At 41.7% G+C, this 576,716-nt stretch overlaps 3 protein-coding genes, 2 long non-coding RNA genes and 2 pseudogenes across 21 annotated transcripts in view; 2 read left to right on the top strand and 5 right to left on the bottom strand.

Moving 5' to 3' along the window:
• Window positions 1-2,748: 2,748 nt before the first annotated feature.
• On the bottom strand, window positions 2,749-3,134 carry LOC140628448 (NHP2-like protein 1 pseudogene; annotated as a pseudogene).
• A 33,383-nt stretch (window positions 3,135-36,517) lies between these two features.
• Window positions 36,518-157,644, bottom strand: CHRDL1 (chordin like 1). Its single transcript, XM_072817679.1, is given in 13 exon segments — window positions 36,518-38,930; window positions 41,975-42,064; window positions 44,095-44,262; window positions 50,447-50,641; window positions 54,096-54,264; window positions 61,032-61,099; window positions 75,227-75,320; window positions 76,983-77,125; window positions 119,962-120,055; window positions 122,641-122,753; window positions 153,694-153,842; window positions 157,477-157,592; window positions 157,594-157,644. Coding segments are annotated over 13 exon segments (1,566 nt in total). The 5' UTR covers window positions 157,630-157,644; the 3' UTR covers window positions 36,518-38,799.
• On the top strand, window positions 91,388-97,007 carry LOC140628353 (uncharacterized). The gene is made up of 3 exons (XR_012026634.1): window positions 91,388-91,996; window positions 95,205-95,288; window positions 95,735-97,007. It is a non-coding gene; the product is annotated as an uncharacterized lncRNA (long non-coding RNA).
• A 129,607-nt stretch (window positions 157,645-287,251) lies between the features above and the next one.
• On the top strand, window positions 287,252-554,494 carry PAK3 (p21 (RAC1) activated kinase 3). 17 transcript variants are annotated; one of them, XM_072816514.1, is made up of 22 exons: window positions 287,253-287,528; window positions 337,565-337,660; window positions 341,593-341,654; window positions 418,444-418,578; window positions 429,858-430,005; window positions 451,471-451,672; window positions 471,032-471,132; window positions 473,709-473,771; window positions 475,383-475,427; window positions 476,557-476,710; window positions 478,734-478,771; window positions 489,299-489,430; window positions 490,520-490,685; window positions 500,403-500,466; window positions 524,658-524,706; window positions 525,040-525,152; window positions 527,045-527,162; window positions 528,563-528,662; window positions 529,166-529,362; window positions 544,273-544,410; window positions 544,747-544,874; window positions 547,841-554,494. In XM_072816514.1, exons 6-21 carry the CDS (start codon window positions 451,498-451,500, stop codon window positions 544,843-544,845), a joined length of 1,752 nt encoding a protein of 583 aa, XP_072672615.1. In that variant the 5' UTR covers window positions 287,253-287,528; window positions 337,565-337,660; window positions 341,593-341,654; window positions 418,444-418,578; window positions 429,858-430,005; window positions 451,471-451,497; the 3' UTR covers window positions 544,846-544,874; window positions 547,841-554,494. The 17 variants fall into 17 exon arrangements, with proteins under 17 accessions (XP_072672618.1, XP_072672620.1, XP_072672619.1 ...); XM_072816511.1 differs by lacking the exons at window positions 287,253-287,528; window positions 337,565-337,660; window positions 341,593-341,654; window positions 418,444-418,578 and adding exons at window positions 423,288-423,518; window positions 424,419-424,484; window positions 424,607-424,716; window positions 439,329-439,489; XM_072816517.1 differs by lacking the exon at window positions 429,858-430,005 and having other exon boundaries at window positions 287,252-287,528.
• Window positions 335,332-336,060, bottom strand: LOC140627471 (cell division control protein 42 homolog pseudogene; annotated as a pseudogene).
• On the bottom strand, window positions 414,572-417,019 carry LOC140628288 (uncharacterized). The gene is made up of 4 exons (XR_012026597.1): window positions 416,958-417,019; window positions 416,754-416,814; window positions 416,270-416,419; window positions 414,572-414,704 (listed from the first exon to the last, which is right to left on the bottom strand). It is a non-coding gene; the product is annotated as an uncharacterized lncRNA (long non-coding RNA).
• A 21,515-nt stretch (window positions 554,495-576,009) lies between the features above and the next one.
• Window positions 576,010-576,716, bottom strand: part of CAPN6 (calpain 6) — a 25,746-nt gene continuing 25,039 nt past the window's right edge. Inside the window, exon 13 of the mRNA XM_072815824.1 lies at window positions 576,010-576,716. This exon is cut by the window's right edge and continues 959 nt beyond it. The gene's annotated coding sequence lies outside the window, so the exon portion shown is untranslated.

Genomic DNA, 576,716 nt, shown 5'->3' with positions numbered 1-576,716 from the left:
TGAAGATGGAGTTTTATCTTATACCATACATAAAAATGAAATGTATCAAAAGACCTAAACATATGAGCTAAAACTATAAAACTCTTAGAAGAATACATAGGGAAAAAGCTTAATGACACTGGATATGGCAATGATTTCTTGTATATAACACCAAAAGCATAGGCAACAAAAGAAAAAAATGGACTTCACCAAAATTAAAAAATTTGTGCTACAGAGGATACTAACGAGTAAGAAAACAATCTATGAATAGAGAGAAAATATTTGAGAATTCTATATCTGAAAATGGATTATTTTTTTCTGAAAATGGATTATTATCCAGAATATATAAAGAAGTCCTCCAACTCAACAATAAAAAATAAACAACCCAATTAAAAAATAGGCAGGGTGTGGGGAGCACCTGGGTGGTGCAGTGGGTTAAGCATCTGACTCTTGTTTTCAACTCAGGTCATGATCTCAGGATTGTGAATGTACCTCTGTCAGGCTCCACACTCAGTGAGGAATCTACTTGAGATTCTCCCTCCCTCTCCGTCTGCACCTCCCATTTGCGCTCTCTCTGTGTCTGTCTGTCAAATAAATAAAATAAGTCTTTAAAAGATAGACAAAAGACTTCAATGGGCATTTCTCTAAAGAAGTTATACAGATGCCCAATAAGCACATAAAAAGATTCTCAACATCATCAATCATTAGGGAATTATGAACCAAATCATAATGAGATGCCACTTCGCATTCATTAGAATGATGATTTTAAAAAGAAAATAAACAGAAAATGACAAGTGTCAGCAAGGATGTGGTGAGAGTGGAACCATTGTGTATTGCTGGTGAAAATATAAAATGGCAGCCATCGTGGAAAATAGTATAGTGGTTCCTCAAAAAAATAGAATTATCATATGATCCAGCAATTCCACTTCTAAGTATATACCCAAAAGAATTGAAAGCAAGAACCTGAACAGATATTTGTATGTCAGTGTTCATAGCAGCATTATTCACAACAGCCAAAAGATGGAAACTGCTCAAGTGTCCATCAATGGATGAATGGATAAACAAAATGTGGTAGATACATACAATGGGATATTTTTCAGCCTTAAAAGGGAATAAGAGTTGGACACATGCTATGAAATTGATGAACCTTGAAGACATTATACTGAGTGAAATAAACAAGATACAGAAGGACAAACGTTATTTGATTCCACTTATATGAGGTTCCTGGAATCATGAAATTCAGAGACAGAAAGTAGGATAGTGGTTTCCAGGGGTGGGGGAGAGGAGGCAATGAAGAGTTAATTGCTTAATGAATGCAGTGTTTCAGTTTAGGATAATGAAAAAGTTCTGGAGATGGATATTGGTGATGGTTGTGCAGTAATGTGACTGTACTTAATGCCACTGAAATGTATACTTAAAAATGGTTAAAATGGTAAATTTTATGTTATGTATATTTCACCACAATAAAAAGTTGTTTAAATGCTTTCTGTCTGCAAAAATGTTTCCCAGCCAGCCACATTTACATTGGCTCCATCCCAGTTTCCCACTGCCCGCGATTAGGCAGACTTCCTCCAAATCCCCTACTTCTGGCTCAAGTCAGCTAAATCGCCACAACACCAAGCCACTGGAAATAATTTCTTTGTAGGGATAAGCTTCCCAGAAATTGGAAAGTCCCTGGTGATGCCACCATGAATCAGACAAAACTCTGTAGTTTCTCTTCAGGCCAAAGAATTCCTGAATGTCCCCTGAAAACTCTCCCCTCCTCTTTACATTTATTTTGTTCCCCATGAAAATACTTATTACCATTTGGGAGGGATATGAATATATTTATTTATTAGGATGCTCACAAGAATAACATGCTAACACTGTCCTTATGATGTTATAAAAATATATACCCACATCGTGGCAGGAAACAGGGGTAAGGGCTCTCAGAGCTGGTACCAAGTGTCCACTGAAGACATCTCCATTCACCAGGGAGGATGTTTCCTAGATTCCAACATCTCTAAAATGTAGCTTCCAGTCAGGTCTCCATGACTTGCCCAGACTTCTTCATTCCAGCATCAGCTGGCACCCTTTCTTGCCACTCTGGACTCCTTCATAACCTAGATCAGCTACCCCATGTCTAACTCACCCAGGCAGCCTCTAGAATTCTGCAGCACATCTCTGGAATGCTGCTGCCCTGCCACCCTCAGGGGCATGACTGGGAGTTAGGGAACAGAGGGAATAAGATCACATTATCAAAGCAAGTAGCAAGGGTATATTAGCAAATGACACTTGGACATATACCCGACGACCTCACAGAATATGTGCTTTCTCCCCAAATGATACATAATCCCTTAGAGAGAAAACACGCACAGAGCGATTATGTCTGCCAGGCACAAGGGTGACAAAGAATGCTGTTTACTTCCATCATGTCCTTCACACAAACAGGAAGTTAGCAACTGAAAGCCAGAAGCAGATCTCTATCCTAGCTCTCCCCTGCCTTTGAATGGTGTCCCCACTCGGCTTCCATCTGTTTTGGCATTAGTTTATTTTCAAAAGAGAGGACAAGATGCCCCAGGGAGAGTAGAATAGGAGACTGGGGTGAGGTGCAGGAGTCATGTATGGATAACAACCTGTAAAACCAAATGAAAACAGTACAAAAATGCAGAAACCAGATCTAGTACTAGAACATACGTCGAGAAGGTAGCTGGAGACCCTACATGTGAACAATATGGTACACAACCCCAGGGGGAGAACTCTGTGCCAAGTGGGCCAGAGGCCACTGGGTTAGCCTGAGAGCCTCTCAATGGATGGCTGAACTGACCTACGTCTGCTGTTGCAGCTGGGAGCCTTCTTTCGTGGTGACAGAACAGGAGATGACAGGCCCGGCAACCCCACAGGCCCACCCCAGGGCCTGCTTGGAGCTCACAAACATGTAGGACACATTCTTCTCTTCACACAGCAGTGGGAGGTGCAGAGTGATCTCTAGGGGCTCAGGGTCTGCAGCCATTTTCCTGAACTCAGAGATGCCCTGTTGGGGGTTTTGGTGCCTCATTGACCCCTTGCCGAAGCTGCTTATAGTTTCATGACTGCTGAACAAGGGCCAGTAGTTTCTTGGTGAGGAGGGCATTTGTGAGGGGGTAGATCCTTGGGTTTACTTCAGGCTCAGTCATATCTGCAATTAGGTGATCTCACCACCCCTAAGGGAGTGCAGCCAATGTCAGAGCCAGAGCTCACACCTTTGCCAGAAAGAAGGCATACCACACTGGAGGCATGGATATGGCCAAGCACCACTTATTACCATCTACCTGCATTTTAGAATTTCCATAGTGCCTTCTTGCACAAACTCTTACATTTAATAAAACTAACAACATGATGAAGCTGGATATTTTCAGCACATTTTACAGATGAGAAAACAGGCTCAGAGGGTTGGAACTGCCCAAGTTCTTATAGCTACTAAGTAGTGGAACTGGAACTTCTTTTTTTAATTAATTAATTAATTAATTAATTTTTAAGATTTTATTTCTTTATTCATGAGAGACACAGAAAGTGAGAGGCAGAGACATAGGCAGAGGGAGAAGCAGGTTCCACGCATGGAGCCCGATGTGGGACTCGATCCTGGGACTCCAGGATCACACCTTGAGCCGAAGACAGATGCTTAACCACTGAGCCACCCAGACGTCCCAGACTTCTTTTTTTTTTAAATAAAATAATTAACTTATAGTGTATTATTAGTTTCAGAGACAGAGTTTAGTGGTTCATCAGTTGCATAGAACACCCAGTGCTCATTACATCAAGTGTCCTCCTTAATGCCCATCACCCAGTTACCCATCCTCCCACCCTACCTCCCCTCCAGCAACCCTCAGTTTGTTCCCTAGAGTTCAGAGTCTCTTATGGTTTGCCTCTCTCTCTGATTTTATCTTATTTCAGTTTTCCCTCCCTTGACCTATGTTCATCTGTTTGGTTTCTTAAATTACACACGTGAGTGAAATCATATTTGTCTTTCTCTGACTTACTTTGCTTAGCATAAAACCCTCTAGTTCCATCCAGGTCTTTGCAGATGGTCAGATTTCATTTCTTTCTTTCCTTTTTTAAAAGATTTATTTATTTATTCATTCCTAGAGACACAGAGAGCAGCAGAGATGTAAGCAGAGGGAGAAGCAGGAGAGTGCAATGTGGACTCTATCCCAGGACTCCAAGATCACGATAATCAGAAAGCAGACGTTCAACCACTGAGCCACTCAGGCGTCCCAGATTTCTTTTTTTTTTTTTTCTGTTGACTGTAGAACTGGAACTTTTTGAACGAAGACCTCTCTCCTGAGAGTACTCCCAACCTGACTGTTTTCGAGGCATGTAGCCATCAACATATTCAGGAGCGGGCTCATCAGCTTCTCCCCTAACCTGCTTCTCCTCCTGTGATTCCCGTCTCAGGGAATGGCACTGACATTCAGTCCATGGCAGAAATCCTAGAGTCATCCTTGACGCCTTTCTTTCTCTCTCTCACTCACCCTCAGAGTCCATCTGCCACCAAGTCTATAGATTCTATTTCCTAAATATTTTCTTAAATATATTCACTTCTTTCCACCCCCACTGCCACCTCCGTAATTCAGTTGGCCATCATCTCTTATCTGGATTCTTGTAGCAACCTCCAAAGTGATCTCTTTCCCTCCAGTCTTGCCTATTAGCAATCCTATCTCCAGATCTACAACAATCTTTCTAAAATCTAGTCTGATCATGATTCATTTGGGCTTTTAGCTCATTTTTTTGTTGTTGTTAGTGAAACCTTGTTTTAAAAATGGAATTTTAAATAAGTCCTAATAGATAATGGATAAAAGCAGAAGTGTCTTATGGAAGTGAGGGTCAGAGGCCTAGATCACTGAATACTCCCTGAGGCACTAAGGGTTCTGCAGACCAGGAAATAGCAACCACTAATCCCACAAGGTAAAGCTTCTTTTTTTTTTTTTTTTTTAAGGTAAAGCTTCTTTATTAAAGATGTTATTTATTCATGAGAGGAACAGAGAGAGAGGCAAAGACACAGGCAGAGGGAGAAGCAGGCCTCCTGTGGGAAGCCTGATGAGGTACTTGATCCTAAGACCTGGAGATCATGCCCTGAGCTGAAGGCAGCCGCTCAACCACTGAGCCACCCAGGCATCCCTAGGTAAAGCTTCTTAACATGGCTTAAGAAGTGAAATCATGATGAGGTCTGTGTTTACCTCTGTGGCTCCATTCCTCACTCCTGCTTCCCTTGCCTTCCATATTAATCAGGATAGGCTAGGTTACGTTGCAATAACAACCAAACACCAAATCTTAGTGAAAGAAAGTGACAGTCATTTATTTCTCAGCTACTTGCCAATTGCAAGTCAACAGGGACTCTGGGCCACCTCCTCTCCATTCTGGGACAAAGGCTCATGGAGTTTCCAGCACCTGGCCCATTGCCTATCGCCGAGGCAAAAGAAAGATAACCTGGTGGCTCTCACTCTGGTAGTGAAATGATCAACCTAGAAATGACAGTCATCACTTCTGTTCTAATTCATCGACCTTCCCTGGGCACAAGGAGGGGGCAGGAATTGCTATCTATAATATACTCAGAAAGATGGGGTGGCAGAGAACTGGAATATTTGACAAAAATTAGTAACATCTACCACACTTTTCTCCCCTCATTTTAAGCCACAGTGAGCTGTCTGTAGATTTTTGGAATGTGCACATGCTTTTCTTTTTGCCCCCTGCTCTAATCCTTCTGGTAAGCTTCTACTTGGTCTTCTAGTTTCAGTTCAAGCAATATGCCTCTGAGGAACCTTCCTTCTGTTTCATCCCTTTGTTTCTCCTTTCCCTGGCCAGGTCAAATGACCTTCTGTTGTGCACACCAACATTCTGCTCTTCCTTCCAGCATAAACCTTATCATAGTCCCTGAATATAATTGCTTATACAGTGTGACTCTTTGCCCACAAGATTGCAATTGCCTGAGGTCAGGGACTGTATCCCCAGGGCCTAGAATGCTTTCTGGCACATCATAGAGTCTTAATAAAGATGGAATGAGTGAATGCTTAGAACTTTGTCTCCTTGACCCTAAGTCTTTGCCCATTTGGCACACCAAGCTGCTTAGATCAGAGCAGAAGATGAAGCTAAAACCTGCTCTCTCCTGTGGATTGAGACAATCTAGAAAAGGTCTATAAGTGGGGGGTGAGTGGCATTTCCCTTAATGAAGGAAAAAAAATGGCTATTCCAATAATTTTATGTCCATTAAGTGAAGCATGCCATGGAATTCTACTTCTTCCACAGGTTCTATTGATGTGCTTGTAGCAGCCAAAAGATTCATGATTTAGGAGGTAGAGTTGAAATTGATGTTCTGAATACTTGTTTTGGGTTTTAGAGTGCTTTTTGTAAATTGGATGTTAGACATTCTGACTACGCTTGTTTTTAGCTAGGGATGTGGATGTATAGCCCATGGCATTTCTCTGGGAATCTACTAGTACTTGATTTGCCATTTTGGTAACAAAGAGCTTACTACCAAAGGCAGCACTTAGATAGAATGACATCCATGAGAAAGTGCTAAAGCTCATTAGTAATTACAGAAACACAAGTTTAACTAAGCAGCTCTCAGGCTGGCAAAAATTTAAAAAGTGGATAATGTGTTGATAAGGACATGGGGATATAAGAAGTCTTACATTCTGCGTGATGTAGACTGGATCAGCTATTCTGGAGAACAATTTGGCACTACTCCATTCACTCAATGAATGTTTATAAAGCACCATTCATGTGTCAAGAACTTTTCTAAGTGCTTGGGATATAAGCAGTGAATGAAACAGACACAAATCTGTTGGAATCTTATTATGATAATTGTTATAAGATAATAAAGATAACATACAAATATTTCATTTATTCAATAATGGTAAGTGCAAGCAGAGAAACTAAAGCAGGAAAGGGAACTATGAAACTGACAGGTTGAAATTGAAGAAAGAGTGGCCAAGGAAAGCCCCACTGGCCTGAGGGTTACATAGTTAATGTAGTCACATTAAATATATACATGTCCTCTCACCTAACAATTCTGCTACTGAATATTTGAGAATATTCCCAAAATAAGCTCATAAGGAGACATGTATAAAGATGTTCATGGAGCTGTTACTTGTGCTGGTGGCAGTTTAGCGGAATTCCAGTGGGAATTCTTGACTTGAGAGAGTGGATAGATAAAACGTAGATGTGTGCCATAAAGTATTACACAACTACTGGAAGTAACAGATTAAAAATACACATGGCAACATAGAATGATCTAAGAACAGTGTGGCATGAAAAAAATAAGAAACATTGAAATAGGTAGCATGGAACTACTTATATAGATCAAGGATACATGCACACAAAACAACCATACAGAGTTTGAAAACATAGTCTAAAAAAAAAAAAAACCCTACATGTTAAACATACTAAAATGGCACTGGGGATGTGGAGTAAGAGGGGCATAAGAATGGGTTATGGAGTTAAAAAATAAGATGAAATACAAACAACCCAACATATGGATTTGATGTTCCTAAAATCCAGATTTCTACAGGCTGAGAGTCAAGTGTCTCTAACACTCTGCAATTGTGCAGACTTATCCAATTCACTTGACATATCTGACATATCAGTTTCCTACTATATCCAGCGTTAGCTCCCTTCAAGGATTGTTGTAAGGCTCCCGTATGCTAATGAACAGAAAAGGACTTCCAGAAGTTTAAAGTGAAAACACTTATCTAATATAAGCAACAATTATTGTTGCACAGAGTGGCAGTTTCTCGTTTGCCTTCCCACCACGCATTTCCATTTTGTCCATTCCCACCAATTCTGATTCCCATTTAGGGATACAGGCAATTTTGAGGCAGCCAACTCTATCCCAGGTGGAACACATGACCTAGGATAAGCCATTCATTTGATCCCCAGTCTCAATAGTGATTGTTTTGGGATGGGCATATCATCCAAGCTATTCAGATGAGACCTAATCTTAAGACTTTGGCTGGGAATACTGAGGAAAGTAAGCTCCTTCCTTGTTTGACATAAATGGGGTAAGTAGTATGCAGCCCTGTAAATAGCAGCTAAGTCCATCTTCAGACCACGAAGGGAGAGTCTACCTGAGAATAGAGATCTAACCAAGGAAGTGGAGCTAAGAGATGGAGAGAGAGAAAGCAACTGAGCAGAATAAAAACTCACCTAAAACTGAATTTATCCATGAACTATACAGTGACATTGGCCAATAATTTCCCTTTTGGGGTGATTAAGACCATTCAGATTGGGTCTTCAGTGGCTTGCAAACAGAGTCCAATCCTAACTGATGTATTGTTGTTGTTTATTGTTATCTGTTTTTTATTTTTACAAGTAGACACAAAACCTCTTAAAATACTGCAAAGCTGTAAGCAAAATGGGTGGATCCTGAAGTTAAATTGGTACAATCTTTACACTGGATGGAAATATTCTCCTCAAAGTGCCCTGAAATGGATTGTTCAAGGTTTTCAGCAGTTCCAGACTGCAAATTATGTCATCTGCTCCAATTTTGGATGAGGAAAAAAGATATCTGCTTTCATACATTTGTTTCCTGGTCTATAGTTGACAAGAGAAAGAATCCTGGAAATAAAATTGTTGCAGGTGCCTGATGATTCTGATTCTTTGGCCACATGTGATAGAATGGAGACTTTAGCTTGTAAAGAATGCCCCCCCCAGAGGATCATGGGTTCAGAAGTGAATGCCATAGGGAGGCAAGAGGAAACTCAGCCTACAGTGTCCTTTGATTAGCACTTCTTAGATTCCCAGGGCTGAGTCTATGGAGCAAATGCTCCATAATAATACAGCAGCCAAAATACTAAGGGAGTTAACATTCAGCATCCAAACTGCTCCTTCCCCTCACCGGCCTTGACTTTTTCTAGAAAGAATGCTTTAACACTCCCAAACATTCTTTGCACAGTTGGTTTGTGAAGATTTTTCCAGATTGAGGGCTGCCAGGTAAGAGGGAAGAATCAGCCTCCAGAATGGTGGTTCTTACTTGTCATAAACATCATCAGACTTGTCTGGGATGCCAATCATGCTTACCGGGCATGATGGAGTCTACAGAGGTTTGAGACTCGGGTTGTGCTTTCATCTAACAGAGTACTTAGTAAGACAGGAAACAGAATCACTCATCTTGCTTGTCCAAAAATATGGTTTTTGCCTAATTTACTCCTACTTATCCTCAGTTCAAATACCACTTCCTCAGAAATGCCTTCTCTGGTCAAATCGCCATAAAGCAAGTGTAAGTCTTCTTTGTAGCACTGACCACACTCGAATTTAACATTTACTGGTGTGGTTTTTAAATTCAAGTCAGTTCTCCCACTAGACTCCAGGTTCTTTAGGAGCAGAGATCATCAAAGTCTTTGTCATTTAACAAACACTCACTATGTGTTAGGCAATTTTCTTAGTAGTTTATAAATATTAATTCACCTAATTCTCATAGCTACTCCATGAGGCATTATCATTATCATCCACATAGAGGAAAGTGAGACCCAAAGAGGCAGAATAGCTTGCTGAAGTTCAGAAAACTAAACAAATTACTTAGCCAGGATTCAAACCCATGGAAGCTTGTTCCTGTCCATGCTCTCAAATATTATTCCATGATGTTTTGCTCACCATTGCATCCCCAGTACCTACCACAATGCCTGACACATAATAAATTTATGCTCAGTAAAGTTTTTTGGATGAATCAATGGATCTTGTCCTTTCTAATGCTAAGTCAGACAACCAAAAAATTTAATTAGCATTGACTTGTAAATCCAATTCATTAAATTTACAGATCATTTATAGTAAGATTGTTATAATCCTTCTTGTAATTTTTTGACATTTTTGTATTTTTTCATATTCTTCTATTTTAACTGTTTAAACTGAGATGTAATTGACTTATAACATTATATTCGTTTCAGGTGTACAACAAAATGATTTGATATATATATATATCAATGTATCTATATCTATATATATTGCAGAATATTCACTACAGTAAGTTTAGTTAATGTCCATCACCAAAACTATTTACAATTTTTTCTCTGTAACAAAAAGTTTTAACATCTACTATTTTAGCAACTTTCAGATATATGATACGATATTATTAACTGTGGTTAATAGTTATTATCTTTATATTCCTTCCTCATGACTTATTTATTTTATAGCTGGATGTTTATACCTTTTGACTATTTGAACCATGTCACTCACACTCACCCCCCACTTTAAATTTTATTAATTTGAATTTCCTTCTATTTAGTCAATTAACATGGAAGTATCCTAAAGTGAATTAGCTAAAACAGAAAATATTATATAGATAAGTTTCAGCTACTACTGTAGTCAAGTAAGTTCCTATTAGATTTGACCCTCTTGTAAATTGGAGCCTAGGGTTTGGCAAACTATGGGCCATAGGTCAAATCTAGCCAGCCACCTGTCTTTGTAGATAAAGTTTTATTGGAGCACAGCCACAGCAATTGGTTTATATAGTTTCTATTGCTGTTTTCATGCTATAATGGCAGAATTGGTTACTTGTGTCACACTATATGACCCACAAAGCTTAACATAGTTATTATTTGGCCCTTTATAGAAAAAGCTTGCCATCATCTGCTCTAGGCAAAACAGAACAAATGATGACACGAAGGCATTGATGAGTGAACAAAGGATGTTGACACATGAACAAAAGGAAAGTAAAGAATATATTTCCTATTTTTTATTCCTTTTAACTTGAGGGTAGATGAAAGATGGGATTATGTGAGGCAGTTAATGTTTTTTTTCTAATTTTTATTTTATTTAGAAAAATTTTAATTCCAACACAGTTAGCATACAGTGTTAAGTTAGTTTCAGGTGTACAATATAGTGACTCAACTATTATATACATTACTCAGTGCTAATAATGATAAGTGTTCTTTTAATTCATATAATCTACTTCACCCATCACCCATCCCTATCCCCTCTGGTACCATCAGTTTGTTCTCTATAGTTAAGAGGCTGTTTCTTGCTTTGTCTCTTTTTTCCTTTGTTCATTTGTTTTGTTTCTTGAATTCCACATATGAGTGAAATTATATGCTATTTCTCTTTCTCTGACTTATTTCCCTTACCCTCCAGATCTACCCATGTTGCTGCAAATGGCAAGAGTTCACTCTCTTTATGGCTGAGTAATATTCCATTACAAATGTAACATTTATATATATATAATATTATATATATAATATAATACATATTCCATTATATTTATATCATCTTCTTTGTGCATTCACCTGTTGAAGGAGATTGGGGCTGCTTCCATAATTTGGCTATTGTAAATAATGCTGCAATAAACATAGGGGTGCATGTATCCCTTTGAATTAGTGTTTTTGTATTTGTGTGTGTGTGTTTGTATTTTTTGGGGTAAATACCCAGCAGTAGAATTATTGGATCATATGGTAATTCTATTTTTAATGTTTTGAGGAGCCTCCATACTGTTTTCCACAGTGGCTGTCCCAGTTTACATTCCCACCAACAGTGCACAAGTGTTCCTTTTTCTCCACATTCTCGCCAACACCTATTGTTTCTTGTGTTGTTGATTTTAGCCATTCTGACAGGTGTAAGTTGATATTTTATTGTGGTTTGATCTGCATCGCCCTGATGATAAGTGATGTTGAGGATTTTTCATGTGTATATTGGCCATCTGGTTGTCTTCCTTGGAGAAATGTCTGTTCATGTCTTCAGCCCATATTTTGATTGGATTATTTGGGTGTTTTTTGTGTGTGTTGAGCTGCATAAGTGTTTTCTTTTTTTCTTTTACTGATGGAGAGAGAGAATCTTAAACAGGCTCATGGAGCTTGATGCAGGACTTGATCTCTCAACCCTGAGATCGTGACCTAAGCTGAAATCAAAAGTCATACATTTAACGGACTGAGCCACCCAGGCACACAACATAAGTCTTTCTATATTTTGGATACTAACCCTTTATCGGATATGTCATTTGCAAATATCTTCTCCCATTCAATAGGTTATCTTTTAGTTTCATTGAGTATCTCCTTTGTTGTAGAGAAGCTTTTATTTTGATGTAGTCCCAATAGTTTATTTTTGCTTTTGTTCCCTTCCCTCAGGAGACACAGAAAAAAAAGGTTTCTATGGCTGATGTCAGAGAAATGACTGTCTGTACTTTCTTCTAAGCTTTTTATGGTTTCGTATTTCACATTTAAGTCCTTAACCCATCTGGGATTTATTTTTAAATATGGTGTCAATCATAGATCAATGGAACAGAATAGAGAATCCAGAAGTGGACCCTCAACTTTATGGTCAACTAATATTTGACAAAGCAGGAAAGACTATCCACTGCAAAAAAAGACAGTCTCTTCAATAAATGGTGCTGGGAAAATTGGACATCCACATGCAGAAGAATGAAACTAGACCATTTCCTTACACCATACACAAAGATAAACTCAAAATGGATGAAAGATCTAAATGTGAGACAAGATTCCATCAAAATACTAGAGGAGAACACAGGCAACACTCTTTTTGAACTCAGCCACAGTAACTTCTTGCAAGATACATCCACGAAGGCAAAAGAAACAAAAGCAAAAATGAACTATTGGGACTTCATCAAGATAAGAAGCTTTTGCACAGCAAAGGATACAGTCACAAAACTAAAAGACACCCTACAGAATGGGAGAAGATATTTGCAAATGACGTATCAGATAAAGGGCTAGTTTCCAAGATTTATAAAGAACTTATTAAACTCAACAGCAAAGAAACAAAAAATCCAATCATGAAATGGGCCAAAGACATGAACAGGCATTTCACAGAGGAAGACATACACATGGCCAACACGCACATGAGAAAATGCTCCGCATCACTTGCCTTCAGGGAAATACAAATCAAAACCTCAATGAGATACCACCTCACACCAGTGAGAATGGTGAAAATTAACAAGAGAGAAAACAACAAATGTTGGAGAGGATGTGGAGAAAGAGGGACCCTCTTGCACTGTTGGTGGGAATGTGAACTGGTGCAACCACTCTGGAAAACTGTGTGGAGGTTCCTCAAAGAGTTAAAAATAGATCTGCCCTATGAGCCAGCAATTGCACTGCTGGGGATTTACCCCAAAGATACAGATGCAGTGAAATGCGGGGACACCTGCACCCCGATGTTTCTAGCAGCAATGTCTACAATAGCTAAACTGTGGAAGGAGCTTCGGTGTCCATCGAAAGATGAATGGATAAAGAAGATGTGGTTTATGTATACCATGGAATATTACTCAGCTATTAGAAACAAAAATACCCACCATTTGCTTCGACGTGGATGGACCTGGAGGGTATTATGCTCAGTGAAATAAGTCATTCAGAGAAGGACAAACATATGGTCTCATTCATTTGGGGAATATAAATATTAGTGAAAGGGAATAAAGGGAAAGGAGAGAAAATGAGTGAAAATGTCAGTGAGGGTGACAAAACATGAGAGACATCTAACTCTGGGAAATGAACAAGGGGTAGTGGAAGGAGAGGTGGGTGGGGGTTGGGGTGACTGGGTGATGGGCACCGAGGGGGGCACTTGGCGGGATGAGCACTGGGTGTTATGCTATATGTTGGCAAATTGAACTCCAATAAAAAATTTTTAAAAATAAATATGGTGTCAGAAAGTGGTTCACTTTCATTCTTTTGCATGTTGCTGTTCAGTTTTCCCAACGCCATTTGTTGAAGTGACTTTTTCCCATTGCATATTCTTGCATCCTTTGTGGAAGAATAATTGACCCTATAATCATGGGTTTATTTCTGAGTTCTCCATTCTGTTCTATTGATCTCTGTGTCTATTTTTGTGCCAGTACCATATTGGTTTGATTACTACAGCTCTGTAGTATATCTTGAAATCTGGAATTGTGATACCTCCAGTTTTGTTCTTCTTTTTCAAGATTGTTTTGGATCTTCAGGGTCTTTTTTGGTTCTGTACAAATTTTAGGATTATTCGTTCTAATTCTGTGAAAAGTACTATTTGTATTTTGATAGAGCTTGCATTAAATCTGTGGAGTGCTTTGGGTAGTATGAATATTTTAACTATATTTGTTCCTCCAATCCAGGAGCATGGAATATATTTCCATATGTTATTGTTGTCTTCAATATCTTTCATCAGTGTTTTATACTTTTAAGAGTATAGTTCTTCCACCTTCTTGGTTAAATTTATTCCTAGGTATTTTATTATTTTGGGTGCAATTGTAGGGAGGATTGTTTTCTCTTTACTGCTTCATTATTGATGTATAGAAATGCAACGGATTTCTGCATATTGATTTTGTATTCTGCAACCTTACTGAATTCATTTATCAGTTCTAGTAGTTTTTTTTTTTTGTTTTTTGTTTTTTGGTGGAGTCTTTCAGGTTTTCTATATGTAGTGTTGTGTCACCTGCAAATAGTGAAAGTTTTACTTTTCCTTACCAATTGAATGCTTTCTATTCCTTTTTGTTGTCTGATTGCTGTGGCTAGGGCTTTTAGTACTATGTTGAATAAAAGTGATGAGAGTGGATATCCCTGTCTTGTTGCTGATCTTAGAGAAAAAGCTCTCCGTTTGTCACCATTGAATATGATGTTAGCTGTGGAATTTTCATAGATGGCCTTTGTAATGTTGAGGTATGTTCTGTCTAAACCTATTTTGCTGAGGGTTTTTATCATGAACAGATGTTATACTTTGTCAAGGTCTTTTTCTGCATCTATTAAAAGGATCATATGTTTCTTATCCTTTCTTTTATTGATGTTATGTATCACACTGATTGCTTTGTGACTATTAAACCACCTTTGCAAACCAGGAGTAATTCCCACTTGATCATGGTTAATGATTTTTTAAAATGTAATGTTGGATTCAGTTTGCAAATGTTTTGCTGAGTATTTTTGCATCTATGTTCATCAGATAGATTGTCCTATAGTTCTCTTTTTGTAGTGTCTTTATCTGGTTTTGGTATAAAGGTAATGTTGGACTCATAGAATGAATTTTGAAATTTTACTTCCTTTTCTATTTTTTGTAATAATTTGAGAAGAACAGATATTTATTCTTCTTTAAAACTTTGGTAGAATTCAACTGTGAAACTGTCTGGTCCCGGACTTTTGTTTGTTGTGAGTTTTTTGATTATGGATTCAATTTCATTGGTGGTACTTGGTCTATTCAAATTTTCTATTTCTCTCTGATTGAGTTTTAGATGGTTATATGTTTCTAGGAATTTACTCATTTCTTCTAGTTTGTCCAATTTGTTCACATACAATTTTTCATAATAGTCTCTTTTAATCCTTTGTATTTCTGTGATGTTGGTTGTTATCTCTTTTCATTGACTTGATTTCATTTATTTGGGTCCTCTCTCTCTTTTTCTTAATGTGTCTGGCTAGATTTCTATCAATTTTGTTGATCTCTTCAAAGAACCAGCTCCTGGTTTCATTGATCTGTTCTATTGTTTTTTTTTTAAGATTCTTTTTTGTTTACTTCTGCTCTAATCTTTATTATATCCTTCCTCCTACTGTTTTTTTGTGTTTGTTGTTCCTTTTATAGCTGCTTTAGGTATAAGATTAGGTTGTTTATTTGAGTTTTTTGTTGTTTCTTGAAGTAGGCCTGTATTACTATAAACCTCCCTCTTAGAACAGCTTTTGCTATATCCCAAAGATTTTGGAGAATTTTGTTTTCATATTCCTTTGTCTCCAAGCATTTTTTAAATTTCTTCTTTGATTTCTTGGTTGACCAATTTATTGTTTAGTAGCATGTTATTTTACCTCAATGTTTTTGTGTTTTTTCCAGATTTCTTCTTGTGGCTAGTTTCTAGTTTCATAGCATTGTGATCAGAAAAGATGCAAGGTATCACTTCAGTCTTTTTGAGTTTGTTGAGACTTGTTTTATGGGCTAATCTGTGATCTATTCTGGAGAATAGTCCATGTGCACTTGAAAAGAATGTGTATTCTGCTGTTTTAGGATAGAATATTCTGAATATATCTGCTAAGTCCATTTGGTCCAGTGTGTCATTCAGAACCTTCGTTTTCTTGTTGATTTTCCATTTGAATGATCTGTTCACTGATGTAAATGGGGTGCTAAAGTCCTACTATTATTGTATTACCATCTATTACTTCTTTATGTTTATTATTAGCTGCTTTGTGTATATGGATGCTTCCATGTTGGGTGCATAAATATTTATAATTGTTATATCTTGTTCTTTGTTCCCTTTATGATAATATGGTGTCTTTCTATATCTGTTGCTACAGTCTTTGTTTTAAAGTCTATTTTATATAATATAAGAATTGCTACCCTGATTTTCTTTTTCCTTCCATTTGCATGATAAATGCTTTTCCATCACTTCGCTTTCAACATGCGTGTGCTTTTAGGTCTGAAATGAGTCTCTTATAGACAGAATATAGATGGATCTTACCCCTTTTAATCCATTTCATCATCCTATGTCTTTTGATTTGAGCATTTAATCCATTTATATTCAAAGTAATTTTTCAAGTTTTTATTTAAATTCTAGTTAGTTAACATACAATGTGATATTAATTTTAGGTGTACTATATAGTAATTCAACACTTCCATACGAGAACGTGGGGGAGGACTGTTTTTGGCAAGTTAGGTGGAGAGTGTTGGCACTGTGCTTGTCCCCACAGGTGTCCATGTATCTAGACTGGATGGTGGGGGAAGAAAATGGCACCTTTCAGTTCTTTTGTTCATGGAGAAGTCTCCCAAAGATCCCTGCCCCTCCAATACATGCTCTGAGACTAGTAAACAAATCTGTCTCCCATATACCCCGAGTGTTTTTCAAACTGCTGTTTCTATGCTCTATCTCCATGGGGCTGTTTGTTGTGATGTCTTTTTAAAGGTAGGGTTCAGTTTCTCACAGTCCTCATGGCTCTCGCAGGGCCGAGGCTGATGATTTTTAAAGTTCCAGGTGTTAAGCCATGCTCATTGTAAGAACTTGTGAAATTAGGCCCTGGTTTTCAAAGTCAAATGTTATAGGGATTTGTCTTCCCCATGTGAGTTCTCTGTGCCTTGGGTACCTATCTTCCCCAAGAATGTGAAGTAGTTAATATTCTATCAAGAATTCTTGGGGAAGATAGTGAAGTAGGAAAATCATAATCTTACCTCTTCCCATAAATATAGATAGATAACACTCACATCAGTGTAAATAACCCAGAAAAGGAACCAAGATTGTCAGAACAGACTCTCCACAGCTAAATATAGAGAATAATCCACATCAAAGAGGGTAGGAAAGGCAGAGACACACTTGGAGTTAAGCAGACCAGTGAGACTATCCTCAGGAGGAAGAGACCCCATGAACACGGAGAGAGGCGAGAAACAGCCAGGTACCCAAGGCACAGAGAACTCACATGGGGAAGACAAATCCCTATAACATTTGACTTTGAAAACCAGGGCCTAATTTCACAAGTTCTTACAATGAGCATGGCTTAACACCTGGAACTTTAAAAATCATCAGCCTCGGCCCTGCGAGAGCCATGAGGACTGTGAGAAACTGAACCCTACCTTTAAAAAGACATCACAACAAACAGCCCCATGGAGATAGATGAATGGATAAAGAAGATGTGGTTTATGTATACAATGGAATATTACTCAGCTATTAGAAATGACAAATACCCACCATTTGCTTCAACGTGGATGGAACTGGAGGGTATTATGCTGAGTGAAGTAAGTCAGTCGGAGAAGGACAAACATTATATGTTCTCATTCATTTGGGGAATATAAATAATAGTGAAAGGGAAAATAAGGGAAGGGAGAAGAAATGTGTGGGAAATATCAGAAAGGGAGACAGAACATAAAGACTGCTAACTCTGGGAAACGAACTAGGGGTGGTAGAAGGGGAGGAGGGCGGGGGGTGGGAGTGAATGGGTGACGGGCACTGGGTGTTATTCTGTATGTTAGTAAATTGAACACCAATAAAAAAAAAAAAAAAAAAAAAAAAAAAAAAAGAAAGTTAGCAGTCCTTCTGGCCTGAAGAATTGGAGGACAGTTTTTGGCAACCACAGCCACTGGGAATTGAGGGAGAAATTCCAGAAAGTATAGAGCTGGAGAAGAAGAGCATTAAATTTTGCCTAAGTTTCTAACTTACTGCTAAACCATGCATATATGAGACAGATGCAAACCAGCACAGCTAAATAATAAGAGTTGGCAGTTTAAGTTTATTTGGTACCAATGCAAAAATATCAATACTCTTCAGGGTATTCAGAATCTTATCAGAATCTTAGAACCTACACAACCAAGCATTCTGAATATCCAGGTGATAATACAAAACTGCTTAACACATGAAGAAACAAGAAAGTATCACCTAATTACAAGAAAAAAAGACATAGAAAAATGGCCAAGAGATTACCATAATGTCAGAAAGAGTAGACAAGGATTATAAAACAGCTATTATAGCTATGTTTAATGAAACGAAGAAAACTATGCTTGTGATCAATGATATGATGGAAAATGTGAGTAGAAAAAATACATTGTTATCTTTTAAAAAAACATAATGGAAATACCAGAATAAAAAAATACAACATATGAAATAAAAATTCACTGAATAGGCTTAATAGCAGAATGGAAATGAGAGGAGAAAGAATCTGTAAACTTGAAGATAAAATAATTATATCTATCTAATCTGAAACAAAGAGAGAAATAATATTGGGAAAAAACTGTAAAGTTTTAGACACTTATAGAATGACACCTAAAGTTCTAGCTTAAATGTCATTGGAATCCTAGAAAGAGAGAAGAGAGGGGCAAAAAAATTAAAGATAGGGGCACCTGGGTGGCTCAGTTGGTTAAGCAGCTGCCGTTGGCTCAGGTCATGATCCCAGGGTCCTGGAATCGAGTCCTACATCAGGCTCCCTGCTGGATGGGCAGCCTGCTTCTCCCTCTCCAATGCTTGTGCTCTCCTACTTTCTCTCTTTCTCTCAAATAAATAAATAAAATCTGAAAAAATTAATATAATGGCTAAACATGTCCGAAATTTGTTGAAAATTTTGAGCAGTTTAGTGAACTTTAACTAGGATAAATACGAATAAAACCGTGCACAGGCACATCATAGTAATATTTCTAAAAACCAAGTGTAAAATCTTGAGGCAAATAGGAAATGATACCAGATGGAAACTGGGATCTTCAAGAATGAAAGAAGATCAAGAGAAATGATAAATATCTATATGTAAATATAATGGACTATTCCCTTTTAAAGTAAAAAAGTCTGTTATGATGAATGAAAGTAAAAACTATAACATTATTTGATGGAGACTCCACTATATGTAAATGTAATATATATAATAATGACTACAACATAATAGCAGAGAGTGCATAGGGACTCAATTCACTTGGCTGTAAGGTTTCTACATTCTAGTAAAAGTGATAAAAGATTAATTATAACCCTAGAGCTGTTGAAAATCAAGGGTGTATATTTTAATCCCTAGAGCAACCACTAAAATTATTTAGAGATCTACTTAAAATTCAATAGGTAAGTTAAAATGTAACACTAAAAATACTCAAATGACACAAAAGAAAGCAGGACAGGATTTAAAAAGGGAAACAAACATAAAAATAAGATTGCAGACTTAAATCCATGCATACCAATAATTAAATTAAATTCAAATGGTCGGGGATCCCTGGGTGGCGCAGCGGTTTGGCGCCTGCCTCTGGCCCAGGGCGCGATCCTGGAGACCCGGGATCGAATCCCACGTCGGGCTCCCGGTGCATGGAGCCTGCTTCTCCCTCTGCCTGTGTCTCTGCCTCTCTCTCTCTCTGTGACTATCATAAATAAAAAATTTAAAAAATATTTAAAAAAAAAAAAAAAAATAAATTCAAATGGTCCAAAAGACAGAGATTAACAGATTACATAGAAACACAAAACTCAACCGTGATGATTAATCTTATTAACCTTAGGGTGCCCAGATTAAACATTCGTTCTGGATATGTCTGTGAGAGTGTTTCCACTTGAGATTAGTGTTTCAATCCGTGGACTCAGTAAGGTAAATTGCCCTCCCCAACGTGGGTAGGCATCATCCAATCTAAGGACCTGAATAGAACAAAACGTAGAGGAAGGAGTAGTTTTCTTTTTTTCTTTCTTTTTTCTTGCCTTACTGCTTGAGCTGGGACATTTTATTTTACTTATTTATTTTTCTACTGACGTACAGTTGACACACAAGGATACGTTAATTTCTGGTATACAACAAGGTGACTCAACAACTCTGTATATTATATTATGCTCACCACAAGTGTAGATAAACTCTTTCACCATAAAACACTATTACGATACCATTGACTATATTCATTATGCTGTATCTTTTATCCCTGTGACTTATCCATTCCATAACTGGAAGCCTGCATCTCCCATTTCCCTTCACTCATTTTATCTGTCTCCCACTTCCCTCCCCTTTGGCAGTCATCAGTTTGTTCTCTGTATTTTTGGGTATGTTTCTGCTTTTTGTTTATTTATTCATTTGTTTTGTTTAGATTCCACATATAAGTGAAATCATATGGTATTTGTCTTTCTCTGACTTATTTCACTTAGTGTAATGCCCTCTAGGTCCATCCATGTTGTTGTAAATGACAAGATCTCATCCCTTTAAATGGCTGAGTCATATCCCAGTGTGTGTGTGTGTGTGTGTGTAGCACAACTTCTTTATCCATTCATCTATTGATGTACACTTGGGTTGCTGCCATATCTTGGCTATTGTAAATAGCTGCAATAAATACAAGTGCATATATCTTTTGGAATTAGTGTATTTGTTTTCTTTTGGTAAATCCTTAATAGTGGAATTACTGGATCATATGGTGTTTCTATTTTCAATTTTTTGAGGAACCTCTATACAGTTTTAAACAGTGACTGCACCAAATTTACATTCCCACTGATATTGCATAAGGGTTCCTTTTTCTCCACATCCTTTCCAACACCTGTTATCTCTTGTCTCTGATTTTAGCCATTCTGACAGGTGTAAGATGATATCTCACTGTGGTTTTCATTTGCATTTCCCTGATGATTAGTGATGTTAGGCATATTTTCATGTGTCTGTTGGCCATCTGTATGTCTATTTTGAAAAAATATCTATTCAGGTCCTCTGCATGTTTTTTAATTGGATTTTTTTTTTGTTTTCTTGGTGTTGAATTATATAAGTTCTTTATTTTGGATATTAACCCCTTATCATTCCAAATATCTTCTCCCATTCAGCAGATTACCTTTTTGTTTTGCTGATATTTTCCCTCACTGTGCAAAAGCTTTTTATTTTGATGTAGTCCCAATAGTTTATTTTTGCTTTTGTTTCCCTTGCCTCAGGAGACATATCTAGAAAAAATGTTTCTATGGCTGATGTCAAATAAATTATTGCCTATATTTTCTTCTAGGAGTTTTAAGGTTTCAGATCTCACATTTGGGTCATTAATCCAGTTTGAGTTTATTTTTGTGTATGATGTAAGAAAGTGATCCAATTAATTTTTTTACATGTAGCTGTCCATTTTCCCAGAATCATTTATTGAAGAGATTATCTTTTTCTTTTTTATATTCTTGCCTCCTTTGTTGCAGATTAATTGACCAAATAAGTGTAGGCTTATTTCTGGGCTCTCTATTCTGTTTCATTGATGTTTGTGTCTATTTTTGTGCCAGTACCACACTACTTGAATTACTACAGATTTATAGATATGTTGTAATCTGTGATTGTGATACCTCCGGCATCGGTCTTCTGTCTCAAGATTACTTTGGCTACTACGGGTCTTCTGTGTTTCTAGACAAATTTTATGATGATTTGTTCTAGTTCTGTGAAAAGTTCTATTGGTATTTTGATAGGGATTGCACTGAATCTGTAGGTTGACTTGGGTAGTATGAACATTTTAGCAATATTAATTCTTCCAATCCATGAGCATGGAATGTCTTTCCATTTGTTTGTGTTGTCTTCAGTTTCTTTCTTCAGTGTTTTATAGTTTTAAGAACATAGGTCTTTTGCCTGCTTGGTTAAATTAATTCCTGCATATTTTATTCATCTTGGTGCAATTATAAATGAAATTGTTTCCTTAATTTCTCTTTCTCCTACTTCAGTATTAGTGTATAGAAATGCAACTGATTTCTAAGTATTAATTTTCTGCCCTGCAACTTTATCACTTCTTTAATTATTACATATATATATATATATATTTATGTGTGTGTGTGTGTAGCCTTTATGATTTTCTACATATAGTATCATGTATCATATAGTATCATATAGTATCATGCATCAGCTTCTGTGTCAACTTCTTCCTGGCCAATTTGGATGCCTATTTCTTTTTATTGTTGGATTGCTATGGCTAGGCCATCCAATACCATGTTGAATAAAAGTGGTGAGAGTGGACATCCTTGTCTTGTTCCTGAGCTGGGACGTTTTATCTCATCTCCTCTGTCTGATCCTAAAACCAGGTTTTATACCATTGGCTGCTTTGGTGCTCAGGACTTTGGACTCAGACTGAATTACACCTTTAGCTTTAATAGGTGTCCAGCTTGCAAATGGCAGATTGTGGGACTTTTCAATCTCTATAATTACATAAGCCAATTCCTCATAATAAATATATATTTATTATATACTATAAATTATTGTGTGTATAGCACACACAGAGAGACATATCTCTATATCCTATCGGATTTGTTTCTCTGGAGAAGCCTGACTTATACATCAACTCTATACTATCTATATGAAACCACTTTAAGTATAAAGAGACACATATGTTAAAAGGAAAACCATGGAATATGATATACCATGAAAACACTAAAAAGAAAGCTGGAATAGTGATATTAATATCAGATAAAGTATATTATCAGGTACTAAAAGACATTCCATAATTATGCAGGCAACAATTCTCCCTGAAGATATGATATTTTAAAATGTGTAATTTATCTAGCAAAGAGCTTCAAATATTTGAGCAAAAATTGATAAAAATTAGAAGAAATAGACAAATCCACAATTACTGTTGAACACTTCAACACTCCTCTCTCAGCAATCGATAGAACAATTATACAGAGAATCAGTAAGGACAGAGAAGACCAGAATACACTTTCAACAATTTTATCTAATTTCCATTTATAGAATACTTCATCCAACAACAGGGGAATACATCCTTTTCAAGTGCATATGGAACAATGCCAAGAGAAAGCATATTATGTAGCACAAAACAAACCTTAAGAAATTTAACAGAATAGAAATAATACAACAATCCCACCAGAATCAAACTAAAATTCAATAACAAAGATACCTAGAAAACCTCCAAATACTCAGAAATGACAGAAAATACTTCTAAATCATTGAGGAGTGAAAAAGGAACTCTCAAGGTAAATTTTAAAAAATATTCTGAACTGAATGAATGAAAATAAAAATACAACATGTCATAGCTGTATGATGCATTTGAAGCATCCCTCAGTGGGAAATTCATAGCAGTTAATGCCTATACTAGAATTAGGGATGGTCTAAAATCAGTAATCTCAACTTCTAATTCATGAAACTAGGAAGATCAAAATTAAACCCAAAGGAAGCATAATAAATTATTGAAAAGATAAGACCTGAAATCAATTAAATTAACAGAAAAGCATGAGAAAATCAATTAAACCAAAGTAGTTTATTGACAAGATCAATAAAATTAACAAATCTCTGGCCAGATTGACCAACACAGAAAGAGGAAAGACACAAATTATCAATATCAGTCATGAACAATGGACTCTTACCACAGGACCTATAAGCGTGAAAAAGAAAATAAAAGAAAACTATAAAGGACTCTATGCCTTTAATTCTGCAATTTAGATAAAATGGATCTCAAATAGTCCTATTTTCATTAAAGAATTGAGCATACAATTAGTGCATAATCCAGGGTGGTCAGAGAGAATTTATTAAAAAGGATTATACAAAAAAAAAAAAAGAAAGGATTATACTACAGAAATGGCTACTACAAGTCCTTTTGCCATCCCTTTCAAGAACTGATATTTTGCTAACTGGCAGGTTGTACATCAAACCTTTTTTATTGGTGAAACTAATGCCATACTGTTGTTATGAATACTAGAAATGGGATCTTATTTGTAAAATTAAAAGTATTCAATATAAGGGCACCTGGATGGCTCAGTAGTTAATTATCAGACTCTTGATCTCGGTTCAGGTTGTGATCTCATGAGATTGAGACCCATGTTGGGCTCTGTGCTGGGTGTGAAGCCTGCTTAGGATTCTTTCTCTCCCTCTCCCTCTGCTCCTCCCCACCACCACTGCTTGCATGCTCTCTCTGAAAAAAAAAAGTATTCAATATATGTATATTAGTTAAATATAAGACACTGAATAGCTTCACATGAACAGGGTGTAAGAATACCCCAACATTTTACTCTATAGAATAACACTAGTGATTTGATCCCCAACTGTTCCTGTGTTCTGCCATTAGTTTTGGAGGATTTCTGATGCTATGAAGCTAACGAGAAAACTATGTACTGTATCTTTCATGGAGGCATGTGCTCAGAGCACTTAAAAGGATAGAGATCTAGAACTTCAACAAGCATATAGAAGAGGTTTTATGATGAGCTGTACTTACTTTGCTAATGAATAATGTCTGTATGAGGCAGAATTTTATAGAACCCCTTGTTTTTATTGTAACCTCGTAGGGAGAACACAGAGGTGTAGCTAGATCTCTCACCACCTCAAACTTCTTTGCCCGCTATCACTATGTATCAAATCATAATTGTACATGATCAAGTGACTTAGGTCAGTTTGCATTAGCTAGGTATTATGCTAAGAATTTTGTGTTCATTAACTCATTTATTTTTCAAAGCAGTATTAGGGGACAGAAACAAAGTCATATGATAAAACAATAAGGTGAGTAAGGTGGGGCTCAGAGAGATGAAATTACTTATCCAGAGTTACACAGCAAGGTCAAGTTACCAGGACTGCCTGGTTTCCGTGCTGGTGTTTTAACCACTCCACTCCATTCCACTACCTGCTGGTTTTTTTTTTTAAAGATTTTATTTATTTATTTGAGAGAGAGAGCAGAGGGAGGGGCAGAATGAGAGGGAGACAAGCAGAGGCTGTGCTGAGCATGGAGCCCAAAGTGGGGCTAAATCTCCCAACCCTGAGGTCATGATCTGAGCTGAAACCAAGAGTTGAATGTTCAACCAATTGAGCCACCCAGGTGCCCCCCACTGCCTGATGTTTTTAATAATCTCCTTGGAATATACAAAGTCAGATAGATAATATCAATAGGAATCAACCTTCTGCAGAGCTGAGGACAGGCTAAATTTACAGTCCCTGGATAGTAGGGATACCAGGGGGCTCAGTTATGGAGAGCTTAATATGGTAACTATGTTGACCTCAATATTCCTGACACCACCTGTGGTTGAGGTTTTTTGTCATAACCCCTTTATTGAGATATAATTTGCATACCATAAAACTCAATCCTTTAAATGTACAATTAGGTGGTTTTTAGTATATTCAGAGTTGTGCAACGCTTCTCTGTTAGCCCTGGTTGGGGAAATTGATTCTTTTGTATTTGTGACATTGGTCAAATTTTGATTAATAGCCTATTGTTGGCTATCTCCGCTCCAACAAGTCAAACCCTGAGTGTTCCACCAGCTTCCCCCAGCATTGGTCTTTGTGGAAATCATTCAAAGGAGCAGTTAGGGTGGCTCCCTGAAACATGAGCATTTTTTCATTTTTCTTTTGTCAGCTATTAATTAACCCTGCCCAGATTTCCTACAGAAAATACCTCTGGGAGGTACATGGGAGAGGCTCCACCCTACCCTGCAGGCACAAAAGTATCTTCATTATGAACCTTTCAAAGAGATTAAACTTTCTGTTTCAATCATTTCTTCTGGTTAAAAGAGTGGTTCTTAATCTGAGGTCACAACCAGGTTAACCAGTTACTTATTATGAATGAGGCATTTTGTCTTACACATATATTCATTACTACTTCTAAAACACACATGGCTGATGTGATTAAAAGCACAATGCCTTCTAAATGTGGCTGAATTCCTAGTAACTTTTTCTCTTATATTTTCTCAATCAGCAGATACAAAAAATCCAACTACTATTATGGGATAATCAGAGAACATTTTGATTGACAAAAGAGGTCATGTGGACTCAAAAAAGTGGAGCGACCACTGAGTTAAGTACAAGACTTCTTCACAGGGTATAAAATTTTCACTTGGGAGGGTGTCAACTTATCAGCAGTCATTAACACAATGGTCTTGTTTAATTGGATTGCTTCTGTGTAGGCCATTAAATAATTCCATCCTAAAACCAGAGTGGGGATCAGAAATGGCCCCGAGCAGGTCTAGTGGGCTAAGGAGCTCCAGTATTTGGAGTGCCACGTGGGCTTGGGGAAATCGATGGTTTTTGTACTGATGTCAGTAGTCAGTGTCTGATGGATTATTGTTTGGCTGGTACCACTCCACGGAGCCAAACCCTGAATGTTCTTGAGTGTTGGAAGATACTCGAGGGGGAAAAAGAGGGTGCCGAGCATCAGGGATGGAGTCTGAAAGGAAGGAGGGGGCTGCCAAATTTGCGATCAAGACCAAATCTGCCCACTTCTTCATTTGTTGGGAGGGCAAAGAGACAGTAACATCTATCCCCCAAATGTTAGATGACTTCAGGCTTCCTTTTCTTTGGAGCTTCTCTCTTCCTGTTGCTTCTTCCCAGAAACTCCCCCACCCCATACTTGCTTGCAAACCCTCCCGATCCCATCCAACCCGGAGTCTCACTTTCTATCCAAAGCCATTCAATCAGCTTGAATTGTCTTGTGTTTTTCTGGAGGGGTTCCCTCTCCAAAGTTGCCAGAATGTCTCAATATTCTTGGAGCTTGTCCTCAGTTTCCAAAACTTTAGGGCCTCCCATCAACCACAGTTCTGACTTCAAATGCACATTGACCTTTTCATTTCAACCAAACACCCTCCTCTGTCCCCATTGCATTGCATCAGAGCCTTCTCAAGCCTGTTGTCTTGCTCCAGGCATCCCCCTGCCTGTGGCTTGGGGTTAATATCTGGTCCTTTCCAATCCCACCCCATGTGATTGTGTCTTTGTTTCAGATCCAGGAGAGTAATCACACTCAGACTGGGTCTCCACTAGCCAAAGCAAAAGAGACATTTGAAGAAACAATTGGCCAGTCCCCACAGAAGGGGATTCGGGGCTGCCTGAAAACCACCCAATTGCCTCAATCCTCCTCTCTACCTGACATGACCTCAGAGCCATAAGTAAACTACTTTCTTTGGCACTAATAAGGCCAGTGCATGATGACTTCAGTTGCTTGAGAGGAGGCCATATCCCAAGAGACAGCTTATTTTCTTAGAGTGATTTTTCTTAGAATTGCAGGGGAAAAGGTTCTTGAAAACTGGGCTGAAAATTTCCCATCTGCCACTCTCCAACCTCTTTCTGACTGCCACCTAATGGCAGATGTGGGGGGTGAGGGTGAGAAGAGCAGGGGTGGAAGGATGGGGCTGGGGTGGAGGGCCAGAGTGGTCCACAGGCTGTGGTCAGTTAAGCAGGTATGGTGTTCATAGGGAATGTAAAACCACAGTAGGACTAACTATAAAAACTAGTCAGACCTGGATAATCACCATGTTCCAGTAATTCTAAACAGTGGCAGTGTTGAACACTACTCGCTTGGGTGCCTCACTGCCTCTGCAGCAGCACCTCTGTGGGTCCCTCATCCCCTTGGGAGGGTCACCCTTCAGGCTGAGCTTTCAGGCAAGACTTCAGATTCATAGCCCTTTCCTCCATTGACATTTCCATCTTGTGTTCCATCCCCTTAGGACTCTGCTGTCTACTTTCGTTGGTGTGATTTCTTTATAGGAGAGCTCGTACAGGGGATGCCCAGCTCTCTCTCTCTCCCAGGTGCACCTGCGTGGTCATGGGAGTCACTCGTAAAATCCGGGTTTCAGTCTCATGCTTGTTTGAACTCTTTCAAAACAAGGACACCCTGTTTGCAAGCAAAATATGGTGTGGAACCCCAACCCCTAAGCCTTCTGCAAGCCTCCCCTTCAATGTCATTTCCTCAGGGACATCTTCCTTGTCCTTGAATGCTAAGGACAAGAGCTTCTGACCTACACTGTCATCGCCCCTTGTCATCTTGCCCTTTCCTGCCACTCTTAGGATTATTCTCTGGTAGACAATGACCTCCATGCAGGCAAATGCCATCTCTATCTTGTCCGCCACTGGAACCCCAGAACCAAGTCTAGTATGTGGCCCTCTCTGGGCATTCCACATGTGAATGAATAAATGGAAGTGTTTCTATTCTTACAGCCTATAAGTAAAAGAACATTGGAAATAGCCATGTCACATGTCACACTAGGGGGCTTTTATTGAAATTATGGTCAACAACCACCTCCAGGTCATTTTTTTTTTTTTCAGAAGAGAAGTGGTCAGTCAGAGTTTCCTACCTTGTAGTCATGTGGTTACATTTCAAAACAGACGGCAGTTGCCACAATTCCCAGATTCTGGTGGGGAGATTTATTCCTCCTCTCCTTGGCACTGAAATCAGATTCTTGCTCTTACAAAAGCCTGGCTGAAGTTCTATGGGGACATACCCTCTCCTTTTCTATATCAGGACCCCCAGTAGCCTTCTCCTTTTTAGTTGTCCCAGATTGGTACTTCCCTTAAAACCAGGCTCAGTTTCTACTGTTTTGCTTAGAAGAAGCCAAGACTTGGCTGCTTTCCCCTTTCTTTGAACTATGGGAGCTCGAGGACAAATAGCTCATCAAATTTTTAAAAATGGAATTTATTGTGTATTTGCTAATGTACCTGTCAATATCATGAACACAGTGTTATCTCACTTAAGTCCCACATCAACCCTTTAAGCAGGGACTATTCTTTTTTTAAAAAAAGATTTTAGGGATCCCTGGGTGGCGCAGCGGTTTCGCACCTGCCTTTGGCCCAGGGCGTGATCCTGGAGACCCGGGATCGAATCCCACGTCAGGCTCCCGGTGCATGGAGCCTGCTTCTCCCTCTGCCTGTGTCTCTGCCTCTCTCTCTCTCTCTGTGTGACTATCATATCATAAATAAAAAATAAAAAATTTTAAAAAAAATAAAAAAAATAAAAAAAGATTTTATTTATTTATTTATTTATTTATTTATTTATTTATTTATGAGAGACACACAGAGAGAGGCAGAGACATAGGCAGAGGGAGAAGCAGGCTCCCTGGGGGGAGTCTGATATGGGACTCGATCCCAGGATCCCGGAATCATGCCCTGAGCCAAATGCAGATGCTCAAACACTGAGCCACCCAGGCACCAGAAGCAGAGACTATTTTTATAGAATTTTACAGACAGGGAATCAGAGATTAAGAGATGGGGTGAGGGGGGGCATTTGGGTGGCTCAGTTGGTAAGTGGTTAAGTGTCCAACTCTTGATTTTGGCTCAGGTCATGATCTAATGGGTTGCCAGATCAAGCCCTGTCTCGGGCTCCACACTTAGTGAGGAGTCTGCTTCTCTCCCTCTGCCCACCCTCTCTCTCTCTAACATAAATCTTTTAAAAAGAGAGAGAAAGATATGTAGGGAAGAGAGAGAAAGGGAGAGAAATGTGAATTGTTTGCATGTGTTAATTCCTTGCCTTTTCTGGGTTTCCTTATAGGACCGGACTCCTTGCTAGGTTTGGCTCCAAACTACTACTACTACTACTACTACTACTACTTCTTCTTCTTCTTCTTCTTCTTCTTCTTCTTCTTCTTCTTCTTCTTCTAAGATTTTATTTATCATTCACAAGAGAGACACAGAAGAGGCAGAGGCATAGGCAGAGGGAGAAGCAGGTTCCCTGCGGGAAGCACGATACAGGACTCAATCCCGGACACCAGGATCATGACCTGAGCCAAAGGCAGAGGCTCAACCACTGAGCCACCCAGGTGCCCTGACTCCAAACTTCTTATGTGATTTTATTATAAATTGCAGTAATACTTTGAACAAAGGTGAATATCTTGACAACCAGATTGAAAATGGTTAGAGCCCTTGTGCAGTGTTTTCTTTTTCTGAGACTCCCTCCTGATGAAGCCATCTCTCTCCATGGATACATTCCTGAATTTCAGGATTCACTTCTAAGCGCCCCCTCCTAGGGCTAGCACATGGCCACAGCCTTCTGAGTGCTGCTAGACAGCCCACACAGCGCAGACAGTTGTCAACAAAGCTAGTAGAGGAGCAGCCCCTCCCTCCTCATCAGGCCTCCACACACTGCACCCTCTCAAGTTGCTATTTCCCACCATAAACAAACCCAAATCTGGGCATTTTAAAGAAGTAGCAGGTTCAGAAATAAAGGGAGATGAAAGTAGAGAGGGAGACAAACCATAAGAGCCTCTTAATTCTCGGAAACAAATTGAGAGTAGCTGGAGGGGAGGGGGGGTTGGGTAACTGGGTGATGGGCATTAAGGAGGGCATTTGATGGGATGAGCACTGGGTGTTATATGCAACTGATGAATCACTAAATCCTACCGTTGAAACTACTACTACTACTGCTACTACTACTACTACTAAAAGAAGTAAAAGGAGAAGGCTGGAAAAGAGGAATAGTGTAAAGGATCTTTCCAAAGGGTAGAGGTGGATCAGCAGAGACTCAGATGGAAAGGTGAGCATGGCTTCCTTACTTGATGCTGCCTACTTCCCCTGCCCCCCCATATTAAACTTTACCCCCAGCCCCCCACCCCAACATACACACACACACACACACACACACACACCTCCCTCCTATTGTCTCCATTCCCAGAAGGTTTTCACTCCCTCCAGCCCTCTGCCTGTAATTTTGTAATTGGGGAATTCATTGTGAGAGTAATCAAGAGTAATGAAGTCTTTCAAGGTGAAAAAGGATCTGAGGGTTATCTTTCACTCACTTCACTAAATGCGTTTCCTCTCTAAGGCCCAGACAGCAGCCCCGAGTGGGGGGGCGGGACTCAGGCTCTGAGTGTCCCGTGAGGTCCCTAACCGTGGAGCCTGCCACCTGTGGTCATCCGTCATCCAGGCCAGGCAGGACTAGGTCTGGGACAACCGAGTGCGAAGGGTGGAGTGGCAGCAGTGGACAGCAGCGTGCGTGATCAAACAGGAGGCTGTCAAGTACAAACGCTGCCTTTGCCATTTTGCCTACAGCCTGCTCTTCACCCACCTCTCAGCCGCCCCGCCCAGAAAGGTGAAACTTTCTGCTCACTCTTCTCTCCTCACCACCCACCCTTGCCCCTGGGACTGAGCTTAAGCAGGGACTATATATATATATATATATATATATATATATATATATATATATTATTACTTGGTTATGTTCAGGATTCAAGAGGCTTGTGGGGACTGGCCCAGGAATTCAAGCACCAAATAAAATGATATTTTTTAAAGATTTTATTTATTCATAAGCGACAGAGAGAGAGAGGCAGAGACATAGACAGAGACATAGGCAGAGGGAGAAGCAGTCTCCTCACAGGGAGCCTGATGCAGGACTCAATCACAGGACCCCGAGATCATGACCCGAGCCAAAGGCAGACACTCAACCACTGAGCCACCCAGGTGTCCCTAAAATGATGTTTCTATAAGAAAATGCATGCTGGATTCTAATTTGCAGGCCAACACTTCACTCCCAGATTGAAGACTGCTTGTACTTGGAGGCAGCTCAGAACTCCTGTCTATGTTAACTTGAAACCAGGCTTTGGGTATCTTGTATTTTGTCCATTTTGTGAAAGCTCCATACACTGTGGAGGCCGAGAAAAACCAAAGCCATTCACCTCAAGTTTAGCATTAGCACAAGCACAGCCATCTTAGGCCCCTGTGAATAAGAGCTGAACTTTATGGGAAAAACTGCAGAATGTCCTCAATGTCCTCGGTAGGTAATCCCATATCAGAAAGACAACAGAACTCAGAATTGCCCTCGGCAGAGAATCCCATATCAGAAAGACAACAGAGCCCACGCCCGTGGTAGAAAGTCCCATATTAGAATGAGAACAGAGTGCAATGCCCTTGAAAGCCCCACATCAGAATGTAAACAGAACTTGAGAAATTCCTCCACCCCTTCTGAAAATCCCCTAGACCAGCCTATAAAAAAAAAAAAAAAAAAAAAAAAAAAAAAAAAAACAGCTGTAACCCACTTCGGGGTCCAAGTCCCTGCTCCGCTGTATGGAGTATACTTGAGCCCAAGCTCGAGCTTGCTAGTAAATCCTCGTGTGCTTGCATTGGTGTCGGCTCCTTGGTGGTTTCTGGGATTCGCAATCTTGGGCACAACAACACACCACGTCAGAGTCTAATTATTCACACACACACATGCTCACACATGCACACGGATAGAGATGTAAGTATTGTAATATGCACTACAGCTATTCCAAATACTACAACACAGATAGTCTATACAGAAATATAGCTACTACTTGTCATACACGATATTGAAGTCTTACCAAGAATCCTTCACAGCTGTGAGGCCTATGCCACAAATGTGGACATCTTGCTTTAAGCATTGCAAAAGAAAGTCGCTATGTAAATCTGGTATCTGTGAGTTATTTTAGAAGACGCCTTATGGTAAATCATTTTGTGAGACAAACAAGCACTTTTTCATTTCTATTTGTTAACCAGGATTTTATTAGTTTTTCCTAAGAGAGGTTGACAGAAAAGCTGTTCTAAGGGCTGCATAGCCCCTGGATATAGTAATCTCTAGACTGCTTTCTTTCTCAAGCAGAGAAAGAATCTTATTAGATTGACCATGCACTTGGCAAATATTTATTGAATGCCTAAAGGGCTGGCCAGTAGGTCTCTGCCCTATCAGAACCCTCCAGTCTAATCATGGAGACTGGGGCTGGGCAAATATGTCATTTTTATGCACATGATTGACCCTCAAAGAATACAGGTTTGAATTGGGCAGGTCGACTTAAACATGAAAATTTTGCACAGTACAGTACTGTAAATGTATTTTCTCTTCCTTGTGCATTTCTTAATAATATTTCCTTTTCTTTAACTTTATTGTAAGAATCCAGTATCTGCTACATATAACATACAAAATATTAGTTAATCAACTCTATGTTATCGGCAAGGCTTCTGGTCAATAGTAGTCTGTTAGTAGTTAAGTTTGCGGGGAGTCAAAAATTATATGCAAATTTTTTACCATGGTGGGGGGCTGAAACCTGTAACCCCCAACATATTCAAGGGTCCACTGTAATGGCATATAATGTGAATGCTTTCAATGTCCTCATCTCTAAAATAGGGCTAGTAATGGGACCTACCACACAGGGCTGTGGTTGAGGATTAGCCAAGAAAACATGCATGTCATTAGATTGTACTACAGAGACTGGCATGAGCTAAGTGCTTTGGTTGTTTAGGAGCACGGGGGATGGAACTAATAACCATGCCTGAAAGAGGTGGACAAGGTCGGAGATGAGCAACATGAGTTTTAAAAGATGAGTAGGTGTTAAGTAGAGACACCAGGGGATGAATATTTCAGGCAAAGGGAGCTGTGTGCAAAGGCACATAAGTATTAAGGACTTCTAAGTATTAAGTTGTTCTTAGTACTTCCTAGTACTAAGGACTTTGTACTACACAATAAGTTCCAAGAGAATGGAGTTGGCATGGTGGGAGGATATAGTACATAAGGAGAAAGGATAAATGGTAGTCAATTAGGAAGGGAGCAGGTAAGGTTCCACAGAGGAGGTGACATTTCCACTGGGCCTTGAAGGATAAATAGGAGTTTGCTGGGTGAAGGAGAGGGAAGAAACATTCTATCCCATGGGAAGAGCATATACAAAGGCACAACTTTGTAAATGTGTATGAAATATTTGGGAGACCATGTACTGGAGCTGGAGCTCTGCATTTAGGGACTCATGTCTCCCACATAGTTATTTCAGAGGAATCTGAGCTTGTTTGGCTGACTGGTGGTGTGGGCCTCCTAAAGTCAATCTGCATGACTGATCCCCTGAGGGAGTCAGTGGGGGAAAGAGGCTGAACATGTGAATCATAAGGAAGAGGGATTAGGAGGACAGACCGGAATGTCTGTCTGTCTTGGAGGCTTATACTCAGCACAGTCTCTGCACTCTGGTCAAAAGGGCTGGAAGTGGAGCATGAAGGATTTGTTTCCATACAGAAGTCCAGGAGACTCTGAGACACAAGAAGACCTCTGCCTTGGTCCACGTAATACACCACCAATAGCTATATGTTAAATTGGTTTCACGTAAGGTGGCAAAGTATTAACAACACAGGTAGGGGGGATCCCTGGGTGGCTCAGCAGTTTAGCACCTGCCTTCGACCCAGGGCATGATCCTGGAGTCCCGGGATCGAGTCTCACATCAGGTTCCCTGCATAGAACTGCTTCTCCCTCTGCCTGTGTCTTTGCCTCTGTGAGTGTGTGAGTGTGTGTGTGTGTGTGTGTGTGTGTTTCATGAATAAATAAATAAAATCTTAAAACAAAACAAAACACAGGTAGGGAAGGAGGCATTCTCTCCACTGGCACACAGGATAAGGTGCCACCAGGGAAGATGACTGAGGATCCCAGAGCGCCACCACCATGCTGGCAAATCTGGGCCTGCAGAAGGAGCCCCTGCCTGCCATGTCACAGCGGGCAATGGTGGTGAGTGTCAGAAGATGGGTGGTGATGGAAGCATTTGGTGGCCATGTACTTCAGCAGTGCCCATCACAGAGGGAGGCCAGAGGAAGAAGGGAATGGAAAGGGTGGGTACCACGTGGTCGTAGGCAGGACTGGTCCTTGAGCCTACATGAGATGACCTTTGGGACTTCCTGGGAATCACCTGGAAGTGGAGACTACAAAGAAAAAGATCCTACAGAAGGAGAGATGTGCAAACAGCAGCAAACATGGGCCACATCTAGGAGACCAAATTGCTAGGGCTCAGTGAAATTTGGAATGTGGGTGATAATGGATAGAGAGCAGCGTGCCAGAGGGAGCCAGAGTGTCTGGTCTGAGTTCCATGTGGTTATCCCACTGGAGGTCAGGTAATGGTGGAATCTAGAGCCTTTCATTCTAGAAGAAACTCTGCTGGGTATAAGGGTGGGGCAGGACAAGCTAACAGAGATGAAGGATAACAGCTAATGCACAGTAAGGGGTTGGCAACCAGCGGCCAAAATTCAGTCCAGGTTGTAGGTCAAGAATTGGGGGCTTCGAGGCTCAGCACGGGGAAATGGCTTCTCATGTACCTCCCACACCAGGGTATACTCCTTTCCCTGTTACCTTTCATCTTTCTCTTTCTATAGGGTCCCACCCTTCAGTGCTCAGACATGGCCAAGTATCTCCCATATTTAAAACAAAAACTTTCTAGGGGTGCCTGGGTGGCTCAGTCGGTTAAGCATCTGACTCTTGGTTTCCACTCAGGTCCTGATCTCAGGGTTGTGGGATACAGCCCCGCCTTGGGGTCCCTGCTCAGGGGCGAGTCTGCTTATCCCCTTTCTCTGCCCTTCCCCCTGCTTGCACACACGCACACTCCCTCCCTCTCTCTGAAATAAATACATAAGTCTTTAAAACAAAAACGAGAGAGGCCTGGGTGGCTCAGCGGTTGAGTGTCTGCCTTTGACTCAGGGAGTGATCCCAGGGTTTGGGATCGAGTCCCACATCGGGGACCTGCATGGAGCCTGCTTCTCCCTCTGCCTGTGTCTCTGCCTCTCTCTCTCTCTCTCTCTCTCTGTCTGTCTCTGTCTCTCATGAATAAATAAATACAATCTTTAAAATAAAATAAAAACTAAAAAGAAAACCCAAAAACTTTCCTTTGACCCCATAATCCTCCAGCTACTTCTTCCATGTAATCTCTCTACTCTCTGTAATGAAGCTTCTCCAAAGAGTGGCTCTAACTTCTGTCTCCAATTCCTCATCTCCCCACTCACTTCTGGCTTCTGCCCCCATCAGTCCCCCAACATGTCACCACCAGTGACTTCTGTGTTGGCTCACACCAGTGTACACTTTTCTGTCCCATTATCTGACATTTTAGTGCTCTTGGTTTCTGTGATAGCACACATATAACCGGTATTAGGGGTTTGAGGGAACTTATTTTGGATCAACATAGATGGCAAAACTCTTAACCTGCTCCCTATACAATTCTGCTACGGAGCAGCAGACTGAAACTGAGGCCCTCCTGAAACCCAAGTCAGTGGCTTACTGTCCCCAGTCCCTTAAATGTCTTTGCCTAAAGGGGATGCCAGAAATCAATGGCCATTTTCAATGCCATGCCCTTCTTGAACTCATCCACGGTCATAAATGAACATAGGCTACTCACTGGATGTGCACTGGCTAAAAGCCTCACCGTGCAATTGCAGGCGAAAGATAGTACCATAATTATCCCCATTTTATAGATGGGGAGACTGACATGGCTGGGAAGCACAAAGTTGAGATTTTTAATTTTTTAAAAAGATTTTATTTATCCATGAGAGACAAATAGAGAAAGGCAGAGACATAGGTACAGGGAGAAACGGGCTCCCCGGGGGGAGCCTGATTCGGGACTCGATCCCAGGATCTGAGCCACTAAGCCACCCAGGCGCCCCCAGAGCTGGGATTAAAACTGCTGGCGTGCTGACCCCAGAGTCCCCACTCTTACCAGAGGATGCTACAGTGGGAGAGAGAGGGTGTCGAGCTGCATGCAAAACAGGCCCACCCATCACTCGCTACCCAGTCCAAGGTCAATACCAAGCCAGAGAGACAATCACTCACATGGCATTCCTGCAGATGATTTTTCAAAATTAACTTTTTTATTAATTTAAAAATCCAGAAATACAGCGACTACATAAATAAGTACCCTATTTAGGTACCTGTCCTGTGAGAAGAGCGAAAGGCTAATACTGTTACGTTACTCTGGTTTACACGAGTTAACTAGAAAATGGCTACGACTGCTAAATGGTGCTTATGGTCTTTGTTGTTCCAAGTGTTTATGATACAAATAAATACAAGAAGAACCACATCCATTCCTTTCCTAGCTACAGGTGGCTCGGCCTCTTCTCTCTACTGTCCTACTGCCTACACCAAACGCTGAAAGGTTTCTCCATTGGCCTAGCACAGCTCCCCAGCTCCTGCTTCCCACAGTACTTTGTAAAGGTGTGTCCCAGCCCCTGGGGGCAGAAGTCTATCTAGGGAAGCTCTCTGGGTGTTCCCTTATGGTTGAGATTTCAGAGAACACCTGGGTGGGAAGGCTTTGGGGTGAGTCATCCAGAAGGGGAAATCACCACTTTGCTTCAGGATCCAGTCACTTGTTTCCACACTATGGAAATACTGCCACCTCTGGGAGGGAGGCAGCAGCTACTAAGCAGCCTCTGCAATAAAGCTCTGTGGCCTCTCAGCCCTGGGTGTCCTCCCTCCCTTTCCCACAGAGACTATGTAGGAAGGGTTGGTAAGAGACTTGTCTCTTGAAGGCCTGGCCATGAGGCACCCCCGTCTCTTATGAGAACAGATTCCTTTATGCCAGGTTGCCATAAAGACCTCTGCATTTTTCCCTCTTGGTGACAGCTACTGTAAGGAAAACACTGTTCCTCTTTCCTGCAGTCATGGAGTGGGAATATGGGATGTCTGCCTCCTTAATACTTCTGAGTACTCATTAGAGTTCATTCATGCCTCTCAGAAGGGATGAATCTAGAAGGCCCACTTGAGAGCCAGGTGGAGAATTTAGAGTTTTGCCACAAAAATGATTTCTAAAAGCCAGGCCTCAGAATGGATAAGTTCCACTCTGGTATCCAGCTGCAAATTGACATTTTTGGAGCAGCCTTCTCTAGGATTCATGATTCAAACCCCTGCTTGGTGGATGAGATGAGAATGGCAGCAAAGCTTAGAACAAAGATCCTAACCAGAATGTCCACCTCCCCTAATGAGCAATAACTCTTCTAACTGAAGAGCCAATAATCAGAAGCTTGTGGGGGACTGAGCCCTTTTGCAAAGTCAAAATGAACTCCTGTAACTGGAGAAGAAGGAACCCTGCCCTTTTAAGGAGCTTCTAGAATGTAATCGTTTAACCTAAAGTTTTGGACTACAGATTCTGGCATCAAGAAAATGAATGAATATTGAGCTATTCGTCGGTGATTTCTATGGACTTGAAAACACAGAATGTTGCCTTGTGGACCCTGAGCCACCATTTTCTTCAACATTTATTTTGTCTTGTGTGGACTCAGTTTCAGAAGATTCTATCCCAGTTCTAACTTCTTTATGGGGGCCTCACGGGCTCAGGGAAAAAAGAGAAGTGTAGCACTAGGGAAAAGTTATTTAGAGCTTCAAAGTAAATGTGGCCACGAGACGGTGTTCTTATTCTTCACCTTGCCACCATAGTTGGTGACGGTGGCAACCACACCACTGACCCAAGGGCAGAGCCTTTTGCTCACAATTCCTTCTTTCTCCTCCTGGGTACCCACAACTTCCAAGCTACCTGGGAGCCAGGCAAGGAGGGGAGAGCCTGTGCTGGCTTTGCCTCAGAAGGAAGGTTGCAGTTTAGTGTCTGGTGTATGTGTGTGTGTGTGCACGCATGTGTGCGTGAGTGTGTGCATATGCATGCGTCTCTGGGTGGATGTGGAGGGGGAATTAATTTTTTCTTAAAAACACAAGACATCCTAAAAGTCGAAGAGTATAATTTCATACACATATTTTCTCTGTACTACACAAATCCTGCTAAGCAAATTCTTGTCTTTTTCTTTCACTGGAGTGACTTTCTAGATAGAAACCCTAGGGTTTTGTTTACTCTTTAACCTGTAAAGAAATGTGATTCTCCCAGAAACTAGAGCAGTGCTGTGGTGTTCTATCCTGCTTCCTCCCACAAATAATTCGAGACTCTTCTAGTCTCTTTGGAGGAGATGTTTAAGGACTGACACACCACTCCACATAAAGGAGCAAGTTATACTGTGCATGGCGTGGATAATGAACTGCATTTGAATTTGGGGTTTTAGGGCACTGGTGACTTAAGCAAAATAAGCCCGCAGTCCAGCTGCAGCTTCAGTTTTCTTGCTTCACCCTCTCCAACACCATCTGTCTCGTTTAACAGTGGCCCTTTTCAGACCTCTCCAGGTACAAAACCTTGACCAAATCTTCAAGCTCTGTTCTGCACACACGACTTGAACACATCTGGCTGATCTGAGCTTCTCCTTCGGTGAATATCTTCCACTGGCCTACAAAGCAAACACAAAGCAGCCCAGAGATGAAAGAGGAGAGAGCAGAGCCAATGAGGAGTGTAACCAATCTACCCCATCCTTACAAATGCCATGTGGTTTCAAGCAGAACAGCCCCCAAAACACTTTTTGGGGAACAGATACGGACAACGGGCCGAGGAGTGTTCAACACTCAGTATTTTTAAGAACGCCACGAATAATACATAACTGCCTCACAAGTTGAACCGAAGTAGTATTCTTGAAATTTTTCCAGTATGTTTAGCATTTGCAAAATGCTCCTCTATCAGGTCATTAGCTATTTAGGTGGCTGATTTGGCCTCAGGTCAAATAAAGCAGTACCTGCGTGTTACTGAGGCTCTGCTTACTTTTTCGGGGTCAGATACTCGTTTAGGGGACCTGATTATTTACCGCTCTTTTCTCTATTTGTGCCACCCCTGGCTAAAAACTGTCCACCTGTTTTCTTCCATGCTCAGATGCTGTCTTTACCAACCCCTTTTGCACCTCTCACTTCACTCTTCCCCCCAGTGGCTCTCTCTTCCATTCCCTGTTTTCTCCTCTTCCTCCATGGACATGTCTATGCATCCAGCATGTCCTTACCAACTTGCCTCTTCCCCATTCCGTCATGCTAGTTGAGCAAACATTTTGGAGTACACACCCTGTGCTGAGCATTGGAAACTACTCTAGATCCTCTCTCTTCTGGACCATCCCTTTTCTGACTTTCCTGATCCTTGGGTGGCAAGGTCTTCCTTTGTCCTGCTGTCATCTTGCCACGGCAAATAATCTTTGTAACAAACTGCCCACCCTGGATATCCTCTGTGGTCTTTTTATTCCTGCTCTCATGGTGTTACAAGCTGGGGAGCTCCTGGTCCAAGGTCAGCGAGCTCCTCTTAATCCAGAACCTATTTCGAACCTCTTTTCTTTCCCAGGCCACAGGAGATCATGACCCTCTTCCCTTACAGACTCAATTCCTCTGCTCCTTCCCTTCTTCCTGGGATCCTTCACTTTTCTCTGTTCTCTCCAACTCAACAGGAAAGAAGAGTTGAGCAAGGCACTGGCTTCCACGGAAGCCCTGCTGTGTGTCAGGATCTGATAGCTACATGGGAGGAAGGATCAGGCTTATTTTGCTTTGTCCCTAGGTGACCCCACAGGATCATCTCATTCCCCCCTTCCTTCAGCTGCACACAGGTGGAGGTACATGCCATCTACATTTGTTATATACCCCAAATTCTATTATGGACAAAGAATTTATTTCAATCATCTTTTGAGCCGCCTGCCCTCCTGGTGCCCAGCACAGTGCCTTGCTCATGGGACAAACAAAAACGTGTTCTGTGAAATTACTTGGTAATTTCAAAAGTCACATCATTGGTACCAAATCCTAGATTCTGCCCCCTTTATTCCTTACTCACATGTAAGGACTCCCAACCCCCACCCCCACCTCATTTGAATTCTCCTCCCATTCAGTTTATGGTCTCCTGTCCCCTACAGAATAAACAAGTGACCTCATCAACCCTATTTTCAGCTGCCCATAGGATAAATTCTGCTCAGATGGCCTTTAAGTATCTTCATCTAAACATGTTCTGAGTGAAATGCATTCCCCCCCCCCACCAGTACCTGCTTATTCTCCAGTTTCCCATTAGCTAATTACCACTATTCACCAGGTCTATAAAGTTGTTACTCCTGGAGTCATTCCAAACTCCTTTCTCTCTTTGTAATGATCCTGATGATTTAACCCCAGAGTTGTCCCTCATAGTGACCTCTGTTCCCTGTCTCACTGACCTAATACAGTGTTAAGAGCTTTTTTTTTTCCTTTTTAATGGTATAAGAGCTTCCTAATTCAGAGTACCACCAGCTACTCACCATGGGAGTTCACTTTTCACTCTGCACAGCGGGACTCCTTTCTAAAAAAAACAGATCTGCATGCATCGTGCACTTGCTTAAAACACTCCCTTGGGGTTCTCTGGTCTGGAAAGCAAGCTGAACTTCTCAGCATGGCATACTGGGCTCTTTGGAATATGGCTTCACCAAAGTAAATTTGTATTAAATCTATCTGATAGCCAAGAGACATCTTTCCAAAGCACCATTTTCGTATTATGAGGCCATTTGTAAGTCTGTAGCAACTAGCAATGCCACCTGCCTTCTACATGAACGTCTCTCCAGTTTCTTCCAGGGCCACCCACTCACACATTTGTTTGCTCCTTTTTTTTTTTTTTTCTTCATTTGTTTGCTCCTGAGTTAAGTTGCTCCCTCTTCCTGAATGGATGCCCTGACCTGTTGCCCCATCACACCCTTGTCTTTCAAAATATACCTCCTCCAGGAAGCCTTCCTTGCCTAAGCCCACCTGGCTCTCATCTCATTGTTCCTTGCAGATTTCCTCTGAGTGCTTAGGTATTTAACTCTTCAGACCTAGATTGATTCATAGAGAAGGCATCTTCGTGTTCTTTCTTGCCCACTGGCAATCCCTGTGGATAGAAATTCTGGGCCTTGTATTCCTTCACAAGTGCTCCCCACCCACCAGGGCCTAGAAGTATCTAGTCCTTAGGCTGCATCCTGTGTAGAAAGAGGGAGCCCTGCATGTATGCTTGAGTGGCCAGATGCTTTTAGAGAAACATGACCGCTCAGGAGGCAGTTCCAAAGAGTCGACCAGAGCTTTGACAAATTGGGATGCGTTCAATTTCTCTCTGTCTCTTATCCCCACCACAGAAGGATGTAGCCTTCTGGATGTGAAGTCTCTACAAATGTTACCAACCCAGGAATCCTGTGAACTTTCTCTGATCTTTTTGAGACTCTAGGGTTAGCAGTTTTCATTAAAGATAATCAGGGGAACCTTGACTCAAGGTAGCTTATGCTCAGACTGCATCTGGATTTGTATTCCCCAGGTCTAAGCTTTTCAGTTCACGTTCAGACACCCCCTCTGCTGCTAGGGTCCTCCAGAGAAGAGAGAGAAAATTAATGGACAAGGCAAAGGGACTTTCTTTAGGGCTACGCTACATCGAAGGCTGGAGGCGTTTTCTGGGGAGGAGTAAAGAAAGGCAGGTACCACTTACTCAGGGTTGTTCTGGTCACCAGCTTGAAGTGATGGAGTTCCTCAAACATCCTTTTGGAGATCTTCTCAATATGGAAGTGCTGGAGGATGCCTGGGGCCAAGTGAAAAGTGCGGCAGGTGGTCAGGCCCTCTCTAACTGGAACCACCACCACCCCTTTTTCTGCTTGGGTTGAGCATATCATCTCATTACAGGGGCTTAGGAGCATCGAGCTAGGCTGTGTAATGTGCTTAACCAGGAACTTGGATGACTTCAGGGTTATAATTGACTCCATCTGTTTCCTTGGCTCATTGGCCTCCCCCTCTGGTTCTCCGGAGGATAGAGATATGGAAGATAGTGTTGCTGACCATGGGATCCCCCTCCTGGGGAGAGCCACACAGAATCGAGCATGGGTGCTGGTGGGAGCTTCTAGAGCCAAAGGCAGGACTGGAAATTCTGCCCTCACCCCAAGTCTAGGTAGATGATGTTCTTGCCAACCACTGGGCTACCCTTCTGGCCAGCAGTGAGAGCCAGCAGTGGAACTGCAGACAGGTTGTTTGTGTAAATGGAGAAGCCATCCCTGTTCCCAAATTCACTGAAAAGCGTATTTCCCTTTGGGAAATATTCACAGCTCCTTCAGTGTTCCCTTACAGAAAATGGGGAAAGTTAAAATAAGTGGGGGGGGAGGGCACCCGGTCTCAACTTTGCCTGAAAAGCTTTTATCGGCGTAACACACAAGCTGGAAAAATGGCCTTGCAGTTAAGGAGCAACAAGCTACCAGCCTACTTCATCCTCATGTCTAGAGAGGGCAACATAACTGAAGCCTGGATTTTTCTCTGCTAGCCAAGCACTGAACAAGAGGTCATATAGATGCTATGCTAGCAAGCTGAAAGACACCCGCATGCTTCAAGGGGGTGAGCGATGTGGAGCAAAAAATACCAGGTCCATTGCTAGGGAAGCCAAAAGAAGAGGGCTTAGTCCTAGGTGACCAGTTACAGAGGAGCTAGGGAATCAGAGACAGAAAACCAACATTCCTAGGTATAGAGCAAAAATAAACACGGATGAGAAACATAGGTGCATTAAAGCATATTTTTAAGGGGTGTGGAGGAACTCGCTCTTTTGGGTAAGAAAAGTTGGGGAAAGGGAGCCAAAGAAGCCCTACTAACACTCGAGCAGTTGTTGTTCAAAGTATGGTCCAAGTGCCACCTGAATTAGAATCACTGGCTGTTTGTGACATGTTGGGGCACTACCCAAGGCCTACTGAATTCACAGCTCTTGGATGGGGCCAGGTGAACATGTTGTAAACCAGCTCCCTTGTATGATGTCGAAGCACAGTAAAGTTTGAGCACTCTCAAGCCTTATGCAGGAGCCAGGAGAAAAAGGATGTGCTTTATTTCCCAACTGAAATCTTACCTCTTAGATTTCTAGAAAACTTGACCAGACTAGATCAACACTAGCCTCATATCTGTGGGATGGTTTGAAGAGCTTGCTATGGCAGTCAGCTGAGTAAGCAGAAAAGGAATTGGAGGGACATAAAGACTGGGATTGTCCCTTTGGTGAGACTCTAAATCTTTTTGAGGGTGGGGATGATGTTTTCAATGTGTCTTACTCCAGAGAACACAGCATGCTTTGAGAGATTAGCCTCGCACCACATGAATGAATTTTCGTGTTGGTTGAGCTTCGTGTCGGAAAGAATGGTAGGCTATAGTCTGGTAGGTTGTGATCTTAGCTACACATTAGAATCACCTGTGGAGCCTTATGAACAAATGCTTATGCCAAGGCCCCTTCCTGGCCGATCAATTGGCATCTCTGGGGATAGGGCTCAGGCATTTGGTATTTACAAAAACCTCTCCCAGAAGATTCTGATGTGCACTCCGAGAGGAGGAAGACTCCTCCAGCCTTTGTTGGTATGAGAAAGACAATAAACCCCAAGGGTCGATACTTTAATTTTTGGACAGGTCCTAGTTGAAACGAAAGGTCATAATCACAAACGTGTTAGTCATGTGTTAGTCTCTGAGCAATCAGGAGAACTGAGTCAAACAGAAGAATAGTTTGAAGCAAAAATCAAGGTAAGTCTTCCCCTCTTTTCCTGTTCCTCCAACCCCTTACAAAAAATGACAAGAAATTAATATTGTCTTGCTCACCTTTTCGAATGGTCCAAACGTGGACCTCTACCTGAGGTGGTCTCTCTGTCTCCAGGGCTATTTTTCTGGTGGTCTCCCCATCCTCCATGAACACAGACTCATACACAGGCATCGTTTCTTCTCCACAAAAGTAGCCCTTGCTGTCAAAGTTTTGGCCTGGAAGTTCTTCTGAAATCAGGAAGCAAGCAGAGGTTCACAATGGCTTTCCAAAACTAGAAACAAACATCTGCATTCAGGTATCTCGTTGTTCGGAACACCTGGCACTTGTCAAACGTGGACAGTCAACAAGAGCATTCTCACGGGGATAGAAATCCCACCTATATTTCCTTGGCTCAGTTTAGGCCACCCTGTAACAGCCACCAAATCACAAAGGAACACATGACCTTCCATTTAAGGCCATATGGTGACAGAATCCAGAGCTCTGCAGAACACTGACCCACAAAGTATACTGGATCCATCCCCTGCCGCTGCTCCCCTGCCCGCCACAGAGGAGTAGGCCTTCATGAGGAGGAAGAATGTGGCCAGGTACAAATCTCTTAGGCATTTCAGGGTATATAGGATTTTCCATGCTGGGTCCAGGTCATGGTCTGTTTAGCTCGGTGTTACCAACAGAGACCCAGGGAATGGGCTGACAGAGCGCTTTGGTTAACTTCCCTGACATCACTTAGGTATACTTAGAAAACATTTATGACACTCATTTATGTGCATATACTTGCCCAAAGGATCTATTCAAATTGGCTTGACATTTGTGAATGCTCTTTGATTTGTTTGTAAGGGGAAAGATAATACCAGATCAACACCAGTGCCAAAACCTAGATGTCAGATTAGTCATATGTATGCTATGCCAAATGAATGGTTGGAACACGCACACACACACACAGACACACACGCACAAAGACTGGTCAAATCCCTCAACTATGGATCATTTTTTTTTTAAATTTATTTATGATAGTCACACACACAGAGAGAGAGAGAGAAAGAGAGAGGCAGAGACATAGGCAGAGGGAGAAGCAGGCTCCATGCACCGGGAGCCCGATGTGGGATTCGATCCCGGGTCTCCAGGATCGTGCCCTGGGCCAAAGGCAGGCGCCAAACCGCTGCGCCACCCAGGGATCCCAACTATGGATCATTTAAATTATAAACTAAACTGCTGTATTTCAGCTTCCAGGCATAAAGATACCAGCCCCCTCATCCTTCCCATTCTGCTCCACCCTCCTCTTTCCTCAGCCCCCAACCAAAAATAAAAAGTTTCTCTCCTAGTTGGATTATCCATGAGTTCAATTTCCTTGCTGGCTTCATGGTCAGCACCCTCTTCAGCTGTGTCTTTAAAGTATACTCAAGTCAGAACAACAAAGAGAAGCCATGGACAGCCTGAAAACTTTGAGTATGTACAGAAGTCACCTGTAAGATTATCTGAGGAAACCCCTGAGAGCTGGGCGCTTTGGATCTGTGACTTCAATTAGGGAGACTTGTTAATAGCCAATTGGATGCATTTGAACCAGACGCTGGAATCAAATTGCTATCGTGCATCTCTCACTGACCTGATTAGCTTTCCCACCCTCACCAGTATTCTGGCAGTGTTTAGGACAAAATCAGTCTTCTCTTGATGATTCCAAGTTGGACTACTCCATTTGCAGGTCATCCTAGAGCCAAGCTTCCTTTCTCCTTTTGTCCTTTTTAATTATTTAATTGCTCAATGGGCCAGCCTTTTTTGATGTGTTACGTAATTAAGGGATGTGTGCTGGCACTTCTCATAACGTGGGAGAAGTGGGTCTCTGGGTATACAGGGACCTCTATGTATGTATCACACTTAGAATGAGAGCTGAGGGGATCCCTGGGTGGCGCAGCGGTTTAGCGCCTGCCTTTGGCCCAGGGCGCGATCCTGGAGACCTGGGATCGAATCCCACGTCGGGCTCCCGGTGCATGGAGCCTGCTTCTCCCTCTGCCTGTGTCTCTGCCTCTCTCTCTCTCTGTGTGTGACTATCATAAAAAAGAATGAGAGCTGAGTTCAGTTTTCAATTTTTTTTTACACCAACGGGGTGCCTAGGTGGCTCAGTCGGTTGAGCATCTGACTCTTGATTTTGGCTCAGGTCTTGATCTCAGGGTCATGGGATAGAGCCCGGCGTCAGGCTCTGCATTCAACATGGAGTCTGCTTGTCCCTCTCCCTCTGCTCCTTCCCCGCGCCCATGTGCTCTCTCTCAAATAAATAAATAAAACCTTAAAAAAAAAAAAAGTTTTGCACCAGCTTAATATTGGCTACAGCTATAACTGCTAAGTGATATCCTTGATGGCACTGTAAATACCCATAATGTACTGAAAGTTCTCCCAGTGTCCTGAAGAGTCATCTTACACATCCCACCAAGAGCTTAGTTTGTTCAGGAGAAGGGCTCTACAAACAAGAAACCCCATCAGTGACTCAACCTCGGTTGGCATTTGAAAATATTGAGTAAACCAAGTGTGTCTTTCAAGCTACCCAGTGGGCAACATCCTCCTCATTCCACACCCTTCACTTCAATGTGTTTTCTAATTGCTTCATGTTCACCTCGTTTCATTTCCTTCCAAGGAAGCCTGCTATGTCTCAAGTCATTTCCATCCATTTCCGCTTCCCTGAAGAATGCTTGTATCCCGAGCACTCCAGAACTAAGAAACTGAGAAAGCATTTCCTTATGGAAGTGGAGAGGACTGGCGATGTATTATCCCCACCTAGGTAACTTTTAAGTCTCAAAGAGGTGTTTTCTGCTATAAACCAAAAGAAGTGTGTAATTTTGGGTATTCCAGACATCAGGGAGGTGTAGTGAGGGCGGGAGAGAAGTTGGAGAGCCTTCAAGGAGTAGAAGTCCTACACAACACTGTAGGTGACCACTGCTGTGCAACGCCAGGCTGGCCTCTACCAGAGCAAGGGCAAAAGAGAAAAAAACTCACATCCTTTATTTTGGCCTTTGCTTGTGACTGGAGGAGCCTGTGATCATTTGTTATAATGAAGCTTTTGGATGGGTCATCAGTGAATTCTATTTCTCTCTTTTCCCTTCTCAACACAAATAACTGACTTTACTGTTTTTTTTTTTTTCCATCTATCTTCCTCCCTCTTCACTCTTTGTCCCCTTTTCTCTGTCATGTGTTGTTTTCTAAGAGGCTGGTGATGTTGTGATCTTTCCCTTTCTCGTTCCTTATACTGCTCGGGACTTTAGTCAAGTATCCCTTCTTCAGAGAAGCCTCCCCTGACCATTCTTTTGAAAGTGCCATTCAGGGACATCTGGGTGGCTCAGTTGGTTGGGCGTGATCTCGGGGTCCTGGGATCAAGCCCCATGTCGGGCTCCCTGTTCAGCAGGGAGTCTGCTTTTCCCTCTCCCTCTGCTTCTCCCCCACCTGTGCTGGCTCACTGTCTCTCTCAAATAAATAAATAATTTTTTTTTTTAAAAAAAGAAAGTGCCATTCATTGTCACCACCCCCATTTACTGTTACCTGATCCTGCTTGGTCTTTTTCACAGTACCCATCACAATGTAAAATCACCTTGTTTGTGTTCATTGTCTTTCTTTTCCCTATAGGATGTAAGGATCAGGCTGGCAAAGGGCCTTTGGCTTGTTCATCTCTCTCTCTACTTGCAGATAGTAGGCACATAATATGTATTTTCAGATTGAAGGCACAAGTGAGTGCACGTTCCCTAATGCTCTGAGGTTTCTGAGTAGCTGGAGCAGGTGCCCTGGCATCTGTGGATAATGACTCCATTAGGCAATGTGACTATCAGGTGTCACTCAGTTTGCCGACACTCCTGCCTGGCTCACTGAGAGACAGGCACACAGAATGGGACAGAGATTCTCACTTTCCATGTTGCTCTCTAAGTCCTGTATCTATCTCTACCCCCTGAGCAGGGTGGGAAAGTAGCTCTTCTAGAGAGAAAGGTTGGATCAACCAGACTCTTTGACATATTGTGGAGTGGGATTCTGAAGGGCAGTTTTTTAAATAATAACTTATTCTTCTCCCTACAAAGGTAATAGACATTGTCGAAAATTTTGGAAAATATGGATAAACCAAAAGAATAAAATGAGAACTACCTATAGTTCAATCATCCAAAGACAGCTACTGTTAACAGTCTGTGATATGCCCTTCCAGACTTTTTTTTTTTGTCTAAGTGTATTATACAGGCTTGCTTTTTTAACGCAAGTGGAATCATAATATTGTTTTGTAGCATGCTCTTTGTACTTATCAGATGTCACAAACATCTTTCCATGCAATTAAATCTTGGCCTACAATGATTTTTGCTGGTCGTAGTATACAGCACAGTATTTATTTAACAATTCTTTTTCTATATTCAGTTGATGTGTTCACTTCTTGTTTGAATCACCCGCATCCCTAAAGGCCTAAGCATACAATGAAATGGGATTTGGTCTGAAGGTCTGAGGTTGAAATTGCAGTACTGTATAGTGGGAAGGATTTACCTTACCTGTGGTAGTTTAGATAATGATTAGCTTTTGTCTGAAATTATCATGCTGTATTACTTATATGACTGTAGATGTTCCACTCTTGACCAAAGAGAAAACTGTGTTGGTGGAATTACTCCTAAGGGGCACTAAAAGGTTTGAGGATCCAGTAAGATTGCACACTTGGAGGTTGTGATAGGTTACTGTGGCTTGGTAGCCCTCATGTCTGTATCATGCTCAGACTGTACTCTCTCCCTACCCCTAATGAGTATAGTTCCTCATCAGATCTAATGCCCCAATTCTCTACTCCAGATCAGATAGGTCCTGTCTTCCCTATCTACATCTTACCCACTGTTTACTGTGGAAGATGAGGGCCATTCCACTAAGAAAGATTTTGTTTTTGCCACAAATAGATCTCATACTTTAACGTGCATGGGGATCAACTGGGGGATCTTGTTAAAATGTTGATTTCTGGTGCAGTCGGTTTGGGGTGGGACCTGAGTCTGCATTTCTCACTAGCTTCCAAGTTCTTCTGGTCCACAAACCAAATCTTGAGCAAGGCCATAAACTACCTATGTCAGAACTTCCCAAACCTGTCTGCACATTAGGATCACCTGGGGATGTTTTCAAAGGGCTCCCTCCCAGCCCACACCTGAAATCAATGAAATCATAATCTCTGGGAATGGGACACAGGTATTTTTAGAAGCTTTCCTGGGGGTTCCAATGTGCATACGAGTTTGGGAATGACTGGCCTACATGAAGATGCTCAAAAAAATATGCATTGACTAAGTTCATGTTGGCCTGCTGATCATAAGGAATTGCCTAAGTTGAAGGAATATACGATTTAGCTCTCTGCCTACCTTGAAAAAGTTTTTGGTTTTTCACCTGTGTTTACAAAAATGCAGGTAGGCATAATAAATGATAGATTAATTCATGTACATGGAATTCATTCACTCCTAGAATGCTGGGAGCTGGAAAGACCCTAAGAAATCATCCACTCTAACCCTCTCATTTTGCAGATAAGGAAATTGAAGCTCAGAGAGGTGCAGTGACTTTTTCTACGTCACACAGGAAACCAGTGGCAGAGCCAGGATTAGAATGCTGGATCACCAATTCCCTATGCTGTCAACTCCAACACTACAGACTATGTTTTTATCTATTTCGTATGCGTTAAAACCACTATTTAATCCACTTGCTTTTTTTGTTATCAGTTCATATCTTCTACTGCCCTGGAAAAGACAATGGGCTGTAGGTGACCTGACATCCAAACCTTGATTTTATTATCGATTTGTGGACTCAGGGCAGGTCACTCAATATGCTTCAGTTTTAAATTTTATAGAGCAATAATAGTATCATTATAAAACTGTAGCGTTAGGACAGGTGCTTGGAGATTAATTGTTCTAAGCATACCATTTTAAGGAAAAGCTGATGGAGGCCAGAGCAGATCTGTCACATTTCCAAGGTCACACAACAACTTCACTCAGGCCCAGAACCCACTCTCCTTCCACTCTACCTCACCTGCCTCCCATCCTGTCTCAAAAGGGTCATGGATGTGATTGTGCTTGATCAGTTAGATAGTGACATCAATGACAGGTGCTACTGCTCTTCTGTATAATCCTCATAACTCAATTTCTCTGCAATTTAGAAAAGCCAGGCTTAAGTCTGGCGCTTAGGGCTACATAGGGCCAAAAGTTTAGCAGACATAGGCACCCCTCCCAGTCTATTTCTGAGTAGTAAATTTCTTCTAATCAACCATCTTATCAGCCCTTCAAAAGAGGGGGGAATTAAGTTCATTGTTAGAACTAGTAATATTGAGATGATGTGTCAGGTTGATTAGGTTTCTGATGCTCAATGAATACTGAGAAGGACTCTGTGGGGATCTCAGTCAACCAAAGGCAGGGCTTCCAACCAACGCACCTTTTGCCTTTTTACCTGGACACACCTTGCAGCATTTTCCATCTATTTTTTGAGGATACTTGCAGGGGTATCGATTGGGGCAGTGGATTTTCTTACACTCTTGCTTGGTGACATTACAAGTGCATAGCACACACTCCACAATGCCAAATGCCCGGAGGTTTGGGTGCCAGGACTCGCCGTGGGAGTAGGTCTTTCCATTGGAAACACACACTGAAAGAGAACATAGGACTGGAAATTAAAGGCTAGGGAGCTGAAACGGGCCCCTGTGCTCAGAATGTAAGCCCTGAACCCCTCAAGACATCAAGCATCCTTTGTCCTTTTCATGCTGTGGATATATGTTTACAGAGCAGCCTCTGTAACCAAAAACAAACACAAAAACAACCTCCCCACAAAACAAAAAAACCCAGCTCAGTTCCTGTTTTATCATTAGCAACCATTCAGGTCCTTCAGGAGCAGCCTCTGGGTGCTCACAAGAGCCCAGCACATGGTGAGCAGTCACTAAATGCTCTGAAAGTGGAGGAATGAAACAATGCATGAAAACAGAGTTCCATCTGCCCTGGTTATCTGCAAAGGAACCTCTAGTAGAATTTAATGTCAATACCTGCAATTTCAAAAAAAAAAAATACCTGCAATTTCATAAAAGATCTGTATGGCCCAAGTGGATATGCTTCTTGGTATAAAAATTTCCCAGAGATATTGGCTGCCAGGGAGGCCAGTTGCAGAAACTATTGCTCTTCACAAAGGGCCAGTATTTGCATATCCTGAAGCAAATCCTTTCAAAATATCAAATGTTATGAGAATCTGATCCACCAACACAGATGGATATGGAGTTAATGGCGATGGCCTTCTGTCTGGCATGGGAAGGAAGGCACTAAAATGGGATCAAGAGGGAAAGGATCATGAAGGAGCCTTTCATGCCTCTAATCTCTAGGCAATATCTGTTGCCCACCTCAGTGGCTATAGATTCCACTACAGTGAATCACTACCTGTCCTACAGGTAGACTTTGGTGGTCTCGCATTCGTTGGGTAGGAGGTGAAGTCACTGGTGCCATGTTTTCTAAGGGGCCTTGCAAGAGCAAGTATCCTAAAAGCTGCAGGCAAAGAGGCCTATGAAGGGAAGGGGCCATAGGAACATCTGCCAATGCAAACCAACCAAAACATATCCAGCTCCCACTGTAAGGCATGGGGCTAGGCTCCAGGATAAGAACTATATTGGGCTGCAAATGGGGAGGGCTGAGAATAAGTTCTCTCCCTTTTTGAAAGTGCTGAGACATTCTGGAGATTTTAATCCATGGCTGGGACTGGGTGTGTTTCTCATTATTCCCATCACCTCATCATACCCAGGGATACCTGTCGGCATCCTGATCAACAACGTCTCTAGGGTGGGTTGTATCACTTAAGGCAGGGCTGGGGTGGGAGAAACAGCCCCACTTGGGGCCTTTCTAGGAACTGATCTGGCTGTGAGACAATGGCCTCAGAATGATGAATCATTGGGCTAGTTCTTTCTCATCAAGTCCACTGGGTCCCTTTTGGAAATATGGATGATGTCGGCTGCCTTTTCCTGTCCTTTGCAAGTACTGCTAGAGTACTAGGTGCTCTCACAGGTCAATCCATGCAAAGATTTCCAAGAACCAAGAACCTAAACCAGTGAAGCTCCCAACCATACAGGGAGCTAGAACAGGGACTTGACACGTGGACTTTGAGGCTCAGAGCCATGGATGGAATCACGTGACAAGACAGGCCAGATGTGTTCTCTCTCCTGCCCCTACTCCTTCTCTCTCCTCCAAAGATAGTGACACTCCCTTCTAGACCATGTGACCAAGTGGGTACCTAGTCTGCTTCAAGCAAATTTAGGCAGGGGTCAAGTTCAAAATGGCAGAGTCCTATCACTCCTCTTTGACTCAAGCAAGGGACCAAGCAGATGTGTCTCAGTGGAGCATGTCTGTTAACACGAAAGCTACGGAGAAGGGCAGGTAGGACCTCCAGTGTTATATTGCCAGGATCACTCTCCTCTAAACATTTGGGCTAAGGGAACAATCTAGACTGGGTGAGAGCCTACACTCTGAGATTTAAGAGTGGGAGGTCAATGCTCTAGTGGGAAAAGATGGCTTCTCCCACCAACAAACTCTCGAGATGGTTTTGAATCATCCAGCTGGGGCACTGAGGGTTGGGAGTAGGGGCAAGTGATTCTCCAGTAACCTATAATAGGTCAGGAAAGAACCACTGCATCCAAATCAATGGGAGCAATAAAAAAATGTAAACCAGCTGGGCCTTTTGTAGGACACACAGAAAATCAAGGGATGAGCCTTTGCCCTGAAATGAAGAGGCCTCTGGAAATTATGGGATTTAGGATTTTCAAAGTCCATTTGCCCACAGGTTTTTTTTTTTTTTTTTTTTTAAGGCTTTGAAATACTTTCAGGGCAAATGGAATCTACCGGAGGCAATTTAGGATTGAAAATCAAACTGCATCTTTACCTCCTACTCCTCCGCATTTCATAAATTTGTATCAGAATGCCTCAGAATTTAAAAATAATACACTTCAAATCAAACCCAGATCGATAATAAATACTTCCAATTCTTCTAATACATCACCATTTTTTATTAAGAGTTTTATTTTGCATGTTCTTCTTTTAAGCCTGTTAGTTTCCAAAGCGATTCAATGTTTTTTATCTGTAATCTGAAATTTACATCTAACTCGTAACAGATGTGATCAACTAGCTTTGGTTTGACCAGCTTTGTTGAGATTTATAGTAGGGGTTCTTTGTAACGGATTGGTTTTCACCCATGTTATTCAATCATTTGGTTTAATAATTTATTACTTTTAACCCGTTCAGAGAACCAGCTTTGATTTGTTTCTCCTTTAAAGGAAACAAAACATGTTTGTGGTTTCATAAAAAGGAACCAGCTGAGCTCTTGCTCTAAAGAGCCTAAAAAAGTAAGAAGCAGTCAATTGTTTGATTGAATTTCTCCTCCCCCTACCCCCACTACTGGGGTGGAAGTGGGGACTGGGGAACTAGGCTCAGGAAGGTCTGGGCCACGGACGTGTGTGGGTGCCTGCTGCAGCCAGCTGGTTGGCTGAGTGGGCTGCGTGTCCCTGTTAACTTAATGTCAGTTCTCCTGGTGCTTGGCCAGGATGTTTCTGGATTTCTTCTGGATTACTCATTTCTAACGACAATCTCCTCATATGAATTAGAATCTCTGAGCCTGGGGCCCAGAATATGTCTCTTTAGCAAGAGGCCGGGGGAGAATCCTGGGCACAGAGAGGCATGAGAATTACTGCTTCTAAGGCACAGGGTTAAGAGCTTCAGAAGTGTCTGGCACTGAGTATCTGTGAATATCAAGTGCCCAACTGGAAAAACAACCAACCTCTCATTCTATTAACCAGCCAATCCAATCCAACACACTTTCCCCCAGTGCCCTGCGACCCCCTAGGGCAACTGAGAAAACGCTGGGCACTGCATTAGTTCCCTGCTTTTTTGCCTTTTGTCCTAAATAAAGACAGACTCGCTTTGAGGCTTGATGGTAAGTGATGCTTGTGTAACTTTCTGATATGCATGGGAGACAAGGCCCTTTCCAGGTCCAGCCCTCCAAATACGGGGCAGAGGAGGGGGTGCGCTGTGGTAGAACTGCTGTGGATGTGGTACAAAAGGAGCATGCTCCTTACCTTGGCCATGCTTGTGTTTGTTGTTGATGACAATCTGCACAATGGTGCCCGACGCTTGCTGGGAATCCATAAGAGCTCCTCGGTGACTTCTGGCCCCAGGAAAGCGGGGCAGACCTCCAGCCTGTCGGCTTGGTGGAGGGTCATAGTGCGAACGGTGGTAAGAATGTCTCTGTAAAATGACAGGGCACATTCAGCTCCCCAAATCTGCCAGAGGGAAGGCAGGAGTGGACTTATACACAGCTAGAGTCCATCTGATGACTTCTAGCAATGAGCTTAGCTCTGATCTTAAATCAACTACACATCCACCCACACTGGTAGCAACACAGGGATGTGAAATAAGAGCAGCCTTGAGAATGGACTGAGATTTCCCTCTCTTCTTGCAGAAGACTGGGCTAGCTTCATAGACAAACCTCAGAGGGAGCAAAGAGCCAAAGAACAGTCAATAAAATGTCCTTCCCGCTCCTGAGAATCTCATACGTAAGAATTAAGGTAGCAGCCTGCAACACAAGGGCAGAATGGGACACAGGCCACAGAAGTAGGAATTGCTGTGCAAAGTAGGAAGAGAAAGAGAACTGGTTGGGGACGGTTTGTGACCTGGACCAAGAAGGCTGGACAGACTTTTTGCAGGCAGAGCTGGTGAGGAATATTCCAGGCAGTGATTCCAAGTTGAGAAGGTGTAGCAGAGAACATAGAGTCCATAAAAGGGAACAGTTGAAGGATAACATTCCAAAACGTGGGCTGCAGCCAGATCAGGTAGGACTTTACATGACAGGCGAAGGGGTGAAGACTTTATGTGGTAGGCAACAGAGGTGATGGTGTGGGAGCCTTTATGGGATTTTTTTTAAGGTAGGGAAATCCTCAGAATTGTGTTTCCAAGCATTGATTCCGGATCATGTATAGGGTAAACTGAGCAGGAGGAAGAGATGGGACCCTAGGATAGTCCAGATTAGATGCACTGACACTAAATGCAGCCAATGGCATGAGATTACACGGCAGAGTAGAGATACCCTAGACATGTTGTAGAATTGACAGTATATGACAGTACCAGGATGTGAGCCAGAGGTGAGAACTTTGTTTTGCTCACTGCTATATCTCCAGGGCCCCAAACAGTGTCCAGCATTTAGACGGGGCTCATTAAACACTTGCTGAATGAATGAATGAATGAATGCCATGGTCCCTAATGAAAGCTGAAAATCTTATAGTCCAAATGATGCAACCATTGCTCTCTTAGTGAGGGTTCAACACATGATGAGCCCACTATTCTGCTACCCACCCCTTTCCCAGGAGCTAAGGGAGCATGAAGGCAGAGGAGGATGGAATGGATGAAGACTGGACCCTCAAGCGAAAAACCATATAACATTTTGTTTTAGGGGCAAGTGTTAGGGGTAACACTAGTGGGACAGGAGACCCACTAAAAATCTTCCACAGGCAATTAGAAAGATGCTTATATTCAGTGTTAGAAATGGCAAGGGGTCTTGGGAAGGTAGTTATAAGATCCTCTGACCCCACCATCCCAGAAAACATGTATTACAGTTATGTCCCATAGACACACATGTTGCAAATGTAGCTTTCGGAATTATTATTACTCTCTTGTGGAGGGAGGCACTGGTGGGAGAAGGGGGGAGAGAACAGGAGCTGGCGTAAGAGAAAGAGAACATAATTCTGTCAATCTAGGAAGAGTCCATGCTGGTGCATTGCTATGAAATCTCACACAAATAAGAATTTGCATCAATTGATTATCATGTACACAGATGGGATTCTTAGTACAAATATTTTTCATTCCCACAATGGCTCATGTGTCTTTTTCACTCACATTCCACCAAGACCGTTACAGATTGTTCTGTCCTTTCTGGAGTTTAGCAAAGTTTTGCCAAAGGAACACAGAGAGGACAGTTTGGCTGGTGGGTGTCCTACCAATGATGCCGAAGGAAGGGAGTTCACCGGGGCTAGAACTTGAGAGAGAAAAGGTCGCTGACCCAAAATGAGCTGCAAGTACAAGAAGTTCTCTGATTCATGAGGGTGAAAACAAAGTGAAAAGCTGTTCTTCGGTACCAGGCACTCAGACCCTGGACATTGGGTAAGGGCAGAAAAAAAAAAGAGAGAGATTCAAAACCAAAAAACAAAACAAAACAAATTTTTAAAAAATCACAAAAAACACAACACAAAAAAACCTTAAGGATTTTGATTAGCTCTCCAGAACATCCCCCTATTCAAGTCTTTCATTTTACAGATGGAGAAACCGAGGCCAGAGAGGAGTGGGGTTTTTTATTCAGGGTGACAGTGAAGATTGAGTTTTTGGAGATGGCAGGAGAGTGAGGATTGGGGGAGAAGACAGGAAGAAAGGAAAGAGAAAGTGAGAGAGGGAATGTGTGGTCAAGCTCAGTGGCCTGCAGATGGTTGGCTAAAAGCTGCTCCAAAGAAAATATCAAAGTCTGCTAAGAGAGAGGCGCCTGGGGGGTGTAGTCGGGTAAAGTATCCAACTCTTGGTTTCAGCTCTGATCATGAACTCGGGATTGTGAGATTGAGCCCCATGTCGGTCTCTGTGCTCAGTGGGGAGTCTGCTTGAGATTCTCTTCCGCTGTCCCTGCCCTCTCCCACCCAAATAAATCAATAAATCTTAAAAAGAAAAAAGTCTGCTAAAATACAGTGTTCACAACCTGGGGGTGGGGGTTTTTTGATTTAAGGGTAATGGCTCTTTTAGAGTTGCTCCCCTAAACAAAGGAATGAAGGAGGCTTACCAGGGACCATTCTGACCTTGTAACTTAATGCAAGGGAGAAAAAAGACATTAAGGCCTTGGAGTTCTAAGTGAAACTGGACCTTATCTTCAAACCCAGCTGTGAAGATCTGGCTTTGAGAGAGCAGGTTAAGGTAGAAATGGCCATATGCCTATGCTTTGTTTTATTCTGTTCAATATTTTGGTATTATTTGATTTCCTGACTTCAGTGCTGGTAACTCTCTCAGGCATTTTTTTTTAAAGATTGATTGACTGACTGATTGATTGATTGAAGTAATTTCTATACCCAACACGAGGCTCAAACTCACAACCCAGAGATCAAGAGTCACATGCTCCACTGACTGAGCTCTACCAACCAGCCAGGTACCTCTATCTCAGGCTTTTGAAGTAGTTCTCACACACTTCTTTTCTGGTGGTGGAAAATCCCATTATAGAAAGTTCCCCAGGAACTTTTTCCTTACTTGTCCTAGGTCTAAGATGGGAGGGTTTTATTGGCAGAGATGGGAAAATAGGACAGTTCAGGAAAAGCCTTCAAAGGGCCTTCAGGGCTATGAATCTAAAGTTACCATAAAATAAAAAGTTTAATTTTAAAAAAAGGTCTTCAGGGGCATCCAGGTGGCTCAGTAGATTATGAGTCTGCCTTCATCTCAGGCTCAAGTCATGATCCCAGGGTCCTGTGATCGAGCCCTGCTTTGGGCTTCCTGCTCAGCAGAGAGTCTGCTTCTCCCTCTCCCTCTGCCCCTGCCACCCCCACCCTGTGCTGTCTGTCATAAATAAGTAACTCTTTAAAAATGTCTTCAGAATGTGTCATGATTCACACAGCCATGAGCACATTATATCTTCATCACTGGCACTCTAGGACCATCCCCACCTGAGAGACCCTTGGGCCAGTTTCCTTCCCAAACCATTGTTCTGACAATGTGAGTGAGACATGGATTTCTATCTGTTTAATATTGTTTCTATCGCTAAATCTTTCCCTTTTCTAATGGTAAATCTCTGAGTAATCTATTGGGGGCAAAGTCAGAGTTTGGCCGTTGTCCAAAACAAAATTCGGCTTGCTTTCATGTTTTGGCTTTATGACCTGTGTCTACTTCTCCCTCCCTGTAACACACACAGAAACACATGCACACACACACACCCATGGTATTAGGACCAGTGCATATGAAATTATGATCCGGAAACCAAACAGAAACCACTTCAGGTTTTTATAAAGGAGTTGTAATTGAGCCACTGGTGACGGGTTCTCCTTCCTGTGGACTTCATAAAACTTGGTAAACTGATGGTTTTCAGCCCACTTGGCAAAATAAAGCAATCCTCTGTGTTTCTGTCAAACTAAGGTTTTTGATGGTTTCCTGTAAATATGAATGGTCTATTAAAGTGACAGTCTACTGAATTGGCAATGTGCTGTTAGTGCTGCATTAAATTTTTTTAATTTTTAAGATTTTATTTATGAGAGACACAGAGAGAGGCAGAGTCATAGGCAGAGGGAGAAGCAGGCTCCCCGTGGGGAGCCTAATGCAGGACCCGTTTCCAGAACCCCGAGATCATGTCCTGAGCCAAAAGCAGCTGCTCAACCACTGAGTCACCCAGGTGTCCCAGTGCTGCATTTCTTGATCCCATAGAGAGCATTAGGCCTGCAAAGGATATTCAGAATGGGTTCTCCTACCTTCTAATTTTCGGCTGGTCAAGAGCCAGCAACAAGTTAGAAGCATCTCTCTCTGATTTGGGACAAATTTCTGTGCATTCACATTCATGAAAAGCCCCTCACATACATTTCACCCTGCCTTCCATACCCATTCATTCAAAATGAATTTCTTGGGGGCCTACTGTGTGCCAGGTACGTATTTTTCTAGTACTACAGATGCTCTTTATTATTCAAATCATATCCCACAGTATCTACCCACTTTTAGAACAAAGGAAAATATTTATTTATAATAAAGTGGAACCATCTGGACATTTTGTTCTACCGGGCCCCAATGTTTGTTTCTAAAGATAGGTCTCAAACTCCTTTGAAAATCAATAACTATTTCAAGGCCCTGCATTCTATACCTGACCTCTTTCTGCTACAGGAAGTATGGGATTAAGCTCAGTCCCATCACTGGCAGTTTCGGAAGAAGGACAGACGAGACTGCAAGACAAGGGTGCAGCTGGAGGCAGCATAAAATGAAGTCAGGAAGAAAGGCGAATTAATGGCCTTACCAGCAGGACCACCAACCTGGCCTCAACGCTTAGCAGATAGAGCTAGGTGGAGAAAATCTTTTTAAGTTTTTTAAACTTTTTTTTAAGTTCCAGTTAGTGAACTTTCAGCCCAATATGAGTTTCAGGTGTACAATATAGTGATTCAACACTTCCCTACAATGCCCAGAGATCATCACAAGTGCTCTCCTTCATCTCCATCTCCTGTTTCACCCATCCTGGGGATCCAGAATCACTGGGAAACTGGGAAGCCCATTCTCTCTTGCAGGAATGCTGCTTTTTTTTTTTTTGAGATATCCAGAGTATTGTTCTTCACATTCCCCCAACCCACAATCCTTCCACACTCATTCAGAAACAGCAAGGTCTAGAAAATAGTAGGAGCAGAGAATAAAGCAGACATCATTTCAACTCCCTACTGAGGGTGTGCTGGTGAGCCGGGTATATGCAGGTCAGAAGTGGCACATGAGACAACCAGGACACATGGACTAAGCAACGCCGGGATGTTTAGACTGGCTATTTTATTACATTCCTATCAACACTTTCCTCACACCTGCCTCCCTCCCCATCCTCAGGCTTGCCATATAATTCCCTAGACTCTGGCCTTCTATACAATGCTTGTTGAGAACTAATACCACAGGTTTTAAACAATCATTTAAACGTTATATACTGCACAACAAATTGACGCTCATTGAAAAACATCCAATGATACAGAAGAGATAAGGAAAAAAATCAGGCTCTCCCTTTCCCCCTGCTGCTTCTACCCCTCTGAGATTATCACTCGTAACCTATTGGTATCTGACCTTCCAGATCTTTTCATATGCATTCAATTTGTGCAGGCACACAGGAAATGACAGTATGAGTTGCACCCTGCACCTTGGTTTGTTTACATAATATATCTTGGGGATCAGGGCACCTGGGTGGCTCAGTGGTTGAGTATCTGCCTTCAGCTCAGGGCATGATCCCAGGGTCCTGGGATCGAGTCCTGCATCAGGTTCCCTCTGAGGAGCCTGCTTCTCCCTCTGTCTATGTCTCTGCCTCTCTCTGTCTTTTAAATAAATAAATAAAATCTTTATCTTGAGGATCCCTCCACTTGAGTACACTTTTGATGTCTTGCATTCTACTTAACAACAGTACCATGTCCCACAGATTGGGTGTGTTCAACCAAGCCCCTATTACTTACGTTTGGGTTCCTTCCACTGGCTTTTCTCTTATAAAAATAATGTTGCACTGAATGCCCCGTATACTTTTTTGTATAGGGGTTCAATCAGTACCCATTTATGTACCATGAATGCCTTCATACATTTTGTATATTTTTATAATCCATCAGTATGATGAGATTCTTTGAATTGGAACATCTCCTTTTCAGATTTTAAGAAGTTCAAGGTATTGCTGTACTTAGACATATGTTTTGGAGAGAGGGATTGCATTTTGCCAATTACTTTGAAATACACAGGAACAAGAGATGCTGTTGCTATACACTGAACATACAAATGGGATATTGCAGGGTGGGGAAGGAGTGTGTAGCTGCTACCTTTTTTTCTCTTGCTGCTGTATGACTGAGAGCCTAAGGCTTAGGAGAGGCTTTATGGAGACATGTCCACAGTACCTCTGCCTAAAGAATGGACAGATCCACCTTATAATCCCACAGAAGCTCCTCTGTTAAGGACTATTGAGGACAGAGGCAGTGACCTGCCTTCCATCCAGAAGGCAAAGATTTGGCAAGCTAGCCCGAAAGGCTACCAACTTCCAATCTAGATAAGGGATACTTAGGTGCTGGGGCTGTGATTTTTTTTGTGCCCCTGTCCTGGCTCTAGTTACCAAATATACAGTGGACTTACATGTTTTGAGATTGGTGATAATATCGTTTAGTTTTCTAAGGCAAGGGAAAGAGAAATGGTGTTATAAATGGGCCCTTTTATGGAGTTCCTAGGATAACAGCCATGGAAGGAGAAAAGTTTGGCCTGGTGCTGCGGGGTGTTGAATTATTTGAGCTATTCACACTTACTGCTTCTCTGTTGGCAGGTTGCCGGAAGATATCACCATCAGAATGTTCCCACGACAATTCTCCATCCCCTGTTTATTGCAAAATAAAGAAAGAGTCATACAAACATAGAAGGGAAAACCGTCACCCTTGTGACCTAGCAACATTTTTGATTCTATGATCCCAAATTTCTCCAGACATTTTAACTGTTGTTAAGATGGCTATCCTTCTGTGTGCTGGGGGGCTCGGCTGGTTGGGCGTTGGACTCGATTTCGGCTCAGGTCATGATCTCAGGGTCATGAGATCGAGCCCTGTATTGGGCTCTGTGATGGGTGCAGAGCCTGCTTAAGATTATCTCTGCTCCCCCTCCCTTCTCTCTCTCTCTCTCAAAAAAATGGCTCTCCTTCATAAAGTGACCCTGAAAGATTCCTCTCTGGGCCTGCCTCATTTTTCAAAACAACTCTGAAGAAAGCTGCCACTTTTCAAAAGAGCCGATCGATTCACATTGCACAAAATTTGGGAAACAAAAGACAAAATAATCACTTTCCACTGTAATAGAGCTGTCAGCCTCATTTTTGCTTATCTTATCCAGTGACAGTTAAGTATTTTGCAGGTCATATTTAACCTGTGTTTAAACTACCCTTACAAAATAAGAGATTCGAGGATTTGGGCTGTCATAATTTGTTAAAATCACCATTATGTCTCTGGAAAGTTAGGCCCTGGTCTGAAAGTTAAGGTAAGACTTGTGGTGGCTGGAATATTTACATAACAGATATCCAAGATTTACTCCTCTTTTTTTTGCCTGAGATCACTTCCCCTGGTTTGTATGTCCATTCTTTGAACAGTAAACTACTTATCATTGCCTCACTGCCAGAGTAACTGGTTTGAGGAGGAAGATCCGACTTTTAGTCTTGAGAACAACACACTACAGACAGTGATATTCCTCTACTGATTAAAGATCACCAACCACAGGACAATTTCCAAGGATTTTACCTCGTGTTATCTATGACCAACCAAGTCACTGGGAAGAGCTTGGTCTTACTCTCAGTATCAATTCAACCATGTATTTGGCAGGGTAACAGGAAATACCAAAAAGTATCAGCATTTATGGATTTTCTGTTTGAATTTATCCCTCGAGCTTTCAAAGCCCACATGGAGATAGTAACATGTTACTGGTTCAAGGATGTGGTAGTCCTGTGAGGGAAAATTAGATAATATCATTGGCTTTTAGGATGTGCCAAAGACCTCGAAATTCCTTTGAAAGCAATATTATCTGGCAGTGACATATAACAAAGTTATGACTTTAGCCCTTCATGATTTAAAGATCATTTCATGGGGGAAAAAATTAGGATTCGTCAAGAGGTGCTTGGGAGAGATTGAAGGAGTAAGTGATCAGTAAGACAGAATCATGGAAAGCTTCCCAAAATAATCAGTCATGTTTTTAGAAGTAGGCATCACGGTGATATGATTTAACATAAGTAACTGCAAAGGAGCAGAGCTTTGAAACAGTAAGGAACATATGGAAACAGCCAACAGGATGTGGCTGTGGCTGTAGTAGAAAGTTCAGATGTGAAACAAGAGAGATGGTGGAGAGGAAGAAAGGAAGAGGGAAAGGGGAATAAGAGAAAGAGGGGAGGGAGACTTAAGTAAGGGTAGTAAATAATTGCTGTGTAGACTTCAGAAAGAGGCTAAAGAATTCACATTTTATCCTGTTACTGATTTTTATGTAGAGTTCCTACAGTTAAAGAAAGAGGTGACTTGTGGCAGCTTTGCCTGGCAATTGAGTGTCACCTAGCTGGGGAGCAAGTGGAATCTTGAGAGGCCAACCAAGAGGTTGTTGTAGTAACATGTGACAGGTCCCGAGAATCTCTAAAACAATGAAACAATGAAGGAGGGACAAACCAGACTACTCCAGATAAAAAGGAAATGATAAGATCCCTTGGGGATATTTGCTAACAGAGAATGGTGGTAAGGGAAAAAACAGTATAAAAGGATGTTAGGATTGGAGGGCACCTGGGGGGCTCCATCAGTTAAGTAGCCCACTCTTGATTTCAGTTCAGGTCGTGATCTTGGGGTCCTGGGATCGGGCCCCATGTCCGTCGGGGAGTCTGCTTGAGGATTCTCCCTTTCCTTCTCCCTCAGCCCCTCCCTGCTGCTCTCATGATCTCACTCTCAAATAAATAATTAAATCTTAAAAAAAATTTTTTTTACATAAAAAAGATGCTAAGGGTTGCAAGTATGACCAGCTGGGAAATGGCACTGCCCTTGACAGTAAGGTGGGATGAACTTAAATGTACTCATTCTGTTTTCACTGGCAGTGGCAGGTCTAAGCTTTGTCGTGAGCCAGATGAAAATGTGGGACCGGAGAGAAGACTGGAAACCAGAAGAGATTCACCAGCAAATGGCAGAACAGAATGTCAAAGCTATAGGATATGTTTTCTAATCTAAGTAGCCCAAAAAGAACAAATTTTAAAAGAAAAATGAGGGGATCCCTGGGTGGCTCAGTGGTTTAGCGCCTGCCTTCAGCCCAGGGCATGATCCTGGAGACCCGGGATCGAGTCCCACATCGGGCTCCCTGCATGGAGCCTGCTTCTCCCTCTGCCTGTGTTTCTGCCTCTCTCTCTGTCTCTCATGAATAAATAAAATCTTTAAAAAATAAAAAAAAAGAAAAATGAGAGAAGAGCTCTCTTCCCCAAACGCCCTTTGCAAATGTAGACTTAACGGTTGGTACTGGCATGCAATGTTTACTTAGCATGACCTTCTGAGAAGGTCAATTTATTGCATTTAGACTCTAGAGTCTTCAAAGGGCTTTTAGATAGTGTCTTGAAATACTTAGCGTCTAAGCAGAATCTCGAAGCAAGTAGTCCCTGTTAAGTGAGCCGATAGGTAAGATAGCAAGACAATGAGGAGGCAAGTCGGGATCAAGCATGGGAGTGGACTATTAATGTCTTGTAACAACAACGTGTCGCAACACCTAAGCATTTGCAGACAGGCATGTGTGCCTCAATCGGAATCATTTCACCTCATTAAAAACTACTGGAGTCATTACTTCTGTATAGATCTCAAGTAGGAATGACTACTATTTTGGTTGCTTTTGAGCTTTTGACATCGTCAAAATGGCATTCTCTAAGTTGGAATGTTCTGTAAGCAAGGAGTCATTCGATATAATTTGAACCATAGTTAAATTGGAAGAATCTTCTCAGACGTCCACATTTTGTTCAACTGTGAGTGATTCTCTTAGACTTGGGCCAAATCTGTCTGGAGAGGTGATAATAGTTATCCATTTACTACTTTAGATACTACACTTTAGATATATCTAAGAGACAAAATGCATAAAAGAAAAAAGCAAGCACCAATACTCTAAAACCTGTTCCTTTCCCTCCTCCCTCCCCCATCCGATTCACTGGTAAATTATCTTGAGTGAGAGGGAGCTTCTTTTTTCAGCCAAGGCCTTACTTAAAACAAAACAAAACAAACAAAAAACCCCCCAGTGATTCTAATGGAGACAGATGGATTCTAGTTAATTCTGAGAAGCAACAAGATGTAATTTTAACCAATTTTTAAAACCAAAATGAAAAACAACTCTAGTGTACTGTATGTCAAACAATATTCGTTTAACCTTAAAAGCCACGTGTTGTTTATTCAAACCTCAATTATAATCTGAGTGGTACCCTATAGAGCTAAAATGGCTTGGCTTTCTGGTAATGGGAGAAATGGAGAACAAGCATTTGAAATACAGTCAAGAGCTGGGCTACAATTCGGACTGTTTATAACTCCCGTGGCTTCCATTAATCTCTGGTTAGCTTGAGTAGGTCACAGAAGTAAACCCTGTCCTCTCAAAAGGACTAAGTGTACAATGAGATTATTAGATACCCATGAAGATAAGCCTCAGAAAGCAAAACTACGCCAGCATGTGGCCACTTCTGAACCACACACAACATCATAAAGAGCGTGCCTATAGGTCCTGATGGATCTGAGACAACCCAGTTTCATGCCTCTTTTTCTACAGGCATAATTACTGAGCCCTCTCCCTTTCAAAAGTGTCTTGGTTTGGATGATAAGATATGTAGTCGCTCTAATCATAAGGCACATGGAAATGAAATGAATCCTCGAGACTGGGTGGGGGCTGGATGGTGATCTCTGTGACAAGGGAAAGGGATCTCTGTACTTTCAGAGCAACATGTCAAAATCAGCAGAACCAGGGCAAATTATTAAAGGGATTTTGTGAGGGGAAACCGGAAGAAGGCGGAGAGGAAGAAAGTGATCGATCGTGACATCTCCACCTACTACGTGCCAGGTTCTGGGGTGAGCCACTTGATGGCCAGCAGATAATACCCAAGCTGGAGATGAGAGAGTGGAAGCAGATGACTCAGGGGCCTCTGCCAAACATCTAATTCTACAAATTCTGTTGAGAGGGAGCAAGCATGCTGAAATTTAAGTGAAGCTTTAAAGAACCTGGGTCACAAGGATTCTCCACTGTTAGACCTTGGAGCTAACAACGATATACAGTACCACAGGAAGTCCTCCAGTATTTTGTAGACAGTCATGTTTTCTAGAAAATACTTCACTGTCAAAGCACTTTATTGTTTGGGCTGTCAATACAAGCTCTTAGCATTTTAAACACAGTATCTGCTTGAGACACACAAAGGCACAGACAAGGGGGAATCCTGCCAAGAGGAGCAAGCCAAATCTGAAGAAGAATACAAAAGCATTTATCCAGAAAAATCAGAAATACATACTTTTTAAAAAGGGCATTGTGAAAGTTGCATGTGCTTGTGAGAGGGAATTATGGGAGAGGGCACAGAGAAGTTATTAGCTAGATGGTACCCACAACCCAGTCTGCTCTTCCAATGGCATTGTGGTTATGCATATCCAAGATGATACTTAGAAATGGGGCCTTTGAGTCTCATCCCAATAACTCGGCTGGAAGAATTACCATGTCCAGCCCCGGGGAGCAGAGTTGTCACAAAGTCTGTTCCTCCCAGTAGCCTCAGAGTTCAGAGTCCTCAAAGTTGCTCCACATCCCCAAGTTGAGAGGCAACATAGCAGTCACAGCTAAGAGAACCACCCACGTCAGCCAGACTACCTGGGTCCAAGTCCTGGCTCTGCCCCTTTGCACCCGTGTGACTCTGGGCAAGTGATGAACCTCTCTGAGTCTCAGCTTCCTTATGGCTAAAATGGAGACAATCAAATCCAGCCCAGAGAGTAGTGGGGGATGAAATGGATTAGTGTGAGCAAAGAGCTCAGAGCAGTGCCTGGCACAGCAAGTGTTATTCCTCCTATTCCTCCCATCTTTTCCCTCCTCTTCTTCCCTCATTCCCCTCAAGAGTAGCTTACCCATGGGGAAAACCCAACTTAAGGACTCCCGTGAGCATTTGAAGTATCTAACAAGGAAAGGCTCTGGATTAAACAAAAAATGAAGCCCAACAATAAGAAAAACATTTATGCCTGCTCATAGAAATGGAATTATCTCATTTTAAAATCATTCCATTTTGATTTTTTTTGTATAGATATTTTTCCCTTTCTTTTTTATTTTATTTATTTTATTTTTATTTTATTTTTTATTGGAGTTCAATTTGCCAACACATATCATAACACCCAGCGCTCATCCCGCCTAGTGCCCCCCTCAGTGCCTGTCACCCAGTCACCCCATCCTCCGCCCACCTCCCCTTCCACTACCCCTTGTTCATTCCATTTTGAAAGCCAGGATCCTGGATGCAGGAAAAGAAAAAAAGAAAGAAAAAAGGCCACAGAGATTCTTTTAGCCCCATTCCTTCTGAACTGGCTTAGATTCTCTCATAATTATGCTAGTCCTCTCCTAATTGTCATCTTTGTCAAAGAGGCATTTGAGTTTTAATGCCATCCCTTATTCTCTCTTGACTTAAGATGAGGCTGAAGAGGGCAGATACCTGCTTCATTGGGAGACAGTGCAATCTTGTAGTCATAAAGCAGAGTGATAACAGTCCAAGGACCCAAATAAAGAGAGTCCTATGATACCACATCCATACAGGGAAAATAACAAGCAGATAGATGGAGAAGGGAAGCTCAGAGATCTATCAATGTTTACTGCTGGTCAACCTGGGAATTAATGGAAAGCAGTCCATTTAAAGTCCTTCAATTCACAAATACTGCATTAGCTCCCCGGCCTTATCCAAAGAGGACTGGGATGTCTGGTGGGAGTAGGGGACATGGGGTTGGTTTTCATGGCTAAATCCAAGGGGTAAGTGGATGTAGTCATTCTAGTGATTTGCTTGAATAAGTGGTATTCACTGTCCACTTTGCCTCGGCTACAAGAGACTTGGACTTTGTTGTAACATAGATAATATTCAAATATGACTCCCCCTGCCTGACACTGCTTGTCTTGCTCACATTTCTTTTTCTTGTTCATGCTGTCAGTCAACAAATCAGACCAATTTCTAGAAATACTGGGGTCTAGGCTCACGAAGATTATTCCAATGAGAATAATGCACATATGTGGTGGTATGTTTCTGGGCAGTCATGGCATCCCTTGAAGCAGTCAGAAGGACAGGGCTGAAGGAAGAGTAGCTTTAACCTGTGAAGAAGTACTTGCTCTGAAATACTTCACTGGAAATTCCTTATTTTTATTATAGAACCAGATCCCTATACATATGAGAAACCCTTCAATCCCAGAGCAGGATGGGGGTGTTTATTCGACATGGCCAATTAGGAATCGGTGTTATTCATTTGTTAAGCTCAGAATGAAAGTCAATGTCAATGCTGTCTCATCCACCGTCTGAAGGGCTTTCTGTCTAAGAAGAAACATTCTAAGTGGCACCTGGGTGGCTCAGTCGGTGAAGTGTCTGCCTTTGGCTCAGGCCATGATCCTGGGATCCTGGGATTGAGCCCTGCACTGGGCTCCCTGTTCGGTGGGGAGTCTGCTTCTCTCTCTCTCCCCTGCTTGTTCTCTCTCTCTCTCTCTCTCATTCTAATAAAATAAAAATAAAATCTTTAAAATAAAAAAGAAACATTCTAGACATAAGAGATATCCCAAGTAGGAACACGATGACCAGAGAGGAGTGAGAGTCCTGGGAGTGTCAGTAAGTACCTGAACATGAAATCTGAGCACAAGGGCTGGAGAGAGAACAAAAGCAAGCTGGAAAGTTTCCATGGAAAAAGGAAGCTTCCAGTGGAGATTTAGATTTAGATTTAGAAGAGGAAGGCCAAGGGTGGGCTGTCAGATGGTCCCCATCTTCATGAACATGAATGGTTCACCTGAGAACAGGGCTTATTAATGGTTGTCAGACTCTTCTGTCACTGAAGAGGTCAGAGTGTTTCAGCACATTTTGAAGTTTCAGTTAGAGCACAGCAACTCAAAAACCATAAATGACTGAATTCATTTTTATCTTTTTTGAGCAGTGTGTCTCATTAACGATGTCTTCTTCCTCATCATGACCTGGTGATGGTGGTGTTTCTGCAGAAAATGTGGACAAAACCCAAAACAATGCTAGGCCAATACACGAGGATCTATATTTGGAGGTGCTGTTATTTTCCCCAGTTCTGTTTGATTTTGAGAAGTTTGAAAACTTGGGGAGATTTTTTTGACATTATTACAAAATGAACTACCTTGCTCACCACTTCCCTCAAGACCTCTGGGTTCCAGCCAAGAAGGCACCTCACGTGTAATTTTGCTGCTTGTTTTTGTTTTTGTTTTTGAAAGAGAAATAAAAAGCCTTAGGTAAAATGGTAGCTGTCTTGAATACTGACAAATTGCTTTTAGACAGTTGCTTCTGGTTTTCAGTCATTTGTGGAAGTTTGTAGAAATAGCTCCAATTTCATAAAGCAAGATTCAATTTTCTCCTTTGGCTCTTTGGAAATGTATTGGATAAATGAGCTTGGATTGATTAAGTTGTAAGTTCAGTCATCTCTCTGGCCTCCCTACCTAGGACTCACTTAGAATGCTGTCAAGAGATTTTCATAGCTGTAGCTCTTTCTTTTTAATATATCCACCACAAGAAATGCGTAATTTTATGCTAGGGTAAACAGAGGAAAAGGGTGGCCCTTCCCCAGGTAAGGAGCTGAGACCAATGAAATGATGAACAATACAAGAAAATGTTTTAAATACTGGACTCTACAAGCCAGACTAAGCCCCAAGTGTGGTCCAAGGAGCTCAAGGAGGACTAGAGTTATCAGGTGGGGCTCTTTAGAAAGGGTGGGACATGAGCTGGGCTCTTGAAAGATGGATTAGGATTGTAATCTGTAGGAGAGAGGAGGAAAGCTATTCTAAGCTTGTGGGGAGTGAGAGCTAAGAGAGGCACATAGCAGGAGACAAAAGTGGGAAGGAACAGAGCATATTTTAGGACAAAGGGAACAGCCAGCCCAGAGTATAAGGTGTGCGTGTTGGCGTCAGAGGAATGAGGATGAGTAGTAGGTTAAGGAAGGGGAAGATTGCTTTATAAATCACCTTTTAAAACCATCTGAAGAACTGACACTGTATAATGTGGTAAGATATGGTAGGCACTGACCAACAGGATCAAGTATTTCTGTAAGAAGAAAAGCCTGGACTAGGGTATTACGCACACGTAAAACAGAGGAAGGACAGTTATAGACGCTCCTACAGCATCAGGTGGCCAGTTCCACTCCCTGGTGAGATCCTGGGAGTGTAAGACTGCCATTGCTATGCCCTAACTTTTTAAAAAAGATTTTATTTATTTATTCATGAGAGACACACAAAGTAAGATTTTATTTATGTATTCATGACAGACACACAGAGAGAGGCAGAGACATAGGCAGAGAGAGAAGCAGGGTCCCTGCAGGGAGCCTGATGTGAAACTTGATCCCAGGACCCTGGGATCACACCCTGAGCCAAAGACAGATGCTCAACCACTGAGCCACCCAGGCATCCCTGTCATGAGGATTAAATGAGGTATTACACACATATGTGCTTACACCACTGCCTGGCACATAGTAAGTGCCACATATGTACTCTGTCTATGCAAGCTTGCCTCTCAATACAGTCAACAACACCAAACCTCTCCCGTCTAGAGTTCAAGTACAGAGCCTTCCCCTTTGCTTTGGCAAGATACGCAGGAGACAGGAAGCAGAAATGATAAGTGGGAGAGGGAAGCTGGGAATGGGTATAAGTTTGAGGCCTGCCTGCCCAGAATGTGGTAGTCGTATGAGATTTTTGTTCTGATCAAGTTTCTCTAAAGGTTCCAGTGGCTGTTTGCACTCCATTTCCAGTCCAGATGAGGTTTGCTGAAGTGCCAGCAATGACATGCCAATGCTCTCCTGACTCCTAGCCTCAGGGACAGTCGAAAGCCCTGGAGCTGGGGTTGAGATCCAGTCTGTGGCTAATACTGCCATGTGACCCAGGAAGAGAGCACACACCTGTGTTGGGTGACAGCGCAGAGAAAGAACCCGTTCAAATAGGGCCCTTTATATTAACGTTTGTGAGTTCAGCACTTAAAAGGGTATTTCTCTTGCAGTATTTTGTCTGCAATTAGGGTGGTCAGCATAGGGGAGAAGTGTGTCTGCATTCCCAGCTGTATGAGTAATACGCTTATGCAAGATATACCTTTGTAAAAACACCATCTCAGCAGGAAAAAAAAATAACAAGGTGCTTCCAACATTAGCACTTCAAAGGAGATTCAATCACATTATATGCAATTGAAAGATGGAAAGAAATTCGAGGCAGAGAGAAAAGCATCAATTTTATGAAAGTGTGGGATTTAGTCTTCATAGGGAAAGATGAAAGAGAAGGGTTTATTTAGGCTGGAGGAGAGATGGTAGAGAAAGAACTTTGGGAATTGTCAAGTGTATGAAGGGACAACACAGGATCCGTCACAGCTCGCTTTTATGCATTGCTTTTGAGGACATGATAAAAGAAAGGAAATTTATTTATTTTTTTTAAGAAAGGAAATTTAAATTGTGACAAGAGAATCACTGAGAAGATGGTGCACCCCAGGATCTGTTACCACAAGAGGGATGAGAAATTAAGTTCTGTGTGTGGAGATTAAGTAAAGAAAAAGGCAAGACTATCAGACATAGAGGAGAGGGTGCAATCATACTTAACTCCAGCCAATAAATATAATAATATTGTGTGAAATATAATAATTATTTCATATGAAGCAATAACTCTGTATCAGAATTTCTCCTAGGGAAGCTGAGGTGGCTTAGTGTTTGAGTATCTGCCTTCGGCTCAGGTTATGATCCCAGGACCCCTGGGATCGAGTCCCGTATCGGGCTCCCCACAGGGAGCTTGCTTCTCCCTCTGCCCATGTCTCTGCCTCTCTCTCTCTGTGTCTCTCATGAATAAATAAAATCTTAAATTAAAAAGGAAAAGAAAAAGACTTTCCTAGCTCTCTTCATCACCTTGGTTAATTTTTACCTTTCCATAGGTGTTAGGTATTATAAGCTCCATTTTCAGAGCTGAAAAAAAATGAGGTTCCATGTAGGTAAGCAGCTTGCCAGAGGTATCACTAGTAGGCGGAAGCTCAGTTACATCAAATCTCCGTCCTTCTGGCTTCAAAGCCTATGTCCGTGGCACCACGCCTTTTCTCAGGAGCAATAGTATGTCTTTTGGCATCTGCCTTTCTTTTTTTTTTTTTTCTTTTATTCATTGTTCTTCAGTTTAGATTTCTCGCGGTTTCCTTTGCTTCAAACAATATAATCTCAATCTGACAAGTGGATTATAGCAACTAGCTGGTGATGTGAGCAAACACGTGTACTCTGTGCGGATTCTCTTCCCTTTGGAGCAGACTCAAATTAAGGTGGGGGCAAAGATAGGTAGGGAGATGAGGAACAAAATGCTCATCTTTTCTGGCTTAAATGTCATAGCTGTATGGATGTATGGACACCCTCACTGTGAGAAAGCGTCATAGAAAGATACAAGGCAAACCAAATGAGGCTGTCATGAAATCCACGCTGACTTGTGAGGACCACTAGAAAGGGCATAAGAAAAGGGATGAGCATAAACTGGTACTCAGAACGAGGTCATTTCCTGAAGTGTGATGGGGTTGGAAAAGTACCTGGTCATCAGAAATGACACCAAATGATTTCTTACCTACCATGAATCAATGTACAGCCAGCACCACCCCTACCACAGCCTGTCAGTAATTCAGAGGCAGAAAACACAGCAATAATATCATATGTCAGGTGCATCTAATTCAAACTATCATTTTCTTTTTATTTTATTTATTTATGATAGTCACAGAGAGAGAGAGAGAGAGAGAGAGAGAGAGGCAGAGACACAGGCAGAGGGAGAAGCAGGCTCCATGCACCAGGAGCCCGATGTGGGATTTGATCCTGGGTCTCCAGGATCGCGCCCTAGGCCAAAGGCAGGCGCCAAACCGCTGCGCCACCTAGGGATCCCTCAAACTATCACTTTCTGGCAGTACTTCCAAGCTAGTGTGCATTCATTCAAAGAGCGCCTACTTTGTACCTAGAGCAGTGCAGGGGGAAGAAGATGAACCAGAAATAGCTTTTGCCCTAAGAAGCTCATAATTGGGGACACCTGGGTGGCTCAGTGGTTGAGCATCTGCCTTTGGCTCAGGTCATGATCCCGGGGTCCTGGTATCAAGTCCCACGTCGGGCTCCCCTCAGGGTGCCTGCTTCTCTCTCTGCCTAGGTCTCTGCCTCTCTTTCTCTGTCATAAATAAATAAATAAAATCTTTAAAAAGAAGCTCATAATTGATAGGGAGGATAGGACATGGGCACACATAATAAAAAACAAAAGGTAATGAAGTGATAAATGCTACTAGAGAAGCACCCAGGAAGTGCTGTGGAGTCTCAGAAAGGAAGGTGGTTTACTCCTCACTTATAGATTTAAAAAAAATGCTTCATAGAGGAAGTGGCAGTTGGGCTGGCCTTTGGATAAGCGGGAATTCAGGATGGAGAAATTAAGGATGGCAGGGGGAAGGCAGAGGAGAGAGAAAGGCCTTCTGTCTAGTATTTATCGAGATGTGGCCAGAGGATTGCCTGCATCAGAATCTGAGGAGGTTGTACCTGAGCTACGTCTTGGGAAACTTGTAGGATTTCCATAGGCAGAGATGAAAGGAAAAGGATTTTCCAGAAAAAAGGCAAGTTTCCCTCCTCCAAGATCTTGCTGTCCATGTCAGTTTGTACCTAGGCATCCATTTTGTTCCCTTGACCTCCTAGTTCCCTATCATGAAATGGCTGTGACTCATTCATCCCAAAGTCAGTTGCCATATAGTTGGAATTAGATCCTCCGGCCAGTCAGAATGACATTTGTTACTTTTCTACTGCTTCCAGGTTTCAGATTTTTAATGTGCTCAGTTTAAGTGCACTAAACCCAAATATGAACCATTGTTAGGGCTGCCTCCAGTCATCTACATGGTCTTAGGAATAGGTTCTTAAAGCAGAGTCTACGGGCCATCTGCCTCCAAGTGGACAATGGAGCCTGCCCACATGTACATGCCGGGACCCCACCCCAAAGCCATTGAATCACAATCTTGCAATTGTTGTCTGAGGATCTGAAAGTTCTCCAGGTGATTCTGAAGCACACTAATGTTGGAAAAATCTTGCTGGCAGGGGGGCGGGTAGTGAAAGCACAAAGGTAAGACAGCACAGGAACACTGAGAGAAGAACCTGAGGTGCGGGAATGGAAGAATATGGGCTAGAAAGGTAAGTTGAAGCTACAGTGTGAGAGGCCTTCACTGTCTGAGGCAGGGGATTGATGTATATTCTAAATGGTCCTTTTCCTGCAAGATCTCATTTAAACCTCACAGGCATTTGGAAGTAAGTACTAACATTATCCTCCCTTTAGAGATTGTTAGAAAGGCTGAATGCACTGCTCATGATCCAGCTAGAAAGTAGCAAGACTGGGCTCAGAGCCGAGGCAGCTGGTTCCAGAGGCTCCAGTGTGAACCACTAGTTTGTACTGTGTCCCCAAACCAGACACCTGCCCTTTCACACGAGACAGGCTACTACACTCGCCTTCTTCCTGGGCTCTCCCCTTGCTTTGCGGCCTCCCTCCAATCTAGTATGGATACAACAGCCAATGAGATCTTTTAAGGCATCAACTGGTTCATGTCATGCCCTGCTCACAACCTTCCAGTGGCTTCCCAAGGTATTTAGAAACTGAAATGCAAACTCCATCCCATGGCCTTGAAGGTCCTGCATGGTCTGACCCCCGCTCACTTCTTCAGCCTCATCTCCAGCCAGTGTGGACTACAATTACTACAGTCCAGAGAAGAAAAATGTAAGTACACTGTTTCAATCTTTATTTATTTGTTTATCATTTGTCTTCTCTGGTAGAATGTGAGTTCCACAAGAGTGAAGAATGGGTTTTTGCTGCTATGTATGCCACATCTGGTTGTAGAGGGTATGTACTGCATAAATGTGCTGCACAGAAGGGGTGCATTAACAAGGACTTTCTGGAAAATGGCAGTATCTCTTAAGTAAAAAATAATTCTCTTTGTAATTTGCATAAAGATGCCTTAGAGTCTAGCAGTGCCCTGTAGGTTACTCTACTTACCGATACATATCTAGCTTCTAGCACTGGGCTGAGCTTACAGTAGATGCTCAATAAATATGTCGACTGGATGGAAGGAAAGAAGACAAAATCAGAATGCTGCTAGAGGGAAAGCCAGAAAGGAAAGGGATAGTGAAGACAGCTGATAGATTTAATAATTTGCGAAGAGGCAATAAAGGATAAATTAAAGGTGATTATGCTCGATCTGAGAGGATAGAAATGGCGTCATTATCAAAGAAATGGAAACCAAACAAAAAAACACTGGCTTGAGAACAATGATGCCATTTTGGCTATAATCTGAGAAGATGACACCTTCTGCCTTCCATTTTGCTTTTACTGAGTTTGTCACCATTTGACTGTGGGGCTTTAAAGAATATACCTAGATTTTCCCTGCAGAGTCTTCAAAATGGTCACATCAGGGCTCTGCAAGGCCCATTCTTCCTGTTAAGGCTATTCATGGAAATGGCCTATGTTTCACAATTCAATAACACAGAGGCCCAGCTAAAAGTGATCAAGGGAGAAAAGATACAGGCACTCACTTTCTCAGTAGATGACACTCACTCTTATTCTTCTGCCACATGTAGGGCAGTTTCTTTCAGGTGGTGGCCCTTAAAATCAGTGTTTCTTTCCTCCCTTTTTTGAATGGATTGCCCCCCTCTCCACCCCAGCTAAAACCTAACGTTTCCACAAAAAATCCCTTTCTTACGACATTGGACAGCTATCCAGGATGGCAGCACCCCTATGTCTTGTGATATGGGACACATACCTCTGCATACCCGGCAGCAGGAATCCGGAACAGAGACTGGGAATGCACAGGTTAACTTGGGACAAGTCTTGAGACCACAGTACACATTTCCCTCCTGCCAAGGAGAAACAGAATTTAAGGTCAGAAGGATCTGGGTAGAAGCATAAAGTCTTCTTAGCTCAGGATCTGGGATGAGTAGGAATCCAAAACATGCCACCCATTCCCAGAGCTCTCCCATAGTTAGTTCTAGAGCTTCCTAAATGTTATGATGCTTTATTTTTTTTTTTCTGTTTACTATTTCTCCACATCAGAGACTATGTTACCGAAGAATTGGCAATCCTTGTTGGACATCCTGGTCTAAGATGGTACAAAGCAGTCAGTGTTAGGGCTGCCACTGGCCTGCCAAACCCCGAAATATGGTCTTGCTCCTGTCTTCTCTGTTCACTGTATTCCCTGGTCCACATCACACCCCAGATGGATATTAGGATTCCAGGGAACGCAGATTTGTATGACAGCCATCTTTTATAACACTCCAAACCAGGGAGACTGGCTGTCTGGGGTAATACAAAACTACACAAGACGATCTGAATGGATTCCCCAGTTCAGCACCAGGCAAGGGAGAGGATCAAATTTACCTGCTATTATGTCTGTCTTGACATAGTTTCCACTCCCTAAAGTTCTATGTTCCAAACATCCTTCCTTAAAACTTGTTCTTATAAGCATATTATTCTGGGGCTAGAAGGCTCCCTAAAAAGTCATTAGTAGGGCAAGGCCACAACCAAATTCTCCCAAACCACCAAGATACCATATTTTTACTGTAAGTCCCCAAGGGAAGGGATTCTAGAACTTCCCTTGGCAATCCAGTGTTTAATGCCTTTACAGAAAAAAAAAAAATCCTAATTCTAACTTCATTGCTTCACACTTCAGTTGAAACAACCATTTTATCCCATTTTCTGGTCCTACCTATTACATTCTTTGGACTGCACAATTCCATGAAGATATAATCAGTACACTTTATTCCTAAGGTATATACGGTTCTTCTGACAAGTGATATCACAGGAACAATCATGTTTTGCTGAGAGCGTTCTCACTGCAAGTTATCCAGAGCAAACTGGCTGGGAGAAGACATCGGAGATGGGAACCAAGAGATCCCCCATTTTCTTGTGAATTGGACTGAGTGGCCTTCAATGGTGCCAATGGCTTTTCTAGCCACAGCATCCCCAAAGCTTCGAATAGTTGAGTCCCTCTGATGAAGGCTTTGCTGGGGTGACTATTGTGAAAAAGATGGCAGATCAAGACCATCAGGTCATGTCTATCCATTTAAACAGTCCTAAAGCTTTAAGACCAGGATATGACAGGGTCTGATTTCTTTAACAGAGGTCAGGGTTGTTCAGGGTTTGTGAAATTCAGGGAGTCTAGATTAACAGGGAGGCTGAGGATTTCAATGCAATTCGTCTTGGGACACCTGGGTGGCTCAGTTGGTTGAGTGTCTAGCTCTTGGTTTCAGCGCAGGTCGTCATCTCAGGGCTTGTCAGATTGAGCCCCATGGGGGCTCCACGCTCAGCAGGGAGTCCGCTTGAGATTCTCTCTGCCCCTCCCCCTACTTGTGCACACACTCGCGCTCTCTCTCAAATAAATAAATCTTTTAAAAAAATAAATGCAATTTGTCTTCCTTTCAAATAACTCACTGTGTAGGCTCAAAGAAAAGGTATAAGCACTGGAGAAGCTCTGGTATTGGGGTAGGGGCCAGCAGGAATGAGAAGACGCTGGGTCTTACCGAACAGCTGCACTGCGTACACTGATTGGGTTGCCGGTTCTGAAAGAGCCCTTCAGCCACGAACAGCTCACCATGTTGGTAAGTAGTCCCGTTGTATTCACAGGACTTGCTGGTCACCTTATTGTTCGCTGGGGGTAGGGAGTCTTCTGGGACAGAGCGGAGAAAAACCACACCGAGTATTGGCATTACTGCAGAGAATTTCATAAATCCCAACAGCAGAGGGGGCTGTACCACATAGAGGGAGTTCAAGATAACCCCCGATTCAGTGGCTGATGACTTTAGATAATATGAAAGCAACCAGACAAGAATGGGAAGGGACATGACCATCCATCTATTCTTTCATTTGTTGAGCGTTTATTGAATGCTTACTATGTGCCAGGTTCTGTGATGGGCGCTAGAGAGAAATCGGAGAAGGACAAGACCCCTGCCAGCACTGAGCTAAGAGACCAGGCGAATAACGTGTTAACTTGGCTGGAAGGAGGGAGTTCTTTCAGAAGAAGAATAATCTATTACAACTACCTTGGTAACCTTACCTCCTCCCATGTTTTGTATCACTTGGCATGTGTTTGTATGCTTATTCCGGCCTCTGGAGTCCTTGCTTTTTTTTTTTTTAATATATAGTTGACAGAGAGTCTTTGCTTATTTTAAATACCACCACAAAGATCACCCCCCTCCTCCCACTCTTTTCCACCTACTGCAGTCCTGATTTTAAAGGCTTGGGAAAAGTTCCTTTTCCTCTAGGAAGCATCCCCACATAGCTCCAGCCCATAATCTGGACCTTGAAAGACATGTCATTTCCAAAGTGCACAAACCGGCACCTGAATGTTACTATAACTCCCATTTGTGAATTATAGTCACCTAGCCAAAAATTTACAAAGAGATTTAATATAAATTATTACCAGGGAGCCTCATAACAACCCTATCAATCAAGTAAGGCTTAACTTCATTTTTCATTTGAGGTTGACTTCTCTGAAGTCCCAGATGTAGTATGTGATGACCCTAAACTCCATCTTTTTTCTGTCAACCTCTGTATACATGCAGATGTATTGCTTTTTAAGGACCAGGACTCTACCTTACAGGTCTCTTTTCTCTGTGGCATCTAGTGCAGGGTGGCCATGTAGCAAAAAGTCAATGTACCAATGCACCTGGGGACTTGGCTCTAAGTGAATGGTCTCAAGAACTCTTTTTACAGGGCTTCCTTAAAATGCATGGTGTATGTACTTGTGTGTACATACTCACGCACTCGTGCATACACACACCCAACAATGAACAAGCCCCCAGATTAAACTCATCACTGATGTACAAATTAACAAAAGATCTAAATAGGGCTTGGAAAGTGCCCTCTGTAGAACAGTGGAAGAAGAGAAATCAGGGGAGTTGTGTGTTTCACTAGGGGAAGGCTTAGACATTAGACCAGCATCCCTTCCTTCCTATGAGTCAAAAGTATAATGCAAATGAGTTCATCTTATGGGTTAATTATACCTCAGTATAAATACAACTGTTTAAAAAAAAACAATGATACTCTGTTTTCCCTTCAGATCGTATAAATCTTTCACCCTTTGAAAAAACAGAATAAAATTCTTCTTAGAGGGACTCCTGGGTGGCTGAGTGGTTGAGCGTCTGCCTTTGACTCAGCGTAATCCAAGGATCCGGGGATCAAATCCCATATTGGGCTCACTGCAAGGAGCCTGCTTCTCCCTCGCCTATGTCTCTGCCTCTCTCTATGTGTCTCTCATGAATAAATAAATAAAATCTTTTTAAAAAAAGAAATCTTCCTTAGGATGTAGGTGAAAATGATAAAGGCTAATGGTAATAGTAATAATAATAATAAAATAATAGCTAACATTTACTGAGCCCTAATTAATATGCAAGGCACAGTGGTGAGTGCTTTTCCATACATGCTCACATTGGCTTTTACCAATAATATTCTAAAATGGACATGATTATGCCCATTTTGCTGACGGGGAAAGTAAGGCTTAAGAAATTAACTGACTTGCTCCAGGTCACACAATTTGCAAGTGGTAGCACCAAAATCTGAACTGACGTCGGACTGATTTTAGAATCTTCCAACCTTACCACTACACCAAGGGCGGTGTCAATCACATCAAACCTGTAACAAGGAAGGGACCATTTAATTTTAAAACCAAAACCAATGGAACAGGAAGGCTATGTTGTCTCTCTACAATGTTTTGGCCTACATTAACCAGAAAACTGCTATTACACTTACTTTGGCTTCAGCAATTTGCATAACTAACTCAACTCTACACTTTGCTTTATACATTGATCTGGCTGCAATTTCTGAGTAACTCACTACTTATTAACGACTCTGTACAGGATACAAAAGTAGTTCCTTAACAAGAAGAAGCCTTAGGGACACCTGGATGGCTCTGTTGCTTAAGCATCCAACTCTTCATTTTGGCTCAGGTTATGATCTCAAGATCCAGGGATTGAGCCCCAACTAAGGTTCCACACTCAGCAGGAGTCTGAGATTCTCTCTCCCTCCCCCCGCCCCTCCCCCTGCTTACATGCTCCCTGTAAAATAAATCTTTCAAAAAAGAAAAAAGAAAGAAGAAACCTTAGCTCCTAGAGAATGTTTAACTCATACCACTTGACCCTAAGCCCCTGCTCCTGCCCACAAATACATGCAACCAGATAGCTGCAGCTGGTAGACAGGAGTGAAACTCACTGGAGAAAGGACAGAGGCCAGCCCCTTCACTCCCCTGGGCTTTAATTATACCAAATCTCAGTATTTTGTGGTGAAGGAAAACTGGGATGACCTACAAAAGAATATCTACCATGACTCTTACAGGAGTTGACAGATCTTTGGAATGCCAAAAAAGGAAAAAGAAGGTTGGAATTATTTTGCTTCAAAATAATGTGGATTGATTTTCTTTCAAATTGAGTCTGCTGCTAAAAGGTCAATGGGGAAGCAACTGCAGGGTGAGGTTTTTTTTTTTCCTTGAGAGTCTTTCTTGCAACGGTCTTCAGAGTTGCCTAGCATTGAATCTATTAATCAGCTCAACGGGAGATGGAGGAGGAAGCAAAAGAGAAAAAGACAAAAGAGAATCAAAGAAAAAAAAGAACGATTATAAGCATGCTTACTGCTAGTTTTACACGACAAACTTATCTAAATATCTTTCCACTTATTCTTATTTCATTCTTTTAATAGCCTTAATGGAGTGATGGGAGAATTACGGAAACGAGGCTACTGACATCCAAAAAGATTCCGCCCACAACACCTAGCTATTTAACAGGAAAGCCGACTCAAAAATAGAGTTTTCCCATCTCACAATTTGTGCTCTTTTTACAGAGTGGGTGTTAATACTGGCGTGTGGAAAGGAAATGAAATCTGTACCTGGAAGAGATCTGGGCTCCCATGTTACTTGCATCCCATGCTCTTTACAGCATTATTCACAATAGCCAAGGTATGGAAACATCCTGTCAGTCAACGAACGGATAAAGCAACTGTGGTACATGTACATATACAATTGAATAGTATTTGACCCTAAAAAAGACATTTCCCCAACTTGCAACAACATGGATGAACACGCTAAGTGAAATAAGCCAGATACAGAAAGAAAAAAAAAACTTGTATGGCCTCACTTTTTGTGAAATGTAAAAACCCGTCAAATCTATAGGAGCAGAGAGTAGAATGGTGGTTACCTGGGCTCAGGGGCGGGGGCAATGGGGTGATGTTGGTCAAAGGGCACAAAGTTGAGGTTCCGTAAGATGAATTATGTCTAGAGATCTAATGGATAGAGAGCATGATGACTGTAATTAATCATACTAGGTTGTATACCGGACATTTGCTCAGAGAGCAGATGTCAAGTGTTCTCACCACAGAGTAAATGGTTACTATGTGAAGAGATGATGCTAATTAACGTGGCTGTAGTAGTCATATATATATATCAAAGCAGGATGTTGCACACCAATTTCTACTAAAGAAAATAATTTTTTTTAAAACTGGGAGGTAGGATCACTGAGTCAGAAATGCCAGCTTGGGGTGCTCTCCATAACATTGCACAAGCCACTTCACCCCTCTTGGCCTCCATTTTTCTTTCTAAGAATGAGATGTATGGAGGTATTGAATCACCATATTGTACATCTGAACCTCACACAGCACTGTATGTTACTTATACTAGAATTAAAATATATATTTATTTATATATTATAAATACATTTATTTTAAATATATATATTTATCTTAATATGTAAATATATATATGGGGAAAAAGCCACCCCCAAACTTCATGGTTAAAAACCATAAAAATCAAAACTCATCATCATAATAAATTAGTTTATTTAGGGCATGGATGCAAATGCTAGCTTCATAGTACAGTGGAACAGCAGGGTCCTTACATTCCGAATTTATAACGTGAAGTAAAGGGTGCACAGTCTCAGAAATAAATAAGTGGGAGAAGTGACTTGTAATCTGCAGTTTTATCGAATGAAAATGGGTAGTTGTAGCATAAAAAAATGGGACATGGGATTCAAATCTCCTCTTGCATCTTTAGAAGGCCACCTGGTTCTCTGCCCTCTCCCTTCCTAGATTTTCCAAGGTGACTGGGCTTCTAAACCAACGGTCCTGGGAACACATTCGGTGTTCCTGGCCGGAAACTGGCAGAAAAAAATAGTCCAAAGCAGAGCTGGTCTCAGGGCCCCTCAGAGGAATGCTATTCTGAGGAGGATCATGGGGTAGCCGACAAGCACGAAGCTGTGTGACTATAGTTGTGCCTGGAAAAGAAGCTGTTCTTCCAGGCCTCCCCCCACATTAGGGATGGTCTTATATGCAACAGAACCATGACTTCTGGAGGGGGGCTCAGAAAAATGCTCCCCTAGTCTAAATATCTCTTTCTTTGATCTCACTGGTGCCTAAAATGCCATCCCTACAAGTCTACTCCTTTGGGGTAAAAGGTTGCCTTTCTGCCATCAGGTTTTATAATCCTAGTATTTCTGTGAGAGGTTATACATTGTCAAGAACATCTCAGTATGAGTAACTTTGCCACAAGTTTGTTTTTTTTTCTCTTCAGAGAAACAGGCAAATCCTACCAAGAAGTCTGTGGTCCTATCCCACTTCCTTTGGTACACCATTCTCTCCCCTCCTGGCACTGGCCTCCTTCCCACCCTCCAGAACCCAACGTCCTCATGCTGGTTGCTGATTTCTATTTTGAGGGTAGGGTTGCTCCCCCTACCCTCCAATTTCTATTTTCTTGGTGGGCCACTTCTTGACAAGTCAGAAAGGCTGCTTGCATGTCAGGAGACCAATCAACTCCCAGTGTTTATGAGAGAAATGCAAACCTCTCCAGAGCTCCCAGGGATCAGTTGCCAATCTCCTGGACTCCAAGTCCCTCCCTTCTCTTGCCCTTTGCTACTGTTACTTGGGTTCCTACTTTACTCTGATGGCTTAGCCTGGTGCTAATGTTTCCAGTCTGGTTCTCTGTCATTCTATTGGTGTGATCCCAGCACATCTGCAGACCATGCTGGAGGTGTGGCAGAGGGGAATTTAGAGATGAAGACAGAAGGCTTGGAGTAATTTAATTATGATGAGATATACAGACACACACACAGACACACACAGACACACACACACACACAACTGTACAGTCCAAAGAGTTTGACCCTAGACCTCAGAAACCCGAGAAGGAAAAGGCAAAAGTGTCAAGGAACGAAGTCCTGAGATAGGGAGCTGCTTATAGGCAGTGTTTTCAGCCCTGTCTCACATCGATGCAAACAAACAGAATTGAGCCTGGTCTCTGAGGTCTGTGAACATTAGGTACAAATCCCAGTTTTGGCCTTTCTTTGAGCAGTGACCTTGGGAAGGCTACTTAATCTCTTTGCATCTTGGTTTCCTCATCTTCAAACTAACTATATCATCTACCTTCCATGGCTGTGAGGTTTAGAGATCATTTATTTGAAAAAGCCCCCAAGTATCTGGTATGTAACAACAGTGCACAGTAAATGGTATAGAAAGAAGGCCCACAGAGGAATGCTATTAAACCTGAAAAACATAGAGGGATTTCCTTGTTTCCATGGATAACTGGGCAATTAATTAAATGGCATTGGGGGCACCCGGGTGGCTCAGTGGTTGAGCATCTGCCTTTGGCTCGGGGTGTGATCCCGGGGTCCTGAGATCGAGTCCACATCAGGCTCCCTGCAGGGAGCCTGCTTCTCCCTCTGCCTCTGTCTCTGCCTCTCTGTGTTTCTCATGAATGAATAGATTTTTAAAAAATCTTTAAAAATTAAATGTCGTTTGCTTTGTGCTTATGTGTACCTTGGTACTCTGGGAATAAAGACTATTTTATGTGTGCTTTGTGCTTATGTGTACCTTGGTACTCTGGGAATAAAGACTATTTATAGACTATTAAGAGACTATTTTACTTTTTTTTTTCCTTCTTCATTCAACTTCTACTTATGGGGGTCTCTGACTATACCTAGAGCAAACAGGTCCTTGACTGTATCTTGATAATAGTTGGCACCATGCTAGGTTAGAGCTACAGAGATAAATAAGACATGTCCCTGATTTCAAGGAAAATCCTACTCTTGTTGGAGGGGCTGGCATTAAAAGATGTTAAAAAATAACATGTTTAGATAACTCGTATGGGTTAAGGTTGGAAGAGAGGTCAGATTACTGCAAACTGCCGAACTATGGCAAATGGGAAGAAATGTCACCTGCATCATGAACAATTTTAGGTTAGACACTAGAAGGCTGCATTTCTCATTCTAAAATTGTATGAAGAGTTTCGGTTGGAAAAAAAATTCTCAAAATTCAGTTTGAAGAGTTTCTGTTGGAGGAAAAAAATTCTACTTGAAGGCCAAAGGCTAGACTAGGTGACTATTTCAGGTCCTTTCCAACAATAGAAAATCAATCCTACAAAGCTGGTCACAGCTCTACTCCTACTCATGGAACAGACCCTAGTTAGAACTCTGTATCCCCAGCCCAACCACAGTGAGATGGTTCTTTCTTCCTGACACCATTCAACACCTCCGCGGAAAGTGGGAGCTTTCTAAAGCTTTCTGCTTTCTAAAACAAACTGTTTTAAAGTATGCAAATTCCGGCCACTTTTAGGTCTTGGCCGGACAGCAAGAAAGCAGACGCCTGAGGGTGCTCGTGGGAAACCACTTAGGCTTCTCCAAGGAGCGCAGCTGCAGTGGGACAGCTGGGTGCTGCATAAAGCAAGGATGCAAAAAATCCTGCAGAATGAATGTATCCTGAACAGTGGCCGCCTATAGCCCCCTTCCAAAAAGGAACAGTGCTCAGCCTCTGAGGCCATGTGGGCTCAGATGAGTTTTTCTTTGGGATGCTCACTAAGAGCAAAGGTACTGCTTCAGATGGGTGCAGCAGCCACATCAGGGATGCCTACCATTTAGATTTCTTCCTTTCAGTGCATAAGACTTCCAGATCTTTCCCAAACTGTCCTCCTCCATAAAAGCTGAACTCTCTGGCCCACCACACTGAGATCCTGGTAGGGAGGCTTGGGATTCATCTCCATTCATACCCAGGTGCCAATGGAAGACAATGTTTGCAAACAGGTTATTTTTCTAGATAATTAAATTGTTACAGGGGCCTTTGATGCTTTAACCATAATGAAGCTGTAGAGCAAGAGGCAAGGGGTGTGGAACTTTCCAGAATTTAGGGCTTATGTGGAGGAGATTACTGAAAATACAGCCTCTAAGATCTGTCCAACTGAGAAGAGAGAGAAGAGTTTCCCATTCGGGTCCAAATTCCAGCTTCGCTATTAATTAGTTACCATTATTAGCTGAGCAAATCACTTTACACTACTGAGCCTCAGTTCCCTCACCTAAAAAATGGAGCAGATAACAGGACCCACCTCATAGGCTGTTGTGAGGAACCAACAATTTGAGATGCGTAATAATGTGCTTGCCATACTACTGGGTACATATTAATGCTTAGTAACTGCTGTTACTAACATTGTGTTACTATTAGCTATAAATGACAGAACTTCTGGAAGGTAGAAAGTAGGCTGGTGAGGGAAGAGATGTGGGCCTGCCTAATCTTTATAGTGCCTGCAGTACACTTGAGTTTGTGTCCTCTCTCCCCCACGAATTCATATATTAAAAAACTAATCTCCAATGAGATGCTATTAGGAGGTGGGGCCTTTGTGGAAGACATGAAGAGACATTTTTCCAAAGAAGACTTACAGATGGTTGGGGTGCCTGCATGGCTCAGTCAATTAAGCATGTGACTCTTGATTTCGACTCAGACCATGATGTTAGGGTCGTTAGATTGAGCCCCCAGTTAGGCTCCATTCTCAGCATAGAGTCTGCTTGGGATTCTCTCTCCCTCTGCCCCTCTTCCTGCTTGCATTCTCCCCACCCCATCTCTCTCCTAAATAAATAAATAAATAAATAAATAAATAAATAAATAAATAAATATCTTTTTAAAAAAAGAAGACAGAGTTGCCTGGGTGGCTCAGTTGGTTAAGTGTCTGCCTTCGGCTCAGGTCATGATCCAAGAGTCCCGGGATCAAGCCCCCACTGGGCTCCTTACTCATCGGGGAGCCTGCTTCTCCCTCTCCCTCTTCCCCTCCCCCTGCTCTTGTGCATTCTCTCTCATAAATAAATAAATAAATAAATAAATAAATAAATAAATTTTTAAAAAAGAAGACATATAGATGGATAACAGATGCATGAAAAGATGCTCAACATCATTTATCAGGGAAATACAAATCAAAACTATGAACAGATAATCACCTCACACCTGTCAGAATGGTTAAAATGAACAACACAGGAAACAACAGGTGTTGGCAAAGATGTGGAGAGAGGGGAATGTGCTGTTGGTGGGAATGCAAACTGGTACAGTCACTCTGGGAAACTGTATGGAAGTTCCTCAAAAAGTTAAAAATAGAACTACCCTACCAATTGTACTACTAAGTATTTACCCAAAGGCTACAAAAATACTGATTCAAAGGGACACATGCACCCTGATATTTCTAACAGCATTATCAACAATAGCCAAATTATGGAAAGAGCCCCAATGTCCATCAACTGATGAATGGATAAAGAAGAAGTGGGGGCAGCCCAGGTGGCTCAGTGGTTTAGCGCTGCCTTCAGCCCAGGGCCTGATCCTGAAGACCCAGGATGGAGTCCCACGTTACGCTCCCTGCATGGAGCCTGCTTCTCCGAACTCTGCCTGTGTCTCTGACTCTCTCTGTCTCTCTCTCCCTGTGTCTCTCATGAATAAATAAATAAAATCATTTAAAAAAAAGAAGAAATGATACATGTGTACAACGGAATATAACTCAGCTATAAAAATGAACAAAAGCTTGCCATTTGCAACAACATGAAAATACAATGCTAAATGAAATAAGTTAGTCAGAGAAAGACCAATACTATATGATCTCACTCCTATGTGGAATTTAAGAAACAAAACAAACTAGCATAGGGGGAAAAAAGAGTGAGAGAAGCAAACCAAGAAACAGACTCAACTCTAGAGAACACACTGATGATCACCAGAGGGGAGGTGGGTGGGGGGATGGGGGGAATTTGTGATGGGGATTAAGAGGGGCCCTTGTGATGAGCAACCAGGTGTCACGTGGAAGTGTTGAATCACTATATTGGTACACCTGAAGCTAATACTACACTGTATGTTAACTAGCTCGAATTTAAACAAAAATGTGAAAAAGAAAAAAAGGGAGATGGAACCTTTGGAAGGTGATTAGGTGAAGACAGCACAGCTCTCATGAATGGGATTAGTACCCTTATCAGAAGAGACGGGGGAAAATGATCTCTGTTCTCAGCATGTGAGGAAACACATGAAGGTGGTTGTCTGCAAGCCAAGAGGTGGAGTCTCGCCAGACACAGTATTTGCTGGCACTTTGATCTTGGACTTCCCAGCCACCAGAACTGTGAGAAATAAATATTTGTTGTTGAAGCCACTCAATCTATGGTATTTTTGTTCTAGCAGACCACGCTGAAACAACTGTATTCCACTGCTCCGTAGAACTTAAAAATTGCCAGATTCTGAGTGGTGACTAGAAAGTCACATCTGAGCCATCACATTCACCAAGAATCCTTTTATGCCTTTGTTCTCAGCTGACTGGTAGGGCAGACTGTTCCTGCTACAGTAGAGCTTCCAAAGGTGGCAAGTCCACTCTGTCCCTAAACTCTCTTCTTCTGCTCTGCCAGAGTGCCTGACATAGCCCCAGGTTCCAACATTAGTTAGGGGCTTTACCTTTCCCAGAGGTTTAATAAATTCACACTAGTGAGTCCCAAAGACTGGAAAGGAGTCCCCCGATAAAGAGTAGGGCATTGGTGTAGGGGAGAAAAAACCACAGTGTGGGACCACTTTGTACCCACCTAGGATGGCTATAATAAAAAAGTCAGTAACACCAAGTGTTGGCGAGGATGTAGAGAAACTGGAACCCTCCTCCACTGCTGGTGGGAGTGTAAAAATGTAAAATGGTACAGCTGCTTTGGAAAACAGTCTGGCAGTTCATCCAAGGTAAATACAGAGTTACCACATGAACCAGTAATTCCACTGTGGGGCATGTACCCAGAGAAGTCAAAGCAGGGATTCAAACAGATGTACACGCATCTTCAGAGCGGCATGATTCATAATGGCCAAAAGGTGAGAACAGCCCAAGTGTCCATCAATGGATTAAAGGATAAACAAAAGGTGGTATATCCACATAGTAGCAATATTATTCAGTTAGCCTAGATCCACCTTGAAAACATTAGGCTAAAGAAGAAAGCCAGACACAAAAGTTCACATAATGTTATGATTCTATTTGTATGAAATGTCCAGAATAGACAAATCCACAGAGGCAGACAGTAGGTCACCAGATGCCAGGACCTGTGGGGAGGAGGGCTGGAGTGACTGCCAGTGGCTATGAGGCTTCTTTTGAGGTTGAGGAAAATATTCTGGAAGTGGCCAGTGGTGATGGCGGTAGTATCTTGTGATGGCACTAAATCCAAATAAATGGCACACTTCAAAAGAGTAAATGATATGTGAATTATATCTCAATAAAACTGTTACCAATTAAACTAAACCACTTCAACATCCTAAAATGCAGACACAGGGGCTGAGTATCAGAGTGGGGCAGGCCTGGGAAAAATGAAGGTGCTGTGTAAAGTGATAGGGAGGCAGGCAAAGAAGGAAAGGTAGATGAAAAAGGAAGGGAGAACCCACAAAGGGGTGGGAGTAAGGTAGGGTGGGGTGGTCAATCCCAAGTCATAGTTTTATCTGGTGTTCCGTGGCCATGCCACGGGGTACCCCCACTTGGGAGATGGGATAGGTCTGCCAGACAGCTGAGCTGAAAGAGGGGGCTGATGGCAAGGGAGTATTTTCCTGCTCGGAATCTTCCAGACTGTGTTCAGGCCCACACCTTCCACAAGACTCGTGGCCTCCCAACTCGCACCCCAGCCTAACTCCCTGGTGGGGACCCGGGCCAGGAAATTCCTGCAGCAGGTTCAGATCACTCTGCAGTTCCACAGACAGACGCAACACTCTGTCCCAAAGCAAGAAGGTGCTGAGTGAAAGAAAACAGTCATCTGCCCGTCCAGCTGGAGTGCAGAGTGCAAGAAAGTGCTGAAAGCTCACACCCTGGTATAATCCTGCTTCTTCCCTCCTCACCCGGAACCCATCTGTGGACTGTTTTTCATCCCACTTCCCTTAATGTTTCAGCTGTTGGCAGTCAGTAGCTGACCCTGCCTGGATATGCCCTCTTGTCAGACAGATGCTGGGAAGGATGGCTTGAGGAGAGAGTCTGAGCCAGAGAAAAGACCACGTCTCTCTGTAGACAAGCGCTGTTGGCAGCCCCAGCACTAGATCTGGGGATTGGGCTGGGGGGAAGCACATGCCTTCTTGGCTGGGTTGTGCCACTGATTTGCTCTGTCAGTCCGCATCTCTGTGCTTCGGTTTCTAAAGAATGTTCTGCGTTTGCAAGCAGGTAGTAAGTATCGGTCAGGCACCATCATTTCATTTGATTCTACTTCATGGGGATGTGGTGAGAATGCCCAAGATCCCAGTTTTGGAAAAGGCTCTGGGAACAAAGAAGCTATACCCAACAGAGCCCATTGATTATGATTATCTCTGGCTTACCAAGTGCACTTCGTCCGAAGGTAGAAGGAGAATGATCACTGAGTCTGCTCCAGTGGTACAGGATCCAGAGCTTACTACATCTCATGATGGTTCTGCCAACTCAAAATAGTCCCCTCAGTTTGTGACCCGCTGCCTTTCAGATGCCCATTCTAGCCTTGTGGTGTCAGTCACCTGCCTGTGGGCAAGCATCCAAGGCTTGAAGCTCTAGGTGGGGAGCACCTTCGTGGCATGGCCCAGCCAGGGTAATGAAGCACACCTCAAAGAGACATCCCTTGGCTAAAGAATGTTCCACTTCAGACCAGCGGGTCCTTGGCCTCACTGTGCTCCTTGGCAACTCTGCCTTGGCTCATGCTAGACCCAACCACTCCCACAGACTATCCTTTGCTTACTCATATTTTATCCAGCCCTCACTGTCCATCCCACATGCTCTGATTTCCTGTGGCAGCTCTAATAGTCTGTTTGTTTAGTCTAACACCTGATGACAAGTGTACTGTTTTCTAAGGAACCCATAAGTGTAAAGGAGGCAAGGCTTATGTCTTGACTTCTCCATCTTCTGCTGGCTCTAGCACTGGAGCAGAGGAAGAAACATTCACATAGTAATACAAGCTCAAACGTTGAGAGTTTATTATTAATTCCATGAAGAGTTATGTGCACAACCAGGGGCAAGGTTGCTCTTCACTGAAGTTCCAGAGAGCTGGGGTGCTAGAAGCATGACTCTTGAAAGGGATTCTGAAGTGAGTTACAGAATTTTGAGTGCATGAGGGTAGGTGCATTCTTCTGAGAAGAGGGTCCAGCTTCTCAAAATGTTCCATGAACCCAAAGAGGTGCCTCCACTCGTTTAATATAAAGCGAAGAGCTTGTGGGTTTCACCTTAGCACCATGGGGATTTTGCTGGCAATTCAGTCCATGTTCTAGGGTTCCAGGATCCCTCATGCTCATTTTCAGCTTTCTGTGCACTGGCGAAAACTTCCCATAATCCAGTCTTTAGAGGGAACCTCTATGTTCCGTTCTGTCAAAATGCCTTCTTCCACTTTATTGAATAGCTTTATCATCAGCTCCATTATTCAGCTCATGGACCATTCCACTCTCGTCACATAAACCTTCTAGAGTTTCCTGTGTATATCTCCAAGAGGAAACTGGAAATGGGCCTCCCTCTCTTGACAGGTGCAGGTGAGGCCAGAGTTGCCAAGAGGGCTCTGTTAATTTAGTGCCAAAGCAAGGACTCAAACTTAATTTTACCCGGAGCTACAAAACGTGAGGGCTAGGGAAGCCCACTAAAATCCAGTCCAACAGCTGGGGAAAAGATAAAACAAATCCTTCTGTTTTCACGGGCCAAGTTCAGAATCCCAAGTCTCCATCCGAACTTGGATTATGCAGCCCAACAACAAGAATCCCCTTCTGCAGTGGCACCAATTCTCTCATTCCTAAATTACTACACAATGGGTTTTTAAAATTTTCTAATTTTCCAATGATGTAATAACAAATGCATTTGTAGTTGAAATGGGAATGAGAAATCAAGTATTCTGCATAACACCTGATTGTTAATAGACAGGTTTTGTAGTAACAGGTGTCACTCACTGTCATTCCCCTTCTCCCCTAAATAAAGAATGAGTTCTATTACTCAGTTCTAATCCTTTGGGAACTTGGCTTTTTTTTTGAAGGTCAACGACCCTTTGAAATGGACAAATTAGTCACTACCCTCAAGCAGCATTTACAGAAACAATGCAAGGCATCTGGCTGAGACAGTGGGGAGTGTAGTCAAGCATTCCTTTGTATTGCCTACACCAGCATTTCCCAAGTCCGCTAGGCAGAGCACTCCTAGTCCACAAGATGCCTTGTTCAAACAAAATGCTGTGCTTCAACTAAAGTTGGGAAAAGATCCATGTTCTATGCTCACAATATCCCTTTCGGTGGGTTAACGGATATCCAAAGTCCCATAGTAAATAGTCCTGTTTAACTAAAATCCTGCATTTCCCCTGACTAATTTTACTAAACCACTGCACTTTTTTTCCCATTGATATGATAGCTATGAAAATCCCTGGATATTAGGAATATGACTCCTAACTAGATACCTTGAGGATCTGGACATCTGCCATCTCGTGGACACTAGACACTACTGAATTCAGGACCCTGTTTCCACCCTCAATCACTCAAGCTTCTGCTAAGACCTAACGTGTTTCTATCCCTAGGTAGCTGTGGGCATTTCCTGAACCTTTTCTTTCTCCTTTCCCTTCTTTTCTTTTTCTCATTAGCCAGCCCTGTAAAACAAGAGAAAACATCCCCCATAAAACATTGTTAACTTGAACCATACAGTTTGGCACTCGCAACAACAGCGGCCCAGTGACATCAGGCTGTAGGGAGGAAAGAAGTCCAGCCCAGGAGTTTGGATTTTTCCTGCAGAGGAGGAGAAGCCAGTGAAATGATTTCAGCAATGAAGTTGTTTAGTGAGATGAATATTTCGGAGAGGCTGGTCTAAGATGACTGGACAAGAAGCCGTGGGGTAGGAGGCAGGATCTGTCAGGAGGCTAGAGAAAGAACCCATTGTTACCACATTACATACTCAAGGAAGAAAAGAGGCATTCAGGACTTAAGGATTAATTGAGAAAACATATCCCCCAACACAGCGTTTTGTTGTGTTTGGAAAAGTGTTAGTGGCAGGCTTCAGAAAGTGGTCCCTGGAGGCCACTTGTAGAGGCTGATGGAAGGCGATGGCAGACAAAGGTTCCAGGCTGCTGCAGCAGTCCGAGTGCTGTTAGGAAAAGTCAGTCCACCTCTTCCTGGAGACCAAAAGAGGCAGTTCCTCTGCCTTCTCATGCACTTCGGATATCCTTTAACCCGCCAAAAGGGATACTGTGAGCATAGAATATGGATACCAACAAATATCGTGTTTGCCATGACAGGAGAACCTTTAAGTATGGAAGCCGAAGTCCCTGCTGGGCAAAGGGTAACACAGGTAAGAGCATACATTACAGAGAATGAAAAGCAAGTTGGGTTAGGGAATGTGGATTCAAAAGAATCCTACCACTGATTGCCATGGGACTGTGACTATCCCTCAGGAAATGGAGGCATGAATAGTCAAAAAAAATATTGATTTCCTGAAACTGGGACTCTTCTTTCAGCAGCCAGATGCTCACAGGATGGCCCTTCTCCGCACTTTCAAGTGAAATGATTATGGGCAGCAGTGGTTGCAGGGGCCAGAGATTAAGCAGGTAGATAAGGTGTGCTGCCATTTTTGGATTTACCAGGACTGGAAATCTAATACAAGATTCGATCATTGCTCTAGGCCAGTCATTCTCAAAAGCAGGGTGTGTGTGTGTGGGGGGGGTCTCTTCATTCTCAAAAGGACTGGGGTCTCTGGCAGGAGTGGTTTCAAAGTTCACACACTGGCCCAGTTCAAACTGGGAAACACTGAACATAATGCCAGATGTCACCTGTGGGAGCATGGTCTACACAGATACTCCAGAGGCAGAAAGAGATCTGACAGCCCTGGTTCTGATAATTACAAAGACAGCATCAGTATCATTAGCAACTGGGATTTACTGACTCATGCTTCTGCTGAGCAGGCTCTGTTCAGCACAGTATGTGTATGTCATAGGCTTTAGCTCTGTTCTCCCGAGCCACCCCAGGAGGTAGGGGTCATCATTATCTCCCTCCTCAGGGGAGGACACTAAAGCAAGGAAGTGAGCTGGAACCAGAACCACGGTGGTGTCTGGTCCTGGAAGTAGAGCTACACTCTATTGCTGTCAAGATCAACACTGCATTATTTGAAAGCACAGCTTGGTTAACATAGCCACTCACACAAAATCCTGTCTGAACTGCTTTTCCTAAGTTCCCCACTCTGAAAAGAACCTCCTGCCTCACTTGTGCTTTCTCTGTCTCTGTCTCTGTCTCTCTCTCACAGAGGTGGTCTAAAAAGATACAGGGATCGAAAGGAAGCACATGACCACCTCACTTCCTATGAGCCCCAAATGGTTAGGGTGAGTGTGCGAAAGTGGGTAGGGGAGGCTATAACCTAGGGCTCTGCTTTCTTTTCTTTTTTTTTTAAAGATTTTATTTATTTATTCATGAGCGACACAGAGAGAGAGGCAGAGACAGGCAGAGGGAGAAGCAGGCTTCCTGCAGGGAACCCCATTCAGGACTTGATCCCAGGACTCTGGGATCATGCCTGGAGCCAGAGGCAGACGCTCAACTGCTGAGCCACCCAGGCGTCCTAGGTCTGTGATTTTTTAAGAGGGGTAGAAAGAGGGAATGTGGGCAGCCTGGGTGGCTCAGCGGTTAAGTACCACCTTCAGCCCAGGGCGTGATCCTGGAGACCTGAGATCGAGTCCCACATCGGGCTCCCTGCATGGAGCCTGCTTCTCCTTCTGCCTGTGTCTCTGCCTCTCTCTCTCTCTCTCTCTGCCTCTGTGTGTGTGTGTCTCTCTCATGAATAAATGAATAAAGTATTTTTAAAAAAAGAAGGAAGGAATGTTTAAAAATTGCAGATTACCTTCTTAGTTACTGGGCCAATGACAATCTGGAACAGAACCATTCCCTCTACAAAGCCAAAAAACTGAATCGATCAGCCAGCTCCACTTCTCCGGGACCACATACCCTCTACTCAAAGTGTGGTAGGGGGACCAGCAGTGTTAGTGTCAACTTGAGAGCCAGTTAGAAATGCAGAATCTTGGACCCCCATCCAGACCTACCAACTCAGCATGTGGAGTTCAACAAGGGTCCTAGTGATTCATGGGCATATTAAAGTTTGAGAGGTACTGCTTTAGGGCTTCAGATTCTAGAGCTCATCTTCTTCCAAACTTTTGATAATATCCTAGAAATGGAGTCAGCTTTTTACAGGTTCATGAGTATTGAGAAGGCCTTTTTTTAATTCCCAGTTCTGGACATACACACGTGATGTTTCTTCCATACTGCCTCATCCTCTGCCCCATGGGAGTAGAAATGCAGGCAATCTTAGAACTTTGTTCCCTGCCACCCCTAACCTCTGTCTCCAACTGCCATCTGTATGGTAAATGGCAAAATACATTGAATTAAAGACTGGGATCCTGAGGGGATGTGAGGGTATCTATGCAAGACCATAAATATTTTCAGACTAAAGCAATGGTTCTCAACTGAGGGCAATGCTTCCCCCAGAGGACATTTGGCAATGTCCGGAGGCATATTTTTTTTTATCATCGCAAGTAGAGGAGGGTGCGGTGCTACTGGCATCTAGCAGGTAAAGGTCAGATATGCCACTAACCATCCTTCAGTGCACAGGACAGCAACTGACCAGAAAGAATTCCCTGGCTCCCAAAGAGGTTTAGAAACTCTGGAGTAGAGGAAATAATAAAAACAAATGATCTGACCCATAAATATTCAACATAAAGCTACAGAGAAAAGGAACTTGAAAGGGCTTTCTACATTCTGACCAACAGCTATGGGCTAGTCACAGAAGCTCTAGCTGCCCTCAGAGTAGCGATACACCCCTTTGGTTTAGAGAGTTGAGCCTTTCTTCAACATGAGGTTCTTCTCCAAAACTACACCATGTAAAATCAACTGCACAGAAGCCACAATACATACCAAATATCTCTTTCACAAATATTAATCTTCAAACTCAGCATTAAATAAAACAAGAAAAAAAGACCTTTTACCTCTTTCTTTTTTTTCCTCTTTATTTCTACAAGAAAAGGCAAATACCATGAAGTAATTACAAAGTAAATTGAAAAAACATGAAGGAAGAAGTAGTTGTAAGAAATACCAACCAGGGGCACCCGCGTGGCTCAGTAAGTGAAGTGTCTGCCTTCGGCTCAGGTTGTGATCTCAGACTCCTGGGATCTAGTCATGCATTAGGCTCCCTGCTCAGTGGGGAGTCTGCTTCCCTCTCTTTCTCTGCCCCTTCCCCTGTTCATGCTTTTCCTCTTGCTCACTCTCTTTCTCAAATAAATAAATATAAAACATCTTTTTTTAAAAAAAATAAATACCAACCTATAGAGTTAATATAATTATTGAATGTGAGCATTAAAGACTGAGTACCCTGGTAGCCAGGGCAAAAAGTTCTCCTTTTAATGCCTGCCTTTTAGTTTCTTAGAATGATTTGTGAACAGTCTAGGATTCAGAAGGAGTTGCCCATGGTCACTGATCATCATTTCACTGAATGTCATCTTTTTTTACTTTTCTGCCCCTAGGACACACATTCCAAGCCTCTGTACCAGCAAGAATATAACTGCTTTTACCTACGAGTTGAGGCCATGTGAAGTACAATGCAAAATGTGAGATTTGGCGGGGGTGGGTGCGGGGGTGGGGATTGCCTTTATATTTATTTATAATGCAAATTCTCTGAAGGCAAGACTAGACTCTTACTTCACCAAAGCCTACAATGCTCTGTGAGTGGCAAACATTTCAATATTGAAAGGATGTGAGTAAAAACTTCAGTTGGACACTCAGAAGCTGGAGCTCTTACTAGGAAAAGTCACACTTGCTAAAGGCAGCTATTCAGTAATATACACAATGGTGTGTGGTCCTTAAACCCACTTTCTTCCTCTCTACCTCACCCCCACCCCAACACCCAGCTACACTGCATTTCACAGTCTTGTGTGCAATTGGATGGGGCTATAGGAATGCAATCAGGTCAATGGAGTGTGGTGAGAAGTGATATACATGTATCAGAAGCCTGACTGGCAAAACCTAATTCACAACCCTCCTTTCTTTTCCCTAGACTGAGGGCCATGTGCATGGAGGACGCCAAGGCCCCAGAGGATGGTGAAGCCACCACCCTGGACAGGGCCTGGATCCCTGAGTGACTACAAGGAGCAGAGCCCCCCATCCATGGTGTTGAGTCACTGAGATATTAGGATTTGGAGCAATTAGCTTATTCCTTTGTCCCTACAAATATGTTCCCTCCTCCAAAATCATGGGCCCTAAATTTCTCTGTAGCCTATAACATTGCATTAACATCACTTTCCACCATTCATTTTGACCTCTTGCTTCCATTTGGACAACTGCCCTCCATAGCTCTAAGGGCAGGAACTGCCTAGAGTCAATATGCTTAGAACTTCCCCTATGATTCAAATTCCCATTAAAAGCAAACCAAAGTGAAATCAAACCCAGAGGCATGAGATGTCCAACTGTTCTCAGGCTTGCTGCCCAGCAATAATCAATCCTTGGATCCAATGGCATGGAGGACCCAGCTCAAAGGCCTGACTTTATTTTCATGGCTGGTCAATATAGCATTTTAAGGAATAAGTACTGTCCCAATGCCTTTTAGTTCCTAAGCTATTCTCTCATGTGTCAATATCAAAGACTAGCAGGACTAAGAAAGCCAGGCAGAGTTGGGCAAGAGATAAACAGATAATCTATCAGCTGGGCAAGAAAGGATATGAAGAAGAAACCTGGAAAAAAAAAAGGTTTTTGGAATGTGTGATAGTCATCAGGGCTATTCATCAATGTTCTTGTTCTCCTTTCAGACAGACCCAATGATAGCATTGCGATTCCCTGTCCCTTCAAAGTCAAAACATGGCCATGTGACCTGCAGTGGCCAACGACACATGAGCAAAAGTAATCTGTGTCACTTATGGGCAGAAGTCTTTGAGAGCCATGGCCAAATGTGCTAGGTTCCCTTCCCATGCCCCTGGAACTAAATTCCAGATGGCAATGATCAGTCAGCCAGGGTCCCTGCATGAGAAAGACATGTGCCAGTCTGAGGAGTACAGGCAGCATGAGTAAGGAATAAATCTTTGTTTGAAGCCACTGAGATTTTTAAGTAGTGACTGAATCATAATTTAGCCTATTCGGATTATTATAGGGTATCCAACATTTAATGAAGAATGGGCTTTCACATTCAAAATGGGAAAGATGAAAAATACTCCCACAATTTTTACATCTCTTCCCCAAAGAGATACTCTTAAACACAGTAGCAGCCGAAAACAGGTCCTGCCAACTAATTTGAATCAGCACATTATGTCTAGAAGAGCAGTCATGGGCCAAATTTGACCTGCAGTTTGTTTTTGTAAATAAAGTTTTACTGGGACACAGACATGATCGTTTGTTTACATCTTGTCTATGGCTGCTTCAACACTACAGTGGAAGAGTCTTTGCAACAGAGACTGTATGGCCTGCAACACCTAGAATATTTACTTTCTGACCTTTACAGCAAAAAGAAAAGTACTGACTCCTGGTCTAGAAGAAGCCAAGTGAAAAGAGATCCATGGAGTGTCTGGAAAAGAAATCCAACACATGCTTCCACCAGAGTAAAGAGTACACACTCTTGGTAGCCATGTAGCCAAGAAAGGGCACACACCAATTAAGAGTCGGCACCAGCAGGATTTTAATTAGTGCTTCAGGCCTTTTCAGAGATAGGCAAAGGGAGCTCTGCTACAAGTGAGTTCCAATAAAGTACATCTTTAAAGCTCTGTTGTTTACCAACCCCTCTCTCCCATTATCAGGATGGGGACAGGATCTGAACAAAGGATATACACAGTATATGTCAGGATTAGTGAACCTGACAGTTCTCAGGATGACTCAGTGGAAAGTTGCTTAAGTGCTTGCTCGAAATGATTCACTGCCTAGAGATTCCATGGCAAATGAGATTCTTAGGCTAAACTGGGTGGTACAGTTTGTCCACCTCCCCGAACTCAGCATAAAGCAAGCAGGCAGACCCTAAGCAAGGGAGCAGACTCTCGGAGGGTCCCATGAGGGTCTCAGCCTGCTGGATGGACCTTAACCTCCACTGTGGCCACTGGCTGCCCTCTGGGGGTGGGGGTGTATATGGCGTGGCTGGAATGCTAGGAATCCTGGACTGGCTTAGCAGGCACTCCAATTGGCTTGGTGTACTACATGTTCCAAAGATTTTCTCCAGTGTCCTTGGCAACCAATGACTATACTTGGGCTTAAGATTTTTAGGACTGGGCGGGTCCCTGGAAGCCTTCTATCTCAGAACCAGATCGCTCCTTCATTAGGTGGTACCAACAAACGAGCTGGCCATTCCACTTCAGATGGGATGCAGGCCATTTGCTTCCTTGCTTCAGCCTGGCTTTTGGCAGGGCCGCCTGGAGGAGCCAGCTGCTTGGCTAAAACTCAGCCTTCAGTGGCTGTTAACAGGTTTTGCTTCAATTCAGCTATTTGTGAGTTACTGTTGCTTGGCTCTGGGGTGGGGACAAAGGCCTGGGGTAGGAAATGGAGAGAGGAAAAGAAAGATGAAAATGCATACTTTACTTGGACCTATGAGTTGATTTGGCTCTTGTAGCAGTTGGTTTTCAAGTGAGCACTGTGGATCAGGTGTTTCCTCTCAATTTCCAAGGTGACTAGTAAGCTCTGGCTCCTATGCCCTGCCTGTGGTACCTTTGTTCTAGGTGATTATGTTTTGCCAGAGAAAAGTGGAGAAGGGAGAGAGTTATGCTTGCTGTTCCTGGTTACCATCAATTCTAGAGAATTCGAAATGCAGATAGGTCCTTAGGGCACAAAGCGCTACAACATTTTCATCAGCCTGCCAGGCAGCTTCCAGAGGTTCTCTAGTTTATACGTGAGTACCTGCCCGGGCCACAGCCACGTCCACAGAGCAGAGCCCCTGCCTCCCCGGGCTAAGACAGCATGAGTGCCAGCCGACTCAAACACCCTGAATGAGACAGTCTGTGTTAACGCAGACTCGGAACCAGCCAGAGATTGCCATGAGGTCTCTGTATCAAGTCCCCATCTCCCTCCTGGCTGGCACATTCTTGCCTCCCTCGGACCCAACTGTGAGGCCCCACCCTCGAAAATAATAAAAGGAGGGATGCCTGGGTGGCTCAGTGGTGGAGCATCTGCCTTTGGCTCAGGGCGTGATCCCGGGGTCCTGGGATCAAGTCCCACATTGGGCTCCTCATTTTCTTGGAAAATATAGCCTAAAAAAGAAGAGACACCAGAAAGGACTTAGCGAATTAATCCGTTCCACGAACATTCGATTTGTCCAGAGCCTACATTGTGCCTTGGCTCATGAGGAGATAAAGACAGACTTGGGATCCAAATTATTTCCAAATATCAGGACATTAATCCCAGTCATAAACCGTGAAGAGAAGGAAGAGGGTATTTACTATTTTTGAAACTCATCCGCGAGAGAGATGTGGCAGAAGCACAGTCTAAGTGGCTGGGAGACCTGGGCTCCAGGCTTAGCTACTTGTAATGCGCACTGTGGTTTCAGGCTAATTGTAGAGTCTTCCTCCATCCCCCCAGTTCACAAAAATGTGAGGGAGAGAGATGGACAAAAAAAAAATCCCTTCAAGTCAGGATTTTCTGTGGTTGTAGGATATATCATTCCTGTCCTCAAGAAGTTTACAATCTAATTGTAAGACACTAAGAAGACGGGTTGGAAGAGACAAAATTAAATTCAATGCAACAGGAAAGTATCCAACGAATGATACCGAGCCATGCTATCCACAATGGTAGGTGCTAATTACGTGTATCTGTGTATGTTCAAAATAACTGACATTAAATAAATTTTAAATGCAGTTCCTTAATCACAGTAGTCACATTTCAAAAGCCCAAGAGCTATATGAGCTAGTGGCTTGCCATATTGGACAGTGTGAATATAGAAGAGTTCCATTGTTGCAAAAAGTTCCATTGGGCAGCATCTGTTGAGACAACCTGCACCAAAGCTAACCAGAGAACACACAACTTTCCCCCTCCATGCCCTCTAGGCCTGGGCTCATCATGGCTGTCCAGCTGTGACCAATGCTGATGTTCCCAGATGGCGGGGCTGTGCTCTGGTCCCCATTACCGCCTTGCTCAGAGAGTTCAGCCACTCCACACTTCTTCCACTGACTCTTCTCCTTTGATCTTTTCCCACGGCCTTCAGAAAAGCCAATAGAAGTCATCTCATGAAAAATTCCCTTTTAAATAGAACTGTGAATAATCTAGATAATCCAACAACACATGCATCTTTCAGAGCTCCCTCGGGTGATTTTTCCAAGAGGTATGGTGGGCAAAGTCTGACGAGGACCAGTTTGATCAGTCAGCGCCGTATTTATTATTTGGGAGAAGCAGGCATGGCCAGGACTGAGGATAAAGTCCTTACATGCTCCCTTCACAGCACTACTAATAACATGAAAAAAAAGATCATCCAATGTAATCCCAAAGACTGATTTCAAATCAAAACAAAGCAAATGAAGGAAAGCAAAACAAAAGAAGAGCAAGACAGGCACAAGGGCTCCCCAGGGTTCCTCTAGCTCATGGGATGGGTGTGGGTGTGAGTGCGAGGGTGGTGAGACTGTTTGTGAGGGTCACATGCATGTGAGCGGGGATGGTGGGGGCCGGGTGTGGGCTGACTTGGGAGGCTTGCAGAGCAAGGGCGCTCTGGCAAACCTCTGACTCAGAGGAGGAGTCTCTGCTTCCCTTGGTGGGGAGAGGAGAGTTTAATTTTTGTCATGCAACCTCATGCGCCCCATTCTTCCGAAGGGGGGCAGGGAGGACAGTGTCATTACACGGACCTATTTGCACAATCAAATTTGCTGCCCCCAGAGTGCCAGGAAAATCAGAATGGTCTTACTGCAAAGGGTGCAATTGTACGAAAATCAAATAAATAGCTGAAGGCACACTCCTATTGAACCTGTGCCCAACGCAGTGTCAATCAACAAGTTTTCACTGATGCTGGACAAGCCAAGCTGCCTTCCAAAGAGAACACAGAAAACATTATAAGTTCAGTTGGGGGGCAGCTGGATGATCTTTATGTATCCTGTCCCAGTTTTTTTTCTTCCCCCTTTTGCTGCTTCCCTTCTCTAGCTAACACTTTCATTCCTTCATCCAGCCCCTCTCACGTTAATATCTTTTAATGCGTCTCTCCCAGGCTCTGGCCTTAGGTGCTGTGGTTCTCCCATCTTGGTGTTCCCATGGTGGTGGGGCAGATGGCAGAGGCAAGTCTGCACTGTTTGGGAAACTGCAGCTTCCCACCTGCATGTGCTCTGCAAGGGGGCGGGGTGGGGAGTAAGAAGGCAAACCCCAACATACACTGAATAATGCTCTGACTCCACTGGAGATTTCCATTCTGATAAGCCGTGTCCTAAAGCACCATATTGTTTGGTGGGGAGGCAATGACGTGGCCCCGCTAACACACAGACTCGGAACCAGCCAGAGACTGCCATGAGGTCTCTGCATCAAGTCCTCATCTCCCTCCTGGCTGGCACATTTTTGCTTCTCTCAGACCCAACTGTGAGGTCCCACCCTCGAAAATAATAAAAGGAGGGACGCCCGGGTGGCTCAGTGGTGGAGCATCTGCCTTTGGCTCAAGGCGTGATCCCGGGGTCCTGGGATCAAGTCCCGCATTGGGCTCCCCATGAGGAGCCTGCTTTTCCCTCTGCCTATGTCTCTGCCTCTCTCTCTGTGTGTTTATCATGAATAAATAAATAAAATATTTTTTTAAAAAAGAAAATAATAAAAGGAGCTTTTGCATTTGTTTGAGGGTGGGCTGCGGTCTGGCTTGGGGCTAAGCCCGTTTAGTGTATTAATTCAGTGAATCCTCACACTGGTCCTTTGAGTGGGGAACCATCACTGCCCGCCCCTCCCCTTCGCAGCTGCTCCCATGCACAGGAGCTCACCAGCTCTCACACACACCTTAAGTACGCTCACGCTCTCATGGAGTGTGTGTCCACTAAAGGGAAGCCCCCTCTGCACTATCTCCTCAGGGCTCAGCTTCCAAGTCTTCCCAGAAGTCGCTCCCCCTGGTGTCTAGAATTCTATCTGTGGTGGGTTCTTTTGGGGAAGGGTGGGCCTTTGTGCTGCTGCAGGCTGAACGCCCCTGGAAGGGGTCACCCAGCCTCCCTTTCCTCAGATGCTAAGTGATTGCATGACAGCTGAGGGGCGGGGATGGGTGTGAGGCTGTGGGGGAACCGAGACACAGGAAAGGGGGTGCAAAAAGATGTCTGGGGGCATGACAGACAAACTTCATCTATTTCCGATGTCTGCAGCAGGCTGGCTCTACAAAATAAAGTCTGACTGTAGGACACACGAGGCCCTTTGAGACTGGGTGCCCACCAACGAACCTTCCAAACTGCCTCCTTCATGGTCCACACCCACTCCAGGCCCCATCCTGCTTTTGCACGTGCCCTCCGCCTCCCTCCTCCTCCACCTGGAAAAGCTCCATAAACATAAAGTCTGTTAGAACTCAGCTTGAGTATTGATTTCTTGAAGAGCCTGGCTCCTGGTTCTTGGAGAGTGTTTCCCTTCCTCCCTTCTCTGCTTATCCCTGTCCACACCTCTACTGAAGAACTCATCACATTATGTCTAGTCATCTCATTAAGCCTGTCTCCCCAACTAGCCTGTGGGCTCTCTGAGGCACGGACTGAGCCCTCAGCACTATTTATGGGACCTGGCCCAAAGCCTGTACTCAGTAAACATTTGTGAGAAGAACGAACAAGTGAGCGAGTGAGTGAGTGAATGGACACGAACCACCAACTTCTGGTTGGGAGGAGACTCCCTTCCCTAGGCTTCTCTGAATAAGGCTGCTGTCCAGTGTTTCTCGATAGGGTCACTGCCAGAATTCAGATGGGACACTTCTTCACAGCACTGTGTTCCTGCCCCCTGTGGAACATTTAGCATCCCTGGTTCCTGCCCAGTAAAGGTCAAGGACATTCCCCAATCACTGTGATGACCAAAAGAGTTCCCCCAACATTTCCAAAGCCCTGGGAGAAAGGTAGGGAGGCCCTGATCTGCCCAGGTTTGGAGGCAGCACTATGGCAATAGCTCTTTTGCCTGATCCTGGTGGTCTGATAGGCCTCCTGCAACAGGGTCATGCTGTGTGGCTAGACAAGGTGCAGGATGACAGGCGCCAGCCAGAACATGAATTTGTAAGACATTAGGGACTGGAGCACTCCTGGCCTGTTAACAGGAATTATGGCAGCCTAATCAGCACTTGACAGTGCAGAGCGAAGAATCCTGCTCGACGTTCTTTATGACTGGAGGCAAGGGGCAGGAGCAGGCCTAGCCAAAAGGAAAACAAAAAACAAAAAACAAAAAAAATTAGTCAAGCTTTCAAGGCAACCCCAAAGATTGCTACCTTATCTCCCAATGCAATTCTGGGCATTACCCTATGTCTCTGCTAAGTGCTCACTCGGCCTTGGGAACATGAGCATTACTGAGCAGCGCGCTCACTTGGGGCACTTCTAAATATCTACTCAGAATGAAAAAGAAAGGAAGGGCAGAGCAGCATGTGGGTGGCTCAGTCAATTGACTGATTTTGGATTTTGCCTCAGGTCATGGTCCTAGAGTCCTAGGATGGAGCCCCATGTTGGGGCTTGAGGACTCTCTCCTTCTCCCTCTGCTTTTCCCCCTGCTAATGCATGCCCACTCTCGCTCTCAAATAAATAAATAAATAAATAAATAAATCTTTTGTAAAAAGGCAGAGATGATGCCATTTATTTTATGCCTTCCGCCTGACACTCATTAAACCTGTCACCTTTAAGCCTCCCACAACTTTTCCCTAAGGCTGGAGACATATGGCCAGTGCCTGTTTATGGGCCTGCTGTCACTGGGATCTATGAGAACATATACGAAAATGCCTGAGTTTCAGGCTTTGCCCACATTCCCTACTAATGATGTAATCCGGGGACTTGGGGTTCAAATTCCTTCTTTCCCTTGCCAGATACTGCCTTGCTTATATACACACCTCTTTATACTTTTCAAAGCAATTTCCCACATCAACTTTGTTTTCCCTGCCAATGCGAACCTTAGTGGAAGGGAGGAATTATCACTCTCATTTTACAAGTTGAGAAAACAGGCGCAAAGAGGTCAGCCAGCTCTATTCACGTTCCACAGTGAATTGGGGGAAAGAAGCAAGGTAAGACCCCATATCTTTTCTGGCCCTGTGCCTCCCCCCAACATATGATAGCACAATACAGCCTCAAGGGATGTGGGGAGGGAATGTGGAACCCATAGAACCAAAGCTTTCTCTTCTTCCCAAATTTTGCCTAGATTCTGAAAGCCCTCTGGTCAGTGATACAGACCTGAGCCAGATGGCTTCATCTAAAAAGCCCATATACTGCTGGGCTCTGCGGTTCAGAGGACAAAGGCCAAATGCCCCCAGATGCCTTCTTATTAATTCCAAAGGCATACCCGGAGGACGGAGGGCACAGCCTTTGTCCAGGCTTTGGTACTGATCAGCGCATGTGGGAGTGGGGAGCGGGGTGGGGGGTGCAGGAAGACCAGACCAGACCAAAGGAAACCAAACCAAACACCAAAAAGATCAAAATAACGTAAACAATTACACAAAAATAACATGTCCTAAACAGCCATATGTGTAAACACAATCCTATGCTTAACTCTAACATTTAAAGGTTTTCAGGTCAACATTTGCCTCCAATCATTACCATCCAAAAACAAATGAAAATGTGTCAGTATTGCCGACACCCTAGGGGGCCTGTTCTCTCCCCTTGGAAGGAGCCACAATCTTGCCTTTTGGGATAACCATTGCCTTGTTGTTTATTATAGTTTTATCACATTTATGTACCTCTGTAAACAATATAGTTTAATTTTGCCTGTTTTGAACTTCATATTACTCGAAATGCATTGTATGCACTTGTGCATATACATGTGTCTGGGTTTTACTCAGCATTAAGTTTGAGTTGTTATATGCTGACTTTTAAAAGACTCCTGCTCCCCTTATCCATGCCTAGAAGTAGAGCTGACCTTTGAACAACCCCGGCTTTGAACTGTGAGGTCCACTTATAGGCTGATTATTTTTCCAATAAATACGGTGCAGTACCATACATGTATTTTCTCTTCCTTATGATTTTAAGTAGGCTCTACACCCAGAATGGAATACAACATGGGGTTTGAACTCATGACCCTGAGATCAAGGCCTGAGCTGAGACCAAGAGTTGGATGCTTAACTGACTGAGCCTACCAGGAGTCCCTCTTATAAGGATTTTCATAGGGATCCCTGGGTGGCGCAGCAGTTTGGCGCCTGCCTTTGGCCCAGGGCGCGATCCTGGAGACCCGGGATCGAATCCCACGTCGGGCATCCGGTGCATGGAGCCTGCTTCTCCCTCTGCCTGTGTCTCTGCCTCTCTCTCTCTCTCACTGTGTGCCTATCATAAATAAATAAAAAATTAAAAAAAAATTTTTTAAAAACTAAGGATTTTCATAATAACATTTTTTCTCTAGTTTCCTTTATTGCAAGAATCCAGTATATAATACATGTAACACACAAATATGTATCCATTGACTATTCATGTTATCAGTAAGGCTTCTAGTCGACAGTAGGGTATTTGTCATTAAGTTTTTGGGGGAGTCGAAAAGTTATACACAGATTTTAAACTGTGGGGCATCAGCATCCTTAAGCCCTGCCCAAGTCCATTGTTCCATGTCAACTGTGCTAAAGTCCATTTCTTCCCATTCCCCATCTTTGGTGGTGGAAGGAGAAAGCTGATCAGCATCCTCGAGGGTCCATTTATTTTTCAGAAAATTGTTGAAATCTCTTCAATCTTTCTTTCACGGGGCTCATTAATTATCTTTTTCTTCCAACATTGCCTCTTAGGTTTGCTACTCTGATCCTTTAATAATCTTTCTCCTCGAACCATACTGAATGGCCCAGATGTTCTTCCCCTCAGAAAGAAATCTCAGAGGAGGCCCTTTTGGAAATATAACTTCTCCAGATAAAGAGAAACAAGGACACCATTCTATCTCTATGTATTTCTCCAAAAAATGACAAGACCTGCTGGTCATCAGCTGCTAATAGATGACACGGTCTGAAGTTCCCCAGGAAACGTTAATAATGAAAATGTCTTTCAAAAGCCAGGACTTCACACAGTCATTAGCACCAGTTACCACCAGTCATGGCTGTCACTGCTCAAGACAGAGTGGTTTTTGGAGTCTTCCTCAGCCTATGAAAAGTGTGCTCTGAAAATTGACATTTGCTAGATTCTTCTAGGAACCCTTGGTTGTCTCCAACTTCAGCTGTTCCTCTGTACCACCATCCCCTTCTGAAATTTCTCCTCTGCTCACTTCCCCAATGGGAAAGAAACAGACACACCACAATTAGGCTGCATCTTGATGATATTGCCCTAAGTGAAAGGTGGCAGTCCCAGGAGGAAATATACTGTTTGATTCCACTTACAGGAGGTACCTACAGCAGTCCATTTCATAGAGACATAAAGGAAAGAGATGGTCGCCAGGGGCTGAGGGAGGGGAAAATGCAGGTTTGTTTCATGGGAACAGGGTTTCAGTCCGGGAAGACGAAAAACATCCCTGAGATCGATAGTGGTGATGGTTGCATAACAATACAAATGTACATTATGCTACAAAACTGTATACTTAAAAGTGGTTAAAATGATAGGGACACCTGGGTGGCTCATTCAGTTAAGCATCCAACTCTGGATTTCAGCTCAGGTCATGATCTCAGGATCTGAGGGAGAGGGAGAGAGAGAATCCCAAGAGGACTCTGATCCAAGCGTAGAGCCCGACATGGGGCTTGATCTCAGGACCCTGAGATCATGACCTGAGTGGAAATCAGGAGTCGGTCGCTTAGCTGACTGAGCCACCCAGGCTACAGAAAAAAAAAATTTAAATAAAAAGACATTTAGGACAGCCCGGGTGGCTCAGCGGTTTAGCGCCGCCTTCAGCCCAGGGCCTGATCCTGGAGAACTGGGATCAAGTCCCATGTCAGGCTCCCTGCATGGAGCCTGCTTCTCCCTCTGCCTGTGTCTCTGTCTCTCTCTCTCTCTCTGTGTGTGTATCTCATGAATAAATAAATAAAATCTTTAAGAAAAATAAAAATAAAAAACTAAAAGACATTTAAAAAGAAGAATGGAAAGAAGGGAGGGAGAGAGGCAGGGAAGAGATAAAAAGGGAAACAAAGAAAAAGCAAGGAAAAAAGCAAGCCAAATTTCCTTGCCCCTCCTTCTCAACCCCCATTTCTGTCCGATCAGTCATAATAGAATACACCATACAGAGGATATGATGGTGACTGTGGACTCTGATTTGGCCCTAGATTCTTTGAGGGCATGATTTTGCAAATGTGGGAAAAAACAAATCAAAGCTGTAGGAATTTGCTAAAAGAAAGAAAAATTGAGCTTGCAAGGACACGTACCTTATCTTGATGTTTTAAAAGTAACCTCTACTCCCAAGTTTGAGGTCTTACCCATTCTCTCCAATTATTAAAAAAAAAAAAATCCAACCAACCTTCTTCTTCCCCGTCCTGCCCACAACTTTGATTTATTCCTTTCTTTAAAGATACAGTACATATCCTTCATAGCTTCTCTCCTATTCAGGGAGTATAGCCCTAGGAAAAAAAAACTATTTCAGGAGCCACACACGCACTGCTGAACCACCTCCCACTCTCTGGGTCTTAGCATGTATGTGGCAAAGATAAGCGACAACACATCAAGACATTTATACAATAGCCTATTTTGATGGCCAAAAAAAGAGTTCTGTGAGGAGGTAGATTTTGGAACAGATTGCAACAACTGACACCCTATGTCTGCCAGTTTTTTTTTTTTTAATTTTTTTTTTATTTATTTATGATAATCAGAGAGAGAGAGAGAGGCAGAGAGAGGCAGAGACACAGGCAGAGGGAGAAGCAGGCTCCATGCACCGGGAGCCTGACGTGGGATTCGATCCCGGGTCTCCAGGATCGCGCCCTGGGCTAAAGGCAGGCGCCAAACCGCTGCGCCACCCAGGGATCCCTGTCTGCCAGTTTCTAAAATCACTTTTAGGGAATAGCTGACAGTGTAAAACTCCAAACGCAAAAATCAGATGAAAATCATTCTAATAAAGACTGTTATTTATCTTAGTGGCTGCAAATAATCTGGTAAACCTTTGGGTCATAGTGATTTTGCATCCAAAACCTGGAGTGAAACCTTTTGGCTCTAGGCAACAGATAGCAAGGATATTTGGTTCCTTCTAGAACATATTGGTTTTAAATTAACAATCCCAAAGTAAAAAACTTGAGAGTTGGCAACTCATCCTAGAAACTATTGTGTCCTCTGCCACAAATAAAGAATTTATCCTTGATATTACAGAGAGGTTTGGTGCCCCACAAGAGCATGGAAAACATAGAGCCTGACTCTCCAGCCTCCCCCTTAAGCCCCCATCCCCCAAAACTCCTCTGGGTACCCAGGCTAGTGGCCTCCCCCCCGCCCATCCATGATGTTCTACCATCAACTCCTGCTCTCTAGATCCTCTGAGCAGAGGAAACTGAGAAGGTTAATATGAGTTAAGTCACCACTTTCAAAGATAGACCAATGCCTGAATTAAGAAGATAAAACTGGGTGGCTCTGTCCATTAAGCGTCTTGGTTTTGGTGCAGGTCATGATCTCAGAGTCACGGATCGAGCCCCGCAATGGGGTGTGCAGTCTGCTTAAGATTCTTTCTCTACCTCTCCCTCTGCCTCTCCCCCTTCTCTTTCTCTCTCTCTCCCAAATAAATACATGTATCTTTTTAAAAATATTTAAAAAATAAAGACAATGAAGCTGTAATAATGATAGCATTTTAGGGGTCAGGCAGCTTGGCAGGGACACAGGGGAAGAGAATGGAGGCTGTCGCCCTGCTGGCCGGACAGGCACAGGTGATGGGAAATTGAGGCGATAATCACCTGCTCTGCTTCCTCTGAAAGCAGGTCCTGCTTTAAGAGGTCAGAGGCAGCCCCGCAACCAGGAAGAACGCTCACTAAAGGGCATTTTACTAAGCCTTTCCTTAAAACACCCTAGATGTGACTCTTAATTCAGAGGCAGTTGAAAACAGACTAAGCTGAAAACATTGATTTTATTTCAAACTATGTTGATTGCTTTTCCCTTTGAGAGTTTCATTTGTTTATCAGCAGAAATTCCTGGGCGAATTCCGAGAAATGCCATTCATTTCTTGCCAACAACAAGTCACGGACAATGGGCGGGGAGAAGCGGGGAGCTCCCCCACGGAGGGTCCTTCTTTCTGGACATGACAGCCAGAGGCTCTGAATGTGGAAAGTAGCAGAAGAGGAAGGCTTTAGGTGGGAACTCTGGGAAAGCAGGTTGCCTGGCCAGACGCAACACTATGCACATGTCACTTTAGGGCTGGTCCTGGGAAAGTGTCATGTAGTCATGCTGTATCTATGCTCCCCATTATCAGAGAAACAATGCTGTTTTGTTGCCCTTGGCGTGTGCACAGGGTCCTCTCCTCCAAGACCCTGCCCAGCACTGCTCTCTGTAGGCAGCGCTCTTGATCTCCTTTACCAAGATCTTCCCTGAGACCGAAGTGCCATCCCAGTCCAACTGCATCAGAATTAACTGAGGTGCTTGTTTCAAGTGCAGAATGCCCACTGCAGCTCAACTGAATCAGAATGTTTAGTGTAAGGCCTGAGAGTCTGCATTTTATCAAATCTCCCAAGGTAGTCCTTAAACACACAAAAGTTTGAGCCACATTAGTCTGGGGACTTGTTTTAAAAGGGCCTGACAGGGATCCCTGGGTGGCGCAGCGGTTTGGCGCCTGCCTTTGGCCCAGGGCGCGATCCTGGAGACCCGGGATCGAATCCCACATTGGGCTTCTGGTGCATGGAGCCTGCTTCTCCCTCTGCCTGTGTCTCTGCCTCTCTCTCTCTCTGTGAGTATCATAAATAAATAAAAAATTAAAAAAAAATAAAAGGGCCTGACACCCTAATGAACTTCTCCAAACTAAGATACTCTATATACTAATAACTTATTGCTATTATATAAATAACTTCTGGAAACTGAATGGCATAATCCAAGAGTTCTTAAAACACATACTAAAGCACACTAATTTTTCAAAGTGCCTTACAAAAAACCTCAGCTGAATAAGTTTGAAAAAGATTGCATCCCATACACCTGTCTCATAGATTCATAATGTATATTAATATATTAAAGGCTCTGAGAAGTCCTGCATTAAAAGCTACCTATTTAACTTTGTCTTATCCAGAAAGTTTATTTGCCCAGAAACTTTCAAGTTTACCTGCCTATATAAATGCTTCCTTAGTAGATTCTATTATCATCTCATAAAACTGTGCTCCTGGAGACAAACTTTAACCCAGAAGAGTGACTGTAATGGTGGAGGTTTCCTAAATACAGAAAACAAATGAAAGATTTCTTTGGGACAAATGGAGCTTCTCAGTATCCCTCAATGAAGTGTCACCTTCTTTACCTTTCTCTGGGGCAAGCTTTGCTTAATGTCCACTGAAATAGAGGGGTTCTACTCTACCATGAAGCAAAGGCATAGTTATCCTAAAAGTCTTGTTCTTATATGACATAGGGGCTTCTAACATGCTAGCAGGAAATCAAATCCTTTTTCTAGTTATTTACTTCTTAGAGAAGGAGAGAGAGAGAGAGAGAGAGAGAGAGAGAGAGAGAGAACAGGGAGGAGCAGCAGGAGAAAGAGAAGCAGACTGAAACGAGCACAGAGCCTGACATGGGACTCGAGCTCACGACCTTGAGATCATGACCTAAGCCAAAATCAAGAGCCGAGTGCTTAACTGACTGAGCCACCCAGGCATCCCCACATTCTTTTTCAAAAACCACTAAATCCCCAGGGTTTACCAGAGACAATGATAACCTCACTTGGCAGGAGGCAAGCTGGGTGCCACTTTTCTGAAGAAGGCTGTAATACTTTGTATTCTGCACAGTGTTCAAGGACTGAGTGCATGAGAAAGATAATAGAAATAAAGCATGGAAGACAGTGAAAGGGTCTAAGATGTAAGAGAGCAGACAGCATAGACATGGAGGGGCTAGTGATTAGCAGTGCATATCTCTGTGGATACCTCTCAACAACTGGTATAAGAAAACTAACAACAACAACAGTAATAATAATAAAGTAAAACTCTTGCTATCTGAAGACTAATATTTTAAAATCCTGAGGATTTTGGATAGCTCTGGAGTCAGAAAAGGGTTTTTTGAAAATACTTTTGCAAGTAAGGAAATGGCCCCCAACGATCATCTTGCATACTATAATTATTGTAGTTGCCTTAAAGGAAGAAGAGTATGATAGTTGGCTGTTATTTTACTGTTTAAAAGGAATTGACTCTTTTCAATAAAATCCAAGGGGGAGGTGAATAGAGAATTCAGAAAAGAACAAAAGAAGACAGGAGAGAGCAATGGAGATCAGACACAGAGGATGACAACAGCAGCACTTAGCAGCCATGAAGATGGCCATCAACAGATACTCAAAGAGATGAACCAAAAGAAGATGAGGTGGCTGAAAATCAGACAAGATTCCTCGGTAAGGTACAAAGATAATTACCATATGACACAGAAATCCGACTCCTAGGGAGATACCCCAAATAATTTAAAACATGCCACAGAAAAACCTGCACATAAATGTTAACAGAAGCAGCGCTAGTCACAATAGCCAAAAAGTGGAAACAACCCAAATGTCCATGAGCTACTGAATTAATGTGGCATGTCCATACAGTGGAATATTATGTAGCCCTAAAAAAGAATGAAATGCAGATACATGTGACAACACGAATAAATCTTGAAAATATTATGCTGAGTGAAAGAAGCCAAAGGCAAAAGGCTACATACATACTCCATGATTTGATTCACATAAAATGTCCAGAAAAGGACAAATCCATAGAAACAGAAAGCAGATTAGTGGTTACTCAGGGCTGGTGGAGGAAGGGAATATACTGTTTAATTGGCACGGGGTTTCCCTTTGGGGTGGTGAAAATTTTCAGGAACTACATCACTGGTGATAGTTGCACAACATTTTGATTGTTCTTAAGGCCACTGAGTCATATACTCTGAAATCATGTTAGGTCATGCGTACCTTACTACCTTACCACAACAGAAATTAAAGAAATCCCCCCTTGTTTTTCTTTTTTTAACCACTGGAGAGAGCAAAACAGGCCTGTTTACTTAATTGTTGTAACAGTAAAAGTCACAGACATGGACACAGTCATAGAACAAGAAGGGGAACATACTGTGTAGTTAGGTCAGTGATTAAAGGCCAAAAACCAGAATCAGAGTGGTCGAGTGACCAGCAAGCCTCACTGGAAATTGTCGAAGGCTAAATGATGTATATCTACCTCATCTTATGGAGGCGATTTCCCCTATGGTATAGATTTGTGTCATCCTAAATTGTCCAAACTCAAGTGGTAAATAAGAGAACGCTATTGGTATAAAGTAGAAACTGCATTGGTTCATACATGATTTTTCCCAGCACATTATTATTTATCCCAGTACATTACTCTATTGAGGATAGCAGCTGAAGGCCACGTACATGAACTCAACTGAAACTGGCAAACTATGAAAAGATACAGTACTATCTCCAATTCCCATTCATACCCCACCCCCCATTCTTTGTCTTGGCTGAGTTTGGCCATACGCTCTGTTCTATAAGTGCTGATAACATGATTCTTTCTGATCTCTGGGCATTTCTCTCCTATCTTTACAACTCAGCAGCTTCAACCCTTCCTGATTCCCTCTTCCCTCAAGCTAGTGTTGCTATCTTATTTTATTTTTTTTAAAAGATTTTATTGATTTACTCATGAGAGACACACAGAGAGAGGCAGAAACATAGGCAGAAGGAGAAGCAGGCTCCCTGCAGGGAGCCTGATGCGGGACTTGATCCCAGGATCCCGGGATCATGACCTGAGCCAAAGGCAGATGCTCAACCACTGACACCCAGGTGCCCCTAAAAAAGAAGATGAGGTGTATCACCATTTGAAAAGGTGAAGTCTGCACTTACTGTAATTTTCTTTTATTTACTAGATATCTAAGATACATTCTTAAATCATGCTAGCTTTTTATTAGTATAGTTCATTTTTTAAAGATTTTATTATTTATTTGAGAGAGAGAGAGTAGAGTGAGTGAATGAGTGAGAAAGAGCACAAATGGGGAGAGAGGCAGAGGGAGAGTGAGAAGTAGGCTCCCCACTTCTTTACAAAGTTGTATAACTTTCCAGTTATTTCTCCAATATTGTTTGTTCTTTAAGCCTTGTTACTTTTCAGTGTGTGATTTTGCAGAATGTGAGGATTTTCAGAAATGCATATATTGCAGGCACTCTGGAAAACAGTATGGAGGTTCCTCAAAAAATTAAAAATAGGGGTGCCTGGGTAGTTCAGTCGGTGAAGCATCTGCTTTTCAGCTCAGGTCATGATCACAGCATCCTGGGATCGAGTCCCACATCGGATTGCCTGCACAGCAGGGAGTCTGCTTCTCCCTCCCCCTGCTCTTGTGTTCTCACTCACTCTCTTTCTCTCCCTCCCAAATACATAAATACAATATTTTTTAAAAGGTTAAAAATAGAACTACCTTACCATCCAACAATTGTACTACTAGGTATTTACCCAAAAGGATACTATAAAATGCAATTCAAGGAGATACATGCACCCTGATGTTCATAGCAGCCTCATCAACAATAGCCAAATTACGGAAAGAGCCTAAATGGCCACTGACTTATGGATGAATAAAGAAGATTTGGAGGATACACACACACACATATATGTATATATATGTAATATATTATATTATATGTTGCACAGAGCAATATTGTACATTGCAACAATGTGGATAGAGCTAGAGAGTATTATGCTAAGCAAAGTAAGTCAGAGAAAGACAAATATCATATGATTTCACTCGTGTGGAATTTAAGAAACAAAACAAACAAACATGGGAGGAGGGAAGAGAGGCAAACTAGAAAATAGACTCTTAACTATAGAGAACAAACTGATGGTCACCAGAGGAGAGGTGGGTGGGAAGACTGGTTAAATGGGTGATGGGGATTAAGGATGGCTTGTGACAAGCATGGGATGTTGCACATAAGTGTTAAATCACTAAATTGTACACCTGAAACTAATATTACACTCCGTGTTAACTAACTGGAATTTAAAACTTCTAAAAAACTTCTTTAAAATGGAGAAATGCAGGCAGCCTGGGTGGCTCAGTGGTTTAGTGCCTGCCTTCAGCCCAAGGCGTGATACTGGAGACCCAAGATCGAGTCCCGTGTCAGGCTCCCTGCATGGAGCCTGTGCCTGCTTCTCCCTCTGCCTGTGTCTCTGCCTCTCTCTCTCTCTCTCTCTCTCTCTTTCTGTGTCTCTCGTGAATAAATAAATAAAATCTTTTTTAAAAATTAAGAAATGAATGGATCATATTATAGCAGAAATGCCTGTATTTGCCAGCTAGCTCACAATCCAACTACTGTCAGGAGACAAGTGACATGGGGATTCCAGCTTCTCCTTACACAAACACACAGACTAGAAAGCATCACTGGAGAGGTCATTTCTTTAATCTCCCTTGAATTTAAAAGTCTGTGGTGAGGGTTGCCTCTCTTGGCAAAACCACACCATCACTGTCCTTAAAACCATTTCACAGAACTACATTTTTCACACCCAGCAAAAAGGGAATGCTGTGGATTAGGTTGCTGGTAAGAGATCAAAATGAGATATTTTGGCAATTTTAAAACAGCTCTTTAATGAGCCAAGAATGTCCGAATACCCCCAAAGGAACCCAAATTTATGAATTCTGAGTGGCAAATTCATTAAGAATGGCCATTTTTAAAAAAACCTTAGGTAGGGGTTTCTGGGTGGCTCTGTCAGCTGAGATTCTTACTCTTGATTTCAGCTCAGGTCTAGATCTCCGGGTTGTGAGTTTGAACCCCACATTGGGGTCCATGCTGGGAGTGGAGCCTACTTAAAAAAAATCTTATGTAATATCAGGACTTAGGCTCCCGGTCACTATGAGTCTTTTCATAAAATTGTATATAAAGAACAAAAGGAAAGAAGTCATAATCTTTCTCTTCTCCTTCCCCCTTTACCACTCCACTTCTCCAAAAGAGAAGATATAGAATTTCATTCCTATAAATCTCCCATTATCAGGGTCTATAGAAAGTCCTGCTTATAGACTGGGATAGATTTAGTGACCCTTCTGACTTCTGTGCAGTCTTGACTTTTCCATTAAGAATGTTCCAACCTCCATGCAGTATCAGCCTCCTTGGGCTCAGTAGAGCACCCTGTTGTATGTAACCAAGACATGACCTCTGCCATGGACACTTGAGGAAGTACTGATGAAAAAATTTTCATTTTCTCTTAATGGGGATCAGTGTGGATTTCTCTCTGGGAATTCTGGAAAAGCAGTCTGCAAACTTTGATTCCCACGGTTCAGCAGGAGCTGCAGGAGACAACCTCGAATGCAAGTGGGAACCTTGGAAATGTCTAGGGTACAGAGTTTAGAGAGCAAGAACCAGGAGAAACATAGAAACAAATGGGGGGTGCTGGTTCCTCTGTCTCCTTCAGTGGAAGATGAGCTCTAGACATGACCAGCAGGATCCTCCTACAGAATCCATCTCTGTCCATATAAATGCTCCCTGAAGTCCACGCTGCTATCGGACAGTGTGTAGAGCCCAAACCTTGGGTATATGGCTTCCTTGCTTGTCTTCTCTTTTTAATACAGGACTCATTCTGGCTATAAAGCTCCTATTGTTAAATGAGGACATTTTCATCACGGTGCCTTCCCCTTTGGGTTAAGACAGAAAATTGGAGCCCCTTCCTTTGACCAAACATTCCTGTGGCCCTGAAGGCATGAGTTTCCTCATGCCTAATAACCACTGGGGTGGAAGGAGTACAGAGGAGTCATCACAGCCATTGCTCTGTCTCAAAGCAGAATTGTGACAACTCTATCTCAGATGGGTGGGCATCTTTTTCCTTACAGAAATATGCCTGTACAGAGACTAAAATTCTCTTTAGACATTTATACTAGGATTTAACAGCTACTGTGTCCCACAGTTCATCCTCTTACCAAACTCCACTCTTCTCTGCTATGGTTTAAGGTTTAAACCTGTTTACTCTTGTTTGATCTTCAACAGAAAGAATAGCCAGTTTGCATTCCAGGTCAATATGGCAGGCTGAACACAGGAGAGAATGCCCTGCTCTTTTCTCACCAAAGAGTGAGGGATAAAATGTAAAACTTACAGTTATATAAAAAAATAAGTAATTAAAAGGGTGAGTAAATTAAAAAAATGAATGAATAAAACTGCAAAATCATGCTCAGAAACAAAAGAAGATTCCTTGTGGAATAAAACACAGAAGGAAAAGCAGAGCAAAGAATGAAGGGCCAAAATCATATGGTCCACTGGCGCCTGGGACTGGATACAGACAGTTGGGCCAGAAGGCCAGGCAAGAACTATGGCCTCCAAGTGGCTTCTCATGTAAAGATGGGGATGAAGGACACACTCCTCACATGTAACCAGGGGCTGACATAGCTCTTCCCACCTGAGTAGCTCCTTCAAATGGACTACTTGCCCAAGGTACGCAGCTGCAACTGAGGTCCCAGTCTAAGATCATCATCAGGGACTAGCACTGTATAAGAAAATAGAGATAGAGGGGCACCTGGGTGGCTCAGTGGTTGAGCGTCTGCCTTCAGCTCAGGTCATGATCCTGGGGTCCTGGGATCGAGTCCTGATCGGGCTCCCCAAAGGGAGCCTGCTTCTCCCTCTGACTATGTCTCTGCCTCACCGTGTCTCTCATTAATAAATAAATAAATAAAATATTTAAAAAAAGAAAAGAAAAGAAAATAGAGGTAGAAATAGACCATCCAGGTATGAAGGAGCCCAAGCTAAGACACTAATATATGACCTGATTCAGAGCTAAGTGAACTACATGGCCTAGAATAACCTTCCCAAAAGAAAGGAAGGACATATGCAAGAGAAACCATCCCTCTACACACAGACAATGAGCTTTTGAACAAAGATTTTAGAAAGCAAGGAGAAACTCAGAACTAAGAAAAGAAACCCAGGAAAGTCAAGAAACCCAGTTAGAGTGAGAATTTACACCTGAAAAAACACATTGAAACAATCTAAAATGGACTCTAATTAGATAGTTAAATACCTTTAAGAAATAAAGAAAATAAGATCCCAAGAAATACTAACATGGGTCTATTAGATAGCAATATGTAGATATTTTAAAATGTAATCCAAAAACGTGTGGGGGGGAATACAGTTATTGAAAATAAAAGAACAAACAGAACCAGACTGCCTAAAAAGTAGGCATGAAAAGGCTTGAGAAAGAATTCATGAATTGGAGGACAGAACTGAAGAATTATTTCATTATGGGGAGTGTACCAGGATGAAAAAAAAAATAAAGGACACATTAAGAGACACAGAGGATAGGGACATCTTGGTGGTATAGTTAGGTTTCCAATGCTTGGTTTCAGCTCAGGTCATGATCTCAGGGTCATAAGATTGAGCCCCATGCTCAGCTCAGAGTCTGCTTAAGTTTCCCTCTTCCTCTGCCCCTCCCTGCAATGGTCTCTCTCTTTCTAAAATAAATACATTTTTTAAAAAGAGAGAGAGACACACAGAGTATAAGTTAAATGAGCTGCAAAAATATATGCCAAAGGCAACTTTGAAAATGAGAAAAAAAAAAGGTAAGATGTAATTTTCAGAAAACCAGTGAGTAAAAATTGAAAAGAAATTTGTGTCCTTTAGCTGAAAAAATTATGTACTTAACAGGCATAAAAATAAATGACATGTCTGTACACCTCATCGTGTACACCAAAGAAAAAGAGGAAAACGTAAAAGCTAGAAGAAGGAGAAAATGAGTTACCTACAAAAGAACTACAATCAAACAGCAGACTTCTTATCCACAAATGGAGGAAGTCAACAGACCATTTGTTAGTATCTTCAAAATGCTAAGGGAAAACAAGCATGCACCTATAATTTTATACCCAGCCAAATTATCACTCAAGGATGAGGGCAAAATAAAGACATTTTTGCATATTAAGGATTAAGGAACCTTGGTACCACTGCTCAAAGAAAGAACTGGTAAAGGTTATAGAGTTAACAAGAAGGAAAGTGAATTCACAAGGACATGACCTGCAAGGACAAGAAGGAAAAGAAAATGAACACCTCCTTTCTATAGTTCACAAAATTGGCTTTATTTAAGTCTTAAAGGCAACTCTCTTTTTTCTGCTATTTATGACCTCAATTCCTTTAACGCTTTCTTCTTCACTCAGAAAACCTGCTGGCTTATACTTTTCCTTTTTCTTAAAATTTGCTTCCTATTCTGTAGCTTGGGTAGGTGATAGCCATAATGCACTGTACGCTCTTCTACCCTGTGATTCGCATCTGGGTCACTTCCTTCCCAGGAAATAACAATATCTTCATAGTTTAGATAAATTTCTATGGCATTAGAGCACTTTTGGCGACTTCTTGGGTAAAAAGGTAGAAAAAAATCTCCAGATTGGCCTTTTTAATCAGAAATTTCGCTCCCATCTACCAAATCCTTCCTTCATAATCCCGTTTATTTTTTTTAAGATTTTATTTATTTATTCATGAGAGAGGCAGAGACAAAGGCAGAGGGAGAAGCAGGCTCCTCACAGGAGGCCCAATGTGGGACTCAATCCCCAGCCTGGGATCATGCCCTGAGCCAAAGGCAGATGCTCAACCGCTGAGCCACCCGGGCATCCCCATAATCCAGTTTAATTAGAAGAAACAAAGAAACACATATAAAAATAGTAAGCCTTATTTGGGGATTTATTCCAAAAGCCAACTTTCAGGTAGATCTTATGCCAAATCAGTCTCTTACATCTTAAAGCATATACTATCATCACCAATATTCAGAATGATAAATGTGACATGGCATGATCTTTTGCCAGCTGGGAAAAAGAACCCCCTGTGTTCAGCAGAGTGTATTTATTGATGCAGAAAAGTATAGTTCACAAAGGTAGTGACCAAAATGGTTTGGGGGCTTCTTCTCCATTAAACACCTCCATTCCCTGGGATGCCAGGGTGGCTCAAGTGGTTGAGCATCTGCCTTTGGCTCAGCTCATGATTCTGGGGTCCTGGGATCAAGTCCTGCATCCGGCTCCCCACAGGAAGCCTGCTTCTCCTTCTGCCTATATCTCTGCCTTTCTCTGTGTGTCTCTCATGAATAAATAAAATACCTAAAAAATAAAAAAATAAACACCTCCATTTCTGTAACTGAAATGTTAGCCAAATTTTCACTGAATTTTATTCCTGGCCCCATTCCTATCATTGCTACCTGGACACTTTTCGTTTCTCTAAGTTTTGGAGGTTCCTTACTACTTAAAAAAGCACCACCAATGCCCCAGACTAGTGGTTCTTCATGTTTTTAGGGTCATGTACACCCCCTTAACAAATACCGATAAAGCTATGGAATTTCTCTAAAGGAATTTACATGTATACATAGTTACACCAAAAACAAAACAATTTTAAAGGGTTCACTGACCCCATAAAACCCACCCACAGACTTCAGCTGAAGAATCTTCATCCTAGAGGGAAACAAGATCAACTTATAGGAGTATAAGGCTTCTACTACCCAGATCCTGAGGCTGTCACTTAGCTTTTCCTAGGACCACAGTCCAGCCCTCAGACATCATCTTAATCATTCCACGCTTGCATGCCTCTGGTGTGGGAGCCAGGCCCCAGTCAGACGTGAACAAAGTGTCATTGAGGGAGCCCCTGCCTCAGACACACACCCTAGCCGCAAACCATCAAAGTAGATGTCCTAACAGCCTTGTGAAAAAGTCTCTGCCCACCTTCCCCTGGGATTTGCTCTTAACAATGTGTACATAATAACTGCGAAGTCTGGAGGAGGTGACTATTCAGCGGGCAAGCAGCTTTATACTGTCATAAACCTTACTGGTTCAGCTCCTTTGATTTATGCAATCCCAGTACTAATTGCTTAAGACACGTGCCGCCATGCTACAACTCCCCTGGTGCCCGCTGCCTACGGCAAGAAGAGGCTGTTTATGGCACAGACTTTCTGGGCCACAATTCCCTTCCCCCAACTGACATCCACCTTCAAATGATTAAAAGCCCAATGAAAATCTGTTACTGGGTGACCAATAACTTATTAGAGCCTAAAATATGCCCCACTTGGGCTATAAACAGTATTTAGGGGCCAGCGCAGGCTGCCTAAAAGTGTCCTATTGTAATTTCTGTCTGGAAGTTTCCCTTCTGGGGAATTAGGCAGATGGAGTGGGTTGGGTGGAAGTGGGAGGAAGGAGAACCACAGCTGGGAAAGAAAGAGGAAATCCAGTTTACCTGGGCAGCGTGGGCAGCACAGATGAGGAATATGCACGGGGGACAGGCAATGAAGGCTTGGACATCTGACTCGGCTACAGAGTACATTCCCATTCTGGAAGAGAAGGGGCAAACCATGAAAAAAACGTTAAGGTCTTTCACAGGTCACCTGTGCTCATGCCCGTTTGGGAAATAGTCATGCAGGGACTCACCCAGACAATGAATGATGCACTCCCAAGAAGCTGAATGAAATCAGCATTTTCTTCCCTTTTCGCATCACTAGTCCCTCTGCTGGGTTGGTTGATAGTTTACTGGCATATTTTTCTAAAGCTGGGGTCACTCTTGCTCCAGTTATCAAAGCCTCTCACCAATTGTGGCAGGCACCTCCTGGCCTGCTTATGTAGTGTTTTCACCATTTCCTCGTCCAGCTGAACATTGACAGGAGCCTAGTCTAATTACACAATCACCTGCCTGATGCCATGGGAAGGAAGGGACAATGAGTGGTGGGTCCTCTGAGCTGCTAGCCAACCCTGGGCAAGGAGACATCACTGGCACATGAGTCCTGGATTCCATATAACTCTGCCTTGGTCCAGCAGGCTGGGTTGCCTTCTCTCCTCATTTTCCATTTCAGTCATAAGCTTTCTGAGAACAGGTTAGGGTTTGGAATTGGGTTGATTACCTAGTATGCCTGGGCGGGGTGACTGACTGGGTCCCTGCCTGATTTACAATTACAAGATCCCCAGCTCTGACAGCTCTCAACTATTGCTAGATCAAAGGAAGCCTTTGGAAATAAATTTATAATTAGCATTTCCATCCATAATTCATTCCAAACAAGGGTGACTTGCATCTATCATGTGCTTGTGGGGGAAGAGGGTGACAAAGAGGATAGGGAAAGAGAAGATGCCTAGCACTTGAGCTGTCGGCCCTGGGATCATATTAACATTTTCACAGCCCTGCAGACAGCAAAGCTCAGCCCCCAAGGGTTAGCTGTCCATTTCCAACATGTTGGGTCAAGAATCTGACACAATCATGTCATACCAGGCAGCTAATCAGTCTCCAGATGCTCTATTTACTACCTACCCTAGCCATTTAAAGAGGCAGGCTTCTTTTATACAAATCTGAATTCCCATACCCTAAACCTCCTTCTTTTCTCATGGACTTCCTAGAACACCTTTTTTTGGATTGTTGCATTTGGAAACACCACAGAGCCTCCTTATGTGCCACTCTCATCAGAGCCAAGTAGTATCATCTTCAAGTGAAATCAACAAAGCACATCAGAAACCACTCCTGGCTGGGGCCTACTCCAATGCCTCCTTAAGGCTTTAAACTGAATTCTGCTCTAGAGTTAACAGATTAATAAAAATAATAGCCATAATGATAGTGAGGATGATGACACTGACAGCAGTTAACATCTTTTAAATGTTGACTCTGACCAAGCCCATTTTCAAGTAGCTGAATTGTATTAGTGAATTTAATCCTTCCCACAGTCATATGAAATACACAGTATCATTATCCCGTTTTGAAGAAAAAGAAGCTGAAGGGAGCTTAGAGAGTTTAGGTAACTTGTCCGAGGTAACAGGGCTCACAGGTGGCAGAGCCAGGGTTGGAAACATGGTCTGTCTTTACTCCAGAGCCCAATTTTCTGTGTAAATGGCAAAAGAAATCTGGCTTGCAAGTGACTGCTTCTGTTCTACCTGGGCACTAAGGAGGAGTTATAGTTTGGAATTCCAAAAGGTCTCAAGTGAGAGGCCAGTACTAAAAACTCTTTCCATATGCTCAGAGTTCTCCATTCTCAAGGCCTTACCTACTTGGTTTCCCCCAGGGGTCATTTTGATCCCCAAGCCACTTTGGCCCTGTCTCAGAACATTCTAGGTTGTCACAACCAGGATCAGTGCTATTGGCATCTAGTGGGTAGAGGCCAAGTGTGCTGCTAAACTTCCTACAATGTACAGGACAACCTCCCATCCCCACTACCAAAAAGGAATGATCTGTCCCTGAATGTCACTAGTCCAGAGGTTGAGAAACCCTGGCTTAGGGTGAGATGGTAGGGGGCTTCTTGAGAAAGATGGACCGTAGCTATGGTCCTGAGTCAAGGCCATGGAAAGAAGACGAGACTTCCTGCATTGCCTATTGCAAAGATGGCATTTAAGGTGTCCAAACGCCCCTCTGAATGACTGGCCAGGGGCCAAGGCCAAGCCAAGAGAACTCTAGTCATCAGCAGGTACAGGCCAAGGTTTCACAGCCTCGATCTTAATTACCCCTACTGGCTGAGACAACATAGAATACACTCTCTCCCAATGAACCAGTGTATGATCTGTCTTAATCTCTTCTCCAAAGGCCAGCCTTGAAAATGATCCTCAAAACGATTTTGTCTTATGATCCAGGCACTACAATGGTCTGTCTTTGTTTCCCCATTCCCACTATCAAACTATTCTACATTCTCCCACCACGTGCCACATCATCTGCCTAAGAGACCATAAATATATGTCCCTAGAAAATACTCAGAGATCCCCCCCACACACACACACACAAATCCAACCAAAAGGCACCAAGGGGAAAATTAGTCAGGAGACGTATATTTCTCCTTATAAACTGCTTCCTAACTCCTCTTAGGCTTTAACCATGCCTGCTTCCCAGCCAACCTGGGCATTGGAAGTACCCAATGCATGATGAGGAGCAAAATTGGGTATGGCACTGTACCTCTGAGCAGATGCAGTTCACACAGTAAACCAACCCATAAGGTTCCAGGTAAGGATGCCATCTCTCACCCACTCTGTACTTCTTGTCTTGAAACACACAATATGTCTCTGAATCTGCAAGGAAGGAGATGGAAAATATGACTGTTAGACACCATGGACAAAGTCGTTAAACCCAAAGGCAATCACACATTCTACCTGGTTTAGTGTATATCAGGAGCAGAGGCATAGGGAATGTTGACAGAAGCTCTCCTATGGGCTCAGGCTTTTAAGTGCTGTGCTTATTTGATCCTACCATGATCCAGTAAGGTTGGAAGCACTGTTAGAATCATTTCATAGATGAGGGAAATCAAGAGTCATATAACCAGTAAGTAACTGACAGGAGATTCAGACCCAGCTTTGCCTGAGTGAAGCACAGATCTTGGTTACTGCTCTGTTACAACAGTAGGATAAGGGAGCCTGTCATGTGTCCTTCCTGAAAGAAGTTGTACTCCTTTGCTTTTGAAATGCAAGCGAACATCCGAAATGCTGATCAATCCTTCTCAGAGTTGCCCAGAGGTGGTGTAGGAGTAATGAACTAAACACAATATGTTAAGTTCCTGTAAATGGCTTTGCCCATGCATGCTAATATCATTAAATCATTAAACAATATTTGGACACTTACTGATTATCAGGCACTCTGCTGACTGCTGAGGATAAAATGGTGAGCAAATATACCCATAGTCCTTGCTTTCCTCCAACTTACAGACTTTTTCTTATATAAGCAACTCCCAATTTACTCAAAAGCAATGCCTCCTTCTTCTTTGATGAACAGAGATTTTCATAGCCACAGCTTATCTTGTGCTACAGTTACTTGAGCACATACTATGTTACTTGCATTACTTTTCATGTCTTATTTCTCCATTAAAGTAAAAGTTCCTTAAAAGCAGGCAGCATTTATTCTTCACTCTCTGCTAGCAGGCCTAGCATACTGTGGCTGATAAATGTAATCAATTAGCAAATGACTGGTAAATGAATTTCCAAACCACATGATTCACCTTTGCATCCCATCCTCATCTACCTCCTGCATCCCATCATACAAGGTCAAAGCAAACCAAGACTGTTCTTGTAACAAACACATTAGTTTCCCCCATTCTGCAGTACACCATTTCTCTGATGATCCAAATCTTAAAATAAAGGAAAGGCAGATAAGCAAGAAATTGGGAGAAGATATTTCCAACAAATAAAATGTTAGTATCGGGAACCTTTTCTGATCATTTAAATTAATAAGTTAAAGACCAACCAATCCAGTAAAAAGATGATCTATTTATCCAGGACATGAGTAAAAATTTGGGGTAAGAAAAAAGGAAAATAGGCAATAAACATAAAAGATGTTCAACCTCACTAGTAAGGAGAGATGCAAACAACACTGAGATCCTTGTCTCAGGTCAATCACTGCTTCAAAGACGCTCAATGTTTTTTTTTTTTTTCCAGCTACTCACAAGATAAATTCCAATTTACTTTTCAAATCTTGATTTTCAACTTCTTCAGAATGATGAACTGTTAGAAAATCTGGGTTTGCATTTTAGCTAGCTCTAGCTGTGTGTCATTCAGCAAATTATTGAAACTGTCAATCTCAAAAAAAAGGTAAAAATAGGGGTGCATGGGTGTCTTGGTCAGTTAAGCATCCAACTCCTGATTTTGGCTCAGGTCATTATCTCAGGGTCATGAGATTGAGCCACGTGCCAGGGTCTGCACTCAGTGCAGAGTCTGCTTGATATTCTCTTTCTTCCTCTGCCACTCCCCCCTCTCCTCTCCTCTCCCTCCTCAGAAACAATAAAATTTAAAAATATAAAATAAAAAAATAAACTGTCAATCTCAGTTTTCAACATCTGTGGAATATAGATTATCTGTTTCTCAAGCAGAGATTGCAGGATTAAATGAAACTCTCTGTAAATTATAAAGTACTACAAAATGCAGAGCATTATTTTATGTTAACTGATTATTTTATTTTTAGAAAAGTGATGCGTACTTAATGTAGAAAACTGGAATACATTCACAAAGTTCCAAAAAGAATAAAATAATAACGTCAATGTATATATATGAAAAACATGACACCAATTCCTGCAGGAGACAACCACTTGTAATATACCGGTATCTTACAGCCTGTGGGTCGAAGAAAAAATCAAAAGGGAAATTAGAAAACTGTTTGTACTAAGTGAAAATAAAAACACAGGATATCAAAATCAGTGGGGTTCAGCTAAAGAAGTACTTAAAGGGAAATTTATATCACTAAAATACCTATATTAGAAAAGGAGAAAAGTCTCAAACCAACACCTTAAGAAACTAGAAAAACTAGAGCAAAATAATCCAGTGAAATTGAAGACAGAAAATCAACAGAAAAAGAAAGCTGTGAGACCAAACCTGTTTTACAATAAAATTAATAAAATGGATAAGCTTCTTACAAAACAAGCAAAGAAAAAAGATAGAAGATGCAAATTCTCAATATTAGGGACAACAGAGGGCATTTTTTAAAAAGCATAAAAAAGGAGTATTACAAATAACTTTATGTTACTTAGTTTAGCAACTTAGATGAAACGGATGAATTCATTGAATGACACAAATTACCAAAGCTAAATCTAGAAAAACTATATAACAGGAATGTTCCATTTATTTATTTATTTATTTATTTATTTATTTATTTATTTATTTCTAAGAGAGAGCCAGCACATGAGCAGGGGCAGGGGCAGAGGGAGAAGGAGGGAAAGAATCTCAGACCCGCTGAGTGTAGAGCCTGAAACACGGGGTGGATCTCAGACCCTGAGATCACGATCTGAGCTGAAATCAAGAGTTAGAGGCTTACTGCTGTTCAACATAGTACTGGAAGTCCTAGCCTCAGCAATCAGACAACAAAAAGACATTAAAGGCATTCAAATTTGCAAAGAAGAAGTCAAACTCTCCCTCTTCGCCGGTGACATGATACTCTACATAGAAAACCCAAAAGTCTCCACCCCAAGATTGCTAGAACTCATACAGCAATTCGGTAGCGTGGCAGGATACAAAATCAATGCCCAGAAATCAGTGGCATTTCTATACACTAACAATGAGAGTGAAGAAAGAGAAATTAAGGAGTCAATCCCATTTACAATTGCACCCAAAAGCATAAGATACCTAGGAATAAACCTAACCAAAGATGTAAAGGATCTATACCCTCAAAACTATAGAACACTTCTGAAAGAAATTGAGGAAGACACAAAGAGATGGAAAAATATTCCATGCTCATGGATTGGCAGAATTAATATTGTGAAAATGTCAATGTTACCCAGGGCAATATACACGTTTAATGCAATCCCTATCAAAATACCATGGACTTTCTTCAGAGAGTTAGAACAAATTATTTTAAGATTTGTGTGGAATCAGAAAAGACCCCGAATAGCCAGGGGAATTTTAAAAAAGAAAACCATATCTGGGGGCATCACAATGCCAGATTTCAGGTTGTACTACAAAGCTGTGGTCATCAAGACAGTGTGGTACTGGCACAAAAACAGACACATAGATCAGTGGAACAGAATAGAGAATCCAGAAGTGGACCCTGAACTTTATGGGCAACTAATATTCGATAAAGGAGGAAAGACTATCCATTGGAAGAAAGACAGTCTCTTCAATAAATGGTGCTGGGAAATTGGACATCCACATGCAGAAGAATGAAACTAGACCACTCTCTTTCACCATACACAAAGATAAACTCAAAATGGATGAAAGATCTAAATGTGAGACAAGATTCCATCAAAATCCTAGAGAAGAACACAGGCAACACCCTTTTTGAACTCGGCCATAGTAACTTCTTGCAAGATACATCCACGAAGGCAAAAGAAACAAAAGCAAAAATGAACTATTGGGACTTCATCAAGATAAGAAGCTTTTGCACAGCAAAGGATACAGTCAACAAAACTCAAAGACAACCTACAGAATGGGAGAAGATATTTACAAATGACATAACAGATAAAGGGCTAGTTTCCAAGATCTATAAAGAACTTATTAAACTCAACAGCAAAGAAACAAACAATCCAATCATGAAATGGGCAAAAGACATGAACAGAAATCTCACGGAGGAAGACATAGACATGGCCAACATGCATATGAGAAAATGCTCTGCATCACTTGCCATCAGGGAAATACAAATCAAAACCACAATGAGATACCACCTCACACCAGTGAGAATGGGGAAAATTAACAAGGCAGGAAACAACAAATGTTGGAGAGGATGCGGAGAAAAGGGAACCCTCTTACACTGTTGGTGGGAATGTGAACTGGTGCAGCCACTCTGGAAAACTGTGTGGAGGTTCCTCAAACAGTTAAAAATAGACCTGCCCTACGACCCAGCAATTGCACTGTTGGGGATTTACCCCAAAGATACAAATGCAATGAAACGCCGGGACACCTGCACCCCGATGTTTCTAGCAGCAATGGCCACGATAGCCAAACTGTGGAAGGAGCCTCGGTGTCCAACGAAAGATGAATGGATAAAGAAGATGTGGTTTATGTATACAATGGAATATTACTCAGCTATTAGAAATGACAAATACCCACCATTTGCTTCAACGTGGATGGAACTGGAGGGTATTATGCTGAGTGAAGTAAGTCAGTCGGAGAAGGACAAACATTATATGTTCTCATTCATTTGGGGAATATAAATAATAGTGAAAGGGAAAATAAGGGAAGGGAGAAGAAATGTGTGGGAAATATCAGAAAGGGAGACAGAACGTAAAGACTGCTAACTCTGGGAAACGAACTAGGGGTGGTAGAAGGGGAGGAGGGCGGGGGGTGGGAGTGAATGGGTGACGGGCACTGGGTGTTATTCTGTATGTTAGTAAATTGAACACCAATAAAAAAATAAATTAAAAAAAAAAAAAAGAACATGAGTTAGTAGTAAAAAAAAAAAAAAAAAAAAAAAAAAAAACTCTGTCACAAAGAAAACTTCAAGGCCAGATAGCTTCAGTGGTGAATTCTATCATTATATCAAATATTTCAGAAAAAATGAAGAGGAGAGATTGCTTCCTAACTAAATCACTGATGTAACCATGACACTGACATGAAAAACAAGATTAAAGGTATTACAAGAATGAAAATAGAGGGGCACCTGGGTGGCTCAGTGGTTGAGTATCTACTTTCGACTCAGGTTGTGATCCTGGGGCCCTGGGATCAAGTCTCACATCAGGCTCCCTGAAGGCTGCCTGCTTCTGCCTCTGCCTGTGTCTCTGCCTCTCTCTCTCTGTGTCTCTCACGAATAAATAAATAAAAATTTTTTTTAAAAAAAGAAGGAAAATAGAGACCAATATCCCTCCTGAACATAGATACAAACATTTTCAATAAAACTTCAGTAATTTAAACCTAACAATATATAAAAAGGATAATATTTTATGAGCAAGTGGTTTTTATCCTGAAAATTAAAGGATAATTCAACATTCACAATTCAGGCAACATAATTCATCCATAATTCATCACCAATCTGGAGAAGAAAAATCATGTGATCAACACAATAGATGCTGAAAAAGCATTTAACAAAATTCTACATCAACCTGTGACAGAAACTCTCAGCGAAGTAGAAAAGGACCTTCGTCAACCTAATAAGAGCATCTTCCAAAAAACCTGCAGCTAATAACATATTTAATGGAAAAAGACAATGCTTTTTCCCTAAGATTGAGAGTTATGCAAGGATGCCTGCTCTACCACTTTGGAGAGCATAGCCAGTGAAATCAGATAAGAAAAAGAAGGAAAAGGCATACATATTAGAGAATAAAACACAAAACTGATCTAATATTAGATGGTATGGCTGTCTACAAAGAAAAATCCCAAAATAATCGATTTAGAGTTACTATAAATAGTAAGATTTAGAGTTGCTATACATTCCTCTCTAGTGCACATGGAACTTTCTCCAGAACAGACCACATACTGGGTCACAAATCAGGTCTCAACTGATACCAAAAGATTGGGATTGTCCCCTGAATATTTTCAGACCACAAGGCTGTCTTTTTTTTTTTCTTTTTTTTTTTCACAAGGCTTTCAAACTAGAACTCAATCACAAGAAGAAATTTGGAACTCAAACACATGAAGGTTCAAGACGATCCTACTAACAGATCCAACCAGGAAATCAGAGAATTAAAAAGATTCATGGAAACTAATGAAAATGAAGATACAACCGTTCAAAACCTTTGGGATACAGCAAAGCAATCCTAAGAGGGAAATACATCACAATACAAGCCTTCCTCAAAAAACTGGAAAAAAATACACAAGCTAACCTTGCACCTAAAGGAATTGGAGAAAGAACAGCAAGTAAAACCTACACCAGGCAGAATAAGGGAGATAATAAAGATTCGAGCAGAACTCAATGAAATAGAGACCAGAAGAACTGTAGAACAGATTGACAAAACCAGGAGTTGGTTCTTTGAAAGGATTAATAAGATATAATAAACCACTAGCAGCGTTACTAAAAAGAAAGAGAAAAGACTCAAATTAATAGAATCATAAATGAAAGAGATCACAACCAATACCAAGGAAATACAATTTGAAAAAATGTATTATAAGCAGCTATTTGCCAACAAATTAAGCAATCTAGAAGAAATGGATGCATTTCTGAAAACCACAAATTACCAAAACTGGAACAGGAAGAAATAGAAAACCTGAATAGGCCAATAACCAGGGAGGAAATTGAAGCAGTCATCAAAAACTTCCCGAGACACAAAAGTCCAGGGCCAGATGGCTTTTCAGGAGAATTCTATCAAACGTTTAAAGAAGAAACCATACCTATTCTACTAAAGCTGTTTGGAAAGATAGAAAGAGATGGAATACTTCCAAATTCGTTCTATGAGTCCAGCATCACCTTAACTCCAAAACCAGACAAAGACCCCACCAAAAAGGAGATGATAGACCAATATCCTTGATGAACATGGATGCAAAAATTGTTAACAAGATACTAGCCAATAGGATCTGACAGTACATTAAGAAGACTATTCACCATGACCAAGTGGGATTTATCCCTGGGATGCAAGGTTAGTTCAACACTCGTAAAACAATCAATGTGATAGATCACATCAACAAGAGAAAAACAAGAACCATATGATCATCTCAATAGATGCAGAGAAAGCATTTGACAAAATACAGCATCCAATCCTGATCAAAACTCTTCAGAGTGTAGGGATAGAGGGAACATTCCTCAGCATCCTAAAAGCTATTTATGAAAAGCCCACAACAAGTATCATTCTCAATGGGGAAACACTGAGAGCCTTTCCCCTAAGGTCAGGAACACGACAGGGACGTCCACTCTCACCACTGGTATTCAACATAGTACTAGAAGTCCTAGCCTCAGCAAACAGGCAACAAAAAGAAAGAAAAGGCATTCAAATTGGCAAAGAAGAAGTCAAATTCTCCCTCTTTGCAGATGACATGATACTGTCCATAGAGAACTGAAAGACTCCACTCCAAGATTGCTAGAACTCCCACAGCAATTCGGCAGTGTGGCAGGATAAAAAATCAATGCACAGAAATCAGTGGCATGTCTATACACCAACAATTTGACTGAAGAAAGAGAAATTAAGGAATCATTCCCATTTATAATTGCACCCCAAGGCAGCCCTGGTGGCTTAGCGGTTTAGCACCACCTTCAGCCCAGGACCTGATCCTGGAGACCCGGGATCGAGTCCCATGTCGGGCTCCCTGCGTGGAGTCTGCTTGTGTCTCTGTCTCTCTGTCTCATGAATAAATAGATAAATTTTTTTTTAAAAATTGCATCCCAAGCCATACAGCACCTAGTAATAAACCTAACCAAAGAGGTAAAGGATCCATACCCTACAAACTACAGAACACTTCTGAAAGAAATTAAGGAAGACACAAAGAGATGGAAAAATATTCCATGCCCATGGATTGGAAGAATACATATCATGAACATGTCTATACTACCTAGGGCAATTTACACATTCAATGCAATCCCTATCAAAATACCATGGACTTTCTTCAGAGAGTTGGAACAAATAATCTTAAGATTTGTGTGGAATCTAATAGTGAAAGGGAATAAAGGGGAAAGGAGAGAAAATGAGTGGGAAATATCAGTGAGGGTGGCAGAACATGAGAGACATCTAACTCTGGGAAACGAACAAGGGGTGGTGGAAAGGGAGGTGGGCGGGGGGTGGGGGTGACTAGGTGATGGGCACTGAGGGAGGCACTTGATGGGATGAGAACTGAGTGTTATGCTATATGTTGGCAAATAAAACTCCAATAAAAAATATACAAAAAAAGATTTGTGTGGAATCATAAAAGGCCCCGAATAGCCAGGGGAATATTCAATAAGTGGTGCTGGGAATATTGGACAGCCACGTGCAGAAGAATGAAACTGGACCACTCTCTTTCACCATACACAAAGATAAACTCAAAATGGATGAAAGATCTAAATGTGAGACAAGATTACATCAAAATCCCAGAGGAGAACACAGGCAACACCTCTTTTGAACTTGGCCACAGTAACTTCTTACAAGATACATCTATGAAGGCAAGGGAAACAAAAGGAAAAATGAACTACTGGGACTTAATCAAGATAAAAAGCTTCTGCACAGCAAAAGAAACACTCAACAAAACTAAAAGACAACCTACAGAATGGGAAAGCATATTTGCAAATCGACATATCAGATAAAGGGCTAGTATCCAAGATCTATAAAGAACTTATTAAATTCAATACCCAAGAAACAAACAATCCAATCATGAAACGGGCAAAAGACATGAACAGAAATTTCACCAAAGAAGATCTACACATGGCCAATAAGTACATGAGAAAGTGCTTCACATCACTGGCCATCAGGGAAATACAAATCAAAACCACAATGAGATACCACCTCACACCAGTGAGAATGGGGAAAATTAACAAGACAGGAAACAAGAAATGTTGGAGAGGATGTGGAGAAAGGGGAACCCTCTTGCACTGTTGGTGGGAATGTGAAGTGGTACAGCCACTCTGGAAAACTATGTGGAGGTTTGTCAAGGAGTTAAAAATAGAACTATCCTACGACCCAGCAATTACCCTGCTGGGGATTAACCCCAAGGATACAGATACAGTGAAAAACCGAGACACCTGCACCCCAATGTTTATAGCAGCAATGTCCACAATAGCCAAACTGTGGAAGGAGCCTGGGTGTCCTTCGACAGATGAATGGATAAAGATGTGGTCTATATATACAATGGAATATTACTCAACCATTAGAAAGGACAAAAAGCCATCATTTGTTTCAACATGGATGGAACTGGAGGGTATTATGCTGAGTGAAGTAAGTCAATTGGAGAAGGACGATCGTCATATGGTTTCACTCATACGGGGAATATAAGAAATATTAAAATGGATTATAAGGGCAAGGAGGGAAAATAAGTGGGAAAAGTTGGAAGGGGAGGCGGGCAGGGCAATGGGGTAACTGGGTGATGGGCACTGAGGATGGCACTTGATGGGATGAGCACTGGGTGTCATATTGTATGTTGGCAAATCAAACTTCAATAAATAATAAATTAAAAAGTTGCTATAAATCATAAGAGAATTTAGCAAGATTACAGAACACAAGGCCAATAGAAAAAAATCCGATCACATTTATATATTCTATAAAGAACAAACAAATTGAAATTTTAAAAATTACCACTTGAAATAGCTCCCTCTAAACATGGAAACACTGAGGTATTTATTAATCCAACAAAATGTGTCCCAGATCTGTACTCAGAAATCTACAAGATGATGATAAAAGAAATCAAAGAAGGCTTAAAAATGGATAGGTATGTCTTGTTTGTGAATCAAGAGTCACAATATTGTGAAGATGTCAATTCCCCCCACAGTGATTTATAGATTCAAGGAAACCTAAGACCAAATATTAGCAGGATATTTTGTAAAAATTGGTACACTAATTCAAAAGTTCATGTCGAAAGGCAAAGAATTAGAATAGCCAAAACAATTCTGACCAAGAAAGATTTGGGAGGACATATATGATGTGATTTCAAGACTTAATGTAAAATCATAGTTTTCAAGGCAAAAGGTTAGACAAATATACCAACAGAACAGAATGATAAGTCAAAATATAGACCCACACTTATGTATTCAATTGATTTTCAACCAGCGTGCAAAGACCATTCAACGGAGAAACAGTCTTCTTGAACAAATGCTGCTGGAACATTTGGACAGTCATGTACAAAACATGAACTAAAATGAATCTGTAACTCAAACCATATACAAAAATTAATTCAAGATGGATCATAGATAGACTTTCATGTAAACTTTCATATTTCAAAACTTTTAGAAGAGGGATGCCTGGGTGGCTCACTGGTTGAGTGTCTGTCTTCGGCTCAGGGTGCGATCCCAAGGTCCGGGATCGAGTCCCACATTGGGCTCCTTTCGGGGACCCTGCTTCTCCTTCTGCCTGTGTCTCGGCCTCTCTCTATATGTATCTCTCATGAATAAATAAAGTCTTTAAAGAAATAAAAAATAAAATTTCTAGAAGAAATTATTGAAGGCTATCTTTGTGATATTGGGTTAGGTAAAGATTTCTGAGATATGACACCAAAACCACAGTACATAAAAGAAATAGAAAATAGGACCTTGTTAAAATTAAGAACTTCTGTTTTTGAAAGAGTGTTGAGAGGCACCGGGGTGGCTCAGCTGGTTAAGCCTCTGCCTTCCACTCAGGTCATGATCTTAGGGTCCTGGGATGGGGCCCTGAGTGGCTCCCCGCTCAGCAGGGAATCTGCTTCTCTCTCTCTCCCTCTGCCCCTACCCCTGTTTGTGCACACACACACTCTCTCTCTCAAATAAATAAAATCTTCTTTTTAGAAAACAAGCATAGAGAATAAAAAGCAAATCCATGGTTGAGAGAAATTATTTGCAAATCATATTTCTAATTAAAGGCTTTTATCTAGAATATGTAAAGAAATCTCAAAACTTAAGGATAAGGAAACAATCCAATTTTTAAAATGAGAATACAATTTGAAGGCATTTTACCATGGAGGATATACAGATATCAAACATATAGTTAATCAGCAGAGAAATGCAACTTGAAGCCACGATGTGATATCATCACCCACCTATCAGAATGGCTAAACTCAAAAAACCTAAACCATGCTAAGTACTGGTGAGGATGTGAAACAACTGGGACTCTCCTCATATTTGCTGGTGGAAATGCAAAACTGTAAAGCCACATGGAAACAAGCTGGCAGTTTCTTATGAAATTAAACATAACACTTACTTATTACACAACTCAACAATGTCACTCCTAGGTAAATAAAAACATATATGCAGTTCATGAAAACCCTGGCACTTTAGTCAGCTAATGCAGGTTTTAAAAACTGGTTAGTGAAATATTGTTGACACAGTGTCACTAAGCTGTATGAAAATTTCCCCCAAAAAAACCCATATATTAACACAAAAACGTATACCTATGTGTTTAGAATGGCTCTTTTCATTATCCACAAAACCTAAAGCAACTAGAATGTCCTTCAACTCATGAATTTATAAACATCCACACAATGGAATATTAGCAATAAAAAGAAATGAAAGTCGGAAGCACACAAACATAGATGAATCTCAAAGGCATTATGCTAAATGAATAAAAGTCCGATTGAAAGTCCACATGTGGTATGATTCCACTTCTTTTGATTCTGGAAAAGGCAAAACTGCAGAGAGAGAAAACAGATCCATAGTTATCTAGGCCCAGGGAGGGGGGAAGAATCTTAACTACAAAGGGGCGCAGAGGAAATGTGGATGATGGAGCCATTTTTGTATCTTGATTATGGTGGTGCCTACCTGGCAGAATGCCTCTGTCAAAAGTCAGAAAACTTCACCCTACAAAAAGGGTGAATTTTGTTGCATGTAAGTCATACCTTAATAAAACAAAAGAAATATAGAGAGGAATGAGAAATCACATATTAATTCCACTACCAGAAGATCACCACTTTTAACATTTTCAGAAGATCACTCCTACTCTTTTTTCTTTTTTTTTAGTTAATAGACTTTATTTCTTATACCAGTTTGAAGTCTACAAAAAAAATTGAGCAGAAAGTACAGAGGGTTCCCATATGGCCTCTCTTGACCCCACCCCCAACTCCCTTGTTATTAACATCTTACATTGACAGTGGTACCTTTGTTACAATTAATGAACCGCTAGTGATGCTAGTGATATATTAACTAAAGCACGTGGTTTATGTGAGCATGCACTTTGTTTTGCGTAGTTGTATGTGTTATGACAGATGCATGATGATATATAGCGACCTTTATGGTATCATACAGAATAGCTTCAGTGCCCTAAATATCCCCTGTATTCTGTCTGTTCATCTCCCCCATCCCCCCAACTCCTGAAAGTCAGTGATTTTTTTCTACTGTCTTTATAGTCTCATCTTTTCAAGATGTCATATGGTTGGAATCACCATATGACATATGGATGTGAAGTCTTTTTAACCTTGCTTCTTGCACTTAGAAATATGCATTTACAGTTCCTCCTTGTCTTTGCATTACTTAACAGCTCATTTATTTTGTCACTGAGTAATACTCTGTTGTATGGGCGTACAGCTTATTTACCAATTCACCTACTGAAGGGCATCCTGGTTGCTTCCAATTATTGGAAACTATGAATAAAGCTGCTATAAACATATGTGTACACGTTTCATGTGGACATGGTTCCAACTCATTTGGATAATGCCTAGGAGTATGGCTGCTAGATCACATAGTGAAGCAATGCTTTGCTTTGTAGGAAACTTTGAAACTGTCTTCCAAGGTGATTATACCATTTTACATTCCCACCAGCAATGAATGACAGGTCCTGCTGCTCCATATCCTTACAAGTATTTTTGGTGTTCTCTGTATTTCTGGTATCAGCCATTCTGATGGGTGTGCTGACTTAATTTGTAATTTCCTAATGACATATGATGGGGAGCATCTTTCCATATACTTATTTACCACCTGTATATCTTCTTTGGTGAGGTGTCTGTTTAGCTCTTCGTTTATTTATTAATTGGCTTGGTCATTTCCTTTTCTTTTTTGTGTGAGATTTAAGAGTTCTTTGCATATTTTAGACACAAGTCCTCTACCAGATACGTGTGTTGCTAGTATTTTCCCTCTGTCTGTGGCTTGTATTTCCATTTGCTCAACAGTGTCTTTTGCAGAGCAGAACTTATTACTTTTAATGAAGTCTGATTTATCAATTTTTTTCTGTCATGGAGTGTGCTTCCGGTGTTGCATTTAAAAGCTCACTACCAAACCCAAGGTCACCTAGATTTTCTCACATGTTATCTTTTAGAAGTTTTATATTTATGTATTTTATATTTAGACATTTGATCTATTTCAAGTTATTTTGGGGAAAGGTTTAAGGTTGGTGTCTACATTCATTTTTTTGCATGTGGGTATCTAGTTCTTCTGGTACCATTTGTTGAAAAGATTACTCTTTTTCCAATGAAATGTCACTGCTCCTTTTGTCAGAAATCAGTTGACTATATTTGTGTGGGTCTATTTCTGGCTATTACATACGAGTTGGGTAGTGTCAGTCCTCAAACTCATTGTTTTTCAATATTGTGTAGGAAACTCTGGGTCTTTTGCCTTCTCACTGAAACTTTACAATCACTTCATTTATTTCCACTAAGTAAATTGCTGGGATTGTGATTGGTATTATATAGAATCTACATATCAACTTGGGAAGAACTGGCATCTTGACCATATTGGGTCTTCCTATCCATGAATATGGCATATCTTTCCATTTATTTGATTTTTTTCCTGATAATTTTATAGTTTTCCTTAGAGATCTTGTAAACATTTTACTAGATTTTACCTAAGTATTTTTTTGGTGCTAATGTAAATGGCATTGTGTTTTTAATTACAAATTCCAATAGTTCATTGCTGATATATAGGAAAGCAATTGACTTTTCCTTATTAACCTTGTATCCTTCAACTTTACTATGATTGCTTATTAATTTAAGGAGGGTTTTTTTTGTTTATTTATTTATTTATTTATGATAGTCACAGAGAGAGAAAGGGAGAGAGGCAGAGACATAGGCAGAGGGAGAGGCAGGCTCCATGCACCGGGAGGCTGATGTGGGATTTGATCCCGGGTCTCCAGGATCGCGCCCTGGGCCAAAGGCAGGCGCCAAACTGCTGCGCCACCCAGGGATCCCTAAGGAGGGTTTTTTATTGATTCCTTAGGACTTTTTACATAGATGATCATTTCATCTATAAACAAAGGTAGATTTATTTCTTCCTTCTAAACCTTTACACCCTTTGTTTCCATTTCCCATCTTATTGCATTAGCTAGGATTTCAAGTACAATGTTGAATTGGAGTGGTCAAAGGAGACATCATTGCCTTGTTCCTGATCTTAAGAGGAAAGCACCTAATTTTTCTCCATTGAGTGTGGTGTTAGTCATAGATTATTTTCATAGATGTGCTTTATGAAGTTGAAGAAATTTCCCTGTATTCCTGGTTTGCTGGATAGTGCTGGATTTCATCAAATGCCTTTTATTCATCTATTGATATAATCATGTGATTTTTCTTCTTTAGCCTGTTAATGTGATAGGTTACATTAATTGAGTTTTGAATGCTGAAACAGCCTAGTATGCTTAAAAAAAACTCCATAACTTGTCGATTTTTCAAACATTGTTGGATTCAATTTGCTAATATTTTGCTGAGGATTTTTGCATAAGAGATATTGACCTGTAGTTTTCCTTTCTTGTGACATCTCTTCTTGATTTGAGTATTAGGTTAATGTTGGCCTCATAGAATGTGTTAAGTGGTATTCTTCCTGCTTCTATCTTTTAAACCAGACTGAAGAGTGTCAGTATTATTTCTTCCTTAGATATTTGGTCAATTTCATCAGCTCACCATCTGGGCCTGGTACTTTGTTTTGGAAGGTTACAAATTGTTGATTCAATTTATTTAATAGATATAAGCTATTCAGAGTATTTCTTCTTGTGTGAGTTTTGTTGAATTGTATCTTCCAAAGTATTGGTTCGTAGTTCCTAAGTCATCAAATTTGTGGACACAGAGTTGTTCATTATATTCCTTGATTATCCTTTTGATGTCAATGGGTCAACAGTGATGATGGCCTTTCTTTCATTTCTGATATTAGTAATTTCTGTCTTCTCCCTTTTTTCTTAATTAACCTGCTTAGAGATTTATTATATGGATCTCTTCAAAAACCAGTTTTGGTTTCATTGATTTTTCTCTATTGTTTCCTCATTTCATTTTCACTGATTTCTGCTTTAATTTTTTTGACTTATTTTTCTCTGCTTACTTTGGATTTGATTTGCTCCTATTTTTCTAGGTAGGTGAAACTCAAATTGTTTACATTATATCTTTCTTTTTCTAATATATTAATTTTATGCTACAAATTTCCCCTAAGCACTGCTTTTGCTGCATCCTGTAAATTTTGATAAGCACAGAGCCTGACTTGGGGCTTAATTTCATAACCAGGAAATCATGGCCTGAGCAGAATGCAAGAGTTGGAAACTCAACTGACTGAGCCACCCAGGCACCCCAACCCATGTGCTCTTTTAAATTGTATTATTTAATCTCTAAATATTTGGGGATTTTATAGCTATCTTTCTGTTACTGAGTTCTAGTTTAGTTCCAGTGTGGTCTGAGAGGATACTTTGTATAATAATGTCTATTATATCTAATGTAGTAAGGTGTGTTTTATGACCCATGAATGTGGTCTATCTTGATGGATGATTCACATAAGCTTAAGGATAATGTGTATTCTACTGTTGTTGGATGAAATATTCTATAGAGGTCAATGATATCTGGTTGATTGATGGTGCTGTTCAGTTTAATTATATCCTTACTGATTTTCTGTCTTCTGGATCTGTTAATTATTAATAAAGAGATGTAAAAATCTCCAACTATAATAGTGGATTTGTGTTTCTCCTTGAAGCTCTGTTTTTTGCCACACATACTATGCACCTGTTAAGTGCATACATGTAATTTTCCTTGCTCTGAAAGTCTACTTTATCTGTAATTAATATAGCTACTCCTACTTACTTTTGATTAGTGTCAGCATGCTATATCTTTCTCCATCTTTCTACTTTTAATCTACATAGACCTTTATATTTAAGGTGGGTTTCTTTTTTTTTTTTTTTTATAATTTTTTTTTTTTTTTTTTTTATGATAGTCACAGAGAGAGAGAGAGAGAGAGGCAGAGACACAGGCAGAGGGAGAAGCGGGCTCCACGCACCGGGAGCCCGACGTGGGATTCGATCCCGGGTCTCCAGGATCGTGTCCCGGGCCAAAGGCAGGCGCCAAACCGCTGCGCCACCCAGGGATCCCTTAAGGTGGGTTTCTTATAGACAACATTTAGTTGAGTCTTGATTTATTTTTTTTTACCTACTACATTAGTCTCTTTTAATTGATATGTATAGACCATTCATATTTTTTTATTTTTTTAAATTTTTATTGATTTATTTGAGAGAAAAAGCATAAGCAGGGGGAGGGGCAGAGGGAGAGGGAGAAGCAGATTCCTCACTGAGAAGGGAGCCCAATATGGGGTTCCATCTCAGGACCCTAAGACCATGATATGATCTAAAGGCAGCTGCCCAACTGACTGAGCCACCCAGGCACCCCCACATTTCTTTTAAAGATGTATTTACCTGAGGAGGGGAGAGGCTGAGGCAGAGGGAGAGAGAGAATCTCAAGCAGACTCCCCACTGAGTATGGAGCCCGACACAAGGCTTGACCTAACAACTTTGAGATCATGACTTGAGCTGAACAAGAGTTGGACACTCAATCAACTGAGCCACCCAGGCACCCCCGCTACAGCTTTTCGGATTTCTCACATTTCCTTTTAATTCATTTTTAAGTGTTTCCATCTCCCTGTTTCCATTCCCCATATATTTTTGCATATTATCCATTTTCACTATCAGAGTCCTAAGCATATTACTCAGTTATTACAAATTCCCAGTCTGATAGTTCCAAAGTAAATTCTATAATTGAGGCTGATTCTGATGCTTGACTTCTATCTTCACACTGTGTCTTTTGCCTTCTAACCTGCCTTTGCCTTTTTGTTGAAAGTCGGACATGATGTACCGAATAAAAGAAACTAAGTTAAATAAGCCTTTGGCATGAGGTTTTATGTTAACCTAGCTAGGAATTAGGGTACTTTTACTCTTTGTCATAGATGTGATATCAGAGCTAAAACTTGCTCTAATGTCCTTGTTTGTTTCCCTCTTGTTGTTTTGGCTTCCCTAGATATTCTTTCTTAAATATTGTCTGAGGTGTGCAGTTCTTTAAGCTATAATCTCCTGTTACTATACAAGGGCCCTATTGATGTGGTGGCAAATTGTGGCAGGGGTTGGAGGGAGAAACATTCTACAATAATATGATCAGTTCTCAGTCTTTTACTGGGTCTGTGCTTCTGAGATGTGACCTCCAAAGTGCTGATTAGGTCTGCTCTCCTCCACTAGTGTAGATAAGACAGGAAGGCTAGTAGACTTGGGTATTTCCTTTCTCCCCAGCTGGTTAGACTGCAACAAAATGCAAATCAGTTAAACTCTAGTAAAATCATTTCCCTTGAGGGCAGGCGTCAATTAAGGAGAACTCAGAGCTTTGGGCTTATTTCAGAATGGTTACTTTTTCTCTCCTGCGTCTGGAGCAGCACTGAATTCTTCTCCAGTCTTCATCTTGAGAACCTGGATGAAACTCACAAAAAAGTTTTTCTCTCAAGGGAGTACATCAGCCTTCACCTTCCTCCTACTAGGATCCAACAGTGGTGATTGCATTCACCAGGCTTTTCAGATTTTAGAGTAAAAAACAGGGCAGTTTGCCCTATGATGTCAATGTTGTAATTGATTTATGAAAAGTTGTTCCTTCTGCTTTTTTTGTGTGGCAATGGGAATGATGACTTCTAAGCCCTTTACATTTCAGACCAGTAACCACAAGCTCATTTTCTGTGCATTTCGTGTAAAAAGGTTTTATCGCAAAATTAACAGCATATAGTAATGCATTTTTGTGAGCCATATTCTAAAATTAACGTGAGTATTTTTGTGCCATTAAATATTCCCTTATACTTTCTGCTTAGTGTCATGACTCTACACCAACATAATTGAACCATGATTTATTTATTAACGAATCCCCTATTTGGGGATATTAGGTTGTCTCATTCTCTTTTTAAAAAACAAACTCCATGATAAATATCTTAGAATATAAAGTTCTATATGCATCACTGGTTATTTTCTTAATATAAATTCTTAGAAGTAGATTAGTCAAAGGTTTTGAGTGTATTCAAGTTCTTGACCTGTACTGTCAAACTGCCTTCCAGAAAAGCTATACTAATTTACCTTCCCACTTGCAGTACATGAGAATGCCCAACACTGGATGGTTTAATTGAATAAAACTCTGCCAATTTGGGTACTTGGGATGCCTCAATATTTTGGCTATTGTAAATAATTATGAAATAACATGCAGTGCATGTATCCCTTTGAATTAGTGTTTTCATATTTTTTTGGTAAATACTCAGTGTGATTACTGGATCATAGGGTAGTTCTATTTATAACTTTTTTGAGGAACCTCCATATTGTTTTCTACAAGTGGCTGCACCAGTTTGCATTTCCACTAACAACACGTGAGGGTTCCTTTTTCTTAACACTCTTGCCAATACTTGTTCCTTGTGTTCTTGATTTATGTCTTTCTCACAGGTATGAGGTACTATAGTAGTTTTGGTTTGCATTTCCCTGTTGACAAATGACGTTGAGCATCATTTCATGTATTTGCTGGCCATCTGGATGTCTTCTCTGGAGAAATATCTGTTCATGTCTTCTGCCCACTTTTAATTAGATTATTTGTTTTTTGGCTGTTGAGTTGTATCAGTTCTTTATATATTTTGAATACTAACCCTTTATCAGATATGTCATTTGCCAATGTCTTCCCCTATTCAGTAGGCTGCCTTTTAGTTTTGTTGATTGTTTCCTTCACTGTGTAGACAATTCTTACTTGGTTTAGTTCCAATAGTTTGTGGTATACATATACAATGAAATATTATTCAGAAGGAACAAAGAATGAAATTTTGCCACGTGTAACAACATGGATGGAGCTAGAGAGTATAATGCTAAGCAAAGTAAGAGAAAGACAAAGACCATGTGATTTCACTGGTATGCGAAATTTAAGAAACAAAACAAATGAACAAAGGGGAAAAAAGAGAGAGTCAAACAAAAAAACAGACCCTTACTATACAGAACAAACTGATGGTTGCCAGAGGGGAGGTGTGTTTGGGGATGGGTGAAATGGATGAAGGGGATTAAAGAGTATACTTATCATGATGAGCACTGAGTAATGTACAGAATTGTTGAACCACTATATTACACACCTGAAACTAATATAATATTGTATATGTTAACTATACTAGAATCATCATTAAAAATTTAATCAAAATTAAAGTGAAACTGCCAATTTGGTACTGGAAAACAGAACCAGTATTTTCCTTTATCAGGAAGTTGAATATATATTCATTTTTAATAAGTATTTTATTTCCCCTTTTGTAATATTACTATTATTATTGTTATATTAATCTACATTTCTGAGCTAAGGGTAGGTGTTCAAAACCATTTATATTTTGAGAATTTTTTAAAGATTTCATTTATTTATTCATGAGAGACACAGAGAGAAGGCAGAGACATAGCCAGACGGAGAAGCAGGTTCCTCGCAGGAAGCCCAATGTGGGACTCTATCCTGGATACCCTGAGCCAAAGGCAGACACTCAACCACTGAGCCACCCAGGTGTCCTGCTCAAAACCATTTATTAACTGGAAGAACTCAGAAAATCAAAATTACTTTTTAGGCAGAACTTGCATGCTTTTTAGCCAAGTCTTAGAAATACAATTTTCTTGGTATAGACACAAATTAAGACTCTTGGTCCACAATATTCTAGAATGGAGTAGAAGTATTTTAAATATGTTAACAATTCCAGCATCTTCAACTGATGAGAAGTGATCATGAGTTTTCCAAAACAATATCTAAATGAGGCATCTTTTGCTACCTCCCACATGTGGGTGAGAGGCGAGTGACTTTGTCTACAGTAAATTTATAATCTCACTCTCAAACACCTAGGTGATTTGCATTTCACATATACAATTTATCTAGACACTTCAGAAAGAATATGGGTATACACTTAGAAGCAAATCCATGAAGGGGGTTATTCAAGGGACATTAGTACTTTAGCATAAATAGTTCTACTCGTATGGGCCTGCAGCCACTAAGACATAAATGGAGCTAAGCTACAAGTTAGTTTGTTGATTTAAATCCATATTGCAGCCAAGAGACAGAAGTAGAGATGGAAGGCACAGAGACACAGATGTCCGGAAAAAAAAAATCCATATTGCAAAGTAAGATGAAACCTTGTGCATTATGCATTTAATTCCAGATTATTGTACTTGCTTGAATTAGCTCCCTCAGAGGTTGATGTTAAATCTACCTATTTAAAATATGAAAGGGGATGAGCTTTCACTATCTGCTATGTGTCTGTATGGTTGGGTGATTTACCCCTTAATAGATGAAAGAAAAAAAAGGGATAAATAAAAGATCAAGGCCTATGACAGACTCAGGAAACACTAAAATAAGACAAGCCATCAGAGTGTGGGTTTCAAGTGTATTTACATATTTTTAAAACTCACATCCAAATTATTGAAAAGTTTTAGCTTGCAGGAAAGTCTGTTTCCAAAGGAACAGTATTCACTTGTGCTACAGGAGGGTATCCTTTATATAATAAGCAAGTTGCCATCTCATTTCCAAAATATCTTTAAGGTGGGTTATTTCACAGGCACTATTATTAAAATGGATCCTTTCAATATACCAGAGCTCGTATATTCATGAAATCCATAGATCTATCAAAAATAACTTATTTCAGTCAACAGATTCCACTTTCCCCAAAGTCAGTCGCTAAAGAGTGTTGCTGGGAGGCACCTGGGTGGCTCAGTGGTTAAGTGTCTGCCTTTGGCTCAGGTCATGATCCTGGAGTCCTGGGATTGAGTCCCACATCAGGATCCCTGCAGGGAGCTTGCTTCTTCTGCCTATGTCTCTGCCTCTCTCTCTGTTTCTCTCGCAAATAAATAAATAAAATCTTTAAGAAATTAAATAAAATGAATAGCGTTGTTGGACAACATGTGAAAACTAATCAATCTGAATTTTCCTGCTCTAAATGTGGCTCAAAGTCTAAGAGGTAGCTGGTAAATATAAAAGCAGCCAGGGAACCCAGCCCTAAACAACAGAATCAGATGAGAAGGGTCATAACAGCAAGAGCAAAAACAGCAACTAGTATTTGCTGAACACCTGCCTATAAGCCAGGCTCAGTTCTAAGGGTTTCACATTGACAAATTCACTAAATTCCCACAATTCCATAAGGTAGGTTCCATTATTAGTCTCATTTTACAGACAAGGAATCTGAGGAAGAGAGAGATTTGGTAATGTACCCAAGTTAATGTGACTGGTCAGGGTATGGGGCTGGGATTCAAACCTAAGTAGTATGGCTTCAGACCCAAGGGCTGCAACCACTAGAAGATTCTGCCTTTCCAGCGACATACTTGTCAGGTACAGGTCACCCACTTTGAGAAATTGGAAAAGGCTTCTACACATTCTTGCCTGATGTTTTTTCAAATTAACCTTCCACCAGACCTTTGAAAAAGCTCTGATCACCTTTTAAAGAATCAGGTGTTGGCCACAGTAAAGTCAAGTCATAATCAGACTGTATAAAACAGTACAGCTGGCAGGCTTTATTATGCATTTTTTGTATCTAGCACTGGGATAAAGGCACAAACTATAAAATAGTACCCAAGCTTGTTTTGTTCTTTACAGTCCACATATGAGTAAAACCACATGGTATTTATCTTTCTCTGTCTGATTTATTTCACTTAGCATAATGCCCTCTAGGTCCAACTATGTTGTTGCAATTGGCAAGATTTCATTCTTTTTTTTTATGGATGAGTAATATTCCACTGTGTGTGTCTGTGTGTGTCCCACATTTCTTTATCCATTCATCTACACTTGGGTTGCTTCCATATCTTGGCTATTGTAAACAATGCTGTGATAAACATAGGGGTAGGTATATCTTTTTGAATTAGCGCTATCATTTTCATTGGTCCTATTATCTCAGCAATTTGTCCAGTTATGCCCCAGATAGAAACCCACAAACTATTGGAAGGAGCAAATTCAGGAATTGAAGGCAGACAGGAAGTGGAACAGTAATGCCACTGGAGTTACTAAACAAAGTTTCTACAATTACCAACACTGATTTTTTAAAAGCACATAATGAGAGTAAACATTATAATCTTTAAGACATGTTTTACCATGGGTGTCTAGGATTGAGCAGTTGGCACAATCCCAGCCGACTGCTCGATGAATGCGCTGAACCATTATCAATTTTAAGAAACTATGGTCAAGTCCATTTCAACACATGCTTCTAAGTCTGAACTTTTACAAAATTTTGGCGTTAGCCCATGGGAGAATTTAATGACTTGCACACATAATCGACCACGCCTAAAATCCCAGTGTATCATTTTGGACAAGAAGCACATGTGAGCTGATTTTATTAAAACAACAATGACTCGCCAACTTCTACACGACACAGGCAAGAAAAAGTAAGCTTATCACTTGCCAGTAGCTGACAGATACCAGCTGGAGAATGCATGACTTACCACTAATTAATGATATCTGTGAGTAGAACTTGGTCCCAAAGGAACTGCAACTAACATTTGAGATGGACCTTCAACCTGCATCATCAGAGCTAATTTTCAAATGGTGTGGCTGGCCCTAATCAGCAGTGGCAATCCCTGCTACTTTAGGGGCCCCGGTTAACAGATATAATGATGATTAAAAGTGAACAACAGAGATGTGCCACTATGCCATCAATATTTTGCCCAATTGTTACTGTCTAGCACCCAGAGCTAGGTTGTAAGGCTGATAACTTCATCGCCAGGCTAAAAGCAAGAAAACATTCTTAGGAACTGTTTTTGATAAGAGCTATTACTGTAGACACATCATCATGCAAGTATTGCAATAATATTTATTTTATTATGACACATACAGCCAGTGAAATGAGCGATGAATCTTTGCTGTTCCTTACACAAGTGGACAAATCAAGTAACCCAATTCCTTTTTAATTATTTTTTAAAAGACTACTATAGACTATAATAAGGCAGAAAAAAATAAAAGCATAACTACTTCTGTTATTCATCAAACTTGAAGCAGAGTAGAGGAAGGGCAAGACACCATAGCATCGTTAAAGATGTAAAAGTCTCCTATTTCCCTGGCAACTGGGTTTTTGGGATTGAAATCTCTATCAGGTTTCCTCATGGCTTTAAGACTTCATTTCCAGGTTTATGGAAGCTAGTGAAAAAGAAAAGCCAGGAAAAAGCCAAAATCTCCATCCTGTACGTGTAGCTTATTCCTCTGTATTGGTCTTATTTACCTTACTCCTACTTATTAGATCATTTGGCCCCAATTAATTCAAATTAATATATATTGAGCAGCCTAAACCCATCATGGCCCTTCCACTATCTGCCTTGTGGCTAGTTCAATTTTCTACTAGCAGGTGGGCAAACTCAATGAGAAGAGGAGAGTCCATATTTCGAAGAGGTCTGACAGTGAGCAAGGCCACACCACTGGCTCAGATGAGAATTTGAGATTTTCCATGAAATCTCAACTTACTGGGCTCTTCTAGGACCTTCCCTGCCATTAGCATGGATAACTGGGAGTTGGTGGTATTCTCATCAGGCCTCATGATGAGGCCATGTGGAGATCTTTTACAGAAAGGCTGTTAGACTGGTAAAATGTGACCTGATTATTTTTCTGGCTAAAAATCATCTCTTACATGTCATCTGGCACAGAACTTTGGGTAAAAATCAAAGCTTTTGTTTGGACAAACAAGTTGTCCTTCCTATCAGCACCTTGGTGGCAGCGCAAGTCTCTGCTAAAGGAGGCTTGCCTTCTATCCATTATGGTCAAGAATTCAAGATGCGCTCTCGACCTTTTTTCACAACGGGATCAACTTTGCCTGCCCTGCAACAGATAATCGAGAAAATCCAGCTTTCACTTCAAACCACATAGGATCTATCACCATTGCAAGTGCATTTCAGAGAATAGATTGTGAATTGACTTAATAAACCAAGCTGATTCTGAAGCAGGGCCTCATTTCTGTAAAATGATGTATATGTATGATAATATGTATAAATGAGCATGAAGAAAAAAGACTAGAAGCATATATACTAATTAGCTATGGTCTTCCTTACACACTGAGATTACCAGTGATTTTTGTTTTCTTATATTTTTGTCTTTTGATTGTTTAACAGCGAGCATCTATTTCATTTTTTTTATTATCTTTTGGAGGCAACTTAGCTTTCTTTCTGGGCATGTTTTAAAATCATTAAAAAATAATTTTGATATAAAGCTTGCTTAGGGTGTCTGATAATTGACAACCTAGCCTACATCGAGATCCTCTGAAGTTAAAAGGATCTGGACCACACTGCCTTAGCACTTACAGAAGGACTTTTATTGAGTTATGATTTACTACTTGCCCTCTTCCTTTACAGAGTCAATAAAGGCCATTCTTTCTTCTCTGAAACCAAGGTTACTGATGGTATCCTTGTACTATTCAAACGTGCCTTATGCAAACATCCCATGATTGATATTGCCTGAGTGGGTGGGAGGTAGGGACCAGTCCCTGTAGATGAAACTGTCATTTCCTCTTGCCAGCCAACCCAAACTGCCTCTTTTTATCTTTTCAGAAGCACAAGCCAAATTTAGAGTGTGAATACCATAGTGCACCAAACCAGGTGCTAAAAACATCTACACTTTCTACTTTCTTCAGATGTGCTCTATTTTATTTCATCTTTAAAACTGTTAGCTTGCAGCTATTCTTTCACATACAACCTGTATCTAAATCTTTTTTAGAAGCAGGCAGCCTATAAAGCTTACGGGAATAATACCCTTTGCAATAACCTCGTGACAATGATAAAAGTCCAGGTGTGCTCCAAGGACCTAAAGGCAGGGCTTCAACTTCCCTTACCCCACTTCCTCAGTGCCTACTCTGGTGTCTTTTACTCTGCTGTCCAGAAAGCAAGAACCCTCACTTATAAGTAGAAAATTCTTAGCTCAGAGAGCCTGAATGACTCAACCAATACCACATAGCAAGCAACAGAAATGACCAGGTCTCCTGACTTTAAAGTCAGGACAGCCTTCTTCCCATCGGACTATGAGGACATTCCAATCCTACTGAGAAGTCAGGGAAATCTAAGAAGCACGGACATAAAGGCACATATTTTTACCCTTCCTCACAAATTTGCTTTGGCTTAGCTTATTTAGTTTCCTGAATAACGTTTGTGTGAGTCCCTTTTAATTCCCACATAGTAAAATAAATAAAATAAAATAAAATAATAATAATAATAATAATAATAATAATAATTCCCACAGTATACTGCCTCTCAAGAATTCTGGTCACGAAGTTCTCTCTTCATACACTTGGATCATCCATTATGTGTTAAGGGGCTGCCATAAGCAAAGGAATGGGCTTCTATTCAAGAGAATGAACTGGCTGCCCCCAGAGACCTGCTAGAACCAAAGTGGGGTTGTGAACCCAACACTGATTTTGAAGACCTGGGTTTTAGTTCTAGTCCTGGCTCGGACTTGTTGTCTGTCTTTGTCAAGGCACTTGACCTCACTGGGTTTCAAATCTCTTACTGAAAAATTAAGAGCATAATATCATTTGGCTTGCAAGAGAGTTCCACTACTGGTTACTGCTCATTCAAGACTAACTACATGCCAGCCCCTGTGGCAAGGCACTTGGCACACACAATACCAATGATTTTGCTAGTGACCATGTTCATGGTTGTCAAGCTATAATTTCCCCTACTTGTGCTGATAAGGAAACTAAAGCTGGAGAACTTAGGTAACATTCTCAAAGCCCATAAGAAAGCCATGGAGAAAAAAGGAAAAGAAAGAAAAGAAAAGAAAAGAAAGAAAAGAAAAGAAAAGAAAAGAAAAGAAAAGAAAAGAAAAGAAAAGAAAGAAAAGAAAAGAAAAGAGAAAGAAAAGAAAGAAAGAAAAGAAAGAGAAAGAAAGAAAGAAAGAAAGAAAGAAAGAAAGAAAGCCAGCCAGCCAGCCATAGAACCGGGGGTTGGGATCTAAGCTGACTCCAGAGCCTCTACACCACACCCCGGTGGCACTCCCAACATAAAGAATAATTAAGAATGTACTTTGCAAAGCGTTAAGGTATCCAAAGTTAAGGTGCTTTTCCTTTCATCTGCTCCCACCTACAAAAGCCTCCAAGAGGCAAAGATATCTAACTCTTTTGCTTGCTTCTTTCTACTGTCCGAAAATCACCTCAAATCTCCAAGTGAGAATCTGGAAGAGGAAAACTCAAGCCTCTCAGGTTGGTTTTCACAACAGAGAAGCTCTGGGTAGGTTCACATAAAAGGCCCATTTTCGGCCAAATGTGAATGTTGGATGCTTTTTTCCTGAAGAGAAAAAATGAGTGAGATTCTAGTCCCTTGGAAGATCCAGCTAAGTCACCTTATACAGCAGGAACAGACTCCATGAAATAACACGGACAATCCCTCTCCCCAGAACCTTTGCCAGTCCTGGCACAGGCTGGTCCTTTGGAAATACATCACTGAACATTCCCAACAACTCACTTCTTCCACCTCACTTTGATTGATCGCTCATTACCCACGTTAGAACTGCCAAAAGAGGCAAACTCTTCAGCTCGTTTGTCCCATATTTGCATGAGTTATTATGCGCTGAATGTTCCGCTCCTTTGAACTTCAAAAGAGCTTCCTGGCCTCTTTGACTGCAACTTTAACAACAGAGCATAATGCAGTTACAGAAAGACTTTTTCCCCCTGGCTGCAGACCTCAAACCTTGCTGATTCTGGACACAGACTTTTCGATAAACCACACACGGCTCCGTCATCCATTGCAATAAACCATCAGGATTCTCTGGGTTCCTGAACCCATCTTGTCTCCTGAGAGAGCAACATAACTACAGCTAATTAGCCACTAGCAAGTGGCAGCATCCAGCCCTCCCTTTCCTGGTGAAACAGCTTTCTGCAAATATGGCCTTTTCTCCAGACCTCTTTAGACTCCTCTATACCAATGGAGTGAGCATCTTTTTTTTTTTTTTTTTTTTGAGTGAGCATCTTTAACCAAAGGCACGACTCCTCCTTCCACCCTGATGCCCTAGACAGGAGGGCGCAAGCAGGCTGCAGAGCATCTGAATTGATACAGAAGCTTATACTGAAACCAACCCATGAAGAGTCAAAAGCCTTGGCTTCCTTGTGTACAATGGCATCAGGCAGCAAGGAGAGATGTGAGGGTTTACAGCCCTTACACTTTATGTTTCCTGGAATTATTGCAGATTTTTATCCATGTTTTAAAAGTCATGCTTGCCAACTGTGGAAATTCCAGAATGAACAGAAGCACAAGGATGAGCAAAAAGAAGTCATGAACCTTCCACCCACAGATTTAAAAAAAGTCAGCTCCCCATAGCACACCATAGATGACTATACATTTCAGGTGGAACGGAGAACTATGGGTAAAACCCCACATTATGGAAGCAGTAGTAAAAAAATATAATAGAGTAAGTGGTAAAGACCTCCCTGGGAATAAGAAGAGATTCAGAAGCCATAATGGAAATACATAACCGTCCTGACTACACAAAAACTTAAAACCTCCATTTGGGAAAATCCAAATTAAAGTTTAAAGCAAACGGCAGAGGGGAAAAATAGTATTTTAAATGCCAAAGGTTGGGATGCCTGGGTGGCTCGGTGGTTGAATGCCTGCCTTTAGCTCAGGGCATGATCCTGGAGTCCTGGGATCAAGTCCCACATTGGGCTTCTCACTGGGCCTAGGCCTCTGCCTCTCTCCATATCTCTCATTAATGGATAAATAAAAAATCTTTTTTTTTAAAAAAAGTAAATACCAAAAGTCACTAACAAGGTTCGAAATAACAACATGTTAATAAATAAGTTTTTCCCAACCACTAAAGTCAAGCAACCTAACTGCAAAATAGGTTGCTCACTGAAGAAATACGATTGGATGGAAAACTAAATGCAAAGATACTCTAGTAATAGGAAAAGTATCACAGCAAAACTGAAATCTAATTCCCCCTATTAAATGGGCCCCAAGATACAAAGATTAATTGTAATTTTTGGTGAAGGAATTAAAAAAGGACACTCATACACAGACAGTGGAAGTGTGACCTGACGTCAACTTTTTTTGAAGGACAATTTGATGGCACTTTACCAAGGTGAAAACCAAACAGCCACTCTGACAAAACAATTCCTCGCAAATACTGGCCTAAGTGCCCTAAGGTGTTCATCAATGCCTTAGTTGTGAGAGCAAAGCCTGGAAACAACCTCAATATATACAACTAGCGACTGGTTAATTAAACCGTGGCATGCTTATACAACCAGATAGCACGTATGCATGAGAAAGAATATGGCACCATTATGTGGCAAGGTTCTGACACGGAAGGATGTCGTAGACCGTACCTGAAGAAAAGGTTACAGAACACTACATATCATACCCCATCTTTGGAAAAGGAAAAACCCTACAAACATGTATGTGTATTTTTATGACACAGAGAGAAAGAAGAGTTTGGAAGAATACATAGCAAATTATTAGTCATGGCTACCCTTGGGAAGTGTGTTGATAGCTGAGGGACACGCATTCTTCATAAAGCCCAGATACTCTCAGATCATTTTGCATAAGTATTATTAATTTTAAAATTTAAGAAATACAAGACGCCTAGGTGGCTCAAAGGTTGGGTGTCTGCCTTCGGCTCAGGGCGTGATCCTGGAGTCCGGGGATCGAGTCCCGCATTGGGCTCCCTGTATGGAACCTGCTTTTCCCTGTCTCTGCCTGTGTCTCTGCCTCTCTCTCTCTCTGTGTCTCTCATGAATAAATAAATAAAATCTTTTAAAAAATAAAATTCAAGAAATTTAAAAAGGAGTTAATTTGGCATTTAGCAGGGCTCTCAAATTTGTAATATGTGATGTTTTTAATGGTAGCATGGTAGTACATTACATGGATCTTTTATGTAACCATTCCCCACTAGACTGACATTTCCATTGCTTCTAATGTCTCATTGTTAGAGCTGCAGTACAATCTCCGTGCATGCACTGTGTGTGTGTATGATTGTGTGTGTGTGTATGTGTGTGTGTGTATCAAGGCAACATACAGACATCATATGCTTTGAGATTTCCCTTTTAGTGGAGATAACTTAGCACATGTCCTCGAGACAGCTTGGGCATGGCCACACAGAATGGCACTTTGTGGCCCTGAATGAGCTGTTCATTCAGGGAATAATTATGCCCTTAGCCTCATCATCTGACTGTGAACTTGAGCCACTAGAACAGAACTGGGGCCCTAGGCCACCTTCTATATAATTATTTTGACACCAACTGAGTAACAAAAGGGCTTGGGACAAATTCATAGGTAGCAGGACACTTTAGAAAGTGATAGCTTGGGGCCTGTAAATGCTTTTGAAGTCCTATTTTTCTTCGGTTTGTCGGTTAAGCTCAAAGTTGCATGGACTGCATTCCTCAGTTCTTCATACATATGGAAGACTTCCCAGAAGAGATGGCTTGTAAGAGTTGCAAGCTTCCCCGTGATGCCATCAGAAATAGGTCATAAGTGAAGTTTCTTCAGAAGAAAGCAAGGATCTTTGGCCCAGATGGCTTGTAAGCAGAGCTGAGAATGGATGGACAATGTTTCTATCACAGCCTCTCAAAGAAGAGCTTCCTGATAGAAGGAGGTCAATTTAAGGAAGAGAGGAGAGAGAAAGAGGAAGGGAGACTGATGCAGGTTTCCTTGCCAATAATTGTACCCTGCCAAATTTCCTTCCCATTGCTCTAGATACCACCATAGGTCATTCATTCATAGGAACCCCATCAAGAGCACCCCTTCTCCCAGGCAGAAGACAGAGATTACTATGAAAAGCACTGCGGGTCAGAAAGACACCTAATGGTGGTATGAATCCGGCACCAATTTTCCTGCCGCCAAGCCTCATGCCTGCAACATTCAACTTCTGCTGATAATGGAGAGAAATGTTTAAGTGATGGGCTTCAGATGCTGCTTTAGCTCCGACCAAGAAGATTTTCCCAGTTCCTCCTCATGAATAAGTTCAGTGGAGCAGAGAATGAATGCCCCTCTTGGACCAGCTCCATTTTGAGCTTCTTTTGATGCAGCCAAAGACGGGAACTGGAGCTGTCGCTTTTCCTTCCAGTTTAGAGCAAGTGTCCACCCCCAGAGAGGGCTGCAAGTGGCCCCAAGAAGGTGAGGCTCGTCCTTTAAGCAGAAAGCTCCTAACCAGAGCAGCAATGTCAACGATTACGCATAAATCTCCCAAATGTGGCGGCCAGGAGGCTTAATTATCCCCCCACCCCCCTGGCCTTGCTGCCACTCAGCTTTCTCCAATGTGTTAGCCCATCACACGGATCGCTGACTTTCTAGAAATATTCCCTGGCTTTGCGGGGACGTTCTTTCAATAAACGGCATCCAATTTGTTCACGGTCCCTGGAATCTCAATTTCCTCAAAGGATTTCTCATCTGAATCCAGTTCATGTGAAGATTTTTTTCCTTCTTTATTTTGTGGCATAAGGGAATAGGCAGAGCCTGCTTGACTTTTTCTTTTTCTTTTTTTTTTCTTTTCTGAGTCTTTTTTTTTTTTTTCATAAACTAAAAACCTTTGCTGAAGAGTCTGAAATTTGGGAAAAAATCCAGCTCATCTGTCAGATATTTCTAGAGTTACGTAAAATGGAATGATATTTGTACAGTTTAGAACAGGAAAAGGAAAATAGGCTAATGTGTCATGTGTTCTAGGAGATGAAAACTATATGATAATCAGAAAAACAGCCCCAAATTGAGTTGGCCCAATTCAAAGCTCTTATTCTTTTATCAACTCGTGCATAAACCAGTAACATTGACTTTCTCCTCCTAGAATAATGGTATGGCCACATTTGAGCTAAATCACCATCCCTACAGATTATAACCACATTTTCATAGAAATTACAAGAAAGTATCCTGTTTTTCAAACTCAAGATACTTACGTTTCACTTGCTCTGTTTTGCTTCCTTCTAGGAAAAGAAAGAACAGCAACAAGGAGAAGATGTATTTCATGCCTTCCATTTTCCACTTTTTTCTCATCCTGTCCACTGTAAAAGGCCACTTAAAACTTTCAGGGCCCGGTGTATTCAAGCTGCTGGGAAAAAAGCAGAAAAAAGAGACTTAGGTCCTCTGAAACTGATTGAAGATCACCAATGCTTATGCTTTTAACTTGTCAGGGGGAAAAATATGCTGGAGAATTTATGCACGTGTAAGCACTGTTTTCCTGTGTAAGAAAGAGAACTTGCCTCTCCTGTCTTGCAAAGTTTGGGGGGAAATTCAAGCAGATGAGCATGCATTCTTATCCACTGCTAAGGCTAAAATCCTTACAAGCAAGTCGTAGGAAAATAAAAATGAATATTGAAATCATCCTTTCTAACAGAATTAGAGTTGATTTCTCAAGAGATTTTCTTTGGGAGAAAAGGAAAATGGGTTTGCAAAATGGCTCCTTTGGTAACTAAGACAAAAATAATAGGCATGGGACCCAAATACTTCCTGAAATGAAAAGTTAACTCATCTCAGCTTCAAGACTACTGCTATGATTAATCCTTCAGGGGTGAGGCATAAATCGGTCAATGTTTCTCCTGTGTCTTCTATGAGATCTTTAAAGATCCGCAGTTTGGTTACTTTTGATGGAAAAGATGGATGTTATTAGCAAATGGATACAATTAAACACTTTGATGGTTCAGACATACCGCTCTCACATGAAATCTACTGAGAAATGGAAATTTCCAGTGGGCCATTTTTAAAAGACATTAGGCAAATTTAAATAGACAATGTGTTCACACTCCACCACCATGCCAAAGACCATCAAAACAGCGACCACTCTTAAAAGTTTGATATTTGCATTTCTAGTTGAAGGGGTGGAAATCTGCAACCTTTTGAGCCTTAGAACATAGAAAGATTGCTAGCTCAGGTCCCGCCACAGGTCATTTCCATAGACTTCAGAGTCTGCAACACCCTTCCAACAGATGATCTGAAAATATTTAAACGTTCAAGAAACACCACCTTTTAATTCGGGGTTAACCCCAGATGGGAAGAGAACACACTGATTGCCCTTTTTATGATTTTATTTATTTATTTGAGAGCAAAAGCAGGGGGAGAAGAAGAAGCAGGCTCCCCGCTGAGCAGGGAGCCCAACTCACAGCTGCATCCCAGGTTCCCTAACCTAAGCTGAAGGCAGACACTCAATCGCTCAATCGATTGAGCCACCCAGGTGCCTCGCATTGATATCTTCTGAGGAGCCAACCTAAATCTTAAGAATAAAGATCTGACAGAAATGCAAGATGATCATTCTGGAAAACTGAACTGTCTTTGGGCCGTGATGTGGATGCCATAGCTCCTACTTCGAACGTTACTAACTTGTCTGGATAACTGGAAAGCCATTGTTTGAAACTATGGCTACGCAGCCAAAGAAAAACTGATCATACAGAATCACATGCCACGATTGATTTGTGGAACCCGCCTGTCTTCTCTACCTCCTTACCAAGATTGTGATCCAGCTTCAATCACTCAGAATGTCTCTGTCCTCTGAGGGTGACCAGGTTCCCTTGAAGCAAATAATTTCCATGAACAGTTTAACACAGCTGCCCACCCCAGTGAGGCTCTTTCTGAGCCTCATTTAATAAGCTTATCTCCCAAGCCTTCGAACCAGAAAGATTTTTCTAACTGCTGAAATCCAATTTATCACAATCACATATGGATCTCAGGGAGTAGTTCTCAAACTGCAATTTGCGGGTCTCCCCAAGCAAGAACCAACAGGGTTGTTTTTCTTGTACAATGGCTGGGCAATTTGGCGAACAGTAGCATTGCTTCATAACTCAAGCTGGCAAGAAAACGGCTCTCAGAATTTTTTTGCTTTTCTTGGGTCCCAACTAATGTAATGAGCAAATAGAAAAGTTGGTGACGAGAGAGCAATTAATCTCTTTTGGCGTTCCTGTCATCTATGTGGCCTCCCAGGCTGTGACGGAGAACATCAGAAAATGAATCGCTTTATAAATATTCACTTTTGATTTACAAGATCTGAAGTTCTGTCTTTGTATTCCGTGCAGAAATATAAACTGAGGAGAATTCTCTCCCTAGGACCTCCCCCCGCCCCGCCCCATTCAATTTCTCTTGATCCCTTTAACTTTTTCTTTTGGGGGAGGGAGGTTCTTCAGACATTTGTTGGGCAGAAAGCAATAAACCTAAGCAAGCATTGCTCAGCAAACATGCCGACTCTTATACTTGCAAAGAGCCAAAGTGTCCTTAATTTTTCAAATTATACTTTGACCCAGTTAACTGGAGTTATTTCTGCATTAACTCTCTGCTTCACACAGGCTGTTGTGCCATTGAACTTGCACTGACTCTTCTACAGTTTACTTAGAAACATAGCCACCTACATGTTTTGGGGGATCCAGGCCCCCTCCCCCAGAAGAAAGCAAGTAAGAAAACAAAATCCTGCAACTAACACTGGGGAGGAGTGTGGGAAGGCAGAGGCTTTGCAAGAGAACAAGAAACATGTCAGAACCTAAAGAAGTGTAATCCATTAAGGTACCTCCATGAAACAAGCATTCACATAATTCATTTGCATCAAGCAAAGGGACCAAAGGCTCCTTGCGGGGCTGGGACTGCTAGGCCATCAGGGCCATCAAGTTGTCAGAAGTCCAGACCTTCTTAGAAGAGGTCTCCTGGATAGAAGAGAACCAAAGAGGCATTCCCAAAGGAAGGCTAAGGGATGGGCACATCAGCCAGTTCTTCTTGGTCCACAGTGTCTCTTTAATCCTCCTGAGAGGCCTGACTGACCTTGTAAATTCACATTCACTGTCTCCTGTGGTACAGCCCCCTGGTACAGAGCATTCTCTCTGGGACAAACAAGAAGACCCTGGGGTCTCGGGCCCCCGTCCATCTGCTGAAATCCTCTCCCCACTCCACCACCCAACAAGAAAAGCTCAGCTCACTGGTGGTGGTGGGTTTCCACCAAAAAATGCAACCCTATCTAGCCCAGGGTGTTTGTGTCTCAGAGTCAATGCCTTCACTGCTGCTTATGATTGACAAACAATGCCTTGCATTTGACTTGCAAAACACCTTGCTATATCCATCATTTCATTTTATGCCCCACAACAACTCCACCTTCAAAATGGGCACCCTGGAGCTCGGAGAACTCAACTGCCCACTCTCACAGAGTTAGTGGCAGGGCCAGCAGGGAGGGTCTGGAAGGCAGGCTTTCCAGGCCCTAATCTCTGGCAGTACTCCCTTGCTTCCTGAGCCTAGCGTCTCAAGCTCTGACCCCAGAGGTCTGGGCCGGAAAATGAGACATACCCAGAGGACAGAGAAGCCTCTCGCCCGACTGCCCTGTTTCATTAACTTTAGCACATATTAATCACCCGCTGGTCCAGGACACTTCAGCAAGCCAGAAAAAAAGGCTCCGGACACGGGCAGTAACTAAGAGGACTGCGGAACCCAATGGGTGGCTACCCAAATGGCCTCCCCTGGGCGCCAGAGCATGAAGATAAGTAAGCCCAGCGAGGAGCGGCAAGTGATGAGTTCGAATCCGGGGTCCCTAATCTGCGCGGGTCCGTAGCCGGCGAGCCCACCTCCAGCCCGGCGCCAGCAACTGGACCCCAGAGCGAGTTGGGGCACCCCGGGAGGACCGTCCAGGGGCGGCTTGGGCCAAAAGAAGTCACCCCACCTGTGCAAAGCATGGAAAGGAAGGCAGGGGGAGCGGGCATCAGGCACTGCTCACTGACCTGGCCACTGGCCTGCTCCGTCTTCCACGCGTGCACACGCTCCGAGCTCCCCGGGGCGCTCCTCCGAAGTCTGGGGCTTGCAGGTTGTGGCGAGAGCTAGAGTGCGCACGAGGGGGGGAGGGGGGACTCAGAAGTGGGTGGGAGGAAAAACATCACCGCCCTCACACCACGAGGGAGCAGCGGCTCGCTCGGCTCCTGGAGGCAGAGCCAAGGCGCGGGCGCGGCGGCGGCCCGGGGCCACCTGCCCGCCCGCCGCCCGCCGCTCGCTCCCCACTTGGCCGGAAAGGCCGGCCGCCCTGGCGCAGGCGGGAAGTCCGCGGGCACGCAGCCGCCGCCAGCCCGCACCCCGTCCCCACCCCGGCACGGCCGCTTTATTCCTGCTCCCCAGGCCCAAAAGTTAAGAAGTCAGGAGAAAGTGTGAGGCTCAGCCGGCGACTTTCCCATCACGCAACGCCCCCACTGCACCCCCCTCCTCTGGCTAAGCCAGCGTTGGGGTCTTAAAGGGACCGCACCTCTCCTCCGGCCCCTCCTCCCCCTCTGCGCTGGAATGCACCCAGGAGCTCCCCACCACTCGCGCGGGCCCTGGAGACCCCGGCCACCCTCCGACCTCCGTGTCTGGAAGCCCGCAACCCCTCTCCTCCCGCACAGGGCCCCTCTGGTGCACGTGGTCCGGTCCTGAGCCGGTGCGCGGGACGAAGGATGAGCTGGCCTCGCAGATTATGCCCCAGCAAACTGCTTATCATTTTGGGGAGTTTCCCGAATCCACACTACGGGCTAGAAAAGTGGCAAAGTGTTGGTGTCCTTAAAAGCAGAGTGAAGATGGGTGTGTGTGTGTGTGTGTGTGTGTGTGTGTAGGGAGAGGGGACGATTTAGAAATCTGCTTTCTCCCACAAAGAGGGTCCCCGTGCTCCCTGAAAAGGGCCTTTACTGTCAAAGGTTTTGAAGAAAACTCTCGGAATAGCCCACCACAGCCACCACTGTTGTAGCAGTCCCTAGGATTCCAGTTGAGCCAAGGACCCAGCCTTGAAATCACAATAGCACTGCAGATGCCTTGGTGAGCCTGAGACAGACTACTGCAAAGTTGTGTTTATTTGATGAGTGGCAGTTACAAAGAATTCTCAGAATCCTCTAAGGGCCCCCAAAGCGCTGCATTGACAGTACCATTTATATTTTAAGCTCCTAAATTTGGAAGAGAACTACGGGGCTTTTTATTATTATTATTATTATTATTATTATTATTATTATTCATAGAACTGGATCATACTGATATTTCTAACATCTATGTATTTTTACAGCTTACAGAGTACTCTCATATACATCATCATTCCTTTTTAACCCCTCACGACCAACTGTGAACTGTCTGTGGCCTCCGGTGTCAGAATCCGTGTGGGGATCTTCTGAACCATGAAGCTTAATATCTCCATGTCATAGATGAGGAAATTAGCCGGTTGGAGGGAGATGATGTATCCAAGGTCATGCAGCTGGTAAATGACATATTTGAGATTCCAAGTCAGGTTTCCTGACTTTCATCCCACACCCTCTGATTGTTACTCCAGCCTGGAGATGAGGAAATGGATGCTCAGGGAAATTGTAACTTGCCCCCAAATCACATATCAGGGACACAGAACAAAGGAAAATTAAAACAAGAATAACTGTCTCTGGAAATTACCTCCTTTTTCTTTCTTTGGAAGTGTTAATATCATTCAGCTAGCCCCTGCATTGCTGGAGATGTTTATTTCACTGTTAACAAAGAAAAAGGGGCCCTTTCTAAAGTGTTGCCTTCAGGGTTGAAAATGTCTAGCTCCATCCCCCTGTTTGAGTAGCCATACATTGCCACATGCATTCAATTTTGGGCTGTAGTATATTAGTTTGAACTTGCTGATTTGTTGCCTTATAACTTCTCATGCCATTTAATGTGCTGATGTTTTGTCTCACAAGACTGTGAGTTCTTCAAGTCAAGGACTGGTGTTCGATTTCCTTTGTATCTACGTTCCCCAACACCCATCATCACTGCCAACCTGATGAGAGACTGTGTATTCAGGAAAATGGGTCTCAGGAAAAACAGCCTGAGACAAACATAATCCCAGCATTGAAAATCGGCAGACTTACTGAAATTTAAAACATCTATTTGAGGGCACCTGGGTGGCTCAGTTGGTTAAGTGTCTGCCTTTGACTCAGGTTATGATCCCAGGGTCCTGAGATGGAGCTCCACTTGGGCTGCCTGCTCAGTGGGGAGCGTGCTTCTCCCTCTACCTCTGCCTCTCCCCCTGCTTGTGCTCTCTCATGTTCTCTCTCTCTGTCAAATAAATAAAATCTTTAATAAAATAAAATAGAACTCATCTATCTGGCTACAACCACTCACTCACTCCCCGTTGCTTGATGTAATATTCTGATTAATACATAATAAAACATCCCCCAAACCTAGTGGCTTAAAAGCTTAAAAATTTTTTTAAAAAGCTTAAAACAATATAGAGTGATCAAATGGTTCTTACCAACTGGGCAGTTTTTGCTTATCATCTCTTACATACTTGAAAACTATATAAGGCAGCTGCCAGAATTTTCTGAAAGGTTCTTGATTATTGGAAATGCTGGTGGTCCTTGTATTAGTTTGTCTGGATTTCTGAATTGGGAACTCCAATTTGGGTGAGTCCAAACCTATACTTCCTACCAGGTCTTATTTAAACTAAACTGAGGATTTTCTCCATACCTAATTTTTTCCTATCAAATGAGCACGGATCATGACTTACTCCTTAAAACTTTTTATTTGGAGATAATTGTAGATTTACAATTGTAAGAAATAATTCAGAGGGATCCCGAATACCCTTCATCCCCAATGGTAACATCATGCTTAGCTGTAGTACAATATCGGTACAATTCATCCACCTTCTTCCAACTTTACCAGTTTTGCATGCATCCATTTGCCTGTGTATATAGTTATATGAAATTTTATCACATGTATTGCTTCATGTGGCCACCACCACAGTCAGAATACTGAACAATGCCAGCACCACAAAGATTCCCAGTGTTACTCTTTCACAGTCCCACCTAGCTTCTCTCCCTGTCATCCAACTCCCTGCCAACCACTAAACTGTTCTCCAACTCTGTAATCTTGTCATTTAGGAGTTTTACATGGAATCATGCACTACGTAACCTTTTGAGACTGGCTTTTTTTTTAACTCATCAAAATCCTCTGGCGACCCATCCAAGTGGTTGCATATATTAATAATTCATTCCCTTTTTATGGCTGATTAATATTCTGTGGTACGGATGTATCACAGTTTGTTCAACCATTCATCAATTGCGAGACACTGGGTTGATTCCAGATTTTGGCAGTTACAAATCAAGCTGCTACAAACATATGTCTACAGATTTTGAGTGAACATAACTTTTCATTTCCCAGGGATAAAGGCCCAATGGTTGCCATTATTTTTAATTTTATCCATTCAGATAGGTGTATAGGGATAGCTCATTGTGGTTATATTTTACATTGCCCTAATATCTAATGATATCTCCCATCTTTTCATGTATTTATTTGACATCTGTGTATCCTCTTCAGTGAACTGTTTCCTCATTGTATTTTGCACATTTTTTTCATTGGAATGTTTTCTCACAATTGAATTTTGAGAGTTTTTATATATTCTAGATATTAGTCCTTTGTCACATAGGTGATTTGCAAATATTTTCTCCCTGTCTGTAGTTTCTCTTCTCATCCTCTTCCCATGGGCTTTCATAGAACAGAAGGTTTTAATTTTGATGAGGGTCAATTTATTAATTTTTCTTTTTATTTTGTTTTGTTTTTTAATTTTTCTTTTTGTTAATCGTGCTTTGATGTTAAGAACTCTTTGCCCAGCCCTAGATCTCAAACATCTTCTCCTATATTTTTCTTCTAAAAGTGTTTTGGCTTTAAGTTTTACATTTAAAAAATATAACTTAGTTTATTCATTTAATCTCTACACTCAACGGGCTGGAACTCACAACCACAAGATCAAGAGTCACATACTTTTCTGACTGAGCCAGCCAGCCACTCTTTAAGTTTTACATTTAAATCTATGATCCATTTTGTGTTAATTTTTACACAAGGTTTGAGATTTAGATCAAGGTTCGCTTTTTTGCCTATGGATATCTAATTGCGCCAGCATAATTTGTTGGAAAATATCTTCCTGCCATTGAATTGCTTTCACACCTTAGTCAAATATCAGTTTGGCATATTTGTGCAGCTCTATTTCTACTTTCTCTACTCTGTTCCATTGATCTATGTGTCTGAGCTCCACGAACAACACATGGTCTTAATTATCGTAGTCACATAGAGGCTTTAATATCAGGTAGAGTGATTTGTCCCATTTTATTTTTTGTGAAGATTGTTTTAGCTATTCTGGGTCCCATATCTTGCTGTATAAATTTTAAAATAAGCTTATCTATGTCTATAAAAAACATGACTGTATTTGGATCAAAATTGCATTATACTTATAAATGAACTTGGGGAGAATTGACAACTTTTCATGTGTTCGATCTTTCCAGTTCCTGAACACAGTATGTCTCTCCATTTCTTAGGTCTTCCTTTATTTCATTCATCAGTGCTTGCAGTTTCCAGCATATAGATCCTGTACATGTTTTGTTAGGTTCCCACCTACATACTTTATTTTCTTTGGAGCAATTGCAAATGTTATTGTGGTTTTTAAAAAATTCATTGATTGATGTATAGGGGGCACACAATGTCACGTTATTTTCAGTTGTACAACATTATATTATAGTGTTTTGGATTTTGGTTTCCAGTATTTGCTGCTAGTATATATTGATCCAATTGACTGTCATGTGTCACAATACTGTGTATTGCAGAACTCATACTCATCTTATTTTTTTCCAGCTTTATTGAGATATAATTGACATATAACACCATATAAGTTTAAGGCAGGCAACATGATAATTTGCTATACTTATATATTTTGAAATGATTATCATAATAAGGTTAGTTGACACATCCATCCCCTCATGTAATTACAATTTGGGTATGTGGTAAGAACATTTAAGAGCTGCTCTTGTAGCAATTTTCAAGTATACCGTACAATTTTGTTAACAAGTCACCATGCTGTACAATACACGCCCATAACTTGTTCATCTTATAACTGGAAGTTTGTACCCTTTAGCCAACATCTCCCCGTTTCTCCCACCCCTCCATCCCTGTCAACCACCATTCTACTCCCTGTTTCTGAGTTTGGATTTTTTTTTTTAAGATTCCACATAGAAGTAAGATCATAGAGTATTTGTCTTTCTCTATCTGACTTATTTCACTTATCTTAGTACACTCAAGGTCTTTCTGTGTTGTAACAAATGGCAGAAATGAATGTGAAAGTAGAGGTATTCAGAATGATGCCTACTGAACAATGTTCTGATAATATAAATTTCAGCCTTTCAAATGCTTCTGGTCTTATCTGAACTTGGAAAACTCGGGTTATTTGATTACTTTTCCAAAAAATGGCAGGACCCATAAAGACTGATGAGGAGTGTACTATGGTATAGGTTTGCTTCTTTATACAGGAAAACAGACTGACTTTGAGTATGTATTAATCGGATCCTCGATTCAATATTTAAAAGTTGACAATTCACTCTACAAGCCTTTTTAGGGCCTTTCAGTTATATTTTAATATGAGCCTCTTTATTACTTGCATGTATTCTTGTTTGTTACCAAATTTTTGTCTCTTTATTATATTTTCTTCCTGCATGTCATTCCTAAAAAGTGATAGAATACAGAATTCATGATCATTGGTGTGGTTCTTCTGAGAGTTCCAGCTTTTCTCCTTTCAGGTTCGTGGTCGAAATTTACCCCCCCCTTCCCTATTTGGGGTTTAGAATGGCCATCTGATTTGCGTTGGCCATTGAAATCTTTTTTTTAAATATTTTATTTATTTATTCATGAGAGACACAGAGAGAGAGGCAGAGACACAGGCAAAGGGCGAAGCAGACTCCCTGCAGGGAGCCCGATGTGGGACTCTGTCCCAGAACCCCAGGATCACGCCCTGGGCCAGAGGCAGGTGCTCAACCGCTGAGCCACCCGGCGTCCCTGGCTGTTGAAATCTTAACAAAAGTGATGTGTCACTTCTGGGTGGCAGCTTTAAGAACCACTGCATGATTTGCCCCATTCCCTTCCCACCACCATAGGAATCCTGAATACATGTGTTTAAAGCCTGGGTTTCTGAGTGACAAAGATGAATACAGCCTGCAGCAGACTCATTTTAGCTATCTGAAGTGAGTAATAAATGGAACTTTATGAATTAAGCTTCTGGGATTTGGAGGTTGCTTATTTTTGCAGCATAACTTGGCCAATCCTGACTGATAGCACCAGTAAAAACAATTCTGTTTCCTCGAACTCTATGAAAACTACGGAAGCAAACAGAGTAGCTTATAGAATCTCAGAAACTGAGTTAATAGAAGCAGTTATGTTTTTTTGGTTTGGTATATTCTTTTTAGTCAAGCTGTCATTTTCCACTTGTGCTTGTATCCAACAAAAAGAACCCAAGGTATTTTTTTTTGTGCTTTGTACTATGTCTGAAGGAGTTTTTATAGAAATTATTTTCATTTTAAGTGATTTAAAGATTTTTGTGGAAGAATTTGAAGTGAAACACTCTCAAGGAGCACACTTCCAGGTTTTTTTTTTAATTTTAAAGATTTTTATTTATTTATGATAGACAGAGAGAGAGAGAGAGAGAGAGAGAGAGAGGCAGAGACACAGGAGGAGGGAGAAGCAGGCTCCACGCAGGGAGCCCGATGTGGGACTCGATCCCGGGACTCCAGGATCGCGCACACTTCCAGGTTTAATTATAAAGGCCATCAAAAAGGCAAGATTTGGCTTATTGAAAATTTCATGGAATATATTTATTTTAAAACTCAAGGTTAAGTTCATCATAGTGTGCAGGATTGTAGTAAATATCCAAAAACTGAAAGGAGGTGCATCCCTTCATCCAAAATTGTAGGGTGCTCACAATTACCATGAATGAGTCAAATGGACAGAGCATAACATACACCCACTTCTGATCAGAGATTGGTTTCGCATAGTTTAACTGCATTTCTGAGTAGTCTTACAAAGGTGTGTAAAACTTGTTAACCAGGGATGGCATTAAAACAAACAAGATATAATGTGTCCAAGCATTATACTGTACATAGAAAAATGCCATATGGTGGAATAGAAACTGCCTTTCTAGAAGCTCTATTGCTATAGAGCATTTAATTGCTTTAGATCGCCTTGGTTGAGATATAGCTTATTATAGGACCCCCCAGGTTCCCACAATTTCCTAGAACCACCAGGGTGCATCCCAGGGTATCTGTCTTTACTCAAGCAAAGTAGCAGAGCTATCCACTAGTATTTTTCAGGGGAACTAACAGAAGTAACTATCTCATTGTCTTGAGCACAGCATCTAGCTCTCCTCAGAGAGGTGGCATGATATCCTCAAAAGAACTAAAGCTTTAGAATCAAGCATACCTGAATGTGAATCCCACCAAGCCATATACCTTTTCTGAGTCTGTTTCCTTATATGTAAAGGGGAGGACAACAATGTTTCTGTGGAGATTCAGTATCCTGATGCATGTGGAGTGCATGGCATGATGCCTGACATACAGTAGGTGCTCATTAGTTGTTTCCATCCTTACTTTTCCCTCCCTACTCCCATCTACTTAGTCCAAATGTGAGAGTTACTCCACATTCAGGAACGTCCTTTATTAGCTACTCAAGCTTCAGTTTGCCTGTCTTTAGAAGAGAGTAGGGATAAAAAAACAGGAAGAGAAAACCAATAATTAGCCCAATTTCCCACCCTATTCTAGGCAGGGAGTGAGTTGGAGAGTAGAACGCCAACGTGCCTTCGAGTGCAACAGTAGAGAAGCTGATGCCAAGATGGAAGTCATGCTCTCCTCGCACACAAGCACCAGGTATTTTCCTGGTGCCGGGAAAATATCAAAATGTTAGGTGCAGATTTGGGCCTCACATCCTTTTCTCCAGCTTCATGGCACATAAACTAGAAAACAGGACATGGGCCTGAGTAGAATCATAAGAAACCACCTGGATATTCTTGGCTCCAAAATTCTCTTATTCTTTCAGTTCACGAAGAGCGGAAGAAAGTTTGTTTTCTATTACGCTGTGACACCAACCACTCAGCATCAGAGCTGTTACCCAGGGAATAAGAGCAAGAAACAAAAAAAAAAAAAAAAAAAAAAAAAAAAAGCAAGAAACAGAGGGTCCCAAAAGCCAAAATGGCAAGCTGTTAACCCAAAGGTCGAGGAGAGCCAGCCCGCAGGTTTTGCCTGGATCAAACAGGGATTTTTTTTTTTCTTCGAAATTTGAATTGGTTCCAAACTATCTTTAATTTTTGTCATTTAGAGATGTCACACAAAAAAAACCCTTGATTTCTGGTTCCTCTTATAAAAATTGGAATTGCTGACAAGGTGGGGCTGACATCTCTGCCCAGTAACATAGGCCAGAAGTTGGCTGCTGCTTTTACACAGCATGAGTGGTCACCAATTGTCATAGTCCCCATCACTCCTGACTGTGTTCCCCTCATTACCAGAAGGCCTGCTGTAGTCATTCAAGTGACCTTTCTGGTTCCTGGAAGCATTTGAGTTTGAACCATGCCATATAGTGATAACTGTCTAACAATTGACTCCTTGTGGGGGGAATCCAGATTTGTAGCAATTTCCAATTTCTGTTATGTAAATATTCCCAACATGGCCAATTTCAACCTCCTGATGGTTGTCACTTAATGTGGAATCAGTAAGAGATGTGCAAAATTGCCTCTCACAAGTTGGTGGGAGCTGGCACCAGAACACCATGGGCTTGAATCCACTCAGAAAACCTTCAGCAAGTAAATGGGGAGGGTCAGGGGCATAAGCCAGGAGATCTTGTTCATAGGCTGAGCATCAGAAATCAACCAGAAAGAGTCGGCTTCAGCACCTGACATGGAACCCATCATTAAGTCAACATTACTTCGTTGTTCCCCATCTCTTTTTAAAAATTCCACAGGCATTTGGTCCTGGGTGACCTGAGAAGGAAGTGTGGGCTGACAAAGGGCTGGCTCTAGTCTGATGAGTTCAGATGACAAAGTACACACCCTCTTGACAGTACTGCTGACTCCTTCCTGTCAACCGAATACTGGACCCCTTTCTCTTCAGAAGGACACTAAGGGAGAGGACCAGGGATAGCAGTGAGCTGCTTATTTAGAAACCATATTGGGAGTGAAATGGAAATAGGCTGTGAATTACATCCAGAAAACTCTGCTCATGCTGGAAACAGGGTTGCTGACCTCACACAGATGGCAAAGACCACAGGCAGGGACATCATCCTCTCCCATACCATACTGGAAAATAACCAAGTCTGTATACGATGGGACCCTTGAGGGATGACTGGGTGCCTCAGTGGTTCAGCATTTGCCTTTGGCTCAAGTCGTGATCCTGGGGTGCCGGGATCGAGTCCTGCATCAGGCTCCCTGCCGGGAACCTGCTTCTCTCTCTGCCTATGTCTCTGCCTCCCTCTCTGCATCTCTCATGAATAAATAAACAAAATATTTTTTAAAAGATAAAGGCCCCTCGAAGACAAAAATTCTAAGGCATCTTAGAGAGAACTTAGTCCAAATCCAATTAATTTACAAAGGGAGAAACTGAGGCCCGGGACTGGGGTGGGGGGCGGGCGGGTAGGCGAGTAAGTGGCTCTCTTGGGTCTGGAAGCCAGGTTTTCTGACAGCCAGTCAAGGGCTTTTTCTGCTACCCCATATTGCCTTTCAAGGAGTTAAAAAGTAAAAGATTCAGTCCACCGACTGATTGTATTTGCCAAACCAGTAACTTGAATAACATTTTTTAACTGAATCAACTGTCTGTTTAGGCATCATGTAGACAATGTCGAACACTCATCTCCAGTGTTCTCTGTGTTTAGATGATTTTAAAACCTAGCAAGGAATAGGCACGTCCAGAGAGCTTTGCCAAGACAATCTGAAAATCTAAACAGCCACTCTCATGTTGGCTTAATAACCAAGTGTCCATGTCTTTTCCCCCCTTTTCATAGGGGAGAAAATACAATGTTCTTGACACAAGAGAAGCAGCAGCAGAACCTGGACTGATCCTTGAACTGAGAACTAGGACTCTTGGTTCTAGTCCTGTCTCTGCCTTGGATGGGTGGTATCCAAGCCTCCTGTGGGCCTCAGTCTTCCCATCTGTAAAATGGAAGAGTAGAACTGATCTCGGATTCCTTCAAGTTCAAGTAGTCCCGGTCAAATCATATTCCAGGTGCCTATCCACTCAGCCTATTGGCCCCTTCCAACCTGTGTTTTTTTCTCTGGCAGCAGGACATTCTAGAACCCAATGCCAGCAATGCCAGAGATATTGTTGAGCCTCTTGAAAGCCTGAAAGACTTGGTAGTTGGGGTTATGCTCCATAGCAGCTAATTCACACATGGGGCCCCAAATGTCTGTTCTCCTTTAGGGACCCCTGCTCTCGCTGCTTTTGAATTTCTCTGGTAACTTCTCAGTCATAAAAGCCGCCTGTAATCAGAAAAAAATCTCCAAGAATCATATCTTTAAAAATAAAAAGCCTAAACCCAAATGAACCTTTTGCTAGATTATGGGCTCCAGTGCTTATTCCTCAAGGGACTCTTGTGAAATCAGAGACAAAAACTTGAGAACAATCAGAAAAAGAGAAATGTTCTTTATAGATCTTGGAAACTAGCCCTTTATCTGATATGTCATTTGCAAATATCTTCTCCCATTCTGTAGGTTGTCTTTGAGTTTTGTTGACTGTATCCTTTGCTGTGCAAAAGCTTCTTATCTTGATGAAGTCCCAATAGTTCATTTTTGCTTTTGTTTCTTTTGCCTTTGTGGATGTATCTTGCAAGAAGTTACTATGGCCGAGTTCAAAAAGGGTGTTGCCTGTGTTCTTCTCTAGGATTTTGATGGAATCTTGTCTCACATTTAGATCTTTCATCCATTTTGAGTTTATCTTTGTGTATGGTGAAAGAGAGTGGTCTAGTTTCATTCTTCTGCATGTGGATGTCCAATTTTCCCAGCACCATTTATTGAAGAGACTGTCTTTCTTCCAATGGATAGTCTTTCCTCCTTTATCGAATATTAGTTGCCCATAAAGTTCAGGGTCCACTTCTGGATTCTCTATTCTGTTCCACTGATCTATGTGTCTGTTTTTGTGCCAGTACCACACTGTCTTGATGACCACAGCTTTGTAGTACAACCTGAAATCTGGCATTGTGATGCCCCCAGATATGGTTTTCTTTTTTAAAATTCCCCTGGCTATTCGGGGTCTTTTCTGATTCCACACAAATCTTAAAATAATTTGTTCTAACTCTCTGAAGAAAGTCCATGGTATTTTGATAGGGATTGCATTAAACGTGTATATTGCCCTGGGTAACATTGACATTTTCACAATATTAATTCTGCCAATCCATGAGCATGGAATATTTTTCCATCTCTTTGTGTCTTCCTCAATTTCTTTCAGAAGTGTTCTATAGTTTTGAGGGTATAGATCCTTTACATCTTTGGTGAGGTTTATTCCTAGGTATCTTATGCTTTTGGGTGCAATTGTAAATGGGATTGACTCCTTAATTTCTCTTTCTTCAGTCTCATTGTTAGTGTATAGAAATGCCACTGACTTCTGGGCATTGATTTTGTATCCTGCCACGCTACCGAATTGCTGTATGAGTTCTAGCAATCTTGGGGTGGAGACTTTTGGGTTTTCTATGTAGAGTATCATGTCATCGGCGAAGAGAGAGAGTTTGACTTCTTCTTTGCCAATTTGAATGCCTTTAATGATAAGGAAGATGTGGTTTATGTATACAATGGAATATTACTCAGCTATTAGAAATGACAAATACCCACCATTTGCTTCAACGTGGATGGAACTGGAGGGTATTATGCTGAGTGAAGTAAGTCAGTCGGAGAAGGACAAACATTATATGTTCTCATTCATTTGGGGAATATAAATAATAGTGAAAGGGAAAATAAGGGAAGGGAGAAGAAATGTGTGGGAAATATCAGAAAGGGAGACAGAACGTAAAGACTGCTAACTCTGGGAAACGAACTAGGGGTGGTAGAAGGGGAGGAGGGCGGGGGGTGGGAGTGAATGGGTGACGGGCACTGGGTGTTATTCTGTATGTTAGTAAATTGAACACCAATAAAAAAAAAAAAAAGAAAAAAAAAAAGAAAAAGAGAAATGTCAAGCGAAGGTTTGGGTTTACTTAATTTTAATGTTTTCAAATCCACCACGGGTTGGGGAGGATATAAAGAACACAGAGAAACCCACTCCCAGCTACAAAGTCCATGTGTTCAACCATGTTTTCTGTCACTTAGAGTGCAGCTTTCCCCAATATTAATGGAACTTAAGCCAAACAAGAGTTTCTTTTATGCTTTTTGCTCCGGCTTCCTGCTTGCTAAGTCCTGTGCAAACTTGCAACACGTTTCCAAGAATACGGCTGTGAAATTAGCAGGGCTGGACTAATGCCAGTACAAACCAATTTATTGGGGTCCTGAAATTAACTAAAACCTAGAAAGCTTGATTAATTGTGGCACAGCACAGCAAGTGCTTTCAGCGGGGAGGCCATCAGGCCAGAGCACACTTGGGGCCTCTGTCCTAGCCCTCAATTTACACTACATGAAAAGAGGAGCTCCTTCTGTGGACAGGGTTGTGCCGCTCTCACTACTTCTTCGTACATAAAAAAATGCCGTGTTTTTTTTTTGTTTTTTTTTTTTGTTTTTTTTTGTCCAGCAGGGAAAATGGTAGTTAGTGGGTCTTAGCTACCTATGTAATCAGCCAATCCTATAATAGTAGTTCTTGGGATTAATTTATTTAATTTAATTATCATCTCCAGGCAGCCCATTTGACAAGTTCGACTTTTTCCAAAAAACATGGGCTCAATATGCCTTTGCAGAGTCACTTTGAGATCCAGTGCTCCTGCAGCTTCCTGGAACACCTCACCACAGGAGATAAGGAGAGTGACTACCTGGCAAATTCATCGGAGTATATATAACATATATATCATAACATATATATCATATATATCATATATATATGTTGTATATATATATATATATAGGTGTCTACAGAGCAAGCATCTTTTCCTTTAGCTCCTCTTCAGAACAATACTAGATCAATCCCTTGCAGATAGGTCATCTCAAAATTAGAGCACAGTGTCTAAAGGCTCCTGACTCTTTCGTCAGTTGAAGCCTTTGTTTTGTTTTTGGTTTAAGACTTTATTTTTTTTATTTATGAAAGAAACAGAGAGAGAGGCAGAGATACGCAGAGGGAGAAGCAGGTGCCCTGCAGGGAGCCTGATGTGGGACTCTAACCCAGGACCCCAGGATCGCAACCTGAGCCAAAGGCGGACGCTCAACATTGAGCCACCCAGGTGTCCCCAGTTTAAGCCTTTGAAGGCCAAGGTAGTGGCCGCAAGGAGCCTTCTCAGACTTGGGAACAATGAATGCATTGCTGTCAACTGCTCACTTGATCCCAGATTGGGGTTTCATGCTTCTGCCCAGCTGTCTTAGAACCCTGGCATGGGCACAACTTTCTAACACATGAGCTTCTAGAGGGCTGGGCCCAGCTCTGGCTGGTACCCTCTGTCAGCCACAGGCCTAAAAGCCCTCCCTGAGTACACTCAGGCTAACAGTTAGCAGTTGGCTCCAGTACAGTTGTACCACCATTAGATCATGGATCCCTCAAGGGTCGACTGCAACCTCTAGACCTCCTGCCCCTCCTCTGGGACCCTGGGGCTCTCCACACAATCCACGGCTAGAGGGTTAATGGCTGGGACAGCAAAAAGCTTTCGGTGCCCAGCACCTGTGGGCCTTCTGGCGTCTTCTCCACGTGGCAAGCTGCCCACGCTGGGCCAGAAACTAACTATTTTGGATATCACCCTGTGTACATCATGAAATGGTATCTCTCTTGCTTCTTCTGGTGGTGGTGAGAAGGAACTTATTGGTGGGGCAAAGCACCACGTACTTCTCAGGAGAAAAACCACAGGTTGTTTTCACTCCTCCAGGTATTGCTGAAGCCACAAGTGGCTCCATTGCTGCAGTACCCTCTGGGGAGAGAGTGAGGCGTCTAGTACTAGAGCCGACCCACGGGGGTCGAGCATCAGGGGGCACAGAAGCAGCTGCTCATGGCTGCTGAGGGAGCTGCTCTTGACCCATTTTTTGGCCTCAAGATTCCCTGGGGACCAGCTGGTTCCCATGGACTAGAATCTACCCAGGCCTTTGTCTTTGGACCAGAAGAGCGAAGTGAGCCTCATCGCAATCCTGGCAAGTTATATCAGTCCGTGCTGTGATTTGAAAGATCTCAGAAAGAGACTTTAGGAGGCCAGGCCATGGTCCCGGGTGCTGTCACTATCATTAGGCAGCTGTGTGCCCTCAGACAGGTTCCTTAACCTCTCTGGGTCTTGGCTTCTTCATCTATACAATCGAAGGGCTGAGGTAAGTGGTCTTGAGGATCCCTTCTCATTTTGTAATTCTGTGGACTTGCTGTTTGTTCCTAATAATCAGGCCACCAGGGGCACCTGGGTGGCTTAGTGGCTAAGCATTTGCGTATGGCTCAGGTCGTGAACCTGGAACCCTGGGATGGAGCCCTGCATTGGGTCCTTGCTCAGCTGTGAGTTGGCTTCTCCCTCTGCCTGCTGCTCCCCCACCCGCATTCATGTTCTCTCACTCTCTAATTCTCTCTCTCTCTCAAATAAGTAAGTAAATAAATTCTTTTTAAAAATAATCAAGCCACTATTATTTATTAGGTACTCATTACATGCATTCTTTTATGTTGGCCTCAGAACTACCGTCTGAGGCAGGCACTATTACTATCATCCTATCTTTTAGGAGTCAGGAAGCTTGCACAGCTAGTAAGTCAAGACTCAAGTTCATGTCTAGCTGAATTGAAGGCCTGTGCTCTTAACCCCTCACTATCCCACTCATCTGTGTATCCATGCATTCAAGATGGTAGGTCATGTGTCTACACATGGCTTGGTATGTACCACTGCCTCTCTTCCTTTTCCCCATCCACCTAACAGTGAATCCCCTGGCTCCCCATCTCCAGATACCTAGCTCATCAGATCTGTGCATACCATGTCTCATTCTATCCACCTCCCCATCTTCGTGGTGTTTCACAGGCAAATAAATAAAATAGGCAGGGGGCCAAAATAATACACAGACTCCTAAAAAATAAGTAGACCCACCTTCCCTTTTTAGAGGTTGCTTTAGGAGAAGAAGGCTATCTGATTGTATTCATGACCCTAGAAACAGTTCTCAAGCAGAGACAGCCAAGCCAATAATATAGAAAAATTAAAATAATGGACTATATTTAGCTCTGTAGAGGAATCCTGCCGGTTATTCATGGTCTAATATTAACATCCCAACTGTTTCTGGCCACCTGAGTGGCAGGCTATAGATCTGGATAAATGACCCTCTATAAACCCAATTTGGCTCTAAACTTTTTAGAAGAAAGTAAGAATTACCTTCACATTAATAGTTTGTGAAAGCAGAGAATATTAGTTGCATCTAGTATATTCAAAGTCCAAAGAATACCACATGAAAGTTCAGTTATAGATGGTTGGAGCTAAAAAGGAAGGTGTAGACTTCATCTATTTCCCTTGTATTACAAATGAGGAACCAGAGATCCAGAGAAGGGAAAAGACATGACCAAGGTCACACAGTGAGTTACTGGCAAGGTCAGAGCTTGACCTAGGTTCTACCCACCACCCTTATTTTATAGAAATGAAGTGGGAACTCAGAGATTTGCCAAAGTTTGCACAGTCCGTTATGGCACAAAGGCCAGGGAAATCTGTATGCTTTGCCGCCATATCTCATATTCCCAGTTAGCCATTGGGATTGACTAGACAATGTATATACATGCAGGGGTTGCGTATGTGAGGCTACTGGCTCAGTTGTGTAAGAAATTTTCTTAAATCTTCCACAACAAAACTTAATTTCTATATCAAGTCTTCCTTCAAGCTCTTGGTAAACTTTCAATCCTCACCACTTCTGGTCCTCCATTTTGGGTACCTCCCCTTTCTCCTGAGTTGTATCTAAGTTCTAAGACACTTCCAGAGTTTGCTCCAAATGGAGTTGGGGAGATGTGAGTGGGGGTCTAGTAGGGGGAGATACCAGAGTCTGCTTGCATGTGATACCTTCTGCCTGGTCCTTGGCAGTGGATTCAAGCATATCCCTGTTGCATTGTCCCTTCTCTGCCATGAGGGTACTCCATGTACAGCTCTCTTTTGAGATCCAGGATCCTTCTGCTCATGGGTCACAGCATTTTCCTCTATGTCTGTCCCTTTGAAGCTGCAGGAAATTCAATGGGGCTGCCTCAGGCCCATCTGTAGACATTCCTTCTGATCTCACATACCTCTGGGTTGTGGGTACTTATTTCTGTGTCCTTCCTGAACCCACAAGATCAGTCTTCTCTTGGGTTCCCTAAACTAGTTGGGAAGGCAATGGTTCCTCCTGCTCTCAGGACTCCTCTTAAGTGAAGTTTCAGACACAGAACCTCCACTCAGGGCTCCTTTTGCTGACTCACTACCAGTTTCCTTGCTGATTCCCCCACTTGGAAGAAATGGATTCATTAAAATCCTTGTTTTGAGATACACCCTCATCATTGGTCCACATGTGACCCCCTTTGATTTAACTAGTTATTATCCCCAATAATTGTGATAGACACTCAAAACAACCCAAAGCACAAGCTAGAAAGTTAGAAGTTTTACAGTAACCTACCTCTAATCATGTGTTCCACCCCATCATACCCCTCCCTCCCCCTGCCTCCCTACCTGATGTAACTGTTATCCTGAGTCCCATGTTATCATTCTCTTGTTTTCTTTTTATACTGCTTTATTGAATCAGTATATCCTACAAAATTAATTGTTAAAATCATGATTGTTTTTAATTTTATTAAAGGGGTATCATGTCTTATGAAAGTCAGGACTTCATTTTTTCCCCAAGGATCATATTGCTGACCTTATCAACATTGTTGTGTATAATTCTAGATCATTCATTTTGATGGCTGTACAATATTCTACCCTGTGAAGATATCACAGCTTGTTCATCCAGGCTCACGCTGATAGGTATTTGAACTCTAAAAGCCAACAACTAACTCTTTTCTTTCTTTCTCCTATTACTTATACTTGATGTCCCTACTCTGAGGCAATGGATGCTGATTCTGAATGAATCAGCTTAAATGGGGGAAAGGTAAAGGAATAAAAGGAAATGCTTAGAAGGACAACATACACTGGTTAATATATCAAGAACTTCAAAGGGGCACCTGGGTGTCTCAATTGGTTAAGTGTCTGACTCTTGATTTCAGCTCAGGTTGTGATCTCAGGGTTGTGAGATTGAGCTCACTTTGGCTCTGTGCTGGTAAGGAGCCTACTTGGGAGTCTCTCTCTCCTTCCTTCCCTCCCTCTGCTTAAACTCTCTGTCTGTCTGTCTCTCTCTCTCTAGAAAAGAATTACACAGATATAAACTCAAAGACTTTTAAATAATCAGATCCTAAGCATGTCGCTCAAAGATCAAAAGAAGTCTAAGGGAGATGGGAGGATGGGGATGGCTCCCTGCAGCTGAGCCCAGGCACACACTGTGGAAAACAGTATGGAGTTTCCTCCAAAAGTTAAAAATAGAAAACTATCCTATGATCTAGTAAATGCACTACTTTTTACCCAAAGACTGCAAAAATACTAATTAAAAGGGATATACACACCCCAATATTTATAACAGCACTATCTACAATAGCCAAATTATGGAGACAGGCCAACTGCCCATTGACTGATGAAAGCAAAAAGATGTGGTATATCTATACAATGAATATTACTCAGCCATAAAAAGAATGAAATCTTGCCATTTGCAAAGACATGGATGGAGTTAGAGACTATATAATGCTAAGTGAAATAAGTTTTTCAGAGAAAGACAAATACCATATGATTTCACTCCTATGTGGCATTTAGGAAACAAAACATATGAGCAAAGGGGGGAAAGAGAGAGAGAGAAAGAGAGAGAGAGAGAGAGAGAGAGAAACCAAGAAACAGATTCTTAACTCTAAAGAATGAACTGATAGTCACTAGAGGGGTGGGAGGATGGGTTACATAGGTGATGGGGATGAAGGAGGGCACTTGGTGCGATGAACACCACATGTTGTATGCAGGTGTTGAATCACTAAATCATACACTTGAAACTAATATTACATTGTATGTTAACTAACTGGGATTTAAATAAAAACTTTAAAAAAAGAAAAGAAAAAATGTCCCCCAAAAGGGTGATAGAAATAAATCTAAGTATATCTGTAATCACAATAAACATATATGCCTATAATTTCACTTAAAAAAAAGAGAGACCGTAGGGTACCTGGGTGGCTCAGTCAGTTAAGTGGCCAACTCTTGATTTGGGCTCAGGTGACAATCTCAGGGTCCTGGGATAGAGCCCCGGTTTTGGCTTCGAGCTCAGTGGGGAGTCTGCTTGAGGATTCTTTCTCTCTGTCCTTCTGCCCCTCTCTCCTGCTCGCATGCTCTCTCTCTCTATCTAATAAATAAATCTTTTAAAAAAAGAGAATCTCAAAGGACTTGTTTTGTAGGGGCATTGTCTGTATGGTAAAAACATGGTATAGCACTTAGCCTCTTTTCTCTTCTTCTTTCTCCTGATAGTTTTGCTTGAAAGACAGGATAGGTGGGGTGGGGAAAATTTAAGAAAGAATGTGGTTCCTGGCTCAACATTACCATTGGTATTCCTCTACTCATGTTTTAGATTATCTCACCATTTACTAAAGAACATGGACTCTGCTAAAGTTACAGCACCATTAGTGCCAACGCAATTCCAATCTAGATTTCTTAACATATTTCCCTTTCTTTGTCACAACTCAGTACTTTATGATACTGACAAGTGCCACTTAGAGGCAACATGCTGGAAATAGAGAATTTTACTGGAGATTCTGGGTGTGAAGTGTGTTTGGAAGAAGAAGGAAGGTGGTTTATATGGTTTACAACATTATTTAAAGATGGGGTTTGCTTTGAGAATCGTCTCCCCTTTCAATCCATCGGTGTATGGCTTATGAACTTTGATTTAGGGAAAAGATCACGCAGTTTGTTGGCAGGTGGGAGGGTATGTGATACTCACTGTTTATCTTCATGAGTCAGTGGGCAGCTTTCTACTCCTTTAACTTCCAATGTCAATACAAAGCTTATTCTTCAGACGGATGCCATGTGCTTACAACTCCAAGAAGCATTTGCTGGAAGCTGGGTAGATGTTTCAAAGGAGAAATCAAGGTTGAAAATTATTTCTGGAGACTATATTTTTCTTGATTCACCTCCTCCACTGCCCACCAACATGGAAGTTAAATAGAGTAAAGGGGAAAGTAAAAATATGGTACTGATAATTATATATATATATATATATATAAAATATATACTGATTATATATATATATATATATATATACATATATATCTTTCCAAGTGAGATATACTAAAGGTGAATTTCAAATTTACTGTACCTTGCAATTATATTTTAACATAGTTTTCATTTAGGAAAATTTCATATTTACAGAAAGGTTGCAAAAATAATACAGAGAGTTTCCGTATACCCTTCACCCAGTTACCTCTAATGTTACCATCTCACATAACTTTAGCACACTTTTCAAACTGAAGAGATTAACACCTAGTACATTACTATTAACTAAATTATGCACTTTATTCAGATTTCGCGTTTTTCTCACATCCTTATTCTGTCCTAGGCTTCCATCCAGAAAATAACATTTTATTTAGGGAATTATCTTTTAAATGAGAAGAACCAATGAAATTAGAGACATTTGAGAAAAGGCCCGTAATGCCTAAAGCAAGTTCCTTATTAGATTTTGCAGTTGCATCATGAGTTTTAGAGGAAATGACAATATGGAAAAGAAGGTGATGCAAGGCTGGGAAGAATACATTTTAATTTAATGAGGTTTTTTAAAAAAGATTTTATTTATTTATTTGAGAGGGAGAGAGAGAGAGAGCATGAATGGAGAGCAGACAAAGAGGGAGAAGCAGACTCCCCGCTGAGCGGGGAGCCTGATGTGGGGCTCCATCCCAGGAACCCAAGATCATGACCTGAGCTAAAGGTTGACCTATGGAGCTACCCAGAAACCCCTTAGGAGGCTTTTAAAAGATTCAAATAATTTTGGACAGTTTTTTCAGAACTTTTTCTTTCCATGATGCTCACCTCATGAGTTCAGGAAAATGTGTAAAGCAGTGAGGGCAGAAGGAAGTGCTGTGGTATAATGAAAGTTTTTGACCCTCAGGGAGAAATTTGGGTTCCAGTCTATATACGATCATTCAACATCTATGTGACCTGGAATTCACCAACCAATTCTCTCCCTCTGTTTTCTTATCTCTAAAATGAATACGGAGTTTTACTTACTCCATTCATCTTGAGGAGTTATTTGGAGGAGCAAATGAGATAATGTCCTTTGAGGAAAAGTGGACAAAAAGTGACTCAGATACAAGGTACCCTTATTAATAAAAATAAGAATGTGATTGTGTGAAAACCAGAGTCAACTGATTTTCCATCAAGAACCATTCTCAGGGAATCCCTGGGTGGCTCAGAGGTTTGGCGCTTGCCTTCCGCCCAGGGCATGGTCCTGGAGGCCCAGGATGGAGTCCCGCATCGGGCTCCTTGCATGGAGCCTGCTTCCGTCTCTGCCTGTGTCTCTGCCTCTCTCTCTGTCTCTGTGTTTCTCATGAATAAATAAATAATTTTTTAAAAAAATAACCATTCTCAAAGCTGAAGCTTGCTTGGCATTCTTGGTTTCTTGCAAAATGTCTCTCGCTTTCTGTTTTTTGTGCTTCAATGACAAATTGATTGTGACCTATTAGGGCTCAGATATTTCCATTTTTAAACTCATGATATCAGACAAAAAATGAAAAAAAAAAGCCCGTAAATTTGGGCTTTGTCTGCTTGCCCCCCAAAGAACCTGGTGAGAAGTGAAAAATTAAACCAACCACATGTTTCAACTGCGTAACCAAGCAGACTTCAAAGTGACATTTTCATTAGTTGTTTGACAATTATGAGGGCAGCCTCAGAAGCAATTTTACATCAATTTTTGCATTTGTGTACAGTTGGATATTAACACATCGAGGAGACACTAGGAATTCCAGCTGAAAATGGACTCCAGCGACCCCTCTTCCATTCTCAACATATATTTGATGTCACATAGATTTCATTTTAATTAAAAATATTCTAATTACCCCAAAATACCCATTTGATCCTCTTTTGCACTTTCTCAGTCTTATCTTTTTTCCTGAAATGTTAAAGATTTCATTGATTTTCCAGCTGCTTCAGAAGCATAAGTATAAATGTTAACAATGTTAATTAAATGATCATCACCGCTTGCCTGATGCTCCTGAAAGGTGCATTTGGGGTCTTCATTGCAGTCCGTAATTATAAAAGAAAACAATCCGCTGATGGGCTGAGCGATAGGTATGGGTTACTAAGCAGATGAACCTGGTTCAGATTCTAATTCATTCATATGTTAAATAAACATTTATGCAGCATCTAATATTTATTAGGCTTCAAAGTTTCTTAAAACCCCAAATAAAGGGGTTCCCTGAGTGGCTCTGCGGTTCAGTGCCTGCCTTTGGCCCAGGGTGTGATCTTGGAGTCCCGTGTTCGAGTCTCACATGGGGCTCCCTGCATGGAGCCTGCTTCTCCCTCTGCCTGTGTCTCTGCCTCTGTGTGTGTCTCATGAATAAGTAAATAAAATCTTAACAAACAAATAAAAATAATAATAAATAATTTAGAAAGCCCAAATCAATGACTGATGGTGTTTGAAATAATGATAATTATAATAGTAATATGTGCCACATGCTGAGCTAAGTATGCTTTATCTCATGTACTCCTCACAACCTCATGAGCCAGTGCTGTGTTTATCTCCATCTGATGGAGGAGGGAATTAAGTCTTAAAGGAGCTAAGTTATCATTAAGTCCAGGTCATATAATGATGAAGCTAAGATTTGAATCCAGATCATGGGTAAACTTCCTGCATTATTCACTATTTCACATATTGGCTTCTGTCAGCATATCTACTTCGAGTTAGGACAGATGTTCATTCAACTTGGCATCGAAGTTAAGGCCCATGGTCCTAATGGTTTTGAACCTCCTTGAGGATTTAGTTTCTTCATGCATGCAAAACCTGTGTTTTGTGTGTGATAATGGGAGTTTTAATTAAGAAATCAATTTATTTCACAGTTACGGGGCTCTTCAATTTTTTTTTAGTTTTGTCTTTGTTTTTTAATTTAAATTTTCTTCATTGGGCAAGAACCCTTAACATGAGATCTATCTTCTTTTTATTTTTATTTTTTTATTTAAATTCAATTTTCCAACATATAGTACATCAATTGTTTCAGATGTAGTTTTCAATAATTCATCAGTTGTGTATAACACCCAGTCTCATCACATTATGTGCCCTCCTTAGTGCCCGTCACCCAGTTACCCCATCCCCCTACCCATCTCTCCTTTGTCAACCCTCAGTTTATTTCCCAGAGTTAAGAGTCTCTCATGGTTTGTCTTCCTCTCTCGTTTTTCCCCATTCAATTCCCATTAACAGATTTTTTTAAGTGTATAGTAGCAATACTATTAACTATAGGCACGATGCTGTACAGCAGATTTCTAGAACTTAGTCATCTTGCACTACTGAAACATTACCCCCATTGATTCCTCCTCCTCTGCCCTTGTCAACCATTTTACTCTCTGCTTCTGTGAGTTTGACTATCTTAGATACTTCATATACATGGAATCAGGCAGAGCCTGTTTTGGCCCATTTTGCAGATAAGCTGATCACTTCAATGATGTGTCTCACTTGAGGGGCTTGTGTCTCTCTAGGAAGCTAAAGCTCAGGCAAGTTAAGTACTTGCTCAAAGTCATACAGCTTGTAAATGCAGACTATCACACTCCAGCACCTATGCCTTTAACCACTTTGATAACTGCCTTGATAGTTCATCCAGGAATGATACATGCTATTAATAAAGAACTTAGCTTCTACTCTCATTCATTCATCCTTTCCACAAGTATTTAGTGGGCCCCAACTATGTGCCAAACACTGTTGCAGGCTCTGGGGAACATCAGTTAACTAGAAAAGAAAGGACAAAAATCACTCTTACAAAGTATACATTTTAGTGGGGACTGGGAAGAAAGACAATAAACAAGACAAATAAGCAAAATATCTAATATGTTAACTTGTAATATATATTATGTTAGATCAAGTAGAGGGAAGTAGGGAGTGTATATGATGAAGGTGGGGGTGGACTTTGCAATTCTGGAATAGGATGACCTCACTGAGAAGGTGACATTTGAAGGGACCAAGGAAGTGAGTAATGTGGACGTCTGGAAGAGAAGTGTTCCAAGCAGAAGGAACAGCAAGTTCAAAGGCCATAAGGTGGGGACTGTGCCTGGTGTGGTCAGCAAATGGCAGAGACCCATGTGGCTGGAGGGGATGGGCTGAGGAGGGGAGTAATAAAGAGATGGGGTCAGAGAGGGAACAGGGCAAGGTCATATAGGACTTTGAAGGTCACAGTTGAGTTGTTGGTTTTAAGACCTGAGTGAGATGGTGAACTGTTAAGGGATTTTGATCAGAGGAGTGTCATCTAATTTGCATTTTAATAGGATCACTCTAGTTGCTACCTTGAGAGTAGACTTAAGGTGGCCAGGGCAGAAGCAAGAATATCAGCTAGAAGCCCTACTGCAATCATCCATGAAAGATAACGCTGGTGACTTTGGCTACGGTGGCAGAGTGCTGAGAAGTTGGCCAGATTGTCGGTAAACTTTGAAGGTAGAGTTGACATAATTTTCTGATAGATCAGATGTAAGGTAAAGATCCAAGGTTTCGGGTCTTAGCATAAGAGTAAAGGGTTGCCATTTACTGAAATGGGAAAGATGGCAGTAGAAGCAGGTTTGGGGCAGGAAGATCAGGAGCTGAGTTTTGGACGTGTCAATGTTTAAAATACCTAACAGACATCTAGGGGTGCCTGGGTGGCTCAGTCGGCTAAGTGTCTGACTCTTGACTTCAGCTCAGGTCACGATTTCTGGATGGAGCCCCATGTTGGGCTTTGTGGTGGGCATGAAGCCAGTTTAAAATTCTCTCTCTCTCTCTCTCTCTCTCTCTCTCTCTCTATCTCTATCTCTCTGCCCCTCCCGCACCCTGCTTGCATGTATGCAGGCTCTCTCCCTCACACACACACACACACACACACACACACACACACACACACGAACCCTCAAATGCCTCCTTAAATATAATATCATTAGTATTAAGACTGAATGAGATCTTTTAAGGACTGAGTGTGGATAGAAGAGGTACTAGGACTGAGCCCCGGACACTCCAACATTTAGAAGATAGGCAGACAAGTACAAATCAGCAAAGGAGACCGAGAACAAGTGGCCTTAGAGGTAAGAGGCTGAAGAAGTGAGTGTAGCATCCTAGAAGCCAAGTGAAGACACTATTTCAAGGGGAAATGAGTGATCAGCCGTGAAAATGTACGCTGATGGGTCAGGTGGGTTGAGGACTTAGAATTGATCCTTGGATTACTCATGTGGATGTCACTGGTGACCTTGATAAAAGCAATTTTGGAGAAGTGGTGGAAAGCCAACACTTGCTTAGAGTGGGTTCGAGAGGGAATAGGAAGAAGAAAGTGGGCAACTTAGAGTACAGAGAAGCCTTTCCAGGAGTTTTCTTATAAGGGGAAAAGGAAAAGACAGAGACATAGCTAGAGGGGGGAAGTGGAGTCGAGAAGAGGCTTTCAGTTTAAAGATGGACTAATGACATGTTTTAATGCCATTAGGAAAGATCCAGTAAAGAGAAATTTCTTAGCATCCCCATCCATCAGGTGTTCACTAGTTTGTGACAATTGTATCAAGCCACGGGCAGTGGCTCTCAAGCTTTGTGACATGTTACAATTACCTGCGGGAGCTTTACTTTTTAAAATCTCAACGCCCAGATCAATTAAATCAGAATCTCTGTAGTTGGGGCTCAGAGATTTGTGTGTGTGTGTGTATGTGTGTGCAAAATTATTATTGTCGGCCAGGCCTGCTGCTAGATGACTCAATGAGCACTAGAGAAGTCATTTGTTGCCTGGGTGGCTCAACAGTTGAGCATCTGCCTTTGGCTCAGGGCATGATCCCAGATTCCCAGGTTCAAGTCCCACATCAGGCTCCTTGCATGGAACCTGCTTTTCCCTCTGCCTGTGTGTCTGCCTCTCTCTGTGTGAGTGTCTCATGAATAAATAAATAAAACCTTTAAAACAAACAAACAAAAAAAGAAGTCATTTGTCCCCACCTAGCTTCTTTCCCACCTTCTAGATCCTTAGGGTTAAAGTTCTGTCCTGTTCATTTGCAAAGAAGGTAAAATATATTTTTTAAGAATTTATTTATTTATTCATGAGACACACACACAGAGAAGGAGAGAGAGAGAGAGAGAGAGGCAGAGACACAGGCAGAGGGAGAAGTAGGCTCCACACAGGGATCCCGATGCGGGACCCGATCCCTGGTCCCCAGGACCACACCCTGGGCTGAAGGCAGGCACCAAACCGCTGAGCCACCCAGGGATCCCCCAAGAAGGTAAAATATTATGCCTGATTCAATAACATCTTAAAGGAAAATTTTCAGAATGTTACTAGTGTCATACAGGACCTGGAAGAGATGAGAAAGCACAAATAATTTTTGCTTGGGGATAAAAAGTCTCATGTCTCATTCCTTTGATTCTACATCATGATCATAGTTGTTCTTTTTGAGTCATAAGCGACCTTGGCTTTTCACTTGTCATTGTAAGGACATAGCATGTGGGATAGAGCAGCAGGCCATGCTCCCCAGCCCCCGCCCTCCCCGCCCCCTCTTCCCCCGCCAAGCTAGAGTGTCTTCTCACAGCTCAGAGTAGGAGGCTAAGGCTTGAGGTCTCTGCCCTCTTCCCTTGCTACTGGGAGGGTGGATGTACTAGTAGATACAAAGTCCCATCATATCCCCTGAAGAAGCCACATTTAAGGCAGATGCACTGAGTATCACCTGGAAGGTCTAAAGCAGGTGCTGGGGAAGCAAGGAGGGAAGAGACATTCGTTCCAACTGGAATACTTCATTTGTCTATTAACTCAAGAAGTGTTTAACTAAACACTTATTAGGTGTCAGGTACTGTGCTAGGTACTTGGAATATATCAATGAATAAAAACGTGCCTTTGTGGATCTTAGTCCAGTCAAGGAAGACAGAAGATAAACAATAAACACAATTCATGTGTTAGCTAAGTATTGTCTTCCAACTTGTACCATCTCTCTACCTGTCCTCTTTGCCAAGTGACTTTATAACTTCTCCTACAAGAGACAGAGTATATTATTAGTTTGTGTTAGCCCATTAATATTGATTTTGAGCATGAGACTTGCCTTGGTCAATGGAATGTTGGTGGAGGTGGTACGAGCAAAGGCTTGAAATGTGCCTCTACAGTGGGGCTAGCTTTCTTGTGCTTCTGCCACAGGCTTGAGAAGGATGTGTCCCTGGGAACCCACTGACACAAAGAAGACAAGAGGCAGGTGGAGGAGAACCAGACCCAAATTGCCACTTAGAGCCAACCCACAGTCAACCCAGAGATATGTGATTGAGAATAAACAATCTTTTTAAGCCACTGAGGTTTGGGATAGTTTGTTAATGCAGAATTATTTTTTCAGTACTTGATTTATGCAGTAAGTTATATATTGTATCAGTATGCACATACACACACTATATATACATATATATGTAAAAAACTATATACATGGAAAAAATACAGTAAAAGTGTAAGGGAGATCAGGAGTGCCAATGTCTCCAGGAGTGACTTCCCATACGAAATGGAATGATCAGTGTGGCAAAAGCAGAGTGAGGGAGGGGGGAAGTATTATGGGAGTTCAGGACTATGTTGGGGCCAGATCATGCTGGGTCTTGCAGGCCACTGGAAGGATGTTGATAGCTGTTTCTCCCAGAAGTCCAGTTTTCACAGAAAAATGTTATTTTAAGACCAATCTCTGAGCATTGTTTTTTATTTAAGTAAAATACCCTATTGATTTGTTTATGCTAGCCATCCCAATTCATACTCAGGATGACATGAGATTTTTTTTTAAATCTCTTTTTACACTACATCTATTTCCCTCTTTTCCCACACTGGAAATACTTGTTTGCAAGTATGGTAGTGTTGAGAGAATTAAGAGTATTTCTCAATTACCCATCTGCTTTATTCCACATTATGTTCAAAATTGAACTGTACATATATTTTGGCCCAGCAATTTCACTTCTAGGTATTTATCCCTAGAAGAATGCTCCTCTGTGTGCATAAAGGGGCACATAACAGGATATTCATTGTGGTGTACTTCATGAAAGACAGAGAAGAGTGGAAAAATATCCATAAGTAGGGTAATGGGCAAAAAACATCTGGATGCAGCTGTAATATATAATATTATGCAGCAGGATAAAAATTATATAGATATGTTCAGACATTAATAAAGGCGGAAGTGATTTATAGCATAACAATGATGGCTAGCATTTATTGAGGGCTTCATATGGGCTAAACATTGTTCCAAGTCTTTTACATATATTAATTGATTATTACCATCATTTTAACCCAACCTAGGAGGTAGGTAATACCATTATCCTTATTTACAGGTGATAAAACTGAGGCAAAGAATGTTTGAGAAAATTATCTAAGGACATATAGATGGTAAATTTTAAAATGGATGTTTGAATTTAGGCAGTTTTACTCTAGAACCTATCATTTTAACCTCCATATTATACCACCTATCTCATTACATTAGTAAAGCACCCCCCTGGATTTTGTATTAGTATACATGTATATGTATTTTATTTTGTAAACAATGATCTGGAAGGATGTGTTTCGAACTGATAATGGTGATTTATACAGTAAGTTATACGTCATATACTTATCTTCGGGCAGAAAAGTGAGATGATGTCAGCCAAGAGACACTTTACTCATTTATACAATTTGAAATTTTAATACATAGAATAAAGACTATAGCCATGAATTATTTCTGTAACTTAAAATATTTTCAAAATAAGCTACTGAGTTCTACTTCTGATAATGGCCAACATAGCATCTATTGGACCAATCCTCCTGAAGGTAAAAAATAGAAACTCTGGACAAAATTTGAAAAGCAACTCCTTCAAGAGACTGGAAAGCAACAGATAGCAGGCTGATTCTGGAGGGGAGTCAACACTTGGTAAAAGAGAATGGCAAAGGGTACGTTTACTTTTTTCACAGTATTTTGGCAGAAGGCAGACTCTTGTCCTTGCCACGTGGAGGAAGCTAATGCTCTGACAGAAAACTGACAATTTTTCTGGATCGAGTAACCACAAGTTAGGATTTGAGGCAACCACAACTGCTAGGAAGTGAAGAAAGACTCTCAGAAAGGAAAGCAGCAAAGAGGAGAAGGTATGAATTCTGCCTACAAACTCTTCCCCAACTTTTATTGACCTCTGAACTTTAGAGGTACAGAATGGACTCCAAGAATTTCAGCTAAGTATAAAACAATTGATCTGAGATCAAGTTGCCACCCAGGAATCAGAGATGGCAGTTTGGGTCCAACCAATTTAATTTCCTAAAACAAAAATATCAACAATCCCCAAGGAAATATCACATTACCCAGAGTTCCCACAATGTAATTTTCATGATGTCCAGGTGACAATCCAAAACTTATGTGATAAATGAAGTATCAGGAAACTATGTCCTATTCTGTAGAGATCAAACATCCAATGAAGAGCAAATCTGAAATGATTCATGTTGGAATCATCAGGCAAAGGCTTTTAAGCTGCGATTGTAACTATATTGCTTACTAATGTTATAAGTAAATGTGCTCAATGAGAGAAAATAGGCCTAAAATGAACATAAATATTGGGCACCTCTGAAGAGCAATAGAAACTATAAAAATGAAATAGATGATGGGCACCCAGGTGGCTCAGTCGGTTCAGCATCTGACTCGATTTCAGCTCAGGTCATGATCTCAGGGTTGTGAACTCAAGCCTCATGTCACGTTACACACTGGGTATGGAGGGTACTTGGGATTCTCTCTATCCTTTTCCCTCTACTCCCCCTCTATTGCCACTCAAATGAGCTCTCTCTCTCTCAAAAAAAAGAAAGAAAAGAAAAACAGATGAAAAATTTAAAACTGAAAAGTACAATATCTGAAATTAAAAATATATATACCCAATGGGCTTAACAGCCAAATGTTGATGACAAAAGGAATCAGTGAACTTAAAGATAGATCCATAGGATACTATATGAAGAAAAAAGAAAAAAAAGTGGGGGAAAACCCCTAAGACTAATACATAGCCTCAGAGAACACTGGGGCAATATCAAAAGTCCTAGCTTATGTGCAAATGAAGTTCCAGAAGGGAAGAAGAAAGAGAGACACTGAAGTCAAAAAGCTTTCTGAAGAAATAATGGCTGAAAATATCCCAAATTTGGTGGAAGATACACATTTATGGGTTCAGGAATCTCAAGGAATCCCAAATAGGATAAATACAAAGAATGCCACACTTAGGCAAATCACAGTCAAACAAGTCTAAAGTCTCAAGTCTCAAGTTCTCAAGTCTAAAGCCAGAGAAAACAAGAAAAGAGAAAATGAGACATTATCCAGGTGAACAATGATTCAAACAATCTAGAAATGATCCAAATGTTGGAACTAGTAGAAAAACATGGAGTGTAGAAACAGTGGAGTAATATCTTTAAAATGCTAAAAAGTAGATATGAGGTGCCTGGGTAGCTCACTTGTCTAAGAATCTGACTCTTGATTTTGGCTCAGGTTATGATCTCAGGGTCATGAGATCAGGCCCCATGTAGAGCTCCAAGCTTGGTGTGGAGCTTGCTTAGGATTTTCTGTCTCCCTGTCCCTCTGCCCACACCACCCCCCAAACACACACTCACCCTCCTCTCTCTCTCTAAAAGAATTAAATAAATAAATAAGTAAATAAATAAATATTCAAAAAACAATATGTACATAGATATATTGCCTCTGATAGCAACAGCATATAGATAGGGAGGTAAATTGACTTAAACAACTGAGAGAGTTCTATATTATATGTGAAAAGGTAAGAGATTAAGTAGATAAAGAAAAGTGGGGAATGTATATTATAATCCCTAGAGCAACCACTAAAAGTATAACACAAGGAAACTATAACAACCAAAATGCCAATAAACATATTTTAATTTAGAATGGAATTCTAAAAAATATTCAGTCCCACATCTGGCATTTTGTAGAAATGCACAAGCTAATTCCAACATTTATTTCAAAATGCAAAGGGCATAGATATCTAAAGCAAACTTCAAAAAAACAAAATCAGAAAACTGACTTTATGTGACTTCAGTGCTTATAGCAAAACTATCATAATCTATACCGTATGGTATCAACATAAGGATTGACACACAGAGCAATGGAAGAAAAATATAAAGCCAAGAAACCGACCCATACTTAATTTTTGACAAAAGAACCAACATGATCCACTGGGAAAGTAGTTTTTTAAATAAATGGTGATGTAAAACTGGATATCTAAATTGGAAAAAAAATGACCTTCATCCCTATATCAAATCATATAAAATTAATTTGATTTTTTTTTGAGCAGGATCACATACCTAATATAAAAGCTTAAGTGGCAAATCTTTAAGAAGAAAACACAAGAGCATATTTCTATGTTGGGGGGTAGATGAAAGTTTCTTAGGACACATATAATAGCCATATAATAAAAAAATTGATAAATGAGACTCCCAAAATTAAAAAAATCTCTTTATCAAAAGACACCATTAAGAAAATGAGTAAATAAGCCACATAATAGGAGAAAATATTCACAAAGCTTGGATCTAATAAAGGACTGGTATCCAGGATATATAAAGACAAATAATCTAATTAAAATGGACAAAATATTTTAGCAGAATTTTCACAAAGTAAGATATATGAATGGCTAATAAACATATGAATATGTATTCAACATCATTAGTCATTAGGGAATTGCAAATTTAACTCATAATGAGATACCATCACACATTAGAAAGAATGAATAAGATTAAATAGAATGACAACACCAAATGTTAGCAAGCATTTGGAACAACTGGAACTTGCATAGATTTTTGCTGAGAGTGTAAAATGGTATAACCACTTTGGAAAAATATCTTGTAGCTATTTTAAAACGAAATTTACAGCAACCCTAATACCTAAAAATTCTATTCCTCAGTATTCCTCAAGAGAAATGAAATCATTTGTTCACATGAAAACTTGTATATGAATGTTTATAACACTTTATTTATAATACCTCCAGATTGAAAATAACTCATGTGTTCATTGATAGGTGAATGGTTTAAAAACAACAACAACAACAACAACAACCCTGTGGTATAGTCATACAATGGAATGTATCTAATTGGCAATAGAAAGGAATGAATTACTAATACAATGACATGAATGAATCTTAAATATTATGCTGAATGAATCTTTACACAAATATGAACTGTGTGGTTCCATTTATAGAAAGTTCTAAAACAGGCAAAATTAATCTATGGTAAGGAAAAAAAACAGTGGTTGCTCGAGGCAGGGCTAAGAGTAGAGATTGACTGGAAAGGGACATGAGGAACTTTCTGAGGTGATGGTGGTGGTGTGTATCTGGAAAAGGGTTTGGGTTACACATATGTATTAATTTTGCATAACTCACTGGTGTTTCAGTGCAGGTTTGTGCATCTCATTTTATGTAACTTCTATCTCAAAAGAAAAATGTGCCATAAACAAATTCTGAACTCTGGTTCATGATTAGGTATGCTGAAGTATTTGGGAAGAAGTTTGTTGTCTGCAGTTTACTTCACCATGTATCAAAATAATAAGATGATGAACGTGGGTAGAAGGATGAGGAGATGAAGTTGAAATTCTTTCACCTTTTCTGCATGTTTTAAAATACTGATAATAAAATGTTGGAGAACAAAAGCAATGGTAGTTATGATCATCTAAAAGCATCCCTTTTCTCCCCGCATCTCTTCCTGTGTCTGACTTCCCCATGCTCACCCATATTTAGCATTTGACTCGCCTTCTCAAATTTTGTTCTCCAGGCTATCGTTTGTCTCCTCACACTTCTTATCCACTTCCACACCCTGGATCCTCTAACTCCACTACAATGCCACTTCAGACTGTCCTCTAATAAGGGACAAATATGATGACTTCAGTTTATTGCAAAAACAGTTTGTCCAGAAAGTGGAGCCCAGGCAGTGTCATCAAGGCCTTCCCTCACATGATACTTTTGTTTGGAAAACAAGATTAAGTACAGAGGTCTTAGAAGAAGTCCAACAACCTTGATCACTGGTTCTCATTCTAGTTATCTTTCTGAATAATGGTTGTGAGCTAAGCTTAAAAGGAAATAGGTCTCCCAAACCTCCAGAACTAGATGCCAGAACATCTATTCCAATGGTTCTCACCCTTCACTGCACATGAAAATTTCCCGGGCACTGATATTTTTAAAGGATTCCTAAATGATTCTAATGTGCAGGCCCAGCAAGGTGAATAAATAAGTCAGTATTCACCGGTATAGCCATACCAGTTGGGAAGATAACAAGGATGCTTTCAATGAAGTTGGTAAATCCTCTGAGACCCAAGTGTCCTGGACACTTCCTCTTTTCCTACCCAGAACCCCCAGACTTCCCTACAATCAGTAACTAAAGGGTTAATGACTGGCCTAGCAGGAGTCCTCCAGAACCCTGCTTGAGCAGATAGCCAGATTCCACTGTAATTAGTCAGCGCCAAGCACTGTACCCATTATTAAATATTTTGAATACCACTTCTGCAGCCAGAGTTGAAAACCACTGATCTAGTCAATTCAGACAAGCATCCGAGTATTTCATCTGTACCACACCAAATAACTGGTTTGACTACAATTCTCCCTTTCTCTGCATAGAACTAGATTTGTGACCTTAAGCCAGTCATTTCCCGGCTCCAAATCCCATCTAAAAAATGACACAGCTGAATTAAGTCCTTTTAAATTATGCTTCCCACTCTAAATTGTGTGATACTGTGATTCTGTGAATCATGAATTCAGCTATACTCAAAATAAAAACAAAAACAAAAACAAAAACAAAAAGGCTCCAAGAGAAGAGAGAGCCAAATGGATCCAGGATCCAGCTTCCTGTACCACTGATCCAAACCAGCCAAAGAAAATTCCTGGTGTGTGCTAATTGTATATTGCTTCTCTTAGGAAATATGAATCTGAAGCTATACCCCGACCCCACCAAGTTATGGGCTTAGAACGTGAGGCATAAAGATGAATTCTCCCTGAGGCCAAAGATGCAAATGTTACTAGAGCCAATTATGGAATTAGCCCATCCACTTTGAAAGGATGGCCTTAGCATTTCCAGCTCCTTGCAGCAGTGACTTCCACAAACGGGTGACATACTGCAGGAGGACATTATCCACTTTACTTCTCCTGTGTTTATTTGCCATTGGCTTCATTGAGTAACCTTTGTTTGTGGATTAGAGGGAAGAAAGGAGTCAGTTAGTTTTATTGGTCTCTCCAGAAATTGAAACAGCTTCAAGCTGTCCTCCCCCAGTCTATGTCTCTTTTGGCCAAGTATTCCTTTGGTTTTTACAATCTCAAAGGAATCCTCAGCTCTATGGCTCTTCAAGCACAGCTCTCTTTATCTGGATCTTTTCACTTTTCACTTGATCTTTCTCAAGGCAAGTTTCCCAAGTGGTAACTGGAACCATGTTTACAATAATCCAAAATGAGAGGGTGAGTTGGCAATTGTGTAGTTCATGTAGTCATTGCGGATGGCCTGAATTGTCCGGATCACTTGTCTATACTGACAAATAAACAGCATACTTACCAAATCATTTCATTCTGCATAGTGGAGGTATGCTTTATCTATACTCGTAACTCTGAAATGTACCTTTATAGTACAGATCTTTTGCCCTATGTCCTGGGTCAATGTCTTTCAAAGTGGCAAGCTCAACTCATGTTGAACTGTGAAATCTCAGTGCAAAACCCAGAGCCTTCATCTCTGTGTGCATCTCAGTTGCCCTATCCCAAAGCACCGAACACTCCCCTGTACCCCACTACTGATTAGTCTCCATATCCCCATATCCCCGAAGCCAGATACCAACAACCAAAGCCAAGACCCTAATATAACAGTGCAAGGAAATACATGATCTATTACCCAGTCAGGGCAGGGAACACTGAACTGGAATGGAAGGAAGGATCTTGACCCACTTACCAACCAAAGGCCTGGTTGGGTTGGGCTGCTCCTGAGCAAACACTTGTGTGGAGCTGCCCAGATTGGTCTTTGACCTTGTCTTTGCATTATTTTGGGACTATCACCTCTTCCTAACACATGATGAACTCCCTCCATCGCAGCATGTATGGAAATTTCGAAAGTGTGCTCTGTACAAAGACCTCCTGTAAGAGAGCCACTTACAAGACTATTTAAGATGGGATTTCTGAACCCTAGTAAGGCCAAGTGATGCAGCCTAAAGTCCAATAACTGCTGCTCTTTATTTTGAGCAAACAGCTTCCTTTACTTGAACCTTTATTTCATCAACTGATGAATGGGCAACTGCCTTCCTACTTTTTGTCTCTCAATTGCTTCCTTGATTCAATGTTTCTGTGAACATCAGGGGCACCACCATACTCCCAGGCTCCCAGAATCAGACCTAGAAGTCTACAGCATTAAATTAGGACAAATCCATGGTTTGTTTCTATTTTTGTTGTTCTTTGTAGATGATATATTTTTTAATTTTTAAAATTCTTTTTAAAAGATTTTATTCATTTATTTGAGAAAGAGAGCACACAAGTGGAGAGAGGGGTAGAGGGACAAGCAGACTCCCCAATGCACAGGGAGCCCAACACAGGATTCTATCTCAGGGCCCCGAGATCATGACCTGAGCCAAAATCAGACACTTAACCAGGGCCCCTTGATCTTTTTTTTCCAAGGGAGGGAAAGAGGGATGGGTTAAAATTGCTTTGTTATCATTGCATAGACGTTATCACAGCATCTTTTTTTAAAGATTTTATTTATTTATTTATTTATTTATTTATTTATTTATTTATTTATTTATGAGAGACACAGAGAGAAAGAGGCAGAGACACAGGCAGAGAGAGAAGCAGGCTCCATGCAAAGAGCCCGATGTGGGACTTGATCCCGGATCCCAGGATCACACCCTGAGCCAAAGGCAGACCCTCAACTGTTGAGCCACCCAGGCATCCCCAGGATCATCTTTTTATAGCAAAATCCCCAAGCTCTTATCAGAAAGGTACCCTTAGAAGTAAATTCAGAGGATTCTGCAGAAATTACTTTGCAAGAATAAATATGTTTATAAGGCACCAATTGGAATAAGGAAGGCCCCAAACTACTCCTACTTTAGGTCAATTTCACCCAGACCCATGAAATGCCTCCTCCCATTTGGAGTTTCAGCAACTACTCAGTATCTAGTTGAGGCCTCTCTTGGTTGAAGCCTAAGTTAGAATGCTTCCACCTTCATTACCTAACAATTGCCCTTCACTATAACTAATTGAAAGCTTGTATTTAGGGGCACCTGGGTGGCTCAGTTGATTGGGCATAAACACTTGATTTTGGCTCAGGTCATGGTTTCAGGGTCATGAGATCAAGTTCCACATCAGACTCCATGCTAGGCAGGACCCCAGGATCATGACCTGAGTCAAAGGCAGATGCTTAACTGACTGAGCCATCCAGGTGCCCCACAATAAGATTCTTTTTAAAGGCTCCTAGAAACTGCACTGTCTTGTACAGAGGGAAGAGCTTAATCTACGGTGTTGAACGTGGTGTACTAGGGCCTAAAGAATCTAGAAGTGGGGATGCATCATTCTTACTTTTGCCTCACAAGGAAGGATCTTTGGATTTGTAGCTTTTACTTCCTTTAACCCATCCTAAATCTTTTCAAGGTTGGGCCATGAGAAACAATTTAATATTATGTATGCAGTTGACCCTTGAAGTGAGTTTGAACTGCGAGGTCTACTTCTGCATGGATTTTTTTCAATAAATACACTAGAGTACTGGAGATATATTTTCTCTTCTTTGATTTTCTTAGTAACACTTTTCTTTTCTCTAGCTTACTTTCTTGTAAGAATATAGTATGTAATACATAAAACATACCAATTACGTGTTAATGGACTGTTTATGTTATTGGTAAGGCTTCTGGTCAACAGCAGGTCACTTGTAGTGAAATTTTGAGGGAATCAAAAGCCATACACAGATTTTTTTAAGTGCATAGGGGTGGGTGCCCTGAACCCTTGCATTGCCAAAGGGTTAACTGCACACATATTCCATAACCCTGGAACTTCATATTCCTTTTTTTCTAAAGATTTTTGTTTACTTATTTGAGAGGGAGAGAGAGAGAGTGAGCATGAGCAGGAGGTGGGTAAGGGGTAGAGGGAGAGGGAGAGAGAAGCAGGCAGGCTCCTCACTGAGTAGGGAGCCCGACTCCGGGCTCGATCCTAGGACCCTGAGATCACGACCTGAGCCAAAGGCTGACACTTAACCGACTGAGCCACCCAGGTGCCCTTGGAACTTCATATTTTTAAATCTATGAGGAATTGGGGCATATATATATGGAGGGAGCAAGGTGGGGAACCAGGGGGAGGGTAAGAAAGAAAGCAAGCCTGGAGAGAGAGTCAATACTTAAATAAGCCCAAAGATCAAGAGAAGGAGAAGAGAGAGAAATAAGAGGAAATGAGAGCAAAAATAAGGAGAATAATAGAGTCTATACACATACATACACTAATGGATGTAGAAGCAAGAGAGAGAAAAAGAAGGAATGACATAAGGACAAAGAAAGGAGGCTGAAAAGCAATGAAAAATATGTAAATAAGAATGGAAAGAAAATTAATATCATTATTTGAGGGCCTACCCTGTGCAGGACACTGTTCTATGTACTTTATAAGCATTATTTAATTTGATCCCCACCCCGCCTCCCCCCCCCCGGTCAATAATCCTCAATAAACCCAAAAACAAGATCAGCATTGACAGGCCCATATTCTACAGATGAGAAAAATGAGCTTCAGAGAACTTGAGAGACTTACCTGAGGTCACACAGCTTGACACACTGAAATTTGACCACAGATCTGAACGACCCCAAAGGTTGGGAGCTTAACCAGTGGGATCGCCGCCTCCCATGAAAAGCCATGGAAAGAAAAAAGAAGAGATGCAGGGAAGGAGCTGAAATCCTCATACCTGCAAGGTCCAACCGGGTAGTGTATGTGCTGGAAGGAGGCTTCTGAGCTTGGTCAAAGGCAATGCCAACTCTGTTCCCACTGATTATCTTCTGGTAGAAATGTGGATCAGGTTTACCAGATAATGTTTTTCAAGTAAAGCTTGAGATTCAGATTTTTTTTTAAAGGAAATCTCATTATTGTTCAATGTTAGCAAAAGATTATATATATATATATATTAGGGGGAAAAGTACCCTGTAGGCTAAACAAAACCCAATTATGGGCTGAATCAGGCTCATCGGCCACTAGTTTTGCAACCTCTGGATATAAATGGCAGATAGAGCCTAGTTTACAGACCAAAAAGGAAGAAGAGAGAAAGAAAGAATCAGAGAACAAGAAAAAGAGGAAAAGAGAAAACAGGAGAAAAGGAGAGAGATTTCAAGAAAAAAAAAACAGAAGCAACTAGGGGTACCTGCGTGGCTCAGTCAGTTAAGCCCCAGACTTCTTGGTTTCTGCTCAGGTCATGATCAGAGGGTGGTGCAGTCTGTTTGAGTTTCTCTCTCTCTCTCTCTCTCTCTCTCTCTCTCTCTCTCTTTCTTCTTCTTCTTCTTCTTCTTCTTCTTCTTCTTCTTCTTCTTCTTCCTTCTCTTCCTCAAATAAATAAATAAATAAATAAATAAATAAATAAATAAATCTTAGAAAAAAAGAAACTAAAGAGTGATCAAGTGAAGGGCAATAAAAGAGGGCGTTATGGGAAGCCCAAGAAGTAAAGGGGAAGCAGAAAGTGGGCAGGGAAAAGATAAGAAAAAGTATCAGGAGAAACGTGGGAGGAGAGAAAAAAGAGGCAGGGAAGACAGGAGAGAAGTGAAAGCAAGCCCACAGAAGAGAAGGATACGTAGAAGAGGTTAGCCCCTACCTAGCAATCTTGGGGGACCCTGGGCCAGTTGGTGGCTAGGTAGAGGTGGGGCGGTGGGAGACAGTCAAGCCAGCCACTCTGTTTATTGGGAGAGGTTTCTCTCACTGAAAGGGGGAGCTACTCTCTCAAGAAAAAATTGTTCTTCCTCCCAGGGTACAAGGTGGCAGCAGCAACTGAGTGAAGCCCCTCAGGGCAGTCTGCAGGCCCTACAGGGGGTGGTTTAGCGCCCTCTGCTGGCCGGTCCTGCCTAGTGGCTTAGGGAGTTGGGGAGGCCGGGTTAGAGTTGCGGGGAATGAATGGGCCACAGGCAGGCATGCACCCCTTTCCCGGTATCAGACCGTGTGGAGCCTACTTCTCCCTCTGCCTGTGTCTCTGCCTTTCTCTCTGCGTCTCTCATGAATAAATAAATAACATCTTTAAAAAATTAAATAAAATTATGACATGATAGAAAAATTGAGCTTATAGATACAGAGAACAAATGAGTTGTTGTGAGGGGCGGGGAGTGGGGGATGGGTAAAGTGCCTGAAGGGGGTCAAAAGGTACAAATTTCCAGTCGTAAAATACGTCATTCATGGGAATATAAAGTACAACATGGTGACTATAATTAAAGTGCTGTATTGCATATTTGCTGGGTTGCATGCTCTCAAGAGTAGATCTTAAAAGGTGTCATTATAAGAAAAAACTTTTCTAAGTATATATGCTGATGGACGTTAACTAGACTCATTGTGGTTATCATTTTGCAATATATACAAGTATTGAATCATTATGCTGTATACCTGAAACTAATATAATGCTACATGTCAATTATGTCTCAATTAAAAAAATAAATATAAACTGAAAAAAAGATGAAATATTTCAAACACACTATTGCAAATGACTGCCCAATCTAGCAGCTTAAAATAGCCCTGATGCTCATGGAATCACTGGGTCAGGAATTTTGGAAAGACACAATGGGGAGAGCTCTCTCTGCTCCACAGTGTTTGGTCGCTTTGCTGGGAAAACTTGAAGGATGGGCTTGACTTGATAGCCTGGGGCTGGACTCATCGAAGTCTTGTTCACCCACCTCCCTGGTGCCTGGATGGACTCAAAGACTAGAAATCCTACTTTTGGCCTGTCCACATGACTGTTTTTCACTGTGTCCAGTGGCTTCAAGGTTTTCAAAACTCTTACATGGGGGCTCAGGGCTCCAAGAGTGAATGCCTGAGCAAGCACAGTGAAAATGGAAATCACTTTCTTCATCTGGCCTCAGAATTCACAGTGTTACTTCTACAACACCTTATGGGATACAAGTGAGCTTGCAAGATCCAACAAAAATCCTAAAACTCCTATGGAAGTGCAAAGAGACCTCAAACAGCCAAAGCTATCTGAAGAAAAGATAGAGTTGGAGGCATCACATGCCCTGACTTGAAAGCATATTACAAAGCTATGATAATCAAAACAGTATTGTATTGGCACTAAATAGACACACAGACCAATAGCACAGAATAGAGACTCCAGAAATAAACCTATACATATATGGTTAACTAATCTTTGACTGCAAGAATGGACAATAGAAAAAGGACAGTCTCTTCACTAAATTGTATCAGGGAAGCTGGACAGCCACATGCAAAAGAATGAAATGAGACCCTTATACTGCTCACAAAAAATCAACTCAAAATTAGTTAAAGGCTTCCATGGAAGACTGAAACCACAAAACTCCCAGAAGAAAACGTGGAGGAAAGCTCTTTGACATTGGTCTTAGCAATGATTTCTTGGATATGACAACAAAAATGCAATCCACAAGGCAAAATAGACAAATGGGACTACAACAAACTAAAAAGCTCTGTGAGGCAAAGGAAAGAATCGAGAGAGCAAAGAGGCAACATATGGAATAAGAGAAAATATTTGCAAACCCTATATCCAATAAGAGAGAAGTATCCAAAATACATAAGGAACTCATGCAACTCAATAGCCAAAATTAATCTGATTAAAAGTGGGGGATGGACGTGAATAATTATTTTTCCGAGAAGACACGCAAATAGCCAACAGGTACATGAAAAGATGCTCAATGTCACTCATCAGGGAAATGCAAATCAAAATGACAATGAGATATCATCTCAAACCTGCCAGAATGGCTATCAGCAAAAAGACAAGAAATAAGAAGAGTTGGTAAGAATGCGGACAAAAGGGAACCCTCATGCACGGTTGGTGGGAACAACAACTGGTGCAGCTCCTAAAGAAAACAGTACGGGGCTTCCTCAGAGACTTAAAAATAGACCTAACCTGTGAGACAGCAGTCTCACTTCTGAGTTTATATCCACAGGAAGCAAAATCAGTTTCTCAAAGAGATATCTGTACACTCATGTTTATTGCAGAGTTATTCACAATAGCCAAGGAATGGAAACAGCCTAAGTGTCTGTTGATAAATGAATGCATAAAGAAAACATCTCTCTCTCTCTCTCAATGAAATATTATTTAACCATAAAAAGGGAAATCCTGACATCCATGATAACATGGATGCAATTGGAGGACATTATGCTAAGGAAAATAAACAGAGACAAATAGATTTGTTGAGAGAGTCGATCTTAAGTGTTCTCACAACACACACACAAATGGCAACTATGTGAGGTAATGGATGTATTAATTAGATTGACTGTGGTCATCATGTCACCATGTATACATATATCAAATCATCACCAACTTTGTTTGAAATGTATATGTTACTAGTCAATTATACCTCAATGAAGCTGGGGGAAAACCAAATACCAACAACAGAAAATTCAACAACTGGGGAGAGACCCACCTATGTATAGGAAAGTGTCAAAGATTGTGGGGCCATATTTTAAAACGGTCACAGATATAAAAATTTAGGAATAATAAAAAGTACCACCCAATTATTCATGAATCAGATGTATGCATTAATATTCTTGCTAGGTTTATTTCAGATGATTTTTTTAAACCAACAAAATGTCACTTTTAAAAAAGGAGAATCTATTGAGTTGCTGATTTCAGTATCTGCATGCTGCTTATCCAGAAATTCTCCCGAAGGAGAAGGAGGGGGAGGAGAAGGAGAAGAAGATGGAGGAGGGGGGAGGAGAAAAAGGAGGAGGAGGATAATGATATGTATTATTTTTTGAGCTTTTACTAGGTACCAGGCACTGTACTTTTACGTAGATTCCTCTCAACAACCCTTTTTTTTTTTCAACAACCCTTTTAAGTGGATATTATAACTATCCTCAATTAACAAATAAGGGGTAAAAAAGCCTGAGGCTTAGAGAGGCAAGTTGCCCAAGAACACAAAGCTAAGGGTTCTAGTCATTTCTACAAGTATTTATTGAGAACCTCCTGTATGCCAAGCCAGATATGGCTCCTTGCCTTATTTATAAAACTTATAATCTAGTGGGAGTCAGGGCATAACAATAAAGATTGTGAAAAGTACTATGAAGGAAAGAAATAGAATAATGTCTTAGGGAAGCTGGGACAACCAAGAACAGAGTCAATAATTCGAACCCAAGAAGCCTAATTCTAGAACTTGCATGCTCAACCCTTGTACTATACACAGTCACATTCTTTAGATTGGCTTATTCTTTGAGACCTAATAAAGTTAAGTCTGTGGCGTGTAGCATCCTTGCCTCTAACCACTAGATAGTGGTACCCGCTCCCTTTTGCCTTAATTTCAATTACTTTTGCCAGCATTCATTGTTTCATGCATATTTAGCTGGGTTTTTTTTTTTTTTTTTTTTTGGTCTTAAATTTTTTTTCCTGGTAGAACTCTCTTGGCAGCAAGCAAGCAGTCTTACAGGGAGACTCTCTAAGGCAGACATGTTTAGACTATCTTTAATAAAATAAAGTGGCCTCCCCCCACAATTAACAATGTTGAGCGTCTACTTAAACTCTACAATTCCTCAAGCCCTGATTCATCCATTCTGTATTACAAAGGTACAAGGCTGCTTTTATCACTCCGTAAAATAATCATTGAACAATTTTCTTGGAAACTCTAAAAGCAGAAAGGGAAAATTAAGTGGTTTGGGTCATTTGGGGATATAATTAGATCTTCCAGGACTATTTGAATAGGTTATGTTGCCTGAGGCCTCAGAGATTAAAAAAAAAAAGGTTGTTGTTTTCACCCAAGTTGAACTCATGCATATGACACATGTTTGCGAGATACCCCATTATGTGCCAGTCTGGGTTGTGCTGTCTCTTGCAATTTAATTTTATGCCATTGATAAGGTGGATCTTAATGAAAACGTCAGACTTTTAAAAAATATCTTTTGAAATAATGACACAGGAAATGAGTTAGGTGCCCCTATGTGGTAAGCAAATAAATTAGAATAAAATCCAGCCAAAGACTTTCTTTTCCTGCACCTGCTCTGTGCCTAGCTTCCTGAGGCTTAGTGGGAGAAAAAAAGGCAAAGGTCCCGACTTCTTTTCTCAGATTGACCAATCTGATTGACTCAGGTTGGGTTTTTCTTTTTAAGCCTTGGAAATTTGAGATATAATTCACATGTTGTAAAGTGTACCCATTTCAGTGGTTTTAAGTATATTCACAGAGCTGTGAAACCATCACCCTTCTTTAATTCCAGAACAATTTCATCACCCCCAAAAGAAATCCTCATACCCGCATTCCATTCCCACCCACCTCACCCCCTGGTAACCACTAATCTACTTTCTGTTTCTATAGATTTGCCTCTTCTGGACAATTCATATAATGAGACCAGGTCTATTTTGCCTCTTATCCTTTTCCCCCTTCTTCCTCTCTGACTCCCTGCAAAGTCAGGCTCCTGGAGTGCTAGGACAGACCTGTAGGATCACTGTAATTATATGATTATTATTTAATTATTGTATAATATTGGTATAACTATTATGCAATTATATGTATATATTATATATTATATAATCATTTAAAATATAATTTATGTAAAAGTAGAGCATCAGATGTTATACAATTTATAAAATAATATAAAAATACATGAAATAATATATGAAATAATATGCCTCAAGAAGAGCTGTGCTAAAAGAAAAAAGAACAGCTGTGCTCATAGTTTTAATTTGCATTAACTATTTTATTTATTTATTTATTTATTTATTTATTTATTTATTTTAGAGAGAGAGAGTATGAATGGAGAGAGGGGCAGAGGGAGAAAATCTCAGACTCCACACTGAGCTTGGAGCCTGACTTGGGGCTCAATGTCACCACCCCCAGATCATAACCTGAGCCAAAATCACCAGTCATTGCTTAACCAACAACACCAGCCAGGTGCCCCTTGTATTAATTCTTGGTACAATAAGGAACGAAGTAGGTGTTATTACTATTCTTCCCATTTTACAGATGACCAAACTGAGGCCTAGAAAGAATGATGGACTTCTGCGCAGGTATCCAGTGCCAGAGCGGGGATCTGCATGGTGCTCTGTGCCAAGGGCAGGAGGGAGAGGTGGCAGGCACGGTGCTGAAAGAGAAAGTTTTCTTCTTGCCCTCAGGGAGCAAGGAAAAGAAAGAAATCACACACACACACACACACACACACACACAATATCGAAGCAACAGCTTCAGACAGTGGTTTTCAAGCATCAGCAGGCCTCAGATTCACCTGGACGTTTGTCAAAACACGGATCACCAGGCCCTTCCTCTAGAATTTCCAGTTCAAGTGGGTCCAGGATGGAGCTGGAGAAAAGGCCTTTCTAACAAGTTTGCCATCCAGGTGCTGTAGCTACTGCCCACCAGGAACCTCATGGTGAGACTCTGGCTTCGAACACATCTGGAACTGCAGTGTACAAGCTTTGGGGGTGATGCCTGTGTTGCAGGGGGAATTTGTTACCTGATGGAGATCTCAAAAGGGAGCCGATTGTGGTACCACTAGCATTAGATCTGCCCCCTGCTCGCAACTTCGCAGTGTCTGCCTGCCATGTGCCCGCTGCCTCCAGGGCACCAGAGGCCTTTTACACCCAGGGGCCCCTGCAGGCCTCTCTAGTCTTAGAGTTCCGACCTCTCAGCTCCCCCACGTTACAGTCCAACAATCCCTCAGCGGCTCCCCCAGCCTTCCGTGCTGCATCATTCCTGTGGCTGTGTCCCCTGCCTGAGATGTCCCTGCTTGTTTCCTGCCCCCCCCCACCGCTCCCCAGCTCATTCCCTCGTGGCTGCTAAGCCACACTACCTGGATTCAAATCCCAGCTCTGTTACTTATTGGCCAAGTGACCTTGGGCCAGCTGTTTAGCTTCTCTGTGCCTCAGTGTCCTCATCAGTGAAATGGGGATAATAACAGTCCCCTGTCAAGAGGATTAAGTGAGGTAATATTTTTTGGGTTCAGTTTCTATTTTAATTCCAGCATACTTAATATACAGTGTTCTATAAGTTTCACGTGTAAAATACAGTGGTTCAGAAGAAGAGAAGGCGCTGCATGCAGAAGCCCTTGGCACAGTGCTCAGTACTTAGCAGAGGCTCCATAATGGTTTGCAAAGGTCATTTTCACCTGCCACCACAGGACTGTGAAAAAAGAGAAGATGGTTCCTTCTCCAGGGAAGATCACGATGCTTTTCTCTCAGGAAGCAGTTGAGAGGAATAGATGGTTTACATAGTGGTTTCTGGTTGTGACATGATTCTTGCATCCCTTGACTTGACCTCTCCCTACCCCGTGCACCTCATACAGCTGTTCTCTTACCATGCCCAACATCTCCCATCTGGTTTCCCAGCCCATGCCACATAGTTGTGAGCTTTCTGCTTAGTTTCCTCTATTTGAAATCCTCTCCCCCATTCTTTCCTGGGTGATACCCGCCCATTTGTCAAGATTCAGCTTTTGGTGTCACCAGATCCAGGACTCCTCTGAGACGCTGGATTGAAGTGGGTGTCCTAGTCTGTGCTCACCCCATCACAGTGCTTAGGATATTGTCATATAAGATTTTGTTTTGCTTTGTTTAGACATCAGTCTCCCGAACTAGACTTCCCCTTTCTTAAGAGCCAAGCCTTTTTGGCTTCATTGCTATACCGCTCCTCCCCTGCATCTAGCACAGTGCTTGTGACGGACAAGGGGCTCAAGGAGTATTTGAACCTGACTGAGGAGATCCAGCTGTACCAGAGCAGGCTTAAGATCATTGTTAAAATGTCAACAAGTTGCCAAAGACAAGTTACCTTTTCTGAAATTACAGCGTGGAAAACATCTGGGCATTCTTCCGGCAGTAGAAACAATGGTGAACTTGACCTATGATTCATGAACAAGGGGGAAAAAAAACCGGCATTAAACCAAACTAGCCTCTCGGGCTACTCAAAACCTTGAGAAGGCTGACACCTAGTGATTGGAATTCAGAGAAAGAGACCTGTGGTCTCTTAGCAGAGGCACTGCTAAGCCAAACAAGTAAAAGAACAACTTCTGGGAAAAAGGCAGGTGTGGGATATGCATTTTCACCTGATCTATCTCGCTAATTGGGAACAGTAAAGATTTGAGTATCTCGCTTGATAGTCACACCAAGTCCTATGAATGTGGCCAGTTGCTGATGAAGCAGGGGTTTGCCGGGATAGTCCAGATGGAAACTTCAGGTCTCACTGCTACAATCACTGTCAGATAACGTACCTTACTTTTTCAAATGGAAAGGATCATTGCCAAAGAGCTGTTTTCAGGCCTTATACAATCTGATTGGCTGCAAGAAGCAATTAAGGAATGAGATACCATTAAATTTGACTCAAGGCATTTGAATGGGTGTCATGTATGTTAAAAAATATATATCCAAATGTGTACACGAGAGTTTGCAGTCATCCTGGAGCTGTGTAGACTTTTTCTATGAACCCTCAAACATTTTTAAAATATATGGCCCTTGTAATCATCCTGAGCCTGTTCTAACACCAGTAAGAAACATTATAGGTGATCTACCACGTATGCCAGCAGCTGAATATGTCCTCCATTTGGGGTCAAACAGATTTAGTTTGGTATTGCTGTTCAGTGACTTACTAGCTGTGTGGCCTGGGGAAAATTACTTAACTTCTGTGTGTCTCAGTTTCTTCATCTGCAAGATACACGTGAAAATGATCCATAGCTCATTCAGTTTTTGTGAGAATTAAATGATGTATACATATAGTGAACCCGAAACTGCGTGATTTATGGTTCGCAACTGCTTGCATTTTTGATGAATAACTTACTACCACAGCGTTACTATCCTGAAATGAAAAATGAAACTTTTAGGCAATATAATGTATCTACTGTACAGGTAAGTTCATGCATCTGTGTGTGTGTGTGTGTGTGTGTGTGTGTGTGTGTGTGTGTAGGAGACAGAGAGAAAAAGACCTACCTGTAATGCAAAGGAGAAATCAAAGTATTTGTGATTAATCATGAGTCCATCTGCAGATGTTCAGGCCACACCACGCTAGAATATCTAAGGGAACAGACAGAATTTTCCAGTATGTGTAGAAACACCGGGAAAGCAAATGCTACAAATGCACATCCACCCCGGGGCATTGATTTAATTACTACAAGCAGGATTACTGTCTGCCACGTGGCCTTCAAAAATATGAAACAACTCTTGGGAGAGTTCTGAGGAAAACAACGTACAGTTTTCCTTCAGTTTAGACGGTAGTCATATTCCTAGAGATTTCAGCATATACTAAAACCCTGCAAATAAACCCACTTTGTGTCGATGTGTGAAGCAGAGTGATGTTCTAGGCACAGATCATTACAAACATTTTTTTTTACCTACATGACTAACTGAGAAGGGTGGGCATTCAAAAGTTGGGCAGAATCTAGAGCTTTCTTCACTGTGTGGGACTGTTCAGGGTATGGGTGAGGTCTAGCCTTCTGCCCAATAAATACCAGTAGGGCGCCCTCAAGTGGAACCAATCCCTGCCTTATACACGCAGGCATGCACCCAAAACACACGTGCTTGGAGAGCCCCCAGATGCAGACACATAGTTTCAAGGGCGACACTGAGTCAGAGCTCTGATATTCATCACAGAGTTAGTCTGGAAGAGAGAAATGCAGGCATGGAAGCTCAGCTGTGGGTGGGACATGGAGAAGGGGCTTAAAACCTGCAGATTTGGGATCCCTGGGTGGCGCAGCGGTTTAGCGCCTGCCTTTGGCCCAGGGCGCGATCCTAGAGACCTGGGATCGAGTCCCACGTCAGGCTCCCGGTGCATGGAGCCTGCTCTCCCTCTGCCTGTGTCTCTGCCTCTCTCTCTCACTGTGTGCCTATCATAAATAAATAAAATTAAAAAAAATTTTTAAAAACCTGCAGATTTGTAGTCATGAACCTGGAAGAGGAAGCAGTGGGGCTTGAGGGGGCTGGAGGGGGGAGCAGCAATGGTGAAGGGGGAGCAGCTATTTAGACACTGAAGACTGTAGAAAGTCTGGGAGTCATTGCCAGGTCGGCACCCAGAATGAAGCCAAAATGAAGATTCTGGAAAAGCAGCAAAATAGGAAGCACAAAGGTGGGACAACAACCAGGATTAAAATAACAAGCAGAACAAGGGAAGGTCTGAACACAGGCAGATTGTCTTCTGTCCAGCTGATGAAAAGCGCAGACTTGGAGTCAGACAGGTCTGGGTCCAAATCCCAGCTCTGCTACTTACTGTGTGACTTGAAGATAATTCCTTCAACTCTCAGAGGCTCACATTCCCTCATCTCTAAAGTGAGCATACTGATCAGCAACTGCTTTCTCACTTGAGTGGTGTGTGTGTGTCATAAACGCCAGCTGTTATTACTACCTTCCCTGCCAACCTGCTTTTTCTTCTGTGCCCATATCTCACTGAGTGGCATTGTCATCCACCTGCTCAGCCACGCAAGCCAGATGATTATCATTGAAGAAGCCTGGAAACGGGCTCCAACCTCCTCTTTCTCAAGCATCGAAATCCCGCTGATTATGCCTTCAAAATTTCTTTGGCATTGGCGGCGTCTCCTTCATCCTCACTGCTAGGCTTTCCCGTTCATCCCCTGACTACTGCCACCACCACCACCACCACCACCACCACCACCCCCACCACTGCCATCTGTTTTTGGAGCCCACCCAAGGAGTTTCACTACACCATGAGGGGGTGGGGGGGAATAACTAATCCTCCTGGGATTCTGCTTGGGTGAAGTCTTGGTGGATGGGTGGCAACAGGCAGGACATTGATGCTGAATAGGGGGGAGCAAATGAAACACAGCACAGGGGTGCCTGGGTGGCTCCATTAGTTACACATCCGACTCTCAGTTTCCACTGGGGTCATGAACTTGGCATTGTGGGATTGAGCCCTGCATCAGGCTCTGCACTCTGAGTGGAGTCTGCTTGGGATTCTCTCCCTCTTCCTGTGACCCTCCGTCCACTTGCTTTCTCTCTCTCTCTCTCAAATAAAGTAAAAAAATAAAAATAAAAAATAAACACAGTAGAGACTGTAGACTACAACTTAAAAGAGAAGCCAAGGGAGTTGTCAGAGGCATCACATGGCATAAGGGACTCAAGCACAGGGATTAAGCCCACAAACTGTGGGGTCAGGCTTCTCAGGTCTGAATTCTGACTGCTGCTTGCCAGCTGTTTGACCTTGAGCAAGTTACTTTATCTCTCTGTGCCTGGGTTCCCTCATCTCTAAACTGGAAAGAAAAATTGTGTCTATGTTAGAGAGTTGTTGCAAAGATTACATAATTTGTTTCATGCAAATAGTTTAGAATGGTACCTGGTGCATAGCAATCGTAAAATGTATTTGTTAAAGGAGTTTGAAAAGTTTCAGACAGGGTTAAGCTCAGAGCTATGAGGAGGTAGATGGAACTCAACTATGAACACTTTGTAGGCCTGGGCTGGCCTTTCTGATGGTTGACGGTGGCCCACAGGGAACAGCAGCAGCCAGCTGGCTTGCAGGCACCAGGCAGGAATGGGCTAGATCTCGCTCTTGCCATTCCCCCCACCCCCACTAGCCCCAGCCCTCCTAAGGGCAGCCTTTTTCAGGTTTATGTGACATAAGGCTACAACCGTCGGCAGTGGACCTTTATTTCTACCCAATTGTTTGTTCTCTGGCACTTAGCAGCAGTAGGACAGCAAGTGCAGAAAACTAAAACAGTGCCCAGGGGAAAGCAGGAATTGCTGTTTATCCCAAAGGGTCCAGAAGGATCCTTCTCCTGATCAGTGGATTTCTTTCTTGCCTGACTCCATGAAGCTGACTCAGACAGGTAGAGAGAGGCCAAGGACCCCTCCACTTCTAAAATGTTCATTTTAGTGGTATAAGTACCGCTACAGCAGGTCCGGGACTGGCTGAACTTAATGGGAGTACAGGCGTGATCACAATGAAGTCCAGAGACAGAGGGTCCTGTGGGATCTGGTGCAGCCGCTGTTTAGAAAAGCTGAGATTATTTGCAAGCTGCAGGCCACTATCAAATGCAGGAACCTGGAACAGGTGTAAAATGGTGGGGTTGTTTTTGGTCACGCTCCTGAATTTGATTGGGGATGTACGTGATTTGGAATTCCAACTTTGAACTGGCCTGAGTTCCCCAGGAGTTCATCCAAGAGATTGGGAATTACTGGAATTGTGAAGGGTTCCATATGGTCACAGAAATGCACTGCAGAGTCCTGCCATACCTGAAGTTCTCAATTTTGCTTTTTACAGAGTACTGGGTCCCTTGGTGGTGGATGGGGGAGGGAGGGCAGGTAGCCTGTTTGATGAGGCTTGGTAGAACTTCATGCAGGAGTGATTGTAGAAGCAACTGCTAGCAAAATCCTGAGATGCCTAGGTTGCAAAGGGCAGGGTAACACTGACAGGTAAGATTTGTAGGCGACATTATATCTGGCCAGAACATTCACATGGTGGACTCTTATGTGTACTTAGGGGTTATTCATTTTCCAAATCACGTTTTGGGGCCCACCCATGTTGGGGCTGGCTTGAACCATGTGAATTGGCTGGGGCAGGGTCCCCAGAGTTCTCCAAAGTCCCTTAGCCCACCAAGAATCTTGAGGTTGTTACCAGGCATCCTGGGTTTTTGCCAGGGTCCAATACACTGACTGGGGGCAGGGTGGGGGAGATCAAGGCTCAGTTAGGGTCCAGAGCAGGATTTTATGTGGTTACCCTTTCACCAACAGGCAGTGTTGGGCTTCCTGATGGATAGGCAGACAAAATGCACATCAGGGGCACAGGAAACATTCAACTTCAAGGACCTTATCCAGAATTTTGCAATCGGGAAATTTAGAAATACATCCTTGGAAATTCAGCAAAATCATATGCACTTCGGTTTTGCTTTTATTTTTAGTTTCCCATGAGGGGGACACTGTAGTCTTTTCGGTGCTCTCAGGCCTCTGAGGGTCCTAGCCTGGCCTTGCCGACAGGCACCCCAACTTCAGAATAGTGACTGTCACAGGATTGGGCTCCTTTCAGAGTCCCCTCCTGACCACCAGCTCATACAATGGTGCCATCTGGTGGTATATGCCTGCAGTGTGTGTTTTCTACTGAAGCAGAGCTATTCTGGCCTGGGAGAGGGATGGGTGGGCTCCTGGGGCAAAGGTGAGAGGTGAGGGCTGGCATCATGGTATGACAGCTTCTACCTAAGTTTCTGTTGTATTCTGCTTGCAGTTTCAGCCTTCCGGAAACCCAAACTTCCCAGCGTGGCTCAAAATGCAGACCCAATCCCTCCAGTTTTATGGGCCAGAGCTAGACAGAATTCCTAGGAGCTAGGATGCTTGACCTTGGGGTGCATGGAGCCCTTTGGAAGGCCATTGAAACAGACAGCACCCCCTTTTTAGAATCACATTTTTAACTGCATAAAACAAGCTGGTAGGAATAAAAAAGGGGACGCATTATACTGAAACATGGTTCTCAAAATAATAAAAGTGAATTTGTGATAGTGTAATTTATGTGCTGCTTGATCACACATAAAATGACAAGATCCAGTGGCAAGTCTCATTACTGCCATCATTTCAAAGCAGCGATGAGCGGAAACGTTACTTGGAGATGGGTGCAGCTGTTTCAATGTGATATGCAACCATCTGTGACTTCCACTTGATGACAAAGTCACAGGTACTGTTAGGACCACTTCAGGCTGTTGCTTATACTTCTAACTGAAGGAAATGCTACGCTGAATTGAAGGAAACTGAAGTTAGAACTTAAGACAAGGATGTGTTTTTCGGTATCTGAGTTCCCACATCCTCTCTGTGGGTGAGCCGTTAGAGCATCTCCAGGCCAGGGGGCTGCAGATGGCAGCCTTGGCTCACCCCTCTCAGACAAGTTCCAGAGGACAGTGGTCAGGAAATCCCTAGAAGACCCAGCGAGGGAGCTGATTGGCTGCTAGAGCAGCGCCCCCTCTCTGCTTCCCACTCCCCTGTGTTCAGACTCCTGTAGGAAGAGAGATTTGGGGCAGGGAAGGGTAGGAAGGGAGCAGATATTGCTGTAGTTCCTAGGGTTTTTTTTTTTTTTTTCCTGAGGTCGCTTCCTCTTTTCTCCAGATGGTGGCGTAGAGGCAGGGCTGGAGATCTTGTGGCGGCTGTACCCAGAGGCATCATCACCCACAGAGGAGCAGCTCTGGCCAATCTGTGGCTAACTTGGCTGCCAGAATGAGCACCTGCCAAGAGCAATCAGCCTTTTCCTGTCCCCAGACGGCAGGTGGCGGCTCTGCGGAGCAATCTTGAGTTGGAGGCAACCTGTTTGACTTCCCACAAACAGCGGGGGTCTGGAGGCGGAGGCTGGCCCAGCCAGAAGGAGGAAAAAGCAGCTGCTGTTGAGGTTTGGTCCTGCAGGATGAGAGCAAGAGCGGCCATTCCTGCTGAGATAAGCCAGGCCACAAAATCTGGAGTGCCATCCAAGGCAGGTGCCATCAGAGAAAAATAAAGGGGGGATGCTAAAAAGACTCAGTCCCAAACCCACATTCAAGGTCCAGGGATTGCCCAAAGTACCCAACCAAGGGATCTGAGAAGCCAGAGGGCCACAATCTGGCAGCACTAAAGCAGAGCAGTCTGCAGGGTAATCCTGATGCCATCTGGGTGATGCCACTGCAGACCAGCAGGCACATCTGCTGGCTTTGGAGGTTTAGCATGAGGGAGCCTGGGGGTGCAGGAAAGCATGAAGGGGACATCAAAGTTGCCACTACAGGGGGTGTTCTGACTTGGGGACACCAGGAGTAATTGTGTGTGAATTTAGCAGTATGAAATCTGAGGCTTTTATTTTATTTTTTAAAAATTTTATTTATTTATTCATGAGAGACACACAGAGAAAGGCAGATTTCCTGCTAAGCAGAGTGCCTGATGCGGGACTTGAGCCCAGGACCCTGAGATCAAGCCCTGAGCCGAAGGCAGACGCTCAACTGCTGAGCCACCAAGACATCCTGAAATCTGAGGATTTTAGACTCATATATGTGCTCCGTCTATCTGAGGAAACGACAGAGCTTCAAGTATGAACAGGCAGACACTGAAGCCACACTGCTCAGCTTGGATCCCAGCTCTGCTTGTTACCAGCTGTGTGGTCTTGGGTAAGTTATTTAACCTCTCTGCACTTCTCCTGCCTTATCTATAAAATGGAATGAAAATTATACCCAACACATTTGGTTATTGTGAAAGTTGAAATTAGGCAGGGCAGGTGATGTGCTCAGAACAGTGCCTGGCACACAGTATGAATCCAGTACTTATCAGCTTTTATTCTAATATCCTGTTGGACATGTCGGCTTGGAGAAAGTTAGGTCCTAGTGCTCTGCCATGCATTTTCTGTGTGACTTTAGGAAAACAACTCGTTCTCTCTGAGCCTCAGTTTCTTTATCTGTGAAATGGGAATAATACTACCTAACCTCCCAGGATCATTGTGAGGATTATGTAGGCTACCCTGTGCAAAGTGACTGGCACAAACTCGCTCAGCATTAACTCTAAGTATTGACCTGTGGATGGCAAACAGGTAGATTTGAAGAGTGGCCCTCAAAGTCAGTACTTGATTTAAAAAATGGGAAGAAAACACAAAATATTATTGATAGTGGTTTCCTTTAGAGGGAATGACTAGGGATAAAGGACGGCAGATGAGAAAGAAGTCCCTACAATGAATTTTGTGCTTTCTTGACCTTCTTGTATTTGTTTTACCCCGTGTGAATTACAAAATTCAAGAACTACTAAAGGGTAGTCAGTAATTAGGGACCACCTGTGGTCACTTTATACATTTTGGATTAAGGGACGGGGTGGGGTGGGGAGGCCATGAATTGGGACCATTGACCAGAACATTTGGTGCTGAAGATTGGGATGCAGCACTCTTCTGATGAACAGTGTGGTAGTGGCCAAGCCTGAACACATCTGGGCACAGAGTGCAAGGGAAGATGTGGGTCATCTTTGTGTGGGCGTGGACAATGACCACTGTTTTTTGTGGCCGGGAAATGGTGTTGGTCTATTAGAATGTTCAAAGTAGTAAATCTCAAATTATGGGCTGTGGATCAGCTGCAGCAAAACCTCCTAGAGGTCCTGGTTGAACCCCTCAGAATCTTCTGCATCGGAATATCTGCGGGTTTGGCCCAGGGACCTGTATTTGTAATTAGCTCTCCAGATCTCACCAAGGCACACTAACCAGTGAGATCCACTGACATAAAAGTTATGAAAATGAAGCTTTTATTTCAGACAGACCTGAGCTCAACTCTCAGTCCAGCTACTCCCTAGCCATGTAGAAGCCCTTGCCCCTCACACATGTTACAGTCAACTCGCTGCTTGGGTCCCAGGATCCCTTTTGATGACCTTGTCCCAACTGTACATGCTCAGTTGTATAGCTGCCTTTTCCCTAACTCTGGGCAGAAGAAAGGCCATCTCCACGTGTGAATCTGCCCCCTCCTTCCTGCTTACTGCACATGCGCAGTTTTCAGGTGGGCAGCCACTTTGCCTCCTTTCCTCCCCAGGCCCCTGTCATGAAAGAGCTGCCAATCCTCCTCCCCAAGCATGGTTGCTAGGTGGTTGCAATTTGCCACCAGGGAGATGGTAATGTTTACTTGGCTATTGCTTTCTCCACCTCATGCCCTTGTAGCAACCTCTACTCTAGTGTACACATACACCCAGGGGCAGAAGTTTCTCTAGGTCTCAAGGCGTAGGGGATAGTATAAAGGGGAATAATAAGAGTGCTCAGTTAATGAGATTGTTGTGATTATCACAGGAGACAATGTATATAAAATGTCTAGCACTGCTCCTAGCTATTGTTACTAGATTTTGTGCAGGATCCCTTTTCCTCTCTCTGGGCCTGTCTCCACACCCTAATGCCACTGTCTGAGGAAACGACAGGGAAGTTAGGGGCAGGATCTCTGAGATTCCTCTCAACCCTGCCATCTTAGAATTCTCCATGAGTTTTCCAAAGGACAACTTTGAGTTGGCCCTCGGGAAGCTGCTGAGGCAGACGACAACATATGCTTCAGAGAGGGTCTTGAAGGGTGAGTAAGATTCTGCCCGCATCTACTGCTATCAGAGAAGTTCTTGCTCAATTGACCAAAAGTTGGCCCACCTGGAAACCTTGGTTGAGGTTTGCAGCTACTTAACTGCCTTCTCTTCCCCACTACTGTGACCTACACAATGGCTCTTACTCTCAAAAGCAGTTCTCTCAAACATCCTTTCCATCTCCTGGATGTGACTTACAAAGGACAGATGAGAGCTGTTTCATCAATCCATCCAACTGGATAAATCAATGACCTCTAAACTGTAATGTGCATTGGAACCATCTGAGGGCTTGCTCAGCTCATGGATTCTCTGGCCTCCCCCTAGAACTTACTCAACCAGTATCTTCAGGGATAGGGTCTGGGCACCCATACCATGCATCATAAAGTGTGGTCAGTCCATAGAACACTTGCATCAGAATTACCCAGAGGGCTTGCTTGAAATGAAGATTCCTAGAACTGGGCCCCAGATTCTTAGGCTTAGGGATGATTATGTGGTCGGACTGGAGCAGTGATTCTCAAAGTCTTCATCCCATGTTCCCCACAGCATTATATCATCTGGGAACTTGTCAGAAATGTACAACCTTGGGCCCTAGCTCACTGAATCAGAAACTCTGGGTGTGGAACTCAATCATTTGTGTTTTTCCAGGCTTGATCATTAGTGCTCCATGTCATTCTGATGCAGACTCAAGTTTGACAGTCACCACCCCCTCATTCCACTGCCACATCATAATGATTCTGAGCTCCCACTGGTTGCAGCTGGGCATAGAAGTCAGTTACTGCTGCCTCCTGATGAGATTCCAGCAAAGTTAGACTTACAGCATTTTCTGGGCTGCTCCTTCTTGGGAATCTCTTGTGGCAGGCTGGTCACTATGGTGAATGAATCATGGGTGAGCTAAGTCAGGGTGTGCAAGGATTGTGTGGAAGGGACAGGCTTCAAACATACTTGGAGTCAGAGGAAGCCTCATTTCTTCTTTTTGTTTTAAGATTTATTTATTTTAAGAGAGAGAGAAAGGGGCAGAGGAAGAGGGAGAGAGAGAATCTCAAGCAGACTCTGCGCTGACTGCAGAGCCCAACATGGGGTTTGATCTCACCACCCTGAAATCATGACCTGAGCTGAAACCAACAGTCTAATGCATAACTGACTGAGCATTCTACTCATCTCTTCTTATAGAGGTCATTCAGAGGGGTGTTTAAGCTGGGAAATGGACAGGATCCCCAGTAATACGTTATAACCCCCCAAAGTGTGTTATCTCTTTCCTGGTTCAGGAATCTTGACGATTTATATCTGAGGATGCCATGTCCACCCTCAAGCAGACATGGCTTAGGAATTCATCCTCTTTGTTTTCAAACCACACTTTAAAAGATATTTCATAATTATTAGTTTTATATGTCACTTATACTTTCTGTATGCCAAGAACTACACTGAGGGCTTTACATAGATTATCTCATTAAAATTCTTACATCAGCTCTATGAGTCATACAAGAAATTGAGACTCAGGGAAACTTGCCCAAGGTTATACTACTAACAAGTGGCAGTGCTGAGATTTAAAACTAGGCTTGTCTGACTCCAAAGCTCATGGTCTTAACTATTCATTCATTCACTCCATCGTTTGTTACTTTATTGATTGCTATATTTGTTGTATCCCTTCATACTATGGTACAGACATGGTCTGGTTATTGGGTAGGCAGAAGTGAACACGATCAAAACAGATACAAATCCCTGCTGTCACTGAATTTTCACTCTAATACAGGAGACAGACAATGAGCTAGATAAAGAAGTGTATAGTATGTGAGATAATCCTAAGTGCCAAAGGAAAATAAACAGAACAGCGGTGATATGATGTGTTTGGAGGTAAAAATGAGGTGGCCAGGAAAGGTCTCATTGAGAAAATGACATTGAAACAACATCCAGAAGGAAGCGGTAGAGCAGCCAGGGAGTTATCTGGGAGAAGAGCATTTAAGGCAGGACAGATAGCAAGCACAAGAATGCTGAGGTATGGGAAGAGATGGCATATTGGAGAAATAAGGACGTAGCCAATGTCCTGCAAAGTGATACAATGAAGAGTGCTGGCCAATGAAGTCAGGTGAGGTAATTGAGAGCTCAGACCATATAGAGCTTCTAGGACTTTGTCTCTTACTCTACATGAGACTAAGAAGTGCCATCTAAATGTCATTATGGTAGAATTGCTCTGGCTGCTGTGCAATGATAAAATGAAGGGGAGTATAGGCAGAAGTAGAGAGGACCATTAGGAAGCTATTGAAATAATTCAAGCAAAAGAAGATGGAATTGGAAAGCAGTCTGGCACTTACTCAAAAGATTAAACTCAGAGTTACCACATGACCCAGGAATTCCACTCCTAGGTATACACCCAAGAGAAATGAAAGCATGTGTTCATGCAAAACCTTGTGCCTGAATGTTTATAGTGGCATTATTCACAATAGTCAAAAAGTGGAGACAAACTCAATGTCATCAACCACCCATTGAATAGATACAACTTTTTTTTTTAAGAGAGAAAGGGAGAGAGAACACACATGAGGGGAAAGGGGGGTACGGAAGGGCAGAGGGTGTGAGAGAGAGAGAGAATCTTATGCAGTCTCCATGCCCAGCACAGAACGTGATGTGGAGCTTGGTCTCATGACCCTGAGATTATGACCTGAACCAAAATCAAGAGTTGGACTAACTCAGCCACCCAGGCACCCCTGACTGTTGAATGGATGAACAAAATGTGGTCTTGCCATACTAGAATATGGTGGAATATTACTCAGGCATGAAAAGAATTTAAGTACTACTACATGCTATATATGGATGAATCTTGAAAATATTTTGCTAAATAAGAGAAGCCAGTCTTAAAAGTTCACATAGTGTATGACTCTAATTGAAGAGTTCAGAAGAGGCAAAACCATAAACACAAAAAGTAGATGATTGGTTATTTAAGGCCATGGGAGGTGAGGGGATAGGCAAATAGGTGAGTGATAGCCAAAGGTATAGGATTTCTTTTGGGGTTAATGAAAATGTTCTAAAATTGATGTTGGTTATGGTTAACAAAACACTGGATACATTAAAAACCATTCAACTGTGTACTTTCAATGGTTAAATTGTATAGTCTATGGATTGTATCTCAATAAAGCTGTTTTAAAAATGAAAGATAATGGAGGTTCAGACCACGGTGAAAATAGTAGAGGTGGTGAGAAGTAATTTCACTGTGGATATAATTTGAAGGCAAAGTAGGTAGGGTTGGCTGACATGCTGGATGTGGGGTTAAAAAAAGAGGAATGCAAGGTGAGCCTTGGAGTTTTTTGCTTGGGCATCTTGAAAGTTATCATTAATCAGTATTGGGAAGTCTATGGGAGGAATCATTTTTTGGAGGAGAGAGATTGAGTTCTATTTTGGACATGTTAAGTTTGAGATGCTATTTTGACATCCAAGTAAATAGCCAAGGAGGCAGTTGGAAATATAAGTCTGGTGTTGACAAGAGCGGTCCAGGCTGCAAATCAAATTTGAGAATCAATAGTACAGAGACAGAATTAGAAGCTACTATAATGCTAAGTGAAATAAGTCAATCAGAGGAAGACAATTATATGGTTTCACTCATGTGTGGAACATAAGAAGTAGTGCAAAGGGATCATAAGGGAAGGAGGGAAAGCTGAATGAGGAAAATCAGAGAGGAAGGCAAACCATGAGAGACTCTTAACTCTGGGAAACAAACAGGGTTGCTGAAGGGGAGGTGTGTGAATGGATGGGGTAACTGGGTGATGGACATAAAGGAGGACATGTGATGAACACTGGGTGTTATACACAACTCATGAATTATTTTTTTTTAAATTTTTATTTATTTATGATAGTCACAGAGAGAGAGAGAGGCAGAGACACAGGCAGAGGGAGAAGCAGGCTCCATGCACCGGGAGCCCGACGTGGGATTCGATCCCGGGTCTCCAGGATCGCGCCCTGGGCCAAAGGCAGGCGCCAAACCACTGCGCCACCCAGGGATCCCATCATGAATTATTTTTTAAAAAAATTTATTTATTCATGAGAGAGACAGCATGAGAGAGAGAGAAAGGCAGAGACACAGGCAGAGGGAGAAGCAGGCTCCATGCAGGGAGCCAGACGTGGGACTTGATCCCGGGCCTCCAGGATCACAACCCGGGCTGAAGGCGGCACTAAACCGCTGAGCCACCTGGGCTGCCCTGAATTATTAAAAAATACATCTGAAACTAGTGATGTGCTATATGTTGGCAAACTTAATTTAAATTTAAAAAAGAAGCTACTATAATGAATGATCTCATCAAAGGTATGAGTGTAATGATGTCATCTTGTCTCCCATGTATTTGGGGGCCTTCTGTAGTCACCCCAGAACTGCCTATACCAGTATCTCATGGGAGACCAATCTTTGGAATATGTCAATTATGTTCTTGAAGAAACCAAAGGGTTACAGTCTCATAGATGAGACTTTGGGCCATAAGGTGTGGATATGTCATCAAGGCATTGCATATTTCAAAGAAATAATTAAATAATTTAATTACTTCTAAGAAAGTCCAAAAAGTCTACCTTTCATTCATTTTCTCCCTAATTTAGATGGGATCATGAGCTCCCCACTAGGTTCAGGATGATAAATACACAACCTTCTAAGTTGATAAAAAAACTCTGAGGCTGAGCAAAAAAAGTTGTGATTCTGTTATCACTACTTTGATATTTGGGGCATTCAAGCACATCTCAGTTTTATTCTCTTCTTTCTCATAAAAAGTAGTAGGGTTTGGGAAGGGGAAGTAGAGAGTCTCATTCATAGGTTTACTTCAATTATTCCAAAACCACAGGTCTGTGGTTGCCTTGATGCTGTACTACCTCAGAAAGAAAGGGGTTTAATATCTTATCTCCAGACAGAGGGAAGGGCTATGGGAACTTACCACTGCTGTTCCAAGGAGATCTCTGGGGAGCTACATTTCTACCTGGCTAGATAGATTCTGACCATCATGGATGACTTGTGTGCACAGTCCACAGCAAAAAGCTGAAGGTCCAGGAGCCTAGGATCCATTAGTGACAATGCCTTCCAGTGAGGAAGAGCTAATTAGCAAAAGGAGAGTGTTGGGTTAAGGATAGTTCTAGATGCTCAACATGTTCTCTAAACCATATGCTTCTTGAGGACAGGAACTGAGTCTTAGTCATTTTCCTATCGGTGAGCTTCCACTCTCAGGGTGCTGGGGTGAGCCCAGCCTAGGGAGTGTTAGCCAAGTGAACCAGTGCTAGGGAGTCATGAGGAGCAGAAGGCACTGGCCCCCTCGCCCCAAGACAGCCAGGAACATAAAAGGCCAAAGCAGAGAATAAAAATCTATGGAACACAGAAGGTAAAACCATGTGCAGACTTCAATCACAAAGGGTAAGAATGAAAGCAAAACCAAGAAATAGTGTCCAAAGTCAAAATGGTACTGACCTAGCAAACTTAAGCCAACTATAATGTCCAACCCAAACCCCGAGGACACCACTATTTGGGTCTGTCCCATCTTTTCTCCAGCCCCTAACCATCTGGGGAAGAATGGCAGACTCAATGATAAATGTATAATATAGAAGAAAAAGTGAAGGAACTCACCTTCCATTCCAGTAATGCTAGGGAATGCCATAGGTCCCTCCACTTGAACCGAAACAAAATCTGTCCCTTTCATGAGTGGTTCGTTAACAAGGTAGTAAGGAATGAAAAATGGGATTCAGAATGAGGGCACCTAGTGGTTCTCAAGGATCACTGAATATCTTTGCAACACAGGAAAGGATGAAGAACCTTCCATTACTCAAGGTATTTATACCTGCACCCTTGTCAACCTGGTGCTGAAAAGGAACCAGAGAATGAAACATATAGCACATTTTAAAAAAAAGATTTTATTTATTTATTCATGAGAGACACAGAGAGAGAGAAGCAGAGATGCAGGCAGAAGGAGAAGCAGGCTTTTCTCACGGAGCCCAATGCGGGACTCGCTCCCAAGACCCCGGGATCATGCCCTGAGCCGGAGGCAAACACTCAACCGCTGAGCCACCCAGACATCCCATATACCATATTTTGATAAGGATTCTGATAAAGGCTGCTGATACAGGGTGCTAAAGAGTGGGGTGGGGCAGACCCAGAGGAAGGGGATATCACTTTTCTTTGGGGATATCCAGATGCTTCATTGAGTCTTGAACAAGTTTTGAAAAAAGAAAAAAAAAAAAAAGCTAAGTGCCCTGTAGGTGGTGGGAGCAATATGAAAAAAGGTATGATGGTATGGTACATGAGAGGATCTGTAAAGAGCTCAGCATGATATGAGAGGCTGGAAATGGAGGTCAAATCACACAGCAGTGTTTTAAAGCACAGCTTGTCACTTTCTTTACATTACCATGTTGTGAAATCAATTTGATGAGTCATGACCAACATTTTACTAAATTATATGGACTATAAAAGAGTAGAAAATATAATCCATTGCCCATAGTAAAGATTATAGGTTTTTGTGAATAATTTTTAGGTTATTTATATACATATTTTTACAGATGGGTACTGGATTGCAATGCAAGTTCTATTCTGTACTGTAGGTCACAGTCAAAAATGTTGGAAAACCACTGTCATAGTGTTGGAAAACCACTGTCACAGTGGAGCTTGTCAACCTTGCTAACATGTTTAGACATTTTCCTATAGGCCATGGCAAGCTGCTGAAAGATTTTAAGCAAGATAATGACATGATCCAATTTGTGTTTCATCAAAGGTTTAACCATCTTAGATCAAATTAGCCATAGAAAAAGGTGTTGGAACCAAATTAAATACAGATTGGCAGCTGATCTTTTCAAAACTAAATGCTCAAGCTAATTTAATCTATGTGTCATAAGGAAGACACTTCAAATTATACACATTCATTTATTGGAAAAATCATTTTGGAGAGCATATCATGTGTCAGGCACTGTGCTAGGTACTGAGGATACAATACAATGTTGAACAAAAATCATCCCCTCCTTCATGGAGCTCAATCTAGCGAAAGAAAGAATAAACAAATAAACAAACCTAAATGAATGTAAGTGCCACAGGAAAAGGTATAGGGGTCAGGGATAGGCTCTGAGGAGGTCATCTTTAAACTGAGTCATTAAAGATGGATAGGAGTTAGAAGTGCAGTGTTTGGGGTATTAGCATCTTCACGCCAACAAGATAAGACTAGTTACATGTACATAGAGGACATCTGCTTGAGCCGGAAGACCTTGGGACTGACCAAGTCTGTCACCTCAGTTCTGAATAGTAACCCTCCAGATTCTAGAATAAAACAGGTAGAGATTAGTGGTTGGAAGAGGGCCATATAGTATGATTCATTCACATGTAATTCCTTGTGGTTTGGTACTAGTTGGCCTTCTCCTTCTACCAATGTTTTCAAAGGGGGAAGTTTTTTTGAGCAGCCCCTAGTTCCTACAAGGATTATCTGGCTCCAAATGAGATAGTGAGTATGGAATAGTAGCAGTGGAAACTGCTTCCTAAGGGTGTTCTGAGAGATATACTGCAGTGATTTTAGTGCATCTCTGTTGTGCTGAGGGAAGTCATGTTTTGGTAGGAGACATGGCAGAAGAACTATCTTTCTAATACAGTGTTTCTTGACTAGGGGTAATCTTGCCCCCTGGGGTATATTTAGAGATGTCTCCAGGTATTTTTGGTTGTCATAAATTGGGTGCAGGGACGGGGGGGAAGGCTACTGGCATCTAGGGGGTAGAGGCTAAGGATGTTGGGATACATTCTGCAATGCAAAGGACAACCTTCCACAACAAAGATTTTTCTGGCCCCAATAACAATAGTATCTTAGTTGGGAAATCCTACTCTAAAATCTCATGGATATGCCACATGTCAATCTGTTGGAATTAAGCCATATGTATCAAAATGGAGAACCTCCCCTAAATCAGGACCACCTCCAGAAGTACAGCTGGTAATTACATGAATGGGCTACAAAAATCCAGAAGGATGATATTTTATGACTCCATCTCTTAATCTTTTTTTAAATTGAGGTGTAATTGACATACAACATTATATTAGTTTTGGGTATACAGCCGAATGATTCAATATTTATCTATATTGCAAAATGATCACCATAGTAAGTTTAGTTAACACTCGTTACTATACATGGTTGCAGAAATTTTTTTCTTGTGATGAGAACTTTGAAGACCTACTCTTAGCAACTTTCAAATATGCAATACACTATTATTAACTATAATTACCATGCTGTATATTGCAGCTCCGTGATTTATTTAATAACTGGGAATTTGTATCTTTTGACTCTCTTCACCCATTTCACCCACACCCACCCTCCTTCTTCTGGCAACCACCAATTTATTTTCTATATATATATATATATATATATACTGTTTTTTTTACGACTCCACATGTATATGAGGTCATGTAATATTTTTGTCTGACTTATTTTATTGAGCACAATGCTCTCAAAGTCTATCCATGTTGTCATAAATAGTAAGATTCCATTCTTTTTTATGGATGAATAATATTCCATTACATACATACTACAACTTTCTTATTCATTCATCCATTGCTGGACATGTATGTTGCTTCCATATCTTGCCTATTGTAAAGAATGCTGAAACGAACATAGGAGTGCATGTATCTTTTTACGTTAGTGGTTTCATTTTCCTCAGATAAAAAACCAAGAAATGGAATTGCTGGATCATATAGTAGTTCTTTTTTATTTTTTATTTATTTTTTTAGTAGTTCTTTTTTAAAAAACAGATTTTATTTATTTATTCATGAGAGACGGGGTGGGGGGGCAGAGACACAGGCAGAGGGAGAAGTAGGCTCCATGCAGGGAGCCTGACATGGGACTCGATCCTGGGTCTCCAGGATCACACCCTGAGCTGAAGGCAGCGCTAAACCACTGAGCCACCCGGGCTGCCCCATATAGTATTTCTGATCATATGGTAGTTCCATAGTGGCTGCACCAATTTATATTCCCACCAACAGTGCACAAGGGTTTCCTTTTCTCCACATCCTCCCCAACTAATATATTTCTTGTTATGATTCCATCTCTTATGCTCCAGGATGCAGTTGTCTAAGAACACACCAACATCCGGTGGCCTTGCTGGTCAAACAGCTTTGACTCCAGAAGAAGCTTCCCGGAGAAGTAAGTGTAGGGGTAAAGGTTACTAAGTCCTTTTGAAACAGGATGGCTTTCACTGCAATGTGAAATGATTTTATCTGTTTAGGGCCAGGTGATAACAAAAGTGGACAAGAAAATGGGGGTAGATACAAAAGGTCAGGATACAGAGACACTCCTCTGCTGTTTGATGAGTCTGGTTACCTAGGCAGCCATGATGAACAAATAAGGATTGAACCTTTGCTACTACCCAAAAAATCCCATGGGAAGAGTGGATTGTCTTAGGTGAATGGAAGTCCAGCCAGGCTGACACATATCACTTTACCCTTGACAATGTGGCTGAATAAATCTTGGCTAAGGAGTTAGACTTCAGAGATCCTGTCATGATTTGTCCAAAAGGAGGGAGAGTTGAGAATGTCATTTTAACTAGACAATATCATTCTGCTCAGGTAGAGGTGAAGAATACTGGTTATTTGTTGATGGATAATGGGTGTTACAAAGATCAAAAGGCATGATTGTGTGCTCAGACAAGTTTGGAGATTTTTTATAGGCTATCTTCCATTGTCATCTCTCCTAACACAGATGAGATTAAAGGCAACAATATTAGAATCAAGGTAGTTCTGGAAGAGGCAGAGTTTTGAAGTGTTTTTCTTCATTTTTTTTTCAAATTTTTACTTAAATTTTAATTAGTTGACATACAACGCAATATTGGTTTCTGGAGTAGAATTCAGTGATTCATCACTTACATATAACACCCAGTGTTTATCATAACAAGTGCCCTCCATTATACCCATCACTATTTAGACCATCCCCCACCCACCTCCCCTTCCATCAACCCTCAATTTGTTCTTTATCATTATGAATCTCTTATAGTTTGTTTCCCTCTCTCTTTTTCTTCAAGAGACCATTGAATTTCTATACACTAGCTATGGACAATCTGAAAAGGAAATTAAGAAAATAATTACATTTACAATGGCATCAGAAAAGATAAAATACTTAGAAATTACTTTAACCAAGTAAGAACAAAACTTGTACACTGAAAAATATAAGATACTGCTGAAAGAAATGAAAGAAGACCTAAATAAATGGAAAGATATTATGTATTCATGTATTATAAGACAATATTGTTAAGATGTTGATACTCTCCAAAAGTTATATACAGATTCAACACTATCCTTATCAAAATCCCAATAGCTTTTTTTGTTTTTTAGAAATGGAAAAGCTGATCCTCCAATTCAGATGAAGGGGATTAAGAAATGCACTTGTCGTGATGAGCACCGGGTGGTGCAGGGAAAAATTGAATCACTCTTTTGTGCACCTGAAACTCATATTACACTGTATGTTAATCAAATGGAATTTAATTAAAAGTTTTTTTTAAAATGAAGAGATTCTTAACTATAGAGAACAAAATGAAGGTTGTTGCAGGGGAGGTGGCCGGGGGATGGGGTAATTGAGTGATGGGCATTAAGGAGGGCACATGAAGGAATGAGCACTGGGTGTTGTATGCAACTGATGAATCACTAAATTCTACCTCAGAAACTAATAACACATTATATGTTAATCTAAAAAAATGAAATTCTTACAACTAGAAAACAAAATAAAATGGAAGATGGGCAAAGGATGTGGATTGACATTTCTCCAAAGATGCTAAGCAAATGGCCAACAAACACATGAAAAGATATTCAACAGCATTAGTTATCAGAGAAACACAAATCACAACCATAAGATACTACTTCACACCCACTAAGTGGCTATAATTAAAAAAAAAAAGAACAGAAAACAAGAAGCATTGGTGAGGATGTTGAAAAATTGGAACCCTCATTCATTGCTGGTGGGAATGTAAATGGTGCAACTGCCGTGGGAAACAGTTGGATGGCTCCTCAATAAATTAAATGTGAAATGATCATATAACCCAGTAATTCCACTCCCAAAGAAAAACAGGTACTCCACAAATACTTGTCCACAAATGGTCCTAGCAATACTACTCAAAATGAGCAAAAGATGGAAACAGCCCAAATGACCATCAACGCATGAATAGACAAACAAATTGTGGTATTTCCACACAATGCAATATTATTCAGCTTTAAAAAGGAATGAAGTACTGATCCATGCTACATGCTGAACTTTTAAAACATTATAAGTAAAAGAAGTGAGTTACAAATGGCCACATATTGTGTGATTCCACTTCAATGAAATATGTAGAATAGGGAAATTCATATAAACAGAAAACAGCTTTAGTATTAGCTAGGAGTTGAGGGATGAGGGAATGGAAGCAATTGCTTCATGGTTATGGAGGTTCTGTTTGGAGTGATGAAAATGTTTTGAAATTAGGTAGTGATGATAGTTGCACAACATTATGAGTATATTTAATACCATTTTCAAACAGTCTGTGTGGTAAGTTTTATGCATATATTACTATAATAAAAATAAAAATATAAAAGAGAGAGCACTGAGCCCTCATTTGTGGAGGTAGAGTACTTTATGACTCTCGCAGTACATCACCATACTACTACCAACAACAGCAATAATAATGGTAGTAATAATACTGCTTTTGTTGCTATTAGACTAATAGCTAGTGCTTATTGAGGGTTTATTATGTGCCAGAAACTATGCTAAGCACTTTCCTGCCAATGATTTAATCCTCCTGCCAACTCTGTTACTACATTCATTTCACAGGTAAAGAAAAGGGGTCTGAGGTTAAGTAGTTTGCAGAAACTTGCACAGGTAACAAGTGGAAGACTTCAAATCTGAATCCAGCTCTGTCTGATTGCAGAGCCTTCACTCTCACTTATAAATAGCAGGGAATCAAGCCAAATGACTGGTAGGACCCTGAGTGATATATATGAATTAGTTTATATAATTCTTGTATCAAAACTATGAGAGCATGCTTAATTATTATCACCCCCATTTTACAGAAGGAAATCAAGGCAGATTGTGTCATATAGCTAATGAGAAGCAGAGTCAAGATTCAAACTCTGGTCTAATTGACCTCCAAACTTCTGTGCTTAACCATCAAGCTATATAGTACCCACTGCCCACATATTTGCAGAAGGCCTAGGTCTTTGGATTAGAGAGGGATGTGGGTACTTGATATGCACCTGGGCTCCAGAGACAGGTCAGCTTTCTTTTTTTTTTTTTTTTATGATAGTTACAGAGAGAGAGAGAGAGGCAGAGACACAGGCAGAGGGAGAAGCAGGCTCCATGCACCGGGAGCCCGACGTGGGATTCGATCCCGGGTCTCCAGGATCGCGCCCTGGGCCAAAGGCAGGCGCCAAACCGCTGCGCCACCCAGGGATCCCTCAGGTCAGCTTTCTTTGTAAAAATGCTTCCTGGGTTCTGCACCTAGATAGAGAGATGGGATAGAGTCTAGGAGAAAGGTAAACAATATAAAGTGAAGAACATGTTTCCATGAGGTGGCTAAAAGTTGTAGGCTTCCAGCATTAAAAACCTGAAGGACCAAGGGGAAAAGTAGACACTGGATAAAATATAGCTTTCACTGTTGATTCTGAAAAACATTTGAAAGTTACTATCATCAAAGGCCTTGGAAGATGTATTAACTTATTTTCACATTTCATAAGCAAGGGTGAGCTACTACTAAAAGATTTAAGTAGAGTGGTGGGTAATCCAATTTGTGTATGTTTTTTTTTAATTTATTTTTTATTGGTGTTCAATTTACTAACTAACATACAGAATAACACCCAGTGCCCGTCACCCATTCACTCCCACCCCCCGCCCTCCTCCCCTTCTACCACCCCTAGTTCGTTTCCCAGAGTTAGCAGTCTTTACGTTCTGTCTCCCATTCTGATATTTCCCACACATTTCTTCTCCCTTCCCTTATATTCCCTTTCACTATTATTTATATTCCCCAAATGAATGAGAACATATAATGTTTGTTCTTCTCCGACTGACTTACTTCACTCAGCATAATACCCTCCAGTTCCATCCACGTCGAAGCAAATGGTGGGTATTTGTCATTTCTAATAGCTGAGTAATATTCCATTGTATACAAAAACCACATCTTCTTTATCCATTCATCTTTCGTTGGACACCGAGGCTCCTTCCACAGTTGGGCTATCGTGGCCATTGCTGCTATAAACATCGGGGTGCAGGTGTCCCGGTGTTTCATTGCATTTGTATCATTGGGGTAAATCCCCAACAGTGCAATTGCTGGGTCATAGGGCAGGTATATTTTTAACTGTTTGAGGAACCTCCACACAGTTTTCCAGAGTGGCTGCACCAGTTCACATTCCCACCAACAGTGTATGAGGGTTCCCTTTTCTCCGCATCCTCTCCAACATTTGTTGTTTCCTGCCTTGTTAATTTGCCCCATTCTCACCGGTGTGAGGTGGTATCTCATTGTGGTTTTGATTTGTATTTCCCTGATGGCAAGTGATGCAGAGCATTTTCTCATATGCATGTTGGCCATGTCTATGTCTTCCTCCGTGAGATTTCTGTTCATGTCTTTTGCCCATTTCATGATTGGATTGTTTGTTTCTTTGCTGTTGAGTTTAATAAGTTCTTTATAGATCTTGGAAACTAGCCCTTTATCTGATATGTCATTTGCAAATATCTTCTCCCATTCAGTAGGCTGTCTTTTAGTTTTGTTGACTGTATCCTTTGCTGTGCAAAAGCTTCTTATCTTGATGAAGTCCCAATAGTTCATTTTTGCTTTTGTTTCTTTTGCCTTCGTGGATGTATCTTGCAAGAAGTTACTGTGGCCGAGTTCAAAAAGGGTGTTGCCTGTGTTCTCCTCTAGGATTTTGATGGAATCTTGTCTCACATTTAGATCTTTCATCCATTTTGAGTTTATCTTTGTGTATGGTGAAAGAGAGTGGTCTAGTTTCATTCTTCTGCATGTGGATGTCCAATTTTCCCAGCACCATTTATTGAAGAGACTGTCTTTCTTCCAATGGATAGTCTTTCCTCCTTTATCGAATATTAGTTGCCCATAAAGTTCAGGGTCCACTTCTGGATTCTCTATTCTGTTCCACTGATCTATGTGTCTGTTTTTGTGCCAGTACCACACTGTCTTGATGACCACAGCTTTGTAGTACAACCTGAAAACTGGCATTGTGATGCCCCCAGATATGGTTTTCTTTTTTAAAATTCCCCTGGCTATTCGGGGTCTTTTCTGATTCCACACAAATCTTAAAATAATGTGTTCTAACTCTCTGAAGAAAGTCCATGGTATTTTGATAGGGATTGCATTAAACGTGTATATTGCCCTGGGTAACATTGACATTTTCACAATATTAATTCTGCCAATCCATGAGCATGGAATATTTTTCCATCTCTTTGTGTCTTCCTCAATTTCTTTCAGAAGTGTTCTATAGTTTTGAGGGTATAGATCCTTTACATCTTTGGTTAGGTTTATTCCTAGGTATCTTATGCTTTTGGGTGCAATTGTAAATGGGATTGACTCCTTAATTTCTCTTTCTTCAGTCTCATTGTTAGTGTATAGAAATGCCACTGACTTCTGGGCATTGATTTTGTATCCTGCCACGCTACCGAATTGCTGTATGAGTTCTAGCAATCTTGGGGTGGAGACTTTTGGGTTTTCTATGTAGAGTATCATGTCATCGGCGAAGAGGGAGAGTTTGACTTCTTCTTTGCCAATTTGAATGCCTTTAATGTCTTTTTGTTGTCTGATTGCTGAGGCTAGGACTTCCAGTACTATGTTGAACAGCAGTGGTGAGAGTGGACATCCCTGTCTTGTTCCTGATCTTAGGGGAAAGGCTCCCAGTGCTTCCCCATTGAGAATGATATTTGCTGTGGGCTTTTCATAGATGGCTTTTAAGATGTCGAGGAATGTTCCCTCTATCCCTACACTCTGAAGAGTTTTGATCAGGAATGGATGCTGTATTTTGTCAAATGCTTTCTCTGCATCCAATGAGAGGATCCTATGGTTCTTGGTTTTTCTCTTGCTGATATGATGAATCACATTGATTGTTTTACGGGTGTTGAACCAGCCTTGTGTCCCAGGGATAAATCCTACTTGGTCATGGTGAATAATTTTCTTAATGTACTGTTGGATCCTATTGGCCAGTATCTTGTTGAGAATTTTTGCATCCATGTTCATCAGGGATATTGGTCTGTAATTCTCCTTTTTGGTGGGGTCTTTGTCTGGTTTTGGAATTAAGGTGATGCTGGCCTCATAGAACGAATTTGGAAGTACTCCATCTCTTTCTATCTTTCCAAACAGCTTTAGGAGAATAGGTATGGTTTCTTCTTTAAACGTTTGATAAAATTCCCCTGGGAAGCCATCTGGCCCTGGACTCTTGTGTCTTGGGAGGTTTTTGATGACTGCTTCAATTTCCTCCCTGGTTATTGGCCTGTTCAGGTTTTCTATTTCTTCCTGTTCCAGTTTTGGTAGTTTGTGGCTTTCTAGGAATGCGTCCATTTCTTCTAGATTGCCTAATTTATTGGCGTATAGCTGTTCATAATATGTTTTTAAAATTGTTTGTATTTCCTTGGTGTTGGTAGTGATCTCTCCTTTCTCATTCATGATTTTATTAATTTGAGTCTTCTCTCTCTTCTTTTTAATAAGGCTGGCTAATGGTTTATCTATCTCATTAATTCTTTCAAAGAACCAACTCCTGGTTCTGTTGATCCGTTCCACAGTTCTTCTGGTCTCGATTTCGTTGAGTTCTGCTCGAATCTTTATTAACTCCCTTCTTCTCTTGGGTGTAGGATCTATTTGCTGTTTTTTCTCTAGCTCCTTTATGTGTAAGGTTAGCTTTTGTATTTGAGTTCTTTCCAGTTTTTGAATGGATGCTTGTATTGCGATGTATTTCCCCCTTTGGACTGCTTTTGCTGCATCCCAAAGATTTTGAACGGTTGTATCTTCATTCTCATTAGTTTCCATGAATCTTTTTAATTCTTCCTTAATTTCCTGGTTGACCCTTTTATCTTTTAGCAGGATGGTCCTTAACCTCCACGTGTTTGAGGTCCTTCCAAACTTCTTGTTGTGATTTAGTTCTAATTTCAAGGCATTATAGTCTGAGAATATGCAGGGGACAATCCCAATCTTTTGGTATCGGTTCAGACCCGATTTGTGACCCAATATGTGGTCTATTCTGGAGAAAGTTCCATGTGCGCTTGAGAAGAATGTGTATTCAGTTGAGTTTGGATGTAAAGTTCTGTAGATATCTGTGAAATCCATCTGGTCCAGTGTATCATTTAAAGCTCTCATTTCTTTGGAGATGTTGTGCTTAGAAGACCTATCGAGTATAGAAAGAGCTAGATTGAAGTCACCAAGTATAAGTGTATTATTATCTAAGTATTTCTTCACTTTGGTTAATAATTGATTGATATATTTGGCAGCTCCCACATTCGGGGCATATATATTGAGGATTGTTAAGTCCTCTTGTTGAATAGATCCTTTAAGTATGATATAGTGTCCCTCTTCATCTCTCACTACAGTCTTTGGGGTAAATTTTAGTTTATCTGATATAAGGATGGCTACCCCTGCTTTCTTTTGAGGACCATTCGAATGGTAAATGGTTCTCCAACCTTTTATTTTCAGGCTGTAGGTGTCCTTCTGTCTCAAATGAGTCTCTTGTAGACAGCAAATAGATGGGTCCTGCTTTTTTATCCAGTCTGAAACCCTGCGCCTTTTGATGGGGTCATTAAGCCCGTTCACATTCAGAGTTACTATTGAGAGATATGAGTTTAGTGTCATCATGATATCTATTCAGTCCTTGTTTTTGTGGACTGTTCCACTGAACTTCTTCTTAAAGGGGAATTTTAAGAGCCCCCCTTAAAATTTCTTGCAGAGCTGGTTTGGAGGTCACATATTCTTTTAGTTGCTGCCTGTCTTGGAAGCTCTTTATCTCTCCTTCCATTTTGAATGAGAGCCTTGCTGGATAAAGTATTCTTGGTTGCATGTTCTTCTCATTTAGGACCCTGAATATATCCTGCCAGCCCTTTCTGGCCTGCCAGGTCTCTGTGGAGAGGTCTGCTGTTACCCTAATACTCCTCCCCATAAAAGTCAGGGATTTATTTTCTCTTGCTGCTTTAAGGATCTTCTCTTTATCTTTGGAATTTGCAAGCTTCACTATTAAATGTCGAGGTGTTGAACGGTTTTTATTGATTTTAGGGGGGATCTCTCTATTTCCTGGATCTGAATGCCTGTTTCCCTTCCCAGATTAGGAAAGTTTTCAGCTAGAATTTGTTCAAATACATATTCTGGCCCTCTGGCCCTTTCGGCGCCCTCGGGAACCCCAATTAAACGTAGGTTTTTCTTTCTCAGGCTGTCGTTTATTTCCCTTAATCTATCTTCATGGTCTTTTAATTGTTTGTCTCTTTTTTCCTCAGTTTCCCTCTTTGCTATCAACTTGTCTTCTAGGTCACTCACTCGTTCTTCCACCTCGTTAACCCTCGTCGTTAGGACTTCTAGTTTGGATTGCATCTCATTCAATTGATTTTTAATTTCTGCCTGATTAGCTCTAAATTCTGCAGTCATGAAGTCTCTTGAGTCCTTTATACTTTTTTCTAGAGCCACCAGTAGCTGTATAATAGTGCTTCTGAATTGGCTTTCTGACATTGAATTGTAATCCAGATTTTGTAACTCTGTGGGAGAGAGGACTGTTTCTGATTCTTTCTTTTGAGGTGAGGTTTTCCTTCTAGTCATTTTGCTCAGTGCAGAGTGGCCAAAAGCAAGTTGTATTGGGAAAAAGAGAAAAGGAGAGGAGAGAAAGAAGGAAAGAAAAGAGAAAGGGAAAAAAAAGGGAAGAAAAAAAACGAAAAAAAAAAGAAAAAGAGAAAGAAAAAGAAAGGAGAAAAAAGGGGGTGGGGGAAGGAAACAAATCAAAAAGCAAAGCAAAACAAAAAAAAAAAACAAAACAAAACAAAAAAAAAAGAACCACGGGGGAGTATCTTCTGATTCTGTGTACTTTAAGTCCCTTGGCTTCTCCTGGAGGTTGTCAGTCTAGCTGGTGTTCTGGGGGAGGGGCCTGTTGTGCTGATTTTCAGGTGTTAGCAGTTGGGGGAGCTGCTGTGCCCCTGCCTGGTGCAGGGCTCAGTGGGGGTTGTTTACCCAGTGAGGCCGCAGGAGGAACAGCCCCAGTGAAGGGGCCAGCTCTGGAAACCTGGATTCAGCTCCGGCAGGAACTCCGTCTGCAGGGCCTGGAGGCTCCGGGGCAGGGCCGCTGATCTGCTCAGCTCGGGGCAGGAGCGTCGTTGCTGTCCTGGGCCCTCCGGCCTCTGCCTGTCCCGGGGGGGGGAGGCTGGATCCTGTGCTGTGTCCCGGCGCTCTGTGCTCCGGAGCCTGCGCTGGTGGATTCGCGCTCCCGGGCCGCGCAACCCCCTCCGCGGAGCTGCCGCCCGAGCCCCTCGGAGCTGCTCCTGGAACCGCGCAGCCCCCTCCGCACGGAGCCTCTTCCTCTGCCCGAGCCCCTCCGAGCTGCTCCCGGGGCTGCGCAGCCCCCTCCGCGGAGCCGCCCCCGAGCCCCTCTGAGCTGCTCCAGGTCCGCCGTGCGCGCTGCAGCCCTTAGGGAGCTCGGCGCACTCTCCCGGGGCGCAGGTGTCTGTTAGTGTCCCGGGGAGCCCGAGGGCATCCTCGCCCTTCTGGGTCCTGCTCCAACTCCCTGCGAGCCCCTTTCCGCCCGGGAAGGTTGGTGCAGCTCCTGCTCCTCCCGGACGGGGCTCTCCTGTCCTGGGGACACTCGCCCCGGCCTTAGCCCGGCTCCTCGCGGGGCCCCTCCCCCTTGGAGGCCTTTGTTTCTTTATTTCTTTTTCCCCGTCTTCCTACCTTGATAGATGCGTGAACTCTTCTCACTGTAGCATTCCAGCTGGTCTCTCTTTAAATCTCAGGCCGAATTGATAGATTTTCAGGATAATTTGAAGGTTTTCTAGGTAATTTGGTGGAGACAGGTGATTTGGGGACCCTACTCTTCCGCCATCTTGCTCCTCCCCCCGGCAGTTTCTCCCAATTTGTGTATGTTTCATCAAAAGTTTACCCATATTTGATAAAAATTAGACATGAAAAATGTTTTTGATGTGCTCCTCTGGATTCGTCTTGATATGGCCATCAGGTATTAATTGTCACTGCTATTACCTTATAAGGCAGCTGGAGGAATAGGTCATTAATTTATAGATAGTAGAAATAGCAGCCATGCTCTAGATACATTCAGAAGACATGGACAAACAAACTGCACCACAAGCACAGACTCTCAGCCTCAGTGAGTGTCGGCAGAAGGCACATGAGTTCCTTGGTTCCAATGGATTTTGCAGTGCAAATTATGGTACCCCTGAGCATGTGGGTGAGAGTCATCTTCTATGCCTAGGCTAGATGCTGGGGCAATAATGCTTGTCCCCTATTTTTAAGAGGTTTGGTCTACAACCAGTAACTGGAAGTGGTAATATCTAGTGCTACAAGGTAACTAAACAGAAATTGGTCTGGATGAAAACTGGAACCCAAGACACATAGGTAGCCAGAAGAGGGGCAGAGATAAGTTTTCAGAAGGCAAGCCTGGAAGAATTTTCTTTCACTTACTCAGTAGCAGCCATATATGCAGCACCTATGACCTTGGTATAATCATGCTGGCCACAATTAGAGGAGAAGCAGTATAAAGGGTGGCTGGGTATGTCTGACTCATCTCCTCTGCTGCAAACCTCACTTGGCATGTGGCAGGGACAGAAGAACTAAGAGCAGGGCTTCTGGAGTCAAACGCATTTGGGTTGGAATCCTAGCTCTGTGTGTCTCCATCAGTATGATATTGACAAGACACTTAACTTTAGCAAGCCTTACATTACTTGTCTATAAAATGAGGATAATGATAGTATTTCATAGAGTTTTTCAAGCATTAAGTGAGATAATGAACATATGTTTAGCACAATGCCTGATACTTAGTAATAACCCAATTAAATATTAGCTCTTCCTCTCCTTCAACTTTTATTTTTCCCCATTGGGATTATTGCGTTGAATGGAGTACAGGGGAAGTTACCTGAAACAGTGTCCTAAGGAAATTCCAGGTTAGAGCTATGAATACAGTCCAAAATCAAGTTTCTAATTGACATGGGTCTAAACCAAGCCAAGGAGTCAAGGTATGAATTTAAGGGAGTTTGAAATGGAAGGAAATTATCAAGAGATGTTGTACAGCTCAGGGGAGAGGGTAGTGTGTGGAGAGGAAGGAGAGGCCTGGAGTAATGACTGTGTCAGAACGCAGGTAACTTTAATGGATTAAGGTCCCATGACCACTGTAATGGTTCTTCTGGAAGCATTAAAACAGATGACAACAGAGCAGACACTATTCTATTCCAAACTCCTTGTGACAAGTGGTGTATTCTGGGATTTTCCTACACTTGCCTTATGGATTCTGACCTGTTGCTGATCAAAGGTGAAAGGTAAATTCTCAAGACCGGTCCTTTGGCTGTTACCCTTCCATCAGGGCAGGTATAGATCTAGCTTTACTGTCAACATGAGCCTTATACCTTTTCCATGACATATTATTTTTCAGCCTAGGTCATCTGAGAGGGCCAGTGAAGTGGTGAATGGAAGAAGAGATCTTAGTGGGTCAGGTGTAGCAGCGGACATGAGGGTTGATGCTCACCAAAGGGCATGGAGTCAGAGAGATGCTGGTGTCAGAGAGTTCCAGGGTTAAAGAGATCTTAAAAGTTGCCAGGCAGTGATCCCTGAAGTTCTGTGATGCATATGTGCTGAGCAGCAACCCAGACATTGTCTTTCATATCAAGTTTCCCATTAATCTTCCTCCACCCTGTGCCCAGTACCAGTGAGTTTATCTTTTGTATTAGACTTCAGCTCACCAAAAGGTGCCCTGGCTGTTTTTCTGGACATCCTGTAGCTCCCCCAGGGTACAAACTGGCAACAAGGACGTCCTTGATACTAGAAGAGAAAAAAAATAGTGAAGCAAAGACTACAGTTGCTATGGAAGGAGGTGTTTGCAAAGCAAGAGTACAGTGAGATGTTGCAGGCAATTTCTGCTATGGTGGAGTAGGTGGATCAGTCATGTGGCTGGTAGGCGGTATAGCAGCAGGGAACTTCTTCTAGCATTGGACTGATTAAACTCTTTGACTCAGTCTGTAGGTGGATAGTACACAGATGGATGAAGCTGGGCCAGATGGTTGGGAAGTCCACAGAGGCAGGGGATCTTGTAAGATAAATAAGGTGGTGGTGGACTCTGCCTACATCTTCATTTCAAACCAATCTCCCACTAACCCACCATTGCTTCAGGTTTTTCTTCCTGTTCCTGAAACTGAGGACCTTTCTTACCATTGGGTCTTTGCATTTGCTCTTCCTTCTATCTTCATGTTTCTTGAATGGCTTGATCCTTTTCGTCCTTCCAGTTAGTTTTACCTCCTCAAAGAAGCCTTTGCTAATCACATTATCTAAAGTTGACTCTAGATAAGACTATCTAGACTTTTTTCACATTACCAATGACTTTTTTCACATTATTCCATAAATTTTCATGGTAGAATTTATCAACATCTGCAGAATGGATTGATTGACTTAGCTATCTGTTTACTTGTTTATTGTCTCCTCTTTCCCAAAGTATTACATCTATGTGGTCAAGGACCTTGTTGCTCCTTTTCAGTACTGTTTCCACAATACTCAGAATGCTAGGCAGTTAATAGGTATTTATTGAACAAATAAATTAATGGATGCTATGGATGGAGTCAGGACACAAACACGAAATTTTTTGTTAGGACACCCACTGCCATCACAAGGATGGCTTTGTAGCTATGGGAAAGGACCAGAATGGGAATGAATTTGAATGTGATGGTGTCCCAGGAGCATTTTGGTGTCAGGAGTGAAAGAAACTGGTCCAAAAGTTGCCTGGACTTATCTTTGACCCGGATACAGGTGTCAGAGTTCACAGTGTTCTGGAGAGGGTCATATTAGTTGCCAGGATTCCCATAAGCCCTATATGTAAGGATTAAGTTGAGCCACAAACAGCTGGACAGCTGGAATAGTGTCAGGAAGTGGGCACCACCAAAGACCAAATATGTGTGACCCTGAAACTCAGTGAGGTACCACTCTACATAGTCAAATTTTGTGACCTGTGCTGAACCACTTCTGCTCATTGTGGCCAGATCTTGATAACAACAAAATTCCCTATTACCTAAATTTCCTTGGGTGAAATTGCTTTTCCATCTCATAATACTCCAGATTCTAAGATCCCCTTAGAAATTCTGGCTGCTTAGGATATAGCAGATGCCAGATGCTAACCACTTGAGTAATGTGACACATGGCGGCTAGATAGTAAACTTTTAGAAGCCCTGAGCACAGAAATGTATATATTTTGCATCTATACTTGAAAATACAAACAATACTAAACTGCAAATAGGCGTTAGAGAAATGCAAAGCTATTTTTCTTCAGATGTTATTTTGGTGCTTTTTAAAAAAATATCAAAAATTTTTGAAATATATTCCTTAGTTTATTGGAACCTCTGCTTTGCTGGTATCCTAAGATTATACCTCATGTGTCCAGAGGGTAAACCAGCAGCAAGCAGCCACTGTGTGTAAGCTGTTCTAGACTTCCACAGTCTGAGAATTCTGTCACCAAACATTGGGACTCTTGAGGAAGTGACAACATACTTCTTAAAGAGTTTTGATGGTTAGTAGCTTTCTTTTGCAAAGACATTGATGATGTCCACAATGAGCTTCCTGGAGAATCAGACAGGGACAATGGGCACTGGCACTGGGATATTTCTGTGACAGAATGGTCCCCTATTGGGACTGGAGGAATCAGCTTCACTAGGGTATAGTCTAGTTGGATAGGCCAGAACCTGAACAGAGGTGAACCATGCTCATGGCTATGGCTATGATTGAAGATTAGAGGAACTCACTCCCCTTGATAAAGGTCCACAATTGTGGTGTTAGGGTGGAGAAATGGTACATAAATGCTCAGAAGAATCTGGTAAACTTCAGGCATTTATAAACATCCTTGACTGACCTAAGGGGATGTTATACCTGGATGGTTGGCATCTAGGCCAGTCAGGGGCTTATTCAAGAAATTCACCTCTGGGTTTTTTTTAAGATTTTATTTATTTATTCATGAGAGTACAGAGAGAGAGAGAGGCAGAGACACAGGCAGAGGGAGAAGCAGGTTCCATGCAGGGAGCCCGATGTGGGACTCGATCCCGGGACTCCATGATCGCGTCCTGGGCCGAAGGCAGGCGCTAAACCACTGAGCCACCCAGGGATCCCCTCACCTCTGGGTTTTAAAAAAGTAGAACTTATAGAAGCAGAGGATGGAATGGTGGTTAATAGGGGCTGGGGGTGGGGAAAATAGGAGTTGTTAGTCAAAGGATTCAAACCTCCAATTACAAGATGAATAAGTTCTGGGAATGTGATGTACTACATGGTGACTATAGTTAATAATTCTGTACTGCACACTTGAAACTTACTAAGAGAGTAGATCTTAAGTGTTCTCACTACACCAAAAAATAAATAAAAAGATAATTACGTGAGGTAATGGATGTGTGAATTTTACTTGGTTATGGTAATCATTTCATAATATATGTGTGTATATATATATATATATATATATATATATATATCCATCGCATTGTACATCCTAAATATATGCAATTTTAATTTGTGAATTATATCTTAAAAAGCTGGGGGGAAAAGAATTCCACCTCTGGCCTTTGAAATCTGCACTTTGCAGTACGGGTTCAAGGGTGATGCCACTGCTGTTCTGGACTGGCCAGACTGTTTTCTCTTTGTTTTGTTTTGCTCTGTTTTTGAAAGCCAATCAGAAAATAAAATAGAATGCCATCCAGATAGAGAACAGACTGTGTAAGAGGTCATATAAGACATTGATCATTAAAATAATGGCCAACATTTACTGAGCACTTATTATGTCCCTGGTCCTGTTCTTATCCTTATTTTAGAGATTATAAAACTAAAACACAGAAAACTTAGGTAACTTATCCAAGAGTCATATAGTAATTGGAAGAGCTGGAATTTGAATCAAGGTAGCCTGACCATAGAGCCCACACTCTGAGCATCTGTGTTAAACCACTTTCAAATGCTATGCTTTCTTCTATAATTCTAGGTGCTAAAGATATTTAAGACATTGCTTAGGCCAAATCATATTACAATAAATTTGTCTTGGCTGAGTTGCAACTTCTACTTGTCACCTTCCAGGAAATGAACACAATTACAGGCCCCCAATTTCATAGTGATGCCTCACAGAACTGGTCCCAGAGACTGGAAGTCAGCATGTGTATGTGGTAATCATTGCCATTCAAGTAGGGGTAGAACTCTCCATTTTTCAAAATTAGAAAGAAACGTAGGGTCTTGTTAAGGGAAGCAAATGAATCCCTACAGCAAGTTGGTGTCTTATCCCTGGACTCTAAGGCAAGATATATGAGCGGAGCAGTAACCTGAGTCCTGAAGTCCAGGCTGAAAGGAACAGCCATGTTCCTATACAGTTAGTATGAAGGCAGTTTCTCTAACTGCTGCCCCGAAACCCCAGGGGTGGACAGTGTTCTGTGTGGTGCAGGGTTGCAAGGACACATGAAGCACTGGGTAACTGTGTCGTTCCATTATAAATTGGAAAGCCTGAGTTTTGAAGCAGATAGTACTTTGAGGACTTGTAGCCAATAAAAGCTGAGGGCCCAGGGGAAGGGTGGACACTGTGTAATAGATTGCACCAAACTCTGGGAACTTTCTCCCATTCACTGTTTCATGGAATGTCTCCAGAGTTATTGATCCCCACCACAGGCAGTGCCCACCAGTAGTGTTAATGATAAGAGTAATTAGGTGGGAATGTAAATTGGTGCAGCTGCTATGAAAAACAGTATGGAAGTTGATCAAAATATTAAAAATAGAAGAACTATATGATCCAGCAATTCCACTTTTGGATATACATCCAAAGGAATTGAAGTTAGGATCTTGAAGAGATACCCACACTCCTGTGTTCATTGTAGCATTATTCACAACAGCCAAGATACGGAAACAACTTAAATGTCAACAAATGAATGGATAAAGAAAATGGAGTACATACATACAGTGGAATAGTATTTAACTTGAAAAAGGACATCCTGCCATTTGTGACAGCATGGATGGACCTGTAGGACATGATGTGAATGAAGTTAAATAAATCAGACAGAGAAAGACAAATACTGCATGATGCCACTTTTATGAGGAATCTAATATAGTGAAATTTAAAGAACCAGAGAGTAGAATAGTTGTACCAGAGGCTGGGGGAAGGAGAAATGGAAAGGTATAGGTCAAAGGTCCACTGTTTCAATAATGCAAGGTGAATAAGTTCTGGAGATCTACTGTATACCATAAGACCTAGAGTTAAGAACACTATTGTATACTTAAAAATTTGCTGAGAGTGTAAGTTATATGTTAAGTGCCCTTGTCACAAAAGAAACAATATTTAATTTTTTAAAAGATTTTATTTATTTATTTGACAGAGAATGAGAGAGAGAGAGAGAGAGAAAGAGAGAGAGAAAGAGAGGGAGAGAAAGAGAACACAAGCAGGCAGAACGGCAAGCAGAGGGAGAGGGAGAAGCAGGTTCCTTGCTGAACAAAGTGCCCGATGTGGGGCTCATTCTCAGGACCCCAAGATCATCACCTGAGCTGAAGGAAGTCGCTTAGTAGATTGAGCCACTCAAGTGCCCCCAACAATTTTTAAAATATATAAAAAAATAAAAAGGGCATAAGAAAACTTTTGAAGGTGATGAATAAGGTTATGGCCTTGTTATGATGGTTTCACAGAGTATACATATTTCCAAACTCATCAAATTATATACATTAATATGCACTGCTTTTTTATGTTGATCATACCTCAATAGAGTGGCTCAAAAAATCAAATTATTAATAAATATTAAAAGTTTGAAAAAATAGTAATCATAGGTGGCATTTATTGACTACTTACTATATGGCAGGGAGTATACTAAACAGTTTATATGCAGTATTTCATTTAAGCCTCACAGCTATTTATGATGCCTGTTCTATTATTATACCTATTTTAAAGATAAGAAAACTTAAGTACAGAGAAATTAAATGATTTGCCAAGGGTCACAGAGCAGATGGCTGGGGCAGTAACAATCCCAAGCAGACTGAGTCCAGAACTTGTACTCTTAAGCACTAGGATGGAAGGAAACATAGCTTTTTCCTGTCTCAGGGCCTTTGCACTTGCTGTTTATTCTGCTTGAAACACTTTCCCCTGGATTTTTATATGGATGCCTCCTTCTTATCATTCAGATTTCAGCTTAAATGTCACTACCTTAGAGAGGACTTTCTTGACCACCCTCTCTAAAGTAACTGCCTCACAACCCTTCAAACCTATGTCCATCACATGACTATGAAATTATTTTATTTATTTTCTTACTTGCTTATTTTCTATCTTTTTCCATCACAGCCCAGAATGAAACCCTAATAAGGTGAAGAATTTAGTCTTTTTTGTTCAGTTATATCACTAGCCCTGAAAACAGAGGCTGACATATGGGAGAAAGCAGGTAGATATTCGTGAACTGACATTGTGATGTCATCTCAGATCAGTGAAGCTTCGTGTTGGGGAGGTTGGGGCCTCAAGGTCTTGATCTGGAGGTTTGAGCCCACATGTTACTTTGAGTTCATATTTTATAACACATGGGCCTTATAAGCTTTATACTGTTCAAGTGAACATGTCTCTGGTGGGAGGGGGCAATTCCACTGCGGATCAGAAAACAGGGACTAGTGGTGTCCTAGTAAATATTTAATAATTAGCTCTCCAGGGGATGCCTGAGTGGCTGAGTGGGTGAGCATCTGCCTTCAGGCTCAGGTCATGATCCTGGGATCCTGGTATCCTGGGATTGAATCACACATCGGCATCCTCGTGGGGAGCCTGCTTCTCCCTTGGCCTATGTCTCTGCCTTTCTCTCTCTGTGTGTCTCTCATGAATAAATAAATAAAATATTTTTTAAAAAATTACTAGCTCTCCATAAGGAAGAGCCCCAATTTATTGTATTTGTTGATTTTTATAAATATTCCCACTATTGCCAATCTTGAGCCATCATGCTTCAAGCTACCAACATGACATCACTGCATGTGGAGTTGGGAAGAGGTATGCTATAGCACAGTATTATATACTATTTCCACTGTATGGATATAATAGCCATAATAAACTTCGGAGCATAGATGGTGAAAATGTAATGAAATAATTAGGGAGTGGTAAGTTTTGAGTACTTATTACCTTTGTTTTTATATATTTTAGTTGAAAGTTTGTATGATTTAATTTGTAATGCTATGTTCACAATTGCAACATTCCTAAAAATCCAACAGTGGCTCGCATAAGCAAGTACAAGCCAGGTCTAGTACACGACTGGACCAGGCCCTCTGGAAAATAGGCACACCTGCTTTCCCAGCCCTTGGACACATACTCTTCACAGTTGCCAATGAGTGATATATGCGAGCAGCTGATTTCAGTGTGTGTTGGATGGGGAATGTTGACAGCTGTATTGGAAAATGCAGGTCAACTCTTGATGGGTTCTATCCTTGGATATGCCAGCTTTGAAATTCAGGGGGTGAGGCTTGAGATGTGTAACCTTAAGATCATCTCAGAACTAAGCTCGTGAGGAAAAATCATTTCATTCCAACCCCAAGCCAGGAACTGAAATTCACTACCAGAACCAAAACCATTGCTCAGAAAAGATCCTCCTGATTGGAGCCAAGCACATGTTGGCTCTGTTGAGGGGTCAACTGTTGTGCTATAGCAGGAGACTTGCTAACATTATTGTGTTAGTAGGCAACAATGTAGTTGTTACATAGTGCTTAATGTAGTACTTAAGAGCATAAGATCTAGAAATTGACAGTCCGGGCCTACATCTTGATTCTACTAATTGGTGGCTATATGACCTTAGGCAAATTATTTAACCTTTGTATGTCTTAGTGTCTTCTTCATCTATAAAGTGATGATATAGTAGTACCCATTTTAGGGATGATGTGAGAATTAAATTAGTTAATGTATGTTAAACACTTAGAATAGTGATTAGTACATATTAAGTACTATGTGAGCATGTGTTATCATTTTTGTTATCTGCTAGTCAAGAGGCCAGTTATGTAATATGTCCCACATTCCCTGCAAACCTAGAACAGAATGTCTTCCATGCAACACAGGACTACCACTAGCAATCACCAGTAGTTTTGTACAGGAGTGGGAGTTTTGGCAGCAAAGACTCAGGATTGGATGCTGAAACTCCATAGTTCTGATGCTGGGTGTCACTTGGCAGGGTGTCTATATAACACCACTGCCACAGTCCTCCTCTGGCAAATGCAAGTAGAAACCCCAAGAAGCCTGATGGACTCTAAGGTTTGTCTGATACACTGCTTCCAACAAGTTGAGCCAGAGGGATTATTGTAGTTCTGATCAGAGGGATGGATGTTCCTTATACCTAGACAGGTCAAAGATGGGATGCCTTTTGTCCCTTGATATGATCATTTCAAATCAAAAAGAAGTTCCTTGAAAAAAATACCTCAAATATTGTTGGTTCAGAAAAGAGAAGTATCTTTCCCAGGCCATAAGACCCAATAAGATTTGTCTAAGATGGAGAAGTAAGGTACAAGCAGTGGTTTGCTGGTCAATGTGTAGCTGGCTGGGGGAGGTGGGGCTGTGATTTGTAGTGTTTGTCAATTTTTATGGTAAAAATACTCCTGTTATGGATAATTTAAAGGCACCAATGTTACGTCACTAAATGCAGAATTGGAGAGATATATGCAGTCTTAGCTCTCAAGATCCAAGAGTAACTGGCTCCACTCAATAATAATGGAGTCTGGAAACAGCCAAGGAGAAGAGAGACCAGGAGCTGGCAGTAAAGCCTAGACCTATTCCCAAGCCCTAAGACAGGAAACTGCAGCAGTATGGGCATGCAAGAAGCTTTTTTTTTTGCAAGAAGCTTTTAAAGGCCATGGCAACAGAGTGGGCAATTACCTTTTCCACAACACATTCTTCTTCCTGCCTTGGGTCATTGGGCCAGTTGAGCAGTGACCCAGAAAAAATTGAGAATGGTAAAATATGCAGGGAGCAGACAGAGTAGAAATGCTATTAAGCTGATCACCTCTTTTAAGGGCTTCAGGTAGCCATACTTCAGTTTAGGGCACAGACAATAGGAAAGTTCCCTGTGGACTCAGAAACTGGCCAATATCCCTCTTGTTTTCATCATAGGCCCACCAGAGGGGAGTCTAGAAGTTCTGTTGGTTGGTCTGTATATCCTTTAGGTTCTGCCCAGCAATTGGAGTTACAGAAGTCTAAATAGAGAAAACTACTTGCTCTAAACAGGCATGTGCCTCTGGAAGGTGTGCAGTGGCTTTCTCTATCTGAATCTCATGCCCACTAGGTTGGTAAACAAATGTACTTGCTGTGTGTAGGAGATGTAGCACAGAGGGATGACTCCAAGAGCTCATGTAAAGGATGTACCTGGCCACGCATCTGCAGATGATGACAGGTAGATGCAAATATGGAGAGCTTTTAATAGCATCCTCCAAAGCAGGAATCCAAATCTGGCTTTCTAATGAGAGATCGAGTGGATGTCAAGTCCTTGGGGACAAAAAGTTTCCTTCATAATTTTGGTAGCAGTGGCTTGGTACAGCTGGAGTACTATTGCAAAGGCAGTAAGTAATACAGCACTTGAATAACAGCATTCTTTACCATTAGAATTATCTGCATTCAATAGTGAGGTCTCATAAGAAACCAGCTCCCATGGCAAAGGGATATTAATGGCAACTCAAGATTGACTTGGATTATGTGATTAGCAGGATCAAGTCTTCATTCAAAAATTTACCCAGACATGAAGGGAGGTGCCACTGCTCACAACTCAACAAAAACAAAGCAAGGTGCAGGAATGGTAAAGGATTAGGCCCAACCAATCTCATAGGCTAATAGTAACCCATCTCTTGCTCACTCTTTTAGTAGGTATTATGGCTCAGCGAAAAGTTACTGGTGGGCAACAAAATGCCACCATGTAAAAGTCTCTGAATGCCCAAGAGGCTGAGCAACTTGAGCACATTGTCTTCATTTAGCAGTCCACTGAGACCTTCCTAGAATTGGACCTTCTATGCAAGCTATTTTAAATACTTAGGAATCAAAATTCACTTGTATATAAGACTATTTAATGTACCCTCTCTTTCATTCTAGACAAAATTAACATATTATGATGCTAAAACTTAACAGATGCAGAGTATATACATGTTTCGGAAGAGACAGGAAGATGGAGATGGAGTAGGAGGACCCTAGGCTTACCTTGTCCCATGAATACAACTAGATAACTCTGTCAAATCATCCTAAATACATCAGAAAATGACCTGAAGACTGGCAGAACAAACTCCATATCTAAAGGTAGAGAAGAGGCCACACTGAAGAAGGTAGGGAGTGAGAAGATGCAGTTTGGGAGAGAAACAGATCATGGCCACTGCAGTGGGAAGGGAGCCATGGTCTCAGAGAAGGGTGAGAGACAGACTAGCACAGAAAGGAGCACATGGGGAAAATAAGTCCCCATAGCAATTGGCTTGGAAAGTGAGAGGGGCCACATTTTATGAGTTTTTGCAACCAGCAAAACTTAAAACCTGGAGTTCTAAAGGTCAGTGGGCTTGGCTTGGGGACTTCCCAGAGGCATTGGGGCTGCTCTTGGAAAGAAGGCAAGCAAACAATCTGTAGACATACAACATGGAAACAGTGATCTGAAGAGCACCTTAGGCACCCAGTAAGGTTAGTTGGTTCTCTTGGAGCATGTCCTAGAGAGGCAGCATTCACAGAGAGACCCCTATGAACAAGTAACTGGCAGGTACCATCTCTCTCCCCTGCCCCTCATCATAAGCACAGGGCTACCTACAGCAACCAGCACAGCACAGGCACACACTACCTAACCTGCTTAAACCAAGCCCTGTCCCCCAACAAGGATCCAGTGGAACCGCACCTCCCAGTCTTGCTTGCCTCATTCCCAGCATGGCAGGGACCCTCCTCCAGAAGACTGGCCCAAAGCTCTGCCTTACATCTCCTGGCCCAGGAGTTTTGTGAGGCTTTGGTTCAGGTGGCTGTGGCAACAGATCTCATTTCACAAGGAGATCACAGCATACCTAGTTAAAATGTGCTACATTTAGGTCAGGGACTAAATACGGCCCACAACAGGCAAAGAGTACCTCTGAAGACAACTGGCCTGAACGACAAAGCAGCCAGGACACAACAGCAGAGCACATGCACCACACATTGGAGATGCTTCCTGAAGCACCAGGCCCTGGGAAACAGGGGATACTACACAGCAGGGCACTACAGGACCTCTTCTTTATAAGACCATTGCCCTTAGGAAGGGGAGACATAGCTGACTTTTCTAACACAGAAAAACAGTCACGGAGTCTTAGACAAAATGAGAAGACAGAGATATTTCTCCCAAATGAAAAAAACAGGACAAGACCATGGCCAGAGAACTAAGCAAAACTGAGTAATATGCCTCATAAAGAATTTAAAGTAATGATGATAAGGATACTCAGTGAACTTGAAAAAGGAGTGTAAGACATGAATAATACCTTTATCACAGAGATAAGGAATAACATAGCAGAGATAAAGGGCTCAATAAAGAAAATGGCATATGCACTGGGTGGAATGAGCAGCAGGATTTAAGAAGCAGATGAAGAAATTAGTGACCTAGAAGACAGTAATGGAAAGTAATAAAGCTGAATAAAAGAAAAAAAGAATTATGCAAAACAAGAATAGACTTAGAGAACTCAGTGACTCCATCAAACATAATAACATTCATGTTATAAGAGTCACAGAAGAAGAAGAGAGGGAAAAGGAGCAGAAAATTTATTGGAAGAAATAATAGCTGGAAACTTTCCTAATTTGGGGAAGGAAACAGATATCCAGATCAGAAGGCACAGAGAACTATCAAAATCAACAAAAGCAGATCCACAAAAACACATATTGTAATTAAATTGGCAAAATAATAGTGATAAAGAAAAACATTTTAGCAACAAGACAAAAGAAGACAGTAACTTACAAAGAGAAACCCCACAAGGCTAGCAGGAGATTTCTCAACAGAAACTTTTCAAGCCAGAAGGGTATGGAGTTATATATTCAAAATGATGAATGGGAAAAATCTGCAGCCAAGAATACTCTATCTAGCAAGGCTCTCATTCAGAATAGAAGGAGAGATAAAGACTTTTCCAGACAAACAAAAACTAAAAGAGTTCATGATCACTAAGCCATCTCTGCAAGAAATATTAATGTAGACTCTGAGTGGAATGGAGAGACCAAAAATGACAGTATGAAAGTAGGAAACACAAAAGAAGCAAAATTAATATCTCTCTAAAGAAATCAGTAAAAGAGGGATCCCTGGATGGTGCAGCGGTTTGGCGCCTGCCTTTGGCCCAGGGCGCGATCCTGGAGACCCAGGATCAAATCCCACATCGGGCTCCCGGTGCATGGAGCCTGCTTCTCCCTCTGCCTGTGTCTCTGCCTCTCTCTCTCTCTCTGTGACTATCATAAAAAAAATTAAAAATTAAAAAAAATTAAAAAAAATCAGTAAAAGAACTCACAAAATAAAAGGATGTAAAGTATGAAAACATATACCCAAAATAGGGAGTTGAAAATAAAAGAATGGGTTCAAACCCAAATGACTATGAACTTAATATAGACTGACATATGCAGAATAAGTTGTGTACAAAGCTAAAGTTAACCATAAATCAAAAACAACTAATAAACATGCAAAGAATAAAGAGAAATAAATCCAAATATGTCACTAAAGAAATCCAACAAGCCATGAAAGACAAGAAAGAATCAGAGAAAATCTTTAGAAACAACCACAAAACAAATAATAAAATGACAATAAATACATATCCATCAATAATTACTTTGAATGTAAATGGACTAAATGCTCCAATAAGAAGACGTAGGATAAAAGAATGAATTTAAAAAAACACTCTTGTATATACTGCCTACAGGAGACTCATATTAGGCCTAAAGATGCCTGCAGATTTAACATGAGAGGATGGAGAAATATCTATCTTGCAAATGGATGTCAAAAGAAAACCAGAGTAGAAATACTTTTATCAGACAAAATGGACTTTAAAACAAAGATTGTAACAAGAGTGATCCCTGAGTGGCTCGGTGGTTTAGCACCTGCCTTCAGCCCAGGGTGTGATCCTGGGGTCCCGGGATTGAGTCCCACATTAGGCTACCTGCATGGAGCCTGCTTCTCCCTCTGCCTGTGTCTCTGCCTCTCTCTCTCTCTCTCTCTCTCTCTCTCTGTGTCTCATGAATAAATCAATAATATCTTTTTTTTAAAAAAAGAGTGTAACAAGAGACAAAGAAGAACTCTATATAATAATAAAAGAAACAATCTAATGGGAAGATATAACAATTATAAATATTTAATCACCCAATATGGGAGCACTCAAAAACGTAAAACAGTAATAACAAACATAAAGGAATTGATTGATAATAATATAATAATAATGGGGGACTTTAATATCCCACTTACATTAATAGACGGATTATCTAAACAGAAAATCTATAAGGAAACAATGGCTTTGAATGACACACTGGAACAGATGGATTTAACAGATATATTCAGAACATTCCATTCTAAAACAGTATAGTACCCATTATTTTCAAGTGCACAAGAGCATTCTCCAGAATAGATTGCATTTTAGCCCACAAAAGTAGCCTGAACAAATTTAAGAAGACCAAAGTAATACCATGCATCTTTTCTGACCACAACCCTATGAAAGCAGAAGTCAACCACACAAAAAATCTGGAAAGACCACAAACACATGGAGGTTAAGTAACATGCTACTAAATAATAAATGGGTCAATCAGGAAAAAAATAATAAAAAATTCCATGGACACAAATGAAAACAAAAACACAATGATCCAAAACCGTTGGGATGCAGCAAAAGCAGTTCTAAAAGGGAAGTATATAGCAACATAGGCCTACCTCAAGAAACAGGAAAACTCTCAAATAAACAACCTAACCTTATACCTAAGGGAGCTAGAAAAAGAACAATAAACCTAAAACCAGCAGAAGGAAGGAAATAATAAAGGTTAGAGCAGAAATAAATGATATAGAAACGTAAAAAACAATAAAACAGATAAATGAAACCAGAAGCTGGTTCTTCGGGTAAAAAAAAAAAACAAAAAACAAAAAACGCAGTAAAATTGATAAACTCCTAGCAAGACTTATCAAGAAAAGAAGAGAAAGAGGATCCCTGAGTAGCTCAGCAGTTTAGCGCCTGTCTTTGGCCCAGGGCGCGATCCTGGAGTCCCGGGATCGAATCCCACATCGGGCTCCTGGCATGGAGCCTGCTTCTCCCTCCTCCTGTTTCTCTGCCTCTCTCTCTATGTCTATCATAAATAAATAAATAAATAAATAAATAAATAAATAAATAAATAAATCTTTAAAAAAAAAAAGAAAAGAAGAGAAAGGACTCAAATAAATAAAATCATAAATGAGAGGAGAAATAACCAACACCACAGAAATACAATTATAAGAGAACATTATGATAAATTATAGGCCAAGAAATTGGACAACCTAGAAGAAATGGATAAATTCCTATAAATGTATAAACTACCAAACTGAAACAGAAATAAATAAAAAATTTGAACAGATCAATAAACAGCAAAAAAACGAATGAGTAAGCAAAAAACTCCAAACAAACAAAAGTTCAGGAACAGCCAGCTTCACAGACCAATTCTATCAAACATTTAAAGAAGAATTAATACCTATATTCTTTCTTTAAAGTAAATATCTATTATTCTTAAATGATTTAAAAAAACAAAATAGGAAGGAAAACTTCTAAATTCATTCTATGAGGCTTCTATACTCTGATACCAAAACCAGATAAGGACAACGCTAATAAAGAGAACTCCAGGCCAGTATCCCTGATGAACATAGATGCAAAAATCCTCAACAAAATGCTAGCAAACTTAATTCAACAACACATTGAAAAAAATTATTCACCATGATTAAGTAGGATTTATTCCTGGGTTACAAGCATGGTTCAATATTCACAAATCAATGTGATGCATCACATCAATAAGAGAAATGATAAGAACTGTATTATCATTTCAATAGACACAGAAAAAGCATCTGATGAAGTACAACATCCATTCATGATTTTAAAAATCCTCATCAAAGTAGGTTTAGAGAGAATATACCTCAACGTGATAAATACCATCTAGGAAAAACCCACAGCTAACATCATTCTTAACTCTTTCAGGCAAAAGAAAAATGACAGCAGATAGCAATATGATTTCACACAAAAGAATGAAGAGCAACCAAGAATGGTTGCCGTATGTGTAAATATATAAATTTTTGAAAACTACTTAAATTGTTTAAAAAAATAATTGACTATTCATGCAATAATAGCAATATATTATGATACAACATTATGGGTTTATAACATATGTAGAAGAAAAGTTCATGACAATAATAACATAAAGACACAGATGGGAGAATTGGTAGTTTACTATTATAAAGTTCTTATACTATATGCAAAGTGTATACTATCACCTGAAAATAGATTGTAATGACTTAAAGATGTATATCATGAACCTTAAAACAAGCAATAAATTAACAAAACAAAAAAGTATAGCTAATTAGCCAATAAAGAAGATAAATTAGAATCAGAAAAATACACAATTAATCTAAAATAAGGAAAGAAAAGAGAGTAAAAAGAACAGACTAGACAAATAGAAAACAAATAGCAAGAGGATACAGTTAAACTTATTCATATCATTAATCACATTAAGTATAAATGACCTAAGTACTCTAATCAAAAGGCAGAGATCTTCAGATTGTATAAAAAAGCAAACCCCAAATATGTGCTGCCTATATAAAAGACTTTATATATAAAGGCACAAAAGGATTAAAATAAAAGAATAGATGAAGATATATGATGGTAACTCTAGCCAAAAGAAAGCTTCTCTTGGCCATAAAACACGTGCCAGGAAATTTAAAAAGATTCAAGTCATACAAAGTATGTTCTCTGGTCACAATAAAATTAAATTAGAAACCCAAAACAGAAAAACCTCTGGTAGATCTCCAAATATTTGTAACTAAATAACACACCTCAAAATAGTCCATAGGTCAAAAAAGAAATTAAAAGAATTTTATGAAAACATAATACATTGGAATCTGTGAGGTGCCCCTAGAGCAGTACTTATGAGAAAATTCAGAGTACTAAATGCCTAATTTATACAAGAAGAAAATTCATAAATCAATGATCCCAGCTTCTACCTTAGGAAGCTAGAAAAGAGGAACAAATTAAACAAAAAGTAATCAAAGGAAAAGAATTAAAAAACAGCAAAAACAAGTAAATTAAAATTGAATACAGGACATAATAAAGAAAACTAATGAAATTAAAAGTATAATTCCTTAAAGAACACATAGATAAATAAGGCTTCATCAAAATTAAAAACTTCTGCTCTTCAAAAGATGCTGTTAAGGAAATTAAAAGGTGAATCACAGCCTGGAGAAAATATTTGCTGTATATATCTAGAATATATAAATAACTTCTAAAACTCAAATAAGAGGACAACTTAATTTAAAAAATAAGCAAAAGAGTGGAACAGACATTCACCAGAAAAATACAAATGGCCATTAAGCATATGAAACAATGCTCAATATCATTTGTCATGAGACATAAAAATTAAATCCACACTGAGATAACACTTCACACCCAAAGAACAGTTTAAATGAAAAAGACTAAAAAGATAAAATAAATAAATAAAATAAAATAAAATAAAATAAAATAAAATAAAATAGACTGATAATACCATGTTGGTGAGAATATAAAATGCTTTATAAAATGGTCATTTTATAAAGCAATCTGACAGTTTCTTATAAAGTTAAACATACACTTTCCATTTGGCCCAGTAATTCTATCTCTTAAGTATTTATCCAAGAGAAGTAAAAAGATATGTCCACACAAAGACTTGTACATGAATATATAGCAGCTTTTTTTAAATAACAGCCAAAAACTGGAAATAGATTTAATGTCTACCAAAAGGTAAATGGAAAAACAAACTGGTGCATACATACAATAGAATTCTGCTCAGCAATAAAAAAGAATATAATACTGATACATGTTACAGAAATGAACTTCAAATGTATTATGCTGATTAAAAAAACAGACAAAAAAGCCATATATGCATGATATTTATTAGAAACTCTAGAAAATACACATATAATCTATAGTCTAGGTAGTAAATTATTGGTTGCCTGGGGCTGAGAATTGGCATGAGGGAACCTTTTTGGATCATGGAAATGTTTTATGTTTTGATTTTGGTGGTGGTTACACAGGTGTGTGCATTTGTCAGAATATCAAACTGTATGCTTAAAACAGGTGTATTTCATTATATTGCATATGAAATATATATTATTATATTTATTATATGAAAGTTATACCTCAATAAAGTTGGCTTTTTAAAAAAGAACATGCTGTTCTACACCAACCATAGTTTCTACATCTACTACCTCTGAATACCTGGGCAGTACCACAGGACCACCTCTAACATTCCAAGGAATGGTATAAATCCTAAACCACTGTGGGCATCTGGAGATATAATCAAACTTGAGACAATGTTTGCCTCTCTTCCTGCTATAGCTGTACAACCACCCAAATTAATTTCTTTTTCTAGGCTTTCTAATATCATTATTCAATACTGTGCCATTTGGTCTTGATCACAGTTTGTGCACATTCACCCTGTCTCATATATTCCTTGCTTACCAAGAATTATTTTTCCACTCTTCACTCCTGTACCTTTTCCCCACCAATACACACACATATGCTCACTCACATACACACACACATATTTGCCCTATAATCCCAATATCCCAATATGGCAGGATCATAGACTCTTGTTGACCCTATGAGCTCTAATACTAAATCTACTAGGAAGGGTTTTTACTCAAATCCTCCTTTATTGGGAGGTTGAATGGAGAGATAATACATATCTGGTCTGGTTTATAAGCTAGTTATTCATGTGTTCAGAATTGGGTTGGGTTCTGCAGGGCCCAAGTACAAATGGAATCTTTTATAGCTAACCCAGTGTCCCAAGAACTAGAGGGGAAGGTAAACCACCACTCACCAGGAAGAGTTGAAGGTTTAATGTCACAGAGACCAGGCCCGATACTTAGCAGAAATCAAGACATTGGTTCCAGCAAAAGTTCGGAACTGGTAGAAGTAGAATTAAATCAAGGACAAGGTTTGAAATGAGTAAGCAGGATTAAAGCATGATTTCTATGTAAACTAGTAGTGGTTTGCGGCTTGCTTTTAACTGAACAAGCGGGAAAACAGTGTATGGATGCGTTAGGTTGGCTTAAAAGGCAATGGAGAGGGAAGACAAGAAACAAAGAGGGGCCCAAAGAGCTAATGTAGTACCCTGCCTTCCACCAGATATACCCAAGAAGCCCTTGCCCTTATTAGCAAAAGGGTTTGGTTGTGGGGGAGGGTTGAAAGACCTTGCCCAGTTTTCTCCTTTTAAATTCACCCATCCATTTCAATCACCAACCAGACTCTAAAATCAAGGCCCAACACCAAAAAATGTTTTCAACATCCAGTCATTTATGTTCTCCCAATCTTTTGCCTCAATTATGTTTCAATTTACTCTTGCTTTGAACTCATTTCAGCCTAATTTTGGGTTTTGGGTTTTTTTTTTTATTTTTGTTTTTTGATCTGTAAATAAATTATTTCTGCTAAGGACATTAGCTAGAAGTATATTAGGCAAAATTTAAAGTTTTATTGAAAGAAATAAGTAAAACCATTTATGATGGCATTTCATGAGAGTGCAGCACATTTGAATTCATCACTGAGCCCCTTCGACAGATGAATGGATAAAGAAGCTGTGGTATTACTCAGCCATTAGAAAGGACGAATACCCACCATTTGCTTCAACGTGGAAGGAACTGGAGGGTATTATGCTGAGTGAAATAAGTCAATTGGAGAAAAACAATCATCATGTGGTTTCACGTATATGTGGAATATAATAAATAGTGAAAGGGATCATAAGGGAAAGGAGGGGAACTGAGTAGGAAAAATTAGAGGGGAGACAAACCACGAGAGACTCCTAACTCTGGGAAACAAACAAAGAGTTGTGGAAGGGGAGGTGGGTGAGGAGATGGGGTAACTGGGTGACGGGCACTGAGGAGGGCACTTCATGGGATGAGCACTGGGTGTTATACTATATGTTGGCAAATTGAATTTAAATTAAAAAATGTAATTCAGCCTAATTTTGAAACCCTTTCTTTGTATACCTCCTTCTATCTTAACTCTGATCCTTTGGACTTGGTGCTTAATTCGTCAACCACTTGGTGGCATCCCAGTTAGGCTACTTCTGGACTTCCCTGTGCTGGAGTATATGTTGGGGTGGGGGTTGATTTCAACAATTGGGAACGCTAATCCTACTTAAGAAGTCAAGTCCAGGACCCTAGGGATATTATTAAGCATCAGGTTTAAGGATATAGTGGAAGGCTCTCAATAGGAGACAAGACAAGGTGGCAGGAGCCAAGGAAATGAGGCACAAGCTCAAAAGTGAAGCATAAGAGAGGTCATAGAGAAGTCCTTCAGGGTATGGGTAGTGAAAATACCAGAGATGTAAGATGTCATTTTTTATTGAATGTTGGTTTCATGATGTTCCCCTCCAACTCACGCCCCACACTGCCTCCAGAAATCTGTAATCACAATTCCGATAATGCTCTGTAAAATATTTTACTATTGCTGCATTGCAAAATGTGACTCCATTGCACAGTGTGCAAAGCCCTCCTTGAACCTCCATGCTAACCTTTCTCTTCATGTTTCCCGACTTCCTCTTTATGCTCCAGTGACACTGAACTATTTGATATTCTTCCCAAGTGCTATTTCTTCTCTATGCATGTTTACAGGGACTACTTTTGCCTAGAATGATCCAGCCACCTGTTTTTCTGGCATATTCTTACTCATTCTTCAATACTTGGCTGAAGACTCTTCTCTGTGAGATTTTCTCTGCCCACTTCCCATGCAGAGTGAATTATGTTATCTTTTGTACCATCCTTCTTAGATGCTGCAGACAAGCAAGACTTTGGGAAGACAGGATCTATAGGTCTTGATGGTTGAGTGGATGCTCAGGGAGGTAGAGCAGTTGGGAGGTAAGGATGGTCCTAAGTTTCTTGCTTGGGCAGTCAAATGGATGGTAGTGCCATTCACTGACTTAGATAACCCAGAAGAAGGAGCCAACTGGGCTGGGTCATGAGTTCACTTTTGGACATGTCAAGCTAGAGGTGCCTAGGAGACATCCAAGTGTAGATGCCAACTAGGCAGTTGAACAACCTGGCAAAGATCACAGGAGGGAAACCTGGGATAGAGAATATGAATTTGGGAGATTTTAGCACATGGATACATGGGAGTAAAGTGAAATTGCTCAGAAAGACTGTGGGAAGTGAGAAGAACAGAGAGCCCAAGACAAAGGCCCAAGAATCACTAACACTTAAGGGACAAAAGAAGAAAGTCTTAGAGGCAGAATCTATTATGGGTAGGGATAGGCCAAATGGAGTCTTTTTATGACTCAAATTTGGACACTGCAACCAGAAATGTTTGTAAGAAATGTTCTCTATTGTGCGTATCAAAATCCTTAGGAAGTATATGTTCCACTTATATGAGGCACCTACAGCAGTCAAATTCGTAGAAACAGAAAGCAGATGGTGGTTGCCAGGGGCTGGGAGAGGAGAAAGGAAGCGGGAGTTAGTGTTTAATGTGCACACGGCTTTAGTTTGGGAAGAGGAAGAGACTTCTAGAGATTGGCTGTACAACAACGTAAATGACTCCACACTCCGAAACTATACACTTAAAAATTGTGAAGATGATATATTTATATTATGTGTATTTTGTCACAGTTCTTAAAAAATCCCAAGGAAGAAAGAATTTCAACATCAATTAGAGGTGAAGGGCCTTAAGGGTTTCTTCTCTTTTCCTCAGCAGTCCTTTAAACATCTCAGAACACTCTGACTCTTTCTCACGGCAGGACTAGGTATCCCACCAATCTCTAGCACTTGTGTACCTAATTCAGTGCTTAATAGAATGCAATGTTTGACAGTCCTTCCAGCTATTGACTACAGTCTAACTCTGAAATAAAATGGCCTTCCATTTCAGCTGATTAATATAGATTTCCTCAGTGCCTGTGAATGTAGTTCAAGATATGAACCTTGCCATTCTCTGGAGTATTCATTTCCCTAAGGTATTCTCCTGTTTTATAGACAGCAGCCTGTGTCTCCTGCTACAGTGAGTGCAAGCAGAAGTGGTTGCGTTACACGGGCCCTGGCAGGCTAAGGCTCCTTTGGATATTAACAAAATTCCAATAACTCATCCGTGGGCTCCAAAAAGAACAACAAAGGGCACTCAAATCCACTTTGTGAAAGTGGGGTCAAATCGTAACCTCTGTGCCTCCCAGGGAGAACTTGCCTTTAAATGAGGGGTTTTTTTTGGCTCCCTATGAAGTGGGGAGACAGGTTATATAAGAAGGCTGGGCAGCCGTGTGTTACACAACAGGTGTGGTGTGGTGGGGTGGCAAGATATAAGCAGAAAATAGATACCTGGTCAATCTCACTCTCAGTAGCCTTATTTTCAAAGTAATCAATTTTCTAGGTCTTGAATATATGAAGTATACTTGGAAGGGGAAAGACCCTTGTGGGTTGGGGAAGATGGAATAGGGCCACTGTAGAAGATTAAGTAGATCTTTCTACCACAAGGACACCTGGCTGGGGAGTGGTGAGGCAAAGAGATGGACACCGTTCTGGACTCCCATCCTATGCTGTGTATTCTGGCTTAGGGTTGCATCAGCCCTAAGGATGGGACGTCTTTCTCTTAATTTGTCCTCCCAATGGGGCTGCCTTTTTGTCATTCACTCAATGATGTCATATGTTCTGGTGGAGACCCTGGCCTGGAAACAGATGCTGAATTGCTCAGAGTAAAAAAAAGTGAAGGGACACACAGCTGGGACAATCAGGAAGCTGCAACCTGAGGAGGGATGGAGTGCAGACTTACAGATTCACAAAGGCAGCCTTTCCAACACTGGGAATTCATTCTGACAGAGCGAATATCAGCACATCACCAAGCTGGTTTTGTTTCCACCCTAATCCCTAGTGCACCTTCCTGCAAATGACAAAGACTCTTCCCCCTACGTGGACACATTACAGAAGAGCCCCTTCTGAGGAGCCTGACAAGTAGAGCAAGGGCTTTTTGTTCCAACTTGCCCATTCCAACTTGGCTGGGGGCATTTATGGAATGCAAGAAATGTACATCTATTTGTGGTGGCCGGGGTGAGCCTGTAGCCAAAAGTGTGGATGCTGGGACTTTCCTAGCCTTATTTTTAGCCATTTAAGATAATCCAGAAAGAAGCTGAAGAATGTTAATACTTTCCTCTGTGCCCAGGAGAGGACATTGTCAACCCCATATATGAAGGTCAGACCAGGCTCCCGGAGAGTGTGGAGAAATGAGCTCCCTGGGTTGACATTGGTGGAGAAGGAGAGCGTAAAAGTGTTGTAGCTAGACTTTAGGGTCAGACTAGCCGTGTTGAAATCCCACATCTACTGCTTGCTGGCTGTACAACCCTAGGCAGCTTTACCGCTCTCCCTCCCCCGAGCCTCATTTTCTTCTTCTGTAAAACGGGAATAATATCTTCCCAGGTTGTTGTCGGGATTGAGTAAGACAAGCACTAAGGTACCCAGTGTAGAGTGAGCACTACATAAATGTTATCAACGTTAGTTGTTGTTATTGCTCTACAATTTTTTCCAACATTACACAATAAAGCACTGCTGCTTTTACAACGAATGTTGTATTTTCATCCCAAGGGACCCCAGGAATTGACAGGCAGAGGCTAGGGAGAACTCTCTGTGTCACATCCTCAAACAGGACTTGCTCTCACTCCAGTTAGCACATGCCATATGGCAGGCGATGGGGTGAGGAAGATTTGATTTGAGAAGCGTCTTTTTTCTCCTTCTGGGCTGGGGTCTCCTCTCCTCACTTGGTAGACATTTACTCTAGCAAAGAAAGGGTGGCAAGCTGATTTCCAGATGTTCCCCTAGGTTGGGTATGAGTCACATGTCGGATCTTATTTCAGCGGCGCAGTCTGCTAACTTTGGAGAGTTGAGAATTTTTTTTTTCTTTTGCTCTTCAGAAAACTATTTCTTGCTTAAAAAAAGAAGCTCTGTATTTGTGTCAACAGGGCCAGCTTTCAGCAAAGCTGAGAGTTAGTTGAGAAGTGTGTCTTTGGCTGCTTTTCATTTTCTCTTTCCATTTCCCACCTCTCTCCTGAATTCTGGAATTCCATGGTTTATTCCCACAAGTCCTTAATCTTTGTTCATTCTTTTTTTAAACTTATGATGCAGGCTTATAATTTTTTGTAAAGATTGTATTTATTTATTTATTTCAGAGAGAGGCAGGGGGCACAGAGACAGAGAATCTCCAGCAGACTCTGTGCTGAGCACAGAGCCCAGTATGGGGCTCGATCCCATGACTCATGAGATCATGACCTGAGCCAAAAACAAGAGTTGGAGGCTTAACCAACTGAGCCACTCAGGCACCCCCAGGCTTATAAATTAAGGTGTAGCCCCTTTAAGATCTGTTTTCCCAAACAACTTGATAGCTGATGGGAGAATTCTGCTATAAGGATTCTGTGTGACCATGGGTGCCCCCCAGGGTCAAGGTGGCCCTCTAGATTACCCTAGATGTTGCCCACTTTGCCAAACCCATGTAGGGCTTTGACTCCCAGAGCAAATCACACTCTGGGTCCTCTAGCTATGTCCAATCCTTGACTATACCTCATTTTTTCTTTTAATCCAAGTGCAAGGAGTCCAAAGAAACTAGAAGAGTAAAATAAATCACCAAATGTAAGGCCTGAAGGAAGTAAATAGAAGGGCACATGGGAACTGTTTGCTAATTTGCGTTTACTGAGCAATTACTTCAATCAGAAAATGCCTTTGGCACTGTCTCATTCCTCACCTTACTTAGCCCTCCCCAGCACCCCTAGGAGGTGAGTACTTTCATCCTGATTTCACAGATGGGGAAATTGAGGCTAGGAGCAGCTATTAAGTGGCAAAGCGAGTGTCTAAAGCCCAAATCCATAGACTGAGCCACCAGACATGAGGTAGAGCTGGGAGTACCTGCTGCTCTGTATCTTACAAAATGCCCTGCAGTCATGCAATTCATCCATATTCCTTTTTTTAAAAAGATTTATTTATTTATTTATTTATTTGAGAGAGAGGCAGAGACATAGGCAGAGGGAGAAGCAAGCTTCTTGTGGAGAGCCTGATGTGGGACTTGATCCCAGGACCCTGGATTCACCACCTGAGCCAAAAGCAGATACTCAACCACTGAGCCACCCAGGTGCCCCTCATCCATAATTTCTTGAACAGCTACTCTCTGCCCTGGCACTGTGCTAGGAACTGGATCTACTACCAAAATAACTAGAATCAGCCTAGGTTGACCTATCATCCCAGTTTACTCAAGATGTGAGACACTGGGTACTAAAACTTTCAATGCTAAAAACAGGACTCTCTCTCTTCAAGTCACTTATGATAGCACTCCTTCCCAGCTTTGGTTCAGTGACATCAAGTTAATAACCTGACATTGTCCATGGTCAAAGTATTTATTTCACATAAATTATGAAACTATAAATCAGGGGTCTCCCCTCCCTTTTCTTTTCTGGGAGAGCTAATTGTTAAGCATCTATCAGCTCACTATTGCTCACAGTCTGGTAGGAAATACTTCCAAGTAGATATGCTAGTATCTATGCCTGACATAGCATCTTATGCACTGTATAACAAAAACTAATATGTTGAGAGCTTACAATGTACCAGGCACTATTCTGAGTGCTTTAGACAAATTAACATCTTTAATCCAATCCTTATAACAACCCTATAAAGTATCCCCATTTTTCTAGATGAAGAAACAGGTTCAGAGTGCTTAAGTAAGTTCCCCAAAGTCATACAGCTAATAAAGTAACAAAGCTGGGACTCAGATACAAACTGATTCCAAATCTGCTTTCAAGGTAGTCTGTAAGGATAGAAGATCCCAGGGTGAATGGAGTAGAGGTGGCTACTCCCAGTGGGCCCCTGAGACAGAGAAGCAAAGAGCCAGTTTTGTAGGATGGTGTTGGAACACACAGTCATACACATGTTACTGAAAAAAGTGCATGGGACATACTAAGCACTCTACGAAGTCTTTTTTGTTATTATTGTTGTTGTGTTGAGGTCTTATGAGGAAAGTAAGTCAGTAAGTAAGTCACAGTGTTACATGAAGCACTCATAAAAGATGAGGCCAGGGGGTGCCTGGGTGGCTCAGTGGCTGGGTGTCTGCCTTTGGCACAGGTCCTGCTCTTGGGGTCCTAGGATCGAGTCCTGCATCCGGCTCCCTGCAGGGAGCCTGCTTCTCCCTCTGTCTATGTCTCTGCTTCTCTCTGTGTCTCTCATGAATAAATAAATAAAATCTTAAAAAAAGGAAAGTAGGTCAGAGTTGAAGTCCTTAACAGTGTCATAAAGCACATAGATCTCTCCCTCCTGGTCATAGTTCTTACTGTATGGGAATACTGAAGACTGCTGCTTTGGAGGTAAGGCAAGAAGAGGGCCATGCAGCTTGTGTTTGGGGTAGTGAATGAGCTACTGAAATCTGCTGGAGTAGCCTTTGGGGCCAGAAGATATGTCTCTGACTCAAAAACATTAAAACTCATTATAGAGAAGACTTATGGACAAGTCTTCCTTCACCCTAAGAGCTCCAGGGGCATTCCTCAAATCTCTGACCTGCTGTCTATGCGAGGTTGTCTCTAATAACAAGAGTGGGCCTAGAAAGCTTTATATTTCTTAGGTCAGAGGTTTTGAGTCTCTGCTAATTCAGCTTCTCAGAGAGAATTACCCTTGGTCCTTGGCTTCTGCTGGCTGGAAAACCATATCCCATTTTCCCCACCACCATCTCATTCCTGTCACTTTGAGAATTGCTATCCTGTGTTATGTTGCAGGGTTGTTCATACCCTCTGGGGCCTAACTCATCTGTCACCCGAATGCATGGGCCAAGAAGCATTTGGGGGCATGGAGGAAGAATAATTGTTATCTTCTTATAAATGTGACTGGGAAATCATCCCAGTATTCAGGGCTCATTCTCTGCCAAACACATACCCAACACCCTGGTCTCCTGAATGTCTACAGAAGCTGATTTGTGGGAGAGATTCGCCAAGCCTCCTAACCCCCACAAAAGCTTTGGTGCTCCTAGTGAGGAAGAAAAACGGGATGCTACATTTCTGCCAGGATTCGTACAGCTATAATATGTTTATTCCTCTGATCACTGCCCTCTGAGAACACAGGGCTGAGCACTGGGAGGCCTACATCTTTGACAAAGAGAATAAGAAATGGAAGCTTCCTTTGTACATGTGTCTTGACCAGTCTGAATTTGCTATTCAGCTTTTGGACCTGAGTGATCCATTATGTATATAGCTCAGTAGTTGATAGTTTGGGTTCCAGAGGCAGACTGAATTCAGATCCTAGCCCCAGCATTCCTGCATTCTTGGTCAGATTACAAAAATTTTCTCCTCTTTCATATTATTAAAATAACTTTAATAAAAATAAATATAAAATTAAAATTAACTATAAAATTAACTATAATTAATTATAGTTAACTATAAAATTAACATAATTATACTAATGGCAATAAGGTTACTATGATGAATAAATGTGATAATCCATGTAAACTCTGAGTGTTGCCTGAGCATATAATAAAAAATAAATATTAGCTAACATTATTTGTCATTACTTTTATTATGTTACAAAGGAGTCAGCAAACTTTTTCTTTTGTGAAGGGCCAGATAGTAAATACTTTAAGCTTTATGGGTCGAGTGCAAATTCAGGATATTATATAGATGCTTTTATAATAAGAAAGAAAAAGAATTTCCACAAATTTTTACTAACAAAATTCTAAATATAATAATGATTGAGTATAATTTTTGATAATACAGACCTACCAATGAGAAATTGGAATTCTTTTTCAGAATAACATTTTACTTAATTGGGTTTCAAAATTAGCATTTCCTACCATTAAATCAATTTCAAATATTTGCTATAAAAACCATTCTTAGCTCGTAGACCAAATAAAAATGAAGAGTGGCTTGACCTTAACCCATGAGGCACGGTTTGCTGACCCCCTGATTTTACATAACTTCATTAACAAGGAGGTTTGTTATCTACCTGGAGGATATCCTAATTTATTCCCCATGATCTGACCGCCAAAGAACCTCACGTCTGGGAAGTTCTGAGCCATCTGAAGCAGGACCACCTCTGGGAAAACCTTGAAAAGTCCAGAGGTGGGACGCCTGTGTTGCTAAGTGGTCATGGCTCAGGTCATGATCCCAGGGCACTGGGATTAAGTCCCACATCAGGCTCCCCACAGGAAGCCTGTTTCTCCCTCTGCCTATGTCTCTGCCTCTCTCTCTGTGTGTGTCTCTCATGAATAAATAAATATAATCTTTAAAAAAAAAGAAATTCCAGAGGTGACTTTCTTAAACTAAGGCCTGGCCACCCAAATTGTCAGCATGGTGCCTGACAAAGTGCCAACCATACCAGCTTGGGATCCCTCTGGTCAATCAAAGTGGTCTGTCGATATCTGAAGTTTGTGGAATATCGCTGCTGTCTTCTACCGCCTTTTACCACACTTACCTCCAGGTCAACCTTCTCAAAAGAGAAAGGAGTTTATCTGGTTCTTATCAAGGTCATAGTTGAGCAACTGGAGCTACTTTTCATTTCTTTCCTCACTCTGGTATCCTAACCCTAGATGCCCCTACACAATTGAAGCCTAAGCCATCAAAAACTACTATGGACACCTATCTAATGTAAGAGGATCCAGGCTACATCACTATCCTTTTCTTTGCCTGCTTCTCCAGGAAGGAAACATCCCTGCACATGTTCCATCAACTTTGTGAAGGTGTAAGAACCATTAGCCGTCAAGGCAAACCTAAAAACAGAGGCTTTACTTCAAGGGTAAACAACACCCATGACTGATACTCATTTACTACAATAGGCTAGAGCAACTGAGATAGGCCCAGCAGCTCAGACTTCCAAGATGAACAGAATTATCTTTTTTTGAGTAGTTCAGCATCTCCATGGTGGATATAGTGGGCCACATTTTGAACTGTTCCTATCTGTAGTTTTTATATATCAAGCAGCAAGGACAGCCAGGAGGATACTGTCTGTACAAGCTGAGTCAATGCCCTTTCTATCTCCTGCTTATGCTGTGGTCAAAAGCACCCTATAAAATTTGTTTGTGTGTTTATTCCTTAGCCCAGGAAATGCTCCCAGGCTCCTCCTTCACTCTCTGTTTAGCAACAATGATGAAAATTCTTTGAGAACTTACTATGCACCAGGCACTATATAAACTAAGCATTTTATGAAGATTACCATGTTTCATTCTTGCAAGCACTCTAAGACTCAACATGTTCTTTTTATTTCTATTTTTCCCAGATGAAGAAACTATAGAATAGAAATAAAGTAATTCCTTCAAGGCCACCAGCTAAGGAAATGGCTGATCCAAAATATAAATCAAGTTTAGTTAGGATGATCAAAGCCATTCACCTTGTATATGGTGGAGTTGAATTATAACCAAGCCCTGTCTAGCTCTTAAGTAATTTTCCCACTTTCTACTCTGTAGCCTGGATCGCAGATTTCTTTGCCTTACCTGCTTATTTGGAGAAACATCTAGATTTTACTTTTCTTGTGGCTTTGGTTTCAATTTCTCCTCAGAATGCTGCATTTTGGATTGCCCACTTTCATTCCATTCTCCCCAGGCTGCAGTCCAGCTCAGACCTATCCCTGTGGGCAACACAGATTCCAGTGGCATTACATTCTAGTTTAAATCCAGTGTTCTAGAGCTTCATTTGTTTGGAAGGAGGGATCCAACATTACCTCAAAAATAACTGGAGTAAGGTGGAAAGAGGGAGGCAGACTCACTCTGGTAGATTCTTCAACAGACCTTCTGGGTTACCCAACCCCAAGCAAAATAATAATGACTAATGTTAAACCTGTGCTCCAAACACTGGGATAAATGCTTTATACAAATTATTTCATTTAAATACTAATAGAGGGACGCCTGGGTGGCTCAGCGGTTGAGCAACTGCCTTTGGCTCAGGGCATGGTCCTGGGATCCAGGGATCAAGTCCTGCAACAGGCTCCCTGTGCGGAGCCTTCTTCTCCCTCTGCCCATGTCTCTGCCTCTTTCTCTGTGTCTTTCATGAATGAATAAATAAAATCTAAAAAAAAAATACTCAAAAATTATTTGAGGTCAGTAGTACTATTACCATTACTATTTTGGAGATAAGGAAACTAATGTGTGAAGAGATTAAGTGACTTGTCTAAGTTTGAAGAATTAGGTTTTGGATTTATTTTTTTAATATTTTTTATTTATTCATGAGAGACACACACACACAGAGAGAGAGAGAGAGAGAGAGAGAGAGAGAGAGAGAGAGGCAGAGACATAGGCAGAGAGAAGCACGCTCCATGCAGGACTGGGTCTCCAGGATCATGCCCTGGGCTGAAGGTGGCACTAAACTGCTGAGCCACCTGAGCTGCCCAGATTTTGGATTTAAATCTCTTAGACGTCAAGTCCTACCCCACTACACTCTACAACTAACTGGCATGATCCAGATCAGGCTGCAGATAGATGCCTACTTATGATAGCACCTGGATGAGATTTAGGTGATGCAGTGACAGCCCCAAGAGGCAGAGAATGTTGGAATTACTTACTCTATTAGAGTGGGTGATTTTATTTCCCAGATAGAGAAGCTCACACAAAAGTAATTCTCTTGTACTATGACCCCACCCTGCTGGCTATTGTGGCCCATTGAAGTCAAGACCTTGAATATGGTTGTTATTGTAGCTCCCTCTCTGACACAATATCTTCAATGACTCATCACTTATGATAGCTGCTTCCAACTCAAAAAGTAGACTAGTAGATCCTGGAGAATTCTTCATCCATTTTGAATCTCTAAACACCTCCAAGATGCCATTTTACAGTAAACTATTTCTAGCATATTCCCTTTTCATAACTCCACAAAATCCTCATAGTGGCAGATGTCCTGAAAAAAAAAATCATTCATTGCATACTCAGCACCAGCTCTGTATCTACTCCAGCTATGATTATTTTGTCAAAAGAGTCTTCTGGTTCCAAATTATCCAGCTATTTGGTCTTTAATTATGGCCTTCAATTGCCATCCTGATTTTGGAGGGCCCTGTTCAAGGCCCTTCGCATTAGTATCTATTTGTCAACTGCCTACTGCTCATGGATATAGAGGTCAGATTGAGAATACCAACCAAATCAAATACTAACTAGAGGAGTATCTCTATTGTTTCACCTTTTTAAACTAAGTTGATTTGCTAACATTACACTGGTTCCCCTTCCTTACTATGCCTGAGTTTTCCCACAACTTGTCACACTAATCCATCTAGAAATACTTATTTTTACAGTAGTTATGACTTCCACCCCACTGCTTTCTATACTCCCCCAAGCTATGTTGGACATGAGCTGTAAGCTACCAGAATGCTGAAGGTCAGGACAATATGTGTGTTGAATGCTGGGCCCTTGAGGACAGCATCAACATAGGAGATAATCACATATACCCAAACACCACTATATAGGACACTTTAAAGTAATGAACATTATCAGTATAAGTTTTTGACTCCTGCTAACCACTTTGTGTGAATCACCCTATATGTCACCATTCTTTGCGCTAGCTAACCCATTGAGACTTCTCCCTGTATCAATGGCTAGGTCTTCAGGTTCCAGGAAAGCAAAGTCAAGGACCAAGTGGGATTAGGTAGTGGGTGATGGGCAGCAATGTCTAGTTACCACCTCCTATATATTTACATATGAGGTGACCTTAAAGGTCAAGGGTGTCCCAATCAGAAAAACTCATTGGTAGTGGTTCCATTCATACTGATGAGTATCCATACTGATGAGTATGAATTGAGTGGGCATCTGGGTTCATTTGATGAGGATTTGGTCTACCACACAATTTAAGGGCCTTGAGTTTATTTTATCCTCAAGTCGTGACAGAGTGCATTGGCTCCCCTTTGCAAGGTGGGCCACCAAATATATTTCTCAGATTAGTTAAGAGATCCAAGTAGTTTCTGAACTTACAAGAGGCATTAACCTGACTCACTCATGTTTCTAGGCATGCAGGAGACAAGGAAGACATGAGAGGAGCTTTCTGTGATCTCACTGTGCAGGATAGTTGAATATCTTCATATATAGTAGTATTTAGAGCCCAAAGTCGGTAGCATGGATCTCTATCAAGCTAGGGCATGTGCCAACACAGTAACTAAAGCTTCTTCCTAGTAGTTGATACATAAGCATGCAGCCCTAAATCTATGCCCAAGGAGAAAGTAGCCCTCTAACTACTATTTGAACCTCTTCCCATAATGTGAAGGCTGGAAAGAAGGGTAGTCCGGTGAATTAGTCCTGCAAGACAGAACCAGAAACCAAAGATACTCCTTCCCAATGTCCCTGGTCATGTCCTTTGAGAGAGGAAACAGCAAAATTACGTCCAAAAGAAAATTATATCTAAAATCAGTGTTCATGCAAGGGAGTCTTAGGAAAGTGGTACAAGTTGAAGGGCAGTGCCAAATGGGAAGAACTAGGAAGTTATCATCAAGCAGGTCAGAGTGGGCAAACCAAATGCATGGTGTCTGAATGGATACCAAACTTACCCAGTGATGCTAAGATTATACCTGCTTCAGATATTACTTGCACGAATGGACCCAAGTCCTTTATAGAAGCAAGAATGACTGTCAAATTATAAATTCAAATAAATGAAATAAATAATTTTTTAAAAGTGCATATACTCTCTGATTCAGCAACTTGACCTCAGAAATTTATCCTATTGATATACTGACACAACAGCATAAATATGAGGCTGTCCACTGCAGCATTAATTGTATTAGTAAAAGACTGGAAGGAACAGAATGTCATCAGTACTGGACTGGCAAAATAAATTATAGTACATTCATACAATGTAATATTATGCAACTCCTAATGAGAATAATAAATCAATTAAAAACCAACCCAGAACTGACATAGATATTAGAATTACCGAAGACATTAAAACAGTTACTTTAACTGTAGTCCACATGTTCAAAGTGTTAATTGGAAACACGGAAGATTTTTCTAATGACTCAAACAGAAATTTAGGGATGAAAAATATGTGTGAGATTAAAAATGTACTAGATGGGATTTATAGAAGATTAGACATTACAGGAGAAAATATTAGTAAATTAAAAAATACAGCAATGAAAACTATTAACAATGAAAAAATATAGAGGAAAAAGAATCAGTATAATGCAAAACACATCAGTGAGCTGTGAGACAACTTCATGTAGTCAAATACATGAGTAATTAGACTGTCCCCCAAAGGACAGCAAAAAGACAACAGAAAAATCATTTGAGGAAAAAAATGGTTGAAAAATTTCCAAACTTGATGAACTACATAAACCCATGGATTGAAGTAGCTCAGAAAATCCACCCCCCACATAACATGAAGAAAACTATACCAAACCACATCTTAATTAAATTTATCAAAACCAGTGATAAGGAGAACATCTTAAAAGTAACCAGAGGAAAAAAACAAGTAATGTACTGAGAAAAAAAATAAGAATGACAGATTTCTCATTGGAAATAGTACAGGTGAGGGCGCCTGGATGGCTGAGTTGGTTAAGCATCCAAACTCTTGATCTCAGCTCAAGTCTCAATCTCACAGTCGTGAGTTCAAACCCCACATTGGGCTCCTTGCTGGGCACGGAACCTACTAAAAAGAAAAGGAAATGGTACAAGTGAGAAGAGAATGGAGCAGTATCTTTATTTTCTAAATTTTTTTAAAAAGAGGGATGCCGGGATCCCTGGGTGGCGCAGCGGTTTGGCGCCTGCCTTTGGCCCAGGGCGCGATCCTGGAGACCCGGGATCGAATCCCACATCAGGTTCCCGGTGTATGGAGCCTGCTTCTCCCTCTGCCTATGTCTCTGCGCCTCTCTCTCTGTGACTATCATAAATAAATAAATAAAAAAAAAAGAGGGATGCCTGGCTAGCTGAGCAGTTGAGTGCCTGCCTTTGGCCCAGGGCATGATCAGGATCATGCCCCACATCGGGCTCCCTGCATGGAGCCTGCTTCTCTCTCTGCCTGTGTCTCTGCCTCTCTCTCTCTCTCTCTCATTCTCTCAATCTGTGTGTGTCTCTCATGAATAAATAAATAAGATCTAAATTTTAAAAAAATATTTATTTACTTATTTGAGACAGAGCATGAGTTGGAGGGGCAGAAGGAGAGAAAGGGAGAGAGAGAATCTCAAGCAGACTCGGCCCTGAGCACAGAGCCTGACTCTAGGCTTGATCCCACTACCCTGAGATCATGACCTGAGCCGAAATCAAGAGTCAGATGCTTAATCAACTGCACTGCCCAAGCACCCCTGGAGCAGAATCTTTAGAGTACTGAGAGAAAAGAAATGTCAATCTAATGTTCTATATACAGAGAAAATATCGCTAAAAAGGGATTTGATATAGATATTTCAGATATACAGAAGTTTGAAAGATTTTATATCAGCAATCCCACACTATAACAAATGTTAAAGGACATCATTCAAGCGGAAGAAAAATGACAACACATGAAATATGGATCTACACAAAGGCATGAAAGTACTGAAAATGATGAGTACCTGGGTAAATATATACATTTTTATATATTTAAATCTCTTTAAAGGATAACTGGCTCTTTAAACAAATATGATAAAAATGAATTGTGGGGTTTATAAGTAAGCAAAAATCAAATGTATGGCAATAATAGCATAAAGGCTGGAAGGGAAGAAACAAAATGTTAGTTGTATGAATTCACTTGAGGTTAGACTGTATAACTTAAAAAATATTTTCTGTAAACCCTGAATCAGTCTCTAAAATAACAAAACAAAATCTATAGCTAAAAAGCCAACAAAGGAGATAAAATACAATAATTAAAAATGTAAAATGAATTCAAAAAAAGATAGAAAAAGAGGAAAATGGGAACAAGGAACAGATGAGACGATTGGAAAACAAATAATAAGATGATACACTTAAAACCAACGGTGGGATGCCTGGGTGGTTCAGTGGTTTAGCACCTGCCTTCAGCCCAGGGCGTGATCCTGGAGTCCTGGGATCGAGTCCCACATCGGGCTCCCTGCATGGAGCCTGCTCCTCCCTCTGCCTGTATCTCTGCCTCTCTCTCTCTCTCTCTCTCTCTTTCTTTCTCTCTCTCTCAAGAATAAATAAACAAAATCTTTTTTAAAAAATTAAAAAAAATAAAACCAACCCTGTCTTTAATCATATTAGAAGTAAACTGTTTAATCTAACTAAAAGGTAGAGATTGTCAGACTGGATTTTAAAAAGGCAAAGTGCAACTATATGCTTCATTCAACATACACATTTTAGATGTAAAGACACAAATAGCCTAAAAGTAAAAGGATGAAATAAGGCACACTATGCTAACACTAGACAAAAGAAAGCTGATGCTAAGAGCTGTGTTAACATCAGACAAAATGAATTTCAAAGCGAATAATACTATTATCAGTGATAGAGAATGGCATTTCATAATGATAAAAGGGTCAATTCTTCAAGAGGACATGACAACTCTCAATGTTTATGCCTCTAAAAAATACATGGAACATAATGTGATAGAACTATAAGAAGAAATATGAAAACCCACAAATATTGTTGGAGAATTCAATATTCTGTCAATAATTGATAAAAAATTATGCTATATGTTGGCAAATCGAACTCCAATAAAAATACACAAAAAAACGAAATGTAAAAAATTAGAAAAAGATTTTCAAAATGAAAATGAAATATAATTATGCAATTCTTCAAAAAAAAGTAGGCTGAAAATCATCAAAGACACAATTGTTCATGAATGACATTATCAACAAACTTGACTTGATTGACGTATATAGAACAGTGCACTAAACAATAGCAGATGACACATTCTTCTCAAGTGCAGATTGAATATTTATTAAGATCAAGTTCTTAAACATAAAAACAAGTCTCGATAAATTCTAAAGGAATCAATGACACAATATATACTCTGGGCAAAATGGAATTAAATTAGAAATTAGTAACCAAACCATTTGAGAAAAATTCACATGTATTTAAAAACTGAACAAAACACTTCTAAATAACCCATGAGTCAAAGAGATCAAAAGAGAAATTCAAAAATATTTTAAACCGAGTGAAAATAAAAATACAATATTTCAGAATTTGTGGTTAGTAGTTAGAAGTGGGTTAGAAAGATCTCAAATCAATGATCTCAGTTTTCACCTTTAAACAACTGGAAAAAGAAAAGCAAATTAATTAGAAACAAAGTAATCAATAAAAAGTAATCATGAAGATTAAACTGTAAATCAACAGCATAGGAAAGAGAAAAACAATAACAAAAAACAATGAGACAAAAAGCTGCCTCTCTGAGAAAACCAAAGAAATGAATAAACCTCTAGCCAAACTTTTCAGAAAAAAAAGGACACAAATTGATAATATTAAAAATGAGAAAGGGCACTGAAATACAGATTCTGCCACTGTTAATAAAGGTAATAATGGAATATTATGAATAACTTTGTGCCAATAAACTTGACAACTGGGATCCCTGGGTGGCGCAGCGGTTTGGCGCCTGCCTTTGGCCCAGGGCGCGATCCTGGAGACCCGGGATCGAATCCCACGTCGGGCTCCCGGTGCATGGAGCCTGCTTCTCCTTCTGCCTGTGTCTCTGCCTCTCTCTCTCTCTCTCTCTGTGTGACTATCATAAATAAATAAAAATTAAAAAAAAATAAACTTGACAACTTAGATAAGATGGATAAGCTTCTTAAAAGACAAACTAGGGTTGCCTGCCTAGCTCAGTCCATGGAGAGTGTGACTCTTGATCTCAGAGTTGTGAGTCCAAGCCCCACGTTGGGTGTAGAGATTACTTTTTAAAAAATCTTTTAAAAAGAGGGATCCCTGGGTGGCGCAGCGGTTCGGCGCCTGCCTTTGGCCCAGGGCACGATCCTGGAGACCAGGGATCGAATCCCACGTCGGGCTCCCGGTGCATGGAGCCTGCTTCTCCCTCTGCCTATGTCTCTGCCTCTCTCTCTCTCTGTGTGACTATCATAAATAAATAAAAATTAAAAAAAAATCTTTTAAAAAGAGACACAAACTGTCAAAGCTCCCTCAAAAAGAAATAATCTGAATAGTCATAATTCTATTAAAGAAATCAAATTTGTAGTTTAAAGCCTTCCCATTAATATATTTCCTTGCCCAGATGCCTTCCCTTCTACTAAAGATTTAAGGAATAAATAATACCAAATCCACTACAAATTTTCTTCAAGAAAATTGAAGAAGAAGAACTATTTCTCAAGTCATCATTTTATAAGCATTACCCTGATACCCAAACCAGGAAAAGATGTTAAAAAAAAACTACCAATCACTGTTTTTCATTAATATAGATGAAAAATGTCTTTAAAAAGTTTGCAAATCACACCTTACGGGATGAGCACTGGGTGATATGCTATATGTTGGCAAATTTAACTCCAATAAAAAAAAGTTTGCAAATCCAATCCAACATTATATTAGAAGTATAAACGTCATTGCTAAGTAGGACTTTAGGAATGCAGGATTGGTTTAACATTTAAAAATAAATGTAACTCACCATATTAAAGTAAGGGAGAAAACCATTATCATCATCTCAATAATGAAGAAAAAGTGCTTGACAAAATCCCCGAATTTTTTTTAATTTTTATTTTTATTTATGATAGTCACACACACAGAGAGAGAGAGAGAGAGAGAGAGAGAGAGGCAGAGACACAGGCTCCATGCACCGGGAGCCCGACGTGGGATTCGATCCCGGGTCTCCAGGATCGCGCCCTGGGCCAAAGGCAGGCGCCAAACCGCTGCGCCACCCAGGGATCCCTCCCCGAATTTTTAAATTTTAAAAAAACTATCAACAAAACCAGGAATAGAAGCAAACTTCCTTGAGATGCCTGGGTGACTTAGCGGTTCATTGCCTGCCTTCGGCCCAGGGCATGATCCCGTGGTTCCCGGATGGAGTCCTCTATCAGGCTTCCTGCGTGTAGCCTGCTTCTCTCTCTGCTTGTGGCTCTGCCTCTCTCTCTCTATGTGTCTTTCATGAATAAATAAATAAAATCTTTAAAAAAAAGAAGTGAACTTCCTCAACCTGAAAAAGTGCCTCTAAAAACCCTACATCTGATATCACATATAATGATGAAAGGCAATGTTTTTTCCATGAGATAAGGAACAAGGCAAGGATGTCTGTTTTCACCACTTCTATTCAACATTGTACGGGTGCTCTGGGTAGTGCAAATAGAGAAAAAAAGATATAAAAGACATCTAGATTGGAAAAGAAGAAAAAACTGTCTTTATTTGCAGATGATGTGATTATCTGTTTAGAAAATTTGATAAAATCTACAAAAATCTATTAGAACTAATGACATTTTGCAATGCTTCCAGATAATAAACATACAGAAATCAACTAAATCAATCAGTAATTAAAAATTCAAAGATATATATCTATAATAGCACAAAAATATGAAATGCTTAGAGATAAATCTGATAAAGGATATGAAAGACCTGTGCAACCACAAACTACAAATCAATGTGGAGAGAAATTAAAGATGATTAACTAAATGAAGAAGTATACCTTCTTCATTGATTTGAAGTCTCATTATTGTTAAGATTTCAAGTCTTCCCAAATGGATTTATAGATTAAATGCAATTCCAATCAAAATTCCTGCAGGATTTTCTTTGGTAGAAATTGACAGGCTAATTCTAAAGTTGATACAGAAGTCTAAAGGACCGAGTATAGGCAAAATAACTTTAAAAAGTGAAAAAGTTGCGGGGCTAACCCCAAGTGACTCCAAGATTTATTATTAAACCATATTAATCAAAACAATGTGGTATTGTAATAAAGAAAAATAGAGCAATGGAACAGAATGGAGTTGAGATATATAACCCACATTTGGGGCACCCGGGTGGCTGAGTGGTTGAGCATCTGCCTTCCTTCTGCCTATGTCTCTGCCTCTGTGTATCTCTCATGAATAAATAAATAAAATCTTAAAAAAATAAAGCCCACATTTTTATGAGTAACTAAATTTTTTTCCAAAGGTGCAAAGACAATGCAAGGGGCAAAGGATAGTCTTTTCAACAGAGAGTGCTGAAATCATTGATATTATTTGCAAAACATGAACTTCAAATCATATGCAAAAATTAGAAGTGGATCACAAACCTAAATGTAAAATCTAAATATTTAAGCTGTATAAAAGAACTTAGGAGAAAATCTTTGTGACCTTGGGTTAGGGGAAGAGTTTTTGGATACAGCACCAAAGACATGATATGTAATAGAACAAATTGATAAATTAATCTTCATCAAAATTTAAGACTCCTGCTTTTCAAAAAAATCATTCTTTTTTTTAAAAAGATTTTACTTTTTAGGGATCCCTGGGTGGCGCAGCGGTTTAGCGCCTGCCTTTGGCCCAGGGCGCGATCCTGGAGACCCAGGATCAAATCCCACGTCAGGCTCCCGGTGCATGGAGCCTGCTTCTCCCTCTGCCTGTGTCTCTGCCTCTCTCTCTCTCACTGTGTGCCTATCATAAATAAATAAAAATTTAAAAAAAAATTATAAAAAAAGATTTTACTTTTTATTTTTATTATTTATTTATTTTTAAAGATTTTATTTATTCATGAGAGACACAGAAAGAGAGGCAGAGACATAGAGAGAGAAGCAGACTCCTCACAAGGAGCCCAACGCGGGACTTGATCCCTGGACCTGGATCATGCCCTAAGCCGAATGCAGACGCTCAACCGGTGAGCCACCCAGGCATCCCAAGATTTTATTTTTTAAAAGTAATCTCTACATCCAATATTCTTGAACCTACAACCCCGAGATGAAAAGACACACTCCACCTACTGAGCCAGCCAGGTACCCTTCAAAGAAACATCCTTTAGAAGAATGATTGGGAAAAAGCCTTTGCAAATCATGTATCTAAGAAATGACTTGGGTCCAGAATGCATAAAGAACTCTCACATGTCAATGATAAGAAACCAATCAACTCATTTCCAAAACAGACAATAGGTGAGAAGAAATTTATACTTGTATAAGCTGATTGTTCATATGTAATTTGATATAACTCATTGGGAGCCCAATTTGGCAGAATTGAAAAAAATTTCATGTACTTCACTCTTCAATACAGCAAGCCTTTTAGAAGTACTGAATTTTGCTAGAAAAATTACTTTCTGTGTGCACAAATAAGCTTGTGCACAGATGTTACTGAAACCTTGTTTAAAATAGCAAAAAATTGGACACCATCTAAGTGTCCAGCAAAGAAGATTGGTGAATAAATCATGATTCATCCATCATTTTCATTACACTGAGCTATAATTCATCAATTAAGTGAATGAGGTAGAGCTGTGTGTCCTGACATGAAAGGAATTTGAGCGCCATTGGTAGATATAGAAAGCAAGCTGCAGAACAAATGCTCGAAGTTATCCTAAAATGAAGTAAAAACCATGTGCTCGTATATGTACACATATGTATGAAATCTCATTTAAATGATCTGAGATGACATGTACTATAGTTCCCAGAAAAAGGAGGGAAAGGTGGACACAGATGATTATAAAAGGGACATTTGCTTTATATGCTATATGTTCTTTAATAGCTTTATTGAGATATAGTTTGCATAAAATATAGTTCATACATGTAAATGTGGAATTCTTTGTTTTTTATTATATTCCTAGAGTTGTGTAACCATCACCACCAATTTTGGAACATTATCATCACCTCAAGAAGAAACTCTTTATCCATTAGCAGTCACTCCCTATTTCCCCTCAATCCTACTCCTTGGCCAGCCCTAGATAACCATAAATTTACATTCTGTCTCTATGGATTTGGCTATTTGGAACATTTTATATAAACAAAATCCTACAATATGTGGTCCTTTGTTACTGACTTCTTTCACTTAGCCTAATGTCTTCGAGTCTTATCCATGTACCAGTGTGTAATTTGTTTTTATTGCTGAATAATATTCCATTGTATGGATATACCACTTTTTATTCATTCATCTCTTGATGGGCATTTGGGTTATTTTCATTTTTTAGCTATCACAAATAATGTTACTATAAATACATACAAATTTTGTGTGTGTGCTATGCATTTCTTAACTTTTCCAATTTTTTACAATGAAAATATATTCATATATTACTTGCATAAAAATTAAACATGTAATAAAGAATACTTTACACATATTATTGCATGCAGCTCTATGAGGTTGGGACTATGATAAGCTGCATTTTACAGATGAGGAAACCAGGCTTAGGGAAGTTGAGTGGCTTATCCAGGATCACAGCTAATAAAGGAGAGAGCTTAGATTCAAACGACTGCTGTCAAGTTCCAAAGTCCAGTCTCTTAATCATCACACTGGACTGCCAACTGTGATGGCCTTCTGGTAAGGTTATCTATCCACTACAACCAAGATAAACAAAACAGGGAGTAGGTTTATGGTTGGTAATGTAATGCTGTCAAGAGCATGTTCAAGGGTTGGTAATGGATAAATTAGTCTGTTGGGCCTTCCAGATCGATTTTTGATCAGAGTGCAAGGGCTCAAAGTGCTGTATCACTGGCTGGCATTATGGCAGATGTGGGGCCACCATATGTCCCTGCACTCAAGATTTTTAATAGGCCACTGTGACAGAATCAATACTTCTAATAGGATATATTGCCAGCATAGAGTTATATGCTATTTCCATTGCATTAGCATATTCTGGCCCCTTGCCAGGGCTCCTGAGTAGGGGCATCTGCCTATGTCTGTTTCATTGCCTCAGTCAGGTGCAATTGACTGTAATGACGGTAAAGCTCCCAGGACAGAGGATCTCTTAGGGTGAGGCCTTGGCAGCACCCATGATTGGGCATCAACACAATGGGACTCCATGGATGTGAAAATTCTACCTTTTCTAGAACAATGACATTTCTTCTGGCAAAACTGAGCTTTTAGCTTTGTTTCAATAAAAGCATGATGCAGTTTGAGCTGTACCATTATAGGTGCAGAGACCTCCCCCCTGCCTTAAAGGTACTCTGATTACCAACAGTTCCTATCACTACACCAAGTAGTTATCCTCAACCTGGGCCATTTCCCAGAGAGGGAGGCATATGGGTGAAAGTAGCTGGGTTGTGGTCTTTTCTTTTGGCGAGGGGGTTGTGGTCTTATCATAGAATCACTTCTATCTCAATACTGGGAGTGTCAGTTCAAATTACATAGGACCAGGTTGGCTCAGGTTGGGCCAGAATCAAGACAGAAAGGTTTTTTAAAACTGCTTTAGTGAGGTATAATTGCCATAAAATACACTACACAAACTTTAAATAATTACCATTTATTTCTATTTTTTTCTAATCTTTTTTCTTGTTTCATTGCACTGGCTGGAACCTTTAGTATAATGATGAACTGAAGTTTTTCTAGGGAGCCTCTTTCTCTTGTTTCTGAATTTAAAGGGAATACTTCAAGAAAATACTTTAAGGATATGATGTGTGCTGTTAGTTATTGGTACAGTAATCATGTACTTATGGGTGCCCTTCATCAAGTATAGGAAGATCCTTTCTATTCCCAGTTAGCTATGGGGCTGTTTTTTTTTTAAATCATGAGTGGATATTAACTGCTATTGAATGTGTTTTATATATTAGTAAGATTATCATGTTTGTTTTCCTCTATAATCTGTTAATATGATGAGTTATGTTACTTAATTCTCCAAACCAACTTTGCATTCCTGGAATCAACCCAAGTTGATAAATATTATCTTTTCACAAGTCACTGAATTTAGTTTGCTAATATTTTTTAAAGTAATTTTTATATCTATAACCATGAGCAAGACTGATTTGCAATATTCCTTTCTTATATATACTCCTCGTTGGATTTTGTTACCAAAATAACTTGAGGAGTGTTACTAATTTCCTTTTATGATCAGATAAGATAGAGTTTAGATAATATTGGAATGATGTTTTCCTTGAATGGTTGGTAGAGCTAGCCTGTCAAGTACTGTGGATTTGGTGGCTTTTTCTGTGGGAACAATTTTATGTACTGATTCATTCTCTTTAGTGGATAGAGGACTTTTTCATTTCCCAATTTCTTTTTTTTTTTTTTTTTTTTTTAATTTATTTATTTACGATAGTCACACTCAGAGAGAGAGAGAGAGGCAGAGACACAGGCAGAGAGAGAAGCAGGCTCCATGCACCGGGAGCCTGACGTGGGATTCGATCCCGGGTCTCCAGGATCGCGCCCTGGGCCAAAGGCAGGCGCCAAACCGCTGCGCCACCCAGGGATCCCAGTCATTTCCCAATTTCTTAAGTCACTTTCAGTAAATTGTATTTTCCTAAGAATGTGTCAATTTTTAAATACAAGTATTCAAATGTATTGACATGAAGTTCTTCATATTATCTTATTATTTGTTTATTTTCTGCAGCACCTGTAATTATTACCTGCTTATTTTGTTCCACAATGTGTATTTGCACTACCTGCACTTTTTTCCATTTGATTAATCTTGCCAGAGAGTTGTGTATTTTAAAGTCTTTTCAATGAAATAGCTTGTGGTTTTGTTGATAGTAGTATGTGTTGGTTTTATATTTCATTTCATCTTACTCATATCTATTATTTCCTTCTTTCTTGAAGGTTATTCTGATATATTTTCTCTAATTTATTTTTAAAAGATTTTATTTATCTGACAGAGAGAGTAGGAAGAGAGGCAAAGGGAGAGGAAGAAATCAGTTCCCTGCTGGGCAGGGAGCCTGATGCGGGGCTTGATCCCAGGACCCTGGGATCATGACCTGAGCCCAAGGCAGACACTTAACTGACTGAGCCACCCAGATGCCCCTTTTCTCTAATTTCTTAAATTAAATGTTTAACTGATTAATTCTGTGTCTTCCTTCTTTCCCAGTGAAAGCTTTTAATTCTATTTATTTCCTAAATATCACGTTAGCACATCCCCCAAATTTTCACATGCAACATTATTTTTACTTCTAAGCATTCAGTTCCAAATCTGATTTTCAATATGATCTTTCTTTTATCTATAAGTTGTCTAATACGTTGTTTTAAGTTTCCAAATATATGGATTTTTTTCTAGTCATATTTTTAGATTGATTATAACTTAATTGTATGTAATTAGAATAGGTGGCTAATAGAGCAAATCTTTGACATTTACTGAAACTAACATATAGTCAATTTTTGTATTATGCTCCAAATGTACTTGAAAGTAATGTATATTCTCTGTTAAAATTTTCTATATATATATATCTATTATATCCAGCTTGTTAATTATGCTGTTCAGATATTTTTTTATCTTTACTGATTTTTTTCTGTGTAACCTATCAGTTACTGAGAAAACTGTGTTAAAGTCTCCCACTGTGATAGTGGGTTTATCAATTTCTCCTTGTAAACCTGTCAATTTTTGTTAAAAAAAAAACTTTGGCCGTGTTAACAGGCAATTACACATTTAGAACATTATATCTTCCTGGTTGAATTTACTTTTTCCATTATGATGTGTTTTTTTCCACTTCTAGTAATGCTTTTGCCTTACCTTTTAAAAATATGATATTAAAACAGCTACTTCAGGGATCCCTGGGTGGCGCAGCGGTTTAGCGCCTGCCTTTGGCCCAGGGCGCAATCCTGGAGATTCGGGATCGAATCCCACATCGGGCTCCCGGTGCGTGGAGCCTGCTTCTCCCTCTGCCTGTGTCTCTGCCTCTCTCTCTCTGTGTGACTATCATAAATAAATAAAAATTAAAAAAAAAAACAAAAAATAAAATAGCTACTTCAGCTTTCTTTTGGTCAGTTTTCACACTATACTTCACAGTAATATATTTTTTTATTCTTTGACATTTAGTCTTTTTGTGTTCTTACATTGAAATATATATGAAGTATTCTCTTATAGGCAGTATATAACTGGAATTTGTTCTTTTATTCATTCTGAAAATCTTTGACATCTTCATCGAGGACTTTAGTCCATTTGTATTTAGAGTGATTACTGATATATTTGGATTTATCCCCACCCTCTTATTATATGCTTTTTATTTGTCCCTTTTACTGTTTAAATTTCCTCCCTCTCTTATTTTGAGTTCTTTTGGGTTAAGCTTTTTTATTTTCCATTTTTTCTCTGCTGATTTGAAAATTATATTTTTCACATATATACTTTTGTTGATTACTCTTGCTATTTTAACATGCATACTGTAAAATGTCTTGAATTATGCATTTTCCATTTCTTTTATTCTTTAACTTTCAAAAGGGCTACATTACCCATATTCACCATGTATTGCCCTCAGCATCAATATTTGAAAGCCATGGATTATATAGCACTCTCCCCACAAGCCTTCAATCTTTTCCAGTTTTGGAAGGAGACACATTAAAAAATTATTACCCGATTTCGTAGATCAAGAAATTGGGTCACATAACAAAACAAAAAAATTGTCCATAGAAATAACTCATCTAATCAGGAGGAAAACCAGTCCTCCTGATTATTTTTTCCAATTATAAAATTCAGAAGATTGTGTGGGAAATATTTTTTCCACATTTAATTAAAAAAATTTTTTAAGGATTTTATTTTTTTCACAAGAGACACAGAGAGGCAGAGACATAGGCAGAGGGAGGAGAAGCAGGCTCCATGCAATGTGGGACCTGATCCCGGGACTCCAGGATCATGCCCGGAACCAAAGGCAGGTACCCAGGGGTCCCTAATTTTTAAAAATTTTGATACACCTCGCCACCTGGCCCTCCAGAGAACCTGTACTAATTTACATATAGCAATAATTAAAATCTATGATCAATTAAATACTTAGTCACTTCCAGTTCTTAGAGGACAGGGAACACACCTTTTATTTCTTACAATTGTATTACATAAAATCTTAAACCTTTTTAGAAATAGTTAATAAATCTTGTGGAAACTTTTTAATACCAAGTAAATGTCAACAGTTTACGACAGGAAACATGGCAATAAAACAGAAGGAAGAAAGATTAAGTAAAGTTAGGTTTTATTTTTTTTATTTTTTTTTAAATTTTTTTATTTATTTATGATAGTCACAGAGAGAGAGGCAGAGATACAGGCAGAGGGAGAAGCAGGCTCCATGCCCCGGGAGCCCGACGTGGGATTCGATCCTGGGTCTCCAAGATCGCGCCCTGGGCCAAAGGCAGGCGCCAAACCGCTGTGCCACCCAGGGATCCCTAAAGTTAGGTTTTATATTCTATTTTTAAAGGGCCAGATTATTTTAAATCTTTCTGTATTTTGAGATTACAGCAAAGTCTTAATTAACAGGACTCCAACAAACTGGAAACTTCCACTAACTAGATTATTTCCTGCTATTCTATTTTGAAAAGAGGCTCATTATAATATACTCATAAGAAGCGTTTATTCTAAAAATGGAACAATTGCCGCAGAATGAATGGGTCAAACAATAAATCAAATGGGAAATTGGAAAGTATCTTGAGACAAATAATGAAAACACAATGTACCAAAACTTGTTAGATGTAGCAAAAGCAATATAAAGAGGACAGTTTCAGTGATGAGTAACTACATTTAGAAAAAGATGAATTCAAACGAACAATCTATACTTCAAGGAACTACAAAAAGAAGACAAACCAAGCCTGAAATTAACAGAGGGAAGGAAATAATAAAGATCAGAACAAAAATAAACAAAATAGAGGGTATAAGCAGAGTAGAAAAAAAAAGAAACTAAAAGTTGACCTTTTGTTGTGTATTTTTTTATTGGAGTTCGATTTGCCAACATACAGTATAACACCCAGTGCTCATCCCATTGAGTGCCTCCCTCAGTGCCCATTGCCTGGTCCTCCCATCCCCCTGCCACCTCCCCTTCTACTACCCCTTATTCATTTCCCAGAGTTAGGAGTCTCTCATGTTCTGTCACCCTCTCTGATTTTTCCCATTCATTTTCTCTCCTTTCCCCTATAATTCCTTTCACTATTTTTTATATTCCTCGTATGAGTGAAACCATAGAGTGACTGTCCTTCTCTGATTGACTTACTTCACTCAGCATAATACCCTCCAGTTCCATCCACGTCGAAGCAAATGGTAGGTATTTGTCGTTTCTAATGGCTGAGTAATAGTCCGTTGTATACATAGACCACATCTTCTGTATCCATTCATCTTTCGATGGACCCTGAGGCTCCTTCCACAGTTTGGCTATTGTGGACATTGCTGCTGTAAACATTGGGGTGCAGGTGTCTCGGCTTTTCACTATATCTGTATATTTAGGGTAAATCCCCAGGAGTGCAATTGCTGGGTGGTAGGGTAGCTCTATTTTTAACTCTTTGAGGAATGAAAACCAGAGCCGGGGGCATCACAATGCCAGATTCCAAGTTGTACTACAATGCTGTGATCATCAAGGCAGTGTGGTACTGACACAAAAACAGACACATAGATCAATGGAACAGAATAGAGAACCCAGAAATGGACCCTCAACTCTATGGTCAACTAATATTTGACAAAGCAGGAAAGACTATCCACTGTAAAAAAGACAGTCTCTTCAATAAATGGTGCTGGGAAAATTGGACAGCCACATGCAGAAGAATGAAATTGGACCATTCTCTTATAGCATACACAAAGATAAACTCAAAATGGATGAAAAATCTAAATGTGAGACAAGAATCCATCAAAATCCTAGAGGAGAACACAGGCAACACCCTTTTCAAACTTGGCCACAGCAACTTCTGGCAAGATACATCTATGAAGGCAAGGGAAACAAAAGCAAAAATGAACTATTGGGACTTCATCAAGAGAAAAAGCTTCTGCACAGCAAAAGAAACAGTCAACAAAACTAAAAGACAACCCACAGAATGGGAGAAGATATTTGCAAATGACCTATCAGATAAAGGGCTAGTATCCAAGATCTATAAAGAACTTATTAAACTCAACACCCAAGAAACAAACAATTCAATCATAAAATGGGCAGAAGACATGAACAGAAATTTCACCAAAGAAGACCTACACATGGCCAACACGCACATGAGAAAATGCTCTGCATCACTTGCCATCATGGAAAAACAAATCAATTTTTAGTATATGTGCTGCCGAAGCGAGCACGGAAATACAAATCAAAACCACAATGAGATACCACCTCACATCAGTGAGAATGGTGAAAATTAACAAGACAGGACATAACAAATGTTGGAGAGGTTGTGGAGAAAGGGGAACCCTCTTGCACTGTTGGTGGGAATGTGACTGGTACAGCCACTCAGGAAAAATTGTGTGTAGGTTCCTAAAAGTTGGTCTTTTGAGAAGATAAACAAAACTGACAAACTTTTAGCTAGACTAAGAACAAGGCAGAGAACTCAAATCAATAAAATAGGAAATTAAAGATGAACCATTACAACCAAGGCAACAAGAGTAAAAAGGATCATGAGAGCACTGTGAGCAATTATATGTTTAAAAAAATTGTATAACATAGAAGAAATGACTAAATTCCTAGAAATATACACCTTACCAGAGCTGATTCATGAAAACATAGAAAATCTAAACAGACTCTTAACTAGTAAGGAGACTGATTCAATAACTGAGAACCTCACAACAATAACAAAAAACCCAGGACCAGTTGACTTTACAGGTGAATTCTATGAAAGATTTAAAGAAAAATTGTCAATCCTCAAACTCTTCCAAAAAAGTTAGGAGGAATAACTTCCAAATTCATTTTATAAACCCAGCATTACCATGGTTCCAAAGCCAGAAAAAATTACTACAAAAAAGGAAACTGCAGGCCAATATCCTTGATGAACACAAATGCAAAAATCCTCAACAAAATACTTGTACACCAAATTCAACAGCACATCAAAAGGATCACATACCATGATCAAGTGGGATTTATTCCTGAGATACAAGGCTGATTAAACATATAAAAATCAATTTGTGCTATATGCCATGTTAAAAAAAAATAATGGGGCAGCCCCGGTGGCGCAGTGGTTTAGCGCCGCTTGCAGCCCAGGGCATGATCCTGGAGACCCTGGATCGAGTCCCACGCCGGGCTCCCTGCATGGAGCCTGCTTCTCCCTCTGCCTGTGTCTCTGCCTCTCTCTCTCTCTCTCTCTCTCTGTCTCTATAAATAAATAAATAAAATCTTTAAAAAAAATAATGAATGGATAAAGAAGAGGTGGTATATATGTACAATGGACTATTACTCAGCCACTGAAAAGAATGAAATCTTGACATTTGCAACGACATGGATGGAGCTAGAGAGTATTATGTTTGGAAAAATAGTTAGAGAAAGACAAATACCATATGATTTCATTAAATTGTGAAATTTAAGAAACGTAACAGATGGGATACCTGGGTGACTCAGTGGTTGGGTGTCTGCCTTTGGCTCAGGTCATGATCCCGGGGTCCTGGGATTGAGTCCTACATCGGGCTCCCTGCATGGAGCCTGCTTCTATCTTTGCCTATGTCTTTGCCTTTCTCTATGTGTCTCTCATGAATAAATAAATAAATAAATAAAATCTTTAAAAAAAGAAATGTAACAGATGAACACATGGGGAAAAAAAGAAGCAAGTCATAAAACAGACTCCTAGCTATAGAGAACAAACTGAGTGGGTGGAGGGAATGGGTTAAATGAGTGATGGGTATTAAGGAGGGTACCTGTTGTGATGAGCACTGAATGTTGTGTGTAAGTGATGAATCACTAAATCCTACACTTGAAACTAATATTACACTGTATGTTAACTAACCAGAATTTAAATAAAACCTTGGAAGGATTTTGATTTGTATATAGGGGAAAGGAGAGAAAATGAGTGGGAAAAATCAGAGAGGGTGACAGAACATGAGCGACTCTTAACTCAGGGAAACAAACAAGGTTGTAGTGGAAGGGGATGGATGGGGGGATGGGGGGATGGGGTGACTGGGTGATGGGCACTGAGGGGGGCACTGGACAGGATGAGCATTGGGTGTTATTCTATATGTTGGCAAATCGAACTCCAATAAAAAATACAAAAAAACTTGGAAGGAAAAAATTAAAAGAATGAAAGATAAAAATCCCATGATCATTTCAATAGATGCAGAGAAAAGCATTTAACAAACTTTAGCAAAACTCAAAATCCTTTCACAATAAAAAAAAATACCTCATCACAAGGTAAGAATAGTAGGAAATTATCTCAGTCAAGGGATACAAAGTTTCAGTTATGCAAGAAGAATAAGTTCTTGTGATCTAATGTATAGCATGGTGACTACCATCAATAATTCTGTATTGTATACTTGAAATTTGTTAAGAGAGTAGATATTAAGTGTTCTAACCACACACAAACAAAAAAAATAACTGTGTGTATTGATAGATTTATTTTTAAGTAAGCTTTCTGCCCAACATGGACCTTGAACTCACCACCCCAAGATTAAGAGTCACATGCTTTTCTAACTGAGTCAGATCAGCAACCCAATAGGTGTTTTAATTGGCTTGATTGTGGTAATAATTTCATCAAGTAAACCTGTATCAAAACATCACATCTTATACTTTAAATACATACAATATTTATTGCTGATTATAACTTAATAAAGCTGGAAACAAAAAGAGGGAAATCACCTCAGCATAATAAAGCACATATATGAAAAGTCCATAGCTGACATCACACTCAATGGTAAAAAACTGAAGGCTTTCCTTCTAAGATCAGAAACAAGGCAAGTATGCCCACTCTCACCATTTTTATTCAACATAATATTGGTAACCCTAGTCAGATCAATTAGGTCAAAAAATAAAAGGCTTCCAAATTGGAAAGGAGGAAAAAAAACTATTTCTGTTTGTAGATGACATGATTTTATATGTAGAAAATCCTAAAAACTCTCCCAAACTGTTGGAACTAATAAACAAATTCAGGAAAACTGCAGTATACAAAAATCAATATACAAAAATCAATTGCATTTCAACCCACTAGCAATGAACTATCCAAAAGAATTTAAGAAAAAAATACCACTTACAATAATTACGAAAAGAATAAAAGAGTTAGTAATAAACTTAACCAAAGAGGTAAAAAATGTGTACATTGAAAGCTACAAGTCATTAACGAAAGAAATTTAAAAAGACATAAATAAATGGAAATATAGCCCATGTTTATAGATTAGGAGACTCAGTATTGTTAAAATGTCCATATTATCCAAAGTGATCTACAGATTCAAATCTCAATGGCATTTATACAGAACTGGAAAAAACAATCCTAACATTCATATGGAAACACAAAGCACTAGAACAAATCTGGATGCATCACACTTTCTAATTTCAAACTATATTATAAAACTACAGCAATTAAAACAGTATGGTACTGGTATGAAGACAGACATAGAGATCAATGGAACAGAACAGAGTATAGAAATAAACTCATGCATGTATCGTGAACTGATCTTCCACAAGGATGTCCAGAATACACAATAAGGAAAGATAGTCTCTTCAACAAATGGTATTGAGAAAATTGGATATCTACATGCAGAGGAAATTGGACCCTTATCATGTATTATGCCTAAAAATCAACTCAAAATGGATTAAAGACTTGAACATAAGGCCTGAAACTATTAAACTCTTAGAATGAAAACATGGAGCAAAAGCTTCATGACATTGGTCTTGGCAATGATTTCTTGTATATAACACCAAAAGTAGAGGCAACAAAAACAAAAACAAAAACTAATAATAATAATAATAATAATAATAATTAATAAAACAAAAACAGACAGGTGGGACTGAATCAAACTAAAAGCCTCTGTACAGGAAAGGAAACAATTAACAGAGTGAAAAGACAACTTACAGAATGGGAGGAAATATTTGTGAATCCTTTATTTGATAAGGGGTTAATATTCAAAATATGGAAGATACTTCTACAACTCAAGAGCAAATAACCACAATTAACAACCTAATTTTAAAATGTGCAGAGGACCCGAGTGGACATTTCTCCAAAGAGATACAAATGGCCAAGAGGTACATAAAAAGATGCTCAACGTCATAATCATCAGAGAAATGCAGATCAAAACCACAATGAGATATCACCTGATACCTGTTGGGATGGCTATTGTCAAACCAAAATGAAAATGAAAATATCAAAACAAAGCAAAAGGTAAATGTTGATGAGAATGTGGAGAAACTGGAACCCTTGTACATTGTTGGTGGGAATATAAATTGTATGACTGCTATGAAAACCAATGTGGCATTTCCTCAAAAAGTTACAGCAATCCACTTCTGGATATTTATCAAAAAGAACTGAAGTCACAATCTTGAAGAGATCCTTACACTCCTGTGTGCATTGCAGTATTATTCACATTAATCAAAATGCAGAAACAACCTAAATGTCCATCAATAGATGAACGGGCTATGCATACAGCAGAATATTATTCAGCCTCAAAAAAAAAAAAAAAAGGAAATCCTGCCATATGGGACACAGATTAACTTTGAGGACATGCAAAGCAAAATAAGCCAGTCATGGAAGGACAAATAACGCATGATTTCACTTATATAAGGTATCTAGAATGGTCAAACTCATAGACGCAGAAAGGAGAGTTATGGTTGCCAGGGATTGGGGTGAAGGGGAAAGGGGGAAATGCTATTCAGTGGATATAAATTTTCAGTTACCAAGATGACTAAATTCCAGAGATCTGCTGTACAACATTGCTCTTCTAGTTAACAATTGGATATTGTACACTTAAAAATGTGTCAAGAGGGTAGATCTCCCATTAAATGTTCTTACCACAGGGACGCCTGAGTGGCTCAGTCAGTTAAGTGTCTGCCTTCAGTTCAGGCCATGATCCTAGGGTCCTGCTATTGAGTCCTACATCAGGCTCTTTGCTCAGCAGGGAGTCTGCTTCTCCCTCTACTTGCCACTCCCTCTGCTTATGTTCTCTCTCTCTCTCTCTCTCTGACAAATAAATGAATGAGATCTTTAAAAAATCAAAAAGGGGCACATGGGTGGCTCAGTGGTTGAATATCTGCCTTTGGCTCAGGGTGTGATACTGGGGTCCTGGGATCGATTCCCACATCAGGCTCCCTGCAGAGATCCTGTTTCTCCCTCTGCCTATGTCTCTGCCTCTCTCTCTGTGTGTCTCTCATAAATAAATAAATAAATAAATAAATAAATAAATAAATAAATAAATAAATATTCCTGCCACAATAATAATAATAAAAAGTTTCAGGGAGCGACCTGGACTCTGTCCACAACCCCCAGTCTAGTCTCATAACTAATTTCATTTCTAGTTTTAGGTGCCTGGCATCACACAGACCACTCTGAATGTTTGTCTTATTTGACCTGGTTATCAGGGAAAAAATAATTTGCGACGAGAAAACAGAATAATTTGAGGGCACGCAAGGTATTTTTACTACACCGAATGCCTGAACTTTTATATAACATCAGTGATCTCTTTTATTGGGCTTAGCGTTGTCTCTGCCCTCTTATCTTCCTTGTGAGAAGAGAAGCGCACAAAGGTACCTGCTTATAAGTGAAGAGGTCGGGTCACTCTTTCCTGGTTGGAAAAGGCAGGGATTTTGATGTCCAGATATTAGAAGATGGAAGGAAAGCATGCAATACAGAGACTGGAAGGGTGTCAGAGACAGATTTCATGTCCTTCACAATTTTTCTGCATCTTGGCTCTTTGTTGTGACTCAACCTCCCTGTGCTTGGCAAGGCTCAGACAAGGGTAGTCTCTGTTTGGTACCAAATCAGAACAGGGAGTACTGAGCTGAATGTCAGATGCAGGTATTTCTGATACATTCTGGATGCAGTTCTTTATTAGGTCTTTTGATAAATAGGAATTTGTTTTAAGGAGCCAAAACGTCCCTTTGAGTAAATCATGTACATTGTTACAAAACGGCTAGAAGGCATGTACTCTCAACCCATTCTGAGAACCAAGAATCTAGATCACAATCCTCTGCCCAGTCCTAAATGGCCTCTTCATCATCCTCTTCTCTTCTCAGTTCCATGCTGGGCCTCAGTAGTTAACAGAGAATCCCTCATCTCTATTTGTCTATCATGCCTACCTCTCATCATCTGCACTTGATCTTTCCTATCCTGGGGAAAATAAATCTCTCTCTGCCTTAACTCAATGTCAAGGTCCTACTAGTAATAAAAGGAGCTCTGCCTTTAATGGAGAAAGACCCATGAATGCAATTGTCACTTTTCTCGAATAATAATACCTATCATTTATGGAACCTTGTATATCCCTGGCACTTGAGTCACTGCATTTTGTTCTCACACCTCTACACCTATTTTACAATAGGGTTGTTGATATGTGGAGTTATTCCCCAAGATTTTCAAGCTAGGTATGCCTGACTCCAGAGTGCAGTTTTTTGCCTGCATTAGCCTACTTTGCTGGATATCCATCTGCACGCTCTTGGGACTGCCCAGGCTGCTGTGTGGGAGACAGGTTCCCCTCCCCACCCCGGTGGCAAACAATGATTCACTCCCATGAGTTAGAGGACACAGATCTAGTTTGTGGGGGAAACATTCACAAGATTATCACCCCAGGAAATTAAAACAAACCCTATTTCTATTGTCCTTTCTATACCTTCATTTCAAATTCTGCTTGCAGTAGCTGGCAACAGAATCAAAGGAATAATTATGCCTGATGATTGGAAACTGAGGCCTTAAAGTCTTTGACTCATTTTTGCCCACTAATCTGTGGGCTGCACCTGAATGTATTGATCTAACTGAAAATATCTTTTCAAAATATTTTAGTTAACAATTTCAACTTAGCAAAGGCACTAAACCATTTATCTCCAACATGGAGATCAATAAATGAATTTTATTTTTTCTAAGATGTAATTGTAAAAAGGAATTTTGGCCTGGGAATCTGAAGATCTGGGTCTCAATTCTGGATGTGCCATTTTTAAGCCTGCAATGTTAGGCAAAACCACTTCATCTGGCTGAATCTTCATGTGCAAAATACAAATAATGATATTTTTCTTGCTTAATTCACAGAGATGATATGGTAGGGATCCCATTATAAGGAAGTGCTTTATAAATCCCAAAGTACTCAGCAAGCATAAGTCACTGGCAAGATGAAGTAAAATGCTCAAAAAGTTGCCACCAGGAAGACTTTCAGCAGAGCTCTAAACAAGGGCTTCACCAAGGAGTGAATCATGGGGAAAAGTTGTGCTTCTCAATGGCTTTCCCCTTATTTTAGCTTTAGGGACCCAAACCCAAATGGGGTCTCCAGCTGGATCCATGATGATCTTCAATTATGTGACCTCCAGGAAACCAGTCTTGGTTCTCATCTAAACTGAAAATCCCAGTCCTAGAGAGGGAGTGGCACAAGGATTAAAAGACTCCTTGAATACATGGAATATTACTCAGCTATTAGAAATGACAAATACCCACCATTTGCTTCAACGTGGATGGAACTGGAGGGTATTATGCTGAGTGAAGTAAGTCAGTCGGAGAAGGACAAACATTATATGTTCTCATTCATTTGGGGAATATAAATAATAGTGAAAGGGAATATAAGGGAAGGGAGAAGAAATGTGTGGGAAATATCAGAAAGGGAGACAGAACGTAAAGACTGCTAACTCTGGGAAACGAACTAGGAGTGGTAGAAGGGGAGGAGGGCGGGGGGTGGGAGTGAATGGGTGACGGGCACTGGGGGTTATTCTGTATGTTGGTAAATTCAACACCAATAAAAAATAAATAAATAAATTAGAGAACATAAACTCTACAAAAAGATTAAAAAAATAAATAAATAAAAGACTCCTTGACACCAGTGAAGCCGGGGACCTGGATAATGCTGCCTAAGTAAGCAGACTAGAAAGTACAGGACTGATTGGATGCCACCTTGGTTACAAATGCAGAGATACTGCAATAACATCAGAGACAGGAGGAAAAATGGAATGGAGGTAGATCCTGTGCAAAGTTATAGGCACCTCAAACTCATGAAAGTCAATTCCAAGTTAGAACAGAAAATTGTCTTCTGGGTAGTGGAGACAGCTGGCTGAGCAGTGTGGGTGCTCACTCAATACAATGTGGTGTGGATGGTGACTGTCCTGAGTCTTTGGGTCTCTCTCTGTTATTCTTTTTGGCGGAAGGCTTTCCAGAGATACGTGCAGACGCAAGCCACCAGTGCCTAGAAACATTGAAAGAAGAGGTACAGGCGTGGACGACAGGCCCGGAGCCCTCGTACTGAAGCCTCTCTCCCCGCCCTCGCTGCCTCACCCCCCCCCCCCCACCCCCATCACCCGATCTGCACAATCAGGCTTGGGAGAGTGAAAGGGTTTCACTTCCGCCTGGCTGCAGGAACCACAAGTTCCAGACTAGGTCGGAATTCCGAATAATCACAGTCAAAATCCACCCAGATACTCTCACACGCCCAGCCGCGCGCGCATCCCGGGGCCGCGGGGCACACGTGAGCCCACGCCCCGCGCGCCCGTCCCTGCCTCCTGCCGGAGCATCCTCGGCTTGGGCGGCAGACGCAGCCGCCGCCGCCTCCTCCTCCTCTCGCCACCGCCTACACCGTCTCCTCTCCCCTCTCGTCCTCCTTCCTCCCCCAGTTCCTGCTCCTCCTCCCGTCCGCGGCGGCGAAGGGCAGAACCCTCAGCAGCGGCTGCCTGCGCTTGGGCCGCCAAGAGCCTGGAACAGGTCTGTGCGGGGGGCGCTTTGTTGCGGGCAGTTGGAGCGTCCCTGGCTCCCGGAGCCACCGGGAGGGCACGCGGCGGGCGCCGGGGTCTACGATTTCTCCGCGTTGGGTCTTTTTCTATGAATAGACGGGGTGCCAGGGGGTAGCTTGATCCTTTGGCCAGTGGCCGTCCCTCCGGCGTCGTGGCGAAGGAGCCCCCGAGCTGCTCGGAGTCCTGCCCCCACCGCCCACCCCTCAAGCTCTCTTTCTGTGCACCCCCACTCCCCGCATCCATGTCCCAGAGCTGAGCTTTCTCTTGTTCTGGGAGCTCGTGGATGGGGGCGGGGAGAGATGGATGGAGCCGATCCAGCGGGGCACCTGGGTGCATGGGCTTTGTTACATACAACAAAAACCAGTCCGCACCAGCTTCCAGTTCCAGGCTAGGCTGCAGTCTGCTGGCAGTGTGGGGTGTGGGCCGGGCACACTGGGGAAGTGAGAGAATGCGAGGGGGCACTCCCTGTGTGTGTGACTGGGCACACAGGAATGCGATGGTGTGTGTGTGTGTGTGTGTGTGTGTGTGTGATGGTGCTGGTTTTGTGTGGGATGCAGTGAGTATGAGTTGGAGTGTGGGGTGTCGAGTGTGTGTGTGTGTGTGTGTGTGTGTGTGTGTGTAGTTCTGCGCCATGGGGCTGAGTTACTCCTGGCATTCCATGTCCTTGGGTATCATCCCATGCCAAGCCAGATTGCAGTAACACGCAGGCAGATCAGGTCCAACCTGTTCTGCCTACACTGTAAGGGTAATGATGTTTTCAAAGTGATGGAAATCCCCCCAACTTGGGGCTGTTGTTTAAAACATGTTGATTGTGGAATTTCCAGCCAGGTTGACCAAGTCTTATTGGACATCATTATTGTTACCCCAAAGACATCCAACTTTCTTAGCAGGTTTCCCTCTCTCAGCCAATGAGGATCCAAAGCTCTTACAGTGATCCTTGCAGAGCCTTCCCCTGCACCCCTTTAATTAGTGGATGCTCCTCTTGTCTTTACTGCAGTCTTTACTTTGGAGCTAGCCTGTAGCTGTATGTTCATTTGGAGAAAAATGAACATACTGGATGCACCTGTGTATTAGTGGTGTATTTGGATTAAAGGTTTTCTTTATTTCCCTCCTGGAACCATAAGATGTGAATTGGTATGGTCTTTTTTTTTAATCAAAGAAAGAAGAAATCAACAGAAATGAACAAAACTGCTAGACTTTCTTTTGTACATTTTACTTGAGGTTTTATTTTATTTTTATTTATTTATTTTTTACTTGAGGTTTTAAGAAAGCATTATTTGTCAGGGGCCAAAAATGTACAGTTAAGGGTAGTGATTGTTCAGTAAAACAACCGACATTTATTAAACACCTGCTACATGCCAATAGTAATGTTACGTTTTGGAAGTATATAAACGAATAAATGAATAAAGCATCATCTCAGCTCACAAGGAAGGCACAGTCTGGTAGGCAAGACAGAGTGTGTAAACAGATGATTACAATAGAGTATGACAAGAGATAGGCAGGGTACTGTGAGAGCAGAGAGGAGGGGTGGGGGTAGGCGGTATGATCAAGAGAGGCTTTGGGGCTCCTGGGTGGCTCAGTTAAGCTTGATTTCTCTTGATTTCTGCCTAGGTCATGATCTCACAGTCTGGCTCTATGCTCAGCATGAGGCTGCTTAAGATTCTCCCTCTCTCTACGTCTCCCCCCTCTAAATAAATAAATAAATAAATAAATAAATAAATAAATAAAATCTTTAAAAAAAGAAAGAAAGAAAGGCTTCATGGGGGAAGTGACATTTGAGTGAGTCTTGAAAAACTAATTCACCAGGTGGCCAAGTTGAAGGAACAGCATATATAAAGGCAGAGAGGGGTCATGGTTAAGTAAGACTGCAAGGAGTCCTCAGAACTATTACTATCATGAACTCAGAATGAGTCTCCCTGGACAGGGATAGTGATTAATGGTAAACCCAAAAGGAGACAGTATTGCAGATTGGTAAAGATTAGCACACATCTGCATCTTAAGAAATGTCCAGCTCATTTCTAAATGTCAGTGTTTTGCCTTAAGTAAATCTGCTATGGGTAAGCATGTATTTACAAGGAAAATGAACTAGGTGGACAGTACAGTACACAAATTGTGGAATTTGTTGCTTTACAAAAGGCTTCATAATCAGACCATCTTGGACCTTTACAGGGAAGATTTTTACCAAAAATCCATTTAACCAGATTTTTTTTTTTTTTTTGCATAGCCAATGGATGGATAAAGAAAGATAGACCTGCATTGCATTTACTTTGTGGGCAAAAAGTCACCAATTTCAGTGCAGGCACTTTCCCTTAGGGTGTGGGTGTTTAATAAATACCGAATACTGAAAGTGTGGAAATGGTGGTAATAAATATGAAATCCACTATCTGTTATCTTTTATCATTTGGGTTGTATGTAAAATACAAATTAACCGGGACAGGGTCTTCAGGGACTTTCACATTTTAGATACTGTGAGTAGTGTCACTGGTAATTAATAATAGCACAGGATTTCTGTCCTGTGTGTTAAGTGCGTAGTCAGGAATGGCTGTATGAGGACTGTCTGTAACATTCATGCGGTTAGGCCAGAATAGGGGCACATTCTGAGTCTCCTGTTCTGTTTTGTTGGTGCCGATTGTGTGGGCTGATAAATGGCATTGGAAATGAACCTAAGAGATTAATGATTTCTGCTGGAAGTGCCTGGTGGGCACAAAATTATGCTAGTTAAAAGTGTGGGCTTTGAGGGCTTGAACCAGCATCCTGAGCATCATCTCCTCCCTTAAATGAAAGCCAAAAATAGCCCTGGGTTCTCTTTGAAAGGAATGCCAGCAGGGGTGGTCCAACTTGAATTGACTCCCCCCTCACCCTAGTCTGGCCAATGCCCTGAGGCAGAAGAAATGATGGCCTGGGGTCCTCTGGGCACATGGAGGTCCTTTGTTCATTGGCTGTCAGTACCAGAAAGTATCAGGCAGCATATCTAAGGCACATTCCCCCACAGCTTGGGCTGAAAAGGAATGGATGCTGTGCGGGTACTCAGGTAAGCCTAAGTGCCTGGACCAAGTGCTTCCCAGACTTGTTCCACCGGATGTTAGTAGGTGTTCCACACTCACATCCAGACACACACAGAGTTTTGTGGTCAAGTTAAATTTGGGAAATTCTTGCTTAAGCAAAAACAGGTTTGTTTACTTCAGGGCTTCTAAAAGCCTTTACCAGGCTAATGTACATCATGACTCTCCAGAAGAGAATCAGCAGTGTCTCCCAGATATATTTGCCCACAGAACCTGGTGTTCCAACAAGCAGTTGGCCAGACTGCCCTTGAAAAGAATATTCTCTGGCAATGCCAGGCAAGAGCCTTTCCCACCAAGTTCGGAGGCTGTAGGTATTTTGCTGGGGAGACAAGGGCGCCTCCTTCACCTTCTGGGCTTTCCTTCCCCCGTGCATCAAATGAGGCTGATAATAATCATTGCTCTCACCGTCTCTGATGGTGTGATGACAACCAAGATAATATCTCTGCAAGTATTTTGAGCTTTTTACAAGAAAGGCTGTATATCAACTCGAGGTTATTATGAAAGGGAAGTGCAGAATTAAGGCAGTTATTCTGATAATTTAGGCCCAATCCTGTTTTTCCTCTGCACTGCTGGGCAGACTGCCTCAGTTCTCTGCTCTGCTTCGACTGCAAAGACCTATTCTCACTCAACCTTGGGTGACTCAGTTCTTTGTGCTTACTTCCTTTGCCTTCCTGAAGATTCCAGTGTGGCCTTTAATTTCCTGGGCCAGAGGTATCATCAGTACAGCCCTAAGAGAAGTCCCATCAATTTGAAAACAGCCTCCTGACCAGAGAACCCTGGAAGTGGGAATTAAGCTCAGTTGGAAAGTTGCTTTTATCCTCCAGACTCCCTCTCCTGCAGGAGTAGTTCCAGGGGGCCATCTTGGACGCAGCCGCTGGAAGGTTCACGTTCACTGGCCCCCATGTGCAGTCTGGGTGGTCAATAGGAAGGCGTGGCCATCTTTAAGGAAATTTAAAGGCAGAAGAGAAAGACTATTGACCCTCTCTGATTCCCTTGGCTCTTCATTTAATTCCCTCAACCTCTCTTTTTTACAAACTACCTTGAAAGAAGTGTGCCTTTCTTGAGAAGGAACAGCTAATAACCATTGCCAGCTGGGCCTAGGGTGGAGACAGATGTGGAGGCCTTAGAGTTACCCATTCCACAGAGCATCTTACCCACATGGGCCATTCTCCACATGGAAGCAACAAGCTTCATGTGCTGTAGGAAGGGTTTGGGTTAGCCGGAAGAGGAAACGCTGTGGCTTTAAGGCCGAATGACCGACCGGACAGTGAGAGTGAAGGCCTTCTCTGGTGGGGAGAGTTCAGTGGAAATACCGGTCCAGTAGGGGAGGTTCATAGAATGGTAGCACTGCCTTTTCAAGTTCGTCTGGTGCAAAGCTTCTGCTTGGGTGAGCAAAATGCTAGTGAAGTGAAGTGAGTTTGTCTAAGATCCCACAGCTATCATGTGACAGAACAGAAGTCATCCTAGAGGCTAAACTCCGATCCACTGCCTCCTAAGGCTCTTCCCACTAGACCCAGCCATCTTCTTCTGCACTGCAGGGCAGTGTGGGTTGGTTGGCTCATTCAGTGGGACTTGGAGGGCATGTCCAAGCCTGAGTTGTGTGGGCTCTGTGTGGCAGCTTTTAGCAGAGAAACAGGTTTCTAGTGGAGCCAGAAAAAGCCATGCTTCCCCTCTCTCTTTCTGGTTCCTCTTGGGTGTCCAATTGTCTGATTCACCAAGCCAAGCAGCCAGTTGGAAACCTCAGGACTGGGTGTTCTGGGTAGATACTCAGTGGATGATTCAATCACACAGTCCCTCTTCCTTGGTGGTGATTCACTTCTTTTGTAGACCATCGATGACTGCCTTGAAAGTGTGATGGAAGCTGCTGATGCATTCCCCCTCAAAATGGCACAGAATTTCAGAACCATGTAGGTGCAGGGCTCCCATCCCCTACAGCCTAGGTCACTTGTAGACACTCCTTAAATACGCAAGATTCCCAGAGTTGCAATTGTCAACCTTAACTTGGGATGGAAGGGATTGGAAATACTGCAATGAGCTTTGTGCCAAATAGACTTCGGGAAGAGGAGTTAGTGTGGAATCTCTTTAGGATGAAATTTTGGGATTGGATCCGGTTCTTGAGGTAAAAACAGAAAAGGAATTGAAATGAACGAACCATGTCTCCTTCTCCCAACCTTATGAGAAACATGCGGGAGGTGAGGAAGAGAAGGAGGTAGGACAGAAAGAATGGCGGGAGATTTGAAAAGGCAGGAGAGGGAGGTCCTCCTAGAAAGGGTGTCAGTTAGACCGTAATAGCATGAAAGGTAACTTTCCTAAAAGAATGAGGCAACCATTGCCCTTCTTCCCGGTGTTTCTTAACTTCTAAGTAGCAAATCCTAAGTTTTGGGTATTAGAAATTAACTTAGATGCAGGAACACCATGTCCTTGAAGAGGACATTTTTAGAAGCTGGGAGATTGTGGGGAGTGGCACAGCTTGCCTTACTTCTTGTTTCAAAAAAGCATTTTTATGATTAAAATAATACACGATCATGCTTGCAAAAAATAAAAGTATGAAGCAGAACATTCCAGGCCTCTCCACCACCGATCTCTGCCCCGTTCACCATTTGTTACATAGCATTTTGTGTATATTTTAATAAATATTCATATACGGATTCATGTGGTAAAATAACAAAGGATGCCACCAGTGTTCTGCATACTGTTCTACAACGTGCTTTTCATGGAACTCTGTGTATCTGGAGGTCTTTTCCCGCCAGTATACCTATAGCTATTTCATTCTTTTTTTTAAGATTTGATTTATTTATTCATGAGAGACACAGAGAGAGAGAGGCGGAGACACAGGCAGAGGGAGAAGCAGGCCACATGTAGGGAGCCCGACGCGGGACCCAACCCCAGGTCCCCAGGATCACGCCCTGGGCTGAAGGCGGCGCTAAACCGCTGAGCCACACAGGCTGCCCTATTTCATTCTTTTTAAGAGCGGCATAGTACTCTAATTTCTGTGGTTGTGACATAATGTCTTTAATCCAGCTTTCATTGGTGGGTTTTTATATTATTTTCTAATTTTTAAAAAGAATTATTAAATATTGGGGCAGCAAACTTCCTTTTACCTGCACCCCTGCATACTCTTGCAAGTGTTTTTGTAGAATAAATTTCCAGTTGTGAAACTGCTAGCTTAAAGACTTTAGTCTGCACATCTTTGATTTTAATAGAGCCCCCTGCCCAGATTTTCCTCCAGGAAGCTTATAGCGACTTACACTCCCGACAATGGCCAGTTCTCTAGCAGGGCTCTTCCTCGACAATTTCACATACTCTTGACCTTTTGAATCTTTGACAATTTGGTAGCTGAAAACAATCCCTATTTTCTTTGCTTTATTATTTTTTTTTAGTACGAGAGAGGTTGAACACTTATTTAGATGTTTATTGACCTATTTTTCTATTCAGTTGTTCTTTATCATCCTGATAACTGCAATCTCTTGACATATTTCTGACAGCAGCTAACCATCACCTCTATTGTAAGCATATTAAGCAGTTTGTTGCTTACTCTTTCACCTAGATTTTAAAGTGTCTTTCAGTTGTATGAAATGTTGAAGTTTTGAAAAATCCTAATTGGCACTCTGTTTTTTATGAGCACTGAAACAATGCCACAGTGAATACCCTTGGACTGTATTATATGCATTGGGCTCATTATTTCCTTAAGATAAATTCTGAAGACTCGATTTGTTCAGGTAATTTTTTTTCTAGATCTTGCCAAATTACTCTCTAACATGTTTCTTTTTCCATTTCTTTTCTTTTATTTATTTATTTTTTACCAGTTTACACTCCAATCCCAAAGCATAAAAGTATACTTCACTCCTCCTCTTGATGCCTTCTGATAATTAAGATTTTGGTTCTTCAATCAAGGGCAAGGAAGGAATTCATATTTGGCATCAGGAAGGGCTTGGGGCAGAAATCCCTAACTGCACACAAAATATATGTAATACTCTCTTCACCTTCAATTATTTAAGCAAACATGCTTTTTAATTCATTTCCAAATAGAACTGTGTCGAACGCATTTCCTTAACATCAAGCCCCTATAAATTTGCTGTGAAATGTGAGTGGCCATTCAGGGTCATTTCTGCTGACAGCAGCTGCGGCATTGGACAATGGCAAATTGACTTTAGAGATCTATCTGTAAGACACTTGGGGGAAAAAAAAGCTGCTGCTGCATCTTCGCCGACCTCTGAGGTCAGCTAGATTGGTTCCAGAATTTTCCAGTGGCTTAATGCTGAGTAGGAGTCCACTTCTATCCAACTTGACTTCCTGCAAAGAGGACAAGTTTGAGGCCCTCCCATGAGAAGGGATTCTAACAGAAATAAACAGTGATATCACCCTTTGAAAAGGGAATAGTGGCAAATGGGTACAGGTGTAGCTTTTCCCCTTGCCCTGCTGCGGCTTCCTTCATTGTTCTGTCTCTCCTTTCTGCCAATATCTAGATATAGCCACGGGGAGTTTGGTGTCTGCTCCAGGCCATGGGTAGGGTCTACCGATTAGGAGAAGAAGGGAGTCACAAGGGTCGGTTGTGTGGTTTTGTCTTTAGAGTGACAGGTAGCAACCTTCAAATCCCTTGGGTGGTGGCAGAGAAATATGAAGAGCATGATTGGATGGTGACAGTGGTTACGCATTTTACAGATTTCGAAGACACAGCTGGAAAGGGGACAGTGCTCTCCAAGTTGGACATCGCTGGAAAAGGCTTATGACCTAACCCCACCACTTGCTAGCTAAAAATCTGGCACCTAGTCTCCCCTAGGGATGGACATAAGTGCCTTTGAAGTGCTACTTCCCCATCAGACAGATTTAAGAATGCCCTTTGTACTTATCCATCCTTCACTTCACCTAGCGTGCCACAAACACAGCCTGTCACTGGGATGCTTTTGAGTTGTCAGAAGATGGGTGGGTTATTGTACCCAGAGGAATCCTTTAGGTTATTTGAACTATTGACACCTACGATTTATGGTTTCCCACTTACCTCGAAATCTTGGTATTTGGCAAATAGCTTTGGATCCTAACTGATATTTGTTGGATTTCTTTTTTTTTTTCCTTTAGAGGTTTGGAATACAGTAAGGATAGTTCACAGGGGAACCAATGGTCAGACAGTATAATTATTCATCTTCACGGCCTTGAAAAAAATGGTTTTTGGTTGTTAAACTCATAAGTGTCCCATCTTAAAGTGAGGGCGTCTCTTCTTCAGAGTGCTGAATAATTAAAAACTGAAGCATTATAGCCACAAATATGGCCTCTACACAAATCATTGTCCTGTTTCTCCTTATGGATGGTCATAAGGGGGACAATCCAGGTTTTCTTTTCTTTGAAAAACTATGTTTGGTGCCAACTATGTTGGATCTTTATGTTTCTCAACTGAATTATTCCCCGAAGGTAGTGTTGCTTTTTTTTAATACAAAATATAATTTTATGTATGTATATATGTATGTATATTTTTATTGGAGTTTGATTTGCCAACATATAGCATAACACCCAGTGGTAGCATTGCTTTGGAACTCTGATTAGAACCAGGAGGGAGATCTGTCTGCACACTAAAATTAGAAAGGAAAAATCTCATTGAGAGGCAAAGGTAGTCAGTAAAAGGAGCTTATAGAGTGAATTGGAGGGCAGAAGACCCATGTTCCAGTTCTGATTCTGATACAAATCTGCTGTGTGACCTCAAACAAGTGCTTCAGTGTCTCCATGCCTCAGATTCCACATATAAAATAAGGACATGGTTAGGAATAGCATATCTATACTGTAGCACCTTCCATTTGAATAAAACATACTCATCTCCAAAGCCAGAGCGTACTTTTGTGACAGAATCACCTGGGGGCCCATTAAAATCTGGAGTCCCCCACCTCAACCCACAGAATCTGAAACTCCAAGGGTGGACCCAGGAAATCTGTGTTAGCCAGCTTCTTAGGTGATTCAGGGAGGCTGTAGCCCCCTCCTGTGGTAACTTTCAAGAGGCAAGAGCCCCTTGAGCTTTCTGGCCTGAGGGAATGAAAACCATTCTCCAAAGTGAGAAAGTCCTGGCCTTCCAGTAGCTCTGGCTGAGAAACCTATGACAGCAGGGGCACCTGGCTGGCTCCATCAGTAGAGCAGGTGGCTCTTGATCTCAGAGTTGTAAGTTTGAGCCCCAGGTTGGGTGTACTTAAGATACTACTTAAGAATTACTTAAAAAAATTAAGATTACTTAAAAATCTTAAGAAAAAGAAACCTAGGACCGAGACCGAATCTGAGGAGGGTGGTTTTTTTAACCCAATTCCCTGGGGCTGGTTTCTGCCTTGGTAAGTGGGCAGCAGAACGTTCTTTTGAATAAGAGCAGGCCTGGATTAACTGACTGACCAGCTCTTCAGTCATGAGCATATTTCAGGCCCTTTGGCATAAAATCTTCAGTAGAAGCATTTCTGAGAAAGGACAAAGTGGTTTCCAGAACTCAGACCCTGTCTGCCCAAGGTCTCTCTCAAATCCTATTTGATGGTTCCACCCCTCCTTTGACTTTTTAAATTCTTATTTCTCCTCCCTTCATTTAACAAACCCGTGTGGCAGCAGGTTCCCTCGCCTGATGGGATCTCATCACCCCAGCTTTTTATGCCTTAACCTTCCCCCAGCTCCCACTGCACCTCGTCCCGCCCCTCAACCCTGCTTTTATCACAACACTGATTTTATTTCCTCCAACCAGAGGCATGGCCTCGGGACTCTTCTGCTGTCTAAATGCCACTGGAAGAACACCTGGGTGCTCAGTGGTTGAGCATTTGCCTTTGACTCAGGTCGGGATCCCAGGGTCCTGGGATTGAGTCCCACATCAGGCTACCCGCAGGGAGCATGCTTCTCCCTCTGCCTGTGTCTCTGCTTCTCTCTCTCTCTCTGTCTGTGTCTCTCAAAAATAAATAAATGAATAAATGAATAAATAAATACTGCTAGGAAGTGTGGCAGGATACAAAATCAATGACCATAAGTCAGTGGCATATCTATACACTAACAATGAGACTGAAGAAAGAGAAATTAAGGAGTCAATCCCATTTACAATTCTACCCAAAAGCATAAGATACCTAGGAATAAACCTAACCAAAGAAGTAAAGGATCTATACCCTAAAAACTACAGAACACTTCTGAAAGAAATTGAGGAAGACACAAAGAGATGGAAAAATATTCCATGCTCATGGATTGGCAGAATTAATATTGTGAAAATGTCAATGTAACCCAGGGCAATTTACACGTTTAATGCAATCCCTATCAAAATACCATGGACTTTCTTCAGAGAGTTAGAACAAATTATTTTAAGATTTGTCTGGAATCAGAAAAGACCCCAAATAGTCAGGGGGATTTTAAAAAAGAAAACCATAGCTTGGGGCACACAATGCCAGATTTCAGGTTGTACTACAAAGCTGTGGTCATCAAGACAGTGTGGTACTGGCACAAAAACAGACACATAGATCAATGGAATAGAATAGAGAAGCCAGAAGTGGACCCTCAACTTTAGGGTCAACTAATATTTGACAAAGGAGGAAAGACTATCCACTGGAAAAAAGACAGTCTCTTCAATAAATGGTGCTGGGAAAATTGGACATCCACATGCAGAAGAATGAAACTAGACCACTGTCTTGCACCATACACAAAGATAAACTCAAAATGGATGAAAGATCTTAATGTGAGACAAGATTCCATCAAAATTCTAGAGAAGAACACAGGCAACACCCTTTTTGAACTTGGCCACAGTAACTTCTTGAAAGATTCATCCATGAAGGCAAGAGAAACAAAAGCAAAAATGAACTATTGGGACTTCATCAAGCTAAGAAGCTTTTGCACAGCAAAAGATACCATCAACAAAACTCAAAGACAACCTATAGAATGGGAGAAGATATTTGCAAATGACGTATCAGATAAAGGGCTAGTTTCCAAGATCTATAAAGAACTTATTAAACTCAACAGCAAAGAAACAAACAATCCAATCATGAAATGGGCAAAAGACATGAACAGAAATCTCACAGAGGAAGACATAGACATGGCCAACAAGCACATGAGGAAATGCTCTGCATCACTTGCCATCAGGGAAATACAAATCAAAACCACAATGAGATACCACCTCACACCAGTGAGAATGGGGAAAATTAACAAGGCAGGAAACCACAAATGTTGGAGAGGATGTGGAGAAAGGGGAACCTTCCTGCACTGTTGGTGGGAATGTGAACTTGTACAGCCACTCTGGAAAACTGTGTGGAGGTTAAAAATAGATCTGCCCTATGACCCAGCAATTGCCCTGCTGAGGATTTACCCCAAAGATACAGATGCAGTGAAACGCCGGGACACCTGCACCCCGATGTTTCTAGCAGCAATGTCCACAATAGCTAAACTGTGGAAGGAGCCTTGGTGTCCATCGAAAGATGAGTGGATAAAGAAGATGTGGTCTATGTATACAATGGAATATTACTCAGCCATTAGAAATGACAAATACCCACCATTTGCTTCGACGTGGATGGAACTGGAGGGTATTATGCTGAGTGAAATAAGTCAATCGGAGAAGGACAAACATTATATGGTCTCATTCATTTGGGGAATATAAAAAATAGTCAAAGGGAATAAAGGGGAAAGGAGAAAAATGAGTGGGAAATATCAGAAGGGGAGACAGAACATGAAAGACTCCTAACTCTGGGAAAAGAACTAGGGGTGGTGGAAGGGGAGGTGGGCAGGGGGTGGGGGTGACTGGTTTACGGGCACTGAGGTGGGCACTTGATGGGATGAACACTGGGTGTTATTCTATATGTTGGCAAATTGAACACCAATAAAAAATAAATTTATAAAAAAATAAAAATAAAAAAAATAAATACTGCCAGGAAAGGAGTCGGCATCAATGTCAGTGTACACTCATTTACCCCACTTTACATTTTTGTGGCTCACCCTTCAGCCCTTCATTTCATTGCAGAGGAAATTGGAGCCAGGGAGAATCTTCTCCAAGGCAAACTTTGGGAGACAGCAAGTCTTCTTTTTTTATATATAGCCACCATTTATTGAGCCCTGCGCCAGGTACTGTGCGGCTCTCGTGGCATGGGCTGTCTCCTTTACTCCCTCCCATAGCCCCGTCGGGTAAGGGACTAGCACTATTCTCATCTTACAGAGGAGGAAACAGCCTCAGAGCAGCTAAGTGACTGGCACAACAATATGTTCACGCGACTGGTGAGTAGCAGAGTGGGTCTGTCTGGCTAGTCTGGGGGCCTGGATGGTTAAACGGAATATTTTGTTGTGACACGCCTCCCTCCCCCATGATAATAAAGTGGTTATGCCAAAGGCAAATGTATGCAGCAACAGATTTCCTTGGCGGTGAAGCCCAAGCCCTGAAAAGTCCAAGTACCTTCAAGCACCAGGAAAAGAGAGGAAAGTTCATTTTAATGGCAGAGTGATCTGGCCAGGGTCATTATGAGTGGTCGGAAGGCCCGGGCTAGGAAACAGGTTCCTATGTTGGCACATCAGTCACCGAGTCGACCAAGACTCACTGGCATCGAGAGAGAAATTCCCGAGACCTCGTGACTCTTGTGAGTTTCATAGATTGCAGGGATGGGAAACCTATCAGCTATTTTTCTCCTCCCAATCCCTCAGGAAGCTGGTGCCAAGGCTAGCGGGGACTAGAGGTCAGGAGTGACTTCTGGGATGCTCTCAGCTAATGGGGGATGAGATAAGGGGAGACGGCCGGGCCGGAGAGGGCCCAGAATAGGCTTAGATTCATGGATTCCTAGCTCATCCGGGTCCTTCTTGCCTGATTGTCATTATCAAACTGGCAGTATATAGCAAGGGGTATTTGGCAGCCACCAATTCAGACACACTGAGCTAGAATTGATGGGACTCAAACTTGTGAGCACAATATATCCATGCACAGAAATTTCCAGAATATGCCCATGGGAAGGAGTCTATCCTCAAACCTTAAAAATGCCCCATTTGAAGAAGCCTGACTTTATACATTGACTTAACACTGCTGCACAAAAACAATTTTCCCCCCTCTTTCTTGGTTCTTTCCTGGCAGGGTCTTGTATTGGCTATAATTTCTCTAAAAATCTCTTTTCAGTTGGAGCCCTCAGATGAAGACTTCCACACATTTTCCATGGCGTCTGTTCTCTTCTTTGTTATTCCCAGTCTGGAGGGTCAATAGGCATCAGGGTCTTAGGAGGCCTCAGGTCTCCCATCTGTAATCATCCTGACTCTCTCTTGTCTGTGGAGATAGTTGAGCAAAATCAAATGGGCCAAGCTATGCGCTTGTGGTTGTCTTCAGGTTTTCCCTGGCAGAAGAGCTGTTTTGAAGAAAAAGAGAAGGCGAGCGTAAGGTTAAGCCAGGAGCTGCAATCACTTGCCCAAGCCCAAATCCCAGGCCTATATCCTACTAGCTGTGTGATCTCGGAAAGTTTCTTAACCACTTACTGCCTTGCCTCCATAAAATAGACAGAGTAATAATTTGTACCCACTTAATGGAGTTTAGGGAAGGACTCAAAGCAATAATATATATAAGGGGTCTGCCCTAGAGTTCGTGCTCAATAAAGGGCAGCTTATTTTTTTTAAGATTTTATTCATTTATTTGAAAGAGAGAGAGTGAGAGAGCGCACAAGCAAGGGGAGGAGCAATGGGAGAGAGTGAAGTAGACTCCCCGCTGAGTAGGGAGCTCAGTGTGGGGGGCTCGATCCCACGACCCTGGGATCATGACCTAAGCTCAAGTCAGAGGCTTAACGACTGAGCCTCCTGGATGCCCCAACGTCTTACTTTTTTTTTTTTTTTAATCAAGAGCACATGTAGCCCCATGGAGAGGTGTGGGTCCTGGCCCAGGCACTTTGGACAAGTCACTTAGCCTTTCTAATCTTTAGTCTCTTCACTGTGTAATGGAAATAAAAGAGTAGCTACTTATTAGGGTATTTTTTTTTCTTCATGAATAAACAGGATAATTCCTGCAAAGTTCTCAACACAGTGCCTGGTACATAGAAGTGCTTGAAAGGTATTGTGACTGTCAGCCAGTTGCCAACTTCAGTGACCCTTGTAGGCCCTTTGGCCCCTAGCTTCTCAGTGTCTGGGCCCCCTTTGGGCCTTGCTCCCACCCCAGCAGGGGTTTCTGATGCCTGTGTGGTACACATTGTTTGGGATAAGCAGGAGAGAGGGCCTTTTTGCACGGGGACCTCCTGAGGCTAACAGGGCTTCCTGCAAAAGCACACTTGGGGAGCTTGGGTGGCTCAGTGGTTGAGTATCTGCCTTCGGCTCAGGTCATGATCCCAGGGTCTGGGATCAAGTCCCACATTGGGTTCCCTGTAGGGAGCCTGCTTCTCTCTCTGCCTATGTCTCTGCCTCTCTCTGTGTCTGTCATGAATAAATAAATAAAATCTTTTTTTTTTTTTACAAAAAAAAGCATACTGCACAGTGTCATAGGGGCCGCTTCGGGACAGCAGCTGATTCCCAGGCCCGAAGATGGTTCACAAAGTAACAAAAATGGGGATGAGGCCGACCCCGCTGGGCAACTCTCACAGGAACCTGGGAAGCACAAAGTTCTGTTAGCTGGCCCTCCCTAGCCTCCCCTGGCAGCCCCGCCAGCCATGTATTCCCTTCTGGCATTCCTCCAAGACAACAGACTGGAGAGCCCAGGCGTCTCCTCCCCAAGTAATACATCAAGTATGGCAACCAGATGCTACCATAGTGATGGTTCCTACCTGATCAATAGAGCTGGGAATTGGGCCCTGGTGACAGGCCTTGCCTTGAGAGGGGGGCCACTTCCCAGGGCATCGCCTGTCCCAGCCTGGTGACTAAGCAACCCATCTGGCCTCCCTACCTCCCTAACCCTCCACTCTGGCTGTGTAACAGTCTCTGAGACTTTCTTTCTAAATTCATCCCCACGTCTGGAGCTCTGGAGTGACTATTTCAGGCACGCACTGCCTTCCATGGAGTCCCCAGTGGTGTGCCTTTAGTGCAGTCCATGCTATTCTACCTCCCTGAACCAGTCAATATTATTGCTGCTGCTGGCGGTGCTATGCACTACAGCAATGATAGCTAACATTTACTGGGTGCTTATTACATGCCGGGCATTTCCGTGTATTATCTTATTTAATAGTGCCAACAATCTTGTGGGCACAGGTACTATGATTTATCCCATTTTACTGTGTGCAGGGCACTAAGCTAAGGACCTGATATGTGTTTCCTGTTTCCATCCTCGCAGTAACCTTATGAGGCAGGCACCATTGTTACTACTAAATGTCTCTGTCGACTTGAGTAGGAAGGATCAAGATGGGAAGTGGGACACCTACAGAATATTCAGAAGGATTTGCATGACCCGAGAGAATGGATGATGTACGTTGACAGCAAGTCCTTCCTCAACCACTCCTTTGGCTTGCTCATTCCAAATCCTGCTGGGCCATTGGCTGTGGCTGGAGATGGGAGCAGAAGGGCCTTGCCACCCCTAACTGCTGGCAGCTTAGGAGGAGTGGTGCTTCCTGCCCACCCCCAGTTGTTTTGGGAATACTTGGGACCAGACTAGGATAGTGGAGTGGAACAAATAAAGGTCCCACTGCTTAGCCTGGGGTTTCAGACTCTTTACTATATAACGACAGATAACTCTAATATATGTTTCCACTAGTATTTCTTTCACACAGACCCCGTACTCCAGTTATACCTGCCCCATCCCCAGAAATTACCTTGTGCAAAAGTACCCATTTCCTTGGCTTTGCCCATGGTGTCCTCCAGCTAGTTCTTCTCCAGAAAGTCTTCTCAGACTAACTCGCTTCCTTACACCTTTATTCTTTCATCCTTTCAGCACAAGGACACATATTTAACATCTATTTTTTTTGAAAGATTGATGTATTGATGTATTTTTTAAGAGAGAGAGAGCAAGGTGGGGAAGCAGCAGAGGGAGAGGGAGAGAAAGAATCCCAAGCATATTCCACACTGAGCGCAGAGCCTGACGCAGAGCTCAATGTCACGACCCTGGAGATCACAACCTGAGCCAAAACCCAGAGTCGGATGCTAGGGGCTTTGACTGAGCCACCCAGGAGCCCCTGGAGCATCTATTATTTCTTTTTAAATATTTTATTCATTCATTCATGAGGGACATAGAGATAGAGGTAGAGACACAGTCAGAGGGAGAAGCAGGCTCCCTGTGGGGAGCCTGATGCAGGACTTGATCCCAGGACCTTGGAATCATGACCTGAGCCAAAGGCAGATGCTCAACCGCTGAGCCATCCAGGCGTCCCTGGAGCATCTATTATGTATCAGATGTTGTGCTAGGTACTTCGAACCTGGTTATAAACAAAGCAGACCTATGCCCTGCCTTCACAAAGCTCATAGTCTAGAGGAGTAGATAGACATTACATAAATAAACCGAGGCTTATATAATTAGAAATTATAGGAAGTGCTGTGCAACTAAACAACAGGGCAGTATGAGAGACAGTAAGAAGAGAGACTTGATTTAGATGGGAGGGAAAATCAAGAAAGGCCTTTCTGGGGGAAGTGACACCCAAGCTGAGACCTGAACAATGAAGAAATATTAACAGAAAGTGTTCCATGCAGAAGGAACAGCTTGCATGGACACTCTGAGGTGGGTGTTTGCCATATTCAAGCAACTAAGAGAGACAGTGGGCCAGGGGACAAAGTGGTGCTCAGTGAGGTTGGAGACCATGCAGGGCCTCCCCGGCCACAAGAATGGGCTCACTCTTTCTGCCGAATGCAGTGGGAAGTCACTGATGTGTTTAAGTGAGGGATCAAAATAATCTAATTTCTACTTTTAAAATAGCACTCTGACTGCTACACAAAATTGGACTGGAGAGTAGCAATAAGAGTGGGGAGGGCAAGCCAGAAGGCAAGCAAGAGAGGAAGCCAGGAAAAGAGATTGCCAGTAGCCTGGAGTAGGAGGCTGGCAGTGGCCACGGAGAAAAGTGAGCAGATTCAGGATACATTTTGCAGCTAGCGCCAAAAGGACTTGCTAAGGCACTGGATTGTGGGGGTGCTGAGGGGAGGGAGCCATAGAGGAAGACTTCTGTGTGTCCAGCTTCAGCAAGATGTCTGGCAGTACTGCCGAGGGATGATGTGGGGATGTACGTTCTGAGTTCATCCTCCCTGTGCCACATTTTCATCTCTAATGAGCATTTAGCATGGATCCTGTAATACTTTATTTCCATGATAGTTAATACGAGTGTATTTGTTGTCTCCATAAATAGGTTTTAGACTCTGACGGCACTGGCTATGTCTTACTCATGTCTGGATTCCCCCAAAGCATCCAAGAACAATGTATTGAAGACTCACTGATCAGTTTAGGGGAGGAACTCATTCCTCTCAACTTTGACTCTTCTCTCACTAAGAAATCAGTCTTGACTCTGGATTAGGCTCTTTTTAAAACAAAATATGACACAGCGTTGAAGAGATATGTGCTTTGATACAGACTTTGAGCTCCATTCAATCATAAATTGCCTTTTAAGCAATTTCTGCCATGGCAGCACGATACACCAGGCACACATAACCTTGGTACTCAAAGCATACTTCAGCAGTGTTTACACAAGAATGGCCTCATGCGTGTGTGTCGGCTAGCTCAGGATGGGCCAAGGGGGAGGACAGGAAGTCCGGATAAGATCAAACAAAAAGGAGATGCCCCTGTTGTTTTTCTATGTGATTCTTTCAGTTCTACAGAGAGCTGTCTGATCCTGCAGTGCCGAGGTAGGAGCCCAGGACTTTGAATTTTTACAAGTATCCCAGGAAATTCTGGTGCAGGTTACCCACGGATCACACCTGAAGATTTCTTGACTTCAGAGATCAGCCCTGGAATGAAATCAGATACAGCTTGTTCCTTGGGTATGACCCAGCACAGCCCTGGTCCCTTCTCAGGAGAAAGTTCAGAATTATTCTCAGGTACCCAAGGAATTTCTCACATAGCCATAGACATGCTCGGATGCCCAGATTAGTCCCTTTAAAAAAATGTAACTATCCTCACCACCACAGTGAGAAGGGTGAGGAGAGTCCATAACATTTCAGCAGTGCTTGGGAGCCGACTGGTATTACAGGTCCATTTTAGGAAAGGCCTCAAGGGGGTGCCGTATGATGAGTTAGTCTGCATAGGCAGCACTCTGCCCAGTACCCTTTCACTTCTGAGGTTGCTTTTCAAAGAGGAACTGAGCTGGGTTGTGTTAGTTCTTTATATATTTTGGATACTAACCCTTTATTGGATATGTCATTAGGTAATATCTTCTTGCATTCAGTAGGTTGCCTTTTAGTTTTGTTGGTTGTTTCTTTCACTGCATAGAAGCTTTTTATTTTGATGTAGTCCCAATAGTTTAATTTTGTTTTTGTTTCCCTTGCCTTGGGAGACATAGCTAGAAAAATGTTGTTGCAGCCCATGTCAGAGATGTTACTGCCTGTGCTCTCTTCTAGGGTTTTTATGATTTCTCGGTCTCACATTTAGGTCTTCAATTCATTTTGAGTTTATTTTTGTATAGTGTAAGAAAGTGGCACAGTTTCATTCTTTTGCATGTGGCTGTCCAGTTTTCCCAGCACCATTTGTTGAAGAGACTTTTTCCCTAACCACATTCTTTCTTCCTTGTCAAAGATTAATTGACCATATAATTGGGAGTTTATTTCAGGGTTTTTGATTCTGTTCTGTTAATCCATGTGGGTATTTTTGTGCCAGTATCATACTGTTTTCATCACTGCAGCTTTGAAATATAACTCAAAGTCTGGAATGGCGATACCCCCAGTTTTATTGTTCTTTTTCAAGATTGCATTGGTTCTTCCAGGCCAATTGGGCTGTACCCTGTACTCTGGGACCCAACCAGGGTTGTTGAAGGGGGGATGGGCATGGACTTAGAATCTCAGTGGAATTAAGGGCCCCGAACAGTTCCCTGTCTCTAGGTGCAATCCTGGTCTAGCCAGCCCAGTTGCCTACCTAACCAAAACTTGCTCTGCATCCATCCCCAGTAGTCTGGACAGCACAGAAGCCACTTTCTCCCAAGCATCCAGGCAGTTCATTCTAAGCAGCTCCATTGTCACTGCTCAACACTTCTCCTGCCTTCCACCTCTCTTGCAAAGACCTAACACTGACTTACTCTTCAGTTGCAGAATACACAGTCTGTAGCAGTGTACTTCAAGGGGTCCACTTCAGTTTTTGTTTTCCCAGGCCACCAAGAGAAATCTGCAGGCAATGGTCATATCTCCACCCTCTTAGACCCTGGATCTGGCCTACAGTGGCAACCCATACCTTCTCAATCAGTTTTGAGTCTGGGACAGCTTCACCCCAGCAATTTCCTTCCAGAAAGTATCTACTCAAACTTTTGAGACCTCTTAATTTGTCCTAATGCCTCTCCACTCAGGCCATCCTCCACCACTACCCTAAATGTAAGCTCTTTATGGCTCTTGGGGCGTTCCATTCCCATACATGTTTGTGTATTATCTTCACGCTCCATCTTGTCTCCCAGGCTTTTCTTCCATGTCCTTTGAGGCCCATATTGCCTTCAACAAACTCCCCTGGGCCTTCCGCTCTTGCAATGTCATCTGCCTCAACACATCACAGTGTTGGGTAGTGGAAGCATCAGCTGGGGAGCCTTTTTTTTAAAGATTTATTTATTTATTCATTCAGAGAGAGAGACAGGCAGAGACACAGGCAGAGGGAGAAGCGGGGTCCCTGCGTGGACTCGATCCCAGGTTTCCAGGATCATGCCCTGGGCTGCAGGTGGCACTAAACCGCTGCGCCACCAAGGCTGCCCAGCTGGGGAGCTTTTTAACAAGGACTGAGGCCTGGACCCTGTCCCTAGAGGTTCTGATTCAATTGACCTAAACTCCTTTTTTTAATATTTATTTATTTGAAAGAGAGAGAGAGTGAACACATGAGTGGGGGGAGTGGGAGGGGCAGAGGGAGATGGAGAGAGGACCTCACATAGACTCAATGCTGAGCAGGACCCAACTTAGGGCTCGATTCTACTACCCTGAGATCATGATCTGAGCTGAAACCAAGGGTCAGACACTTAAACACTGTGCCACCCAGGTTCCCCTGGCCTTAACTTTTTAGGAGCCACCCAGGTGATGCTAATGTATGGCCAGGTTTATGAACCAGTTGACACCTGCTGCTTGCCTTACCAGACACATCATTTCTCAAGCAACTCTATCAAATGTAGGCTGCTCATTCTCCTGGGGTGCACATGCCACAGAGCTGAGGGGTGATGGCTGACCACTTCTATTCCCTGGCACTATTTTTAGGCCTTTTGTGTCCATCCTAAAAAAAAAAAAGAGGAAAACAGAAGAACAGATAACAAAATTAATTTAAAAATACATTTATTGTTAAAAAGAAAGATTGTGGGGTGCCTGGGTGGCTCAGTTGGTTGAGCATAGACGCCTTTGGCTCAGGTCATGGTCCCAAGGTTCTAGGATCCAGCCTCTTGTTGGGCTCCCTGCTCAGCAGGAAGTCTGCTTCTTCTCCTTTCTCCCTCTGCCCTTCCTCCTGAATCATGTGCTCTCTCTTTCTCAAATAAATAAATAAATAATCTTTAAAATAAGATTGTTTTAAAAATGAAATTAAATGCAATTAAGTAAAATTAAGCAAGCAGTCCTTGAGGCATATGCCATCTGTACCACCCGCCCTTCTTTTCATCAACTCCTGTCTTCATTCACCCACACTTTTCCTGGACTTTTATTTTTTTTTATTTATTTTTTTTCCTGGACTTTTAATACGTGGTTTATTATCTTCCTCTCCAACCTGAGTCCTGCTGTTATTGTGGGTGACTTTAGTGCCCAATGTACACTCCACTATATATCCTGGAATCATGATGCCATCGTTCTTTTGACAAATAATTCTGGAGCACCCACTCTGTACCAGGCATGGTTTTAGGTGCGAGAGATGTAGCAGTGAAGAAAGGGATAAAAATCCCTGCCCTCAAAGAAGCTTATGCTCAGGGGGGCAGGAATGGGGGAGATGATCCATCAATTAGTACACAAATAAGTAAGAATAATATTTAGGATGTCAAATGGTAATAAATATATGGAAGAAATTTAAGCAGGGGTCAAGGTACAGAAGGCTAGGAGAAAGGAATCAAGTTTCCATATAAGGCAAAGACTTTCAACAAGGGTAGCCTTCATTGAGCAGATGGTATTTAAGCAAAGACCTGGAGGAAGGGAAGGAGCTATCATGTAAACATCTTGTGGGAGAGCATTATAGGTAGAGATAACAGCAAGTGCAAATGTCCTGGGGCAGGCATGTGCCTGGCTGGAAGGAGGGCAATGTGGCTGAAGCTGAGTTAGTGAGGGGAGAGGAGTGGATGAGGTCAGGGAGGCAACACTGAACTAGGTCTTATTGGGCCTTGTAGGAAATTGTAAGAAGGACTCTGGCTCCTACACTGAATGAAATGGTGAGCCACAGGACAGAGTCTGACTTATACTTGAATTTTCCTTGGTCTCACTTATCTTCATTTACCTTCATCTCTACTCCACTTTGGTCACCTATTCCTGTTGCCAACCTCTCTCTTTTGTCATTTCCCCAAACTCTTTCACCTCTGAAATTGTAAACACGGGTATTGCGATAGCAAGAGCTTGTACATCCAGCTTCCTCATTCCAATTACTTTCTCATCACCTCATCTAAATCTTCCATTTCTTGACTCTACTTAGGTCTTCATGGTCATCAGTCCTTCAGATTTCTCTTCCTTCCCTCTCTTTCCTTAACTCCATAGTGCATCTTTCCCAGCAATTATAACTTATGCGTCAACTTTCTTGCCTAGTTATTCTTATAGTTTGGTAGTTCAGCAAAGCCCAAACTATAGACAGTCTAGTGGATCTTGGTCCTGGCTGCACGTTAGAATCACTTGGGACACTTTAAAATCTGTGGATGCCTGGTTTCATTGGTGTAGGGGGGCGGGGCACATCATGGAGTTATTTTTAAAGCCCCTTCAGTGATTCTAATGAGCAACCAGATAGAGACCTCCTGGATGAATCCAGCACCTGCTTCTTCCCTTTCTGTATTTTGCCAGCTGGGCAGGAAGAATCTTAGTTGTTCCCTTTACAGTACTTGGAAATCTTACAAAGTGACCTTAGTGGGCTACATCTTACCCTCCTCTCACTGCTTAAACCAAACTTCATCGCCCTCCCCGAGCCTCCAACCCCACTTCTGTCCCCATCTCTCTTAGAAGACGGCCTCATTTTCCATTCCATAGAGAAAATAGAAGCTTCCAGGGCCTCACTCTTCTGCCCTGCTGCCTCCAACCTCAGTGTCTGTGTGTCCATTTGTATCCTAAAGTCTCCTTTGCTCCTGCCAACACCTTTCTGTATTTCATGAGTCTTCAACATCTTACTTTACCATTGGTTCCCTTCAAAATGTTTAGTCCCTTTTATCTTTAAAAACCTTCTCTTCAACCCTGTATCTTCCTTCTCTAGCTACTACTCTATGTCTTTTCTTCCTTTCGTAGTCAAGCATCTCTTTTAAAAAGATTTAATTATGTATTTGAGAGAGAGAGAGAGAGAGCAATGCACAAGCACGAGTAGGAGGGGCAGAGGAAGATGGAAAGAGAATATCAAGCAGACTCCGTGCTCAGTGTGGAGCCCAACATGGGGCTCCTCTCATGACACTGAGATCATGACCTGAGCCGAAACCAAGAGTTGGACACTTAACTGTCTGCACCACCCAGGTGCCTCCACAGTCGAGCTTCTTTAAAAATGAGTTTCCTTCGCCTATCTCCATTCCTTCTCCTTCCACTCATTTCCACAGTCCACTAGAATTTTATTTTTTATTTTTTATTTAAATTCAATTTTCCAACATATAGTATAACACCCAGTGCTCCTCCCGTCAAATGCCCTTCTTAGTGCCTGTCACCCAGTTACCCCATCCTCCCACCCACCTCTCCTTCCACAACCCTGTGTTTGTTTCCCAGCATTAAGAGTCTCTCCTGGTTTGTCTTCCTCTCTAAATTTTCCCCACCCAGTTTCCTTCCTTTCCCTTATAATCCCTTTTACTATTTCCTATATTCTATATATGAGTGAAACCATATGATGATTGTCCTTCTCTGATTGACTTATTTCCCTCAGAATCTGGTTTCTGCTCTCATAGTTCTCTCTTGGACATCTTTTGCCGTGGACACCAATGATTTCCCCCCTGACAGATCTAGTGAAAATTTCTCAGTCTTTTACCTTACTTGTTGTTTCTGAACCATTAATTTATACTGCTAGCTTTCCTGAAAATTTGTTCTCCAGTGGATTCCACGACACTCTTCTTTCTCAAATAACCTCCTACTTTTGTCTGACTGCTTCCTGAGCTTTTCTTCCTTCATCCCAGACCTACAATGTGTTACCAGGAATCTCAATCTCTCTCTCTCTCTCTCTCTCTCTCCTTCCTACTTCACATTTTTTTTCTTGGAAATTTTATCCATGCCTGTGACTTCACCAATCACCTACATGTTTATAGCTCCCAGGTAGAGAACACTCCTACCCCAGATCTCTTTTCCTGAGCCCTAGATGTGTTTACGAAACTGCCTGTGGGCTGTCTCAGCCTAGAAATTCCACTCAGCATGGCCAAAACTGAACATGACCTTCTATATACTCTGACTCCTCTAAGTCCTAAACCTGAGTCATCCGAGATTCCTCCTTTTTCTCTCCCACTTTCTGCGACTGTCAGTTCCTTCCAACTCAATCTCAAGAGCACTCCTTATCTGTTTGTTCCTTGGCATCCTGACCACCACTCCTCTAGATTCTCACCAGCTCTCATCTCCATGGGGTGCCTGGCTCTGTAGCTGACTCCTTAAGCCATCTTCTGAATCTTTCTACCATGCAAAACTTGCCCTGTTATTTCTCTGCTCACATGCCATTAATGACTCCCAGGGACTTACTTATAGCAGGTAGTTTTCATGTTCTATTTCATGGATCCTTAGGTGTGTTCTGGAGTGAAGGTGAGGGACAGTGGGCTGACTGGACTACATACCAGGGCCAAACTCCTCTATTTAACTAGGGCAGTTGTGCTTTGTGTCTATCATCCTGGGCATCTGAGGACATTCTCCACTAGAGTGAAAATTCTGAAGCCAGACAAAAAATTTGAATGCCATTGACCTTTGTCTTCACAACAAACTCACAACAAACCCACAACAAACAAGTTCACTGTTTATCAGGAATAGAAGAGTATTTCTTACATCAAGAGGGGGAAAGCTTCAGATAGCTTGTGGTTTAGGAACTATGTCCCCTTCAGATGGATACATTTCATTGCCAGGGCCCAGACTGAGGGCCCTCACAATCTGATGTGACTTTCTGCGAGTATTCTAAGGCCCCTCCTCTTTCCTTTGGGGTTGCTTGTCCCCATCATAGACATAAAGATGGAAGACCTTTGCCTAAAGAACACCCATGGCCTTGATGAAGGCGTCACTGTGGGTCAGCCTCAAATACCAAGCTACACACTGTCTGTTACTTGTATTGATTTTTTTACTGGACATATCTCTGATATCCTTCTGAGTGATTAAAGAGTCTTCTTGAAAGTGTCAGAATAGTCCACTGAATTGAAGATTGTTACATATTCTTGTCCTTTTCTCAGAATTGAAAGGGAGAATGTTAGGAGGCCCTGAGCAGCCCACATGCTGTGAGCTTAGTCCTCAGAGCACCTTGTGGACAGTGGCCCTTATTCTGTCTTCCAGACTGTGATTGAGCTTGGGCTGTAGACTTTTCATCTGCATTTGGGAAAGGGGAAAAGGCACACTCTGACTTATAAAAATCGAATTTTGGCATTGACAGATCTGGGGGTTCTGAATTCTTGCCTGTAAAATAGTCTCAATCTGTCCAGCTTAGAGAGTGTTCACGAGTAAGTCATCTATAGCCATGCCCTGGCTTGACCTGAGCCTCTAGTGTCATCTCTCCCTATGCAAATATTCATGTCAAAACTGGTATTAAGTAAGCGCATTCAGCTGGGGATCAGGTTTTAATGCCAACTGTGTGTGACCTTGGGCAGGTCACTGAACAATCTTCACCTGAATAAGGAGGGTGTGGGGCTAGATCTCCAGGATCCCCTCCAGCTCTGCTATCCTGAGTCCTTGATGCTGGAGAGATCATCGGTGTGAAAGTGCTTTGAAAAGTTCAAAGCGCTATGGAGATGTGGGTGTTATTCCTGCTTTCAGTTCCCATGCAGCAAGAGGAAAAGGAAAGGGGTCTTCGTGATGAATGTACCACTGGGCAAGTCAACACCTGAATCATCTGAATTGGCAGTCTAGTGTTGTTTACCAGGGAGCAAAATAATAATAAGAGCTATTATTTCTTGAAATGCAACCATATGCCAGCAGTCTGATAACTGACTTCTATTAGCATTTCTTCATTCAACTTCATAGTAGACCTATCATCATCATCATCATTATTTTTCCCCTTTTACAGATGGGGAGGCAGAGTAAGGAAGGTTAAGGAGCTTGGTTGAAGTCATCTACCCAGGGATGGATGGGAGATAAAATTTGAGCCATGAGTTTCTGATTCAACAGCTTGAGTACTCTCAAAAATGTGAAACTTCGAGACTCAGGGCCTTGTTTCGTAGCCCAGTACGTCTTTGGCTTTTTTTTTTTTTTAAGATTTTATTTATTCATGAAAGACACACAGAGAGTCAGAGACACAGGCATAGGGAGTAGAAGCAGGCTCCATGTAAGGAGCCCGATGCGGGACTCTATCCTAAGACCCCCGGATCACGCCCTGAACCAAAGGCAGATGCTCACCTGCTGAACCACCCAGGCGTCTTCGGCTTTAATGTGCAGATGAATTACCAGCTTTTGTTAAAATCAGATTGCTGATTCGTAGGTCTGGGATAAGGCCTGAGCTTCTGCATTTTTAACAGGCTCCCAGATTCTGAGGTAACAGGTCCACAGACCCCATACTTTAGGTGGCAAGAGGCTTGAAGCATTTCTATAGGAATCCCCCGGTCTACCTTTGCCCCTGGGGCAGGGCCACCTGGGCTGTGCCCTGTACAATTCCTGGAGACACCCTTTGGATTATACGCTCTGTGCAGCGTGCCTCCCAGGGTTGTGTTCCATGGGGCTCCCCTTCCGGACCCCCCCATCCTGGAATGAGAACTTGATGAATAACGAGTAGATCTACATACTCTTCTTCCACCTGGGCCAAGTTTGAGGAAAGGAGAGTGGCCTTTCTCCCACAAATCAAAAATTGATCGAGCCATTGAGAAAAGAAATGCAAAGCCAGCCTGCTCACAATGAGGGTCGCCCATTTGGTGTTCGAGGCAAGATAGGGAGGAGGGAGGAAATGTAGCTGGCTGGCTGGCTGGCGTGGCCAGCTCCATTCTTATGCTAACAAAGCCCCGATTCTAGGCTGCAGCTGCTGCCTGGGGAAGAGGCTTGAGCCATTCAGAGCAGCTTGCTTTACAAGTGCCAGACCCCCACAACAGGTGCAGCCCCACTTGTTATTTTGGACAGCCCACACCATCCAGACAGGGAGCTGATTATCACTCAAATCAGGGATTACTGCTCATTTACCAGCTTCTCCTGAACAAAGGGGCTGGCCTCGAGACAGCTGTCTCTCTAGCCGGACTGGGGCCATGACTGCCCCGGAGGCCATGCAGGCCTCCAGGAAGATGAGATTGAAGTGGAAATGGGACAGAGGAAAAATAAGATCCAGGTAGCAGTTCTTTGGGGACAGGTCAAATTGTCTGAGTCAGAGAGCTGGGAGCTTAAGGCCACAATCCCCAGGTGGGAGATCGAAACCTATTGAGATATCCCCTGAACTCTCCTCCTCTGGGTGGGGTCGGTTGCCTTGAACCCCCTGTCTGAGGCCTGCTGCAGGAGCCATGGGCCCAGGAAGGCCAGCCGGTTATCGGTTGTCCCCTTCCTGCTCTGCTCAGCCTCAGAACCAAACTTTGGGGACAAGGGAATCAGCTTTCATTCACAGAAAGGCAGGAGACCTTATAGCACCGTGGTTATACTGAGCTTGTTATACCTAGCTTCAGAGTGAGGTAGCCTGAGCTCTGGCCACCACTTGCTTTTTCTCCAAGCAAGAGGCACTCTTTGAAGCCTTTCCCCTGCTGGAATTCAGGAAATCCTCAACATAACCCTATGAGATCAGTACTGTTATTCCCATTTTATAGATGTGGGACCCGAGGAGCAAAAGGGTTGAGGCACTTGCCCAAGGTCACCCAGCTAGTAAGTGCTAAGAATTGAACCCAGGGGGCTGCTCCAGAGGCCACCTCTTAAGTACTAAGCTTTATTTTCCTGCACAAACTCTGGTAAGTGGAAGGGTGAGCACAGCGCCCGGCACATGTAAATTGTTGGTAAGCGAGCGTGGTTACGGATGGTTCATTAACCTGATGTAGCCTCAGCTGTTTCAGTGAATGGCTAAATATATGTAACCTAAAAAAGGAATATATTTTTCTAATGTGGTGAGTGGGTTTCCGCAGCTGAAGTCTCCATAATGGAAAGAATGGGGGTCTTTGTTGGCCTCAGGCTCCAGGTCCATTCACTGGCAGATAAAGGAGGTACGACAATTCATTTCGCCACTTGGCTCAGCAGACCAGTTTTCATTTCTGGAGGAGCTTTTCCACTCTATTCCTCTTCATTAGTCTACACATTCTTGAGGTCCACTGCTTCCCCCTCAACTCTCTATTGCTGTAAATTTGGTTCACATCATATTCATGTCGTATGTCAAAGAAAGAGAAGAGGAGGAGGAGGGAGAGAGAGAAGGAAGAAAGGAAAGGGAGAGACAGAGAGAAAGAGAAAGAGAAAGAAAAAGAGAAAGAGAAAGAGAGGTAAAGAGAAAGAGAGGTAAAGAGAAAGAAATCAAAGAGCAACTCCCTATTTAAAAATTAGAAGAAGGGGCCCCTGGGCGGCTCAGTCAGTTAGGCATCTGCCTTTGGCTTAGGTCATAATCCTGGAGTCCCAGGAGTGAGCCCCACGTTGGGGTCCCCACTCAGTGGGCATTTGCTTCTTCCTTTGCCTCTCCCCCATCTCATACTCATACTCTCCCTCTCTCTCTCTCTCTCTCTCTCTCTCTCTCCTCTCTCAAATAAATAAATAAAATATTTTTTTAAATGAGAAGGGAAAAAAATAGGGCCACTGGGACCATTCAAATCTAATCTTAATTAGCTGTTTTATAAGGTTTATTGACAAGGGAACATGGCCATAATATAAGATTAAGTGAGAAAAGCAGTGTGACAAAAATCTATCAAGTGTGACACCATTTTGGAGTGTGTGTGCCAGTATGCAAATTGAGAAAAAAGACTGGAAGGAAACACACAAGAATGGTAAATGGTAATTATCTGTAGGTGGAGAAGCTGCAAATGATTTCCTTTAATTTTTTTTTTGTAATTTAGAATGTTCAAGTATGAATGACTTTTGCAAATAAGTTCTAAGAAACAGAACAAAGTAGGCACAGGATATGTCTGTACGATCTGTGTCAGGGGCGGGTACTGCTCTCAAGAATGCCCCATCCTTTATAGCAGTGATTGTGTCCTGTGTGTGCCGCACACTCCCTGTGTACAGAGAGATGCTATTCTACTCATCAGTGTGTCAGAGAGCTTTGAGGCACATGCTCAGTTCTCAGTCGGCCCTGGGAGTGTCTGATCTTCGTGCTCAGACAAGTAGGTAGAAGGTGGAGAGCCCTGACCTGTGATGTACCCACTTAGGACACCTTGTGTCCCTGACAGTTGTTCAAGAAACCAGTGGTACAGTTAGCATCCTACAGGCTTGCCATGTGGGGCAAAACCTGGAACAGGGCTAGGGGGACAGAAGCAAACAGATCAGGGACTAATGAGGAAGGGGCGGGGGGATGGTCAGAGGTGAAAACAGAAGGAAGAAGACCTGGTGTTCTTGCCTACTAAGCTCAAGAGTTCTCATGCAGGCTTGTGCTATTTGGGGGGCATGGCTATGTTGGAAATGGGCAAAACAAGTTCAGGCAGGTGTAGGGTAGGGGACAAACTCACATGCCTTTAAGGACCAAGGTGGTAGCATAAATGACCACAGGACCTGGGTGAGGACTGTGATGGCTGGAGAGAGCAATTGCTAGGTAAAAGAGCAGCAAGCAGCCTGGGAATGTGGGCCTCGGGTTTCCATGTCTTAGGACTTTGCAAGAGAAGATAAAAATCCAGATATTTACAGAAAATCTCTCAACAACTTTTTTTTTTAATGCTATGACACCACAGGCCAAAATGTTTATGTAAGCCACGACTTTTTAGATTTGTTTATTTTTAGATCATTACAGATACAGAGGAATTTGTAAAGATATTACAGAGGGGTCCCATGTATAGCTCACCCAAGTTTCCACAATGGTTAGATCTTACTGAACCATTGTACAATGTCAGATGAGGAAGCGGACATTGCTGTAATGTGTGGGAGCAGTTCTGTGTCAGTTTATCGCATGTGTGGGTTTATGTATCCAACACCACAGTCAGATACAGAAATATTCATTACTGTAAAGATCTCATTCCTGCTATCCCAGGATAGTCACACTGATGTCTCTCTCCACCATCCCTAACCCCTGGAAACTACTAATTTAGTCTCCATTTCTATAATTTTGTCATTACAAGTATGTTGTATAAATGGAATGATATAATATGTAACCTTTTGATACTGGCTTTTTTACTCAGCATAATGCCCTAGAGAACCATCCAAGTTGCTGCATATATTAATAATACTTTCCATTTATTTATTCATTCATTCATTCATTCATTCATTCATTTTTAAGTAGGCTCCATGCTCAGGGTGGAGCCCAATGTGGGGGCTTGAACTCACATCCCTGAGAGCAAGACCTGACCTGAGGTCGAGTCAGATACTTAACCGACTGAGCTGCTCAGATGCCCCAATAATACTTTCCTTTTTAATGCTGAGTGGTATTTCATGGTATGGATAGACCAGTTTGTTCAGCCATTCACCTATTGAGGGGCAGTTTTGTTGTTTCCAGTTTGGGGGTATTACAAATGAAGTTGCTATGAACAGTTGTGTACAGGTTTTTGTGTGGATGAAAGTTTTCATTTCTAAGATAAATGTTCAGGAGTGTGATTGGTGGGTCATAACATAAGTGCATATTGAGCTTTATGAGAAATTGCCAGTTTTCCAGAGTGGTTGCACCATTTTACATTCTCATGAGCAATGTATTAGTAATCCAATTACCCTGCATCCTTGCCAACGTCTGGTGTTGTCACTGATTTTTTACTTTATCCAATCTCACAGGTGTTTAGTGCTATATTGTAGTTTTAATTTACATTTTCCTAACATCTAATGATGGTTTAGGTCAAAGTTCTTTATTTTTGCCTATGGATGTCAGATGGCTCCATTATCATTTGTTGAAAAGGCTTTCTTCTATTGAACTACCTTTGCACCTTTGTCAAAAATCAGCTTAGCATATTTGTGGGAGTCCATTTCTGGGTTATCTGTTCTGTTCCATTAATCTCTGTGTTTTCTCTCTGCCAGTATGATGCTGTCTTGATTACTGTAGTTATATAGTAAGGTTTAATATTGGGTAAAGCAATTACTCTAAATTTATTCATCTTTTTCAAAAATTTTTAACTATTCTGTCATTAGTCTTTCCAAATATATTGTAGAATAGAATTGCCTAAATTTACAAAAGCCTTTCTGGGATTCTGATAGGAATCCATTAGACAGTTTTGGGAGAATTAGCATTTTTACTTACATTGAGTTTCCCAATCTATGAGCACAATATGTCTATACAATGATTTAGATCTTTGATTTTTTTTAAGTTTTCAGGATACAAGTCTGGTACAAGTTTTGTTAGATTTAAACCTGAATACTTCATTTTAAAAAATATTTATTTATTTATTTACTTATTTACTTATTTACTTATTTATTTATTTATTTTTAGAGACAGAGAGTGTGCGGGCATATGCAAGCACATGCCAATGGGGGAGGGGCAGAGAGAGAAGGAAAGAGAGAATCTCAAGCAGAATCGCCACCAAGCTGGGAGCCTAACTCAGGGCTCAATCCCACAACCCTGAGACCATGACCTGAGCCAAAACCAAGAGTAGGACACTCAACTGACTAAGCTACCCAGGTGCCCTTAAGTACTTCATTTTTTTCGCAGTGATTATAAATGCTATTGTATTTTTAATTTCAGTTTTCACATATTCATTGCTAGTATATAAAAATACAATCATTTTTTTGCATAGTGATACTGTATCCAGTGACCTTTCTAAAGTCCATTACTATATCAAAGAGAATTTTTACAGATTCTTTGATATTTACTATGTAAGTGATCATGTAATCAGAAATATAGTTTTCTTTCTTTGCTCATTCATAAGCCTTTTATTTCCTTTCTTGCCTTATTGCACTGGGTAGTAATTTGCTGATGCATAGCAGCAATGAGAACAGAAATCCTTGCCTTGTTCACAATCTTAAGGGAAAAGCATTTAGTCTTTCATCATTAAGTATGATGTTAGCTATAGCTTTACCTTTTTATCAGCTTTATTGACATAAAATTCACATACCATACAATTCACCCACTTAGACTGTACAATTCAATGTCTTTTAGTATATATTCACAGAATTTTGCATTCATGACTACAACTTTAAAGATTTTTATTTATTTGTGAGAGAGAAAGAATACAAGTAGGAGGAGAGGCAGAAGGAGAGAGAGAGGAACAGACTCCCTGCTGAGGAGGGAGTTCACACAGGGTTCAATCTCAGGATCCTGAGATCATGACCTGAGTTGAAGTCAGACGCTTAGGCAACTAAGCTACCCAGGTAGCCCATAATCAATTTTGGAACATTTTAATTCCCTGCAAAAGAAAACATATACCCCCTAGCTGTCACTGCCCAACCTCCTATCTCTCTCAGCCCTAGACAGCCCCCCTCCTATGTCTCTCTACATTCTGTCAGTAGATTTGTCTGTTCTAGACATTTCATATAAATGGAGTCATACAACATATGGTCTTTGACACTGGTTTCTTTCACTTAGCATTATGTTTTCAAGGTTCATCCATGTTGTTGCATGTATCCCCAATTCTATTTCTTTTTATTGCTAAATCATATATCATTATGCACGTGCCCTATTTTGTTTATCCATTCATCAGTTGATGGACATTTGGGTTGTTTCCACTTCTTCATTGTCATAGTCATAGTTGTCTTTTTATTATTGGGTAAGAGTTCTTTATATATTCTAGATACAAGTCTCTTATCAGTTATATAAGTATATGAATTGCAAATGTTTTCTTCCATTCAATGGATTGCCTTTTTACTTTCTTGATGGTGTCCTCTGAAGTACTAAAGGTTTTAATTTTAATGATGTCCAGTTTATCTATTTTTTCTTTTGTTGGTTGTGTTTTTGGTGTTGTATCTAAGAAACCATTGCCTGATCCAAGGTCTCTAAGATTCACACGTATGTTATCTCTTAAGTTTTACAGCTTTAGTTTTACATTTATGTCTTTGATTCATTTGAGTTAATATTTCATATGGTGTGAAGGAGGAGTTTGACTCCATTCTTCTGCATGTAGGTACATAGTTGTATGAGCACCATTTTTTTGAAAGGAGTAATCTTCCCCCATTGAAATTTCTTGACACACTTGTAAAAAATCAGTTGACCATAAATGTAAGGGTTTATATCTGGTCTTTCAATTCTATTCCATTTGCCTATATGTATATATTTGTGGCAGTGCTACACTTATCTTGATTACTGTAGCTTGTAGTAGGTTTTGATATTGGGAGCCATGTGTCCTCCAATTTTTTTTGTTAATTTTCAAGGTTGTTTTGGCTCTTTGGAGGACCTTTGCATTTCCTTATGAGTTTTAGGATTACCATGTCAATTTTTATAAAAGAGGCAACTGGGATTTTGATAAGGATTGTGTTGAATCTATAGATCAATTTTTGGATTATTACTAAGTTCACCATATCAAGGCTTTCAGTCCATTAACATGGAATGTCTTTTAATTTATTCAGGGTCAGGTCCCATTTATTTCTTCCATTTACTTATGTATTTAATTTCTTTCAACAATGTTTTGTATTTTTCGGACCATAAGTTTTGTATTTCTTTTGTTAAATTGAATCCTAAATACTTTATTCTTTTCTTTTTGGTGCTATTATAAATGGAATTGATTTCTTGATTTTTTTTTGGTTTGCTTATTGCTACTGTGTGGAAATAAAATTATTCTTTATATTGATCTTGTGTTTTGCAACCTTGCAGAGCTAGTTCATTAGTTCTAATTTGTTTTTGTTTTTTTTTTGTGGATTCCTTAGAATTTTCTAGATGCAGATAATGTCATCTGTGATCAGATAGAGTTTACTTCTTCTTTTCCAATTGGGATGCCTTTAAAAAAATTTTCTTGCCTAATTGCCTTGACTAGAACCTGCAGTATAATGTTGACTAGAATTGGCAATGGTGGACAGTTTTATCTTACTCCAGATCTTAGGGGAAAAGCCTTTAGTCTTTCTCTATTAAGTATGGTGTTAGCTGTGGGTTATTATGGGTTATAGATGTTCTTTACTAGGTTGAGCAAGTTCCTTTCTATTTATAGTCTCTTGAGTGTTTTGATGAGAGGGTGTTAAATTTTGTCAAATGCTTTTTTCCTGTATCTATTTAAATGAATACGTGGCTTTGTACCTTACTCTACTGAAGTAGTATATTACATTAGTTGATTTTTCTAATTCTGACTCCTGGAATAAATCCTAGTTGGTCATGGTGTATAATCCTTTTTAGATATCGCTTGGTCTGATTCGGTAGTTGTGGGAGTCTTGTTTCTTGATTTTTTTGTTTTTGTAGATGTTCTTTGTCAACTTGAAGAAGTTCTCCCCTAATCCTAGTTTTCTGAGAGTTTTGTTTTTAATCATGAAAGGATGTTGGATACTGTCAAATGCTTTCCTGCCTCAACTGGCATAACCATAGCATTTTTCTCATGTAGCCCTTGCCAAGTTGATTTTCAGTGTATCCTGTTGTATTTTCATTTTCATTCTGTTCTGTAGATCAGAAGTCCTGGTACACTTAATAGGGTTTTCTGAATAAGGTGTCCCCTGGGCCAGGCTCTTATCTGGTGGTTGTGCAGATGGCTTTAATTCCAAGTTCATTCAGCTTTTTGGCAGAAATCACTTTCTTGGGGTATATGTCTAAGTCCCCATTTCCTTGCTGGTTGTCGGCCTGGGGTCACTCTCTGCTCCTAGAGGTCACTTGCTACACTCTGTTATGTGGCCCATCCATATTCAGAGTCAGCGGGCAGGTCAGATCCTCATGCTTCAAATAACTCTAACTTCCTCTCTGTCCACTAGCTAGAGAAAACTGCTATTAAAGCATTCATATGGGGGGATCCCTGGATGGCTCAGCGGTTTAGTGCCTGCTTTCGGCCCAGAATGTGGTCCTGGAGTCCCGGGATCGAGTGCCACATTGGGCTCCCTGCATGGAGCCTGCTTCTCTCTCTGCCTGTGTCTCTGTCTCTGTGTGTGTGTGTGTGTCTCTCACGAATAAATAAATAAAATCTTAATAAATAAGTAAAGTATTCATATTATTAGATTCAGCCCACCTGTGAGTGCCTGGATGGCTCAGTTGGTTAGGCATCTGACTCTTGGTTTCAGTTCAGGTCACGATCTCATGGGTCCCGAGATCATGGGATTAAGCCCTGCAGCAGGCTTCATGTGCAGCTGGGAGTCTGCTTAAAGATTCTCTCCCTCTACCCTTCCCCCACTTCTTTGTATGTGTCTGCTCTCTCTCTTGCTCAAATAAATAAATAAATAAATAAATAAATCTTGAAAAAAAGATTAAGGCCACCCGGATCATCTCCCTTTTGCTATATAATATAATCATTGTAGTGATTTCTCATCATATTGTCGATTGTATATATAACTCTCCGCACTCAGAGAGGAGGGAATTTTACAAAAAGCCAGGATGATTGGGTGTGTGGGGGGTCATATTCGGAATTTTGCCTACCATAGTCATTAAGTTTAAAAAGTGAACCAATTTAAAGAAAAACGTTGGGTAAATTATATGGGCAAAATTTTGAGGAGTGCTTGGAAACAGTCTGGGACTCAGGGGAGTAGTTCATTTTTAGGTTCCTTCCACATTCTATGACTCTGTAGTTAGGAAGTCATGGAGTAGTCTGCTCTTCTTTCTGCTATGAGATAAAGCCAGAAGCCAGTGTATTTTTTAAAAATGTTAAGGTCGTGAAAGACAAGACTGAGGGATTGCTTCCAATGAAAAGAGACTAGAGGGCCCTTGGGTGGCTCAGTGGTTGAGCTCAAAAAAAAAAAAGTCTAACTTTGGCTCAGGTTGTGATCCCAGGGTCCTGGAATTGAATCCTACATAGGGCTCCCCACAGGGAGCCTGCTTCCTTCTCTGCCTATGTCTCTGCCTCTCTCTCATGAATAAATAAAATCTTTAAAAGAGAAAGAGAGAAAGAGACTAAAGAGACATGATAACTAAATTCAAGGATTGATCTATGTTTAAGTCCTATACCAGATACATTTGTTATTGTCATTCTAAAATATGTTATTGGGATATTCGTGAAATTTGACAGAAGTCTTTTTATTATTTAGTAGTGTTATGTCAATATTAACTTCCCGGTTTTGCTTCTTTTTTTTAAGATTTTATGTATTTATTCATGAGAGACAGAGAGAGAGAGAGAGAAAGGCAGAGACACAGGCAGAGGGAGAAGCAGGCTCCATGCAGGGAGCCTGACGTGGGACTCGATCCCGGGTCTCTAGGATCAGGCCCTGGGCTGAAGGCGGCGCTAAACTGCTGAGCCACCCGGGCTGCCCAGCTTCCCGGTTTTGATAGCTGTACGATGGCTTATGTAAGAGAACACCCTTGTTTTTTAGGAAATATACACTGAATTATTTAGGGATAGAGGGGCATGATGTTTACAGCTTACCCTCAAATGGTTCAGGAAAAAAAATAGCATGTGTATATATAACTAGGAACAGAAAGCAAAGGATGAAGCAAATGAAAAATGTTAATATTTGGGAAATGTGAGTGAAGGGCAGATGGACATTCTTTGTACTCTACTTTTATGTTTTATATTAACAGCTTCACATGAGAATCACAACCATCACTGACACCTTGATTTCAGCCCAGTGAGTCCCTGATTCAGGCATACTGTGCCTGGACTTCTGACCCATGGGAACTTGTGGGATAAGAAGTTTGTGTGTGTGTGTGTGTGTGTGTGTGTGTATTTTAGTGAGCCAAAAGGTATGTAAGTAACATTTGAAATGGAAGAAGAGAAAAATCACCACAATTTGGTACTTTCTTGGATAGATGTGGTCAGAGAGAAGAGTTGGGGATGGTTCTAAAGTTAGGAGCTTGAAAATTGGGATAATATGGACAGAGAGAGGCAAATCTAGAGGGAGAGCTCATTGGGAGGGAAAAAAAAGTTTTAGAGAAGTTTGAGTTAATAGGGTCCATCAGCAGAGAGAAGTTGGCTGAAGATTCAAGTTGAAGAGAGAGGTCAGGGCTGAAGCCGGAGTGTTGGGAGTCATCACAATGGTTTTGGAGATTCTTGCACCTACTACAAAGGGAAGAAAGAGGATGGAAATGTAGAGGGATGTTTCTAGGTTCACCACCACACACCCGGGTAGTGATGCACGCTTGCTCTGAAGTTGGACTGGCCCGGGTTTAAAATTGTGGTTTTGCACATTTCTAACTGTGTTACCATAAACAGTTCCCTTAATGTCTCTGCACCTCAGTTTCCTCAGCTCTAAAACGATGATGCTAATCACACCTGCCTTGCTTCGAGGACTGAATGAGATCAGCCATATAAAGTGCTTAGCCCATCGCTTAGCACATGGCTAAAGCTGAAGAAAAGAAATTAGAGCCATGGTTGTTGCTATTGATTGCTATTTTCTTTCATGTGCTCATCTGGATTAGGGCCCATGCAGTTCGGATTACCATGTTTTGCTGGCCAGAATGAGGCCAGGCTAACATGGCATGTTCTTTCACTGAGGGAAGGCAAGCCCACCACCTATCCCCGGAAAGGGAGGACTTTTTTTTTTCCAATTGTGCCAATATGGGCAGTTTTAGAGGAAGGCACCGGAAGTGAGAGAGCTGGCACTGATGGTGCAAGGGCAGACCCCACACACCTGCCTGGATCACTAGTAGTGGCTCATTCATCAGAGGCCTCCCCTAGGCCAGCCCAGGAAAGGGATATTTGGGGGAGAGGGATAGCACAATCTAGTGGGGAGGATGGGCACAGTGCTCGGGGAGACAGTTGATGTTTGTGAAGTGTGTGGTGCCTAGGCTGCCTGGCGTATGTCCAGGGAAGAAGTGGGTTCTATGGGAATGTGCCAGGCCAGGAAATAAGGAGATTGGACTTCGCATGATGGCATTAATTCTCTGTATGGAGGATATGGCCCTGGGCGCTACACTTTTAGCTTAATTCTGTCCCCTCTTCCTCGCTGCCACTGTGGCCCTAATCAATCTGTTGTCTTCTGCGGCTAGATGTTAATGCAATCAATGAGACCATAACCACCTTAAGATTTCCTGATTAATTCCCTTCCCCACGCCCTTGTCAGCATGACTTTAATTTCTCAGTACTTGGTTCATTTTCTCCACTCACTTGGCTCTGCTCCATGCTCCAAGGACCTTTTTCCCCCCATACTGGGGAGAGGGTTTGGTGAAATGGCAGGTGTCTGGGCAGCCTGGGGGTGGGGGCAGATGGAGAATTCCTGACCTTGAACGAAGGTGAACTCCCTAAAGAGGAAAGTTTTGGGGTTTCGATAAAAAGCAATCTCAGAAAGGGACCTTTGGAAATGGAGTGTGTGTATGTGTGTGCATCTGTGTCTGTGTGTGAGCACGAGAGAGAGAAAGGTTGAGATTGTATGAGAGGCATCAGAATCCTGTAAATAAATAAGGAATCTTGAAAAACTGGTAGGAAAAATTTGCAATCATTATTTCATCCCAGGTCAAAGAGACAGAGAAAGTAACCCACTGAGGCAAAGATACGTATCAGGGATTACAGATTTTCCAGAGGGCTTTGAGATCCTCAGTGGGAAGGAGCTTAAAGACACTGGAACTGATAGATCTGCCACTTAGGTGGACAGCTGGAGTTGATGCAAACTGCCTGAAGAAGGACTTGTGATTTTTCTCCTACAGTGTTCTTCTTTCTGTCTGTTCCACCTAGTAAATGGCACTACCTTTCACCTGGTTGCTTCAGTCAAGCCTCTAGTCATTATCCTCAGTTCCCCTCATTCCCTCACAGGTAAACTCCTAGCCACCAGCAAATCCTATGGACCTACCTTCAAAATATATCCTGATTTTGCCAATTTCTCACCACCTCCTCAGCTCTGTTACTTGGTGTGAGCCATCATATCTCTCCTGGACCAATGTAACTGCCTCCTAACCAATCTCCTTGTATCAACTTTTGCTGCCAGGGTTGCCACACATGGATGTTCAGGTTGTACACTATGGAAGGGCACTATAGCTATGGATGTGCCATTTTTATCACAGACACATACCAACTTACATAAGAGAGTGTGCAGATGGGTAGACGCATTCTGCTCTTCTTGGCTCCAAGTCTGAGAGCATAGGAAGAGAGCCTGTTTCCACATAAACCTGTACCAGTGCACAGGGTCATGCACAGACTCTGGAGAACATGCATGTGCACTCATACACACATGCATACACACACAGTGACACACATAAGTGGGTGCTGTCTCGCCCAAGCCCTGGGTGTTCCCTGAGTTCACTTCTCTTACTGACCACCCAATGCTCTCACAGTCTATAATACCATCCCTCCCACCCACAGGTATCACTTCTGGTTGGGGAGCAGTGGTGGAACAATGGGGTGCAAAGTCCTCTTGATGGTACAAGTATTCCCGTGGCAAGAAATGCATAAAGGAAAAAAAAGTGGGCACACACAGCCAAGGCTACTGCCTGCCAGGACTCTGGCAAACTCCCCAGGGCAGGACATAAAGCTGTTTAGGCTGTACACTAAAAGACTCACCTATTTTTGCTTGTTTTGTTTTTAACTTGAGGAAGGGGCATCTTTTTGTAATGCTCACAAAGACATCGTATCAGATAGTGGCAGCCCTGCCCCCTACAATCTCAACTGCACCTAACAGTCATTAAGAACCTTATCAAACATTCAAATGTATCCATCCTTTGGTGGAAACCTTTCATTTATTTCCCAATGTCCTTTTTTTTTTAAGATTTTATTCAATCGGGATCCCTGGGTGGCGCAGCGGTTTGGCGCCTGCCTTTGGCCCAGGGCGCGATCCTGGAGACCCGGGATCGAATCCCACATCAGGCTCCCGGTGCATGGAGCCTGCTTCTCCCTCTGCCTGTGTCTCTGCCTCTCTCTCTCTCTCTCTGTGACTATCATAAATAAATAAAAAAAAATTAAAAAAAAAACGATTTTATTCAATCATTCATGAGATACACACACACACACAGATAGAGGCAGAGACACAGGCAGAAGGAGAAGCAGGCTCCATGCAGGGATCCCGACGTGGGACTCGATCCCGGGTCTCCAGGATCACGTCCTGGGTGGAAGGAGGCGCTAAACCACTGAGCCACCTGGGCTGCCCTATTTCCCAATGTTCTTAGGAGGAAGACAGAACTCCTTACCTAGCCCACAAATCTCGAACGATCTTGCCCCTGCCTTCTTCTGCAGCCTCAGGTCTCTCATGCCCCGCTCCTAATCCCAGCCACACTGACTTTTTGTCCCTGGAACACACAAGCCCCTTCCTGTCTCTTTCACCGTAATTTTTTTTTTTTTTTTTTTTTTTGTCTATCCAGAGCCTGCATCCCCTGCTGGAGCATTAGCTTTATTAAGTGGGGACTTTGGCTCATTCACTCATGTATTTTCATCACTTATGCAGCGCCTACTATATATCAGGCGGTCAGTAAATATTTGCTGACTGAATAAATAGATGAACAGGACAATGGGCACATTGGACCCACCTGAAGGGCTCTAAGATGAAACTCTCAGCTCAGCCCCATCTCTATAGTGTGCATACACATCCTCAGGTGAATTGAGATGGCCAGAAAATGCAGACTGTTACACATCAGAAAGCTGCAAGACTGGTTTGGCAAGGAGGAATGGTAGTGAGCCTAGCCAGCAGTTATTTCGATATTAACATGCGGTGGTCACTGTTCTCAGCACTTCACCCGATTCATCTCCTCAGCCACCTTATGAAGTATAACCTTGTATTATTCCTGTCCCACGATGAGCAAACGGAGACCCAGGAGATTCAGTAACTTGAATTTAAACTCCAGCAGTTTGACCAGAGTCTATCTGCTGTACCGTGGAAGAGTGAAAATACTCATTTCCTCCAGTTTCTTTCTTGGTAGTGCCTGGGGAGCAATTCCCTTGCACACTCTGGTGGTCTTGAACCCAGCCCTGTGAAGCAGGTAGGAGAGGGAGTGCCGCCTAGTTGGCAAGCAGCAGCAAGCACGGATCTAGTTAGCGGCCCCACGGGGGCAGGAGGCACTTCGGTGATTGACAATGTAAATTAAAAAGCTGAGCTATTTTGTACTTTCTTGATATTGAAATCTATAAAACCCATCAAATCCTCAGCCAGCCTCACCGAACTAAAAGGGAATTGCAGTCACAAAGCAAATTTAACACTTCTTCCAATTTTTTTCTGACACTTCCGGAGCACTTCCACTGAGGTGCGAATGGCATTAACTTGAAGCTCTGCGGGGGAAACCTCAGCTGGTAGAGGGTTGGATTGTGCGACCCGCCTTCACACCCGGAAAAGAAATTGACAAGGCGGGACGGGGAGGAGCAACTGACAAGATGGGCTTTGCAGCCCTGACCACGGGAACAATAAATGAAAACTAAAGCAGGAGAGGCAAAAGGCAGAGTAATCCTCGTCGTTAAGATGTCGGCTGGCTCAGGGGCATAATACAATTTTTTTCCCCTTTAACCCACATTTTAGACACCGTTTAACAAAAGATAACTGTTTAAAACACAATTTGAAGTTAGTTTGCCCCCTTGGAGCTCAGAGCCTGAAGCACAGGTTTGTGGGCTATACTTGGGACTTTCCCTAAATTATTATATCAGAATCCTAGGACCAAAGAAAATACCTAATAGAGCATTTTGTTCAACCCACTTACTTGCTAGACAGAAAGACTGAGGCCTCCAGAAGGATGTTTTGCTTTTATTTTCACCAAGCATCCATCACTACTCTGTGTGTGTGTGTGTGTGTGTGTGTGTGTGTGTGTGTGTGTGTTAGATTTGCCTCGGGAGCTGTTAAGGGGAGAGACAGAATGACCTGCATTGTCAAGGGAAAAGGGCGAAGAAAAATGTTAGAATCGATATAGTGTTTGATAAATAGCTAGTCATTTGTCATATAAATATATACACATTACAAACAACAAGCCTCTCTGTGGCAGAAACAGAGGGGTTGTTCTCAACAGAGGGAGGGCTTCAGCTGAGGAGGCTAAATGAGGGTCATTCATCCCTCCAGCTCCTTCTGCCATGGTCAAGATTGGTCCAATCCACCACCTAGGTTTTCTGTGGGCACTCAATATTTTACTCAGCAGAGACTTTCAAACGCTGCTTCACTAGTAGCTGGTTGTATTTAACCTCTGTGGGAGGGATAGGGCCTTTTTCTTTCATCATGGAATCCGTTATTTTTCTTTGAAGCACAGTACAGAGCTTTTTACAAATTGCATGGCAAAAATAGAAATGCAGCCAGTCCTCAGCATAGTGGTGTGGAGGAGGTTCGGGGCAACCTGCCCCTCAGGCAGTATGTATACAGAATGTGCTCCTTTCAGAACTGGATGTTAATCCTGTAGGGTGGGAGGCAGAAAGCAAGCCATCCCTTCCTCTCCTGCCTTAAAGGAAGGTAGACTTGAAACAGTGAAGCTGGGAGCTCAGGAAAAAGCTAGCCTAAGTATAGCCAGTAGACCCTGGCTGCGGGAATCAGAGTGATACAAGCTTGGCTGTGAATTTGTGAGGCCTAGGAATCTGTCACTTGCCCACTTTGGTCTCTGTTTTTTTTAATCCACCTCTCCTGCCTCACAGGATAGCCAGAAGGTATAAGTGTGGAGAAAACAGACACACATTTATTTGGAAACAGTTAAAACCACATATGAATGCAAAGTATTATTGTTGTTTTAAGTGTGCTCTTTGCCTCTGGTGGTTGGACATCTTGGTGTATAACCTGGAATTTGAATTGGTAAAGAACATTCCAAGAGAGGTCTAAAGTCCCTGGAATTAATGAGGAGAGAGGGTGGAAAGAGTCAGGAAAGACAGGAACAGATCTCCCATGAGTCACAGCCCTACCACTTCCTTAAACTGTCTGCGTGTATGTCTTTCAGCAGCTTACCGAACCTCTCTCAGCCTCTTTTCTCATCTGTAAAGTGGGTTGTTGTGAAGATATGAGTTAAATAATCAGTGGAAAGCTAGATGCCAGCAGCACTAGCATGGGGCAGACTTTTGATAATAATTATTATTGTTAGTGATGCTACTTCTGTGTGCCAAGGAGAACTGGGATTCCTTAATGCCAGTGCATGGCTAGTCCTTGGTAAAATATATATGTTTCTGGACCTCATCCCCAAGACATTTTGCTTCCATAGGTTTGGAATGGAGTGTAACACTGCATGTAACAGGGACTCCAAGGGATTCTGATGTGGGGCCAGATTTGGGAACCAATGGTCTAGAGCAGTAGTTTTTCAAGCTGCCAATTATTACCTACTGCTTGGGAAATCAATTTAGCGAGTGGTGACCTGCATTAAAAAACAGAAAAGGAATGCAATAGGAAAAAGCAGTGTGCACTGCACACGGTAAGGGTTAAGTATTGCTTCAGAAATGTTTGCCGTATGCTTATATATATAATTCAGTAATGTATGCTGTATGCATGGCAGATGTATTTCTTACTGTAAGTCATGGTGAAAAGTATTTGAAATACCACACAGAACGCAATCTTCCATTTGGAGACACTGGTGTCCAGAGAAATAACCTGGCAAGTCCCAGCTCAGACAAGAAGAAATGACCAGTGAGATAATGGAGTAGGATCCATTTCTCTTCTCTCTCCATCTATCTTCTGCTATGCTAGGGTCGACAGAATTGGTTTGTTCTCTAATTAGAATGAGTTTTAATACCTTGTAATGGGCCTGACCTGAGATGAAGGGCAAGTGAGGGTATTGCTACAGGTATCAGGCTAACTGCATTGACCCCATTAGACAGAAAACTTATCTGGGTTTATTGGGGTGTTCAGTTGTTCTTGATTAGTGAGCACTTTGTACACACACTTAGCTTTCTGCCTTCTCCCAGACTTTATTTCTGAAGATTTTCTTTATTTACTTATTTAAGAGAGGGTGGAGGGACAGAGGGAGAGAGAGGGAGAGAATCTCAAGCAGACTCCCTGATGAGTGGGGAGCCCCCATGTGGGACTTGATCTCGTGACCCTGAGATCATGATCTGAACTGAAATCAAGAGTCAGACGCTCAACCGACCGAGCCACCCAGGCACCTCTCCTTCTCCCAGACTTTGATATTCATTTTAGCATTTGAAACCCTTTTTTTGCCTTTGTGAAATTGCATAAATTTGTTTCACTGCATGCCAACCCACATCAGTGTCTTTTGACTCCTCACTTGGTGTGTTGAAGATAGTAGCACTCCTAAACCTTTCTAGGCCTCATCCTCAAGAAATTCTGATTCCATAGGTTTGGAATGGAGCATAAGAATATGTATGTCTTCCTTTGGAATTTTGATGTGGGGCCAAATTTGGGAACCAATGGTCTAGAGCAGTGTTTTTCAAGCTGCCAATTATTACCTACTGCTCCGGAAATAAATTTAGAAGTGGTGACCTGTATCAAAAAAACAGAAAAGGAATGGCCGTGCTCCCTCCAAAAGGAGCAGTCACTCCAGGGCTCCAGCACACTTCCATCATATAGGGATGAGGTCACCTCCCCAGCAAGGCCTTCTCAGACCACCCTCTATAAACTGTAGGCCGTGCAGGATCCGCCTACCCCTACCACTTCAGAACCCTCCATCTTCTTTATATTTTCCCCATGGTGCTTATCACAACCTAACACACCATGTTGTAAATAATAAACACAATGAGAAAAATAATCCCATACATCCAGATCTTTTTTTTTGGGGGGGGGGGGAAGAACTGGAAATCAAATTTTATGTGAAGTCTTCCACATGTTAAACATTTTTATTTATTCATGAGAGACACAAAGAGAGAGGCAGGGATATAGGCAGAGAGAGAAGCAAGCTCCCTGTGGGGAGCCGGATGTGGAACTCGATCCTAGGACTCCAGGATCATGCCCTGAACCAAAGGCACATGCTTGACCACTGAGCCACCCAGGCGTCTTGAGTCGTCCAAATTTTATTTTTTTTATTTTTTTTTATTTTTTTTTTAATTTTTATTTATTTATGATAGTCACACAGAGAGAGAGAGAGAGAGAGAGAGGCAGAGACACAGGCAGAGGGAGAAGCAGGCTCCATGCACCGGGAGCCCGACGTGGGATTCGATCCCGGGTCTCCAGGATCGCGCCCTGGGCCAAAGGCAGGCGCCAAACCGCTGCGCCACCCAGGGATCCCGAGTCGTCCAAATTTTAAATGTGGCTAGATCTTCTGATTTTTCTGGAGAGCCCGGAAATCCAAACATTTACGTAAATGTGTTGGTCACCAGATCAAAAAGAAAAAAAAATACCAACACTATATAGGCCAAAGGAAATATGTCTGTGATGCAGATTCGGTCCTCGGATCACCAGTTTGGGACCTCTGTCATAGATCTGTGGACAGTTGGGCCACTTGAAGTCTTGAAAATTGCTGTTTTCTATTAAGGAAGTGCAGCCTCAGGTTAGGTACTTGCCCCATGGTCACACGCTAACTTATAGCGGAGCTGGACCTTGAACCCAGCTCTCTTGCTTCCCAGCGCTCTCTCATAGCTCCCCTGCTGCCTGTGAGGCTGCCTCTCTTCTGCTGAGGGAAGAGCTCAGCTGCCCTGTGTAGAGGCCAGCCTTCGGTTCAGTCCCAGAGCCCTCCTCACAAAGAACATAACAGAGTCATCACCACCCATCTGATAAGCCCCAGGCACTTCTCACCACAGAGTGTATGAATTTCCCTGCCTTCCCCATCTCAACCATGGATATTGCCTCTTGCTGTGTTCTTTATTACTTTTGCTCCAGTGATAGAATCAAGACAGGGTCTTTATAGTACAGTGTTATTAGCATTACTCCCAGCCAGCAGGGCTCTCGGGTAGAATTTGTGTGGTCTAGTGCAAAGAATCTGGGGCTCAGAGTCCAGAGGGCGGGACTCAGCATGCCCTGAGACAACTTATTTAACCTCCTTGGTCCTCAATTTCCTTCACTGTAAAACTGAGAGAAATACAATTTGCCTTTCTTATCTCCCAGGGCTACTGTGAGGTAAAACCGAGATAATACATATGAGTGCCCTTTGAAGAGAACATGTTACAACGGTGAGGGCATAGTATTTTTACAAAATCACGAATTGTAATCATTATTACAAGAATCATTATTAAGCACCTACTATGTGCAAGCGAATACCATGTACCATTTGCTCAGGGCAACTCGAGGAGATTAAGGCCTAGCTACCTTTCATAAGTTATAGGGTAAGTCAGACAAAGGGCGACATATGTGAGTGGAAAGAGCCAGCGCTGCAAAGCTGGAAATGACCAGGCCTGAGTGAAATGTACAGACTATACAGTGAGAGAGAATATGGTGGAAAGGGCTGATTGTGGGATGATCTGCATGGAGTAGAGGGTTCAAGTAGTACCCGACAGATGATCGCTGCTCCAGCTTCTCCATGAGGCCAGAAGACAGAGTCAAAACATGCCTTTCATGAAACCAAAGAAGAGTCCAAGTGGGATGGTGGGTGTGGGTGATGACACGACAGGAGAGCCTAGTACTGTAAAATGGCCCTGACAACAGTTCCCACTTCATAGGGCTATTCTGAGCATGCAAGATGGTGATGTGTTTCATTTTTTTATTTAGTTAAGATTGTATGTATTTATTTATTTGAGAGAGAGAGAAAGAGAGAGAGAGAGAGAGAGAGAGAAAGCGAGTGAAGAGGTGACAGAGGGAGAAAAAGAAAAAGAAGCAGACTCCCTGCTGAGCAGGGAGCCCAATTCAGGACTCTATCCCAGGACCCTGGGATCATGACCTGAGCTCAAGACAGATGCTCAACCGACTGAGCCACCCAGGTGCCCCAGGTGGCAATAGGTTTTAAACGTTTAGCACCGTGCCTGATACGTGGTGAGTCCTAAAGATGGGCTAGCTGCCATCATCATCATCATCATCATCATCATCATCATCATCATCATCTGTTTTTATCTTACAGTGAAGTCAGGGCACGTGGGAGCCTGCCTGATGTTAGTTGTATTGCTTTGGCCAAGTCAGATCACCTCCCTATTTCTCAGTTTCCTGGTCTTCCAAATGGGAATACTACCAGTGCAGCCGACAAGGATTCAATGAATGAATTCAAGTCAAGTGTCTGGCACAGGGTATGTCCACAGTAGATGTCAGCCACTCCAGCTCCTATAGCCAGGTAATCGTCATGTAATATGGCTGCACAGCAAGAACTCGAGGAACATAAAATCATGGACACCCCAAAGCTTACTACTGAGACACGAGTCCTTGTGCCTATTTTGAGATCCAATTCTTTTTTTTGAAGGGCTTTTTTGTTTGTTTAATACATCTGAAAAGAATGCATATACAAAGAATTGAGACATGAGAAAGCATTGGTTCAACACTAATGAATCTACAAGAATTACGATTTGGGGAAGGGGAGAAGATTACCTAAATATTTTTAAAAATTGGAAACTGCGACCAAAATAAGTGGATAAAATCCCTATTAACACTTGTGAAGAGTCTTCATAAGACTCCATGACTTTTTTTATTAAACTAGAGAGCCTTAACTAGCTACTCTAGGGTTCCTCATATGCAAAACAGAAATAAGGGGATTCCCCTGACTGGTCCCCATGCTGTTAAATGTTCTCCCCACCCACACCCACACCCCCAGCTTCTTCATGAAGCAGGTCTCCATCCTCCCAGCTTAAAAGAGGATGTGCATCATTCCATAGACATCTGTCTCCTAGTGCCACCTCTCACATTTCTTTGATTTACCCGGTCTTCAGTTGTGTTCTAGGAACACCGTATCATACATTATTAAGCTAGACACCTATGCTAAGCATATAAGAAAATGACTGACCGGGAAAATGTTTTTTAATTACATAATCTATTTGATGTATTTCAAAACGTGCAATACTTTTCTTCGTTTATCCGTGAAAGAAGTTAGAAATTAACTTCAAAAAAATTCAGCAAATGGCAAAGTTCCTTGAAAGTCACAGTCACATATATAGTGCATACTTGAAAAGAGGAGGGGCAAGATAGGTTCCACCCACTTTCATGAGTTTCATCAAATACTGGACCTACTCAAGGGTGGAGAGAAAAGGCAACTTTAAAAAAGGAGTGTGTTATTAAATGAGGCATTTACTATACTCCTTCCTAAGAGCCCCAGGTGGGAAATAAGTTTTCTAAACTAGATCTAGGAAGTGGAATGTGGAATCAATCCGTCCTCCTCCCCTTAAGAGCTGTCCAATGGTTAATGAATTTAAAAAACATGACTAAATAAAAACAAACCCCACACACACTTCCTGCACCACCACCCCACCACCCCCACAAAAAAAGGAAAAAAAACCCTAAATGTCCCAGATCATTCTCCAGAGTGGATGGAGGCCGGGAGCAGTTTCAACTGTTACAGAGTCATTACAAGCATGCCTTGCTTTTAAACAAAAAAAAAATTTTTCGAAACGACAGAACAAAAACTAGTACTAATCACTTTTTGACAATACACCATTACTCAAATTAACTAGTACTGAGAGGAGAAAGGGGGGACCATACCTATGGGCCTTGTCTCACACGAGTGCATGTGGGTAGGTGCAGGGCATTTGTCATTATTGCAAAAATGAATTTTAATGTTTAATCTTTAGTTTGATTTAACATTGCTTTTAGTACAATGCTGACACCAGTTGTGCAGAAAGGGCTCTGGAGAGATGTTCATAGCAGTGCACACCTGAGGCTCTTCTTCAGTTCTGGAGGCTCCAGAACCAATATTGCTTCGTGAAATACATTCTTTAGGCCTTTCTGTGTGAGTGCAAAACAGTCCACATACTTGACCGCCTTCAGGTCATGGGCCAGCTTTTCAGCAGTCTCTGGAGTGATAGGCTTCTGTTTGTTCTTGGCAAGCTTCTCAATAGTATAGGGGTCATCTCGGAGATCAATTTGGGTCCCAACAAGCAAGAAAGTAGTCTCTTTGGACAGTGGTGAGTTATCTCAGGCACCCTCTTTTCCTTCACATTTTCAAATGAGGATGGAGAGACCACTGAAAAACAGACTAGAAATACATCTGTTTGTGGATAACTCAGCAGTCGTAATCTGTCATAATCCTCTTGCCCTGCAGTATCAAAAAGTCCAAGGGTATATGGCTCTCTACCAATCATAACTGTGACTGCATACTTGTCAAAAACAGTTGGTACATAGTACATACTCAGATGGAAATTTGTTTGTTGTGTAGGATATCAGGAGACATGTTTTACCAATGGCACCCCTGCCCACAACAATGCACTTAATTGTCTGCATTGCTGAAACAGTTTTGTATCCACTTTAAATATTTCAAATTCAATGATGACCTCAGCTTCTCCTCCAGGGCGTTGGCAGCACTGCCGAGATCCAATTCTTAAATTGGAAATTTCTCCTCTGTCAAGGAAATCAAGACTGAAGAGGATGGCAGGAATTTGGGGTTTAGAGATCATTGTGTGAACAGTTACTGAGCACCTCCTGTGGGCTGGCTGGTGCTCCAGGGGTGGGAGTTCACGAGCAACAATGGGACAGGCAGATTCCCGCATTTAAGCAATGTATAGACACATGGAGGGAGATAGAATAAAAATATAAAATGTTATGTTGCACGATGTGATGTGATTTAGGATCATGCTTGGCATTTAAGAAAGAACTGGGAAGCCCTGTGGCAGGAGTAGAGCGAACAAGGAGAAGGGTAATAGGATGTCAAAGAGGTCATAGGGGCGGCTGGTTCAGGGCTTTGTAGGCTTATGTGATGACTGTCATTTACAGGGAGTGAGATGGAAAAGGCATGGGGGAGGATCTTGTTCAGGGAGGGACGTGATCTGACTTCCATTGACCATTTGGCCCTCCCATAAGCAGTGGATTTTGCATCCACAGGCTTTGCATGATAAGGACTAAGGGGGAACAGCCCTGGTAGTTCTTGCAGAGCTGTCCTTAACCACTCTATAGACTGCAGAGAGAAGGCTCTTTGGTCCAGAGGACACGGAGTGGAAGTGATGACACAGAGAATAGGAGGAAGCATTGGAACCTTTTAGAGAGGGAAGGGACCCAGTTAATGTGATTCTGCTACTGGGCTTCTGTTCACCCAGCCTTGACCTACAGTACGTACCACCCCACCATCCCGCTCAGCCTCTCAAGGTCAGAAAGCCTTCTGACAGGTTTACTAAAAGTCGGCCTTCTTGCCACCACTGGGTGGCAGTAGTCTTAGATCTGTCTCAGGAGCAACCCAGAAAAAGTGCCCACTTTCCATAGGAAAGCACTATTTGAGATGCGAAGGCAGGTGGGGATACTATGCATCCCCAGACTTTTCTCTCTTTCCGGCCCCGTATCTCTGGTCCTTTCAAGAGCCACTCTTGCTCTGGGATGGTTTCAAATCTGTTCATCACTCTCGTGACCCTCCTCTGGAGGTGCTCCGCTTTGTCAGTGACCTTCTTAAAATGTAGTGCCTAGAATTGAATAGGAGACTTCAGGAGGGAACAGCAGAGATCGCAGTGCCACATTTCTATTCTGGGATCTAGAAACACTGCTTTGATTAATACACCCTAAACTTCTGCTCCGTTTTTAACAGCTAAATGATTAAGCGACAGTAAACTAACTGTTGGCTCAAATTATACTGTGGGTCAACTCAAACCCCTAGATCTTTTTTGAATTGTTTGTTTTTATGTAAGCTGCTGCCAAGTAATGGTTCCCTTACTCTGGCATCACAAAAAAGGACTTTCAAAATTTTAATTGAGGAGTTTTACTTTATCTTACACATTTTACCTTTTTTTTTTTTTAATTTTAGTTTGGTATTCCAGCCCATCTGAGCTTGTATTGAATCTCAGCTTTGTTCTTCAACGTATTTGATATCCCTGCCAGCTTTGGGTCATCTTCAGACGTGGTAAGTGTATTTTCTGTGTCATCTAAGTTATTAATGGAAGTGGAAAAGCCCCATGGCCTTTAGAGACTTTTCTGTTGGTAGTCATCCGTGCGTTGGGTAAAATTCTTTCATCAGTTGCCAATCCATTTGACTCGTGTTATAATCTGGTTAATCCGTTGCTGTCTTGTCTTAGCCCATTCATGAGAAAGTTACAGGAGACAACTTCAGATGCACTGCTGAATCCAAGATATGTTGTGGTTACAAAAGGCAGTGTGGATAAAGGATGATCTAAGGTAGCACCTTTTGGGTTGTAAAATGGAGACTATTAGGGTTTTCCCCCCAACTCTGAAAGTAGTATTGGCTTGTTGTGTTAACAACATACCAAAGTGTATGAATTAGAAAGTGTGAGTCCTTCTGTAATTCTTCGTGCCAACACCCTGCCGGATAATGGTGGCTAATGATTTTGGGTGTGCATAAACAGATCTGTGATTTACATGGTATCATATGATAGAGAATGTTGTGTAACTTGCTTTTTTTCACTTACAATCTTTTGGAAACGTCTTTCTTTGTCAGAACATCCCTTACAATGACAACCTAGTGTTCTTTCCTGGGGATATTTCCTAATTTATATCATCAATCCTGTATCGAGGGGAATTCACATCATTGGCAAATTTTTGCTGTTGCAAGTAGTGTTGCTTGGCGAACTTTCTTTGCTGGCTTGAGATGTTGTGTTGGGTGCTGGTTTCTGAATCCTCCCTGTCCTTTTTGGATCTAGTTGTCAATGTTCTAAATTCCAAGGGCTACTTTCTACTAAGAGAGAACTAGGGGGGAACTGCCAACTCCCTACTCACCAGGGTTTGTGTTTGAAAATCTATACTTTGTTTTCCCTTGGAGTGAAGTTAAAACTGTTGGAGCTTTTGGGGGCCTTTGGAAGACCGAAGCACCCCAAGATCAAACCCTGAGTGACAGACAGGCTTGATGGGAGTCTCTGCCCTGGTTGGAGTAGGTGAGGTGGTTAAGAGCCAAAACAGGAAGGAGAACTGCCTTGCCATCGAGCTCTTATACCCCATCACACACAAGCTCTGGCAAGTAAGGCCACTTACTGAGCCTCAATAGGCTCCTCCTTTCTCATCTTCACACCTTTCCTCCTCCGTGGTGTGTGTGTGGGGTTCCATCCCTGCACAGGTGCACCTCCCAGAGAAAGGTAGGAGCTGCCTCCTCTGAACTTTTAGAACACTTTAAGGGCATGGGCTTGAGAGTCAAGGCTGCATTTAAGTATCACCGCTGTACCTGCCCAGCTCTGTGATCTTGGATATGTCACTCCTTGCTGGGCCTAGTTATCCTCATCTATAGAATGAAGATGTACCTATATAAGAGATTTCAGAGCACCAAACCCAATGCCTGGCCACTAGGAAGCACTTCAAGTTAGCTGCCATCATCATCATCATCACCATTATGGGTGATCATATTACCTACTCCATAGAGTTGTGAAGATGAAGTGAGAACATACGTAAAACATTCAACATGGTTTTCAGCATAAATTGAGTACTAAATAACTGGTAACAGTTATTGATTATATTTATACCTCCCCTTGGATACTTACCTCATTATGTCTTATGTTTCTTCTGTTTGTGTTCAAGTCTTGATCCCTTCCTACAATTTGTTAAATTCCCTTGAAAGCAGAGTTCTCTCTCTCTCTCTCTCTCTTTCTCTCTCTTCCAGTCTCTCTTCCTCTCTGCGCAGGAAGCATAAAAGACCCAATGCTGGTGATTAGTGTGGCCTTTGAAAATTTAGATGAGTCAATGTTGCCATTACCTTTTCTAAGCCTCTTGATCATGGTATTGTTTTCTAGTTTGAAAGCATCTTTCCCATTAACTGATCAACGGGACCTTGTCCCTAGGGCAGGCCATAGCATACACATTCCAACCACTGAGCCACTGATCACAGAATTAGCAATGTACGGTATCTTAACTTTGGAAAGTTTTCCAGAAAACAGTGGCCCTGAGTGTGTTTGCATCTGGGTAGACTGGATTTGTGTACCACTCTAAGACTTCTGCTGTCTACATGGAAATGGATATTAGGCAAGAACCTAGTTCAGGCCACCACCAAGTCCCCCTTAAACTACCACAAAATAGTCTTCTAAGTTGTTTCACCCATTGTAGTCCAGACAGCACTGCACAGTAGAAAGAAGTAAAATGAGATTACATCATTCACCTCCTCAAGACCCTTCAGTGGCTCCCATTTCATGTAGCATCAAGTCCAGTCTCCTCATGGTCTCCAAGGCCCTGCATAATCTGGCTCCTGCATATCAAAGTCATCTTGATGCATTCTTCCTCTTGCCCACTCTGTACCACCCACACTGGTCTTCTGTTGTGAGAACATGACAAGCTCATTCCTGCCTTGGTACCTTTGTTTTTGTTCTGTCCACCACCAGGAATTGGATCCCACCTATGCCTCAACTTTCCCAGAGCTTCCTTTTGTCCTTCAGGTTACCGCTTAGATGATACCATCTCAAACCAAGATCATTTATTTAAGCCTTCTTCCCTGCTCACCCTATCTCAAGTAGCTTCCTGATGGTTCATGTACCTCCTTGTTAACCTCAAACTCACTGGTTCTCAGCCCTCACTTCACCTTAAGAATCACCCAGAGAACATTTTTAAAAAATGGTCCCTTCTAGACCACAGAAATCACAACCTCTGGGAATAAGGCCTGGGTTATCTCTATTTTTAAATGTTCCCCTGGTAATTTTAATGTGTAGGCAAGGTTCACAGCCTCCATTCTAACCTATGAGCTTGTTTATTTTCTTCTTAGTCCTTATCACCAGGTGTAATTATTTTCATTCATTCATTTATTATTTATTGAGCGCCTATTTTGTCTGGCTGTACTCGAAACACAGGGATTAAAATCATGAACACACACACAAAAAAACCCACAAATTCTAACCCTTTATGAAACTTCCATTCTAGTGGGAGAAGGCAAACAATAAAGAAGATCAGCAAATACGCATAGTCATATAGCTTTATATGTATATATATATATAGTATTATGGACTGAATGTTTATAACTCCCCCCACCCCAAATTCATATGATGTAACCCTTACCTCCAATGTGATATTTGAAGACAGGGCCTTTGAGAGGTGATTAGGGTTAGATGAGCTCATGACGGTAGGACCCTGGTCTTATGAGAATAGTGCCCTTATAAGACAAGAGACCAGAAAGCTTGCTCTCTCCCCGATTCCACCTCCCTCCCTCACACACACACACACACACACACACACACACACACAAAGGTTGTGTGAGCCCACAGCAAGATGGCAGTCATGTAGAAGGCAAGAGGAGAGACTTTAGAATGAAACTGACCTTGCTGGCACCTTGACCTTGGACTTCCCAACCTCCAGAACTGTGAGAAATACATTTCTACTGTTTAAGCCACCCACTCTATGGTATTTGGTTATGGCAGCCCGAGCAGACTAAGACATACAGTATGTTAGATTATGATAAGTGATCAGGAGGAAATCTACAGCATAAAATGGAGGTATTGGGGGGTTTGGGTGGGGGGGGAGGGAGAAAAGTTTTCCATAGAATGGCCTGGAAAGGTGAATCTCGAGTGAAGATTTGAAAGAAGTGAAAGATCTAGATCTGCAGTTATCTGAATATAGAGCATCCAAGGCACAGAATAGTAAATGCAAAGGCCCTGAGGCTGGATTATACCTGGTGTGTTTGAGGAGCAGCAAGGGGGCCAGTGTGGCTAGAGAGCTGAGAACAAGGGGAAGATTGGTAGGAGATAAATTTAGAAACTTAATAGAGGGGAGCAGATAATATAGAGCCTTAGAAGTTATTTTAAGAGCTTTGTCTTTTACTCTGAGTAAGAAGGGTTATCACTGAGGAATTTCTAGCAGAGAGTAGTATAAGCTGACTGAGATTTTAATAGGTTCACTCTTCCTTCCATACAGAACTGAATCGGGAAAAGGGTAACAGCAGCAAAACCTGCAAGGACGTCACTGCAATAATCTAGGTGAGACACAAGTGACGATGGTGGCTTGAAGAAGGATGGTAGGAATGGCACTGCTGTGAGAACCTATGAGAAATGGTCAAAATCTGGTTGCATTTTGGGAGTTAAGATATACAGGATTTGCTGCCAGACTGCATGTTGGGCATGAGACACAGTGCACAGTCAAGAAGGACAACTTGCTTTGGGGCCTGAGCATCTAGAAGAATGGAGTTGCCATTACACTGAGATGGGTAGGGCAGCAGCGGGAGAATAGGTTTTAGGAGGAAACATCAAGAGCTTAATTTTGAACTTGCTAAGTTTGAAGTGCCCACTAGACCTTCACTTGGAGATGTCAAGTAGCAAGATAGATCCTGGACTTTATAGGAGAGGTCTGGCCTGGAGACAGAACTTTGCAAGCCATGAGATTGGATGAAATCTCCTAGACAGTAAGCTCAAGTAGAAAAGAGAAGAAGCCCAGGGACTGACACCTAAAGCACTCCAAAGATTAGAGGTTGGGTTGTGGAGAAACAAGCAAAGGGGATTGAGCAGAAGCAGTCAGAGCAGAAGGAGGAAACCAACAGAATGTGGTTTCCTGGAAGCCGAGAGAAGAAAGTTATTTAAGAAAGAGTGAGGGCTCACTTAGTGTCAGCCACTGCCAAGAGTTCGAGTAAGATGAGGACAGAGATAACCACTGACTTTCGGATTTTGTAACAGGTAGGTCACTGGTGATCTTGATCAGAACTGTGATGGCAGTGAGTTCAAGAGAGAGAAGGAGAGAATTTGGAGGCAATGAGCATAAACAGTCGCCCCAAAGTTTTAGTATTAAGAGGAGGACAGAAATGGGGTAGAAGCAGTATCTCAGGGGGATTAGCCTTGAGAGAGAGTTTTATTAATTTGGGGGATGGGAGAAATAATATTCTAAAGAAAATGACCGAGACCCCCAAATTAGAATGTCAGTTGGGTGAGGGCAGGGCCTTGGTCTTGGGCCATAACCTCCCACAGTGCCCAGTGCAGAGTAGGCACTCAGCAAATATTGCTGAATAAGTTAATGATCAAATGACTGCAGACATGCAGGAGAGTAAATATCAAAGAGCTGAGTAGCAGGAGAAAGTGGCAGGTGAATGGAGCAGCACCCTAGTTTCAGTTCTAGTCATTCCTGTACTGCTCCTGGCATACCAAGCTTGCCCTGGGGCCAGACAGCCAAAGCAGGGGTTGGTGTGGCAGGACTCTCTTTGCCAAGAGGGCATACAATGTCTCTGTAGTCATCTGTTCCAGGGAGAGGACAGGCTCTGGGACTGTAAGAAGCAGGTGTGGTCAGACAAGACCACAGAGCTCAGGAGGGTGCCAGAGGCGAAACCACTTTGCGTCATCACCGTTCTCCAGGCATGGCCTGTCTGTCTGCGGCACTGGGCGCGTGTGAGATGCGTGCCACACCAGCAACCCTGCCTGCCCTTGCTGGCTGGAGGGTAATTAATAACATCCTGTAGCTCAGGCCAAGGAACAGCAAAACTGGAGTCCACAAAGGAGAGGCGCATGCCCATGCAGTGCCTGGTAGTCTTGGCACCTGGCTTTTCCCAGTTGCTGCATTGCACAACTTCCACAGGGTAAGGTGATGGCTTGGCGCAGTGGGCCCTCCCCATGGGGCCTGTGACTCGGCTGTCGCCAGGAAGATGGCACGGCCCAGCACTGAGCTAGTACACAGAAGGCACTTGACAACTTTTGGATGAATGAACCCCTGGGGACTCTGGGAATTGACACAAAAAAAAATGAGGAAAAAAATGCTTCCTTTTCCATGCCTTCCCTGCTGCCACACTTTACACCCAGACACAGCGCCTTGTGGGGCCAAAGCCAGTGGCAAGTGCGGGTCCTGGACATGGCAGAAGACACAGGGCAACCCCCCTGGCTAATTGGCAGCAACCCCAGACAGACCTTTTCCATCTTCTCACCTGGCACCCAAAGACTCCACCATAGTGTTAGGTCTTAAGAGTCCAGAAAGTTAACTTCAACCAGCATTGACCTAATACCTGATCTGGATCACATCCTGTGTGTTTTCTCAAAGTTGTAACTGTAGTACTAAATATTCCAATAATTACTACTACTATAGTAGTAGTAGTACTATTGCTACTCTTAATTGCAGCTAACAGATACTGAGCGCCTACTATGGGCCAGGCACTGAGCTAAGCACTTTACATACCTTGTCGGTTGTACTCCTCATTGCATCTCGGTGAGGTGAATACTACTGTTGTCTCCAGTGAACAGAAGAGATTCAAGCTACGTAGGGGAAGGGTGGAGACTCAAGCCTGGTTCAGTCTGACTATGGAATCACATTCTCCATAGTCCTCTATTATAGCATCAGGGTGCTCTCTTTAAAAATGTAAAACAGGTGATATCATTCTTTTGGCTTAAAAGCCTCCAGTGGCTTCCCATCCATACAGAGAATTCAATCCAACTTTCTTCCTAGGCCATCAAGGCCTGGCGGCATCCAGCCTTTGCCTGCCTCTTCGGCCTTGTTTCATTCTTCTCTCCTCTTGCCCTAAAAAACCTGCGGAGAAGGCTCTGGAGCCAAAGCAGTGCTCTATCTTCACATTTGGTAGGCTGACTTGGGTGCTTACCCCTGCTTACAGTGATCCTTCCCTTGGAAGATGCCTCCCAACATCCAAACAACCATCTCCAAAGCCCTGTATCAAAGGGTGGAAGCTGCCTAATGATTGGCAGTACACCTGTTGTTCCACGGATACTTGTTGGGATAGTTTTAGTACTGCCTCTCTCATGTGTACTGTAAGATCATAGAAGGTTGACAGTGCCCCAGACCCTGTCCAACACCAAGAAGGTTGAGATGCTCAGAGATGAGCTGAAGCCCATATTCTCATTCCGTGACTGCTGGCATTTGGTGAGGCAGTACTGTATGTCGAGGGGAGTATGGGAACGGCTCTGGACTAGACACATATGAATTACATCTCAGTCCAGCTCTCTCCCTTGCTAGCCCAGAGACCTTGGATAAATCCTTTCAGTTCTCTAAGCCTCGATTTCCTTATCAGTCAATGAAAGTAATAGTCTCTGCCCCTAAGGCGTTGTTTTGAGTATCTTAAGATGATTTATTGGATAGTGTTCTGGAAGGTACAGAAATTTGCACAATGCCTCTCGAGTGCTTACTATATTCCAGATCCTGCTCCAAGCTCCTCACATGTATTCTCTCCATATCAGTCCTCAGACAAAACCTTAGTGTGCTTTTTTCGGGCTGTCGCTTAGTCTGTTCCTGTTCCTATAACAGAATACCATAGACTGGCTGGCTTAGAAACAACAGAATTTTATATTTTCCAGTTGTAGAGGCTAGCAAGATCTGAGATCAAGGTGCTGACAGATACAGTGTCTAATGAGAACCTCTCGTTGGTTCATAGATGCTCATCTTCTCACTATAGCGACACATGGCGGAAGTGAGCAAATAAACTCTGTAGGGTCTCTTTTAATAAGGACACTGACCCCATTCAGGAGGGCTCCAGCCTCATGAGCTGATCACCTCCTAAAGGCCTCACATCCAAATGCCATCACACTGGGGATTAGGTTTTGACATAGGAATTTGGGGCGGATACAAACGTTCAGTCTCTAGCAGGAGGGGAGGGTAGTACTTTTTCAAGTAAAAAAATATGGCTACCATTTTGTCCAAGCGTTCGACCATTTTTCCCCCACTGGGCTACATGCTACGTGGAGTCCTTTGCCTATTACTGTTTAGTTTTGTGGTAGGGGACTCTCACCCTACCTCAGTTGTCTTACCTACTCCTCCTCAAAGCCACAAGAGGTTCCCACATACATGATATTCCACAAAACATCATCTCCCATGACCAGAAAGGAGTGTGGGTGCCTGGTGGTCTAGTCTCTGGTGGTCTGGTCTGTATCTTCACAAATACTGAGTACTTCCGATGTGGTAAGCTCCATTCCAGTCAACTGGAAATCGAACCTGCAGCCCATGGACAAAAAACCCCAGCCTCTCCAACCTCTCACCTCTGTAGTATTCTTGCCCCAATGCACAGTCATCGTCTCACCATGAGAGAACAGCAGACAAACTTTGATTGAAGGAAACGATCTCATAATTGGCCTGTACTTGTCAAATCATCAAGGTTATGAAAGACAGAAACTGTCACAGGTTAGAGGAACCTAACAAGACATGGCAACAAATAGAATGAGCTCCTGGGTTGGATCCTTGCCTAGCAGAAGGACACTGGTGAGAAAACGGGGAACATTTGAGTAAAGTTTGTGGATTGTTGATAGTGTTGTATCACCATCAATTTTCTGGCTTCGATACCTTTGCCATTATTTTCTATAAAGATTTTGTTTATTTAGTTTTAGAGAGAGAGAGAAAGAGAGAGAATGAGAGATTGAGCAGGAGGAGGGGCAGAGGGAGAGGGAGAGAGAATCGCAAGCAGACTCTATGCTGAGTGCGGAGCCTACCCCAGGTCTAGCTCTCGCAACCCTGAGATCATGACCTGAGCCAAAACCAAAACCAAGAGTCGGGTGCTCAACCGACCGAGCCACCCAGGCGCCCCAATACTTTTACCATTATTATGTAAGATGTTAACATTAGGGAAGTCGAGTAAAGGATATACAGTAACTCTCCGTGTTGGGTTTACAATTTTCCTTTAAGGTTTAAAAGTATTTCAGGCATTTTGAACCCTGTCAGGCACAGATATGAGAAATGCCAGAAGGATAAGGGCTGGACATTGACAGTATCCGCTATGCTTCCTGAATCTCAGTGTCCTCATCTGTCAATTAGATCCACTAATTATGTATTATTACTTATTCTTCTTATTAAAGAAGTTGCCGGGGGAACCTGCTTTTGAAGTAAAAGAGAAATGTCAGCCCTAAACATTCCATTTTATGATAGAAGTTACAAAAGAAAAAGATCATCACCCCATCCTCCAGAAAAAAAAGACTGCTCAATAAAATTATTTCAAAATAAAAAGTTAAAAATATCCCTGCCTTCCTGGGGTTTACATTTTGGGACGGTAAAAGGGAGAGAAGGAGGAAGGGAGATGGGGGCGACAATAAATAAAATAATCAGTTATTTGTATCAGATATTAGAAGTTATCATATTGTATAAATTATATTATTTATATTGTATATTAGAAGGCAGGGGGCACTATGAAGAGAAAGGAAGAGGAAAGGCAGGTAGGGAGGAGGAGAAGGGTAGCTTTAAAATGAGATGTTCACTGAGAAGATGACATTTGAATAAAAGACTTTAAAGAAGAGAGGGAGCAAGAGGCCCAAAAAGGAGGGCACCTGTCAGAGGGAGTGGCTAGTGCAAAGGCCTTGAAGCCTGACCAGGTTAAGGAGCAGTAGGAAACCCAATGGACCTAGAGCAAGGTAAGCAAGATCAGTGTGCCTCCTCCCGTGGTCCTAAACATAACAGACAGAACCTGGCCACAGAGGAAGGATCAAGGGAGTCAAACAATAGACACTAAATCAAGGTTTCCAGCAGAGTCACAGACGACAGAAATGCAAAGGGAAGGGAAGAGCAAGGAAGTGAAATTGCTGGAGTCTAGAATACCTGTCCAATTTCTGGTGAGGAACCACATCATTAGTAAGCACCAAGATAAGGTTCTGAGTCTCCCGTTCTTCTTTCCTCTCCAGTCATTGAACTCTAATTAATGCTGAGTGTGGCAGTAATACCACAGCCTAAGACATCTTTCTGCTTTCGCCTTAATTGAGAAGTGTAATTTGTAGCATAGAGGGGTGGGCTGATTTTTCTTGGACTAATAAGTGGGACTGATCAAAAACCTGGAACATATTTCTGGTTTGGTTTATGTTTGTTATCGAAAGTCCCCGAGTCATTCAGTTAGCATCATTTGGATGTTTGGGGTCTGGGAACATATGCACTGAACAGAATGCAGGCTGTGATGCCGCACAGGAAGCAGCCCCCTAGTCTGATGTGTGCCTGAAAAAGACAGGCCGAGTACCAGAGGGGTTCCCTGGAGGCTCCTCAGCTGGCAGCCACAGCCCAGGATGCTTCCTCTTCCAACCATACAGGAACAGAAATGCACACAGGGAAAGCCAGACTGGCTGCATGGGAGGCTTGTAGACAGCAGTGGTCATTTGGAACATTGCAAGCCTCCCAGAGGTCCATAGAAGTGTGTTTGCTTTGTCCTTCCAGCATTACAAAGACTGGATGAGAAGACTTAATGGGGTAGTATCTACAAAGTGTATCACATATGTGCAAGGTGTTACTACTCTTGTTGTGTACCATGGGGAGGTATAAAGAGGATAGCCCTCCAGCCACACTATAACACATTAACCCACCATACCCCTATAACACTATTTTCATAACCTAACCTAACCACCACCCCCCAACCCCCTGCCCTGTTGCGACTCAGATGGAAGAATGTCTGCCTTTGGCTCAGGTCATGATCTCAGGTTCCTGGGATAGAGCCCCATGTCGGACTTCCTACTCAGCAGGGAGTCTGCTTCTCCCTCTCCCTTTGACCTTCCCCCTGCTTTTGTGCTATCTGTCTCTCTCAAATAAATAAATAAATAAATAAATAAATAAATAAATAAATAAGTTTTTCAAAAAATAGAAACAACACTTAACCATTTTAAGCACTTACTATGTGTTGGGCACTATGAGTGAATGCCTTGCATGCATTATCTCTTTTAGTCCTCACAACAACCCTGTACCATGGAACAGGTACTGTTTTTCTGTTTCAAAGTTGGCTAAGGGAGGCTCAGAGATGTTAATGCATGCAAGGTTGCACAGTAAGTAGTTAGAACCACTTATGCGCAGGAGACCAACACTGGGATTCTGTGTCCTTATCTCTGTGCTAAAGTGCGTTTTAAATACAAGATGCACATGCCCCAACATGGCAGTTTTGGGTTTCCAAGAGGGAGGGCATCAACTTCCTTCTTCAGGCTCCATGTATAAGGATGGCTGAAGAAGGAAAACCTCAAACAAGTGGGCCACTCCAGCTTGGAGTGATGCTGGGCAGGAGTGGGCACTTGATTGTTTGAAGAGGTGCCGTGGCAATATCTGGCTTCCCAGCTTGAAAGGCTGGACCAAAGATGAGACTGACAGAACAACTCTGAATTCCAGAAATACCCAGAATAGCAATCACCAACTTCACCCTGTCCATGTGCCAGTGAGGAAGCCAGAGATCCTGAGTGGTGCTGAGACTTGCCCAAGGTCACACAGCTCGTTAGAGCTGGCAGCTTCAGTAGAATCCTGATCTTTAGGCTCCCAGTTCAGGGTTTTCCCTCCACTGCACACCCACCAGCCCCCCAGATTCCATAGGCAACACTCAGAGAGGAACCATCTCCTTGTAAGTGAAGCCGTTGTCTGGATAGTGGCCCTCAGTGTGGCCCTGGAAGCTGCAGCATCGACATCATTTGTGCACCTGTTAGAAGGGCCAATTCTCAGGCCTTACCCTGGACTTCCTGGGCCTGGGCCCCAGTAATGTGCCTTAACAAGCCCTTTTGGTGAGCCCCATGTATGCTCAAGTTTGAAAACCACTGGCCTAGGTGGAAAGCCAAAGTGCCAAGTGCTACAGATGTCAATATGCATTCAGAGCATTGGCTGGCACCGCACCAAGAGTAGTCTTTGTAGGGAAGGAATGAGACAAGGCCTGCAGCTCTCAAGCCACATCTGCATAGCAGAGTCACCTTCAAACACACATGACAGTGACAGATAGTTTTGCCAGCTCAGCAGTTCCAGGGACACGCCAGCTTCTCTGCTATGGACTGTGCATTGCGGCCCTTGGAAGAACCATTGTGCAGGGTCTTCTGAGTTGGGAGGGAGTTCAGAGATTACCTACCCCTCCACCCACCTCTACCGCATCCCTGGCAATGCACCTGACTGGCACTCTTTTGGCTTCAGCATTACAGGGCCACGGTGATGGCAAGCTCAGCTTCCTGTAAGGAAGGATGGAGGTGGATAGGAGGAGGAAACACGTAAAGGTAACAACATAAAAATAAAAAGTAGTATAAGCACTAGAGCTGAAGGCCATGAGAACGCTGAGCCAGAAGGAATGAATTGTAACACTGGAAAGTCGGGGGAGCCTTCATGGAGGAGGCGCTATTTGAGCTGGACGAGATTTCAGCAGGCAGACCCAACAGAGGCAGAAAGAAGGTTGTTGCCATATTTCCATGAACAAAAATGTGGAGGCACAAAAACACAGGACACTTTCAGTGAAACCTATCTTGACAGGTCTAGTAAAGACGATATGCTCAGGAGTGAGACTCCCTACTAGCTGCCTGACCTTGGGCAAGGTACTGAACTCCTCTCTCGGCCTCTGTTTTTCCCTACTTGGGAAATGAAAGTAATGTATGTCATTGGGTTGGGGAAGGGAGTAAATGAGATAATGACAGGAAGTAGCCACCACAGTGGCTGGCACATAGCAAGCACTCCAAAACAGACATGACTACTTTGCTTTATATATAGTAGCAAACAAGATGGTTTGCCCGGACCACTGGATGTAGGACTGGGATGGTGGAGGTAATCTTTGGGACCAGGTCTTGGCAAGGGCTTTAAATGCCAAACTAAGGATTTGGGGCTTTTATTCTGAAGCAGAAGATTTGTATATTTGGAGGATGAATTAGAGCAGGATGATAGGGGAGTGGGGGAGTTAGGGGCCTAACTCCATCCAATAAGGATGGGGGAAGAATCAGGTTCAGAGCTGGGATATTCGAGTTAGTGTATGTCTGAACTCCTCTATTACATATCAAATTGAGTTGAAGTTGGTGGAGCTCAAAATGTGTAAATGTATACATTAAATGTATATTTTTAAAATGTAGAGATGTGTAGGAGAGCCTGGATGGTGCTGTCAGTTTACAGTACAACTCTTGGTTTCGACTCAGGTCATGGTCTCAGGATTGTGGGATCAAGCCCCATGTCGGGTTCTGCGCTCAGCATTGAGTCAGCTTGAGACTCTTTATCTCTCTCTCTGCCCCTCCTGCTCATGTGTGCTCGCTTGCTCTCTCTCTCTCTCTCAAATAAATCTTTTCCCCCAAAATGTATAGATGTATAAAATATATATCTGTATATACATTATATTTAATATGCATGTTAAATAACTAGAAAGTGAAAATCAGTGGTTGGAGAGAATATTGGCCAGTTTGTTTTTTTATAGTTTTAATGTGAAAGACAATCCTTTTGTTAGCTTGGGTTAAACTATGTGAAACATCATATTCGATGAAAACATTTCCCAAAGCTGGCCTTTTTGTAAGAAAACTTGAGATCTGTGCAATTCACACATACTTGATAAATTTAAGCACATTCTGTCTTACTGGCAGGGACAGAAATTTGCAATAAGACACAGAGTTCTCTGATGACAGACGATCAGAAGCAGCAATGGCAAGTGCGCATGGGTCTGAATTTCAGGACATTTCTAATGGTGGTCTGGGTATTTAGGTAACCTTCATTTGGACTTTGGTGATAACCAGAGTCTTCTTTGGTTCCCCCATCAGGATGAACTACACTTCAGAATGTTCTTGAGTCTTGGGCCAGAGGGAATGATCTCATTTGGCACGTTATTGAGTGCTTGCAAAGAGGAAAGACACTAACCGCTCACAAATATTTTGCCATTGACTAACTGCAAAGATGCATCTGTTAAAGCAATCCATCTGAGCAGGCTAGTTGCCTCGAATATTAAAGAATTTCAATACCAGCTAAGAGCAAGTCGATTTGTCAGACATTTACAAAGCAGTTTTGAAGCCAAACGATCTCCTTCCTGCTTTTACCTTTCTTCCAGAATCTGTTCACCAACACATATGAGGGTGGACTTGGCCTCCTTGGTCAGAGCATTCTCAAAGACAGCTGACATTCTTGGGCTGCCGGGAGACAGACATTTGGGTGGGAGGCGGTGCGGGAGTGGTGTGGCCATGCTGGTTCCATGCTAGGGAAACAATTTTGCACCAAGCCAGCTAAAGACCTTCAACTGTTGGTCAGTTCCCTCTCAGGCCTGCCAGGCTTCCCCTTTGCCTGCTCCCTGATGAAAACAGAACAGACCCACGGAGCAGTTAAAACTGACCAGTTGGAATGACCCAGATTCCTTAAGGAAATGCAAAAGCCCGCTGGCTCATGGGATTAGCTTCAGTTTTGCAGTTACTCCGCATCTGCACATTACCTTCTTGTCCTCTGCAGCCCCAGCTTGCTCTAGCTGCTCACCTCGGTAGCCGGCTTTCCGAGCCAAGAGAATCCCAGAACAGTCTCATTATGAGAAAGCAATCGGCCAGCCCTAGAGAAACTCCATGGCCAGACCAGAGAGAAAGATAGCTCTCACCTTCATTGATTTGCTGTGTCCCTATTGTTCTTTTCCCACCATCTGCCCTCACTCCTCTGCAATCCAAGGCGATGTAGCCAACTTGTTAGATGAAGCTGTGCGAACACAGCACAGCACATATATCACTCGAGGCTTCATTTGTTCTTGAAGAAAAAGAGGCCACACTGAGCAGCTATTAGGGGACATAGCAGGATAGGAAAATGAATGTTTTGTTTCCATTAAAGAAGGTGGCATCGAGGAGGATGCCTGGGAAGCTCAGTTGGTTAAGCATCTGCCTTTGGCTCAGGTCATGATCTCAGGGTCAGGATTGAGCCCCTCTTCGGGCTCCCTGCCCAGAAGAAAGTCTGCTTCTCCCACTCCTCCCTGCTTGTGCTCTCTCGCTATTTCTGTATCAGTCTCTTTCTCAAACAAATAAATAAAATCTTAAAAAAAAAGGAGGTGGCATCAGAAGCAGCGAGGAAAGGCACAGGCAAACCTCATAGGTGGTTAGTGATGTCAGAACTCATATTAAAGGAGTAAGCCGCCTAGACAAATTACACTTAGCGTTTACTGTGCTGCCAAGAGTTCCTACCACTATGATATATAGGACTCACAGAAAAAGCCTAGAGCACACATGTTCTTGGTCCCAGCTGCACATTAGAATCTCACGGAGAGCCTCAAAGTGTGTATGTGCAACTGCCCCCCTCAGAGGATCTGTCGTAATTGGTATGGGTTTAGGGCCACAGCACTGGTACTTCTTAAAAACTCTCCAGATGGGAAATAAGATTGCCATAAAGGACATCACCAATCGGCCACATTTGAATATGGGCTGTTTATTAGATATCATCATGTCAGTGTTAAAATTTCTCAACTTGATAACTGTATTATGATTATGTAAGAGATTGTCCTTATTCTTAGGAAATATACACCTAAGTATTTAGGGGTGAAGGGCATGATGCCTGCAACTTACTCGGATGAAACAGAAATTTAAAAAAAAAACCACAAGGAAATGTAGGGAGGGAGGGATAAAGCAAATATGGCAAATGCTAACATTTGGTGAATCTGGGTGAGGGCTTACCCTGCTGACAAGTGTTCTTTGTACTATTCTTAGAACTCTTCTGTTAGTTTCAGATTATTTCTGAATAAAAAAATCTAAAAAAAAAAAAAGCCCAGCTCCACAGATGAAATAATGTACAACCAGATTTGGAAACCATTGGATTCAGAGAAATAGCGGAAATGGGGACCTACTATGGATAGGTAATAATGAAAGCTTTTCTGAGCGACTGTCTCCCTACCAACCAGTGCCTCTCCCACTTTCATGCGCATGCAAATCTCCTGAAGATCTGATTAAACTCAGAATCTGATTCAAAAAGTCTGCAGTGGGGCCTGATAGTCTGCCTCTTTCATAGACTCCCGAGGGATGCCAGTGCCACCGGTTCACGGGCCACACTTGGAGTGGCAGAGCTCTAGGACTGAATTACTCGGGCATAAATCTGTCAATCAGCAAGTGTTTTGGAACCATGTAGTTGGTGCTCAACTCTGCAGGAGAAATTTTCCAGATGAGTTAGGGTGGGCATGTGAAGCTCCATGGATTGGCAGCCCATCATCTTGACCTCTTGACCCTGGTGACTCCCTGCCAGCCACATGATCTGGTCCTGTGAGAGTCACTCTGATCCATTGAACAGAACAAGCATAAACAAAGGCTTGCAGCAAAGGGAAGGGGGTGTGAAGCAGTCTATTCAAAAGCCAGCCCATGATACAGGTCATGGGAGAAATTTAGCCCCTCCCGGCGGGTGGCATCTGGCGCCTAGCTAAGGCTTTTGCAGATAACAACGTAATTCTGACGAGGTGTCAAGGTACAGGCTGCTGGTTGTAGCATGCTCTGCTGTGAGAGGAGCCCAAATGTCTCTCCCCTGATGGGAGCAGATGGAGAACAGCCCCTGCCTCCATCAGAATTTTCTAGACTTCACCTCCCTCCCGTCCCGGTGTTAGCTCCTTTCCCCTCTGCCTGCATGCTGTCATCATGTTTTTTCCAGGCATTGAATGAGAGGCTAGCTTGTTGTTTGTAGCTCCCTTATTTGTGTCCAAATTAAGGTCAACTGACACAGATGCACAGCAAGAGGCAATGGGGCTTTCTGCAGCCCTCAGCCCCACAGGAGACCACAGAAGACAAATGACTGGAATGGGTCAGACCTGAGTTTCATCATAATTTTGCCACTGAATCACTGATGAGCATGGGCTAGTTAACATCTCTGAGCTTTAGGTTCCTCATCTGTTAGCTGGCGCCAATATTCGTATTAAATTCAGAGGGTCGTGAGCATTAAATGAGGCAGAGAGCATATAGTAGGTGTTCAAGAGATAGAAGACAGCCATTTGTTTGATGGGCATTTCTCTAATTTCTTCTGCGTATAGTTGAAGAGTAGTTCAAATCTAGTCCGGTCCTACCTGCTAGTTGTACAGATTTTGCATGAATTACTTCGTTTGGCTTCTATTTGAGTCTCTTGAGTTCCCGTGCTTTGCAGTGAGGCTGGTTTCAATTCGTAACTTTCGGGATTGCTGTAAGGACGAAATAAAAGGGGAGCCTGGGTGGCTCACTGATTGAGTGCCTTCAGCTCGGGTCATGATCCCGCGGTCCTGGGGTGGAGCCCCTCATCGGACTCCCCATGGGGAGCCTGCTTCTCCATATGCCTATGTCTCTGCCTCTCTCCGTGTCTCTCATGAATAAATAAATAAAATCTTTCTTTTTTAAAAAAGAAAAAAGGAAGAAATAAGATCAGGCATGGCAAACACATTTTGGGCACATAGAAAGCACTTGGCCAAAGTGAATTATAACTGTTGTGGTTACTGTCAATATCAGCTCTTCTCTGAGCCCTTCCTATTATGAGTTGCTTCACTTAGCAGCCAAGCACTCTTAACAAGATCCTTGCAATCTTCTCCAGGAGACCTTCCCTGATCTCCATTATCATTACCTCAAGGGTGGAGGTCATATTGTTTCCACTGCTCTGGTGTCTCCATGGAATCTGGCAGAGAGTAGGTGTTTAGTACATGGAGCAGAGGACTCTGCATAGGTTTGGGTTTTAGCAGGTTGGTTTCATTTAGTTACTGAGTAACTTTGTAGCAACTCCTGGAACTTCTTGAGCCTCCATTCTCTCATCTGTAAAATAGGTGTGAGAGTCATTCCTCCGTCTGGGGCTCACTGTAGGGACTAAGGCCCACATCATCTACTGGGAAACTAATAATGTTTAAGTGTTATTATTGTCATTATTATCTGAGAAAACTCCTGCAGTCAAGGATCACAGGAACTGTTCTAAGAAATCTCTCTCTCATGCACACAGGCACACAGGCACACGCCCACACACACACTCACAGGCCACCACCATGAGCGGCAGCACAGAGAAGACAAGTTCCAAGGGAGACCCAAATAAGCATTCATTGCCTCTAAGAGGCTCTTTGAACCCCAGGTCAGGGCCAGTGTCTGCATTACACTATCTTTGAAACTGTGGTGGCCTGAGCCCCTGAGTTCTTTTTTTATATTGAGGTAAAATTCATAGGACATGCGTTTAACGCACCTTTAAGCAGGCTGTATCTAGAAGAAGGCAGAACTCATTCATTTGGCTCTCCTCCTGTCACGGTTCATGCCCTACACTGTTCTTCCCTATTTTCCTAGGTGCTCTCCTTCTTTCTACCCCTCTGCTCTTTAGAGCAACCAGGTAAATGTCTCTGGCTGGCATGTACATTTATAGAGAGTGGGGTTGTTGGCCCCCTGGGGAGATGCCAGGCCCAAAGGATGGCGCTGGCAGAGTGTGGGTCAGGGCTGGCAAAGCCACTTTTTGCCATGGCTGAAAGCAGGCAAAAATCACAGTGGCTGCTGCACATTGTCATCTTGCCTTCTGGTGGCCCCAGGGGCAGCAGACAGCATGAAAGGGATTATGACCAATTATGGCCTCTAAAGACTGTGGTTCCTTTTGTTACCACCTTTTCCATCTTTGGACTCCTTGCCCTTATGAATAAATTTGCTCTATATCAAAGCATGTATTACAGAATAACCTTGGCAGACTCCTCAGCCTCACAAAGATCTGCTGTGTATTTGTACTTGTGAGCAAGGGCCCCATCTTGAGTAGTTTCAAAGATAAGAATAGTTTATAGGTACTGAATTCTTTCTGTGTGCCAAGCGCTGTGCTAAATGCTCTATGTGGAGGAACTGGAGGGTATTATGCTGAGTGAAGTAAGTCAGTTGGAGAAGGACAATCATCATATGGTTTCACTCATATGTGGAATATAATAAATAGTGAAAGGGACCATAAGGGGAAGGAGAGGAACTGAGTGGGGAAAAGTCAGAGAGAGAGACAAACCAGGAGATACTCCTAACTCTGGGAAACAAAGGATGGCAAAAGGGGAGGTGGGTGGGGGGACGAGGTAACTGGGTGGCAGGCATTAAGGAGGGCACTTGATGGGATGAGCACTACTCTAGTTGGCAAATTGAATTCAAATTTGAAAATATTAAAAATAAATTTGAAAATATTTAAAAAATGCTCTATGTCAGTTTCATTTAATCAAAGAAGAGTTCTTAAAGTGTCTCTGGGAGGCAGGCGTTGTTATTGCCTACTCTTTATAGATTAATAAACTGAGGCACATAGCTACTCAATGGCCACATAGTGTGTCAGTAACAAAACTCATGTTCTACCTCACTAAGTAATATCGTGTCTCCATAAATCTCAGCATGGATGTTAATTAGTTGAACAGAAAAAAAATAATGTGTAGCAACCACATACAGTAGCTTCCTTCGTTCACTACCTGGATTTTAGTTCTTGCTTTATGACAAGTCAACTAACCCCTCTGAAACTATACTTTGGGCTACTTTCTTGTCTTATCTCCCTCAGATTCACGAGTATAAGATAATCATTCAGGGACATTCCTGCAGAATTGAAACTGCCGTGCCAATATCAGGAATGAATATCATGCATAATGGCTTCATGGACACCATAAGCATGGGAAGCTGCAGATTCCTTTGGCTAATTCAAATCTTGGACAAGCCATTCTCATTTCTGTTCTTCATGGGTGTGGGACCTTTCAAGTACTAGCCACCTTCCCTGAACTCCATATTTGTCTTTCATCAAGTATAGTTGGAATAGCCCTGGGGGAGTTCTTAGCCTTTGGTACATCAAGGGATTGAAGAATCCCAATGACAGCTTTCTAAGAAGATTCCAGCCTATTCCACATTTGCAGAGTCACAGCCTTCCTGTCACAGAGGCCATGGTGCAGATTAACTTGAGACAGCATGTCTGAAAAGGCCTAGTGTAGTGCCAGCCAGTGTCTGCCTCGTAAATGGGTGCTCAAAAGATGGTGATGACTTTTTTGGGATTTGGATAGTTATTCTTCAGGAAGGATGGGACAGAATGAAAAAGGGTAATGAGGGGCCAGACATTTTCTGCTGTTTTGGGCAGTTGGAACTCCTCGGCCACGGGGCTTGCCAATTTCCTGATTCCTTGAAGGAAGGCATAATTTGGAAACATGGCTGCCTCTTTTTCACAGGACTCTTTTATACACAGGGCTTTGTCTGACTTCCCATAAAAATTACTTATATATTCCAGAAATGTTGGAAAGGGGCAAGGAGATAAAGTCTGGTTCGAGGCCTTCTTGTTCCATTAACCTGCACTCCTTAGCTCTCTGGCATGCAAACGATTTAGCAGTAAAGCAGGCAGAGTCTCTGAGCAAGAAATGTAGACATGAAGGACACAGGACCAGAAAAGCTAGGGAAGCAGTGGAAGGGAATAGTCTTTGAAGTTTCGTGTGAAGTTTATTATACATAGTCAAAAATTATAAATGGTGCACATACTCGATGCCATCAGTGAAATAATGGACAGCCATTTAAAGGAAAGTAAGCAATATGCTACTCTTTTCCCTCCCTGCAGAGTAAGCAGTAGTACAGCCTGGGTCTGAATCCTCCCACAACCTTCCTGTGCACATGCAAATATGTGGAGGCATGGAATGTATCAGTTGGGGATTGTGCTGTTTGTACTCTAATGGGATCATGAGATACACATTTCTCTGCAGTTTGGGCTTTCCTCTTAAGGGTACATCACAGAGCTCACAGTACATCAGTAGTAATAGATCTGGCTCATTTCTTCCAAGTGGCTGCATAATAGTCCATAATATGAATATACCAGGATTTATTCAGCCATTCACCTATTGATAAGCACTCAAGTGGTATAGAACTTTGTTGTCATCCCCCTGAAAAAGGGTAGCATCCCCATTAATCTGTGCATATTTACCAGTGTGGAGAGGAAAGATTGCTGGGTCAGAGGGTTTTGATTTACCCATGTCAGGATTGCTTGACTCATATTCATAAATAGCATTCTGATTCTCATTTTATTATCAAAGTGTATTGTTCATCTGTTAAGCAGATTTCATTTGCCTTCTCAATAATTAATGTATTTCCCAATAGTAAAGGGTATGAATTGAGAGAGATTTGTAAAGACTAGGCATCTAAAGATATGACCTTCTCCTCTATGGAATCCCAGACCAGGGTGGTTTTGTTTTAGAAAAATCCTGGCTGGGCCCAGACCATTTTCAAAGTATATAAGAATCATCAAAATACTTGGGCAAAGGGGTGCCTGGGTGGCCCAGTGGTTGGGCATCAGCCTTTGGCTCAGGTCATGATCCTGGGGTCCTGCTTTAGGCTCCCCACAAAGAGCCTGTTTCTCCCTCTGCCTATGTCTCTGCCTCTCTCTGTGACTCTCATGAATAGATTAATAAAATCTTAAAAAAATACTTTGGCATGTATGATACTTGATGCTTTTTAAAGCAGTTTATTTAATTCCACCCTTCCAGCAACCTTGTATGGCAGGATCCACTCTCCTCATTTGACAACAGAGATAATTAGGTCTGGAGAAGTAAATGACTTGTCTAAAGTCACAGAGATAATTGGCAAAAGGGTTAAGCCTTGAATTTGGGAATCCCCATCCAATGTTCATTCCACTTGGGGTTGAGGGGTATAACATGAGGTCTTAATTCCATTTCTCTTTGGGCCTTTGTTTGAGTCTTATTTGGCCCAACCTAATTTCTCTTTTACCTTAGGCATATGGATCCATGCTTCCTCCCATGGCTGATTAACACTGATTGAGCACTAGTAATGTGCTAGGTGCTCTAGAGACCATTGAATTAAATCTGGATGCTGCCTTCTAGCTCCCAATCTCAATTTGTTGGAGCCTAATCTAAAATAGTTATTGCTCTGCACAGACAGTACAGGCTTATGAGAACATTTCTCCTAAGCTTGTTTCTTGCCATTTTTTCCTTAGGACACCCAAGGGAATTTCTTGTTGTCAGATAGGAATATCTGGTAACTTGTCTTTGAGTAGAACTGAAAAAATAGCTTCTTATTTTGCCCAACTTGTTCTCTTAAAGATGAATGTGTCAACTTGTGCTCTCTTCCAGAATAACAAATATAGGCCAATTTTCTCTTCTGAGGAGTCAGAAGTGCAGCTCACCCAACATGGAATGGTTTGGGGCACGTTGGAATGGTCTCTCTGGCCCCACAGATTTTCCTTATTGGCTGAAATGCCCTTTACAGAGCTGTGACCCCTTGAATCCTTCCTGACCTTCACATCCTGTCAGTTATGCTATATTGACCACGCTCTGTGTATGTTCTTTGGAATTTTTGGAACATTTATCTTTTTTTTTAACCATTGCTACTGCCATTGGCCTTGTCACCTTAAACCATTAGAACAAGGTCTCAGCAGATCCCCGCCCCCCTACAGAGTATCATCCCTGCTAGTCTACCTAAAATTCTTCCAGCTGAATTATATTTCTGAAACACTGTTATGGGTATGTCAGAACCTTGGTCAAAAACGATAACTGGCTTTCCAGTTCCTGGAGAAGTACTTTTTACAGTTCATTTGTTTATTCATTTGTTTGTTCTTTGGTTTCCAGGTAGCAGGGGAATGTTTTTTTTTTTAAGCAAAATGTTAGGTAGGTAGGTACCTTTAACCAAAGTACTTAAAACCCTAAAATGAAAAACAGATAGAAGTAGACATACTTTTAAAAATGTACATATGCTTCTGGGATGCCTGGCTGTGCAGTCTGCTAAGTGTCCATCTCTTGATTTTGGCTCAGGTCATGATCTCAGGGTCCTGGGATCGAGTCCCATGTTAGGCTCAGCAAAGAGTCTGCTTGAGGATTCTCTCTCTCTCCCTCTCCCTCTGCCTCTCCTCACCATGCTTGCTGCTTGCACACTCTTTCTCTACAATAAATCAAGAAATAAAATCTTTTTTAAAATGTAGATATGCTTTGGTTGAAGTGAGGAGGAAGGGCTCAAAGCCTCCGTTCTTCCAAAGGCCTCTGGATGCACAGCATGAAGACCACCAGCCTACTTATGAGGTTCATACCCCTTACCATGGCATTCAAGACTGCACTAACATGATCCTAACTTGCCTTTCCCATCAGACTTCCAACTGTTCCTCAAAGGAACCCTTTGCTCCAGCAGTTTGATCTTTTCTCTCTCCCACCTACAACCCAGCATTACTCACTCTTTACCTTTTGCACACATCATGCCCCCATGTCCAAAATGCCCACTGCTTTTCTCTTCCTGTCTGAATTGCATTCACCCTTTAAGCACCAGCTCTCATCCTGTTGACTTCATGAACCCTTCCCAGGCTACCTTGTTTCACAGAGACTCACTTTCTGGGGCTAAGATAAATTATCTTCTGAACAAAAAAATGGAGACAGAAGCTGTTCAGCTGAAGAAGCTTTATGGTATGTCATTAAATGTGGGGCCAAAGTTCCCTGATTCTGTGTCCTGGCTCTGCCAGTTGTTAGTGGTATGATTCTAGTTAGCATGCTTCAAGTCCCTCATCTGTAAAATGGGAGCAATAATAGTACTCATCTCAAATGGTTATTTAAGGATTAAATTGTGATAGGCTCCTAACACAGTGTTTGGCAGTTGATAAATATCAGTCAGTCATTGATAATTATTAGCTGTTAGGCTAATAATAGACATGAAGTGATGAAGATCTGAGCTAAGGCAGAGGTAGTGGGTATCTGCTGAGGGTAGAGTTGTCAGGAGGTCTAAAGGCAGAGGGAATTGTACACAGAGTAAGATATACTAGTACACAACCAGTGGAAGGTGAAACGGGTTGCTCCATCACCAGGTGGAGAAGGACCTCAATGAGGTGGTTCCCCCAAGGCTCCTATCAGTGAGGCTCAATTCTCACTGAGTTCAGCAATTCAGTGAATTTAGCAACCATGACTACCTTAGCAAAATTGTTTTTCCAGTTTACTAGGAGGTAAAAGGATAGCTATTAGGAATTGGGCCATAAGACGGAATATGTTGGAGGGGTAAATATAGAGCATGGAGCCCTGTCAGGAAGAAGAGCTTCTGTGGCAGCAGGTGGGGGCATTGTGCCTGTCTATAAATGTTAGCTGGTATCATTAAGAGTGTTTTAGCAGCCTGGGACAGGGAGAAGTAGTGCCAGGATAACTGAATGGAAGCGTGGAAAAAGCCAAAAGAGAAAAAGAGAAATTTTGATAGTTCACCTACTTAAGAGTGTATGTGCACACACACGTATGTATTTGCACATGCATGCACATGTTGCTAGAGTACAAAGGGAGAGGTCACAAGATCCAAATTGGTTTTGTTACCAGGGAGATAAATGTTTGGATTCTTTCAGTGAATAACCATTATTCCAGATAGAAAGGAGGATCACAGATATTTCTATTCAGTGAACTCTTTTGGGGCAAGGTCCATTACTCATCTTGTATGCACATCATCAGTTTTTGTTCAATAGTTGTTGTTTAATGTATAGTTATGGAAGGAAAGAAGGAAAGGAGAATTATGAGATGATGATTAAAACATCTGCCCCAGGGACTCCTGGAGATAAATAGGCGTTTATGACCTGTTACTTTTATTCTTAAAATTAGTGTTTCTTTTGGGACTCACAATACTGAATAGTGAAAATCCAACAAAGATAGTAGTCCCTGATTTGGGCTGGAAAAGAATAGGAGTTTGGCATGGGAAAGAGTAGAGGCTAGACCTGGATTTATTTTTACCTCCTGAGAGTGCAATGAGGGCAGCATATGGCTCTAATCCATTCATTTTGTATACCATCTAATGAGATCCAAGTCTGCTCTTCTGGGTAAAGGCAAGGATAAGAGCTAAAAGCCAATTCAGGCATATAAAATCAATAAATATTTATTAAACACCTACTTTGAGCAAAATAAGCAAATGTTGAGTACCCACTCTATGTAAACACAGCAGAAGTTATGAATGGTTCCTTACCCTAGGGAGCTTAACAATCTAGGTGAGAACTCAAAGCGAATATACCTAAAGCAATAATGAATAATGCAAGTCAGATTAAAATTCAATCCAGCAAACATTTGTTAAGCACTTGCTATGTGCCATGCATTGTAGATTCAATGATTAATAATAAGTGCAAACAGGTGATGTCAGCAAGATAGTGGACTAGGAAGCTCCAGGCCTCACGGAAATGTCAAATAAGCACCTGAGGACTGACTAAAATAACTTTATAGGAATTCAGAAACCAATCAGAGGTCAATAGCAACCAAACAAAGGCCCAATCAAGAAAAAAATCTACATTCAAAATCATAGGAAATTTCATGACATGAAAATGTCATGGCAGAAAATTTCATTCTCCTCACTCCTGCCTATTCCCACCTCCACCCCCCAGTGTGGTGTAGAATGGTCAGGAGGAATCAGCTCAATTCCTGGTTCCCTCCCTTGGGACAGAAAGAGCAGAGTAGAACTTGTTTGCAATGTTCTATGATGCCTGTAGGCTATGCAAGGAACTGGTTCCTGTCTCATCTAACTCAGAGTTCAGGTGAATGGCAACGTAGTTTGGATCTCAGGCTGGAAGCCATGGAGGCAATGATAGTAGCTGTGAAAACTGAGGAACTACAGACCTGTGAGTGCCTGGGAGCAATAGATTATGGGCAGAAGAATGCAGTGAACATCTAAGGGCCCAGGAAGAAACAGAGATGAGATTCTTTGAGAAATTAAGGCATTTAAAAACACCTGGAGGAAATAAAAAAATAAAACCATACATACACTAAGCCCAGACAGGATGCAGGCCCAGAAGAGACCTGAGAAGAATCTGAAAGCCTTCACAATGAATTGATTTCAAGACTCAAGGGGCTGCTACTTGTGAAAGTCTTCCACGTTAGTCTGCAGAGACTGGACAAGGTAGCTGCCTTTTCAAGTGCCCAATTTTCAAAGTTCACAAGCCATACAAAAACAGGAAAAAGTGGCTTGTTAAAAGGAACAAAATACATCTCTAGAAACTGTCCCTGAAGAAACACACACATCAAGCTTACTAGACAAAAAGTTTAAAACAGTGATTTAAATGCACTTAAAGAGCTAAAGGAAAATACAAAAAACTAGAGGAAATAAAGTGTTAGGAACTGAATTGTGTCCCCTCTCCCACACTCATATATTGAAGTCCTAATCCCCAATGTGGTAGTGTTTAGAGATGAGGAATTTGGGTGGCAGTTAGGTTTATGAAATCATGTGTGTATGGCTCTCATGCTGGGATTAGTGCCTTCATAAGAAAAGACACCAAAAAGCTTGCTTGTACATTCTTTCTCTGCTTCTCTGCCATCTATGTAGACAGCAAGAAGGAAAGCCATGAAGATAGTTCTCATCAGAATTCAACCTTGCTGGCACCATGATCTCAAAGTTCTAGCCTCCAGAGGTGTGAGAAAATAAATTTCTGTTGTTTAGGCCACTGATTCTATGGCATTTTATTAAGGCAATGTGTGCAGACTTAAACATCAGTAAAACAATATATGAACAGCATGAGAATATCTACAAAGACATAGAAATTACAAAAAGAACCAAATTCTGAAGCTGAAAAATGAAATAAATGAATTGAAAATTCACTAGAGAATTTCAAAGGTGGATCAAACAGGCAGAGAAAGAATCAGCAAACTCGAAGACATATTATTTGATATTATTTGAAAAGTTTGAGGAGGCACCTGGCTAGCTCAGTCAGTAGAGCATATGACTCATGATCTCAGGGTCATGAGATGAACCCTACATTGGGTGTAGTGATTACTTTTTTAAAAAAGGAAAAGAGGGCAGTCCAGGTGGCTCAGCGGTTTAGCACAGCCTTCGGCCCAGGGCCTGATTCTGGAGACCTGGGATCGAGTCCCATGTCGGGCTCCCTGCATGGAGCCTGCTTCTCCCTCTGCCTGTGTTTCTGCCTTTCTCTCTGTGTGTGTCTCATGAATAAACAAATAAAATCTTTTTTAAAAAAAGGAAAAGAAAAAAATGTCTGAAGAGGACAAAGAGAAAAAAGAATGAAAAAATGTCATTAAAGCTTAAGGGACTTATGGGATACCAAGAAACAGACCAGTATGTACATTATGGGCATCACAGAAGGGGAAGAGAGAATGAAAGGGACAGAGAAATTATTTGAAGAAATAATGGTAAAAATTTCACAAATTTGAGGAAGGACATAGATATACAAATCAAAGCATCTAAATAAACTCCAAAAAGGATAAACCTAAATATACCCACATGAGGGTACATTATATTCAAACAGTAAAAAGAGAATGACAAAAAGAGTCTTGAAAGTAGCAAGAGAAAAGTGATTTGTAATATATAGGGGATTTCCATAAGATTATTAGGGCAGATTTCTCAGCAGAAACTTCAACTTCATAGGCCAGAAGATTGGAGATTGGTATATTTAAAGTGCTGAAATAAAAATAAACTGTCTTTAAAAAAAATAAAATAAAATAAACTGTCAACTGAGATTTCTATATCCAGCAAAACTGTCCTTCAAAAATAAGGAGCATATTAAGATATGCTCAAGACAAACAAAAGCTGAGGGAGTTTATTCTCACTAGACCTGCCCTAAAAGAACTGATAAAGGAATCCTTCAAGTTGAAATGAAAGAATGCTAGACAGCAGTTTGAAACTGTAGGAAAATAGAAAGTTCTCCAGTAAAAATAAATGCATAGGCAAATACAAAAACATTATTATTGTAATTTTGATTTGTAACTCCACTCTGTATTTTCTAAAGGATCTATCTATCTATCTATCTATCTATCTATCTATCTATCTATCTTTAAAGAGGGGAGCGGTGGTGGTGGGGGAGGCAGAGTGAGAATCCCAAGCAGGCTCAATGCTCAGCACAGAGCCCAATGTAGGGCTGGATCTCACGACCCTGAGATCATGACCTGAACCAAAATCAAGAGTCAGACTCTTAACTGATCCACCTGGGCACCCTGGGCAGGAGCTGAGTTTTAAGGTAAGGTTTAGCTTTGTCACATCCTCTCTAAAATCTTCTCTTTTCTCCACATCTTTCAAAAGACTGTAGCAGAATTCCAACCTGCATGGTGAGGAGGAACCCTCCCCTCTCCACCCCCCAATCCTTACCATTGTTCACTGAGGAGAAATTTTGTGTAGAAGGGTGACAGGATTGATATGTGAAAATTATTGGGAATCTGCAGGGAGATGGAAGGGCAAGACTGAGAAGATCCAGAAAGCTTTTTTTTTTTAAATGTTAACCCAGTTTTTTTTAATGATAGACAGAGAGAGAGAGAGAGAGAGAGAGAGAGAGAGAGAGGCAGAGACACAGGAGGAGGGAGAAGCAGGCTCCATGCCGGGAGCCCGATGTGGGACTCGATCCCGGGACTCCAGGATCACGCCCTGGGCCAAAGGCAGGTGCTAAACCTCTGAGCCACCCAGGGATCCCCAGAAAGCTTTTTAAAAGAGGGGCTGCTTATTTCGATTCAAAAGTTGTTAAATATTAGATTTCCATACTCCCCACCAGAATTTTCACATGACACTCAGTTTGAGGGCTAGATTCACTGTAGAGTTCATTTGCCTTTAAGATTCTAAGAAGATTAAACTTCCTGGCAATCTACGTTGGCTAAATAAATAGATGGATGGGTGGATAAATGATGATGTGTGCATAGATTATGGATGAGTGGATGGATAGATGTTGGAAGTAGAGCTGAGGAGATGTTGCATGGATAGATGGTTGGATGGAGAGCTGAACTGAGAAAGGGTCAGCGTTTCCTTTGTTGTTGTTGTTTGGTTTTTCACTTGTCATCATTTCTTTTTGCCTCTAATGCGATCACTATCATTCTCAGCCTCCTTTGACTTTTCAGCAGTGGTCAGAACATTTTCTTATTTAGGGGTTGCTAACACAACCTTATTTTCAGCTTTGGTGTTCTCTTTTTGTCTCTCCTTCTCTCCTTATCCCCCACAAGAGAACTTAACCATATAGTGATATGTGGATGGAATAATTCAGGGCATCCGTGAACTTGGATTGGGGAAAAAAGTACATTTGTACTTTCATTAATCTTTAACTGAAAGGTAGCTTTTTCTGGAATCACATTAGTTATAAGACCTTCTGCAAAACTTGTTCAGTGTGTTAACAAAGAAGCTCATATATGACTATAGTCCACATTTTAAAAAAATTATAATAATATATTTATAATATATTTCAATATTGTCAGTTTCCTTGGTAATCCTATATATTTAATTTCATACATTTAAAAACATTGTTTCTAGAAGGATCTATCTGTTTCATCAAAGTGCCATGGGACTCTGTGGCACAAAAATGATTAAGAGGCCCATTATTGGATTTGCTATAATTGATCGTTTTAGACAGTAAGGAATAACACGTTTCCTTTTAACCACCATGTTGGCATCTTTCATCCAGAAACTTGCCTAAGCTTGTAAACATTTGGATCAGTGCTCTGGAAGACCATTAAAACCGGGTTGCATTTGTGTAACTCCAGGCAAAAAAGGAACATGATGTGAGCAACTCTGGTTTTCAGCCAAGCCTGATTTTTTAGGACACCAGATCTCTGGGTACAAGATAATTCATTTACTGCTTGACTTGTAGCCAGTGCTCTTGTTATTGTAGGAACAGGCAGAAATTGAGATTTGGGTGGTGCACAGTACTGCATTTAACCATTCTTCTGCCCTGGATGCCTCTATGAACAATGTACTTGTGTAGATCAAGTGAAAATAGTGAAAAACAAATGCAAGACTTTCCCAGTGCAGGCTAGGCAGGTTTTCACAGATGCGTGTTAGAAAAGAAAGGAGCGTGGAGGACATGTACATTTCACGGGGTAGGGTGGGGGTGCTGAATTTTGCTCCAGTTCCCTTTCTCCTGATTATAGAAGTGGAGGGAGAAGGGGGGGGATTGGCTCAGTTGTCAAGGAAATGAAGTAGTTGGGTTCAGCTCTCTGACAGCTCAGGCCCTAATGAGGTAGGTACTTAATGAGCCAGATCCTCTTCCTTATCCTCTTCTTAAAGGGCTCTTCACAGGCTCATTGTCAGTTTCTGTCTCCTGTGCTCATGTACTTGTCTTCTTTTCCCCCATTACTAACGTGCAGGAAGGTGTACTGATGCACACACACGTCAGTGAATGACTCACACTGAGATTTTGAGACTTGCTATACATAAATACGGAAGTCCCATTGTGACTTGACTTTTTATCACCAGATTTAGGTATGTTGACCCTGAAACATCCCAATTCTACATAGTGAGAACTCGGTGGAGCTCTCTTATTCACAGCCTCCCTCTGCACATGAAGGGGCCATACGCATACACAGTCTTCACGGCCATAGCCCTCTACACATGTGTGTCCCACGGAGCTGTGAAGAGCCAAATCTTTAGACCCATCACCTCCTTCTGGAAGAGTTGATACTTGTTCAAGCCTATGTGTCTGTGGGGAGTACACATTCCCAAATGTGCGATAGCCCTCCTCCTCTCCCCATACCTATGGACACTAAAACACACATAGGCATTCATGAGACACAGGCCTAAAGGTTGGGAGTGGAGGACCCTTACCTCATAGGTACTGCAGAGGATCTGCAAAGGCCCTCATTGGCCTCCATTCACCTTCTGTTACTACTGACATGAGATAAGTAATTCACCCTGGTTTGTCTCTAATATTTTAGAGACCCCTGAGCTAGCAGAGGAAGAAGTTAGGTGGATCCCTTGGTAAGACTTTTCTCAGCACATGGGAATGCAACTCCCCTGGCTAAGCTATCTAGCTACATAGTTAGAGGATACGCTGGGATGTCTGCTACCCACGCCTTTTGAAGAAGATTCCCCGACACCAAATTAGCCATTTGAAAATTGAGCGTAAGTGATTCCCATTTGGCTAATTGCTTTTAGGGAGTCTGTCAAAACCCCTCACTCCAGCCCACACTCAGTTAGGAATTCCAAAATAGCACTGTGTTTGGGGCAGTGGCTGGGGAGCAGCTATAGTTGCTAGGATGGAGACAGCTTGGTGTGGTAGCTTGGGCCTTGTATGAAGCCCTAAGGGGGGAATTACGGGGCTTCCCAACCTGACAGTGAAGAGAACCTGACCTGACGTTACCAACCACTTGGTTTGAAGACAAGCTAGGCACTGAGAAATCTGGGACTCTGTGTGCAGTGGAGAATGAGAAGCCCTAGATCTACATGCACCACCTTGGGCCATGGCTATCAAAACTTATAGGGAGAGGAGACATTGAAGCAGGCCAAAAGGCGAGTCTCAGATTCACAGCTCTACTATGCATTTACAAAACTCTCCTAGATCATTTTTCTCCGCCCTCTCAAGGGTTGTCCATGGATTTGTTTGGCTGTGAATAAGTGGGAGATCAATGAAGCTGCTCTCTAGAATAATATTGTGTTCATTACCTATTACGATGTAGCAGATGACCCTAAAACTTAGTGGCTTCACATGACACACATTTATTATCTCCAAGTTTCTGTGTGTCAGGAGCCCAGGTGTAATTTAGCAGGATCTCGAACAAGGCTGTAGACAAAGTGCTGGCCAGGGGTGTAATCATGTCACAGCTCAGCCAGGGAATGGTCCACTTTTTTTCTTTTAAGATCTTATTTATTTATTTATTTATTTATTTATTTATTTATTTAAATAGGCATTTATTGAAATAAATAATTAATTATTTATTATTTATTTAAATAAATAGGCAGAGGGGATCCCTGGGTTGCTCAGCGGTTTGGCACCTGCCTTTGGTCCAGGGAACAATCCTGGAGTCCCAGGATCGAGTCCTGCATCAGGCTCCTTGCATGGAGCCTGCTTCTCCCTCCTCCTGTGTCTCTGCCTCTCTCTCTCTCTCTATGTCTATCATAAATAAATAAATCTTTAGAAAAATAATAAATAAATGAATAAATAAATAAATAGGCAGAGGGACAAGCAGGCTCCTTGCAGAGAGCCTGACGTGGGACTCGATTCCCAGACTGGGTTCACACACTGAGCCAAAGGCAGACGCTCAACCACTGAGCCACCCAGGCATCCCAGGGAAGGGTCCACTTTTAAGCTCACTCACATAGTTATTAGGAAGATTCAGTTCCCTGCAGGTTCAGTTCTTTGCTGAGCTGCTGGGCAGAGGCCACCCTCAGTCCTTGGCATGTGGCCTCTTCAATGTGACGGTTTACTTCATCAATGTGTCTAAGCCAAAAACGCAATGGAGACAGTGCTGGCAAGATGTATTAAGAGTCTTTTGTAACCTAGGGATGCCTGAGTGGCTCAGTGGTTGAGTGTCGTCTTCAGTTCAGGGCATGATTCCAGGGTCCTGGGATCGAGTTCTGCATTGGGCTCCCCGCAAGGACCCTGCTTCTCCCCCTGCTTATGTCTCTGCCTATCTCTGTGTCTCTCATAAATAAATAAGTAAAATCTTTTTTAAAAAACAGTCTTTTATAATCACTGAAGGGACAGCCCATCACTTTTATCATATTCTGTCCCACAGAAGCAAGTCACTGGGTCCACCCCTTGCTCCACGGCTGTGGATACCCAGGGAGGGAGCATCAGGATTCATGTCAGAAGCTGTTGAACAGACATAGTATAATGGAAAGATCATGATACTGGGAGCCTAGAATTTTGTCTTCTAATTTTGGCCATTAGCTAGCTGTGGAACTTTGAGGAATTCTCCTTTCTTTCCCATTCCTTGATAGGATGGGAACAAAAAATACCTGCTATAATGCTGAAACAAAGCAAAAAGTATAAGAATACTCTGAAGAACTTTTAGTAAGTAGTATGTCTTATTTGGGGGTAGGGGGCGTTCATATTCCTGTATCCATTCATAAGAATGTAGTACAATGTTTAAGTCATAGCTCCAGAGCCTTCTGGAGCTGGGTATTTTGGTTCAATCTGAGCAGTGACATTAACTATGTGACCTTGGTCTACTTATTTAATCACTCTAAGCATCCTTTTGCCCATCTGATAATACCTGCCTCACAGAGTCATAAGCAATAAATAAAATAATATTTATAAGTCATTTAGCAGAGAAGGAGAGAGACAGCCCATGTGAGCACACACACAAAAGAAAGCCTTTAAGAACGGAGAGAAGGCAAAAAGGCCAGAGGAGATTTTTTTAAAAAATGATCCTGTGAGCAATTGGAGGTCACCTTGCATAAACACAAGACCATGGCCAGATGCTTCAACAATCATATTGCTCTTTCTCTACTTCCCCCTTTCCAACAATGTATAAAATCCAATTTTTACATAAGCTTCTTTGGCTGATCTTTCAGACAACCATTTATTACTCCATGGATGCTGTTTGTTTCCATCCTTTGGCCATTTCCCAGGTTCAGGCAAGTAGCTTATAGTGGGGCCAAAGTGTGGGCTTACCATCATCAGTAATTTACTCCTTTCCCAGGACAACCTGTACGAGGTGCCACACTATTTTGAAATCGACCTTGAGGGGTGCCTGGGTGGCTCAGTCGGTGAAGCGTCTGACTCTTGGTTTCAGCTCAGGTCATGATCTCAGGGTCGTGAGATTGAGCCCCACATTGGGCTCTGCACTGAGCATGGAGCCTGCTTTGAGATTCTCTCTCCCTCTCCTTCTGCACCTCCCCTGCTTGTGCATGCTCTCTTTCTTTAAAAAGAAAAAAAGAGGGCAGCCCAGGTGGCTCAGAGGTTTAGCGCTGCCTTCAGCCCAGGGCCTGATCCTGGAGACCGGGGATCGAGTCCCACGTCAGGCTCCCTGCATGTGTCTCTCTGCCTCCCTCTGCCTGTGTCTCTGCCTCTCTCTCTGTCTCTCTGTGTCTCTCATGAATAAATAAATAAAATATTTTAAAAAAGAAAAAGAAATTAACCTTGACAGCTATGCCAGGACTTAGACTGTAGTAGAAAGAAGAGAGACCAAGATTCTAATTTCTCCTCTGCTGCTAACTAACCATCTGACCTTAGGCAAGGCTGTCTTTCCCTAAGCCTCACTCATCTTTTCATTGGCAGCGATGTCATCTGCCTTGTCAGTGGCATAGTGTTGTTGAGAGGCTCAACTGAGATGTCAGGAAAGTGTCCTAACACACAGAGTGCTATGCTAATGTAGGTAATTGTGGTCAACAAGGGGTAAGGTTTTCTACCTCTCTTTCCAACTTCTGCACGCTGCAGAGACTCACCCAAATCTCTGCGCCTCACTTTATTTGCCATTAAATAGCCACTCTGATGCCCAGAGGGGCTTAACAAGCAGTTGGCTGACTTTTCTCAAGCCACCTGTTGTTCTGTACTGTGGGTAGCTGATGCCACGCTGGGGACTGAGTGGTGCCTGGCATGCGAGTGGGGTGGAGGTGGTGTGGTGTGCCAGCAGGCAGAGGTTGTGGTCACAGCTGTGAGACATTATTAGCTAGACTTTTGCAGGCTTTCCTAGAAAGAGAGGGGGAAAATGGAAAGAAAATGCTTTAAAAATAGAATTTTAAATGCTGTCCAACTGTAAGGCATTACGCTTTAGCCTCCCTCATTAATTATTACTCTTACTCTGTGTTGGGCACAGCAGCGCTAAGCTCTTTCCATGAAGCATGTCATCGTGTCTTTACTTCAGGCCTTTGAGGGCTGTATTAAATAGTTGAGGAACTGAAGTCCTGAGGGAGACTAAGTAGCTTTCTCTAGATCAAACAGCTTGGAACTGGCAGAGCCTCAGTCAAAGTCGTCTCAAGAGGTGAATGAAACCAGCTCTGATCCACAGGTCAGGAGACTGGAACAGAGTTAAGTAACACCTTGAAGTCAAATGGCCAGCCAATGGAAGAGTCGATTCCAGAACCAATGCTTCCTATCTGCACAATATAAAATATGGACCTTTGGCTGCCAGTGTATCACCATGAGTTCAATGATCTCGAGGCAGCCATTCCTTGAACATTTATTCATTGCAGCAGCCTCACTGAAGGAGGTGTCACTGGACATAGACCACAGTCGAGTTTGGTTGAGACATCAAGAGTTACACAAAGCTAACCTTGACTGCCCAAGGCTGTGCTGAGTGTGCATTGATAGGTAGGTAGGCCTATGAGCCATAGAGGCTCCCTCACATAGGCCTAGAGCAAACCATAATATGTTAAGGGTCGGCACGTGTTGTAGGCTTTTTAAAAAACGATTTTATTTATCTATTCATTAGGGACACAGAGAGAAAGGCAGAGACACAGGCAAAGGGAGAGGCAGGCTCCCTGTGGGGAGCCCGATGTGGGACTTGATCTCGGAATCCTGGGATCACGACCTGAGCCAAAGGCAGACACTCAACCACTGAGCCACCCAAGTGCCCTGTTGTAGGCTTTTGATACTTATTACCTAATTTCTTTACAGAAAGCATTTCCGGCTTTTATCAGCCATGCATGGGTGTCCATTGTACACTTTTGCCAACATTGAGTCCTCTATTTTTTTAAAAAAACTTGTTTATTTGATGGGCAAAATTCGTATCTGACTTGCTTCATTTTTATATATTTTATTACTAGGTGAAGTTGAAGATTTTTCATGAACTTCTTAGCCATTTATAGATCCTCCTTCAAAAACTGTATCTTTTGCCCATTTAACCATTACAAGTCTTAGTATTTCTTAACAAATGTGCAAGCTTTTTATAATGAAAGCAATCAACCAACCAACCCTCTGTGATATTTCTGGTGGTTGTTATTTTTTTGAATCTTGTTTATTCCCTGCAAGTGTTTTGAAAATGAGAGAATTTCCACTTGGGGTTTGGGTTGGTGTAGATGACTTTTAAAATCTTCCCACGTCCACATCTCTTGTTTGTTAAAAGACTGGTCTTTCCTTGGTATTGTGGCTCTTACCACTCAAGGAAAAGCAGGTATTTCAATTCTGGGCAGAAGTAGAGTGAATATTGTCTTCCTCTTAATCATAGACAGCATAACTCTGGCAAGAAACAAAATGAAGCTTGTCAAGTAGCAGACAGAGCAAGTCAGCTATATTCCTAATATACTTCCTGGTACACAATAGGTGCTGAGAAACATTTTGTTGTAACATTAAAGCAAGTATGAATTTCCCTCCAAGAATCATGTATTATCGGGCAGCTCGGGTGGCTCAGCGGTTTAGGGCCACCTTCAGCGTGATCTGGAGACCCGGAATAGAGTCCCACATCAGGCTCCCTGCATGGAGCCTGCTTCTCCCTCTGCCTGTGTCTCTGCCTCTCTCTCTCTCTCTCTCTCGTGTGTCTCTCATGAATAAATAAATAAAATCTTTTTTAAAAAAGAATTATGTATTATCAGTTATAGCCTCATGTATTATCACCTGAGTTAGGAGTCAAACTACCTTCTTTCTTTTTTTTTTTCCTCTCAAATTCTTCTTTACTACTAAAAAAAAGTCTGATTATATCAGGAACAGGCTATCTATAGGTATTCATAGGTCTTCAACCTTAATAATCTCCCTTTCAGGGATCCCTGGGTGGCGCAGTGGTTTGGCGCCTGCCTTTGGCCCAGGGCGTGATCCTGGAGACCCGGGATCGAATCCCACATCGGGCTCTCGGTGCATGGAGCCTGCTTCTCCCTCTACCTATGTCTCTGCCTCTCTCTCTCTCTCTCTCTCTCTCTGTGATTATCATAAATAAATAAAAATTAAAAAAAAATCTCCCTTTCAACAAGGGGTTCACAAATTGCCCCAGGTTTCTTCTGAGTATTCTGGAGAGCCTTGTAAAACAGTAATTAAAAGTCCAGACTCTGATGACAGAAAGATCTGAATTCAAATCTAAGTTCTGCAATTTACTAGATGGTCAGCTGTTGGCAAATTATTGGACCTCCCTATGCCTCCACTTCCATTTCTGTAAAATAAAGATGACGGTAGTACCTGTCTCACAGGGTAGAGGTGGTTCTCAGGATTAAGTGATATAATGTATGCAGAGCATAAGTCACAGAATAAGTAAGCACCTGTTGGATGATAGCTATGATTATACCAACAATAATAAAATATGTGTCGGTGGGACAGGAGGCAAGGATAGATGTAGCATCAAGGGCGGTAGCATAAACGACATTAACATGCAGTCCAAACACAGATTCAAGTTCAAACTCTTATGAACACACTCTTTGACTTCAGAGTAATTCCTTTCCTTCTGTAGGTTTAGTTCTCTGACAGTAAAGTACCCTGTCATCTTCTGCCTGCTGGGGCTGGGGTACTAGCCCCATCACTGTTTTATTGGGTTTTTTAAATATTTTATTTATTTGAGAGAGAGAGAGAGAACACAAGTGGAGGGAGGGGCAGAGGGAGAAGCAGACTCCCCATTGAGCAGGGAGCCGGATGTGGGACTCAATCCTGAGACTCCGGGCTCATGACCTGAGCCGAAGGCAGAGGCTTAACCAACTGAGCCACCCATGCACCCCTAGCCCCATCATTGTTAGAGCAATGGCCTCAGCATCCTAATCTGCTTTGTATTCTAGCATGTAAGAAGCCTCTCTGAGGTTAAATATGTGGCCTATGGGGCTCCAGAAAGAGTAAGTACTAGGACCAATAGGGTGTAAGTTACAAAAAAGTAAACAAGTTTCAGCCCAATAAAAGAGCTTTCCATTGTGCAGTGGTTAAGCATATGCAGTTGGAAGCCACATCGCCTGGGTTAGAATCCTGACTCTACCATATACTAGCTATGTGACTTTGAATATTTTAGCTTCTCTGGCACTCAGCATCCTCTGCTGTATCCTGGCGATAACAATAGTACCTACATCATAGGATTGTTATAAAGATTAAATAGTTTGATACTTGTGATTTGCTTACATCAGTATCTGACATACATGAAGCACAATATAAGTGCTTGTTAAGTAGCAAAACTGATAAAATTGAGAACTCTTTAAGAATTGAAGGAAATGAGAGTGCCTGGGTGGCTCAGTCAGTTAAGTGTCCAATTCTTGGGTTTCCGCTCAGTTCATGATCTTAGAGTTGTGAAATCAAGCCCCACGTCTGGCTCCATGCTCAGTGGGGAGTCTGCTTGCAATCTCTCTCGCTCTCCTACTGCACCTCCCCTGGCTTGTTTGTGCTCTCTGTTGATCTGTCTCAAATAAATAAATAAATAAATAAATAAATAAATAAATAAATCTTTAAAAAAAAGAATTAGAAGAAATGCTTTGATGGATAGTGACCCTGTCACTCCCAGGGTGCCACTAGAAGCTAGAGGTATTAAATATATTCAAGTATCAAGAGAGGATTGGACATGGTGGACTTTACCACTAGTTTCTGATCAGAAGATCTATGACTTGTTTCCCAGGTCACTTAGCTGGTCAGTGGCAAGGAAGGCCTCAGATAAACCCAGGGTAAGCCAGAACATTCTAGTTTTCTTTCTCCTATGCCTCTCTAATTCTCATTTAAACTCGTGTTTCCTTGGATGATGTTTTTAATCAATCCACAAAATACAGCAGTGTGGAGGGCAGGCTCAACCAGCCACCCTTCCCATGTTCACAAAGCAACTGTTCCTCTGCAAGCCAGTTTTACTTCCTGCCACCTGGACAGGAAGATCCTGGACAGCTTTGATTGACAAGAGGCTTTTTCCAGCTCATTAATGTGCTGGATGTCACTTGCTGATTTACAATCTTCTCATTTGTAAGGTTCCTGTTGCTATTAAATGAGAGGAATCATGTCATAAAACTGATGTCACCAGCTTGTCAGTTTTATATTTGACCTAGCTGTATCTGCATATGCCATTTGACTCTAGCCTCTTATTTGGGCAGAAAATAGCATCCATTCATCTGCTCTCCACCACCCGCCACTCACTAAAAACCAGAAGAAGTATGCCTCCAGCAGAGGTTGCTCAGAGGATGCTGGAGTTACTCTCAGCTCATAGACCATGTAGGCCAAGGGCCATGGGAGAGCTGGAGCACAGATGATTTCTCTCTTAGAGAACCAGATTAGACTGTAGCCCACATAGATACAGCTTTCTGAATGATTGGAGGTTGAATGTCAGTCTACCCAGCCCTGAGTTGGGCTGAAACACAAACCAGGAAGGCGAGGCAATGTATAAGCGCATAGGTGAATGAATTTCCCTAAAGTAGCTAGTCTGGGGGGTGCACTATGGCTGAGAAGGGGTCTTGGCTGAGGCACATCTGGAGACCCTGAGAATCCAGGGAACTATCCTACATGTTATAGTAGGTCTGGGCCCCCGAGAGTTCTTAGCCATTCCAGGAAAAGTGAATGTAGGGAAAATTGTCTTCAAGATGCCACCAGAGGGGTGAAGGGTGGAGATTTGCCTGCACCAGACATCTCAAACTAGGTCCAGAGAGAATGCTACTCAGCCCCTGTAAATGGCAGTATGGCCTTGGAATCAGAGAGACCTGGGTTCATGTCTCTGCTTTGCCAAGTTCCATCAGATGAGTTACTTAATCTCTCCAAGCCTCTTTCCTCTTCTCTGGAATAGATGTGATAAAAGTCCCTGATTCATTGAGTTGTTGCAAGAATCACGTCAGATAGAATGTAGGTAAAGCACTTAGCACTCTTCTTGGCAAAAACTAATTGCCAAGTGAATGTTAACTATTGTAATCATCATCACCGTCATTACAGATCAATTACTGGAGGCAAATAGATATAACTAAGAAAACACATACACATAACAGACACAAACAAATGCTCAACATCACTTGGTATCAGTGAAATACTTTCATATACTTTTTAAAAAATTATTTATGTATTTGAATGAGTGTGCGAGTGAGAGAGAGCATGAGCAGGCTGAGGGGATAAGGGAGAGTCACAATCAGGCTCCCCACTGAGCAGGGAACCTGATACAGGGCTCGATCCTAGGACCTTGGAATCATGACCTTATCTGAAGGCAGATGCCTAACTGAGCCACCCAGGCACCCCTTTTGTACACTTTTTAATCCATGCTATATTTCACAATAAAACCATTATTAAAAAAAAATAGGCCCTAGGGTATAATCCAGTGGTAGTGGAAAGAGGTAAAGCATTGTTAGGAGCCCAGCCTAGTAACTAACGTCTCTGTAGATTTAAATTATTTGGGGACACCTGGGTGACTTAGTAGGTTAAGCATACAACTCTTGATTTCAGCTCAGGTCGTGATCTCGGGGTTGTGAGATCAAGCCTTGCATCCAGCTCTGCGCTCAGCAGGGAGTCTGCTTGAGTTTCTCTCTCTCTCTCTCTCTCCCCCCCCTCCCTCCTGCCCCATCTCCTCCTGCCCTAGTTCTCTGAGAGAGCACAAACAGGGAGGAGGACCAGAGGCAGAGGGAGAAGCAGGCTTCCTGCTGAGCAGAGAGTCCAACGCGGGCTCAATCCCAGGACTTCAGGATCATGACCCAAGCCAAAGGCAGACACTTAACCGACCGAGCTGCCCAGGAGCCCCAATAAATAAAATCTTTAAGGAAAACGTAATTGTTTTCCAGAGGCCCTGTGGCTGAGTCACTTCCCTGGTGGAGCCCGTACAATGATATGGCTCCTTCCTTATAGCCCCCCACCCCACCAGCCAGTCCTACACGTACACTCAGGGATGACGCATTTGCCACTTTCTTCAAATATTTGCAAAAAGCTTCCCAAAGTAGGAAGCCTTGAGGCTGCAGAGCATTCCATAAGAAAGATGAAGCAATGGTTTCTATGGCAACGCTTTGGCACTTATTAGTGTTTGCATAGGCACTGAGGCAAGAGCAGCGGTCCAGACAGGCCCTTGCTGGAAAGGGATGAGGAGAGGAGAGGCCTGAAGAGTCCAGAATCATTCTCTTTGCCCTCTTGGGTGGTAGCCCTCAGGGACAGTCCTGGGGGAATATTCTAGGGCACAGTTTGACTAGATGCCCTCAGAGAGAGTTTGAACTCTCCTCTGGCAGCCCCAGAACCCTTTGCCTCACCCAAGACCCCATATCTTTGCCTGTAGATTCAGCTTCCACACACATCCCTCTGCTCTGCCACTCCTTTGCTGCCCCCAACCTTTGCTGCCTCCCCCTACACCTCCCCCCATGATCTATACATCAAGTCAAAATCCTGGCATTCCAGGCCTTCCACACTTTTCTCTTTCCAGAAGCTCTGGCTGCTCTCCTTGCCCTACTCTCTGTACCATCTACTTCAACAAGATTCCACCCCATCCTACCTCCACTCCTTGTCATACCGAGAGTGTTTCTACTCCCCTCCTCTCTCTCCCATATAGTTCTCCTTGCTAAGAGTTCCAGAAACTCTCATCCATGTACCCATGACTTTCCTTTTTTCCAAGGCCAGCCTCAACCTCAATTTCTTCAAGAAACTTGCTCTGACCACCCCAACTCCAACTCTTCTTTGAAGTCCGACGGCATTACTACTCAGACCCATCACCCATTTAAATGCTTAAACATCTGGCTTTTCAGGATGCCTGGGTGGCTCAGGAGTTGAGCATCTGCCTTTGGCCCAGGTTGTGATCCCTGGGTCCTGGGATCAAGTGCCACATCAGGATTCCCGTAGGGAGCCTGCTTCTTCCTCTGCCTAGGTCTTTGCCTCTCTCCTTCTGTGTCTCATGAATAAATAAATAAAATCTTCAAAAAGAGAAACAAAACAAAACAAAACAAAAACCCAGCCTATTCAAGTTTTTACCACTACTTAGCGGTCTCCATCCAGCTGGACTGTGAGCTCCTCCCTGAAAGGGAATTGGAAAAAGAATTTCTATTTTTCCCACAGCACCTACTAGAGTACCCTGCTCATCATTAAGGAATTAATTAGACAAGATAAGCAAAGGGCTTAGCACAGTGCCTGGAATAGGGTAAGTGCTGAAGAGATGTGTGGTGTTATTAAAATACCCTCAAATAGTTCCTGATGGCTACCCTGGTGCCTGAGTCACCACTTCCATTCAACACATCTCAAGCTACATATGGCACCCTTGGGACATGCGTTGAGCCTCAGGCTTGGAGCTTTCATGAGTCATTAGGTTGGGAAGACTCAGTGAGTGGCCATTGGCCTTACCCTCACCTTCTGCTGCCCACGTACTGCTAGAGCTCTCAGGACCAGCTACATCATTTGCAGAGCCTAGTGAAAAATAGAAATGTGAAGCCTCTGGTTTAAAAATCAAGAATTTTAAGACAGGGACAGCAGAGCCCCACTATATAGGCACAACTATGAAGCCAACCCTGCTATGCATCCCTGGTCCCTTGTGCTGCTCCCCCAAGTCCCTGGAACAAGAAACAGGGGAAATCCACATGTCGCAAATCCATATCGAATGGTTCTGGAGTAATGTACTAGAAGCCAGTTCTTCAAAAATGACTTTATTGGGGGCACCTGGGTGGCTTAGTGGTTGAGCATCTGCCTTTGGCTCAGGGTGTGATCCCGGGGTCCCAGGATCGAGTCCCACATCAGGCTCCCTTCAAGGAGTCTGCTTGCTTCTCCCTCTGCCTATGTCTCTGCCTCTCTCTGTGTCTCTTGTGAGTAAATAAATAAAATCTTTTTTAAAAATGACTTTATTGAACGTCAAATTACCGAATGTCTAAGTGTCCAAATGACCAATTTGTCATACCTAGGATAGCTTTTATTTTGTCCTGCCTAGCCCCCTGCCCAGGCCCTGCCCAGCCCCTGACTATACCTGTGTCCATGGTCTCAGCTTCCCACTCCCCTGGGTCTCAGGAAATTGGACTGTAAGGAAAGGCTGCATCTATTTCAGGTCCCTTTTGTCTCCATATTCTGATTTCTTTTGAATCAGTCATGATTTATTTTGAGGCTCAAGTGAATAGCCACCTCACCACCCCACATCCCACTCATAGAACATTCAAGAAGTAAAAGCTCATAGTAAAGGATGCTTCGGTGCTTAGTGTGAATAAGTTTTCAAATCAAGAGAATCTCTTGCCTTCATTAAACATTGAGGACTTTTCCGTAGCACTTCCATGTACCCTCTCCATTGTGACTATCTACCAACTTATTTTGTGCTTTCTATTTGTCTTTCTTTCTTTCTTTCTTTCTTTCTTTCTTTCTTTCTTTCTCGCCTTCTTTGGCATTGATTTTTTTTTATCTCTTTATCTCTCCCCTCTACTGGTTTGGAAGATAACCACTCTTTAAAAAAAAAAAAAGATTTTATTTATTTAGAGAGAGAGGGGTGAGGGGCATAGGGAGAGAGAATCTCCAGCACACTCCAGGCTGAGTGCAGAGCCCAACATGGGGCTTGATCTCATGATCCTGAAATGATAACCTGAGCCAAAATCAAGAGTTAAACATTAACCAACTGAGCCACCCAGGCACCCCTGGAAGATAAACATTGTTTATATGTATTTAGTCATTATCTGAAAATTAGAGCATGCATCTTTAATTTGCTATAGTTTTCTGATTATACTTTTATGCTGTTCATGGATAACATGGGTAACTTAGAACCGTCTAACTCCATTTCTTTAAACGCAGAATCATTTTATAATCTGTCTCTGATATGTTCAATATCTGAAGTCCCTGTGGGTCTGTTTGTTGTTTGTTTTTTCTCTAGCAGGTTCCTGAATGCAGTACCTTATTTCTGTATGTATCTGATTATCTTCCTATGCCACTCATTGTATTTGAAAAATTACTTGGAGGAATAATTTGAGGCCCAGGATAAAGTTATCTTTGGAGGGAGAATTCGTGTTTGCTTTGGCCAGGATCCTGGGGCACTGCTCATCTGCAAACATTCAATCTTGAGACTTGAGGTTTCCTGACAATAATGAACTTAGGCTGCAAGTCTACATGGTTCATGGGTGGTTCACCCTTATCAAGCAAGTATAATTATTTGGAGCCCTACGTTTCTTTGGGGGAGAGTTTCTTACCAGATTTCTCATCTTCTATTGGCTCTGGCCTTTGATTTCTGTTCCCCTTGAAGGCTTGTTCCACAGGGCTTTTAACCTGAAAGTTGCAATTTGCTAGCACTGGAAAATACCCTCAGGGCAAAAGGAGATTCCTCCATTCCTATTCATATTTCTAGGTCCCCATTATCACTACAGTTGTGTCCTGTAATATGCACTACCTTGTTAATTATTTAAAGAAGATTTTCAGCAAAATCTTTGTCCAGAGATTTTTGGTGGTTTCAACACTTAATAAGAAACCAAAGTATGCAGGGATGCCTGGGTGGCTCAGTGGTTGAGTGTCAGCCTTTGGCTTAGGTTGTGATCCCAGGATCCTGGGATCGAGTCCTACATCAGGGTCCCCGCAGGGAGCCTGCCTCTCCCTCTGCCTAGGTCTCTGCCTCTCTCTCTCTCTCATAAATAAATAAAACCTTAAAAAAAAGAAAGGAAACCTGCAATTCTGTCATCATGCTTTGAAGTAGACAGGTGGACTGGGAGGCTAAAGCTATATATATACTTTGTGAATGAGGAAACTTCTTGAATTTACTTGCCCAGAGCCACACAGTGTACTAATGACAGAGCTTACAGGAAGACCTAGGCTTCTACCACATATCCCTTGCACTCTGCTGTGTCACTGTCACATTACCAAACAATGGAGGAGGTGTTATTCCCCAATGTACTACCCCCTCCTCTTGACAAATGCTGGGAGGATGGCCCTTGGTAGCTTCTGCTTTACCTCCTATGTTCCTTCAATGGCTTCCAATGGCAGCATTCCATAAGGGCGAGTTGTGTTTTCTTCATGTAGTCTTTGGCCACCCTGCTTTGGATAGGAAGCCCTAGGGAAAGGGCTGGCCACTTTTCCAAAGCCATGATGTCAAGGATCCTGGCCCTTTCCTTTCCTTTCTATCTAAATACCCTGGTCACACCCTGGATGTTGCCTTAGAAATAGGGAGATGGGTGCCGCAGTGGGGCCTGACCATTGGCAAGTGGAAGGCACATGGGTGCCTTCTTGGCTACTGTGGTGGCCTGACTACTATCTACCATCACCTCTCACTCTGTAGTATCAGTCCCTCAGGTGCACCTCTGGGGAATCTACATACCAGAGTTCTGAAGTGTATTTACACACGCGTGTTAATTTCTCCATCTGTGCTGTCATCTGTGACTAGCAGCAGTTGATCTTGGAATGTGTTTAAGCAGGTTAGTAGAACAAAAACACCAAGAAAGCCTGCCATACTGGCATTGCCCATCTAAGCTGGATCATTGAAGTTGTGCCTTTTGGAGGAGGGGCTAACAGAGGAGACTCAAATGAGATGGAAGAAACAGGTGGTGGCCCATGACATGAAAGCTCTCAGTGATCACAGCCTTTGGAAGGGAAGCCCAGCATCCAGACCACCTCAGCCCCAGACCTGCCCAGATTTTTCCTACTTTCCTCCCCTACCTGGTGAAATTGACTTCCATTTTCAAGCTCAGGTGCTATTAGGTCTTTTTCCCAAAAACTCTCAGCGGATGCTACAGGTAAAATCAGGCACAGGTGTCTGGAAAGAGGCCAACAAGGGCAAGCAATGGGAAGAGTGCCCACAATATATAACACTTTCCAATATATTATGGGCAGATACTGCCTGGTTGCCAGGATTATGTTATATTTTTATTTTCAACAGTTATATTTTCTGACATTTTGAGCACAGTATTGCTATTGATATTTGAGGAGAACTGTGGATAATTTAGCACACTGTTATGGATTTCTTTTTCATTTAAATATGAACTTTCACTAAAATTGCTATCCCCCTAAGTGTGATGTGATTGCACTGAACGCCTGATGTTTTCCCAGGATAATGAGAAGGAAGATAATTGGAAAGTTGAGAAAGGACGATAATTGGAAACTGGGATTCATGAAACAGAAGTTGGATCTATGCTGTTAAGTGAGGGCCATGTGTCTTGCCAGCAGCCATGCATAGTCACACACCTTCAGCTCTAGAGGCTCTGTTGTAATGAGCCATGCATCTCTTTTCCTCTAGGAAGCTAACGTCTCATGTTTCTAGATGACTGCCTCCATGGGCTGATTTCACTCCATCCCGTCTACATTTTCTGTGGGCCAGAGCTGGGCTAGGCAGACAGGCTGGGGTTGGGGGTGTGTGGGTGAAGGGTGATTCTCAGGTGCACCAGTGACACTGGTCTGTGCCTCTAGCAGGCAGGTACTTTTCAAAACTGGTCACTTCCATTTGACCCCACTTCCCCAGCTTTTGTTTCTGCCACCGCCAGTCCACTAAGCTGAGCCTTCTCATCTGTGATCTAAGTTTCCCTCTGTAGGGATCCCTGGGTGGTGCAGTGGTTTGGCGCCTGCCTTTGGCCCAGGGCACGATCCTGGAGACCCGGGATCGAATCCCACATCAGGCTCCCGGTGCATGGAGCCTGCTTCTCCCTCTGCCTGTGTCTCTGCCTCTCTCTCTCTGTGTGACTATTATAAATAAATTAAAAAAAATTAAAAAAAAGTTTCCCTCTGTAACTTCAGCTCCTCCTGTTAACAAGGGCCACCCTGGCTGACTTGCTCAATCGTGGGCCAGAAGAGAGCCTTGAGTGATGGTGGGCAGATAGAGCTGTACAGGAGTGGAGACAGAGGAAGGCAAGCAGGGAACTGTCATTTCCTGCTTATATAAAGCACCCATAGGGGTGCTTTATATACCTTCATAGTATTCAATTGCTGTCCACAAAAGGAAGGGTCAAAATGGCTCAGTCCTAAAGGATGGGGGGCCCGCTTGTTTTCCCTGCAATAGATGAGGTGATGATAACTATGTAGGGAAGGGATTACTCTGTGAGGAGTAAAGAGTCTTGCAGTCAAACAAGCATGTGACTTTATGTATTTTTTTAGATTCTTATTTATTTATTCATAAGAGACACACAGAGAGAGGCAGAGACATAGGCAGAGGGAGAAGCAGGCTCCCCATGGGACTCAATCCTAGGACCCCAGGATCATGACCCCAGCTGGAGGCAGACACTCAACCACTGAGCCACCCAGATGCCCAAGCATATGTCTTTAAATGAGCCACTTCCTTCACTGGGCTTCAGTTTACCCCTCTGTGAAATGGTCACAGAGTCTTTGCTTAGCTTTACCACATATAATTTTGTGGGGACACAGTGATAGAGATTAGAGGATTTAGAAAGGTATACAGGATTCAATAAAATCATGCGAGGCATACAGAGCCAGAATCCAGGTAGGGTGGGGGATTCCAAATCTCAGCCCAGCAACCTGCCATCTGGGTGACTTGGGCAAATTGCTTAGCCTCTGTGTGGCTTAGTTTCCACATCTGTAACTGAGGATATGGATAGTACCTGTTCATTTGGGTTTTGTAAGAGAAAATGAGATAATATATAAAAAACATTGAGAATAGTTCTGGCACGCAGTAAGAGTGATGTAAGTACATTTATTATTACAAATAGTAGATACTATAAAGTATCCTGTTCCCTTGTCTTTCCCATATGCGCTCTCTCAGTGTTAATAACCCTTAAAGCGAGATGCCTGGGTGGCTCAGTGGTTGAGCATTTGCCTTCGGCTTAGGGCATGATACCGGAGTCCCAGGATCAAGTCCCACATCGGGCTCCCTGAGGGGAGCCTACTTGTGTCTCTGCCTCTCTGTGTCTCTCATGAATAAATAAAATCTTTTAAAAAAATAACCCTTAAAGCAGCAGAACTTGGCTGATGCTGCAATACCATACACGTTGTATACAGCTCTCCACATGCTAGGGCATAACACATAACCCTGCCCTAGAACATACGTGAGCCACAGCACCTGGCTAAATAACGGGGTGGATGCTCTATACTCCCCAGTGGATGAGAGGCAGGCCGCTTACAAACTGACAGCCTCTAAGGTGAATGTCATAAAGGATTCACTTACATAAATTCAAGGTTCCTTTGGACTTTCAGAAACATGTGTAAGGAGATGCACTATATAGTGAGGAAGATCCAGCATCATTTTGTGACTCTAAAGCATTTAGTGAGCACCTCCTTTGTACCATTTGGGAGATAAATGGGGGACTGAGGCCTAGTCCCTGACTTCAGACAATTGATGGTTTTGTGGCAGAAATGACACACACTCATACTCAACATGTTATAAGATAGGACAAAATTAATGATGATGCAAAATAGAACATTCTCATACCCTTTATGAGCTGAAAGTATATAAATGCTAATGGTTCCTGGTTTTTTGTACAAGCTCTAAGAATTAGAGTGCCAGAGGCATCAAGGAGGGCACTGAAGTATGAGGCTTCCAACAGGCAGAACTGAAGGCAAAGCATACCAGAAAAGCCCTGGCGATGAGAGGTGAAGAGTCTGAAGGTCCCAGCAGCCAGTGTTGGCTTTCACATTGGATACAGACAGAGATTTGAGAGGTATAGCAAGGCTGATAAGTGTGGTTGGAGCTGGGCTTAAATGCAATTATAGAAAGTTCAGTTTATATAGTAGACAGTGGAGAGCCATGGGAAATTTTGGAGCAGAGCAATTACATCATCAAATTGCCCTTTTGGAAGGCACTCTGACAGCGGGGCACAGGTGATGCCACCCCCTCTGGTTACCTTTCAAGGAAGTCTGTCTTGCATTGCTCTCATGTGTCATCAATCTTTCTCTCTCCTTGGATATGCAATGGTAGCTTACTGCTGAAGAAGAAGAAGAAGAAGAAGAAGAAGAAGAAGAAGAAGAAGAAGAAGAAGAAGAACAAGAACAACAAGAAGAAGAAGAAGAAGAAGAAGAACAAGAACAAGAACAAGAACAAGAAAGAGACCAAGAACCAAACAAATGAAACCCCCCTCTGACTCCACGCTCTCTTCCATCCTCCCCCCTATTTCTCAACTGCCCTGATAGCAAAACTTCTAGAAAAAAAAGTGTCTATACCCTTGTTTCTGCTTCCTCACTTACCACGCTCTTCTCAACATCTCAACTTGGCTCTAGATAGCTTTCTTTCCTCCAGTGAGCAATGGTCACTCATGTCAGGGTTACCAGTGACCTCCATGGAGTCATAGCCGATGGTCATAATTCTGTCCTCTTTCTACAACACTCTCTTCTCTTGTTTTTTACAACTCCCCACTCTCCAGTTTCCCTCAGATCTCTCCATCCGTTCTTTGTCAGCCTCCCTTGCTGACCATTTCTTCTCTACCTCACCTCTAACTGCTGGAATGCCCCCAGAACACAGCTCTCGGTCCTGGGTATCAGTAGACTCTCATAAAATGACCTCACCCAGTTTCGTAGTTTTAAAAATTCTCTACAGGTTGATGAGACTCTTATTTATGTCTTCAGCTTTCACCTCTCTGTTCAGCTTTAGACTCCAATATCCTAGTATCTACTTAAATCTCCACGTAGAGGTCTACTAGCCTCTCAGAATCTTGTCATGTTTCCTCAGTCCTCTTGATCCATGCCCCTCCTACCCCATCACAAAATTCTTCCTACCTCATGATTCCCCATCCAAGTAAGTGATACCATTTGTCCAAGACCAAAATCTAAGCTTCTTATTACTTTGTCACCTAACACATCATGTTTATGTATTTATCAACACATTTCATTGGCACCGCCTCCAAAGCATATTTTTAAAAAATCTATCCATTCTGGGGCACCTGGGTGGCTCAGTGCTTGAGCGTGTGCCTTCAGCTCAGGGCATGATCCCAGAGTCCTGGGATCGAGTCCCGCATAGGGCTCCCCACAGGGAGCCTGCTTCTCCCTCTGCCTATGTCTCTTCCTCTCTTTCTGTGTCTCTCATGAATAAATAAATAAAATCTTTTAAAAAAACTATCCATTCTACCTTTATTGCTCCCATCTGGGTCCAAACCATCATCATCTCTTGCCTAGGCAATGGTAATAGTCTCCTAACTGGTTTTCCCACTTACGCTTTAGTTCTTCTGTGTTATTATATATTATTGTTATATAATAATTAATTATAGGGTCTATAATGAATTCTCCAGAGAACCTCCAGAGAGAACTTTTAAAAATGTAAGATCATGTCACTCATCTGCTTGAAACTATGCAATAGCTTCTCCTGTGCTTACAATAAAATCCAAACTCCTAACTGCTGCTTATAGGGGCCCTACAGGCCCTGGCCTCGCATGTTTCTTAAGCCACTTGTGCCAAACCCTCTCTTGCTCACTGTGTTACATGCTTGCTACTTTTTCTGTTCTGTAAACAAGTCAATTACAACCTCTGCACCAACTATTCTCTCTTCTTGGGTTGTTGTTTCCCTGATTCTTTACATGCAATGGGCTGCTTTGTGTCACTTAGGTGTCAGCATGTCACCTCCTCAGAAAGACCTGTCTGGACCCCCTAAAGTAACTTCCCTTCCTTGCCATCACTTTGCGATACATCAGGCTGTTTTATTTTCTTCAGAGTATTTATCTCTATCAGGATAACTTGTTAAGTGCTTATTAAGTGTTAAAGGTAGTTCTTAAGCATCTGCTGCTCCCTAATACAACCTGAATGTAAGCTCTGTGAGAGTAGGGACCCGTTCTGGCCTGTTTGCCACTGCATCCCTTTATGTGTGGAACAGTATCTGGCATGTAGTAGATGACCAATAAATACATATTAAATGAATGTTAAGTAAATTAATTGGCAGCACAGTGGTCACTGCAGTAATATAGACAACAGGCAATAAAACCTTTAATTAAATCGGTGGCAGTAAGAAGCAAAATGGAGGGACGCCTGGGAGGTTCAGAGATTGAGCATCTGCCTTCGGCTCAGGTCCTGATCCCGGGATCCGGGATAGAGTCCCACATCAGGCTCCTTGTGGGGAGCCTGCTTCTCCCTCTGCCTATGTCTCTGCTTCTCTCTGTGTCTCTCATGAACAAATAAATAAAATATTTTTTAAAAAAGAAGCAAAATGGAGGGGAAAAAAACCAGCATTAGACCAAACCCATCCAGATTTCATCGAAGTATACTAAATACTGGAAACAACAGAAGATTCTTCCTAGGTCACAATTTCTATTACAGAGTATCAAAACTGGAACCGCAAATCAATTAGGCGGTAAGTAATTATCCACCAATTAATCAAAAAAGAAAAATAAAGGAATAGATCAGTACAACTTGCTATCTGGAAATTATAGGAGTGGAAGGAAGAGATAAATGATGATTCCATGATTTCTTTCCATTAAAACAAAGTAGAGAGTTTGGGAGAATTGCTGGTGGGTTTGAAGGGAGGGTGACAAGTTGGGTTTAGAAGCAGGCTGATTCTTACTCATTGCCTAATGTTTCTGGCTGAGACTCTAAATGTGGGTCTAGGATTCTGCAGAAAGGACTTGGGAAGAGATGGAAATGGAGGGTATCGCCAGATGAGATGAGAGTCTAAAGTATTGGGAGTGGGGCCCTTGATGTATACAAAGCAACTGAAGGATAAAGGAAATCCTTATTTCAAGGGATCTGTTCATCACATCTCATAGCTCTCAGGAAGTATAAGTAGAAAGCGTGGATCATAGTAATCTCCAAATTCCCCAGCCTCCTCCTGCCTGGGGTCCACCTCCTCCTTTGAACAGTTCTGTGAATTCCTTCCTAGGCAGGGGGCCCCAGGCATGGACTATGAGGAGGCATTGTCATCCTCCCTGATGTCAGCTTCCCAATATATGCTCCTCACTACTCACAGGGGCAGATACTGAGATAAGCAATGGAGAAGAAGATCTTGGAATGACTGAGATCTTCTGGGGAAAAGGCCTGGCTGTAAAGTCATGGCCACCATTCTGCTCTCCCTATACAAATATACTTTCTGATCTCTTTACCCACCAGAAACTACATAGTCAATGGTAAGGGCATCAATGATCTCACCCAGACATGTAAAGTTTTTTGTAAGTCTGCCTAATAACTGTCAGTGGAAATGCTGTTATTGTTTTGTTTTGTTTTGTTTTTGCTATTATAGTTTTTATTCACTGCCAACACGTGACTTGGCAAGATGAAGGAGGTCATCTGAGTAGCAGGGCTGGAATGAGGTCCTCAAGGCTCTAGACCCAGACCCTCTCAGCTCACAAGGAGCTGTTGGCAACAATCTCAGACCATTACCTTACCCTCTCCCTTTGCCACTAAGCAAGGCCTCATCCTCCATGCTGGGCTTCGTCTTGAACCCCTAGGGGAGCCAAAACCCATCAGAGATTGATTGTTCTGCTTCCCTTGGCAGATTGGCACCAGCCAGTGTCAGGGCTTGTGCAGAGAGTATATAACAGGGTTCCTAATGAGGACATGACAATGAGGATTTTGTTTTGATCGAAGGGCCTATTTGTCCTGTGTCTGTTCTAGACCCAACGACACAAACCTATATGGCAGGAGGGGTGGGTGGTAGGATGGGAGAAGGCTATAAAATAGAGACTCACAGGCCAAGGTGGCAAGTGGCCCAAGATTCCCAGCTGCTATAGAAACGAAACCTAGAACTTCATTCTGGGCCTTGGGCCTTGAGCTTAAGCAAAGAGAGGTGGGTTTTCTTGTGAACAAGACTAGACAGACTGAATTTGGATTCTAGAAAAAATTCTACTCTCATTGAAGAAAAAAAAAAGATGTATGCTCCATGGAAGCAGTGACTTTGTGTGACTTACTCACCTCTATGTCCCCAGGGTCCAGACTGAATTTGGATTCTAGAAAAAATTCTACTCTCATTGAAGAAAAAAAAAAAAGATGTATGCTCCATGGAAGCAGTGACTTTGTGTGACTTATTCACCTCTATGTCCCCAGGGTCCAGGAGAGTACCTGGCACATAGTAATGTGCAATAAACACTTGTTGAATATATGAATGGATGAAAAGAGATTTGAACATGAATCCCAAATCTTAAAATTTTATTGATAAACTCAGCTTGTCCAGTGGCAAAATTTCTGTAGCTTTCAGTGGAAGAATTTAATTTGTAACATTCTAGGCTATAAGCCAATAGCCCACAGAGATTGCTTTTTTAAAAATGTTCTTGTGCCCATTTCTTCCCTTTTGTGTTTTTCTCTAGACCTAATATTCCATATTGAACATTTTCAGATTTTTTTTCTTTTTAGCTAATAATCATTGGAAGCTTCCATTTTTCCTCCCCCGTCATGGGTTGTGGCTGCAATCTGAGGCTGTGAGAACTTGGATTTCCATTTCCATGGTGATCTCTGTTTTGTATGACATCAGTGCATGGTCCTTATGGAAAATGCATGTGTCTGTGTGTGCGCATGTGTGTACATACATGGTAGCAATTTTAAGTGCTTGGGAGAAGAAGAACTAAGGAGAATGATGGAGGCTGATGATTAACAGCTTCTAAGGCTGTCTCTTGATCCATTATAAGCACTAGACAGGAAGACACTTCATTAGGTACTAAGTCTCAATAGACCCCAAGGTGAAGCTCTCACAGTTCAAGGTAGTGATGGGCCTTCGAAAAACACCCTAATGAAGAATCCACTAACTCTGGGCAGTTCCAAGGTCATGGTACAGTAAGAGACTGGGTGGTTTGGAAGCCAAGCAGGCTGTAAACAGTATGTCCACCTGCCTAAGAGGGGGGTGTTGGAGGCAGCAGATACCATCTACCCCACTCCCCTGGCCTGGACTGAGCCAAACTCCTAGTGTTGTCTAATTTAGAAACCAGAGCCCTGTACTCTCGGCCCTCCTCCCAGCTTCTTCTCCCACCATCTCCAGAAATTGCTTAGTTTCCTTCTTGGTGAAGGGGCATGAGCTGAAGAAGCAGGCAAGTGTCAGATGTCATGAACAATCTCTAGGTCAGCAACACAGGAGAATGAATCACTTTAAGACAACAACACACTGGAACATGAACCAGAAGGTCCCTGGAAAAGGTTTCGTGTAGCTGGGTAGCTTAAAAGTGTTCTTTGTTTTGTCTTACAGAGAATATAAGGTCATGGTCAGCAACCTCTGCTTCCAGTCCCTCCACCTTGTGGGGTTACTAACAATGGCAGCTAACATTTTTCGTTGACTTTGTACCCAACTTTGCCTTAATTCTCAAAAACACATTATGTCACCACTTTGTTTCATCCTCAGTGATTCCCATGAAGCAGGTACTATTAGTGTTATCACCAGTTTTTAGATGATGAAGCCTGGGCTTAGAGTGGTGAAGAAGTTCTCCTGGGTCAACAGCTACTGAGTCATTGAGACAGGATTGGAAGCAAGGCTCTCTAAGTTCAGAGCCAGATCTAGTAACCAATACATTATCGTATATGTGTTCCTTTCTTTGACTCTTCTACAGTACGTGATAATCTTATCAAGTCTTAAGCTGATACAGTGGCAATGAAAGTGGATGATTTTTGTGGGTTTTTAAAAACATTTATTTATTTATTTGAGAGAGAGAGAGGAAAGGGGGAGAGACAATCCTGAGCAGACTCCCCATTGAGCACAGAGTCAGACGCAGTGCTTGATCTCATGACCCTGACATCATAACCTGAGCCTAAATCAAGAGTCGGATGCTCAACTGACTAAGCCACCCAGGAACCCTGTAAGTAGATGATTTTGTAAAGGTTTTGACTTCTTTCATGGAATAAGAGACTTCATAACATTGCCATAACCTTGTTCTATGTTAGCAAAGCTCAAAAGATAAGGGTATTGTGGTATAGTTTAATCTCACTTTGTTAAATAGTAAGCCATGTTATAGATGTTATTAACCTATGAACAGACAGTGGAGGTTTTCACTGTGGAAACACTTGATGGATGCATAGCACAGGTATCTCATGCACACAGTTGTATAAGGTTCCCATAGGTTCTTCTGAGATATGTGACAAATTCAAGAACACACCCCCCTGTAACTGAGGTGAATGGTATCTGAGGCAGTGCTTTCCCATGTATTAACTTCCAGGAGGGAACTGAGATTCGATATAGAGAAGTGGAGGCTTCAGATATCCTTGATGGAATGAGCTGTGCCTAGTTGAAGAATGAGTTGCTATCAGTGGCCCAGGAGTAGATGACATAGTTGAGGTCCCAATAGTTTCTAACAGCTTGAGGTTCTCAATACTTTTTGTCAGCTAACTACCAGTGTCTGGTAGTGCAGAGGGGGTGGGTGGGTTGAAAGCTTAGTGTCTTCCAGATTACAAGGCTATATAAGTTTGTGATTCCAGGAACAGATATGTCAGGTTGAACTGACACAACTGTCAGGATGTCTCTGTTTCTTCATCTAGAGTAAGTGATGGAAATGTATAGGCCATTGAGTAGTCACCAGTTGGTGACCTTTCTAGAGTGTTCGTTCCCTATGTGTTCTAATTGTATGGCTATAATTTGCCAAAAGGTCCATTTCGGCCCCAGGCACTTTTGGCACACTACATACTATTAGGTGAAATCTTGCCAAAATGGAGACCCTCCGACCAAGCTACATATGGTAGGATAACTCTTGCCTTACCTAAGACTCTCATGACTGTGCCATACCACATTGGGCAGGCCCCATCCAGCCCAGAGCTCTTTCTTCTTTCCTTGACAGAGCTTTTGAAGGCCCCTGCTTACTGATCAGGATAGTCCCACCTAGCACCTTCTCAGACCAAGGATCCATACCACTACAGTGCATACCCCAAGGCAGCCCTCCTGGCACCCATCCATACTCCACGTACCATCAAGCAGCCCTTGCTCACATGAGCAGCCATACTCTAGCAGTGCATGAAGTAAGAGCTTTCTTTTTGAGGTCGCAGCTTAGCTGTGATACATATGGAGCGAGGCAAGTCAGCTCTCCACCAGAGTGGACTCTGCAATTATGGAGCCTTGAAACTGGGAATCACTGGGTCATAGTGCATGCCCCCTCCCACTTTTTTCATTGTCATAAATACTGCAAAATTGAACACTTAAATGGCTTTTCCAAATTTAAATCCCACTAAAGTGTATAAATGTACATTGGATTGATTTTCCATATTTTGTTTATTTGTTCACATATTGATGGGCATTTGGCTTTGGGGCTTTTATAAACAATGCTGCTGTGAACATTTTTTAAAAAGATTTAATTTATTTATGAGAGAGAAGGGGAGGGGCAGAATCTCTGGATTCTGGAGAGGGAGAGGAGAGAGAGGAGAGGGAGAGAATCTCAAGCAGATTCCATGCTCAGAGAGGGGCCTGTGACAGGGCTCTGAGATCATGACCTGAGCTGCAACCAAGAGTTGGACACCTCACCCACCAAACCACCCAGGTGCCCTGCCATGAACATTTCTATACAATTTTTTTACGTGGACATATGTTTTCATTTCTCTTGGACATATACCTTGGAGTGAAATTGTTGAGTCATATGGCAACTCTATGTTTAACATTTTGAGGAACGGTCAAACTGTTTTCAACAATGGCTAAACTATTTTACATTCATACCAGCAGTGTATAAGGGTTCCAATATTCCAAATACTTGCCAACGCTTGTTATTCACCTTTAAAAAATTATAGCTATCCTGTTGGGCATGAGGTGGTATCTAATTCTGGTTTTGATTTGAATTTCCTTAATGTATTGCTGAGATTCCTTCTGTGTTATTGTTCATTTGTATATCCTCTTTGGAGAAATTTCTGCTTAAATCCTTTACCATTTTAAAATTCTTTACCATTTTAATCCTTTATTAATTTTTATTATTGTTGTAGAAGTTTCTCATATATTCTAGATGTGAGTTCCTCATCATATGTATGATTTATAAATATGTTTTCCTATTTTGTGCATTGTCTTTTGACTTTCTTGATAGTGTCATTTGACACATAAAACTTTTTAATTTTTATGAGGTCTAATTTATCTGTTTTCCTTCCCATTGGTTGCTCATCCTTTGGTGTCATAGCTAAGAAAATGTAGCCCAGTTCAAATACATGAAAATCAGCCCCTCTATTTCCTTCCAGGAGTTCTACACTTTTAGCTCTTGTATTTAGGTCTTTGAACCATTTTGAGTTAATTTTTGTATATGTTGTAAGACTGACATAAAAATTGCTTGTTTTGCATCTGGATATCCAGTTGTTGAAGAGCCATTTGTTGAAGAGACCATTCTTTTCTCTCTAAATGGTCTTGAACTCTTAATTCTAGCCCATTGATCTGTACGTCTATGCTTATGCCAGTACCACACTGTCTTGATTACTCTACTTTTATAGTAAGTTTTGAAGCTAAGAAGTGCGAGGCTTCCAACTTAAATCTTTTTTCAAGATCGTATGGCTATTCTGGGACTCTTGCATTTCCATATGAATTTTTGAGTCAGCTTATTAATTTCTGCAAAAAAAAAGGCCACTGGAGTTTTGGAAGGGATTGTATTGAATCTATAAATCATTTGGAGGAGTGATACCATCTAATAATATTAAGTCTTTAAGTCCACAAACATGGGAGGTTTTTCCTTTTATTTTTAAACCTCTGTCAACAAGGTATTATTATTTTCTTTTTTTTTCGTTTTACTTTTTTCAATGTAAAACTTTTTCACTTCTTTGGTTAATGTTATTCTTATGTATTTTATTATTTTTGATCCTATTTTAAATGGAAATGATTTCTTAATTTCATTTCAGGTTCTCTATTCCTAATGTGTAGAAATAGAATTTTTATATTGCCCTCCTATTCTGCAGCTTTGCTGAATTCATTTATTTTTTTCTAATAGATTTTTTTAGTGGATTCCCTAAGATTTTCTAATTATAATATCATGTCATCTGTAAATATAGATGGATTTACTCCTTCCTTTTCAATCTAGACATCATTTATTTCTTTTTCTGGACCAATTGCCCTGGCTAGAACCTCCAGTACAGTGTTGAATAGGAATAGTGAGAGGTGACATTCATGTCTTTTGAGAAACTTTCAGTTATTCATTATTATGATGTTAGTTGTGGGTTTTCCATAGATGCCCTTTATCAGATTAGTGAAGTTTCCTTTTATCTCCAGTTTGTTGAGTGTTTTTTTCATGAAGGAGTATTGAATTTGGTCAAATGTTTTTCCTGTATCTATTGAGATGATCACATGGGGTATTATTTATTCTACTAATGCTATGTGTTATGTTGATTGATTTTCATAAGTTGAACCAATCTTACATTTTTGGGATAAATTCCACTGGTCATGGTATATAATATTGTTCACATGCGTCTAGCTTTGCTTTGCCACTGTATTGTTGAGATTTTTAGGGTGTTGGTCTATTGTATTCTTGTGAGGTCTTTGTCAGGTTTTGGTATAAAGGTGACACTGGCCTCATAGAAAGAATTAGGTGGTATTCACTCCTTTTTTAGTTTTCTAAGAGTTTGCAAAGTATCAGTGCTATTTCTCCTTTTAACATTTTGTAGAATTCACCAGTGAAACCTTCTTGCCCTGGGGTTTTCTCTGTAGAAAGTTTTTGATAATTAATTCAATCTCTTTATATAGGTCTATTCAGATTTTTAAATTTCTTTTTAGCCAGTTTGGTCATTTGTGCAACCCTTTACTTTTTATGGCTCTTTAAACTTTTTATTCTAGAACTGTGTTTCCTTCTTTTTTCCCCATGACCTTGATTTTTAAAGACAATGAGTTTGTTGTCTTGTCTCTATATATATGTGTGATTGTTTTATCATGGTGTCATTTAAAATGTTCTTATTCCTTTGTATTTTCTCCCTCCTGGAAGTTACATCTGGTGGTCAGGTTAAACATTTTTCTTGCCAATATTCAATGTTTTAAGAAATTTACATTTTGATGGTCTGATGGATAAACATGGGATCTCATTAATTACTAGGAAGATTGGATCTATTTTCAGATGCATTGGCCATTTGGGCTTACTATTCTGTAGCCTTGTTTTTATTCTTTGCCTATTTTGCTATTGTGTTGATTATCTTTGTCTTATTGTTTTGTAGGTATTTCTTATATGTTCTAGACTATTGTATATGTATTTTTATTTAGGTCTTTAATTCACCAGAAATTTGTTTTTTGCAAATGATGTATTTTAGATAAGTATGCTATTTATTTAAAATGATAACTAATTGTCCAGATGCAGTTTTGAATAGTCAGGCTTTCTATTGAATTGAGATGCCACGTTTATCATAGTCTAAATTCCCATCTAAACATGGATCAGTTTATTGATTTTTCATTATACTGATTTATTTTTATCCAGTCTTATGCAAATATATTTTTAATTTTTCAGATTTATCACATGCTTTGATATCTATTAGAGCAAGTATCTTGTCTATTCTTTTAAAAATTATCTTGGCTAGGGGTGCTTGGCTGGCTCAGTCAGTGATGCATGTGAACCTTAATTGCAGGGTTGTGAGTTTGAGCCCTATATTGGGTATAGAGATTACTTAAAAATAAAATCTTAAAAAAGAAAATATAAAAATTATCTTGGCCGTTCTTGCATATTTACTTTATTTTTAAATTTTAGACTCAGCTTGTCAAATCTTATGAAATATTTTTTAGGATTCAGATTGACATTGTGTTGCTTTTACAAGATTACTTTTGTGAGAATTTGTATCCTTAGCATCATGTCTTGCAGGTCCTTTTTTATGTCATTCAGTGAAGTTTCAGAGTTTTCTCCATTAAAATTTTGATCATTTTGGGGGCCAGATTTATTCCTATTTGTATCAGTCTTTTTTTCCCATTACAAATGTGATTTTTTTCTATCACATTTTTAAATTGGTTATTGCTGATATACAGAAAGCTATTGATTTTGGCCTATTAACCATATACCCCATCAATTTAAAAAGCACTATGAACTCTAAATAGTTTATTTTCCACTTTGTGTTTAAACCTGTTTTCTTTGTATCTCTTACTGTTTTGACGTTAGGCTATCTAATACCATATGGAATAGTGGTTGTTAATGATCATCCTTTTTTCTTTTTCATTTTAATGAAAATGCTTCAAAATTTTCATCATTAAAGCATGCTTGCTGTAGGTTTTTAGTAGATAATTTTTGCCAAGTTTATAAGTTCCTACTTTACTAAAATACTTGTTAAATCATTGATGTATGGTATACCAAATATAGTTCCAAGCTTGAGGCCAAGTTCCATCTTCATTACAAAAGAATCGCATAGGCAGCATGGACTTCTCTGCACAGCAGAGTATTGGTTTGGGTTGAATTGAACTTGGGCAGATGGACCCTGCATATTGAAGCTAGACATCTATGGAATCTCCTAGAAATGAAAATATTCTCAGAGGGAAGGCTCTGTTCATACCATGCAACCTCAGGCTCACTAGGAAACAGGATCTTGCTTGAGACAAGCAGGGCAAAAGAGGCTGGCCTGGAGGGGTTCAGGCCAAGCAGATTACTTCTGCTGCAGACCCTGTTGCCTGTCTGCCTTAGTCATCAAGCCAATTGGGAACAGAAGAGAATGGGAACTGTGCTTTGTTACACCTCCATCAAAGTGTAGAGCCATTGGGCTATTTTTGTTCATGTTTTTGTTGGTTTGTTACTGCCTCAGGAGAGAAAGGCCACTACCTTGAAGACTGTCATCCTGTCATCATGGCAGCCACCACTTAGGGCTTACTGACTTTGCTCTTTCCATACCATACTATTTTCAGTGCCATAGGACAGTGTCAGGTCCTGCTATCTGAAGAAAAACTCATGCTTCTTACCCTAGCTTGGAAGAACTGGTAGTTGAAGTCAAATGCCTAACAGGTGCTTTCCTCCAAATAACCTCTCTCCTTCATACTTTTGGGAAATACCTGAAAAGCACAATGGAACAGAGAATTCTTTAGTCAGGTCATGGTCAAGTGGAAGGGGCTAGGTGTTCATAGATTTGGATTCTAGTATTAGCCCCTTTACTCATTACCTCTATGAGCTGGCACAAATCATTCAATTTCTCTATGCCTCAGTTTCCTATCTGCCAAAGGAGGATGAAACAGTATCTATCTCAAAAGGCATTGTGATGATTAAAGGAGATGTGTAAGATGCTTCCTGAAGAATCTAGCAATATTCAACATTCACAAAATATTATCTGCAAGAATGAAGTGTGGAATGCAATTGTGAAAAGCCTCAGAGTGAAAGAGGAGAGATTCTATTTTATTCTATCCATCTCCAGTGACTTGCAAGCAGACACTCACTAAATTATTTGAACCTAACTAAAGAGGACCAAGGTTCCCCCAAAGAGGCTTTCAGAAGCCCCCTGCTTATAGACTAGCCATTTCTTCATGGGAAGGGTGAGCACATGAAACTGGGCATTTGTTGCAAAAGCAGTGACTTCTTAGACATGAAAAGAAGCTCTAAACTCCTCAACACTGCTCAAGATTAGCTTGGGACTGACTTGATTTCATCCCTGAATAGCATGATTTGCCCTTATTTTCCAGGGGTTTTGCTAGCAAGGCGAAGAACACAATTCCAGGACTGCTCTTGGCTATGGACCCCTCCCACACACCCTGAACTGTGCTAGTCTGTTTACTGCTCTGAACATCAGAGTGCCTTGGTTGTTTAAAGGGGAAACCAGATGGTGTATCTAATTTGGGCTCTGACATGCTCTCGCCTTGGCTAAGCCATTCCCCTACTCTGTACGAACAATTTCGTACTTCTAGAAAGAGGATGACACTGTGAGTCAGACCTCTTCCACCAGGACTTGTGAGGAAGAGAATTAGACAAGTTTAAAACCACAACAATAATAACAAGAGCAGTAATAATGCTACCACTTAATGAGTATATAGTCTGTGTCAGGGAAAACACTGCTAAATACTCTGCATGGTTTGGCTCATTCTGTCCTTATAAGAATCCTATGATGCAGGTACTATTGTTTATCTATGTGACATAAGAGAAAATTGAGGCCCAGAGAGGCCTCAAGAACTTGCTCAGGATCTTATAACTAGTATTTTAGAGTTTCTGTTGCTATTGCTGTTGTAAATGAGATATTATTCTATCAGATATCCTAATAAGTTATTGCCAATGTATAGGAAAGCTGCTGATTTTATTTTATTTTTATTTTTTTTTAATTTTTATTTATTTATGATAGTCACACAGAGAGAGAGAGAGAGGCAGAGACATAGGCAGAGGGAGAAGCAGGCTCCATGCACCGGGAGCCCGACGTGGGATTCGATCCCGGGTCTCTCCAGGATCGCACCCTGGGCCAAAGGCAGGCGCTAAACCGCTGCGCCACCCAGGGATCCCGAAAGCTGCTGATTTTAGTAAGCTGGTATTTTATGTAACCATCCTGCTGGAATTCCATATTGGTTCTGATATTTAATCCGTTAACTATCTCAGATTTCTATATGGCCATATTGTTTGCATGTAACAACAATTATGTCTTTTGCTTTCTAATACTTATTCTCTTATTTATTTTTCTTACTTTATTGTATAGGTTAGGACATCAGAGTGTTGAATAGTAAGTGGGAATAGTGGCCATCCTTGTCTTATTTCTCATCTTAACGTTTTCTCAGTAAGTACTACCAGTAACAACTAAGGTTTACTGAGTACTTAATATTGCCTGACACTCTGGTAAGGTGCTTTTATATATTTTATGTCATTTAATCCTCATACCAGCACTATGAGGAAGGTGCTATTATTTCCCTCACTCTTGTGGATGAGGACAGTGAAGCTCAGGGAGATTAAACAATTTGCCCATGAACATATACATTATATATAATGGAACCAAGATCCAAACCTGAGCAGTCTGACTGCAAAGCTTCTTGTGCTCATAATCAAATCTATCCCCTGGTAGTTATTTAAAGCTTTGTTGAGGAAATTCCTTTTTTTAAAGATTAATTTATTTATTCATGAGAGACATAGAGAGAGAGAGAGAGAGAGAGAGAGAGAGAGAGAGAGGCAGAGACATAGACAGAGGGAGAAGCAGACTCCTCATAGGGAGCCTGATGCGGGACTCGATCCCGTATTCCGGGATCACGACCTGAGCTGAAGGCAGGTGCCCAACCACTGAGCCACCCAGGTGTCCCAAGGAAATTCTTTATATTCCTTGTGTGCTATGGGTTTTTATCATGAGTGGGTATTATAAATTTTGTCAGATATTTTTTCTCCATTTGTTGAGATGATTGTGGTTTATCTCTTTAATCCATCTTTGTAGTGAATTATATTAATAATTTGCTAATGTTGAACTAGCCTTACATTCCTGACATAAACCTTACTTGGGCAGAATGTGTCATTTTAGTGACCTGCTAAATTCCATTTGCCTTAGGATTTTTGTATCTGTATCCACAAATGATATTAGTCAATAATTTTTTTCCTTTCTAGTCTTATCTGTCTGATTTGTGAGAGCAACTCATCTTTTTCTATGCTATGGAACAATTTATATAAAATGGGAATTGCCTGTGATTTAAAGACTTGGAAGGACTGGGGTACCTGGGTGGCTCAGTCAGTTAAGCATCTGCCTTGGGCTCAGGTCATGATCCCAGGGTCCTGGGATCAAGCCCCACATCAAGCTCCCTGTTCAATGGGGAGTCTGCTTCTCCCTCTGCCCCTACCCCCATTGGTGCACACGCTCTCTCTTTCTCTTGTCTCTCAAATAAATAAATAAAATATTTTTTAAGAAAGGCTTGAAAGGATAAAACTGCTTATCCTTTCAATCCATTCTATGTTCTTTGTCTATGATTTTCTACTTCTTGTTGGGTAAATTTTAGTAACTTGTCTTTTCCTAGAGATTTTCCCATTGAAACATCTGTTTAAATTTTCATGTGGTATTGTCTTTTGTCTTTTTAGTGTTGTCTTATTTTTAATATTGCCTTGGTAGCTGTATTCATGCTGCTATTTGGTTTCCTTTTTTTCTTATCAGTACTTACTGAACGAGGGTTTGACTTTTAAAAAGTTTCTCTTTTATAAATTTATTTACTATTTTACCATTTTCTGATTTTATCTTCCACTTTTTCTGAAGTTGATAGCTTAATTTATTTTTCATTTGGTTTTATTTTCTGACATTTGACTTTAAGGCCGTATATTTTTCTCTAAATATTACCTTGACTGCATCCGACAGACTTTGATTGCTCTCAACATCATTCAGCCCTAATGCATTTATAATACCAATTTCAATTCCTCTTTTATTCAAGGGTTATTTAGAAGTGTGTTTGTTTTTAATTTATAGGTATGCATTGCGTTGGGTCTATGTCTATGTTATGGGAGTGGGCTGGTTGGTTATTTTTTTATTGCTGATTTTTAATTGCTTTGGAGTCCCGTATGGCTGGATTTCAAGTCTGTATTCCCAATCAATACAAACAGTAATTGTCTATCCCAGTGTGTGTCTCTGCCCATTTCCCAATCTGGAGGCAGTGTGATATTGGCTTTTTTATATTCAGCACCACCTAGGAGTGAGCACTTGGTGATGTGAGAAATGAGACTGAATGTCAGCTCCAAAAAATCAGTTGATCCACGGAGAGAGGGGCAGGAAAGCTAAAGCTTTCTCTTCAGGGCTGGAAAGTAGGGATTTGCCTTATGAGCCCTCTTTGCCAGGCAGAACACACTTGACCATGTTAACTCAACCAATTCTGGTGGTTTGTAGCTATGCTGAAAAATTCTGGCTGGTTGGTTATCGGCACATCCCACAGGTCATGCAAGATTGAGGAGGTGGGATCATCAAAGCCCCGTCCTAAGAAATAATCCATCAGTCTGTGGGGGCCAGGACTCCTTGTGAATTTTTATTCTTACTCAGCATCACTGCCTTCTTACTTTTCAAATCCATGGTGTCCACAGCAAAAGGGATAATTTGTATATTCCTTGTGTTTATAACTCTTCTGTGGTTGCCTTCTCTCCCCACGCAACATTTTAAGCTCCTTGAGGGCAAGGACTACAACTTACCTGGCTCCGCACTAGCCCCTCAAGTACTTTTACAGAGCTAAGCAGAACAAATGTGTCAGTAAATGGACGTTGGAAGAATAAATGGGATGGATGAATTCAGAGCAGATATTCTTAGCAAAATAAAATAAACCCCTGACAATATACATCTTTTTTCCTGCTTAACAGTCTGGATGGGCGTTTCATCTCTTTCTGTACCTTATCTACAAGAACACAGTCTCACTGCCTGGTGACACAGGTCTGTATATCATCTCTTGGGACAACAGCCTCCTTCAGACTGTTTGCCTGTTCTTTCCCTCCTTGCACTGCTACTGCCCATACAACCCCCACTGCTGCCTGATCCATACAACCTGAGAATGGTGGCTTTTAATTTGTTTTCCAGATGAATAGGGCCGATTCCTTCCCACTAGACCCCAGCACAGTGTTATGTCTTCATTCCCACATCCATTGTTTTTGATGTCTGTGTTTCCTGATGACCCTTAATTGGGCTCTTCTGCAGACCAAATGTGACTGCCTGCCCCCCCCCACTTCTGTATCATTAATGATAGTGCAACATAAAATGGGACCTGACGCTGCATTCTACTAACCTCCCTGCCAGATATCCCTATGCAGTGCACTAAATTATCTATTAGATCTTTCTTTTTTTTCTGATCAATTTTCTACTTGTTGAAGCCATTACAAAATGATTTTGCATTCCATGAGCACAAGGTAACCCTGAAACAAAAGAACAGATCGTCTGAGATGCCAGGGGAATTGTACTAACCCCAAGCTTCCAGAGCTGTTGTAAAGGCCTTGTCTTTCTGCTGCTGAATTTCATCACCTCCATGGCTCCATGGAGAAAAGCAGGTTAGTCTTGAACTATGTGTGCTTCCGAGTGAAGTGACCAATACTCTGTGACTTCAAAATGGTCACGGTCAACATGGCTAGGTCAGAGTGTACTTCACTCGGAGTCATCTTGCCTTTCTGAGACTGAGCTATGTTCATTGGCTTCAGAAAAATCTTCACAATTCCTTCACAGCAGGGAATTCTTTGTAATTCAGGTTAAACTGAGGGGCAGGAGTGAGAAGGACAAGAATGTTCTACTAGAATGTTAGGGATTTTGTGTACTTGTAGTCATCACTGTGCCTCACAAATGGCTCTTGGGAATGAATCACAGAGCTTAGAGCTAGAAGGGCCCCTGCTGCTATCTAATGTTGGTGACACACGCAGCTTCCTACAGCTATTAGGGTGCTATTAGGATGTCCATTTTATAGGCGAGGCAATGAGGCCCATAGAAAATACCCGTCTGTAATCCCAGGATCATCTGGAGGCATTATACTTAACCTGCCGCTGTCTGCACTTTGTCTACTTTGTGATCTTCTGCCTTGATCACTGCTTTGATCTGGCAGTGCTCTCCAAAAAGTCTGGCCATGTTGTTACATGCTGGGCACCTAGTGGGGGGAATTTTCACTCCCGACTCACGTAATTGAGGGCAGATCTGACTCACTCTTGTTTGCCTGTAGAGATTTGTTGTATCCTTTAATGCAGTGATACTCTTCCTTGAGCCTCCCAAGCCACATGTGGTTCGTTCACGTGCAGCTTGCCATTTGCCCAACCCTTTGATGTCTGTACTAAAATATTCTCTCCGATGATCTTTCATAGGGTGCATGTAGTTATCAGGTGGCTCTCATAGTTAATCAGTGATTGCATATCAGACTCCAGAATCCCTGTAAGCAGCCCAACCTAGTGGGGAAGCCTGTTGCATGTTATACCATTTAACTGCATGTTACAAGTGTTTTTAGGCAATTCTCATATACCCCACTGAGAAAACAAGTTCACAGAGGTCATATTGGTCTTTGGAAATCGATAGAACTGGATTCTGAGCCTCATGACTACCTAACTAGCTTTTCGTAATACATTGCTATCAGCTTTCTGTGCCTTAATTTCTTTATCTTTAATGGGATAATAATGAATAATAATAGTACCTGTCTCACAAGTTTGCTATGAGGATTGAGATCATCTACATAAAGAATTTCGCCCACACAAGGCCTGCCATGTTGTGAAGACTTAATACAGTGTTATTGTCACCACCATCATCATTGTCACAATCTCTAAATACACTTGAGGGGTGTCATAAGATTGTTCAATAAAATGATACAAATTATGTAGCAGAATTTCTTATTCCTAGTAGAGTCTCAAAAATAGCAACTCTTACAATTACAGTTATTAAAGTGTTGGGAACATACCATCAATCTGTCACATTGCTGGAACATGGCTTATTTGGTCACACAGGTAGTTTACCTTGAACCAATAGCACCATTCAATTTTTTTTAATGCAGGTTCACATGTCGCTGCCAGAGAGTAGAGTGAGAAAGGCCAGGGAATCCTTTAGAAATGAATCATGTTTCTGAGTTTTCATTGTAACTCTATCTAAAAATGGTCCTAAATGTATTCTCAGAAAATAATTTCTTTTGCAAGTAGAATTGTGACAAATGATAAGATGAAAGTGACTAACAGATCCACAAATTTTGCAAGGAAAAATTTTGACATGTGCTCTGATTACTCTTTCTCAACCTTTCTTTGATTTCAGCATCCACCCACATATCCTACCTCCTACATAAACACCCAGCCAGGCTTGTGTATTGGAAATCACAAGGGGGTAAAAGTAAGAAAGACCTTGGTTCTACTCCAGTCTTCACCACTTGCCAGTTCTGTGACCCTGGCCAAGTCTTTCAATGTCAGTTTCTTGATCTATAAACTGGTATAGAATATAGATATCCCGCTCTCTTATCCAAAAGCTTTGGGGGCCAGATAAGTTTCATAATTCAGCATTTTTTCATCTAAAAAAGACTGCACGGGGGGGCCACCTTGGTGGCTCAGTGGTTGAGTCTTTGGCTAAGGTCGTGATCCCGGGGTCCTGGGATCGAGTCTTGCCTCTCTCTGCCTGTGTCTCCCTCTGCCTGTGTCTCTGTCTCTCTGTGTGTCTCTCATGAATAAATAAATAAAATCTTTTTTTAAATAAATAAAATCTTAAAAAAATAATAAAAATAAAGACTGCACGGTACAATGGCCACGATAGCCAAACTGTGGAAGGAGCCTCGGTGTCCAACGAAAGATGAATGGATAAAGAAGATGTGGTTTATGTATACAATGGAATATTACTCAGCTATTAGAAATGACAAATACCCACCATTTGCTTCAACGTGGATGGAACTGGAGGGTATTATGCTGAGTGAAGTAAGTCAGTCGGAGAAGGACAAACATTATATGTTCTCATTCATTTGGGGAATATAAATAATAGTGAAAGGGAATATAAGGGAAGGGAGAAGAAATGTGTGGGAAATATCAGAAAGGGAGACAGAACGTAAAGACTGCTAACTCTGGGAAACGAACTAGGGGTGGTAGAAGGGGAGGAGGGCGGGGGGTGGGAGTGAATGGTGACGGGCACTGGGGGTTATTCTGTATGTTAGTAAATTGAACACCAATAAAAAATTAAAATAAATAAAAATAAAAAATAAAAGGCAAAAAAAAAAAAAGACTGCACGGTGCATAATGATACCTTCAGTGGAATTTGAAGCAGAATCCATTAATCAATCTCATCAGTATCTCTGCCGTGAGATATATAGATATTTGCACTGGAAGAGCCTCACAGAGTTTGTCACCATATAAGTTTCGGTGGGCAAGGGCGCCTGGGTGGCTTAGTCAGTTGAGTGTCCCAACTCTTGATCTTGGCTCAGGTCCTGATCTCGGGGTCCTGGGATTGATCCTCACATGAGGCTCCCCACTTAGCGGGGAGTCTGCTTATCTCCTTCTGCCTCTGCCCTTCCCCCTGCTCATATTATCTCTCTCTGTCAGTCTCTCTCTCCTTTGAATAAATAGATAAATCTTTTTAAAAAATGAGTTTCGGTACAACTTATAAAAACACTGGCTCCTAGAGCTTTCTGGAATTCGCAACTATTGATGGACTGAAGAATCATACCTGACCCCATGAAATCACTGTAAGGGTTGTGTGACATACAGTATGTGTAACAGGGGGCCCCGTGGACCCTGAATTGAGATTCCACAAATGCGTGTGTAAAGATGCCTGCATGTCTGTTTGCTGAAGATGACCTGTGGAAAGGAAAAGATGCAATGAGGAGGGCTGTGTTGGAAACCCAGGGCTGTGGGGGTGGAGGAACAATCTGGTAGGACACAACAGAGTGTGTTCTTCAGGCACAGGGACCAAGTTGGAAAGTCTGAGCCAGCATGGTGGGGGCTCAGGGTGAGGAGTGTTGCTGAAGCTGCTCTTATTACACGGGGGCCCCACTGAGACACAGGGTAGAAGCATTGTCACTCCAGTGTCCCCATGGCAATGTGTCGAACAGAACAGAAGGGGGGCGGGGCACCTGGGCGGTTCAGTGGTTGAATGTCTGCCTTTTGCTTAGGTTGTGAGTCCCGCATCAGGCTCCCTGCAGGGAGTCTGCTTCTCTCTCTGTCTGTGTCTCTGCCTATCTGTGTCTCTCATGAATTAATAGATAAAAGAACAGAAAGGGGGCTTTTCCACCCTTCTGGGCAGACCCATTGGTGGCTTCAGCCAAAGCTTCCTGCAGAGAGGGCAGCAACTCTCCGGCCCTTTGTGGATTTGCACAGGGGCTGCCATTGGTCTCCTTTCATTGAAAATAGAAGCTCCCTCAGAAAAGGAACTCTTATCTGCCATGGTCTCCACTGGATCTCCAGGCAAGTGTCTGGCACATGATCTATGCCTAAAAGACATTTGTTCAGCTAATTTGTTGGTAGTTGACATGCATGAGGGGAGAGGGAATAGAAAAATAGTATAGAAGGACTCTTCTTGAGGAGTCTCAGAAATAACTGAAGAGATGGTTATGGAGACGGAGGCCCTCTGTTGAGCAGTTGTGGTCACAAGTCAGTGATATGCAAGTTTTAAAGTGCATGTGATTTCACTTGTCACAATCAGGTATGGCCTTGAGAAAACCTGAGACCTAACATTTTGCAAAGGTTCAGAGTATTTTCTGGAGCATTCTGGATATTAGATAGCTAGACACCAAGTGGCTATTGGAAAATTTCTAATTATAAAGAGGACCTTCAAGGTGGGTTGAGGGTGGAGGAGCAGGGGCTGTTTCTGGCAGGTTCTTTTTGGGATTTAGCTACTCCATTGGCCCTTGTGATATTAGTTTGGAGGAAGGGAGAGGCAATAGTAATTGGTTGTAGGGAAAAGGAAAAGAGAAATTATTTTTTTTTTGTTCTCCATTATACCAAGAGGAAACTGGCTTGACCTGAGTTATTATACTTAAGGTAAATTCATTTGCTCCCATGTGCTGGCTAACTGTAGGGAAATGCAAGTTACATATATCTGGAATATACAGCATTTCTTGGGACATATGGTAGACATTTAATAGTGACTTTTAAATGGATCATGATTCCTACTAAACCCTCTCTGCCTCTGATCCCTGACCATGAGCTTTTTGAAGGGAGAGAATACAGATAGTGTCTTCCTACACATAATAGGTGTTAATAATAATAAAAAAGTTGTCCACCAAATGAATGAGACACGTTGATAATTAGGACATGGATACACAAATCAATGCCACAGAAATAATTAAAAGAAATTATCTTCTCCGGGGCACCTGGGTGGTGCAGTCGGCTAAGCATCTGACTCTTGATCTCAGCTGAGGTCTTGAACTTAGTGAGTTCAAGCCCTGTGTTGGGCTCCATCCTGGGGTGTGGAGACTACTTAAAAACAAAAAACAAGAAATTATCTTCTCCCAAACTGATTAAATCTGATATCGACACTCATAATTTGCTTAGCAAACAGTTCTTTGGTAGAAAACACACAGGATAATTTTATTCTACCCTAGGGCTGGATTATCTCAAAGCTGAATTGGGTGAAACCAAATGAATGAGGTTGTCCCAGTTTTCTTGTCATGGCTTTTGACAGTGCTTTCCCACAAATCAGAATATAGCCCAGAGAAGAAAAAAAATAAGCCTTTCCTTCATACAATTTGGTATATTGTGGCTGCTGGCTTTAGCAGGTTCACATTTCCTAAGTTTTCCCTCACCTCATCCTCCTGGTTGATGGCTCTTTTTATGATGCTTTTTTGTGACTTGATACTTGCCTAAATTAGCTTATTCATTTGTCTGCAAGCTGACTTTTACAAAGGCTCCACTCTTGTAGGCTTGAATCATTACTCACTCTATATCCTCTCTCACTTGTTACAAGGCTCATTTTTGGTCTCTTTCTCTTTTCCCTGACTTATTCACATGAGCCCTTTCTGTTCTCTCTGATCTCCTAAGTGGTGCCTGGCCTTCTTCCTTTGCCACTCTAGGTACACTCTAAACATTTGAACTGAAGAATTATATTCTTGTTTGTCACCTTCCTCCTTTTATTTTCATCACAACCAACTCCTGAACTCTTTGATCAGATGCTACACAAAAGACTTCATCTCTGAATTTTTCATTCTGGAAGGTGCAACACTGTGCTTTGGACAATGAGCGAGGGAGGGATTCCCCACCCAGGCAGTATCCACTCTCACCCTGTGCTTTCCCCACCACGTATGCCATCTCTTTCTTTTTTTTTTAACTTCACTTAGAATTTCTTTTAATTTATATTTTTCAATTGAGGAATACTCGACATACAATATTATATCTGTTTTAGACATACAACATAGCGATTTAGTATTTATATCCATTATGAAATGGTCACTACAGTTAAGTCTAGTTATCATCTATCACCATACAAAGCTGTTACAATATTATCGACTATATTCCCCATGCTGTACATTACATGTCTATATTTTACTTATTTTATAACTAGAAAATTGCACCTCTTCATCCCTTATGCCTATTTTGTCCATCCTCCCCACCCCACCCCACCCTTGCCAGGCCACCTCCAGCAACCAGGAGTCCAGTTTGTTCTCTGGATTGGAGTCATTTTCTGTTATGTGTTGTTTCTTTGTTTTGTTCTGTAGATTCCACATATAAGTGAAATCATACAGTATTTTCCTTTCTCTGTTCACTTATTATGATACCCTCTAGGTCCATCCATGTTGTCACAAAGTGAAAGATCTCGTTCATTTTTAATGGCTGAGTAATATTCCAGTGTGTGTGTGTGTGTGTGTGTGTGTGTGTGTGTGTGTGTGTGTACCACTTCTTCTTTAGCCATTTATCTATCAATGGACATTTAGGTTGCTTTCATATCTCAGCTATTGTAAATAATGCTGTAAAGAATGAGCATAGGCGTACATATGACTTTTTGAATTGGTGTTTTCATTTTCTTTGGATAAATACCTAGAAATGGAATCGCTGGGTCATATGTTAGTTCTATTTTTAATTTTTTTTGAGGAACTTCCATATATTGTTTTCCATAAAGCCTGCACCAATTTACATTCCTACCAACAGTGCACCGGTGCTTTGCCAACACTTGTTAATTCTTGTCTTTTTGATAACAGCCATTCTGACAGGTGTGAGGTGATATCTCATTTGTGGTTTTGATTTGCATTTCCCTGATGGTTAGTGAGGTTGAGCATCTTTTCATGTGCCTGATGGCCATCTATATGTCTTCTTTGGAAAGATGTCTATTTAGGTCCTCCGCCCATTTTTTAATTAGATTGGTGTTTTCAATATTGAGTTGTGTGAATTCTTTATATATTTTAGATGTTAAGCCTTTATCAGGTGTAAGATATGCAAACATCTTCTCCCATTCAGTGGGTTGCCTTTTTGTTTTGTTAATTTCTTTCACTCCATAAAAGCTTTTTAGTTTGATGTAGTCTCATTTGTTTATTTTTGCTTGTGTTCTCTTTGCCGAGGAGATAGATATAAAAAAAAAAAATCACTAAGACCTATGTTAAGTCTACTGCCTACGTTTTCTTTTAGGAATTTTATGGTTTCAGATCTTATAACTCTTTTCTTTATACAGCATGTCTTTCACTTGGTTCATAAATACTGCACACCTCCTGATGCCTTGCAGAGTGCTAAGCATGGCAGACACAGCAGTGAACATGGCCTTACCATCTAGCATTGATCTTATTTATTTCATTTATGAACACTCAACTCTTTTACCCATTACATGGATAAAGGCAACTTCAGAATCATGTTTTATCTTTTTGATTGCAGACGTACCCATCCTGATTAATCTCATGCTAAAAATTAATTCCCATTTCTTGAGATATAGTAGTATTCAACAACCCTACAGTGTGCTGGAGAACTGACTAGCTGGTCCCTTCAAATTGTTCATGAAATATTCATAAGGGGCCATGGGATACTGCATAATGTTTGTCCAGTATTTCTTGCACATACATTTCTATTGATTCTTGGATTGTCCATCTTTGTGAGCATCCGGGGGGCAGGAACTAGATCTGTTTGCCTTGATTCATAGGGAAACTAGCTCAGAGCCGTGTCGCTCCATTGCATATAAAATAATGTGTGCAAGATGTTACCAATTTACCAGATTTAATTCATTTTATTTTTTCTGTACTTTATAAGAGAAGCTGTGACTGTTAAATGAAATGAAATGAAACTAATCACAGGCTATAAATATTTAGCCCAGTGGTGAGGTGGATTCTAATCATGGGCTGCTTCTCTTTTCTGTCTTCTTTCTGGATTTAAATATTCTCCCCTCAGCTCTAGCTATGAGTCAGATATCATGTTCTCCTCCAGGTTGGTTCATTGGGGCCTGCCTCCCTTGCTATGGTGTGGATGGATGGCACTCATTCGTTTTTTAGTTGAGCAGAGTAAATGATAAGTCTTGGTATCAAGCTTGAGATGGTTCATGCCCAGCGTAGCTTATTTATTTGAAAGAAGGAGAGAGCACATTAGAGGGGGGAGATGCACAGGGAGAGGGAGAAACAGACTCCCTGCTGATGCAGGGCTCAATCCCAACACCATGGGATCATGACCTGAGCCGAAGGCAGATGCTTAGCTGACTGAACCATCCAGGTGCCCCATGTCCAGAGTAGTTTCAAACTATATTGTCCAGCAGCTGAATTTATTTTTTAAAGATTTATTTATTTATTTATTTATTTATTGAGGCAGAGGGAGAGAGAGAGAGAGAGAGAGAGAGAGAGAGAGAGAGAATCCCCAAGCAGACTCCCCACTGAGCACGGAGCTGGACTCAATGCTAAATCCCAGGACCCTGAGATCATAACCCACTCCAAAATCAAGAGTGGCCACTTAGTCAACTGAGCCACCCAGGTGCCCCTGACAGCTGAGTTATTGAGCTTCTAAGTCTTTCTAAAATGTATTTATCTTTCTGATTCAGAAATGTTGAAACTATCTCTTTACTAACTCTGAGGGTTGTGGGAGGTTTTGTTTTGGCTTTTGTGCCTTTCTTTTTTGTGTGTTTTGGCATGGTAAATTATTTGAAAAACTACTACTCCTTTCTCTAGGGGCTTTGCATGTGACACATTGGGTAAATGGTCTGGTCCATTTCTCTACGCCAGTGTAGAAATAGCTTTGGGCTCACAGTTCATCCAGAATGGACCAGAGAGAATTTTTCTAGAGGAAAACATATTTGATTATTATTAATAGTAGTGGTAATACAAGCAGATTTTCCAAAAGTTGCAGAAAGCATCCAACTTACCTGTAAGTGCTGACTTATTTTTAAATGTTATTTTTAAAATAAGAGAGTGTGATTGTTTAAAAATGAAAAATAATGCAGTGCATTGTAGCCAAACAAAATCCCCAGACCAGAAAATGATTTTTCAATTTAGCTAGTCTGCTTTAATCCAGGTTATCCCAAAGCTAGGCTAAAGTAGCCATGACGTTGCTCCCCAACTCCCTGTCACCCCCAGCCTTCTAAGTCAATGTACATAAAATCCAGAGCAGCCAGGAAAGATGCTCTGAGACAGGGACTGGTCTTGACTCCTAACATGGTCAGATTGCAATTAACCAGAGAGTTGAGCATCACCAGTACTATAAGGTATTTTAAATTTCTGTTTAAAGAATTGATCTTAAGCTTCTTGGAGTTCATGAAAAGTCTTGCTTACATGTATGAATATGGAGTCTTTGAAATCAGGGAGCAGATTACTGTCTGATGACCTAGAGAACCCTGGTGGTGGCGTGCAGCAGAGCCAAACCTCTGTGTGGGAAGAGTTTTTCGGCAGTGTGATTTGCAGTGTTTCTCCACCAAAGTCTCTTTCTCATCCTTCCCCCAAAGCCTACAGTGGCTTCTACATATCCATCTCTGCAGTTCATTCCTTGGGCTCAAGCATTGCCCATGCCAGAAGGGTCCTCCTAAAATACAGATATCAAAAATTAGCAATAAAGAAATCATTTAGACTGTACCGAGAAGTCAATCAATCAGATTTCTTTCTTTCCAGACCCAGGAAGGAAACAGGTGACACCTTTAGTTCACCACGCCTCTGGGTGGCTGAAGGAAGTCGCTGAAAGGAAGGATGGAACACAGAAAAGGAGAGGACGTATTAAGATTAGTTCGTAATTGTGTCATGGATCAGTGTCTTAAACTGTAGAGAGAAGACTCAGATGTCAGTGTGTGCATGCATGTGTGTATAGGGGTGCTTGAAAGTACAATATAATAAACAAATAAATGTATTACTTGAGGCTTCTGTTTTCAAGATGCTAGACCATTTAGATTTTACTAAAAATCTGCAGAATTTGAAGGCTGTGGGGTATAACCAGAACAGGAAACTTTCACCTTTGCCCCCCTCCTCTGGGGAAATGCAAAATACATCCTGGGGGGAGGAGCGATCAATCCTCAGCTCCTCACGCCCTCAGCAGTTAGCTTTGATAAATGTCTGAAAATTTCAACTGGAGTGTAGAGAGAATGATGCTCTTTCCACCCCTCTCCGTTAAGAACAGAATTAGGGGCGTTTCCTTCAAATTACAAAAAAAAAAAAAGTCGAGATGAGTGTTCTTTCTGGTCTGACGTGGGTGGCGAAAATTTAAAAAGGTCAATGATGATCCCAAGGTTAGTGGGAATGTACACCTCCCTCCCATTTACAGAGATGCCCTGTATCTTTCAAGAGAAGGCCAGCAAATTGCCATGGAAATCTGCCCCAATAGGCAGTGCTCGAGTAGGAGTCAGAGACTTCATAAGCAGGGGTTTGTGGGGGCCGGCACCATAGTGAACACAGTTAAGCCTCACTAATCCCCTGAATGGGGGAAAGGCCAATCTTGATTAGTAAGAAGCTTTAATTTGAAAATATGTTTAAAGAAATGCCATGTTATTATTTCCAAAAACCCGCAAACTGCCTGCTGGGGTCTGTGCTCTGAGCCACTGAGACTCTTAAGGCCTTGAACAAACAGATAAGGACTGTAATTAGCATATTGGTCATTTGAATGCAAAGAGCAGTTAGAGTGGTGCTTAAAATTGCGTGTTAGCACACTCCCCTAGCAGGCTGTCACTTTCTTATATTTATGGTATTAATTTGCCTAGCAACCTGACCCCTTTCCTTTTTGGCAGTAAATTTTACCCTAGCATGTCATAATCTGTTCAATTTTCCATATTAGCAGCTGGAATGAATAAGGAAGGGGTGGGGAGGTGCAAGGGGAGGTGGGGTGGGGAGATGAAATTGTGAAAATTGAAAAATCAACATGACCATTTTTTAAACTTCTATATAACTAGACGTTAACTTTAAAACTCATCAGTGAATTCACTATTATTTACTGAGGAGGGGGATGTATTCTCTAGGATGAGTAAAAAGGGGAAGAGAGGTAGGGGCATCTGGGTAGCCCAGTCGGTTGGGTGGTCAACTCTTGGTTTTGGCTCAGATCATGATCTCAGGGTCCTAGTCCAGCTCCTTGCTCAGCGGGGAGTCTGCTTGAGGATTCTCTCTCCTCCATCTCCCCCGCCCCCCTTTTCTCTCTCACTCTCTCTCTTCAGTAAATAAATAAAATATTTTAAAAAGGGAAGAGGGACAACCTGTTTCGAATGTTCTATCCCCATAAGTGACCTGATCAAGTGAACACCAGAGAACACTGAATGTAACGAGTTCCTGGATTATAACAAAATAAGAATTGATTATGAGGCTCAACAGGTGCTTAATTATACAGAACAAAAGCACATTGAGATCTACATCTATTAAACACATCTGTGATGGTCAGCCAATCTTTTGTGCACATATTAACTGTTCCCAAATTCACACTTGAGACCACTTAATTTGAAGTGTGAGTTGTTTGGAAAGGGGAAAAAGAGAGAGAGATGAATACAGCTGCAGCTTTACCCAAATACCCAGTGTCTCCATCATTTTGTTATGCACGTGGAAGAAAAAGGCTGTTCTTTTTTTACAAGTTGAACAAACCATATGGCCCGTGGGGTGAGGATTGTAGGAAAAAGCCGGGGGAAGCCTCAGTCTCCCTATTCTACTTCACACAAACCTGAGGAGGAAAGATAATCTTTAGGTGATGAAATTCCTAATCTGGTAGTTCCCAAATTTTGCTACACATTACAATCTGAGGAGATTTTTTTTAAAGACTTACGTATTTATTTTAGTGGAGGACAGAGGGAGAGGGAGAGAGACTCTCCAGCAGATTCCTCACTGAGTGTGGAGCCCAACTCGGGGCTCAATCTCCCAAATCTGTGATTGTGACCTGAGCCGAAATCAAGAGCTGAATGCTTAACTGACTGAGCCACCCAGGTGCCCCCACCTGAGAAGATTTTTTAAAACTCTGATGCCTGGATTCATGCTAGGCAATGAAATTGTGATGTCTGAGGGCAGGGTGGGAGTGGGGGTGGCAAGGCACCAGCAATTCATGAAGATCACAAGGTGATTTGCAAGTGTAGCAAATGGGGAACACCACTGCCTTAAGGCTTTCCTGCTTCACATGCAGTTTAACTTCATCTTCTCAATTACTAAGGAGGTGCTATTCATCCCCACTTCACAGATGAGAAAACTAAAGTTCAGAGAAGTTATTAAATAAGTTGCCCAAGTTCCCAAAGCTGTTAAATAGCAATTTGAATAGGGGCAGTTTAATTTCAGAGTCTTTGTGTTGAACTTCCATGCAGTGCTGTCTCTCTGGGCTTTTGTCCCTGTATCTGGCACTGTTCCAACAAATCCGGTGCATGATAATCCTACATCAATTCAGTGAAAATTTATTAGGTACCTACTTTGTAAATCACAGTTGTAGACACAGCGTGTGATTCTATGTAGATTCAAGGAAACTTGGCTAAGTCCGGATAATTCAAGGGACCTTCCAGATATGTGTAGGTTGGTTGTCAATCATGTCAAAGCTTAACCAGCCAAAAATAACCAGAGACAAAACTGTAGTTGGACAGAGTCAAATTTATTGATTTGATGCATGGAGGAATTGCATTCCAGAGGAACCACAGGATGCCCTTCTTGAAAAAAGAGGGAGGAGGGATCATCTTTTATAACACTTGAGTTCCTGCTGAAGGATTCTGAGGAGCATCTAAAAAAGCAGAGATAAGTTCTGGATTGATGGCAGTTCTGAGGTGGGATCCGGAGAAGGGGGTATTAACTAGGTATCGGGGGCTGTCATGAGGCAGGGGTGGCTTACAATCGGGTATCCCCAGGGATAAATGAAAAAGCAAAGTGGGTCTAGGGCATCACTGGGAAGAAAGCAATTGTCACTCAAAGGAGGTGGGGGTCCCTCTGGCATTTTACAACGGCCACGTGACCTTGGGAGAGACAGTGCTTTCTGATAACTTTGCAACTGGCTTTGTCAGTCTACCCTCTCAGCCTGATTAATCACAGGGCTGCTTATTCTCAGTCCAAGCTGATTTTCTCTCGTTCAGTCCCAGGGAAATTTTGACTCTTCCAGGTTTTGGCCTTTTTCAGCAGGGATGAACATGAGAGAAAAAAAAAAAAGGTGCTCAGATCAACTATTAATAGTTTGCTCCTTTTCAGCTGTGTTGGTAAATTATTTAATGGGAGAGTGTATGTAAAACTTGGGGATTCTGAATAAAGCCTGGATTTCAGTTAGTGTATTGCAGCAATGTCAATTTCCAGGGTTTTGACAATGTGCTGTGGCTGTATAAAAAAGTAATACAGTATATCAAAATATTGGGGGGAACTTGAGGAAGATATCTAAGGATTCTCTGTACTATTTCTGCAGCTTCTTGTGAGCCTTGAACTATTTTTTAAAAATACAGAAGATGTTCAGTGGGAAAACAGATTTGTGTTGAATAGCTATATAAGACTTTTTAAAAGCAGTCTGACTTTACCTATGCTCTTCCCTGAATAATCCAAAATTTGTTGTACCAAAGTTCTATTAGATATTGCTGGACTTAAATCTGCTGGATTTGAGTACAGCAACCAGTAGTGATATCAGTCAATACCCATGTCTACCATGTATATAGATCCCTGAGGGGTTACTAATTTGGGATCAGTTTGTGCATCCACAAGATGCCATTTGAGTAGAGTCTGGAAATAACCGTTAATATCACTAGGTAGGTATTCCTCTCCCTGGCTGACCTATTCCACTTAGCATTATACCCTCTAGTTCCATCCATATTGTTGCAAATGGCAAGATTTCTTTCTTTTTTGTGGCGGAGTAATATTCCATTGCATATATATATACCACATCTTCTTTATCCCTTCATCTATCAGGGGACACTTGGGCTGCTTCCATATCTTGGCTACTGTAAATAATGCTGCAATAAACATATAGACTTGTTGAATCATTACAGTATACATGGGAAATTAATATAACACCATATGTTAATAATACTTGAATTTAAAAAAATCAGCAGGTAGGGAAAGGAGGGAGAAAGATGTATTAGGCAAAGGGAACAGCAGAAAGAAAGGCACAGAGATACGGAAATCAAAGTATATCAGGGAAACAATAGTTTGATGGGGCTGATGATTGGGGCATATGGGAGGAGTTGTGGGAGAACAACCTAGAAAGATGGGATGGAGCTGGAATGTGGTAGTCTGGTGTGATTTCCTCTCTGAAATTAAGGACTTTGGACTTCTCTTGCAGTACTTACTTTATCTGCCTTGTGTCCCACTTACTTGGATATGCATCTTTTCTCCCCAACTAGATTCCAGGTTCCTTAAGGAGATGGCCTAAGTTTGATTCATCTGTATAGCAACTGTAGCATCTAGCTGTGTGTTTTGCATTTAAGTGTTGTTAGCACTTTATTAGGCGCTAATAGAATTGTCCTAAGAATGAATAACATATCACAAAGATGTAATTAATACTCTCTCTCAATGACATCTGGAGCCCCGAGATAACGTTGTTTGAGGTGTCTACCCGCCGGGCAGTGAATGTAGCCCACAGAAAAGCACACAACCCATCCCCCTCAGGCTCTCCTTGTGTCTGGTTTTGATGATTGGGTATGGCGATGCCCTGTAACACATCTCCCCCTGTTGCTCCTGGTCCATGCCATGATGGCATCCTTTGAAAAGAGGTAATGTGCCTTGCTGTAATCAATTTAGCATTCCACTCACACTTCCCTCTGTTTAGCTTTGCTGGGGGTTTGCAGAGATGCCTTACCTCTCCACCACCTGCCCTTCAGTTTTCTGAATTATAGCGAGTACAGTGGCTCAGATGGGACCTGGAGGTAGTAGGTAAGGAACTCTTTGAGAAGGATATTTTCTCCAGGGTCTGGCTGACATATATTATTGAAGGGGATCTCCACCATGCCTGTTGATGATTTTTCCCCCTTTTACCTCCTGAAAGAAGTATTACATTGCTTACCACCTCGGATGGTTGGGTGTGGGGATGGGGGCACTTCTGTTCCTGACGACCTCATTATGTGGTTATCAGGAACAGACACTGCCCAGGTTGTCACGACAACCAGCAATGATTCAAAGCTTCTGTGAAAGGTCTGTATCTCTGGCAAATAATCAGCCTTTAGCATTCAGCAGATGCTGAACTGAGAAGCCAATCACAGGTGAGCTGGGAAAGCATGACATCATAGTCCAACCGGTCCAAAAAAATTAAGATTTGTCTTTTTATTTCTCTCCTTGGTTCTTTGTCCCTTAGATTTGGTCTTCCATGTCCTCCTCCTCCTCCTCCTCCTCCTCCTCCTCCTCCTTCTTCTTCTTCTTCTTCTTCTTCTTCTTCTCTCTCTCTCTCTCTCTCTCTCTCTCTCTCCCTTTCTCTTCCTAGTGAAACGGTGAGAGCAACGAAACTAACTTTTCAAATTCACTTTACTCTGCAGTTTGACTTCAGTTCAGGCAGTGCAGTGATCGGAGTGTGCGGGGAAGAAATGTATAATGTGATCCGCTCAGGAGCAAAATCAAACAGCATCAGCTCAATTAAATAATGTGCTTTTTTATGTAAGACCATGGTGGAAGTGGGGCTAATTAAAACCGTCAGAGGAGAGAAACTTCCTAATTCTCATATTAATTCATCCAGGGCCACCTGCATTTAATTGGCTCCTGCTTTTCCTTCGCTAACTCCCTTGTGGAAGGGAGGAGGGCAGAGGCTGCGAGCTCCTGAAAGCTTGTAGGTTCTACAGGGCAGGTTCCTAACGAGTGCTAATTATAGTGAAGGAAGGTGAAGAGAGACGCGTCCTCCCCCACCCCCACCCCATTCCCAAGGTCCCACAATACAGGGAGCATATGTAAATGGAGACTCATCAAGTCTATTAAGGAGCTGTGTAGCTCTGAAATCTGTTAAATCCACTGTTGTTCCATTAGCCATTTGCATTCGTACAAGAGTCCAGGGATAGCAAGTCAAGTTTCACAGAGGAAAAAAACAAAAGCCCAGGGAAATTTGAGTCTTGCTCAGGGCTTCCTGACCACAAGCTGGACTGGAATCTGGGTCTCCTCATTCCCAGGCCAGAACTCTGAAGCCCCAAGATGGTGATTTCCTAGCAATGGTCTTCCCTCTTCTCTCGCCTCCAGTTTTTAAGGGAACTAGGATGAGCTTTTTGGCGATTCTGAGGCTCCTCACTTTTTGCCTAGCAGGCTCCCTACCATGTTGCCTCCTACGGAAAAGCTGGAGCCCCTAATGAGTGGGAGCTGGGGGGCAGGAAGGAAGGGGCACATTTGGGTCTGCCTGCAATGTTGGCCACAAAGTGCAGTGAGCAGAGCCCAACCAAGGAGGAGTGGGCATGGTGCTCTCGGTGCTCTCAGCTAAGGAACAAATGCCTTTTTCGTGAGCTGCCCAGCTGAGTTCTTTTGTATGCACAGCAGGAGGGGGAGCTTTTTCGTTTTTGTTTTTGTTTTAAATGCAGCTGCTTTAGCAAAAGCCTTGAAGACAGCCACAAATACTCAAGAGTCCACCACTGGGAGCGATTTCTGGCTGTAGGACTTGAGGCAGGCGTGGGAAGGGAGCCCTGATATCCAGGCTGCTTTGCGTGCCTGCCCAGGTATGGCTTGGCTCAGCCTGCTGCAGCAGAGGCTCTATTGCCACATCTGAATCGTTCGCCTCACATTCAGATCCCTTTCACGGTAGCAGTTTGTTCATTCTGTTTGCTTGTTTGGTTTTCTTTCTGTCTCCATCCAAAGAAAGGTATATTTTCACTTTTTTTACATGTTCTGTATATTTATTATTAAAACATGTACAGGGACGCCTGGGTGGCTCAGTGGTTGAACGTCTGCTTTCGGCTCAGGTAATGATCCCGGGGTCTTGGGATCTAGTCCTGCATCAGGCTCCCCTCAGGAAGCCTGCTTCTCCTTCTGCCTATGTCTCTGCTTCTCTGTGTCTCTCATGAATAAATAAAATCTTAAAAAAATACAATAAAACATGTAGAAACAATGCAGAAGTATATACAGAAAACAGTTAATGACCTCCACCATACACACATACCCACTTGTCTTCCTTCACACCTTTCTAATTCCCAGAGTTACTGTATTAGCAGTTTGATGTGTATAATTCCAACTTAAACACACACACAAACACATGCGTGCAAGTGCATGCACATTTTTAACAAGAATAAAATAGTACACATGCTGTTCTGCCACTTTTTCAGTCAAGATTGTGTCAAGATGTGTTTCTATTTTAATATGTAAGAATCCACTTGATTCTTTTTAGCTGGTGTATAATATTCTAAGATAACGTATATACCATATCTTGCTTAACAGTTCCCTTATCGAGGGACATTTAGTTTGGCCTTTATATGATGAGTGTTTCTTTCTTACATAAGATTCAACAACGAACACACTTGAACCCATCTTGTCCTGTTTTAATGAGTGTATTCATCATCAAATTTCTTGAACTGAAATTGCTTGGTCAAGTGGCACAGGCATTTAAAATTTCCTAGTATTGCCAGCTTGCCCTTCAAAAAGTCTGTGCCACTTAAAATCTTTTTTAAGATTTTATACTCCCATCATGGTATATGAACAATGCTCCTCTTCTCTGAGATTTGACTGGAAGACTTGGAAGATAGTCATAGTTTACTTCTGTTGCTATAAGCCCCATCCCAGAGCCTGTTGCTTCTTCTGTGACTCTAGAGGCTGGTCAGGTTGGTCAGAGCCAAAGGAGCAATACAACTTAAGTTGCCACGTGGGGTGGTAGAAAGAATACAAAACAGAGTAGGAGATCTAGTTTCTAGGACCATGTCTCTGAGGCATTGGACAGGCTACTTTAAACCTGTGGTTGTCCATTTGATTATCAACGAAATGAAGATCATAATTGTGGCAGAACAATGTTGTGTTTGTTGTGAGGATCAAGCCAGGAGGTCCAAAAGTGGTTTGTAACCCGAGAAGCAGGATACACATGCCAAGTGGTTATTCAACTAGTGTGGTGATTATGTCCTTTCTCCAATCAGTGAGGTTGGAGAAGGAAACGGGAAAGTGGGAGTTGAGTAGGAAACATTACACAGATGAAATCTTTAAGACATTCTTAGCTTCCCTGAAAGTTCCCATGCAATTGTCCTATATTCTTGGAGAATAAATCACATTGGTAGCAAAGACTGCTTTATGGTGTCAAGAAGAATTGGGGCACCTTACTGGCTCATTTGGTTAAGCATCTAACTCTGGGTTTTGGCTGATCTCGTGGGTCCTGAGATTGAGCCCCCAGTCGGGCTCTGTGCTGAGCGGAGAGTCTGCTTGAAGATTCTCTTCCTCTGCCCCTTACTCTACTTGTGTACACGTGTGAATTCTCTCTCTCGCTAAAATCAGTTAGTCAATCAATCTTAAAAAGAAAAAGAAGAATATAGGATATTGCCCTTTGATGGGAAGACTGAAGTCTTCTATGCTGGGCCTGGCTCCTAAGCCCAGTCCTCTTTCTTTTTTTAAAGATTTTATTTATTTATTCATGATAGACACACACACACACACACACACACACACACACACACACAGAGGCAGAGACATAGGCAGAGAGAGAAGCAGGCTCCATGCAGGGAGCCTGATGTGGGACTTGATCCTGGGTCTCCAGGATCAGGCCCTGGGCTGAAGGCAGCACTAAACTGCTGAGCCACCTGGGCTGTCCCCCAGTCCTCTTTCTATGACACCTCTATGCTTTAATTTGTCAGGCACCTAATAGGATTTTGGCCCTGTGCTACTTTCCATAATCACCAGTGAGAGAAGAAATACACACACGAAATGCTTAAATAACCATGTGTGGTGACTGCATAAATAGCTCTGAGTTATTGCTGAGGTATATGTGAGGATTAGAGTGAAATCAAATACCTTTTAATTACAATTTAAATCAATAGCGCAGAAGAACAAGTTAAATCATGAGCCAGAAAAAAATCCAGTTTTATGTCTTAAAAAAAAAACATTCTTATTGTTTAAAATAACCCAAATAAGTGCACTTTACAAATCAGAGATGTAATATTAAGTAAATGTTCATTCATTTAGATCAGTGATTTTTAAATTACTTTAACCATGATGTAAAAATAAAAAATCAATTTGATGGGCTACTTTCTTTAACCCCAAAGTTAATTAAAAAGATATCTCCGCAGCAGTTTGGCGCCTGCCTTTGGCCCAGGGCGCGATCCTGGAGACCCGGGATCGAATCCCACATCGGGCTCCCGGTGCATGGAGCCTGCTTCTCCCTCTGCCTGTGTCTCTGCCTCTCTCTCTCTCTCTCTCTATCATAAATAAATAAAAATTAAAAAAAAAAAAAAAAACAAACAAAAAAAAAAGATATCTGTAAGGGATCCCTGGGTGGCGCAGCAGTTTGGCGCCTGCCTTTGGCCCAGGGCGCGATCCTGGAGACCTGGGATCGAATCCCACGTCAGGCTCCCGGTGCATGGAGCCTGCTTCTCCCTCTGCCTGTGTCTCTGCCTCTCTCTCTCTCTCCGTGTGACTATCATGAATAAATAAATTAAAAAAAAAGATATCTGTAAAATCATGGAAAGCAGAACCATCGTGATTTCAACCTATTAGGGATTTGAGGAGGAGGGTGAGGGGTGTTTTTGCACTGGGAAGGCAACCACCAAACACACACAAAAAGGCTATTTAAAAATGCCTGATTTTTAAAAATTACCAATCTAGTATACCCCTTTTCCCCCCAAAGCAAATGTGTATTTAAACAAAACCCATAATACTGTGTCTCATATTTTTAAAAAGCATGGGCCTTAGACTCAGATCCAGATACAAATTCCAGCTCTGCGACTTCTTACCATGTTCATGTAATAGTCATGTATGCATAAACATATTTTCAATTAAGGAAAATAAAGATAAAATGCAAAGTGATCCTTTAAAAAATCTGGAGTATATAGTTTATTTAGTCTTTGCCTCCCTGTTTCCTGCCTTGTCTTAGATTGGAAGGGTCATGGTTGTTCTCTTTTCAACTTCCAGCATGAGCATAATTCTAAATTAATAAGTCCGAAGAGGTATCCCATTCTCTCAACTTCCCCAGATGTCTTCTCTGTGAACCTAGAGGTCTGTTGTGTGACTTTTCCTAGAAGGACCTTGGCAAATATATTAATTAGTTCACCCTCCATCTTGAAACTTGTTTTGCTAGCATTATGAAGCAATGATGGCCAGATGTTATGGGGTGTTGAGAAATGTGGAGGAAAGTGTACTGTGGAGGGTCATAACTCATTTTGACCATTTAAGTATGTCAGGATATCTTCATAAAAATAAATTTGCAAGGGGAGAGGGAAAGCTACCCATAGACTTTTACCCAATTGTGATAATTTTATGTTCTCTTCTGATCATTTCTATGGGTGTATTTTACATCATTATAATTTGAATGTAATTAGTATTTTGCAATTTTTGGTCATTTTTGATGAGAGCTTATTGTCTCCTTGCTGGAATTTACCATAATTTATATAATGTAGCCAAATCCTGGTGGTGGGAGGTGGATATGGATTTTGGATTAGCAAGGGATGATTTTTGGAGTTACATTTTAAGGTTTGCACATGGGTAAAAACATGTACTTATTGTTAAAGATGAGAGGCCACACCGAAGGTTTTAGGGAGAGCCACATTTTAATGAAATTAAATATATGTATATATCTATATAAACTACTTGACGTAGTTTTATTACTATTATTATTTTGTCTAACTCTCCGTGTTTTGAAGTGTGTGTTTCATGAGCAGAAAGGTAGTTTTCCTGTCTAAATTGTCATCTCTGAACGCCACTGCCATATCTGCCGGAGTCTACTTTGTATTCCAGAGACTCTTATCAGTGTAACCTGTTGGCCTGACAGGTGGTTTCCCAAACCCAAACCATTTTCCCCAGTAAAGAGTGCCCATGTAGCTGGACGGATTTCCTCCCCTGGAAATTATTCTGAAATTCCAATCTTCCTGAGGGGAGCCGTTTAAGGAAGATGCACAAAACGCCCCACCCCTCCCCACTGTCAGGTGCGCCTGTCCCTGTTTCTCTCTCTCTCTCTCTCTCTCTCTCTCTCTCTCTCTGTCTCTCGATGGCCCCACCTCTTTCTAGACAACCCTGACAGTGTAGAAGTTTCCATCTCCTTTTCCTTTCCCTCTCTCTGTTCCCTCCCCTTCAGGTTTTTTTTTCCCCTCCCAGGCGCTTCCTGCCTGGAAACAAAAGATTGGTCCCCAGCAGCCCACTCAGGGCGATTTTAGTTTTCTGCTCACCCTCTGATTGGCCCGCGTGCGATGCAGAGCCCAGGTGACGTCATAGCAGACAAGAGCCAGGGAGCGGTTGCCGAGCCGGGCTTTGCCGCGGGCGGGCAGCTGTCGGCAGCGCACCGTCTGGGGGCTCGCGCGGGGGGCTGCAGCTTTTCCCGGCCCTGGGCAGGTGTGCGAGGCCGGGAGGAGAGGCGGGGTGAGCGGGCCGGGCCCGGGGCTGCGGCTGCGGCTGCGGCCCCCCCCCGCCAGCCCCGCCAGCCCGAGCGCTCGGAGGTAGAGGAAAGGTCTGGACAGGGTGGCTGGACCAGTGGCAGGTAAATCCCGCGACTCAGGGCGCCCAGCTCGCTCGGGGGAGGGTGTGGCGCTGCCGGGCAAATTTTTCTGCCTTCCCGGGGGCCCCTCTCCCACTCTCGGCGGCACTTCAGCCTTGGGTCGCCTCCGTGGCGTCCCGGGGCCCCGAGACCCGGCGCGCAGTTCGCCCGATCGCGCTTGGCGGCCGCGGACGAGTGGGTGTGTCAGGGCCACTCTCTGCAGGGCCCGGACCCCGTTGCTGGGGCAAGCCCTGGACTCGCCGGCCGGGGCCTGGGCCGCTGGAGGCCAAATCCGCCCCCAAATCAACATAAGCCGGTTAGACTTACACCATCTTTCCGCCCCCTCCCCCAGCCACAGTAGCGACGCCCCCCCCCAAAAAAAAAACCACCAAGGGGAGGAGGTGTGGCCGCGGCCTGGCCAAGTCCAGGGGAGAGGGAAGAGCCCAACTATAACAAACAGAAAAAGTGACGATTTTCCTCTCTGGGCGCCCTTTCTTTTCTTTTTCTTTACCCTCCTCCTCTTTTTTGGTGGTGGTGGGGGGAGGGTAATGACAGGACGACTTATTTCTTTTCATGTGAAGATTGGAATGATGCAGTACTCTCCCTAAAAAGCCTGGGACCCCTCATTGGCCTTTGTCTTTGTCTGGGGAGGCGCAGGGGTCATTAGGGGTCATCAGGTCCCCTGCCCCCCAACCCTGTCCTCAGCTTACAGTGGGCCTTGCCCTCAGTTTGTGAACTGGCTCTGGCAAGATGACTGCCACACTTTGGGGCAGATTGAACATTTTAGATTTTTACTCTTGTAGGTTTTCCTTCCCTAGGTGGTGTTTGAGGGACGGGGTGGGAGGGCGGTGCCCAGGGAGGGAGCAAGAGACCCCTTTTGATTTTTTTGGTCCCACCTTCCAGAATCCAGTGGCAGACTCTGGACTTGAGGGTTCTAGGCTGTGGTCTGTAGAAGCAAAGGAGAGAAGGGTGAGTGGCTTGGCTTTGGGAAGCATGAAGGGGGTGGTTGCAGTGTTTTTGGTTTTTTTTTAATGGCTTTCATCAGAGAAGCCTTTAGCCATGCTAGTCTTGCTCCCCCCATGGTTTTACAGACTCAAATCCAGGCCAGCTGTATGGCTGTCTGAGGTGTTGGAACAGAAGGAGGTCCATTCCTGTCGGTGACAACACTGTGGCCCTGTTCTGGGATGACTGAGGTGTAAAGGTCAGTGCAGTTTTCACTGGGCCATTTGCAAAATTATAATTGGGCAGGTCTGTGATTTCATACTTGAGGCCCCTACCCCAGGGGCACCTCTGGGTGGAGGGGCCCAATCTGGTAATGGATGATTAATAGCCTGGGGCTTAGAGGGAGAGCCATGGAAGCCTCTGTTTTCTAGATATAAATGTCATACCTCCCTTCTCCATGAATGGGGCAAAATGGAAAGAGACTGGCACATTTGCTGGGTAAAAGCCAACAGCTGAAGATCTCGAGGCCAGAAGGACCTTGAGATGTCAAGGAGTGGACCCCCCCCAACCTCCAGGCAGATAAGCGGGCCTTGTAGGGAGGTTCACTTGTGATACACTTGCAGGCAACGGGTCACAACACCCCAAAGGTGTGCCAACTAGCTGACTATTACCACAGGTTGCAGATTTTCTGGTTGGAGGCAGAATTGGCATACAAAGCAAACAGGCATGCTGAGGTCTTTGGGGAGAGGATAGTAGATGTGACAAGTGAGAAAAATGAAGAATAATTGGAGGGATGGGGTGGGATGGGGAAGTGCTGCCCCTGTCAGAGACTTTGTTATTCTGAGGTCAGAGACTAAGCTACTGTGAGGTCAAAGAGGGTGGCCAAGGCAAAAAGAAGTCAGAACTAGAAATCTAGAAAGAGGTAAGATCAGATGGAGCAGGTAGGAACAAAGCCATAGAGAACAAGAAGAGAGCTGTGGTCTTACCGGGAACCCAAAGGCCCCGATTTCCCCAGGTGAGATGGTGAAATTTTGGTGGTCGAGGCACATGTCGTTCATCCCAGACTTAGGGGGATGATTTTCTTGATATGTAGGGAATCGATAGCATTCCCATCCGCATAACCCACCTTCGGGAACTAGTAGCTTTGGTCATAGGAAGGGGAAGAAACTCAGTGAGCAGTGGACTTCACAATGGCTCTTTCCTGCTGGGTAAGGAGAAGGAATGGCAGGGTTGGGGCGGGGGTTGGGCCTGACCCCAAAGGAGATTTGGGGAGCTTTGAATCTGCCCAAGACAGGTAGATTGACTATTTTTACATGGGGAGGGCCAAGGCCAGGTCTGTGGTCCCTGTTGCAGCCGTAGGAGTATCTGCCTGTGTTCCAAAAATGCCCTCCTTCCCAGGGGCCCATGGGACCCCGTGCAGGCGAGGGATGGTGAAAACCACTGCCCTAGAAGGTAAGTGTAGCTGTTGAGGCTTCTGGGGGTACCCTGTTGTGCCCCAACCTCCCCAACTGCCAGAGGCTAGGCGGTTCCCCCTGCAGGGCCTGGGGTGGACTCGCCTGCCAACTCTGCACGATGTGATTTCTCCAGCAGGGGGCAGGAAAGGGTGTGCAATCAGGGCCAGAGTCCTCCTCTGGTGTGAAGCTGGAGCCTTCGTATGAACTAACAGCCATACGTTTCAAATCTGATTTTGAGGTACTAGAGGACCAAAGAACACCTCCTCCCCTCCCCCCAGGCCTGGTAGTCTGTTTCCATTCCTCCTGGGCCCCAGGACTTTGGAAGGCATTTGCATTTACATCTCAAGTAGTGATTACTCCAGTCACTAATACCCACAGCCTAACCCAGAGTTTAATTGGAAATGTTAATCAGGACAATGGATCCATGTCTGATTTGCACATTCAGTCAATTATCTGCAGGTTGGGGCAATCTGTGTTGTACCCGAGGGACGTGACAAGGGGCAAAATGGCATAACTCCAGCTGCGGCTGCAGGTGGGAAGCCAAAATGGGGGAGGTAGACCTTGAAGGCCCGAAAGAGATGAACAATTTACTGGTGGGGAATGAAGATCATTCCCAAGGTGTGGCCACAGAAAAGCCTGGGGCGCTGATCATTGAGACAGAGCCTGACTGACTGTCTTGGAGCTCACACAGTGGAGAGGGAGGCAAGGTTTTTTTGCCACGCTGGGAGGGTGCTGTATTTGGAGAAAGAAGGTTTTTTGTTTTGGGGGGTTTTTTGTTTTTTGTTTTTTTTTTAGAGACTAGAGGACAGGGAGCTGAGGTAGAACAAAAACCCTGGGAGTCAGGAGGCTGGTGGTCTGGTCTGCTTCTGCCCCTCTTTGAGCCTTACTTTCCTTGGCTTTTGAATGATGCGATTGGATGAAGTGGTTTCTGAGATGGTCATGACATTTTAGAAAGTGGGTCTGTTTGTTCTTGGTCATGAAGGCAGGCCCACCATAGGACATCCCCCCCAAAAAAATCCATTTACCCTTTTAAATCTCACCCTCCAATCTGGGGGAAATCCATACAAAATGAACCTCCAACCACGACACACATTCCATCTCCTTGAGCAGCGTGGTTTTATTTTGATTTCATGTCAATGGGAAACAGGAGGGAGAAGGGAAGCCCAGGTGGAGAATCTGCTAGGGAACCTATAACCAGCCTCTGAGAAGCTCTGTGGGGATTTTATATAGATCTTATGGGGGGGGGGGGGTTGGGGGTGCAGATAGGTACTAGTGGTGCCAACTCCCCGATTCAGCCTCAAAACCGAAGGGCCCAGATGAGGGTGAAGGAAGGCCTGTTTAGGATGTGTATCCTCTTCTTTCTCCCTCCTCTGTGAGCCAGGTGGACTTTCTGGAATTCTGCATCTATGAGACACTATCCCTAACTGCCTGCACAATCGCCCCCTCTAGTGGCCTCTGCGGGAACACCTTTGGCAGAGCTTCCCATGTGTCCCCTGGCCCGGCTCCCTTTGCCAGCGCTAATCCCTTGGGCAGTTGTTAACTCCCTGCCCCTGCGGAGAAGGGCACCAGTTCTTCCAGATGTCCTGAAGGAGAAACTGAGGCAGCTGCAGCTCCCTGCAGGCCCTTCTCATATATGGATGAGGCCGGGGGTTTAGCAAGGGTGCCATCTCCCTAGCACTTAGTTTCCTCCTTTGGGCTTCACAAAGGTTCCAGAATTCCTTTCCCTGCAATCTTTAGTGCTGGGCCAGGCACCAGCTGTGGGAGGGCCTGCGGTAGAGAGAGTGGTTGGCCATAGCTTCCTGCCCCCTCCCCCAAAAGTGGCAACCCTAGTCTCCAGTCAGAGATGCTGACAGGAAGCTGGAATGCAGCAAAGCTGGGGTGCTGGTAGGCACACAATGGGTGCACTGATCCCTACCCCAGCCCCAGTAGGAGGCTAAGCTACAGGTGCAGACACAAGGTGTGATAAACATACAACATGATACAGACACATAATATGGCAGAGACATGTGTTACAGAATATGGATTAGAAACATGGCACACACTTACATGTATACTCAGAACCACAGCACATCCACAGTACATAACAGACCCCGTATATGTGCACCTGATAACAAAAACATGACTGCACACACACACCCAACATGATACAGACTTGACACACACAAAATAGCGATAAGTATGACATGGCGTACACACGACCGGGCACAGGCACGCAGGGCACACAGCTACTGTGGGATGCAGGAAGCAGCACAGATTCCACCCTGCACGTACTCAAACACAGGGCCACATCTCCACACTCCCAACAAAACACATCCCCAACGGGTGGGAGGAGTGAGACCACCAGGTGGAGCACTGTGTCCTGCCAGTCTCCCCCCACTGGCTAGGGCTGTGTAACTGGTGGATTGGAAGCAGGCTGCCATGCAGTTAATGGGAGGCTGAAGCAAGGTGGAGACAGGTGGAAGGAAAGCTCAATCTTGTACAGGAACCTGGAAGTGCTTGGTTGGTCCAGGCTGGTGCATCCACTGCCCCCCCCCCAATCTTGCGTTCTAGCACTGTTCCCCACCTCCATGGGAGCTTTCTGCCATCCCCAGGCTCAGGAGACTTTTAGTGGCCATCATTCTTGAGCCCCCTTCCAGTCCTGCCCCTCTCTGGAGCTTTGGTGGCTGTTACTCACCTACCCTCACCCCACCCCCTTGCAGGATGAGCTCATGCAGCCAAGGACCTGGTTGGCACACCACTTAGTGGCTCAGTGGGTGGCAGTTGGAAAGGCTGCTTGGAGGATGCGAGTGGGAGGCACTCAGGGAATGCCAGGGCCCCTGGGGGACAGATGGGTGGCCGTGTTCTGGAGTCTCGCCAAGAGCAAGTGGCATACCTGGGATATGGGTTGGTCTTCTTGTTCACCAAGGGGAAAGTGAGAATCCTGGGGCTTTTCTTGCCTCCCTGAGGCTTCAGTTTTTTACTGTCTCCGCCTTTAGATATCCTGCCATCTGTGTCTTTGGATTAGGACCTTCTGCATTCCATTATCGGCCATTAGAGCGTGTACTAGCCTGGGTCCAGCTTTGTTGGAATTGAACATATATGTGCTGCTTTTCTTTGAGAACAGACACCATGGAGGGAAGCTGGGGGCAGGGTAGGAAGGATGGAAGAGTGGGCTTCCTTCGAGAGGCTTGAGTGATTGTGGGTGAAGGCAGAAAAGAGAAGGGTTAAAGACCTTGCCTCCACAGTTGAACATGGAAACCTCTGTAGGGAAATAGGGCAAACTATCACCCAGAAAAACACCAGTAGATATTCACCCTAAGAAGTCTGAGAAAGACTGTGGCAGACCTCCCCATAGTGGACATTGTGGGGAGGCAGAAGGAGGTCCCAGTTAGGATCAGAGACTGCAACCTTCAACAGCTATGAGATGATAGCCAATTAGGGACTCTCCAAGTGCTTCCCACAGCCACCCAGTGAAGGGGTTGCTGAGAAGGGGAGGAGGTAGAGGTGGCAGCTTGGAAGTGAAACAGCATTGCCAGGGTTTGGGGAAGCTCAGATGTCCTCAGAGCCAAAGTGCGTTTGCCATGATCTCTCAGTTTTCTGTTGTACGTGGGACTATACCACCTCCTAAGAATATGTGGCTATTTCCCATCTGTCCTATTTGATCCCGTCCTCCTGACACTTGTCTGGGGTGGCTAGGGCAGGTCTTCTCTGCCAACAAGCAAGCAGAGCCAGAGTGAGTGGTGAAATGACAACAGCTCTCAACCTGAAGCCCCCAGTCCAGCACCCAAATGGGCTCTGACCTCCCAAGGCCCTTTGTATGCTTCTCTCCTCTCTGATGCTCTACCTTCTCAAGGGGTTTTCTGAAATCCACTGTAGGGTGTATGTGAGGTTTTGGGGGGGTGGCTAAGGGAGTAGTAGCAGGAGGGGCAAGGGGTTCCTGCACCCCCCACAATGCTTGTCTTGGCAGGTTGTCCCCAAGAAAGAGCATCTGAGTCCTTGCATCTTGTGGCAGCAGGTGTGCCCAGCACCGAGTCCGTCGGAGCTGAAGGCAGCCCAGCCCCTTCTCATGGGCAGCACCCATCTGTGCTGAGGTCCTACAGTGGTGGCAGTAAGAGGTGAGTAATGGATTCCAGGGCAGGGAGTCAGACATCTCCAAATCCAGGTAAAGGCCACCTTTTCATAAGAGCTCCCAATGTTACAGACCCTGCTTAGGCCTCCCTAGCTGGGTCTTGGGATATAGCCCTTTCTTTCTGGGGGCCTGTGGCTGTATAGTTACCCTTGGTTTCTTGGTCCCTCCCTGCCATTGCTGATATGGGAATGATAGCTGTGACTTACATTGTGGAGTAAGAGAAACAACAGAATGGATAGGGCCAAGTCCTTTACAAACTTCAAGCACCACCTAAGAGCTTCCGTGTAACCACCAACGCGCTTCCCATCAAGCTGCCTATTCTCTTTCTTCCTGCTTTCCAGATGTCACAGTGGCATTTCAGCCACGTGCCACTGTCTGACCAGTCAGTTCCTGAAATTTCTCCTGCTCCACAACTTTCATTTCACCTTCCTATTCAAGACATACCCCCACCCCATCTGTCCCAGCTTCCGGGCCTGGTGGGCTTAAACCTTCCAGAACCTTCCCTCTGCCTTCCCATCCAAGCAAGGACCACTTCTCCCCCAGCTTTCCAACAACACTTGAGTGCGTAGAGTATTGCGTAGCCCTTGCTTCTCTGCTGCCTGCTGTAATTCTTGCGTGGTTTCTGGAGTGTTCATCTTGGCAGGTAAACTAGACCAGAAACTAGGGATAGGGACTCAATTTTACAGGTCTCTGGTCTCTCTCACGAGTGCCCTACAGTTGCCCGGCAGATTTTCAATTTGAGCTCTTCTCTTCCTCTCCACTTCTTTCAGGTTCCGTGGCCCGCCTCTGATCATGTACCTCTTTCCCTGTCGGGCAGCCTTTAGGGCTTCTGCTGTCAGCTGCTCCCTCCAGCCTTCTGTTGCCATATGTCACTGTCCAGCTACCTGTTTGTATCTTAATGTCCCTCTTTCTCTTGGTCTACACTTCTAACAACAAGAATAACAAAGAGAAAATAAGGAGTACACAGTGCAGTTCCCTTTCACAAAGTCTGCCCCAGGCCCCAGGACAAAGGAAAAGTGTAGCTCAGTGGCAGGTGTTTCTAGGGTGCCTCCTCATGAAGGGGAAGCTCCAGAGTTTCAGCCATGATATTGAGGGTATGAAATTACAACCCTGCTGATACTAATGTATTCAGCTTTCTAGAGATGCTGTGGTAGGGGATCCTCTATAGACCTGGAGCGACAGAAGGTAACTAGAACTCGCTCAAGTCAGAAGGGAGCCCCGGGATCTCTTCCGGGTGTTCTGTGACAGCTCCAATAATAACCCGTATCTATTGTCTACTGTTGCCAGCACTGGGCTAGGCATTTTACTTGCAGGAGACCGTTTGATCCCACAGTAGTTCCTGTTTTTGTTTCTGATTATAAGTGAGACTAGCTCAAGGTAGGTACTAGAATCATTGTCTTTGCCCACAAAGAGACAGAAGTTGGGAGGGGCTGAGTAATGTGCCTGTAACTGGACACATGCGGTGGCTTTGAGGGGAAAGACGCTTCCTGGAGAGTTTCTCAGCATCCTAGATGACATCAGTACTCTTCCCTGGTTGCACACACGCACATATACTTTCTCAAGCATGCTTCTGTACTCTTGGACATTCATACAATCCTTAGGCCTCCTTGGCTCACACTTTTCCCACCGGACACATTTGTGGTGACCATCACGCCCACCCCTTCACCCTCACACACATATTTACAAACACACTGCATGCCGGCATACACTCATACTGCCACACACTGCCACTTACATTTCTATATTCACATTTCATACTGACACATGCTTGCACTCGCCCTACACTGCAGCCTCACATTCCCACCCACTCACACCTTTATACTTTCTTATGTTCTCACACACTCTTGGTCACACCTTCTCACATCCACAGAAATGATAGAATCACATTTAACCTGCAAATTCCTGCATGATCGCAAGTAGTTTATACGCAGACCCATGCTGACTTGCCCTTGCCTATTTCTCATATAGCCATACACACCCTCAGTGTTATATGCTGTAACACATTTGCGCTGTCATGGATGGTTTCCTCCTTGCAGTAAAACACACAGATCATCACTCATTGAAGGGACACATGCATGCGCATACACGCTCCCACCATGAACACAGTCTCACCCATTTCCACTTTTTTTTTTTAAGATTTTATTTATTTATTCATGAGAGACAGAGAGAGAGAGAGAGAGGCAGAGACACAGGCAGAGGGAGAAGCAGGCTCCATGTAGGGAGCCTGACATGGGACTCGATCCCAGGTCTCCAGGATCAGGCCCTGGACTGAAGGTGGTGCTAAACCACTGAGCTACCCGGGCTGCCCCTCATTTCCACTTTTTAGACCCTCTTACAATCTTAACCTCAATATTACATGCTCAGCACTGACGTAACCCCCCTGCCTCTGTCACACTCACACATAGTCACCCTTATACATGGAAACACGCTCATCATGACACCCATTCCCGTTTATTTGCTCACCTTCATGCTGAGATCTGATCGCACTCCTCCAGCTCACAGGCATGCATCCTGATATACAGTCTCACACTCTCCTTTTCATAAACTTAGACACTTTCACTAACACCCAGCACCCTATGTTCGTACTCAGAGTCATACTGATGCAGTCATCCCGACACACCCTGACATGTCCATATGCCCATTCAGTTCTCATGCTAATTCACATCACACAGTCACACTTAGGGCATGCCCATGCCCATATACTGATGTTTATACATTTGCACAGTTTTCCATATTCTCACATTTGCAGACACATGCTCAAAATCCTACACTCCCACACATTCCCAGGGGTGCACGGTCACAATCATGCACATTCACATGTATATCTTCACACTGTCCAACTATCATTTCTATAGTACACGTGTTCACACTGGTGCTAGCATGCTTACATTCCTGCCTATTCTCACTCTTGTACTCTCATACTGACATACCCTCACACAGCTACATGCATTTGCACCAGTACACATGTGGTGATCTGCAGGGTCCCTGAGTGGCAGTTATGTTGGCACACACCACCCTGACCCACACAATTGAACACTGTCACCCTCAATTCCCATAAATGCACTCATGCACTTAGACACAACCTGCTACTGATGCCGTAGATGGCCATGTAGACTTACACTCAGACTCTCATCCACCCTGCAGTACCCCCCCCCCCGCTTAGGTTGATATACTTGTTCACACTGGCTCATGTGCCCACACAGTCACCAAGGCATAAATACATTGACTCTAGCTCAACATACTTGCCTGAATGGCCATGAACTCTTAGTTGGACTCACACACGGACGCATTGACACTGACCTATGCTCCCTTGCTGAGATGATCCCACTAACCCACATCTGTGATTCACACGTGTTTATAGTGGCCCCAAACATGCACACACACTCACACATCCCCAAACTCTTGCATGTGGCCCCACGCTAATACTGCCGTATCCACTCATTTTTTCACTGACACACACACACACCATCTCACACCCACTGCAGGTGGTAGCTCATAATCACAAAAAAGTTGTCACTTTTTTCCCCTACTTGTCACTAATGCTCTTCTCATACCTGCTAGAAGGTTAACAGCAACCTGTGGCCAAAGGAAGACTGTTGGTCTCAGCCAGGGCACCAGTGGGACTAGATCTTTCCAGAGCAAAAAGGAGTGGAATTTATGTCTAGGATTAAAAAGAAAAAGCTCAAACCCACAGATCAATTTTTTTTTAATTTTTCCCCACAGATCAAATATTATATCCTTTTGCCATAATTCTCTTTTACAGAAGTCATCTCTAGTAGAATCTTAGCCAGCCTATCCAAAGGAGGTTGGGGCTTAGATGGTTTATTTTCTGGAAGATGATGACATAACCTGTCCTCATCTTTCCCTCCCAAGGGGAGGGGAAGGTAAGAAATGTGTGTGTTTCTTTAGGCACTCCCAGTGGTCTCCTGGGCAGAAGTATGTGTCTCTTATTTTCTGTTTCTGATCTGGAATTCCACATTGCTTCCCATAGCCACCTCTAGTCTAGCCAGGTCTACTTTTTCCCTGTTTACACTGGAATGTGTTACTCCATGGTATTCAAGAAAGAGAAAAGAAAGGTTCATGAGTTAGCTGGATGATAAAGTAAGTTTCTCTTGTGAGCATGCATGCGCATATATAGACCCCACTGGAATTTCAACAGCTGTTACTAGCAAGTTAACAGAGGAAATTTCTCAGTAGGCGCGGATGAAGGCAAACTGAAAAAACTTCCTTGCACTCCAAACAGACTGCAGACTTCCCTGCAAGAGGGTAAAAAGAAGCACAAATCCCAGGAGCGAACTAGTAGATCAAGAACCTGGTGTCAGGGTCAGGCGCCACCCCAATTCCCTATGAGAGAATTAGAAACATGAGAGCACCTTGCAGAAGCCTCCTTAGTCCATAGATTCCCCTGCTGGAGTCTCTATGGAGTAAAGACGGGTGCAAAATATGTCCACACGGCCATTTGATATGGATTCTGGCACCATGGGGAAAAGCCTGAAATACCACGTAGTACCCTCTACACCTGTGATTAGATTGAGGCCTTCTTTGAAAGCAGAGACCATATCGTGTAACTTATCTTGGATTCCCAGTGTCTACCATGATGCCAGGCCCAGAGCATCTACTTATGAAACTCCAGTAAGAAAACTGAAAGAGGTAGGTGGACCGCAATGTGTCAGGACAGATCCAGTGCCTGTCTTCCTCAATCCCAGAATTCCAATGGCCTTACCAGCCTAGGTTGAGGATCTTCTGTGGGCCCTATCGAGTGCTAGACCCAGAAGGAGATTCAAATGGAGGTATGAAACATATCCTGCCCTTGAGGTACTTTTATTCTAGTGGGGAAAAGGACGTCACCATGCAACAGTAGCACAAGGCAACAGTCTTGAAGCTTGGGATTGGGGGAATCTTTATAGTCCTCTTTAGGTTCCCGAGAACTTGAGGGTCCATGAGTAGTTGGGAACAGCAGCCAGGATGTGGGGGGAGTCATTTCCCAAGGCAAACCTCCTCGTAGACCTCTTGCGCAGCCCAGAGATGTGCCATCTTTCCAGGAGCCCTTTGTCTCTGTACCTAAGGAAGAGGAATGAAAGTGAGCTGTAGACCTTAATGGAAATTTTGTACTGAGTGAAAATTTAGCCACCACCTCCTCCAAGGGATGGCTTTAGAGAAATAGCCTGGCAAGTTTACATTTGGTCGTTTCTGTGGATATGCTGAGAGTCACCCAAAGCAAATTATATAATTTTAGAGGACTGGGTGAATTTTAGGAAGGAAAAAAAATGCACCTGCCTAAATTCACTTGAAATCCTTGTGAAGTGCTAAGTGCATAGACCCACCCCCGTGCATTTATATGGTATTTTCTGCTTTTCAAAACAGTTAATAACCCATTCATCCATTATGATAGAGGAATTAGGAACACCAGCTTTGGAGTCCGTAGATGAGCATTTGAATGGCAGTTTGGCCACTTCCTTGCTGCGGAATCGTGTTTGAGTCAATTACTCATCCCTCTTTTTTTTCTTTTTTTTTAATTTTTATTTATTTATGATAGTCACACACACACAGAGAGAGACAGAGGCAGAGACGCAGGCAGAAGGAGAAGCAGGCTCCATGCACCGGGAGCCCGATGTGGGATTCGATCCCGGGTCTCCAGGATCGGGCCCTGAGCCAAAGGCAGGCGCTAAACCGCTGCGCCACCCAGGGATCCCACCACTGTGCCACCCAGGGATCCCACTCATCCCTCTTAAGGATCAGTTTCCTCAGGCAGCCCGGGTGATGCAGCGGTTTAGCGCCGCCTTCAGCCCAGGGCGTGATCCTGGAGACCTGAGATCGAGTCCCACGTCGGGCTCCCTGTGTGGAGCTTGCTTCTCCCTCTGCCTGTATCTCTGCCTCTCTCTCTCTCTCGCTCTCTCACTCTCTCTCTCATTCTCTTTCTCTTGAATAAATAAAATAAAATCTTAAAAAAAGGATCAGTTTCCTCATCTCTGAAATGGGAGGACACTAATAGCTTCCTACCTCACCGAGTTGTTATGTGGGTGGAATGAGATTATCTAAGCAGGTAGCACACAGTCCAGTCCACAGTAAGTGCTCAACAGATGATAGATCTTATCCTTACCACAGCTCTATGAGGTAGGTGCCTTCAAAGGAACGGGACCCTGAGACAGCAGAGAAAGGAGATGGTTCTTTGCAACCAAGGAGCTATGTTTCACAGGACTTGTTGCCTGCTTTCCTTACATTTCTGCTTAAACATAAGCTAGGAGGTAGTGCTCATCCCCACTTAAGAAGATGAAGGAAAAAACAGAATTATCCTATGGAGAGTTGCCTCCATTCCCAGGTCCTTCTGGGACATGCTTACCTGGGCATTGCCACAATGTTTCTGGTTCGTGTCCATGTCCCCTCTTGTCCTACAACTTTTCCCTTGAAATGATGAAGTCCTCCATGATGTCACCTTCCATTTGCTGGTATAGAAACTTCAAAGAAGGGAACAGGAGAGGCTCCTGATCCTGGTGGAGTCAGAAGTCTGGTGTCTAACTACAGACACTCCTCTGGCCTTGATTCTAACACTGAAATGTCTGCTTTGTGGATAGATGTTCTGCCTATTTCCAGGCTTTGGTCCCAAGCACCACAGTGGAGACACAGTTCACTGTGAATCCCTCAGAATGTTCATGTCCATGCAAAGGCTGTGAGTAACTGAGAACACGTCATGTCCAATGAAACTGTTGTGTGGTTGTGGAAGCATACATCAGAGTATGGGCTTTGGAGCCCCACAGACATGGAGTTGTGGTCATATCTTCCACTCTACAACCTTAGCAGGCAGCCTGATGTCTCTGGATGTCCATTTCGTCTGTAAAACAGAAATAATAATAGCTAATGTGGTTACGCATGTGGCACACACTTGTGCAGGTGTAGCTTTCAGCAGAGCGGCTGGGACATAAGATCTCAATGGATGCTGACAATTTTGTTTATGGCTCGTGAAATCTAGGGTAGTAATTGTAAGCATCTCCTCTAGGTATAACATTTTATTTTATTTTTTCTTGGCTAGGTAGTCACATTTCGTACATGAGGAAATAGGTTCAGAGGGGCTAAGGGACAGATGTATCCAAGATCATGAAGCTGATTTGCAGCAGAAATAGGCTGAGATGGGACCTGTCCACCCTGAACATTTGCATCTTTGGTTGGCAAAGCCTTTGGAGACTACATCGAACAAATAAGAGCTGTTTGAACTGAGCATAATCCTTCTTGTGGAAAAAGAAAGTTGAACGCTAGCTACGGTTTATCTGCTAGCCCAACCATATTGTATTTTTTCTTTGTCTCCTGTGCTACGTCTGACACATTGCAAGAGTGCAACAAACGTGATCTCATAAGAGTATGCTTTGCAATAAGACTGAATAATATATGGCCATGGTGCTGCTGTTCACCACCATAAGGAAAATCTTTCTCCAGGCATGCTGTGTGGTTTTGTTCATGCTGCTCAAGTAACACCAGATGTCCACAGTGTGGGATTTCTTAAAACATTCTGAAATACGTCCACAGACCTCTGGTGCCACTTGGCCATTTTTCTTGATGTGAAGATGACATGACATCAACCTTAGTAAACTCTAGGGAAAAGATGGGAGGACATAAAGTGGAGTATTTTTGTCCTCTGTGTAGCCTTTTTTTTTTTTTTTTTTTTGGCCTCATAGCCATACTCGGAAGTGAAGTATTCTTCTCTTGGCTTCCATGAAATCTTCTAGTGAGTTCCTCCACTTCTTTAACCACATTCCTCAGGGATCTCTGGTTCCTTTCCCCTTTCTAGCCCCTAAATGGTGGTGTTCCCCAACAGTCTTTTCTTCTCTCTTATTCTGTACTCTTCTAGATCTTCAAATTCATATCTACAGCACACATGCCCAGCTCTCTTGAACCATTTCATGATGCCAAATCAATATGTTAGAACAGCTGCTACATTTGTATGTATTGTCTTTAATCTTGGTGTCTCTATTGAGAGGGCTAGATAGCTAGGAAGACATTTTTTCCACCACCTGTGAATTGATGTGTCCTCTTGCTTTTTATGGCTTGCTATGTGGTTTCTGCCTCTCAAAGTCAAGATGCTTAGATATTTGTTTTGCTTTCCACCAGATATTCCTAATTTTGCTGTGATAGACCTGTCACTTTGTGTGTTCTCTTTTCTTTGTATATTGACTTTTACAAAAGTCACCCATTGAGGTTCATTTGCCAATACTTATTGGTCTTTGTAGAATTTTTAGATTTGTTAGTAGAGTTCATATAAAAGTTGAAAGACATTTTTCTAAAATCATAAATGCTGTCATATTGGCCAAAAACATTAGAACAGTTTGTTTTTATTCTTACAGGAATACGGTTATTATTGGTGCTTTAATGGCTGCTAGTACGAGGGGCTTCCAACATAATCATATTTGTTTTCAGCATACCATCTTATTCATTAGTTTTTCCTCCCACCATTCTAAGCTAGTCATTTACTCTTATTTGCAAAGACCTCTAGGGCGCCTGGGTGGCTCCATTGGTTAACATCTACTTTCGTTTCGTTTCATGATCTCAGGGTCCTGGGATTGAGCCCCGCACCAGGATCCCTGCTCAGTCTACTTCTAGGATCTCTGCTCAGTCTAGGGAGTCTACTTCTCCCTCTCCCTCTGACACTCTCCCTGCTTGTGCTCTCATTCTCTCTCTCAAATAAATAAAATCTTCTAAGAAAAAAAGACCCCTCCAAGACAAATAAAACCCAAACAAAAAAGAAACTGAGACACAGTTTTATTTGGAATCCCAAACAGAAACTAAAGGTTAAACCAGGGACTTAATACACAGCATAGCGACTATAGTTAATCATACCAAATTGTGTACTTGAAATTTGCTGAGAGAGTAGATCTTGCATGTTCTCATGGCACCAAAAAAAGGTAACTATGTAAGGTGATGGATGTATCAATTAATTTGAACTGTGGTAACCACTTCACAGTGTAGACATATGTCAAACTATCACATGGTACACTTTAAACATATACAATTTTTATTTGTCAATTATACCTCCAGCAAATCTGGAAACCTCCCCCCAAAGACTTATATAAAAAAGAATTTGGCCTCCCACATTCTTCTAGGCCTTTGGGGATAGAAATGTATTTCCATTCAGGGTCCTGAGACCAGTTAATCATAGCAGGCCTAACATCCCTGTCATCTTTGGCCAATGTCCGAAACAGAGGCCCCTCTTGAAATGTCCCTCCTCTTGTCTTTCTAGTCCCATGCTCATGTGCTTGCTTTCTTCCCTGGCTCACTTTCTCAGTGTCTTCTCTCCCAAATTATTCCCATGTCGCTACCTAGAACATTCCACCCCGTGGCGGAAAATTGCCCCAAGTCTTCAGCCTTAGACATCTGCAACCTTGTCACCCAAGGAAGAATTCTGAAATTCACAGCTAGTCATGCCATCTCACTGCTTGAAGCATCTTTGTCTAGACAGGAGGAATCTAAACTCCAAAAAAAAGGTTAGAAAACCTTTCTTCATTTTGTCTTTGCTGATCTTTTTTTCTATCCTTCCAATTTACTGTGGTTGGGCCAACTTATCTTTAGTTCCTGTAGTCCACTACATTGTTTCTAATCTCCTCTAGGCCCTAACCCATAATGTTTCTTATGCCATAATGTTTCATGTGTACTTCCTTTGTGAAGCCTCCTCCATGCTTTTGAGTGTCCCCTTCTCTAACCTTTACTGAGCTGCCGTGGTTAGCACCCATTACACTTTAAGTTTCTTCAAGGGCAGGGACTGTACCTTGCTCACGGCTTGCCCTAGGAGCTAACAAACTCCTACTCATCCCTCAATATCCTGCTCAAGTGCTATACCCTCTGACTTCTCTGGGCAGTATTAGTTACCCTTCCTCCACTGTAGCTCCAAAGCATCCTCTGCCTACTTGGGCACATACTAGGCATACACTCTGTAAAGGCTGAATGAATGAATTTATTTATGAATATTCAGTGATTTCCTCAAGATCACAGAATGATCCAGCAGTAGAACTGGAATGAGCTACTCTTCATTTGTTGGAGAGCATTCTTTTGGGTTTATGAAAGACCTAGCTAAAAATCAACCCCTGAAATTAAAACTGCATGACAGAGTGCAACTTAGTTCTTATACGAACTATGAAAGGAAGGCTTTTCTTTTTCCAAGTATCCTCTTTTTCATGCATTCCCCAGAAGAGGTCCATTTTGCTCATACATGGTTATAGGTCTAGAAAATGCTTTTTATCAGACCATACCTGTCTCTTCTGTACTTTGTTAGAAGCCAGTGACTTGGCTTTTTTTAAAGATTTTATTTATTTATTCATGAGAGACTCCCAGAGAGAGGCAGAGACATAGGCAGAGGGAGAAGCAGACTCCCTGTGGGGAGCCCAATGTAGGACTTGATCCCAGGATCCTGAGATCACGCCCTGAGCCGAAGGCAGATGCTCAACCACTGAGTCACCCAGGTACCCCATTGTCACTTGGTTTTTTAAGAGTCTCATCCAGGTTCCTTTTTTCCAGAGGTCTGAGACCTGTTCTCTTTCTTACATAGCTTTTTTTTTTTTACACAGCATCACTTAGCTCATCAGAAACAGAAGCCTAATGCAAAGAGGGCTACTCTAGCATGCTTGGGGTATATTTGGCTACTCTAGCATGCTTGGGGTATACTTGTTTGTTGGAATATACTATTGAATAAAGGCCCACACCAACCACATGCTTTTCACTTTTCACATTCTGGCAAACTCCTCCTTACCCTTCAATACCCTGCTCAAGTGCTGTATCCTCTGACTCCTCTGAGGACATACTATCCTCCCTGCTCTGACCCTCCAAAACTTCCTAGAGTCCCATGGCATTGTACTTTACTATGAATGTCAGTCATCCTCACTGGACCGTGAGCTCTTTGAAGACAGGGACTGCTCTTAATTTCTCTTTATATGCCCTCTGTACCTAACATAGCACCTGGTGCCTATGGATGTTGGTGGCATGGGGATAAAAGGCGATGCAATGATGTTCTCTGGATATCCTATATCCTATAGTCCCCTGACATACGGAGTTCTAATTATTGGCCCTGATTTCTCATGTGGTAAGATGGTAGTCAAAGAGTCTTGCTTTCTTGTGAACTGTTGTAGTCCCTCCCTTTTTTTTAAGCATTCTTCATTTTGCCATACACACACCCTGACTTGGTTTGTAGTTGTATTTTTACTTGCATATTTAATATATGTCTTATATATATAACGTGCAGCCAGAGATGAGACCCACTGCTCAATCCTAGAATCTCACTCCCAACACCTACCATGGCACCTGGCACATAAGCTTAAATCTGTATTTGTTGTTTCAGTACATGAATGCAGGCACAGATGGGTTACTTAAGAGGTGTATTCTTAGAGTTACTATGGGACCCCTCAAAGGGTAGTCAGTTTCTGTTTGGTCTCAGGATTCTTTGAAATAAGAGTCAAGCAGAAATCAACAAGAAGAGCACGTGGAATTATTTTCTTCTCCTAGAAAAGTCAGTGTTAGGGACGCCTGGGTGGCTTAGTGGTTGAGCGGCTGCCTTCGGTTCAGGTTGTGATCTCGGGGTCCTGGGATCGAGTTCCACATCAGGCTCCCAGCACAGAGCCTGCTTCTCCCTCTGCCTATGTCTCTGCCTTTCTCTGTGTCTCTCAAGAATAAATAAATAAAATCTTAAAAAATGAAAACTGAAAAAGCAGTGTTAGGCTGACGGAAGATCTTTTCTTGTACTGTCTTTATACAGCTGTATAACCTGTAGACCCTCATTCTTAAGAGGCACAGAATAGGATAGGGTATGCCTAGGCAAACCACAAAAGGCTGAAACCAGGTGGTGGTTGGCTTATGGGACCACGGATGCAGGCAATATATTAGGCTCAGTCTTAAAGCAGAAGGAACACTGTGAGATACACATTGTCTGATGCAGAGTTATAATACAGAGTTCCATAATTTATTATGAATACCCGCTTTCTTCCCCTTTATCCTACCCAAGTTTTTGTCCTGGATGTGTGCTAGGCCACAGTCTGGGCCCCATAGGAGGAATATAGGAACCACCACCTGATTCCCCCCTCAGGCCTGCTGACTTCAGCTCCCTGCACCAAAGCCTGCTTCTGCTTTATCTGCAGTTTTCCTCCCAAGATACCATATCTTCCCTTGATGTGAGGGCCACGCCCTATGATATCAACCCAGGAGCTTCCCCGTGTCACAGAAAGTCTTAGGCACAGGGGTAGTTTTTTTTCCATGTTTGTAAGCTCTGGGGAAACGAAGCCTCCACACGTGTTGGAGGGCAGATATGCTCCAGCATGAGCCACTGGTGAGCCATGGCAGTTGCCACCAGGTGGTAGAGTCATGGATAGCACGGAAAACGAACTGTTTGGTAGATCTAACAACTTGCAAATGAAGAATTTGTGTTCAGTTGGAAAAGCAGAATGCTTAGTTGTGAGGTCATCCATCAGATCAGGTTTTTGGATCCTAGAGGAATTTCTCTGGGCAGGTTGGTTATGATCTTTTCGTAGACTCATGGCCAGTTTGGTGAAGACCAAAATGTTGTCTTTGGTTGAAGGAGAAGAGATGGGGGGTTCTAACACTCAAGGCTCTGGCCAACTGGATGTTAGTCTCCTCTGATCTGTGAAGGAGGATAGATGGAAAGGAGATCTTGTCACATCCCATTCTTCTAACGGTGAGGGAAGCCTTTTCTTTTAAATAGATAGCATTTCCTCTTCTTTAACGATAGCTCCCAAATAAGATGGTGAGATACATGCTCAGCTCTCATAAAATGTGGGCACAGAAACTTAGGTCAAGGGCAAAAGCTTGCAAAAGACAGGCTGTGGGGTGCTTGGGTGGCTCAGTGGTTGGACGTCTGCCTTTGGTTCAGGGCATGATCCCAGTATGCTGGGATCAAGTCCCACATCAGGCTCCCCGCAGGGAGTCTGCTTCTCCCTCTGCCTGTGTCTCTGCTTCTCTATGTCTCTCATGAATAAATAAAATCTTTAAAAAAAAGGCTGGCTGCATTTTATGCCAGCTCAACTGCTTTGACCTCCAGTTCTGACAGGATGCCATTCATACATTTGTTCAGTCATTTTGGTGAAATACGAGCTTTGCAAAATGGATCTAAATTCCTGCTTTAGAAATGATATGAGGGGTAGCCCTGGTGGCGCAGCGGTTTAGCGCCGCCTGCAGCCCAGGGTGTGATCCTGGAGATCGAGTCCCACATCGGGCTCCTTGCATGGAGCCTGCTTCTCCCTCTGCCTGTGTCTCTGCCTCTCTCTCGCTCTCTCTGAATGAATAAATAAATAAATCTTTAAAAAAAAAAAAGAAATGATATGAGGGTCTCAGTCAACCTCCTGTACTCCCCCTCTTCAAACCTGCAGTGGTTACCTTCTTGCAGAAAACCGATTTGGAGACAGAAAAACTGATAACAGAGCAAGGACCTAGGATGAAGAGCCGTGGCACATGGGTTGGAAAACAACATCCAAGCATCTGTTTGGTATATGGAAAGCCTTAGCAAATTCAGGAATTGAATTTTTAGGCCTGAATTTGAGGAAATTTGTGGATTTTCTGCTGGAGTGGAACAGGGAAGGGTGTAATTATCACCCAGGCATAGTAACAGAGAGCAGCTAAAGCCCCAGAGACTCAAGACATTGGCTTACCATATCTTGTTCACTGGGGCTATCCGTCTACATCTAATTTTCCCCATCTGAATGCTTCCAAGTAAACTACATTCTGTTTTGAGAATTAGGAAATGTTTTATTACTAGGCTTTGCTTTCCTTTTCCTTCTTTGAGGCATCTTTGAGGGTATTCACCTTGGGTGGTTGTTCTGTTTTGTTTTGTTTTGTTTTGTTTTTTTAATGCTTAAGAAATTGTCTGCCTCTGTTCTTTATGCATCTTATTTTCTCTTCTTAGAAGCATCAGTGTTGGAAATGTAAAAGCTGAAACCTGTAATAATGCATTAGTTTGCAAATATAAATACACATCAGATGATCATTAGCATTTTCTTGGCATTAGCTCATGGCAGCATACACAGTGAATATTAAAGTGTGGCACTGCATACATTTAGAAGCTTAAGAAGTCATTTAAATAAGGACTATTGGTTCCATATAACGTACGCAGTATATGAGGTCTGGATGCTGGGGTCTACCTATTGATTTCCTTATTTGCAGCCCATCTTTGAAATTTGCAACCATAATAGGCTGGCTTATTGGATTTAATTAATGTCAAGTTCCTGTTGAAAACAATGGAAGTCACTCATTAAAGATGTTAACAAAGAACAGGACTAGAGCAGAACTGACCTCGTTTGCTTGTGTGTATGAGAGCGAACACGAATGTATTCTGTGTGACTGTGCTTGTATGTATGTCAGCAGCGAGCTATCTTTTGCAGGATCTAAGATTGCAACCAGGCAGCTGTAAAAAGAGCGAGTGCCTCTCTTGCTTGTCCGGCTGCTTCCGCAAATCTGCCTAACAAGTAGCTCAGTTCCTCCTGATCAAATGATCTTAGAAATGGCTTCCCTCCATTGCACACTGTAATGGTATCTCCCAGGCGAGGCTCCCTGAAACAGCACACCCCTGTCTCTGATAGCAGAGTTCCCTTGGTGAGTGCCCCAGAACAGAAAACCTCCAAAACAAGGCCATTTAAGAATGGGTACTGCTGGCCAACACAACCTGTTGGAGTTCTGTCAGTAAATCACCTAGCCTTGGGTCTTCGGATGAAAAAAGCAGGCGAAATCAGTAAGTACTGGCCTCCAGCAGGTTGGAATGAGAAAGCTGGAACTGTCATATGACTATTTGGGGAGGATAAAAGTGTATATATGAGGAGTATGCGTGTGGGGATGGTTTATTTGGGTGTCCCGGAAGGGGAATTGAGGAGAGTTTGAGATTTTCATCTCCACTCTTTCACTTTGTGACCCTGGGTATATCAACCCTTGTGCTCCATAAATTCCTCCTGGTGAAGATGGGGATGGTACTCCCTCGTTCACATGATGGTGTTCAGCTCAACTAAGCGTGGAAACTTGTTGGGCATTACACATTTGCGGAGAAAAAAAAATGAGGTGTGGATCATCAGTTGGTAGCTGACATCTACACTGAAGCCAATGGCTTGGTAGTTAGATTACTGTCAGTTTTTCCCAACATGGCTTCTTGACTCAGACCTGCTTTGAGTAGGCATACGGACTTTTGCAACATTATGAAAAACTTACTCAGAGCCACAATAAATGCACAGAATGTATACAGTTCTGTTTATTATTTCACATGTGTATTTTTTTTTATTTATTTATGATAGTCACAGAGAGAGAGAGAGAGAGAGAGAGAGAGAGAGAGGCAGAGACACAGGCAGAGGGAGAAGCAGGCTCCGTGCACCGGGAGCCCGACGTGGGATTCGATCCCGGGTCTCCAGGATCGCGCCCTGGGCCAAAGGCAGGCGCCAAACCGCTGCGCCACCCAGGGATCCCCCTCACATGTGTATTTAATGCCAGCTGGGAACAAGGCCCCATAGTAGGCAGTGTGAAAGCATACAATTATAACTGAGGGGTCCTTATCCTCAAGGAGCTTATGATTGAGTGGGGGAAATGACATATATCAAAACTATGTGCGATTCCAGACAAGGTGACAAATATGCTAAATTGGGCCCACTGGCTGCATTTAGTTAGTGGTTGGGCCATCCCTTGTCCACCTAGCTTGGGTATGCAAGGAGGGTGGGTTTGGAGCTGCTGGGAGACTCAGATGTGGCTCATTCTCCCTGTCAAATGAGGTGTATGTCCTTTCCCTCCTCTTTGTCATCATAGCATATTATGGGAATTAATTTCAGAGAAGTCACTAGAAACCTTCAAATGCGGATTGCTGTAGAAATGCAAAGCAATGTCTTAGAGTCTAATACCCTGTTTCCTTTGTGAAAGACTCAGTGATTTTTCTTGTTCTTTGGCAATTACAAACAGTCCCCTACATCTTCTTATGCCGTCAGTCATAAGCTGGTTGGTCCAGTTGCCAGTAATGTGTCTAGGATGAGTGGGTTTCATTCGTATCAGCGTAAGCTAGTTAGCAAAGCATACCTGGAAGCTCAGCTAGCCATCTTGAAAATGTGTGCTTGTGTTTACAAGGGAGCCAAGGAAAAGAGCCAGCAGGTAACTCTTGGATCCTTTTTCCCCCACCACCAAAGTATTAATTCCGTGTGTACACCATTCATCTGGTAGGTAAAAGCAACAACCTCATCTGCAAATACAGAGAACAGCTCAGCATCGATACCATTGTCTCAGGAGACATTGGCTGACTTTAAATCTATATGTACGTAATACCTCCACGTCTGGAAGCTGTCATCAAAAACTCAATATTTCTTGATCTGTAGAGCTAGTTCTTGTTAATCAAGGTTTCCCAAATTCTAGAAATTTGAAATACTCTCCTGTCTCATTACATGTTTAACATAGAGTTCTGTGACTAGCTTACTATATTTTTGGGATTCTAAAATCATCTCCTCTCCTAAGTGTTCTTGTCAGCTTGGATGTCATCTGATCAGCTCGAGGTATCTTGCAACCTTATTCTTCATGTACTATTTCAGAAACATTAGGAAGTTCCCCCCTGAAAATTTCTCCTAGGCTACATCTCATTTCTATGTTAGTTCCTGTAGTTTGGTATGAAGAGGGTATTAAGAAATATTGGTGTGCTCACTGATCTGTAGTAATAGCCTTGTGTGGCTGGTGGTTTGAAAGATCTACCTCTGGGTTTTTTTAGATCACCGCTATGCATTTGCTGGCCTGGGCTTTTATTTTTGAAGGGAGGCCAGAATTAGTTTGTTTCTCATTGGGGAAATATGCAAATAAACAGTTATTTAGATTTTGAAAGCCGACAGAATGATACAGCATGTGGGCAGTCTCTGATGGCACCCGATCTGATGAAAACATGTATTTCAGTTGCTTGTGACTTAATAGAAAGCCTTGAAAATTGAAGGGCCAGTGTTTCTGAATTCTCACCCTTCACACACCTGGCTAGAGCACCCATGGCAAATGGGCACAATGGACATTTTTTAAAGATTTTATTTATTTATTCATGTGTGTGTGTGAGAGAGAGGCAGGCAGAGACATAGGCAGAGGGAGAAGCAAGCTCCATGCAGGGAACCCAATGTGGGACTTGATCCTGGGACTCCAGGATCATGCCCTGAGTGGAAGGCAGATGTTGAACCACTGAGCCACTCAGGTGTCCCACAATGGGCATTTTTTATTGTATCCAATTTAACACCTATGTTCAAGTATGGATTTTGGCCACATTAGCTAATTGATCATCTGTTCTTCCTCTTGAATCTTGCAACATGTAAGTTGGTGGCTTTCTCTTTTGATCTACTGAGTGTTCACAGAGTGTTTGGTGTAGCGCTGTGCTGATTAAGATAGCTCATTTTTGAGGAATGAGAGATTAATGATAATTCTTTGTAATGCCTCATCGTTTCCTCTAAAATTGCCATCAATCTTGATAAAAGTTTTCCTCTAAAGTGCTTTGTACCAAATCTTTGTGTTAAAATGCAAGTCAGCAAAAGGCTGTGTATGTATGTGTGTTTATGTGTGTGTGTCTGTGTGCGGATGCCTGCCCTCACACTTGGGATGGGGCAGGGTGGAGTGTGGAGTAGAGAGAGAAAAAAAAGACAAGAAAGAATGGAAAAAGAGAAGTAATCCTTTCTAGCACTCTGAAAAATGGGGTGTCCAGGCTCCTTGGCTCTCCTGAAACAGGCTCATTTCTTATTGCTAATGAATTTCAATTGTAATTACAGAGCATTGGTAAGCCACATTAAGTCTGAAGGGCTGCATCAAAAATATACACCATCTACAGAAGCCACTTCAATTCTCTCTGCAAAACCTAGTAGCCAAGCAGTAAATCAATTTGTGAGTAGATATAAACTGTTGCTGGTTGTCCATTAAAAGTTAGCTGTTTCTTCACAATGCTAAGGGGCAAGTTCTGAAGTAACATGAATGGGCTGTGGCTAGATCCAGTGTGCCACTCACTTGCCAGTTTCTGGTCTGTCGCAGAAGTGAACAACAGTTAAACTTTAAAGATAAACAGTTTTTTGATTGGGTTCCTGGAGAATAATGGTGCTTTTGTACAATTCTTGAAATAGAGCCTACAGCCACCCTGAACAAAATAGTCTCTTTCAAGATCTTGGAAATAATGACATCATAGGCAGATTGAACCAGCAATCCATTAATAGTATCCTTTGTAGAAAGCTGCCTCAGGGGAGGGACCTGGTTTAGTAAATTGGCATTGTTTACAAACATAACATAATAGAATCCCCCATTCGTCTACGTTTATGGAATAATCAGAGACACTTCCCACTTGGGAAACAAACATATTAACACCCGAGCTTCCTTACAAGTCCATACTTTTTTTCCATTGGTTTTCTGGAAGCATGCTTTGAAGCAGTTGCTTTGAAGGTAAGTTAAAGATCACAAGAGCCTCCTGCACTATTCTTTTTCACCAAATCAGAATTCTGTGGAATAAGTAAGAGATGAAGATAGGTTGTACCTTATAAAGAGTAATAAAAACCTGAAGTAATATCAGGACAGTTCCAGCAAAGCCAAATCTGAAATGGCTAGGTAAAACCAAATGATGATTTGCTTCACACTTCCCATTTTCAGTGTGGAACTAGACAGAGATTCCTCCATTAATTTTCCATCTCTGAAAGGTGTATTTCCAGTACCTCTTACATACAGTCCTGGGGTGAGTTGAATAGAGTTAAAACAATTCCAGTTTGCTGGGCAGTAGAAAGGGGTACCATATAAGCTGGGTCCTTTGCAGAATGCCTGTATTATGGACCAGCAAGCATGTGGTGGTGAAATTTTGATCAGGGATTTCTAGTGTAATAAAGGGGAGTATAATTGGAACTTTCTATCCCAAGTAGCACTTTTTTCCTCTGCCTAAAATATAACCTGGCCAAATAAGGTCAGAATAATCAGGCAGCTTGAAAAGAAGCAGGGCATCTACCTGTTGAGTCTAGCCAGAGAACAAAAAAGGAACAAAATACAACACTCCATTAGCCACACCTAATTATCAAGAACAAAGGAGCCTAGTATTTTGAATTACGTAGGTGTACTAGAACCCTAATGGCCCAGACCCTTACTTGCCTTATTACGTAAGGTAAGCTTCTTATATCCTATTAAAGAGCCCATGCCTGTTTTTCATAACTTTTGTCCAATACAGAATAATGCCGCTAATGAAGCCGATCTTAAACTCACTTTTCTTCTGGAGAAACAGTGCATTTAGACGGACCAAATTTAAAAGGCAAAAGGGAATGCAGACCCGTTGGCCCCAGTTTCATATGTTAGTCAAAATATTTACTAGTACCAGTGGTATCTGTGAATATACTTTATCCTTGATTGCAATTTTTTCACTTTATCTTGTTCTGTGTGGTTTCACCTATGTAGGAAAATGTGAGGTTAATCAAGTTGTCTTGGAAAACCAAAATTTTATTACTGAGTGTTTCCTCTAGAATGGTTACTGAAAAAAATACAGTGGGTCTTAAATTCATTAAGACAATGCAAGATGTGACACTTCGGCAAAGGAAAAGAGATCTCTTGCCCAGATGAAGATCAGACCACTCCTTGTTAGTTGGCCATCACCTGTGCAGATGGAGAAACTATTAGTTGGCACTCCCCTATGCTTGAATACTTAAACTGGAGAAAAATTTAGAGCATAGAAAAATTTTGAAAATTTTTGCATTTTGCATTAATGCATTTTGCATTACACGTGATGTAACAATTTGTTACTGAAAATGATATACCCATTGTGACCACCAAAGGTATAAAAATCATTATGACATGTTATTTCTCATTACAGCAGCTGATGAGGAGACCTTTGTTGCTCTTATACCTAAGTTTGTTTATAGTAAATGTTGTAGGAATAAAGTGATCTGCTAAGTCGTTTTTGGAGAGCTCTGATGTGCCTAAATTAGCGCCAGTTAATACTTGATGAATTTACATAGATTATTGTGGCACTGGGATTGGACTTGCCTTGTGTTCCAACTGGAGATTCATTTTGAAGATGCCCTTAAGACATGACTTGAGATGGCAAGCCTCCTTGGGGTCTGAGTAGAGGGACTTGAATTAGAGTAGGATATCAGTTGGAAGCAGAAACATTTCCTTGGGGAGTCCCTGCTTTTCCAGGTCACTTTACCTTCCAGTGGGATGAAACCTGAATGTATTCAGCCCTAAGCACAAGCTACTAACAAGTAATGAAATTAAGAGCAGGTAAGTTGCCAAAACCCTGACTGGTTCTGACCACCCTGTTAACTACCTTGCCAAGCTCCCTAGTTCCCCATTTCAGGACATAAAACATGACAAGGAGTCAGGTTATGATGTCTTCTCAGGAGCTGGTCGTTTCCTTGGAGCTAGCTCCTCTTTGCTTATGGTGATATCTGGCTCAGCTTTATCTTCTACCTGCTACCTGAAAATGGGGCACTGTTTCCCTGTCACTACACCCGAAGCCTGCCAAAACTGTCAGGCCCACTTGATTGAGCCCCCAGTTTTTTCTCATAAAACAGTAGAGTATGTTCTATGTGTCCTGTATGCACAGGTAAGAATCCGATGCCAGTGGCATCCCAGTGCCAAAGCAGCTAACAAACTACTGTTGGGGGGCGTTAAAAATCTATAGCCAAACCTGTCAACTCCAGATTTTGAGGGGGCTGTGCTTCCTGAGCATTGCTAACATCAAGGTAGAACTTTTTTAAAAAATTATTTTAAAGATTTTATTTATTTATTTATTTATTTATTTATTTATTTATTTATTTGAGACGCAGAGAGAGACAGACATAGGCAGAGGGAGAAGCAGGCTCCCTGCAAGGAGCTAGATGCGGGACTTGATCCCGGAACCCTGGGATCATGACCTAAGCCAAAGGCAGATAGTCAATCACTAAGCCACCCAGGTGCCCCCTAGGGCAGAATTTTTAAAGAAGGTTGTAAATTGTTCATTAAAAGACAATGAGCAGGGATCCCTGGGTGGCGCAGCGGTTTGGCGCCTGCCTTTGGCCCAGGGCGCGATCCTGGAGACCCGGGATCGAGTCCCATGTCGGGCTTCCAATGCATGGAGCCTGCTTCTCTCTCTGCCTGTGTCTCTGCCCCTCTCTCTCTCTCTCTGTGACTATCATGAATAAATAAATAAAATCTTAAAAAAAAAAAAGACAATGAGCAGATGGCAGAGAATAAAGTCTCACTTTGAGAAAAGGAAGGGACTTTCTGTGTTTGTGTTTATGTGTTGAAAAGCCACGAATTATTGCCCCTGCTTTCCTCTTTGGGAAATGATACCGTTGGTCTTTAGAGGGGCAAATGGTAGAAACTCTCCCCCTAGAAAAGAAACCTCCCCCAAATGGTCATCACAAAACCTGAGATGATGCGCGAGCCCCAGTACTTTGGTGTCCAAGACGTCAGAACCCCCATTTTACCAGATTGTTTTTTTTTTTTCAGGCTGCTGCTTTCTCAATTCCTGTTTTCTCCTCCTGTTCTGTAGGAGCTGTGCAATCAGTCATAAGTGAAAATGTCTGACAGTTTGGATAATGAAGAGAAACCTCCAGCTCCCCCGCTGAGAATGAACAGTAACAACCGAGATTCTTCGGCACTCAACCACAGCTCCAAACCACTTCCCATGGCCCCTGAAGAGAAGAATAAGAAAGCCAGGCTTCGCTCTATCTTCCCAGGAGGAGGGGATAAAAGTAAAGTATCAGTGGCCGGGCATTGAAAAGGGGCTAGTTTATTTTTTCATTGTCTCTTTCTTGGGTAGTCATTTCTGGAGCATTGGCATGCAGGGCCTGGCTGACCTTTCTGTCTATACCTTTAGAGGTTGTGTTTCATCAGAGGATAATGTTTGATTGACTTAATGGCAGGTTTGCAGAAAATACATGTATGCTGTGTTTGCCTTTCACATAAAATTGAATTTGTAGTGTTCCACCAAGGGAAGTCATAGCAATGGTACTGTCTTGAATCTGTGAATGGTGACTTTCTTTCCGATAACTTAGCAGGGAATTTACGGTAATCCCTTCTTGTCCTTATTGGAAATTTGAGTAGAGGTGGATTTCCTGCTGTGTACCTTTCTGACAACTGTGAAAATTCTGAATTGCATATACCATGGTCAGTCCAAGCCATCACGTGATTGTCCCTCTGACTCCATATCACAAGGTGGGAAGACCCTTCTGAGTCATTTGTTTTCTCTCATTCCTCTGCCAGTTGTCCCCTAAGCCATCAGCCCTATTTGCACTGACATCACAACAGTATATTAACATTTACCCATGTGTTGTTCCTAAAACCATTTGTGATACCGGTCGGCGAGGGTGTGGCAAGAGAATCTCTAGTAAATAATGGTCAGGTTGCATTAATTAGGGTAAACTTAAACAAAGCTTCTATACATGTGACTATTGAGGTGGAAGAACATGAAGCAAGTACCATAGCAGGCTGCCATAAAAGCAAGAAGGGTGATCTCTTTAGAGAAGGGACATTCTCCATCTGTTCCTTCCAGGTGAGAGTACTTGGTGTGAATGAGTCCACAGTTTGTACCATAAAGAAAGGCAAAACTCTTATTAGGACCAGGATTGCCTCTTGTACCCCTGTGTCACCTAAGAGGTGCTTTATCCCTGGTAACCCAAGGATGGCAATGTTAAACCGATGCATTTAAACAAGCAAAAGAATGATGAATCACTTTCCATGCATGCGGTCTGTGAACATGCACGAGGGATTTCTAAAGATGTGGTTTGCAGACACCGAAGTAGGTCCAGAAAATTTTCTGCTGGGAGTCAGGGACAGTTTGAGAAATTTCTGGTGTGCCGTGACCTGGAGACCAGGTCTCCAGTGAGTGTGGTGCCGAAGAAAGAACCATGAGATCCTCCAGCTCCTGTATTGCACCTGCCACAACTACAGGAAGTGATTGAAGAAGGGGATTATGTGCCTGCCCCAGTCATTGGTGCTGTTGAGACCGCCCTTCTTTGGAAGCCTTTGATTAGCCTTACTTGCCCTTTTGAAGAACAAGAGCCAACCAATGCCAACATGAGGTCAGCAAAAACAGGCCGATGTTTCTGTTTTGTGCCGATACTTGGGGTGACTTCATGGTGAAACCATTACTGCTTGATCCAAAACTATGCTCAGATCATCTCAGGGGGGAAAAAAATTCAAGCCAAGTCTCTGGTATACTGACACACAAACAGAAAAGCCTGGATAACTCCTTTGCTCCTTAAGAAATGGTTTGAAATAGTTGAATAGTGCTTTCTCACAGAAGTTCAGGACAAAAAAAATTTGTGAATTCAAAGTCCTGCTGATTCTCCCCAGTCCTTTTGGTACCTCAGATACATTTGCCACTGTGCCTCCTTGATGCTGAGGTTGTCTTTATAACGAGTTGCATATTTCAGATCCTTGAGCCCTTGATCAGTGCTTGATCTAGTCATTCAAGAAGACTTATGCCAAACTAATGCATAACTTTGTTCTTCACAGTCTCACAAAGGTTCCTTTGTCTGAATATCCTAATGCATGGGATTGTGACACTGTCACTGAGATTGTCTTAATAAAAGAAGCATTAGACAGTTTTTAATAGAGCCTGTTGGTAACGTAAGCTGATGAAAAACTTGGCTAGAGATGGTGACATACCTTTCAATTCATCTGTTCTGAAGACAGAGACTCTTCGGATCAAGAAGACTCTATATAGATGAGGAGGAACATTTGGTGCAGGAGCATTCACGGGCTGAAGTTGAATGTGAACCTGTTGCTACTCCTTCAAATGATAAGATGCTGTTAGAGGATGACTCTCAGGAAGCTTCCAGTACTCCAGAGGTGATTATCTTAAGAGATGGTGAAGGTAATTAGGAAGCCATGGGACTAGAGACAAATATAGTTACAAGCAACAAGTGCAGATTCTTTAGAATTTAGGATTAAAACCTCCTCCCAGAAAGTAATGCAAATCGATACCTTTACACATCAAATTGTAAACTGTTCAAAGCTTGAGTGGTTTAGAAGAACTCTGTGAAGAGGTGCTGTGATGCCTTCAGAATACCACATTGGACAGAAATCCTCTTTCACAGAACCTGAGTCATGAAGGAGGACCATTTAATATCATTGGACAGCTGATAAGTTGCCTTCCCACCAAATATGAATTTCATTGAACTCTCTAAGGAGGTGCTAAGAGTCTTTTTACATTATCATATTAGGAAAAACCACCCTCCAAAGAGCCTAAATCTCCAAGTAGTGCCATTTAAGTACCCGCACTAAACACTTCGGAAGCCACTTTTGGGCCAAACGTGAACAATTCAATTTGAACTCTGTACAGAAGTGCTAAAAAGTATCTTCAGGAAAGACTTGAGGAAACAGCATCTTCAGAAAAGCCAGTCATGAAGTTTTACTATTTAAATACATTTGCTTGATAGGGCTAAAAGCACAAGCAAGCTGCTCTGATTTCAGGATTGGATTCTGATGACTGGGAGAATATGAAGATCCATGATTTAAGCTAAAAAGTTCACCTCTGTTCATCACTTCACTGTCACCCCCATTGTCCCACTACCATAATGAGCACCACATCCTCATCACCTCTGGAAATCATCTTAGGATCTAAATGGAAACTCTGTAGAACCTTTTACAAATTTAAGCTATATAAACTCTCATTCTTTGTATGTAATGTGCTGTTATTATTGTTTTGTTTTACTGTGCAAAAAAATCATTCGTGAAGGCTTTCAAAAGTTTGCACATGACTTGACTTCCCCTGCCCCCTTCTTTTGCAAACCTCCTATAATCGTACTTTCTTCAGCTGAACTCTGCTACCTTGGGGGCTGTTCGGGAACTTGACCCGATAGGTAAGGAGGGGTTTCTGCTCTTGGTGACTGCTTGGGTTATAGCACCATCAGTGTTGGATGAATGGGAGGGGCACTGGATTTGGGCTCTGAAGAACCCGGGTTTGAGTCCAGCTCTGCCACTGATTATTGTGACTTTGGGCCAGTCACTGAGCTTCAGCACCTGTTAAAGGCAGGGAGTCATACCCGGGCTACCTCACAAGAGATCCGCTGGTAGCCAAATGCAATTCTGAGTATTAGCTATTAAAATTAAAAAGTGCTAGATAATTGTGAGGTGTTATTACATTTGTATCATTCTGGACCTTACGGACAAAACAACCAAACAGATTTTTAAACTCTTACTTCTTTTTTTTTAAGTACCTTTGTCCCTAACTAGAACTTACATGTCAATTTTAGAAAATGAAAGTTGTCCATAATTTTACAAGCTAAAAATAACCAACTGGATCGGTAGCTTACCTCCTAGCCCTCCTTCTTCATATCATATAGAACTTGTTTATCCATATATAATAAATGGAAACTAAAGACAAACAGATAGAAAAGATCAAAGTTGCCCATACTCACAAATCTCAGAAACAATGTTAATGTTTTAGTGGATTCTTTCCAGACATTTTTTGTGTTTTGTGGAGATATAATATCAGTAAGTCCTTATATACAGTTTTTTACATAGTTAAAATCCTAATCAATTTTATATCTTAATTTTTTAATTGATGTATACTTAAAATTTTTATCATGAATATTTTCCTACATTTAAAAAAGTTTTCATAAACACCGTTTTTGATAGTGTGTAATATTTCACCATATAGTGGCATCATGTTTTATTTGACCAGTTTATTTTGTTGGTCATTTGGGGTCCTTTCCAAATTTCTGTTATAAATAGCGTTACATTGTCTATCTCTTGAGTTAACTGAAAATACTTTGGGGACAGCAGAAGTTTTTGCTTGTTTGAGAAATTTCTCTCTGATAGCTACATTTCACTGACCAAAGAGAGCTTCAAGAGACAGGCAGAAGCAAAATAAGAAGCTGTAGCTGTAATTTCAGGATTGAGGATCTGTCGTTGTTGGAGACTGTTCCAGAAGCTGGATCTTTGTGTCAGAGCAAATTAGGAGAGACAGTTGGCCACCATTTGATGATACTTTACAATAGAAGAATTTGCAGAATGTAGAGCAGGAAAAAGACATCCTGAAAAGTGGTTTGATTTTATTTTATGGTCCCCATGAAGGGTGAGACAAATCAGGTTTGTCGGCTCCTAGAGAACTTGGGGCCCAGTGTATAGCCTATGCGTAGTGCTTGTAATGGGACTCTACGGTATGTATGCACTTTGTATTAGCTTTCTTCCAGTCTCTATTTTATGTTTCTGTCTTTGTTACTGGTTTTTTTCCCCTCGTACTTTCTCACCTACTTTGAATTTATGCTATCATGCTGCATTTTGTGTATTCTTGTAAGCTGTCTTATATCCATTTGGAACAAGGAGGGGACTAAATACGTGGATGAATAAATATGTATATGAGAAAACACATGGATAAATAAACCAGTAGGGCAAATGCAATGAGGCCAGTGAATCAGCCAGGACTCTTCAGATGGCATGGTGCCTCTAAAAATAATCAATGTTAAGGACTTGAAGCTTGGAGGAACGTGTGGGAAAGAAGCAGGTGAGGCTGCATTTGGAGGTGACATGTTCTGTGTGATGTCTGTGTCTTCTGAAGCATGCTTTATGTGTGCTGTGTCTCGTGCTGCACTTGAGCATTCTGTGTGTTTCAGAGGACATGCAATGCTGTGTGAAGGGCCAGGTCACTAGAGAGCACAGTTTACATGTCCTCTGTTTGTAGGGGATCCAGAGAGATTTGGGAAATGACATGAAGGCCCCTCTCCCTGGAGGAGGGAGGAGTACGAGGGGATAGTTGGATATAAATCAAGTCAAGATGAACAAGAGGTAATCTACCATTTACTGACTAGTTCCTGGGTGCTAAACTGTGCCAGGCACTTTCCATGTATTGAATGTTTTATCCTTACAACTGCTCTGTATTATCCCCTTTCTGCAGATGAGGTCATTTAAGCTCCGAGCATTTAAGTAGACATCTTAAAATCATGTAGTTGCTGATGGAAGTCAAGAGTCTCCCAGGTCTCTCTGACTCCCAATATGATGCTTATTCTGTTCCATCATACAGCCTTGCAACAGGACAAAGGAAATATGTGGTAACCTATGCTCCTAGCTTCCCAACAGCCAACAATGGCTTTCATTTTTTCCTTAAGATGGCATTTTTTCCTTATGTGCACTTTGAAACATAATCTGAATTTTGGAAAAGGGAACTTTTTTAAATCACTGCTCAGAAGGAAAGAAAGCTTTTTCTTTTTTCTTTTTTTGTTTTGGTTTATTTTCAAAGGAATTATGGTGAGAAAATATTCTTGACAATAGAGATGTGCTAACATTTAATTTGGGTGTTTTGTGGGTTAGATTCCCATTTGATGTGTGTACTTGATGGGCTTAAATATTGCTTGCTTTAGAAAGTCAAGGCTGTACATGAGTGTGTTCATATATGTGAAAAAGTTCTTAAAGTGCCATATAGTTTTATTATTGTACATATATATAGTTGTTGTTTTGATTCCTAGAGTGTGCTATCATCTCTATACACATCACACAGGAAAGCTTGACTGTGTAACAATGATATTAAAGAAGACTCTCAGTTGTCTTTTATGGTCTCGTTAATCAAATGTTCTGGTCAACGCACGTTACTAACTTTCATCTAATTAATGCACAATAAAAAAACACTTAGTGTGATAACTAGACTGAACAGTATGCCACCTTTCTTTGGTGATGCTGGAGACCCTTTGGGATCTTGCAGTACTCGAGGTTATGATCATTGCAACAGCAATGATTGGGAATCCAAATTAATTGAGGGTTCTGTTATCAGACAGCCAGATGTCAGAGACTGCTACATCCTGAGTGGCTTTTACATTGCTCTTGGTGCTGCAAATGTAAACCATAACTGCTTAGCAGAGTGCTCTTTGGAGATCACAGTCCTGCCCTTTGGGAAGCCCGGAGGACATGGCATCTTGCTTGTCCTCAGAGGTCAGTGCTGTGCCCCAGGAAAAGAGCCTCCTTTACCCTAGAAGGGCCTTATGGTTGAAATGGGAAGCAGACAGGATAGGGCTGCCCTCTGTCTGCTAGGGCTGGTGCTACATCAAGGCCAGTAAATGGGTACACCAATATGGTGGCCTGATAAAATGAGCAGACTGGTCAGATTCAAGAGCAGTGTGGAATGCTGGATTGGGAGATTTATCCATTGGAGGAAAGAAGCAACAGGGAGATTGAAATTGGAAGAGGAAGTGTGATGGGAGGTTAGGGGGTAGAGAGGATATTGGGGACAGATGAGAAGAGGGGAAAATGAGGGAGTTGTTTCAAACATGAAAACGAAGGGTCTCAAGGGATATGAAGTTCCTTTCCTCCTTAAAGCAAATGAGGCCTTCCCCACCCCCCAATCAAATTTGTGCCCTGTATAATTATCCACATGATCAGGAGTGTCTGGTTTAGGACACTGCCTCATACTCATTTCTTTTTTTGTTGTTGTTTCAAACATTTTCCATTGAAATTGTTGCATGTGTGAACCAGGTGTAAACGAGAGTGGAGGCAGGTGTGTTGCCTGGAAGGAGATGGTAAGAGTCCTAATGATTTGCCAGAGTGATCACTGTTGCTGAATGTTTTTAAAGATGATACCACTGAAGGTGATATCTGTGTGGGAATGGAGGTCACTGGAAGCACTCCCATGGGACCATCATGTCCTTCCTCCATCATCCTTGTGCAACACCCAACTTATGCATTGGGCTTGTAGCTGCTCTTGCAGAATCAAATACCACTTTTGAGTTTTTAATCTGTATATTAAAGGCAGCTAATTTACAAAGAGTATATATATTGTTTTCCATAGCCGCCCAAGACCTGGCGGGAGGAAACGGGCTTACTATTTCACCAGAGGAAATGAACTAGGCATAAAGAAATTCCAGATGTGCTAATTAAATGCTATAAATTACCAAGGGTGAAATTTACTAGGTTCTTCTATTTGCCATCTCATGGCTTTAGCAGGTTCTACCTTAAGCAAGACAATGAACCTTCTACCCTGGGCCTCCCTGACTGTATACTTAGAGATTTGCTAATATAATAAAAGATTATAAGAGCAGTGGGTGCTTAGAACAGCCCAGTCTAATCCTCTTTATGGGTAGTTATGTTTTTAGAGACATCACTTATAGGATGGAAAGTGCTAGGTAAAAAGTGACAGATTAGTTCTCTAGCAAATGGAGTCACCCTGTTACTATTTCCTAAGAAAATGATGTATTTGCAACGGCAGTTAGAGGGATATGACAGCATTGAAAGTGCTTTCATACTAGTTACCTCCTTCAGGTCTCTTACAACAGAAGCAAGGATTATCCTCCATTTTATAGAGAAAGGCAAAAGGTTAGAGACTTGGAAGCAAATGACTTCTACAGAGTTGCCCCACTACTAGTTACAAAGCAAGGCAGTCCTGGAATTTACATCCTCCCCAACTCCTACCCAGTGGTGGTTGAACATCCTACTGCTTGTCATAAAATGGGAGTTACCTAACTTGTTTTCAAAATAGGGCTTCAGCACATGGAATATGCAAAAATGGAATTTTTACAGAAGTGAGTGAAACCCAGGTGAATCTAACCCCTTTTCTCAATCTGCAATGATGGCCCTGGTCTTACCTTTGTCTTTACAACTTGCTCCTGAGAGTCTGACTGGCTAGTGAAAAGTAACAGCCTTTGTCAGAAAGAACGTTGTTAATTACTTCTCCCTGACTCCAGTGTTCTTCTGGGGGCTTTTAAATCTTTTTCTATTACAAAAATAAGAACTCATGCTTTTACAGTTAAGCTATGAAAGAATCACAGGAAAATAAAACATGAGAGTTAGCTCTCATACCTTCCTTCCGATTCACTTATAATCCAGTATTTAAAGATTTGGGTCTTTTTCCTCATTTAATAAACACCAATTTCCTTTTCTGCTCAGGATCAGCATATATTTTGCCCAAGATGCTAGATTTAAGCCACAAATGCATCTGTTACATAGAACCTCTTTTTAAATCTTTTACCCACCTTGCGCTGTCAATTTCTTTAAATACTCAGGGCCAAGAATAAAATCTGTTTTTGAGCCTAAATGTCTGCTGTAGTTACCACATAGTACTTTCAGGTATTTCCAATGGGAAAAATAAATTTGAAAACCCACAAATGACATTCTTTCCACCCCCCAGCCCCCCCAAAAAAAATAGAGGAAAACTAGAGAATTTTTTCCTCCCCCATGTAAGGGAAAATGCACATTTTGTGAAACTAATAAGAAATTATCACAGATCCGCTCTCGTAATATGCCCACAGACAATATTTGTTTACAGAGCAGAAGTGTCAGAGATGAACACCATCTTTGCAGAAATCAGTCCCTCTGGATCCATTGCCCTCTTTCATACCACCTGCAGGGCTGCTGTTGCCATAGGAGGAGCTGTAATCCCAGAACTGCTCTGGAATTCTTACTTTACCAAGTATAAGGCTTCAGAAAGCTTCCCTCTGGGGGATTATGGCACAGTGGGCTCTGTGATCCACATATCAGAGGATGGAGCAGAATGGCACTTTTTTAAATTAAAAAAGCAACAACTCCCATACCTATTTGACTTTACTAGTAGTTAAGTAGGCACTAAGGCATTTTAATTTTTGAAGGCCACAAGGGCAGCATTCTTTTTTTTTAAAAAAAGATTTTATTCATTTATTCATGAGAAAGAGAGAGAGAGAAAGAGAGAGAGAGGCAGAGACACAAGCAGAGGGAGAAGCAGGCTCCATGCAGGGAGCCCGATGCAGGACTCGATCCCAGAACTCCAGGATCACGCCCTGGGCCAAAGGCAGGTGCCAAACCACTGAGCCACCCAGGGATCCCCCAAGGGCAGCATTCTGTAAGTGATCTTTGTGGGCATTGACTCGCAGCCTCTCAGTAAATTAGAGAAATTAATGAACTACAGAAAACACCTATCACCCAGCTAAAGGGTGACCAAGTCACTAAGTATAATCTATTAGGAAAAGAAAAAGTTGTTGCCTGAAGGAGGTGGGTAGCCCTTTAAAAATACATCCATATCTTCCTAATATGGCTTTCCCAGAGCCAAGCCAGGAATATAAGTACTGCAAGTCATACTGTCATACTGGATGTTAATAGAGGCATCCCTGGAGCACTTGTACACTTGTACACTTCACTCAGAAAAGATTTGTGTCCGCTTTAAAATTTTTTTTATTCATTCATGGGAGACACACAGAAGCAGAGACATAGGCAGAGGGAGAAGCAAGCTTCCTGTGGGGAGCCCGATGCGGGACTGGATCCCAGGACCCAGGGATCACACCCTGAGCCAAAGGCAGAAGCTCAACCGTTGAGCCACCCAGGTGTCCCTTCTGTCTGCTTTTTATGTGCCTACCTCTGTGCTGAGTGTTTTGGGGGGATCCTACATGGAAGACAAAGGTCCCTATGCTCTCCCCTGGATTGTAACTTTCAATCTAGTTGCAGAGATCACACACACACACACACACACACACACACACACAGTTTATAGGAAATGACTAGTAGGTGATCTCAGAGGCAACCATGCAGTAGCACATAGGTTCTCCCTATTCCATCCCCACTGTATATTTTTCGTCTCAGCCTGCATGAAGTAAGCTACCATTTTGAAGCCCGCCCCCACCATGCTTTACATGCAGCACATAGCTCCCTGGCTTGTCTTCCAGAAAGTACCTTCTCTATTATATCAGCCACCTGCTCAAAAACCTTTTCTAGCTCATTCTTTATTGCTGTCTCTAATTTTGTCTTCCTTCCTGCTTTCTAAAGCTATACCCTAACTATTTACCCTTGTGTCTTCCCACTTCCTCATCAATATGCTCTATATGTTCCTTTTATCAAGCTTTGTTTCTGTTTTCATTTTTTTTTCTACTTTAGGTGCTTTACCCTTTCCTGCCTCTCCATTCTTGAAGACCATCTCCTGAGTCCTACCTACTCCAGTGAGCCCTCACCATCCACCACAGCTTTCTGTCCTCTTTTGATATGCTACAGCATTTATACTCTATTCTTTTCAACCTAGCACTGAATTTTATTTGGGCTGGCAGTATTGATTGCTATTTCTTTTTTCAGAAAGATTTTATTTATTTATTCATGAGAGACACACAGAGAGAAGCAGAGACATAGGCATAGGGAGAAGCAGGCTCCCTGTGGGGAGCCCAATGTGTAACTCCATCCCAGGACTGCGGGATCACACCCTGAGCCAAAGGCAGACGATCAACTGCTGAGCCACCTAGGTGCCCCTGATTGCTGTTTCTTCCTTGCTAGGTGTGTTTCCCTAATCAGATTGCAAGTTTAGAATATTCCTTCAGTTCCTTCAGCACAATCTGTCACTATACCAATCCACAATTCTGTGCATACTTTCAAAGGAAAGGAAGGTGGGACAGTAGCAGGACAGAGTTGTTCCTTACAGCCACGGTTGTAAAATGCTTGCTGCTTAGAACTAGCCAGCCCATGTGTGTGGCTGTTTTGTTTTGTTTTGTTGTCCCTTTGGAAAAAATTATTTCTGCATTTTACACCATATTTTGCTTTGAGCTTTCTGTATTAATGTGGCTTTAAATGTCACTTTTTAAATGCTGTATGCTATAACCTTGCATCCTTTCCATTGCTTTTTAAAAAATCATCATTATCCTGTGCTTTTAGGCTACATTTATGTAAGAAAGCATTTTCCTATGTCTGTCCTCTGTCATTCCCTTTCTTTTCCTGCATGCTCTATTTTCAAGGAGCTAGAAGGTGCTCTATTTTAGAGAATTGTATTTTACAATTCTGGATGTGACCATATGACATCATCCAATGAGGAGGCCCAACAAAACTTCCAGGAATTTTAGGGGAAGATGACAAGTGGAATTTCTACAAGGAAGATGCAGGTGACTGTTTTCTGAAACACTTTCAGAAGGCAAGAATAGCACCATCCAGGGATTTCATGTGAGGGAGAATTGATCACTTTGCTATACCTTGAACCCTGCCCGGCTGTACTGCCAATATATGCTTTTGGCCACAAAATGGCACCTCGCAAGAGGTATGCCTGAATGAGTTCAGAGTCATCCCTGCTGTTGAGAAAAGACAGCAACAGTACTGTTATCAACATCTTCAACTGTAACGAGTACTTTAAAACATACCCTCCCACCCCAAGGCCTTTTTAGAGAACCTGGATCATAGTCTCCTCACCCTTGAACACATAATGGCACATAGGCAAGACCTGTCTCCATATATCAGGTCTCATTTCACATAATGAAGGTCATTCATGCATTCATTTGTTTGTTCATTTGCTTATTCATCAAGTATTTATTGAATTGGGTACTGTGTTAGATAGATGTTGGGATACAGAGGCGGGTAAGTCCCAGTTTCTGCCTTTAAGGAACTGATGGCACAGTGATGGACACAGACAAGTCAGTCACTGAGTAGAGTTGAGCATGCTAAGTGCAATACAGAAGTGAGCACTGGGGAGAGACAGCTATTCAAGACTGAGGGGAAGTCAGGGAGGTCTTCTTGGAGGAAGTGACCCCTGAACTGAGGTGAGTCTTAAAGAAGGAATAGAGCTAGCCATGTAAGCGATGGATGGTATTCCAGATAGAAGGAGCAGCATTATGAAGGCAGTAGGCATGACACATTATTAGTTGAGGTTCTGTGAATACAACCACAAGTAGTTCTGAATAGCTATGCAGAGAGTGAGAGTGGAAGGGGGTGGGAGATGGAGCCATGGAAGTAATCGGGGACAGGATCCTAGAGGGCTTATATATTCCAAGCTAAGGGCTTTGAATTCAATTCTGAAGGCATTGGGGATGCACTGGAGCAGAGGAACACTATCATATTTGTGTTTCAAAATATCACTCTAGCCACAAGAGAAGACTGGATCGTGTAGGGGTGGGGGATGGAAGAAGGCAGATCAAGCTGTTGGGGTTATGTAGGTGAGAAATAACAGTACCCTGGCCTCAGGGCCAGTATCAGTAAGAGCAGAAGATGACAATACAGAGGGAATATTGATCAGGAAGCATGAACAGAGCTAGGAAACTAAGCAGATGATGAGAAACAGAAGGATAAGGTAGGGAACACAGGAGGAGTTGCAATTTCTTGTTTTATGTGGAAGAAAGCAGTGGAAAATTAGTTTAATTTTTAAAATATTGAAATATAGGGGTTCAGAAGGCAACCCCATGGGGTCAGGGTACCCCAGAGAGGTCAGGGCTGGACATACACACGGAGAGCCACTAATGTAACCATACAAGTAGATGAGGTGGCAGAAGGGAGAGGCATGTTGGTAAGAGATAAGGACTGAAGACAACTCCTGAGAAATACTAAAGAGTCAAAAGAAGACCCAGAAATTCAGGAACAGGCTCCAGAAAAGGATTGCATGAAAGAGGGGAGAAAGGATTTGGTTTCATGAAGTTCATGGTCAGCAATGTTGCTTTTGACTGAAGGATCAACAGTCATAAGGACTGAAAAGTGGGCATTTTCAAGTAGGAGATGAATTTGAGACCTCAGGGACTCATTGCACTACTTTGAGGAGGGAGGATTAAGGAAGTCTGGATTGCCTTTTCAAGAAGTTTAAGCTCAAGAAGGAAAGGCTGAGATTTAGCATGGAGCAAATGATATGAGATGGCAGAGGGTTTTCATTTTTAAGGACAAAAGAGAACTCAGTAGGTCTTGCAGGCCAGATAGAAAGTGTCAGTAGGGAGGGAGAAATTGAAGATACAGGAAGAAATGACAATAACTGGTGGTGTGAGACCCCTGGTGAAGTGAGAGGGACTGGCAGCTGGAGTACCAGTGGAAAGATAAACCTTAGGCAGAGGAGGGGACAGTGCTTCCGGTGAGACATGAGATGTTACTCTTGGAGAAAAATGCAATTGGAGCAGGACAGGAAGTGAAGTCAAAGGAGTTCCAAATGGATGGCCTCCATTTCTCAGTGAAGTGAAAACATTTCATTTGCAGAAAGTCAAGGAGGAGAGGGTGCTGCAGAAGTTTGAGCAAAATGGACAAATTCTGGAATGTTCAGTGAGAGAAATGGGAAAGGAAGTTGGCAATGGGCAGAGGGTCATTCCAGATCATGAAAAGGCCTGGGGTACCTGTGGTCCTCCACTCTGCACATCATCTGTGGAGCGTAGAAGATCATTTATCCAGGTCTCACCCCCTAAAAATCCTGCTATAGTAGGTTCTGGGTGGGCTCTAGGCATTGGTCTTTTTTAGAACTCTATGGATTATTCTCATGAGCAGCACTGGTTGAGAACCCCTGGGTTAGTGGTGGCCATGGGAGCAGATTGAAGTAGAAGGGAGCTGAAATTCATTAGAACTGAGTGAAGTTGGGTAGCCCGGGTGGCTCAGCGGTTTAGTGCTGCCTTCAGCCCAGGGCCTGATCCTGGAGACCCGGAATCGAGTCCCACGTCAGGCTCCCTGCATGGAGCCTGCTTCTCCCTCTGCCTGTGTCTCTGCCTCTCTCTCTTTGTGTCTCTCTCTCTGTCTCTCTCTCTCTCTGTTTCTCATGAATAAATAAATAAAATATTTTAAAAAAAGAACTGAGGGAAGTCAAGGAAGTAAAAGGAGAACGTGTAGAAGCGATGTCCATTTATCTCTCACATTTCACGGAGTGGTGGCAGCATTGAGGGCAGGAAGAAAGACTGGGAGCCGGAGTCGAGTCCTCAATAGATAAGGGGACTTGGGTGAGACCATTGAATGGCAGTAACCTCAAAGGAAGGGCTTTTGTAGGCAAATGAAGAAGTACTGATCTCAGATCAACAGTTTGGAATTAAAAGGGGAAAACCCTGCCCTTCCCTATTCCTCTATGCCCAAGAACTTGGGATGGGGAAGAATAAGCAGTATCTTTCAGGATTATCTGAGGCAGTGGTACCCTCATTGGAGAGTAGATCTAAAAGTTGTTTTTCTCCACCCCAGTTGCTTAGTGGAACTACCTGAAGAGCTTTAAAAATTAAGGGTGCTGGGGTCTGCCCCAGACTAACTGAATCTGAATCTCTGGGGATGAGGTTCTCTCTATCTTATATAAAGAATTGTAAGGGAATTGGTAATGGAATAAGCTGCAGCCACTGGGGAAATGCAGAACATTGATTGGGGTAGGGCATAGAGGAGATAACAGATGACTGGGGTGGAGACTTTTCTTTCTTTAACATATAGTGGGATGGAGAAAGCTGTCAGGATGAGAGACTATAGGGAGGTTCACTGGCCCCTAGAGCTATAACCAGAACTCATGCACACCCAGAGGGTCCCAAGGCCAAACACTTTGCAGTCTGTGGTCTAGTTGGCAATCTGTGACCTTTGTTCTATGTTCCAGTAAGGTATGGGTGATAACACTTAGAAAGTGGTACTCACTTGGGCTTTTGCTCTCTGCAAACATCAACCCAGAGCTGATCAGACTGAGTCTTATCAAGCCAAGATTCAAGTTAGACTGAATCTTAATATAAACAACCAGTGCTCAACAGAATTTTCTGGTGGGGAGATAGACATTTTAGTATTCCAGAAAAGGAAAAGAAAGACAAAAAAAATTCTCATCTAAGCTCCATTCAATCACTAAACATTTACTGAAGTCTAGAGCTCAAAAATGTTGCTTTTTAAAATGCTACTGAATAATAAATGGTGTAGCTGTTAAGAACTTGGGCTCTATAGATGCAGTTGGGACCTACATTCAAATTCTGGCTGTGACGCCTGCCAGCTGTGTAACCCTGGGCAAGTGGTTGAACCTCACTCTCACTTTTACCTATCTATAAAGCAATAATAAAATACTAAAAAAGTTTACCTAATGAGATTGTGGTGGAGATGAAATGAGATGACCCTAGAAGGACTTTTTGCACATGGGGCATGTTCCATAAATGATAATCATTAAGTGTGTGGACATAAGCCAGGTGCTAGGGAATATAAGAATGAGTAAGATACAGTCTCTGCTGTCAGGTATCTCAAATTTTAGCTAGAGAGACAGGTATGTAAAGAAGAAATAACAATCTAGTGTTGATATATGCGAAGATCAGAGTATGTACCAGACAGTTCTATCAGAGCATGAAGAGAAGGGCATTTAACCTTGTCTGCAGAGGGATGACAGGACAAGACTTGTAAAAGAAGAGGAAGCCCAAGAATGAGTCTTCAAGAATAAAGACTGATGGGAGTTACCCACCCAAAGTGTGGGATGAGGGATCTTGGTAAGAGGTAAGACTTGCCAGGCCTTGGCTTAGCATTAAAGTCTTGGCAGTAAGAGAATATCCAGCAGTTTAGAAAGCATGACATGGGTATGGGACAGTGGGGGCTATGGCAAGAATAGACAATGGAGAGGTAAGCTGGGGGCAAATCATGTAGGTCCTTGGGTAGCATGCTAATGAGTATGAACTTTTGCCATATGTAGAATGGGGGGCTGTTTAAGGATCTTTTTTTAAGATTTTATTTATTCATGAGAGACACAGAGAGAGAGGCAGAGATACAGGCAGAGGGAGAAGCAGGCCCCATGCAGGGAGCCTGATGTGGGACTCGATCCCGGGACTCCAGGATCACACCCTGGGCCGAAGGCAGGCGCTAAACCGCTGAGCCACCCAGGGATCCCCATGTTTAAGGATCTTAATGGCAGGAATATGGTCAGATTTGTAGACTTCAAAGATTACTCTGGACACAAAGTAATGATAGTAAGGGACAAGATTGGAAGCAATAAGACCGGGTGAGCAATACTGGTACCTTAGACTAAGGTAATGGTTTTGGGGGACAAAAGGAAGAAGGTAGATTCAAGACGAGTTTGGGAGATAGAATAGAACTTGGGGACCAATTAAGGTAGAAATGCAGTGGGAGTCAAAGACACTCCCAAATTTATAGCTTGGGCAGTTGGTCCAGTGCTGAATTACCCCATAGCCAGAGTAAATGTGTGCTACAGGCCTCACAAATCAGGGCGCCCCCAAAACTGGCCACATTTTTACTTTATATATTGAGTTTTTAGAAAAACTTCATCACCAATGGAGTACAGGAGCTTTTTGGATCTGCTTACCTTTTTAAGCCTTAGTATTGTTTTTATTTGAATTATATATTGGGGAAGGGGATTATAATCTTCTCGTTGCTCAGGGCCTCCCAAAGAAGAGGTGTGTAAAGCCTGAATCCTTCTCTGATCTGGATGGTTAGTGGTATCATTTCACTGAGAGTATGTGGACATTGGAAGAAGAGCAAGTTTGGGCTTCCTGCCTTTGTTACACTTAGCCCTGAGTGAAGGGAATGGCATGATCAGGCTGGTAAGGGACTGGCAATCAGGTAGCCTTCTAGAGAGATTCCATCCACTCAGCCCAAGTGGAATGGTTATGGCTAAGTCAATGTGCTTCAAACATTCAGCCAATACTAATGGAAAGTAAGGAAAGACTGTTTACTGGCAAGAGAGATCACGAATGCAAGTTGAGCTACAGGTTCTCAACCTGGAGTTTGGGGGAGTTTTGAACCTCTGAAATTATATGCAAAATTGTGTAGATGTGTGCAGTGCAATTTATGGGCAGAAGTTCCACAGCTTTCTTCAGATTTTCAGAGCAGTCTTTGACCCCAAGAAAGTCAGGATCACTAGGAGTATATTAACTGTGAAGCGAATAAAGCTTCCCTAGAGCTCCTCACTGGCCTGGGGCTCTTCCAGGGCCCTCAAAAGGACCTTAGCCATCTTGCATTGTTTTTCCTTAAAGGGAGCATTCACCTCTCAAATTGTATAAAGTGTTTGGTCCCACAGTACCTGCATCTACCCCTGCCAACCACAGATTAGTGAATTACCCAGCATGGGTTGGTATCTGGGAGTGGATGCCCTCCAAGAGTAACGAGCATGAGGAAAGGATTATTAAAAGTCAACGACTGCATTAATAAAGGCAGAAGGAGAAGCAAATGCCAATCAAATAAAGAACAGTCACCAAAGGAGGAGGAGATCACATTGTGAAGGAAGTAAAAAGAGAGGTAGCCAACTTCATCCAACATGGATGGGAAAGCAGGGGAGAGGAAAAACAAGGATACGCACGGTTCCAGGAGTAGCTAGGATACCTGCATGGTGGCCACCCAATATATGAATGATAGCTTACTATCTCTCATTCTGTCCGGGGAAGGGAGAGGGCGGGGGTGGGGGAGGAAACTTTGGAAAATGATTGTTAAAGTTTCGTTGTTTAGCAGAAAAATAATCATTTTTACATTTTGTGCAAAACATTCTACATTTTCAGATCATTTAAGTGAGCACTACATACTGTCAGTGTGAATGTAGGGCCTTGAAAAGCATTTTGCGGTTTTGTTTTTGTTTTTGTTTTTTGAGCTTGGTTATAAAAGCAATCTCCTGTGTTAAAATGTGTGAATAGTTTGATAATTTGTACACATAATCAAGGGCATCTCAGCTGGACTTTGTGTTGGCTGCTGTATAGAACATGAACAAATGTCAAGGGATAGAAAATTACTTTAGATATTTAAAAGAGAAGAAATAAATAGTCTGTTTTGTAACAAGTTTCTGTAAATAAAATAATTTATATTATTTATAAGAAAAGGTTGTGCTTTGCTTTATGAGAAATTAGTTTGTGGAACAAACATGTTACTAAATGGGCAATAAAATTAGGTCTTTTCAATAAAAAAAAAAAAAACAGCGGAGGTAGTAGTACAAACAAAAAACTCTGCACTTCCCTATTCAGTTAGGATGATACTCAGTAAAGTAGGTTTACTGTAATAATCGCATCTATGTGGAAGTGAAGTTGAATGGCACACATGTACTTTTCAAAATGAATCCTAATGTGTTCTATGGCCAGGCAGAGGCCCTGAGTGACCTTTGTCTACTCTTCCACCCCCAACCCCACTTCTGAATCTTTCTTTCCTAATCCTGTATCCTAATCTTCTTACTCCTTGAACATCCATATTTCTGCCCCATCTCTCTGTCTTCTGGCTGGAAATAGGGAGCAGTGAAAGAGGATAGAAAGAGAAAAGAAGTCATAAGAGTGACATTTGAACGTGAAAGATTTTGAATTAGAATTTATCCTGGATAACCCACAAAACCAGTAATCCATATATGGTTCATTGAATGCTGTCCAAAATTCAGGCCAAGAAAACATCTATTTGAACCAGCATGTTCTAAATTGGCCGCCCCGGCAATTCTGAGGTTGACTGGTTTCATTTGGGCAAATCATGCTGACTTTCCCATTATTAGGAGACTGAGTGTTATTATTATTGTCTTTGGAGTGTGAAATGTACCCTGATCAGTGATACGTGCTCTGATCTGCTTCTATGTCTATTATGGAACCTACTTGATGCCATTTTACATTTCCATAGTAACTTTCTCCTGGAATCTGTTCCAAGATAGACTAATTTCAATACTGTTCCCAACTTAACTTCTCCAGTGATAATATCTTTCAAGGCTTTTGACATATTAACTATAGATGTGTTTATTCATAATTGTGTCACTATGAAAAATCTGCTACTTGAGGACAATGATTTTCAATGGCTAATATGACAAAATATATTAGAGACACGGAAAAATAGCTACTAACTGGAATGACTAAGCCAAGGCATTGATTTGAGGTTACTGAGAACTAAATAAAATTAATTCAATAAAAAGCAGCAATTTGTATTTTTTTTGCTAGCAAAGGAAATGATTAAAAACATTTTTAATGATAAAGAAAGATGTGTAACATTATTGGCTAGCAATGCTATTCTCACTGAAAGAAGACCAAGAGTCTATTAATATATGCTTCATAATGTACACATGTAAATTAAATAAGTTCTAGCTGCTTGATATTTCAGTATGGTTAATGTGGAAACAATTCATAACACTTTTATACATAGCTTAAGCACTTTTCTATTTTTTCATTCTAATAGTAAGCCTTAGCTTGACTTGAGCATAATGAATTTCTTCTTTAATAAGTCCTGTTTGATCCGACAAAGCCAATTAAACACAATACACTTAGGTACCCATTGGTTACATTATTAGACTGGTAAAGGACATAAATCCGTGTGACCACAAATTTTGTTTGAACCAAATTTTGGAAATGTATAAATTATTTGGATGTAACAGTTTTGTCGAACTCTCAGCTACTTCTGCAAGATGAAATTATAATTTGTGGAGCTAAATACTGTTAAGCTTGTGTTGGAATCAATTATTCAAACTTTGTAATTGTTTCGATGAACCTAATTGTACAACTTAGTGAAGATAAAATTATATGCCCAATAAATACATGTCAACATTTTGCCTTTAGCCAATAAGAAGAAGGAGAAAGAACGCCCAGAGATCTCTCTTCCTTCAGACTTTGAACATACGATTCATGTGGGGTTTGACGCAGTCACCGGGGAGTTCACTGTAAGTAAGCTCCTTATTGTGTTTTGCAAGCCATGAAAAAATTCCTTTGTGAAAACAGGTTTCAAGAAATCATGTCCATGTCCCAGAATGTCAGGCTTGATGCTTTGGATGATTTCAAGGAAGATGGACTATGCCTAGTCAATCACACGAAAAGTACTGACAAAATTATTTTGTCCATCATAAAAATGTCTGATCATTGTTAGTCTTCAACTTGATGTTGAAAATGTGAATTTTCCATGGCACAGGAGAGGTAGTCCTAGTAGACTGTTGAGCTTCTTTATTGTTTGAAGTGAAATCAGAGAATCATTGACTCGAGTTGGCCAGTGAAGACAGTCCATCTGAATGCCAGTGAAGACAGTCCATCTGAATAATTCAGGCTTTACATTGGAACCTGGATTACTCAGATCAGCTAACCACTCTAACCAAAATTCTGTAAAATTGATTTGCTCTTCCCTTTGATTTTAAGAATGTAGCTTATTTTCAGGCTTATTAACAGGTGTATTTTATAGGCCTTCAAAACAACAAACCCCATGTTTCAGGAAGAATATTTATGGATAGTCATGTGTGCGTTAGTGGTTATGTGCTTACATATATACAATCCAATAAGAATTCTCCAGAAAGACCATAGCTATAGAGTCAGCCTTTCTTTGGATATTTGTAGTGCTCAAATAGTGCAAGATCTCAGTCATTTTGTGTGTGTGTGTGTGTGTGTGTGTTTTAAGATCTGGCATCTTTGTTTTTAGATGGATGAAGGAAAAGATGTGGCTAGAAATATGTCCCCAGGAGGATCAGCTACCTTTTTCCATACTAGTAAGGATCTCAATAAAAATGTACATTCTGAGATAATGAGTAATTTTTAATGCATTCAGGAAAAAAAACTTCTATAATATCACCACCGATTCTTGAGTTCTTGGTGTAAGAGATACTTTTAGATGTTAAATAATTAAATTTTCCGTCTCATAACTTGACAATTAGTAAGTAAACTCCTATGATTCAGTGAACCAAAAGGGGGCAAGGGACAAATCAACTGGATTTGAAGAAGCAAACCATGTCTCTGAATTGACAGCCAAGATACCCCCTTTTTTTTTCAATTCTGGAAGTACGCAATATGAGAATAAAATCACAATTGACTAAACATCTTGGCCTTGTAAAGTGATGTGAGCTGGTTATTTCTGTACTCTCAGTAACAAGCAGAAGAGAATGTAAAGAAGTACTAACATTGATAAAGTTGAGACACTGGTAAGATTTAACAAATTTCATCACTAGAGTCAAAGACTTTATTCAAATGGCCTTGAGTACTGTCACCACTACCATTACACCATCACCACCAAAATAAATAAATAAATAAATAAATAAATAAATAAATAAATAAATAAATAAATAGTTTTTATAATCTGAGCAAAGATATTATGACTTTTTTGACACTTGAAACAGTAAGAGCACTTAAAATTTATAAATTTTGTCCAATAACTCTTCCCTGTTTTAAGAACATTATGTTTCTAGTTTTGACATTCTTTATTTTCTATGTGTCTTTTCTCTGTTTTAACTTATATTTTATTGCTGTCATACCATTTTTTTCCTTCCTTTTTGTGGTCTGACGTGAAAGTTTTCTCCTCCACTATTCTTGTGTGACATTCTGGTTCCTTTCCAATTTTTTTATTTTTTCCGCTCTTTCCAACTTGCTTGACATCTCGTGATCTAATCTATCTTTAGCTCTTGCTTTGTTCTTTTTGGGTTCTGAATGGAAATGAAAAAAAGTGAATCACCATCATCTTGCTGACTGCATTTTCACTTTGCTGTTGTTTAGAACCTAAAGAACCAACTAGAAGGGTGGGATATGTGATGGACACTCTTTCCAATTGTGAACAACAGTTTGATGCAACTAAACCCAAATCCAACCAAAACCTGTGCTCCCCCTCCTCCCTGACACCCAATTTAAAATAAAGCAGCTGTTTGGAGGCAGGCAGTTGTTAGAAATCCTTTGAATATACAGACAGACATAGGCTAAATTTGGAAATCTGATGCACTTATTGCCCTCATGATGGTCTTTTGAAACTACTTGTCCAAAAAAAAAAAAAAACGAAAGAAAGAAACTACTTGTCCGTACATTATATTTAAAGATGCCACATTCTGCCCTTTTTAACTCTTTTTACCTATGGTTTACACTTACAGACTTTAAAAAATGCCAAATGGTAATAAGCTTTTAAAATCATGTTGTTGGTAGCATTTAAAATCGGGTCCTATTTGCCACGGTACCACTAATGTAATGTGTGCACAGAGGGGGAGGGATGTATTACTAAATTTGATTATTGCTGTTGCTTAGGTTGCATTTTGAGCAATTTGTTGAACTGTCTTGTTCAGTTGTCTTCCAAGGGCCTGTCATTGTGAATATTTGGACTCCAATTTGGTGTGCCGCTTGGTGATTGTCCTATGGCTAGTTGGCCCATATGACCTTGTATGCTTGGGTATGCACTTGGGCCCTGAGATTCAAAGTAGGTTGGGAGGTGAGATTTGGGATACTAAAGTATTAAAAGTCCTTACCCTTTATATTGCCATTTTTGTCCTAAATACTTCAGAACTCCCCCTTCCAGACCTCTAGACCTGTGACGGTCGCTTCAAGTCAATCAGAGGGAAAAATGGTATGAGTGATATAAATGATCATTTCTCATGATAAGATAAATGCTTGGCCTGTTGTATCATGCTGCCATTCTCCTGGGCTACACCGGACAATCCCCAGCTTGTTGTACATCTGGTTGTTTTTGTACATGTGGTCAGGCATTGATATGTGCTCCTGCTTCTGATGCTCATACTTCTAGGTCTCCATTAGCTGTCTTAACTTTTGGGATTTGTACCTCAATTTGGAGCAATGAGATGGCTTTCTGATTAAGTGCCTCTGTGGCACACATTCAAATTTAAGCGTCAGGTCTTATTGATGGACTAGTTTATCTCAACTTATCAAAGAAAAAAGAGACTATGTCAGCAGTGTAGTCATGTGGTAAGTATAGTTGTCTGAAGGATCTTCTGCAATTGACAGCATGTCTTCCTGCTGTCTAGTGATCACAAGACATTTATGTATCACAAAAGTTTAGAAGTGCCATGAGAATGTATAACTGCAAATATTCTAATGATTACGGTAATGATCATGCCAGTGATGTCTGCTCTAGTGGTTATGTGCAACGCATACCTGGTTTTGTAACACTTAATAACTCCTTTGGCCATTACAGTATTAACCAAATGCTATTAATTGCACTTAGAATCAGAACTGGGATCATGCATGGGCTCCTGAGTTCAAATATGTGGCTTAAGGCTTTAGCATCAAATTGCGTGATTAATGCATGTCAAAGTGTCGTTTCACTGTGCTTGGAGTGACCCCAAATGCCAGGAAATCAAAGACCTATATCCCAAATCAAACCAGTTGGGTCGAAGCATGTCTCTGTAGCTTTGGAGACAGTATCTTTCTTTAGACAAAGCTGCTATCTTATATCCGATCTTATTTTGTGGGAAGTGCGACTTTAGAACTGCAGCATTAAAATGGAAATTGTTCATATATGGCTTGAAATGAAATGGTTTCCCTTTCCCTGGCCTAAAGAAACTTTTTAAAGGTAGAGTCTGGCTGCGTGGGAAATCCTTAATAATCTAGTTTTCCCTAGACCAGTCACGACTTTAGGTGCAACATGCGGAAGAGTCGCATCAATGAGAATGAAGTTAAATTTAGCATCACCATGTTGCCATCCTGTCCATTTTAGCCACACAGACACTTCCACTGTGAAACCGGAAATGGTTCACCAGAATTGGGAATTGAAATTTGTAAGTTCATCACATGGCCATTGGCTACTTGTGATTACCCAGTCGTAAATACAGACTTACAAATTATTGTCCAAGCTTTTCATGATGCCATCCTTCTTTCCTCCAAAGTCATGTTTCTGCCTTCTGGTAATTTCTCTGGTCACTCACTTAACAGTAATTCTTATTGTGTATTTCTGGAGGAAGCATCTGGCCCAAAGTGGAAATTATGCGTCTAAACATTAGAAAGTTGTCTTTTTTCTGTTTTCTTAAATCCGTTGTCCTGTATCCTGTCCTGCCCCCACCCCGCGTTAGTTAAAACCTTTCTATTTTCATAACCGCCCCACTTTAGAAGGGATTAACCCCCCTCCCCATTCAGACCCATTGGTTTCATCTCCTCCCACCTTCTAAGTTGTCCCACATTCTGTTTTAACTTTCTTTTCTTTCTTTATTTACGTCCATTACAGCCAGATCTCTATGGCTCACAGATGTGCCCAGGGAAGCTCCCAGAGGTGCGTCACAGGCCCAAAAGAAGCTTGCATCAAAGTGCTTCTTTGAGATGTCATAGCACTGCAGCAGCAGGTTCATGTGTGTGCAGTAGAATTGTTGCTTGGCTTATCTCACTTTTTTGTTGTCATTCCCAAACTCTGGAGGCCCACGTCACACATTGTCTTGCCGAGACTTCGTAGGACCAGGCCACATAAATTGTGTCTAGATGCACTTAGGAATGGGGTGTCTGTTTCTCACTCCAAGTTGCTCTTGGAGTCTGTACAATTACAAAATGGGGACGTCCGTAGGCTGAGCACGTAGGGAAAGAATGCTAAATGCTCAATGTGAAACTTAACCTTCTGGTGGAATTCGTGCAATTGTCCTTGGTCAGATTTCCAAATACTCCCTCCTCTCTGCTCTAAATGCTTTGGATTATTGCCAATTCTCACCAGGCTTCGGCATGGTCGTCATAGTCCCCAGGTTCTATGTGGCCAATGAACAAAGAGGGGATGGAGGGAGGAGAGGAGAGACTATTTAGCATCTCCGTGCCTGTGGCTCCTCCACTATTCTATTTTGGTCTCTTCTCAGTCCCCCTCTGTATTAAAGCCCTTGACACCCTACCCCCACCCCGCCAAATTGCATTTTGTAATCACAAAGTGTAAACTGACCATGGGTGAGGCTTTTCTTTTATTCGGAATGATCCCCCAATTAATAACATGCCCAGAAACAGCTTCTGTTATTCCAGTCATATAAAATCCATTGATCTGCACTATACTACACTGTGCACAAATTTAGAGAAGTCTTGCTATGTCTGCCCTGAGTCGCCAGAAAAAATAAGCTAAGCCGTAAACATCATTTCATGGATGAGCAGAATTAATATGGAGGTGATTTTCATGCGCTTTTTTTTTTCTATCACAGTCATACTCCCACCCACCCTTTTTAAGTTGGATCCTAGTTTTACCTATGTGTTTTAATTAGAAAAGAGAATGATTGCATTATTAAGTTACTAACTTTAAATCTAGAGTGTCACTTCAGTTTCCCAAGTGTAATCCTACAGGTAGCATGGGCTTCTTGGTGAAGAACTTTACTGGAACATAAAAATGCAGCTGCTGAATGTTCTGAGCTCCATTCTTTCTCTTTGGTTGTCCACAGGGGATCCCTGAGCAGTGGGCACGGTTACTCCAAACCTCCAACATAACAAAACTGGAACAGAAGAAGAACCCACAAGCTGTTCTCGATGTTCTCAAATTCTATGATTCCAAAGAAACAGTCAACAACCAGAAATACATGAGCTTTACATCAGGAGGTAAGAGTAAATCCAAAGTATCAAAGAGAGAAGTAATTCTTATCTCAGGACCTTGGGATTAGAACAGAATGCCTGTAGGGCATCTGAAGTCCGTTCTACTTCCTTTTTTTTTTCAAGATTTTATTTATTTATCCATGAAAGATGCAGAGAGAGAGAGACAGAGGCAGAGACACAGGCAGAAGGGAGAAGCAGGCTCCATGCAGGGAGCCCAACGTGGGACTCGACCCCGGGTCTTCAGGATCACACCCTGGGCTGAACACGGCGCTAAACTACTGAGCCACCAGGGCTGCCCTCAGTTCTACTTCCTTCCCCAAATGACATCAACATCAGTAAATTGAAAGATGTTCTGGAAGTTGAAGTTGACATTAGGAGGTTTACTACTTGGGTGTGTTTAGAACTCAAGGAGGGGGATTGCTCAGTGAAGCAGTGGTTGTCAGTTTCAATCACAATTGTTCTGTCTCTGCACTGGAATGAAGAAGACAGTTACTTAGAATCAGGCCTTGTGAAGTGACCATGAAATAAGAGGTGTATGAATCAAAACATGGTCTCCTGAAATGTATTTTATCCTTTTGATTCATTGACTTATACTGTGATGATACAGCACACATTTTGTGGTTGCCATTTTGTTCCAACCTCAAAATCAAGCTTAAAAAAAGAAATTATGCCTGGCTATTTATAAGAAATTAAAATGTCTGTGTTCTGGCAAAATCTTGACTTCATTTACTAGCATGTAGGCCCAGCCCTTGTTTGAAGCTTGAACATTCACATTTGCCATGTAAGCAACTGAAAAATATATGCCAAACATTTTTGCATTTTGAGAAAGATGATCTGGGTTGCCTTTCTAGAACAACTTATTATTTAACATCTAAAAAAAGAAGAGAATCCTATCATTAGTGCCCCAGCTGTAAAGTGCCCCTATCTCTCAGCATTGGTTTTAATATAGAGTAGGCTTGAAATATCTTCAGGAATAGTGCAAGGACTTACTTAGAAGGGGAGGAGTGTCTCATTTGGTTCTAACAAATGTCAAAGCCCAAACTTAAAATGTATAGTAATTCATGTGCTCCACAGGATGTTTTTGACTGAGATTGCTTTGCTTGATGGCTGTTCTCTAATGGAGAAAACCTAAAAGGAAAAAAAGCCATCAAGGAGAGCTTTTTAGGTATTTCGTTTTCCATGTGGAGTGAAATGTCTCAGAGATCCTAGTGATACTTCAAACAGTGCTTAATGTGAAGAAGTCTAGAACTGCCCTCCGGGCCCACTGTAGAACCACAGGTGACCAGAACCAAAAATGCATCATTCTAGTATTTGAGCTGAGTGAAACTCACCAGACATTCTGTGGATGTTCTAGTGTTGAGACTGAGGAATAGGGTGGGAGGAGCGCAGGGGAGGAGAAAGAGAAAGGAAGAAAGGGACAGTAAAAGGGAGGAAGGAAGAGGAAGGAGGGAGGGAGGAGGAGAGGGAAGGAGGAAGTAAGGGAGAAATTCTGGATATGTATAGACTCATACCAATCAGGAGTAGGTAATCTTGGGGCACCTGTGTGGCTCAGTCAGTTAAGCATCCAACCCTTGATTCCGATTCAGGTCACCATCTCAGGGTCCTGGGATAGAGCCCTGCATCGGGCTCTCTGCTCAGTGGGGAGTCTGCTCTAGGGTTCTCTCCCGTCTTCCGCTGTCCCTCCCCCTGCTTGCATGCACGTTCATGCACACATGCACTCTCTCAAATAAATTAAATCTGAGTAAGTAATCTCAATATTACACATATAGATGAGATTCGCTGGAGGCCTTTATTAAGGTCTATAAAATGACATGGTGAACCTTGCAAGGATATGAGTTATTTTCAGAACAATGATGTCATTTGTCATAGCATCTATTCAATATTGAATAGGAGAATTTTCTTCTGGTCAAATTAATTAATTAATACAAAATACAAAATAATTAATACAACTTAATTGTTTATTAAGTCTGGTTTCTAAATGAGGCAGACTTCATAAAATAAATGTGATATCTTTATCTTTTCTTTTCAGATAAAAGCGCACATGGATACATAGCTGCCCATCCCTCGGTAAGTGAAAAATTGAAAATGGTTTGGGGTGATCAGTGTTTCTGGCAGTCCAATAGGATACCATTGTACAGATTCAGTTTAGATAGAGACTCTTTTATTTTTATTTTATTTTTTTTTTTTTAGAGACTCTTTTAAAAAACAGTTTTTAAAGGTATAATTTAGATCTATAAAATTCACCCATTTTTAAACGTACAGTTTGATGAGTGTAGATAAATGTATATACCAGTGCTACTGTCACCACAGTCCAGTTTTAGAATACATTTATCACCTCCTAAGTTCCTTTATGCCTGCTTACAGTTATTCCCCATCCCACCCCCATCCCCTAGCTCCAGGCTATTACTAATCTGGTAGTATGGATTTGTTTTTCTGGACATTTCATGTAAATGAAATAATATAGTATATGACCTTTTGGGATTGGCTTTTTTTCACTCAGCATAATGCTCTTACGGTTCATCCGAGTTGTGTGTTATCAGTAATTTGTCCTTTTTATTGCTAAGTAGTACTCCATGGAATGGATGTGCCACTCTGGTTAACAATTTACCCATGGAAGGCTCTCCGGACCATTGGCAGTTTTTGGCTATTGTAAATAATCTACTATGAACATGCATGTATGAATCTTTATGTAAATAAATGTTTCTATTTCTTTTACACAAAGAATCTTGAAAATAATAATCATAATGATAGTGGCTTCTCTCTACTCAACACTTACAATGTGCCAGGCACTGATATAATAACAGTATGCATTCACTTAACCTTTCTTGCCACCAGATTAGGTAAGTCTTAATCACTGTCTCCATTTTAAAGATGAGTTTCAGAGAGGTAAAATAATTCATCTGAGGTCATATCACTGTACTTTTGAGTGTCACCTGTTCTGATAAACAGATCCAGTGGGGGAAGTGACTTTGCCCAAACTCATATAGTTTTATCAGAGCCTAGAAAATAAGTAACTGAGTTCAAAGTTCTTTTTTTTTTATTTTTTTTATTTTATTTTATTTTATTTTTTTTGAGTTCAAAGTTCTTAGAAGTGATAGAGTATCTGCAAGAATATCCATACACATGAGACAGAAAATTATCTTAGACAAGGCTAACCTTTGTGTGATTTTATTGTGAAATAATTAACATCAGTGAGAGTTTCCTAACTGTTGATTTGAAGAGTCATGGATAACAACCTTTTATAGAGGACAGATGCTGGCCTGCTTAATGTCACCCTGGGTGACAAGTGTGATAGTAGTAGATCATTAATGGTAAAGAGTAAAGGCCATGAAATTGTGGGGAAGTTCCTCAAAAATTAAAAATAGAATTACCATGGGATCCAGCAATCCCACTTCTGGATTTATACCCAAAAGAATTGACAGTAAGTTCTCTCTTTTTTTTAAAGATTTTATTTTTTCATGAGAGACAGAGAGTGAGAGGCAGAGGCAGAGGGAGAAGTAGCAGGCTCCCCGAGAAGCAGGGAGCCTGATGTAGGACTTGATCCCAGGACCCTGGGATCACGAGCTGAGCCGAAGGCAGACACTTAACTGACTGAGCCACCCAAGTGCCCTGACAGCAGGTTTTCAAACATATTTTCATACACTCGTGTTCATAGCAGCATTATTCACAGTATACAAAAGGTAGAAGGAACCCATGTGGCCATCAACAGATGAATGGATAAATAAATGTGGTATATTCATACCATGGAATATCATTTTTTTATGGAATATCATTTAGCCTTAAAAAGGAAGGACATTCTGGGGCACCCAGGTGGCTCAGTTGGTTGGGTGTCCAACTCTTGATCTCAGCCCAGGTCTTCATCTCAGTGTCATGAGTTCAAGCTCCATGCTCAGCATGGAGCCCACCCTTAAAAAAAAAGGAAGGGTATTCTGACACATTGATACATGCTATCACATGGATGAACCTTGAGGACATTATACCAAGTGAAATAATCCATTTATTAAAAGACAAATGTATGATTCTATTTATATGATCTACAGACTACTCTGTATACAAAGTTCAATTTTTGCAAGATGGAAAGGGTTCTGGAGATTGGTTGCACAATACTGTGAATATACTTAACACTACTGAACTGTGCATTTAAAAATGGCTAAGGGCAGCTTGGGTGGCTCAGCAGTTTAGCACCACCTTCAGCCCAGGGCCTGATCCTGGAGTCCTGGGATTGAGTCCCACGTCGGGCTCCCTGAATGGAGCCTGCTTCTTCCTCTGCCTGTGTCTCTGCTTCTCTCTGTGTGTCTCTAATGAATAAATAAATAAATCTTAAAAAAATAAGAATAAAAATGGCTAAGATGGTAAATTTTATGCCATGTATATTTTACCACAATTAAACATAAAAATAGGGATGCCTGGGTGGCTTAGTGGTTGAGCATCTGCCTTTGGCTCAAGTCGTGATCCCGGTGTCCTGGGATCGAGTCCCATATCAGGCTCCCCATAGGGAGCCTGCTTCTCTCTCTATGTCTCTCATGAATAAATAAAATATTTATCAAAAAATAAAAATAAAAAAGTATGAAGGCTCTGTACATAGATGTTTAGTCTTATTGTATGAATTTTTAATGTGATAATGCATAAATATACTTAGTATACCACCTAGCACATACTCTATGTTTATTAAATGTAAGCTAAAGCAAAACTGCCAACCTTACATGATCTACACTTATCTTACTGCCCTTGCTTTAATTAATATCATTATTGTATAATAAATACTAGCTGGGTATTCTGGCAAAGAAATAGTTGGTATTTTTTTAGGTAGGTAGGTCAGTTATTTTAAACACTAATCTGCTAGGACAGTCTTTAGATTGATATTTATTTTTGTCAATAGTTCGTATCTCCCGAAATACTGTCCCTTTCTTTTGAGCTTGCTTCTACTGGTTTTGTTTGTGGAATTTAAACTAAATCTACATAATGATCAAAATATTCCACCAAATCAGAAAACAATGATGTTCTCACTGTTGGGAAATAAAACAACTGGATATTTACTTTTCTCACATATATTTATCAAGTGCCTTCTTACAAACACTAGGAAATCTGGAGCTCATTCTGGTAAGGAAAGAGAAGTGTGTATATAAAAAAACATAATACAATATGGACCATGTTACATACTGTAAAATACGTCCATTTGCTTTGAGAACTCAGAGACAAGAGATTACTTTCAGCTGGGGAGGAAAAAGGAAGCAAGCCCTGGTCTCGAAGGGCTTAAGCTCAGTGCCTGGTACAACATGGGTACTTACATGGTACATATTTGTTGAATGTTGAATGTTGAGTTGAAAAAAGCATCATAAGGATGCCTGGGTGACTCAGCTTTTGAGTGTCTACCTTGGGCTCAGGGCACGATCCTGGAGTCCTGGGATTGAGTCCTGAATCGGGCTCCCTGCATGGAGCCTGCTTCTCCTTCTGCCTGTGTCTCTACCTTTCACTCTCTCCCTGTGTCTCTCATGAATAAATAAAATCTTTTTTTTAAAGGAAAAGGCTTCATAGAAAAGGTGACATTTGAGCTAGATTGCGAAGGTCAGGTAGGATTTGGATCTGTGAAAGGAAGGCATTCTAAGCAAAAGGAAAAACATATAAAGGGCACAGTAGTAAGGAGAGCACGAGGACAAAAAGGTGGTTTGAATGAAGACAGATGCAAGAAAAGGAATCCTAGGAATTAAGCCTTGAGCATTAATTTGGAGCCAAATCAATAGCAGCCCTTAAATGGTATTCTAAGAAATCTGGCCTATTTGCAATGATGTGGCTAGGGCTAGAGTGTGTTATGCTAAGTGAAATGAGTCACTCAGAGAAAGACAAATACCATATGATCTCATTCCTATGTGGAATTGAAGAAACATAACAGCTGAACATAGGGAAAGGGGGTGGGGAAAGGGAGAGAGGAAAATAAACCATAAGAGAATCTTAAAGGTAGAAAACAAACAGGGTTAATGGAGGGAGGTGGGCAGGGAGTACCAGCTAGAGGGGTGAAGGGTATTAAGGAGGGCATATGTTGTAATGAGCGCTGGGGGTTGTATGGAGGTGATGAATCACTGAATTTTACTCCGGAAACCAATATCGCACTGTATGTTAACTAAGTAAAGCTTAAACTATAAATAAATAAATGAAAGAAAGAAAGAAAGAAAGAAAGAAAGAAAGAAAGAAAGAAAGAAATCAGTCAATCAATCAATCTGGCTTTTTCCCAGAGAAGCCCTTGGAGTTTTTTGGAACAGGAGAATTAGGCAAATAAAGCATACGCCTTGGGAACAGTTACCTGACAGCACATGTCCAGAGTGAATTAAGGGTGGAAGGTGAGGCTGGTTTTGATTTGTATTTCCCTGATGGCAAGTGATGTGGAGCATTTTCTCACATGCTTGTTGGCCATGAGTATATCTTCTTTGGTGAAATTTATGTTCATGTCTTCTGCCCATTTCATGATTGGATTGTTTGTTTCTTGGGTGTTGAGTTTAATAAGTTCTTTATAGATCTTGGATACTAGCCCTTTATCTGATTTGTCATTTGCAAATATCTTCTCTCATTCTGTGGGTTGTCTTTTAGTTGACTGTTTCTTTTGCTCTGCAGAAGCTTTTTATCCTGATTAAGTCTCAATAGTTCATTTTTGCTTTTGTTTCCTTTGCCTTCATAGATGTATCTTGAAAGAAGTTGCTGTGGCCAAGTTCAAAATGGGTGTTACCTGTGTTCTCCTCTAGGATTTTGATGGATTCTTGTCTCACATTTAATTTAGATCTTTCATATGATTTCACTCATATGGGGAATATAAGAAATAGTGAAAGGGAGTTTACGGGAAAGGAGAGAAAATGAGTGGGAAAAATTAGAGAGGGTGACAAAACATGAGAGACTCCTAACTCAGGGAAACGAGCAAAGGGTAGTTTAAGGGCAGGCGGGCGGCGGGATGGGGTAACTGGGTGATGGGCACTGAGGAGGGCACTTTATGGGATAAGCTCTAGGTGTTACTGTGTATGTTGGCAAATCGAACCTCAGTTAAAAAAGGGGGGGAGGAAGGTGAGGCTGGGTGAAGGGAGACCAGTTGGAGGAGTGGCGCAGGCATCCAGGCCCATAGGTAAGGTGGTCCTGAGGGAGATAGTGGCAGTAGGAGTGGAGATGAGGTTCAAATTGCAGAAATGTTTAGGTTATTGATTGGATTTTGGGATGCTGGAGGAAAGGTCAAGGTCGAAGCTGATTGCAGACCTAAAATGGTACGACGGTGGCCAAAAGGGTGAGGATGCTATCTTTCAGGAGTTACAAAGTTCTGTGAGCAGATGCTGAGTTTTCTATTGGCCAGTTTGGAGTTTGAAGGGCTGGCAGGATTTCCAGGTGTAGTTGTTCACTAAACCGTTTAACTAAGGCTGGGTTTGTATTGATCGAATGAACTGGATTAGATGCTCAAATTTAGATTGGACCTCTTCAGTGGGACTCAGCTACTTAGGAATGGACAATTGAAAGCACCTTGTGCTCTCCTTATGGTTCCAGGGGGAGATTGCACTTGACACTGCTTATGCTTTCTTGCATTATAAACACTCCTAAGTAGACCTAGCTATCCCATAAGATCTGATTTAATAGGATTGGACTATCCCTAATCGACATAGCCTAAACCGATCAGTTTTGGAGTCCTCTAGTAGCCTGTGTGGGAATTAACATAGAAGCAGTTTATTCACTAGATATTTTAAACTAATGACCACATAACTAATATTGAATTCAGCAATACCTCCCATAATCCTGTGACATCTAGTTTACTGCTCACTCATGGTAGTTTCTTTGGTATGAGTGTATTAAACACTAAATACTGTTCAGGGACCTACTCTTCAATTTTAGGCTACTTGTACAGTTGACACAGATTGAGCTTTTGATTTGAAGTACGCATTTATTTTGTTCATCTATATTAGTGGTTCTTTTACTTCAGTGTGTGTCAAAATTGCCTGGACAGTGTGCAAGTCAAAATGGAATGGAGCCCTGAAATCTGTATCTTAACCTCCTTTGAAAAGTGGCCCACAGACCACACTTTGCATTATCTAGAGCCTCCAAGGTCCTTACTTCTAATTCCTTTGGCCATTATCAATGAAGCTCAAAGGAAGAAGAGTTTCCTAAGGTAATTCCTCTAGCTAGTATATGCTCTAGAGCAGGGTTTAATAACTTATAGTCTGTACGGATGGGCTTCCTACAATCTATGAACCCTTGAAGTTATATGGAAAAGCATATACCTACCTGTATTTTTCTGAAGAGATTGTCCAAACACTTCAGAATTCTAAAAGACCCCAGGATCCTGCTCAAGTAGAGAATCACCTCCTTTGCCCCACTGTGTGGCACAAGAAATGTATCCCAGATTTTTAATAAGACAAAAAAATTTTTTTACTTGTTGTTCATCTATTTTTTCCTTTTTGGGCTTTTTTGATTTATTTTTGAATTTTTATTTAAATTCCAGACAGTTAACATACAGTGTAATTAATATTAGTTTCAGGTGTACAATGTAGTGATTCAACACTTCCATATAGCACCCAGTGCTCATCATGACAAGTGCACTACTTAATTCCCATCACCTGTTTCACCCATCCCCCACCACCCTCCCCTCTGGTTATCATCTGAAGAGCAACCAAAGTATCTGTATTTTTTTCAAGCTTAGACAGATATAGTAATCTCAACCTAGAAGGAAGAGTGTAGCAATATTATACTTGTGGCTCCCAAAAAGACCACCAGCAAAACCTGTTAATAAGCAAAGCTGTTTATTAAACTTTAGCACCAAGAAAGAGCCCTCCCTTTAGAGGGTTTTAGCAGTGTCTTAAAAAGGAGATGTCCAGGGAGAAACTTTACAGGGTTTTAGGGCATGGCTATGTGATTTTATTTTATTTTTAAAAATTCATTTATTTATTTGAGAGAGAGAGTGCAGGGGGAGGGGCAGAGGGAGAGAGAGAAGCAGACTCCCCACTGAGTGTGGAGCTCCACGCGGGGCTCGATCTCAGGACCCTGAGATTGTGAACTGAGCGGAAATCCAGAATCAGACACTTAACCGACTGAGCCACCCAGTTGCCCTATGGCTATGTGATTTTAAAGCAGGTCTTACAAGACAAGGAACAGGTTAGGATTGTGCAGTGTTTATGATGAAATCACTTTAGATTGGTGAAGTGAGAGACTTCAAGAGAGTCTTGGTGAGCAAGCTGTTATTCGTACCAAGTAAAATACTTCAGCTGGTTCAGTCTTATCTTCCAAGAACAAGCATTTCATGGAGTAAGAAGTTGCTATTTTTGCTTCTTCTCAGTATTAACATAAAAACAGGAAAATATACTCTCATTTGATGCTGTGTAACACAGGGAAAAGAAAGTATGCCTAGCCCCAGTATTATTTACACAGGGATGGAGAAGTATGCTGGTCCAGGTCTTACTCAATACGGGGCCAGGAAATAATGCGGATTTCAGTTCTCAGTGCCAACGCCTGGTGTTCTAGGTGTGTTCTAGATAAGCTAATGCTCTCTGGCCTGACCACCATGCAAAACACAATGTCCACTGAAGGCCATGCATTCTTTCCAACCAACCAGCCAACGTGACAGTATAGTGTCTAGTCTTAGATAAACAGAAACATTGGTCTCCCTCCTCCCCTACAAACCTTCAGAAGATGAAAGGTGTTAGTTTTTCTAACAGTCCCTTAGACCATCCTCGGGGATGCAGAATGTCTCCCATATGAAATGAGAATAGTGAGGATAGTAACGAATACTAAACAGTGTAGTTTTGCAGGTGGATCTTCTTTAGTGAAGTAGCAACAATTGAGATGTGCCAGGTTACCTTTTGGTCAGTAGTACCAGTCTGATTGGTTTTTGTACCAGTCTGAGAAGCCTAGACCTAGGCCCATTATATTTGCCACCAGGGCAATTTTCAGATCCTTATAGGCAATACATATACTCTCATTTATGGAGGCCACATGATGCATTGTATCAAATATATTAAAGGGCTCCTCTACCCCAAATAATTTTTTGCTATGAACTTTTTAAGTGATTTTTAATATTGATTTTGAAATTATTTGATTATAAGTAACACTAAATTTTTGGTTAGGTATAATTTATTGGAAATCATTTTGACAACTCAAGAGCTGTTGCTGAAGAAGACAATCTAATCTACAATTTGGTTTTTATTTTTTTTTGATATTTTATTTATTTATTCATGAGAGATAGAGAGAGAGAGAGGCAGAGACACAGGCAGAGGGAGAAGCAGGCTCCATGCAGGGAGCCCGACATGGGACTCGATCCCAGGTCTCCAGGATCACACCCTGGGCTGAAGGCGGCACTAAACCGCTGAGCCACCTGGGCTTGCCCTACAATTTGGTTTTTAATTAATGAAATTTCCATAATTACTAAATAGAAGTCACTAAGTGAAGTTGACCTATAGTTATTCTTCATAGACATGTAATTAGACATTAATTGCTTTAGACTTTATAGTTTTTTGTCACATTTTGGAGGCAATGATTTATTTCTTACTTCAGATATTTTCATAAGCCCGGGTAAAGCTAACTACTCTAGGCATGGTTTATATTGCCTGCCTATATATAATATATAGTATTATATAATACTTGCCTGTAAGATAGCTTTACCATATAAAAGGTAGCCAGTTTATATGCAGGTTCTACCCTTCCACCAGTGAACAGTGATTAGGTGCATTCTTGATCCCCGCTGGCATAAGAAAGCAGAACTTTCTGGAACAGAATAATCTCAAAGCAAACACCAATAACCTAAAGGCAATTTCTAAGTGTGCCCACTGAAATGCTCTGAAGAGTTAGTCTTTCAAAGAAGAAATGGATTTTTTTTCTAAAACCTCAATGTCATTAACACATGTTTCTTTCTACACAGCCACAGTACAATATAATAGTGTAGGTATTTTGGCCAAATTAAGAATAAATATAGGTGTATACATAAGAAAACCAATATTAACTAAGCATATAAATTTCAGTCTAAACCATTCAGTATGTATATCAGGGCAAGCAAATATTCTTTCAAATACTTTCTTATAAATTCTAAGTTATCTTCCTTTTTACAGTAGATAAATCTTGCTGTCTCTGATTAGATATATGATTACACCTTATGGATCTTCCATCAGTTTATACATGATTGTAGAAAATCCATGTTGAATTTTAATCATAGGCTGAGGTCCTTTGATTTAATAGTGTATTAGTAGGCTCCCTGTATCTACCTCAGGAGCTTTGTCCTCAAGAAATGAAAATTCTTTTTAGAATTAGCTTGAGCCAGTATACCCAAAGGTGTCAACAGAATACAAATATAAACACACACACACACACAAAATAAAAATTAAAAAATCTTTAATAGTCCTTTCCAACAGAATCAATGTCATAAAAGGTATATATGTAACTTTACATTTTCTAGTAGCCACACTGAAAAAAAAGTAAAAAGAAAAAGGTGAAATTAATTTTAATGATATTTTATGGAACCCAGTGTACTCAAAATTCTGTCATTTCAACATATACACAACATAAAAGGAAATGTCTTTCACTAAGGAACTATTTTACAACTTTTTTTCATATTTAACATCTGGTATGTATTTTAAACTTAGTACCCACTTAAGTTATAGCGCATGTAACTGCTCATTAACTATGGACAGCTTGTGGCTGCCATATTGGACAGCACAGACCTGTGTCATTGTTCAGTGATTTTTAAACTTGAACCTGAACCGGAATCACCTGGAAGGCTTGTCATAACATACTATCAGGCCTCACTCGCAGAGTTATGATTCATTAGTGTGGATAGAACCCAAGAATTTGCATTTCTAACAAGTTCCCTGTGATGATGCTGGTCTGGGGACCACACTTTGAGAACTGTGGTCATAGTTCTTTCAAAATTCAGCTTTGGGACAATTTAAGCCCTGCATAAATATGAATGATAAGAATCCATCCTAGATACTATGATCGTTCTTACTTTTGGTGGTGGTGGTGGTGGTGTAGCAGTTTTTAGCATTGCAAATCACCATTTATACCTGTTGGTTAAGACTGAATAATTATGTTGATGAATATTCCTTAGATCTTCATGTCTGTTACTTTCTGAGTGCTTCTTTCCAGGAGGCTGAACAGGGAAGCAACATTTATGGGCTTGCTTGTACTTAGTGAGTATTTGCAGAGCTGTGTTAATACCATATCCATATGCATGCTCTGATCTTTAGGCACAAAATAGCCCTTTTCTGGTTGACAAACTATCAATCAGCGAATTGACAATCTGCCCAGTACAAATTGAAGGCTTTCATAGCATTTTAAAAAGATATTATTCATTGATTTCAAAAACATTGAACTTGCAAATATTAAATGAATAGCTCACTGTTTCTGAGCTCAGTGGAAAATGAAAAGATCTTTAAAATTTTCATGATGTTTATAAACCATGACCTGAATTTACCTCTGAATGTGAGCAGTCCTGATCACCAAACTGTAGATGGTTCTGCTCATTTGTAAAAGGTGCGGTTTTCTCATGTCCCTACATGATTAAATATTTTATTTCCCTTTTCTTGTTTCTGAAGAAAAACAATGAAGAGTTAATACCTGGTCTCTAAACTTTGTTTTTGTCACAAGAGTACAAAAACAGCATCAGAGCCGCCTTTGGCTCCTCCTGTGTCTGAAGAAGAAGATGAAGAAGAGGAAGAAGAAGAAGATGACAATGAGCCCCCACCAGTCATTGCACCAAGACCCGAGCATACAAAATCAGTAAGTCTCGGGATCCCTGGGTGGCGCAGCGGTTTGGCGCCTGCCTTTGGCCCAGGGCGCGATCCTGGGGACTCGGGATCCAGTCCCACGTCGGGCTCCCTGTGCATGGAGCCTGCTTCTCCCTCTGCCTATGTCTCTGCCTGTGTGTGTGTGTGTGTGTGTGTGTGTGTGTGTGTGTGTGTGTGACTATCATAAATAAATAAAAATTAAAACAAAACAAAACAAAATCAGTAAGTCTCAAATAACTACTCCTCAGTGGTTCAGGAAATGTCATCTGGAGCAATTGTAGAGTCAAAGTCTAGTGAATCAGCTCCCACCCTATTGAGTATCTACTATGTTCCCAGATCTAGAATATAAGATACAACCTTGGTTGAGGCTGCTCTTCAGGGATATGAGATAGCATGTGACAATTAGAGAATAATACCAAACAATATATAAGTAAGTGCTAAAGTATAGAATTGCTGCAGAAATTAAATTAGAGAAAGAAATCCACATGAATCAAGTAGGAAGAATTGCCTAAGTAGAGACACCAGGACCAGAATGAGCACAACATGTATGGGGACCTCAGAAGACTGGGTCCTGACAGCTTTCAAGCACAGGGTATTTGAGGTAACCTAAAGTTCTTGTTTAATAATTAATTCATCACTTGTCTTTACAGACTTATTGGGGGTAGGGGTTGGGATGTGGAGGAGAGATGAGTAAGCAGAGCACAGAGAATTTTTGGAGTAATGACAGAACTCCACTGCCATAATGGCAGATTATACATTCGTCCAAACCTATAGACTGTCTACCCTAAGAGTGAACTATGTGTAAACTATGGACTTGGGGTGTTTATGACGCATCAGTGTTGGTTCATCACTTGTAACAAATGTCCCACTCTGAGGTCGGGGGGCTGTTGATAATGGGGGAGGCTATGATGCGTGGGCACAGGGTGTAGATGGGAAATCTGTACCTTCCTCTCAACTTGACTGTGAACCTAAAACTGCTTTAAAATTTTGTCTTAATTTACAAAATAAAACCTCATTGACATGGCAGCATCTAGGCTTGGCCTATTGTTTTCATCATAGAACTTTTTCCCTTATCTTTAAGATCTACACCCGCTCTGTGCTGGAATCCATAGCTTCACCAGCAGCACCAAATAAAGAGGCCACACCACCTTCTGCTGAGAACGCCAATTCCAGTACTTTGTATAGAAACACAGATCGGCAACGGAAAAAATCCAAGATGACAGACGAGGAGATCCTAGAAAAGCTAAGTGAGTTGGTTGTTTTTTGGTTTTGTTTTTGCCATCGTTACTTACTTCATAGGATGGTCTCATAAACCATTTAAAATGGGAACCGAGGGACGCCTGGGTGGCTCAGTGGTTGGGCGGCTGCCTTCAGCTCAGGTTGTGATCCTGGGATTGAGTCCCGCATCGGGCTCCCTGAGAAAAGCCTGCTTCTCCCTCTGCCTGTGTCTCTGTCTCTCTCTCTCTCTCATGAATAAATAAATAAATCTTTTTAAAAATAAATAAATAAATAAATAAATAAATAAATAAATAAATAAAATGGGAACCGAGCCTTTAAAATTTGGGCCTCCTTGCATAAACTCCAGGCTTCCTGAAGTCAAAAGGTGTAAAGGTTTGAACTTGCTGTGTATTCCAGATCACTCCTTCCCCCACACTCCGAATCTGACAGAAACTAAGTATTTTCACTTGAAAAAGTCAATTAAGGTGAAAACTTGACACGATGATTAAACAGTGAGTTTTATTTTAAGATGACACTCTGAAAGGAATAAAATAATCTGATGATATATATTTTGATCATCCCCCAAGGTCTCCCAACTGATCAATCATGATAGACAAGTCAACCTCAAAGCCCAACACAGTCAATCAAAACCAGCAACCACAGTAATACCATCTTTTCTCTTAATTTAGGAGTATTTCTATGTGGAGAAGGGGGGCAGGGCCAGCAAATGCTAGCAACCTCCCTCCCACGGTATCATATTGTGTACATCGTGTGCACACACACTCATTCCAGTTTCATGAAATAGTCCTCTTTCAGTTAGCTTTCTGAGCCAAGGAGATTTAAGAAAAATACATTGCTGAAATGAGTCAAAGGTCTGTGAAGCATATTTATTAAACTCATACTACAGAAACATCTAACAAATTGCTAGTTATCTGCAATCAGTGCCCCTATTCATCCTTCACTGACTCCTATTCATCCTTCAAAACCCAACTCAAAAGTTACCTTCTCAGGAAAGCCTTCTTTGCCCCTCCCAGTCTGAGTTAAGGGCTATTCTCTTTACTGCCTTTATGGTAGCAAATCACACCACACTAGTCCGATCTCTTTCCCTTAGACTTGTGAGCTTCTCAAGGGAAGGGACTGAGTCTCCTTTTCCTTTATGTCCAGCTTCTGATAAAGTGCTGCATAAAAACACATGCTTTTTGAGTGAATGAATGAAAAAACGAGCAAAACAAATATGAGTCTCTCCTCATATGTTCTATGCAAGAATCTTTGGAGGAAACCATAGAAAAACAATTTCCAACCATCAAGAAACTTACAATTTTGTTTGGATGACAAATTTCAGTAATGTCATACAACTAGAGAACAGGAAGCTGTCTTGTTTCATGCAAATTTCCAACTAAAAGACCTCAGGAAAGGAAGAGAGCCACAGGGAGACTCATAGGTGGTGGTGGGGCCGATTTGCCCTTCAGGAAATATTTGGCAATGCCTGAAGACATGTTTATAGTCTGAGCACAGGGAGTGCTGCTGGCATCTAGTGGATAGAGGCTAGGGATGCTTCTAAAATGTTCACAATGCTAAGGACAATCCCCTCCTTTCCCCTCTGTGACAAAGAATTCTTTAACACAGAATGTCAGCAGTGTTGAGGTTGAGACATTCTGGGGTAAAGGTATTTGGAAAGGCAAAGGTCTGGGCTGCAGCTGGGAGTGAGTGCTTGGAATTGAGTTCACTGAGACTTCAGCCAACTGACTCTATGTGATTAAATATGACTCTAGTGAGAATAACAGTAGTAATAGTTCGCATCTATTGAGCACTTTCTGTGCTGGCCACTTTACATACACCATGAGGTTTAATTTTCAGAATAATACCTTTCATTAGATTTCAATATCCTCATTCTACAGATCAGTGAAAGTAAGCCTCAAAATACTAAAATGACCAGATCACCAAACTAATGAGTGACAGTGTGAACTCAAATCTGTTTGCTTCAAAGGTGTGACACTAGTTCCATTACGCACTTTGCTTCTGTGTATCCTCATCTGTTTCTATATGGAAAAGAGAAGGAAAAAAGAAAGAATTGCCTGGATGATTTCTGTCAGTTATTCAGACAGTTACCTCAATTTTTTTCTTTATTTTGTCCATGTAGACATGACCTATGATATTGTATTAGGTTCTAAAAATCAGGGACTCCTGGGTGGCTCAGCAGTTTAGCGCCTGCCTTCAGCCCAGGATGTGATCCTGGAATCCTGGGATCGAGTCCTACATCATGCTCCCTGCATGGAACCTGCTTCTCCCTCTGCCAATGTCTCTGTCTCTCTCTCTCTGTCTCTCTTTCTCTGTCATGAAAAAAATAAATCTTTAAAAAAATAAAAAACAAAATAGGATAAAAAATAAAATAAAATTCTAACAGTGTTGCTTTCATTAAAACAATGACTATTATGGGTATGTTTCAAATCCCAATCGATTTGTTAAAACGAAAATGCTTTTCTTACATTCACTGACAGAGAAGCATTCTTCTCTTGGGCCAAAATCTGGCTTTGCTTGCAAATCCTAGCGGTGCTGGATCCATGGTTTCTCTCATTGCTTGTTTATTCTGCCCTGCACTGAGCAACATGATGAAGAGGAGAAAAGTGCCTTTGATTACATTTTAAATTAAGAATTGGGTGTTTTCTTCTCCAGTGGAGAAAGCTCGGGCCTCCGGAGACTCATTTTTCTCTCCAGTCAGTAAGCCACCTGTAACTGCCAGCCTGACCTCACACTTACAGATCTTGACAGGGAGAACCTGTAGAAAAATGGGGGAGTGCTTTTCATGAAGCAGGTCCAGGCAAAGCTATACCATCAAGTCTACAAAGTGATTCTTTCCTGCTTCTGCTGCACCTCTGTGTGTGCACCTTCTGTGTGCCCTCTTCTCTGCCACAGACTCACTGTATGACATCAGACGATTTATTTCACCCCTCTGAGCCTCAGTTTCTTATCTGTCTGACAGAGATAAGAATCATAACTGCACTCTGTCTATAAGATAGATTTTATGTAGCTCAAACTATGACTAAGAGTAGTATTGGAGTCAGAAAGGCCCGGATTCAAATGACAAGCCCTTTGCTTGTGTTTCTTGGGCAAGTTACTTAACTTTCCTTGACCTCTTTTTCCTCACCTAAAAAAAAAATATATATATACATATATATATACACACACATATATATTTATTATATATATTTATTTTTATAAATGTATAATTTATATATATTTTTATATGTGGAGATATTAATAGTACCAACCTCATAGCATAATAGTAATTAAATGAGAATAGGGCATATAAAAACTGCAGCCACAGTCCCTGGTACACAGTAGGTGCTCAGTAAATGGTGATGACTACATGAGTATAAAGCCTTAGTAAGATAACACACTAGGCCAGGCTTTATAATGAATCATAAGGGAGTCTTAGTCATAGGACCAGACTAGCTGTGTGTTCTTAGGCCAATCACTCAACTCTTCTGAATTTCAGTTTCTTCATTTGAAAAGTGGACATAATATTAGTACCAATGTGATAGGGATTTCACGAGAACTAAATGGGATAAAGTATGTAAGGCACCTAGCACAGTACATAGTAGTATAAATTTATTATGTAATTTTTGCCAAATGAGAGCAACCATATTTTGCAACATAAAAAAGTGGAGTCTTCCAGTGGGACACAATATTTGAAATCAGGAATAAGCCAAGATGTATGGTTCCTATACGAAAGTCATCGAGTGAATCAAGGCCCCCGTTGGAGTTCGGGGAAGGAGTAAAGGAGCCTGCACTGAGAGGCAGAAGAGAGGAAGATAGGAGACAGAGGTAGAGCAATAGCCTACATCCCATACCCAAGTGGAACCCACCATAATCATGGTGAAGAGGAGAGGGCAGCATCATCCTAGGCTCAGAGATCCCATTACTGTGAGATTGGAAGCCCAGACCACAGAGCCGCCAAGCTACTCCTCTTCCATGCAAATGCTGATTGTGGGGGCCAGACCATGGGATCATTAATAGCTGAAATAAACAGATCATATTTCAGTTTTATACAGACAGATAGCCTGGGTCTGGCTTGTTCATTGTGGTCTGTCTGAATCTATTGGAAAATAAAGAAACCCCTACATTTTAGAGAAAATTTCCAAAAGGCGCTGTCAGCAAAATGGTGCAAGGCAGGAAATTTGTCTTGGGTCCCACAGTCAACTCCTCTTTTTGTCCCTCCCTTTCTCCAGCATTCTCCACTCAGAACTCTTCTAATTTCCCACTCAGATAGGACTAATACTAATTTAGAGAATTATTTTGCTTTTTCTCAGGAATCAAAACTTTCTCAGTGCGCTAAAGGAATCCTTTTAATGATCAGAGTTCAACTTAGTTTCATACGTAGGAAGAGACACTGATAGACTCTTCTGCCACTGAAACTGCATCATGAACCCTATTTTCAAATACTGCTATTTAGTCATTTCTTAAATCCTTACACTTTTAAATGAATAGTTGGTTTCTTATTGAACAAATTGCCCCAGTAGGAAATTGTTCTTGCATTGCTATTTTCCCCCCTTTTGATTTTGAGTTGCTGCCTCTTGTCACTGTTTTCTACTATTGTGTCATGGTGGCTTCTCCTCCTTTCCTTCGTGTAATTTATAAAAACAAATTACAATGGTCCTGATGAAACAGGTCATTTGAAAAGCTTATTTTGTGATTGGGAATTGTAAACAAGACCTCCTGTGCATTTGCCTTACATCAGTAGATGGCAGCACACCCTCTCCTGTGAAGGGTAGTGGACGTGGAGACGCCATTTTATTTGTACAGCAGTTAAATTCAGAGGCAGAAGCTCATCAAAATTGTTGTCTTTTGGTAATCTTCATGAAAGGATTTATTTCCAGGTTGTTTTTTTTTTAAATTCTGCATTCCAAGGAAATAAAGGTTAAGTAATTTACTACCACAAAACCTCATTGACTGAACCCTGCCAATTGAAATTGGTCATAATTCAGAAAGTGGCTTGGGCTAAAGCTTATTTGCTTTTATTCAGTCTATGGAAAAGAATTTGCTCAGCAACTTAATAGTAGAACTTTCTTAGAAGACTATAAACTCCTTAATAAAACAATGGTTTCAAAGGACTTTAAAATTGTCATTTTGTTACAAAAGAAGAAGACGACAACAACAACGACAAAGAAGTAGTAGTAATAGTAGTCGTCGTGTCCAGGCCCCTATCCATTAATAGCTGACTTGAGTAAGAACGGTTCTCAGTGATGTAGAAATCTATAAGACAATTTGAAAGATGAAGTGGCAATTCAGAAATTGTTAAATTTGTGGCATTCTATAGTCGTAACTCAATTAAAATACATTCTCCAACCTCTCTCTTAAAATATGGGGCATTTACCAAAGGAAATGCCTAATTTTATTTGAGTTCAATTCAACAGACATTTATTGAGTAATTCATGTATTTCTCACATAACATTGTTTGAGGAGGTACTGAGGATACAGAAATGAATGAGACCTGACTTTTGTCTTTAAGACACAATCTGTAACAGGATGTCAAATATGTAGAGATGGGTACATGGTGTATTAAGTGTAGAGAAGCAGAGTAAGTGCAAAGGTGAGAGAGAGAGAGAGAGAGAGAGAGAGAGAGAGAGAGAGAGAAGATACAGTAGTATAGAGAACAGAAATTATTAACTTTATTCCAAAAAATCAGGGAAGGCTTCCTTGAAGAGGCACCATTGAAGCTGAATTGAAGCATAAATAGGAACTTGGAAATTTAAGAAGGACATTCCAGGCAAGAGAATAGTAAGTATAGAAGGTATGAAGGCATATGTCTAGGAGTGCTAAATTATTCAACATCACTTGAATATATAATTGGTGGTAGGTGGTGGGACTGGAGTCGTAAGAGAAGAAGCTCAACTGTCAAGCAAGAGCTAGCTGTTCATGAGCTGCAATTTGTTATGGTCAAAGCAGTGAAGGTCTAGTGGGGAAGGGGTGGATAGGATAAGAGACGGAGAATAAAACAAGAGTCAGATATAAAGAGCCTTGTACTCCATGCCAAGGAGTTTAGCTTTACCCTGTAGGCATTGGGAGAGCCATCGAGGACTCCTAAACCAGAGAATCTCATGATCGGGTTTGCACTTAACAGCATCCTACCAGAGAGAGGTGTGGAGTCTGGACTAGAGTGTGAAGGGGCTGGCAGTTGGGAGTGCAATTAGGAGGATGTTGGGATAGCCCAGACAAAAAATGATGAGGGCCCAACTAGAATAGTAGTCACAAGGAAGGGACAAAATGAGAAGGTCTCTAGGAGGTGAACAGATATAAGCACAGGACTTGGTGGACAACTGCGTGGGGGTCAGTGAAGGTGAGGGATGAGACAGAGGTGACTTCCAGATTTCATACTCTGGCTACTGAGTAGACAGATAGCAGTACCATGGACTGAGATTGGAAATGCAAGAGAAAAAGAATTATAACAACTCACATATTGTATATGTCTTATTTAACTTCACTGAAACATGGACTACTGTTGTAAAAAACAAACCACCACTACCAACAGCAACAACAAATCTAACAACTTGATGAACAGTACAGGACTGAAATTTTTTTAAAGAGTTTATTTATTTATTTATTCATGAGAGACACAGAGAGAGAGGCAGAGACACAGGCAGAGGGAGACGCAGGCTTCCTGCGGGGAGCCTGATGTAGGACTCGATCCCAGGACCCCGGGATCACGACCTGAGAGGAAGGCAGATGCTCAACCACTGAGCCACCCAGGTGCCCCCAGGACTGAAACATTTATTTTTTTAATTCAAAATATACCATCTGGGATCCCTGGGTGGCGCAGCGGTTTGGCGCCTGCCTTTGGCCCAGGGCGCGATCCTAGAGACCCGGGATCGAGTCCCACATCGGGCTCCCGGTGCATGGAGCCTGCTTCTCCCTCTGCCTGTGTCTCTGCCTCTCTCTCTCTCTCACTGTGTGCCTATCATAAATAAAAAAAAATTTAAAAAACAAAATATACCATCTACTGGTAGTTCTGAATCAACACCAGGTATTGTTTGTAGCACACAGTTTAGCACTTGAATACATACTTTCTTGTCCTCATTTATTTGGTCAACAAATACCTATTCAGTGATGGCTGTTATTCTAGGCACTAAAGTTACTTGAATGAAAAGACAAGGTTCCTCCCCTCAAGAAGAAACATGAGAATCTCAGAGGCATGAGAGAATAATTCACAAAATAGGATGACTTGAGATAATGTTTAATAAATAGGAATTCGTGGGTTAGCCAGGAAAGGGAAAAGGGGAGCATCTGCAAAGACCTAAGCCTTGGATAGTGATAGCATTACTAGGACTTAAAGTAGGAGGGATGAGGAGTAGAGGAATTACATGAGATTAGTATGGTTAGGTAGGGATTGGTTGGTGGTAGAGAGTAAAGAGCCCTCTATGCCAGACTAAGAAATTTGAACTTGATTTTGTAGCGAGGAGGAACTTTTGAGAAATCACAATTAAGAGTGAAATCACTCTGAAGTAGGACGACTGTACATCTCAGTTTACCCAGGAAAAGTCTTGGTTTTGGGAATTACATGGTTACCCTATTCCAAAAGTGTTGCAGGAGATAGAGAAGGTAGAGTGTTGAGGTAGGTAATTACTAGTGCAATTGTTTGGACAAGAAATGTCAAGGGCCTGGAGCTATGGCAGTAGCCATGGCATGAAGAAGAGGGAATGAATAAGAGCGACAATGAGAAGGTAGAATCTACAGACCTTCTCTTGATTAGTTCGTGGTGTAAATCTTACCCTACTGACTCTATGCTTCTTTAGAACAGGAGCCATGATAGTAAGATATAACTCAAAGGTAGTGATACTGATATGTTTGCTTTAAAAAAAAAAAAAAAAGGAAGGGAGAGCCACAGGCATCCAAATAAATGATTCCCTTCAAGGCAGTCCACTTGAGAAGCTGAACCCATATTCCCATGATGCTGCTGTGGCCTGGAATTTTTCTGCACCTATTTGAGCACTGCGTTGAAGAGTCAATGGCACTTATTTCAGATTTGTCCTGAGTGGTGGCAAGGATTCATCCTCTGACTACAGGATTTGTTATTTTGAATTAACAAAACCAATGTTTTTTTTCCCCCAGAGCCACACATGATAAATTAATGTTTTTCTTGCTTATGACCTTACTCTACAATGTTTAGAACAGTCTATAGAAACACAGAGTAGATTGGTCATTGCCTAGGAATGGGTTGGAAAGCCAAGGGTGGGGTGCAGGCACAGGTAGGGAATGAAGAGTGACTGCGAACAGGTACAGGTTTCTTTCTGGGATGACCAAAATGTCCTAAAATTAGACCATGGTGAAATTTAATAAATTTGCACAACTCAGATAATTTACTAAAAGCCATTGCATTGTACACTTGATTTTTTCCTTTTTATCAAAAATATTTGGCACTGCTTTTGCTGCATCCCAAGCAATTTGATAGGTTGTATTTGATTCTAATTTAGTTCAAACTATTTTTAAATTTCTCTTGAAGTGTCTTCTTTCACGCGTTTTATTTAACTATCTTGGAATTTTCCAATCATCTTTCTGTTATTGATTTTTAGTTTATATCCATTATGATTAGAAAAGGCATTTTATACGATTTCAATCCTGTAAAATTTGCTAAGGTTTGTTTTGCTTAGCAAATGGTGGTCTACCCTGGAGAATGTTCCATATGCACTGGAGAAGGATGTGTATTCTTCAATTGGTGGGTGAAGCGTTTCTGTATATGTATTAGCTCCAGTGGATCTAGAGTGTTTTTCACTTCCTCCATTTCTCTGTTGATCTCTCTGGCTGTTCAATCCATTATTGAAAGTGAGCTATTAAAGTTGCCAACCATTTTTATATTGCTGCCAATACTTCCCTTCACTTTGGTCGATGTTTGCTTCATATATATGGAAGCACTGATGAATTGTACCCTTTATTTTTTTAAAATAATTTATTTATTCATTCACGAGAGAGAGAAAGAGAGGCAGAGACACAGGCAGAGGGAGAAGCAGGCTCCATGCAGTGAGCCCGACGTGGGACTCCCTCCCGGGTCTCCAGAATCGTATCCTGGGCTGAAGGTGGTGCTAAACTGCTGAGCCACCTGGGCTGCCAGAATTGTACCCTTTAAATGAGTGAACTTCATGGTGTGCAAATCATATTCCAGTAAAGTTGTTAAAAAATACATGGAGTGCAGGTAGGCTCCTGGGTTTGAGGATGCAGGTTTTCAGAAAGCATGAGTCTCATTACTTTATGATTCAACTTTGTTCTTTATTAGACCCCATCACCCTTAGCACAGTACTGGGTTCATGGTAATTGCTGAAGAGGTACTTGTCCAGCAGAACTAAATGTAGTGTAGTGCTCAATTTTGCTCCGATTCAGGCAAGATAGTGATTTTATTAAATAGTGCATATAAGATCTTAGATGTTTTTATCTCCAAATCTACAGTATCCTTTTTTGGGAACTTTTTTAAATGTTGAGTTGTGTCCAGTCCTTTTTGTTGATCAAACATCATCAATTTTGACTATAAAAGCAGCATGGGTTATTACTACTACTTTAATTAATATATTACTGTTTGTTACTTTAATAAAATGTATTATTAGCCATATAAATTATAGAAATTGCATGGGAATATTGCTTCAGTGTTTTATTTGTCATTGACTCTAGCATTGCAAATTTTAGTATGAAATAAAGGGAAATGAACCAATCAATTTAAAGCTCTCTCTCTCTTCTTCTTCTCTCCACCCCCCCAAATTCAGGAAGCATTGTGAGTGTCGGTGACCCAAAGAAAAAATACACAAGATTTGAAAAAATAGGTCAAGGGTAAGTGATTATTGAAAGATAAGCACCAGAGATATACATTCAGATTCAGTAATAGCCTAGGTTATATTTATGTTCTGCGTTCTCAATATTGGTCTTTCTAGCTGACAGAATGTTAATTAATCGAGGAACACATCCTGCTGGAATCTGCACTAATGTTGAGCCAAGAGCAAATTGTTTAGGGACATTTTAATCCTATATAGTTAGAAGATTCACACTGATTTCCCTGGAAAAGTAGTAGGGTTATAAAAACCTCTAACTTGTTTTTTTTTTTTTCACATGTATAAATTATTTATTTATTTATTTATTTATTTATTTATTTATTTATTATTTTTAAAACCTCTAACTTGTATGAAAATCCCTTTTATCCCTGTCTCCCCTATATCTCTATGGATGTTATGCTTAAGATCCTGTTTCATTGTCAAACTGTAAAGTGACAGAGTAGGGGCAGGGAAAGTCCTTACTGAATAGTCCAGAGGAGGGCAGAGTTGACTATTCAAGTAAGGAGGAAACAGATCAATAATCCCTAAATGATATGGAATTCGTCATTTTCATTTAGCATGCTTGTTAAGAATAAAGATCCCCAGGCCTGACTGCCAGAGATTTGATTCAGAAGTCTGGAGTGGGGCCCATGAATTAGAACTTTGGAAAAGTTCCTCAGAAAATCCTGATCCTCAGCTAGACAAGGGAACCAAGGGCCAGATCATTCACTAGAGCTAAGGGTGGGAGTCATCAGTTCTCTAAGTCAACTCTAATTAGGCATGTTTCTCAGATCTCAGTATGAAACTGAGAGTAGGCTACAGTGTTAGAAACGGGGAAATGTTTTTTAAAATCAAATGAAGTGCTCTTAAGAGGTGTCCTTAAATGGGGAAGGAGACAAGATATTTAGATGGATCAATTACTGTATGCCAGGAACCAAGATAATACCCCAGAGGCCTCCTGGCTGAGAAGGAAGGGATGCAGCCAATGTGCCTACAGAATTATGCTAGCCCTTCAGCCAGTGGAATCTATTTTCAGATAAAGGAATGGTAAATTTCTTCTTCAGGTACTTCATTGCTTTTTCTTGGATTTTTGTATTAAGTTTCTTTTGAAATTGCTGACTTATCTCAGAAAATAAGGGAAAGCATTCATTAGATATTTTGGCTTGAGAGTAAGAGTCTTGGGGCACTTGTGGGGAATGTGCCTGGTTTCTTTCTTAGGTAGGAAAATCATAAGAGGGAGGCAGAAGCTCAGGGAGAAAGATATAGCCAAGTCTTTTCTTCCAGTGGAAACCATAATGCTGCTGCATCTGGACTTTCTAGGGGGTAAGATACATACCTATTTGTGCTTTCACTTCTTTCTTTGTCATTTCCTATCACTGGTATTCTTATTTGCTCATGGAAAAAAAAGAGTTTTTTTTCTCTAGGGACCCCCATCACCTAACCAGTCAAATCGTATTTCTGCCCATTGCTCTAGAACGAGGCTATCTACACAGAACTTTAGGTGATGATGGAGATGTTCTATATCTGTGCTGTCCCATACAGTAGCCAGTAGCATGTGTGGCTTTGGAGCACTTGAAATGTGTCTAATGCAAATGAAAAACTATGTATTTAATTTATCTGCCTTTCATGCATTTATTGAGTGCCAGTTATGTGCCAGAACTTTTCTAAGTGCTGGAGAGACAGAGATAGGTAATGATATGCGCCCTTGGGGAACATAGAGTCTATAGTGGCAAATGCTTGATAGAGGGATACATAAGGTACAAGAAATACATTGAGACAAGTCTACTCACTCCACTTGAGTGCAGGGCAGGGTAGGCTTCTGTAGCCATTATTTCCCACCAGGAATTTTCTTTCTTCTTTTTTTTTTCAAGATTTTATTTATTTATTCATGACAGACACACACGGAGAAAGAGAGAGAGAGAGAGAGAGGCAGAGACATAGGCAGAGGGAGAAGCAGGCTCCATGCAGGGAGCCGGATATGGGACTCGATCCCAGGACTCCAGGATCACGCCCTGAGCCGAACGCAGCGGCTTAATTGCCGAGCCACCCAGGTGTCCCCCTTCTTAACTTCTAAGTAAGGAAGCTGTACCCTTCTAGTCCATATATACACCTAAATTTGCTTTCTTAATGCCCAAAAGGTAAACACTTCAAGGCCACTTAAAACAACACAGTATGAAGGGGACTTTAGAAAGCAAAAGTTGCCTTTTCGATCTTACTGTCATCTTCTGGTTGGTTTTTGGGTAGAACTAACAATAGGAAGGGATACACAATCCACAGAGAAACAGCAGTTAAGATCGTTGCTGTTCAATATGGTAACCCTGTGACCAGTGAGCGCTTGATGTGTGTGGCTTCTCCAAATTGAGATATGCCACAAGTATAAAATATGCTCTGATTTCAAAAACTTAGGATGAAAAAATGATGCAAAATATCTCATTAATAAATTATGTCTTGGTTACATGTTGAAGTGATATTTTACATGTATTGTGTTAAATACAATGTATTATTAAAATTAATTTTCTCTTTTAACCTTTTTAGAATATTATTCCCTCTGCAAAATTTAAAATATGGGTCACCTTATACTTCTAATGGGCAGCACTGCTCTGGTTGTAGGTCTTAATGGAAGCTATTTATTTATTTAAAAAGTAGGGTTTTTTTTCAAGAGTTGTGTTTTGGGGAGTGCGAGGTAGAAGATGTTATAATTTTGTTTTGATCGTGCTTTCCCACTAAGACCCAACTGAGCCAAACGAGCACTGAATTTTTAAAAAGAAAAAAGTAAGAGATGGTTTCAAATATCTCCCAGATACCAGGTAATGAAGCAAGACTGATTTCTCCAAGAACAAATATTAGGCCGCCAAGCAACTTTGCATACCAAAGAGATTTCCCCTCCTGGTTATTTATGCCTCTGACCTCTGAAGGTGCAAAAGGAAAGTTGTATTTCTTCATAACTTTGTAAAACCTTTATAATCTGAACTGAAAAGTTAAAGCAGAACTCCTGCCTGCCACTGCAGAAAGGTCCGTTTTAAATTCCCAGCTAGTTCATCATTTTAAAGAATGTTGAAGGGATCCCTGGGTGGCGCAGCGGTTTGGCGCCTGCCTTTGGCCAGGGCGCGATCCTGGGGACCTGGGATGGAGTCCCACATCGGGCTCCCGGTGCATGGAGCCTGCTTCTCCCTCTGCCTGTGTCTCTGCCTCTCTCTCTCTCTGACTATCATAAATAAATAAAAATAAAATAAATAAATAAATAAATAAATAAATAAATAAATAAATAAACAAGTCCTTAGAGGGCAGCCCCGGTGGCTCAGAGGTTTAGCGCCGCCTTCAGCCCAGGGCGCAATCCTGGAGTCCCGGGATCAAGTCCCACGTCAGGCTCCCTGCATGGGGCCTGCTTCTCCCTCTGCCTCTCTCTCTCTCTATGTCTCTCATGAATAAATAAATAAAATCTTTTTAAAAATTAATAAAAAATAAACAAGTCCTTAGAGGGGAAGGAGTCTCTTCCTCCCTCCGGTGCTTTTGTGCTTAGTAGCTACCCCCTCCCCCCAAAAAAGGAAACAATTTTTTACAATTTCGGTCAACAGCAAGAGTTTACCTGGCCAAGGTCAAAGACCTACAGAGCTTCTCCTGTCTGCCTCTCCCATCATTCTGGATCTGTTTTTGCCTCAAGAACTATCTATGAAACAAACAAGAAAATGTTTGTCTTTCTAGCTCTCCTTTTCTGCCCTGTCTTTTCATGTGTATATACATGCCTGTCTTGCTCTTTCTGTCCCTATCTCTCTCTCTCTCTCTCTCTCTCTCTCTCTCTGTCTCAGTATATCTTCATCCTTTTGTTCTCGTGACTTGATCTGATTCCTTATCACTTGGGTACTTGTGTGTGCTGCACAGCTGTCTTTTTCATTGTGTTGGCTTCACCATGCACTGCCCGTTTTCACAGATGCCCTCGACCCAAATGGTTGTGATATAAAATCAAGATGCATTTCTGAAAGCTTTTAAGATATCATCTAGTAATTGAAATCTACTTATGTACTGTGATTTTAGCTTGTATTTAATTTGCTGATTTTGTATTTTCATTCTTAGTGGAGTTTTGCTCTCTGTTCATAATTTTTAAAGTGAATGAGCAAAATATTGATTTATTTCTTGTTAGATCAAAAACGAAAACCACTTAAATTAATTTTCTTTTTATTTAAATTGCTCCCAGTGGATTTATCCGTGAATTACTGTCCTCAGACAAACTCATCTTTGCTTTCAGTATATAGAGTTTTTATTTTCTTTTCATTAAGTCTGTGTGGTTTTTTTTATTGTTTTGCTTTACCTATCACAATGGTGAAATTCAAACCTGGGTCTGTAATCATTTATTTGGTGCTAGGAATAATCAGCCCCCATATTCCTTTTTTCAGCTTCAGGGAGCACAGTAGCTTACTCTTGAGAGCCGTATTTGAGAAGAACCTCTCCATTAATCACCCTCATCTACTTGGAAAGCCAAATTTTTCCAGTATTGGTTTCTGCCATCCCAGCATTCAGGCCCAGGGACAGAGAACTGGCCTCCATCTTCCATAAATCAAGTTCAGAATTGCGTGTCTAATCATTTGAGGCCATAGCTGTGAGTCGAGTGTTAAAAAACGACATTATTTCACCAGATTTCTGTGAAAAGTATTCTGTAATTGGCCACCAAATCTAGATATTTTGAGCAGATGTATGTAAAGTTTAAAAAAAAAGAGGAAAGGAAGAAAGAAAAAAGGCCTAGCACCCTCCAGATTATCATTGACAACATGAGTTTGTCAGAAATCTGTCTGGCAAATCCTATGTAATTCTCAACGAAGCAGTAGCCGTGAGGTTGCGGAGGGCTGAGTTGACTAGCGTCGGCAGCTGTCCTCACAGATTTCTCATTAATGTATTTGGATTCATTTTTAAGGCCTTTCCTTCAATGAGAATGCACTGAAAAACAGACCCCTTTTCTCTTCTGGTTTCGTGCTTGCTCTCTCTTCCACTTTGTAATAGACAACTATTTTTGAGGACGCAGTTCAGGGAGAGTTTGGATCCAGTTTAATGAATGACTGTTTAAATCGGTGAAGTTTTACTGACTGCCTACCACATATAATTCACAGAACATAAAATCATAGTTAAGAACCAGGCCCTGGGAGTCACAGTGATCACTATGCTTGCTGCCTTTATGAACATCCAACAGGAAGAGAATGAAAATTACACCAAGAAATCAGTGGGGACCCCCCCTCCATCCCAAACACATATGCACTTTCTTCCCATAATTTTATCCACACACTATTCTTCACTGCCTTCCACTCCACAAATCTCTCCCTGGCTGCCTTGGCCCTAACTGATCTCTTCTGCCTTCTGTCCTGAACCTTACAGTGTCTATCTGCACCAGCATACATAAACCACTCATAAGTTAGTTTGTCTAGCCATGTAAAATTGCTTGAAACTTAGAAAACCATGGAGGAAGAAAGGGATAATTTTTGGAAAAATTGAAGAAAACCAAAGAGCCCAGATTCTGAGCTCAGAGGTCTGTGGGCAAATGAATTAATTTCCTAGAGCATCCATTTCCTCATTCATAGTAAGCAGAAGGTATATACCTCATCAGGTTGTGAGAAGTGAAGGAGAGGATGCGTTTAAAGTGCTTAGCACAACATGGCACATGGCTAAGTGCTGGGTAAATGCTAAGTATCATCAGAGGGGAAAGATGCTCACAGTTACTATTTTATAGAGCAGAATAAGGCAGGTAGCATGACATAATTACAAAGAGCCATGGGGACGGAGAGGAGGTACAGATTGTTTATAGCCAGGGAGAAGGTATGATGAAGGATCCTTAGAGAAAAGTACATTTGAATCGTGATTTGAGGTGTAGGATTTAACATGTGGGGATTATGGGCAGTTTTGCTGGAAGGAAACCAAATAAGCACTTCCTTCAGACTGTAGATTATATTTGCTTTGGTATCCTTAGGGCCTGCAACAGCGTCTAATCCTTTCTGTATAAAGGAAATCCTTAATAACTTTTTGATGAATGCGTATCAAAAAGATCAAAAGAGTGAAATCAGCAGTACCTGCCTCATAGACAAACCTGCAGTTTGGCAGGCGAGATAACAGGAAATAATGCTATAAAGATCTGTTGGGACTGTGTCATGAAACAAAGTGAGAGATACAAGCTGAATTGTAATTTTTATTTGTTTAATTTATTTAAAGTAGGTAATACTGGGCAGCCCGGGTGGCTCAGCGGTTTAGCGCCGCCTTCAGCCTATGGCCTGGTCCTGGAGACCTAGGATCGAGTCCCACGTCAGGCTCCCTGCATGGAGCCTGCTTCTCCCTCTGCCTGTGTCTCTGCCTCTATCTTTCTGTGTCTCTCATGAATAAATAAAATCTTTAAAAAAATAAAAATAAAGTAGGTAATACTTGGACAAGGTGTAACACTCAGGAGGGTCATAGGAATAGACAGCGAAAAGTAAATGTCCCTCCAAGCCTTGTGCCTTACCATCTCTATAATCTTGTATAAAGGAAAGCTCCAGAAAAGATTTGGTACTGGCTTCTTAAGTAAAGCTTTCATAGATTTTCTGCACACACACACACACATACATGCACACACACACGTGCACACACCATTTGTGCGTGAATATATGGTCACACAATGACATAGCTTTTAAAACAAGTTTTTGACTTATCTGAATATGTAAACTGTTAGATACCCAAATGATGAATGTATATGATATTTAATGTGTTAATCACTCTCATTTATATATTTAAAACCACACGTTATATAAAGTAATGTGTAGATTGGGAGAGATTTTTCTACTCTCACATTTCATGAGGAGTATAATTCAAAATCTTCCTATGTATCTTTAACATCATTTTAAAAAAGATTTTATTTATTTATCCATGAGAGTCATAGGTAGAGAAAGAAGTACACTCTTCTCAGGGAGCCCAATGCGGAACTCAATCCCCGGAGCCGGGGATCACACCCTCAGCAGAAGGCAGACGCTCAACCACTGAGCTACCCAGGCATCCCAACATATTTTTTTTTTTTGTAATCATTAGAGCCCCGTTCTGAATCACCCAACAGTTATCCAAGTGCATCATTTGAATTTCATCTAACATCTTTCAATATAATATTTTTGAATCTACATACTATTCTGTCCCTAAATATTTTATTTCTGGTTGCAGTTACCCATTCCTATAACATTAAGAGGATTGCTTTCTGAATCGGTTTTATAGGTGTATATTTACATCTTCACAACATAACTCTCTCCTATATCACTTTTTAAAACTTCTATTACACGGCAGCCCGGGTGGCTCAGCGGTTTAGTGCCGCCTTTGGCCCAGGGCATGATCCTGGAGACCCGGGATCAAGTCCCACGTAGGGCTCCCTGTATGGAGCCTGCTTCTCCCTCTGCCTGTGTCTCTGCCTCTCTCTCTCTTTCATGAATGAATGAATGAATAAATAAATAAATAAATAAATAAATAAATAAAACTTCTATTACAAATATTCAAACTTATACAAGAGCAGAAAAAATAGTACGGAAATGTGCATATTGTTACTGCCCTGATTCAACATCGATCAATATTTTAATGTAATCACAATGCCATAATAACACCTACAAAATTCAATAATGGCTTGATATCATCTATTATCAGAGTTCCCCAGTTGTCTCAAAAACACAGTCTTTAGAGTTGATTCCTTCAAATCAGCATCCAAAGAAGATCCACATATGGCATTCGGTCGTGTGTCTTAAATCTCTGTACTCTAAAACAGTCCCCTTGATTTTTCTACTACCATTGACTTATTGAAAAAACTTGTCATTGTCTTGTAGAAGCTACTACTTTCTGGATTTGTCTCTTAATTTCATTTGATATCATTTAAGTTGCTGCTCTATTCCCTCCCTGTATTTCCTATAAATGGAAGTTAGTTCTAAAAGCTTGATATTCAGGTGCAGCTTTGGCAAGCCTTCTTCACAGGTTGGTGCTGTGTATTTCATATTATATCAGAAGGCATACAGTGTCTGATCACTCTATTTTTTAGTGCTGAGTAGATTGATCAAAAGGTTCAGTAGGGGGTACCTGGGTTGCTCAGTGGTTGAGCATCTGCCTTCGCCTTAGGTCATGATCCCAGAGTCCTGGGATCAAGTTCCGCGTTGGGCTCCGCACAGGGAGCCTGCTTCTTCCTCTGCCTATGTCTTTGTGTCTCTCATGAATAAATAAATAAAATCATAAAAAAAGTTTGAGGACTTCCTGTCCCCTCCGATGTAAAGATCCTCATTAGCCTTTCATCTACTGGTTTTGTCTATTAATGACTCTGTTGCCCAAATCAATTATGAAATTAGGAATTACAAAGTAGTGATTTTTCTAAAACTTACCTTTTCTAAGAATTACCTTCCACACTTTCTTGACTGAAAATAACTTTGCCTCATCAACTGGAGGTCTTTGGTTACCCTGAAATAATAGTTCATACAGGCAAAACAAGATAAATGCTTAAGTTTATAATTGCCAATTTCAGTGAAAGGAGTTGATACCCAAGTTACTTCCAAAAGTGTCCAATGAGGGGTGTTCTATTTTATTTTAAGTCAGGGAAGGAGGCATCCTCTTTTATTAAAAAATTTATAAGCTCATAGGTCTTTATATTTTCAATATGTTTCAACCAGCTGTATTCACTGTTGTATTTGATGGTCATGCTGTCCTATCTTTGGCTAACGGCTCCCTTTTCACTGCATTAATTTCAAAAGCAACCTTTAGAAAGCTTATTTATGACATCTAACACTTGAGGTTCTGCTCATACCTTCAGAAATAATTTATTTACATCCTTTCCAAATCTGACAGATACTCTCTATGAGCATCCAGAACTAGCATTGACTGTGAACATTTTAACCTAATGTGTCTTTCCCAAATAGTACTTCATGGAAAAAAATAAATGAATATGGAGACTTACCATATTACATGAGAGATTTTATAAGGATTCGAATATAAGGCAATTTTCCTTTTTCCTGAGGAAAAAATTAGGGATGGGGGAGTAACTACCTTACCTTGTATTTGGGGACATGTACTTTTCTGTGTATGTGTGTATTTGTGTGTGTGTGTCTGTGTCGTGGCTCTATTTTTTAACACAAGTGGTAACATACTATAAATCTTCTATTTTGTTATTTGCCTGTGTCTTAGAGACAGTGCCATATCAGTGCCTCTTTCTTTTTAACGGATGCAGTGTTTTTTGTTTGATGGACCATAATATATTTAATCAGGCCCCCATCAATAGACATCTATTTAGTTTGTTTCCATTATTTTGCTCATATAAACAAGGCTGGAGTGAAGATCTTTACAAATAAGCCACTTCATACATATGCAAATTGATCATTAAGTTAAACTGCTGAAAGTGGAATCATTACATGAGAGGATATGTGCATTTTTAATTTCCAAGTTGCCCTCCATAGAGCTCGATCCATTTGACCTGCCCACTAACAAGGTACGGGAGTGCCGGTTTGCCCACACCCTTACTGCCATAGCTGTATTCATTTCTTTGGTATCCTAAGATTATGATAAAAACTCATCACCACACTGATTTTCAGAAGGGAAAATGTTTAAGAAAGGAACTCTAACAAGAAATTATACAGCAAACAAAAGGCTCTCCTGAAGGATCTGTTGGTCAGCACAGTCCACATCTGTGTTATACCAAAGTACCTTGGTTGTATGTTGCATCTCTTCATATATTAGACCAACCATACAGCTCAATTTGTCAGAAAGTGACAATGGGAACATTTCTGGAAATCGTTTTCCTCCTGCGCTTAAAGATAACACGTTTGGCCAAAGGCATTTTGTCTCCCATCTGCATCTTTGCCAATTATATAATTAAATGGAATAATGATACTATCAATCCATCAGTAATTGCAGACAAACTTGGGGGTTTTTTTGTTTGTTTTTTTTTTTTGCAAGCCTTCAGGCCTGTTCCTCTAAATTAGTTTGTTTTAAGGCTTGAGAAAGTACATCTGTCCTCTTAGGTATTTTTCAGACTTCTCTTTGCTACTCATTGAGGACCCCTCTTCTTCTTTTTTTTTTTTTTAATTTTTATTTATTTATGATAGTCACAGAGAGAGAGAGAGGCGCAGAGACACAGGCAGAGGGAGAAGCAGGCCCCATGCACCGGGAGCCCGATGTGGGATTCGATCCCGGGTCTCCAGGATCACGCCCTGGGCCAAAGGCAGGCGCCAAACCTCTGCGCCACCCAGGGATCCCTCTTCTTCTTACTCTGACCTGAAGTTCCCATATTGAAGATGAATAGTTTTGAAACTTGTTTCTTAAAGGACTCAATGAATAACAGCTTGTTTAGAGAACCTGACAAAGGAGTGTACAGCATGGAACTCAGGGATAAGTGCTGAGAATAAAACCTCTGACTTGTTTCTCTTTGTTCAAGAAACTATGGGCAAGAGCAGAAGTGGTGTCTAGTGTGCTTACAGCAGTGATTCTTTGGGTAGGACCACCCCCCCCCAAAAAGTATTTGCTTCCTCATCAGATCTATTTGGGGCCATACAAGGTAGAGCACTCCTACAAGGCACTAAATAGTTGTCGTCTGAGCTTTATAATAGGCTTTAGGATGAAGGAGATTGAAAATATATTAGCATTTGTGGAGAACAATGTTTATAGAGCAACGGAAGATGCTCCTTGTTCTACTTATACTCTTAACTGCACCGTGTTGTGCGCTGTCTTGCAAAGAAAGATGGTGCCACTCAATCAACTACCATTAGCAGAGTTTGCACTTTGTTTTTCCAGGCCATAGTAATGAGCTTGCATTAAGCTGCCTGCCCCCCTTGCCTACCTAGGCCCTCTTGAAACCAGTGGCACGCACTGTGAAACAGCTGCTTAGACTTCATGTTGGAGTGAGTCATTGAGTTATTTCGCCTTTCCAGGGATTAAGCCCTATAACTGTGACCTCACTCTCACTGGACTATAACCCATGGAGCTCCTAGCCCCACACTCATAATGTGTTACAGTTCCATTTAAAGTTGAATGAGCATGGACACTCTGGGAAAAGTCCTGCCCTAGCTAAAGAAGTGAAAGTTCCCTGCTCTGATTTATAAACCCAGTGATACTTCAATAACATGATTTTTATGTAATTTTTTATTTTTTTTATTTTTATTTTTTTATTTTTTTTATTGGTGTTCAATTTACTAACATACAGAATAACCCCCAGTGCCCGTCACCCATTCACTCCCACCCCCCGCCCTCCTCCCCTTCCAACACCCCTAGTTCGTTTCCCAGAGTTAGCAGTCTTTACGTTCTGTCTCCCTTTCTGATATTTCCCACACATTTCTTCCCCCTTCCCTTATATTCCCTTTCACTATTATTTATATTCCCCAAATGAATGAGAACATATAATGTTTGTCCTTCTCCGACCGACTTACTTCACTCAGCATGATACCCTCCAGTTCCATCCACGTTGAAGCAAATGGTGGGTATTTGTCATTTCTAATGGCTGAGTAATATTCCATTGTATACATAAACCACATCTTCTTTATCCATTCATCTTTCGTTGGACACCGAGGCTCCTTCCACAGTTTGGCTATCGTGGTCATTGCTGCTATAAACATCGGGGTGCAGGTGTCCCGGCGTTTCACTGCATCTGTATCTTTGGGGTAAATCCCCAGCAGTGCAATTGCTGGGTCGTAGGGCAGGTCTATTTTTAACTCTTTGAGGAACCTCCACACAGTTTTCCAGAGTGGCTGCACCAGTTCACATTCCCACCAACAGTGTATGAGGGTTCCCTTTTCTCCACATCCTCTCCAACATTTGTTGTTTCCTGCCTTGTTAATTTTCCCCATTCTCACTGGTGTGAGGTGGTATCTCATTGTGGTTTTGATTTGTATTTCCCTGATGGCAAGTGATGCAGAGCATTTTCTCATGTGCATGTTGGCCATGTCTATGTCTTCCTCTGTGAGATTTCTGTTCATGTCTTTTGCCCATTTCATGATTGGATTGTTTGTTTCTTTGGTGTTGAGTTTAATAAGTTCTTTATAGATCTTGGAAACTAGCCCTTTATCTGATATGTCATTTGCAAATATCTTCTCCCATTCTGTAGGTTGTCTTTGAGTTTTGTTGACTGTATCCTTTGCTGTGCAAAAGCTTCTTATCTTGATGAAGTCCCAATAGTTCATTTTTGCTTTTGTTTCTTTTGCCTTCGTGGATGTATCTTGCAAGAAGTTACTATGGCCGAGTTCAAAAAGGGTGTTGCCTGTGTTCTTCTCTAGGATTTTGATGGAATCTTGTCCACATTTAGATCTTTCATCCATTTTGAGTTTATCTTTGTGTATGGTGCAAGAGAGTGGTCTAGTTTCATTCTTCTGCATGTGGATGTCCAATTTTCCCAGCACCATTTATTGAAGAGACTGTCTTTCTTCCAATGGATAGTCTTTCCTCCTTTATCGAATATTAGTTGCCCATAAAGTTCAGGGTCCACTTCTGGATTCTCTATTCTGTTCCACTGATCTATGTGTCTGTTTTTGTGCCAGTACCACACTGTCTTGATGACCACAGCTTTGTAGTACAACCTGAAATCTGGCATTGTGATGCCCCCAGCTATGGTTTTCTTTTTTAAAATTCCCCTGGCTATTCGGGGTCTTTTCTGATTCCACACAAATCTTAAAATAATTTGTTCTAACTCTCTGAAGAAAGTCCATGGTATTTTGATAGGGATTGCATTAAACGTGTATATTGCCCTGGGTAACATTGACATTTTCACAATATTAATTCTGCCAATCCATGAGCATGGAATATTTTTCCATCTCTTTGTGTCTTCCTCAATTTCTTTCAGAAGTGTTCTATAGTTTTGAGGGTATAGATCCTTTACATCTTTGGTGAGGTTTATTCCTAGGTATCTTATGCTTTTGGGTGCAATTGTAAATGGGATTGACTCCTTAATTTCTCTTTCTTCAGTCTCATTGTTAGTGTATAGAAATGCCACTGACTTCTGGGCATTGATTTTGTATCCTGCCACGCTACCGAATTGCTGTATGAGTTCTAGCAATCTTGGGGTGGAGACTTTTGGGTTTTCTATGTAGAGTATCATGTCATCGGCGAAGAGGGAGAGTTTGACTTCTTCTTTGCCAATTTGAATGCCTTTAATGTCTTTTTGTTGTCTGATTGCTGAGGCTAGGACTTCCAGTACTATGTTGAACAGCAGTGGTGAGAGTGGACATCCCTGTCTTGTTCCTGATCTTAGGGGAAAGGCTCCCAGTGCTTCCCCATTGAGAATGATATTTGCTGTGGGCTTTTCGTAGATGGCTTTTAAGATGTCGAGGAAAGTTCCCTCTATCCCTACACTCTGAAGAGTTTTGATCAGGAATGGATGCTGTATTTTGTCAAATGCTTTCTCTGCATCCAATGAGAGGATCCTATGGTTCTTGGTTTTTCTCTTGCTGATATGATGAATCACATTGATTGTTTTACGGGTGTTGAACCAGCCTTGTGTCCCAGGGATAAATCCTACTTGGTCATGGTGAATAATTTTTTTAATGTACTGTTGGATCCTATTGGCCAGTATCTTGTTGAGAATTTTTGCATCCATGTTCATCAGGGATATTGGTCTATAATTCTCCTTTTTGGTGGGGTCTTTGTCTGGTTTTGGAATTAAGGTGATGCTGGCCTCATAGAACGAATTTGGAAGTACTCCATCTCTTTCTATCTTTCCAAACAGCTTTAGGAGAATAGGTATGATTTCTTCTTTAAACGTTTGATAGAATTCCCCTGGGAAGCCATCTGGCCCTGGACTCTTGTGTCTTGGGAGGTTTTTGATGACTGCTTCAATTTCCTCCCTGGTTATTGGCCTGTTCAGGTTTTCTATTTCTTCCTGTTCCAGTTTTGGTAGTTTGTGGCTTTCCAGGAATGCGTCCATTTCTTCTAGATTGCCTAATTTATTGGCGTATAGCTGTTCATAATATGTTTTTAAAATCGTTTGTATTTCCTTGGTGTTGGTAGTGATCTCTCCTTTCTCATTCATGATTTTATTAATTTGGGTCTTCTCTCTCTTGTTTTTAATAAGGCTGGCTAATGGTTTATCTATCTTGTTAATTCTTTCAAAGAACCAACTCCTGGTTCTGTTGATCTGTTCCACAGTTCTTCTGGTCTCGATTTCGTTGAGTTCTGCTCGAATCTTTATTAACTCCCTTCTTCTCTTGGGTGTAGGATCTATTTGCTGTTTTTTCTCTAGCTCCTTTATGTGTAAGGTTAGCTTTTGTATTTGAGTTCTTTCCAGTTTTTGAATGGATGCTTGTATTGCGATGTATTTCCCCCTTAGGACTGCTTTTGCTGCATCCCAAAGATTTTGAACGGTTGTATCTTCATTCTCATTAGTTTCCATGAATCTTTTTAATTCTTCCTTAATTTCCTGGTTGACCCTTTTATCTTTTAGCAGGATGGTCCTTAACCTCCACGTGTTTGAGGTCCTTCCAAACTTCTTGTTGTGATTTAGTTCTAATTTCAAGGCATTATGGTCTGAGAATATGCAGGGGACAATCCCAATCTTTTGGTATCGGTTCAGACCCGATTTGTGACCCAATATGTGGTCTATTCTGGAGAAAGTTCCATGTGCGCTTGAGAAGAATGTGTATTCAGTTGAGTTTGGATGTAAAGTTCTGTAGATATCTGTGAAATCCATCTGGTCCAGTGTATCATTTAGAGCTCTCGTTTCTTTGGAGATGTTGTGCTTAGAAGACCTATCGAGTATAGAAAGAGCTAGATTGAAGTCACCAAGTATAAGTGTATTATTATCTAAGTATTTCTTCACTTTGGTTAATAATTGATTTATATATTTGGCAGCTCCCACATTCGGGGCATATATATTGAGGATTGTTAAGTCCTCTTGTTGAATAGATCCTTTAAGTATGATATAGTGTCCCTCTTCATCTCTCACTACAGTCTTTGGGGTAAATTTTAGTTTATCTGATATAAGGATGGCTACCCCTGCTTTCTTTTGAGGACCATTCGAATGGTAAATGGTTCTCCAACCTTTTATTTTCAGGCTGTAGGTGTCCTTCTGTCTAAAATGAGTCTCTTGTAGACAGCAAATAGATGGGTCCTGCTTTTTTATCCAGTCTGAAACCCTGCGCCTTTTGATGGGGTCATTAAGCCCGTTCACATTCAGAGTTACTATTGAGAGATATGAGTTTAGTGTCATCATGTTATCTATTCAGTCCTTGTTTTTGTGGACTGTTCCACTGAACTTCTTCTTAAAGGGGAATTTTAAGAGTCCCCCTTAAAATTTCTTGCAGAGCTGGTTTGGAGGTCACATATTCTTTTAGTTGCTGCCTGTCTTGGAAGCTCTTTATCTCTCCTTCCATTTTGAATGAGAGCCTTGCTGGATAAAGTATTCTTGGTTGCATGTTCTTTTCATTTAGGACCCTGAATATATCCTGCCAGCCCTTTCTGGCCTGCCAGGTCTCTGTGGAGAGGTCTGCTGTTACCCTAATACTCCTCCCCATAAAAGTCAGGGATTTCTTGTCTCTTGCTGCTTTAAGGATCTTCTCTTTATCTTTGGAATTTGCAAGCTTCACTATTAAATGTCGAGGTGTTGAACGGTTTTTATTGATTTTAGGGGGGGGATCTCTCTATTTCCTGGATCTGAATGCCTGTTTCCCTTCCCAGATTAGGAAAGTTTTCAGCTAGAATTTGTTCAAATACATATTCTGGCCCTCTGTCCCTTTCGGCGCCCTCGGGAACACCAATTAAACGTAGGTTTTTCTTTCTCAGGCTGTCGTTTATTTCCCTTAATCTATCCTCATGGTCTTTTAATTGTTTGTCTCTTTTTTCCTCAGTTTCCCTCTTTGCTATCAACTTGTCTTCTAGGTCACTCACTCGTTCTTCCACCTCGTTAACCCTCGTCGTTAGGACTTCTAGTTTGGATTGCATCTCATTCAATTGATTTTTAATTTCTGCCTGATTAGCTCTAAATTCTGCAGTCATGAAGTCTCTTGAGTCCTTTATACTTTTTTCTAGAGCCACCAGTAGCTGTATAATAGTGCTTCTGAATTGGCTTTCTGACATTGAATTGTAATCCAGATTTTGTAACTCTGTGGGAGAGAGGACTGTTTCTGATTCTTTCTTTTGAGGTGAGGTTTTCCTTCTAGTCATTTTGCTCAGTGCAGAGTGGCCAAAAGCAAGTTGTATTGGGAAAAAGAGAAAAAGAGAGGAGAGAAAGAAGGAAAGAAAAGAGAAAGAGAAAAAAAAGGGAAGAAAAAAAAACGAAAAAAAAACGAAAAAAAAAAGAAAAAGAGAAAGAAAAAGAAAGGAGAAAAAAAGGGGGTGGAGGAAGGAAACAAATCAAAAAGCAAAACAAAAAAAAAAAAAAAAAGAACCACGGGGCAGTATCTTCTGATTCTGTGTACTTTTAAGTCCCTTGGCTTCTCCTGGAAGTTGTCAGTCTAGCTGGTGTTCTGGGGGAGGGGCCTGTTGTGCTGGTTTTCAGGTGTTAGCAGTTGGGGGAGCTGCTGTGCCCCTGCCTGGTGCAGGGCTCAGTGGGGGTTGTTTACCACGTGAGGCCGCAGGAGGAACAGCCCCAGTGGCGGGGCAGCTCTGGAAACCTGGATTCAGCTCCGGCAGGAACTCCGTCTGCAGGGCCTGGAGGCTCCGGGCGGGGCCGCTGATGTGCTCAGCTGGGGCAGGAGCGTCCTTGCTGTCCTGGGCCCTCCCGGCCTCTGCCTGTCCCGGGGGAGGCGGGATCCTGGGCTGTGTCCCGGCGCCCTGTGCTCCGGAGCCTGCACTGGTGGATTCGCGCTCCCGCCCCGCAGCCACCTCCGCGGAGCCGCCGCCCGAGCCCCTCCGAGCTGCTCCTGGAACCGCGCAGCCCCCTCTGCACGGAGCCTCTTCCTCTGCCCGAGCCCCCCACCCCCCGAGCTGCTCCCGGGGCCGCGCAGCCCCCTCCGCGGAGCCGCCCCCGAGCCCCTCCGAGCTGCTCCGGGTCCCCCGAGCGTGCTGCAGCCCTTAGGGAGCTCGGCGCACTCTCCCGGGGCGCAGGTGTCTGTTAGTGTCCCGGGGAACCCGAGGGCATCCCCGCCCTCCTGGGTCCTGCTCCAACTCCCTGCGAGCCCCTTTCCCCCGGGAAGGTCAGTGCAGCTCCTGCTCCTCCGGGACGGGGCTCTCCTGTCCTGGGGACACTCGCCCCGGCCTCAGCCCGGCTCCTCGCGGGGCCCCTCCCCCTTGGAGGCCTTTGTTTCTTTACTTCTTTTTCCCCGTCTTCCTACCTTGATAGAAGCGCGAACTCTTCTCACTGTAGCATTCCAGCTGGTCTCTCTTTAATTCTCAGGCCGAATTCATAGATTTTCAGGATGATTGGAAGGTTTTCTAGGTAATTTGGTGGAGACAGGTGATTTGGAGACCCTACTCTTCCGCCATCTTGCTCCTCCCCCCCTTTATGTAAGTTTTTAAAATTTAGTGATACACTTTTATCTATATACTTTTTTTTTTTTACATTTGAGGCAAATGATACAAAAGGAAATGCCAGAACTCTCTCTGAAAGAGTTACTGCAGGCAGTAGTGACACTGTTCATCACCATTGCTGAACCCCCAGAGGACAGATGCCTCCACAAAACAAGTAGAAGTGTGGTAGTGTTGGACGCTATGATAGCAAGGTATTTTTATGTCAAGTGCATTAATATAGCAGGATAAGGGCCTTCAAGTAGTAACTGGATCTTAAATACTCAACAGAACATAAAATCCAGGAACACCTAGGTGGCTCAGTGGTTGAGCGTCTGCCTTTGGCTCAGGTCATGATCCCGGGATCCTGGGATCGAGTCACACATTGGGCTTCCCATGGGGAGCCTGCTTCTCCCTCTGCCTATATCTCTGCCTCTCTCTGTGTGTCTCTCATGAATAAATAAAATAATAAAAAAAGAATATAAAGTCCAATCCTAAGAACTAGTTGACTCTTGGCCACATGAGCAATCTTAACTGAGTCAGAAGATAGAAGAACTGGCTCCTATGGTTATGCTAGAGGGACCAATCATATCACATCCAGGGACAAAGTAAATGCCTTACAGAGGGGCACATGGGCTAATTTGGGCAGGAAATTAGGGACAAGAGCAATATTTTAGGGAGGCACTTTAGCACGGTAGATGCAAACATGGACTCTCGGAAGTACCCTGCTTGCACATAGCATTGATGTAAAAATGCTACAGGTCTGTAACAGAACATGAAATGGTGGTCAAGAGCATGAGCCATGGAGTCACTCTCATGCAGTTTTGAGTTCAGCTGCTGACCAATTGTGTAACCTTGGGCAGGCTACTTACCTTGTCCCACTTCTAGTGGCTCCACTTATAAAATTGAATAGGGCGAGTGTTAAGTGAGATCCCCTAGTTTAGAGAGAGAGGATGGAAAGTAAGGCATTTCAATAAATGACATAGCCTTTTCTCGCAGGAGCAGAAGTAGGAGTACATCTGAAAAACAGCCCTCCTCAGTGTGGATTAGATCCCGGATTGTGACCTCATTAGCACCAGATTTCTGCTTATAAAACCTTAAATGTGGATATTGCCCTATCGCTCTGCCTTCCCTACTCTTATTACCACAAGGCTCTCCTTGGATCTCACTGAGCTCTCTAGTCCTCTTGCCCTCTTCCCTTTTCTCTCAAGTCTGTGAGCTTCCTTCTAGCCCCACTTGCCTGCCTTTCTTTCCCTCCTGTAATCCATTTCAATGCTTAAATTGGAGTGATTTATCGAAATTTTAAGTCTTACCAGGTTGTTGCCTTGGCAACTACTCAAGATCATGGCTTGACATTGGCTCTTAGCGGGAAACATCAAAACCTGATGAAGATTGCTGATAATTAAACGAACTTGTCTTGGGATGAAAAGGGAGAAATAGTGAATTGTTTGTTTCTTTCTAGACCCTTTAGGCTAGATGCCAGTGTTTCCATTTGAGTATTAATGCTTGGCCAGGTCAAGAAGAAATTGTTGATAAAGTATCTAACGTGATGCCAAGAACCCAGCAGTATTTATCATGCTGTAACTGATGATGAGGCCTAACGGTTGAGTGATCTATTGGTTTAATATTCTTGAAGCATAGTGTAGGTTCACTGAAATATCCCTTGCTCAAAATTAGGAGGCTTTCGTTACTTACTAGCTGTGTCATCTTGGGGCACATTCCCCCTCCTCTTTTGGCTTCAAATTTCTCATCTGCAATGAGGTTAAACTGGATGATCTCTATTTTCTCTGGAGTCCTGATAAGGCATGATTTCTTTATAACATCTGAGTGACTGAGGTTTGGAATAAACAAAATCCCCATCATAAATAAATGTGCTCCCCACAGCAATCTGGCTTCAGTATAACTAGAATGGAGAGATAATAGAGATCAATATAATTAAATGGCATAAAAATGTAATTGACAATGTTGACCATTTTAGCATACCAGCCCAATATTACTAGGTAATTGGGAGTTTTAACTTCTACATTTTTTAGTTCGATTCCTGCCATCCTTATGTCCTAAAGTGCTGCATGATACTGACTTTTTTTTTTTAATTCAGGCGATTGATTTTGTAAAGATAGCCATTGAGATACTTAGGCATACCCCAGGCTATTACAAGGCCCGGTTTTTAGGGAAATCAGTGTGATATGTTGTTGGCTCAAAGATAATTTCTTTAGGAGTATACAGTACTGTGTTTCACCTATTACAAGGAGAGTGCTTCCCAGATCCACGAGGATCCTTTCAATCATTTGTCTTTATTATGAACTCCAAGTTGTGAATAATAACAACTCTTATACTATATTTATTAAATAATAGCTTATTTCTCAGACTTTGTTAAGCAAACAGTATGTAACCTCTACTTAGAGCTTTTGATCAGTGAGCTATGCAATGGAATCAAAAGTTGGTATTATTCTGGCTAAAAAGAAATGTACATGATATTTTAATTAGCTCCACCTTAGGTAAATGTAAAATTTCTGTTAGGAATTTGGAAATCAAGCATCTTGGAATCTCCCAAATGCTTAAAAGGGATGTCTAGTGATCCACAGACTACCATTTGGGAACTTAATGCATATATTAGGGAACAGTCAACCTAATAACCTAATAATAGTAATGGCTATATAAATTATTGTTAGGTTGACTGTCCTCTAATATATGCATTAAGCTCCCAAATGGTAGTCTGTGGATGTTGATGATGATTGTTATTGCTAATATGTATTGTGCCAGAATTGGCTTTAACCAGTGTATACATTTAATCCTTTATTCCTGAGCTACAAGGAGGTAACATTACTTACCCAGGGTCATATAACTAGGAACTGGTGGGAGTTTAACCCAAGGAGGTTTGAGTAGACGGGGGGTGAGGAGGGTGAGGACTACTGTTCATAACCTATCAGTGGGCAGAGAGAACACTTTGTTAAATGAGTAAGAAGAGAGACATTGGCATTTATACCAGTTGAGTCTTAAATTGATTGAATATGGGAAGGCATTGGCGCTGTGGTATGGAGAAGTGTTCACGGTACAAAGATAGAGTTGGAGACAGGGCACTCTATAGGTTAGTACTCGAGTTTGTGCATTTGAGTGGAGGATTCTGTGAAGGCTAGAAGTTGAACCAACCAATAACTTGTCAGTCAGAGTGGTAAATTCCAAGCGCCTGTCCTGTTTGGTGGGGGGGATGGGTGGAGTGCAGGAAGCAGAGTAGAGGAGGATAGCACCATTTTAAGGCTGGGAACAAGAGTCCAGCTAGACAATTGCATGATTGCAATAAGGTAGGAGAAGAGAGAATGAGAAGAAAAGTTCATTTTTGAGTTAATAAACAATCTTCTAGAGTTTCAGGGCCTTTAAACCTCTGTGGGTTAGGGCTTTGTGGCAATTCTATACCACAGAATGCCACAAAACCCAGGATATTGGGATTCAAGGGTTAGGACTCTAGCAATTTAAGACAATGAAATGCCGAGGGAGGTTTGGAGCCAAACCCCCAAGGATTTGAAAGGTAAATCTCTGGAGATGTTAAACACTAATCCCCTTGGCACTCCAAGTCAATCACGATTTTAGCCCCTGGGACAGGGGAAATGGGATTGGGGGTGGGGGGCAGGGTGGCAAATAAGAGGGAGGCCACTGGGGCAGGAAGTTTGAGCCTCCCCCCACTCACTTTAACTGGAGCAGCTCCCATTTTATATTTAGGGTTTTTACATGTGGTCTCATTCAAAAAGAGGTATTCTAGTAGGTCCCTCCTTGGCCTATGGCGTTTTGGAAAGAAGATACAACCCTGGCAGGGATGTTTGGGCTGGGAGATTGGGAAGGGCCAGCTAACACTGAGGACATCAGGCATTCTCTACTCTGAAACCAATAACAGCAGCAACAACAAATGATAATGGCATTTACTGTGTCCATTATCAGCTCTGATCTGGCACAGGGCAAAATGCTGATATGGATTGTGCCAATTTGATTCTCTGGAGTCCCACGAGGTAGATACTGTTATCTCATCTTGCAGATACTGTCACTTGTTTGGCACTTGAAGAAAATGTGTACATGGCCTACATATATAGGAATAAACCAAGTAGAGGCAATTGTGAATCTTATTCTGCAAACAGAGTTTAACTGGTTACTCCGGGTTCCTGTGGCTGAAACACACAACGAGTCGAGGTGATCTGTTCCTTTGATCCCAGGGGATCCTGAGTTCAGAGGGACCAGTCACGGACTGGCCCCTGAAATCAGGAATGTCTGACAGCTTATTTCACACGGGAAGTGTTTTATTCTGATTTAAGTAGAAGACACGTGTCGTTCACAGAAAGGAAAGGTTTTATTGCAACTGCATGTTTGTTTGACAAGACTTTTACTAATTTGTTCATTCAGCAAATACTCAATGAGCACCAACTGTGTGCTCTGAACCCAGAATCTCAAACATACAAAATTGAGAGGCTGATTTGTTTAACATAAGCCTCAATGGTGAGGAATTGCTGAAACTTGCAAGTCCTGCTTTAGGTGGCACCTATGGAGTAAGGGCAATTTTTTTAGTCTTGTTCTAATGGATATTTAAATACCTATGCAGAACGAAGAAAACAGTAGAATTTGTAGATTGTATATCATGAAATTAAAGAACTATAGAAATTGGGGCGCTGGCTGGCTCTGTCGGTGGAGCATGGGACTCTTGGAGTTGTGAGTTCAAGCCCCATGATGGCGTAGAGCTTACTTAAAAAGAAATTTAAAAGGGGTGCCTGGGATACTCAGTCAGTAAGTATCTGCCTTGGCTCAGGTCATGATCCCAGGGTCCCAGGATTGAGCCCCATGTCAGGCTTCCTGCTCAGCACTGCTTCTCCCTCTTCATCTGCCCCTCTCTCTGCCAGCCTTTTCTTGCTCACTCTCTCTTAAATAAGTAAATAAAATATTAAAAGAAATTTTAAAAAATAATTAAAATAAAGAATCTTATAAATAAAGGGGTCTGTGTCCTATATTTTACAGGTCAGAGAGTCAGACTTGTATTGAAAACTGTTTATCCTAGGACAGGTCACTTAACCTCTCTGAGCCTCAGGTTCCTCATAGATAATGTGGGGATAATAGTATTTGCCTTATAGAAATATGGTAAGAATTGCATTAGGTGATTTATATGAAATTCTTAGTGCAATTTCTAACATGCACAACATGCTCAATATATTTTTAGTGTTATGATCGCTGTTTTCTGAGTTGAGGGGACTAAAGCCCAGAGAGGGGAAGTAACTGGCCCAAGGTCACATAGCTTATTGATTTTAGAAAACATATTAGAACTCAAATCTCTCTTAGTAGTCAAGCATTCCTTATACTACTCCACTCACTTTATGACTTTGGAGCAGGTAATGTAAACTTTCTAGGCTTGTGAGAAATATTTTGGTTCATCCTGGTAGAAGGAGTGAGAAGAATGGCAAAGAAATGGCTGACATACGAATTCAAGGAGTACCTGAGTGGCTCAGTCAGTTAGGCATCTGGTTCTTGGTGTCAGCTCAGGTCATGATCTCAGAATCATGAGGTTGAGCACTGAGCAGGGAGTCTGCTTGAGGTTCTCTCTCTCCCTCTGCCCAACCCCCTTACCCTGCCTCTAAAATAAAGAAATCTTTAAAGAAACAAGAAAGGAAAGAATTCCTGGACCCAGGAATCAAAAGAGCAAGGGATAAAGAGCAAAGGAGAAACAATAGTTACTAGAAATTTTAAATGGCAATATTGGAGCATTACAATGTCTGGTGAATCACAAGGACTCATCTCCATCCTTATTCCTTTATTCACCACAAACATTTCAATGAAATTGTCAAGGCTTTTCCTTTTTCTTGGCGAATAAGGTGGGGAGGTAGCAGAATGCATGTGTGTTTCACAGAACCTTACTGTGACTTCAGCTTCACTAGTCCATTGCTAATTGCAAAGCAAAGGACCCCTGTAATTGAAGTAGAATGGAAATATGAGTACTACCAAGGACTAAGAAATGATATATTTTTAAAGGATGGTGGCTGGAGGGAAACCTCATGGTAGAAGCTGCTGAGAAATTTAGAAAAAGGAAAAAAAAGACCGTTAAACCAATGTTGTTAATTGCTTTGCATAGTGACAGCAATAGGTAAGTACAGCCCTGAGTGTGAATGATTGTTAGGTGAAAATATTCTTTTTTTAGGTTTGGTTTGGTGTTTTGTTTTGCTTTGATGTGTTTGTTTGTTTATTTGAGAGTGAAAGAGAGAGAGCACACAAGCAGTGGGGACAGAGGGAGAGAAAGAAGCAGACTCCCCACTGAGCAGGGAGCCCAATGTGGGGCTCTATCCCAGGATCACCAAGATCATGACCTGAGCCAAAGGCAAATGCTTAACTGACTGAGCCACCCAGGTGCCCCTAAGTGAAAATATTCTTAAGAATTAGAAATCTATGGGAAAAAAGCCACACTGTTCATATGCTAAAAGGAAAGATTTATAGTTACCTAAGCAAGAGATGATATATTCTTTCCTAAACTATGTTGGTTGTTGCAACATCCAGGAAGGATTCTGAATATTCCAGGAGTTTCCTAAAAGGAGCAAGGCCATTTTGCTCAGTTCATTACTGTATAATGCCATGGCACATGGACTGATGCCAGAAAGTCTGATGGGCATTCCTAGCCCACCAAAAGGGATACATTGAGACTGCTTCAAGTGTAATTATCATACAAAAGGGTTGTTCCTCTGTTATTTTCGTCCTTGAATCTCAAGTTCGCCGATTTCCCTTTCCTAAAAATAAACACATTTTATTTCAAATAAAGTAGATGGATAACACTTGGATTGCTTATTCATTTGCTAACTTTCATCTCCACAGGGCATCAGGTACTGTTTACACAGCGCTAGACATTGCCACAGGACAAGAGGTGAGTGCTCACATTCAATCCTGATTTTTACTGTCCTTTCATTCATATTGATTACATTTCTTCTTTGATGGCAGCTATGCTTGACAACATGAGTGGCACTGGGTTGACATGGGGAATCTATTTCATTGATGTCCCAATTATCCGAAGTGGATGATTTACTCATGATTGACCAAAGAAAAGGGCATGGGTTTGCAGCACTGAGAAAGAGCCTATAAGATAAAGAATGTTCATGCCTTACCCTGTGTACCAAAAGAAAAAAAAAACAAAAAAAAATCCCATGGATGTGCGTGTTCAATGACTGTGACTCATTCTTGCATTTTAATCATCCTTCAGGTGGCCATAAAGCAGATGAACCTTCAACAGCAGCCCAAAAAGGAATTAATTATTAATGAAATTCTGGTCATGAGGGAAAATAAGAACCCCAATATTGTTAATTATTTAGATAGGTAAGTGCTTTCTCTCATCATGTACGGGTTTCCTTTATGCAATGTCATTTTCTTGACAATTATTTTATTTAGGATCCATTCGGGTGGCAGCCATTCTACAAATACTTCTCGAATGCTCACATCTACTGCTGAACTTTGCCCACACATCACACATTTGAAGACACATTTTATGGTCCTGCTTCTAAGCATGAGCAGCTTGTGTAATTTCCTTTTGAGGATTGTGACTCCGTGTTAGCAGGAAATAGACCGTTGCATATAGGGGAGAGCTGGGGTGTTTTAAACATTTCACCAAGTGATTGGAGCCAATGCAGTCTCTGGGTGTCTAAGTGAAGAAGGCTGGCTGCAACGGCCCCACTTTAATGGGTGCTTTGTGATTAGCTGACAGTGAGGTCTAGGGAATTGAGACTTTAATCTCAAACCTTTTTCCTGGACCAGGTAATTAATGTCTCTTTCATCAGTGGTATTAGCAGTGGGTTATAAATAGGCATTTAAAGAGAGCGCTAACTCTTCACTTGTGGTTAACATCTGTCTCATTCAATTTCAGTGTTTGTTTAGCACCACTGTGCTGTGTACTCTGGGGGGATATAAAGGAAATAAGACTAGGTCTCCAACCTCAATGAGCTTTAAAATCATGCTTTCTGTGTTTGTGCCAGGTGGACCAGAGAAAGGAAAGGGGGAGTGAAAACGAAACAAAACAAACCCAAAGAAACAAAAAGTAGTCAAATTTTACAGTCGAAATCTAAGTTTCATTAAAGTGCCATTTATGGGCTACCTGTAGTAGAGTGACTCTTCTCTGCTTTTTTAATTTTGTCAAAATTGTCTTCGTAAAAAAAATATAGATTTCTCAGATGCTTTCTTTACTAATAAGGTATAGCCTGTGAATTTTCATTTTTAATAGGCTTCCCAGGTGAATCTCACAAGTGCTGTAGTTTGAGCACATTGGATAGAAAGTATTGCTTCATATTGATGTGGAACTTAGGGCACAGTGGAATCATTGGGGTCATTCTGTTCACTGTAATCCCTCTCTTGCTGAGCAGGGGGAAAGAGAGACCTGATCATGCTGCTAATGTGCCTTAGGATGGTTCCAGATGTTTTGAATTTGCCCAGTTGTAGGGCTCTGATGACCTTCTCATGGTTGATCACCTGAGAGTATGTTCCTCAATAATTATGTAAACAGGGGCACCTGGGTGGCTCAGTGGTTGAGCATCTGCCTTTGGCTCAGGGCGTGAACCCTGGGTTCTGGGATCAAGTCCCACATCGGGCTCCCCGCAGGGAGCTTAATCTCCCTCTGCCTGTGTCTCTCCCTCTCTCTCTGAGTCTCTCATGAATAAATAAATAAATCTAAAAAAAATAATTACCTAAAGAAAATCTAAAAAAAAAATAATAATTACCTAAAGAAAATGAACCTGTCACTACTGATTTCTATTAGGACCAAGTCCTCAGCACAGTAAATCCATTGCAAACATGACTCTCTTTGATTCAGAAACTGCTTGAAAACATTTAAGTAATTAATTCAGTAACATCAAAAATAATGCTGAGATCTGAACAAATATCTTATAAATCTGTATGCCATGGGCCAGTTCAGTGCAAGAAATCAACACGATGGCTTGAGTTATCCAAAATGGCTAGTCACTGATCCTGTTCATTGAAAGTAGCTTTTACAGTGAAATGACTTCCTCCATGGTGCACAGTTATATATGACAATCCTTTGATTTTCATGCATATTGTCTTCTAATGCTAACAAAAGTTTCTTGATATCACTGTCATTGATATTTTCCTCCTGTTTTATGGTCAAATGCACATTAACGGCAAATTACCATCTTTAATGGGAATATGGGAGAGTCCTCACTTCTCAGACCTGAGTCAAAGTGTTTTTTATTCTTTTCTTATAGCTACTTAGTGGGTGACGAACTATGGGTAGTCATGGAATACTTGGCTGGTGGCTCTCTGACTGATGTGGTCACAGAGACCTGCATGGATGAAGGCCAGATAGCAGCTGTCTGCAGAGAGGTAAGAAAATCGAGCGTTTCTAGCTGGTGAGGACACAAAACTGGCAGTTCTTTCTCTCTGATTATCCAGAATGCGTGTGACATCTAAGTGACGATAGCACATCTTTTCTATGAACAAAAATTGGACAGCCTAACTTCAATTCACATCCTTTCCTCCTAGCTCTTCCCCACCCCTCCCTTCCCAGCCCATTGTTTATTTAATTCCTTTGCTCTGGTTCTTTTGAATTCTATTACACCATTCACTAGGTGCCATATCTAAGCAAGCATGTTGGAGTCTCAGCGAACATGGGAAATAGTGATGGTGCTATGGAAGTTCTTCCTGATTTGGGGGATTTTTACATGATAATCATTTTGTCCTGCATGTGCATCATGAGCCATGTAAAATACAAAACTATTATTATCCCATCCTTTTTGAGAAGGTAATTTAAGCATGCATGATCTTCCCTGGGCCCAGATAGTAGTTGCTTTTCCAGTATAATCTGGACATCCCTCATAAGCCTCCTGTGGTTCTGAGTGTCTGTCTCTTGTCCCATAACAATGTCTTATCCCTAGTTTCAAGCTAAACTGAGGACATTTTATTATATTTTTTCCAATATTTAAAAACACGCTCCTCTTTGGAGTCTCATCTTGAGGAATTACCATCTACCCCATTCGTTGTGGTAAGGTTGTCTAGAGACTCTGACCCACTGAAACTTTAAAACCAATTACCGGAAGACAAAAATAAATAACTTCAGGTAGTCTGCTTGTTTTTTAATTTTAAATTGTTTGCTTAAATCTCCTCCTGCCTTGTTTCCCTCTTGTCCCCATTTCCTCCTGCCGAAACATGTACACGTATCCACCAAACATATATATTTTCTTTTCATGCAATGAATCAAACTTCTAATATGTAGGAGATCATTCTACCCGGAGCCTGTGGCTTCCATTTTGCACAATGCAAAGCCATTTCCAGGCAAGCTGCTAAAGCTACTTCATAGCCCAGAAGTGGTTCCCAACCATGGCCATCCATCAGAGGTAGCTTGGGGCACTCATTTTAAATGCAGATTCCTTGGTCCTTCTTTAGGCCTACCAAATCAAATATGGTGGAGGCAGAAGCTCACTGTGCCTGTACAGGATCAAACTGAATCCACACCCTCCAGATAATGAGGTCAAAGTATGATTATTAATTGGTTAGTTTGGCTGTATTAATGACTTAGTGCCAATTATTACACCCTCAATCTTCATGTCCTAGTCTGACTCGGGACTAAGTAAATGGTAACATGATTTCAAAATGATAAGACAACAGTAGTCTATTTTACTTGACAATGTAAAATTAAGCCTTTGCCCGAAATTCATCTAGAAATGAAACTTAAATTGTTTTAAATTCTTTGTGATATAATTAGAACTTGTTTTCTGATTCAACAGTGCCTCCAAGCTTTGGATTTTTTGCACTCAAACCAAGTGATCCATAGAGACATAAAGAGTGACAATATTCTTCTTGGGATGGATGGCTCTGTTAAATTGAGTAGGTATTTTGGTTCAGATGGTGTTTGAAAGAGTATCGGGGGATTTCTGCTCATTTCCTGTCTATCTTGAGAAGATAGTGCCTATTGAAAGTGATTGGTTTGAAAGCAGTTAGAGCCCAGTTTGAAGTAAAGAATTTTTTCTAATGCTGTGTTCCTGTAGATCGTGGCCTGATTCTGGGGGTTTAACATTTCAGAATTCCTAGGAACTTCTATCTGCTAGATGACAAACACATAACTAGAAAAACAAAAGATCCTATAAGTTGGAGGGAACAGTAATGGGGAGGGAACCAGATTGAGGACTAGTAAAAATGACATCACATTAATCAGTTATCTCAGACCTTTTTAAAATCAGGGCCACCTGAGGGATCAGGTAATAATAGATAGGAGCTAAGGAGGTGGGGAGGCTCAGTGTCTGACAGAGGAAGGTACGGCCACATCTGAAAGTGACCTACTGTGAAAAAATAATCTGAATTGATTGTAACTAATTTTTTCTTCTCTGCAGCTGATTTTGGGTTCTGTGCCCAGATCACCCCCGAGCAAAGTAAACGGAGCACTATGGTGGGAACTCCCTATTGGATGGCACCTGAGGTTGTAACTCGAAAGGCTTATGGTCCGAAAGTCGATATCTGGTCTCTGGGGATTATGGCAATTGAAATGGTGGAAGGTGAACCCCCTTACCTTAATGAAAATCCACTCAGGGTAAGTCAGAAGAAAACTCAAATACTTCATCCCCAGGAACCAAGCCAAGTGTCATTTCTCATCTCTACCGAAAGTTGCCAGAACGGGCTTTTTCCTGAGACAAGTGACATAGAAGCTCCAAGTTATGATTCTCCAAATTACTCTGAGTTATCCTCAATATCTTCTCAGGTGTTCCAGAAATTTTGTAAGTGCCCCGATATCAGAATTTCTAATGGCAGGGGTCTTTAAAATTCTTTAGTTCAGCTTTCTTAAAGCAAGATGTAGAGAAGAAAAGTATTTTTATCACATGCCATAGCTAAATGATCTATCTAGGAAACACTTGCTTTGTAATTACTTTAACAAAGTGAATAAATGCATTTCCAGGACACCTATAATTTTTAAATTAGATTTTTGTCTCATTGTCAGTAATGATTTATTAAACAGCAGCAATGCAGTGGGTATTGAATGGAGCGTGAGATAGACACAGCACAGCCTGGTGGAATCACAAAGTTAATTAGACCGTCTAGTAGAAAATGAATGGAAATAGTTTCTGTTGGGTAACTTGATTTGCTACTGCGGAAACAGAGGTTTGATCCTTATGTGGTCTGGTTACCTCTGCCAAGAGAGAAGCTCCATGTCATAGCCTAACCCCCACCATCTTTATTCATAGATAAGCCATGGATTGGGAGAGTAAAGATTTTATTTATTTATTTATGAGACACACACACACACACAGAGAGAGAGAGAGAGAGAGAGAGGCAGAGACACAGGCAGAGGGAGAAGCAGGCTCCATGCAGAGAGCCCGACGTAGGACTTGATCCCAGGTCTCCAGGATCAGGCCCTGGGCTGAAGGCAGCGCTAAACCACTGAGCCACCCGGGCTGCCCTGGATTGGGAGAGTAAAAGGCAAAGGAGAATGGGGGAAATGTTTACTCAGCACAGAAGCGAGCCAGTACCTCTTTTGGGGTGCATTGCCTAAGCATGAGCCGGAAGCTGTGTCATATATTTAAAGGGCATCCCACTTCTGAAAAAGGAAATATGCACAGATTCACATTCTACTCTCAGGACACATGTAGCATGCCAGTGCCGAAGGCATCTCGCATATTGTTTGCATTATTACCACTGAGTCTCAAATTGAATTTTATCCTTAATATAAAAAGAATCGTCCTTGGGAAACGGTTTAGTGTTTACACGGTCAGCTTATACAATCTATATTCACACCAGATATATGTGGCTTTCTGAATATGTCAAGCAACCTACCCACAGATTATCTAGTTGTTTTCACAGTTGAACATTTTGCAATTGGGAGCTGCAGCCCCCATGGATGGAGAAGGGGACAGCCTCCTCCTAAGTCCTCTTTGCCACTTGGCCTCTTGTCCCAGTCCCTGTACTAATTAGGAAACAACAGATAGGACTGAATGCCCTAATGAATGCTACGGGCTATTGCTCTGGTCTCATGAAACAATCTGGAAGTGAGATGTGCACATTGATTAGCTGCCCTCGGGGCTGAGTGGAAAAGAAGGAACATTTTCCCACCGTTTATGGGTCAGCCCTCCATGAATTTAATCAAGCCCACCCCTGACCTATGGACCAAGCGCATCAGGATAATTACTGAGGCTTATCCTTATTGTTTAACCACCTTTGCCTATTAAGAAATAGCAGTGAAAGAACACATCAGACCTCTTCTTTCCATGGATTTCCTCCTCTAAGTCTTCGGAGTTTGGAGGCACTAAATGGATTACAACTATTTTGCTTTCTGCCTTCTAATGAGTAATTTACAACCTGAAAAATTTAAGTATTAAATAAATGGTGCTGTAAAGCAACTGGTCTCAGTAATGCATTTATTACCTTCTTCAGTTCCCCAATTACAATTGATCGCTCTTTAGCGGGGCTGTTAATTGTTAGAAAAAAAAGGAAACAAGTTCTAATCTTTATAGGCATCTCCTAGCCTAGGATTAGAACTCATAATGAACAGCTTGTCTCTTAGAATCCACAGTCTTGTATCTAAACAAGTACTTGCAGATTAACAAGCCACCAGGTTCAGGAAGCCTACATTAAGGCTGTAAGAAAAAGACCTGTCAGAAAGACCACCCTGTTGAATTCCACTGATAAAGATTTAGTCTAACTTTGCTCATTACTCTCCGTGTGTGATCAACCTCCAGTGAATCAATCAACAAGCCCTTTCTCTCTGCTAGGCGCCCCAAGTACTTTCTTAGTTTTGGTCTCAGATATGTTTCCCTCGTGTTCACTTAAAGAAAACAGAGTCTCAGGCTTTATGTCCTTATTTGGGATTTGAAAAATGTAGTCATTGAACCCATAGAGGGAATGGAGAGAAAAAGATCTAACCTGAGCCTGTAAGGAGCCTCTGTTTTCTTGGATCCTGGTGACCAGGCTGTGTGTGGGGAAGTGGAAAGTTGCAGAGCTTCGGAAGAGGTATAAAAGAGAGGCAAGTTAGTCCTTCTTTCCTTGAAAACCTTCCAATGCTATCATCCACCCACCTCTTTGGGCTTTGGGGAGGAAAGAAAGAATTCAGTGGAAGGAAGACAACGCAGTAGAGGAGAGGGTCGCATGTTGTTGTGAAAAAATTCGGCCCATGCAGTCAGGTGGATCTGGGTGTGACTTGACTCCAGAACCTACAAGGTTTGTGACTTTCAGCAAGTCACTTAAAACCTTTATAAACCTGTTTTTCTTTTTTTTAATATTTTATTTATTTATTCATGAGAGACAGAGAGGCAGAGACACGGGCAGAAGGAGAAGCAAGCTCCCTGTGGGGAGCCCAAAAACGGGACTTGATCCCAGGACCCTAGGATCATGACCTGAGCCAAAAGCAGACATTCAACCACTGAGCCACCCAGACATCCTCCTATTTTTCCTTTGTATCAAATGAGGATAATACCTGTCTTGCAAAAACTAAAAACAAAAACAAAACAAAACAAAACAAAAAAAACTAAATAAAGCCATGCATGTAAATCACCTAGCACAGTGTCTAGCTCATTGTAGGAAATATGTATATATGTATATGTATATATATGTGTGTGTGTGTGTGTGTGTGTGTGTGTATATATATATATATATATATATATATATATGGAGAGAGAGAGAGAGAGGGAGGGAGGGAGAGATTTATTATATGAAGAGAAGGGTGAGAAAAGAAAAAAAGGATCTGTGTAAAGGGAAATTGGATTCCCCACTTCTACTAAAGCTTCCCCTTCTCACTGGCTATACTCTGATCCCTGCAAAGAGTAGAGGGATCTGCAGCGTCCAGTAAAATTACAAGGAACAGGTAACACCGAACAGGACAGGTTAAAGGTGAAGATGGACTATACAGTTGAAGGCTGTTTGCCTTTCATTGTGGTTTTATGTGTGTGTCTTTTTTGTGTCCGTTGCAACTGAGCAAGCCCTTTGTGAATGCTGCCAGTTTAACATATCATTGATGCAAGGAATTAGCTACTCTCCCCGCTAGTTGTAAAGTGGTTGAGATTTTTTTAATGTAAATTGCTCTGTACTAATTTATCTAATTTGCTCATAAAATGCATTTTAAAGGTCATAGAGTTATTAGCTGTACTGATGTTATAAGTTTGGTACTCTTCCAGAGACAGAGAGGAGACAAGCTTCTTACTGTCCCCCACTGCCTGAAGTCTTTGCACTTAAAATAATTGGCCTTGAACATGTTGTTCTATAACCCATGGACATTTTTAGTGTGCTCTCCAATAATAAAGTGCCTTGTTCTTTCTGTCTGCCAAAGTGACCAGGGTTAAAATCCAACATCTCTTGTGGATATGCAAATCAGTGTTAGTGTTCTGCTCATCTCCCTAACCTTTTTGTTAGGTGGAGATATGTTTTCTAAAACCTGTGATTATAATGACCTGATTCTCAATAAAAAGGGATAATCATTTCCATAAAACGAATCTTTGTTTTTTTTTTCCACACCAAAACAGTGCCTCTTTATGAACTTCGCAGTCACACACAATGGAGCTGTTCTAGTCAATGGGTTTTGATGGAATCTGGCATTTGGGATATGTCTCACTGACATCTACTTAATGTCCCTACTGGATTATGGGTGGATCCCCTTTTTTATATGTACTTTTCCAAACCTTTATCCTAATTGAAAGGAACTTTCATGTTGTCTTTCTGACCTTGCTTTAAGCATTGATGAAACTGTAGCAAACATTGGATATTTGGAAGACAGTTACTGGTATTAATCAGAGACATCTGAATGCTCAAAACAGTAGCACAGTATGTGAACCACTGAGCCTGTACCAGTGGATCTACTCCTTGGTGTTGTACTGGAATCACCTCTGGAGCTTTAAGAACCAATGATGACAGGTTCCCACACCGAGGACTAAACCAGAAACAAGGCTCTATGGCACACCCTATCTAGAATGTTGTCTAGACTGGAAATGATTCTTCGGCAACCCTCTTTGAGCATGGTTGTTCAACCAGAAAAGACCACACTCTTATTCTGTCCATATACTCACACACATACATACATATTTATCACTCTGTTACAGTCTTGTTGAAATCCAGATGCACTCTATGGCATTTTCTGGCTTACCAGTCCAGTAACACTGTCAAAAAAGAAATGGCATTATCTCAGCATGGACATCCATGAGATACTATTTCGTTTTCAATTTTACTTCTCCTTAAAAAAAAAAATGGAGTTTACCATTAAAACGTGCTAACCGCTGAGTACATAGCACATATTGGTGATAATAAAGCTGTCAGTCTGGCTATTCGTGATTAGGTGTGCGTGACCTGTATGACCAGAGAGAAGGGAAGGCAGGAATCTAACATCAGCCCTGCTGTCTACACTACCGAGGCTTCTTATTCTCCCTTTCCCCACACTTAAAGCACTACACAAATGTTAGTTACTACTATAGAACTAAGGAAATTCTGATTAGCTTATATGTCTAGGGAAGGAAGTTAAGCAGAAGAGAATCTCCAGCAACTAAAAAACAGCAACTGAGAGCCAAAGTGCTCCTAGCTCCTCCAACCACTGGAACCTGTGTTGTGGATTGGAATGTCTGGGTTTGATGGCGCGTGCTCATTTGGAATTAAAGTCAGACATAAACTTCCTGAGCGCCAGAGAAGCAAGCATACTTTGCTAGCACTCAGTCAATATTGTTTTGAATGTATTTCAGGAAGAGCTGGGAGCATTCCCTTCTTTTTCCATAAACCACTATGGAACAGCAAGGTTTATTGATGGTTTGTTGACACTCCTCCTACTTTGAGGGCAAACCTATGCCTGGAAGGAGGGGCAGTTGGGACAACTGCAACTAAAATAATTATAGAACAGTAACAAGGCTTCTTTTTAATCAGAAAAAAATATTGCCTGTCAAAGGATAGACAGCTCTTAAGAATCATTGGTTGTCAGGAATTTAGCATAGGAAAATGGGACCCAGCCATAGGAAAGCTGCAAGTCTCATTTAGATTGTAATTCAGAAGCAGACAGTTCAAACTGGTGAGTTACGACCCAGAAGACAGCCAAAGAAGAAATTGATTCCACAGCAATCTAAAACCTGAGACTCTGACCAGGCAAAGAGGAGGGAAAGAAAGATTAGAAATGTGGTGGAATTGTTGTTGGCCTACTGTTGGCCAAGACTAATTATGCCCTTATCCTAATATCATCTTATCATTTCTCAGTATCCTTAAAGCATGACTTGGGAATAAGCCAATGATGCATATGCCTATTGCCCTAATGGGTACCAGACCTATAACTACGTAGTTAAGTCCCTAGAAATCACAGTCCCTTCTAAATAGACAAATACAGAGTGTGATGATGGGCATTTGCCTCGTGAAATGCCCACTGGCATGTCTTATCCTATGGCTTTTCAAATCTGTGTTTTTGCCAATGAAAAATGGCTTCACCAAGAAAATCAGGGTTTTCTTGGTACCTAAAGATCCTTTCTAACCTTTGTCATCATTTGGAAATACACATTTTCCAACCTGGTTACAGCATGATTTTAGAAGACCCTTTGCATTCTGATAAAAGGGTACTCTGAGATGTCTTATGTGAGCCTCACAGCAGAGAAAGTTTAACATGATGAAGGCTGTCTTACCTCTGTAGCTGGGAGAGGCAAAGTGCTAACATTATCCCAAGAACCAGGCTGATCTTTTTGCTGCTTCTTATCCCTTCCTTCCTTCCCTCCCTCCCTCCCTCCCTCCACCTCTTCCTCTTCTTTTTCTTCCTCCTCTTCCCCTTCTCCTCCTTTTCCTCCTCCTCCTTCTGTAAGGAATCGCCCCAGTGCTTAGATAGCAAAATTCATCATGGCTTTTCATCCAGGAGTGGCCAGTAAATGTGAGAGGATGAGACAAAGAGCTTTCTATCATCTCTACCAGCTGTATACATTATGTGAATTGAAGAGTGAATTCTACTCCCTGGTCTGCCAGTTTGGAATTCCATGGCCTTGCATAGGTTACTTCTTGCTGAGCCTCCACCTCCTTATTACTTCAAACAAGTGGAAGTTGTTGAGATTATTGGTTGCCAGTGGAATTCACAAAGCCCTAGAATTCTATGGAGTGTCTTGGGCTTAAAGAACCCAAGGGGGAAGTCACATGGCTCTTGATTCCACCAGAACAGGTCCTCTTTAATTAGCTTTTTCTGTTGGGCTTCCACATGAGCATTACTTAAGTAAAAGGAGAAACTTGTGGATCTCTAACTCTGTGTTCTTAGGCTATAAATAGGCTATGGCCTTCCTTGAGTGCCAAAAGAGCCATGATTTGAGCGTGTGTTGTCTTTAGGAGTGCTTTCAGGGAAATAATCTTCAGGAAGCATCTCAGAGATGTCTTTTTCATTATCTCCTGACTAAATCTGTATCCCAGAAAGAAGGGGGAGATTCCCCCTTTTCCTACCAAGCAAAGATACTTGATCATGATGTGAATGAAACCTGCTGCATGTAGAACCAGGCTTCCCCACTCTGATAGGACTCTTGGGGAGAAACCTGGAAAAAGCACTGCAGTGATAGAACTGCTGCAGGGATCCGTAGTCTACACTCTGGGATCTTTTCTGAGTCTATACCTTCCCTCATCCCCACTTCCAGATCCCCTCTGATACTCAACCTTGGGTTGCTGTCTGGGGTGCCCAGGGTTTCATTCTGAGCACACAGAGCCTGCTCCACGTTTCTTGACAAGCACTATTAATCCTGAGAGATTAAAGTGAGCAAATCCATTGTCAGAGTCATCTGGTCTTTATTTTCTGGCAGTGGCCAGTCCTTTATGTTTGAAAAGGGTGCTCTAAAGCTAGGCTGACACCTAATCAGTCAGTGGTACCTAATTACTCTTTGCCATCAACCTGTAAGGAGCTAGATCTGTAATAGGTTCATTTTAAATGACTTTTTAAGGATTAAACAACAACAAGAACCCCTCCCCCTGCACTGCTTTTTGGTGACAGATGAGAACTACTATGCAAGACAAGTAGGGAATAAAATTATCCCATGCTGCTTATTCAGTTGTCACACTGGACTGTTGGGACAAATAAGTCAACATGTGAAAGAAAACATTAGTTACAGTAACTTCTTTTTGCACATTTAGTCCCATTCCCTTTCTTCTTAAAAAGAAAGAAAAGTCAGGGCCTTTCATGAAATCCATAAACACATCAGAGGCGGCAGGACACTCTGGCCTCTGACCTCTGAAATCTCAGGTCACAAGTAAACTAAGCCATAAGGCGTCAAGTCACTAGTTGCCAAATCACTCTCATAAAACACTCAAAAGTAGTTGGAAATTCTAAAATGAGAAAGGAACCAGGACAACAGGAGGTTGCAGGCAACAACCTGAGTACAAGCTGCCTATAAACTCTCAACATAGACATAGACATGGGGGAATATATTGTGAAACCCTTAAACTAGGGTCTTGCTCTTGTTCCCCATTTCCAAACAAGTGGAGAACGATTGACCTCAGGAGGGTCTGTTTCCCCTGTAGTGGTAGAGGTGAAGTTGCTCACTGTGCCTCATTGAAGAGCCCTTGTCTGCCCCTGCTAGGAGAATTCCTTCCTCAGAGACTGGGAACAGTGTGAGGCGATATTTGCAGTGGTCGAGAGCACAGACTCTGGACTCACATTCCCTGGATTCAGATATTGACTTCCCCCTTGCTAGTTGTGCAATACTGGACAAAGTTACATTAATTCCACAGCCCTCAGTTCCTTCATCTGTCCATTGGGGGTCATAATCAAGTCTACCTCAGGGGATTGTCATATGGATTAGGTCACCTAATAGTAATCACCAAATAAATGTTCACTATTAATACTTTCCATGGACATAGTATTTCTAGAGATACTGAGACACAGTTGAATAGCTCTCTTGGTCTTATTGGTTACATTGTTTTGTTAAATAGATTTTTGTTGGCGAGGTTGGGAACCTGTTCACCATGTATAACACAATTTCCATGGGAAAATTGTTTTGGGTCCCAAATACTAAACCTCAAAAGAAATGTTTGTGCCACACCCTATTGTCTTTGTAAATTGAGTCTTTATATCAGTGCTGGGGCCTCTCATGGTTACTAACACATTGCCATTTAAGCCCTCTGGTTTGTTTTCTAGCATCTTAATCCAAACTTTATAAAGTGTTATAATGAACTTAAGTCACAAACTGAAGCTTTTTAATTAAATGGTTAGTCCTGTTGCAAAACTGCCTTAATGAAAATTTATTGGGCACATATGGATTGTTTGGGGACCTCTTTGGAGAAATGTGGTAACTTCTAAGATGACTGCATTGATCTTTTTTAACTGAGGAAATTGCCAATAAGGTAAATTGAATTATTCCTTCAACTGGGTAGAGTAGTTTTTCTTGGAGTACTTAGGTAAATTTTAGTTGCACATCAGGGTCAGCAAAAATTGTGATTTTTTTATGTTACCGCCACAAGATTTAGTTATTATTCCAAATCCCAGAACATAAGGGGTGCCTGGGCGGCTCAGTCAGTTGGGCGTCTGACTCTTGGTTTCAGCTCAGGTCATGATCTCAGGGTCGTGAGTTCGAGCCCCATGTCAGGCTCCCTGCTCAGTGGGGAATTTACTGGAGATCCTCTCTCTCCCTCTCTCTGCCCCTCCTGCTGGTGTGTGCTCGCTCTCTCTCTCTAATAAATAAATATATAAAATCTTTAAAAAAATTCCAAAACTTCAGAAACTTCTAGGTAATTTGAATATCACCATGAAGAAAGTCACATTTTGCCCCAAGGTGGACTTTCTAACATTATAAACAAGGTCAGTAGGTCACAGGGCCTGCATTTCCTCATCGGAGGAATCAAACGGACCTTGGTTAATGATGTAGCAAAAGATTAATCAAGAGCGCCTTTCCCCTGCAAGATTGGTCAGAGGAGTCTCCATTTCTGAACTATGTTTCAAGTTCCAGAGACCATCATTCCCTCCCATTTCCCTCCCATTTACCATGTTATGGCCACCTTTTTCCAGTTTTCCCTCCCTTTGATGTCATCCTCTTCCATAGTTTGTTCCTGGAGCTCTTTTCCTTCTGCCACACCGAGGGGTGGGCATCAGAAGTTACCATGTGCCAGGAAAGGTGTTTTGCTCATTCTTTGTGTATCTTTTTTTTAAAGATTTTATTTTATTTATTCATAGAGACACTCAGAGACAGGCAGAGACATAGGCAGAGTGAGAAGCAGATTCCCGGCGGGGAACCTGATGTGAGACTTGTTCCCAGGACCCTGGGATCATGACCTGAGCCGAAGGCAGACGCTCAACCATTGAGCCACCCAGGCGTCCCCTGTATATCTTCTTTTTTTTATTATTTTTTTAAAATTTTTATTTATGATAGTCACACACAGAGAGAGAGAGAGGCAGAGACATAGGCAGAGGGAGAAGCAGGCTCCATGCACCGGGAGCCCGACGTGGGATTCGATCCTAGGTCTCCAGGATCGCGCCCTGGGCCAAAGGCAGGTGCTAAACCACTGCGCCACCCAGGGATCCCCCCTGTATATCTTCTTATATGTTTAATACTTCACTTTAGGCTCTGAGATTTACTACTCTGTGTATCCAAGTCTGTGATATTCCCAGCTCAGTTAAATTGATTCACACATTTAGGCTCTCATCTCATTCAGTAACAAACATGTTTACTGGGGACCCGTGTGGGGCCAGTGGCCGTAAAATCCAGAGATGCCCATGACACAATCCTCCCTTCACAGTCCAGGAAGGCAGGCCTAGAAACAGGCAACAGGTGTTCCCAATACAATGTGAAAATAGATGTCTGAACAAACAGCCACGGTGGCTCAAAGGAGGCATTGGCTAACTCTCCCAAGCAGGGTAACCCACTGTCCTGGTTTGCTTGGCTTCCATACTAAAAGCTAGAACAGTCCCCAGAAAACCAAGGTGGTTGGTCGCCCTGTCTGGAGAGATGGAGAAGGCCTTAAAGAGGAAATGCCATGTAAACTAGAGCTTAAAAGGCAAGCAGGAGTCCACCAGGCACTAAAGGGAAGTGGGGCCAGCAGATTTAACACTAGAGTGAAATTGGCTTGAGCAGTTTGTGAGTTTCAGCCGTTGTGTAGGTACATGGGGGCAGGGGAAGAGGGGCACCCAGTGAGGACTACAAAGCTAACAACGGGCCCCAATCATGGAGGACTGTACATGCCATGCCCAGGGATCATCACTGTGCCCTGTGGCCCACTGGTTTTCAGACGACTGCAGCGAGCCCCCGGTTCAAATGAAACCTTGCTTGGAAGCATGGAGAAATAGAGAAAAAAGAAACATGTCTCTAATTGAAACAGATAGGTGTGGGCGCAGGCTCTCAGAGTCTACGTGTATCTCGCTGTCCTGCTGCTTTTCCTTCTCAGCTGCCCTTGAGGGGATTGAAGAGGGAGTCCAATTTGCAAACCACATGCGTGGATTACAGGGGAGCCAACAAAAAGCTCTGATCTAACCGCCAGCTCATTTCCTTTCAGTTTTCCCTAACTCAAATAAAACCAAAATGTGATCCTTCACGCCTAGATCTATTTTCCTTGATCTTTCTTCATGCAAGACTTGACTTTTTTAGTAAAACACTTTCTGCCGTGATTGTTGTACTGGCTGTAACTGTATTTGTCTCCCATTAGCAGGGCAGTGGGTAGCAATTTTCTTTTTACAAAGATAGTCCCCAGCTTACACACAGGACGTGTTCCACAAGTTCATTTTTAAGTTAATCATTTGGAACTCAGAGTGCATTTTCCCATAGAAGCTGCATTATGTGTGGTGATTAGGTTCCCAGGCCACTTCCACAAAGGCCAGTTTAGCCCCTAATATAACTGAAAGTGTGGATTTTTTGCAATGGAAATTAGTTGGAAATAATACTGTTGCAATTAAAACGAAAACAATGGCTGGAAAAAAAATCGTCTGGGTTTTTGTTTCCCTCAAGGGGTAGTACTTGATGAAAAGCAGGTTTAATCCTCTGAAGACAAAAAGACATACATGAGGATTTCTGTGTAAGTTTGGCATACATAGCTTTTTACATTTATTTTTTAAGTAATGTTTTGGAGGTGTTTTTTTTTTAAGTAAAAAAGCAGTCATATCCATTGTAGAAAATTTGGAAAATCGAAAAATATGCTTGAAAAATGAAGTCACGAGTAATCCTGCCACCCAGAGAGAACCACTGTTAACATACTGGTGCGTTTCCTTTCAACCTTTTCCTGAGTCTGTGTATTTTTGTAATCGAGCCAGCAGATTTAACTGTGGTATATGCCACAGGATGCACTACTCTGCAGCCTTTAAAATGACATTTCTGAAGAACTTGGTAAAACATCAAACAATATTTATGATCTAGTGTTGAGTACAAGGCAGTGGTGCGTTATACCTAGATGGAGGGTAAGGGCATGTAAGCAAATCGGCACTAATCAACCAGGCAGGAGTCCTCTTGTTAGGCTACCGATCGAGACCCCTGCCTCCTCCAAACATCAGTCCCACCCCCCAACAAACACCAGATTTATTCTTTTTGTAGAAATTTGGAAGAGGACATCCATTCTCTCTGAAGTGCTGTAGAGGTTCATGGCACTGGCTCCTTACGCTGATTCCCCTTCAGATTACAGAGCTTTCTGCTCCCTTGCCTCCATGCATCACCAGCCCTACTCAGGCTGCACAGCTATGATGAAGGTCATTTGTATATTACTAAATGGAATGGAAAGAGGGGCATGCATTTCCTGAGGTAATGAGGCATGAACTAAAGAGAGGTGAGGAGGATTATGCATACTCATGAGCAATGAGATTACGTGGAGGAGAATGTTTTGAGCCACAATGGTGAAAGGAAGTTGGGGAAATGAAAGCACTAAGCATCCAGGCAGATCCAGGGAGCGTGGAAAGGGAGCAAAGAGGTGTGTGTGTGTGTGTGTGTGTGTGTGTGTGTGTGTGTGCGTGTGCGTGCTTAGGACTGGGTTTGTCTACAGAGCAGAAAAAAAGTAAGCAAAGGACAGTGAGCATGGTGGAATTGTGGCCAACGGAAATAAGAGTTTTAGGAGACAGCAAATGTAAGGCGCGCAGTGAGCAATTTTCTTAAGGGAACAAAGACAGTTTGTAAGGACAGGTGCTTCAAGCACTAATCATCCAAGAACTAAAACACCCTGTTTGAACTTAATATAATGTATCTGCTGTGATTGTGCACCATTTGATTTCAGCCTGATTGATGATTTCCAAAAAGCAATTTATAAGCACATTCCTTTTTCATACTGGTTGGGGTTTTTTGTGCTGTTTGTTTGTTTGTTTGTTTGTTTTAAGGCAAGGCTAGATGTGCAAGTTACTTTTATTTTGGCATGGAAGTCCCAATAGCTGTCCTATGCATCTGCTGTTCAGCAATGACGGAATTGAAAATCAGATAGTAGTGAGGGGTAGTGAGAAAGAAGGTGTTAGTTTGAAGGGGGTTGTAATATACATGTAGGGTTTTTTTTTTTTAATGTACTGGGGGAAAACCCAGAAAGTTTCATTGCACTCCATAGAAACATGTAGCACTGAAATTCTCACCATCACCACGTAAGAGAATTTCACTCTTTGGGATTCTGTGTATATCATGTCTGGTGAACTGACAATGTAGAGATTCTGGGTTAAGTGGGCCACAAGTCGTTGGCTAGTGGTTCTCAGTATTGGCTATAAATTGGGATCTCCTGGGGACCTTAAACAATACCAATGCCTGCCTTCCACCCCCAGATATTTTCACTTAATTGGTTTGGGGTGGGAGGTGAGAACTGGGCACATGGATCTTTTAAATCTCCCCAGGTGATTTCTGTGTGCAAGCAAGTCTGAGAACCTCTAGTTTGGTCCATTGCTTTAATTACCCAGGTGGATTAAACTGGTTCTCAAAGTGTGGTCCTGGAACCAGTAGCTTCAGCATTAACAGGGAACTTGCTTGAATGCAAATTCTTTGGGCCCCTTCCAGATTTACTAACTCAGAAACTCTGGGGGTGATCTAGAAATCTGTTGCATGTGAGAGGTTGACAGCCACTGGATTAAGCAGCCCTTCCTAACTCTCTTTTATTGAAGTTCTATTTGCCAACATATAGTCTAACCCCCTCTTAAGTACACCTGTGGAAGTTTCTAGGCAAGAGAGATTTCCCTACCAGCTGATGAAAACTGGTCCAGGAAAGGACTTTGATAGAAATATTTATAATAATTATAGTAGGAGCCATGGTGGGCCAAGGGAAAAGGAGTTGTGGGGGGTAATAATTTGCTACAAAGCCCAAGCAAGTTCAGGAGAGAGCATGTCTTCATAACAGGGGGTTGGTCACCTAGACAGACATAACACTGGTGGCAGTACCCATAGGGAAAACTCCTACTTATTACTTCAAAACTGTGTTCAGGTACCAGCCTCCTCTGTGAGGTTTCCTCTGAGCTCTAGGGTAAATTACTTCCTCCTTGTATTTACTTAACACTGGCTCTATCCCTCCATTAGCTCTTGTCCCACTGTATTGTAGCTACTTATGTCTCACTCCCTCACTAAATTGTGTGATCTTTGAAAGCAGGACATTCTCTTATTCATCTTTGGGTCTCCAGTCTCTAATACAATACCTGATACATAATGCACTTAGAATTGTATTGTTCCCTTAGAGGAGGAGGCATGAGGAATGGCCACCTTCTTTTTTTTTTTTCCTCTCATGAGCCTTCAAAAGATGGGTTTACCTTTGTGAATTCACCAGGGACCTGGGGCTAGCTCTTGCCATGGAGGCCCTAGATTCTGTCAGCACACAATGACCCAGTCGAGGTCTCTCAGTGGTGGCCTTACAGAACAAAGATCTCAGAGATATATTTGCTACTGGTTCTTTTACAGAAGGCTACATAATCATCATCAGGTTCCAAGACTACCAATGTCAACTTTTCACATATTTTCTCTCCACATAGGTAGACCTTCATGGGAAATCTACTCAGGGATACACCTGCCACAGGACAAAAGTACTTGAGTCCTTGGGTCTCACAGGTTACTTCTTATCCAGGCCCTACCATCCTCTGGTTCTTTGTGCTTCTCTAATTCTATAATGTATTCTGTTCATGACTGATCTGCTCCCAGATATTCATCAAACAAGATGAACACTTAGTAAATTACAATCACTTTTGTAAGCGCACCTTCTGGAGGTTGTACTCAGGTCAGTGTGATTGGGTGTATGCATGTTCTCCAAGTCTTCAGAGTCACAGATTCACAGACAATCCCTAGGCTTAATTTCCTAGGTGGTTAATCATGCACTCATTATAAATGGACTTTTCCGTACTTAACTGTCAAAGGACAACCTTATGACTTTATTACCAAGTTTTTCTGGGTGGGGCCCCTCAATCTCACCTCAGTTACTGCCGAGAGGAATGACTTCTAAATGTTATAGAAACTTTGAAATGTATGTTAGTGTCATTCTATAAAATGGAATTTTGAAGACCCAGGGTATAAACTGGAAGAAACTGGAGCTGTACCTTCTGTGCCAACTCACGATCCTAATTTGTATGCACTGAATGGATTTTTCTGTTTTTTTTTTCTTTTTATCTTTTCTGTAGGCATTATATCTGATAGCCACTAATGGAACCCCAGAGCTCCAGAATCCTGAGAGACTGTCAGCTGTGTTCCGTGACTTTTTAAATCGCTGTCTTGAGATGGATGTGGACAGGCGAGGATCTGCCAAGGAGCTTTTGCAGGTGAAAATAAAATAGGATGATTTCACAGAGAGAGTGATTATATTGAGCTTTTCCATCTCAGCGTGTGACAGTAAGAGTCTAGCTGTGTCAAGAGATGTCTAGTTCAAGTTGGGCTGTAACCCATTTGATTCTAGACTGCAGGCACATAAGTATAGGCATGCATCTAATACATGATTGACTGGCATGTTGCCCTTTTTCTGAGAAGTTGGCGGTTTAATCTATAAATCTCTTTTGTTCTTCCTGGAGTCTTATTTTGCGAGGAAAAAGAAAACTGTGAACCTCTGGTGTTGCTGTTTTGTTCTAAACTTTACTTGTGCCCCTGGATGTTGTGTGCAGGTGCTCTTGGCCGGAGGTAATTCTCTACATAACTATGCAATTATTTCCATGGCATTTGCTACTCTAATGCTTTACTGGTCAAAGCCCCTTTGCTTGTGATGCCAAATGGCAGGCACCTGCTTGCCTGGGTGAGTACCATCCAGTGGTGAGTGCCTCTGTAACCATTTGTCCTTTTCATGGCTCTCAGGGATTAGTCTATCTGATGATCATTAGTACCAATGGTGGACCACATTCTTTACACACATTATTTCATTGAATTCTTTAAACAACTCTATAGGGTAGGTGTGATTATCTCCTGTTACAGATGTAGAAATTGAGGCTTACACAGCCATCGAGTGACAGAATTGAGATCTGAGCCCTAGATTGTCTGACTCTCCCCCACACAAACACACAAACCAATTTAGAGACAAAAATATATACTTCTATTGATAAAGTAACACATGCCTGGGACTACACATACAACTTCAGTGCTGAGGACTGTTTCTCGGGGACGTGTATCAAGCCCTGTAACATCTAAGAAAAGTGACTTTGAACACTTAATCCAGTTAAACAAAAGGTGCAACATTTGGTTATCTAGTGTGGTACCCACAGACTCAGTCTGCTCCAGGCAAAAAAGAAAGAAAGAAAATAATTCCTGTTGCTCCTGAACCCCCCCTCCAGAGATGGAGAGCTACACCCTAGTCAAAATACCCCACCCCAACCCAAATCACTCCTGGGATAAACTGATTTCCAGGAATCAAAGAGACTACACCTCCCTTTTCTGCTGTGAGCATTTCACAGGCTTCCCTAGGGCTTAGAATTTCAAATCTGCAATGGTTCTTTGGTAATCCTCGATTTAACCCAGTTTCAAATTACAGATGAAAAACCTGAACTTTGGAGTGCCTCGCTCCCACATCTCTTCACCCCTCCCACCACCCACGTACACATCCTGATACACATTCCAAGGATAAGTGATGAGACGGGTTCTCAATGTAGCTATACAGCTAGGTAGATCATTAACTCAGCTACCTAGTTGCTTCCTTCCCTGACAGTTCTTTGATCTAAAGCAGTCAGATAAGTAACGCAAAACTATATTTGGAGTCTAAATTGAATCATTTATTTGTTGCCTCTTTTCATTTTACACATTACCAATATCCTGCATATTGCCTGAAGTCCATATAATGCTATTCTCTGACTCTAGCCTATAACTGCCCATATCAGGGGCTAGAAAATAGAGGGATGCATGACATTCACCCCCTACACACACACACACCCAGAAGGCTTGAGAAAAGACACAGGTCTTCAGTATTTATGTGTATTTCTGTATGGCCCAAGTCAAGTCTCTGTCCATCGATTGATATATTTTTGAGCAACTTCTGTTTGCAAGGCTCACTACAGTGGGTGATACAGACCTTAGAGGCATGATTCCTACTCTCCAAAAGTTTACAATGTCCTTGGGTATGTGGCAGAAATAACCACAGGGTGTTTTAAAGACTCATTCAAACCAAGTGGCTATTCAAACAATAAATGCCATGGTTGATTAGAGAAATGTTCCTATGAGTTGTGGTGATCAGAACCTATCTGCAAACAGGAAAGAGTTGTTCTGAGTCTTGAAGGACAGAGCAGGTTTAACTGGTTGAGACAAACAGGGGAAGGGATTTCAGATGGAAGGATTATAGTGTGAGCAAAGCCATGAAGGCAAAGTTTAAGTGAACAGAAAATAAAGCAGACAGCCGAAGTAAACACATCCAGTCAAGAGGCTGTAAGAGATAGGGTCATAGAGGGCCTTGAACACCAGGCTATAGAATTGGGGCTGTAGCCAGTGGGGAAACCCTGACCATATCTGAGCGACACATGGTGATAGTTTTGCTTAGGAAGGTGAATCTGGTGGTATGCAATAAGAATTAGCAACAGGAAAAAATGGGAGCAGGAAGATCAGGGAGAATTTATGGTTATAGTTGAGGGTTTGGTGATTAGCCCTGAAGCAGGGAAGGCAAGAGATAATGGTAGAAGGCATTGAGAAGAAAGGACTTGGTAGCTGCTTACATGTAGAATATAAGAGAGAAGAAGACAAAAGTAATTTCAGAATATCAAACCAATGGCAGCATGTAGGAAAAGCAGAAATGATGAAGGATAATACACTGGTTAACATTTCTTTGCCTCTGTGTAGCTTACAAGGAACTGTCACCTCCCCTAACCATTATAATAAGGAGAGGAGAGATTTGAACGTAGGTGCACAGATTCCAAAGCCTCTGCAGCTTACATCACACAAGAGTACCCTATTTGGGAGACTTTTTAACATAGCTCTTTAAATGTTGGACTCAAGCGGACAGAAGGACATTCAGAAGGAAATACCCAGCAGGCAATTGGAGAAATAGGAGCAGACTTCAGGGAAGACATCAGGTCATACCATATTGGTTTGGGAGTCATCCCCATAAAGCTGATGAAAGGTCCAAACCATGAAAGAAAGTGAGCTCTCAAAAAAAAAAGTGAGCTCTCAGAGGAATTAAGTTAGAAAAAGAACATAATGAGTACTGAGTGCTGGGATCTGGGAGGTGGGAAGAGGAAAGGGAAGCAGGGAAGAAGATAGAAGGGGAGGAGTCGGTGAGCATACATGTGGAAAAGAACCAGGATGGGAGAATATTACAGGCCCCCAATGAGGAAAACATTTCAGAAAAGGAAGGGATATCCATTTACGTTAAGTACTACAGAGGAGCCAAAAGAGAAATGGTGGAGGTGCAGCTACCGGGTTTAGCAGTTGAGAAACCATTGGCTTCAGGGTCAGAGGCCACCAAAGACACGTTTTCAAGCACAAGAGCTGCTCCAGATAAATGCATTTGTTTGAGAAAATCAGAAAATGAGACTGTTTACAAACATAGTGACCCCTACTCTGAGTTCCTGGCTCTGCCAGTCAGCGGCCAGAGGATTTCATGACACCGAATGACAAGGACATCTGAAGGCCAAAAGCTGGCACCATTTTTAATCAAGTTGTGTTTAATTGGCTGCTCAAGGTACACATTTGAATGAAAAAGGGCTGCTTGAGAATGTAAGGTGATATACCTGTTGGAGGAAAGGATTCCAGTAATTCCTCTTCTTTTTCCCCCTCCTTTTGCAGCATCCGTTTTTAAAATTAGCCAAGCCTCTCTCCAGCCTGACTCCTCTGATTATTGCTGCAAAGGAAGCGATTAAGAACAGCAGCCGCTAGGACTGCGAGCCTTACCCCACACCATCTCCCTCCTGAGTAAGACTGAACTGATATTCTGCTGCAGGAAACATGGAAGAAAATACAGTCAAAGGGGGTGGGGGATCTTTAACTTTCAAATGAATAGAAACTTCTTATAAGCCTTTTTCCTACTCCCTCAGATTATGTAATTTATTTGTAAGCCCGAATCGCAGCCCGACCAGGGCAGCAATGTCGACGTGGCCAGAAAGTGGTCACTTCTACCGTGAAGCGAAAGAGCCAGTAGTGAATCCCCTCATTTTGTGCATTCACTTTGAAGAAAAAGAGGTTTCTCAAAGATGCACACTCCCTCTTCATAGTGTCGTGTTCGTTTTTAAGTTAGAGAATAGTCCCTCTTGCATTCGAACCTCCTTCAAAACTCCTTGCCCAATGTGATGTTTTTCACTTGCATTGTCATTAGATGTCCAGGGGAAAAAAAAAAAGATGTCGAAACTTTTTTTTTAAAGAAAAAAAAAAGAAAGTAAAACACAAAAAACAAAAACAAAAAACCACACACAAAAAACACAAAAACAAAATGAAACAAACAAAAATTACCCCAGAGCAAGTACTGTGTGAACATGTGGAAGTCCATGCCCTAATAGAGTTGCAATTTTTTATTCTTCTTCTATAGTGGTGGCTTGGTTTGTGTGCCTTTTTTTTTTCTGCATTTGTATTGGAAAAGGTTTCTTTTAAGGCATTTTTCCAAAAGCAGAGAGGAATATGTGTGTTCAGGAAGGGCTTTTCAAAACCGTCTATCTAAATAAAGCTCAAATGGTGAAATCCTGTCACATTTTCACAACGACGCTTCAGAGGTAGTTGATGTATCATTTCTAGAAACTGGCTCATTCATCTTCATGGCGCCTGACAAAGGACACATTGAAAGTGGTGGTACTCCCGTTGGGTGGGTCCAGGTCCTCAACCTAGGAAATCCCAATGGGAGAAACCATTCTTAGACAAAGATGGGACTTTCTCTGAGAGCCAAAAGGGAAGCAAGATGAGTGTGTGACACAGATCTTTGGTGGACAAAGGAAACAAAGATCAGGAGACCTAACTTAATCCTCTCTTTTGCTTGTAAAATAAGCACCTTTGGAGGAAACAGACCCCTTAGCCAACATTTGCTTACGATCAGAATCATGTGACAAGTTATAACATTTTTTAAATTTCTTAAAAGAACTGGGGAACAGAGATATTTCTAAGCATCCAAACCTGTCAGAAACAAGGGGTCCATGACAACTACATCCCAATCAACATTTGGCTCTAAGTACTTGTTCCCATTTTCCCTGTCTCATCAGTTTCTGTTTCAGGATATAGTATGGCCAGACTTTGTCCTTTCAGCTTTTGAATTCCAAAACTGCATTCAGAAAGATCTGGAAATTTTCCAGTGAAAAATAATTAGGAAAAAAATTTAAAAAAATAATTAGGGCTTGTGATCATATCCCAAGAAGTATCAGCCCAATCATGTAGCTACTTCTTAACAATTCAACAGTTGGCACTTCCTGAATCTTCTAGAGTAGAAAAATATCTGGAGGGTGTCTGTGTAGAAAAAATGGGTATGCTTCTCTTTCAAATGTATTGTCAGTTTCATAAACTCTGTAAAGTGGTTTCTCCATGCCTTTGAGAAACAGTCTGTTCAATAGAAGGCTTCTTGATAGGTTCTATTCAGATTCTCAATATGTTACATATCTACATTCAGCAAGAAGGAGAAGGAGATTGGTGGCCCGAGCCTCTCTTCTCTGCCAAGGTACATCTGTCCATTTAACCATCCATCTGTTCCTTAAAAGGCAAGCACTTTCTTTAGAGAGTTTCTGCTAACCATATAGTGCATGTGTTTATGTTTAGGAAATGGCACCACTGGTGGATTTCCTATTTTCCTATTGTTTTCTTTTACGATAAAATTTGGGAGGGCTTGACCCCCTAGAAAATACCCACAGTGAGATAAAACAACACATGCAAAAAGAAGATCAAATGGTTACATTCATTTGAAACATGTTGTGTTATACTTGGCAAAAAGGTGGTTGGGCCTGAAATTTTGAAAGCCACACTGTTCTAATGAGAGAGAGAGAGAGAGAGAGAGAAAGAGAGAAAGAGAGAGAGGCCTTAATATTTATTTCACTTAAAGTTAAATGTTCTTTTTTTAATGTTTCATTCATAGTGCCAGGGAATTCAATGAAATAATACCTGGGGTGCGAGTAGAATTCAGTACACTAACTATGCCCCTGCCAGTGGAGAGAATCACAAAGCTGGTTGGGAAGCCCTAGTTGTTGATTAGCGTCTCTTATATGTCTTAAAGGCCTTTTGGGTGGGGAGAGACCTGGAGCAGTGATCCTGAGATCACTGTAGGCAGAAAAATGGTTGCTCTTTTATGCTTTCGGTTCTGCATATTACCAATGAGGAGCCAGGTACTTCTTCGCCGCGCCCCCATTGTACCAAGATTTTATGGTAATATAGTGCAGTAGGCTTTACTCTTACAAATTTATATCTATGTAAATTTTTAAATGAGAATAGCTTCTAAAACCCCTCCCCCACGTTGGAGAGTTATGTATATTTCTAATAAGTATTAGCAAGAAGCTGTTTCTCCTGCCAAAATGATGCTGAAGGATTCACATTGGGTACACTTGAACAACTTGGACTCCAGGTGGTCGTTTATTCCCTTTCTCTGGATTTTTTTTTTAAGCTCATCTTGACACAGATGAATCTATCCAGATCCTTAAAATTGCTAGTGTGCCCAGAAATAATGAAGGCACGTTGTGGAGTGTTGATGGCAAAATGTCCTGAGATAGGGATGGGGCAGAGGGAAAGTCAGGGAAGGGTAAGAAGCACAGTAGAGATTATTTATTTAAGAGAGAAGAGAACATTAATGTTGTAGCAAGGATCCGGTGCGTTGTCATAATCCCATGAGGATTTTTGGATGACACAATCCCCCCAAATCAGTCACCGTGTTGGGTAATGACTTCGCTCTTGCTGATCTCGTCTATGTGTCATTGTAAATATTTGTGTGTCCATGTTCCGTTTTGGCTACTGGATGGCCAAGTCATGTAAGAAGATTTAACTCAAGTATTTATTCTTTAATTGTGTTACTCAGATTTCTTCAGGCTTGTGAATTGCACCCCGATGTTGAGTTTAACCACCTAATCCCCCACATCCATCCCTCCCCTGTGAAGCACATTCCATTGCTAAAAGAAAAAGAAATATGAAATTGCTTCCTGTCGTCTGTATAACTGTTTTGATAGTTTGAGATGTTTGTCTATAAAGGATATTTCTCCACTCAAAGATCGTGTAAATAACTATATTCCTTTGCACAGTGGCGTGTTTATTTCTAGTGAGGCTGCCAGTTCTCAGAGAGAATCTATCAAATCACTTTTAAATAACACAAAGAGGGATTACAACTATGGAAAAATAAGTGTGCATAACGGACAAAGACTGGGAACACTGTTGAAATCAGTTGTGTTACAGTGGTGGGATTATGCAAAAAAAAATTCCTTTAAAAAGTTTCTTTGATACTGTTATAATATTGCTTTATAATAAATAAACATTGGAAAGGGGACTGTAGAAACATAGAAAAGACACCAGAAGCAGATGTCTTCTGACCAGAGCCCAGAGCATGCAGGGCACAGATATTTGCTAGTTACAATTATTCCATAGGCTTTATATTTGCCTGGGTGCTGAGGTTGGCACACGCTCGGGTATGGCACATGCTTTCTTAGCAGACTATTATCTCTAAGTGGAAGCTAGGGAGATGTCGCCATTAGATCTCCAGACACATCCTTCTGCTTTAAAATTGGCTGCCCTCTGCTTTGACATGGTGCAGAGGTTTATGTTTTGGTTACTTTAGATTGGATGGGGTGATGTTCAGGTATCACCTTTCTGGCTCATTTTAGCAAATTTTCAGGTTGGATTTTAGAAGAACAGAAGGAGGACTCCCCCCAACTTCCACCGTGTCCTTGTTCCACCAGATGTTATATCATTCAGGTACAATGCTCCTTTTAGTGATGAGTAGACAAGTCCCTTTGATTTCAGTAGAAGTTAGGACTTGCAATTAAAAGCCAACTATGAAAACATAAAGACAAATATTTAGAACTGCCTTTGCCTATTGGTCTTCAGCTCCTATTCGCTTTGGCTGGAGATGGCCTCCATGTGCATTCTGTGCTGCTTGATGATAGGTTGATTGCAGTAACTACTGTCATTTTTAAAGGGCAAAGGGAGAGTACCAAGAGAGAAAAATTTTCCTCTAACCACCAAAGAAATTTTAGATGATGAGTTTTATAATGCAGTGGGCTCAGATGTGACTCAGTTTCCCCAAGAGCAGACCTTATACTGAGAGAACCCACTTTTCATTGCCATTCTCAATGTGAAAATAATACTTAATTAGAGTTCTTTATCCCTGCCATCCCCGGTCAAATCTCATGGTCCTTCTCTGTGCTACTCGCAGTTAATATTCAGTTAAACACAGGCATGGCCAGTGATGCAAGCTTCTCCCATCCTCTAAGCAAGAGGACCACAACTCAGCATTCGTAAATTGATGGTCTAATAGGCCTGGGATTTCGAGTGAACTTAACACACAATTCTGAACATATTTGCATGTGGCTTGGGAAGGAAATAAATGGTACCTTGGAAACAGTGGAAATATTTTACCCTAAGAAAGAATTTTTCATAAGAGATTTGCTTCTGATATCATCTTTCTGTTGGTTAGCTTTAATTTTGTCACTCCTTTCCTGATCCCACACTCCTGTAGTGGCCAAATGAATATCACCCAACTCCTCATGCATTGAGAATGTCTGTTTATTATTAAACAATCTCTAACTGAATCTGCAAATGCGGGAACGGAGCTGTCACCTCCACATGCACACGTCTATGTGCAAGTATACTACCGTACATATAGCATTTACTGCCACGTAATACAGTCATACTTGCAGGATAAACTGATAGAAACAGGTTGAGGCTGTCAGAGTCTCCTTTGGAAGCTGCTGTCAGGTGAATGCTGCCCCATAATACCTACCAGCAGTTGAGGGAAGTATTGTGTTCACCTGATTTAGTACCTAAGAGGAAGTCAGCAGGAGTTATAAAGAAGCAAGCAGACGTGGTGGAAGGAGGACCAGCCTAGGAGTAAGGAGACCTGGATTCTAACATAGGCTCTGTTTCTCACTTCGTTTGAGGCCTTGGGCAAGCCACTTAACCTTCTCATGGCTGTTCCTTCATCTGTAAAATAAGGCTATTGGACCAGATGACCTCCAAGGTCTTTCCAAAAGTTCTATCATTCTGTGGTACTATAGGTTGCCTTGCAAATTCAACCTGCTAAAGTGATTGATGGCAAATATTGCATGCTTAAGCCTGGGTTTCTTATGTTGCCGTTAAACTGTAGAAATATGTAAGATGATGGGGGAAGAAAAAAACCTTAAGTAAATGAAAATAACACTAGGGAATGTTGATAAAACTTATGGCAGCCTTCCCAATCCTCGCATTTTGTTTCGTTGTTGTTTTAATGTCCTTTTTCTGTGATGTGTTCCCAGTTTTTATTTTCCATATGCTCTGTATGTGAAGTCTGGTTTTCATTAAGCTGTGGCCAATATGTGCTACTAGAACAGAAATACACTGTCACACTTGCTAGAACAGAACGATGTTTGGGCCTTTCCTTTCCTACAAAGTGATGTTGGGTTTATAGACTTTACTTTGTAAATGGCACAAGATGGCAGAACCCATGCATTTCAATGGCTAGGACTAGTAAGAGCAGACATAAGCCCTTGTAGGTTGCAGACAAAGAAGTGAAAAAGTAAGTATGTGCTATTAGCATCAAGGAATGTTGACACATCCACTTGTTGGGAACCAAAGATAGCATTTCTGATGACAACTCCCACAGTGAGCGGCCAGTTTATGAGTAGACTGCCAGAAAGAGGGTAAACTGGAAGTCACCTAGTCCCGATGCCCTGCCTCTTAACAGAGTGCCAACTAGCCCTGAGTGTGAAATTCAAGTTGAGTATGTGTGCTTGTGTGTGGTGTGCTTTATGGACCCGCATATACTATATTCATTAGTGATAAGACCTTTCACAGAATCCTATAACCATTAGTGGGTTGAGTTTTAAGTCTCAGTACATCAGCCAGGAGGAGTCAGATCACAAGGTGCTGACATCTACTGGGATTGTACTCATGATATCCAGACAAAACAAGTTGAGGAGGATCTATATTTTCCTTTTTTATCAGAATTGTATCTCATTTGGTTGTGCATCACTTTTGTTAAAATGTGTTACCTGTAAAACCCATGTGTAGTGAAATTCTTCTGTAACTTTGGATTAAAGGTATTTATGGTCTTTTTGTTTGTTTGAGTTTTTTCAGTAAGTTATTTCTTTCGTAGACCTGCTGATGGTATGGTTCCATCCTTCTGACCTCAGCTTCTGATTTTTTTTAAACTTTTGTTTCCAATATTGTTATTTTAAATTGTGGTTGAAGCAATAGAAAATTGAATTATGGATTGTGCATGACTGTGTCTTGAGTGTAAAAATATTGCAGTTTGAAACTTGGACCTAAAGTATTGCAAATAAAAATGACAAACATCAACGAGCTGGTACTTCTGTCCTCTGTTACCTTCCTTCCTGCCCACCCCCTTGACACTAGCCATTTTGCCTAGCTCACAGGGAAATGCCCAGCCTTGTGAGCAGTGCAGAAAATGTCATGTGAATTCTGCCACTAAGTAACTCAGACCAGGGACTCCATCTGGTGTTACATGGAATAGCTCAGAGTCACAGTTTTTACAAGGAACAGCACTTGTAAGTTCTCCATGTTCTCCCAAACAACCCACTTTGGAGTGAAAAGGAAATTGGCAGTTTGGCCCCATTATACATGCACTTTCATGTTTTAACTACAGTATTCTTGTCCTATTTCCTAGGGATATACATTCCATGAAGTAAGAAGCAACAAACAGTCTCTGTTACCATTGGCGAGGTCGGGGTAAAGGGTGCACAGAATCTCTCTATATTAGTTCTTACAACTGCGTGTGAATCTTCAGTGATCTTGATAAAAATTTCCAATAAGAAAAACAATGGACTCCACAATACCTCCATCATGACATTTCAGAGGTCATGGCAAGGAGATAGAATGCCAGCTGGATATCATACCCCAGCCCACTTCCACCGCCAACGACCATTCACCTTGTATCAAGAAGTTCCTCCCTCATTTCATTTCACTTTGGGTAGTAGGACTTCCCACTCTTTCTTCAGGCACTTCTGAGGCCTCACCAGGGAAGCAGGGAACTCAGATATCATTGCTTATGAGTTCTTCCCCGTGGGCATCAGTTGGCTCATCAGCCTATGGTGTCACATGAGAATAAAATTCATAACAAGAAACAACGTTTAATTTTACAGCAGGTAAAACTGAATTGCCGTGCTTTAAAATACGGTGTGTGTGTGTGTGTGTGTGTGTGTGTGTGATGTTCCTGCAGTGCCATACTACAGAATAAGGCTCTTGTGTCCTGAAACCCTGCAAGAGGCACAAATGATTAGCCCTACTGTTTTTCCACATTTTCTTTCTAAACTCTTTGAGCAGACATTAGCAAATGGTAGTTTAAATCCTGTTCATGTTTAAGTGGTTGTGTGACATAATTCAAAAAACTTTTTAATCACTTAAGTGATACAGTTACTCCCCTAGCATTCAAGTAGAGAGCAGGGATTACCAAACTATTTCCCTTCAGGAAGATCTTTATCCCTAGTGTTATCAGTCCATCACTGCCCTCAGCAATGATTCTTTTCTGATATTGGGTGTGTTGTGCTTGGTAAATTTTTTTATTTTTTACCTGAAGCAGAAGTGTGTGTGTCATAATCTGCTTTCAGGGCATTTCTTTCATAGGACCCAACTGTGGAAAAGACAATCTTGTCCAATCTTGTTCATTCGTCATTTAGAGTCTTCAAACTCTTTCAGATAAATACTATCTGAATTTCGTATGTTACCATCAATCTTACCAACACCAGCCCATCTAATATCAAAATGATATAAATGCTCATTAGTATGCAGGCCCATATTACCAAATCCTGAACAATACAATGTTTTATCTCCCACATTGGGAGACAGTCTTAAGAGGTTCATGCAAGAAGCTACCTTCATGAATTTTTCAATTTCGTGGAAGATGCTTCTCCCATCGCAGAATTACATAGATTCTACTTAGACTCATGTGTTTACCAAAGACAGAGGCATGTGTATCAAGATCAGAGCTAGCCTATGGTATCAGGATAAATATCTATAATCTAGAACATTTGCCTTTTATTCCTGTTCATAAGAGTAGCAAAGGCATTCCAGGACCAATGAAACCTTTTTTTATTTAGCTCCATGGTACACTCCTGTGATGTTTCTTAACTCATTATTTGTATAAGTTTGAGGGTTATAAACACCTACTTTAGGCCGTCCTTTAAATGGTATCTCAACAATAGCATTTTATAGGTTATTAAAGAAGCCCAATCCTTGATGTCACCTGCACTAATAGCTATACTATGCAGGGCACAATGTTGGTTGTGCTGGGCCAATGCATTCTCTCTAACTTTCCAGAAATCATTATTCCTCTTATGGTAAAGGTGAGGCTCAGCACATGGTCACAGGTTTAATGATTTGTAAGATGCCATGTACCCATTTCAGTCTTCCTCAGGTCCTCGGGTTTACCACCAACATTTCCTTTGCCATTTTGACATCACAATTGAAGGAGCCTTCTGCCTCCTCCTCCATCGCCATATAATGAATAGTTTCCAATCATGTTGTTCCTCATCATTGTCATGGTACTTGTTTGCAACTGAGCTGGCACCTGCAGCTACAGGAGCCAGGCCAAGAACAAGTTTGGCTCTTGAGCCTCTAAGTGTCTAGTGGGTAAAGGAATGAGCCCTGCCCAGAAGAGTCTTTACTTTGCCTGCCAACATATGGACAGTGGTCCAGTGGCTTTCCCTTAATTACTTATTGGCTGGGGTATACACTGTGGCACACTGTGATAGGTTTACCCCATTTTTCTTCTTCCTGCCCTGAAAGGGCAATCGTTTTGGGCTCACCAACATGGCCCACATTCTGCAACATCACTCAGCACCCTTCATGTACCTCCTGTCATCACATTCTAACATTGCATTGGTGCTAGTTCCATTCAAGTTGGCTGCAAAATGCTGTGGGGGACCAAGCTGTGTGTTTCCAATAGCTTCCATTTCAATCTAGCTCCATATTTTATCAGCTTCCTAAATCTTCATACCACCTACTTCCTCCCCCATAGAAGAAGTCTCTGAGCAGCAGAATTTCCCACCAAAAATAAAATAACAAGAGTAAAATCATCATACCTAGTAGAATCATAATCCTGTACCCAAAGTGCTCCATCCTGGCTCCCACTACCTCTTGTTCTCTTGCCTCAGCAAGACTCAATCATGTGCTGTCAATTCACTTAAATTCCTTAAATGATGGATCCCCCTTAGGCTCATATGGGATAAACAGTTGAGGCTTCAGTGGTTTCAGAGCTAGAACTACATTTCACTTCTCTCTAAGCATTAAGTTCAATTATAAGAGGACAAAAATAGGGGCATCTGGGTGGCTAAGTCAGTTAAGCCACTTGATTTTGGCTCAAGTCATGATCTCAGGGTCATGGGATTAAGCCCCACTTTGGCTCTGCCTTCAGTGGGGAAAGTTTGCTTGCGATTTTCTCTCCACTCCTCCCCTCCCCACTCTCTCTCAAATAAATAAACAAATCTTTTTTAAAAAGAGGACAAAATATACATCACAAAGTGGTGAAGAATAGAAAGTTAACTTATCAAAATGCTTATTTGGCCATAGAGTAGGTACTCAATAAATGGCAACTATTATTAATAGACTTTAAAAAAAATTCTGGCCAACCAAAGCACCTTCAATAGTAGCCACTACTCTGAGTGAATTTTGGTTGGCAGTCCAAATGCAGAGAAATGTTTCTTCCATAACCATGTAGCCATTGTTGGAGACCTGGTCCTGTGTAGGACAGGCAGCTGGTTCTAGTTGGTGAAGTGTGCAGACAATGTGACAACATCCCAATTTTTCTCCCATCTATATCCAAAAGCAAGAAATCTTTGCTCACTAACATCATTGGCTTGCATGTGGGTATAGCAACCAGTTGCTTTCTGTATTGGTAAAGTCCTGTGCTGTGCAGAGCAAGCCCATGCCTCCCATTTGTATTTCAAGCCTCATCCATCTTTGGCTGAAATCAAGTTTTTTTTTTTTAATTACCAAGTCCCTTCTTATATTGCCAAAGACTTTGTGTAATACTCTTAAAACCTTAAGACAATACTCTTAGGGAAAACCCAGCTATTTCAGTTTATTTAGCAGGAGACGTTATAGCATCCATCTAATACATGGTTGACCCATAATTGAATTGCAGAATTAAAATCAGGCAATTTTATTATATCTAACAATTAATAACCAAAGTTAAGGCATACTTAGATAATAATACACTTATACTTGGTGACTTCAATCTAGCGCTTTCTATACTCGATAGGTCTTCTAAACACAACATCTCCAAAGAAACAAGAGCTTTAAATGATACACTGGACCAGATGGATTTCACAGATATCTACAGAACTTTACATCCAAACTCAACTGAATACACATTCTTCTCAAGTGCACATGGAACTTTCTCCAGAATAGACCACATACTGAGTCACAAATCGGGTCTGAACCGATACCAAAAGATTGGGATCGTCCCCTGCATATTCTCAGACCATAATGCCTTGAAATTAGAACTAAATCACAACAAGAAGTTTGGAAGGACTTCAAACACGTGGAGGTTAAGGACCATCCTGCTAAAAGATGAAAGGGTCACCAGGAAATTAAGGAAGAATTAAAAAGATTCATGGAAACTAATGAGAATGAAGATACAACCGTTCAAAATCTTTGGGATGCAGCAAAAGCAGTCCTAAGGGGGAAATACATCGCAATACAAGCATCCATCCAAAAACTGGAAAGAACTCAAATACAAAAGCTAACCTTACACCTAAAGGAGCTAGAGAAAAAACAGCAAATAGATCCTACAAGCAGCAGAAGAAGATAGTTAATAAAGATTCGAGCAGAACTCAAGGAAATCGAGACCAGAAGAACTGTGGAACAGATCAACAAAACCAGGAGTTGGTTCTTTGAAAGAATTAATAAGATAGGTAAACCATTAGCCAGCCTTATTAAAAAGAAGAGAGAGGAGACTCAAATTAATAAAATCATGAATGAGGGATCCCTGGGTGGCGCAGCGGTTTAGCGCCGGCCTTTGGCCCAGGGCACGATCCTGGAGACCCGGGATCGAATCCCACGTCGGGCTCCCAGTGCATGAAGCCTGCTTCTCCCTTTGCCTATGTCTCTGCCTCTCTCTCTCTCTCTCTCACTGTGTGCCTATCATAAATAAATACAAATTTTAAAAAAAAAGTTAGGAGGGGGAGGAGCAAGATGGCGGAAGAGCAGGGTCTCCAAATCACCTGTCTCCACCAAATTACCTAGAAAACCTTCCAATCATCCTGAAAATCTATGAATTTGGCCTGAGAATTAAAGAGAGACCAGCTGGAATGCAACAGTGAGAAGAGTTCGCGCTTCTATCAAGGTAGGAAGACGGGGAAAAAGAAGTAAAGAAACAAAGGCCTCCAAGGGGGAGGGGCCCCGCGAGGAGCCGGGCTGAGGCCGGGGCGAGTGTCCCCAGGACAGGAGAGCCCCGTCCCGGAGGAGCAGGAGCTGCACCGACCTTCCCGGGGGAAAGGGGCTCGTGGGGAGTAAGAGCAGGACCCAGGAGGGCGAGGATGCCCTCGGGTTCCCTGAGACAGTAACAGAGCAACTGCGCGCCCAGGAGAGTGCGCCGAGCTCCCTAAGGGCTGCAGCACGCTCGGGGGACCCGGCGGGACCCGGAGCAGCTCGGAGGGGCTCGGGCGGCGGCTCCGCGGAGGGGGCTGTGGGGCGGGAGCGCGAATCCAACAGCGCAGGCCCCGGAGCACAGGGCGCTGGGACACAGCCCAGGATCCCGCCTCCCCCGGGACAGGCAGAGGCCGGGAGGGCCCAGGACAGCGAGGACGCTCCTGCCCCAGCTGAGCAGATCAGCGGCCCCGCCCCGGAGCCTCCAGGCCCTGCAGACGGAGAGCTCCGGAGTTACTGCGGGGGCTGAATCCAGGGCTCCAGAGGTGGCCCCGCCACTGGGGCTGTTCCTCCTGCGGCCTCACGGGGTAAACAACCCCCACTGAGCCCTGCACCAGGCAGGGGCACAGCAGCTCCCCCAACTGCTAACACCTGAAAATCAGCACAACAGGCCCCTCCCCCAGAAGACCAGCTAGACTGACAACTTCCAGAGGAAGCCAAGGGACTTAAAAGTACACAGAATCAGAAGATACTGCCCCGTGGTTTTTTTTTTTTTTTTTTTTTTTTTTTTTGCTTTTTGATTTGTTTCCTTCCTCCACCCCCTTTTTTTCTCCTTTCTTTTTCTTTCTCTTTTTCTTTTTTTTTTTCGTTTTTTTTTTTCGTTTTTTTTTCTTCCCTTTTTTTTCTCTTTCTCTTTTCTTTCCTTCTTTCTCTCCTCTCTTTTTCTCTTTTTCCCAATACAACTTGCTTTTGGCCACTCTGCACTGAGCAAAATGACTAGAAGGAAAACCTCACCTCAAAAGAAAGAATCAGAAACAGTCCTCTCTCCCACAGAGTTACAAAATCTGGATTACAATTCAATGTCAGAAAGCCAATTCAGAAGCACTATTATACAGCTACTGGTGGCTCTAGAAAAAAGTATAAAGGACTCAAGAGACTTCATGACTGCAGAATTTAGAGCTAATCAGGCAGAAATTAAAAATCAATTGAATGAGATGCAATCCAAACTAGAAGTCCTAACGACGAGGGTTAACGAGGTGGAAGAACGAGTGAGTGACCTAGAAGACAAGTTGATAGCAAAGAGGGAAACTGAGGAAAAAAGAGACAAACAATTAAAAGACCATGAGGATAGATTAAGGGAAATAAACGACAGCCTGAGAAAGAAAAACCTACGTTTAATTGGGGTTCCCGAGGGCGCCGAAAGGGACAGAGGGCCAGAATATGTATTTGAACAAATTCTAGCTGAAAACTTTCCTAATCTGGGAAGGGAAACAGGCATTCAGATCCAGGAAATAGAGAGATCCCCCCCTAAAATCAATAAAAACCGTTCAACACCTCGACATTTAATAGTGAAGCTTGCAAATTCCAAAGATAAAGAGAAGATCCTTAAAGCAGCAAGAGACAAGAAATCCCTGACTTTTATGGGGAGGAGTATTAGGGTAACAGCAGACCTCTCCACAGAGACCTGGCAGGCCAGAAAGGGCTGGCAGGATATATTCAGGGTCCTAAATGAGAAGAACATGCAACCAAGAATACTTTATCCAGCAAGGCTCTCATTCAAAATGGAAGGAGAGATAAAGAGCTTCCAAGACAGGCAGCAACTAAAAGAATATGTGACCTCCAAACCAGCTCTGCAAGAAATTTTAAGGGGGACTCTTAAAATTCCCCTTTAAGAAGAAGTTCAGTGGAACAGTCCACAAAAACAAGGACTGAATAGATAACATGATGACACTAAACTCATATCTCTCAATAGTAACTCTGAATGTGAACGGGCTTAATGACCCCATCAAAAGGCGCAGGGTTTCAGACTGGATAAAAAAGCAGGACCCATCTATTTGCTGTCTACAAGAGACTCATTTTAGACAGAAGGACACCTACAGCCTGAAAATAAAAGGTTGGAGAACCATTTACCATTCGAATGGTCCTCAAAAGAAAGCAGGGGTAGCCATCCTTATATCAGATAAACTAAAATTTACCCCAAAGACTGTAGTGAGAGATGAAGAGGGACACTATATCATACTTAAAGGATCTATTCAACAAGAGGACTTAACAATCCTCAATATATATGCCCCGAATGTGGGAGCTGCCAAATATATAAATCAATTATTAACCAAAGTGAAGAAATACTTAGATAATAATACACTTATACTTGGTGACTTCAATCTAGCTCTTTCTATACTCGATAGGTCTTCTAAGCACAACATCTCCAAAGAAACGAGAGCTCTAAATGATACACTGGACCAGATGGATTTCACAGATATCTACAGAACTTTACATCCAAACTCAACTGAATACACATTCTTCTCAAGCGCACATGGAACTTTCTCCAGAATAGACCACATATTGGGTCACAAATCGGGTCTGAACCGATACCAAAAGATTGGGATTGTCCCCTGCATATTCTCAGACCATAATGCCTTGAAATTAGAACTAAATCACAACAAGAAGTTTGGAAGGACCTCAAACACGTGGAGGTTAAGGACCATCCTGCTAAAAGATAAAAGGGTCAACCAGGAAATTAAGGAAGAATTAAAAAGATTCATGGAAACTAATGAGAATGAAGATACAACCGTTCAAAATCTTTGGGATGCAGCAAAAGCAGTCCTAAGGGGGAAATACATCGCAATACAAGCATCCATTCAAAAACTGGAAAGAACTCAAATACAAAAGCTAACCTTACACATAAAGGAGCTAGAGAAAAAACAGCAAATAGATCCTACACCCAAGAGAAGAAGGGAGTTAATAAAGATTCGAGCAGAACTCAACGAAATCGAGACCAGAAGAACTGTGGAACAGATCAACAGAACCAGGAGTTGGTTCTTTGAAAGAATTAACAAGATAGATAAACCATTAGCCAGCCTTATTAAAAACAAGAGAGAGAAGACCCAAATTAATAAAATCATGAATGAGAAAGGAGAGATCACTACCAACACCAAGGAAATACAAACGATTTTAAAAACATATTATGAACAGCTATACGCCAATAAATTAGGCAATCTAGAAGAAATGGACGCATTCCTGGAAAGCCACAAACTACCAAAACTGGAACAGGAAGAAATAGAAAACCTGAACAGGCCAATAACCAGGGAGGAAATTGAAGCAGTCATCAAAAACCTCCCAAGACACAAGAGTCCAGGGCCAGATGGCTTCCCAGGGGAATTCTATCAAACGTTTAAAGAAGAAATCATACCTATTCTCCTAAAGCTGTTTGGAAAGATAGAAAGAGATGGAGTACTTCCAAATTCGTTCTATGAGGCCAGCATCACCTTAATTCCAAAACCAGACAAAGACCCCACCAAAAAGGAGAATTATAGACCAATATCCCTGATGAACATGGATGCAAAAATTCTCAACAAGATACTGGCCAATAGGATCCAACAGTACATTAAAAAAATTATTCACCATGACCAAGTAGGATTTATCCCTGGGACACAAGGCTGGTTCAACACCCGTAAAACAATCAATGTGATTCATCATATCAGCAAGAGAAAAACCAAGAACCATAGGATCCTCTCATTGGATGCAGAGAAAGCATTTGACAAAATACAGCATCCATTCCTGATCAAAACTCTTCAGAGTGTAGGGATAGAGGGAACATTCCTCGACATCTTAAAAGCCATCTATGAAAAGCCCACAGCAAATATCATTCTCAATGGGGAAGCACTGGGAGCCTTTCCCCTAAGATCAGGAACAAGACAGGGATGTCCACTCTCACCACTGCTGTTCAACATAGTACTGGAAGTCCTAGCCTCAGCAATCAGACAACAAAAAGACATTAAAGGCATTCAAATTGGCAAAGAAGAAGTCAAACTCTCCCTCTTCGCCGATGACATGATACTCTACATAGAAAACCCAAAAGTCTCCACCCCAAGATTGCTAGAACTCATACAGCAATTCGGTAGCGTGGCAGGATACAAAATCAATGCCCAGAAGTCAGTGGCATTTCTATACACTAACAATGAGACTGAAGAAAGAGAAATTAAGGAGTCAATCCCATTTACAATTGCACCCAAAAGCATAAGATACCTAGGAATAAACCTCACCAAAGATGTAAAGGATCTATACCCTCAAAACTATAGAACACTTCTGAAAGAAATTGAGGAAGACACAAAGAGATGGAAAAATATTCCATGCTCATGGATTGGCAGAATTAATATTGTGAAAATGTCAATGTTACCCAGGGCAATATACACGTTTAATGCAATCCCTATCAAAATACCATGGACTTTCTTCAGAGAGTTAGAACAAATTATTTTAAGATTTGTGTGGAATCAGAAAAGACCCCGAATAGCCAGGGGAATTTTAAAAAAGAAAACCATAACTGGGGGCATCACAATGCCAGATTTCAGGTTGTACTACAAAGCTGTGGTCATCAAGACAGTGTGGTACTGGCACAAAAACAGACACATAGATCAGTGGAACAGAATAGAGAATCCAGAAGTGGACCCTGAACTTTATGGGCAACTAATATTCGATAAAGGAGGAAAGACTATCCATTGGAAGAAAGACAGTCTCTTCAATAAATGGTGCTGGGAAAATTGGACATCCACATGCAGAAGAATGAAACTAGACCACTCTCTTTCACCATACACAAAGATAAACTCAAAATGGATGAAAGATCTAAATGTGAGACAAGATTCCATCAAAATCCTAGAGAAGAACACAGGCAACACCCTTTTTGAACTCGGCCATAGTAACTTCTTGCAAGATACATCCACGAAGGCAAAAGAAACAAAAGCAAAAATGAACTATTGGGACTTCATCAAGATAAGAAGCTTTTGCACAGCAAAGGATACAGTCAACAAAACTCAAAGACAACCTACAGAATGGGAGAAGATATTTGCAAATGACATATCAGATAAAGGGCTAGTTTCCAAGATCTATAAAGAACTTATTAAACTCAACACCAAAGAAACAAACAATCCAATCATGAAATGGGCAAAAGACATGAACAGAAATCTCACAGAGGAAGACATAGACATGGCCAACATGCACATGAGAAAATGCTCTGCATCACTTGCCATCAGGGAAATACAAATCAAAACCACAATGAGATACCACCTCACACCAGTGAGAATGGGGAAAATTAACAAGGCAGGAAACAACAAATGTTGGAGAGGATGTGGAGAAAAGGGAACCCTCATACACTGTTGGTGGGAATGTGAACTGGTGCAGCCACTCTGGAAAACTGTGTGGAGGTTCCTCAAAGAGTTAAAAATAGACCTGCCCTACGACCCAGCAATTGCACTGCTGGGGATTTACCCCAAAGATACAGATGCAGTGAAACGCCGGGACACCTGCACCCCGATGTTTATAGCAGCAATGGCCACGATAGCCAAACTGTGGAAGGAGCCTCGGTGTCCAACGAAAGATGAATGGATAAAGAAGATGTGGTTTATGTATACAATGGAATATTACTCAGCCATTAGAAATGACAAATACCCACCATTTGCTTCAACGTGGATGGAACTGGAGGGTATCATGCTGAATGAAGTAAGTCAGTCGGAGAAGGACAAACATTATATGTTCTCATTCATTTGGGGAATATAAATAATAGTGAAAGGGAATATAAGGGAAGGGGGAAGAAATGTGTGGGAAATATCAGAAAGGGAGACAGAACGTAAAGACTGCTAACTCTGGGAAACGAACTAGGGGTGTTGGAAGGGGAAGAGGGCTGGGGGTGGAAGTGAATGGGTGACGGGCACTGGGGGTTATTCTGTATGTTAGTAAATTGAACACCAATAAAAAAAAAGTTCTACTAATAAAATCATGAATGAGAAAGGAGAGATCACTACCAACACCAAGGAAATACAAACGATTTTAAAAACATATTATGAACAGCTATACGCCAATAAATTAGGCAATCTAGAAGAAATGGACGCATTCCTGGAAAGCCACAAACTACCAAAACTGGAACAGGAAGAAATAGAAAACCTGAACAGGCCAATAACCAGGGAGGAAATTAAAGCAGTCATCAAAAACCTCCCAAACACAAAAGTCCAGGGCCAGATGGCTTCCCAGGGGAATTCTATCAAACGTTTAAAGAAGAAACCATACCTATTCTCCTAAAGCTGTTTGAAAAGATAGAAAGAGATGGAGTACTTCCAAATTCGTTCTATGAGGCCAGCATCACCTTAATTCCAAAACCAGACAAAGACCCCACCAAAAAGGAGAATTATAGACCAATATCCCTGATGAACATGGATGCAAAAATTCTCAACAAGATACTGGCCAATAGGATCCAACAGCACATTAAGAAAATTATTCACCATGACCAAGTAGGATTTATTCCCAGGACACAAGGCTGGTTCAACACTCATAAAACAATCAGTGTGATTCATCATATCAGCAAGAGAAAAACCAAGAACCATATGATCCTCTCATTGGATGCAGAGGAAGCATTTGACAAAATACAGCATCCATTCCTGATCAAAACTCTTCAGAGTGTAGGGATAGAGGGAACTTTCCTCGACATCTTAAAAGCCATCTACAAAAAGCCCACAGCAAATATCATTCTCAATGGGGAAGCACTGGGAGCCTTTCCCCTAAGATCAGGAACAAGACAGGGATGTCCACTCTCACCACTGCTATTCAACATAGGACTGGAAGTTCTAGCCTCAGCATCAGACAACAAAAAGACATTAAAGGCATTCAAATTGGCAAAGAAGAAGTCAAACTCTCCCTCTTCGCCGATGACATTATACTCTACCTAGAAAACCCAAAAGCCTCCACCCCAAGATCACTAGAACTCATACAGCAATTTGGTAGTGTGGCAGGATATACTTCTATGAAGCTGATTAAAAAGAAACTACAGGGATCCCTGGGTGGCGCAGCGGTTTGGCGCCTGCCTTTGGCCCAGGGCGTGATCCTGGAGACCCGGGATCGAATCCCACATCGGGCTCCCGGTGCATGGAGCCTGCTTCTCCCTCTGCCTGTGTCTCTGCCTCTCTCTCTCTCTCTGTGACTATCATAAATAAATAAAAAATTTTTAAAAAAGAAACTACATGGGAGCACCTGAGTGGCTCAGTTGGTTAAGTGTCTGACTCTTGATTTTGGCTAAGGTCATGATCTCAGGGTCATGAGGTCAAGCCCCAGGTCTGGCTCTGCACTGGGCATGGAGCCTGCTTAAAATTCTCTCTCTCTCTCCCCCTCTGCCCTTTCCTGCCTCTCTCTCTCTCTCTCTCTCCCCCTCCCTCTCTCTCTCAAAAAAAAAAAAAGAAGCGACATGATTGTGAGTAAGCATCTGTGTGTACGTGTGTGAATGTGTGTATGTATATATAATCTGATCACTTCTCCCTACTTTCATTGCTACCAATCTGATCCAAGTCATCTTCATCTCTTGCTTGGATTGCTGTAAAAGCCTCTTAACTGGTCTTCTGGTCTCTACCCTTTTGCATGTTACATGCCTAACTGTAGTCTTGACATGACATTCAACATAAATCAAAACTCTCTAGAAGATCCACATGCCTTTTAAAAACAAGATCCTTTTAATGACTTCCATGGCCCTCTACTGTGTGTACCATCCCCATCTTATCTTATCCCATTCTGTTCTCTCCTTCACTCATTCAGCTCCACACACAGTGGTTTCTTGGCTATTCCACAAATGTTTCAAGCATGTGTTTGCCTCAGAGCCTCTGTGATGGCTCTCTCTCTAACTGGAAAACTCTCCCTTCAAATATCCACATCTCGTGTCTCACTTCCTTCAAGTCTTTGCTCAAATATTTCCTTTTCAATGAGGCCTACCCTGATTACCCCATTTCAACTGCCTTTCCCTGACCAAAACTCTTAGTATGCTTTCCCTGGTCCTTTCTTCCATGACAGCTATTAACTTCTTTCACACTCTACCATTTGTTTGTTTATTTTCTCCATTACCTAACTCTTCCTAGTTGAATGTAAGCTCCAGCAGGGTAAGTATCTTCTTTTGAATTCCTTGAGGCATCCCCAGGCACAAAGTAGGCACTCAGTAAATCTTAGCTGACTCAGCAAATGTTGACTGTTCCTTTCTTCTTTTTTAAAAAGATCTTAGTTATTTATTTGATAGAGAGCATGCACTTGTGCATGTGTTGGGGGAGGGGGGAGGAAAAGAGGAGGGAGAGGGACAATCAGACTGTGCTGAGTGTGGAGCCCAATATGGGATTTGATCCTGGGGCCTTGAGATCATGACCTGAGCCAAAACCATGAGTCAGAGGTTCAACTAACTGAGCCACCCTAGGGGCCTGGCTGTTCCTTTCTTCTTGAAAACCAGTCTTCTCTTGGTCCTGTGAACACTCTCTCCTTATCATTCCCTCACCTCTCTGTCACATTTCCAATTCTCTTTCCAGAATCCTACTTCTAGCAATCCTTTACATATAAGTGTCCCCCCAGGATTCTTTCATTTTTTTTAAATTTACACCCAGGTCTCCAGCTCTCACCTATACCTTAACTCTCAGATGATTATCTCCTGTCCAGATGTCTTTTTTGAGCTTCACACTCTAATTATAAATCCATCTACTTACTTGAAATCTCCAGTAATGTGCCCAAAAGCATTTGATACTCAAGTTGCCCCAAACTGAATGCATTATCTCCTATTCACCATATCAGATTCTCTCCCCTTACATTCTCTTTCTTACCACCACCCAAGTCAGAAATCTAGGCATCATCCTTAAATTTCTCCTCATCTTACTTTCCCTACTATTTTCTCAGTTACCACGTTCTCTTGATTCCTTCTGTTAAGTAACTCTTAAACTATCCCTTACTTTTTACCCTCTCTACCTCATGACTACTGGGGAATATTGCAGCTATCCAGGTAAATAAATAATGAAGGCCTTAGGAACTGGTCAGTCAGCTTCCACTTTTGGCATTCTTCTGATTCACGTTGTTGCTAGATGGCTTTTTCTAACAAGTAAATCTGACTACATCATAATCCTGTTTAAATCCTTTATCTGGCACCATCAGAATGGACCTCTTGCTCTTCAGAGTATCCCCTTCATGTGGGTCCTCACACAAAGTTCAAGAGCTTATTGAGGCACCTGGGTGGCTCATCAGTTAAGCGTCTGCCTTCAGCTGAGGTCCTGGGATAGAGCCCCACATCAGACTCCCTGCTCAGCGGGGAGTCTTCCTCTCCCTCTCCATCTGCCCTTACCCCCCACTCGTGCTCTCTTTGTCTCTCAAATATGTAAATAAAATCTTTTTTTTTTTAAGTTCAAGAGCTCACTTAATACTCCCTGACAAGAAACCATGACCCTGGATTATAGATCCCTGGAGAGATATGGGAACCACATATGAAAGTCACATCATGACATCAAACTTACTGACCCCTAAGCTACTAGGAAGTAAAAAAAGAAATGGTGAAGAACATTGGCTATCATTTGTGACTCTAAACTCTTCCTGTATGATAATCCCATAGGAAACATATATAAACCCAAGGATGTAATTAGTTCTGAGGCTGAGAACTCACAAATTGATTAGGAATAAGAGGAGACATTTTTGCAGTGAGCATCATTCAGAGGAATCATACAGTGTTCCCCATTCCATGGTGTTTGGTTTTGTCCTTCCTGTTGCTGAAGGTTAACCTCCCTCCTGAAAAGTAAGCTAACTCTCCTCTTATTTTGATGCTCTGAGAGGCATGATCCTTGAAAAATAACCTGGATGGGTTTGATATATTCAGAACTTTTGGAAATAGCCCTATAGTGGCCTAGAGCTATAAATACAGAAATCTTCCACTATGTAGTAAAATGTTCTTACACAATTATCACTGAGAGCTTCATCCTAAATAGTTTACTAGCTGAGAAGTTCTGTACTAAATTCAAAAGTAGGAGTGTTGTTAGTTTGGTTATAAGTTCAGCCTTGGGATAAAAGGTAATGCTCTTTTGGGTAGAGCTCCTGCAGAGAGATGGACACTGCCAGGGGCGAGGTCAACTTGGATAAGGAACCTGGCACAGACTATGAACTTTTCTTGTGACTCTCAACATCTCTAAAGAACTTCTGGCAACAACTCAATTGCCTAAGAGTCCAGAGAAAGGAGAAAAGACTCTATGCCAGATCTGGGCAACAGGGTTAGAAAGGTATTTGGATAGATGCTTTCTGACTGTCGGTGGTCTCAGATCATGGGAGCAATGGGTATATCAAAGGCTCTGAAGTTAGAATAACTTTGATTCAAATCCCACCTCTGCCACCTAACAATCCTGTGAATTTGATCCAATTCTGTGAACTTCCTTAGCATTGCACTTCCTTATCTGTAAAACTGGAATATTTATACCCATGTAAAATGTTGTTGTGAAGATTGATTGAGACTATATTGTGAAGAAATGCAGGGTACAAGACTTGGCAAACAGTATCCTCTTGATCAATGATAGTTTTCCTCTACTCTTCTCCAGCTTGAGACTGCATGAAAAGTGAGTCTGCAAAACCAAGAATTCTCAGGATTAGACCTACCCTTTTTTGATATGGCCCAGTTCTAACAGTGAAATCTTTGTTTCTGTTTCTAAAGGACAAACTATAGGGAGATATGGGGTGCTCATTGAGAGAAAAGCCCTGCAAGGAGGGTAGTATATCATTTTGTAAATAAATAATAGTTTTACTTTTATTTAGAAATTAATACATGTCCCATATTAATTTAAATGCTATTTTATAATAGTATGGCAGCATTCACTAAATTGATGTATAAATTTAGTACAATTCTTATCAAAATCTCAGCAGGTTTCTTTGCAGAAATTGTAAGCTTATCCTAAAATGTATATGGAAGTGCAAGAAGACCAGAATAGCCAAAACGATTTTGAAAAAGAACTAAATTGAAAGTCTCACACTTCCTGATTTCAAAACTCCATACAAAGCTACAATAGTCAAGGTAGTGTGATACTAGCATAAGGATAGACTTTCAGATCTATGGGATAGAATTGATATCTTAGAAATAAGCCCATACATTTGTGGTCAGTTCGTTTTTAAAAAGAGTGTCAAGACTATTCACCTGGAGGAAAGAATAGTCTTTTCAACAATGGGAGCTAGGACAAATGGATATCCACATGGAAAAGGATAAACTTGTATCCTTGCCTTACACCACATACAAAAATTAATTCAAATGGATCAAAGATCTACATATAAGAGCTAAAACTTCAAAACTCTTAAAAACATATACACATAAATCTTGTGACCTTGGATTAGGCAATGGTTTCTTAGATATCATGCCAAAAGAAAAATAAATTAAAAATCATCAAATTAAAATTTTTTGTGCTTCAAAGGACACCATTAGGAAATAGAAAAGACAACCTACAGAATGGGAGAGAAAACTTGCAAGTCAAATCACTTATATGTTAAATGACTTAGATCCAGAATATATAAAGAACACTTACAACTTATTAATAAAAGGACAAATAGGGACACCTTGGTGGCTCAGCGGTTGAGCATCTGCCTTTGGCTCAGGGCATAATCCCGGTGTCCTGGGTTTGAGTCCCACATCGGGGTCCCTGCAGGGAGCCTGCTTCTCCCTCTGCCTATGCCTCTGCCTCTCTCTGTCTGTGTGTGTGTCTCTCATGAATAAATAAATAAAATATTTTAAAAAATAAAATAGAGGGACAAATAATTCCATTTAAAATGGTCAAAGGATCTGAATAGGTATTTTTTCCAAAAAAGATGCACAAAGTCTAATAAGTACATAGAAAGATGTTCAACATTATTTTCCATCCAAGAATTGCAGATCAAAACCACAATGAAACATCACATACTAGGATGAAAATTATGAAGAAGACAAATCTCATTGGAAAAAAGATCAGGGACACCTAGGTGGCTTAGTCATTTGGGCATCTGACTCTTGGTTTTAGTTCAGGTCATGATTTCAGGGTCGTGAGATCAATCCCCCCACCGGAATCTGTGTTCAGCATAGAGTCTGCTAGGGAATCTCTCTCCCTCTCCCTTTGCTCCTCCCCTTACCCCAGCTCTCTCTCTCTCTCTCTCTCTCTCAAATGAATGAATAAATAAAATCTTAAAAACAGAAAAATAGATCAGATTCGTGGTTACTAGAGGCAGTGGTTGGGGGAGGGGAAATTGGATGAAAGTGGTCAAAAGGTACAGACTTCCAATTATAAGATAAATAAGTAGTAGGGATGTGATATACAACACAGTATAGTTAACCCTGCAGCATAATATAAAGGAAAGTTGTTAAAAGAGTAATTCCTAAGAGTTCTCATCACATGGAGAAATACTTTTCTTTTTACTGTATATAAGACTATGAATGTTAAGTAAACCTATTATGCTAATCATTTCACAATATGTACAAATCACACTGTATATCTTAAACATCAAATCATCATGTTGTATACCTCAGATGTATGCAGTGATATATGTCCATTATTTCTCAATAAAACTGAAAAAAAGAAGACAGATAACAAGTATCAACAAGGAAGTGGAGAAATTGGAATCCTTATATATAGCTGGTGTGAATTCAAAATGGTGTAGCTGCTCTGGAAAATAATCTGTCAGTTACTCAGTTAAGCATAGAGTTACCATGTGATCCAGCAATTCCATTCCTAGTTATATATACCCAACAAAATTAAAACCGTATGTCCACACAAAAACCTGTACATGAATATTCACAGCAGCATTATTCATAATAGGCAAAAAATGGAAACAACTCAAATTTCCATCAACTGGTCAGTGAATAAATAAAGTGTGGTATGACCATACATTGGAATATTATCTGGCAATAAAAAGAAACAAAGTATTGATTCATGCTACAATATGAATCTTAAAAATTCATGAATGCATGAATGAATGATGAAACTTAAAAATACTATGCTGAATGAAAGAAGCCGGACCAAGAAAGGCCACATGTTGTATGATCCCATTTATGTGAAACGTCTAGAATAGGCAAATCTATAGAGAGTAGATTAGTGGTTTCCTAGAGTGGAAGGGAGGAAGGCTGGGAGGAAGTTGGAAGTGACTGCTAATGGGTACAGGGTTTCTTTTTGGAAGAGGTGAACTTGTTCTAAAATTAATTACAGTGGTGGTCGTTCAACTCTGTAAATACACTAAAAGCCATTAGACTGCACACTTCAAATTGGAGAATTGTATGGTATAGGAATTATATTTCACTAAGGCAGTTATAATACAAAAGTGATACATATTCATTGTAGAAACAGGAAAAAATTCAGAAAAGTAAAAAGAAAAAAACTCAATTTACCTTTTTAAAAAAAACTTTCCACTTTCCAGTTGTCTCAGGACAATCCTTACTCCTAAGAGTTTCCTCAGGATTGAGTTAAAGGTGCTTACCCTGAAATAAAAGACCTTGCACGATTCATTCCATTTACTCCTCCAACGCCATCTTTCATCATTCCCAAGTTGGCTTCGTATGTTTCAATTCTAAATAATTGTTTTTCTCCAAACATCCCATGCTCCCTTGAAAGTCAGGTTCACACATCATTCTCCTGCCTGCGATTGTTGGTCCCTCTCTTCTTCATTTGGTTTATTCCATTGGCCCATTAAGATTAGCTTAGATATCACTTCCACCAGCTTTTCCTGACCCTGGGGGATTAAGTGTATCAAATCATTCACACTATGTACATTTTTAAGATGAAATTTTAAATTAAAAACATATATGCTAACTGAAAAATGAAAAAATATTAAAGAGACCTCCAAGATCTCTGAGGCAATATCAGAAGACAAAGAAAGTCCAAAATTTATGTAATTAAAGGCACAGAAGGAGCATAAAAGAGATTGGTGCAGAAAGTAATTTTTGAATGAACAATTTCTTCAAATTTTCCAAAATTTGCTCATAGACATAAATTTACAGATTTAAGAACTCTGTGAACTCCAAACTGTATAAAATTAAAGAAAATCATTCCTAGGAAGATAATGAAACTGCTCAACACGAATAAAGAAAAATCTTGAGAGCAGCTAGAAAAAATTGACATAATACATATGATAATAATAAACTGAAATACTGCAGATTTCTGATCAGACACCATGGAAAGCAGGAGACAAAGGAATGTCTTTAAATTGCCAAAAGAGTGTGACACCTAGTTGGCTCAGTTGGTAGAGCATGTCTCTCGATCTTGGGGTCATGAGTTCAAGCCCCCTTTGAGGGTAGAGTTTACTTAAAAAGATTAAATTGCTGAAAGAACTGCCAAACCAGAATTCTATATCCAGTGAAAATATCCTTCAAGAATAAGGGCAAAATAAAGACATTGTGAGGTGAAGAAAACTTGAGAGAATTTGAAAACTGGTCTCAATAAAATACTGAAGGAAGTTCTTTAGGCTGAACATAAATGATACCAAGGAGAATCTTGGAACTTTCAGGAATAAAGAGAAACAAATATAAAATGGCAAATATAAAAGACAATTTTCCTCCTCATAAGTTTTTAAAAATATATATGACCAAAAGCAAAAAATAAAATTATAACATTGTCTGGGAGAGTTTCTAATGTATTTAGATATAACACCTATGAAACTTTAAAGGACCAGTCATGGAGTAAAGTGGTTGTAAGGCTTTAATTCTTAAAAATGTATTTACAGGGGTGCCTGTGTGGCTCATTCACTTAAGCATCTGACTCTTAGTTTTGGCTCAGATCATGATCCCAGGGTGATGAGATGGAGCCTCGAGTCAGGCTCTGCACTCAGCGGGAAGTCTGAGATTCTCTCTCTCCCTCTCCCTCTGCTCCTCCCTTTGCTCAGTCTTTCTCTCTCTCAAATCTTTTGAAAATGTGTTTATAGGGGCACCTGGGTGGCTCAGTCGGTTAAGCATCTGCCTTCAGCTCAGGTCATGATCTGAGGGTCCTGGGATCAAGCCCTGTGTAGTTTGAAAATAATGAATGTGATCATTAATCCCCAAAGCTGACTCAGGCCACTTTGTATTATTCCTTTTCTTTCTCCCCTCTTTGCCTCCCCAGGCAACCAATGATAAGTTTCATGTTACCAGAGAGCAGTTTGCATTTTCAAGACATTATATGAATCAAATCAAGCAGGTTATGCCCACTTTTTCTGGCTTCTTTCACTCAGCATAAGGATTTTGAGATGAATTTGTGTTATCAAATACATAGTGGCATGCATTAGTCTGTTGGATCCCTTTTGGGAAGACAAAGTGCACTGACAAATTATATCTGTGCACATGTAAGTACCTATGTGCACACATACATGAGAGAGGTAAAGATTCCAAGAGATGCATTTTGTATATGCTGACTGCATAGTTCTTGGTATAATATTGTGGATATACAGCTGGTATTACAAATGTAGGGAAGATACTTCCACTTTCTGAGGGCCAGCATATTTTCCTAGAAAACCTTGAGGTCTGAGTCAATAGACATGATTGCCTAATAATCATGATGTGATTATTGACTGAACAACCTCAAGTAAGCTATTTAGCCTCTCAGTGGCTTAAATTTCTTGCTTTTAAGAAAACAGGGACAATGACAGCACTTTATATGGTTGTTATGGGCTTTAAAATGAGATGAATAGTATAAAGCATTGGGAGGGGAGCCTGACACATAGCAAACCATCAAAAGGTGTCAGTTCCTTTTCCTTTCTACCATTTGATTTGTGGGGAGGAGGGGGAAATTCTCAGCGTGAAAAAAAAAAAGAATAGCTTCTTTGAGCTTAATTGTAATATCCTAGTGCCATCTGTTGACCACATAGAACTATTACATTACTTGTACTGCAGAGTTTGTTTCTGACAAAGCCCTACAGTGGCATCTGAACACCTGTATTTAAAATGTCCTTTCTAGTGTGTTTGGGACTAGTGTTGTAGGGATGGGGATTGAGGGCTTTAGGGAAGGACTGTTCTGCTGAGCTGGAAGACCTGTCCCCTGCCTCGGTACCATTGCCTGTCAAAAGGCAGGGATCGAGGAAAAAGAGAGGAGCTTCCCCCATATGCTACCCTAAGATTGCCAGATGAGATAATGAGGGTAGAACCAAGTGAGTGAAATATTCTCGTCCATTTGGCTCTAAAGGAGATGCCGGGAGGAAAGAGTTGGTATTTTCTTCCATTGGGAGGTCTGCCCTTGAAAGATATGGCCACTGTGGCTTTGGCCTGGAGTCCAATCCCACAGGGGTTTCAAAATCGTATAACCCCAAATACCATGCAAATATCCCTAAATGTGGAATAGAAGAGCCCCCCCATCATCCAAACCTCTCCATTCCCCCACCACCACCACCACCACCCTGCTAGGCCTAGATTGCACAGATTCCCCTATCCCCACTCCCAACTCTAGTGGCTCCAAAACAAGCCTCAAGAAATGGTCATTTCTGCTGTCTTTCCTATGCCAACAAATCAAGTCAAGACTGGTCGCTTTATTGAATGTGAACTTTATTGTGGTTTGGATTATGTAAGGCAGTGTGGTGAAGGCACTGCAGAAGTTACACAGACTGAAAAACATGGTAGGAAATGAGTGAGCTAAAAAAAAAAAAACTACAAAATATATTTGTAAATGAATGCGTGCTGGACTAGACTAAGTACTACAACTATGTTTTATCTTCATCATTGCAGAAGCATTGAAATAACTGTCAGAGGTGGGGGGTTGGGAGGGGTTAGGGAAGGCTTCATGGAGGAGGTGGCATTTATGCTGGACCTTGAAGGAGGGGTAGACTGTTGATAGATGAGATGGAGGGAAGAACATTCTAGAATGACTGACTCTAGAGAAATTCTGTAGAAATACTGAAAACACAAGAGGGCAAACAAACGCCCCCAGGGAGTGAAGCTACCCAACTCGGAGCAAAAGCTGAGGGGCCCGGGGCTGGGACCCAAAATCTCAAGCCCCCAAATGGGGCTTCAGTACCAATGATATTAGGAGGCACAGGACAATGGGCTTGTTTGTAAACCTAGCAGCAGCAGGAGATTTCACATTGCAGTCAGGGGCCCCAAACTGGCTAGACTACGCCTGGGTGGATTTTTCTCATCTTTTCGGGGGGGGGTGTGGTACTGATTCATCCTTCCTCTTGCCCACTGACTGCCTGAACCATAGTTCATGCGCGCCCATGTGCGCGTGTGTGAGTGTAGGTGTGTGTGGATGGG

The sequence above is a fragment of the Canis lupus genome, chromosome X (genome assembly GCF_048164855.1).
Source record: "Canis lupus baileyi chromosome X, mCanLup2.hap1, whole genome shotgun sequence".
NCBI classification, from domain to species: Eukaryota; Metazoa; Chordata; class Mammalia; order Carnivora; family Canidae; genus Canis; species Canis lupus.
This window is presented reverse-complemented; position numbering and strand designations above follow the sequence as displayed.

Coding starts and splice junctions, on each gene's coding strand:
- PAK3 (XM_072816521.1), top strand. CDS start 451,498: ATGTCTGACAGTTTGGATAATGAAGAGAAACCTCCAGCTCCCCCGCTG. Junction 525,153..527,044: donor ATTGTTAATTATTTAGATAG/GTAAGTGCTTTC, acceptor CTTTTCTTATAG/CTACTTAGTGGGTGACGAAC. Junction 528,663..529,165: donor GGATGGCTCTGTTAAATTGA/GTAGGTATTTTG, acceptor TCTTCTCTGCAG/CTGATTTTGGGTTCTGTGCC.